At 38.2% G+C, this 576,716-nt stretch overlaps 2 pseudogenes; one reads left to right on the top strand and one right to left on the bottom strand.

The window, feature by feature from the left end:
- Positions 1 to 452,078: 452,078 nt before the first annotated feature.
- LOC116875107 lies at positions 452,079 to 453,440 on the bottom strand (annotated as a pseudogene).
- A 69,279-nt stretch (positions 453,441 to 522,719) lies between these two features.
- LOC116875096 lies at positions 522,720 to 529,568 on the top strand (annotated as a pseudogene).
- The last annotated feature ends 47,148 nt before the right edge of the window (positions 529,569 to 576,716 follow it).

Below are 576,716 nucleotides of genomic sequence, written 5' to 3'. Positions count from 1 at the left end.
CAGTGTCTATTCAGGTGCCCTGCTTGGGCTTGTGGGAAGCCTCACTTCTAGACAGAGCACAGATCTTAGCCCTGGAAGTCATGTGTCAGCCCCAGAATTTCTATGGCTTTCCCAACTCCTTGAGTTTCTTGCAAATAAGACCTGGCTGGTCTTCCCTTCCAGCCTCTGGGACAACCAAACCCCACTGGATTTTTACAGTAGTATATATTCAGTTGAAAACTTGGTTTTGGTAACCCTTTATAGGGCAAACAGTTCTTGCACATGATGCTAATGGGGGAAAAGATCTGAAGAAGAGGGTGTGTGTTCACGGCATTTCAAAAAAAATTGCCTCCGTTTATTTTCTCTGATGAATCATATCTTCATAATCCAGCATTACCATAAGAGCAGTCTTAAGGCTTTGCTTTCAGAAGCGCCAGTAGCTGCAGGTGATTGCTAACAACCATACCCGTTACGTTGCAATATAATGAATAGTTACAGAGTTTAATAAAAGGGAAAGGGCCAAGCAAATATTTGTGACAAGAACAGGGAAATGGAGCATTTAACAGGATTTGTTTTCAAGCTGTTATTTGGCAGATTTAAATAAATCCTCTTAAGTGCTTCAATTTTTGAGCCCTAAGTGTGCCTTAGTTGGTTTCAAGACTTTTTTTTTTTTTTTTTTTTTTAACTTGGTACATGGGACCATCCCAGTTGCTGGGTGTGAGGAAGTCTCTCAGGTTCATGGAATGTTATGCTTCCCCACTAATTATACTACTTAAAAAGCTGTCTCCAGTTCTTGGGGCTTTTAAAGACAATGACAGTATTTTCAGGATTCAACCATTCTGAGATCAAAGTCCACATCCTGGGTCAGGCTCATTTGGGCAGATATTTTAGTGCTTAACAATCAGAGATGCACTTCTCAACTACAAATTTCAGTTTCCTGTCATAGAAACCCCAAGAGTATATCTGTCAAAATGGAATATTTAGATTAATTGGGGCTTTGCAATGGCATCTGGCCCAGGAGGACCTCGTCACCCCGGGTGGGTTGTGGACTGTCCTTTGGAAGACCTCCAAGCACAAAGGTTCCAAAACCTTCTTCAGTTAGTCTCATCCTTTAAATGTCCTGTGCATTCGAGGGCTTCCTTTCCTAATTTAATTTTCCCCCTTCTAATGAAGATCAAGGACAGCTGGTCCATATCTGTATATAATTCCTTTATTCATGATAAAAAATGATTAAAAATGAAGTCCAGATTTCTTTATTTGAAATATTCCTTAATTAATGAAGACAAATGAAATCCCAGTTTCTTATAAGTTCAGTAAAAATTGCTACTTATTGAAACCATAGGGAACACATTGTTTTGAAAAATGTCATTTGCCACTAAATCAAATTTCAAGTCTCATTGTAATATTTATTGAGCAGAGCAGTTTTCTTACAGGAAGACTGTCTTTATGGAAATTTAGGTAATTGGATGTAAACCATGGGGTAGTTTTCAGAAGGATGGTTTCCCTTATTTTCCAATGAGTCCTCAGAGACCTTAGATGACACTGTTCCCTACAGTCATCTCTAGAATCCCAAATTTACCCAACAACATACATGGTATGGTCCTGGTCATTTTATTAATGCTTTTAACTGGTCAAGGCTGATCTGTGAGAATTAATTTAAATGACAGTAGAGTTTTGAAACACCAGTTAAGAGAACAACCAAATTATGTCTAACATTCCTAAACTATCACATATTTTAATGATTTTGTAGTTTTATACATGGATAAGGTATTTAAAAGTCAACTTTTGCTTTACAATAAGTAGATGTTCACAGCTGTGCCAACTGGCTTTCTTCATACTTCTCAATTTATGACCATTCAATGAGAATAATGTTATTTCATATCTAGAGAAACTTTAATAAAAGCTTTCAGTATTTATGTCCTTTCCTCAAATGTTTAACAGATGACAGTGTATCACTCTTGATTCTTAAAGAGACAACTTGCTTTAAGCAGTATGAAAAACACAAACTTAATGTTAAACACTAAAGTATATTTCTTGGCCAGAGGCTGAAGACAGAAAAAGACGGCAACCACGTAAATGGAGGATTCATGTCCTTTTACAGAAATTTCCTACATCTAACAATGCAAGCGAAAGCAGTGACATAAATAATTGAGTGGTTCTTACGTGTCGATTGTGGTGTTAAGCTCTTTACAATATTTCATGACCCTAAGAGATTAGTTATTACCTTCTCTACTTATGGCTCTACTAAATAACTGAACTTCCAGAGCATTAGTGATTTGTCCAAGGTCATTCATTTAAGAAGTGGCTGAGCTAAGATTTGAACCCAAGGTATCTGACTCCAAAGGCATACTTCTAAGCCATCTGATGGCACTTCATTTTCCACTAGAGAACTCTATCAGCTATTCACTCCTTCAGGTCTTTAAAGGTTTTCCATTTTAAAGCCACAAAGTCATATGCAAGCAGTTTAAAGGATGTTGAGCTCAGCCATCCTGAATGTCAAGACCTTGTCTTTCCTGGGAGATTTAGTCTGGTCACCAGTGTTTCAGAGACACGTAATTATATTTCTCCATTAGCAGAATTCAGGGAATAGTACCTTATGCTAAAGCTGTTTTTTCTTTTTTTAATTGCTTAGAAGGAGACTGACTTTTCCACTTATTAAAAAAAAAGCTAAGCCTTTCCCTAATTTATGTGGAATTGCCCACACCCAGTCTATCTCATACTGACCTTTGCTCATTAACGGCATTTCTTTTTATCCAAGAAGGACTGCTCCTTGTTTAAATAACTCGAATGGGGATGATGACCGAAGAGCATCTCACATAACACCAGTCTGCTAGGAAATGACTTGTAGATGGGGGTACTTAAATATATTGCCTATTTAAGGATTTTGGCCATTTCTCTTTCATTTTCTGTTCGATTTTTTTGTGACCAAAAAGCACTCAAGTCATAGGATTCGTATCAACTGTAACCTAGTTCTAGAACCATTTTCAGCTTATCCTATCTATAGTTTGCTAACCTGAAAGTTCTCTGGCTCTTTCTAAATAATGTAATCCAAACAAAAATAGATCAGTGAGAAGTTACTTTATAATATCCATTAATCCCATTACTAGAGATTCTCTATATTGAAAACCACCCTCATTATTTATAAAATTTGAGAATTTTAAAATCCAGTATATTATACAATCAGGCTTACCTCTAATTTCAATTAGTATTGAATTCTTTAAATTAAGACCCTGTAATCTTTCCTAAATTTTGAAGTTCAATTTACAAATATGGTTGTTGTTAAAAGTACAAACTTTTTAGTAACTAAGAACTATAACTTTAAGGAATTGATTATGTGTCTGATTGACTTAACAAACTATGATCTCTTTAAACAATCAGTCTCATTTACAAGCGTGGGCATTTTAAATTGCAGCTACAAATGTAACATATTCAGTTCTCTTTTTAAGCACTTTAGGTACTTGACCAGACAAGACAAGTTTATATCTCTAATGAGCAAAACTGTTTTCCGGTCTAATAAGTTCTTAAACATATAAATTTAGTAAATCTAGTTCTCTTTAGCATTCTTATTCTGTTTACAAACTTAGTCAAAAATCTTACACTTTCAACTTGAATCACAAGTCAATTACATATTCTAAACTGGAATCACAAGGCTAATCTGTCACAATCTCTATTACACCAATTCTAAATCATTACAAACACTTTAAATACTGAATATACACAGATTGTCCTGATGATTAAAAACCTATTCTTGAACTTGACACTAAAGTATTAATACTTCATCATCTGTATAATTAATACTCAACCATCCTGGATTTGCAAAGACACTCATGAAAGTTTTTTCATCTCAGATGTGGAATCTGAGGCTTTGTATATTCAGGGTTATTCTTTTTATCTCAAATATGGACACCTGGAGCCCTTTTTAGTAGTTGCTATGAGAACAAAGACTGTAAGTTATATCCTTTAGATAAGGTTTGTGTAGCAACTCCTATCTTCTGGGTTCAAGATAGGTTCTTACCTAATTGCTTCAGCTAATTTGGTTAGGTGCCAGTGTCTGCCCCCAACCAGGATATAATGAACTGCCAACAGTTTGTTTTTTATTTTCTAAATTTCCTGATTAAATTCTGGATCTTTTTCATATTCTCTTTGCCCCTCAGGGCCATAGCACTTACAGATGTTTTAGTGACATCTAATTGTATTCTGCATATTTCTCATACCTGTCTGATTCTCCATATAACTACAAAGACATACTAATGACAGATACATATTTTGGGGAAATATATTACAAATTGGAAACTAATTTTAGTAAATTCTTGATCAAAGATAAGTGGTGAAGATCACAGAAAACTACTTTACTCTTCCTGGGTCTTGATTAATAAATTAGTTTTTCTTTCCAATTAGTTTGTGAGTCAAACTTTAAAAACTAGATATCTTCTAAGAGGCTTTTTCAGATATACCAAAAGTACAAGCAACAAAAAAAGTAGATAAATTGGATTTCATCAAAATTAAAAACTTTTGTTCATCAAAGGATACTATCAGGAAAGTGAAAATACAACCTGCAGAGTGGAAGAAAATATTTATAAATCATGTGTAATAAAGGCTTAGTATCCAGAATACACAAAGACCTCTCTCAACCCCACAACAAAATGACAAAAACCCAATTAAAAATTAGCATAGGACTTGAATAGATATTTCTCCAATGATGATATACAAATGTCCAACAAGCACATGAAAGGACACTCAACATCATTAACATTAGAGAAATAAAAATCAAAACCACAATAAATTACCACTTCCTACCCACTAAGATGGCCACAGTTTTTTTTTTTTAATTATTAACATATAATGTATTATTTGTTCCAGGGGCATAGTCCTGTGATTCATCAGTCGTACACAATTCACAGTGCCCACCATAGCACATACCCTCCCTAATGTCCATCACCCATCCACCCTAACCCTCCCATCCTTCTCCATCCAGCAACCCTCAGTTTGTTTCCTGAGACTAGGAGTCTCTTATGGTTTGTCTCCTCTCTGGTTTCATCCAGTTTCATTTTCTCCTCTCTTACCCCATGAGCCTCTACTTTGTTTCTCAAATTCCACATACCAGCGAGATCATATGATAATTGTCTTTCTCTGATTGACTAATTTTGCTTAGCATAATAACCTCTTGTTCCATCCACGTTATTGTAAATGGCAAGATTTCATTTTTGATGGCTGCATAATATTCCATTGTAGATATACACTACCTCTTCTTTATCCGTTCATCTGTTGATTGACATCTAGGCTCTTTCCATAGTTTGGCTATTGTGGACATTGCTACTATAAACATTGGGGTGCATGTGAGGATGGCTACAATTTTTTTAGAAAATGTAGAAAATGATATGCTGATGAGGGTGTGGAGAAATTGAACAGTGGTATGTTGCTAGTGGGAATATAAAATGGTGCAGTCACCATGGGGAACAGTTTGGCAGTTCTCAAGAAGTTAAATATAGAATTGCCATATGACCTAGAAATTCCACTCCTAGATATATACCTAACATAACTGAAAACAGGTATTTTTAAAAACCCAATTTATACATGAATGTTCATGACTGCACTATTCACAATCTCCGAAAGATGGAAAGAACTCAAAAGTCCATTTACTAATGAATGGATAAACAAACCATGGTAAATTCATACAATAGAGTATTATTTACTCATTAAAAGGATCCATGCTATAACATGGACAAACTTTGAAAACATTATGCCAAGCAAAAGAAGCCAGGCACAGAGGTGACACATGGCATGATTCTGTTTATATGAAATATCCCAAATGGATAAATCCATCGAGACAGAAAACAGAGGGTTGGTTTTTAAGGGCTCAGAGGACATAGGGGATGGGAAATGACTACTATATAATAACTGTAAGATGTCCATTAGGGCTGTAAAAATGTTTTGGAAGTATGTTGCACAACATTTTGAATATATCAAATGCCATCGAATTGCACATATTAAAATAATTAATTCTATGTTATGTGCATTTTACCTCAATTTAAAAAGTTCAAAAATACAAAAAAGGCTTTTTCAACAAAGTCCCATCTTTTTTTTTTCTCTACTAAGGATGATATTAAGAACCAGATTATTACTTGTACTCTGTCTCCTAACTTTTCTAGTGAAATTTTGCCACAAATAAGGAGGTTCTCTCATCTATGTAAGGGGTGAGCAATGTTCTATAGAAATAATTGCTCCCAGTTTTATAGGAGCAACATGACCTAACCTACCCTTATAAGTGAAATGATTGACAGTGATGACATCAATTATGACTGTTCTTTCTCATTTGGGCTGCCAAACTTTACCGACACCAAGACACATACTTACTCAGGACTGAGATCAATAAAATTTCCTACGTGACCCTCTCCCACTTTTTTAAAATATGTAAATTATCTTCTGCAAATGAAATGGCTCAATTCTTGTGATATCATGCCCTAGAAATACTTACATTCAAAACTCATAACACATTGAATCCTCAGAACAAGCTTATTAGATAAGAAGTATTACTATCCTCCTTTTATAAGGAGAATGAGGGACAAAGAGATGAAGTGACTTGGCCAATATATGCAGCTACTACGTGGTGAGCTAACATTCAAATCCAGTCCTCCTTCAAACTCCAGGTTTTAAACTAATGCTTTTCTATTCTACCTCCTAGAATCACTTATCAAACCTATCATGTTCTAGGTGAAGGAAAATATAGCAAGGTTAGTTTGTGCTCACCAAACACCCATGTGGTTTTCTATATTTTCCAGCCTGTTTTGCAGTTGAGTTGAGATCACATGACTAATCCTGGTCTATTCACTTAGAGTAGAAATGGTATGTGTCACTTCTAATCTAAAGCAATTGAGAACAAGGGTGAGTTCTCCATGCTCTTTCTTACCCATCTGCAAGGCTGGAAAGGAAGAACTTTGAGCTGTTGGAGATGCAAGGTGAAAGCAGCCTGGAGGATCCGAGTCACTGTAAAAGGAAAGTGTCTCTCTTCCCTATCCTTGAAAAGGCTACCAGACCCCCATCAGACTTAGACATGAGTGAGAAATCAACCTTTAGTATGTTAAGCCATGAGTTATTTTTACCAAAACATATCCTAGTCTCTTCTGACTAGTACAGGATTATCATTGATAAATGACATAAAGTCTTGACTCATGGCGCTGGGTTTTTGCAAGGGCCTCCCAGCCTCTTCTTAGTAATTGTTATGATTTAAGTTGTGTCTCCATCCCCAAAATCGTGGTTGAAGTCCAAAGCCCAAATACCTCCAAATGTGGCTTTTTTTTTCTTTCTTCAAATAGAGTCACTACAGATTTAACTAGTTAAGATGAGGTCATTAGTATGGGCTTTAATCCAATATAACTGGTACCATTACAAAAGGGAGAAATTTGGACACAGAGGCACCCATACAGGAAGAACGCCAGGTGAGGATGAAGGCAGAGAGGAGCGGCCTGGAACCGAATCCACCCCGGCCCTTTCCATGGGCAGAAGGCACCCTGCTGATACATTTTTCTGTCTTCCAGCCTCCAGAACTGTGAGACAGCAAGTTCCCGTTGTTTTAACCCACTCAGGCTGTGGCTTTCTCCTGGGGCAGCTCTAGCAAAGGAAGCAAAGGAAGATGGATACGCCCTCTCCACGTGGGCGGGTGGGCACCCCACCCTCAGAGTTCTGCGGACTGACTAGTGCGTGTCACTGTGCATGTGCAGCTTTCTTTCCTGGCTAAGTCCATTAAGAACTATCATGAGCCTGTTAAGAATCTTTCGGGAGGGGCGAATGGGTGCCTCGGTGGTTAAAGCCTCTACCTTCGGCTCAGGTCATGATGTCAGGGTCCTGGAATCGAGTCCCGCATCGGGCTCTCTGCTCAGCAGGGAGCCTGCCTCCTCCTCCTGCCTCTCTGCCTACTTGTGATCTGTCAAATAAATTAAAAAAAAATCTCAAAAAAAAAAAAAAAAGAATCTTTCGGGAGACTGGATAAAATTGCTCAAATGAAGTAATAATTCCTCTGTTTTAAAACAAAATCCCTTTAAAAACAAACATGGAAGGGATTACAGGGTGAACAAAGATGTTCAAACAATGATAGGAAGTGTATTAAAAATACATGGTAGGGACAGAATTGGAGACCAAGCAAGGCAATTTGAAGGTCTGAAATTGAAATTTTTCACTAATAAATTCTTTACCCTGTGACAAAGGGGAGCCTCGAATAGGAGAGCTCACTAACCTCTGGGAGCTTGTTCCGACACGGATAGCAAATTCAATCTTCCTGGACCAGGCAGAGGTCGGGCCCAAAATGGAATCCTTTTTTTCTTTTTCCCTTTCTCCTGTGGATTCTAGCTACTCCCCTGACTGAGCTACTCTCTCTGCATCATAAGTGAGATACCTGGGGCTGGTAGGAAAGAAGGACGCCTTCCTCATCTTGGCAGCCTGAGCTTGCAAAAGGAACAGGCTTCAAATTCCAGCCTTACAAGGGAAATATTCTGGTGCAAACAGCCGCCTTGTAACAAGTCCATACAACACAGGAAAGACCCTGCCATGTAGATCTGGACCTAAACATTACACAAAGAACAATTTTTCTTTGAACAAAAACTAAGAAGATGGTTAAAAAATCACCCCCAGGTAACCCCAAGCGATATGCCTTGAATCTGAACTGAGCAATGCAGGCTCCTGTGCAATTTGCAATCTTCCATGTTTTCCTCTCACATACCCTGAGTAGAAGTGGATTAACCACTATGAAACATGATTGGTCTTGCTATTTATTTACGTAGATGGCTTTTACTGCCTCAACAGAGGGTTTGGAAAAGTGGTTTTCCTTTGTCCATCTACCCCTCAGGGTCCCTGGCTATGCCTTTCTTCAGATACCCTCCAGCGAGGCTTGTTTAGTGAAAGTTGTAAGGAGGTAAGATATTGATTGCCAGCGGATATCACAAACCAATAACCCTGGCTAGGCAGGGCCTCGCAGGAGCAAAGGAGTTATAACTGTGAGCTGGGACTGTGAGGGGGAGGGAAATTGTTTCAACAGCACTTCCGTTTCCACTCCGGATAGTACAAGACAGCTGTGCCCATTTTCCCACTGTGCACTTCCTTGTGCTGAAGGAGGAAAATCTGAAAAATGGAAAGAAGTCGTTGCCTTTATGTCAGCATACCAGGCCACTGAGCCCAGGATATAGATGCCAAAATAGAAATCCTGTAGTCAATCAGCAACTATTTAATGAGCACATCTGTTCAATTCAGTTCCGTTATTTGTTGAGCTCTCATTTTGTGCAAAGCCGCGACAGGGGCTATAGAGATGTAAACTTGAAGCAAATAGAGTCTCCACCTCCAGAAGTTCATAAAGATGAGAAAAATGGACATGCAGGTAACTAATGCAAGGCCTATTGCGATGAGTACCCTAACCTAATCCAATTTCATTAAGCAAATATTCATTCATTTTCTACAAGGAGCATGGAAAGACAGTAAAATTAAAATTCGGGATCACATCATGGAGAAGGTGGGGTTTTTGCGGGGCCTGGAGGATTGGTCATCGGCTGACCCTGCACTTGATCCCAGGTGGAAGGAATGTGCAAAGACTAAGCTGGAGAGAGCAGGACCTTGGAGGAGTGATGAAGTGGGGAGGATGGAAACCGGATGCATGTGGGCAGGAGGGTTGTGAGGAAGGGGGCTGGGACGGGATATATATCAGAGGGGATTTCAAAGACTGATAACACGTAAAGCTCTGCTTTGAAATAGTAGCCTGTCATTTATATGATTTGAGGGGCCCTCTTTAAGAAAAAGAATAGAAAATTGTGGATGTAAACTTACATATATAAATTAGAAATTATTTAGAATTTAAAAAAAAAACCCTCACCAAATTATTAGAATCTTGAAGATTCAGGTTTCTGTCTCCTGAGATTTTTTTTTTTTGGGGGCGAGTTACCAGCAATGCCTACATCAAAATGCACATGACTGAAAAGTTCCCTCCCTCCCCACTAGGACACTCCCAGCATGTCCAAGACTCCCAGGAGCCTTTCTAGCAACGGGTCCAAAGGAGTCAACCTCTTTAGCTTCACAGTAAATCCATCTGTGCAGAAGTCTCAAATTTTGCTGATTTCTTACCAGTAAAAATTTTGAGCATGTACCCCAACCAACTGCGGCAAAGGCAATGGAGAGGCATGATTAATCCTCTCCAGGTAAGGCTCTTATCTCAGAGGGGATACTTATGATTAGCAGCATCTTTCCCTCAGCCTGAAACACAGGGTTTAAGAGGGAAGTGGGTGGATGTTTGTGCTACCCAAATAGTATTTAAGGTCTAGACAACGGAGGTTAGGTTGGAACGAAGAGACTGGAAAAGGGAAAGTCTTCACGTAGGAGCCCCGTTAAGTAGGTCTGAAAGAATGTCTTGGATGAAGCTCTTGACCATGGGAAAAGCCACGAAGGAACAGAAGGGATTAAGAACACCTGGACATTGCTGTGTTCACCAGCATTTTTATATCTGTAACAGCTCAGCCAAGAGCTGAATGTCAGCCAGTCTTTAGCACACATTGGGCTGTTTGGAGTTTTATTTTGTATCTATTTAGTAACCTCAAAACGAGCCCCAGATGCTAGCTGTGACTTTTTTCCAACCCTGTAAGTGTATGCCCACTCACCAATTCTCAGGGTAGAGCTTCTTTCCTTTTTCTTTCTCTTTCAGTGGGGTCAACGCACCTATTGTCCCTGCACATCGAGGTGGCAGAAAACTAGTGCCCTGATTCCTCAAAATGATCTCCTAGGACAATCTTATTCTCTCTTTGAAATAGTCACATTATTATTTTTTTGAATACCAGTCTCTGGTCTCCCGGTAAGTAACAGTCAGGTCAGCTTCCATATGTAATCGTTCCCACTCAGGCCATAAAGCTTTGATATACTTAAACTAGTCTTTCACCAAAAGTTAGCAGTAAACAACTGGCCTATAAAGCTTTCTAAGAGGCAAGAGAACACCCGCTCTGTTGCTATAATTATGACTTCTCTCCTCGTGATGACCCTTGAGGAATATAGTTAAAAAGCAGATATCCCACCTTTCTATTTTTCTCCATCTGTTTATTTTGCACAGTAAATTGCCAGCCCTGTGTTTGACGTAGGGGTAAAACACTACTGGGCCTCTTCTCTGGAACTCCTGAGAATGCAGCAAAGCACATACCCTTTAATTCCAACATCATCAAGAATTTACTTCCCACAGACTACATTTCGTCTTTTTCCCCCTCTCACGTAGCTGTTGGTATTTGGAGTAGTTTCAAGTTGTTTGAGAATGTGCTTGCATCAACAGAACCAGCACTTTATTTCTGCACACAGGGCAGAGACGGAGAAATGGGAATTCCGGCGAAGTTAACCGGGAAGCCTACCTGTGGCAGAATTGTTCTTCTGGTCCGGGACGCGGTTACTTGAAGTGTACTTGATGAGGCATCATGTCCTAACAACGGAGGCCAAGAGATGAGGATCCTAGCATCATTTTGTGTGGGCCACAACCTTCCCAGCTGAGGGCATGGAGGTTTTCTCATTACTTGAGACCCAGTTTGGCAGTATCAGTTAAGCAGTTGTGTCTCTGAATGGCATTGAGTGGGGCAAGTTCCTTCCTCAGGGGAATTTAGAAAATGGAATAATTGATTGTGCTCAGGCACTCAGAGATTGTTGAGATGCTAATTAATTCACACATCTGCAACCATCAGTTCAGTTTTATTCCACAAATATTGAGTTGTTTTTTTTTATCCTCTGTACCAGAGACCAGCATTGTGGGCTGAATACCAGAAGCTGAAGGAAATACAGTCTTAGTCCTCTCTCAGTGCCGTCTATGGGAGGAGGAACTGCTCACAGATTATGTGAAGGCCACGTGGCAAACTCCCTGATAGCCCTGGGCATGAAAAAGGGTAACTCAGGATCAGGGGTGCCTGCCCCAGTCTACAGAGGGTCGGGAGAGGTCAGGGAGGCCTCAGGGCAGGAGTGGCTGCTGGAACTGGATCTTTGAAAGGAAGTGGGGTTTAGGGAATCAAGGAAGGCAAAGACTGGGAGGCATGAAACAGCATGGAGTCCCAAGCAGCCTGAATTGCTAGTAATTAGAGAGTGGGATAAAGAGTGAAGCAGGGGGGCGCCTGGGTTGCTCTGTGGGTTAAGCCTCTGCCTTTGGCTCGGGTCATGATCTCGGGGTCCTGGGATCAAGCCCCTCGTTGGGATCTCTGCTTGGCGGGGAGCCTGCTCCCAGCCCCCATCCCCCCCCCCAGCCTACCTGTGATCTCTGTCTGTCAAATAAATAAATAAACTCTTTCCAAAATAAATAAAAGAGTGAAGCAGGGACGCCTGCCTTCCGGCCAGGTCATGATCCCAGGGTCTTAGGACCCAGTCCTCCATCAAGCTCCTTGCTCAGCAGGGAACCTGCTTCTTCCTCTGCCCGCCCCTCCCCCTGCTGGTGCTCTGTCTCTCTGTCTCTCTGACAAATAGATAAAATTAAAAAAAAAAAAAAAAGAAGAACGGAACAGAGGAAGGTAGAAAAGGAAGCAGAGACACGTGGTTGCCACACAAGAAAGGTGAAGTGGTCTGCCATAGGCCGCGGTTGGGGTGGGGGATTCAACTTGAGGCGAGTGACTAGTACGGTTTAGTTTGCATTTAGCAGCTTGGTAGAATGGATTTGAGAAGAAAGACTGAGGGAGAGGATGAGTGACACTACAGTAGTCCAGAAGAGAGCTGATGAGGATGTGGGGAAGCAGCAGGAAAGGACAGAGGGAATATGTGGACACAGGAAGCTCTAGGCTAGAGATGGAAACATGGGGGGATGCAGTGTCTTTGCATAGACAGAGGAAGGGAATGCCAATGATGGAGACACTGGGTGAGAAGAAGAATGAGAATCAGCAAAGCATGGCATGACAGAAGTCAGGTGAGTGGAGCTGGCGATGTCACAGTGATGCTGGCATGGTCCTGTTAAAGCTGGGAGAAATGTAGTAATTCGACACGTATTCACCGAGTACCAGTTACGTGTCATGCACATGATCGTTTATAGTATTTTTAGCTTGTAACTTTCCTAAGATTGACTTGCCAATGACTAGGAAAATAAAAACTGCTAGTTTCCATTTGGTCAAGTATTTCTCTGCTCTTTTGTTTTGCCCCATTGTTGTTTTGCCTTTCCTTCCACTTCTGCCTTACAATTTTTTTATACAATGCAAAAGAGGGCAGAGACTTCCACCTGAGCATGGCATTCAGAAGGGCAAAGGCAGAGATGTTGACTGCTTGTAGAATAAATGCGATAGAATGAGAAAAGCTTTTGTTTTTTTCTGTTGCTCAAAGTGAGCGGGCTGGGAAGAGATGTGAGCATTCCTCACCATTGAACGCAACGATGGCTGTTCGTTAGCGAGCTCTTCTCTCTCTGTGTGTGCGTCTCGTTCCCATAACAGTCAGTGTAGACGTGTCCTATTCTTTCCATGTTGGCATGTGCACACCTATGCTTAATACCTGCTGACCTGACCTGAGGCACTGAGACCCAACATACTTAGCCCACCTGTCGCGTCAGATGAGTGAACTTTGTTTCTGGTAATCGTCTCCTAATATGGCAGGAAGAACTGAGCTATATATAGGCAGTTAGGGATGTTTGATGATTTCAGTAGTTGATTTTTATCCCTTGGCATGTCCAAGCTGCTCCTGACAGTCAAAAAGTCATCACTGGTGTGTTGATGATGAGACCAGTCATTCTTTTGTCAACAGACTTTTGCTGAGCAACTTGTTAGGCCCACACCCAGAGCTGGGGTAACAAAGACGGATTAGCTTTACCTACGGCCTTTGAATTATTCATTGTCCAGTAAGGTAATTCATACATGTCAGAGTTCTCTGTCAACTCTTAAGTTCCTTCCCTTTCCCACCTGGCTCTTTCCCTCTTGTATCTCCCGATGTGCTGATAAAAGCGAGAGGCAAGATGGCTCACGTGAAAAGCACAGCATCTGTTTAGGCGGTTGCTGGTCTCTGCCATGGTATCCTTGTTTTGGGGACTGATTTCAGCTCCCTTCAGACTTCTTTTTCTAGCACGGCTCCTGGCTCTGTTCTCTGAGTTGGCGGGCCCCGAACTGTCACGGATGAGATATTCTCGGCTTCTGTCGTGGCCTCGCAGGACCCTCCGCTGGGAGAAGTGAGTGGGAAGATTCATATTCCTGTATAAACATTAACATCAGTAATCGTACATCAAATGCCAATATCACCGCATTTGAGCACTTGTAATTTCATGATGACCAATATCTTATTAATTAGTAAAAGACTTGTTTAATGTAATATTCTCAGCAATATGCCCTGTTCTCCTTCTAGCTAAGTGTTTATGTATATGGATTTGTTTTTATGGTAAAAAATCTTATAATTACATTCTTTTCATACTCTCAAAATACCATTTGGCTTAAAGAACTGATGTTTTCTCTGGTAGCTTCCACATGGCATCTGCTCAAACTACCCTTCAAATTACTGCATTAATTTGCTAAATGTTTATCTCTTTGCACTTGCCTTGTGGAAACCGATCTTTTACTAGTTCCCTTTCCCCTAAATCAGCAAAACCTCAGCCTGTTCCATCTGGCGTTATCATTGTTTCCCACTTGGCAATATGGTGTAGTGGTTATGAGCATTGGCATTAGAGTCCATAAGGCCTGTAAGTCCTAGTTCTAGAACCTTCTAGACATGTGCTCATGAACAATTTACTTCAATTCTCTTTGCTAGGCTTCCCATATGTAAAACAGTAAACTAATGTTCATCCTCTTATATGGTTCTTGTAATGTGAGGAGCACAGTATCTGGCCCAGAATAAATGTTCAGTAAAATCTTTTTTTTCCCTGGTTATGTTAAAATTTTCTTGGCATAGTGATAAGCACACAGGCATTGAAGCTGGATGTACTTGTTTGAGCTCTGTCACAGAAAGGCAAACCAGTTGCCTTTTTTGAGCCTCAGTTTCCTCCTCCATTAGACAGAAATAGCTATACTTTACAGTGATGTCATGCTTTTACAAAAACTGAGATAAAATATATAGAAAATAAATCTGACATGCTAAAGTGATAAATATGGCATGTCGAATCTTGTCACAGTTTTCTGCCATGACTCAATCCCCACTCCTAAAACATTCCTCCTTGTCATCAATCACTACAATCTATGAGAATATTAGTACCAAAGAAGGTTTTAGTACATGTAAAAAATATGGTCTCCTTGACTGGTGTTATGTGCTGCTTACTGATCATGGATCCCTTTTCTAGTTATTTCTACCTAGTTAAATGTGTAAATGTTTTGATAGAAAGTATTTCATCTCTTAGTACCCTAGAGAGCTTCTGCTACCTCATCTGCTTACGTTAAAGCACTGCTGGACATGAGTCAATGCACACACGCATTCATTCATTCAGCAATATTTGTTGTGCATCTACTACGTCTTAGGCTCTGCTCTAAGTGTTTGCAATAATCAATAAACCAAACAAACTTTTTAAATAAAAATATTTTATTTATTCATTTGAGAGAAAGAGAGATAGAGGGAGAGCATGCCCAGGAACAGGGAGGGGCAAAGGGAGAGGGAAAGAGAATCTGAAGCTGACTCCACACTGAGCACAGAGATGGGCACAGGGCTGGATCTGACAAACTTGAGATCAGGACCTGAGCCAAAACCAAGATTTGGATGTTTGCAGCCACCTAGGCACTCTCAGACATGTCTCTCTCTATGAAACTTATATTCCAGTGAGGGAAGACGGACAAAAACACCAAAAAACAATAAACAATTACAAAAGTAAATTATATGGAACGTTAGCAGTTATATTGATAAGTTTCATGAAAGAAAAGAGTAAGGCAGATTGGGGATCAGGAGTCTGAGGTGAAGCTGCAGTTTTAACTAGGTGGTTAGCAGTGACCTCATTGAGAAGATGACATTTAGACAAACATTTAAGGTAAAAGAACTCAGAAGCAATTTGAAGAGCGTACTATACTTTTTCTGAGTAAAACCTCAACACTTTTTTTTTTTTAAAGATTTTATTTATTTATTTTTGAGAGAGATAGAGCCAACAAGGGAAGAGGGAGAGAAGCACACTCTGCACCGAGCGCAGAGCCCAACTTGAGGCTCCATGCTATGACTCTGAGATCATGACCTGAGCCAAAATCAAGAGTCAGATATTTAATGGGGATTGAGCCACCCAGGTGTCTAAAACCTCAGTACTTCGGACTTGTTTTATCCTTCCATGAAACCTTGGACATCATTGCAGCCTCCTTGCCTCCTTCTGATCTCCTTCCCCGCAGTGCTGGTTCTGATTGGCAGTCCTACACTGCCACGGTGATATTCCAAAGGATATTTGATATTTTCCACAAGTAATATTCCCAAACCATATATTGAACTGTGTAACCTTCCTCCTCAAAGGATCCAGTTGCTCTCTATCTCACTTTGGGGCCACACTTCATCTACTCTGGGCCTACAGCTCTTTATATTTCTTTGCCTTTGCCATTATTCCCATCAGAAATACTTTTTCCTACATCTCATGCTTATTAGAAATTGTACTCACCTTTCAAGTCCCAGCTCTAAATGCTGTCTTGTTTATGGAGCCTTCTTATGCCTTCCAAGTGAAGTCTGTTGTTTCACGCATTTCTCCATTTCCTATGCCCTGAATGCTATATGGTTAGTGGGTTAGATGGCTGCCTTCTCTTGAAATTGTCAATTCTACAGAAGATGGTTCTTAATTATTGTGGGATCTTCTCAGTGTAGTGCACTGCTTGGTCCACTGGAGATAACGCTGCTTTCTTGAATTAATCAAATTGGACAAACCACCTGCCAACTTTGATCCCCAATTTCCCCAACTTAAAGTAGGTTAATAACACCTTTACATGAGGAATAAATAAGGATTAAATAGGATGACATGAGATACTGTCTCATTATTTGAATGCTTCTTGTGATGGTTGGCATGTAACCTGCCTCCAATAAATAATCTATGATTCTGGTTTTGTTTTCTAGGTTGTCTTTTAGTAATAACAGGGTTCTACCACCTACCTTTATACTACTTTTCATTGCATAATGGTGTCATTATTGTCCCCATTCTTTCTTTCTTGATTTTTAGAGGAAATCACTCCTTTAGTTTTTTTGTTTCTAGATGACTTTCATATGTCCCCTCTTTTAAAAAATGAATAGCTTTTACTTTTTTAAAGCAGCATTGGGTTCATGGAAAAATTGTGTGGAAAGTATAGAGAGTTCCTATATACTCCTGATACGCACAACCTCTCCCACTCCCAATATCCTGCACCAGAGTAGTATAGTTGCCGAATCTACAATGACACACCAGGATCACCCAAAGTCCACAGTTGACATTAGGGTTCACTCTCGGAGTTGTACTTTCTGTGGCATTCAGACGAACGCATTATAACATCATACAAAAGAATTTCCTTGCCCTAAAACTCCTCTGCATTCTGCCTGATCATACCACCCTCCTCCTTAATCCCCGGCAATCACTGATTGATCTTTTCACTGTCTTCATTGTTTTACCTTTTCCACAGTGTTCTGTAATGGGAATGGTACAGTATATAGACTTTTTAGATTGGTTTCTTTCATTTAGCAGTGTGCATTTAAGATTCCTCCATATCTTATCATGGCTTGATAGCTCATTTCTTTTTAGCACAATAAGTTTTAATATAATACATTTCTAAAAAATACTGTCTTGACCCAGTTTTGAGGCCCTGGTTGGAGAGAACATTCTATTCCCATTATTGAATAGTTGATTAAATCCACATCCCCTGTCATCTCACTTATTAGGCTCTCACACTCTGGACCAGGTACCAGATAACCACAGACAGCCCCTATGTCCTAGAGCCAGCTGAAATTATTCAAAAATAGTAGTATGTTTGTAGGTTAAAGGGTATTGACTACTAAAATTACTATTATCACTTACCAGATGTTAATCAATGAACCAATCAATCAATCAAATATTTACTAGGCACTTAATATTTTTCTCATACTGCAGGAAATAAATAAGGAAGTGAAAAGATGCTCACTACTTCCAAGGTATTTATAGCCTATTTTGTGAGATAATTTGAATAAAAATGCAGTGCTGGCTTTGTGGTACTGACTATAAGTGCAATAGAGATTCAGGCAATAGGAGTTCATCTGGATTACAGACTTTGAGGAAAGATTCATGGTTGGATGACATAAGAGGTGATCTAGGCCTGGAAGGTCAAGTAACTTATGGACTGGTAGAAAAGAAGAAACATGAAGCATCAAGTAGAACACCTTTTTGTTAAGGGCCTCGAGCACTGTAAACAGTATTTATTACATTTATTATTACATGGCTAGCTCCTCAAGATGGCCAAGCAAGGAGCTCCTGCAGAATAGTTGATTTGAAAGATCCAAAATACCCTGTATAAAAGTATCATCCCCACTGCAATAGACTGAGTATCATTCATATATTGAAATCCCAATTCCCATTGTGATCATATTAGGAAGCTTGGCCTTTGTGAGGTGGTTATGTCATGAGGATAGAGACCTCCTGTGTCTATCTTATAGATAGACACTTATATAAAGAGACACTTATAGACACTTATAAAAGAGACTCCAGAGAGCAAGCTTTCCCCTTCTGCCATGTGAAGACACAGCAAGAAGACAGCCATCTATGAACCAGGAAGTGGCGTCTCAGCAGACACTGACTCTGCTCGCAACTTGGTCTTGAATTTTCAAGCCTCTAGAATTATGAGAAGTAAGTTTCTGTTTGTTTAAAAGCCACCCAGTGTATGGTATTTTGTTATGGCAGCCCAAATGGGCTCATGGACCAAGACACCTACTATCTATCTACTCCTACTAAACCAAACTATTTCATTCATTTGGCTCTAGAAAACATTTCGTTTTTAAGAGACATTAGTTAAAAGGAAAATGCTTCTAAGGAGTGAATAGATGGTTATAACTTTTATGTAGTATTTTATTTATTTATTTGACAGGTATATATTTTGTCACTACTTTGTGTCAAGTATTATGCTGGATTATGGGGATAAAAAATGAGTAGGCTATACCCCTTGCCTCAAGTAGGTCAGAGTCAGTGAGAAGGACAGACATGTGTACAAGTGATCATCATACAATGGGATTCATGCCAGTTTACACATAAGAAAGAAGTGATGGGGGTTCTGGAGACCATGAAATAGTGTTAGGCTGGACCTGAGTATGGGAGTTGGTCATGTGGGAAAAAAAGGGGAGGAGGGTTTCTTCTTCTTTTTCTTTATTTCCCCCCTTTGCTTCCCCTCCTGAACAATTCTCCACAAAGGCTTTAGGGAGGACTGAATCTACCAACCAGTTGTCTTTTTTTTTTTTTTTTTTTTTTTTTTTTTTTGAGAGAGAGAGATTGCAGAGGGGTGGCACAGAGAAAGAGAGAGAATCTTTTTTTATTCTTTATTTTGTAATTAATTTTTTTTAAGATTTTATTTATTTATTTGACAGACAGAGATCACAAGTAGGCAGAGAGGCAGCCAGAGAGAGAGGGGGAAGCAGGCTCTCCGCTGAGCAGAGAGCCCGATGCGGGGCTCGATCCCAGGACCCCAAGATCATGACCTGAGCAGAAGGCAGAGGCTTTAACCCACTGAGCCACCCAGGTGCCCTGAAAGACAGAGAATTTTAAGCAGGCTCCCAGCATGGAGCCACAGGAAGTCCGACACAGGGCTTAATCTCATGACCCTGAGATCATGACCTGAGCGGAAATCAAGAGTCAGATGCTTGACTGACTGAGCCTCCTAGGCACTGGCTACTAGTTGTCTCCAGGAGGTGAGAGGAAGCTTCTGTGGTCCTTCCAAAGAAGGGGAAAAAGTGTCCACACAGCTAGTCACAGCCTAGTTTGGGGTGTTGGAGTCAAAGTGGGGCAAACAGGGCTGCCCACAGAAGTGTCTCCATGTGATGTCAGAGTTCAAGCACAGGGGGAAGGTATCTGCAGGAGGAGACTGCAGCGGCCACAGTAGAGATTGATCAGTTAAGTAAATATATTCAGTATAATGTGAAGCAGATTTTCTACCACTGGAGAAGGGAATTCCACATATGGGATTGGGAAAATGAGATCGATCACTGTAGTGTTGTATTAGAATTAGGGGTTTTCAGTGTGAACTCATGATTTTCAATATGTGGAGAGAGAGTCAGGAACAAATATAAGAGTATGCATTGTTTTTATTTGTTTATTTGTTTGTTTTGTTTTTGTTTTTGGTGTGTGCATCTATACTTCCCAAGCCTGTAAGCCAAGGGTCACAGACCTATAGCAACAAGCACACCAAACATACAGGTCTTTCTCTGATTCAATTGCCAGGCAGGGGAAGAACAAGATAAGTCTGCAAAATCTTGTTGTTTTGGAAGCAATGAGTTCAAAGAATGATGAGAACATGCCAAAAGGACACAGGTTCCAGCCCGATGGGACTCTCACTGACCAATTGTGGGACAACGTGAGCATCAAAATGAATCACACTGGTAACAGATTATTTATAACCTTTTGAATAAACTAGTAATCTGTGTACTCATGCTGATATATGTAACTGAATGAATACATTGAAAATTTGATGAGGGATGGGACAACTATGTATGTTGACTCATTCCTCACAAGATACTTATTAATTACAAAAGGAAGAAAAAGCACTTTTCAGTGGAGAAGCCTGGCAGAAACCACTTTAGTTAAGTAATCAATGCTGACATCACGAGAAGGAAAAACTGAAATCATGTGCAGCCTGATTATATACAATGAGATTCGCAGCATCATTTCTCTGATATTCTGGCCCAAAGTGTAAAAACCTGACTCTTACCAGACAAAGATAAAGGAAGTCCATTCTACAAATCTGCCCTGGAATCTTTAAACGTGTCAAGGTCACAGAAGTCAAGAAAACACCCAGAAACCATTCCATGTTGAAAAAGGCAATAAAAACTACATGTATTTAATGATTCCAACTGGACTCCTCTGCTGTAAAGTATGTTTTTGGGAAACTGAGGAAACTTGGACGGGATCTGTGGATTAGATGGTAGTAATGTATCAGTGTTGATTTCCTAATTTTGATGATTGTTTTTGATGATATAAGAGAAATATATTGAGAGCTTTAAAAACAATATGAGAGACTTGTCTGTGTTTATAGGATGTATAAACTCAAGTACTTAGGGATTCAGGAGAATATGTTAGCCACTTATTCTCAAATGGTTTAGGGAAAACAGCTCTTTGTACTCTGTGTACAACTTTTCTCTAACTTTGAGATTATTTTAAAAAAGAGTTGGGGGAGACAAGTGCCTATGGAGAGGCCTGTACATGTTCTCAGCTACCATTTAATGGGGGTTACTTGGATAGCCCATTGCAAACACATCTCTGGAAAATACAGCACAAATTTGCTCACGGTGGCTCCACGTGCACAGCTGGGGTGGGCGTTCTGGCACTGTGGAGTCCAGGCCTGGCTTTGCCATTTAACATGGAATGTCTTTAGAGAAAGCACCTAATTTCTCTGGATGGCTCTTTCCTCATTTGTAAAATGAGAGGTTGATGTAGCTCTCTTTCAGCTCTCAACTTCAACACCCTGATTCCTGTTTTTCATGTACTATAGCTCACCACCAGCTCTGCGGTGGTCTTTGTTCCAAAGCTCTCTGTTCTCTGTATCTAGCTATCCCAGGGAGGTCTCTGACTAATGTGGGGCTGCCTGGTTTGGCAGTTTAGTCACCTTGGCCTGATTTAATTCTCCTCAGGCAGGAGAATTAGTGTCTCTGACATGCGGAACTCTAGGAAGGGAGCACACCCTGGTCTAATAGCACAGAGATGGCCTTCGAGATAAATCTATGCTCTCTTCTGGCGTGAATAATTCCAGCAGCGTGACTCGAGGCTCAATTGGGAACTGGCCACAGAGAACATTTCCTTGGAGGGCCTCCAAATATCAATTCTGGAGATGCTGGCGGAACCAGAAGGTCGCGAGCCAGAGGAGCAACACTGGTCCATCTCCCCACACTCAGGCCTGTCTGAGTTTCAGAACTCATGAGGAAAATTTAGCAAACTCTGTCCACGCACATGCCAACCACACATAAAAATCAGTCATTCCAGTTGACAGTTTGCCAAAGGAAATTAATATGCCGTAGTGTTCTGAGAATGCTCTCTACTTAATAATAACCAGACTTTAAGAGAATGAGAACAAGATGCAAGACTACTGAAAAATAAAGGGCAATAAATGGTACATCCTATTTTTTCTTATCGTGTAAATTTCCAAATTCCAAAGGCAGTAGATTTTATATACAATTTTACTGGGGGTCTTTCTGGTGGGTGTTTGTTATTAAGAATTAGTGTTATAGGGGCACCTGGGTGGCTCAGTGGGTTAAGCCTCTGCCTTTGGCTCAGGTCATGATCTCAGGGTCCTGGGATCGAGCCCTGCATCCAGTTCTCTGCTCGGCGGGGAGCCTGCTTCCCCGCCTCTCTCTGTCTGCCTCTCTGCCTACTTGTGATCTTTGTCTATCAAATAAATAAATAAAATCTAAAAAAAAAAAAGAAGAATTAGTATGTAGGTGCACCTGGGTGGCTCAGTGGGTTGGGCCTCTGCCTTCGACTTGGGTTGTAGTCTTGGGGTCCTGGGTTCGGGCCCCGCATCAGGCTCTCTGCTCAGTGGGGAGTCTGCTTCTTCCTCTCCCTCTGTCTGCCGCTCTGCCTGCTTGTGATCTCTCTCTCTGTCAAATGAATAAATAAAATCTTTAAAAAAAAAGAATTAGTGATGTGTCAGGGGGGACTTGGTTTCTTTAGCATTAATAACAGCAGAATTTAGAAATTTCTTGGCCAAATTACCTCAGTGCCTGGCACAAAATTGATGCTCAATAAACATTTGTTGAACGAAGGCATAAAAGAAAGCATTAACCAATGATGCTGATGTTCATGGAGGTGGACTCAGGCCGCTGACTATGTTTTAAAAACATTTTGTAATTTGCGTTCTCCATGGGAATTCCAAAGCAGATAGAGATTTAATAAGAATTGGTTAAAACTAACAATGAAATTATATATATATATATCAAAAAAACTAGCAATGAATGTTTCCTGCATGAAAGGGAGAGCTTGATGTGAGAGATCTTTTTCCATTAGCTGGAATTCTGTTTCCCTTTTTATTTACTGGGCTCCAGGTAAAAGAGTTTTGGGGTATTTCCTCCTCCAGACCCTGCCCCTCTCATCCAGCAAGTAAGGGCACTGTAAACTAAATGATGTTTCTTTATGTGTGCATTGAGATTTCTTGAGTTCAGCTCAGTCCTGCCACGAGGAAGATGGCTTTTTTATAAAGCTTGGGTGATGAATAGCCCAGGATTTATTTTTACATTTATTTAGGACAATCTTCTCACTGTCACTGTGCCAATGCCATCAGTATGACTAGATGTTGCATAAAACACACGCTCTGGGGAAAAAGAAAAAAGCCTGAGCTTAAATGTCTGCTCTGTCATTCACCAACTGCATGACCTTGGACTGGCTATTGAACATATCTGAGCCTCATTTTCTTCACAGGGGTGTAGTGCCAGTTAAACAAGATCATATTCGTACAGTGCCCAGCACCTCCTAGGCCTGCAGTGTTAATTTCCTCCTGGTTAATTTCCTGCAGGCCCACTTTGCTTCCCATCACCCTGACTTTCTTGTTTCATGCCTGTCCTTCCCTGTTCCCCTTCTCTCCTGGCTCTAACCTGAGGCCAATAAATAATCACCAGCTGACTCCACAGTTGGACCATTCCTGTGTTACTCGATCAGGATCTCATTCTCCATGTCACAGGGGAGGTTAAGAGTTTGGAATTCCCAGAGGTGCCCTAGGTCACCTTATGCCAGAACAGAGGTCTGGTCTGTTACTTTCTACTATAATGGCTTCAGGAGAAACATGTAAACTTCCTGGGGCGCCTGGGTGGCTCAGTTGGTTAAGCATCTGCTTTTGCCTCAGGTTATGATCTTGGGGTCCTGGGACAGAGCCCTGTGTTGGGCTCCCTGCTCAGCAGGGAGGCGGCTTCTTCTCCTTCTTTGGTCTCTCCCCCTGGCTTGTATGCATGCATGCTTTCTCTCAAATAAATAAATTTTAAAAATCTTAAAAAAAAGAAACATGTACATTTTTTAAGTTCATATTTATGACATAAGTTCACATTCCTGCTCAGTTCACACATGCCCACCTTAAGGTTTCCCCCAGGGGCAGGTTTGAATTGCCTTGGCTCAGTTTCTGTGCGTGCCGAGGGTGGAGACACCAGCAATCAGTGCGGCTGACATTTAGTACCACGGTCACCTCCAAACCACTAAGTGGCTGTCGCCTAGCATTAGTATCATTACATATTACAGTCTGTTTAGTTATTTATTATTATTATTTTTTGCTGAAGTATAGTTGGCACACAGTGTTGCATCAGTTTCAGGTGTACAACCCAGTGATTGGACACGTCTATACATTATGTTGTGCTCACTGCAAGTTATTATGGTCTATTTCTGAAATAGCAGCCAGAGTGCAGTGATTCTTTAAAATTTGTCAGATAATAAGTATTGTCCAGCTCGGTGTCATCCAGGGGCTTCCCATCTTCCCTAGAAGAGAAGTCAGAGCCTTACATGGCCTAGGTGCCCCTAAGGGACCTGGCTCTGCCCACTCTGTAATTCATCTCCTCGTTTTCTCCCTTAGTCACTGTGTTCCAACCCCATGGGCCTCTCTCTGGCTTTCCCACCACACAGAGCTCAGGTCCCAACTTAAGACTTTCCCTCTCCTTGCTTCCCATGCCTGGATGCCCATCTCCCCACATAGCCAGGACATTCCAGTCTCTAATTAAATATCACCTCTTCAGGGAGGACTTCCCTGACTACCCTGTTTATATTAAGGCCAGCTAATGAGCACTACCACTTTCTGTCCCTTAATCAGCTTACTTTTTCTATATATACAAACATGTATTTGTTATTTGTTCAAAGCTTGTCTTTTGCTCTGGAATGGAGGATCCCTGGAATGTAGGGATTTTATTTCCTTCCCTGCAGTAGCTCCAGAGCATAGAATAGTGCCAGGCCTAGAGAAGGCCCTCAGTAAATGTTTGGTGATTGAATGAAAAGATATATTCATTTAGGATTAGCCCTGATATGTTCTGTGGTTTGGTTAGAGATGCACTGCGGAAATGCATTTGCTCTAAAGACATCAAGATACTACGTCTTCTATAATAAGAACAAAAACAACAACAATGTAATAGTTTCAATTTATTGAGCATTGTGATGCCTTGCTTAGTAGGAATCTACAAGTTGTTTGTGATCATTCATGAGCTTATAATTTTATCACTTTGGTCTATGAAAAAATGTGCAATAGTTTATTATAAGGTTATTACAAAGAAAATGTGCATCTTTAAACTATTATACTAAGATAGTGCATCATGAAAATTATGCTCTCAGTTACTGATGTCCACAGAATGTTGTATCACAGCACGGCCTCCTACAATTTCGGTCTTTTCCCCTGGTACGTATCCCAGCAGTCTGCACTGATACCATCTCCTGCTGAACAAATTTAGACAAAGCATCTGGGAGCATAAGTTTGGGTTCCCAAACTTGAGTGGTAAATCAGGACAGGTCTGGCTCAAACGTATATGGCCTTGAATAGGTTACTTAGTCTCTATGCCTCAGCTTCTTTATCTCTTAAGAGGGGAGAAAAATAATACCAATATCAGGTATGTAGTATGTGATGAGTAAATGAAATAATAAATAATGTGATTAGCATAAAGTCATCCTTTAACAATTGTTAAATTTTTTTTTAAAAAGGGACCTAAGTATTTCAAATTAGGAAAGTCAGTTCTTGTCCCCCCCCACCCTGCTCAAAGTTCTTTTCTAACATGAGACAAAGAAATGCTTTTTCCTAGGATATATATTTGTTTTTTTAAATATTTTATTTATTTATTTGACGGAGAGAGAGCACAAGCAGGAGGAGCAGCAGTCAGAGGGAGAGGGAGAAGCAGACTCCCTGCCCAGCATGGAGCCAGACCTGGGGCTCGATCCCAGGACCTTGGGATCATGACCTCAGCTGAAGGCAGATGCTTAACCAACTGAGCCACCCAGGCACCCCTAGGATGTATGTTTAAAAATCATACGAATCTGTAGAAATTCATACAAATTTGCCAATATGCAAATGTAAGATGGTGGCAGATCTGTGTTCTATAAAATGCTTTTTAATTCTAATGTACACTTGTCCTCACAGCTTTGACTACAGCCAGCTGCATGACCCTAGCACCTCAGGTCTCAACCGTCGGGCAGAGTGAGTGACTTCAGAATTTGTTTTTGTAACCCATTTTTCCTGATTTTTCCCTCTTGTTTGTTTTATCTTTGCTTTTATTTTTATTTTTAGCACAGTTTGTACTAGTTACCCATAGGAAACCTGTTTCTCCCCTCTGGTGTGGTGGAAGCAGTTCCAGGAGCAGGCCTAAGGAATGGCTGCTTTGCCTAAGCATGGGGTCAGTGGGAGAGCTCACTGGGAATGGATTCAGCCCAGGACTTTTTGTGTCACTCAGAGGGAGATACTAACAATTCATGTCCTTTTCAACCACATGTGAAAACATGCATTACTGATCTCACCTAGGTACTAGGCCAATTACATTAGTGTTCTCTTTATTTCGGATTAACTTTTATTTGGAGGAAGAAATATATATTATTTCAAATTGTTACACACACATACACACACACACACATACGAATGCCCACTCACATTCACACACACACACACGAATGCCCACTCACATTCACACACACACACACACGCACACACATTTGAGGCTAAAGAAGATGCCGAGAGAATAAAAAAGCAAGATAATCCAAGGACATAGCCACAAAATGATCTTGAGTCAACTTTTTGAGGCAAAAATTGCTCCGTAACAAAACCTGGTCTCTCCAGGGGCTATTTTATAGTCCTAGAGGAGATGTTAGTGCAGAGGTCGGCAGAAGCCCAGGTGTATGTGTGTGTGGTTGCTGGGGCATTAGGATAAAGCGAGGACAAGGAGCAGATATCACTCCAACAGAAATATTTTCCTATTTCTTGCATATCCTCCCACTCACAATAAAATACACGTCTCCAAATTACACGTCAGCTGTTTTCAGTGTCTGAGACCGAATGCCTAGCTGTGATATTTTTTTTTCCCAGCAGGAAACTAGGAAATGAATCATAAAACATGAATACTGCCTTAAAATAACTTAGGATACGGTGATCCCAAGATGAACTGAAGTTGAGCACCAGAGGGAAGGAAGCTGCGGCTCCACAGGAGAAATTTCGCTAAAGAGGACTCGCCCTTTTCCACAGAGGGTTCGGGGTCTGGCTTCTTGATGCTGGGTGGGCTGTGTCATGCTGAGTAGGAATCCTGGCTGCTTCACACATCTGTGGAGTGTTCCTCTTCTCAGAAGCAGAAAGAACTGTAGAAGGGAGGCAACCTCTTTTTCTAAACCACAGGAGTCTCACACATCAGCAGGGCCTGTCATAAAGGGTTTTCAGGATTCCACCAAGCTTAAGCTTGACCAAATTTAGGACTTCACTAACTTGGACATGCAAGAATGTAGGTGCAGCCAGGCTGACGTACTGAGTGGTGGTTACATGCGTAGGTCTGGGAGCTGGAGAGATCGAGGCTGGAGTCCTGGCTTTGCCTTTGATTAGCTGTGTTCTCGGACAACTTATTTACTCCCAGGTTGTTTTCTCTTCGGTAAAACGGAGACAATGAAATTATAAAGTAGTTTTGAGGATTAAATGAGGTAATAAATGCACAATAGTCCATGGTTAAAATAAAGTCACATTCCCTTTCAGAAACTAACCCTTGGCCAGTATCTTAGAGATTGCAGGAAGGCCAGTTTTCCATTGGATCCTCTTTCCCCAAGTTATTTCTGGGAATACTGGAAAAAAATACAAATCCTGCAAATTAAGGTAATAGTTATTATTTCTCTGAGAGATGTCTGCTCCAGATACTCCCTAAAACCCCATGCCGTTGCATACCTCAATTTTCTGGACTTGAATCAGTTAGAAGGAAACCTCAGCTAGCCCATGTAGTATAAAAAGGTGTCCCCTCTGATAGGGTCATGGCCTCCAGGAGAAGATTAGTCCTTTGGATGCGTGAGAAAAGAGTTTCCTCTTTATCCAAATGCACTCAGCTCCATCTCAGGATTCATGGTTTGTATTTGAGGAGGTACAGGTTGGATTTTAGACCCCATCCCTCTTATTCTGCCAGATACTTTTGGACAATAAAAAAAACCAATACAACCATGATAAACAGGATAGTCCCTTGCTACATATAATGGAAAAATCCCGAAGTAATACTGGATTAAACAAAATGATAGTTTACTTCCTGTTCATGCAAACGAAGTAGGTCTTCTGGGACTGATTTGACCACGTGATAGTGTCAAGAGAGCACTAGGTTCCTGTTTTTCTGTTCCGCTGTCTTCAGCATATGGCTTCTATCATCAGGGCCATCTGATGGCTCATGATAGCCATGGAGCTCGCACTAGTTTATCCAAATTCTAAGAAGTAGGAAGGAGCAGGGATGAAGTGGGCATGACCCTGTGCTTATAAGGATCATTCTGCATAAATCAAATTGACCAAAAAATAATCATATGACACAAGTGCCTGAAAAGGAACAGAAATGTTATCTTATTAGCTGAGTACATGGTTATAGGGTGATTCTCTTATTAAGGAGGAGGGGAAAATGGATCTTGGAAGTTGGCAACTAGTAATTTCTCAGACTTTTTTTTTTGCTCCCAGTTCTACTTTGCTCCAAACATGGACCCAGTCACTCCCTTACCATTACCCCATCTCCCTGCTCAAAACCACTTGAGTCTTACTTGATGAAGTTTAATTGAGCACAGAGAAGAATAAGAAAATAATAATACAGAGAGCCTTCAGCTCTCTCTAGGTGACCCATTGAAGTGGTTCATTAAGTGGTGACCTATTAAGTGGTTCTAGAGTAGGATTTCATGTGTCTAAACACTGGCTTTATAATAATTCTTAGCTGGAAACATTCAGTAGCTTTGTCCAAAGTTTTCTGCGATTCTAGTTGCCCAATCTGCAAAAAAATAGGGTTGATATGAATTAACATTCTAAGGGGTACAAGAGCAGACAGGCCATGACATGCTTTGGGCTGTTAGTTTCTTGTAGATACCATTTATGAGAATGTTGGTATATCCTTCCATTCCACAGTGATTGTTACGAAGACTTTCTTAACGTCAAAAGACCATCCCTTCTGGGGCTCCTGGGTGGCTCAGATGGTTAAGCCTCTGCTTTGGGCTCAGGTCATGATCCCAGGGTCCTAGGATCAAGTCCTGTATGGGGCTCCCTATGCTTCTCCCTCTCCCTCTGCTGCACCTCCTGCTTGTGCGCTCTCTCTCTCTCTCTCTGTGCCAAATAAAAAAAAAAAAAGAAAAAAAAAAGACCATCCCTTCTGCCTGTTGATCTTTACCCTTGGTTTGATCCATTGTATCCTTGACCAGCCAGAAAACTTGCATTTGAACCACTGAGTATAATTCTCATTCTTTGTGGCAAATAGAACACTTCATTTGCTTACCTTTATCAGCTATTATGCATCAGAACTATTTGCCAAAAATGAATGGCAGGAAGAGGAATAATAGAGAAGTGAAGATTCCAGAATGTGTTCTACTCTATGAGAGTGTCTGTGGCATCCAGCCTCCTTGTTCCTTGGCACCCCCAGCTCTGATGTATTATCCACAGGCAGTAAGTGGACTCTAGTGGATGGCCAATTAAATGTTTATGTTCTAATTTTTTTTATTTTGAGGAAAATATTTTAGAGAAAAACAAATATGAGTCAGTATTGTGGCCAATAACATGAAGTGAGTTAGAAGTATATAGAAAAATCACACTATTTGATTAAGAGAAAATCTTCAATAAATGTTCAGTGAAGACATAAAAGTGATGATATACTCTACTGCCAATGGTAATTACTTTTGGGGCTTATAGGCTCTGACCCCCATTTGAAGGTCTTTGCTTTGATCCCCACTGGCTTCCATGCAGGAGAGGTCCCACTCATCATGAGATTGTCTAGAGATCACAGTGCTTTTCACATCAGACCCCCACCTGTCTCAGTCCTCAGCATAAGATCAGTGGGGGTCCAAGGCCATCATGTTGTTTCCCGTTTGACAGTGGAAACTTTTATTTTCTTCAGGGCATTTCCTAACCCCACCCAGAGGTATGGTCTAAACTCTATTGTCCTGACAAGACAATCAAAAAGCTAAGAGTATATTGTTGAAAAAGTAGGCTTTTTCCAACTTAAGCAATGTTTTGTGTGGTCTCTAAAATCCAGTCTAAATCTATATTTTGGAAACACACTTCTCAACAGCTGCCAAAATATAGCATAGTTAAAGCTCGATCTAGTTTATATTGTAGAAATAAACAAGACATTCACTATCTTAGTTTCACAATCATTAAAATTTATGGCGACATCCAGTTTTTTTCCTCCCAAAAAACTATGGATAGGAACTTGCTCTGCATTATTGATAGTACATTTTCCTGGTAATAATTTCAACCTTCTACTACCAAAAGGATGTTCCAAAGGTCTCTATCTAGAGAATGGAAAACTGTAAACCACTCCCAAATAGTACTTCTATTGCTTAAAAAGAAAATAAAAGTTCCTCCTTTACTGGAAACCTCACTACATATACACAGATCTAGCTTGTGGTTAACATGATAAGCACGAAAATAGTAGCTATGGTTCCTACATGCTTTTTTTTTCTAAAAAAAAAAAACAAAAACTTTTCATGGCTTTGAATAAAGGGCTGATGCAAAATAAGTTCACAGTATTGTAATATCAACATAGTGGAAAAGAAGAGACCTATGTTAATTGCAAAAGACAGTACATTACTATGAGTTTCCTTGTAGCCAGAACAAAGAAAGAAAATGTCAAGCTTTATAACTCAGAGATGTCTAAGCACACTTACTCTTCACAGGAGCAATTTTTTCCTGGCAGTGCCTTCTAGAAAATATTTCTCCAATGGAATCTTTTATAAATGACAGTGGGAGGCATAGTATTTAATGTCCTTGAAAACAGATTTACAAAATTTATACTAACAGGTTTCAGATGGCTATTTCTTGTAAGAACTGAGAAAATCTGAAGGCACAGGGCTTTCGTACAACTTAAGACAATTCTAAGGGCAGCTAGGCTGATGCACTGGCCTGGACTGATGGATAGACCCAAGAATGCCTCAGGAAGTAGACAGATGTGGGTTCTGTGCTTTAGGTTTGTTGCCCCAAATCTTCCCTCCTCTCCAAGTATGGTGGCCATTTGAGGATGAACTGTCTGTCATGTGTATTATTTTCAGAGGGTGTGATAAAGACCAAAGGAATAATTGACAGAGTTGAATTTGACCTTTGGAGTTGTCTTTATTAAAGTTTTCTGAGTGCATTGAAATACAGAGGTAATGTTTATAATGAAATACAAGTTTATCTTTTCAAGTTTTTTTATTGTAAAAATGCAATTAATACAATACAGAAAATTGGCTTAATCAAGAAAAACTTACTGACACTCTTATAACCCTAATATGATTACTGTGGTGATTTTAAAAATATATCCATAAATTCTTTGATAATCCTCCTTTCAAAAGATATAAGCTAATCCCTCCCCTTACGTGAAGGCTGGACCTCGTGACTTGATTCTAACAAACAGAATGTGGTGGTTGTGATAATGTGGGGCTTCCAGGCCTTCATCATAGGACACATGTGGCTTCCTCCTTGCTCTTGAATCATTTGCTCTGGGGAAAGACAGCTGCCATTTTGAAAGGTCATTCAGGGAGCCCTATGGAGAGGCCCACTTGGTGAGGAATTGACACTTCCTGTCAATAGACAACGAGGAACTGAGGCCGCCCACAAGCCATGTGATTGAATCCTCTTGGAAGCAAATCTTTGAATCTCAGTCGAGCTTTCAGATGGCTGCAGTACTAGCTGACAGCTTGACTGTGATCTCATGAACCACCGTGTCACTGTGTGATTTATATTTTTACTGTTTATTAGTGTCTTTTTGTACACAGAAGTTTTTAATTTTCATAAAGTCCAATTTGTTTATGTTTTCTTTTGTTATTTTCGTCTTTGGTTATATCCAAAAAAAATCATTGCCAGATCCAGTTTCATGAAGCTTTTAACTTTGTATTTTCTCCTAAGAATTTTATAAGTTTCAGGTCTTACATTTAAGTCATGGCCCATTTTGAGTTATTTTCTGTGTGTGGTACAATGTAAGGGTCTAACTTCATTCTTCTGTAGGTGGATAGCCAGTTTTTCCAGCACCGTTTGTTGAAAAAAGACTATCTTCTCACCATTGAATGGTTGTGGCACCCTTGTCGAACATCATTTTATTAAAGATTTTATTTTAGAGAGAGAGAGAGAGAGCATGTGTGAGTTGGGGGAGGGGAGGAGGGAAAGAATTTCAAGCAGACTCCCCGCTGGTCATGGGGCTCTATGTCATGACCCTGAGATCATGACCTGAGCCAAAATCAAGGGTTGGATGCTTAACCAGCTAAGCCACCCAGGTTCCCCTGAACATCATTTGACCATATATGTGAGGATGCATTTCTGGACTGTTCTATTCCTTTGGTCTGCATGTATGTCTTCATGCTAGTACCATCCTATTTTGATTACTGTAGCTTTATAGTAAGTTTTGAAATCAGGAAGTGTGAGTTCTGTAGCTTTTTCCCTTCTAGGATGATGAGATACCATATGAATTTTAGGATGAATTTTCTATTTCTAAAAAAATACATCATTGGGATTTTGATAAGGATTACATTATGTCTGGAGACTGCTTTAGGTAGCCTCAGCATCTTAACAATGTTAAGTCTTCCAATTCATAAACATGAGATAGCTTTCTGTTTAACTGTCTAAATTCTTTCAAAAATGTTTTATAGTTGTCATTGTACAAGTCTTTCACCTCCTTTGTTGATTCCTAAGTATTATTCTTTTTGATGCTACTGCAAATGAAATTGTTTTCTTGATTTCATTTTCTAGATTGTGCATTGTTAGTGTATAAAAATGCAATGTATCCTGCTTCTTTGCTGAATTTATATAATTAGTTCTAACAGGGTTTTTTTTTTTTGTGTGTGTGGAATCTTTAACTTTATATACATAAGATCAATCATCTGTGAAGAGAATCATTTTACTTCTTTTCCAATTTAGGTGCCTTTTACTTCTTTTTCTTGCCTAATTGCTCTGGCTAAGACTTCCAGTGCTATGTTGAATGGAAGCGATGAAAGCAGGCATCTTGCTTTGTTCCCAATCTAGTCTAGCTTCTAGTCTTACACCACTGGGTGTATTTGCCTTTTTTTTTTTTTTTTTTAATATATTGCTTTCATTATATCAAGGAAGTTTCTTTCTCTTACTGGTTTTCTGAATGCTTTTATTGTGAAAGGGTATTGAATTTTTGTATCAACTGAGATAATCATATTTTTTTCCTTCATTCTATTAATGTGGTGTTTTATATTGATCAGTGCTCCTATATTGAACAATCCTTGCAAGCGAGGAATAAATAAATTCCACTTGCTCTTGGTGTATAATCCTTTTAATATGCTGCTGAATTTCATTTACTGATATTTTGTTGAGCATTTTTGCACCAATGTTGACCTACAGTTTTCTTTTCTTGTACCTTTGTCTGCCTTTGGTATTAAGGTAATGCTGGTCTTACAAAATAAATTATGGAAGAGTGGCCCCTCCACTTTAATTAAAAAAAAAAATTTGAGAAGGCTGGTGTTAATTCTTTTTAAAATTATTGGTAGAATTCACCAGTGAAGTCACCAGCTCCAGGGCTTTTTGTTGTTATTGTTGAGAGATTTTTGACTCCTGATTAAATCTCTCTACTAGCTAGAAGTCTATTCAGATTTTCTATTTGTTTTGTGGTTGAGTCTTGGGAGATTTTGTGTTTCCAAGAACTTTACTATTTCATCTTGGTTATTCAATTTATTTGTATATAGTTGCTCAGTGCGCTCTCTTACCATCCTTCTTATTTCTGTAAAATCAGCAGAAATGTTCACATTTTCATTTTTGATTTTAATAATTTGAGTATTCTTTTTTTTGCTAGTTCACCTAGCTAAAGTTTTGTCAATTCTGTTGATCTTTTTGAAGAACCCACTTTTGGTGGTGTTAATTTTCTCTGTTGGTTTTCTATTTAATTTCTCTCTGTTGTAATCTTCATAATTTCCTTCCTTCCACTAGCTTTGGGTTTAGTTTGTTCTTCTTTTTCTAATTCCCTAAGTTGTAAAGTTAAGTTATTGATTTGAGATCTTTCATGTCTTTTTTGTGTCTCTTCTTACATCTTTGTAGTAGTGGTCTGGCATAGTGGTCTGGCACACATCTTTGAATGTGGACAGCTTCCAGTGGGAGATTGGAGATCTCTGATATTAAATTCAATTGAGTTTTATTCCACCAAAACTCACAAGTGTGCCAAGGTCTAGACAGCTGGGATGGTGGTCCCAGACACCTGGGAATCAAGACACCTGAGTTCAAGTTTTGGTGCCTCTGCTTCCTAACTATGTGACCTTGAGCAAGGTTAAGGCTCATTTTCCTCAATTATAAATTTATGGGATAAAGTCTTTACCTTATAAGGGGTATAATGAGGATACACTAAAATAGCTTTTGTCACAGTACAAAGTAAAGATATAAGGATAGTTATTATTTCTAGAACTATGAGCTTCCAAGAGGTGGGGACTATGCTTTTTTCATCCTTTAGTGAATGAGTTCCATAGCAGCTATGATTGTGCTTAAATTATGTATATGGACCATGTATCTCTACCATCGAGCACATAATGGGCACTCAGCAAATTTCCACTGAATGGATGAACTAATTTTTTTTACCTTGAATGGCAACCTGTGTGACCTTTGTCAAGTCATTCACCATCTGGATTTCTCAGCTCTGCCCCCAAGGAGTGCTCCATGGCCAGGATTCCCTTCAGGGGTCAGTTCTTTCCATTGCCAGAGCCAGTCACAGCACTGATGTTGGTCCTCATCAGGGAGAGGCCCCAGGATTTCCCTGGGTGCTATCCCACTGGGAGGACTGGGAACAAGTAGAAGAAAAACAAGCAAAAGGAGGCAGTGTTAGCTTGTCTCTAAATTTCTTCATCTGCTTCTTTTCATCTTTCTTGCTTCCCTAACACACACACACACACACACACACACACACACACCCGTCTGCTCTCCTCCATGCAGAAAGACACGCATGCACCTCCCAAGTATCACTTTAGGGCTGGAATCCAAAGTCTTCTCTTATCTGAAATTCACTGTGCACTTGCCCCTTGGCAGAGCCAGTGGACAGCTCAGTGGGCGTTTCTAGGGCCAGTGCACAAATGCACACAATTGCCACACCATTAATACAGTTTTCCTTATTGTTATAACTGTTGGCAAAGGCAAAAGTCTGAGGAGACTGACTGCCTGAAAAGCTTCATTATGCTGCAAGAATATATATATTTTTTCAAATGCAAGACTTTTTTTGATGGAATTTCAACAGGTCCTGTTGTCAACTTCACTGTGGTCAACTTCACTGCACAGTTTTTTTTTAAAGTCATCCCCACTCCCCTCCCTAATGGGCCCTCAAACTCACAAAAACATTCAGGTCCATTGTTGAGTATCTGAATCTTTCCAAGGAACTAGCAGGTAGAATTACCAGGTAGTGGGCATGTTTGTTTGCAATCTGCCGGTCAGGACTGCAGTGGAGGTAGTTTTCATGTTGAGTGGCCTCAAAACCACATTTAATTTAAAGTGTCAGCACAGAGTTTCTGTCTGTCTTTTGTTCTCACTCCCAGGTTGTGAGTTCTCCGTTTCAGATTCAGGTTCAAAGTAAGACAGATATTTGGAACATGTGAATTTCAAGGAAAAAAATTCCCCAGAAACCCCAAATATGTAAAAGTATTTAGGCGTCATCCCTCTATCTGCATGATTTGGCTAGGTTATATCAACTTCCATATTCAAGCCAGATACACAGTGTCTGATAAATGCAAGAGGTACATTCAGTTTTTTTACCAGGCAGAGAAGTTACACTTTGACAACTGGGTTGGGGACAGGGAGTTGTGCAGATGAGGGTCTTTTAATGCTTGCTAACACTTGCCTAGTAATCTCAGTGGCTGCTACCACTGCTAGGCTTCTTGTTTTTAACTCATATCCGTTCTTGCTTGATTCCTTACTAAACTGCTTTTCAGTTCAAGACAGATTTGCCAAAGCAACAGAGCCTATATTGTATTCAGAACGTGCCTAGATTTACAGAGCCCTATTTCAGGAACACATTTTTCCATTCGCAGAATCTGGTCTTGGCTTGCTTAAAAGTTTTGTGACTGCTCTTGGGACCAGTCTTGGGGCAAGCTGCTGTGAGGTCCAGCTGACTGCTGCATTGTCATAAATGCCTGCCCTCTTCGAAGTCCCCTTGATTGGAGAAAATTATTCCATGTTTCATATTTAAAGACAGGATCACATTTTCTTCTTTTCCTTCTTTCTTTTCTTCTTCTTCTTCTTTTTCTTCTGACTCACATACAGAACCAAGATGTTGGGTTCCAGAAGCCCATATGCTAATTCACAGATGGCTTTTAGGAATGATTTTTTTTTTTTTTTGTCATTTGAATCATTTAGGTAATGTGCCTTATTTTCCAATACAGGATTAAAAAAAAAATCTAAACAGACATCAGTGTCATATGGTTCTGAACGATTTCTTCAGGTACTGCAATCAATGTGGTGTAGTAATGTTAGTGAGTAAGACCTAAATTTTACTATGAGGTTTTTCTTGGACTTGCTTTCTTAAAGATTTCATCTAAAGTTGAATTTTAAAATGCTGCTGATACAACAGCTGGTATTCAGCATTCGATTTGAATTTGTAACTAGTCAAGATTTAATAGATTCTCTTCCTAGGAAAAAGAAAAACGAGTATGGGGGAGAAAAAAGAGTGATGTATTTGTAACCAGTACATTCCATTAACAATTTTAAACTTTAAGTAAGTATCATCACTTTTTTATTAGGGAGGAAATACAAGAGCGTGCAGAGAAAAGTGTTTTCACGTGGCTTGTCATAAGCATTCAATATCTATGTGGTTCTCATAGGTCAGCATAGAAAGGGCCAAACTTGAGGGGGTAGAAAAAAAACCCAACAATACTGGCAACTTACCTCTATAACATTCAGATGATTAAAAACCCTATCTCCCCATTCCACCCCTCTTATTAAGCAGCTGTCAGCAAATACAAGGAGATCACTATATTATTCGGTATCAAGAACAGAAAAAGTATTAGAAGCCTCACGGTGATATAAGTAAGCTTCATTGCCTAAGTCCCACTCTGATGGGGATTTCTGATAAATTCTGAGGCAGCCTGACAGATGTGTCATGATGTCTAATCCCTGTAAACACCAGAGCTCTTGGAAAGTGGTTGTTTTAAAAGAGCAAATTGGAAAACACGCTGTTTTTGTCCTGAGCTTTTTCCTTCAGTGTCCACGCTGCCCCCAGATCCCTCCTTCTGCAAAATGGTAGGAGATGGGCAAGATGTGAATCTAGACATTTAAACGGGAATAAGAGAACAGGCACTAGGTGGATTCTCTGACGCCGAAACAATAAAAATATAAAGAGGATAACCTACCCAAGCTTGCCTTTCCCCAGCTGAAACTCCGCAGCTCTAGCGTTTTCCTAAGAAGCCCTCCTTCCGCAGAACCGGACCACGGTCCCGTGCCTGTCTGCCCGAGTCAAGGAAATGCGCTCTGGATTGGAGTCCGGGAGGGCCAGAGAATAAAAGTGGGGATATTGTCCTAACAAAAGGAAAAAGAGCCGCCCCCTAAAGCGCCTCCCAAACCTGCTCAATGCTTCTGAGTTCTGGCCCCCATTTCTGGATTGCATAAATCTGTTCTCAGAGCGCGGCGCGGCGCCAGGCTCGGTGGAGGCCAGGAGGTGCTCTCACGGCGCCCCGCGACACCCTTGGAATTGCACGGAGTTGTGAGGTCTGTGTCTCAGACGTTTGGACAACTGCCATGGGGAAGGGAGGGAGGAAATTGGGCCAGTTTGCATTTTGTTACAGACCAGTCTTTTGGATGACAGAATTCTTTCCAATCAAAATGCCACGGATTACTCCCTGCTGTGAGCTAATAGGGTGCTAATTAGCATATTTCATTTATTTACTTAACCGGGATAGAAACCATTGGGCACCTGGCCCACTTAGAATGGTTTCCTGGGGAAGCCATGAACCGCCGTTAAGTGCTACCTCGGTGCATTAAGGAAACCAGTTCACAGAAGCACAATACCACCCTTCCTGCCCCCCTTGTCTTTCTGTCCCTGGGGCGCCCCTCCCTCCTAAGGCACACAGAGCACAGACTGGGGCTTGAGTCTAATCTGGTCTGACTTCACTAAGACTCTGGAACAAGAACTACAATCTCATGACCATTTCCAAAAGCTCATCTAGGTGGATGCTTTTTGGCAACTACACAGATCCCTCCGGACGCTCTCCTGCACCCATAATGACTCTTGAGCGTTCGCGGAATCTGAGGTCTCCCCTGATCTGTTTATCATTCCCACGGATGGAGAGCTAAACTCACAAGCCAGTGAAGATGGCTGCTGGAGTCCAGGGCCCTCTCTGGACTATTACTTGGAAAATCTTAAAACACCTGTTCGCCACGTTTCCTTCCTTACTTAGGAAGAACTCCCTTAATAGTTTTCCTGCTGCCTTAGCGTGCTTTTACATTCCATGTCTGCCAATCTCCCTAATGGTCTATTTTCAGTTTATTCAGGGTCAAGCCGTGAGCAATGTGCAACAAAAACAAAGCAGCCCAGACCCACGAAGCAAAGAGAGGTGGATTCCAATCTCAAACGACTCCAAAAAGCAATCTCACACAGTAGGAGCATCTCTCAGTAACTCGGTAGAAGTAAGTATGCATAAAAACATATATGGAAAGGTCTTGAGGTGTTTCTGCACAGACCTTTATTTACTAAGGACTCAGTTAATAGCCCTATGACCTGCCCTATTGTCCAGGCCTAAAAATCTTGGAGTTATAATGTTTCCTCTTTCCCTAATCAGTCTCTGAGTCTTGTCTTTTCTATTTCTGACTGCTTCTCAGCCACATCCCTTCTGCGTTTCCATTGTCACTGCCTCGTTCAGGTTTAGGTCACCTGTCACTTAGACACTTGCTACTCAAAACACGCTCCGTGGACTGAAGCATCAGCCTCAGTGACACCCTCAGGACCAGGAAAAATCCGAATATACGTTTCAACAAGCCCCCTAGGTGAGCTGTGCGCTCATCACCATTTAAGGATCACTGAGGTCCTGGGGACTGCTCTGTAGCGTGCTTCCGCCACCCACTTCCTTCTGTCAACATCCTCTTACTCCTTTCCGATGATGCCACTCGTCTGCTTGAAATTTTTCCATACCTCACTTCTATGTCAGGTTTTCTATACTCGCTCATGGTGGAAAATGTTTCCAGTTCATTCTAGATGACCCCAGTTACTTCATGTTTTTCTTAGTCATTTCACATTGAAACTCAGTTGGTTGTGATTTTGCCAGGCTTTACTTTTCACCTCACTTTTCCTGGCGGCAAGATTCCGAAGGAATGACACAGCTGATGGCATCACCTGGGAGTTAAGCGGCCATTCAGGGCTGTCTGTCCCTGCTGGAGCAGGTCTTTGGGCATGTTCATTGCTCCATGCTGGTGCTCACTGAGCAGCCACATCCCCGTGTTTCTATACTGTTCCTGATTTTATGGTCTTTATTGCTTTCTCTTGTGGTACTTCTCTGTGACAACCAAGGAGTCTCATTTGGGCCAGCTGGCTTTCTCTCTTTTTCAGTTAATTTATGAACCCATCTTGTGGGATTGAAAAGACTTCAGTGCTTTTTTTCATAGTTGAGAGAGATGCAGTGGGGCTGCCCAGATCCTCTGTAATCTAGATGCTTCCACAGCTGTCTCTATTATCCTCTAGCATTTGTGCCTGGGCACCTGAGGCTTTTTGTATCTATCTCTCAGCTCTTCTCACTTCTTCTGCCACACAAAGCTTAACACTATGCCTACTGGCAGGCTTACCAACTGGAATAGCAGATTTCTCCAAATGGTCAGTCTTTCGGGGACACTTTCTTCACCTTTCACCTACATCTTGGCTCACAATCAATCAATCAATCAATCAATATTGATATTTTACCAGATACTTACAAAATGCTTTGTGGATCACGAAGCTCTTTAAAATTCCCCACCCCCTCTCTCAGCTAATTCAATTCACACAGGACCCCTGTGAGGTAGATAAGGTAGATATCCCAGGATATCATTCCCAGAGGGAGAAACCTTATTTCAGAAATAACTTTCCTGGAATCACCTGATACCTCAAAAGAAGAGGGAAAAATAACCTTGAGGACTTTTGCCTCTGGACCTACCAATATTCCTGGCAATATACCATACAGAAAACTAATTTCTAGTTCTCCCACTCAGCTCGCAAGGCTTTTATACAGATCGCTTAGACTCTCTGTATCCCTGCCAATCATGTTGCAAAATGCTTATGAGAATGATACTTTCTGCCAGGTAATTATGATGTGCTGCGAGCCCCCTGGGAGAGAGAAAAACTGTAGGTAGCATTTGCATTTCTCAATTTCTCATATTTTGTCCAGAAATATCCTCCCACTTTATTTTTACACATCTTATTTCACCTCTTAGATATTAGGCAACCTGTCGGGAGAGGACTCTTTCCATGCTTTCTTTTACATCTTCCTAGTAATTAGGGCAATATGGGCTAGACAGTTGGTACCTAATGAATGCATATCAAATTAATAAATAAAGAGAATCATGCTCCTGTATTTGGTGAACCATATGAAAGGCTCTATAGCTCTGTGAAGTTTGTGATATGTCTTGTTGCTTTATTCAAAAGTGTCTTAATTTTATTATCACAAGCTGTTTCTTAATTTAAACCACTGGCACTCAACTTCACAGTTCCAGCTGTATCTTGCCAGAGGGTAACATCAAGTGTTCTTATTGAGGGCAATGTCCTTCCAGATGAAACGACTGAAAAGTTTCATGTATTTATTACTTGTGCATATACTATTTACTTATTTATTATATGCAACAATTTATTATGCTCTCATTCAGGAGCTTCTTAGTTCCGTCATTAACACATAACTTAACTAATCAATGAATTTACTTATTTCCTCACTGATTTACTTCAGTCTTTCCCAGAATGCTTCTTCTGGAAATCATACCTAATTTCTCCAGACCTGATTTGAAGTTTCCATCTCCATAAAGCTTAAAACCTTTTTTGTCGGTCTTAAAATATGTGGCTCTCTATTTTAAAGAAAAATGACTATATTCTAACATTTATAAACCTTTACTATTTTTCTAACCAGGTTTGAGTGCTTTTAAGATCAGAAATGGTATGTTGCTTCTTTTCGTGGCCTATAAAATACCATACATAATTGTCTACTAACTATTTGAATTTGGTTACCTGAAATGATAAGATATCCTAATTTTATTTTTGAATATGAGAAAGATTATTTCTTGCAGGAAATATGGTAACTAGCAATTAATATTTCAATCTTATAGCCTACTTCTCCTTCTAAGATTTCATCCGAGTAACTGAACTCTCCAAAAACATCAGTGAATATGCTATTTGCAAGAAAATTATAGGAAGAAGGAAGAGTCTCTGATTTTTTTTCCCTAGTGCCAGTGTGTTCTGGGCTTTAAGTGATAGAAAGAATTTATGCCTCACTCAAAGCTGTTGTTCACATATTAATACAATTATTTATATACCTTTCATTAATGTGTCAATGTCTGATATTCATTCTGCCCCTCTGAGAGTCTACCTACTTTCTAGTAAAAGAGTCATGGGGATCTTATGAAATGGTAAGAGATAGCCTGACTGAAGCCCCAAATCAAGAAAATGTTCCCTATAGATAGAAAGCTACCCTTTAAACTAGACACTATCAGTTATGAAATACATAACTCTAATGAGTATACTTAAAAATTAGACTGGAACTACATTTTCAGTGTTAGGGAACACATTGAAAACAGGTGAAACTATCTTCTATATATTATAGAAAGAAGATAAGACATGTTTAGGGCAAACAGGAGGCAAAATATTATAGCTATTGAGAGTGCTGGCCTAGCTCAAAGGTATAAATGAGCTGGTGTTTTCCTGATTTACTCAGAGTTAATATCTGATGAAAAAAGGTATGAAGTTAGAGTCATATTCCTACATCTAGCAATCTGGGCTCCACACTTTCCAAAGGATAGAGTATTTAAGCTGGCCAAGATGTCTCAGTGTATCTTGGTGTTATAGATTGAATGTTTGTGTCCCCCCAAATTTGTATGTTGAACCCCTTCCACCCATCCCCTGCACACACACAGTATATGATGGTATTTGGAGGTGGGACCTTTGAGAGGTAATTAGGATGAGGTAAAATCATGAGGGTGAAGCCCTCCAATTAGAATTAGTGCCCTTTTAACAATCACGAAAACTTGCATCCCTTTGCTCTCTGCTATGTGAGGATAGCATGAGAAGTCAGCGGTCTGTGACCCACAAGAGGGCTCTCACTAGAACTTGAACCATGCTGGCATCCTGATCTCAGACTTCCAGCCTCCAGAACCATGAGACATAAATTGCAACTGTCTAACAACCAGCCAGCCTACAGTGCTTTGTTATAGCGGCCTGACTGGACTAATATACTAGCACTTCCTTCCTGAGTACTCACACTGTAGAATATGGTAAGCAGAATATGAGGGGGATGCTCAGGGAAAAAAAGAAATTGTACTTGGAAGACCAAAAGCATTAGTGAAAACCCACATATATCCCTCCTCAGCTTCTTTCTGGGGCTTAGTGTTCCATATGGGTTTAGAGAAAAGCCAGACTATCTCCCATGAAACATCCTATCCAAGAATTTCTGTTAAATGATGATCTGAGTCCTTGGCTAACGCAAGGATTTCCTAAGGGTCTTTTGAAGGACATGTTATTTCCTACTGTATGTAATATGAGGAAAGGGAGGGGTCATACAATTGTAAGCTATAGTTACTGTTAAAGGGAGTGTTGTGGTTTGAGGAGTGTGGTGAGTTCTAGAAGCCAAGGATGTGGTGGGGTTTGCTATCTACAGGAACTGGGAAGTGGAGTTATTCTTCAAGGATCAAATTTATAATAATTGATTGTTAGTCTTAGGATGGGTAAATTAAAACTTGGGCAATTTTAAACAGTCCTCTTATGAGCTTCGAGACCTTCTAGGAACTGCAGTTGAATTTTCTGTAGCACGACAGACCACAGAAGCAGGTAGTCTCTCCATTAAGCAAAGGTGGAAGTAGCAGTTTGGTGGAGATGAAATTTCTCTTGTAATCTTGTTTCCAACATAGGGCTTTTCTCTAGTATTTTGAGGTACCTGATGCTTGTGAAAGTAAAAAGGAAAAGCGTTCAAAAAATGATAGCTACTCTCCCATCAGCTGCTCCATCTGGAGGCACCTGTTATCCTTAGGCTTTGATAGTTAAGGGTAAGACTGAATAGCAACGTTTTTTCTGTCTCTAGGTCATGATGGCTTGATCTACTAGCACCTAGAGTTTTAGCTTTTGGTAGCTGATGTACTAGCTCCTGAAGGCCTTCATAGCGAAGCTTGCATTTTCTGCATCTTTTATGTTCCTGGACCATTGGGCAAGTGAAGAAGAAGACTCCAGGAAAGTGGGCAGCATTCCCACCCACCTTGGGGTTTGCCAGTGTATCATTGGCTATCTCCCATGGGCAGGCCACAAGATATATTGCTTAATAATGCCACGTGTCACTTGTCTGTGTGGCCAGAGAAAGACCTCTTCCCTCTCTCTGTTTCCTCTGCTTCATGGAAGGGCCAGCGTCAACTGCCTGCTACATGCACACACACACGCACACGCGCGCGCACACACACACACACACACTGACACTGCATACACTGCATTTAAACAAGGAAGTTTAGAAGGACTAAAAAGTTAAGGGCATTTATTGGCTCGAGTCACTTAAAGTGAATAAATAAGGTATGTTTTAAACAAGGCTGTTACATTGTGTATCAACCATTTCACCAAACTCCTGGTTTTGTTGTTGCTGTTTTCCAAACTGCCAGTGTTGGCTTTCGCCCAAACCAAAACTGCTGACTCAAAGTGCTTTGATAAGCTCCTGAGGCACTGTGCCTTTTCTTCCACATCTAGCAGGAAGTGAAAACATCTCTCCTTTCCCAGAAGCCTTCGGAGCCATCTCCTATTGTCTCACTGGTCCAGACTGGGTTATGTGCCCATCATTGAACCAATCACAATAGCCTGAGAGATGCGGTTTACTGAGAGATGCAGTTCACTGATAAGATTAGGTTGATCAGGACCTTTTATAAGTATTTAAACCACCAATCATTTTTGTTATTTTAAAATAAAATACATATTGATACTCAAACATTCTCTTCAGTTTAGAATAGTTGAATTATTCTGAATTAGAATACAAAAGAAATTTTAGTTTTCTACGAGGAGTTCCATAAAATATTAAGTAAAGCATAAAAGACCAATTTGGTCAAATTATTTTGTAAAAAACATATTGTGAATGATGTTGGCTGAGACTACTTTCCCTGGGGATTTTGAAAAACACTTTATCAAATAGATGTCTGGTCCACCAGATATGACCTATGTGAAATCCTGCTTTGATGCTGGAGGATAAAACAGATCAAGTCTCAGAGATCCTTCCATCTCTACAATACGAGGAAAATACATAAGAAATATTCTGTATTCTTTCTACCACAAAACAAAAAGCCACACTCTTGAAACATCATGTCTTAATCTTACAGGCTGTTGTCACAAAATACTACAGACTGGGTAGCTTGTAAGCAATAGACATTTAGTTCTCACTGTTTTGGGAAGTCTTAGATGGAGGCACCAACATGATCACGTTCTACTGAAGGCCCTTCTCCTGGTTCATAGCCAGTGCCTCTCGCTGTGTCCTTACATGGTGGAGAAGCTCGGGTTCTCCCCTTAGCTTCTTTTATTGAGCACCAATCCCATTCCTGAAGTCTTCCCCTATATAGCCTGTGCGCCTCCCAAAGCTTCTACTTCCTAATACCATCATCTTTGGGAGTTAGGATTTTGACACATGAATTTTGAGGGTACACATTCAGACTATAATAACACACAGCTTTTCTTTTATTAGATGACTTGACGTTATAGTCTAAGACAGTAGATAAAAGCAGGAGACAGGAATCTAGGTGAACAAACTTCTGATCTCTGCTCTGCTAGTCACTTGCTGGGTTACTTCGGTTAAATCATGTCACCACTCTTAGCCTGTTTCTGTGGCTATGAAATGTAGATAATAATACTTCTATTTGTTTTTATACCTCAACAAGTTGCCATGAGGATAAAATATAATAGTGTAAACGTGCTCTCAGAACTGTAAAGGGGTTTCTGCTTAAGATACTTTTATTAACATTATTAATAATTGACTTCTAAATTTACCCCAAATAAACTTATAGTGTTGGTCAAGTTATTTAACATGTTTTACTATCATTTTCTCCTTACCCAGATTGATTGATCTCTAATAGCTCTTCCCACTCAGCTTTGGGATCTTTTAATTCTATTTTTTTTCTCTAGTAGCTATTGAATATTACTTGTCCACTGGACAGAATGAAGGGGGCATGGCTGGTTTATAATAGCCAGCTTTGGCCAGTACTGCTGAAGGACAACTACAGCCATATCCCTGATGGAGTTTCTTGGAATTTTAATGATGGTAATTACAACCAATATAGAGTATTTGTTTGGTGCCCTGAGTTGGTTTATTTTTCACATGCAGGCTTGGGTGTGCCTAAGTTTATAGGTTAGTTTGTGGACATACTTGGTTAGGAACAATGGATACAACTCAGAGAATTGATGAGTAAGCCAATGACATTTAATTTAGTGGCAAGTTCAGGCACAGAACTCACATGCCTTGGTCTTTATGGGACAGGATTTGTAGTTATATATTTTTTAGTTTAAAAGAAATAGCGACTTTTTGTGAAAATGGCCTACCAAATCTAATGTGGAAGGGTTGCCTTTGTTGGTGGGAAGTTTTGAACTATTTAGATGGACAAGAAAGTGTAAAAAACAGCTACGAGATTTAGGACCTTGAAACTGTGAACCATTAGGTTTGGGAATGAAAGAAATGCTACATGAGAATCTTGACTGTGTGTTCATTCGAGACAGAGCTCTTACCTGTTAATGCCTTCGACCATAGGTACGGATTCCTTTGGCAGAGATGATGGTGATGATGACAGCTACCAGCAAATAGCTGCAAACCCTTGTTACTTGCTTGTTTTCCTCGGGGCCTTAATCTCATTATGTGCATTCTCTCCATTGATCCTAACTCTAATTTCATGCGATGGGTACTGTGATTATTTTCTCTTTGAGCATGAGGAAGAGGAGGCACAGGGTGGTTAATTAACTGGCTCAAAAACACAGAGCAAAGAAATGGGCAGAGCTGGGATTCAAACCCAGATGACACTGAGAGCACACTTACCCAGGTGGACATATCACTTAATGCCACCAACAGGAACAACTTTTTACAGTTCTAGGCATGTCACTTGTTAACTTATTTGATCCTCCTTGCAGCCCTGTGCAGTAGGTACCATCACCATTACCAGTAATCATATAGATGTGAAAACTAACGGCCAGAGAGGGTGAGCTCCAGAGTTTGTGCTGTTGCTATCAGACATGACAAAATAATACAAAACAGTGATGGAAACAACTTAAAAATAATAGCAACAAGTACGTATTGAGAGATTTTTACAAGCCAGCTGCAAAATGCTTTGTAAGCATTAAATGATACTAGGTGTGTGAATAGTTCCTTTTTTTTTTTTTTTTTTTTTAATAGGCTCTACACCCATTGTGGGGCTCAAACTCATGACCATTGAGTCTTTGAGTTGAGACAGGAGATGGATGCTCAACCAACTAAGTCACTCAGGCATCCCAGGTATAAGTAGTTTTTAATCCCCATTTACACAGGAGAAATCAAGACTAAAAAAAAAAAAATTAAGAAATTGCCCATAATCTCATAATCTCATAATTTTGAAAACTGGGAATGAAGATTTTGCAGACTGACCCCAAAGCCCATAATTTGAACAGTATTTTGAACCATTTGGTTCTGGATTTGGAACAGGGCATTATGAAATGTTGGTTATAACCATGACATTTGTTCATTTATTCAGGCAACAAATATTTGTCAGAACTCATGTATTGTGTACCATGTGGTATGTCCATGGCTTCTAGGTGGCTTATAAAATAGCACACAATATTTCCTTAACCACGGAAGGATGAAGAAATGGTGGCAAAGATGTTTAATCAAAGACAGAGGTAGATTGTTCTAGGCTTGATCCCAGAAAATATTCAAATTAACTGATTTCATTTTAAAATGTTTAGCAGCAGCAAAAAACTCACAAAAACACAAATAAAAACTGATCAGGGTAACTTAAGTTCAAATCCTTCCATAAAGAGTCTCCCTTACCCCCTTATTGCCATAACTAAGTTGCTAAATCAAATGGAATTACCTAGTGCAGCATTTTGAAAGCATGTGGAATAGGTTCTCCCACTATCTTGCTTGCAAAGTGAGAGCTCATTGGATAAGGCCTTGGGCTTCGCTGTGAGAAATTCGGTGGGAGCCCTGAACGATAACAACAATAGAGCCAGTCACTTGGTGACTAGGAGAGGTCACAGGCATCCTAGCCAAAGGGCCTTTGCGTGATCAACCTTATCCTCCCTTCTCCTGTTGACCTTTTATTTACTTCTGGTGTTTTCTACCTGTTTGAATGCCCTGGACTTTTCATTTCAAGGAAACTGACTTCTTGGCAGCCATTTTTCCATTTAGTCTGGATGAATGAGTCTAACTGTCTTTTTCTTCTGAATTTTAAGAACAAAAATATTTCCTGATTGTATACTTGGTGTGAATATACAGGTTTGATTAAACTTTTGTTAACTAACTGGCTGGCAGAGAAAGGGCTCCCTGGCTAAGGGTGTGTATCTATCTACCTTCCTCTCAATTTCAAGAATGTGGCATTTTGGGGCACGTGGGTGGCTCAGAGGGTTAAGCCTCTGCCTTTGGCTCAGGTCATGATCTCAGGATCCTAGGATCGAGTCTCACGTCGGGCTCTCTGCTCCATGGGGAGCCTGCTTCGTCCTCTCTCTCTCTCTGCTTGCCTCTCTGCCCACTTGTGATCTCTCTCTGTCAAATAAATAAAATCTTAAAAAAAAAAAAAAGAATGTGGCATTTTCACAGTACAATAGTGTCTTCTAAATAGTAGGTTTTCAATATACACTTGCTGATTTGGAATTTAAAATTTTTAACTGGCATATAATTAACATACAATGAAATTCACACATCTCAGTTATGCATTTGATGAGGTCTGCCGATTCTTTCTAAACTATAAGTGCTGCTTCCCCCCAAAACAGGACATTTCATCATCATGAAAGTTTGAAAAAAAAAGTTTGAAAGTCTCTTCATCAAGTCCACTCCCATGTTTGAATTCAACCACTTCCTACTTCCATTGCCCGTTATTAGAATTCTAGGCCAATGAAAACATGCAGTATATTTCTGCATCGGGATTGTTTTCCATATCTTAATGTTTTTGAGTTTCCTTTGTGTTGTTGCTTGAATTTCTACTTCACTATTTTATTACTGAGTAGCATTCCATTCTAGGGATATAATACCATTTGTTTTACTGATGGATAGCAAACGGTTGTTTCCAGGTTTTGACCCATTGACAGTCTAGTACAATTGTTTGTGTGGATAATTTTTATTTCCTCTTGGCAAAAACCTAGGATGGAATTTCAGGTTTGCAAAGAATGTATATTTAACTTTACAGGAACTTGACACACGGTTCCTCAAAGCCGTTGCGCCATTTTACGTGTCCACCACTGTGAGAGTTCCAGTTGCTCCTCATCTTCACCCATATTTGGCATTTTCAATATTTTAAATTTTCTTCATTATGGTGGGTGTGAAGTGGCATCGTATTGTGGATTTAATTTGCATTTTCCCAATATTGAACACTGAATGGTGCTTTAGACCACTTGTTTATATTCTTTTGTAAAGTTTCCCAGGCTTTTGGTCTTTTAAAATTTAATTGTCCTTTTTTTTTTTTTTAAAGATTTTATTTATTTATTTGAGAGAGAGATAGAGATAGTAAGAGAGAGAGAGAGAGCATGAGCAGGGAGGAGAGGGAGAAGCAGGCTGCCAACTGAGCAGGGAGCCCGACGCAGGTTTATTCAAGGACCCTGGGATCATGACCTGAGCCAAAGGTAGACACTTAACTGACTGAGCCACACAGGTGCCCAAATTTAGTTGTCTTTTTATTCTTGAGTTGTAGGACTTGTTTATGTATTCTTAATATATGTGCATATTTACATGGCCTTTCAAATATACAGACAATATACATACATGTTTAAAGATATTTCTCCTAATTTGTGGTTTGCCCATTCATTTCCTTAACAGCATCTTTTGATAAGCAGAAAAGTGTCATTTTGATGAAGTCTAATTTATCAAATTTTTCTTTTATGGTTATTGCTTTTTGTGTCCTGTCCAAGATATCTTTGATTAGCTCAAGGTTGCAAAAACATGCTCTTGTGTCTATGTTTTCTTTTAGAAGTGTCATGGTTCTGGGTTTTTGTTGTTTAGGTCTATGATCCATTTAGATTAACTTTTGTGTGTGGAGTGAAATAGGGACTCAAGTTTGTTATTCATTTTTTTTTTAAGATTTTTTATTTATTTACTTGACAGACAGAGATTACAAGTAGGGAGAGAGGCAGGCAGAGAGAGAGGAGGAAGCAGGCTGCCCGCTGAGCAGAGAGCCCGACACGGGACTCGATCGCAGAACCCTGGAATCATGACCTGAGCCAAAGGCAGAGGTCTCAACCACTGAGCCACCCAGGCACCCCTGTTATTCATTTTTCACATAGCTATCTGGTTGTTTCAGCACCATTTGTTAGAAGGATTTCTTTTCCCCATTAATTTGGTACTGTGGTGCAAAATTGATTGACCTTCTATATGAGGGTATATTTCTTGACTGACTTTTCCATTGCTTTAATATCCTATGCTAAGTAGCACAGTGTCTTGATTATTGTGGTTCATAATAATTCTTGGAATTGGGTAATACAGGTCCTCCAGGTTATTCTTCTTTTCAAGATATATTTTGTTATTCTAGATCTATCATATCCTATCTAAGGTTTAGGATTAACTTGCCAATTGCTTCAAAAAAGCTTGCTGGAATTTTGATAGGTATTGCATTGTGTAGACAATATAGGTAAACATGGGAAAATGGAAAAACTAACACTATTGAGTCTTCCAATCCATGAATATGATATATCTCTCCATCTGTGTATATCTCTAATAACTTTTCTCAGCTGTGTTTCATAGTATCTGGTATAACATTTTTGCACATTTTCATTAAACTTTTTCCTAGATATTTTATATTTTTGGTAGTATTGTATATCGCATTTTCATGCTCTAATTGTTCATTGCTAGTATATAGAAATGAAATTGATTTTTAATATTGACCTTGTATTCTGTAACCATACCAAATTCACTTATCAGTTGTCATTTTTTTGTGGATTCATGGGGTTCTATAGGTACACAATCGTATTGTCTATAACTAATTCCAGTTTTACTATTTTTTTCAATAGTTATGTCTTTTATGTATTTGTCTTCCTTTATTGCATTAGTTAGAGCTTCTCGTGTAATGTTAAAAAGTAGTAGTGAGAACAGTCATATTTACCTTGTCTTTAGTCTTAACCTTTAACCATTAAATAATGACATTAGCTATGGATTTTTCTTACATACCTTTATCAGGGTGAGGAAATTCCCTATTACTCTTGGCTTGCTGAGAGTTTTTATCATAGATCAGCATTGCCAATTTTTTTTTTCTGCTTCTACTTAGATGATCTTTCCCCACCATTTCTTCTGCTGTGAATTACATTGATTGATTTTCAAATGTTGACCCAAACTTTCATTCCTGGAATAAACCCATTTGGTCACAGTGTGTTTTCTCTTTTATGTATTTCTGGATTTAATTTGCTTGTATTTTGTTAAAGATTTTTATATCCATCTTCAAGAAATGTATTTGTAATTTCCTTCTCTTATAAAAACTTTGTCAGATCTTGATTTCAAGGTTATGTTGCTTCATAAAATCCTCTTCTGTATGCTGAAATAAGTTTTTGTAGGATTAGTACTATTTCTTCCTTAGTTGTTTGGTAAGATGCACCACTGAAGTCTTCTGGGCTTGAAGTTTTGAAGTGAGAACATTATTGCACATTCAATAAAAAATGAATTGTATTTATTTATTGCTGGGATAGCTTTCTGAGAGATGGAACAGGACATCTTGGGCATGTCTCTCCTTCTCCTGCCCTGTGCTGCCTCCAAGGAGAATTTTAACACCTCCTATATCCCTGAAGTACCCTGACTCCAGCTAATCCCTTGTCCCCCTCATGAATTGTTTTCATCCTCCTCCATATTGGAGAAGTCACCCTGTGGCCTGAGTAAATGGATTGATCGGACTGAGAAAGGACAGTGTTTGCTGTTACAACAGAGACAGGTGAGGGGCGCCTGGGTGGCTCAGTCGGTTAAGCATCAGACTCTTGGTTTTGGTTCAGGTTATGATCTCAGGGCTGCAGGATCAAGCCCCCAGTCGGGCTCTGCCCTCAGTGTGGAGTCTGCTTGAGATTCTCTCTCCTCCTCCCACTGCCCCTCCTGCTCATTCTCTCTCTCTGAAATAAATAAACCTTTAAAAATAAATAAATAAATAAATAATTAAATAAAATGGGAATAGGTGGGAAAAGGTGGCCAGTGTGAGGAATTGCGGGGACAATGTACCTTATTCTCATCGAGGCCTTTCCTCCAGGTAACTAATTACCACAGACTTAGCAGCTTTACAACGGATATTTATTACCTCACACTTTCTGTGAGTCAGGAAGGCAGGCATGGCTTAGCCGAATTCTCTCCCTCAGAGTTTCTCAAAAGGGTGCAGTTGAGGTGTTGAACAGGACTGAGGTCTCATCTGTGGCTCAACCGGAGAAAGATCTACTTCCAAGCTTATCTGGGTATGGATGGGATTTAGTTCCTTTCAGGAAATATGGGCCTCAGTTCTTTGCTGACTGTTGGTTGGAGTCTCTTCTCAGTTTCTTGTCATGTGGGCCTCTCTACGTGGCAGTTTCACTAAGTCAGCAAAGGAGAATGTGTGTAGAGGGTCTGCTGGCACAACAGGGATCGCAATCTCATGTAACATAGTCGTGGAAGTGACATCCCCTCTATTTTGCCTTACATTATTATTAGAAGCAAGTCAGGTCCAACCCACTCTGAAAGGAAGGCAATTACACAAGGACATGAATACTAGGAGGTGGGGATAATTGTTAGGTAATTATTAGAATCTGTCCGCTACATATGGAGCCATTTCAGATTTTCCATTTATTCCTATATCAATTTTGTTAAGTTGTGTTTTTCAAGGAATTTTTCATTTCGTCTAAATTGTCAAATTTATTGGCATAGGGTTAGTCATAGTATCCTCTTATCTTTTTAAATACCTGTCAAGTGATATCCTTTTTTTATTCTTGATATTAACTATTTGCATTTTCTCTCATTTCTTTTCTTGATTGGTCTTCTGAAGGATTTATCAATTTTACAAATCCTTTCCAGGAACCAACTTTTGACTTTGTTGATTTTTTTTTTTTTATGTTTTATCCGATTTCCTAACTTACTGTATTGTTTTTTCTATTTACTTTCTCTATTCTCTATTTACTTTCTTCTTCTTCTTTTTATTTTTTTTGCTTTTTTTTTTTCTATTTACTTTTGGTTTAATATGATTTTGTTTTTCTAGCTTCTTTAAGTAGAAGCTCAGATCCCTGATTTTTAATTATTTTTTATTTTTTAATAGATAAACAAGATTTTCAAAACAATGTAATTGTGTCAATACATTCCTAGGGCTCCCAGCAGGGCTTTGGAAAGGGCCTATGATTGAGAAGCTGAAGCTTCCTCAGGCTTGCAATAATCCACTTCTTCTATTACTGCCTTTCATTTATTTTGAGATGCACATCCCACCCCACCCCCCAACGCCATTTTAACATCTCTGGAAAAGGAACATGTGCTATAAGCTGAGGCATCTTGTAATTGCTGTCAGCCAGGCAGAAGTCACGGCACAGTCATTGTTGCCTACGTGTGTGCATGACCTTGGGGAGGCTGGCTGTTCCCACTGGCATCATTTCCGCTGAGCTGTATGCAGTTTTGGTTGAGTTTCAGTGGTAAACACTGTAAAAATGATTACGTTATGATTCAGCGCTTAAACCAAAAGATAGCATGTGTTCAGAAAAGCAAGAAAAGCCAGTAAAGTGTAGTGTTAGTGAAGTAAATGTTGTAGGAGGACTGCTCATAATTTGGATGTTTTCCCGTAAAGCAACAACCAATTTATTTCATTGTGTTTTCCCCTTTATGTATGCATAATAGTAATATTGGAGAAAAGCTGTGTCTAACTCATAACTAAAACAAAAATTTTAAGTGATAAGAAGGCAATGAGACATTGTTTAATTGGTAGTGCTTTCTTTTGTCTGCTGTGTCTTACAGTTGATGGTGACTCCAACTGATGAAATATTAGGTCGTCATTTAATTCCCACATAAATGTCCATGAAGGGACCAACTATTATTATCCATTTTCAGAGGTGAGTAAATTCAAGCATGGGGTGTTAACTTGTTCAAGGTCACAACTAGTAAGTGGCAGATCTGGGATTAGAATTTTGGAGTGTGGGGCTTAGGTCTATGCTCTTTACTGTGCATTATATTGCCGTGGTACATGAGGGAAAAGGAGAAGCAGTTTCTCTTTTGCGTTTCTCATCAATTAAAAATATTAGATTTTCAGGACAACTGTGGCCTTGTCCTTCTCTTATGGAGCACTCTTCATTAGTTCACCACCCATGGATAAAACCTAAACTTCTGAAAATTCAAAGGCTTCCCTGATCTAGTCTCAGCCAACTCTTGCTTGACTCATGCCCTCTAGCCACACGGAACTATTGCTTCGTGTGTCCATTCCAAGGGCGTTTTTCATCCGGCCTAGCATTTAATTGATCTTCCTTTTACTCTTATAAGCCTTTAGCTAGTTTTTGCTTATCTGAAGTTATTCATGTTAACCCCTTGTGTAAAAAAAAGTTGATCCAGGAGGCCTAACAGCTCTAGTTTGAAAGGCCTGGTGGCAAATGGTCCCAGGTTTACATCTGGAAATGTGGATTTCAGGAGGGCTCCAACCATTCCTAGAGCTGATAACTATGCCAATAATATGGTTTATGCTGAGCACCTGCTCTCCTTCTGAGAGTCTGGAATGCTGGTATGTTCTAGGTAAAGGATGTCTCCGTGACTATCCCCCAGTAAAAATCCTGGGTTCTATGTCTCTAACAAGCTTCCCAGGTTGGCAACATTTCACACTTGTTGGTACTCCCACACTTCTGGGAGATTTAGGTCGATCCTGTGTGACCGGGTTGGGAGAAGACTCTTGGAATCTTATTTATGGTTTCCCCTAACCACCATGCACATTTCCCCCTTGTCAATTTCTCTTTGTATCCTTTCCCTGCAAGAGATCATAGCTGTGAGTATATGCTGAGTCCGTAGGTCTTCCTAGAGAACCATAAAGCCTGAGGGTAGCCTTGGGGACCCCAGTGCTACCCCTTTGCTCGAAATCCCTGCCCATGCCCTTCCCCTTCCCTCTTTACCTGGATAACTTTTTCCAGGGAGCTGCTTCTGAATCTCCCCCTCATCTCCCTGCTGTATTTTGTATTCTTCCTTGGAACTACTGTAGTACACTGTGGCTGTGTCTATTACTATGCTTATCATATCATTTTATAACTATAGGGACATTGCCTTGCAGTCCTTTGGGGTTCTTGAGAGCACAAACCGGGTTATATTCATTTTTGTATCTGCACATCTGTCACACCGTGTTGGTCGATTAATATTTATTGAATAAATGAATGCTGTGGCCAATCTGGGATGTTTTCTGATTGCAGGTGGTAACATCTGTAATAAAAATAATTGAGACAGAAGTTTGGAATGTGCTTCGAGAATATTTTTTTTCTTTTTGCACATCTTTACCTACAGAGTTAGTTATTAAATTGTTTCCTCATTCAATAGACACTTAGAAAACACGTGTTTTTTTAAAAAATTTTTTAATTTTTTTATAAACATATAATGTATTATAAGCCCCAGGGGTACAGGTCTGTGAATCGCCAGGTTTACACACTTCACAGCACTCACCATATCACACACCCTCCCCAGTGTCCATAACCCCACCACCCTCTCCCGACCCACCTCCCCACAGCAACCCTCAGTTTGTTTGAGTCTCTTATGGAAAACACGTGTCTTTTATGTTAGACTGGGTTCAAGGTATTTAAAAAGAAAGGAAAAAGACTAAAGTCTGAGTTGATGTTAAGAAAATTAGGAGAGGAGTGCCTGGGTGACTCCATTGGTTAAGTCACTGCCTTTGGCTCAGGTCATGATCCTGGAGTCCCGGGATCGAGTCCCACATCAGGCTCCCAGCTTCGTGGGGAGTCTGCTTCTCCCTCTGACCTTCTCCCCTCTCATGCTCTCTCTTTCACTCTCTCTCTTTCTCTCTCTCTCTCATTCTCTCTCAAATAAATACATAAATAAAATCATTAAAAAAAAAGAAAATTAGGAGAATTAAATGTAGGCCATAGCTGTGTCCTCTGCAAAATGGTGTTAAGGATACTCTTCTAAACCCATGGTCACGACAAGAAAGGAGCCTAGGGTGATGTTTTGAGAGAAGGTACAAGGCCATTCAATGTATTTATCAGTAACTGGTGCTTCATTAGTTCCAATGAAAATACATCTATCTTCTTGCATGGATTCCCCATTGGCTGGAAACTTACACTTTTGTTCTGGGACAATTCATTTCTTGATACCTTCATAAAGGTGGTATTTAGATTTATTTTTTCCCTTCATTCATTGTTTGCTAATGCCTTACTTTTCCCTCCCACAGTTATATAATCACCTTGCTATTTTTAATACTGCTTTTCTGACAAAGCCAAGTCTAAGCTTTAACAGATACATTTCATATCTTGGAAGTTGCCCCAATGATTCACTCTGCTATGAACTGAATATATTATACATTTTTTGATTGTTCTTACTCTTAAAAAAGATATTGGGTTTCCTGAGATGTGATTTTTCAAGTTAAAATTAGAACTAGGAAAAGACACCCTCCTTGGGGGGTTTGGGGGGGGCACGTGTGTAGTCAGGAGTGGAAGTGGTTGGTAACTCAGGACAGAAATAGTGTCAGCTAAGCTCAGCCAACGTTGTAATTACATCTTGTATTTTCCATTCACAATATGGATGGATATGTGGTAACGCTGGGTGTGGAATTCATCAGTTTCTGCATCGTTCAGTTTGTTAGGACTTAAACTGATGGCGGTCTGTCCAAAGCACCCCTTACGCGCACTCTTCCTGGATGTTAATGACCGTTATCCTGTCAAGGAGAAAATAGTGCTTGGAACCCTGCTTTTGGCCACATGAGGCTCATGGAATTAAATCCCTCTAGATAAGCCCTTCGTCCTTCTCTTCCTTTTGGCTTCTACACCAGAGTTGCCTAAATCATATACCATTTAAAAAATTATGACATGTGATGCATGAGGATATTATGGATTATTTGTTTCAGCATAAGGAAAAGCAGATTATTTCATAATAGTCCAAATCGCGGCCAAATAATTCAGATGTAAACTTGTAGAAACTCCCGAGAAAATCTTTTAAAAAACATTATTTGAATTTTGGTATTGCTCAAGCCTTCATTAATTTTTACTAAGATAAAGAGTTTATGTCTAAGTCAAGTCCATCATCCACAGGACACAGGAAAATCCACAGAGGCTAAGTAATAAAACTGCGGTTGGCAATGAATCAGCAGCCTCACTCCCAAACGTGCTTGCTCTGGCGCCCTGTCCTTCTCCCTCTCTCGCTGAAATAGACCATAGAACCTTGAAATGATCTGTTTTCTCATCAGAGGCTTTTCTCCCTCTTTAAAAATATCAAGTCAGCAGACTTTTGGTGACGCTTCGATTTTAAATTTTTAAATGTAAGGTTTTCTTTTTTTGCTGGATTCATGCACTGGCCCGCATTTTAGTTTTGTGATTCTATTTACCGCTATTGAAAGATCTCTAAGTGGTATATAGCTTAGTATAATCCTTCTCAGAGATATTTCTTCTGATAGAGTTTCCACTGCTTACCTTTGTACTCTTTCATAAATCCTGTCTTCAAGATGTTTCCTTTATAAAAGAAACAACTTCCTAAAATTCCGATATGGCCACATAAAATTACAGTTTCACATGGGAACGAGAGCTGAGCCAGACTTAGCAATTGAATGGTGACGCTAATACAGCATAATAGACGAGTGATGCCATCAGTCTGCTTCCTCACTTCTACTGTTTCTTTTCACTTGTTATTGCTCAACTCGGTCAAGAAGCAGGAACAAAGCCCTATTGTATTAGCATAGTTTCTCTCCTGCAGGAAAACGGCTAAGCGTTCAACATCTTAGTGCAAAAAATAACTATTGGAAGAACAAAAGAATCAAAATGAGAATCTCTAACTCATGCTCGAAGAAATATTTCAGCAATGAAGTTCAAGCTGCATTATTAGTAGGAAGCCGATTTCTTTCCGGCCCTAAACGCTGGTTTGTGAATTAGAAGAGGTAAAGACTATTCTAATTATTATTGCCCCCCTGCCCCAAGATTTCTCATCCCCGCCTTTACATTTCTGATTTCTTATGAGAATTCCAGCCCTCTGAGGTAGGCAGGCTGTGGGCACTGACAGCCCTGGGAAACTGAGCAGCGTCTGAACACACAATGATTGATCCTTGCTCTAATTGAGATGGCTTGGAATGAAAAGTTACCGAATGAGAAAGATGACTTATTTTCAAACAACAACCCGAACAGTCATATTTTCAAGAATACTCGGGCTTGGTAATCATCATTTTTCTATGATTGCAATATATTCGTAAGTGTTGGAAAAAAAAAAAGACAGCACTGGCAAAAGCCTAATTGAAATGTAAAGATATGTGTCTGTTATTAGGGTAGTCAAGTTATTATTTTTCACCGCTTGTTTTATTAACATACATCTTAGGTTACATGTTGCTTTAGTCTTCTTTATTAAGATGAGCTGAAAGGTCCTGTCGTTATTTGTTGTTTCAACGCCTCAGGTTCCATGTTTTGTTCTGAATTTTCTATGCCAACTTCTTTTGACGTGAAAGTGAAATATTGTTGTTTGGGTAGATGTGCGAATGGGTCTAGGGTGGGTGTTTTGTATAAAAACAATCACAGAAAATCAGTTGTGTGAGCAAATTCTGTCTTCAGGCAAAATAACACTTTTGCTGCAAATGCCATCCCATTGCAAATGTTCTCTGATCATCGCTTTCTCTGGGCTAATGTGATCCTTTCTCATTGCTTCCCCTCCCTGCCATGCCCCCCAACTCCAATAAAACTGGAAATACTATGGTGCAAATGGAGAAACGCACATACTTCTCCTTTCCAGAGGCGCTTTTATCGAAAAGGGAATACACCACAAACTGTTTTACCACTTTGACTCGGCTTCGGTAAAGAAGAAAGAGTAACTTCTCGGTTTGCAGCTGATCTGTGCTTTGGCGGTTCACTGGGGCATCATGGTTATAAATGTGTTAGAGGATCCCGGGAGCCTTGCATGATTTTATACTCTTTTTCATAAATAAGTAAAAACGCATCGGAAGGCATTCGTACTTCCCAAGGAAGGCACAATTAAAGAAAGAGGAGAAAAAAAAAACGAGACCTAGGATATGGACTCTGCTTTCTGCCCTGGGAAGGCAAACGCATTCACTTTTCCTTGTTGTTGTTTGCTTTTGCTTTTCTCAGTCCTCTGATTGAGTAATGACAATAGTTCAGTAGGAAAGTGCACAGAAAGGAAATAATGCCCCAGAGCACATCAGTAGTAAAAGTAATTAGTTCATTGTTAACATCAGGGTGCAGTTAACAAGCACACAGGCCCTGCTTTCTGGCTAAGCTGCCACATACTAGGGGAGTCAACTCCACAGTAAAAATGATTTTGTGCGGAAGGAAGGAAAATGGGGGATTATAAGCTTGGAAAAGACTGAATTTGGGGGTCGGGGGTGTTTTTCGAAAGCATAATCGGAATCTGCAAATGCAGCCTCGCCTCCCGGATCTGGTCATTATGCATCACATGTGTATTCAGAGCATGTCTGCTCAGGAGAAACACAGAGACACCAAGAGAAAGAGAGGCAGTGAGCGAGCGCAAGCCAGCGAGCGCGGGAGACGGAGCGAAAACCATTATTATACACAGCACCTAGGGAACGCAAGATCTAATTGGAGAATCAATAACTGAAACCCCATTTTAAATATTCTGCTCTATTAATTCTTTAGGTTAATAAAAACTGCCCGCATGATGATATTTTAGGATATAGATATTCAGAGTTGGATTACTTTTGACAAGAGCGTAAGGAATCTATTCAAAGCTGATTTTCCCCCCTTTTGTTCACTGAGGACCTGCAGAATCTAAGATAAAAATGGCAGTTGTCCTGAGGGCACCCTGAGGCATGTCATTAAAATCGGAATTTGATCCTCTTTTCATGGTTACTTGGGACAATCAAGCACAGGAAACCTGAAAACTCATCAGTTTTCCAAAATATGACATGTCCTTGACTTTGTCAGGATTGCTGCCATAGAGCAGCCCTGGCTATTTCAAAATCCCTTTAGATGTCACTCTGTCTTCAAGAATGCACGCGGCAGAGCTGGTGCGAGAGATGAGATGCGGTGCCTCCTCTTGGCGCCTTCGGCCCGTGGAAGCACTTGCTTCCCTGCTTCCCATCAAAGACAAATTCCATCTCAGTCTTCCAGCAAAAGGCCTGGGCTTTGAAAGAAACAGAGTAATTTACTAATCGCAGTTAAAGTCAATCCGAGAAGTGTTTTCAGTGTACCCACCCGTTCGGGCATTCCAGGTAATGGGTGACTTTGGTTTTTACAGTTGTGTAGTAGATCACAGGACCACAGAGAATCTCGGAGAGGACTCCTTGCCATGTAAGATTTACATGGCTTATTGTTGGCCATTTGGTTTTGTTTCTTTGCTCTGCTTTTTAATTTTAATTTGCACTGATTAGGCTTTTTTCATTTTTTGGTTTGAATTACGCCAAGCTGGAGATTCCACAAAACTAGAAATCTAGCCAAGTTGAGTTGCTAGAAAAACGAAATGTGTATTTCACGAGGCATTCTCCAGGCACTAAAGTTCTCCTTTAACTAAGAAAGTTTCTTTTCTTTTCCTTTTTTTTCCTTTTTTTAACTCACAAATTCTTAAGCAGGTCTGTGAACCAAGGCCTCTTCCCTCCTTCTACCCTAACACTTGTTTTTTCCAGGATGAATGGTGAAGAGAGACCCCATTTCTGAGCCAAATGTATTGCCTCAACCTGGGAGACATTTGAATATTCCCAGCCCTGAGGACAGCTTTTTCATGCAGAAAGGCCAAAAAGCTCTAACCCCAGGACAAACAGGAGGCTTTTCCAAGTGGGGAGCATATGGGTTAGCTATTTTGTCCCTTGCCTTAAAAATGACCTTTGCTTTCTATGAAGGTGAAAATAAAAAAAAAAAAAGAGATTTGGCTACGGAGGTTTGCCTGCCCACTAAAGCCAGCTGCATTTTGATAGCTGTGGTCTGTTGCAAGTATTGTCAGTTCAAGACCGTAAAGGGGACAGTACGTGACAAACTATACTATCCCTTACATGTACCATAGAATAAAGGTAGTTCAGCATCCCTGGCAAGTCCAGGAAATTCTTGTTGTGCTTAGGTCTTACACTTGGGATACCCTGTTGTTTTGGTAGATTTTACCTGATGGAATTTTGATGGGTCAAAGCTGGTGTAGCAACAGGAAGTTTTTCATGATTTTCACTTTTTTGTTGTCATTCATCTGCTACCCATCAGACTAAAACATTCATCTTTGGCAGATATGCTTAGGAAGAACGATTTCCACAAATCATCTCATTCCACATGGCCAGCTTTTTAGACCTTTTGTTAGACTATAGTTCCAGTTCTCAAGATAAATAAAGTGTGCAAAGAAGAGGGACTCTTAGGGAGCGAGGTCTTGTGCAAATCTTTGATATTGTGTCTTATTTACCAACCTTTTCATGTAAACGAACCTACTTCTCTTTTACTTGGCTTTGGTCTATGGCTTTGCATATGTTTTCCCTCACACCTGGAATGCCTTTACCTTTCTCTTCCTCTCTACATGCTCTGCCCCCCAAATCCAGCTCTGAAATCAGCTCCTGCTAAGACCTTTTTTCGATGTGTTCGACTTGACAAAGATCACTCAGATGTGTTTCTCATTTTGTCATTGGTGTGATATTATAGCTCATAGTTTATCATTGCAGAAACTTTAATATATTGTAGGTGAACGAATGTGCCCCGAACCTTAAAGGAACATCTTATTCTAACACCTTCTATTGTCTGTGTTAACATTATCAAGGAAGGGACTGGATGGACCAATTAGCCCTCCTGGGTGTGTTTCTTGATGAACTCTTTTCTCGGGTGTGCCATTGGACATAAGCAATCAAGGCTGCCATCTTCTTTTCTGTTATGTTCTGTAGGGTGCACAATATGGTGGCTAGCGCAACTCAAAAAGTTCTTTTAGCTCCTCAAAGTGTACTGAGCACTAACTCCCTACAGAGCACCTGTGATAACATTATAATGATAGACACAGTGCTCTCTGGTGGTCACTTAGATACTAGACCAGAGCTTGGCAAACCATACAGCCCAAACCTGGCCTGCTATCTATTTTTTAAAATAAATTTTTGTTGGCACCCAGCTCAGCCCATTCACTTGTCTAGATATTGTCGGGTTGATTTTGTGCTCTGATGGCTGAGTTGAGTAGTTTAAGAGAGACCATATGGCCCACGAGGCTAAAATATTTATTATCTGGCCATTTACAGAAAAGTTTGTTGACCCCTGACCTAAATCTTTGCATTGTGAGGTAAGAAGACAATTACTGGCTTAAAGCATAATAAAGACTAATATAAAAACCAGACCAAATGAACTATTAAAAGATAAATTACACAAATGTACCTTCTTGGACAACTTTAAAAGGCAGCTGCTTTCTATAAATAAATATTTAGGAACTTGTATTTTCAATAGGAAAAAAAAAGACAAAAAACCAAGGCCTAGAGACGTGGGGTTATCACTCCTCAACTCTACTGAGAACAAGCACTGTTCCTGTAACTGCTTGTGAGGCAATCATTTCATGTATTTATTCAATAAGTACTTGTTGAGGACTTGATTCATTCCAGGTACTGATGCCTGGAATGCACAGTAAGCCAAAATGGAAGGAAATACTTTACTCTCCTATTCTGTATGACAAAACTGATTATCTACAATAAATGGTAAGCCAGGTCCAGAACCAAGTCTCCTGACCTTGCACTGTGGTCAAGTATGCCCAGGTCAAGAATCATGCCTATGAGATACGCAGATTGGGAAAAACAAAAACAAAAACAAAAACAAAACCATTATACAGATTCATGATAAACATGACTTTTCTCTCTGGTGGTAAATTTATTGGTTGGTGGTACTATGTCTGATTTTCTTCATCAATATCCATATATGAGCTCACCAAAAGGGCAATCGCAGTGTGAGGCTATATTGACATTAACTAGCTGTATGACTATTCTCTGAACTTCAATTTCCTCAGCTGTACAATGGGGTAAATCATCTCTAACTTGTCGATGATGGAAAGTAATGGGGGAGGGAGCTGTGCATGGAAACTAAAGATTCAGCACAACCCTGAGCAGTAGAGGTATCTGGATATGGATTCATACACAGACTAACCAATATTAGTATGGAGTATCTCCCATATGCAGTCCCGCCTGATACTGTCCCTTTCCAGCCTGTGACCTGCTTGCTTTATTCCTAATTTGCTTAGTACTTTTCTTCATTGTGAAAAATTGGGAGCAGTAAGATTGGCCTAACTGAGCTGTTGTGAGAATTGTCATGAGATGCTCGAAGCCATCCAGCTGGGCGCCTACTCTGTGTAAGGGGTTCGAGAGATGTGAGTGTCCTTTCTTCTGTCTGTATCCTCTTGACCATTAAGGTGGTGTTACCACAGTATCAGAAGGCCCATCAAGTTGTAGAAACACGAGAGGGAAGAGAATGACTCCATATCTTATAGGTACCCAGTGGAAGTTGTCCTACTTTGCAAGGCGATGGCCTTGGTGAACAGGGCATGAAACTCCATCATGATGAAAATCCGTTGGCTTGTCCCTTCCAAAAATCTTGTTTCTTTGCCCTGGTTTGAAATTTGAAGGCAGAAGAAAATCCCTCTTATCACCTTAGTCGCCAGGAGTGATGGGACAAATTGGGCATACAAACACTATGTGAAGGTCGGGTAATTATTCTAGCAACGTGGGGGAAATATCTCAGTAGTGAAGGAAACACTCCCTTTACCTCTTCTTGATTCTGAAGCTGAAACTTCTGTGCCAGTCTGCTTTAAAATCCAATGACACTGCTGCTGGCTGTCGTCGCATGATGTCAGAGAAGGTGCTGAACACTTAACGAATTCAGGGGTGTGTTTCCAGTGATGAGAAGTGCTGTCTAGTGTTAACAGTGTCAGTCTGAGAGAGACTTGAAGGTACAAAAACCTATGTTTATGTAGGTTCTCATTCATGTCGGGTGTTACACGTATTGCTTTTGATGAAGATGTATGATTGAGTTACTGGATATGACATCTGTTGAGAGATGGAAGATTACCATGGGTGAAATGCGGCAGAGTAAAGGATGGAGTGTGAATGAAAGGTTACATGCCCTGATGTCTTGTTTATTTGATTTAGGAGTCTGAGTTAGAATTAATCTATTTCAGTTTTTAGCATGTTAGGAGAACTATCTTAAAGATATGCTTTCCTGTACATTACTGAAAGGTATCAAAAGAGGCTTCAGAAGGAAGATTTAATTCAGTTTTAGTGTGTGTGCTTGGGGGGTGGGGATGAGAGTCGGGGACTCTGTTCTCAGAAAAGCCTAAACTGCTTTCACGTGTTTTATTCTGTTTTTATTCACGATTCTGCAGTGCAACAGGGAAAGCCAGGTTTGTTTTTTTGTTGTTGTTGCTGTTGCTTTTTTTTTTTTTTTCATGAAGTTTAAATGTTTTCAGTGAAAACCCATTTTATCTGTTATTTTTCTGGAACAGTGTGAATGCAAACCAAAACTCATCATCTCTGAACACAGAAATTAAAGAATGAAATGGGCTATAAACTGAAGCTGAACAGTCTAATTTCACTGTTGCAGTTAATATGGTGAGAAAACCCTCAAAACCATGGACATTTAAAGGGCAGAAAATAAATGCAATGTTTGAGTTTGAATTCTCTGAATAGCACCTGGGTTTTGGCAGCTGAAAACGATGCTAGAATTCACAACAAAGAAGTGAAATTCTCTCAGAACAAATCATGCTCTGAACGTACGCACTTTCTTTCCCACACTAAATCTACTGTGCTAATTCTACTGTGCTAAAGGGTAAGCTGGGCACATTACTGCCTCCATTTTACAGATGGAGAAAGAGAGCGGAGTTCTAGACGGTCCCAATTTACAAAGTGGGTCAGGGGTAAGGTCACAAATAGAAACTTGGATCTCTTCACTCTCAGACTGCAGCTCTAGTCACTGAACCAAATCCCCTCTCTCTGGGCCATTCTAAATGCATTCGTTTATTCACATTGGCAAAATGGAACACAAGTGGCCCCAAATAAGTGCTCCTGCTTTGGCCTGGGTTGGCTTCCCACTCCTGACTGTTCTGGATGAGACCTTAACGCCTCTCTTCTGGTTTCTTCTAGCAGGACTGTCTGCTGCAAAGTGGTCTCCCTGACCCTGAAGCCTATATGCTCCCTTTTGTTTTGGACTGTATTATAAAATGACTAAATATTCCTTGCTAAATTAAAAAAAATTTTTTTAAAGTGGAAACAATTTTTTTTCAACTCTGAATGTCTTCACTGCAGAAAATTTTGAAAGTAGAAACAAAGTAGAAGCAAAATAAAATGTCATAGTTTACTAGGACATAACTCCTATTAAAAATAAAAACATCTTGATTTTCATTTTTAACTAATTCAGATGCTTTCCCTTTTTGATTTAAAATGGAAAGCTTTTACTGCATATACGCCTGTGTGGATATGCGTGCATCTGTCTTTATAGACACATACACATATACACATACACATACACAGAATCAAAGGAAATATTTATTCTTTCCTACTCTCCGTTACTATTACTTTTTCTCAATTTTTCTATCCATTGATAGGAAAGAGAGGATGGTATTGCTATAAATGCCAGCAGGACGGTAAGTCAGGCAATGAACTATCCTCTTGAATTCCAGGGCACATGAAACCAGCCCTAATAAAAACTCCATTTTTCTTTCTCCCCCACACAAAGTAATTTAAAATTGCATTCATTTTAGGATTTCTGTTGAAACACACAGAACCAAAGGCCTGAAACTGTCTATCGGAACAGCCTGGAATTTAGCGATGCCAGCCTTGCTCAGTTGAGTGCCTGACTCACTGGGACCACCCCCCCCAACACCCCCGCCCCTGCCATCAAGTGATATGCCAGAGGGCATAGACGGAATCTGATATTAAGGCAGACTATTGATTCTTTAGATTACCTCCTAGGGAAAATAATTATCATTTAATCTTTGTATGGGTGGATTTTTGTATTTTAAGGTCTACTTTTTTTGGGGGGGCAATAAGAGAAATATTAGTTTTGATCCTCAAAGTTCTTGTCTCTGATTTTAAAGGGATATTGCTTTAGTTCTCTATCCTTTATGGTATCAATACGCTAGTGGAAATGGTGACGAATAAATCCCACAGAAAGTAGTTAGAGAAGATCAAACATAACCTTCACTGCAGACAGAGAGGTCCCTATTCTTTTTTACTCAAAAAAAGATCCTGACTTGGAGATGCCCTCTTCTTTCAGAACAGAAAGCCAGCATCGTCTTCTCTTCTTTCGCTAATATTTATGTGAAAATAAACTGTCTTTTCTTGTCTTCTATAATGGAATGCAAAGTTTGATAAAGAGGGGGCAGATTTAAACCACAGGCCTAACTGCTTTATTAAGTATATTCTTAACCAAGTATCATGATAAAAGCATAAATAATACGTATGTTTGGTCACTGGAAAAAGAATATTAATAAATTATTAACTTCTAATAAATGAGACTGCTAAGAATTTTAACATAATTTAATCTCACTGCTGTGCATTCAGCTGTGCCGTGTGAATAGATTAGTCCTCAGCTTCAGTGTTGGGGAGGGGAGGTCAGTTCATTTCTCAATGCCACGAGCAGAGATTCAAAGATATTTAAGAAAGATTACTCTTTGAAGTGTATTTCATTTACCCTCCTTAAAACACATAGAACATGAATTTTTCACTTAACTTGTTGGTGCCTTTGAAACTTCTGAATGCTTACATTTTACCTGCAATATCCTATTATTATTATTCCAGCTCGAGTTTTCCTGACAGAAATAACTTAGTACCTTGGCTAGAAATATTATCAGGGAAAACTTGATGCTAACGTGGCAATTGAGTAATGAGGGGTTTGTAAACCGAGTCAGAGCATGTAATTCTCCTCATAGGTTGCTCTCTCTCTAGATTTTATGACTTTAAGTACTTCATGATCAGTAAATAATAAATTCAATTTACCGGATAGAAGTTTTGTCACTTAGAAATACTCACTTGGAATATATATTTCTTAATTGGCATCAATGGCACATTTCCCAGGAAGCATAACAAAATGGATCATTTAATAGATGCCCAATCTCTCCATCCATCTATCTATCAGTGCGGCACATGATGTTTTGACTTTAATATGGTAATTATCTCAGGCTGACTTCAGAGCAGGAAGCTGCCTCCCACACAGCAGTGCTTAATTACTTTAGACTTCAGCTTGCCAAGTGAAAAATTGACTGTTTTTTTGCACATTGCATGGAATTGAAATGATTTCATTGTCATTTCGGTTGAAATACAGCCTGACATCAGCATAGAATCATGGGAAAGATAATGCAAAATTTCTCTGAAATTCTAAAATGGTCTGAAAGCTGCCTTATTTTTTTATGAAGCGGCATTTCATTTCCAGAATGTTAATGAAGATCCACTTCATCTTGAGAGAAGCAAACTTTTAGGAATTCACTTCTGTGAATAATTCCAGCGGCAACTCCATAAAGGGCAAGGCTCCTAGGTAGCTACAATTGAATGTGCGCTTTGACAATTAGGGGGCAGAAGAGCAATTGGAATTGGTGTTGACATGATCAGTGGTAAATATTGTCAGTTTGGGCATGCAGCTAATAAAACTAAAGTAGTAATAACTGCCTTATCCAGAGAATTTAAGAAAGTGCACCTTTATGCAGATTCTGCATAATACTTTTAATGTGCTGTTGTACTAAACATTGGTACAATAGAACAGCAAAGTGAACGCAGGCTATGTTTAGGTTGAAATTTATTAGAATTTCTTTTTTTCTTCAGATTGCAGCTGCCAATCACATGCTGCTAATTGAATAATTTTCAGGATACCAAAGGCAGATTTCATGAATAAAATGTCCACAAAAATGCTGGATAGAGGGAGAAAGTAAAATTAGGAGGGGAGGCATTGGTATAATGGAGCAAATCATACCCAAGCTTTTACTTTGGCCAGAAGCGCTCGGCAAGTAGCACTGACACCTTTGCCATGTAAACCGCAGGGGAAAGTAATTAAATTTAACAGAAGCTGCCCTTGATTTAAAGCCACAGGGGAAGTAATTAAATTTAATAGAAGCCACTACTTCTAAACAAAGATATATGGTATTTCTCTCACCAAATGTTACCTTATTTTTTTCAAATGTGCCTATAGCTTCTGGTAGCCAGCTTGTAGAAACCAGTTCCAGAACACCTAATGGACAGACAATACATGATTGAATATTAGCGGCCATACTGGTCAATCATCTGATGTGAGCACATTGGCATTGCAGTTCCTGAAGTGACGGAATGCTGCCCTCTGTGCAACCTGCTCAAAACCAACCCCGGCCTTGCAATGGAGACAAGACATTTTGGGAAGAACGTCAGCTTGCAGCCTTGGGGGCAGCTTTGATCGTGCATCTGCTTCAACTCGCTCCCAACCTCTGCCCCTGGGGCTGCCGTTATCCTGTTGAGCTGATTCAGTGTGCTGGCTTTGGAAGAAATAAAGTTCCCCTTTCCTGAAATGCGTGCTTTGGTCATCAGGGTTTTCCGGGCCAGTCCCCAGGGGCTGGTACATTTTCTTCCACCTTAGACCAGCCCAGCTCTGTATAGGATGCTCCCCGAAAGTGGTGGGGCCTCTCACCAAGCCGCCTTCTCCCCAAGCCTTCCACCTGGGCTCTGACAGCCTCAAGGAAAAGGTAACTTGTAATATTTTGTGCAATGATCCCCTGCTTCTCAAGTCATGCATCTTTGGGCTTTATCCTGATCTCACAAGGCCCATAATGGCCAACATAGCTTGGGCTGCTCCTGTGTTCTTTCAGCTTTGTGTTAAAAAAAAAAAAGCAAAAAAAAAAAAAAAAAAAAAAAAAAAATATATATTTTTTTATATAATTATACAATTATGCTTTTTTTTTTTTTTTTCTTTTTTTTTTGTAAATGTTTTTTTTTTTTTTTTTCTTTTGTAACTGTTTTTACCTCATGGGATTGGAAGGAATAGTATTGATGGAGGTAAGAGGATTCGTTTCCCTTCCTAAACTTAAGATTAAGAAAACCGGAGATATCCTGCTTACTTAGAGCCTGTGGGTGACAAAGCTGTGGAACGGGTATGTTCCATAGGAGAGGCCTCAATGAAAACTAATTGTTGAGACAGTCTTGATCTGAAAGGCATGTAGTTTAGAGAGGCAGAGTGATGGACAGCTGGACCCTCTGCCTAGACTTTTTGAGTTTGAATCCTGCACTGTCCTTCTAACTGCATGACATTGGCATGTCATGACAAGTCGCCTTCTCACATCTTACTTTCATTATCTATCAGGTAGGGACGGTATCTGCCGTCCAGGAGCGTGGGAAGGATCAAATAGGCTCCATACACGTAAAGTGCCCAGAACAGTGCCTGACACACCATAAACACAGTCTAAATGTTGATGCTTATTACATACAATATATGTTGGATTTCATTGCCCATTGATAGTAACAGTTCTGCGTCATACCCAGCAGCATAAAAGAATATCCCCCACGGTTTTATTTGAATTCCATAATCCAAACTACATTGTAAACACGGATCCTTGTATATTATGTTTTAAGTGGTCTCTCTCTGTAGCCACAGTCCCTACTGCTTGGGTAGAAGAGTGATGGTGGTCTAGTTGGAAAGCTGGGGTGGGGAAGTGAGGGGTGGAGGTATTGAGGGGGTGGAAGAGAAGACAAGGTTATCTAGGAGGTATGGTGGTGTGAGATGCAGGCCAGTATATTTTGTTAAATCACGAACAAAAGCCCGAATAGTGCTTCTCTTTACTGTAGTGGATTATGTGAGTTCCCCTGGTTAGCCCAGAACCAGCACCACGTAAGTGAAATCCGTCACTCTTCCTTCCAGGACTGAATGCCATAGTCACAACCCATTTGTCAACCATATATTTTCCTGTCATGGAGTTGTTGGGTGGAAAACCACTGGAAAAGAATTTTTCTTTGTCAGATAAACTTTTCACAACAGAAGAATGTAGTGAAGGCTTCTGAAATAAATCTAGCGGCACTGGGGAGTTTACAAATACTAGCATATTAATATACAGCTAAAATAATAATAAAAAACACCATGCTGCTAAAGATGTTTAGTATTATCAGCTCACTGCAGGAGTTTATTAGAAACTCCTGCTTTCTTTTATTAAAATTTCAATTGGCTTGGTGAATGAGATCCTATGTTAGTGTCATAAAGTGAGAAGCCAGAAGGAGAGGATATTGGCATTTAAGTGCAGATTTCATTTTAAAAACACTTTACATTATAAAAGAAGATTGCATATTGTAAATATTACATATAATGGTAGTGGTGTTAAAAGAAGTGTTAGTAATTTTTTAAAATTCATCAAATTGTCTTTGTTTATGATGATATCTGGCAGATTTTACATTTCTGTAGTAAAGCAAAGTTTTAAATTTATCCCAAGATGTTTTTAGTTATGTGCACCAAACATGGTTTTTAAAAAAGTTTTCGTGAAATGATGCATAAGTGTAATTTAATGGCAATCGTCTTTGGCAGTAGCACATGACAATTGCTTGATTTTATAATTAGCTGATGATTTTCCCTCTGCATTTTGGAAGCTTTTGTTAAACTAACTCGGTTTATCTGGGCAGCCAGACAGATTGCAAACCCTCATTTATGGTGGGATGCTGGGCTGGCAATGTCATCGTAAATGATACGGAACACTTTCTGAAGGAAGCCCAGGAGTTGCTTTCCTGGCGAGAACTGGTCGCTGCTCCTTTACCTGGGGGAAAAACTGGTGGTGAGGACAGAGGCAGGCGAAGTCCGAGGTGCAACAGCTGGGAAGCCAAGATGAAAACTTCGCTTCCTCGTCTCAACATCTGGAGCCTTCATGGAAGTGGGAAGTTTGCAGGTTTGCAGCTGCAGCCCTTTCATGACAAGTTCGGTAAATTTTACACATGGTTGCTTGCCTCGCAAATATTTTCCAGATTTAACATGTTTACAGCATTGACATTTGAAGCTGAAGCCCCTTCCTTCTTGATTAGAGCGCGGAGTACTCACAGACTGCGTTCTAACTTTATGGGGTTGGAAATCTGGGAATGGGTCATTTACAATTTTCAAACAAATCAAAATGCACTTTGATCGCTGGTCCAAGTTTCTTTAAATGCAACGAGTAATAATAACAAATTAGCCCAACATAGCTATTTTCCCCCTAAAGACGATCATTTTTAATGTAATTATTTTATTGCACTCTAAAATCCAACCAACATATTTAATCCATCTTATTCAAAGTATATATTTTCTGAGAAGGAACATTAACTCAGCAAATTAGGTAGAGAAGAGGCTCTGTGCCGGTGTGTGTTTATGTATGTTTTTACATTCACCTACATGTTCTGGGAGACTATATTTTTATAATAAAGGCAACATTTATCTTTACCTGTATTTTCTAATTGGAATCGCTCACATTTTTTTAATAAATCTTTAGGTGCATTGTATGTTGTCAAAGCAATATATGGAACATTCAGCAATATAATACTTTCAAAACAAAGAGAATGTTCTCTTGAATTTTTCAGTATTTTAAGTTCCCTAGTTTCAATTTTTTTAGCAGATTAATTTTACATTAACAACATCAGTTGTGTTTAACATTGATTTTGATCTTGCATTTGAAATAAGATAAGAAGTAATTTTTATTGATACAGTTATTTTTTTTAAGAGCCATAAACATTCAGTTGACTGTCACGATGCTCCTAAGTTGCTAACAGGCATGAGAAAGGCATTCATTTAATATGATATATTTTATCATCTTCATCTCCACAAATATAAACTCTGTTGCTTTAAACTGGATTTACTGGTGTTCAGATATATAATTCTAAGAATTTTCTTTAACACTAGTTACATTGTTGAATACAATATTTCTCCTTCTCCACTGAAGATAAACCATGGTACATACCACATGAAAAACCCTGTCATAGAATAAACTTTAAGTTATGATATTTCCAATACAAAACAAAAGCCACCTCTATCCCTCCAACAAAACAAATAAAAACCGATCGCCTTGCCACTGTGGAAAAATGCATTAAGCATGTATCAGTATTGCTCCTATAATTTGGAAGGGATGAGGGTGATTTTTTTCTTTTTTGTGTGCTAAGTTTATATCGCCTCTCCCCACTCCCAAGAAATAGATATTTGCCTTGAGTAACGTTTAACACAGTCCCGGGATGACTTATATGAGCAGTCAGATGGTTTGTATTGATTTTGAAATTTGTATTTGTAGAAAGATATTTTAACAAGATTTTTGAGAGGAGACAGTACTTCAAAATCAAATGCATTTAGGATTAATTGCAGAGTCAAACATTTAATTTTAAAGAGGAGAAAGACAAGAACAAATAAAAAAAATGAAGATCTGTAATGAAAAGCAGTAAAATAATCTAAGTGAATCATTTTATTAAAACGGCTGTTTCCCTATAAATAAGGAACCATAAAAAATACAATTTGTATATTCTGTTACAAAAAGCCTCACTCTAGGCAGCCAACTACTAAAATTTTATATGGAGGAAAAAAAAAAAGCTCCCCTAAGGAAAATGTGCATATCTGCTGTTTCTTTTTAACAAAGATTGAGATGCTTATAAAGAACTTAGCAAAACCTTCTAAAAATAAAACCCATTTCACCGTCCCTCACCCGCTCCACTGTGCACACTGTGTATGTGAGGGTTTTCTTTTTTCCCCATTCATGCTGAATTGTCTGATTCCAATTTAAATTGCCAGTGTTTCACAGCTTTGCACAGCACTTTCTATTTTTTTCCTCTTGGGCGTCTCTATTTGAAATGAAGCTTTACTGTCTCACGTAGATCTGCAACAAACAAGTGTACCTACTTGATGGTTTAATCGTAACTGGCTAAGCTCAAAAAAAAAAAAAAAATGAGCAATAAGCTCAGGAAAAATGCACGGGACACCACCAGCCGACAAAATCAAAACCCTCAGCTGAGATGCAAATGATATTTTATTATTTGAAACAGCTGCCGTGTAGCGTCAGACAGTTATTCTTTTTTTACAGATTTTTCCTGAATACCTTCATGAAGGTGTGGTATATCCTTTCATGCTTTCCCTGGTGACCAAAGCTTTCCTGCCATTTACCTTGCTCCAGGTGATTTTGGGGAAATACCACAGCCAGGCAACATTACAGAGCCGGGATAGTTGTTTAGTTGCTAATTGATTCTCAGAGGAAGCAGAATGATGTTGTGGAATGGATTCCTTGTGTGAAATCCACAGACTTCTTTTTTTGCCCCCCTTTTTTTCCTACAGTGCGTCCTTAAAAATTCTTCAGTTTAAGCATGCCTGTATTTGTGAAATTAAAACTGCCACCTTTTCTGGACATTTGACTGTGAAAAACCTTTATGCAGGAGGTGATAATATATTCTGCCTTTCTTACCCCAAAAAAGGAAAGCTGTGTTAGTTCTCAGGACTAAGATGCTTTTCTACTTAAAAAAAAAAAAAAAAAAAAAAAAATTCTTTTTTTTACTCTGGTTTTAACGGTGGAAGAACTTGATGTATGTCATGATAAAAATTTAATCTGGGTGTTTTTGACCTGTGGTTCAAGAGGACTCACTCATGCCCTGCCACCAGAATCTCACAGGGCAGTGCAATAAATATTTGTTTTAAAATACGGTTTCCTCTGTCTTGAGTCTTTACTGGGTAATCCTGTTGTTAGCATCTGTGCTGTAATGAATGCTGTGATATAATGGAAACTTTCACAAATAAGGCGTCCTTGCTTTAAAAACCGCGCGTGGTGTCGATTTTTTTACAGGTACATTATTTCTGCGAATGGGTTTATCAGCAGTACAACAACATTACAAGACAAGCTAAGCCGTAAAAAGGATTAAGTGGCGCTGTATAATACTGATTAAGTAACGGAGCGATACAGGCGAGCTGTGAGTAACCCGCACTGCCAAGTCTTCAGAAACAACACAGTCATAAAAGTTCACTTTCCTTGCAGACCCAACTCTTTCCTCTGGGACCCTCTCTACCTGTTCAAACATAAGCTATTCTCCAGTCACTAAATTCTGCCTACGTTCGTTGGAAACAGTCATCAACAACAAACACCCTTTTTGGGGGCTTCCTGTTTTCATAATGCTTCTGTGATATGCAGTTTGGGTCAGCGACTGCCCCTTACCCCCAGGGCGTGATTCTTAACCTCTTCAGTTTCCTTACCTGTAAAAGGAGGCTAAGGAGACTAACTTAAAAAGTCATTGTGAGGATCAAAGAGATGATGTTGGTAAGTCCTAAGAACAGTACCCTGCACATTTTTACCACTAAAAATATTAACTGTTATTAAGGGAAATAATTGCGAGTTATTATTTTCCCCACTAATGAATACATTATGGGCAATTTTTTTGTTTTTGTTTTTTAAATCTACTGAGATGGGCTTCATGTTTTGTTATGATTACAACACAAAACAGTGGAAGGTACCCTGAGAATGTTTTCTAATGCTGCACCCTGAAATTAAAGATCAGCGCAAAAGCAGACTTCACACACACACACACAAACACACACACACACACACACGCACACATTCAAAATGCTATTTATAAATGACTTGGTGTATTTGCCCAAATAATATGTTTAATGTGAAGAATATTCCAAAACTGAGGTTGACTCACTGAAGATTCTTTACCTGTCAGCTGCTTACGAGAAAGGTTCAGCCAGTTCAATTTTCACGTGACAAATTAGTTTTAGGAGATAACTTCAGCCATATCACTTGAAATGCTTTTCATATGGGCTATAGAGGGTTATAAATTCTAATTTAATATAAGGCAAAGAAAAAAAAGGGGGGGCAAAAAAAGAAGTCTGTGGCTTTCACACAAGGAATCCATTCCACATTGTTTTCACTAGTTTTTTCCAAGACCCCTGGGGGAATCCAACAATAGGTTATATCAAGTGCAATTAGACTCCTAAATCAGAAGCAAGTAAATTAAGACAGATGTTGATATTTCAAAAATAGTAAGCTTTCCTCATATTCGGGCACAGCTCATCAGATGTGTTAGGGAGTAACAACGTCTCCCCTTCAGTGCATCACAGTTCTTTTCAGAAAACAGGGAAAAACACCTACCTGAGTGCAACTCCAAAACCTGAACCCAAATTGGGTTATTCCATAATGTGATGAATGTAGATTGTGTAATTGCACCCAAACTTGGAACTCTAGATTTTAAGTGTTTAAAACTTAATTTTGCAGGTTGCCTTTCTGGGCTGTGCTGCAAACAGGTATGAGCTGGAGTGGGGTGCCGCAGGGGGGGGAGCCCGGGACAGCAGGGCTAACAGGCTGAGGGGCACTGAGCAAGGCTTTGTTATTAGACATCAGCATGCTGTTAGCGGCGCGGAGCGAAGCTTCTTTTGCTTGGGGAGGGCTTCTCTGCTGGGGCTGGAGAGGACTAAAGAAGGAGGAACCACGGTGGGAGTGGACATGGGCTGGTGAGAGGGGCAGGGTGTCAGCAGTGGAACCGGTTTCTGCTGAGGAAGCAAGCGGGTGGCAGGCAGGCAGCCCGGGGAGGCAAAGCCGAGGGCGAGCAGAGGCACGCGTCCCTGAGCGTTTTCTGGAAAACTACTCTCCAGTTTCCTGTCAAAACAGAGAATAGCCGTGGAGGGACCAACCCCCGAGGACCTCTTCAGCCGAAGAGACTCTGACTTTGGAGGTATATTTTATTTTTATTTATTATCACAACACAGACTATAAATTTAAGAACCTATTGGAGTAATTTCCCCGAGGAAGAAAGCTGACCCCATTCCTACCGCTACCCTCCTCTCCAAGTGCTAAGTGTGCCGCGAAGCATTTGGAATGCTTTCTTAGAAGTTCCAGATCATTCGACCACTCCCACTGCAGCCGGTCCCTCAGTCTGCTAATCCTGGGGCTTATTTATGAGGACAGGCGAGCAGTGGGCACGCCTTGGCAGCAGCTGTGAGGCCTGCCCCCCACCCCAGGAGACTTGGGGTAGGTGGAGGTGGAGCGGGAGATAATGACTGTTTGGAGACAACCTATTGAAGCCACTGTTTGTTCTATAATAAAAATTACTTGGTGGCTCTGAGCATGAACTCTCAAAGGGAGGGTGCTGCGGGAGGCAGTCGGAGACTTTGTTTTAACTAAATGAACCAACAGAAGCTTGGGGCTTTGTTGTGAGGAGAGCCAGCTTTGTGGCGGGCCTTCCTCAGGCTTCATTTGCTCCTGAGGCACCAGCCCTGCCCCGCGGGACTCTGTGGGTGAGGCAGCTGCCACCCAGACTGGGAAGGGCTAAGCAGAGCTCAGAAACTTCTGGGAGGGGCGGACCAGAACACAGCTCCTGGAGCCACCGTCCAGAACACACAGGCCCACGGCACACTGTCTCTATACACGCTTTCACAAAAACAGGAGCAAAATAAGATTCACACCACACCCTAAAGGTCCAGAGTCTGAACTGTGGCAACTGTCAGAATCTGTGATTTCCTCCGAGAGACGAGTCTCATGGGGCTCTGGAGAGGAGAAGCAGAGCAGCCCCACTGAACTTGGCCCCCAGGGAGCCTCCTGGTTGCTGCACTGGAGATACCCACCTTCTCTGAGATTCCACATGCATCGGGATGCGTCTGGATGCTGCAGGGGAATGTCGGCATCACAAACCCCGATGCTCGCCCCACAAGCCCCCACCCCCCGACTCCCCAACCTGGAATGATTTTAGAATGTATGCTGTTTGCTTACTTCAGGGAAAAGGGTCAGTCTAGGAGCAAGAGGAGGGCAAGGATAGTCAGAAGATGAGAGCAATAAAAGTGAGGTCAGACAGAATGGTAGAGTCACAAAGCTTTCCTACAGGCAGGTTTCCGTGTGGGTTTTTAATACCAAACAAAAGACAAACGGCCAGTCACCCACTGGGTCACGGGGATCGCAGGCAGGGCGGCTCCTTCTCCATCAGGTCTGGGGCTGCGGCTGCCGTCCAGCCCCTCCATCTCTGTGCACAGAAGGCTTGTGAGTAGAGGACCCAGGCTCCCGTAGCCCATCTCCCTGAAGCGGATTCCTGGCTCAGAGAAGCTCCCTGCTGTAGAGACAGGGAGTCTTCTCCAGGTCTCCCCAGCAAGCTGCTTGGCTCGCTTTGTATTATCTCCTGGCATCTGTGCACGCCTTGCTTGCATCTAATGTATATTTATTCTCGAGGACTAGGAGCCTCGGCGGGCCCTGGAGTTTGAGTGAATGGCACAGCGGTACTGGGGAAGATTCATTAGCTGTACATTTCTAGGTTATTTGACGTGGGAGATTTTAAGCAGTTTACGTTGTGAGGAGAAGGCAAAGTGACAACATGCAAGCCTCTTTTGACATGCAAAAACATGCAGCCAACACAGAATTGCCGTTTATTAGATAATTAATGTGATGCCAGATTTTTCTAAAGAGCACTAGGGAAAATAAATACACAAGATACAGGCCAAAGTCCAAGGGCCAGCACTGAGTCTTGCCCATGGCTCTGTCCCCTCCTAGGGGCTCCACTCCTCTAGATGAGATGTAGCTCTCTTCACGGCGACATGATGAGGCAGGGACACTGATACGACTCCTCTGAATGTGAAAAATAGAAAGAAACCCCTTTTTAATCTTTGTTTTTATGGCTGCAGACATGATTACATAGAGGAAAATCAATCCCAATGGAGCACAATAGATAATACAAAGTAATTGATTGGCCTTTATCATTTTCCGTTACGATATTAAAATAACGCCATAATATCAAGCGGCAGCCACTGAGACATAAAGGAAAAAGAGGAGCTGATTATGTCTAAGGGTAATCAGGTCAGGGAAGTGTGAAGGTAAGATAAATAAGGTAAATACACAAATGGAAAAAGGCTTGAAAGAAGCAGAAGGGAGTTGGTGGCAAAGTGTCTACATAATAGAGGGGGATCTGATGTTGGGAATATCATCAAGCGGGAAGCCACGAGAGACTGCGGATTGCAGCTGTGTGATTGCGCTATGTCTCGGTTGGTGTCCCAAGCCATAGGGGCCAAAGCTGAGTGACTTAACTTCTCTGGAAGTGCAATAATCCTTTCAGAATACAATGCCTGCAGCCTGACTGCTATCAGGCTATGAAATTTAGAAAACGAAATACGGGAAGCATTTAGCTCTCGGTGTCTCCCAGGCTCTGAGGCTACCCGCACGCCATCGTAGGCAACCACTGAGAAAGCCTCCATTGGCTGCCAACGTTCCGAACTGCCGGAGACCAGTGTTGTTTTGTCAAAACCCCGAACGCCATGGTTTGTGTCCTAATGGAGAGCAGCTGAGCAGAGTTGTTGAGAAACATGGCATCGACAGGATGCCTAGGTACATTATTCTGTGTTCTTGCCTGTTTCATCTTTCCGTACATATTTATTCTTTCCACATATATTCATACTGATTAGCGCAGGCATAATTGGTATTAATTATACCATCTTACATAAAAATATGACTAAATTTTCCCAGCAACATTTTTCTTCCTTGAAAATACTTATATATAAAAATATATATACATATTTAAAATATATAAATACACATAATATATAAATATATATGAATATATTATACATAGTGTATGTATATATATATGCTTTCTGTCTGATCAATAGATAAATATATTTAAGAGCTAGTTCATTAAAAATGTACAAGATCTTTGTTTTGGTCCCAGGGTTCAGCATGTCATGTAACGAGACATGCTTCTAATTTAGATTTCTTAACACAGTGCCATACGTGTGTTAAGCCACCGTTGCAAATAACCCTGTGGTGACTAGAAGTCAGGTTTTCACATTCACACTTAGAACACGGTATAAAAATGTCATGCCCACCAGAGTGATCCAGACCTTTGGATAAGCAGTAATCAGGAATGTAGCTTACAGTGGTAGAATAAATCACTGTACAGCCTGTGAGTATTAGAGAACTGGTTAGCTGTGATACCCTCAAGAGATGTGGGAAGTAGTTGTTTACTCAGCAGAAGGACTCCAGTTATTATAGAATTTGTTCTTAACTCTCCTAAGTCCTGGGGAGTTGAACTCATTTGTTCATTCATTCACTTATTCATCCCCTAACTGAAAGCCTGTTATGGGTCCAGAACTGAACCTGGTGCTGAGGTGGCAGAGACAGTCTCAAGGGGACACAGGCAATTAGGGAGCATCGGTACATTTAAGCAAATATATGAAAAGGTCCCAGTAGATAAGACACAGGTGCTATGAAATACAGAGGAAATGGAAAATCAGGGAAAGGATTCACAGGTAGATATGAATGGGAAGGGCATTTCTAGACAGAAAAGATGAGGAAGGGCATTTCAGGCAGCATGACATTCATACAAATGGTCCCAAAGACACAGAGTGGTCTCTTTTTCTTGGGGAAAACAGGAATGGCCTGAATGGAATGCTGAGTGCGTGGGATGGAGTCGTGGGAGACTTGACGGTTTCCCCCTCTACAAAACAGAAAGGCAGTAGATGTGTTTAGGCAGAGATAGAGTCTGATTGGATTGTTTTAGGATGATGGCACTTTGAAAAAGTGTAAAGAATGGGCAGAAGTGGGGACAAGAGGAACCATCACACCGTGGAGTAAAACACTGTCTTGGGCGAAGCCTAATGAACTTGCTGTGCGAGGTGCAGGGTGATCCTATTGAAACAGTCATATCACGTACATCAAAGGTTTTCGGCAGCAAGTGGCAGAAAACAGGAACAGCATCTCTTCTCCAAGAGGTTCAGAAGGTCGGGATCCAGCTCCATTTCTCAGCCATTCTCTTAGGTGTGGCTCCTGTGTGTGTTGACTGTCCTTGGCTTGGTGGCAAGATGGCCACAGCCGTTCCAGAAGACTTATCTAAATGTACATCGACCAGAGGGAAGGCCAACCCCCCCCTCTCTTTTTTAATGTCTCTTTCTTCGGAATGAATAATACTTTCCAGAAATTTCCATCAGGCCTCCCTTCATTTTCATTAGTCCTATTAAGTCAAATGCCTATTCCTAATCCAATTACTGATAAAGTTTTATCAGTATGATAAAGTATTGACTTTGGAGAGTCAACTACTATTCATGCCATGCTTTCCTTTTACTACCTTTCCTTTTGATCTTCTTTCTCCCCTACTGAAATAACTTCTAGGTGGCTCTGTAATAAGCATGGGATGGTGCCATGCCATCCTGTGTACAAACATTTCCTCATTTCTTTGTGAAGAACAAACTAAATCTGGTCGATCACTATTCATGAGGACTGGTGAAATGTCACCTATCCATTATTGTTCATGGTTTCCTTTCCTTCCTTCATTCTGATGGATGGGAATCCTGCAATTCACACAGATCCAGAGGATGCAGGGAACTCCTGGTCCTGAGTCCACAGTGCTTCACTGTGACGTCTTCTCACATGTGGTTTAAGGTCCCCACATTCTCTCAAAACCTGCAAATCTCATTCTCAGGGCCTGTGGAACCAAGTCCTACCTGGTACCAGAAGTTAACTTCTTCAGACAAATTCAGCGTAATTGTCTTAGTGGGTATGCAGAGTCTGGTAGTGATTGTTGGCTGGGGTCCATCTCTACCTGAAAAATGCCCCCAAACCTTTAGGACCGAGATACCTGGTACCTTAGCTAGGGAGACAGGAGGTGTGCTAGGGCCAATGCATTTCATTTCTTCCTGATGAGCTTAGAGCCAGCCAAAAAAGACATCATTACTCAATTGTCCAACCTATAGCAGTTAAGAATTCCTAAAATGTTCTCATAGAATGCATCAGTGTATTGAAGGAGTAAACACAGCTATCTTGGGCCAGCTTGAGACTTAACTGGTCTCTCAGAGGAAGTCTGGTTATCGGGGTTCTCTAGTCCTGCATATCCAATATTTCCTTCTTTCATTATCTTTGCTCTTTAAGCACAAACCCTCCCATCCCAAACCCCAAAACCAACTTCCCGAATTTATTGATTTAAGGTACTTATTAGCAGGAGTGATCTGATTGATTAATTCACACAAAGCATGAACAACTGAAGATCCTGATTAAGTGATGTTCTTACCTAGGCTATTGAAAATTTAAAAGAGCTATCTTCTACCCCAGATGAATCGACTTCTGATGGTGGATTTCAGGCAACATGGAGGAACGTAATTATTGGAAGAGTTGCAGGTGTGATCTCTTAAATTCACACTACATGTTAGAATAGCACCTTTTACAAACTTCTATGTAGAATATTATATTTTAATAGTCTGCTGAAGGGGCTTTCTTTCCCACAAAACAATGACTCCCTTGAGGACAAGACAATGCCTCAGCCCCTAGCACAATTCGTATCACAGAGCAGCTTTGTGTTTTTGATGGCTGCTTAAAGCATCTTTTTACAATTAATCTATTACGTGGGCTCTGGGGAAATCAAAAAGAGAATGAAGGGATCACTTGTTTTTCATCTGTTAAGTAATCCATATTTTTCTAATCTTTGACAGTATTTATATTCTGTAAATCTCCATTGTCCAGTTTGGAACTGTCTTAACTTGCTCACAACTGCTTTAAAATGTAGACTTCCCATCAAGTCTTAGTATCTGGGTATTTAAGTGACCAGTTGAGAAATTCCCACAAATGCAGTATTCATGCATTGGGTTTTTGTGTCAGAGCACTTAACTTGGTTCTTAGCTCCATTCTATGCCCATGTGTGTTCATAGAGATGTTTTCCAAGTGAGATTTCTCTGAATTTTCTGTCATTTTTCTAGAGAGTTAAAGTTTTCTATTTCACCACAAGCTTGTGGTTTGGGTTTAACTTTTGAGGGGTTCATTCCCTTAGAGCTGAATAAAATTGTAAGTATAGGTAGCTTCTAGGGATAATTCTCACTCATTCTTTAGCAGAGGTGACACTCTTGCAAGGTGAACCAGCAATAGGGCCTCACCCACTCACTCTCCTGGCTTAGGTAAAAAACGCTGTGTGCTTGATTACTTCATGTTATTATAGATCACTATGTTGTCTGTTCACCATCTTTTTTTTTTTTTTTTTTTTTTTTCCACCAGTTGTCCCTTCCAACCTGGTGAAGATGTTGATCCCGCGCAGTTGCCTCCTCTGCCATGATGGTGGGCATGTGACTCAATCTGGGTTAATCAGGTTACTCCTCTCTGCTCTTATGATTGGTCCAGAAGTGGGCACATGACCCATACTTAGCCAACCACAGTCATCCTCACAAAGTGCTGAATTTGTTAAGGAAGAAGCCAGTCTCTGCAATAAGCTGTAAAGATGACAGAAGCTGTGATTTAATTTTCTGGGGACTATTTTTGCCACAGGGTACAAAAAAGTTGCCAAGTACAAAAAGAAATTAGAAGCAAGAGATGGGTGGATGAAAGGAGGAAGAGAAAGAGAAGGATCACTGATGACAATGTCTGGGGACCTGACTCTAGCAATCTTTGAAAATTTGAAAAATTCTCTTTTTTTCTGTTTAAGCTAATTTGAATTAGGTTTCTATAAATTCTATCAAAAAGACTCCAGATAAACAAACAAACATGTTTTCTTTTTGTCTGTATTAGTACAAATGATATAAGCTTTACAAGATAGAGGTGCACATATTTTTGAACAAATTAAAAATGGTGTGTGCTTGATGCCATAAAACGTACACGATGTTACATTACCATAATAGCAGCTTCTATAGCCTACACTCAGATGAATGTGAACTCAGGATCCAAGGACTCCTGAAGAATTCAACTAAATAACTAGTAGTTAATAACTAATTTCACATGCAACTGAGAAAAATTGGGAAAGTAAATAAACTGTGGTTCAGAACTAAAAATAAGATTATACACAGCATAAAATTATCTAAGGGAGAGAAAGAGGATATGACAGCAGCAGAAATCTTAAATCCAATTATACAGAAAACAAGGTAGGTGATTTCCTCATGTATGAACTGGCATTGGTGGCTTTAGGAATATCCCTCATCTGCAGGATGGGTACTGTTTCCTCTGAGAGACCTTCCTTCATGGCACCCAGTCCTTACCCTTTGACCAGCAGTTACTATGCCAAACTAGAATTGCAGGATTACTTCCTGATCCCCAACTTGAAGATAAGCAGTTTGAGTGCAAGGGCTGTCTTGTTCATCGCTATATCCATCTTATCTAGCTGAGTGCTCAACATTTGCTCTGTTTACAAGGCAAACTGAGCACAGGGACACGTCTGTTGATAATGTCACAGGGTTGACAGTGCAGAGCACCCATGTTCCAGTAGCTTTGTCCTTTGGGGTTGGATCTTGGTTTTTCATCATCTACCAATCTACCATCCTCTTTATGTTGACTCTTATGCTACGATACTTACAATGTTTATTATGTAAGTGACTCAGCCCAAGTCCAAGGAAGAAACACAATCATGCAGGAGAACCTGGATGAAAATTTCTTTATCTGACCATGGCTTCTCTCCTCCCTAGATACATGTTAAACTGCTGATGTTAGATCTGGTTTTCAAATAAAGAGAAAGAGTGTTCTAAACATGACAAGAATGGCCTGCTGGTTACTACAGCTTAATTTCACTTAGTCCTCCTAATCTTCTTGTGGGTAGTATTATTTCCATTATAGAGATGATCAAATAAGACTGAAAAGAACTTCTCCTAAAATAGAAATCTCACAGTGAGTCAGGGTTTGAAACTAGTTCTAACTTCCCAAATCATGGCTTTTTGTACAACACTACTTAGAAGAGTAACTTTAACTCCAGGATTTTTCAAGGAAAGTTTAGAATAAACTAATTTATTTAGAATTACGTATTCTTGACCAAAAAAAAAGAAATTAATGCCTGAATCAATAAAGTTTAATTCAATTACACATCATGTCTCAATTATCAGCAATAGAAAGGTTATGAGGAAAGCAGATTACCTGCAAATTTTATGTGGATAAAACTCATAAATAATATGTGAATAGCTAAAAGCTGCCAACACACTACACTCTTGGCTATAAAAACAGATTGGTTATAAGTGAGGTGTGATGATTACCATGTTAGGTCAACTTACTCCTCCAGAGTTTATGGCAAATAATTATTTACCAGATGGACTTTCCCCTAAGAAATTTCATTTACTTGACTTTCTCTTTACTTGCCTTCTTTCATCATAAGGTTGAGTCTATTTTAAAATAACTTCTGGGATAATATTTGGGAGAGAAACAGAGACTTACTTTATTCCAGAGGGAAAACAAAAGATTGTTCAAACATTGGCTTAATCCATAGAATGGAGCAGAAGCACTATGTCTATTCTCCATGAGGAAGTCTGAAAGAGCAGAATAAATATTGTGTGGAAAATCCAGAAGGGACCTCTGTCACAGAGTCTAAATTATGAGGTGTTTTCAGGAAACATGCATTTTATCCCAGGTCAGGGCCAGCTGGGGTTGGAAAGGCAGTCTCAAATGATTTGACATTTCCCTGATACCTCCTGGAGGAAATATTCAGGTTCCTAGAGGGGAGTGTGTTTTGGGCTGACAGCTCATGTCTATTTTCAAAGCACCATTACCTATGGCAGGTGATGAAATACTCTGTAAGTTCTGACATGGTGAAGGTTGGAATAATTCAAAAGGGTCTTGCCCTCATAGGCTGCGATTACTGCATTCCCTATGAGTCTTTACAGACCCATACCTCATGTTGTATATACTCACACATGGAAGAGCATTCACACCCACATGCATGCGCATATACACTCTTTCACACATACAGATACTGCTAATTTCTTAATTGCACCTTAAAAAAAAAGTCTTCCAATTTTGGTGCTTTGTAATAGGGTAATATTGCAAAAATATTAGACTACATGTTTTATTGCCTCTTAAATCTTGTTCCCTTGAAGTCTTCCACCGCCAAGGCTGAGCATGAATCAGATGATCCCTGGGAATGTGTGGGTTCGGATGTATGACCCAGAACAAAAAAATCAAAACTATGATTGCTAAGGATAGAATACATATGCTGCCCCACCCCCAACCCAGTTCCTATGTTGAAACCCTAATCCCTAATGTGGTGGTATTTGGAGAAGAGAAGAGGCCTTTGAGAGGCCTTGATGATGTAATCAGTGTCCTTATAAGAAGCCATGAGAGAGTTTGCTTCCTCTCTCTCTCTCTGCCATATATGAAGACACAGTGAGACAATGGCTGTCTGCAAACCAGGAAGAGGGCTCTCACCAAGAACCAGATCAGCCATCACCATGCTATGGGACTTCCTAGCCTTCAGAGCTGTGTGAAATAAATATTTGTTGTCTTAGCCACCAGTCAATGATTTGTTATAGCAGCCTGAGCTTACTAAATTAATGATGAGAGGGATGTCCTGGTTAAGGAGGAAGAGAAAATAGATTGTGCCTACTGCCCTATGGGGTGGCAGAAGGAGAAAAGGTGGGGGTAATGAAACAAATGGTAAAACCTATTCTGAGTGACTGGTCTGGATCCAGGAGATCACCAAATGTAGGTCACAGACCTCAGTATAGCTTCATGTTTGGCTAGTGAGACCGAATTTGGGAATCAGTCATCAAGGAAGATGTCCTAGGTCTCCAAGAATTTTGCTGCTCACAGCTGTTCATTTCAAAGGTGAACCCAATAGGATGTCCAACCGTGACACACTCAAAGGCTAGGTTAGTCAGCCTATCGTGGACATCTGCCATGAAATCCAGGGCTTCTCGATCCCCAAACCACGAGGGCTGTAACTTGTCCCCTATATGCAAACACCATTTGATGAAGGAGGAAAGGAAAGAGTGGACCAGTTTCATTAGGGAGTGAACTTGGAATCGACTGAAAAATTATCCCCCAAAAACTATGGAACTGAAGAAGCTGAAACATCTTTAATTGGCAAATTTAAAGTCAAAGCCTATTGCTTCCCACCCTTCACCCCCATCAGCTTCCCAGCAGGGCGAGAGGTTATGAAAAAGATTCTATCACTTGTAGAAAATAAAGAAGTTTCTTTTTCTTTGCTCATCTGGTATGTTAATTGTGACCTTCCCAACATAAGTAATAGCTGCAGGACAGGTTTTGAATCTCTGCCAGGACAAATGTCATTCTCTGGGTCTGTCATTCTCTGGGTCCAGGAAAAGCATCACCAAGTAAACCTTATCACTGTACCCTGTGTCTTTATCCTGTAGCTTCAACGGCCTTCAAAGTTTGGTTGGTCCTTGTTCAGAAAATGAAAAATGCCTTTTGGCCTACATTCCCCTGCACAGATAAAGATCCTAATTGTGCCATTACAAGCTGGTACATAAATCTGTGTCAAGTTTCTCATAATATTATATCTGCAAATGAGATCTTGAAGGTATTGTTCTCCCTTTCACCTAATGACAGAACAGAACGCTTCATTGAGAGATGGTAAAGAAGGATGATTGAGTTCAATTCAGCCCGAGCATCTGAGTTTGTACATTTTAGGGGAAATGGACTCAGTGAACAGCATTTTCAAACACACCAACAAGACTGGCTGAAACATCTGGAAAAATTCCTTTGAGATTGAAAACATGTGATACACAACAAAGGCAACAAGTCCATGTTTTTATAGTGTCTTCATTGCAGTGGAGAAACTGAGTTGCCAGCAATCCACAGTCCTTCTTAATACCTGGTATTATTTGCCAAGCTATGGGGTAGGGGGAAGCCTGAACAATGAGAAAATACGATGTTAAATACATAATATACACTCCTTACACATTTAAGGGAGTCAGAAAAAATAATGAAAACATCAGAAATAATTGGATTAGGAGTTAGTAGATTTCACCCAAATCTCACTTTTATTGTGGGCTTTTTTTTTTTTCCCTCCTAGAAGGATATTTACTAGAATTAATAATAAGCCCATATATCTACCAGGTAGCTCAGAGCCTCCACAGATATCAGCTCTTTATTCCAGGTAGCTCAGAGCCTCCACAGACATCCTTTTATTATTTCTCTCAACATCTTCTGTGAGATTTTCAGCAAGAGGATAGGTATTATCCTTGTTAAACCTGGTGCAGGAAAAGCAACTGTTTTCAAATGTAATTTACAAAAAGCACCTCTTAGGCTGAAATCTACATTGCTGTTAAGGAATTCTCTCTTGGGGATGTTTTTCTCCCTTTCCTCTTTAATTTAAAGTATGAGACCGTCATTTCTGTCATTAGTTATTGCAGTAACTTTTCTCTCTTCAGACCAAGGTCAAAAGTCCCCCGCTGTTAGTCTATCCATGAAAATGCTTGAACATACACAGCCGCATATCATGCATATTTATGCTGCAGAAGTAATAGAGTAAACATAAGAGGGATGAATTATTAAGGGCAAAGTAAGACTGATGAAATGCTGTTAGTTTAGATATTTGACTGATTTGTACATTTATGAGCTGACATGAAGCACTTGAAGGCAAAGGAAACAAACTTGGTCTTCCTGCTCAGCCAACTCCTTAAGAAAGATAACTCTCCAGGATTGAGAATGGAATAAAATATATCTTCTATCATCTATCTATTTATTATCTGTCTATCTGCACATATGTCCATTTCTATAGTTACACGTTAGTGAATTATTTCAAGAACTGCTCAAAAGCCTCTTCTCCATATTAATCAGGGTTCCTGAGGTCTTGTGGATTCTGGGGCTCCCATTGGCCCTTGGTTCTTCTGTAGATCTTTAGTTGCCTTGAACTTTTTTAAAATGAAGAGTTCGTATTTACTTCTAAGGCCATTCATACTTAATTATAAGAAACCCTGTCAGGAATGAAGGTCCATTTCCAGATCTTTGGTTCTGATGTGGATGGGAAACCATTAGGCAATTTCCACATGGCCTCGTGGAGACCGTTCTTTCATGATCATCAGCTCCGACTGTTCGGTGCTTAAGGGTTATCACGTGTTACAACAAAGCCTCAAATCAACTCTATTGGTGACTCAAAGTCTGGTCAACAAGACTCAGTAGGTCCCACGAGAAAATAGTCCAGTCCTTGGATCTGCTACACCGGTTCTGTCCGTTTTTGCTGGGACTCCTATCTGCTTCAGGTCGGCTGGACAGAGGTTGCTGATAGTTCCTGCCTGCTACAGCAGCTTCTTAGAACTGGTGCAAAGTTCTACGGGATGGGGGTGGTGGAGGGGGCAAAGCTGGAAAGACATATCAAGAGAAAGAGACGATTTTTTCTCATCCTCTTTGTAGGTGTTCTGTAGGTGCTGAAAGGAAATCGTGGGTGGGCGATGGGTAGATGAGAGGAGCCAGTTGAAGGGCAGGATTCTGAATTTTATGCTCAGGAAGAGAAGGCCAGGTTCTAATTTCCAAGGCTGCCAGAGTCCTATTTGTGATGCTATCTCTTGCTTCTTTCTCTTTCCATAATCGAAGAGGTTGTAAGTTATCAAAAAGAAAAAGAAAATCACAAACTAAAACACGCCACCGAAAATCATGAGGTGGAAAAGGCTTTCCTCTTTAGTTTTGCATAAAGGGAATAAGAATCATTTAAAAAAGATTGTTGATGTTATTGTCCTCCAAAGAGAGCCAAGTGGTCCTTCCATCACACTCTTTGGGAAAATGAGAGCAGCAACCAACAGCTTCTTGTTTGATATGTTTTGACTCTTAAAATTATTTTTCCCACTGGCAGACTCAAGGCATCCAGAGCAGAAGACCCATGTCCCCACCAAATAGCCACATTTCACAAGGTTGCATTTACATAGAAGATTGTCACATTGTCCAGGTAGCGCTTATCATTTCAGAAATAATTATTTCTTCCCTATTGCTTATAATAACTACTTTAAAGCTCAAAAGTGAAATCTATTTCCTCGCCTCAATTTTCTCTCCTCTGTCAGGTCTGCATACTCTGTGGGGCTTCTGGCCACTGCTGTGTTGCTGGCGCATATCTTTTCTTTCCCTGGGAGTGGAAAAAGGGGTCTTGAAACATTTCCTTGGAGTGGGCGTGGGGGAGTATCACACCTTTTGCCAGACAACCAGGTTTTCTCTTTTTTCTTCTGATTTAGGTTATTTTGTGTTATTAAACAGTCTTGTGCTGGCTTGGCAGTCATTTACATATTCATTCATATATTTATACACTTAAATATTGATCTGTGTGTTCCTGGTGGATTTTGATGGCTCTCCAGCACCAGGCCGTGTGCAAAGTGTCTGAGATGATGCCGTGACTGTAGCAGACGCCGCACTTACCTTCATGGAGCTTTAGGCCCATTAACTTCCATTAAATTGGGGAGAAAATTACACCCACAATTTATTTGTGTGGTTGGTTGTCCTCATTTCCATATAAAATGATAAGAATATTTTTTGCCAAAGAAGATAGCTGTGATAAGGAGCTTACCTTTGGATTCACTAATCTTGACAATAATCTACTAATTACTTTGTTCAGTTCTCCCACGGTGTAATGGGCTTTTAGAGATATTAGAGCAATTCTCAAAGGTGGGGGGGAGAAAAGAAGTCATGGTATATTTAGATTTTCAGAAGTTATGTGGAAGACTAGGAATTAATATACTATATTGATTTCTCAGTCAGCTCACCTGATTAAGGAAGAGAATTTCTGTTGCTTTGTTATGTATCTTAAAGCTGGAACAGGCCTGGGTGATTTTTAAGCATGGGGGGTAAAAAGTTAAGTTTTGTTAACAGCAATCTAAAATGCACCGTTACAGATCCCAGGGGCTGCTTGCCCTCCTCAAACACTTCCAATTGTGTGCGTCAAGTCAGGGTCACGCAGGATAGTGGCGGCCTCCGCTTCCCACGGGTGAGATTTGGTGAGCATGATTTGACTTTGGTCTGTGGTCTTCCTGAATGCAAATTTTCTCTTGGACTCTTAACTGTGGACCAACGAAAGGTTCCACTGCCAAGAGAGTGAAGGGCAAAAGGAGACAAGTGCTTTTTTGACCTCTCGCTTTAAAGCCGCTCACCCCTGTTTTATTGCACTTTCAACAGTGCATCAAAGCAGGAAACTTTAAAGTCTCAGTGAAGCAGGAGGACACAGCTTTTCCAGGGTCCAGGGTAGCTTTAATTAAAATTGGGTTGTATTGGGGAATGTTTTGCTTTGTGTTTGAACCAAAAAAGAGGTGAAGAAGACAGAGAGGAAAGTGGAGCAGATGATTATCTCCCTAATGACCAAAAAAAAAAAAAAAATAAAAATCAATTAATTTACAATGAGAGGGAAGAAAAAGAACTACACCTATAGATTTACAGAATGTTCATTATCTATGGACTTTGGATATGAACCACCATCGGCCTCAGATCCAAGGCAGAGATCTGACAGTTCCAACCCTGAATTCAGGGGCCAGTTGATAAATTAAAAATCATTTTAAAATTTAATATTAAAATTGATAATTGCTCTGTGGGAAATAGATTTTTCTGAACTTACACCCTTTTCCTGCAGTGCTGAGCAAATGCAAGGCGATAAACTGTCCATTTGTCACAATGATAGATAGACAAATCCTACTTTTACCCTTGTTCCACAGTACTCATACATTTCAATTAAGGAGAATAAGTGCTACCATTTGTAACATGTGCTCATATTGTCTTATATAGCTTTTTAGGCCTTAGAGAATTCTCTGTAGGAATAGGAAAAAGTCTCCCAACATATCCATACAGACATTGCAGTGTACTGCCCATCTCCTCAAGGGACATGGAGAGGGGGCTAGAGAAGAAGGTTGGTGATCAAACATCATGGGGGACAGAAGGGTTTGAGGAACCTGATAGACATTGAGGGTGATCAGTGGAGGATGGCGGACTCTGATTAAACTGACTTAGCAAGATTCTTGCAAAATGGGAGAAGGCAGAAATGAACACAGAAGCTCACAAGTTAGGGTCTAGTTGACGAGAGAGTTCAGAGGACCCTGGCGTACGTTTGCTCAAGGTGAGACTCTTTGTCAAGATCGCTAGAGTAAGGGAGGTGTTTTTCCCATTCCATCAATGTTAGGCTTGGTCGTATGACTTGCTTTATGCCATTGGACTATTAGAGGCTATGATCCTAGCAAAAGCCTTAAGTATGCTCGTGAGGTTGGGCTTGATCCCTTGGGCTCCTCTGCTCATCCCAAGGAGAGCAAGTTCTATGACGTTGTTGCTTCTTCACCATGGGCCCCAGAATGAGACACACGGAGCAGACAGGCATCTGACCGGAGGCTTGTAGCTGGCCCCAACTGATGGAGTCTGAAGCAGAACTGCCCCCGACAGCCTGCAGACCTGTGACTGAGAGGAGGGAGTGCTTGCTGTTGAAAGTCAGTAAGTTTGGAGGTTCGTTTATTATGCAGCATTAATTACAACCATAGTTGCCTAATATATCATTCCACAAGGAGAACCTCCTATGGCCTCAAGATGATGACGCATTGCAAACATTTATCACAATGGTAATGAATCTATATCTTGTTTACCACTCTGTCTTAGCACATGGCATACGTAAGTTCTTGACAAGTGTGTGTTGAAGAATAAAGGAAGGCTCATCCGGGTCAAGTTTCTCTCTATTTCATATCATCCCTGACTGCCTTGCCTCATAGATAACATTGTTAGTAAGCCATCTTGAAAGATGAGACTTTGTTTTCAGCTGTGTCTGTCCCCAAATATCTATGATCTTGAACAGGAGATGAGACGGATTAATAAGTACCGTGCGAAAGAAGTGTTTGGAGAGCACAAACACTCTCTCTTGGGAACTGGACTCAGATGGACAACAAGGTCATTAGGGGATGGGGAACGTAGAATGTCCCAGTAGATCCCAGGGAGGAAATGTTTGAATCACTTTAGAGATGTCGATGCCAAATTTTGAAGCTAATAGGAATACTTAGGCATTTGCATTAAACTCTTCACATTAAGTGTCTCATCTGAGACATGTTTTTTGATTACTTTTAGTTTATCAGTGCGGGAAGTAAGGTTCAGAGACATCAGGTAACTTGCCTGAGCCCACAGAGCTGCTGAGTGGTAGAGATGGGCTTATATAAAGGGCTGCTTAACCCCAACATCAACTTACAAATTCAACCAAAATACCATCAATATAGTTATTGATCCTGGACCACTGGCCCCAAGCTGCTGTTGTCCTTGATCCTTGATTTTATTTCTCTTATTTAGTTCATTATCTTCCTCCCTCTTTTCTTCAAATACATTCATTCATAACTGTAGTTGCGGTGGGAAGAGAAGCGCTCTTCCTCCGTGCCATAGAGAGAAGAGAATATGCAGGAAGGGGGCCACTAATTAGCTGGTCCCAGCCCTTCCCTAGGCTAGCATGGTTTCTTTATTTTTAAGGCTTCAAGGCAGGGACCAGATGGGGCAAAGAACAATGAGTAAGTCATGGAGATGATGCTTTTAATGATACATTCCCAAATGAAATGGCACTCCATGGGTTCACTTATAAGTAACTTAGCTCAAACAGCCATGTCCTACTGTCAGCTTGCCATTGACGACTCAGTGTGACCTCAGAATTGTCAACTCCACCTGAAAAAGAGCAAATGTTGCAGAAAATACAGGAACAGCAGCATAATTTCGAGTGGAAAGATTAACAACAACTGGGAAAGCTCTTGAATCTCTGTATTTCTAGGTTGCTGTGAAATTATGCCAGAAGTGTAGCTATTTGAAGAACAGGCTAACCTTGCAGTATTTGGGATTGCAGCCGATTTGTAAACAATAGGATGACTTGATTGAATGTTTTTAGAAGTTGGATGACAGTGTTGGCGCTGGAGGAGTGACCAGCACAACTCTACTGTCAACTAATTATATAGCATGGCTCTTCCTTACGCTTCCTAGGGCATTGGGATTTTTATCTTTATGTTCAGAAAATGATTTATGGGAAAAATACTTCTGTAGAGACCTTGCTTAATGATTGGGGGATTGTGAATGATACACGGATATGAAAGTTCGTGAGACGTCCCCTTCATATTACTTCATTGATTCAAGTAACTCAATGTCCCTCATGTCAATTATTGAATTAAACCACTTAATACTTATCTGCCAAATGGGAAATGTGTATTTATTTACTCTTTATTTTACAGTGAGGCGGACGGGGCCAAGATGATATGATGTGTGTTCCTTGGGGGATGAACCAGATCTCACCTTCATGCTTTGCATCCCTGGTCAAAGGCTGCTCCCTAAATGGGGCATTCATACATGAAATGTTCATATTTAAGGCTCTATACACCCTCATTAACAATTCATGATTCCTTTGTGTTTGGTGGTTTCTTTGGGCAAAGCTAAATGAGCATAGTTTCATTTTGTTTGTTTCTGAGCTCTGATGTAAAACTAGAGATGTTCCAAGGTGAAATGAATTCCTGGGAATATTACTGCATGAAATCTAATGGTTTTCGTTCTCACAGGTGATGCAGTCAGGTTCGTTAGTGAGGAAGTCACGGAAAGGACAGAGCATCGGTGGCTTCCTCAGCAAAGTGACTCAGAGCAGCTTCTATCCCGGTGTCACACGGACGGCGGACACCTGTTGTGGCCCGTCCCTTTTTCACTTGTCTTCTCAGAGTTCCTCTTCACAGCTCTGCAGGTCCTGCGCTCTCACATGTCATGCCGCCAGCTTCTCACTTTGTCTCCTGTGACTTCAGGGTAATCAGTCCCCTTTCTCTCAGACTCTAGAACAGCTCTGTTCACCACCAGTCCCTGCATCCTCCCTGCCTTCGGCTATCTAGTCACGAAGACCGGCAGTAATGAAAATGGGTTTCATTAAACAGGAATCCTACTTATTTTCTCAAACCACTATGCTAATAATCTCCCTTCTCAATATAAAGGCTTAAACACATACCAATATAACTAGTTTTTTTTTTTTTTTTCCCAGCTATTTTTTTTTCTGAAGAAGATTATTTCCTGGGGATAAAAATACCTCCATTCAAAATCCAGGACTTTGTTGTTAAAAATGAAGATCTAAAGTATATAGAACTCTTTTTTTTTTTTCTCCAGAAGCGAATGGAGCTTGAAACTCCTACCTTTTAGTCATTTGGTTTTGAAAATGACCACAAAATAGATATGAAGAGCTAAAACATTTCCTCACTAAAGCATGAATTTTGCAGGCCCTTATAAATAAATCAAGATGAATATTAGAATACAGATATAGTTTATAGGCATATGAATATGGATAATAGAAATATAATTTTCTTCCTGGAACAACTGAAATATGTGTCAGGACAGACATTAGATCATATTGAAAGAATGGCAAGTCCACGGATATTGTGATGGGCATTGTGTTTTTTTAAAGAAAGCCACCCACACAAGACAGTGTCATCCTTCTCTGTTGACAGGCAGCTGGCGCCGGTACCATCTTGATTGGGGTGGAAGTTCTTTGGCCTCTACACCCTCTATGTAATACCTGTGGTTTCTAGTCAAGTATATACCTTCCTATTTATCTGGAGGCTTGTTTTGAAATCGTCCTCCTTGTAGTTATCCTGACATTCTGTACTGTGGCCTCAATCTCCCCCCACCCCTTATCTTTTCCCTTTACCCTGTCATGAAGTTTGTGATCATCAGCAAGAAGTCAATTTTGACTCATTCACTCTCTGGAGCTTTTAGAGCTCTTTGCAAATACCAGGAGCATGACCCTGGAAATTTCTTTTCCCCCAGAAAAGGAAAAAGCTCCACTTGTCAATCAGTCATCCTGAGCATAAATTCTTACAAAGGAACTCGGAGCGGCCCCTGTCTAAATCCATCAGGATGGCGGGGAGCCGGGGGAGAGGGGGTCAAGTTACTAAATAAATGTGATCAGCTTTAAAGTCTAGCTTCAGGGTTACTGCTTACATGGCCATTTAAACATAGCATAGATGCACAAAAAATACGAAAGAACGCCAACTCCTTTGTTACTGGACAAGTTTGAGGAGTAAGGCATTCTGATTAATGGAAATTCTGGTTAATTGAATGTTAACCTACTTACGGACAGAGCTTACCTAGGGCAGGGGCTTGGCCAAGGATCACAGAAAGATGCATGTCTCTTTTTGGGTGTGCATAATTTAACAAGTCACCCCATACTGCTTTGTAACTTTCTCCGTACTTGTTTTTTTTTTTTTTTTAATAACGACTTGTCCATATATTTCTCTCACCCAGGAGGTTACAGGCAATTTTGGAGTGGAAGTGTTTTTTTTTTTTTTCCACCTTTGTAAAACCTGTAAAAATATTTCACATTGTAGACGTTCATTAAATATTTGCTGAGTTATATTGATTTTTCCTCTCTAATATGCGTTGAGATATATTGCTCTACCAATGATAAATGCCCACTATGTACATCAATGCCTTAAGTAGGAAAAAAGGCCCAGAAAACATGAAACTAGTATATACTTGGATGACTTCTATAAAACTTAAAAGCAAAACGTTTCCTTAAAACTTCACGTGTTCATAAAATCCTGATATATACACACACTCTCTCGCAGAAGCACACAACCTGTTTGAAATATATTCTACCAGAAATGTAAAAAGATACAAGTGGATCATAGAACAATGAAGAAAATACTAGACATAGGATTTAAAGAGACTAAACATGATTCAATGACAAGTACATATTGAACACCTCCTAGCTGTACCGTGATGTACTAGGTGCTCCGAGGAAGCCAAATATCGGGCCCTACTTTGTTTCACACACTGTTCTAGCTTCATAAATACATGGGGAATAACAAAAGATAATCCTGGCTCCTTGTCCTCTGAACTAGAGGGAAGAGCCCAACAGTTAGCAATTAACATAGTAAGTGACATATATAGTGGCTGGAAGGGGATATATGCAATAGACAAAGGAGAAACTGATCACAAGTGAGAGGGCTAGGCAGCCAAGTAAACTGGGAGATCAGAGTTGGTTTCTACAGGAAGTAACATTTGAGTGAGGACTTAGAAGTTACCCAAGGAGATATTTGGGGAAGAACATTCCAGGCAAAGGGAGTGGTCAGTGCCAAGGGTGAGAGCACACTTGGTAGGTTGAGGGACAAGAGGCAGGTCAGGGTGTCTGGAGAGCAGCAGGTGGTGAAAGATGGAGAGGTTCATAGGGTCGGGTGGCATAGGGTCTCTCAGGCCCTTGCACATGAAAACTGAGTCAAATGGAGATCCACAGCAGGGTGAGGAGCAGAGAAGCAATGTGATCGGATGTACATTTCAGAAGGCTCACGCTAACGGTCGTGCTGAGGACAGGCTGTGGAGGTGCTAGAAGCAGGGAGACATAGTCAGCAACTGCTGTATGCTCCAGGGGCAACAGGAATATGTCTGATTCATTGTCCACTTCCCCTGTTTGACTGCAAGCTTTCTTAGCAAAGGCACCTTGTCCAAGGTATCCTTTCCAACATAGGCTTTCCCACAAAGTAGGTGCTTAACACATTTATTTTGAATGAATGGATGTAAATTCAGTATATCACAGAAAGTTGCTGAAATACCTGCAAAAGTTTAGGATACAGTGCTCCAGGCATGCAGAGGAAAACAAAATCATCTGTAACTCAGAAGGTTCCTAGTGGAGGAAACATTTCAGTAAGACCGGTGGTGATGGTAATAGTAGTAGTAAGAATAGTAGCAGGTAGCATTTACTGAGAACACACTACATCCCAGGCTCTGTGCTAATGCTTTGCACACACCAGCAATTGCCAAGACCAGAGAAGGGGATCCCCTGCACAGGACATGCAAAGTTCAGGGTTTAAATAGGTGGCCGGCTAATCATTTTGCTTTGTCGAAAACCTTCTGCAGAATACATAATGGAAAATAAAGCTGGAAAGTGAGGTTGAGGCTAGATTGTGGAAGACCAAGAATTCACACATTACGCAGGTGTTTTGGATATTACTCTGGTTTTTGAGATTTATTTGTTTATTCAGCAGGGGAGTGATAGGTTTAAAGCTGAGCTTGGGAATGATTAATATAACTCCTAGATTACCTCTGGATCATTTAGCTAGAGAACAAAACTAGATGAGCAGTTGTTGCTAAGGTCAAAATTACAGCTTTATCATTTGGAAGCACTGATGTGGAAAACAGAAAAATGACACACCCTGATCTTTGTACGAGCCTGTGAGGTTTGCAGAGCCCTTGTTTGTGCATTGTCCCACTTGATCATTGCAGCAGCTCTGCTAGGTGGCATTGTTATCACATTTTACAAATTGAGATGATTTATGCAAAAGAAAGCGGTGCACAGACTGGCCTATAGTAGATACTCAAGAAATGTTAGCTGAAGTGGAAAAATAAGGAAGTACGGGCTTAGAAAGCCTAAGCATATTGCCCAAGGTCATAGAGTTGAAAATAAATGATGGAGCCAAAACTTCAAGCCAGTTTGTCTGAGTCTAATTCTCTTTGCTCACTCCCTAACTGCTTCTCTGCCATCCACCACAGAGCCTCAGGAGTTCTTGGAAAATGACAGGTAAAGAATCTAGCATAATATACCTAGTGAGCTCACCTAATGCAAATCCCAGTACAGAGAATGTTATTTAGTGTTTAATATAAAATTTTATTTTAAAGGTTTCAGACATATACATACGCATTTATATTATATGCATGCTTTTGTATGTTGTATTTTCATATGTTAGTATATTTACATATACCTATGAAAGTGTGTGCATATGTATAGGTATATACAACTCTCTTTATATATATGTAAAATATTAGTTTGCTAGGGTTTCCATAACAAAAAACTATAGACTGTGTAGCTTAAACAACAGACATTTATTTTCTCATAGTTCTGGAAGCCAGAGGTCCAAGACTAAGGCCTGGGCAGGTTTAATTTCTACTGAGGCCTCTCTCCTTAGCTTGCGGGCAACCGTCTTTTCTCTGGGTCCTCACATGGTCTTATCTCTGTATGTTTACATTTCTTGTGTCTCTCCACTGTTTCCCTCTTCTTCTTCTTTTTCTTCTTTTTTTTTTTTTAAAGATTTTATTTATTTATTTGACTGACAGAGCTCACAAGTAGGCAAAGAGGCAGGCAGAGAGAGAGGGGGAAGCAGGCTCCCTGCTGAGCAGAGAGCCTGATGCGGGGCTCGATCCCAGGACACCGGGATCGTGACCTGAGCCGAAGGCAGCGGCTCAACCGACTGAGCCACACAGGTGCCCCTGTTCCCCTCTTCTTGTAGGGAAACCAGCTATATTGGATTAGGACCAGTCCTAAAAATCTCATTTTGACTTAATTACCTTTTTAAAGGACCTATCTCCAAATACAGTCATATTCTGAGGTACTGGAGGCTCGAACTCCAACACATGAATTAGGAGGGACTATAACTCAGGCACAACATATTTATTACTATTAATTTATTTATTATTGATTTATTGTTTGCTCACAAGCCTTTTAGAATTAGTGATGTCTCTGATCTCCTCTTTCAAATTTCCAAAATGTGGCATTCGTTCATTAAGCATTTCCTGAGGAAAATTAAGGCCCTTGGCACAATGACATGGGCACAGTGTGGTTTATCAGTAGACAAGTCATGGTCTTTGGACCCCTGTAACCCTGCTTTTAATTCCAATTCCATTGCTTTTTTTTTTTTTTTTTTTTTTTTTTTTAACCTGTGTGGCTGTGGGCTAGTTACTTAACCTTAGTTTCTTCATCCATAAATTGTGGGTAAGAGGGCCTTCTTAGTAGGTTTGGATGAAGATTAAAAATAATTTATGTAAACATGTCTAGCACAGGGCCTGCCTAGAGCATAGGAGCTCAGTAAATGTTAACTCCCTTGTCCATCACCGCCCTGAGGGAGCTCACAGGGCCATGCTCCCTCAGACAAAGGGAGACAAGCACACAGATAATTCCACTGGAACTTGATACGTGCCACAAGGGCTATATATAACAAAAGACTGAGTGTGCTTGAATGTTTCTGGTATTAGCTTAACCAGGATATTTCTGTAATAAATGAAATAGGCACCTAGTTCACGATTCTGTTGAACTGTCATTAGCTAAGCTAAAAAAAAAAAAAAAAGAAAGAAAGAAAAGAAAAATTAAAATAAAAAAAGTTACATTATAACTAAACTATCAGGGTAAAGAAAAAATGAGCAATTGTAAGACTTGTTTATCCCACTGCACTAGGCAGCCTTGAAAACTTCCCTCAGTGGTCCCTACCTCTTGGTGCTCTCGGTCTTGGGTAATTCCTGCCTCCCTTGAACGTGGGCAGAATACAGTGATTCCCTCTTAATGAACATAACATGGCTGATGTGGTGGGATGGGACTTCTGGGGTGGAGGTACAAAAAGACTATGGCTTTTGTCTTGACTACTCCCGGGCATATCTCTCCTCCTCACTCTCATCTCCCTCTCTCTGTTCTGTCTCTTTCTGTCATCGCCACTTACCATGGTGGGAGGACACCCAGGCAAGTCTGTGGAGATGCCCATACCGGCGAGCTGATATGGAAGCTTCTCCATCCTGCCGGCAGCTACACGAGCAGGATCGGAAGGAACTTCTTCTCTGCCACTTGAATCTTGACATGACTGCAGCCCACTCAAAGGCTTGACTGCACCTTGAGCCAGAGGCCCTCAGTTATGCCACACCTAGATTCCCAGCCTCCAAGAACTCTGAGACAATAAATGGTGCCTGATTTAAGCTGCTATGTTTGGGGTTAATTTGCCACAAGCAATAGATAAGTACTAATCCCAACAATTGTGTGTTTCTGTAAGCAGAGAGATATTTGCATATTTGTGTGTGTGTGTATATATATATACATATATATATATCATCAGAAAAAGAAGAGGAAATCTAACCAAGGAAAGACTTTATACTAATTTTTTGTTTTACTTAATAGGTTCATTGGGTAGAATATTATTGGACTTAATAGAAGAAAAATAAGCAAATATATTTTATTTTTACTCACTAGTAAAAGTATCAGGCATGGGGGCACCTAGGTGGCACAGTGGGTTAAGTGTCTGACTCTGGGCTTCAGCTCAGGTGTGATCTCAGGGTTGTGAGACCTCAGGTTGCGCTCAGTGGGGAGTCTGCTTGAGATTCTCTCTCCCTCTCCCCCTACCCATCCCCACTCTCTCTCTCAAATGAATAAATAAATCTGAAAAAAAAAAGTTAGGTATGGCATGGCATTGCTAAAAAACACCTTGAGTACTACATAAATAAATCACAACACAATTTAGCATCAGGGCTCACAGATGGGATCTGTGCATGGAACTCTGCTTAGATTAGCAAGGTATTGGAAGCAAGCATAGCAGTGGGATCTCAAGAAAAGAAGGAACCATATAACTGAGAGCCAATGTGCTTAATATTTACTCTACTAGATAAAAATGCAAAGAGTTCATCTTCCACCTTTTAAAAGATAGGTATAAAATACATAATAGCATCAACAAGTTGTATTTATAGGGGATTTTCATGTCTGTTCTTCATATCTTTCCTATTTGTTCTATGCTCAGAGTTTAGTTATGAAATAAGTCAGGTTAAATGTTTTTTTTTTTTGCCCCATTTTACAGATGAAAAATAGAGATATGATACCATCATGTTGGGGATATAGTTTGATTGAACCATCTTCCATTTCAACAATTTGAAAATTTTAGTTCATATGTCGTAAGATAGGTGTCTATGTATCTCTCTCCAGTCATCTACTCCTCTATCCATCCATCCATCCATCCATCCATCCATCTATCCGTCTATCTATCCACCCACTCACCCATCTCTCCTCTGTACTTATCTAAAGGTCAGTTATCTGACAATTGTCACCTTCTGAAACATAGTCATAAGCCAGGAGACAGGCAAAATTTTCTTGGCATTGGCTAAAATATGTGCCAAAGACACATGCACTAAACCCTAGGCTCTGAAATGATAATATTTAATTTAAGAGTTTTTCAGACTTTCTATGAAGACCCCATGGGCACTTACTTTAAACACAGTGCTAACAAGTTTGGTTTTGCTCATTTGTTTCTAGAACCAGAGCAAATTGAGTGAGGAGACCAAGAAATGGGAGTGAGAAAGCCTGGCACTTGGACAGAATTATGTGACAGCAAGGAGGGATAAAGAAGAAATTAAAAAGCAACCATAAAATCTGAAAAAGCAGTTTGGGACACTTTTAAAGTTATGATAAAATTGTGACTTGTTTCAAAGTGCTCTGCACTAGTAAATGCTCATCATTATCAAACCCCAAATCATTAAAATGTCAAACGTTTAAGGAGACAAACTCATTGTAGCTGGCATATTCTGAGCATTTACTTTGTAGCGAAAACCATGCTAGGTGCTTTACATACATTATCTCTAATCCTCTCAACCCTCAAGGTTTTGGAGATAGAAAAATGAGACTTCCAGAGTTTAAACCATTTCCTTAAGGTCATTCAGACAAGTGCTAGTAAGTGAGCCAGGATTCAAACTTAGATTTCTCTGATTGAAAACCCTCCACGATTCGACACAACCTGAAAGATGCCAATCAAAACCAGCATAAGATAAAAAAAAAAAAAAAAAAAAGAAAAAAAAAAAAAGAAAAGTGCCTTAATGCCTATATACTTGGCTAATCTGGAAATTGAATCAATCCAGATCTATCCATAATTCCCCCAACCTATCACAAAAGTGAAATGTTAATCTTGGTGTACTTTTTGGTGGGGAGAGGAATAGAATTTCTGCTTGACATGAACAGAGTGGTTTTTTTTGTTTTTGTTTTTGTTTTTGTTTTAATTAGACTTGGGTAGCCGCAGAATAGGCTGCTTTGGGAGGTAGCTGGTTTCCCATTTCTGAGAATCTTGTAGCCATCACTAACATTTTCCAGGGATGCTGAAGCTGTTATTTCTATACAGAGAAGGGAATAGACCTGCTTCATTCCTAAGAATCCGTGTCTCAAAAATCCCATTTCATCCTAATATGCAGTATTTCTAACAACTCATAAATGGGGAAGAAAGATTTGCTGCTAGATGAATTATCATTCTTTAGAGCACAAAAATAGTGAGTTCAACCCTCTTGGCAGTTGCATTTAGCTCACCAATTTTTTGTGCCTTTAATTCTTTGGTGTCAAATGGATCACGGCATGTTCAATGCTTAATTACCGAATCTTCATCATCCCCAAATACTTCTGTGCTTAATATTTATTAAAACCCTTTTTTCAGCGAGACAAACCTCATCTACCATCGGAAATCTAATTTTCTTGACATTTTGTAGATAGTCGTTATGAACTAATAATATACAGTGCTGTTTGAAATCATCACTCCTTATGTTATACTATGAAATTAATTTTTCCCTTTTGATTTTTAATACATTTCTCTTGTTCTATTCAAAGACTGGTAGGGTGCCCTCTTAGTGATAATTTTGACCAGTCATTTTAAATTGCTATTCAAAACAGACTGAGTAGTGTTTCACATGAGCATTTTTATTAAATTTCCCATGATGTTACTTATGATTAAAAAATAACTACTGTGGCAAAAAAAAAAAGAAAAGAAAAGAAAAGAAAATAAAGCCAAAGGAATATATAATCAAACATTTTATATCTTACTCAGAACAGATGAAATAAATCTAAATCAGCTTATGTAAGTAAAGATAAATATTTATAAGATGAGTTTCATTGATTAATACATTTAGCCATTCATTTCGGGTTTGGCTTATCCATTATGCTCAGTAGGGGGAGCGTAGGGGAGCCACAGCTCTCTCAGGGGCACACAAAACTGTGTTCATTTAAAGTCAGAAGGAAAAAAATGAACTTTTAGGTAAAAGGAAATGTTTTAATAGATAATATTAATATATTCATCTTTATACCCTTGTGATTATAAAATAGAATTAAAAAAAAAAAAACTTTGTAAGTGGAAAAAGTGGCCCAAGAAGGCAAAAAATGCCCAGGGCCCATGCAAGATACGGGCATGATTCACTGGTCCAGATTCACTCATTCGAACAGGGTTTACTGAGCTCCATGCTACTTGTCAGGGACCACACTAGAACTGATATAGTGTGGGGTGGGGATGAAATGGTATATTAGATCAAATGAAGAGGACCCAGATTTTGTCTTCAAGGAACACTTGAATTCCCAATGAGTGACGAAAGTATATGAATTGCTCCCTTCTTCTCCCTCTGCACACCCCTCTCCCCTCAAGTAGGTGCTCTTGCTCTCAAAAAAAATGTGTGTGTGTGTGTGAATGGATCATCACAATACAATGTGGGAAGTGGTGTTATAGATACAGACAAAGTGCAAGGACAGCATTGAGAAGGCAGTAGCCAGCTCTGCCTTGTGGGCATGGTGGAGGGCAAGTTTCATATAACATGCGGTAGTTACACTGAGGCTTAAGAAGTGAGCTGGCTTAATAAGGGGGGAATGTGGAGGTGATGTTCCTGGCAAATGGATGGCATGTGCAAAGGCCCTGGAGTGTGATAGGCTCTGGTATTTTCCAGAAACTGCAGATAGTACATTATTCCTGCACAGAGTATATGCACGTAAACGGGGGGTGGGGGGGGGGTTGTAGGGAAGGTAGGTAGGGTGCCATCCTGGCCTTGCCAATGAGATTACATTGCATTTTATAGCACAGGGTCTATGTTTCTTTTCCTTGGCATTAAATACTTTTACCATTTGGCTCCCAGTGACAGTATAACCTCCTGAGACACTCTAAGAAAATGCTCTAATGCCAACCATCCAAGTAGACTTGCTTTCCTACTTCTACTCCTTGGCACCTGTTCTCACAATCTCTGCAAAGTACTCTGTCCATCTCTGACATCATGGACTTCTGTTCGGAAGCCTGCTCCGCCCCAGGCAGCACACTCACCAGGCCAACACTGAGAAAGATCTTTGGGATTATCTAGTCATTCACCTTCATTTGCTGATAAAACTGAGGCCCAGAGAAATCAAGCGACTTGTGCTCATTCCCGCAGGAAGCAAAATGAAATGAAATTCGTCTGACTTTCGGTGGTAACAATTTCTGGAGCAACTATCTTCACCATACATTTGATAATTAATCATGTGCCATCTTGACAGAGCTGGTGTCATCTTCAATGATTTAATTTTACCATTTGATTTGCTTATACTTTGTTATATATTCCCATCTAAATGCTATTCCCCTGTGGCCTGGAACTGCCTCTTCTCTCAGGACTTAAAGCAGTAAGCCCTTAAATAGTTAACAATCTGATTTAGGTTTCTCATCTTCATGATTTGCCTGTATTGTAGAGATTATTAAATCTATGCCAAGAAAGTAAGAAAGAAAAAAACCCAGCACCTGTCTTAATTTAGGTTTTCAAGGAGCAGAGCCTGTGACATAGTTCCTGTGCCCCTGATTTATCGAGTGTGCACTTCAGGGAAAAAAACAAAAAAAAAAAACAAAAAAAAAAAACCTGTGAGAGGGTGAGAATAGAGACAGGGTAAGAGCAAGGCCAGCCTTGGCCGCTTGATCTACTGGAAGGAGGGAGTTCTGAAGCATTAATCATTCCACAAGAGTTGTCCAGCAAGGGGCCGGACAAGCCTTTCCCACCTCTTTGCTCCAATTGTCATTGTGGGCTGCCCCTGGCCTGGGGCCAAGAGGCGTTATGTGAGTATGATTTCTTTAGAGAGGGGGCTCTTGTCTGCTAAGGATGATTCTCAAAGTTGGGAGGTGGGCCGTTGTGAATCACTGTACACAGTAATCACAGCAGTCTGGGACTGGTGGACCCACTCCATAAAGGGAATCTGGACAGAGCACGCATACCATCTAGCCCCACTCTCACCTGGGGGACAAAAATTCCCAACAAACAAAAACAACCCAAGAAAACAAAACAGAGAGTCCACATGATCGAGCCAAAGAACTGATCTTCTCCATCTGAAGGCTGGCCTCTTCTGATTAGATCATAAATTTTCTCAACTTAGTCCCATGCAGCTTTACCTGCCCTGATGTCCATGTTGACTCTTATTCTCATAAAAACAGATTTAATGTACAAACAAATTATTCAATTCTTCTAATGGGGGGGCTTGCTATCTCAGAGGAATACAATCACCTCTGGGAAAAAAAAATGCCACAGATCATCAGAAATGAGATCACTTCCAAGGTTTTGAAGAAGAGATACTGTAGCTTTTTTATTCTGTCTCCAAATAGCTACAGTGACTGAGGAAAGTGCCAAGCCTCCAAATTAATCCTCTCCATAACCCCCAGGAAAAAAAACAAAAAACAAAAAACAAAAAAAACACCAAATAATTTGCCTTATGGAGAATAAAAGCAACAAAAAACATAAAAAGAAACAAAAAAGCAAACAAAAACAAAACAGTAGGAAAAAAAACCAACTAAGGCCGTTATAAATGGAGATTTTTCTTTAAGATTTTTCTTTAAGACATAAAATGTCTGTTGGGTGCAGAGGCACAATTCTGAAATCAAAACACAATCTGCCCAGCAGTGTGGGGTCTGGCTGTGTGTGGCAATTCCTAAAGACATCCTCCCTTTGAACCCGGAAAGTAATTTTGCTAGTGCTAATCTTAGTTTGAGCCTGGGAATTCGGATTCCATCAGGTCTCCGCTCCTGCAAAGGAGCATTCAGTCCCATCGTTCTCAAAAATGGAAGCCCACATTTTACTCAAGCCCTGGGTACCTCCATTTACTCTGGTAAATCTGCATTGTCTCCAATGGAGTCCATGGCTCTGCATCTGACTTTGGGATTTTAGGAACCAAAGGGGGCTTTGTGCTTCCAAAAGCTGCGCCCAGTGACGTCAAGCAGCTAGAAAGCTGCCTAGACCCGTGATGTGGTTTCTTTCTCTATGGTCACCTGTACCTGTTGCTCCTGGGTTGATTCATGAGCTTTTGTTAGCTTGTATACCTTTCACACTGTGAGATTTCGAATAATTCAGCATTCTGTTGGAAAGACAGAGGGAGAGTTTCTCACAGATTTCCTTGTGCACCCTGAAGCTTAGCTGGGATCCCAGCCCGTCCGCTATTTCCTTTATCAGCCCCTAATCAGACCAGACGACAGCAATCCCTGTGGCTTTGCACACGAGGTTATGAAGATAAATTCAGAGCTAATAACTACTATTAATAGTTTCTAAGAAAACTAGGTTCAAAACTTCCATAATGTCTACTTTTCTCTGGCATTTATACCGGCTACATTTTATTTAAAATGCAACAAACTCTTAATGCATTTGGCATAGAAAGAAAAAATGATTCACAAAAGAACACCTGAAAATGTTTCTCTGAAAAACCATTTTGTCATGCAACCTCTGTAACTATAATTCTTTAACCCTCAGGTTATGTTAGAACACATGAGAAGTTAAATCAGCAGTCAAAATAAATACCAGCCCCTCAAAACATTCCTAGCTTTCACTTGGCTTTGCACAACTTTTAAATTAAAACAAAAACAAAAACAAAAACATACATTTAAAGTGGGTGAATTTTTCCATAACCGATTACCAATAATAAGTTATTCCCAATAACAAATTAATTTTTACCAATATCATACATATTACCAATCAAATTACCAAAACCAATGAGCTTTAAATAGAAGGTTGTGGAGGGCAGTTCTTGGCCGACCCCAGTCAAGGAGGGTGGAGGACAGGAATAATATAAACGGGAGTTTAGGGAAAGCAAACTATTTTGGTAGGAAGGTAATATTGATTTCGTATATGGTATATTTGAAATGATGTGGGACATCCAAGTGGAGACTCAGTTCGGAACTATGAGGAGCTGATGGGAAATCAGACGTGATGAAAAATCTGGGAGTCATTACCATCTTTTGAACCTGTGGATCTCTCATAAGTGTCATGGATTCACTTGTCCCTGTTCACCTGTGTTTAAGAGAAAGACTGCTGGGAATCTAGAGGTTGCACGGGAGGAGCCAAGTGAAGACAGGCCTGTCTGGATCACTGAATGACAGCCCCATCAGTACGTACTTGAGGGCCGGGGGACCGCAGCTGAGGACTCCTGCAAGCCCCACTCTATATGCTAATGCTGTTAATGGGTTTGTCCTGATGAGAATTCAGAAGTTAGAAATTGGCCAATTTTCATTCCCATTCAACTGATAAGGGTGGTCAGTGAGATACTTCAAGCCCCAGGAGATTATGGGTTTTGGCTTCGCTGCCCACATGTCTAAAGGAGACCATAATTTCTGATAATTTCTTCTCCTGGAGAAAGGGAATGGGGAAACTGTTAGTCTGGACCTAATTCTGAACCACAAGGGGGAATTGGTTGATGAAGTGGAAGTGATTGAAACTGAGGGGGAGAGTGTCCGTGGCATGTCATCCAAAAGTGACAACCACGAGGGAGGAGGGCGGGCCTCGGTAGATGTGTTTCCTGGCTCTCAGGAGACTGGCATCTTTAAAGGACAAGAGAATGTATAGGCCTCGTTCCACAGCAAAATTTTGAAAGGGAAGGAATGTTAGGGAGAACTGGAAGACATTCAAGAATAGGACTCTGACTACGCAGTTTCTGTTTCTTCCCTCAGCTTTGCTGAGGTGTAATTGACAAAGAAAACTGTAAGCTGTGTAAAGTGGACCGTGTGACGATCTGATACACGTGTACATTGTGAAAGGGTTTCCCCCATCAGGTTAATTAACGCATCCATCACCTCACATATTTACCTTCCCTCCCCCTCTTTTTTTGACCGAGAATATTTAAGTTCTATTCTCTTGCCAAATTTCACTTACGCAACATGATATTATCAACTGTACTCACCCTGTTAGACCCTCAGACCTTACTCATCTCTCTGAAAGTTATACCAGCCTCTTCCTGTTTCCCCCACCATCCGGACCTTGGCTACTGCTTTTCTACTCTGTTTCTATGAGCCCAACTTTTGTTCTTTTAGATTCTGTACATAAGGGATACCATGCGGGATGTGTCTTCCTCTGTCTGGCTTATTTCACTTAGCAAAATGCCCTTCAGATTCGTCCATGTTGTCATAAATGACAGGTAATAAAAAAAGAAATGACAGGTAATATTTCATTATGTATGTGTACACACACACGTGTAAATATATGTGTATATCTCACATTCTCTTTATTCGTTTATCTGTTGACTGCTTCTTGGGTTCTTTCCATCCTTTGGCCATTGTGGATAAAACTATGCAGTTTCAGATGATCTTAGGATATAAGAAAAGGGAAGACTTTATTAATCAGAGAACAGAAAATTTCTGAGAAGCCCAAATTTTCGTGTACCAGCTTTTAATAAAAGAGGCATAATTTATCCAAATAAACGAAACTTCAGTTCTCAGGATACTAAGATTTGTTTAGTTAGACTGAGGCTTCTGAATTATTTATTCTGCTCTTGTTATTTCACTTGAGGAACACAGCCCAGAGCTGCTCCAGGAGTAGTTCAGGTCAGTTTCTCAGTGACCCACCATGACTGCAACCTGCTTTTTGTAATTCTTAGTCCAGGCCTCTCTCTACCACATGTGCGTTTCTGAATGATGACCTGAGAATTCCAAGGGATCCAAAAGCTTCGCTGGAGTGAAAGGGCCCCTGGGTGAGCAATGTTCTTGTTCGTTCCCACTCCCCTCCTCCCCAATCCTGCTTTCAACAAAAGAGTTTACTCCCCTTTCTGTTTTATAAATATGTGACAAGGTATGATTTAATTTGTAAAGGCAGTTCTTCTAAAATCTTTGAAAACCTGTACCACCCTCCGGTCATTTCATTGGTTATGATTCCGCAAATGAAATGCTGAACCAGAATCTGTGTGTTCAAAAAATGATTAGGATGTAGGATGGAGGCTCAAATAAATGTACGTTTAAACTATTAAATACAAATATTTCTAAAAAAAAAAAAAAAAAAAAAAAAGCTAGGGCATATAAGCAAAGAGGAGAGAGGGAGCCGGATCTATAAGAAAGCTCCAGAAGCCTGGAGCTAGGAATTGATTGGAGTTTCTAAAAATGACAGGAAAAATGCGTTTCTTAAAATTATATTTGGAAGATGATGATCAAGGACCACAGCTTTGCTAAATTTTGTTTTGTTTTGTTTTGACTCGATTCTGATAATGGGAGTTAATATCCCTGGAAGTTCTACCGCATGTCTGGGCATCTAATTATAATCGCAAATTTAAAAATTTTAAAAATATTTAACCACGATTCACCCTAAATGTAATGGATTATAATCTGGTGGCCATTTAGCCAAACCCTTTTGAAAAAGTAAGATTCAGCTTTGATATGCGTGGTCAAGCATTTGGCTAGAAAATGCACGAAGCTTGGCACGTTTCCTCAGGTGCTCTATTTCTGTCCTTCCCCTTCCTCCACCTTCCCCGGTTTCTCTTGTGTGCGAGGCTGATGGAGTTCATGACGGCCTTCAGATTTGGGGCTGCTGCGCCCGGCTCATGGCAGCCTGTTTGAGGCTTCTTTCGTTCCTGCTGCATAGAATTCTTCCCGGGCACTTCGCAACCGGCCCCTTTCTTGTTTTCTGCTGAATCGGCTTTGTGCAGAGGTTGGATCGTGTCAAGCCCTTGTGTTACCCGGGTGCCTCCAAGCTTCTTGCTCAGCAGCTCCTGAATCTGCTCATGTTTATTTAGAAAATAATTTAGGTTCCGCCAAAGAGAAAAGATTGTCTTTGGCGACATTGGCCAGAGGAATCTTGCCAGAGAAGAGGGTTGGATTCCTCCAAAAGTAAAGGGGCGTGGGCCCTCCAGGCCATCTGCAGCTAGGCATCTGGGTCAGGGGGGTTCCATGTCATTTTTTCCAAGATTGTCCTTCTGCCCCTTGCTTGGAAGTGGTGCCTGATGGACTCGGAGGCTTGCCTTGTGTGAAATGAGGGCTGCGGCATCTGTGGATGCATGTGCGCTTTTCACGCTTTTGTGTATTTCGCTCCTCTGGCTCTGACTCTGCCCGTGACCTCATTCATTTGACTCCCAGTTTTCTCCTCTGAAATGTTTAATTCATGCAGCTCATGACCCTCACCTGATCTAATATCTGCAGCCTCATCACCCTATGCTCTGGCCACACTGAATTAACAACTGATCACTAAACCTGCTAGACCTTGGTGTAATTGGGCATCCTTGAGTGCTTTCTCCTTCCCTCAAATACCCTGCTCCCTGCCCTGCTGGGCTGGGGGCCTCTCAGATGGCTGCCAAGAGTTGTTCCAATGTTTCCTCCTTTGTGAGGCCTTTCTGAGTCCCTCAGGCGGCACCCTTTCCCATTTTGATCTGTCCCAACGTTGAACACATTTCTTCTGATCCAACAGGTTTTATTAATCACCTGCTGTGTGCCAGCCAGGCTAAGGCACCAGGAATAGAGTGGCAAATAAGGCAGATACGGTCTCCAAGAACAATGGTGATCACAGGCATGGATGGTTTTAAAAGTATCAACAGTTGAGTTAGTATGAAGGAGTGTATTGCATTTGGGAATCTCTCTCAGAGGGGCCATGTGATTTGGGGCTTTGAGAAGGTCTCCTTTGGGAACGAATGTTTAAGCTGAGAGTTGAACCCAGGGTATAGGCAGAACAGCGTATGCACCTGGGTACATCCATATGTAGCACCTGACGCTCACTCCGTTAAAGCTTGTGCAGCAGATGAAGGGCGGAATGTGCTATATGCCCGGAGTGGCAGTTTGGGGACTTCCTTCAGGTTTAATTTCTAGTGACTCATTTTTAACTGCTTAAGGGTTCTATGATAGTGACATCAGCTGAATGTGTGTTTATGTGTATATATGCCTATTCAGAAAGAATTTCATTAATATACAAACACAGATGCCACATGACCTTGAAAACTGCCACATGTTAGGTCAGTTGAAAGAACTCACAACCCACGGAAACTGGGTTTGTAACAGACCCTGCTAAATCCAGATCCTCTTTTCACACCGAAGGGCTGACTCTCCCCCAGCTTCTGGGAAATCTGCTCCTGGAAGGCCTCAGTGGTCAGCCCTTTCTGTGCAGTGTACTTGGCTGAAGAGAGCAGTCTCACTCAAGGTCTCTGTGCCTCATCCCCCCTTAGCATGCAACAATTGGTCTATGGTGGGAAGCAGGGGTATAAAGGCCCAGCCCCCTCATCCCAACTAAGTTTAACTCTGAAGGGACCATGAGAGAGCCAGAGCTCCCCATTTACTTGCTTGACTACTTCGTTTCCCCCTCTGACCGAAGTGACTTCCTTCTCTTCTGTCACAGATGATATTCCAACAGCATTCCCGAATAAACTTCTTGGACCCTAGTCTACCGCAAAGGCAGCTTCCCCGAGAAACTGGCAGCATGCTCAGGGGACCCAATAAATAGCATCTTTCTTGCCTGCATAGATTCGGAGCATAGCCAAAAATAAGACAAAAGAATAAAAGAGATTGGAAACCAAAATACCATTGTTATTAATGATAAAACTGATGTTGAAAATGGGGTGTATTACCATGGGCTGGACTGCCTCATCCTGAAAATAGATTTAGACCCATTTATTCCCCCAACTGCACAAGGCTGAGTGAGACAGAGCCCACAGAGACAGAACCCGCTCCTGTAAACGCGCGACAAGGAGGAGCATTGAGACGGAAGGAAGAGGCAGGACAATGCCTGCTCACATCCTGCCCCGTGCTTCCCCATGGAGAGGAGTGAGATGTGCAGAAAGAGGCCAGAATGGTTACCCAGGTGGCATTCCCTCCCTGCGAGAGGAACACTGGGAGGGCAGCGGTTCCCCAGCCCTTTCTTCCCATAACACAACCAGAGAATTAAGCTCCTGGTTTCAGGAGCAGGAGAGGTCAGAGTTCTCGAGTGCCTGGGAAACCCTCAGTACAGGGCAACAGATGTGCGTTTTGACATTTGCCTCTGTTGTTGTTCAAAAGAAATGGTGGAATTATCTATTGCATTCTTAAGAATGGAAAGCACAAAGTCAAAGAGAATTTTCAATGCCAAGTCAAGGCTCCAGGATGAATTCCTCTGCCACTTGTCCTGAGCTGGACTGCTCCTGTGTCCATTTTGATAGGAACTATTTTCAGTGGAGGAGAACTGACATACATGAACACATATTCACACAGGTAAAAAAAAAAAATAGTGCTTATTTTATGTAGGTATCAATACACAGTGGCAATATATATGGGAAAAGAGAAAGAAATAAGAAAGACTAGCTTCTATTTTTTTCTCCTAAATTTCAATTTATTATACAATAGTGAATTTATTTTATTATAAAAATAATAATATTAAAGGAAATTTTAGGAGAAAACAATTGTGCTTTACTATAATTTTATCACTGCAACATGTTTTGCATTTTCATCATGTTTTGTCCATAAATATTAGTATTTTTGCATACACACAATTTGGAACATTTTCTGTTTTGCTACTTGGTCTTTTTAATGATCACTTTTAATGCTACATTAGTATTCCATCTCGTTAATTTACTATAATTTATTTAACTATTCCCTTCCTACTGGATATTTAAAGTGTTTCTACATTTTGCAATGATAAATACCTCTGCTTTTAAAATTAGCTGACACAAATATAATGCAACAAGTAATTTTAAAAACTACTCACTTCCATAATTTTTACAAATGCACAAGCCATAAATACATCTGAAATCTCAGAATAATGAAGTTTTGAGCTCTGCTTTGAAAGAGGGGAGAGGCCTGTGGAACCTGCTTCTCCTCACACTTTGATCTCTCTACACCATGTTGAGAATGTGGACTCCTTCGTGGAAACTTTTTATCTGGAAGGCTTGGTAGAGTGTCACCTGCATAGTAGGCATTCAAGAAATGTTGCTGCATAACATAATTTAATAATAATAATAATAGAATATTGGGAGACAGGAACAATGACAGACAAATCTAGATGGTCCTGGAGGCAAATTTTCTTCCTGCTTAGGTAGCTTAGCATAGAGCTGTTTCGACTTAATCAGAGAAAAGACATTTGTTTGTTGGTGATCCTGCCAGCCAAAGCTGTTCCCAGGGACCTCAGAATAAAGACCTTGACCTCAGTCCATATACTTCTGAGCAATGTTTCTGAGCCTGAAGATCCTTCGCTATCCTTCTTAGAGATCTTATTTAGAGAAGCTAGAACACCTAGCTTCAGCTCTTCCTAGGCTAACCTATAAACATGTACCACAGTGTGGGGCAAAGCTTGTTTTGTCTTGCTATGCTGCTGGGAGCAAGCCCAGACTGTTGGCTGAGGCAGGCCCTGCTTCCCTGGAACCTAGTTGTTTTCATACAAACGTATTTATGGACTAGACATGGATTCAGGGGACAGTGTGCACTCTGCTGCTTATCTGCTTCTAAGTATTTTCCAGATAAACCCCATATTAGCTTATGGGGTGCCATTAGAGACCCCCTTGTATTACAGAGAGAGAGAAATAAAGTCATAGAAGAGAAATAGTTGCACTTGAGAGATAGGTTCAGACAAGAATCAGATCTAGAGACAAAAAAGAAAAACCAACAAAATCACGGAAAGGAGAAAGATAATCCTCTAAAGATATTAAAATTAGTGAGGGTTGAAGTTATACCAATAGATAGCAAGACTTGGGGTGTGGTATTTGTGCCAAGCTGGACAAATAGAGAAATAAAATGGAATAAAAAAATGCAAAAAACATACATGACACAATGTATGGCCACCTACTCTATGGGCCATTGCAGTTCGGTAGAGGAAAGATGGATCTATCAGTAAAGGCTGAAATGGGATATCAGTATGGAAAAATAATCTGTGTGAGATGGATAGACCTAAATGTGAAAGATAAAGCAATAAAGTTTCTAGAAGAAAACACAGAAGCATGTCATGACCTTGGAATAGGCTCTTGTTTCTTAAAGAGGACACAAAACTCACTAACCATAAAAATGACGGATACATCAAACTTCAATAAAATTTAAGACTCTTTTAGTCAAAAACACCATTAAGAAAGTGAAAATGCAGGCCACAGAGAGAAGAAATTGACAATACAGAGCTGAGTGTTCAATTAGAACTTGTATCCATGATGCATTATAAATTCCTTCTAATTCAATTTAAAAACAGGGACAGACAACTCAGTGAAGGGTTGGACAGAAAAATTAAACAGGCACTTCACAAATGAGAATACTGGAAAGGTCAAGAGGGCTACAAAACCTTGTGCAATATCATCTGGAAAATGCCAATCAAAACTACAGTGAGACGCCGCTACACGCCATGACCGGTACAGCTTAACAGGCTGAGGATGCCATGTGTTGACAAGGATGTGAGGTAATTGGGACACATTCATTTTTTAATGGGAATGTAACTTAGTACAACCACTTAGGAAAATTGCTTAGCAATATAGTTGGAGTCTAAAGCTGTGTCTATTTTGTGACTCAACAATTCCAGTCTTCATTAAATGCCCAGAGACTTTACTGAGTTAATGGGACATGTACTGTCATGAACTATGCTGTTCATAGCAGCTCTAGCATTCTCATATCATCTTCCTCCTCCTCAGCAAATAAAAAAAACAACCCCAAGTCCATCAACCACTGAACGGATAAACTGCAGTATATTCCTACAATATAATACTACATGGCAATCAAACTATATGCAATTGCTAACTGCAACACCATGAATAAGTAACACGGATACAATAATGAGCGGAAGAAGCCAGATACAAAAGAATATGTATCTTTGTATATCATTGTATATCATTGTGTATCATTGTATATCAACTGAGGTTCAAGAACAGCAAGACTAACTTACGGTGACAGAAATCAGAATGGTGACCATCTCTGGGGGTGGACTATTGACTGTGAAAGGGCATGAGGGAGACTTTGGTGATGAGGGAAATGTTCCATATGTTCATCTTGGTGGTGATTACGTAATGTATGAGTAAAAATTTATTGTCCTATTACTTAAGATTTTTGTGTTTACTGTATATATGTTAAACCTCAACAACAATAACAAAAGTTGTAGGTTTTTCTTAATCACATATTATAAATGTTCATTAATGAAGAACACCAAAGATGGAAATTGCCTGCCTTGTTCTGATCCCCATCTAAAGATACCACTGCAGAACATAGCAGCTACCTGGGTGTGCAGGTGAAGTACCAGGTGATTCAGGGAAGATAACTAGCAGCTTAGTCAAAAACTCGCCCGTAAAACAAAACAATACAAAACAACACAAAACAAAAAACCCAAAACAACACAACAACAACAACAGCAGCAGAACTACTGATCCAAACAAGGTCACTCTCATTGGCTAGAGTCCCAACAAATCCAGAGGGTGGGAAGTTACTGGGTACATAATTTTAGTTAATGTCTGACTCTGACCTCTTCTCCCTCTGTCATTAGGACTATGCTGTCTGCTGACCTTTGCCAGATTCCTGCTACCTCCAACTCCAGCCCCAAGTTCACGAATTCATCTGATAGCTCTACCGACAGATTCCTCAGTGAATTCCGCATACCGTCTTCCTCGCAGCCCCCATGTACAGTACGGGTGTTGTAGTCTCTTCTTTTAATATTGTTTAACCATCCGTTAACCCAGCCTTCTGCCCAAGGGGATTTGTGGGGCAGAATGATTTGAAGTTTCTGCCGAAGTGCTTTACAGTTGGGGATAGTCCATTAATTGTTGATTTTGTTTGTATTCAGCATTCTGCTTCTATCTGTGGTCTTAATTGATGTGAACGTGCCCAGGGGGTTGTGCTGGACCCAGCTGTATAAATCAAACAAATAAATAAAAAAATGAATGAGTGAATAAATAAATAAACAAATTAAAAAAAAATGAAGTAAATCTCCCCTGGAATAAATAGTTAACACAGCTTTCTCAGTCTTACCCCCACACCCAACAGTGCTTGTAAATGTGCCCTGGGGTTATTTGTGAGAAATGTATCCAAAGTTTAAAGACATAAATAATAAGCATCTACAGCTAAAGATGCAATCACGAAACCATCTACACCCATTCATTGTAGCATGGATGCTATGGGGTGATTTGGAACATTTCCTTTTACTTTGTTTCGCTTGTCCCTTTATTTCAGATTGTCCCGAGATTGCCGTTTCCTCTGATAGTTTCTTTCACAGGTAAAAAACAAAAGCAAAACAAAATGAACAGGAGAATAGTTAAAGGAAACAAAATCTCAGTGGAGCAGCTCCATCCATGGGGCAATGGAAAATTTCTAAGAAGTGATTTTTTTCTCTACCAGGGGAGTGGCTGAAATGTACCGCCGTTCAAGTGCAGGCTACTGAGTGGGCCCAGCATGCAGTGTAAGCAAATACAATGAAACAGAGCCTTTCCTCACGCTTTGGGGCTTCTGGCCCCACCCGAACAACATGCCCGGCCAGCGGCTGCTCCCTGAACTTGCACCCCAGAATGAGAAGCGAGGTGAGGCCGTCAGATCCTTCTGGTCTTCAGACCCCGGGGTGAGAAATAAAGGTTTGCTGTTGTGAACCACAGATGTGCAGGGGTGTGTTTGCAGCAAAAGCCACCTGATGTGGAGACCCTGGCTTCTGCAATTTTCCAGAGGTGGACTCATGAAGCCTCAGAATAAGTAGTTTTGCTTAGGGCATCTGATATCCACTGTCCCTCCCTGGGGTTCATCACGCTTTGTTTCTGGAGGAAAGTTCTGACTGTTAGAATCCTCTTTAAGTTGATGGCCGTATGTTGGGGAGGCAGTTTCATTGTAAAGAACCTGGGCTTTGAAATCGGACAGGACTTTGAAGAGTGGGCTATCACTAACTAGCTGTGAGACCTTGGGCACTGAACCCCAACTTCCTGATGTAGTAGAATAGAAACAATACTACACTTCAGCCGAGTCAGTGGGGTGGTATATAACGCCCGACACCCAGTAAGGACTCAAGGAATGGCTCTCACTCTTCTTCCCTTGGACTTCATAACCTAACCCATCTTCTATAGCGTGAACATCCAACTATCAGCACACCCTTTTTCAGCCACTGTTTTTGTACAATTGGTTCTTTGTGCCTTTGTTTAATTTTGTCCAGATTAAATCTGTTCTGGCTAGGTGTGGCTCACCAGGCCAGCCGGTGACTAGCTTTTCGGATCCTAATTCTACCACCTCTTGTATTCCCTGTAACTCTTGGCTTTACCTCCGCCACAAATTTGATCAGTATGTTGTCCATTTCCTCATCTTAATTGTTAATAAATATACTGCAGGTGTTTCATTAGACAGGCTCTCGGAGTCCTTTGGAGTTGTAAGCTCACATGCGTTCACGCAACACTCAGATGTTCAAAGAAAATGTGGTTTTTTTATTTCCAATAACTGATCTAATCTTCCTTACGAGCTTCTCATCCCAGTGTGTTACAGGTAAAAATAGCTTTATTTTAAACTTTCTCAGTTTTTGTGAGTGTAAGTGGTCTTGTTCTGAGCTCAGTCTGGAGGCTGTGAATGTTCAGACTTTCAGATGTGTGGCTCTTCATTCAGGTGGCACCTGGGTAGCTTATGTGACCTTGCAGAATTGGGTTAAAGGGCTTGGAGCCTCCAAACTTCATGCTGGTCCTTGGGCTGGTCTCTCTAGTGGTGGTAGTTGGGGGTGGCTGTGCTCTGAGGTGTGGGTTGGTGTCCACACTGAAGTTAATGGCTGATGGAATTCAGTGTCTCTTCTCCTGCATGGTTAAGATTCCCAGAGAGCTTGGTCACCTCCCGTGTCAACTTGGACCCATTTTACTTCACTCCAGTTCTGTGTACCCTCGAAGCTCTGGCTCTGACTCCCACTGGGTCTCAACTTTGGAGACCTGTACACTGTGGTCACAGTGTCCCTGTTGCTCAATCCCCAGCCAGATTTTCAGCTAAGGTCTAAATCCCTCACCAGAGAAATTAAAGAAATGTTCATTAACAGCCAACTAGAGTAGATTTGATGTCCAACTGTGCCATTTACCAGCTTAGTGACCTAAGAAAAGCTACATACACTATTTGTTCCTCTGTCAAATGGGGTTGTTAATAATACCTACCTTCTGGATAGGAGCCTCATGAGGGTTCCAGGAGTTCCTACATGGAAAGCGCTTAGAACTGTGCTTGGTAAGCTTGGTGAGTATTTGCTAGTAGAAAATGAGGAAATAGGATGTGGCAAGTTATTTAACCTCTCTATGCCTAAGTGTTCCCATATGTAAAACAAAGATCATAATAACTCCCTCATAGCTTTCTGTGAAAATTAAATGACTTAATATGTAAAGAAATTAGAACACAGTTTGGTACAACATAAGCCTTATCGTTGTTATTTTGCTGTCTTTCCCAGGCCACAGAAGAGCCCGTGGCAACTCACTTCACTCTCCAACTCAGCCTCACTGTCTGTGCACCCATGCTGCAGCTGGCGGGCTCTTGAGAACAGGACAAAAGCCCCTTCTCTGTGTGGATTCAGCTTTCCCCTCAATCTGCCAGACGTCACTCCCCTCCGAGACATCCTCCTCAGTCATGCGTCTCCCGGCCACTTCTACTCTCTGCCTCCTGTTTCCCTTTTCCACCGACCAGACGGCATAAGCTCTCCTCTTCATTCTCTTTCTGGAAGGCACCTACCTTACGTCACACTCTATTGTCAAGTTGCTCTTGTCTGTCTCGGTTTGTTGGTTAATTAAAACTTAATAAAATTAGGATTTCCCCTTTCTCCCTACACAAATTTGATTCTCAGGTCTGTTTCCAGCCTGCTGACTCAAAACGGAAACCAGCTTTGAAATGATGGCCCTCAGGTGGATAAATATCATTGATTCAATGAGGGGAATTCATGAGACAACAGGATAAATGGAAGATGAAAATATATGTGAAAGTATTTTTAAAATATCCCAGTATGACTGACCACGATGTCACTTAAGGAGCCTTCTGATATCTACTTTCTAGCTGCTGCTGATCACTGCTTGGGAAATGTGCCCTAGAATGGCTGACCAAGGAGAGGGGTGAGGTTTATAGTCACAGGGTATCTGGGGATCAGGATTTATTTCCTGTTCCTGCCATAAAGAAACTGAAACTAATATTGGGCACCTGATTGGTGTCAGGCACTATACTCGGGGTTTTACACATATTCAGTAATTCAGGATCATGCATCGAGTCCCCTGTACACCCTACATGAGTTATAAAGTAGAAGGGATGTAGTGATGAGAAAGATATGTTCCCATAGAACTAACAATAGCTCAAATGATTGTCTTTGTTTACAGAGTGAAGGGATGAATGAACATTAAGTGAAGTTCATTGACTTGGTTAATTTCACGGAGTCCATCTGACTGCCAGGTCCGTGCTCTTTCCACAAGGTGTAGCAGTAAGCTTGACTATTGCACCAGGTTGACACAGACTCCAGGGACTTCTGTTTTGGAATCTATGGAAGGGTTGACTAAGAAATGAAAACAAAAACAAAAACAAAAACAAAAAACCCTCCAAAATTGAATGCAAAATTATGCTTCTGCGTTGATATATATATATATTATACATATATATGTATATATATATAATATATATATATGTTTGTTTTTTTTCCTGAAGAGAGGGTCTCTAGCTTTCATCAGATTCTCAAGGAAGCTCTGTTAACACAAAGCTGCTTTTCCCTGGGCTGTTTGTGGATAACTTCCCCTTGGTCTTACCACTGTTCTAAATGGGTATTTTCCCAGGCTCAGCTCCAAGCACAGCTCCAAGCAAATGAGGTTGCTGGACAATAATGGAGAAGTGCAGAGGTGGGGAGAAAGTGGCTTCAGAAGTTGATGTTCAGATGAAGCCCTGAGTCTTTCATACAGTCCAATGCCCCCCAGCAAAAGGGCTGGGCGGCCCCTTGTCCTCCACACGCCACCTACATGAATGCTGCCCTTGATGCTCACTGGAGCCCTGTCCCCCTCTGTAGACAACTGCTGATGTGTGTGGTAATTCGCAGCGATGATGAAAAGAACAGTAGTCACACTCCCTTTATGTCCTCTTCAGGCTGGCTCTGACCTATATCCTAGCAACTTCACGACACGCGTGAATGAGACTCGTCGGAAAAAAGAAAGAGGGTATGTCTGGGGCAAATGAGCAGGGGCAGCTGGCTGCTGGTTCTGCTCATGTTGCCAACACCTGCCTACTCAGCATGTGAAAGAGATTACCCACGCTCTCTTCAGTACTATTCTTTCTGTGGACTGGCATCAGGGGCTACTCAGGGAGGTGAAGGGAGTAATCATTTCTGTTCTGAGGTGGGGCAGCCATGTCTGTAAGCTTCCAGGTGGAAAGAAAACAGCAGAGCCAATTATATATCCCTGGGTGCCCTGCCAGGAACCCTATAGTGACTCATTTATTATTATCATTAGACTTTACATCTTCCTATTTCTTCCTTCTCCAGGAGCCTAAATATTCGTGGGTCATCTTCATGCATTGCCAACTGACTTGTGACATTGTCTATAATATTTTTTAATCCATATATTGTATCCCTTGAGTGCTGAATATATTAGTTTGGTTGGAAACTTTTAAAAACAATATTTCTGTAGTCTTCTCCAAGCACCTCTAAATATAGAGGACAGCAACAACAAAACCTTCATCTCTTTTATTCTTGGAAATATGACTTAACCAAGCCAATGTTTATTGTAGCATAAGATCTAGAAACAATTAGAGATGTCACATATATTTGCATTTTTGATGACATTTGCAATGTAAATGATAGAATAATGGGAGACTTTGGGAGAGACATTTGTTCCCCTCTGTGCCCCGTGTACATCTTTCCCACAGAGGACACTGATTTAAGGAAAGCAGCTCCAAAAACAGAATAGATAATAGAGGTGAGAATGTTATTTTAATTTTAGATTTATGCATTTCTCTTTTATTGGATGAGGTAGAAAAGCATAGAATAAATGTCACCCAAATGACAGGTGTTAAATGCTCTTAACGTGTGTGTGTGTGTGTGTGTTTGCCTGAGCATGTGTCAGTGGTGGGGGGTGTTTTTAGGGGTATGTTCAGGTCTCCGGGTGTCTATGGCTGTTCTGTGTGTGTCTTTGGATGCATGTCTGTGGCTATGCAGGTGGTAAGGGGATGGCTCTTGGGGAGAATCTGGGGGAATTTTTTTCTGGGATATCTGTGTGCACTGATGGTGGTGGCATTTTATGTATATGTATTTTTTTTTCCTATGGGTGCATGAGTGGGTGCTTTTTTGGGAATGAGAATTTAAAATCAGAATCTCTTATAATTAGAGGGAGCTTTGCAGGTCATCGAATGCAACAACTGATATAGAAATCTCCTGTCTGTTGGGAAGATAAAAGATTAAGCTGGAATAAATGACCAAAAGGTCAGCAATACTCAGTAAATAGGTATTTGATAAACACCAACCGTATATCAGGCACAATTCTTGACAAGGCTGATGCAATGATGAATGGAGTAGTCCCGGGCGTCAGGAAAGTTTATAATCTAGGGAAGAAGACAGTTATTCAACAAAAAAGAATCAATTATTTAATTTTGTGTCTGAAGTGCCATGGAGGAAAAGTACGATATTCTAGGGATACATATAAGAGGAGACCCAACTAGCATGGGATTAGGAAATCTTAACGAAAGGACCTGACGTTTAAATCAAGAAATCTCCAGTCATGCCACATGGCATTGTTGTTCAATGCCCTCTCTCTCTTTCCCTCACACACACACACGCACACACACACACACACCCGTGGGAATGGTGACCAATGCCGCTCTAGCCCCTGCCCCGATAGTGGGCATCAATGCCCCCTGCCCTGCTTGCCCTCTGCATTATGGTCGCAGTGTTCCATGCCAAGTCCTCAGTTACCTTCTGTCCCCCACACCCGAGCATCCATCTTCTTTCATCATCTAAGTGAAGAGCTTAAGTGTCTTCAGGGTACGCTGAATGCCAAAGCAAATGACAAGCTAAAAATTCACAATGGAAGTTGATTTCTTGTTTATGCAACAATTCAAAATAAGCGTTCCTGCTTTGGAGCTCTCTTGAATGGCTTTCCTTTCACAGGAATGCAGGCTCGGGTTCCTTCCATACTAAGCTTCTGCCCCCCTCCACCCCCGAATTCTCCGCTTTACTTGTAGGCAGAAGACAAGGGCCAAGAATGGTGTATGCCTGCAGAGGTTTTTTTTTTTTTTTTTTTTTAATATTTTGTTTATTTATTTGACAGAGAGAGATCACAGGTAGGCAGAGAGGCAGGGAGAGAGACGAGGAAGCAGGCTTCCCGCTGAGCGGAGAGCCCGATGCGGGGCTCAATCCCAGGACCCTGAGATCATGACTGGAGCCGAAGGCAGAGGCTCAACCCACTGAGCCACCCAGGTGCCCCGCCTGCAGGAGGTTTTTTGAGCTGAGCCTTGGAGGGGAGCACATCCTGTTGACTCAGGACTCCTTGGCCAGAATTCAGCCACATGCCCTAGACAACTTCAGGGTATTGTGCCGATATAGCCGAGCTGCTTGCATAGTAGGAAGAGAGTTTAGGTGACTACTTGGCAGTCTTCACCACACTATGGCTGTTTCTGTGCAATGCCCCAGGGAGACTGTAGCAGCGCCATCAGTCTGGAATGGAGAGCTGGGTGTCCACTTTTTAACAGGGGGAAGTGGATGACACAGGAAATCACAGGCAGATAAAATGACTTTTGGTGCACTAAGACCTGAACTAATTGCTAGGACAGTACAAATATTATCTTATCTTTCAAGGACTTTTATTCTGTTCTGTACCTTGTAGACATTAAAATTTTTGGAGGGGAAAGCATAATCATTTGTGTTTCAAAATTGTGATACATCTGAGAATCTGCTGGGAAAAAAAACCCACTACAGATAAAGTTTCTTCTTCTCTTTTTTTTTTTTTAAAGATTTTATTTATTTATTAGAGAGAGAGAGTACAAGCGAGGGGAGTGGTAGGGAGAGGGAGAAGCAGGCTCCCACTGAGCAGAGAGGACGTGGGGCTGGATCTCAGGACCCTGGGGTCATGACCTGAGCCGAAGGCAGATGCTTAACCGACTGAGCCACCCACATGCCCCCAGATAAAGTTTCTATATTAATATTCCACAAGTTATGTTATAAATCCTATTATCAATTCACATTCTACCCATTTCTCATCTCTCCCTCTCTTTCTTTTTTCCCTGTTTATCAGGATTTTGGCATACACACAAACCATTCCTCCATATGTCTGGTTTAAAAATATTTCAAAGAAATATTGAAATGTTGATAAATAGCCATGACCCTCAGAAGGAAGATGCCTTATTTTGATAAGCAGCAGAATTTCCATGCACTCAACTATTAGGTGGCACAGTATTTAATAAACTATTTAATAAACTATAGTTAATAAACCATAGTTTATTGTTTAACATGATAATGTCACTGCTAAGAGAGAAAACAAGTTCCTCCCAGAGCACCTGGAAAACAACATTCATTCTGCAAGTATCAGTTCATTGTCTATTTGTCAAACCTCTTTTGATCCATTTGGGCCAAGTTGAGCATTCCCTCCTTTGCGCCTGCATTGTTTCTGGAACATGTGGGATTGTAATGATTTATATCTGTATTCACAATCAACACCGGAGCTCTCTGATAACAGAGAAAGTGTTCTTATTCCCCATTTAATATTTCAAATTCCTCCTTTGAGGAATGATTCCCCTTTCAGATGACTGCTGCAGCAGGGGCTCAGGAGATATTTAAGGAATAAAGAAGTGAGCTGGTGAATGCAATAGACCAGTTTACGTGTAGCTTTAATTAGAGGAAATAAGAGCACCTCAAATGTTCAGCCCTGCACCTGCCTTCTCCAGGCTCCCTCATTTGTTTCTTTGGGTGCCAGAGCTGAGACGGGAGCATCTGCAGGTTTCCCGAGCCAGCTGGTGAGACCTGCATCCCGGGCCTGCCTCACCTGTGCAAACAAACACACTTACAGCAGCTCTGCGGCCACTTACGTGGCCCCGCCTGGGAAACCACGTTCCAGGGGTTCGGCTTCACTGGGAGAACACCACGGCAAAGAAAAATGCAGGGAGTGTGTCCTCTTGTCTGAAGATTTTGCTTTCAAGACAGTCAGTGAGGTCTTGTCAGATTTGCATGGCTTCTACCATGAAAATAGTAACCCCCAGCATAGGGTATTGTGAGATTGAATCCATGTAAAAGTTTAGCATAAAACTTGGTGTAAAGTGCTCATTCTGTCAACGCTGGCCATTCTCCTCCTGACGCTGTCACCACTGCTTGCTTTATCTTTTTAACACAGGTGTCAGGTCAACATCTTTCCAATCCAGCACACTCTGATTCTGGAGAATGCGGAGAGGGCAGTCAGTTTCCTCCATCGCGGTCCATCAGGTTTTGTGAGCATTGGTTATTGACCACACTGGCATTCTTTATGTACTACAGAGAGGTCCTCTCGATAACAGGAGGAAGATCTCAGCTTCCTGATAGCCATCCATTGGACCTCCCATTTAACACGCTGAAACAAGAAGTTGGCCATTCAGAACCCCATAAAGTGGTTGTCCCTGGGTAGTCTGTGATTGTGTTGAAATATAGAAACTCTAGCAAGACCCAAAGTTAATAAAATTGTGGGACACATAAAGCTCTATGATGGATGGCAACCAGTAGTCCAATACTGTTTTATTCTCCCTAATATACTGTTTCTCTGCAAAGGCCAAGAAATTAAAGAACAGTTTTATTCTCCCCTTCCAGTCTGTGCAGGGTAATTATGTATTATTAATAATGCAGCAGCACAAATGATATTAAATGAACTACATTTGTTAATGCAGATCTTATCTAACTGCTTTTTCCATCAGTGGACTGTTTCTCATCAGGGGGCACTAATTAGCTGTAATATGTAGAAAGATGGGACAGAAATCCAATCAGATAAATGGGATCTATTTGGAGAGATCCAGGAAGGAGGAAGAAAGGCATATTCATGATTCTGCGAGAATTACTACAAGTGGAAAAGATGAAACTTTCTGCTGTTTCAACTTCATTTACATTTTGTGGCCACAGAAGTTAAAACGCGGGGCCGCTGGATTACCCACGCTGCAAAGGCCTACAAATAATTTCATTTATCATGACTGTAACGGTGTTGTCTTTTGCAGTCATAAAAGGGCATATGGCTCTATAAAAATCCAGCATGGTTTACATGGCCCTTGCAAACATTAAACCTAATGTATTAGGGTAAAAACTGATGTTCTCCAGCTTTCCTTAACTAATGTGAACTTACAGGAAACACTCAGGCTCTAAACTTTTTTTCTTAGAGAAGGATCACCTGAAGCCCTCAGATGATATATTCTTGGTAAGTCCCAGGCTACCTATAAACCTACCTGCCAGATTCTCACCCCCCATAAATCTCCCGGGAAAGTCCCCATGTTGAAGGGTTGAGAAGGTTAGATCCTTTTCAGATTTCCCATCAGCTCAGTTGTGGGGACAGGTGGCCCATCTCAGATATTAGTGTAGCACGGGTCATCCTGTCTGCTTACCTGAGCCGGGTCCGTACTCACCAGTGCCTGGGCCCCATCAGTGATCCATTTACAAATGATGTGCCTTACCAACCCGACAACATATTTATCACCGCTCTTGGGGGATTGTGGTCTCTTTAGGCCACCTTGAGTGAGTTGGTGGGGACTCAGGGAGGGACACTTATTCTCACTGTGAAAACAGATGTAAATATGAATTATTTCATGTTGGCTAGCTCAATTCCTCAAATGTAGAGTAAGTCTTGCCTGCTCAAAAGCTTGCTAAGAGGCAGAAAGGCTGATCATGGAAGGTAACTTTTATTTTATTTTATTTTATTTTATTTATTTTATTTTAGGTATTTTATTTTTTAAAAAGATTTTATTCGTTTACTTGATAGAACACAAGCAGGGGTAGTGGCAGGCAGAGGGAGAGAGAGAGAGAGAAGCAGGGAGCCTGATGCAGAACTCGATCCCAAGACCCTAGGATCATGACCTGAGCCAAAGGCAGCCGCCCAACTGACTGAGCCACCCAGGTGCCCTGGAAGGTAATTTTTAGATGAAGCCCCCACCCCCACCATTTTTTGTTTTGTTTTGTTTTGCCTGCCCCTTCAGAGACAATGAGAACTTTCTAAATCCTAACCCAGTAGGCACCCCAACATTTGACTCCCATGTATTAAAAAAATATATTTCTGGGAACTGCTGTCTCACTATAGGAGCCTCCTGATCCAAACCACAGTGAGCACAACGGATGCCTAACGCTCCCGGGACAATAGTAATACACCGAGACCTCTGAGTAGCCGAACTTGCCTTATGAATCCTTAACAATTATCAATTGAAAACATTGACTTTTTCAGTTCTCAGTGGCTCTGCAAAAATGGCATGGTAATGTTTTGAAAAAAATCAGGACTCATGCTTTAACCGCCTTTAAAATGTGACATCATCGTCATCAGTTGGAACAGAATCGGGATGGACATGGAAGATTTTACCAAGCAAGATCCCACTGATCATTGGAAACAAATGAAATGTGACCTGGTCAGACAGGATGAGACCTGATGTCTCAGCAATCTGCAAATATTCACCACCTTTTTAGCAAAGTAATCATGAAAATTCAGGAGGCATCATTATAATATAAAATCATCCCAGCATCAAGGGAAATATATTTGTATACCTCATGACAAAAGTTGAGTGGAAGCTCAGGAGGACTATTTACATTTATATATACTTATATCATGTAATTAAAGCCAACAGATAAACACATCAATATGTTAACACAGATGTAAAAATATATAGATAGACATATTGCACCGAAACCTTGATATTGCATCCAAATGAAATCCTGTATTCCAAATATGCCCCGTAGGAGTTTTGCTCAAGGCTATGCTTAGGTATACTCAAAAATTCCCGATAGCGAGTCACCAGGGAAAACATGTTCTTTTACAGATAATTGCTACTGGCAGCCAGAGACCTAGAGAATTTGATGTGCAGTAATGTGACCTGACTATGTATTAAACTTTTTTGAAGGACATGTGTAAAGTAATTTTTATGTCTCTCACACACCTTGGGTTTTTTTTTCCCCACTTGCTAGCACATTTTTAAACAACTTTCCTATTTTTAATATATCTGTTAGATTTTTGTCCTATTAGTTTTCAACCATAAAAGATGTGGGTATTGTTTTCTTCCTTAAAAAGAGAAAGCAATCTGGAGACAAGTTAAAAATCCCATCTGAGTTGTAAAGAATATGTAAACAAAGCGAGGTTCTTTTATTGGTAATGAACTTCAGGAAAAACGTGAGAAATAGTAGTTGCTTGTTCCCAGATAAGAGACATTAGAGATGAACTGATTTCTGTAAGGTTGGGAGGCATCTCTGCTGTTATTTAAGGCAATAATCACTAGCTTTTCATTAAATCTAGGGACATTTAGAAGATGGCTCTTGAGGTATTTTAAGAAGATACTGCTTAGAAGCTATAATTAATAACTCGAAAAAATTATAAATTGGCAAATACACATAAGTGCAATGATACAATTCAATGAACAAATATCACCACGGCTAATTACTTTGGTTCTAGTGTGTGTGTGTGTGTGTGTGTGTGTGTGTGTGTGTGTGTGTTATTATGCTGTCCTCATTTTGTCGTTCAGTATTAACATGTAAACCTTAATTAAGCATAGCGTCAGAAGGTTCCAGGAATATTGCTCAAGATTTCACAAGGTAGTTCAGAGGCTTGTTTGGAAGGAATCCTTGGATCAACCAGGGAGTGTTATCTGTAAATAATGTGCTTTTGTGTTGAGAGTTACATGAATCATTACGAGCTGACACTGGAAATTAGATTTTAAGAACAAAAATCCAGAGGGGAGAAAAATGAACTCAAACCAGCATGTAGTACAAGAATCAGGTATGGGGACAGGCTGCAGAGGCTGGGAATGTCACATCAGTTCCTTTATGACAGGCGACGGCTCATAGATTTACATGCTTGTATTATGGTGCCAGGAAGATGAATATCCAAAATGACAACTTATCAGGAAAATGATGTATTTCTAGTTTCCATTAAGATCATTAAAAGCCACATTCCTTCTTCAGATATGCAAATGGATTTTCTATAGAAATCCATGAACAAGAGTAAGATTTGGCCTATGCTCACTAAAGTGCTGTAAGGAAAAAAATATAGATAGAGAAAATTCTAGTTGATGGATTTTCTAGGCCACATCTTGATACCATTTTTTCTCTTGTGTTCTAGTTTTTTTAAGGTCAGTTCATATTAATGCAAAGGAAAACAGGACGAAACTAAGGTGAATAATTTCATCACATATTAGGTTGTCGTAAAGGATGTGGTGGGATAAAATCAAGGGGAAAGCAAAATTTAGTCCCTCAAACTTCAGGTGGTGCTCTAAGTGTAGCAGGGAAAACCAGGATGTAGTCGTCATCATGAATCATCTGCATCCCCTCAGTGAAACAGCGTGGTGTGAAAAGTCCACCTTTGCGGCCAGAATGCTCATGTCCATCACAACTCCCTACTCCCGCGCTCCTTAGCTGTGTGACCCAGGACAATTTGCTTCACCTCTCTATGCCTCAGGTTCCTGTAACATGAGCGTAAATACTGTGTCTGCCTCACGGAATTCTTGTGTTATACGAGAACTTAAATACAAAGTATTTACTGGTACCCAGTACATAGTAGGTGCTATAGAAATGCTTACTATTTCTTTTTTTTTAAAAATTTTTAAAAAGATTTTATTTATTTATTTGACAGACAGAGATCACAAGCAGGCAGAGAGGCAGGCAGAGAGAGAGGGGGAAGCAGGCTCCCCTCTGAGCAGAGAGCCCGATGCGGGGCTCAATCCCAGAACCTTGGGATTCATGACCTGAGCCAAAGGCAGAGGCTTTAACCCACTGAGCCACCCAGGTGCCCCTGCTTGCTATTTCTATCTTTCGAATCCTAAAAATCGTCCTTCAGGACCTCACAAATTGGTGATTTGTGCCCATAGGTTTCATCTTCAGCAATGAAGCCACAGTGTTCCTTTTGGTTAAACTTTGTCAGGAAAAAAATCTCTGTCAGAAAACATACAATACATGATGGAAATTTAATCTATGTCATACCCCTTTTTCCTTTTTAATACTTAAAACTTGGTCTATTAAAATTCTATAAACAGAGGAAGTTTGACTTTGCCAGGTTTTGTTCATTGAGTATATCCTCCTTGAGGTCAGGGACTATATAATTTTATAAGTTCTTGTACAAACTGGGAGTGCCTCATAAATGTAAAACTGATCCCAAAACAGATTGAGTTTGTTGGATGAAACAGTAGTATTTAAAGGAAAAACCAGTACATAAAAAGGGAAAGCAGCCTTTTTAAAAGAGGTTAACTGACTTCATTATAAATGTATCCAAATTTTATGAAAACTCCATTTCTAGTGACCCAACCATGTCAAATCTCTTGAATAAAAGACTGAAGAATAATGTATTCCTGAATTTGTGTTCTAAAATTGTTTTTTCAGAATGGTGGAAAAGCAAAAATCTCAAGTGTCATTTTTTTTTTAAGATTGTATTTATTTATTTGAGAGAGAGAGACAGGAGAGAAGCAGAGGAGGAGGGAGAGGAAGGAGAGAATTCCAAGCACACTCCTCGCTGAGCACAGAGCCTAAGGCATAGAATAGCAATGTCCAATAGAAATATCATACAAGCCAGGTCATTTTAAATCTTTACTAGTGTATTGAAAAAAAGTAAAAAGAAACTAGAAGCTAGCAAAATTCATTTTAAGTAACATATTTTATTTAACCCAATATGTCCCAAATGTTTCCATTTCACATGCAATCGAGGTAAGAAATCGTCCATGAGCTATGTATTCCATGTTCATCCTTCCCCATATTATGTCTTTGAGGTGTGGTGTGCATTTCCCAGTCACAGCGCCTCTCCACCTGCTCTGGCCACATTTCAAGTGCTCCTACTTTCCTGTGGTGAGTGGCTACCAGACTGCACATCCGCGTTCTAGAACAAAGGATGCGGGGACTGTGCTTTAGAAAGGCAGCAAGATGGCATCTGTTGGCCTTGGTAAGAGCTGTGTTTCGAGTCTCTACTTACAAAGAAACATTCGTAGGGCCTTTGGCTTTTGGTGTCATTGGTATTGGACACATCACCGCTTCTGTTTGTTAATTTTTCTTTCAAACATGTGCAGAGTACTCGTGTGCCTTTCTGATGTCTTGTGGTGAGGTCTGTTCTTATAGAACAAATGGAAATCGGCTTTGGAATTCATATGCCTGAAGAAAACTCATCCCAACAGCTGCTGGGGCAGAGTCAAGCACACACAAGGTGAAAGAAAGCCACCTGGGATTTTTTTTTTTTTTTTTTTTAAATATTGGAGGTGGAATAGGGAGATGAAGGGATGCCTCCTTGGAGTGCTAGATGAGACAAACAAGTGGCACAAGGAAGGAAAAAAGGATGCAGGGAGAGCAGCAGGTTGAGGCCTCAGGCAGAGCAAATACAAGATTCAGCTGCTGCAGGTTCAAGCTTGAAGCAGGATAATAGAGCTGACTGTGGCAGAAAGAAAATCAGACTGTCAACAGTGCAGTTCATCCAGGAATGTAGACGGGTAGAAGAGGGTAGAAGGAATGAGCACCCTCTTAGCATCAGTGTTCAGCTTCGCTGTCCATGAAAGCCACCCTCCCTCAGGAAAAAGCTCAAGACCCCTCCATTATGAATCAGGCCATACCTACCTCTGTCACTTCGTGATGGGGACCACGAAAGCTTCCTATTATTTACCTTTTTCTAACTTGGCACACCAAAGGGATATCATGCGGCCAACTCCCAAAGCAAGCAAACACACCGTAACTGAAAAAAATATGAAGAGAAATAAAAATGTTTCTAAAAATATTCCTCTGCGAGGGGCCCTACATATAAATGAGGAAAAACCAATAACGTCTCTCTTCCACAAAATAAATCGTCAGAGAGCCACCCCAATGCCTTCTGAAATGAAGCCCAACACTAAGAAAACTAAATCCTTAAAAAATAGAAAATATGTGGAAAACTGATCATAGATCAGGGAGAAAAGCACGTTTCTCTTTTCCTTCCAGTAGTTACTTCCTTCACATCCACACACACTCAAGGGATGCGGGAACATAAACTGCAGAGAACTGGTGGGAAAGCACTAGTGGGAACAGCCTTAGAGAGCTGCAAGGCCTTTCCTCCCCTCAGGAAATCCAACAACGTGGAGTCAACACTGACGTGCTTCTGAATTGCCCTCACCAAATTTCATGGCGAAACAGTTCTTCAAAAGGCCTCCAGATAAATTATGCTTGGCATAAAACTTAGAGAAATCACCTGATCTCGCAGTAAAGAAAGAGTAGTATTGAGCTTTGAAATCAGTCCAAATATCATGCATGGAATTAGTTATGTTCCCGTTGCTGTTTCTTTCTCTAAATCTCCCTGTCTCCCTACCCACTCCCCACCAAAAAGGAAAAAGAGAGAGAGAAAGGAAGGAAGAAAGAAAAAAAAAAAAGGTGGGGACGGGGGGCACAAAATCTGCCTGACAGTAACTAGTTGACTTCCCAATTCTACTGCACTTCTTTTCTCTGAGGCCTTCCCTTGTAAGAATGACCTCTGAGGAGTTTTCTCAGTTTAACTCATGAGCCCCAAGATGAGACTCTAAAGTCTTCACACAACCTTGTGAGAGAAGAGGCCCTTTTATCTGCAGGAATCGGGGGGAGGGGTGGTTCTACTCCCACTCAGAGGCCTATCAGAAGAGAATGGGGGAAAACTGAGCAAAAGGTTTGCCTGCATCTCAGATGAGAGGAGCCAATATGTCACTGATGCCTTGTTGCTCCACCTCAGGACTCAGTAATCAGCCAGCGTCTTTGCTTCCTACATATTCTTATGTAGAGCAATGAAGGTGCCTCACACCCTTTCCTTGTAATCCCAACATTTTACAGTCGGCTTCTATCTTTCGGATCAACCTTTCTTATAGGTAAGAAAATGGAAGTACAGTGACTGCTATAAAGCCACCGCATTTTTCATTTCCAGGATCTGGATCATAGGACGTCTGTGTCTCCCATTGCCCCTTCAAAGTACATAGTGTCTAAGCAAAGTGAGCAAAACACTTGGCAGTGGGTAGAAGTGGGGAATCATGTCAAGTAAAAAAGAAGGAAGATCAGATGAAAGCTAGAAAGACCCCATATAGATAGAATAATGAGCTGGGCATACCCTTAATCCTAGGAATTGTTCTCTTACTTTGCAAGAGGATTTGCAAATATGATTAAGGTTAAGGGCCTTGAGATGAGTTGATCCTGGATTATGTGGGTGGGCTGAATCTAAGCCACATAAATCCTCACAGAGAACCTTTTCAGGCTGCACAGAACCAGAGAAATGGCAGCATAAGAGAGAGTTTTGACTCTGCCGACTTTGAAGATGGAAGAAGGGAGCAGTCTCTAGAAGATGGAAAAGACCAGGAGATCCACCTCCCCTTGAGCTTCCAGAAGATAACACAACGTGCTCACACCTTACTTTTAGCCCAGAGGAAACCCAGGTCAAAATTTTCCATCTTACATAGCTAAAGAGAATTAATTTGTATTGTTCAAAGGACCAAATTAGTGATAAAGTGTTACAGCAGCAGTAGGAGACTCATACAGATGGATCTTCTCATAGCAAATATCTTCTCACTGAGCAATTCTAACTTTTAACAGTGCCGTCGGACCAGTGCTGGCAAAGGAGATCCTGGGTGAGGGGATGGAGAATGATAGGTGTGGCAAGGCCAGGATGGAGGGGCCTGGGAATTTGGGAGGGTAGTAAGAGGAAGCAAACATAGTAACTGCAGGTTAAATCTACTGCCCGCAGAGCTGGGAGAACAGAGTGTTGGGGTTACCAGCAACTAGAAGCTCAGCAGAGGGCCCATGGAGCTGGGACACACGCCCTGGAAGACGGGGCTGCTTCCTCATAGGAATGTGACGGTCTGGTCCTGGGTGTTTTGGTGAAAGAGCTGGAGCCTGGGAGGGTTGCTGTGGTTAGGGGGCTTTGGGTGGTAAGGGTTTTGCTAGGGTGGTCCTGAAGGAGCAGCAAGCACCCAGAGGAAGCAAGTCCCCCCTCATGGCCCTTATCTGCAGCTTCTCTAATGCTGTTCAGGCTGCCACAATAAAAACCACCACAGACTGGGTGGTTTACACCACAGACATTTATTTTCCCATGGGTCTGGAGGCCAGGAAGACAAGATCAAGTGTAAGCTGATCTGGCTTCTTCCTTGGTCTGTCTCCTTGGCTTGCAGACAGCTACCTGCTCACTGGTTCCTGAGAGGACCTTTCCTCTGTGTGCAACCCTGAGGTCTCTCTGTGTGTTCAAATTTCCTCCTTTTATTAGGGTAGCAGGAAGACTGGATTGGAGCCCATTCTAAAGGCCTCATTCTGACATAATTACCTTTTAAAGGCCCTACCTCCAAATATAGTCATATTCTGAGATATTGGGCATTAGGACTTCAATGCACACATTTGGAAGGGGGTGGGGGGGGACCAAATTCAGTCCAGAATAGTCTCCCTCTAGAAATTTCTGCTGGCGAAACTTAGCAGGGTGCCAGCTGACAAATGAGAAATGTAGTTTCCAGAGTCCCAGCATCACAAAGGCAGAGTTATAAACAGGTGGGATTTGGAGATTAGCAACTGGCCAAGGAAGGGGCTGACAATGGAAAGAACAGCCTTGGGAAAACTGGCCTTTGGATAGTGAGGTGGAAAAGCAACCATGCAGATCCAAGTGGGATCTATGCGTATCTGGTGAATCATGGGGCATGTGTTACTGTGGGGGACAGCTGGCTGTTTCTATCCTACCCTTTCCCCCGTTGGAGGCCAGGCTTTGAGAAGCAGGGGTAAGAATAGCAGTAATGGTCCCCTAACCATGGCTCTCTGTGGAGCCAGATGGTGATTGCTGAGGAAGAGTTCGAATGGTCATGGGCAGGAAAGTGGGCCATCAAAGCAAGGAGTCAGCATCTGAAGCTGGCCCAGCAGCCCAGCAGCATGTCAGCAGATGGGAGAAAGCAGTCTCCTTGAAGCCCTGGACAGATGTGGATGTCAGCAGTCACTGCTGAAGTTATTTCCATGGGCATCAGAAGAGGTCAGCCAGAGGAGGGCAGGCAGGCACTTTGAGGTTAAACACAGTGGACAGATAGAATAAGTGAGAGATATGCACCAAAATCCATGTTGGTCCACTTTGCTCACTGATTCTTAAAGGTGCCCCAAATGAGAGAGGAAGGTGATCCTCTTCCTTTTCCTTTCTTTTTCCTTCCTCGCTTTCCTCCCTCCCTTTCTCTCTTTCTTTCTTTCTCTCTTTCTTTCTTTCTTTCTCTCTTTCTTTCTTTCTTTCTTTCTTTCTTTCTTTCTTTCTTTCTTTCTTTCCCCTTCCTTCCTTCCTTCCTTCCTTCCTTCCTTCCTTCCTTCCTTCCTTCCTTCCTTCTTAGAAGAGGAATCTAGGAGAGTTAAAGAAAAATCTAAAATAAGTTGTAGCCCCTGAAAAATCTTTGAGGGACTCTAGGTTCTAGAATACCATGGAAAATACATGACAGATATCAGTCTTGGGCATGAGACCACTTTTCCCAAGGTCATCACTACTGCTTCTGTGTGCAGACCTCACAAATGACTAGATATTGTAGGGAATATCAGGTATAAAGTTTTAGACTAAGCTTATTTTTAAAAAGATCAAGAGGGAGGAGTACAAACTTTGGTTCAATACGACGAGCCTCTCATTCTACAAAATAAATGCCCTCTGGCAGGCAAAAAAATAAATGTTGAACTTTTTATTCATTTATTCAACCAACCTTTACTGACTACTGTGTGCCAGCTACAGTGCAGACAGCTTCTCTCTTCTCTACTGTGTACTTAAGGAACAGTTACTCTGATGACAGAAAGCTAAAAATAATAGCAGCTAACATTTTTGAGAATATGCTATGCACATACGTGCCATGTGGTTATCATGCTAAGGACTTTGCATACATTACCTCATTTCATCCTCAGAATAACCCAAGGAGATAGGTATATTTCCCACCCTTTTCCATTTGGCACTCAGAGAGTTTAATCTAACTGCTCAAAGTCACAGAGCAACTAAATATCAGCGTTAGAATCCAAAGTAGGTTTGTGTAATTCCAAAGTCCATGCTCTCAAGTCAGCCCTTTTTCTTCCTATATTATGGTTTCCTGGGCAGTGGGCCTCATGGTTTTTCACGGTAGTAAGTACTACATTTAAACACCATATTTACATGTGAACTAGGGATGGCCAAGAATGGTCCACATGAAAGTGGCTAGACGTAGGCTGGCAAATGCAAAATACATTCTAGAGAACACATTTTTCTGGGGATGGGGTAGAGACCAGGGATGGGAGAAGGGCGGGAGGGAGAAATTCCAGGTTAGGAAGAAATGTTTAACAGTAGTGGATATGTGCATGATCATGATTGTGGTAATGATCTCGTGGGTCTATTCACATGTCAAAACTTATTAATTGTATATTTAAAATATGTGAAGGCCATAGTACTGCAAAAAGACTGTAAAAAGGATAATAGCTATGTAACAGTTGGCTATCATCGCCTAACATGTCACCCCTAAACTCAGTGGCTTGAAAAATAATCATTATTTTTATAGCTTATGTGACTGGGAGCTGTGGCTGGAGCTTGACTGATTGGGGTTGGGCTCAGCTGGGGAAGCTCTGTGTCGGCATCTCATCCTACTCGCACCAACCACACTAGCTGGGTCTAGATTTCTCATGGTCATACAGAAGTACACAAGGTCAAGCAGAAACACAGGAGGTCTTTAAGGCCTTGGCTTGGATCTGGCTTAGTGTTACTTCCACCAACAAATTCTATGGCTGAGCTCAAAGTCAGAGGTAGGGGGAAACGTTCTTCCCATAGTGAGGCCAAGACAGGAATGTAGATGCAGAAAGCACTCAAGAATTGGGGCCAATCATTCAATCTATCATAAAACATCAGGTGGCTTGGAGATGGGAGTGTAGAGACAGTAATCTGCTTTTCTACCTGTCAGTGTTTGAGGATGTCTCTGGCCTGCAGGAAACAAGATTCAGAAATAACAACCGGTTAGGGGACTGTTCATATAGGGCATGGCTGTCTCCAAAAGAGTCACTGGTATCTCAGAAAAGTGACGGACTCCCCCGAGAGCCGAGCCATCGTACAGAACCAAGCACTGGGGAAAGAGCACTAAAGTGTTATTGGCTCAGAAATGTGATGAGTAAAATGCATTATCAAAGGTAATTAAAACAACATGAAGGAAGCAACTTCCCTTGGTTAATTTATTCCAAGCAAAGAGAAAATCTCAGAACTAAATTTAGTGTTGGAGCCTTTTAAGTCAGCTTGCCTTTCTTCAACGGAAGCTAATTTGGAGAGTTTGGATTGTCCTGAAAGTTCTCATTGTCATCAGTGACTTAAAAATACTGCTACTGGGCAAAAGAAATCAATGATCTCTACATTGCAGGCTGAGTAATTACATAATAATGATTTGCATTAATGAAAAGACAAGTTGGTCCAGATCCAGATGTGCCAGTGACCACAGTTCCCTGCAACGTCTAAGCAGAATGCTGAAGTCGGAGAAAATTCAGCGTCAGTCGGAGAAATTTCAACAAAATGACTGGTTAAAAAGTCTCTCCTCATCAACATCACTTAATAGCGCTTTAATGACTGACTCATCATTTTTCTCCAAGTAAAAGTAAATTTAAATTTCAAAATAAAGCAAATTTTCCTTATATCTTTGGCACAGGAGCAGATGTTTTCCTGACATGTGCACACAAGCTGTTGACTGTGACCTTGCAGGATAAAGCAGTTTTGAAAATTAGCTTTTGTCTCCCAATCTGGGGAAAACAATGCTGCAGCGAAGATTTAATAAAAAGTCATAGCTTCTCGCAGCAGCTTATTTCGGCAAAGTAAACTATTAATTAAAATAACAAATGTCAGCTGTTTGGAGGCTGACAGTTAACACAACGCAGCATTTGCTTACCTTGACATACAGGATGCATGGGACACCGGAAGAATCCATAATTCATCGTAGGTACGGCTCTCTCATGTCCTAATATAGTGATAACAGCGTGATAAATTAGCTCCCGTTCAGCAGTTTCGTTAGCAAAAGCACGCCGGGACTCGGGGAAAACCCACCTAGAGAGGGCCTTTTGGCAGGCTGAAGGAATGAGTGCCCGAACAGCTTGAGTGAAAGTTTCGAGGCATTCCCGGAAAACTCGGGTACCAAGAAAAACAGGTGGGGAAAATGTAAAACTAGGTGAGAGAAAGAGCAAAAGCGGTGCATGACAATCTGCTCTCGGCCACAGTGGGGTGGGTGGGGGGGGAATTGCTAAGAGGAGGAAGGACTCTATCACCCCCAGGAGACCAGGAAAAGAGAGGTTAGAGGGAAAAGAGAGGGTGGGATTTCAGACGGAGGAGAGATACGGGAGTGAAGGCAGGAAGGGAGATTGACAAACATCCTCCACCATCTCTAACGTCAACAACTTTAAGCTGTTTCCTAATATGATTACACAGGTGAGAATAATACATATAAAAAGCTATTCTGATTCTTATGAAGCACACTGGTGGGGAAGTCGGTTATAGGGCTTTTCTATTCCATCAGCTCAGCAATACATCTATTATAAAATTAGAGAGAAGAAAAGCCCTTTTGGTTAGGGCGCCCTGTAAAAATGTATATAGGGAAGCCTGAGGAGGTGCGACGTAGAAATGGTAAGGAAATGCCTGGGCAGAGCAGATTAATTGGGCGGTAGGGGTGGTGTGGGTGTGGAGGGTGGCGTTGAGGGAAAAGCAGTTGACAATTCAGGTAGCTGCACTTAGGCAAATGCAAATCGCTTCAAGTAAAAATAGTTCTGCTGCTTCTCTCTGTGTTGCAGAAAACAGAACAAAAGCAGGGATTCAGGGAGTCCATGCTTCTCTTTAAAAGAAAAGAAAAAAAAAACATGACTACACAGGAACCGATTAAATTAGGAGATGGCCACAAGAGGTACCTGCTATTTTCTCTTTTATAAAACCCATGATGGGCCAGTGATGGTTTCATTTTCTCTCCCATTTCTGGGATTGTTTTACTATGTTGTTACAGTGGAGACATCTACATTTTAAAACTCACTTATTATCGTTTCTGCTGGAGTCAAAACTTAATGCATCGTTAAGCATGATCCAATTCACTGGTCCAAAATGAACTAATAACAGTTAGAGTCCAGAACAACCCTTGTGCATCATTCCTGTTCCTCATTATTCTCTCTTTCCTCATTGGCTCGGGGACTTTAGCTAAGGTATGGGTTCTAGAGGAAAGGTATTTGGCATTCATAAAAATGAAGAACATCAGAGGCATATAAACAAGTCTTTTGGTCACGGACATGGGCTTCAGTCAAGCTAAAAGCCTGCCCCAAATTAATGACAGAAATCGACATGTAAGGCAGAAAGGAGGGTGAGCCAATTTGGATGAAATCCTATCTGACCCGTTGTGAAAAATACAAAGCAAGCAGAATCTTTTCGAATGATCCAAGACAGTCAGCAGCCTTCAACTCAGATGTTTCTTGTTGGCAGCCAGAATTCTTCGGTCCCGGGTCATGCCGTCTTGCTTAAGTGTGATAGAGCCGGCCCTGGGAGCTCTCTCCCAGGAGGCCTTCTCCAGTCACCGATCACGAGCAGGCTCTGCAGATCCACCTGCTAGCCTCGGGTCCCCCAGGCGGTGAGCTCAACTTTGCACCCACTGTGAATCTTACACGGGCTTCACGCCCACCTCCAAAAGGACCCCAAAAGAAACCCCTTCACTGCGAAGCTCTCGTTTCTCACTTTCCTATTGCTAACACACCATGGAAGTTTTAAGGAGTTGGGTCTGGATGGTGTTGTTACAAACTTTCCGAGCACCAGAGAACATCTGCGTTCCCGTACGAATCTCCTGAAAGCCACCTGAATCAAGGGTGGCCAGTATTGGATGATTTCTGCTTTCTCCCTTTCTTTTCCCCCTGCAAATGCTTCTACAACACTAAGTTATCCCATTTGATGGGCAACTTGCTTCCGTGCTGTGCTGCCATTAGCACTTGTCTCTGAAGCGCTGCTTCTCCCTCAAGGGGCTTTTCCACCGGAGTTCAAATCTGTGGCAAAGTGCTGGCTGCAATCTTAAGTTTAATGCTTGTGTAAGATATGCAAGAAGAAAAAAAAAAAAGGCTGGAATACCATCGAAAAACTAGGACATGAATCTTTATGGCGTTTATTTAGGGAGGAAAACTGAATTCTGTCCCTGCTGCAGTTTGCGGATGCTTTCCCTCTGCGTAATCGCCGAGGAATTAATGTGATTTAATAGCCACAACAATAAATGTAGCCTTGACAAGGTGATTATTCCGTGAGACTAAAATCATGATATAGCATAAATCAATACCAGCCCTAAGTATGTCCCCGAAAGGGGTATATATGTCTACATTCACTGCTAGATGTTGAACTAATTTTGGAATTAGAAGCTGTATGAAATGCAAAAGCTATTTTTCTAAGTGAAAAATTACAGAACATGTATGACGATCACTCAGAATATATATTGCTCATAAAATGGGTAGAAGGAAATGAGTAGGTGGGAGTAGTCAAACTTTTAAAGCTTGCTCAAGTTCAAATCTCTGCCCCTTAGGGCGTACTGTTCTCCATGCCAAACCCGCCCAGCTGGGCAGAGGTCCCGGACCGCCCCGTTTCTGCGCTGCTGGTGGACCCTCAGCCCGAGCCAGTGAAGCAAGTCAGTTGCATCCCTTGCTTGAGAGAGCTAGCTCTGCCTTGTGCAACGGCCTCTTGGAGTCTCTGTGGCTGGAAATGAGTCATATAGAAGGGGGTACTCATCAGGAGCAATGCGGCTTAGCTCTTCCGGGGACGTTTCCCCGGAAGGGATCCAGGCACTTCCCGCTTTTTGAAAGTCAGCATGAGTGACTCTGAACTGTCCTCTCCCTGAGATAATCCCAGTGGAGGGGGCCTTTCTGGAGGCCTGAGTCTGTGCATTTTAACCCCCGCCTCCCTCCGGGGAATTTGGGTGGAAGCTTACTTGGAGGCCAACAGCCTCTCAGCCCTGTCAGTCCTGTTCAGACACACGGAACCCTCCCACGCCTGGCTGCCGCCGCCAAGCGGCCTCTGCCCCGCTGGAGAACACTGGTGCGTGCCAGACCCCTCCCCGCCTTCGGAGCAGCTCTCGCATCGTGAAGAGGGCCCTAAAAAAACTATTTAAAGCCTTAATATATGAAGTGTCTTCTCTGAGAGCTGAGTTTCCCACTGCCAGCTAAGTACCGCCTTAACTACATTTTTGTGAAGTAGCTGCAGTGGCACTCCATGCTTGATTATGTTAATCCTTTAGGGGTATGCGAGAAAATATCTGCAGATACTTCCTATAGGAGAGTAATCAAGATTTGATTCAGGTATCAACCACCCGACAGGCTTTCTAACTGACATGTTCTCAGTGTGCCACATATTGTATTTTCACTTTTCAACGGTGTACATTTTTTTTCCTTTTTGTGCCCCCTCCCGCCGTGCACACAAAGATTTCCTTAGTCACAAAGGATTAAATAATTCACCTATGAAGAATCCTTTTAAAGCATCAGTGCCTGTCTCGAAAATTGCTTCCCCTCCCTGCCTTTTTTTTTTCTTGCAGAACAAAGAAAAGTGTTAATCTTTTGATAATTGACTCTATTTTTACTGGAATTTCTCTTGTGATTATTTAATACATCTCCAGTCAATTTCAAACAGTATCTGTTTTCAGCATACATCTCTAACCAGAGACAAGTTGTCCAAGCAGGGTGCTGGGGAGGGCTGGTTTGGCAGAACCAAAACCCTGACACAATAATGAACGCAGCCCGAGCATACTGTTTGAAAATGAAATTGGCATTACTTATTTAGACAAAGAGACAAATGCACTTGTAGCTTCATTTACCACACAGAGCTCTTACAGAGACTGTCTGCAAAGGGAGAGAACTTCCTACTCTGATAGGCATATCAGTAGGGATTTTATTTGTGTCTTCCTGTAAACGCAGGAGAGCTCAGCTATTGATGACTTTAATTCTACAGGCACCGGTGGTCTGTAGTTAGCCTGAGAAATAACATTAGGCGAGCTGATTGAATGGGCCCCGAAAGGTTTAGCAGTGCTTCGAACGGACTGGGGTACAATGTGACTACAGCCTCGCTCACTCATTCTGGAACCTCTTCCTTTTCGCACCACAACCCCGCCCCCCCACCAGGCCCTCGCCCCCTGCCATTCTTTACACAAATGCGGAAAATTCAACAGATGTACACGAGTTCCTTCATTATTTAGGCTAATGCTCTACTAGCAGTTCAGTCTGCGCTGTCGAGGCTGTGAAAATCTGTATTAGCACATGGGTTAAATGGAAAGATATTTATTTAATGTTTTTGTTTACTCTTCTTCCTGTTCCTGACCCAGGGAAACACACAGGGACAGGAGAGGCCCCAGCCGGGGCTCTGTCTGGCTTCTTCCTGGGTTAATCACATTTCACACATCCCCGTTTCTGGCAGATGCAGCACCTGACCTCCCCTTTGTCCCTCTCTGGATGAAAGTGTGAGGCTCCGTAATTTCCCTCAGGCACAAGAACAGTTTGCTTTCCTGCTGGAGGTGAAACTGACTCCCTGAGAAGGCACAGCTGGGGCTTTTATCTACCCTTCAGCCAGGACCCAGCGGCTGATCTCTTTCACTTTGCATGAAAATAAGGCTGAGGCTGGAGCTGCTTAATTTGGCTCTTCACAAAGTCGGGGGCAGGGGTGGGGGTGCCGTGAACCCTCGGGGCTTGGTTCACGGTGCAGGAATTAGTCTGGGAATGGAGCCCGCTCCTTGGGAAGGAGGTGGCAAGGCTCCCGATAGGGGCCGCGCTGTGCGGCTTAAGCCACAGCAGCAAATGAAACGTGCTTTGCAGGAGTGAAAGTGTTGGCACAGCTGTGAGAGCAGCAGGAACCGCCTTCAGGGTAGGAGGTGGGAGGGACAGGTCCCTGACAGGAACTTGCAGAGCACAAACGGTCAGGAACTGGCTTACAAGGGCACCCCTCACCCTGGACAGCTCGGTGACTTATCTGAGAGGCACTTCTCTCCCTTCCCCCTTCCCACTGTTTTAAATACTCGGTAGGCTGGCCGACCCCTGCTCTCCGTGGGTTGGCCTGCTGCGAAGTCAGTAGCAGTTCTCTGTGGGACTGAAGTCAGCAGATCCATTAGGTTGACTGATGGTGATGGAAGGATCTGTGGCCATTGGGTTAGGGTGACATTTATAACTGGACACCCTATTATTACTGGCAGGCCCCTGAGTTGCGTGCAAAATGTTCTGGGAGCTGGGGCTGTGGAACACCTCCCCGGGAGGGTGGCAGGGGTGAGAGGCGGACCATGACAGGGAATGAGCCCAAGTGGCAGCGTGGCACTGGAGATGGTGCCTAGTGGCAGCCGCTCGCAGGCGCCTGGCAGTGGAAGGCCATGTCCTAAGGTGTTCTGCCGACATCCACCAGAGCAGCTGGCGCCTGGTGGAAGGCAGATGGTGTTGGATCCCCCAAGTGTCGCTGTCTAGCAAGATGCCATGTCCACTGATTAAAAATAATTAAACATTCCTTCCTCCAGTGAAGGAGAATGGCACGCACGCCAGGCAGGGAGGTTGACAATGGTATTATGCAGAAAGACATGGCAGCAGCAGTGAGCGCCCAGGGTAGCAGGTGTGCCTGGCTTGGAGAAGGTGGAGTGGGGAGTGGGGCGCCCGATTTAGCAGTGACAGCAGGAAGAGTTTAGTGAGAATGCATATGCATGAGGGATGCATGAACGGGATCATATTGGATGACTTTCTCCTCCTCAGCTAGTTTATGGAGAACATTTGCTAATTTCTAAATGGACATAAATTTTCTGTTCATGACCTAATCAATAGGCCCTGATCACCTGGTACGTGTCTCTGGGCCAGGTGCCACGTACAGAATATACTAATAGATGACAGCGTCCCTATCCTGGTTATCCTTACTTCAATTGAATTTGCTCACTTGGTTTCTCCATGTATGTTTTTTCTTCTGCAGTAAGAGAGTCCTGGAAAGTTTGACAGAAGGGTCAATGATTCAGTTGTATTGTTGTGAATGAGACAGTTTCGAAAATCTACGCAGGCTTCTAAATATCCCTATTCTGCCACCTTCCCACACCACACCCCGTACGGGGCCCTTTCCCTGCTGCAGGTAAGTTCCGAAATGTTCTCAGGAATCTACTGAAAAGGCAGGTCAATTTATCATGCATTTTTCAATTATTTTGAATTTATAAATGGCTGACTCATTTTCCCAAGTTTCTAAGATATGGGAAAGATTTCAGTTTGAACTGAAGGAATTTGATTTCAGGCCAACAGACATGTTCTAAGTTTCTGTTAGCTCTGAAAGGAGGTTTCCTCTTCCTCTTACTTATTTGTATTTGAAGTGATCAGTATTGATTTAGTAAATATCAGTTGTAGGAGCATGACATGCCACTCCACGGTGATGGAGCGGGGGTGGGGGGGGGCTTGCAAGAACAATGCGACATGTATATGGACGCAAGAGTAAATTCTTGTCAAACCAACATCACTTAGCCAGTGGGGAAAGGAGTTTGGGATTGGCGTGATCACAATATGTGAGTGTTATTTAGGGAATAAGCTGGCTCTTGAAATCTGGGGTTGCACACATATTTGTGGTGAAGTATAGGAGAGTTTCCCAGGAAAGATTTCAGCAAAGGCAGAAAGAAAGGAATGAGTGAACTGTAAGTTCGACTTGGCTAATGGAGGGAGCACACATTTGCTAAAGGAGACCAGGGAGAGAGTAACTTCCCTGAATCTTAGCCAAATAAGGACAACTATCTACCCAATAAGGCATTCTTGCAGTGTTCTGTAAAGACTGAGGGAGAGACACTGGACCTTTGGAATCTCAGAATTCCCTCCCGGTGGACTCTTTGGCTCTTCAGCGCCCATGCTCTATAGTTTCCCAGCATGATTCCTACTTCACAGTCATTTGGAAAACTAAAACTTATCTTTCTCTAAGTCCTTTGCAGCTACATTTTACGCATGCTCTAACTAGTGCAGAATAGATGGCCTCTCGCGGGACTTAGAAGGGGGCGGATGAGCTCTATGAGGCAGGGGATGCTGGAGGCAAGAGCCAGTCTCCAGGGAAGCCCAATGACGGGAGTGTCTGGTCCTTTAGGGAAGGCAGGCTAGAAGTTCTAGAGTTGCTACCAAGTGGTTAAGCAGCGAGTGCCAAGCAGGCAGGTTGGGCAGCAGCGGTGTTTCTCTAGAACTCTCCTTAGTGAGTAGATGTTTTTCTAAGCTGCTCTGTTCCCAGTGGTAAATCTTCCAAGCCAGGGTTTCTGGTTTTACTTGAGATTTTATAAGCTATGATACCTTTTACTGAAACTTTCTCTTAAACCTTAAATTAGTCATTGTTGCCCACAAATAGGAAGACTGATTATTATAGTTTCCTTATGAGTGTCCCTTCTACATGGTTCTAGCTGAATGAAGAAATGTGAAGGTACATGTAAGTGACCCATGTGACACCCCACCCCACCTTGGACACAACTGATGAGATCAGAGGAGGACACCTGACCCAAAGGGCAAATTGATTGGTTGAGTAGTAGCTGAAGGGGTGGTCTTAAAAGAGATTTGCCCAGTGGGGCTAATCCTTACAAACTGGACCAACCAGATTCTCTCTATCAAGAGTTTGAACTGCAAATATGAAAAATGTCAGTTGACAGACAGGAAAGAAAATATAAAACGTACAGAAAGTACAGACGTACAGAAAAGAATGTAAGACGTAAAGAAAAGAATGTAGCTGTGTGTAACAAGAAACTAAAAGCACACACAGAACATAGTGCTCTTTGCTTAGCAGTAGCAAGATTAGTAAAATAATGTTAATGTTTTTAAGGGCATGTCAGACATGGAGCCTACTATACATACCTAACCTTCCCTTCTAGATGATTCTACCCCGTGCATACCCTCCTGCTTCAGGAAGCAGGGCTAGTCCATTCTTTGTTCAGAGACAGCCATGAAATTAGACTGGGGAGATGGGGGTGGGGGGGTTGGAAGAGGGTGGGGAGCATCTGTAGGCTAACAGGTAATTTATGGAATCACTGGTTTGAAGTTATAGTAACCAAACCAACCAGACCAGTTTATTTTGGGTTGGGTTGGCAAGATAGTACAGAGAGGAGAATAGAACAACACCAAGGAAAAGCAAAGATACACAAGGAGAGACAGAAAACGAGTGAAGCTGATTCCTAAGTAGCTTCTCTCAGGCACGGATGTTCCATTCCAGTCCGTGGATATCTCTGGGCTAGGCAGTCCCCTCCCTGGCCCTTTGCTGAACGGGGGCATGGGGTAAGGGAGGCAACTTTTCCAGGCTGACGGGATTTCTGATCCCATGACCCCAGCCACAATGGGGCCATTTTGCAGGAGGGCACTGGATCCCGACTAACTGCCCAACCTCCCAGCTTTCCTGGCTCAGCAAGACCAGCTCCATGACGCTTTCTGACAACCTGCTGGTTTAGCTTTCTATGTTTTTTTTTTGTTTCTCTTTTTTCTTCTTTTCTTTTCTTTCTTTTTCTTTTCTTTTCTTTCTTTCTCTCTCTCTCTCTCTCGCTCTTTTTTTTTTTTTTTTTTTTTGAGACCTGGCTCCCCATCTTTGATTCTTGCCCTGTTATCATGAAAATACCTGAGGTTCTGCTCCCACCCCACCCACAGCACTTAGGATACCTTGGTCTATTTCATGCATCCTAATGAGCCCAGATAACACAGTACGTTCAACATTAAAAAAAAAAAAAGACCATTGTTCTTCTGCCTTACTCTCTTAGAGATTTCTGAAGTGGGAAAAGAATAAAGGAGGACATCCTTGACTTGGATGTAAGAAAACCTGAAATGATTTGATTTTAATTCTTTTGCATTTAAATGCAGGTGAATAACCTCTGAAAACAGATCATTGCCCAACTGATACGTGGGCCACAGCCCGAGTCACACTTTAAATGTAGTGCTTGATTACCACGCCTCCTGAATAAGAGCTTACAACCAACATTATCATCAATAGAAGCCACACAAGCAGATCTCGACACAAGAGTAGTAATATACCCCCAAATTAAACTATTTTGGCCTCTTTGAAAGTCAAACCATTTTTAGAAAGTGCTTTCTGAAGCCTCATTATTATTATGACTGGTACTAATTTATATATATATAATGCACTCTCCCTTATTGTATTCTGAAAATTGCATTTCAGAATAATTTTACCCACCTGGAGAGAAGCACAACAGCTATTCCAGAACACTCGGCAATGTCTCAGGCCTGGCAATGAACAGAGGAAATGGCTGTAAATATGCCATTTACAACAGAGAGGTGGATCGTTCTTTCAAAAGGGAGTTTGGCTTTGATAGGTAGCTCCCCCTCTCTGGGAGGATTATATTTCTTACCCCCACCTGTCATTCATGCTGGCCTCGTTGTGTGCAGAAAGACACCCATCAGTGATTTTTAACTTTGACTGAACAGTCAAATCTCCTGGGAAATTTTATGAGATATCTATGCCTAGGTTTCTGTCTGCCCAACTGGAACTATCTCTGCATGTAACCAGGTTTTCTGTATTGGAAACATCACAGATGAGTCCAATGGACAACTAAATTGAAGAACCACGGATCTACAACATTGTTTTTCAAATTTTGGTTTCCGTCATAATCACTGGGGAGGATGCTACCCATACTTACAGAATCACATGATTCTGATGCACACTAAAGTAGGCAAACCATGGATTTACACAGAAAGAATATGGTTCTTTCTGACTCAACGCTGCTGCTCCCCTCTCTCCCCAATATCTCGCTCCAGTCCTGGCAATAGCAACATTATGTATCCTGGTTAAAATGCAATAATGTCGATTGAAGTGATAACATATCACACTAATCAATCATCATGAGAATGTTCTTGGCAGAGGGCAGAGCCCTCTGTAAATGTTGCAGATACTAAGAGAATTCTGATGCTCTGTGCTCTGGACTTGACTGGGTTCATAACACACCCAGCAATCACTGTTCTTCACAATCAAGCACTGAGTCATGGCTCTTGTTCTCCTTGCAAAAATAGAAAAAATACTTGTTATTTATTAAGGGTTTACTCCCATACTAGAATTATCTCATTCTCTTCTTACCCTAATCTCATGAGGCATGTCTAATTATTTTCAGGATCTAGATGAGAAATCTGAATTTCAGAGAAAGCCAACACTTGTCTGAGGGCCTCTAACTGGTGAGTGCCTTATTGAAGATCAGACTTTGGGCCCCTACACCAAGGCTGTTCTCTTGACTTTCGTAATATCTTCATCTGGCCAACATTATAAATAGAGAAGACATCTGGGTTCAAGTTTTTGAAGAGCTGCCCTGCAGAGGAAGCAGATCTAGGCTTTGTTGCTCCAGAGAATAGAATATGGCTTAGTAGGTAGAAGTCAAGAGGGACATATTTCACCTTAATCTATTATAATTAATATAAATTAAAGTGCTAACGATTGCTATTTCTTGAACACTTTGTGTTCAGCACTGAATTTTAAATTAGTGCATCTCATCTGAGAGTCACAACAACCCTGTGGTGACAGAGGAACTGTTATTAACCTGATTTTGTAGGTCAGGGAACGGAGTCTCAGAGAAATTAAAGAAATCATATAATCTACACTGGTGGCTATAATGATAGACTCAGATGCAGTGTGAGAGGGAAAAGGGGCTTGATCCAAGATCCTCGGGTCTTTCAGGACATGAAGTCAGAGTTACCATCGAAGCCATCATTCCTTGTTGCTAAGTTAGACATTTCTAACAAGAGGACTGTCAAACAATGGGTTGAACTACTTTGTGAAATCATGAGCTTCCTGTCAGTCCCTGGAAATGCTTGAGTGAAGATGAATGACCATTAGCCACTCTGGCTTCACTTCCTTGCTGATTTCCCGAATGCAGGCAGCTGGACCCAGAGTGGGGTGTCTTCCTCAAGAATTTGAACTTCATACTGAGAGTGAGTTAATCTCTCTAAAATGAGTAAGTTTGGTTGCTGTGGGTCCTTTCTTCCAGTTACCCTATTGGATGAGTATTCTTGTGGTAGATTTTTCCTTTTTAAATTCAGCTAGCTCAAAGGAATTTCTGTTTGAATCAGTCCGCAGGAGTATGGATCTCAGGAAAGACAGAACTTGAAACTAGATATAAATATGGTAGATCTTGCCAATGCCCAAATCAGAGTGCTTGCTGGTTCACAATAGTGTGAGTGCTATCTGCTATTCTAGTAACAATCTCTGCTATCCTTAACATTGGGCTCAATCCTTATAAAGCCCTCCCAGACCTTGGTGATCGGTCCAATACACAGGTGCAGGTTGAGTGGTCTTTTACCAAGAATTGTAAATGCACTCTTGGCTTCTGTTGAGAGATTATAATCCCAGGGTGGCTTCCAGTCATGTTCTCTGTCTTGTGGAGAAAGTCTGGCCACAGTGAACTGCAGTTCCAGAGGAGCAGTAGTGAAAGATGGTTGGAGCTGGATGGAGGGTGAGAGAGGAACAGACAGGGGAGGAGGAAGAAGCTGAGAACACCGACTCCATTGGAGGAGAAGGCTGTCTAGCCAGAGGGGAGAGGTCCCTGAAGAATCAGCCACTTTGTTCTGGGGGCTCCTGCTTCTCCTGGGTGCCCTCCCCACTTTCTGACTTGACACCAGCACTCCAGTGCCTTCCCCCTAGGCCATCGAGTCCTTTTCATGCCGCAATCGTGTCCCTTGATCATCATGTCTCTCACAAAGAACCATTTTCCTTATGATTCAGGTTCCTCAGCATATGCAGCAAAGGAAATTCCGTAACGTGGAGCTTTGTGACCTGGAGGAGTTCCCCCATTGATCAAGTGTCCAGTAGCATTCGGGAAGTTCAGCAAGCAGAGTGTTCTGGGGAGGGTTACCTCCATTCACATTCACCCTGGGACACACAGTACCATTCTGTGCACTGAGGAACAGGTAGAGCAGGAGACTTCATGGCGGGATCTAAGGGGCATAGAACCTACACCTGCCCTCCTCTCTCAACGTGTGTCTCTATCATCTTGCCACAGGTGATTCTAATCTGTTCACTCAGGGCTTTCCAAACTTTTCGGACAGTATACCTAAATGTATGGGGAATGAGTGACTCTCAGTGGCTGCCTGAAGTAAGATATTTTCCAAAAACTAGTGTTCAGTTTAAAACGTCCTTATGAATTTTCCTCCATGTAAAATGTCTACATGTGCTTTATTATGATAAGAATGTTCTTTTGTGGGGTGCCTGGGTGGTTCGGTCAGTTAGGCGTCTGTCTTCAGCTCAGGTCATGATCCCAGGGTCCTGGGATCAAGCCCCACATTGTGTTCCCAATCAGTGGAGAGCCTCCTCCCTCTCCCTCTGCCTGCTGCTCTACTTGTGCTCTCTCTGTCAAATAAGTAAATAAAATCTTAAAAAAAAATGAATGTTCTTTTTGGCTACTTTTGAATAAAAAATATCTGTCAACATCTATGTCTTTTTTTTTGGTCAGTGTACCCCTGATAGGTCAAAACTTAACTTGGAGTTAGCATGGCTACTGTTTAAGATACTGTATCTTGCTGAGTATTCTGTTAAAATGCTAAGTTTCTGGGGGAGATGCAGTAGTAAGTTAACACCTTGGCCTAAATCTACTTTTATTTTTCTAAGGTAATTTTTGTGTTTGCCAAAACATAACATATACATCACTAAAAATATTAAATACTAAGAAAATCCCGAACCCCTCTTCACCATGGGTTTTTCCTGGATAGTCCTGTTGATTCTACTAAATAATGACCTCTTGGAATTATTTCCCTTTAAATAGGGAAGCTACACATTCCGGACAGTTCTGAATTATGTTTTATCCCTGTGTAAATGATTATAGTTATTTCACTCCAAAGTATCCCGATTTGGACATAAAATGACATGGTCACTGTACCTCCCTAGGGGCTGCCACTCTCTGTCTTTATTTTCTCGCAGTCACCTCCTTGTGTTTAAATTTATGGTTATGCCATTGTTTCTTGATACTGCATCTAATTTAGGCATTTCCCACCGACTTCCTGCTCTCGTGATTAAGTATTTTGCTCACATATGCCATCATCTCTTCTCCTTACTTCCTCTGAATAAATACATTGCTCTTTAGTTCCTCTGTTCATTACCTTTGTAACTCTATTTCTTGTTTCATTAATTATAGATCATTTCTCTTGAGTTTCTAGTTTATAGGATAAAGGTACTAGCCCTTCCCCCCCTTTCTTTGCCTGTCTTCTTTCTCTCACCCAAGTCCTGTGCTTTGACCTTTACATCGTCAAAGTTGATAGCATTTATATTCTGTACAATAACCAAATATTAATCTTGTGTATAATCAATAGGATGCCTCTGAATGTTGAAGATCGGTTGGTAGCATTTATGCTATTAGGTTCATGTCTTTATTCACTACTAAATAATAAAACAATGTGCTATCATTTCAGGCTTTTTTTTTTTTTCATATAACTTTTTGTCCCTTTTAGAATTTCCTCTCTTGTATTCTCTGTCTTTATCTGAATTTACTTCTAAATTCTTTCTTTCTTTCATTCTTTTTTTTAAAGATCTATTTATTTGAGAGAGAGAGGGAGAGAGAGAGCAAGAGCACATGTGTGAGTGGAGTGAGGGGCAGAGGGAGAGACTCTCAAGCAGGCTCCCCACTGAGTGTGGAGCCTGATGTGGGGTTTGATCTCATGACTCTGAGATCATGACTTGAGCAGAAACCAAGAGTCAGCCACTTAACCGACCGAACCACCCAGGTGCCCCCTAAATTCTTTCAGTGTGTCCAGTGCACCATCCATTCTCTGAAATCATCCCATTCCTCCAAGTTCTCCCTTCAGGAATCACCCATGCCCCTGCTCCACTGAACTCCGTGCTTGCCAGATCTGCTATAAAGTCTTCATCCTGAGACTTGCCTTCGTAGCTCTTCTGGCTTCAACGCACCATTCCTTGGATTCCACATTTCCCTCCTTCTTGGTTTACACTCTTGTTGTGGTGGGCATTATGATGGCCATGCAAACATTTAGGTCATCCACCTCCATTCTGTAGCAGACAGTCTGAAAGGGATTTCCCTCAATCCCAGTTTCAGAGGTTGGCCTTAACTGGTTTAAACCAAACAGGGTGATCCCATCCTTCTTCCTCGCAGTGGTAGTTTCAAGAGGCACAAGCTGAATCTCCAGGCTCCTGGAATGTCCTGCCTGATAAGAGTGTCTTTGGCCACCAGACAATATAGTGATGTGATTTATGACATATGATGGGGTCTTTGGGTGACATGGTATCAATTCCCACCTCTGAAGGGAGTAGAAATCAGCCTGACCTCTGGAAAGCCTGGAGAATAAAGGTCCATGATGTAGGCAGTACGTGGTCGAGCCCCAGTAAAATCTCTGGACATCGAAGGCTTGGATAAGCTCTCTGATGGGCAATACTTGTGTATTGTCTCATAGTGTAGCCAGAAAGAATGAACACTCCCTGTAACTCCACAGGGAGAGGATGACTGGAAGCTCTATGTCTGATATTCCCCTGGACCCTGCCCTATTCATCTCTTCCCCTGGCTGGTATTAATTTGTATCTTTTTCTTGTTTTAAACATAGTAAGTGGTAACCATGAGCATCACAGCTTTCAGTGACTTCTGTGAGTCTTTCTAGCGAGATATGGAAATGGAGGGATTTTTGAGAATCCCCCAAATTTGCCCTTGGTATCAGAAGTGAGGGCAGTCTGGTGGACTAACTTCACAAGGGCTAAACTGTAGGTGGTTTTCGAGGCGAGGGCCATCCTGGAGACCATGCCTCCCAGTTCTCTCCGAGTTCTAACCTAATCAAACTATGTGTTCCACTGGACACCAAAGTGGCCTAATCAGTGGAAAGCTTATAATTTTATTTTAGTAGAATGTTTGAGGCAAGTCACATTTCCTCTTCCCCTGGATACTGCTGAAGGAGCATGGAGCCACCAATGCTTACTACAGGCAACTTAGAGCCTCGAGAGAAGTCAGCCTCAGGATAAAGCCAGGGAAGGCAGACTGAAAAGCTACAGGGAAGCACAGTCAGAACTCTGAATGAAAGCATGAACCTCAAGTTTCCTCTGCTTCCAATCTTTTCGGTTATATAAAGTAGTAAATCAGCTTTATTACTTTATATCAGTTTGTCTTGAGTTTTCAGATATCACTGAGAGCATCCTGACAAATCACTAATTCGACTCATCTATGTCCTGAAATAATTTCCTAAGAAAGTGTACAAATGGGGTGAACTTTTTTTCCTGTCTTGGAATGGTTTCTTTTCTTTCTTTTTTTTTTTTTTACTTATTCAACAAAGACAGATAGGAAGCTTACTTTGTGCCATTTTTTTAAGTGCTTTTATAAAAACTAATTTCATTTGAGCAACATTGAACTAGGGGGCTACTATGATCTCCTTTTGACAGTGAAGGAAACTGAGGCACAGAAAGGTTCAGTTATTTTTCCAAAAGCACACAGTTATTCATAGTAATAAAATTTGAGCACAGCAGCTGATTCCAGAGTCAGTGCTCATTTTGTCACCCTTCTGAGCTACTGCTCAATGGCTAACATGCCTTTACTCTTTGCTTTTGCCCTAAATGCAATGTTACTGATGAAAAGTCTGATGTCAGTCTGGTTGTTGTTCTTCTGGTTGTTGTTCATTTATCAATGTTACTTCTCTCCTCCAATCTCTATTCCTTTCCTATGAGTTGCTTTTAAGATATTCTCTTTATTGTTAGTATTCTGAAATTCTACAATAAATTGCTTAAGTATGGGTCTCTTTTTCCTACACTGATCATTATTACATAGTCCTTTGAATTGGAAGATTCATATCCCTCTTCAATTGTGGGAAATTATTTTGTTCTTTTCATTGAAAATGCTTTGTCCTCACTGTCTCTCACATCTCCTTCTAGAATTCTCATTAATCGCATATTGAATCTACCATGATTCTTATATCTCTTATCTTTTATCATGTCTCTTTGTTCTTTCATTTGTTTTATTTTACTTTATCTTATATTTTAATTTTTTTATTATGTTCACTTAGCCAGCATATAGTACATCATAAGATTTTTGTTGTAGTGTTCAGTGATTCATTAATTGCATATAACACCCAGTGCTCAACCCAACACATGCCTTTTTCATTTATTTTAATCCCAGAAATACTGTATGAGCACATTACATCTAAGCAAGGGACACAGAAATTAAAGAAGTAAGAAAATAAATAGTCTGATTTTAGAAAGAGGTAATTATATAAAGAAAACAAAGCACAATATTTGGGGTCACTTGTATTTTTGCTTTACCAACTGTGAGATTTCCTATACCTTATCCATTGCTGTATGGAATATTTTACTTTGACAATCATAGTTTAGTTTCCAAAAGTTCCCTTTTGTTCTTTTTCAAAGGTAACTATTTTTGTTTTATAAGTTTAATGATTTCTTGAATATGGTGATGTCAAATCTCTAAGGATAACAATAAAGATATTATGAAACCTCTTTTTTAATTCCTAAATCATCTCCACTTTATTTTTCTCCCTTCTTATTTTTCTTATCATGGTACTTCTCTTTCATATTTCTAGCTTTTCTTAAATGTCTTGACTTTCCATTTATTTTTTAAAAATGAGGTTGCAAAGAGGCTGCCTGGGATTGTCAACTGGCAGGTCACAGTATAAAGTAAGCATGAGTGCTAGGATGCCTGAGAATTTTTGTCTGGGACACTGGAACTTGTGCCATACACCTCGTCTTTTCAAATAATGTGTTCAATTTATTTCAAGAATATCCTTCCAGTTTAATGATGACTGAGATATAATCTTGTGACTTTGAATCATCCTGTGTACATAGGTGAGGAGGGGATGTCAGAGGTGGTTCTGTTCCAAATTAACTCCCATTCTCTACCTCTCTTTTCACTCCTGTGCTCAACTATAATAATTACCTTCGCACATGATGCTTCGTCAGAATTCTTCTCAGCAAGTGGGCTGCCTCTATGCTGTGCCTCTGACATCAAGGAACCACAGCTTCTTCCACTCTGTTTCCAAGTTTCCAGCTACTAGACCATTTGAAAAATCTCTCATTTTTTATGGCCACCCACTTTTTAATTTTTTCCTTGACCATACATATATTGGAATTTTAGAAGTGATAGGATAAAAATATATCTGTTCAGCTAATCGTCAAGTTCTCATAAGTATTTTTAGAAGGTGGTATTCCAAGGGAGGTTTTTATGAGCACAGGAATATGAGGGAATAGTTCTGGGTGAGGAGATTTTGGTGGAAAAAAAGCATAGGAAGTCAGATCTGAAGAAAGACTTCCGGGGAGGGAGAAGCTAATTTTAAGGGATTTTATGGTTCTCAAGGAGCCGATTGTTTTGCACTGAACTATGTCCCTCCAAGTTTGTATGTTGAAGTTCTAACTCCCAATGTGACTGTATTGGGAGAGAGGGGCTTTAGGAAGTAATTAAGGTTGAAGAGGCTATCAGGAAGGTTGTAATCTGAAAGGACCATAGCTAAAGAAGAAGAAGAAGGAGGAGGAGGAGGAGAAGGAGGAGGAGAAGAAGGAGAAGGAGAAGAAGAAGGAAGAGGAGGAGAAGAAGAAGGAGGGGGAGGAGGAGGAGTAGGAGGGGGAGGAGAAGGAGAAGGAGGAGGGGAAGGAGAAGAAGAAGGAGGAGGAGGAAGAGGAGGAGGGGAGGAAGAAAAGAAGGGGAGGGGGAAGAGAAGAAGGAGGAGGAAGAATTGGAAGCACTCTTTCTCCACAATGTACAGATGCAGTGAGAAGGTATATATACACAAGCCAAGAGGTAGCCCTCACCAGGGACCCAATCAGTAAGCACCTTGATCTTGGATGTTCCATTCTCCAGAACCCCAAGAAAATCAATTTCAGTTGTTTAAGCCACCAGACTTTGAAATTTTGTTATGGTAGCCTGAGCTGATGCATACACCAATGATTAGCACAAAGTTCTAAGGAGAAGGCACAAGAAAAGTTTTTGACATGTTTACTGAGGTTCAAGGTACTCTTAATGAAAACACTGAATTTGAGCCAAGGGACCTGATGAACAAAATTCTGGCTCTGCTATTAACTTGAGTAACTTGGGCAATCACCTAATCCACTCGGCCATAATTTTCTAATCTATAGAGTGAAGCTAATAATTCTTATCTCCTGAGCCCTGGCATGAGTATTAAATGTTATATTTTACCATAATCCTTTATTATACCTAATTATTTATTCACAGTTGGTTTCTTTTACTAATCCATAACAGTCTTGGCTGTGAGTCTGTGAGCTAGGAAGAACAAAGTATTAATGAGCATGGCCAGCATGGTGCCTAGCACTCAGTAGGTGCTCACTAAATTCAAACATAAACCTATGTATAACTGGGTGGTCATAAAAGTCTGTGGCTTTATGATGGTGATTTTCCCCTAGGAAAGCTCATGGAGATTATGGAAGCAGCCATTCTTTGGAAGGCTTGAAACTCCTGTCACTGTTTTGCCCTTGGCCAGTCCAAGACAGCGCCCTTGGCATCACCACTGCTAATTGTCCTAAGTCAGCCTTCTGCATTCCTGGGAACTCTGATCCCTGTCTAATATTTAGCATTTTTAATCAAAGTGATCTAGTTAACATTTATGTCCTCCTTTCTATGCTGAGATCTTCTCAAGGGTGTGGACTATATCTGAATTATTTTTATTCCCAACAGGTAGTCCCATTGCCCATCAAACAGTAGGCATTCAGCATGTCTTTGTTTCACTGGGAATTCTTATCTGGGAGATATCAGGACTTTGGCTTCCGGCTGCTTGCTCTTTAGAACTGTCTGAGGTCCCTCCATGCTCATCCATCTTCCTGCATATGTCTAGGACAATGGGTCTCATTTCTAGTCGCACTGACTTAAATGAGATCAGACTGCGTGACTCTAGGGCCGTGTTACTGCCATTTTCAACTTTATATTTGATGTGAATTATGGCACAGTGGGGGATTCTTTTGAGACTGTTGAAGAAGCTATATGTGTCATGTGTGGCAGCATCTGGTCCCATTGCCATAGACCACATTGAACACAACTGCTATGTGATTGACCTTTAATCTGAGTCTGGACATGAAAGCTATGTTGACACTATGCTTTGTCAGCTATTCTCCCGAAGAACATCCTGGCCTAGCGCTACTATTTCCTACTTTGAATATAACACATAATTTGTCATTGTTCTCTCAAGGAAGTGAGAGCAGAAACAAGATTCAAGTCTCTATTTCTAACAGCAATATTGGAACTTTTTAGTGTTAAGTGGTACATAATGTTAGTTTCTTAGATAATTAAAGCATGACACATTATGGTCTGCAAGCTGGTTCAGAATTGACTAGTTTGTCTCTGGTGTTTATTATTTCAGAACATTGCCGACAACTCTAATAAACAAACTCTTTCATTTGTAGTCTTTTATTCATCAAACATTAATAAAGACCCTTCTCTGTCAGGTAAAGTGTCAACTTCTGACCTTCTGAAACTTACCTTTCAGCTGAGTTAAGGTTAAAGCTCACCTTTTAGCTGATGATATTCTCAAGCCATTAAGTGGAAAAAACAAATAGTACAACACGTGGCTACTTTTAACATTAGCGCTCAGCTTGTTTCTGGGTAGTAATACTAATATACTGCATTGAAGAATATTTGCATAAATATATTCATGCACATATATGTGTATATATATATTGCTAATGTTAATATCTCAAAAAGCACATGATTTTTTTTGATTAATAAAGTAATTAAGCACATTTTTTTTAAACTAACCTGATCTTCAGTAACTCTGAGAGGTATTCAGGATACTTGGCATTTCCATATGACTAAAATAGGTAGCAGAGTAGATAATGAATTGCCCATGGGTGTTGCACCAGTAAGTGGCAGAGCTGGGCAAAGTCGATTATTAAGGTGGTCTTTGTTTTACTTGAATGATGGTTTAGATGTTATTTAAGACATGCATGCCCACACTAATCAGTTGAACACTGCTTGGCGATGTGTAATTACACTCCCATTATATGAAAAAAAATGCAACACGTTCAGAGACAAGGCAGAGCGGTGCTGGCTAGAATGATCTAAGTGCTTCATGGAGAGAGGGTAGATCTAGAAGAAAATACAGACTTGGGGTGAGGAAATAAAATGGGTTCACTTTTGAGAAGAGAAAGTCTTGAATATCACGCTGAGAAATAGGGAGCTTTATTCTGTGATTAGCAGTGATACAGTAAAGGTATGTGAATGGATAAGTAGCTTGGCACAATAAATAGCTTCTCTGTGACAATTTGTAGAAAGGATTAGAGTAAAAAGATGGTGGGGATTTTCGAGTTTTGTTGTATTGGAGAATAGTGACAATGTTGTGCTGTCGAGTTCTTAATCTTTTCTAACTTCCTTTGATCCACAACTGGGACCATATGGGGCCTGCTCTGTCTGCTGAGCCCTGCCTGGCTCTGGTGAAAGGCTGTGTTTGGGTCTCCGCCCTCTGAGTGTACTCATTCCTGGTCAGTGAACCAGAGTGAGCCTGTGTCTGCCTGAAATATGACGGTGCCATGGACTTTGTCTATAAATACTAAGACAGCTCAAGTCTCAGTGTCTTGATGAGCTGCTCTAAGCATCCAGGCTAATTTACTAGCTGATAGATTCTTAATCTATCACTACTGACAAATATGACAAGTACACAAGCTTGAACATATTTTTGGTAGGTCTTATTCAAATGAATCCTAGCAGTATCTTTTCAAAATTTAATATTGCAGGATTTCCTCAGTATTACTTCAGTCAGCTTAATTTTCTTTTTTCTTCTTAAAGATAACAATCCAATATTCTCAAACACTGGGGGCATCTGTGTTGCACTGATTTGCTAAAGAACACTGTGAGCATATATGTAAGTAATCCCTGTCAGTTCTTAGAAGTTTTTAGTCAGCAGAGCTCATTTGTTCCGTATGGAGATGTGGCAAGGAGAGGGGCCCTCAAGTAAACAATTCTGCTATCACAGTCTGGGGTGATGAGTGTTGAACTTGACCCATGTAGGTAGGGCCTGTTGGTTTACATGGGGAGGGACCGTGGTAATAGAGGACCACAGACGGGTGTGTCATGGGGTAATAGTACTATCGGATTGGATTTTAGAAATCACTCCAGGTTGTGTAGATGAGGAAATAGAGAGGGGTAACAGAGAAGGGGTCTGAAAGCAGGAGACCAGTTAGGGGCTGTATTTGTTATGGTTCTCCAGAGAGACAGAACCAATAGGATGTGTGTGTGTGTGTGTGTGTGTGTGCGCGCGCGCGCATGTGTGCAGGTGAGACTGGCAAACTAGAGACCCAGGGAAGAGTTGAGGTTTCTGATGAGTCCAAAGTCAGTCTGGAGACAGAATTCCTTCTTTGGGGATTTCAGTCTTTTTTCTCTTATGGCCTTCAACTGATTGATCTACCCAAACTAATGGAGGTTAATCTGCTTAACCAAAGCATACTGACATAAATGTTAACCTCGTCTTAAAAAAAAAAAAATAAATACCTTTGCAGCAACATCCAGACTGGTGTTCAACCAAACAACTGGGTACCATAGCCTAGCTACATTGACACAAAGAATTAAACACCAGAAGAACCAGTGAAACTTTATCCTCAAAGTGGGAGAAGAATCATACCAGCATTTAATTGGGTGGACTTGCTGAGCAATTGTATGAACGTTGGGAGAAAGCAATCTGAGCATCTGGGGAATGGATCCCTGAAACAGACAATTTCCTGCCAATTTATCCACAGAGACGATCCAGCATCCCTCCCCCCTTCCTCAGTTCTCTTATTCTGTTCATTTAATGAGCAACCATGTGCTGGGCAGTCTGCTGGGAGCTGGAGACCCAGGTTGATGGAACACCCTGCTTACCTTAAAGGGGGCTGAGGTCGACTCATAGTTCTTCATTGCAGCTTTGCAGACCAGACTAAGAGCCACTTCACACACTTAACCGTTCTTCACGCCACTCAGGCCTTTCCTGGAAATGACGGCAAGCGTGCATGGTGAAACAAGAGTGGTAACAACCAAACCACACAAGCAAACCAAAAGCAACTCAACTTCATTCTGCTGCTTCTAGTACCTTCTTGTATTTCCAGTGAGGGTGGAGCCTGCTTTGCTTGCTCTTAGCAAGATGGTCACAGACTCATTTGTCATGCAGAGAAGACCCACCGTGGGGTCTGACCCACTTGTGCCTCCTCACTCCTGACGAAAAACCAGGCTTACTCACTGAAACAGGGGTCATGAGGTAGGGTTCTATGTGTTTTCTATAAAAAATGGAACCTCCACAAACTCTTTCATCCTTGTCCCTAAAAGGCTTGCAGAAGTTGGAATCAGAATGACAAGAATAGGAGCTAAAAAAAAAAAAAAAAAAAAAAAAAGCTTCTTTGGGGAAAGATATACTTTAAAACGTTTAGTATAATGTTATATGGGATTCCACATCTGGTTTTTCCACATTTATCATACCAATAAAACATGCACCTGTTAGTTTTTCATCACAAGCCATATTTCTCATCTGTCTTGTTTGACCTTGTCACAAGGCATTTCCCTTTTAGCACTCACTTGGATTTTTGTACTGAGTAGAAGTTGGAAGTGATTGCAAAGGGAGGCAATTTCTTTTGACATCTAGTGTATGACCCATTTATCTCCTTATAGAATATAGGGAAAGTATTAGAGGGGAGCAGTAGAGAATAAGATATATTTGTACGAATATATAGGACTCCAGTCTCCTCTCAGGTCTGTCTTAGTGATCTTAGCCAAAAAATATGGTGTGGTTGTGTGGATGTTTGGATCTGGAGATTTGTCTTACGGACTATGCCTTATGTGGGGGACAGAGCAAGAGGCAACTTTTTCTGATTCCTAGGTATAGGCCTTTTTAAATTCTGTTTTTCATTTTTACTATAGAAAATTTCAAACATACAGGAAAGTAGAGAGAGAAGTCTAAAGTACCTCATGTCCCCATCATCTGGCTTCAAACAGTCATCAACAAAGGGATAAACTTATTTCATCTATACCTCTTTTCCTCCCCCAACCCCCTATGCAGAATTTTGAAGCAAATCCTAAATATGTAATTTCATCTGAAAAAAATGTGTGTGTATATAGGTAAACACACAGAGAGAGACATATACATACATACAAACACACACACATACCCTAAAAGATAAGTACCTTTAAAAAAAGTTTTTATTTAATTATTTGACAGAGAGAGAGAGATCACATGTAGGTGGCGGGAGGGAAGCTGGCTCCCTGCTGAGCAGAGGTCTTGAGATAGGTCTCGATATAGGTCTCGATCCCAGGACCCTGACATTATGACCTGAGCCGAAGGCAGAGGTTAACCCACTGAACCACCCAGGTGCCCCTGAGATAAGTACTTTTTTATAGCAGAACTAAAATACCATCATCACACCTAAAACACAATTCGTTAATATCATTAAATATCTAGTCAATACTCAAATTTCCTTGATTGCATGATTTGTTCAAATCAGAATCCAAACAAGGTCCAGATGCTGCATATAGTTCATATTTCTTAAGTATCTTTTAATCTAACCCTTAATTTTTTATCGCCTTTTAATTTACATGTTGAAGAAACTGGGTCATTTGCCACGTAGAGCAACTCATACTCTTGATGGGCTGATTGATCCTATGATGTCACAGAATGTATTTCTCTGTCTCCCTACCAACCCCCAAATTGTATTTCCTATAAAGTATAATCTGGAGGCTTGATCAGATTTGGGTTAGAGTTTATGACAGGAATACTTCATAGGTGGTATGAGGAATATCTACTGGCATCACATCAGAAGGATATACTGTCCCCCTGGCCCTCCTTGGGTGATGTTAAGATTGATTGATGGATTTAGGTATTGTTAGGATGGTCCATTATTATCAAATTCCTTACTTAGCCACTGCCTGGCTCTAGATATATTTTCATTAGATACCGCGACATCATCATATACGATATCTCATTCCTTCTTTGGTCAGTGGCAGACTCTTTGATTGATTCCAAAATCTTTTTTGATATGACAAAAAGTTTTTTTAACACAAAAATTAAAAGTTAAATGTTTGAAAAGGATGGGAATCTATTCAACACTATCCCACAGAAAGGGAAATTCAAAAGTACTGATAGTTTCTTAAAGCAGTGATTTGACTTGCCGGGACTTCAGGGAAAATTCTAATTGTTGAATGTGAAATCCACAAATCAAACAAAAGACAAAAAATGGGAAATAAGATGCCCACTGATAAGAGGAACACTTGAAAAATAGTTCTAAGGCAAAATGCTAAGAGACATAGCTACTGAATTAAAAAATCAGCGACTCAAAATGGCTCACTGGTAATTCAATTTCAAGGTGTTAAGCCAAATTAGAAAGATAAACATAAGACTATTTTTACCATATTCTTTTGATCCAACACAGTTTGTGTCTGGATAACTCTAAAACCAAGACACATTTTTATTTGGTTTAAAAAAATTAAAGGCTGAAATGTGTATATTTAGATAGTGATATCATATTTAGATATGATATAAAAGTAAGCATGATATACATGGCTTACTTTTACTTTTTGCCTTTCTAAGTGATTTCAATCATTGTGGCTCATAGACATGTAATACCTCGGAGTGATTCCCCAAGGTTTATTCTCCTGACTTCCTAAATTTTCCTTTCAGTGTGGCAGCTGTTTACAAGATCTATCTGTGTCCACTTTTGCTAAAATGGAACCAAACCTTATCTGAATGTTCTTCTTCTTACATGCCATTTATCAGTTGCGGGGACAGCCCTTTAGGTTGCTGTTTAACATGTTACACCTTGGTGGTCACATCTGCAGTGTTAAGAAATGACTTGTTCACTCTAACATTGTGGAAGTTGGGGAGAGAGGGGGAAAGACAGAAAAGCTGTTCAGTAACTTGGAAGCTCCATGCATATTACATATTCATTTAATCTCCTCATGTTTGGATGGTTAGGTGTACATATGGATAACTTTTTATAAATACCACTCGATTTCCACTCTTGTTGGATATTCAACACCAAGTGTTGAAGTCATTGTAGAACTGTATTCGGTAAATATTGTTATAGTCATTTTGGAGACAAGGAAATTGAGACGAGGAGTGTAATCTGTGCAAGTTCAAATAGCCAACAAGGGACAGACCAGAATTTGAACCCACACATCTGTCCACATAGGCCGCTTTTTTCCCCTATGTCATCTGCCTGCTAGCCATGTCCAAAACGGGAGTAATAAGAAATTAGATCAATTTTCAGAAAAATGTGCTCTATTCATCATTTAGCATAGCTTTTATACTTACTGGATGTCACCATAGGCTTTTTTTCTTTGTAAAGAATACACTGTTTAGGAGATAGGATCTGCCAAGAAGGTGCACACTGCCCGAATTGTCCCTCATTGGAAATATTATAGGATGTAGAATTATATAAAATAGGGGTAACTTGGTATGGTGTTAGGTGAAATGGAATTCTGTAAGCTCTGGCTCAAGCAAAAAGTCAATACATTAAGAGCCAGGAATCACCAAGGAGCCATGTGCTTGGAAACTCAATACGGTAATAAGTAACTCAGTATTGTGTCCGTGAAAGATCCCTTACTGTCCACCAAAAAATGTTAATGCACTGCTCCTTGGTGTCAGTCCTTTATCTTCAAATATCACATAAAGGTATCAGTGAGAGAATTTTTTCTTTCTTGAAATTTGCCACACAGCCTTGATCAAGGCAAAAACCCTATGGGATGATCTAACAATTCTGGATGCTTTTGTTGTAAAATTGAAATTACATTCAGTCCATTCAGGATATGCATTTTTGTGTGAGGCTTGTTGTCACACACCTATACTTAAAAATTAAAAGAATAAACAACAATGAAATCTTGCCATTTATGACTAACAGGAATGGATCTTGAGGGCATTTGCTAAGTGGAGTAAGTCAGATGAAGAAAGACAAATACTGTATCATCTTACTTACATGGGAAATCTAAAACAAACAAACAAACAAACAAACAAACAAACAAAAGAATGTTTAGATACAGAGAATAGATTGGTGGTTGCCAGAGGTGGGAGTTGGAGTGTGGATGAAATAAGTGAGGGAGAAAAAGGTACATACTTCTAGTTATAAACTAACTAGTCATAGAGATGTAATAATGTACAACATGGAGACTATAGTTAATATGACTGTCTTGCATATTTGGAAATTGGTAAGAGAATAAATCTCAACCCAAGTAAAAAAAAATTCTGTGACTATGAATGGCGATGAATGTGAACTAGATGTATTTTGGTGATCATTTCGCTACACATACAAATGTTGAGTCATTATGTTGTACCCTAAAACTGATATAATGTTATATGTCAATGATACCTCAATAAAAAAATAAACAAAATAGACTGGTTCTCCCTATACACAACACTTCATCTCTAGTATTAAGTCAGCATGTACATGGTGATCGTGAACATAGCTGATGGTAAGAGACCTTTCGCATTTCATAGTTTTGTACAGCCAGACAGCAGCCTACCTTAGTCAAAACTCTTGATTGGATTTTCTTGATGATACAACGTGTTTAAGGAGTGCCTACTATATGCTAGGTTCCTGCTGGGCTGTGGGCAAACAATGAGGGATTAAGACAAACTGCTTCCTTGCCTTGGATCACACATTATAGGTGAAGACAGCCATATGAACAATCTGTTACAGTATTATATAATAAATGTTTTGACACTTTCAGAAACATGTAACAGTCATCAAGTGTAGCCTGAGGCAGGAGCGAAGAGGGCTTTCGGAGAAGGCTTATAGGAGAGAATGACACAAGTTATGAGAGAAGGAAATCTGGAGTGGGTCGGATGAGAGTGTGAGGTTAGAAGGGATAGGTGGGGAAGGCATGCATGTACCAGACAAAGTGAGTAGCATCTGGGAAGGCCTAGAGGCTGGTGAGAGCATGGGGACAGTCAGGAAAGTGGGAAGAAGGCGAGAGGAAATACACAGGGCTGGCCTGGGAATGGTAAATGGAGAAATAATCAAGAAGAGCCTCGTAGACCTTGTTCAGATGACTGGACTGACTGTGAGGACACCTGAAGGGAAGTGAGGAAGAAGGCGAGGTGGCCCATTTGGTGTTTCAGAAGGGCCATCTGGCTGCTGGGGTGAGAATGGAGGGGGGCAGGTAGAACCACCTGGGAGGCTTTGCAGCAATCCAGGTGAAAGATGATGGTGGCCTCACAGGGAGGACAGACAATGGTGAAGATTATGGGCAGAAATGGGCAGATTTGGTAGTTGACAGTACATGGTGCTTGTTTGGATGAAGGTGGTGAGAGAGAAGACCGAGTCCATGGTGATGCCTGGTTCCTGACTTGGGCGACTAACTGAGGCAGTACAGCTAGAGAAAACAGGCTGAGCAACTGGAGGTGATGAGTTCACTTCTGGACATGTTAGGTTTGAAATACCAGCAAATCAATCCTCTTCGTTTTCTAGTCTTTTCTAAGGAACGAGCAGCAGTGTCCCTATGAGATAACTGGGATAGACAAATTCACCTGAGTGTCTCTGTAGGAGCAATGGCATTCAGAAGTCACAAAAAAGTTGACTTTCTGATGTTACTCTTTTACACTGACCACAGGTACAAATGTGGGCCCTCAGCGTTCATGAAGAATGGATTCGGATGGTCCTTTTGATAATTCTAGATGGCTAAGAATTATAAAAGTAGAAAAGCTGGGAGAGGCAGTAATTGCTCAGGAATCACTGCTCCAGCAACCCACACCCCCTCTGCCTTTCTCTTCTTTTCCAGGGAAGATCAAGGGTTTGATTAGGAAAGATCTGGAATTACACTCAGGTGATTGCGACTCACTCCCAAGAACAGGGGAGGCTGTGGGGGCTCTGTAAGACAGTGACTGTTGGGTTTATTTATTTATTTATTTATTTTAGATTTTATTTATTTACTTGACACAGAGAGACACAGTGAGAGAGGGAACACAAACAGGGGGAGTGGGAAAGGGAGAAGCAGGCTTCCTGACGAGCAGGGAGCCTGATATAGGGCTCAATCCCAGGACCCTGGGATCATGACCTGAGCCAAAGGCAGATGCTCAATGACTGAGCCAATCAAATGCCCCAGGTTTATTTATTTTTTTAAATAGTTTTATTAAGATTTCATTCACATGCCATATAGTTCACACATTTATTTATTTAATTTTAATTAATTAATTTATTTTTATTAAGCCTTTTGTTTTAATTACAGTAGTTAACATACATACAGTGTTATATTAGTTTCAGATGTACAATATAGTGATTCAGCAATTCCATACATTACTCACTACTCAAAATCACATTAAGAGTATTCTTGATGCCCCTCACCTCTATAACCCATCCCCCTACGACCTCTCCTCTGGTGACCTTTGTTCTCTATAAAGAAAAATCTGTTTCTTGGGTGCCTGGGTGGCTCAGTCTGTTAAGCATCTGCCTTTAGCTCAGGTCATGATCCCTGGGGATCCAGCCCCCCATCGGGCTCCCCGATCAGTGGGGAGTCTGCTTCCCCCCTCCCTCTCTCTCTCCCTCTGTGAGCTCTCTCTCTCTCTCAAATAAATAAATAAAGTCTTTAAAAAAAATCTGTTTCTTGGTTTGTCTCTCTCTCTCTTTCTCTCTTTCTCTTTCTTTCTCTCCTTCTTCTTTGTTTCTTAAATTCCCATATGAGTGAAATCATTGGGTATTTGTCTTTCTCTGACTGACTTAACTTAGCATTAAACTTTCTAGCTTCATTGATGTCATTGTGAATGGCAAGGTTTCATGCTTTTTTATGACTGAAGAATATATATATATATATATACATATATATATATATATATACACACACATATACATACATACACACCACATCTTCTTTATCCACTCACCAGTTGATGGACACTTGGGCTGTGTCCATAATTTGGTTATTGTGGATAATGTTGCTATAAACACTGGTATGCATGTATCCCTTTGAATTAGTATTTTTGTATTCTTTGAGTAAATATCTAGTTGTGCAATTGTTGGATTGTAGGGTAGTTCTATTTTTAACTTTTTGAGGAACCTCCATACCATTCTCCAGAGCTGCTGCACCAACAGAGTAAGAGGGTCCCCTTTTTCCACATCCTTGCCAACAATTGCTGTCAGTTCACACGTTTAAAGTGGACAATTTAACGGTTTTTATTATAGCCACAAGCACGTGCAACAATGACTGCTGTCGCTTTTAGAACATTTTCACTACTTCAGGAACAAACCCCATATTTTTTAACTATCACCTCTTTATTGCCACTCTCCTCTAACTTTAGTCAATCATTACTTTATTTTCCGTCTCTGTAGATTACCCTGTTTGGAACTTAAATGGATGGAATCTTACGTCATGAGGTCTTTTGTGACTGGCCTCTCACTGAGCATGATGTCTTCAAGTTCATCTATGCTTTGGCATGTATCAGTACTTTATTTCCTTTTTTAATGGCCAAATAATATTCCATTGTATAGGGGTGCCACATTTTGCATATCTCTTTGTTGACAGACGTTTGGGTTGTTTCCACTTTTGGCTATCATGACTAGTGCTACTATGAACATCTGTGTATTAGTTAGCTTTTCATTCATCTGTATACCTCTAGGTTTAGCGTAAGGAAGAATGGACTTTTCTGCCACTGATATCAACTCAGGGATCATCCTTAAAGTCAGCCATGGTCTGTGGCTCTAATGCAGCCTTCAGATCCTAGGCACAATTGTGAAGCAGGAACATTTACTCTTGTTTCTCGATTCCTTGAAGTATGTGTCCTTTTCTTGCCCCCCCCATTCGTGTTTCCTTCAGTAACCTGGAAGTCAGAGGGAGTCTTGATTGCTTATAAGAACTACTCTTTAGGCTGCCCAAATGTCTGCCAGCCCAGCCTGCTCTAGTTCACACTGCCAGTCTTTAACAGTGGCTGGTAAATCCACATGGAGGTGTGAATGAGGCCTCAGACACAAAAATTCTTTTACCTTTTCACAGAGGAGCATTGGCCTGAACAAATCTGTTATTGTAAGAGGAGAGGTTTCTTTAAAATTTGAGTTTGGGGAGCTTCTAAGTTCTCTAGACTGCATCCAGAAACTCCCTTACCCTGTATCACTCAACCCCCCTTCTTTCTGATCCTTGTTAAGTCTGAGACTTAAACCCTGAGGCATTACTTGGCATGAGTGCCTAAGTAAATTTTATTAAAAAAGTAAATACTCAAAAGTCATAGATCATGAATCTGGGAATGCAACCAAAGTCTTTTACCATTTCAAATAATTAATAAAATGAAAATTGGACAATAATGGACCGTGTGTTTGTATGCATGCCATTATGAAAGCCACGACATATGTCCTTTGGAGAATGTCCCATTTACAGAGGTGCCCATCAGCTTTGCCTGAATGTGAAGGAGGATTTAGCAGGATTCCTGAAAGTGTAATCTGTGGACCAACTGTATCCAGAATCACTTTGATTGTCCATTTCAGGGGCCTCATTCCAGCTACTAAAACAAAATCTCTCGGGGGTTGTCCTTTGAGCAAGCTCCTCAGATGATTCTTATACACATTCGTCTATCAGGGCCATTCAAAAATATCAGGGCTTCAGTTATACACCTGCTAGGTAAGTAGTGGTTACCATACTATTTTCCATTGAAATATTGGAGAATAAAAGGAGATGCTATTAATCATTATGCAGAGAATGTAAGCATAAACCAGGACTACCCTGGCAAACCAGAATGCAAAGTGACCTTGCAAATACAAAAATGGCACCCTGTCCAAGTGAGAACTTACTCTACCTCTCCAATTCATCAGAGCCACGTTCTTGAAGTTTATTTTGTGAGTCCACGCCTACAAGCTTCCTACTTTAGCTGATCGCATGTCCCCTACATGCAGTCAGCTTCACTGCAGTAGTCATCAGTGCTACTCCCTGGTCCCGGGGACTCCTCTCTTTTTGACATAGAGGAGGCTGAACTTTAGGTCTGTCTCATCATGTTTGGGTGCAGTCCTGGATTGGGAATGGAAGGAATGTTGAGTCACCATGGGAAATCCAGCAAAGTTCCCTATACTTGTAGTGCCGAAAAACTAGGGATATGAGGAGCATCTTTTCAATCCTGCCCAACCTGCTGTATTACTGAACCTTAGTGTTCAGTGTTCAGTGTACGGCCACTAAGGGTCTAGTAGGACTCAGATGTAATTCTGAATTTGTTATCATAGAGGCTAAATGTGCTATCCAGTATCACATACAGGGTCAGAATCATACCTATTTTCCCCCAAGTGACTCCCTTTTTTCCCGTCTGTGTATAATTTACAGAGAATTTTCAGATACTTTGTTATTTGGTATGTGTATTAGTTCCCATGGCTTTTGTGACAAATCCCCATAAACTTGGTGGCTTAACAATGACAGAAATAAGTACTGTCACTGTTCGGAGGCCAGAAGTCTGACATCAGTATCACTGGGTGGATGTCAAGGTGTCCGCAGGGCCACACTCCCTCTGAAGGTTGTAGGGAAGGATCTGTTTCTTGCCTCTTCCAGCTTCTGGTGGCTTCCAGCACTCTCATGGAGCATCACTCTAGTCTGAAGCAGGCATCTTCAAATCCCTCTGTCCTCATCTTCTATCCCACTCTTCTCTGTGTGTCTCATCTGTCTTTGCTTTACTCTTAGGAGGATATGTATGATTGCATTCAGGTTCCCCCATCCTTGCAGATAATCTGGGATAATCTCCCCATCTCAAGACCCTTCCTTTAATCACAACTTCATAGACACATCCTTTAAATAAGATAATATTTACAGGTTCCCAGGATCAGGACTTGATATCCTTGAGGCCATGACCAGCTCACCACCACAATCAGCAAATCTTTGTGGATGGTGAGAGCAGGGATGTATCATCATCTTCTTTCACAGTCAATGTTGGAGTGGAGGTTCGGAAAAATTTAAGTGACTTCCACGAGGTCATGAGCCTGTCTGATGGCAGACAAAAAAGCAGAAATAACTGTGCCATTCCCTTTAAGCTGTGCTGATTCCCCAAAGGGGTCCAGACGAGAGGGGGCATACAGCCCATCTCCTTGTCTCCCTATGCGTCATTGGACAATGTGCTTCAAAAGTCTAGCACAAAAAATGACTCTTGATGCTGACTTGATGATGGGAATCTTAGTCTGTGTAGGACTTTCCAGCCATCATTAGGAACCAGGAAAATGCCTGGTGTGGAAAGCTAGGTCTGGCTGTGCCATTAATGAGTTGTGTGAGCTTGGGAAAGTTTCTATGACTTTCTGCTTTTTAGATTCCTAATATTTAAGATAAAAGGAATGGGCTAGGAGATAATATGTTAAAATGCAGATACCACCAAATGCCCACAATGCACTTAGAATCTCTCTAAGAATTTGGCTTCAATCATTTCATATAGTCCTCACAAACAACCTGATGAGAGAGGCATAATTATTACACACGTTTTACTGACAAGGCTTAGAAAGATCGGACAATTTGACAAAAGCCACACTGTAATTCAGTGGTGGACCCAAATGTGATCTACCTGTCTGACTCCAAAGTCTTCTGACCATTGGCCCCCTCATTCTCGCCATACTCCCCATCCATAGGACTGTGATAACCTGATGTCAGCATGGCACATGGGTCTGGACCATATAATGGCCTCGTGCATAATATAATTCACTTGCCTCTGATATTTTCAGAGGAGCTATTTGATGGCTGGCAGCCAGATGCAAGATAGTCCTTTATTCAGGGTACTGTGTGAGAGAGATGCAGTTCTTTTTTTTTTTTTTTTTAAGATTTTATTTACTTATTTGACACAGAGAGAGATCACAAGTAGGCAAAGAGGCAGGCAGGCAGAGAGAGAGGGGGAAGCAGGCTCCCTGCTGAGCAGAGAGCCCAATCAGGGGCTCGATCCCAGGACCCTGAAATCATGACCTGAGGCGAAGGCAGAGGCTTAACCCCCTTAGCCACCCAGGTGCCCCAAGAGATGTGGTTCTGAGCAAAGCTAGGAATTTCCAGGGAAAAGTTCCTCGTGGGAACGTCACAGGAAGTAGTGTTCTGTGGAATAGAGGCAAATAATGGTCTACTTTTATAAGTTAAACAGCTCGTACTCAGTAAGAATTTGTGTTTGTTTTGGTCTATAAAACCTAGGTGATTTGTCTCTACGACTTCTGAGATGGCTTTGTAGAACCATTGCATATCAGGGCTGGGAGGGGGCAAGGTAGTCTCACCTTTATACTTTATATTTGAAGGAATGGAGGCATAATTAAAGGAAATTCATTTATCCAGCAAATATTTCATGAGAACCTGTGTTTCAGATATAGTGCTAAACACCAGGACCCAAACATGAAACAAAACGATCACTATTCTAAAATCTCTGTGCTTAGTGGGTGAGGCAAACTCATAAACATACGATTTCAATAAATCTGGTAAACACTGCAATTGTGCTGAGAATTCTAGGGGATCCTGAGGGAGTCAGCAGAGACTGATGTTTGAGCTAGAAGAGGAAAGTAGGAAAAGACACAACAGGCAAGGGAAACAGGATCCCAGAGGGGTCAAGTGTATTCAGAACAGTGAGAAGTTCGTGATGTTTAGAACCTGAGGTGATGTGAGAGGAGGTCACAGGGGCTGGCGTGAGATTTGCCCGAGGTCAAATAACTTCTGGTCTTTGAGTTCGAAGCATTTCAATCTATACTCTCAAGTAGGTTTTAATGACATTTTCCTTTCACTGGGTCTAATTTGTGCACCTTGGCTTTACAAGGCTAGACTTGGCACCCTTCACCAGGGACTCAGGATCACTTTCACGTGCCGCAGAACTTCTTAGAGCATCCCCCAGGTCTGCTGACCACATGGAATAGTTTTGTGATGTGTGGGAATCAACTCAGGCTCTCGTACCTTATTTTGTTTCTGTTTCTAGCCTGCAGCAGAGTCAGAGCCCCTGCCCAGCGTAGAGGCCTCAAGTTACACCATGATCTGAGAGTACCTGGTACATCTGTGTGTGCACATAGTTGAAAATGCCTTCTGAATGAAGTCATTGTTTTTTAATCACCGAAGAAGAATAACTGAGAATTCAGAATTGCGACTGTTTTGTCTCCCAGAGAAAAGAGAAGGAGGTCCTGCTCCTTCTGGGGATTTCAAGATTAATCCACTGCCCTTTTTATCCAGCTTCCAGGTTTTCCTTTAGGATTCACTGACCACAAGTTGGTTTCGCCATCCGCATGGTGCCCATGTATATTTGATGTACTTTTACTGGCTGATTGAACAGTATGATGGAAATGAAGGTGAAGATCCACTGCCACTAGTGGTCCCATGACATCCCCGTGTCCCTTAAAATTGGTGGATCCTGCCAAATTCCTTTCCATTAATTATAATAACAATAATAACAAAAGCTTCTTTGGGGGTCTCCTCTCTGCCTCCATAATGTAGTTCTTTCTCTCCTATCTTCCCCTCAGGATATTTTCTACTTAATGAGATGCAGCGATACATACTCTTCCTTGCTGTTTCTCTACTGGCTGAATGTGATTTTTTGTACCTACAAAGGCCCACAGTTTGACTCCTGAGTGCCAAAAAAAGATTCCTTAAAGAAGAAGGAAAGCAAATACTGAGGCTGAAACTGTGAACTCTGGAGAACTATTATTTTCTCCCTGTAGCAGGTATCGACGGCCAACGATATCCTATGCTAGATTTTGAGGGCAAAAAGATAAATCGGCCCATGTCCGCAAGGAAGTGAGTTGCCAGCGGAAGGCTAATGAGTAAAGGCCCAGATACACAGAAAGGGTGGGCATCCCCAGAGGGCTGTGGGAGCGTTGGGAAGGGCCACAGAGCCTGCGTGCATGGAGATCGGGAGAACAAAGGGAATCCATTTCCAGAGACACACTGAGTTGCTTCTTAAAGAATAGCATTGAATAGATACAGAGTGGAAATTAGGAAGAAGTTGGAGGACAGAAAACAGAGGAAACAGGAGAGGGGATACAAAGGATGGTGGAATAGAAGGGAACATCATTTACAAAGAATTGGAGGTCGGGGACTGGGTGGCATGCAAGAGCCTGTGTGAAATGTCGTGATAAGGAGAGGACAAAGATGTTGACTAGTATTCCTGAGAGCCTACTACGTAGCCCTTCATATACCATTGTCTCATAAATGGTTGGCTGGGTGGTTGTTGTCACTGTATCTAGAGCAGAGCACTCTAGGCCGAGGACACGAAGTCACTTTTGAAGTCCTACAGCCACCGAGTAAGGGAAGGAGCTGGGATATGATTTCACGCCTCTTGGTGTCTGGTCCACCCACCTCACAGCTGCCTCACGTGCATTTACAGAAGCCTTTGTCAGGCATCCTTTTCCGAAAAGAAGGCCCAGCCCTGTGATACGAATTAGCAACCACATTTGCTGGGACTTTCAGAAAACTTGGTAATGTGTGTGGTTATAGGTAAGACGTTGAGGAAGCCAAAAAGGTAGCTCTTTAAAGGAAGGGTGCTGGGTCAGTGAAAAAGAGAAACCAAGGATGAAGGAAGTTAAGGAAAGGAAGAAAGTAATTAGAGTTCAGTGAGCTAAAGATACAATTTAAAAACTACAGGAAGAAGCCAAGGTGGGAATGGAAGAGTTCAGATTGTAGGGTTTCTATGGGCTGGTGATAAAAGCTTTAGGGTAAATCAAAGGACTGTTACCCATTCAATAGAATTTTATATTATTTTAGGAAATCGCGTAACAGTCCATTAGCTGCAAAGCCCAGGATTAAGAAGAGAGCTAAAAGACAGGGAAAGTTCTGGAAGCCTCATATATCTAAGAGCTTTGGCCCAGAAATACATTGATGCTGAGTCACGGAGATCATCTCCCATGACTTCCTGACTTTGCAGTTGAAGAAACTGAGGCCAGAGAAATGGTACTAATTCTATATGTGATGGAGCCCACCTCTAAGCAGAGACTTGGTGACAAGCTGCAAACACTCAGTTCAGTGCTCTTTGCAAGAATATGGATTTCAGGCCAGGCCGTGGACTTCCAAAACTTGTTAGAGCACCCTCTCTACTTACAGACCAATCACAGAACATGGGGTGCAGAATCGGGGACCTGAAATGCAAAGACCATTGGGAAGAGATACAGCAGTTTGACTCAGAAAAGCAAGCACGAGGAGGAAATGACATCTCCACAGCAGATTGGGATGTGAAGAAAAGTCAAGTGGTGGTAAGGATGAGGATGGAGAAACACGGAGGCTGGACTATTGTTAGTATATGGACCAGAGAGACTTTTTAGCTTTATGGAGAGTAAGTCCTCGCTTATATTTTGTTAAAACATTTTAAAAACATATAAAATGTGGACCTCTTTACAGGATAAGACAGCATCGGCTGGCAGGGAGATGGCGGGCTTTGACGTGTGTCAATCCTGACTTGAACACTTGACTCTGACTGTGTCAGTGTTTAGTCAAGAAAACATGAACCACCGAGTTATCCTGACAGAGATAATTTACTTTAAGAAAGCTATTAAATAGTATTGAAAGATGGAAAAGCCTAAAAAGGAACACTGAGGAAACACCAAGCAACCGAAAGGAGCTATAGCTCCTTGGGTTGGGAGAACGAAGTGAAGGGGTGGGGAGGGGGAGGAAGTGGAGGAAGGAGACTTTAGAACTTAGGATCCTGAGGGAGGGCTCTCACAGAGACTTCTGAGAAGGGGTCTGCTCAGCTGGTTTTGGGGCTTGTGCCCTGCAAAGCTGGGACTCAGACCACAGAAGATGCTGTACCACTTTCGGGGTTTTGATGTTGGCAATGGGGTTGGGAAGATGCTGTCTTCAGGAGTGGAGGGGAGAAAACACAGAAATATCAGAACCAGTCACTGCTGCTCGGAGCAACTACTGAGAGGGTGAGGAAGTAATCCTGGAAGGTGTTGATGGGAGCAGTAATTGAGGAGAGGGAGTGTGGAGCTTGGTCCTTCTCCAGTCCTCCAGACTCATTCTTAAGTCTCCTCATGGCAGAACTTAACAAAGAGCAATCTGAAATGGAGAAATATGGTTTGCAGAGTTTCAGTCCCAAATTTGATAAAGCAGAGTATAAAAAGGTGGGTTTGGTACCAAAAGGCTGTAGCTTAATACTAACAAGCCCCTCGGTAGCCCTGTGACCCCCGCCTGCTTAGATCTCTGATCCTGGAAACTAACCAGTCTCCCTTGATACTATAATCCCTTCCGGTTCTGACCCCTCATCCCTCATTCCCTTTATGGAAAATTACCTCAAAATGGTTGTCTGGCTTCAGTATCTCGACATTTCTCTTGAGACTTTTCCAATCAGGCTCCCATCTGTAGCGCTCCCTGGGGACCAACCCGTTTTCCATTCCAGAAAGCTATTCTTCCTCTGGTGGCAATTCTCAGTTTTACCAATGGGATGGTTTTAGGGGGACATTGTTCTCAAAACTCATTGGTCTCTGAAGAAAACTATAGAGGTCAGAAGGTCAGAAAGAAGGGAAGACCTGACCAGAAAAGCTCATGGAGTAAAAAATACAAGACAAACCCATCCACTTTTTATTTCACACCATGTTTTTAGATTGGCAAAAGTAAGTACGTCATGCAGAAAGAAAATGTTCGGATTACTTAGGATATTATCTTGAGGAGAATGTTAACACTAGCCCTGGCTGTTCAAATGGCTCATTTTTGGAGGCTGATTAGGGGTTCAGGGAAGTGAAGAAAAATCTGACCTTCCTTTTAGGAGGAAAGTATTAATGATGAAACTTGTCCTTCATTCTGCTCCCTTTCTTTGACCACATCACCATCTCCTTGCTCTCCAATTTATCAATGCAATTTAGGCTGCAGAGAAATCAGAATAGTTATTCTGATTTCACAAATAACTGCTGTTAGGGGTAAATCCTACAGTTTCAATCTCTGGTCCAAAAGATCCCACCAGATCCAAGCAGCACTAAAGTTGCTTTTAATCAACAAATGACACTAATCTGAGTTCTGTATTCATGGGGGCAACACACAGGCATCCTGGAACCAGAAATACAGATATTTTCTTATAAGTAAATAGTTGAGTACAAAGTTTGAGAGGCTGGAGAAGATTTCTTTGGAAGAAAGCTTACAAACATCTTTTCTACAAGAACAATCTGCACCCCCTTAAATCCTTCTGGAAACCTTCTCTTTCAACTCTTGTGAATTGTTGATTTAACACTATAGCTCAGATATTTGTCCCAAATCTTGGAAAGCATATCTTGAGTTTCATCACCTGTAGGAAATTAAGCTTAATGTAATAATTAAGACAATATTGTGAACATGGAAGCAACATAAATGTCCATCTTTGGATGAATGGATAAAGAAACTGTAATTTTGTAATAGGGAATATTATTTGGCCATAAAAAAAGAGAAAATCTTGCTATTTGCAACCACATGGATGGACCTTGAGGACATCCTGCTAAGTGAAATAGAGAAAGACAAATACTGTATGGTCTCACTTATGTGTTGAATCTAAACAAGAACAAAATGAAAGGGAAAAAAACAAAAACAAAAACACACCCTTCACCAAAACAAAACAAAAAATCAAGTTCAGATACACTGAACAGATTGATGGTTGTGAGGGGCAGAGGTTGGAGGTGGGCAAAATGGGTGAAGGTGGTCAAAGGTACCAACTTCTGGTTACAAAATAAATCAATCCCAGGGGCCTGATGTTCCGCATGGCTACCATAGTTAATAATACTGTCCTGTATATTTGAAAGTTGCTAAGAGAGTAGATCTTAAATGTTCTCATCACAAGAAAAATATGTGTAACTATGTGTGGTGATGGATGTTAACTAGACTTGTGGTGATCATTTCACAATATATACAAATATTGAATCTTTATAGTATATACCTGAAACTAATATGATGTTAGATGCTAATTATGCCTCAATAAAGATAAGTAATGTTATGAAAGAGACTAAACAATTGGAAGCACTTGGTAGATGCTTGTTTATCCTAGCCGTAAAGCTGTACCCTGGTTTGCATATTGACATGAATTTTAGGAGTCTGTGTATTGTCTTTGCTCCCAAAAAATCTTTAGGGAGGCTATTGGGTTTGGCTTGAGAGCCTCAGCTGACCGTGTGAGGACAGCCTGGCCTGCTCTGCATTTCCAGGGAGCTGTAGCCTCTTCAGGGGGAGATGCTGTCCACATCAGGGCAGCACCCCACTCCTTCTATTTTTATTCAGGTACTGGGTAAGCTATCAAAGGCTCACCACACTGCAATAAGCAGACTCCTAAACTGGCCCAGATTGCTTCAGAAAATGAGAGCATTGACAGAGGTTCTGATGTCCTCATGGAGGTAAGTGACTCTGGTAAGATGTAAGGTTGAACATGAGACAGTGTAACAGAATAAGAAAATGCATTTATTTCTTCCTATGGCTATAGGCACATAGACTTTTAAAAATAGGACTAAATTCTAGCTTGTGAACCATGATCAGAGCAATGCCAACCAGTTACCATTAAGAAATACAGAGCAGGGGCGCCTGGGTGGCTCAGTGGGTTAAGCCTCTGCCTTTGGCTCAGGTCATGGTCCCAGGGTCCTGGGATCAAGCCCTGCATCGGGCTCTCTGCTCAGCGGGGAGCCTGCTTCCTCCTCTCTCTGCCTGCCTCTCTGCCTACTTATGATTTCTGTCTGTCAAATAAATAAATACATTCTTAAAAAAAAAAAAAAGGAAATACAGAACAACCAGCTTTAAGTACCCCAGATTAAAAAGCATCTTAAAATAATATGTAAGATTAATCTATTTCACTTTTTTAAAAATAATTGTGTCACAAACACTTCTATTGTACTCTGCAGGCCACCAGTGCTTCCAATCTTTCAACATCTACAGGATAAATTATTTAATCGGTGTGTTAATTACCACCACCCTCATTCAGGTCGATGGAAATGTGATGTTTATAAGTCTTCTTTTAAAAAAAATATATATATATGACTCTTGAAAAAACAGTATAGAATTGACTCTAGTTATTTTGAAAGCCCTCTCACTCAATATTCTTGGATTGCATTCCATAGATAATTTTACTCTAGTCATTTTTGTTCAAGGACCAGCAACAGCTCCCTATCGATCCTGATATTTGATACAAGTGTCTTCACCTACTGCCGATTGCTCAGCCCATCTTTCAAATTTAATTTTCATTATAACTCAACATTAACAGTCTGGTTTGTCAAGTTAATGTGCTCCTTACTTCCTTAAAAGCCAATTACAAAATTAAAGAGTTTCTTTAGAAAGAACATCTGATTCTCTCACTCCCCTACTTTCAGATAAAGACAGGCTAAGACTGGCTGACTCAGATGGCTAGTGACTAACAGAAAGGGACTTGGGCCCAGGTCACCTTACAGTACCCTTAGTTATCACTCTCCCTGACTGTGCTACTTCCTGACTCTTGTTTTCAACTTTGTATTCCTGATCATGAATGACACTGCCACAAAAGCCATCTGTTTTCCTCTGAAGATGTATGTCTTTCCATTGTTCAGAACACTGCCTCAAAACTCAGCTCTTCTAGAACCCTTGCATTTTATCCCCAGACAACTCTTCCACAGCTTTATCTCATGTCAGAATCTCCTCTCATATTCTCCCAGCCTCTCCTGAAAATGCTTCATTCATGTCAAACTAATACAACTTTGGGTTATTCCACTTCCTAATGTTATTATATGATTTTTGCTTCTGTAATCATGTACTCCTTGATAGACTCTTCTCCATCCATACCTCCTATCTTGGTGCCAAACACAGTGGTTCTTCACACAGACGGAGTTCGATATGTATTGACAGGAAAGCAGAAGGGCAGGGGCAATTCACCTCATCTTTTCTACATTCTATTGCTTTTAGAACATATAGAATTCTCTCTCTGTTGATGCAGCACCTGTTCAAAGCTGTCCATAGTAGGCCAAATATATTCTATGTCAATTCTTCTTGGCCTTGGAGTGGTGATGTGGTTGAAAGGTATATTGTAAGTTAACACTAATAATAGTGACAGCACTGACATTTGGAAATGATTTACATATATTTTTAGACACAGAAAATTCAAAGTCATCTCCGGAATATTACACTTACCACTTACGTTCTTTAAAAAAAAAAAAAAAAGATTTTAATTATTTACTTGAGAGAGAGAGAGAAAAAGAGGGAGAGATAGAGAGAGAATGTAAGTGGGGTTGGGGGAGGAGGTGGTGGTGCAGAGAGAGAGGGAGAAGCAGGCTCCCAACTGAGCAGGGAGCGCATCATGGGGCTTGATCCAGGCCATGACCTGAGCCGAAGGCAGATGCTTAACTGAGCCACCCTGTGCCCCATCTCTTACATTCTTGTAAGTTTAGAAAGGGTTAGAGTTATAGCTTGAGATTAACCACTCTTTTTAAAGGTAATCTGGTACAGTTCTCCTTTGATCTACCATACATTAATTCTTAGTCCAGTTTATTTACCATGTTTCTCCATTCATGGGATCATATAGTCGGTCAAAAATAGTGGAGGTGCTGAGATTCTGCCCTGTTTTCAAGCTCCCAAGTTAACCCACCACAGTTTCATGGATGCCAGCTGAAGACAGGTGTTATAGCCATGATAAGAAAAGCACTCTGGCTAAATCTTTGCAACTGAAGGGAAGGAGGCAAGTGATACCTTGCTTAAAGAGGCAAAAGAAAGTCACATATGAATAAGTTGCCATGATTCAAGGCTCATTTCACCATTCAAATGAACAGGACCATGGTCCATGGAGCATAAGTGTTAGTAATGAAGAAGAATGGTGAACTAACCCGCATGGAGAACAAAAAGAATTTTGAGGAGAAATGAGGATACACAGAAGGTGAAATAGGGCACAGGGGGAAGATATCTGGGCAGAAGTAAAATGTCAATGGTTTAAAAAGCAAATGAAAACTCATTAGCTCTAGTTTTGCTTCCATCTCTCTCAAAGAGAATGATGCCTACAGTAGAGTTGATTATATCATGGGTCAGCAAACTATGGCCTGTAGGCCACATCCTTCCTGCTGCCTATTTTTTGTAAATAAAGTTTTATTATAACACAGCCACACCCACACTTTTTGTTTTTTTTTTAATATAGTCTATGGCTGCTTTTGTATTACAACGACAGAACCGAGTGGTTGTTACAGAGATCAAATGACCTCGAAGCCTGAAATGTTTATTATCTGTCTTATTGTAGTAAAAGTTGGTAACCTTTGACTACCTGAAATTACTCAGATGGATTTGAATCTGGAATGGTTTGGACAGACTCTATGGCAAAAAACAATTACTGACCCCCAATATTTATTCTCTTCTCTTTTGGGCACACAGCCAGCCCATTTTCCCAGATTCCCTCCTTGGTAAGTGAGGCCATGCATTTGAGCTCTCTCCATTGAAATGTAAACAGACATGCTGTGCCACTGTTTAGACTGGTTCATAAAACCTCTACACATAACTGCTCCTTTATTCCCCCTCTTTTGGCTTCCTGGGACTTGAATAGCCCACATAACCTTATGAGCCACTTTGAAGACAGAACTTGGGTTCCTGAGCTTCACTTCCATCCCAAACACTGCCTTTGGACTATTAAATGAAAAAGAAATCATCTTCTTGTTGACTGTGCTGCTATTGACTATGTTGTTGCATGCTTCTGAAATGTCGATATATATTAGTTACAGACATAGATAATTTGATATATTACTGCAACCTCCTCTAACCCTAATTGAGAGAGAGCACATAGCCAAAATCCATTCTCAGTGTACCCATGGGAATGGCTTTTTTCCTAACATTTAATCTGAATATGGGGCATGGATATTTGTCTCTGTTGTTATTCTATAGCATCCAAACAACCTTCCTACTTTAAGGGGAAAATCCCTAAAGAGATGGAATGCAGAGCCCTGTCTCAGTCTATGGATGCCAAAGTGGGCAGACAGTTCCTTTTTCCCATCTCTGGCAGCCAGTACAGGTGTACGGCCATAGCTTGACTAATCATACTTCTCTACCACTTGGAATTTTGAGCAAAGATGCGAGGTGCAAGGCTCCTCAGAGGTTTTTTATGGCACTTATGGTGTCAAGAATCTTATTGTGTGGCAGTGAATGACAAATGGTGATGAGTAGTGTTGCACCAGCAGTGTCTTTCCTTCTTCTGGAATGTTCTTGATCATGTTTTGCCTCTGTTTTTCATTTCTTGATTGTAGTAGCTTAGTGTTTACTGTTCAACTAAACTATGTTTCATGGAATTCCTTTTCTGTATGTAGCGGGTTATAGTGGGCAAAAGAAGAATTTATATAAGACGTGGATATGGAAGGCAAAAGTGAAACAACAAACATTACTCTCTGAAAGTCTTCATGGCTAGATGCAGTCAGTAAAGGGACTGATAGGTTCCAGGCTGTACTTGCTCTCCTACCTCCCACCTCCAGCTCTTCTTCCCAACTCCTGACCCTTTGACTAACAGCAGCCTCAGGACCACCACCAATCATCTAGTGTGTGGCTCACTGAAGAGAGACCCAGCTTCTTTAGATAATCCCTTAAGCATTGCAATCCCATTTTGGTGGCTTAATGTCCTTGGTAGCTGACTCCTTTCTGATCCTACTTCCTCCTGGATGCTCACTTGCCCAGCAACTCCTATAATTGTGTTTAGTCTGATTTCCATAATAAATCCCTCATTATGAAACATACAATAGTTCTGCTTCTAACATCTCCCTGTTGATCTCTGAAAACATACTCTATTTACCACGGCCAACAAGGCCTTCTGTGACCAGTCCTCTGATTCTCCAGCATCATCTTGTGAAGCTCTGTGCTTCAAGCAAAATTTCACTCTGGAATAGTCTAGCTTCTGCTTATCTTATATAGTTTCACACCTCTGTGCTTTTTGCTCATTCTGTTTTCCTCTCAGAATGCACACCTCCGGCACTTTCATGTACTTAATTTCTGTTCATACCTCAAGCTTAGGCCCAGGTATTACCTCCTCTAAGAGTATCTGACTGTCACTATAAACCAGGTTAAGTGCCCCTCCTCTGTGTCTCCATTGCCCTCTCCCTGATGTTCCTAATACATAGTTTTGAACCCCCCTGTTTCCCCTCCTTGGACTATATGTTTCCTGGAGCCAGAAACTTTGTCACTTTTGTTTTTATATCCTTAGTGTCTGTACAGAGCCTAACACAAAATAGGCTTCAAAGATGTTTCTTAAAGTGAACAGAATTGGCTGTTCTAAATGAATTTGGCTTGATAAATTACATCTTGGCATCCTTAGAAAATCCACACAACACAAGACACCGTGTATAATAAAAACAAGCAAATGGAGGCGAATACAGTTGTAATTTTTGAAGGAGAAAAATGTAGATGTTCCCAAACCATTGATAACTGGGTGGTAAAGGAAGCTTTTAGAATGGGTTGGCATAGTGTTAGATTTTATTCTGTAGTAGATAAAGAAGCAGTAATCACTAGTAACTGATACAGGGTCCCCAAGGAAATATTTGTTGGTTCACAATCATTTATGGAACATATTCTTTGGGCCAGGCACTGTATTAGACACCAAGCATTCACAAGGTTGCTGATCCTAGCCCTGAAGAGATTTCAGGTTTCATGGGACAGCCATACCTGAACAACCTCTGATAGGTACAGTAAGAGTGAACCCTCTAGGCCACTTCAAGACTCATGGAAAACTCTACCCCAGACCTGGTGACTAATAGATCAGTGTTTACCTAAAGATACATTTAACGTGCCACACACTGATAGTTTTCCTTGTTTTAGTTTTATCTACCTTTTGTTAGTGATATGTATCATGATAACGGAGAGCTAGCGATACCAGTGACTGATCAAAGTTGGCAGAGATGGTAAATAGGGTCTGCAACTTTTTGCGGTCTTGCAATAGTAAAACTAAAATTCAATAAGGTGAATGTAAAGTTCTGTACATGAGCCTTCAGGCGCAACGTTACTAGATAGAGGAGACAGCAAGACCCATTCCAATAGGAAGGAACTTTTTAATAATAAGAGCCATTGTCCAGAAATGGAACAGACTCTCCTGGGAGACAATGCGCTGCCCTCCTTGGAGCTTTCAGGCAAGGTCTGGAAACCGCCATGGACGCAGTGAAATCTCACCGTCGTATTGTTTCACACATGAAGAAATCTTATTTGTCCATTGTCGGGTCAAATGATGTTCCCTACAATTGTTGAGAATCTTGCTGCCTGGGTACACTAATAGGGCCTCTTTTACAGGAGCTATTAATAGGGGCTCTAAGTGTGTCGTGAGGCACAAGGCCAACAGCTGGATGGGTACAGCAGGTTCTGGGCCAGCTGAAACTCCGCTTTCAAGTTTCGCATGTTGCACACACACACATAAACACACACACACACACGTGCGCACACTCACACACAACCAGCTTGGGAATGTTAAACAGCTCCAGATTTATTTTTTAATATGAACTAAAATGTGGAGTATGGCCTAGAGGTTTGGCAGAACCAGGCGAGCCTGTTCCTTCACGCTATGGGATGAGGGCATCTGGCCCAGGCTTACAAGCTGCTGGCGTTCTGTGGAGACGAAAGGCTTGGGAAGGCAGGCTCTGCTCCTCGGCCAGGTGACCCAGCAGAGAAACCACAAAGCAACTCAGGCCGTCCCAGTCCTTGGGGGCTCACCTAATCCAGTTGCCACCACAGAACCGTGAGATGTTTCTTCTTCAGAGAATTGATGTCCTTCAGTGAATTACTAGAAAAACAACAATTCTACCAGGAGTCTACATAAAATACAAACGTCTGTTTGTGCCATCCTTCAGCCATCATGTTCTTGTCTTGCGAAAGTCACAGATTTACTCAAACCATGACCCGAAGGAAAGGGCAGCAGAATGGTAACAGCCCGCTTTGCAGCTTCGGGGATATCGTCTCAGGGAAACAGGCAATGTTTTAGACAGGCCTGCTCTTCCTGAGCTTTCAGTTTAAAATGACGAATAAGAGGATGTGGGAGGCAGGAGAAAGAGGTGCCGTTTTTGTCTCCACTATTGTGCTGTGGTTGTCTCTGTGATGTTAGCAAAGACACTTAATCAGGGCCCCTGTTTATCAGCTAGGCCGAGACAGGTCATGGGATTTATTTTGTCAGTGAGCCTTGTTGTCTTTCAGCAGCCTCCATTTCAGAGAGGAGCAGTTACTATTTGGCTCTTTGAGTGTCTGAGAGCTAACTAATAGTTTACAGCTTTTTATCCATATCCACATTTTCTATCTCGCCCACGTTTTGGAAGATTGAGCTGAGTGGAGTGTTTGCACTTGCTGAAAGTTTGAACTCAAACAAGGCATCAAGATTTCCTTACTGGGACCAGAAACTGTCAAGGTGATTTGTTCGGGTGCTATTTCAAAAATCAAAATACATCTGAACAGGTATTTTTAAGTCTTCATTGAAGACTTTTCTCATCTTTCTTCGACGGTCTTGATTCACTTAAAAACGAAAACAAAAACAAAACGAAACTCTACCTGGCTCCTACTCTGTCAAAACCAGACTTATTTATTACTCTAAAATGGTATAGTACTCACCAGTTGTTCTTTGGTTTTCAAGCTGTTTAGCATCTGGGCACAAAAAATTATTGTTCTGCCCCAAATAACCTCTTTATGTCTTGAAGACTCAAAAGCAACATAATTAGCTTACACACTTTTACTCTGCACTTAATTGTGTATCAGTTTTTGTCATTTTCAAAATAATGTCACAGTAAATCTGAAATGATATTATCAGGAGTTTGTTATTTGGGATCCCATGCTATATTTCAGTAATTATGCAAATTAATGAAGTAAGACAATCTTATTTAGAAGCAATTCACATGATAAATGGAAAATAAAACAGAAGAACATAGTTAAACTCAATCTCATTTTTACAAGCTGTGTCTTATCATATTACTGGACTGAAACACAGGCTTTCATTGTGAAATGCTGTATCTGTAACAAGTAAGATCATTATTAAAATTAAGCATTAAAGAGTATAATCTTTGCTCGTTCTTTATGCAGCTTGAGAGTATAATGCGTTCTTCAAATTGCTACCATATTGTTTCAGAAATGCTTATCAATGTGAAGTGTCATTCAATTTCATGGGGTCCTCTGTTCCCATTCCCCCAATTGTAAACCAAACAAGAAAGCAGATGTGTGATTGCAGCTCTTTTGAGTATTAATGTTCAAAAAGATGTGCCTTTCTGCCAAATTCCAAATATTCTTGTTTTGTTTTGGACTCTCACTCCAGATTGCTGCTTTCTATGACTAGGAGAAGCAATAGTCAAAGTGGTGCCATGAGAACTCTGGAGCCGTTTTCAGACATCTCTTGCCTCTGGAGACATATGCCTCTCCTTTGTGCCTCCATCTTTGGGACCTCCGTGCTGTCTCCTAAGCTCTTCCACCTATTATAACTGGTGCCTAGCAAAGAAGCTAACATCAGGGGCTCCTGGGTGGCTCAGTGGGTTAAAGCCTCTGCCTTCAGCTCTGGTCATGATCTCAGGGTCCTGGGATTGAGCCCCGCATCGGGCTCTCTGCTCAGCAGGGAGCCTGCTTCCTCCTTTCTCTCTCTCTCTCTCTGCCTGCCTCTCTGCCTACTAGTGATCTGTCTGTCAAATAAATAAATAAATGAATGAATAAAAATTAAAAAAAAAAAAGAAGCTAACATCACTTATTTCCTAGTGTGGTTCCATATCCACGATTTCTGGGGGTACTTGCTTACCATGTAGTGAATTAGAACCCCTATGTTCGAAGGGATCCTAGCAGCCCCAAATGCCCTTTTCCTTTTGTCACTTCAGAGATTGAAAGTTTGCTCTTTCTCTGCCATTGTCGATGAGCCTTTTCTTTCTTCCTTTGTTTTGTTTTGTTTGTTTGAATGTTCTTGCTTTTGGTTAGACAAATCTGCTTCTCTGTACTTTTTAATCACTAACCTTAATTTGCCCTCTAGGGTAACACAGAACAAATCTAACTACCTCTTCCACTTGACAGCTTTTCAAATATCTGGGGAGAGGAACCACATCTTTCCTTTGCCTTCTTTTAGTCAAGTTAATCATTCCCGGTTCTTTCATTTGTTCCTCATTGGACATGGTTTCCAGATTCTGCCAAGCATTTCCCCTTCCCACCGCCCATCTTGATCGCCAACTGTGAATAAATTCTAGTTTCCCAATGATATAAAATATGGTATCCAAGACTGAGCACAACATTTGAAGGTTCTGGCATTGACACAGGGACAGCACAGGACCTTTAATTTGGTATCTATATTTCCCTTAATGAAACTGGCTACATACTACAGCTTCCTTTCTGTTAACATGTTTTAGATCTACTGTGCATCAGGCATGGCACTGGAGAGACAATGATGAACAAGAAAGACCCAGGTCTCACCCTTGTAGAACCGATAATAGAGATCCACTCATGTAAACAAACAATTATCATATGGCGTGAACATGCAGAGATAGTCCATGGATAAGGTACAGGAATGAGACTTTAACAGCCATTGACTCTGTGGGCTTTGCAGAGGAAGTAGTGCTAAGCAGAGATTTAATAGTGGCCAAGCCAGATAGCTCCTTCTGATAGTAGATTTTCAAATGTAAGAGTGCATTTTTTCTGGCAGCTGTCAAGTGACAAACTCCTTATTTTTCGAGGAATTTCAGAGCTTCCCCTTCAGTGACTCTGGAACTTCAACTTCACCTTCTCTGTGATGAGACCAGCACAGCCAATGCACCTGGAATTCTCAAGGCAAGACAGAGATCTGCTAGGAGGTATCATTTTGTTACTTAAAAGGTCTAGAACTTACACTTGAAATGGTAATTTTGGCTGGTACCAGCATTCTGTTAGTGACTTTATTCTTATTTTTCCAAAAGGCGAGAGCAAAGATTCTAATCCACAAATTCAACCATGTCATTAAGAGATACACACTTTCAGATGATGCTGCCTTGGAAAAAAGCTACACATGGATTTATAGCGAAGATTTGTCATCAAATTCTGGCCTGGTTTCTTACCCCAGGATTGGGTGGCTGACACTAATTCTCTGCTCTTTTACCTAAGGCTAAAAGCATAGATAAACAGTGTCAAAAACCAAACTTTGCATACTGAATAAAACAAAGCAGAAAGATGAGTTCAATGCAAGGCTTTTGATCTGCAAGCCAGGAAACTCAAATCTACAGAAGCAATGAGTGGGTTGTTTTCAGACTAGGGGATTTTTATGTGATAAAGGAAGAAGTTATTTCACTTTTTCAGTTAATTGGTTGCCTAGTGGTCTTCTTTCTTATTTGGATCAGGGTAGCTGAATAGGTGAGCAAGGTTGTCCAGAGATGGTGTGAATAGATTTGGCATTTAGGGACTGGCTGATGTCCTCTGCTGATTTCTGAGAAGAGTGATAAATTCCTATAAGGTTAGATTAAGTTTCCTTTAGGGTCCTGTGTTGACCACTTCTGTTTTACCCCTGATATAAGTGACTCCACTTTAGGTTAGTTCCACAACAGAAAATCCTAGCCTACTTCTATTGTAGGCCTTTCATGGAAAACAGGAATCCATTCCATACACATCTTATCATCTCACTCTTATTGATTTGCAGTTTCTTTGCTTTTCCCATTAAGTCTCCAGCCCCTGACAGTGCTTCATTTTGTTCTCAGCCTATTTCATTGCTACTTCCTGCTAATGGCTGAGGGTGGGTGCCAAGGGAGGGCTGATGAGTGATGCAGTGAAGGGGGAGTTGGGGCTAGAAAGGTAGGAAGTTGGACAGAGGACTTAAAATTTCCTTGAGGGTAAACGCTGTGTATAAAAACACTTCTGGGGATTGAAGCTCAATTTATTTGGAAGGAGGCAGAAAAAATTTGCTTATTCTGCTTGACAAGGTCTAGTCTATGTGAGACACCATGAGAAAAACCACTGGTTGGCCACCTTTCCCACCTACAGTTTCCTTACCTTTCTGTGTGTACTACTGCTGATAAAATGTAGATGACCATATGGCTCAAACACGGGGGGATAAACAAAAACGCTCAAGGAAATGTTTTATTTATGTTGCCATTTACCTCTGTAATCATGGGCATAGATCTTTCCTTACATAAGGTTGAAATACAATTTCATCTTCTGTTGTTAATCTCTGAGAGATTGGAGTTTTATGTCTCTGAGCTTCAATTCTTTAGCTTCAGAGGTGACCTTGACAGTGCCAAGTTCTTATTATGAAAATGGCTTAAATGTGTGCAACATTTTACAGTTTAATAAAAACATTGTACAAGATTATCTTTACACATTATCCTACTTTGACTTAAACAGAAACCTGTTATCTCTATTGTACAGGAGAGGAAACTGAGGCTCAGGGGGGATTAGAGTTGCTTCAAGGTCACTGGTGGTAAGTTATGGAGTTGCTGGTATATGTAAGTCTTTGCATTCTGCCTCCAGAACTTTCTCTACTGAATGACACTGCCTCTAGTTGTCGTCATCATTATAGTTTATAATGCCCCAAGGCAAGTATTACTGCAAGTGATCGTCACAAGGTCTCTCTAAGGGAGATGAGGCAGGCATTATAAGGCATATTGTTTCTTTTGCTCAACCAATTAATAGGCTAAAGTAGAAAGAACCATGCTTAAAATTAAAAGTCAAAAAAACCTTTAGATATCCATAGTATTTTCTTTGGCTTTCAAATCTCTAAGGCTCTTTCACACCAACGTTTTTATAGCATACCTACTCTTTAGAGAATTTCTTACTGTTGAATGTAGTTGAGCAACTGTGGCTATTATCAGTTTTGATTAAAAGAAAGAGATGTTATTGAATAAGAATTGACACTGTGGTCTCCAGTTATGATTCCCGGATGAATGTTGGCTGGCAAGGCATACAGTCACATTGTTAATCTCCTTTCTTTCTTTTCTTCATCTATCATGTCTACACTCTTCTATTTCTAATAACACTTAAACTCAGTCACCACCAGCAGCTGGTGACTTGTCTAGACTTTGAGACAGTAACTCATCATCAGACCTCTCTAGCCACCCCTGCATTTTTCCTGCTCTGACTGCCAGGTGCCCCTACCAGATAAAGCTCTTCATAGATCAGCTTCATGGACATGTCACCTATGTAGTTGTACAGGACATCAGCCTTAGAAGTATCCCATGTTTGCTTGAATGCTCCACTGTCACCAACTTGAAATTCTTTCTAATTTTGAACGAGGGGCCCTGTATTTTTCTTCTGTCCTGGGACCCACAAATTGTACACTTGCCCTGGCTCCCCAACTAAACTCATTACAACATATACAGAGGTTCACGTTCTTTTTACTTTCATTTGGTTCAGAGATGTAGACTTCTAGCTAAGAGACCAGGACTAGTCTTTGGCTAAATTTTATTGGAAGCTGAAAACATCTTCTAAGATTCAAGGACTTCTGGTCATGTTTTCTTTCTCATAAGAAAACAGAGTTACACAGCTATCTTTAAAAAAGTTCTTACAGTAAAACTCAAGTTCCTGTTTTATAAGAAAATGGTCCATTAAACAGAAGTCCTATTTAATGACCAAAGAGAAACAGAGACAAAGACAGAGAGAGAGAAAATAAAAAGAGAGAGAGAGAATGATAGGGAGAGAGGAATCACCTGTAGATAGTCAAAAGTGAGTGTCAGGCTCCCGTGCTTAGGGACTGAAAAGCTCAGAAAAGAGGAAACCAATATAACACAGTATGTTAACTGTATTGGAATTAAAATTTAAAAAAATAAAGAATAAGCAATTGAAATTTTTAATACATCCCCATTTTTTTAAAAGCACAAGCTGAGGAATAAGAAAAACTAAACTTGAACTACATTAGAGGGAAATACTTAAAAAGTAGACTAATCGAAGAGTCCATGATTTTCTTTGTTTCCTCTTTAGAGAATTACCAAAACTCTGAAATTATTAATAGTTTTGTATAAGACTTAATTTTTTTCTTGTCAGTTGCTCCTAGTTAGTCATCAAGTTCTCCAACCCAAATCTACTTAATGACTATATGGGCATATTTTACTACATTAGATTGTCTTGTCATTACAGGGATTTGATTATAGAATTTGTTTAAAAACCTTAAACATAGTGCATGGTTATCTAGGTTCTATGTCCATCTTTTGACTTGGAATTTACATCTTCCTTATCTTTGTAGGGCACAAAGAGAGGCATTAGAGTGGGGAAAAAAAAAAAAGAAAGAAAAGGCACAATCCCTCTCTCAAGAAATCTACAGAGTAGTTGGGGAGAAATGCACCAATGATTGCAGTGCAGTGTGGGAACAGGTAGATGGTAGACGGGAAGTGGAGCCAAAGTGCAGTAACAGGGCCTTCACAGGTGCAACCACCGCAAGTCTTGAGTGAGATCAGAGAAGGCTCTTAAGCAGTACAACAAGCAAACAAGGGAGGCATGACTTTCACCAGTTTTCAAAGTTATGAAAAATAAAAATATCACACACTTAAACTTCGATCGAAATGAACTTTTCCTTTTGCTAGAAGTTTAGGGAGGTTTGATAAGCACTGGTTTGTAAGATACTTTCAAGAGAGCAATGGAGGGTAGCATAGCTTATTAGCTCTCTCCTTGGATCTATGACAAATATTAGTATAAGTAATTATGACTTAGAGTAAGTTACCCAACCTCTTTATGCCATGATTTCTTTACATGTAGATGGGTTTAAGAAGAGTATTTATCTCATGTAGTGTTGCTGTGAGGATTAAGGGAATTCACATGCTTAGCAGAATAAAAGTGTAGTCAATATTAACATTATTATTATCTTGAGTTTCAAAGAAGTGTTCATACTTAGAGGGATTTTCTTCATAAGCAATCAAGCCAGATACAGATTTTTTCCTCCATTCATCTTTTAAAGCTGAGTGTCTGGAAGGCAAATTAGAGGACATTTTCTTAATCGGTGGCATTGATTTTCACTTCCTCAACATATCATTGCTCATTTGTATTGAAACATAATAGTAAATGCTAAAACATAACAAAATAAAACAAAACAAAAAACCCATTGGCTCAGTTACAGAAAGAGTCATGAGAAGAGAGCCAGTAATTAAGGAGGCACTGGGCTTTACCGGAGGTAGTGAATGGGCCATGAAAAGGGCATTTTCCATGGTTCACACATGAGTGAAAAGCATGGACCTCAGAGCCTAGGAGCTCTCCACACTTTCTAGCCCTGCGACCTTAGGCAAGTCATTAAACAGCTCTGAGCCTCAGTTACAGATCTTGAAATGAAAAATACAATTTATGGGAAAAATAGAGAGAGAGAATGAAAGAGGAAAAAAAAGAGAAAGCTTCCTCTGCTTTTTTTCCCACAGCATTTTACTGAGCTTTAAATGGAAAGATGAGTGTAAAAGTAGTGTATAATTTAGCATTCAAATTTTAATTTTTATTTCTTTCTTTGATCCAAAGGAAACCTGTACATGAATAGTAAAATTATGTTTACCTTTTTCTATGCTAAGTGTTTGATTCTTCTCCCTGCTTACTTCTTAGTCAGGGATCACCCAGGTCAGGCTTCACAAACTGACAACACCCTAGAATCACCTCAGGGGCTTTTAAGAAATGCAAATGTGTGGCCCAACCCCTAGGTATCCTGACTTCCATCTTCTAAGTCCAGCTCAGTCACTGGCAATTACAGGACGGAGAAGGGATAAAAGATGTATTTGTAGATCATTTATGAAAGAGTCAGACTTGGAAAATGGCTGAAACTTTTAATTAAAAAGGAATGAAAAACTCATTCTGCTTAATTTTCTAAAGCAACATTTCAGAATCACAGCCTGTGAATGAAAGCAGGTTAGCGGTGGCCTTTCCACCATTACAACGTCGCTTTGGCTTATCTTGTTTCACTTTTCATAGCTATACTGAGAAAAGTCCTCCTATTTTCTATATACTAAATTTCCATAGGTAAATGGAAGGAATGCTCTATTACCTAATTGTGGTGCATGAAGTCTTTTCAGTTTGCTATCACCTGCTCTTGGTTTTGACTTTGAATCTCTTGATCTTCCTCCCCACTGACAAGAACTTTCATCTTCTGAGATGTAGTATGAAACTTTATTAATCTCCCTTGGGCAAAATTCTTTAGCAGGCTCCACATTTTCCCTTCTGTGCACTCTGCCCTCTTCTCCCCATCTGCTCTTTAGAGAGTGGGGACCATGAAATTTCCTCTGGGCCTAGGGGTAGGCCAAGGGCAAATAGGGAGGTAATAAAGGAGAGTTTTGTAAGCCCCACTCCTGGCTCTGGTCATCATCTTCCTTTATGAGAAATCCAGAGGTCATTTCCCAGGGAGGGATGGGGCCTCCTCAGGGTATAGACCCTTGGAAAGTGAGTAGTCAGCAATTTATTTCTGGATTTGTATGCCCAGGAAACCTGAGCAGCCTGCTTTGACCAACATGATTTGTCATCTAGCATCAAGGGCATTTTTTATGGCCCTTGGTTCCCTGTTCTGAGAGAATGGTTATAACTTTAAGGAGTATCTAGTTTGTGGCCAAAAGCAGGTCATTTTTGACTAATTAGGAGAAAAAGGAACTTGGGGAAAAAATAAACTGCCTTTGGAAGGGAGAAGAGTTGCTTCTAGCCATAAAAGTAATCCATGCTTGTTGTAAAGGTTTCAGGAAATGAAAGAAGGTATATAGAAGTGAAATCAGCTGAATATTCCCTAGCAAGAGAGGTAAGAGTTGTTAGCACTTTGCTGCATTTTATAAACCATTTTCGCTATGCATGTAGAATAGTCCCCAAATTAGAAAGCATTAATATGAAGTTTGTATACTATTTTCTACTTAACATGATCTTAATAGCATTTTGCACATCAATAAGTATTGGCCATGCACTTTTTTTTTTCCTCCTTCAGTGTCTCTACACCCAACATAGAGCTGGAACTTACAACCCTGGATGAAGACAGCATGCTCTCCCAACTAAACCAGCCAGGTGCCCCTAAAACTTTCACTTTTGATGACTGCATAATATTCCACTGTGGGCATTTTCTTATTTTAACAATAAAATCCCTTATTTTTTGAATATTTTGTGGTGTTTTCATTTAATATAAGTGAAGTCTAAAATATATCTCTGTGCACAAACTTTTATGGGTTTCTTATTTTGAAAAAAAAAAAGTTCTATAAAAATGGGACTCTTGCAAAGAAGGATTATGGGATCTCGATGCATGTTTCCAAACTGCACTGGGGAAAGGCTGTTCTTGCTTACTCTTGACAAGTGGCATACAGAGCATGTGTTTCAACTTACCTTTGCTGAGCAAAGCACATCTTACTCCAAACCACATTTCTGGCTCATTTCCCTATAATGGATTATAGAAAACTGAGCATGAACTACTGTGTTTCACCCAATCTAAGACTTCAGCAGTTGTGAGATGCACCATTATAGAATATAGCACTGAGAAAGAAAAAATGTCAAGGGTTAAATTAGGATGCACCATCAATTGTAAGACATACCCCAATTGCAGAAATGTTCAAGTGTGAAAACTTGTACAACTCAGAATGAAAGAAATATGCATTTAATTTTATTTTCTTTGGACCTCTTGCAAGTGGGTCAAGATGGATGTGACATCAAATGCAGGGACAATGGCTGTCTTTGTCTGATGCACTGATATAGCCTCTGGGCCTTCTCTGCATCACTTCCTCACCTCCAACCCCTCTCCAAGATTGTCCGCACCATACTTATCATTACGGTTCCTCTAATGACCCACCTGAGTTTTTTCTTCTTTTCATTATGCTTCAGAATCATAGGGCTGATGTTAATGGAGTCATCTAGGGACAGTGTGGGGTGGGGGTAGGGGGTAGGAGTAGAGTTTACATACTGAGTTCTCTTGAAATTTTAACTGACCTGTCTCTTACAACACATTGGTATGACTCAGTTATTTTGTATGACCACCCATGCTAACCAGTTCTTTCTTTTTTAGGTCAATTCCTACCATTCTAAAAACTTACTCCCAAATTTTGAAACCATTTTTCCCTATTTCTGTAGGGAGAGAAACGCACACATACACACATGATTTACAATGCCTTCTCTCCTCTCTCTGGAGTATGTGTATGATATACATATTATATACATGTATATACCATATATACGTATGTGAACATCCATGTACATATGTGTATATATACTTCTAGAAAATATATATATTTTCAACTTATAAATACATATTTTATACTATACACCTTATACTTCTTGGAAGAAAGAGGGTATTCATGTATATGTCCATATTGAGAAACACATATCCATACTTTATTAATCTATATATTTCACAGAAAAATATAATGTATATATTTATAGTCAGTGCCATGGAAGAGACTTTAGCTGTATCCTTTTATTTTGTTTTATAAGCAGGTTAGTATGTAATACCCTTCTTTCCCCCACCAGAGTTCTGAACCGATTGAGATAAACAAAAGAATAGCTAAATGAAGATCAAAATATCATTCTATTTCTGATAGAGGGTGAGCTGGAGAATGCAATCTAGGCATGAGGTACAATAGATTTACTACGCAACATAGCCCAGAGCTCAGCCTTCAGGACAGGTAACACTGGACCACTGTAACCCTCCCTCTCCCCCAAGAGAAGCAGGTATTTAATTTCAAAGGTTACTGCATGGTAATGAGCAGATGAGAACATGTGCCTTTCCAGGGTCAGTCAATTCCTAAACATAGTAGGGGGAATGGGTAAGCTGGCCATGCCTGGCGTCTCTGCGTACCTCACCCATTATCCATGCCACTCTGCCACCAAGGGGGTGGTGCAGGGGACCAGGAGCATTAGAGAAAAAACAAATAAAAACCCCTCCTCTTGGAAATCTGATGAGTGGAAAAGACAGATTTCTCCCCCGTCATTGGCTTTTATTTTACAGAGGAGAAAACTGAGGCCAAGAAAATTTCATCCTCTTTGTCAGAAACATGTACCCAGTTAATAGCAGAATCAGTCTTATATTTTTCTTCTCCTGGCTCCTACTTTGGTGTTCTTCTCCAGAGGAAAGGGGGCTGATGGGCTAATTCATAATAAAAATAAAACCTACTGATTCATTCAACTAATATTTATCAAACATCCAGTGTGTGCCAGCCACTGCCTGGTCCCGGGAATTAGTGCTGAACAATACAGAAAAAGCATCTACCTTCTTGAAATTTACCTCTTAATTGGGGAGACAGATAATAAACTAGCAGCTGAAAGTAGGCTACATGCTACAAAGACAAACACAACAGACCAAGAGTGACAGAGGCGACTCTTAATAGAGAGCATTTTGGGAAGGCCTCCATGAGCAAGCGAGAGTTGAAGAGAGGAACCAGCTATAGGATTTCTGCAGGAAAAGGGTTCAGCCTGAGTGAATCTGACATCTTAAAGGCCCACTGAGTCCCAACATGCTTGGTTTTGAATGCATATTTTGCTAATTTAAGGAGAGGGAAAGGGACACAGAGGGTAACAATCAAATGAATAGATATTTTGGTCCCCACATAGAAGATGAGTACTTTCCCCTCTTCCTAAAGCTAATCTCTCTAGCAATTATCAGCAGATTAAACTCCTGGGTGGAATGTCCCTAGAAGACCTTGCAAACTCCCCTTTTAACTCTCAGCTGAGCAGTATTATTCTAGGTTATTCGTCTGGAAGAATGGCTTGGAATGATTTTATCATCCTTTGGTTCTCCCATGCTAATAATAACGCAGCACCCTCTGCAAGCAGGGACTGCCATACACATTAGGGATGAGAGTCTCTCAAAATCCTCGACTGTTGTATTGCTTGTTTGCTGTCATCCCTTATTAGTGAAGGTGTCACAGTCCCAACTCATATCCTGTTGGGCATTTGGTACATTTCTAGTGAATGCTTGTATTACATTGATTTTGAATCACCAATGGCATTAAGTGGGTAAACAACACAGCTTTAGAAGAAATCCTCTGAGCTTTTGGATATTAAGATATTCTTAACTTCTGCTCTATTTTTGTTACAGCCAAGTCTCTGGTAAGTTCCAAAGGATTGTATAGCCTGGCTCATCATTAGGCTCAGGATCCATAAAGCTTATGTTTCAAGCTAGCTACTACCGTCACTAGAGTGTGACATGATAGGGACCCACAGTGGTGTGAGATTTCAGGGAAACTGCACATTAAGAGCCAATCCATTCAGTTCACCTGGAAGAAAAGTCGTTGGGCAAGAAGTGGGAGGGTAGCAATGCCTGGGAACATTAACTCGCTCAGCATGGTGCTGAGCTAGTGTCTGTCAGGGGGGCTACATAATTAAGGTACATAGACTCTCCAAACAATGGGAAGGGAGGAGAGGTAATGGGGACTGGAACAGGTCCGGAAAAAGCTGAGCTGTGTGTGCGCGTTAGTGTCTTTAAAAAGCACAGGTGAGGGAAATGCCTCTCGGAAGTAAGGAAAGAGGGTTGGAGGTGGCTAATCACATTTCTCTCTACGTTAGGTCTCTCTGTGAAAAGCCAGGATGGAAGAGATGGGGAGATGAAAGTGTGCTGTGAATTAACAGCAGAGGAAAAGCCATGGGTGCAGGATGAGAATGCCCTGCCCACCACTGTATTTTCCCTTCCCCCAGCGTTCTCTAACGCAGTGCCCGGCAATAGGAGGGGCTTGATTCTTATTTGTTGAAACATTTAATAAATGACTGAACAAATGAATGAGTGTGGTACCTGGAGTCAAAGCCCAGTGTGCTTTTCAGGGCCTACCTGATCAATTGGTCTTCATGTAAAAATGAATTGTATAGAGAGAGGTTATTTAAGTGAATTCCAAAGTCACATTGTATCTGACAGGATGACTTTGAATGTACTCATCTCAGGTTTTTGGAAAATTGAATGAGGACTGTGACCATGAGGCAGAAGCATAAACAGGAACCTGTGCCTAGACTTCATATAACGGAAATATTTATATGAAGCCTTTCATTGTAGGGTTTGTCATAACACTCACTTCACTATGAGCAAAATTTTTACTATTTACACACGTAATTCACTTCTCCCAACTTTAGCAGGAACTTCAGAAGTGCCTCAAAGATCCACATAGGTTACACATGATCCTTGAGACAATGAAGTTCTTATCCTCAGTTTCTCTCTGCCCAGCATATTACTTAATTGTGTTCAATTATCTAAATATTTGTATATTTATTCACATCTGTCCACCCAGCCTTCATCTTCTTATCTATCCACATCCATCCATCTGTCCCTCCACCCATTTCTCAAATTCTCTATTCCCGCATCTAATCATGCATCTATCCACACTTTATCCGTCCCTCCATCAGTCCATATATTCATTCATCCATTCATCCATCCATCCATCCATCCATCCATCCAACCATTAGTCCATCTGTCCGTCTGTCTGTCTGTCCACCCATCCAATTCATACTTTATAAGCACATGTTATGTGCCAGGTTATGTGTATTGGGAATAGACCTAACAAAGACATGGTCCTCTGTCCTAGTAGCTCATTGTTATTTTTGTTATGAGTTACCTCTTGGGCTGATACAACATGTGATTTAAATTTCTATTGCATTTTAATGTTCATATGCTTGTCCATTTGCACAACTACAAAATTAGCTCGTTGAGACCATGATTTGCTCCAATTTCCTAATCATATTGATGAGAAATCTGTGGATCAGGGAAGGTATGCAATTTCCCTCAAGTTTTCTCAACTGCTGATGGCAGAAGAGAAACCAAGACTTAGGTGTTCTCGGTGATAACCCAGGAGAACTCTATCACCTCCTGTGCATTCCTCCTGCTTGTGCCGTCAGGTAGTGTACATCTGGGGCCAAAGCTGAAGTGGGTGCTCACTTTCTCAACAGGATGTAGATTCTATGGATAGTCCGAAGTCTGGGTCTTGTTATTACCCAGGAAGACCCTGCAAGCCATGGGAACAGGACCCTGAAGAGTCTTCAAGAAGCCAAAAAGGGATCAGGGCTACGGCATCTTTTAATTTCTCTAAGAATATTTATGATGTGTCATTAGAGGCCTTCAAGCCTGCACAAAACACTGCATTTACAGATGACACCCACTTCAGTAAGAGCCTAAGGGGGGACTCATTAGCAGACAATTAGTTATTCAACTTGTTAAACATTAATTCCTCTTATGCCTCTGGTCTGGCTAGCAAAAGGGAAGAGGGGGAAATAGAGCTCAACTCTAATAGAGCTCAACTCTAATAGAGCTCAACTCTAGTAACTCAAGTTACTAGTCCTTATCAGCAGGCCTCCTTTTTCTCTATAGGCCTAAAGATTGCTTTGGTATGTGCTTCATTACCCTGGGGGCTTCATGGAGGAAGAGGCCTTCTAAAGAGTAGAGTAAAGTTTCCTCTATTTTTTTTTAAAGTTATGAATGGATGGTCTTTTGCATACATGTAACACGGTAGTCTCAATCTCCCACCATAGAGGACGGGCACCAGATGTCTTGGATGCTGAAGTTTTTAAGGCAGTAGACAATTGGTACATGGGATGTGGGTGCCCACTGACATAATGACCATACCGTGGGAGAAAAGAAGACCCTGTTGTGAGGATTTGGCAAAGGAAGTATGGGGCAGAGGAAGGGAACAGGGAGCCTAGATTCTAGATTATCAGCAACTAGAAATTTTGCGGACAGAGAGGGATCATTCAGGAGAAAAAGAAGGGCACAAAGCCAGTAGACCAGGGATGTTGTGTTTTGCAGTGAAAAGCTGCAGAGCCACGTCTAAAGAGCCATGCCAGCTCTTCTGAATCACGGTGCAGGGTGGGGCTGATAGGAGGGAGCAAGGTGTTGGGGCTTGGCCTACATGCCACAAGTTTTGGGGCAAGGTTTTCAAATCAGCAGATCCCTGCTATCCACAATGGAGCTAAATAGTCAGGGAGGGTTGGGTGGAGCAAGACCACCAACCTGCAGGGCCAGGACGTTCCCAGAGCTGCTCCTGGGTCTCACGCAGCAAGGTGGTCTGAAGGTGAAGATGCACTGGTCAAAAATGGCCGAGGTACCAGGTAGTAAGGACAATGTAAGCCTGGGTTTCTTAGTCTTATGAAAGAAATCAACAGTTTAGGGACAGAAAGATGTTGGCACCTAACAAGAAAGAGAACAAAGAAATGAAAGAATGGGGACAGCCCTGGTGATATCAGTAGGAGCCTTTACTTAAAGTCAACTGTACCCCTAGATTCAGTAGTAAATGAGCCAATTCATGCTCTCCTTCTGCTTAAGTGACTTAAGTTGACCTTGTAGCATCTGCCACAGAAGGTGTCCCGAGCTAGCCAGTTCTGGTTCCAGGTAGGACTCACCTTCAGTTAAATTTTAAGAAATAACTGTCATTCTCCTAAATGCCTAACAGACACATGAAAAAGTGCTCAACATCACTCAGCATCAGAGAAATACAAATCAAAACCACAATGAGATACCACTTCACACCAGTCAGAACATTAAATTAATAAGTCAGGAAAAAACAGATGTTGGCGAAGATGCGGAGAAAGGGGAACCCTCCTACACTGTTGGTGGGAATGCAAGCTGGTGCAACCACTCTGGAAAACAGCATGGAGGTTCCTCAAAAAGTTGAAAATAGAGCTACCCTAAGACCCAGGAATTGCACTACTGGGCATTTATATCAGTAGATATAGATGTAATGTAAATATAAATGTAATGATCTGAAGGAGCACATGTACCCCAATGTTTATACCAGTGATGTCGACAATAGCCAAACAACAGAAAGAGCCTAGATGCCCATCAGCAGATAAATTAATAAAGAAGATGTGGTATACATGTGTGTGCGTGCGTGCGCGTGCGCACGTGCGCGCGCACACACACACACACACACAGGAACATTATGCAGCCATCAAAAATGAAATATTGCCATTTGCAATGACGTGGATGGAGCTAGAGGGTATTAATGCTAAACAAAATAAGTCAATCAAAGAAAGACAATTATCATATGATCTCACTGATATGTGGAATTTGAGAAACAAGTCAAAGGATCATGGGGGAAGAGAGGAAAAAAATGAAGCAGGACAAAACCAGAGACAGAGACAAACCATAAGAGACTTTTACTCTCAGGGAACAAACTGAGGGTTGCTGGAGGGTGGGGGGTGGGAGGGTGATGGACATTGGGGAGGGTATGTGCTATGGTGAGTGCTGTGAATTGTGTAACACTAATGAATCACAGATCTGTACCCCTGAAACAAATCATACATTATATGTTAATAATAATAAAAAGAAATGGAAAAAATTTTTTTAAAAATAACAGAAATAAAGATGTTGCTCCAATCATAAAAGAAAGGAAAAAAGAAAGAAAGAATTGTCATTCTCTGAGTAGTTTGCAGCAGGAGTCCAGGAAATATTCACAACTCCTCATGGTACAGACCCTCCCTATGTTATAAATAGGAACACCCAGTCTCAGAAAGGTGGGGTCTGTTACCCAAGGCTATGGAACCTGGTAAAGCTATAAAGCTGATCCCACAGACTCTGAAGTTCAGGTGTTTTCCTCTCTGCCATGGGCTTCACCCCACCCCTCTCAGTGAGGTGAATTCCCATTATCATCCTGATGACCCCTTAAGGCTTCCAATCCATTTTTCTGCCTGCAGCACTGTAAGTTTTCTTTCTCTATACCCATCAACAAATATAGGTCTCAGAATAGGACCCTTGCTCAAGGCTGGGGACAGCTAATTATCTGTGCATAGCAGGGCTAATGAGCAAGACACACATTATATATATAAAATAGAAGCTGAGTGTGTGTGTGTGTGTGTGTGTGTGTATGTATGGAGCCTCTGTCTTTCTATAGAAGATGCTGCTCAGTAAATATTCATGATATAACTCAGGAGGACTATATATTTTCTCTTGCAAGGCACTGCTAATGCAGCGAGGCCAATAGGGTTTGGAGAGGAGCCCCCTCTCTTCCCCTCTCTCCCACCTCCACACCCGGCCTCATCTCAGGTAGCAGTGCCTGTTCTGCATGCCTGTCTGCCAGCCTGCCAGGTGGGTCTTCCCTGTTAGTGCCAGCCTGCTGCTTTATGTGGCACTGTGTGACTGATTTGATGACCTGTGACCTGACTGTCCATCTGGCCACTCAAGAGTTCGCCCCGCTGTTTACCTTTTTCTGCTGTGACTGAATTTCCATCGCCTCTCCCAGCATCTGACTTGCAAACCACTCTGCTCTGTCTGATAAACGGATGAAAAGAGAGAGTGACCTCCTGCTGCCAGTTCCGCCCCCCGCCCTCCCCATCTTCGATCAGAAGGCACCTGTGCCTCGGAGGCTCCTGCTTTCCCCTGAACTTGCCGTTGCTGCCACAGCCACCACCCCAGCTTGCCGTGTGTGTGGGGCTCTGTGAAAGGAGAGACGTTTCATTTTGCACTTGGCAGGCGCTGAACTCAACTGGACAGCGAGACCCAGGAAATATGACACCATCTGCTTCCTGCCATGTTTTGGCTCCAGCGTTTGATGTTGGGGCATCAGCTGGTACCTGAGTGTCCCAGGTCCGGTGAAGTGAGCCATTCAGGAAAGGCCCTTGCTGACACTTTCATCAATAGAGCAGTTTACACTGGCCAGCCTGCACGGCTAAGCTTTTTTTCCTTCTTGACTCCCGTAGTAAAAATGGCTTCCTGCTTTCTAAGGTTTCCACACACACGTAAGTATATAGGCAGATAATAGAAACATTAGCTTATTTGGCCATCTTTGCGTAGACGTGGACTTTTTTCTGCTATAAAGCTAGCTTTCTTAGATCAGTCCCTGGCTGCCTTGAACTGTATCAAGTTGTGTGCTTTGGTTGCCTCCCCATTCCAGGTGGGAGTGAGGTCCTCAACTAGTGGTTAACTGAGGATTACGCACTCCAAAAGGAGGATTAAGCCAACAACTGTGTCACGGAAAATAGGAAAGACTGGTTGGGTTTCCTCCATGCTGGGAGTGCCCAAGCCAGCTGGCAGCGTTCAGGGCCATAGGAAGGTATAAGAACCGTTTCCCTCTTGCCGTGGCCCCTTGCAAATCTCAAATTTCCCTGAACCTCTGACCTGCTGCTCTCTGGTTCTGGAGGCTGCCAGGCAGGTGGCATGGGCGATGCATTCAAGGCTGAGTTCTTTTCTGACTCAGTGGTTGTAATCCCTTTGTGGACAGACAAATCAAGCCACCTGTGCGGGGTATTAAAAATGAAACAAAATGCAAAAAACAACACTGCTGATCTGTTAATGAATTTTCAGACTCAAAGTGTGCCATCTGGAATAGACACAAGGGCTTCTGGAATCTGTGTTGCTTCTCTCCTCTGTCTCATGATTTTGACATGGTTTTGGTTAGCCGTTTCTATTTTGATGCTTAAAGAGTGATATTCCACAAAATCTGAATCTTCATGGAAGATGTGTGCTTTTCTCATTTAAGTGGGTTGGCTGTTTGAAGAATTATGGCATTGCCAAGTTGTCCTGGTGGCGTTCCTGAGAAAATTCTTTTTGGTCACCAGATTGTTTCCTAAATTAGCTGAAGCCTTTAAGTCCTAGGTCATAAGGAAGATGAGAAAATTTGTCACAGTGTTGAGTATGATGTTAGAGCAAATGCTGTGTTTGAATTGTAAGAGAGGCATTGGTTTTAGCGAAAGATAGAGAATGGGTGGGCTGCTCACGCATGTATGCGCAGGCCATGACCCTTGGTAAGCAGACCCTTACCATGACTTTAATAAGAGCCATGGCTATACTCAGCTAGCCCTACAACAGACACAACCCACTGGACTTTCTTCTGGGATGACTGATGAAATGCACCTGTGCATACATACATGCCTGCACAGCATGCTGTGGTCCATGCCATTGTTGTTACACCTGCTAGAACCTATGGACAGAATTGCGGTCCTCCCTTTGACCAGATGAGGGTGAATCCAGAGCCCCTTCCCACCCACCCTCCTCTGCCAGGCTAAGTTCTCCCCTATGTGGAGTGGTGAAAACTATAACCTATCCTCTTGATCCTGGGTCTGGCATGAAAAATGTGCTCATATTTTCAACTCAGAGAGTTACATGATTATGTGGCTTGTATCATCACATAGACTCTAGTTTGTTTAATTACTAATACCTGCTGAGCCATGTCCTATTGTTTAAGATTCTATTGTTTAATACATCTGCCCCTTGGACATTTGTAGGGATATCTATGTGAACATCATGGTAGTTCTTCATTGTTCTCATTTTCCCTCCTTCTTGACTGATGTAGGATTATGGGGATGGCCGACTCAGTCCTTTAAGGGATCAAGAAGTCTGTGCACTCCAGTAAGTAAATCCTGGCTAGGACGTGGGTCTGGTCAGCAGTTGGCAAGCTGAAAAGAAGGCTCTACAGGTATGGCCCCGTGCAGCAGTGGTCACTTTGTTGGCACTGAATGATAAGAACCTTGGGCGTCTTAGAGGATGCCACGTCCTCAGCAAAGAGCCCACCACACACAGAGAGCAAAGGATTAGAAGTCCCACAATGGAGATCCATTAAATGCTGTAGTGTTAGTAATAATTAAGCGGCGTTTTATGATAGCACCAGCAGGCTAGTCAAGTGAATAATTCTTTTCGGGGTTTGCTCTTTCTCTCCGTAGGTAAAGGCTTTAGATGGATTTATGACATTGGCTGAAATGAATCAGTGGATGAATGATTACAGGATTTGGATGTGGTTAAGCCAAGATTAATGCCACTGATTCCTGAGAACGAAGGAGATGACTGTCACCCAAGTAAGTGAACTTGCAGTTCAAGATGTACAGGCTTCTAGCCAGCAGTTCAAATTCTCAGGGCACATACACACGCACACACTACCTCAACCCAAACCCAGCATTTCCGTGGCACACAATGAAGGATGGTAAGCAAACAACAATAATGATGGAGGGCTTGAGATATGGTGAATAAAATACTCAACGTGAGTAAACTGCTGCTTACTAGCATTCCCAGGTCACCAGGGTACCATTTAGGCCAGAGCCTTAACGAGGTCATTTACCTTTACCTACACCAGCACCATTACCTTAATTGCTACTCAGCCTTCATGGAAGTGTTTATGGGTAAACAGTTTTCACCAAGGGAGTTATTAACTACCCCCTGGATTACCATAGGATCAGGAATCATAAAAATAGTAGCAATTGTAGTCATAATAACCTATGTTGTGTAAATATCCGTTATAAATGTCTTAAATTTTCACCACCACCACCACCCAGAGCAGCTTTAGGGTGAAGCACAGCATAAGAAAGAGAGCACTGGTTATTAAAAAACATGGATGGATGAGAGGGTCTTCCTTATTCATCAAGTCTGGAAAGCATAAAAGAACAAAAGGGCTGCCATAACTTGACCTACCTATTATCTCTATTGTCTCATATTTGTGCTGAGGAACTAGTGGTAGACATGTGAATGTCCTCACAGTAACTGAGGGAGGAAGTGTGCTAAGTAAATATGTTTTACACACATGCCTAAGGTCAAGGTGGAGCCAGAGTTTTGTAAATAGCATCAGTTCCATCACCATTGGCTCATTCGATGGCTACAGGACACCCAAAGAAGTTGAAAACAGGTATTTCAATCCATGCCCAAGATATTTAACTAAATTGAATAGATTTGGGGGCCATGGAGACCTAGCTATCCCATTTTGGGGACTGCTTTTCCAATCCTTTGCCATGTGTCTATCTAATAGTAGATTCACTATAGACTGAGAAACACTGAGACTGAGTTCTTGGTTGAGACAACCTAGAAATGGCTCTCGCATCAGTCCCTGGGTGTCCTAAGTTCCATCCATATGGTCTCCCAAAGTCCTTCCTGCTTCAATGCTATTGTGATAAGCGTCCTCTCTCTCCTCAGTTGTCTGCGTTACCCACAAAATGAAATTCACACTGAAAGAATTTTATTTGATGCACTCTGTCTTCGGACCCTTTCTTTCTTCTCTCACTGTCTCTTATAACTTCTCTACTCAGGATCATTTATGGCCCACTCTTTATGCCCTCCCGGCCAGCAGAAAGCAAGATGATGTCGGTACGGTATTTCTCAAATTGATCAATCAAAAGACCACCTTTAAATGAAACAAATGATCATGGATTTCCATAATGATGTTACACACAAGTAAAAAAGTGTGTATGGGCATCTGCAAGGATCTGGTAGACTGAGTTTTGATTCTCTTTTTTGGTCAGTAGAGAACAAGGTGGTTCTTCTTCCAAAGGGGCGCCTTTGAAACATTTGAAGAAAACAATCCTAGATTCTTCAAGCGTTTTCCTCATCAGGGTAACATTTCATGTTTCTTCAGCTGTTCCTTACAGGAAATAGTTTCAAATTCCCTTCCATTCAGCTTTTTTCTCAGATGAAATCCAGTTGTTCAATGTCTTTCTTAAAGCATCAGCAGTACAACACCCAGACACCTCATTCCCTTGATCTGGATCCCGTACTTCTAGACTTGTCATCTCAAACTGTTAAAAGGCTTTTGCAGCCATATCCTATACTATTAACTCATGTTGATCTTGCTGTCAACTCAAAAGCCTATATCTTTTAAAACACATGCATGACTATTATGAAACCAACCCTCCTTCCTTCTGTATTTATGCAGCTGGTCTACTGAGCATAAATGAAGACCTTCACGTTCAGCCCTGTTAAAATCCACCTTTTTAGTAAGCCCAGCATTCTAGCTTCTCAAGTCTTTGATGATCCTGATTCAATATTTTGATCTCCTAACTAGTTCTCTCAGATGAAAATTGATCTACATACCATTTTCGTACTTGGTAAAATACTGCTGTCACAGTCCTACCCTCAAATCAAAAAGAGACCTGTATCAGGCTACGTGCTGAAAACTCAACACCCACAAGAATGAAGAGGTAGGTAATACAGAGTGGTCACGCAGAGTGTATTAAGGTGTTTCAGTTCTCATTGATGAAGAACATGAATGTCAGTAACAGTTTGCCGTCCAACAATACCGAGTGGACCTTGGCAAGTGATGGGTAGAAAGCGCCGTGTTACTGTGTGGCCACACTCCGGTGGTGTTTAAACTAAGGCTAAATAGCTCTTGCTGTTTTTGACAACTCAAGCTGCAATGATGTGCAGTATATGTTTCATCTTAAGATATGGCTTGTAATGCAAACTAATTAAAATAGGGCGCAACAAAACCATGGACCAGTTCTCCTTTCATGCAAGGACACATACCTCTCTCCTGCCCTCAGGAAAGTCTGCCTAGCAACAAGGAGATCACAAGCAAGACACTACCCCCTCCCAACCCCCACCACAGCCAATACTTCAGACACTGCTAGTGGTAAATGCAGCCCAGAGAAGGGGCAGAGCAATTTGCTTGTGTGCCACTGATTAGGTGAATGTCCAGACACATGAACAGAAGGGTGATTTCTCAGGAAAATCATAACTGACCCACTCTATTGTTGTTTTTAATTCTCTTAACACACACACACACACACACACACACACACACACTGAATGAAAGAATGAAGGAAGGAAGGAGGAAAGGGCCTTTCCAAAGTAATCTGGGATAAACTCACTGCTGTTTTCCCAGGTAATAAAGATGGCTATCTTTGTCCAGAACAGATGCTATGAGATCATGTCTCCAAGAGATGAACTGAGAATGAATTCACTTAAATTATGGTGCTCACAGAGAGGATTTTAGCTGAACATTTGTTCATATGATTTATGGCACCCTCCATCCGGTGGAGTCAATGCGAAAAAATGAAACTTAATTACAGCATACAGACAGCAGTTTGCTTAAAAGAGAGCTAAGAGTTTGTGGGAATTTTTTTAACTTTTTTTTTATTTTTATGAGACAGGAAACTTATCCTAAAAGAAAAAGGAAGAAAACTTTATAAAAAACATTTGCAACTCATCAGAAGTGTGGGTCTGGCCCTTAGTGTTGGGGGAGGGGAGGGTGCTGGCTGTGATTCCGCTTGGCCTCTAAGCAAATTACCCGCTACCTCCAGGTCCCTACCCAATTCCTCCTCTGATGCTAGCCTCTCCAGGATTCCCTTTTATTTTAGCCCAGGCTTTCCCTTTAGGGAAGAGAGTAGTATTATTGTCCTTTCTCCTTGGCAACTCAAGTCTGGCATTTTAGATTTATAGTCTAAGAACTGTTCCGGTGTTTATATGGCTCAGAGGGTGTTATTATCAAATCCAATTAAAAACATTCCTTCTGCTAATAAAAAAGTCAGCACCTTCCCATTAAACTAGGACCCACCCTTAAGTTAATTAATGGCTGTTAGCACCTTATTTGCGTTCAAGGGTCTCTCGGGACTGGGCTTCTGAGGCAAAGCAGAGTCTAGTGGGTAGGTCAGTGGATTAGTTTGAGGCATACGCCTGACCCCCAACTTATTTTACATCCGAAGCTGAGTCTCTTAAACTCTTTATATATTGAGATCTCCTGAGATCCCGTCCAGAGAGGCCATGTTAATGGTACTTATTTGGCGAAGTTTTTTAGGATCTACAGATGAACCTGTCTGGTGAATAATACTAATGCTTATGATACTCATTGAATGATAATTGGCCCTTTTTGGACCATTTAGGATTCAAATGCCTCCACCCAAATCATTTCCTGAACAGCAGCCGGCCTCTGCGGGTTAGATTTAGCTTTTTCACTTAAATTTGCAAATTGGCACTGGTTTCATCAGGAAAGAATATCTAGCAACGGAATGATCCTACCTAACATTTGGATAGCGTTTTGTATTTTCAGCATGCTTTCAGGTAATACATTATGTAACTCACAAGCAAACAGCATTTCATCTTGTTCAGGTATGCGAAGACAGCGGGATTCCTGAATTCTCAGAAACTCATCATGAGCACCTCGGAGACCAACTGTAGGGTCTATCTTCAATAGATTTTGCAGTTAAAAAAGTGATCGATGATTCCATTTCCCCTCCAAGAGTCAAGTGAATTTATCAGCTTCTGAGTCCTGCTTTCACCTAAAATAAGGTGCCGGTCTGGGCGCTCGAGCTCAGATTCAGGGGACGCCCACCCAATTCATCCTCTCCTTATTACTCACCTACCAGTTCTCTCTCACTGCCATTGCTGCTCCGGTAGCTTCAATGGAGGGCATCAGCCCCGAAGAGCAGCTCTACAAATGTGTGTGTCTTCCCCGTGCCCGGGAGAGAGGAACCTCTCTCACCGAAGCCTCACCTACAGACAATTTATCTAACAAATTCCATTTCCTGCATGCCATTTGCCAGTATTTATCTCGTGTGTGGGCTCCCATGGAGGATCGTCATAAAGGATGGTTCTGTTACAACCCAGAGTCCTATTTTTCCATCTAAATAATGAAGAGGCTTCGGCTCCCTTTCTCTTTGGATCCCTGCTGCTTAGATAAGATGTCCATAATCAGGATGCTTAATATGAAGGATGCCATCTGGGTTTTGGTTTGAGTTTTGTTTTGCCTAGAAAGGGGCCCTCTTTGTACTTTCTCTCCTTAAAAACAAAGTCTGTTGAATTTGACAAGCACCCTTCCTTCCCTCTCTCCTCCGGTCCTACCTCTCTTCCTCCCGTCTTTCCTTCCTCTTTCCCTCCATCCCTCCTTTCCTCTCTTCTTCCTTCTTTCGTACATATAAATAGCCAGCCTGTTCTATGTCAAGTTGTCTTTCTTCAGAGATTCAAATATATAATAATAAAATGCCATTTATATAATTCACTTGACAGGTAAACTGTGCTTTGTCTGACAGTGTTTTAAATTAACAGTAACCTAAAGAGCACACAGGACTCTCCATAGGGAAGTTGCTTTCTTCTCCTTCATTTTTTAATCCTCCAATTGCAAGCCATTCATTTTTACATTTCCATGTTAAAGATAGGACACTAAAAGTGCATTACCTTAATAATCAATAACTCAGTGGGAGGTCCTAATGGGGAGAATTCACTGGAAGTTACATTCCAGTTGAAGTAGCAAAGGACCACCACAGGCCTGCAGGCTATAATTAGACAACCATAAAACTAGGAGGTAAAGGGTGGCAGACTACATTAGCAGTAAAATGCTAACTTGCAAGTAATAAGTCTCGAATCTTTCATGTCTACTCGAGTGTCACTTATACTTGAACAAGGAAAATGTTGTGTTAAAAAAGAAATTTACATTTAGGATCCCTAAAGCTTAAGGACTGGTGAAGGTTATTGTGGCAATGAGAAAACAAATGAATACAAATCTGCACACTTCACAATTTTCACTCAGTGTCCCCTTCCCTCTCCCCTTCTCTTCCAGCCACCCGTTTACCATCCCCCTCCAGGGTCTGAGAAACATCACAGAATTTAAACACAGGAAACCAATATAAAAACCCTCTCATGCAAAGAAACAGTGTGGCTGACTTTACATTGTTTCTATTCATGGCTCGCTAGTTTTACATTTTCTGATCAGTGACTGCCACTGAGACCAGGAAACCAGTTTCTTCAAGAGCATCAGTGGACTGTCTGAAGGCCTTGCATTATTGATTTTCTGCTCGTAGATTCCAGTTGCTCTGTCAATCATGGGCCAGAAATACAAGATGGCAGTCAATAAGCAAAAGGACTGAGCTCCCACAAAGACAACAAAATAATTCAAAAAGATCTGATGGAAGCAGAAAATGCCAAAATCCTCAGGAGAAAAGAAATCAGACGAGCCTTTCTGGAAAGGAAAGTCCACAGGGCCCCCAAAGACACATTATCTTCGAAGGGGAATATGTTTTTGCCAATGAATCTGGAATTTGTTCACCCAATTAATTCATTAATGCAAACACTTACTAAATGTCGGTTGGGCAACATTATAGGCATGGATGTCACAATGAGGAATATTATTCTCCTGCTATTGGATAGAAATGTATAGGGTAAACAGGAAGTTGCAAGAACGTGTGCTGAGCACTGTAGGAAGGGTAAGTACAAATGGCTTTGTGACTACAGGGGAAGGAGATGCGTGTGGTAGTCTGGGCAAGTCAGGAAAGATCCCGGGAGTAACAGTTGAGCTGCATCTTGAAGAATGTTTAGGAGTTCCATGCACAAAGGGGGAGCAGAGCACTCCAGTTTGAGAACTTAGCATGTGACAATCACCTTACACTTGCTCACTTTTATTCATACAGATTAAACAGGCATATGAATTATTGAAAGAGGCATACTTTAGACTAGAGCCATGAACTGAACACTCTGTTACATTGGTTTTCAACTGTTTAATGATTTTTCCTCTCATCTTCTATGAGCTGTAATCCCACAGTGTCTAACTTACGCTGTGTGCAAAGAAGCTGCTCAATAAATATTTGTTAATGGATTGATCAGGGAGAGAAAGGCTCAGCGTGAACTGAAGGAGGGAAGCAAAATATCTTTAAGGAGTTATTAAGTGTCTTTAGGATCCTTTAATGTGACTAAAAATATTAAAATTATTAAATGATGAAAAGACAACTATGGAAACTCAAGAGGATAGTATCCACTACAATTCAATGTGTGGGTAATGGGATTTTCTGCTTGATGGGATTTTCTGGTTAAAGAATAGCTATCTTAAATCTTTTAAAGTTGTATTTGTTCAAGTTACTACCACACCTACTAGATAGGGTGCTAAGCATTCTTTCCATCGTTTCCTGAATCATCTGACTCCATGGCTCTGTTTCCTCTCCCAACTGGTCAACCTCACTCATTGGCTCCAGCCACAGTGGTTCTTCTGAAAGCTGCCAAGTGTCTTTCCACCTCAGGTCCTACTGATAAGTTCATTACTCTTTTTCCTGAAACACATTTCTTCCCCTATAAGGTATGAGGGGTTTACGGGTCCCCGGGGAAGGCTGGGGCTCAGTCTCACTGAGTTTGGCCTGTTTCCCTTTCCTCTAGGAAGTTGCCACTAATCCTTACAGCTGCCTATATAGCACTGAAGCAAATGATTTTCAGGAACTCACCCCCAAACCACTGCCAACCGCCTCTCTGCTGTGTGGCTAGGAATCTTTGCAACTGCCACTGGAGAATACCACCTTCTCTTCTTCTCTGCCTCCTGCTCATTGTCTAACTCTAAACTGGGACCACCAAAAGAGGAGGATTCTGGGAAATGTATTTCCCCATTCTTCTGCTATGCAGTGAGATTGCATCAGAAGAGTGGGTAGTTAGGTTGAGTTTACTACAGATACTCCAGCACCCTGGCCAACTTCTACACATCCTTCATTTTCCCAGACTCTCTCCTGACCCCTAGACAAGACAGTGCTCCTCGGTCATAGTATTTTTCTTAGTAACACTTAGTACAATTCTAATGTTATGGTTATACATGTGATTATGAAGTATTTTTCTCATCATCTAGAAGCACTAGTTCTTTGGGTTTACCTAAATACCCTCTCACCGTTTGCAACCTTTTAGGCTCTCAATAAACATTTACTGAAGGACCAAATGAAGTGCCTCAATTTTTTTTCAACGATTTATACTCTGAGAGTGCCTGAAAGTCATCCTTTCTGGATATTGTACAGGGGTGAGGTTTTGATATAGGTGAAACAAGTTGGAAGGGGTTGACTTAAATCAATGATTGAAGGATAAACTTGGAAACTGTTTTAAAGGTTAATAGCAGGGAGGACAATTGGGCATTCTCTATTAAAATTTTTTAGAATAGGTGTATCCTTTGACCTAGAAATACTAAGAATGTATTCTAATGACATTTTAAGCTGTGAAAGAGATTGATGTATAAAGATTATTCATTGCATTATTCATTGCAGCTTCTGGAAAGAGTTGTCCTTACTCTGTGTTTATACTTCCACATCTCCCACTCACTTCTTAACCACTATTGGTATATGGGCTTTAGTGCCCATAAACCCACTGAAAAAGTCTGCCTGATGCAGTGAGGACCCCTTTCTCATCAATAAACCCAATGGATATTTGTAGTTCGCATCTTCCTTGACTTCTCAGAGCAGTCCTGTGGATAGTTTTCTCCCTTTTAAACATCTTCTCCCTCTGGCTTCTAGCAACTTGACTATTCTTCTGCCTCTCTGGCCACCCTTTTCTCAATCTCTTTTGTGAGCCTTTCTTCATCTGCTTTGTGGTTTTGCTCTGGGTTCTCGTCCCTTTCTGCTCTCTATGGGCAAATTCATTCTTTCCTATTATTTCAATTACCTTTCATATGTGGAAAAATCTCAAGTCGATCTCTAGACTGAAAGGATTTCAATGCATGCAATTGGTTACTGGATATCTCAATTCAGCGTGTTAAGCTCAACTTATTTAAATATGTCATCATTTCCAGCAAATGTACTTTATTCAATTACTTATTCAGCTAAAAGTGTGAGTGTGTGTGTGTCTGTGCGTATGTTATAGAAATGGAGATGAAGAATCTTTTTACTTACTTCCAGGTAGGCAAGCGGACCAGCAGCAGGCCGTAAGTAGTCCATGATTATTCTTTCCAATTTAGTTATACTTACTGCCCAGTTAGGAAATTCATTCCAGATTTTGGCAATACAGCACTGTCAAGTCTTGATCGAAAGTGTTTTGGGTTTTAGACTCCCTCTTTTTCTGAATCTTTTAGGGTATTTTAGATAAGACTAAAAGAGCATGGTGCCATTTCAAACCAGAACCCAGAAGTATCACTTTTAATGGCTGCATAATTCCACGTATCAGAATTTATTTAGCCATTCTCCTATTGCAACATTCTAATAAACAATGAGTTCAGAAATATTTTAGTGGAAATTTAGAGGAATTCCTAGCAGGAGTATATTCATCAGTATTTCTGTGTTTCTTTAAAAGAGATCTTCTTCCATATTCTGAAATAATCTGTTAGAAATAAAACAGAAAACCATCTTTAAGAGATCGGAGGATAATTGTGTGCTCTATACAAGAATGGCCTCATACTTTACATAATTATGGGAGTGTTTGGCTCTGCCTTGGTTGAAGACTACAGAAGGATAGTTTTCAAGATATTTTTGCCTTATTGACCTTTCATAAATCAGTTCGAATACAAATAAAGCTCCGCAAGCTTGAAGAGAGAAGGAAGATGGCCGCTTGCTTTCCAGAGGAATATGATTTCCATTTGATTCATTTGAATAGTAAGTGAAGTTTTAGGGTGACTTTTAGTATGCTCAGATAGCTGTACATCTGTCCCATGGCTTGACTTTGTGTAGACTGAGGAAACACCAACATACATGCGTGAGATTTAAAGTGACACTAACCTCTTGATTGCCTCCGCTACCTCTCCTTAATGAGCATATCTGCTCTCAGCAAACCTTTTCTGGCTTGTTATAGTAGCTTAATCAAGTAGCATGTAAATCATAAAAGTTTATTCTGTTACCCAGGCTAGCCACTTGTTATGAAGTACACAGAAGTACAAAATATGGACCATTCTTCAAGAAGAACATAACATCATTGAGAAGAGGAACTATGTGTTTGAAATAAGTGGAATATAACTTAAGTACGTTGGCAGTCTTAAGTGTGAAGAAAGAAAGACTTAAGTGGAGTGGGTAGGAGGGCTTGGCGGCATCAATACAGCAGCAGTAGTTGTGTGAAATGAGTGATTCAGGATGTTCTGCTCAATACCAGAGGGTGGGACTGGAAAAGAAGTGGGAGTTGGGGGGCGTCTGGGTGGCTCAGTGGGTTAAGCTGCTGCCTTCGGCTCAGGTCATGACCTCAGGGTCCTGGGATCGAGTCCCACATAGGGCTCTCAGCTCAGCAGGAAGCCTGCTTCCCTCTCCCTCTCTCTGCCTGCCTCTCTGCCTACTTGTGATCTCTGTCAAATAAATAAATAAAACCTTAAAAAAAAAAAAGAAGTGGGAGTTGGAGCAAATTATCTTGGAAATTTAAGTCATAATTGACCTGAGAGCAGAATGGTCTGTGTTGAGAGAGAATGAACTTCCTATTACTGAAGTCATCAAGCAGATGCTGGAAAAGCACTGATTGATACTGTTATGGAAGGGGTCCAAGAGGGAGATAGGAAGCTGGACAGGGGATCCCCCCAGATCCATTGTGATTCTAAGAGTCAATGCACTGCTTACAAAGAAGAGATGATGGAACTTTCTAGCAATTAGATAGTATATTATACAGATAATGCAGAGCAAACATTGTTTTAGTAGACTTGAGTGAAGCATTTCTTCTCCAGAAGTAACAGGCTGTGAACTTGTCAGTGTATGCGTTCTTCTGGGATATCATCTCCTGGCTTCATCAGATTCTCAAAGTTTCTACCATCCCCCAAACACATCCTGACCACAGCAAGAGAACACCCTGGTTAAAAGCATTTTCGCCCATCTCTCACTATGTTTCAATGAGTGAGAATTCAGTGGTGAGGTAGCGGTTGTCTAACAGAAAACAAGATCCAAGAGACAAAGCCAGGAGAGTTAAACACTGATGGTAGGAAAGAAGAAGATAAGGGACCTAGGGAGAATAGGACTGCCAGGGGGTGGAGTAGAGGGGTGGAGGGGGTATGACTCTTTTTTGCATTGGCTCAAACTAACATCTTTTTCTTCCGCAGGGCAGCTCCCTTTCCATTTTCGCAAATTGTACCACTGTCATGTGAGGGTTCTCCAAAGAAACAGAATAAAAAAGATATGTATACTTATGTTTTTATATATATATATATGCATATATATGCATATATATATATATATATATATACACACACAAACACATATATAAGCATGTGTGTGTACTTAAATTAATAAATCTCTTAAAATATATGAGTATTATTTTAAGGAATTGGCGCATGTGATTTCAGGGACTGGCAAGTACAAAATATGTACATCAAGCTGGCATGCTGGAAAGCTGGAAGGAGTTGATATTACAAGCTTAAGGCAGAATTTCTTCTCCTCTGGGAAAACCTCAGTTTTTTTTCTGATCTTCAACTGACCGAATAAGGCCCACACATATTATTGAGGCTAATCTCCTTAAAGTCAACTGATTGTAGATGTTAAAGACATTTACAAAATACTGTCACAGCAACACTGAGATGAGTGTTTGATTAAATACATGGGTGCTGTGGCCAAGCTAAGTTGACACATGAAGTTAGCCATCACCACCGTTATGCTAATATCTTCCAGGCCAACAAACTGAAAGTGATCATTTTTTCTCATGAAATTTTATCGTGCTTTTATCTTAGAAAGGAACACAGGAAAATCATTTTTTAACGGAAGTAGAATGAGGTGAATGGAATACCAAGAACATACACAGAGCCTCCTGCGCAGCTGGGTCTAGGGCTGGCTAGCAGTCGCTGAGCCATTTGCTTTTCTTTGCAAGTGGTAGCAGTAGTTTTGCTCTTTCTTCATCTCATTTTGTCTTGGTGTGATGGATGGCTTAGATTATGCATAAAATTTCTGAGTGAATGATGTAATCCACTATAACTCACCAAGCTGGGGAAATAACAGATATTAGCAAAAACGCATTAATGGTGTGCCTTTAATATATCACATCAATATCACAATAATAGTTGCAGCTGTCACTTGTTGCAGCATATCCAACAATTGCAAAATCATTGATTTTTGCTGATGTGTGTCTGAACTTGCGTGAGTTTGGCTGTAGGACCTGGGTTCACTTCATGTCTGCTCTGTGGCTACCGGGCCATCTGAGACATCTCACGGTCTGACTGTCCATCTCACAGTCAGAGCAGAAGAGCAATGCAGGAAAGTAGAAACATGGGATGCCTACAGACTGTCACCTCTACTGACATTTTATTGAAAAAAAAAAGTCACATCAGTGGGGTGCAGAAGTAGATTCTGTCTCTAGAGGGAAAAGTTGCAAAGTTATGTGGTGGAGATCACGGATACAGGGAGAGGTGAAAAGTTGGGCCAATAATTCAATCAACTAAGTGTATGGTAGTCTATTAGTTTTCTATGGTCGCTTTGACAGATTACCACAACGTGGCTTAAAACAACAGAAATGTATTCTGTCATACTTCTTCAGGCCAGAAGTCTGAAATTAGTTCTGGGCTGAAATCAAGATGTCCCAGAATTGGGTCCCCCTGGGAGCCCGAGGGAAGAATCCATTCTCTGTCTTTTCCAGCTTTTGGTGGCTACTGGTATTCTTTGAGTTGTGGCTGCTTGGTCCCCATCTCTGCCTCCAGGGTCACATGGCCTCTTCCTTTTCTGTGTGTGTGAAGTCTCCCTCTGCCTCTCTCCTCTCTCCTCACAGACACATGTGGCTGCATTTAGGGCCTGTTTGGATAAGTTAGGAGACTTCTCGCTATCTCAAGATCCTTAACTTAATCCTATCATTTACATATTAAGTAATATTCATGTTTTTAGGAACTAAGTTCTGCTGTCTTTGGGTAATATTTTTCAGCCTATCAGGGAGAGCAACAGCAACCATAGCAAGCTCACCATATAGAAGATACTGATCTAAGTGTTTATATATGCTAACTCAGCTCATTCTCAAAACAACCTTTGATGTAGTTTCAGTTATTGTCCCCACTTTCTAGATGAGGAGAATAAAGGCAAAGAGAAGAAAACAACAACTTGCCCAAGTAGGAGAGCCAGGATTTGAGTCTTCTGGCTCCAGTTGCTTTTCAACTTTGCCTGTAAATCCACAGAAACATAGATGGGAACCATAGCCTCTAACGGGGAATTTTAGTGCTGGACTTTCAATATCATTAAGTGGATTGGCTTCTTATCCTGGGAAATATAGAATGAGCTTCTGAGAATTTCAGGGCCTGACAAAAAAAAATGCCTTGGACGCTGTCAGCAATTGTTCCAGAACTATTGGACTGGGAGCAATAACCATATTTATGGGTGATATTCCAGTGACCAAATTCTCAGCAGAGCTTCTCCATTCTGGAGAATATTTCTGCTTTGTAAATGCTTTGTTTCTTCTCTTCAAAATTACTAAGATTGTGATTAATGCTTCTTGCAGAAAGCTGAATCCGAGGAGTCTTAGAGATGCACAATTTCATAGGAAACAACATTGAGAGAGGATAATGGCTAGGTTATTTTGAACCAGTCAGAATGATGTGCTTCTTAAACACACAGGCATTTCTCAGGACTAAAATGCTGAGTTTTCTTAGCTTAGTGTCTGATATACTTTGCACAAGGGAGGCACTCGCTGCATATATCAGGATGTTTGTTATCTTGGTTTAAATACTCACAAAATCCAATTTATTATGTTATGAAGAACCCTCACATTGCATAAGGAAGGGCAGATTCAACTAGATGGGGGGTGAGCCAGATGTCTCCAGAGATCTTTCTACTGTTTGTGTTCTACCAGGACTTTCCTCCCTTTGCTCTTTATAGCCCAAATGTTTCTGAACGTCATTAACTGACACATAGTTTAATCATTTGTCCCAGATCAATCAAAACTATTTTATATATAGGTGGGATACTTATTTCTGAATGGTTTTGTTGGACTTTAGGTATGCTAAAGATTTTTCTGCTATACATTAACAGTCACTGTTGTTTTCTCCAGAGTAAATACATTTAGATCCGTGAGCTTTAAATAGATTCCAAGCTTATCAAAACTGTATCTTTAAGTCTGCCAAAATGCCTGAACAGTAAAAAACACATTCTCACTTAGGCTTCTTTAAGTCAAGACAAAAGTCAGTTGCCAAGCTATAAACAGTAAATTCAGAGCAAGACCTGATTCTTCAAATTTTCAGTTTCTATCACTTTGTAGAGAACTACCCTTTGGATGAGTCTTAAAGAGAAGAAGGAAGATGAAGGCTAATAATTAAGAATCTGCCATAAATGGAACTGCCAGAAATTAAACACGGTGCACAAATCAGGGAAGTACAAGTAGTTTTACAGCTACCTTTTCTCTGAATATTACTGCAGGCACAGAGGAAAAACACCTAAAATATTGGGAGGTTTAGGATGTTTGTGTGCAGTGGGAGGTCTGTTTGGGAGTTTCAAGAGAAACATGAACCCTCAAGATGATAGTAATACATCAACACGAAGCTTGTTCCCATGTCAGATGTTAGCACTCACTCTCCTCCTTGGCTGGGATGATCTCATGTCTGACAGCCACATGGCCCAGCCCCTGCTTCCGTCACACCTCCACCCAAACCCCTCTCTCCAAAGAATCCCCTGAGGAGTTGACAATCCTGGCAAAAATAGCAACTCCCGCCACTCCACCTTTGTCCCTGTTTATTTTTTCTTCTTGATTTTATTACTACTTCAGCTTATTATATGTTCATTTGTTGTCAGCTTATTTATTTTCTGTCTCTACCCCAACCTACACACCCACATAGAATAGTGCTAGGCTCAAAGTGGGTGCCCAGTACCTATCTGCTGCTCCTGGTTCTTGTTGAACCCCCATCCTACACTTCAGTTACACATTCTGTCCATTTGTTTGTTTGTTTTTAATCGAGTGCTTATGCACAGACACTTTGGAATTCAGAAAAATCCATTTGAAATGTTTTCATAAATTCATACACAAAGAACCAGGGAGCATAAGACATGAGAAGTCTTTTCACAGATAATGAAAATGAAGCTCCAGGAGAAAAAATGAATAGTTCAAGTTCACATAGCTGTCAAGAATTGGGAAGTCTGAGGTTTTATGCTACTGGCAAGCGAGCAAGTTAGCCTTCCATACTGTCATGGACGCTGGTAAAAACATGACACTTCTGGGTCAAAAACAAAGGACTTTATTCTCACGGCCTAGCAAACTTCATGGACATTATATTTGCACCATTTCTCCTTGTTCTCTCCGTCTATTCACCAGCCTCATGGGAGCAATGTGGGGGCTATGCAATGTATGTATATGAACACACAGTGGGTTTGTGTCATAGTTAAGGAGCCCTGAGCTTAAGGATTTGCATATTTCGAAATCAGCAGTAAGCAAAGCTGACCTTTGTTCCAGAAGAGTCACTATCTCTATCATTCAATGTTGTAAAACATACTTGAAAAGATAAAGAGAGGTCATACTACTGCTCATAAGATGTGAAGAAATGTTAGAGATCTCTGGGGAATTGTCTTCAAACATAGCTTGGTTAGTGAGAACAACTGGGAGCCATATTCTAACTCTTAACTTAATTATTGCTTTATTAAATTACACAAAACCTGTGTAGCCCTTAGTACAATGTCCGGCACATAGTAGATGCTCAATAAAAGTTAACTATTCTCATTTTTCATACTGTCTTTTTGTTTTGGGGTTACACTTTTCATACTGTCTTTTTGTTTTTGGGGGTAGAAAGTCTCTGCTTTATTTCTGATTACATGTACCGTTGACATTGGGATAGGCTTGACTTGGTGAAAGGATGCAGTAGAAAAAAAAAATCAGCCATAATCTTAACAACATTGAACACTATTCTGACCACACTGATACGGGAAGCCAACTACAAGAAATCATTAAATGAATATAGATACATTAGGAGTGTTTCACACCTTGTAAACATAATAAATACACAGAATCTTAGAGTGGGGACCTTAAAGATCACTCTCCCAACTTGCCCTCTTTCCCTAGATTTGCCCATTTACTAGTGAGGAAACAAGATGAAGGTCTGGATGACTTGTCCATAGTCATAGGGAGTTACTAGCAGAGTGGGGAATGCAGCAGTCTTGATATAATAGTAGACCTGTAACAATAACATAAGTCTTATCTTCTCATATTGCTTTTTAAAAGGGCATTCACAGTATGAATGGTCTGAGCTAATTTCCTCTTTAAGTACTTTTTCAAGAGAGTGAGGGGCTGCCCGCATTTGGAAGGTGATGAACTTGGGATAGATTGCAAGAGAAGCCAGGGGCTGCAGTGAAGTTAAGAATACAGATTAAATGCTGTGAAAAATATTAATGACATTAGTTAATAAATACTTATCTACTGAGTAGGAGATGTAAACTCCAGTCAGATGTGGGTTCCTACTTTATTTAGCCCGTTTAAAGTTATTTAACATTGTTTTGCCTCAGATCTTTCACCATATACAGTCTGAAGATAATAACCATATTTTTCTTATAGGATTAAATGATAAAGGCATGAATGGTATTTAGCATAGTACAAATTCAGCCAGCACTCAATAGTATTAGGATAACTTACATATTAGGTACCTTAGATTTTATTTTATTTTTATTTTTTTTTTTAAAGATTTTATTTATTTATTTGACAAAGACAAAGGGAGAGAGGGAACATAAGCAGGGGAAGTGGGGGAGGGAGAAGCAGGCTTCCCCTTGAGCAGAGAGCCCAAGGCAGGGCTAGATCCCTGGACCCTGGGATCACGACCTAAGCCGAGGGCAGATGCTTAATAAATGAACAACCTAGGGTCCCCATAGGTACCCTACATTTTATAAATCATTTGGACTATTATCTGTTGCACCTTCTAGCTCTTGCCCCAGCTTTCTCCAGCCTGCTTTGTGCACTTGGAGAAAGAGCCACATGTGCCACTTCAATAAACAACCTTGGGTCCAGGTGATGGGGAGCTGGGGAGGGGATTGGAGCAAGTGAGTTCCCACCGTGAGCTCACTGGAAGCCCACCAAGAGCCTTTTAACTTCTGTCAGACTTCCCTCTCCAGGTTGCCCTCAGTACTTTGGGGTTCTGGCAACTGCCCTCACTTCTTTGCCTGTCACCTACTAGCCACGGGTACCGCATTGTCTCTTGTGGTCTCCTAATTTTTTGCTCCCGCTTTTATAGAATCCCTTTGTTCAATGTTTCTCAAATTATCTTAATCTGAATGTGCCCTTTAATTCTTGCTGATTCATCATCTCCCCATTTGATCTTTACAATAACTCCAGGAGTTAAGTATTATTTCTATTTAACATATGAATATACTAGGCAAGTAAGCTGATTTCCCAAAGTCAATGTACCTTTAATTGACAATGTCAAGACCAGAATCTGGTTTTTCTGGCTCCAAATTCCACGGTCATTGATGTGCTTCTACATCATGCCCTAGATCATATTTCTCAAGGGCAGGCCCAGGTTTTATCAATCTTACTGTGTATTCTCGCTTCCTTCCAAGTACACAGCATATACTCAATTCGTATAAAATCTCAAACAAATATAATTTAAATTTAAAGGTTATTTTTGGGGAGGTGTCTACTACTTAATCTATATTACATTTCACGTAATTTGAACATATTGTTGTACTATATGATAATAATATTATAACTTATTGACTGCCAAAAAATAGCACACAACTGATGAAGGAATGTTGTTGGTGGGTGGTAGGGGAAGAGGAGGATGACTTCACGGGAAGCCTGGGGAGTTGTTCTGGTTGAATTCTTCAGGTGCTGTTTTTTTTTTTTTGTTTGTTTGTTTGTTTTTTTTGTTTTGTTTTGTTTTGTTTTGTTTTCTGGGTCTCTGAAAAGTAAAGAGCTCTGGGACTCTGGCCAAAGATGAAAGAGGTGGATTTTTGTTTTGAGAGAAGCTGACAGAGATGAGTGTGTTTTTCTGGGTTTGAATTTAGTTCTTTTCCTGCATTATAGAATCTAATTTCCTACAGAAAAGTTTAGCATCTGTTTTGTGATTTGATGAATGGCTGTGAGCTGTTAATTTAATTGCTTCCTAGTAAGACACTAATGACCTTTTTTGTTCCACTAAATACTAGTGTGTTTAGTTATAAATTAACCATAACTAAACACTTGGAGCTCCAATACTTATAATTCATATCACTCAGGTTTATGTTGTAGCAAGTAGAGTTAGAGATACATTTGGCCTTTGGTATTGCTTCCAAAATCTAGTAGATAAGAAGGCCACTGACTTTCTCGTGACAGCAAATTTAGGGAAACTCCCTGTAGTATCAGACAAAGGAGAAGATAAGAAAGAAATACCCAACACATTTCTAAGTCTAAGAAATCCCTTTGGATGTTTTCAGACTAGGAGTTGGAGCCTGGAATTTGGATCTTTCCAGTCCCAATGACCTCAGAATTCCTTGTTCTCTGGGTGGCCACAAGCAAAGGATAGGGGTAGGGAAGTTAAGCTAAAAGCTGACTCTCATATTTACTTATCGATCACCAGGTTTCAGATGTTCTTTTCAGAGTGAGGACATCTTTATATATTTCATGGGAATAAATATTAATTTGGCACTTCTCCAGGTCTTCTGTCATGGCCACTGAGTGTTGATTTGATTGGTAATTGAAATTAGGGCATTGCAGCTCCCTCTAGACTTTAATCAGCTTCCTCTTGGAACACTGCCAAGTAAGATCTTTTCCTGAAGGGCCCCAACTAAACAGGGAGGCCACAGAAGGTTCGAGTCTGCCTCTAGCAACTGGAGTAATGCAATTGCTCGGGAGGTCTGTATCATCAAGAGATTTATTTCCTGCTTTCTTTGAAATAGCACTTTCTCACCAACTAGGAATTCTCCCAAAGCTCCAAGATAAATATTTTTGGAAACCTAATGATATTTGATTTTCTCAAAACTGAGACGAAGATAAGGTGCATATTGAGGAAGGAAATAGGCAGGAATCTCAGTCCCCACTCCTACCTGAGACATATTTAGTTTCCAAAACTGAGCAGTTGAAAGAAATTCAGAATGAACTGCAGCTTGAGTAAAAGGGTTTCACTGGTCCTTCATTTCTAGGATTGAGGGAGGGCTGCTGTGTGGAATGTGGACCTCCCAGAAATGGAGTTGATTTTACGGCAAGGCTGGTATGAGGAACCAAGGGACACTTCCACCAGAATAAATAAGAATTATTTAAAAGTCAAGATTTGTATGGTGATGTTAAAAGAATGAAGGAATAAGTGAGTATTGCATAAACCACATCTTGATATCTTTTTTTTCTTAATCACCCCTACCTACCTCCAAACTAAAAACATTATATTCAGCATCTCAATTATATATTATGCTTTAGGTAAAATGATACCTTACTATTGAGATAAATTTGAAGCCTTTTAAAGGAAGCCTATAAGGACTAATATTATCAAAACTTAAGCTCCCTACCTCCTCACCTATTAGAAAAGAATATATGACCACATTTTGAAAGAGTGATTTGAATTTTTCATTTTTCTGGAAAGATGTGTTTCTAAGCTTAGAATTCACTGGTAGGGGGCACCTGGGTGGCTCAGTGGGTTAAAACCTCTGCTTTTGGCTCAGGTCATGGTCTCAGGGTCCTGGGATCGAGCCCCACATCAGGCTCTCTGCTCAGCAGGGAGCCTGCTTCCTCCTCTCTCTCTGCCTGTCTCTCTGACTACTTGTAATCTCTGTCTATCAAATAAATAAATAAATAAAATCTTAAAAAAAAAAGAATTCACTGGTAGTTCTTCATGTTAAGCACAGCCATGAGGTTCATATCAAGGATGGCTTTTAATGACTCTCAAGGTGAAACTCTACATTGAACATGTGAATCACTATCAAATCCATCAGCAAATATTGTTAGTTCAACCATTAGAATTGATCTAGAATTAAACTGCTTCTCACCAACCTGTTTCTACCATTCTGGTCTGAACCACCATAACCTCTCACAATCACTTCCTGGCTGGACTCCCCAATTCCAACTCTGATTTCCTTTAGTCTCTTCTCAACTCTCTCTGATCTGTTTTATCAAAATACAGAAGATTACCTTTTTGCTCAAAATCTTCCAAGAACTTCCTATACCACTCAGATTAAAAGCCACAGTCTTATGCTGGCTTTCAAGGTCCTACATGATCCTTCCTACTTATCTGTGCTCTCTTCCATCTCTTACCAGGTTCCATCCAGCTACTCTGGTCTCCTTGTTATTCGTCAACTGTGACAGGAAAGTCTTAGCCTTAACTATTTCCTCTCAGAAACACACTGCAAGGTACTCTTTCTCTCTAATTCCTTTCAACTTTACTCAAATGTCACTTTCTTTATGTGGCATTTTGTTACTATTTGATTTAAAATTGCAACCCTTCCTGTAACTGTTTGCATCTCCTCCTCAATTTTTCATAAGATTGCCATTTCTAGGGATTCCTGGGTGACTCAGTTGGATAAGTGGCTGCCTTAGGCTCAGGTCAAGATATCAGGACCCTGGGATGAAGTCCTACATCAGGCTCCTTGCTCGGCAGGGAGCCTGCTTCTCCCTCTGCCAGTTCTGTCTGCTTCCCCCTCTGCTTGTGCTCTCTCTCCCTCTCTCTCTCTGTCAAATAAATAAATAAAATCTTAAAAAAAAAAAAGATTACAAGGGGAAGAAGGGAGATCAATGACAAGACTACTGAAATAATCTGTGAAAGATCATGGTGGCTTGTCCGTGTCATGATTTGGTAGCCATAGAGATGGTGAATAATGGTTAGATTCTGAATATGTTTTAATGGTAAATCCAATAATAATCTCTGATGGATTGGTTGTGGAAGCAAAAGAAAAAAATATGCTAATATTCTGGCTTCTGAACTTCCATTTCTGAACAAGGTGGAATAAGAGACCAGGATTACATTCCTATGTAAAACAATCAAAGGGAAGACTATGAAATATATGAAACAGCAATTTTCAAGACACTGGATATATCAAGCAATAAAGGACAGTGATCTGTGAGAGAAGGAAGATGTGAGGTGATCCCAATTGTTGCTCAAGGTTATTGCCTTACTTTTTAGTCTGTGGGGCGTGGAGGGAGAACCCAGGATGATCCCAGAAAACTTATTTAGCTGAGAAGGACCTGGGAGTCTGGGGGGACCAAGATGGCTGGGGTTTGTGGGATAGAGTAATGCAGAAGAGAGAACAATAGAGAGATAAGGAAGAAGAGAGAGAGTTAGCTGGAGAACTGCAGAGGGTTCTGCATGCATGCATGTGAAGAAACTACCTGAGGCTGGGGAAAGAATGTTCCAAAGGGACCAGAGGCAGTAGTATCCAGTGTTTACAGAAGGCAAGGAGCAGCCAGCCTGAAAAATGTCATAATTCATGGGGTATTGGGTAGAGCCCAAAAGTCTTGCCTGAGTATTTGGGAATAATTAGCCCTCAATTAAATGCTACTCTGGTTTCACTTAACAAATCTTAAAAGCAAGACGTAAAGGTATTAAACTCTTTGAAGTAAATTAACTGTATTATAGAATAAGGCTTAAGAATATTTATAGAAACCAAAAACAAAGTAAAATTATATTTTGGACATTAATCAAAGATTACCAAACATGAAAGAAGTGGAGAAGTATGACCTTTTAATGAGGACAAAACTCAATCAATCAAAACTCACCCGAAACTGACACAGGGGTTAGAATTGCAGACAAGGACACTAGAGCACCTATTACACTTGCATCCCATTTGTTCAAAAAGTTAAATAGAAACATGGAAGATATGAAATTGACCTAAATCTAATGTCGAGAGAAAAAAAACCTACAATGTCTTATCTAGAGATGAAAAATACACTGTATGATATTAATAGCAGATTATACTAACTTTCTCAACCTTTCTTATTAATACTCTCCAGGAAACTTTTTTTGATTTTTTTTTTCCTAATAATCTCCATTTCTGATGAAATGTATAACCACACACATAGTGTAAAAGATGGTTTTGCTTCCCAAGAGCTAAATTTTTCCTTCTTGGGGAGACAGCCCCTCTATTGAAAATGCATGGATTCAATATTGCAAATAGAAAGATGAATGAAATTGAAGACATAGCAGCAGAAACTATCCAAAATGAAATACACAGAGAGAAAGAGTTTTTTTTTTTTAAATGCAAAGAACATCAGTGAGCTATGGGAAAACTTCAAGTGACATAGTGTATATGTAACTGAAGTCCTCAAAAGACATGAGGAAAAAGAGAGACAGAAAAAAATGTTTGAAGAAATCATGTTGAAATTTTCCACATTTAATGAAAATTGTAAACCCAAAGATCAAAGAAGCTTCTTAAACCCCAAGTAAAGGAAACATGAAGAAAACTACACAAAGAGACATCATGATCAAATTGCTCAAGACAAAAGATAAAACAGACCTTTCTAGCAGTTGTGGGGAGGAGGCATGTTAAAAACAGAGGGAAAAAGATAAAGATGACAGCTGATTTCTCATTGGAACAATGCAGCAAGAAGGCCAGTGGAGCAACATTTAAAGAACACTGAAAGAAAAAAAAAAGTCTATGAATTTAAGTTAATACATCCAGTGAAAATATCTTTTTAAAAAAGAAAGTAAAAAAAATTTTTTTTTCATATATATAACAATTGAAAAGTCTCTTCATCAAATGGTATTGGGAAAGCTAGGTATCCAGTACAAAAGAATGAAGTTCAACCCTATTGTATTAGTGCTATCATAATAAAATATCACAGACTGTGTGGCTCAAATGATAGAAATATTTTTCTCATAGTTCTGATGGCTAGAATTCCAAGATTAAGGTGTGGGCAGATTTGATTTATCCTGAGGGCTTTCTCATTCATTTGTGATGGTGGCCTTTTCACTGTGTTCTTCCACAGCTCTTTTTCTGTGCTTGTGCATCCTGATGTCTCTTCTTTTTTTTATATGGATGCCAGTCTTACTGGATTAGGGCCTCACCCTTATGACTTCATTTAACTTCAATTACTGCCCTAAAGGCCCTATCTTCATATATAGTCAAATTGTGGGTCCTGACTTCAATATACGAATTTTGGGGGAAGATGTCAGCATATAACCCTTACTTTTAGCCATATGTAAAGATTAACTCAAAATGTACTAACAACCAAAACAAAAGGCCTAAAACTACAAAACGCCTAAAAGAAAGCATAGAAGAAATACTTCATGATACTGGATTTGGCAATAATTTCCTGGATATGGTATCTAAACTATATATACCAAAGGCAAAAATAGACAAATGGAACACATCAAACTTAAAACTATTTGTGCAGCAAAGAAAATAATCAGTAGAGTAGAAAGGCAACCTATTGAATGGGAGAAAATATTTTCAAACCATATGTCTAATAAGGAGTTAATATCCAAAATTTATAAAGAACTCTTACAACTCAATGACAACAACAAAAGTCAAGTAACTTTATTTAAAAGTGGGCAAAGTACTTGACTAGGTATTTTTCCAAAAAAGTTGTACAAAGGATTAACAAGCAAGTGAAAAGACACTTACATCTCTTAATTGTTAGAGAAATGCAAATCAAAAACCACAATGAGATACAACATCACATCCATTAGGATGGTCATTATAAAAATGGAAAAATAACAAGTGTTGGGAGAATGTGGAGAAATTGTAACCCTTTCATTCCATTGGTGGAAAGCAGAATGGTGCAACCACTGTGGTAAACAATATGAAAGATTCTCAAAAAATTAAAAATAAAGCTACCAAAGGATCTAACAACCCCATTTCTGGGCATATATCTAAGGAACCGAAATCAGGAAATCTAAGAGATATTACACACCCATGGTCTTTGTAGTAGTATCTACAATAGCCAAGAGGGAGAAACAACTGAATGCTCATCAATGGATAAAATAATTTTTAAAATATGGCATATAAACACAATGGAATATTATTCGGCATTAAAAAAGTTAAAAAAATCTTGTCATATCTTACCACATGGACGAACCTTGGGGACATTATGTTAAGTAAAATAAGCCTGTCACAAAAAAGAAAATATTAGCATTTCACTAATATGGGGTACCTAAAGTAGTCAAACTCATAGATGCAGATAGAACAGTTGTTGCCAGAGGCTGAGGAAATGGGGAGATGTTATTCAACCAGTATAGAGTTTCAGGTTTGCAAGATGTAAAAGATGGAGATCTGTTGCACAACAATGGAAATACATTTATCAGTACTGAACTATAAACTTAAGATGGTAAAAAACAAAGAAACAAATAAAAACCTGAAGGAATTCTTTGTCAGCAGACTCACACTATAAGAAATGTTGAGGAACTCCTTCGAGCAGAAGGAAAATTGACAACAGGTGGAAATATGGATTGACACAAAGGAATAAAAACCACCAAAAATGGTAACTATATGAATAAATAAATGGAATCTGTTCATTATTTAAATATTTTAAAAGATCATTGACTTTTCCTAAAGAAAATCAGTATTTTAATGAAAAGCAGAGCTAAATTATAATTATCTTCAAATATAATATATGATATACTATATGATTTTCATTTTATAGTTTATAAATTTCAAAGAAAATTCAAAAAGAAAGAAAAACAAAAGGAATTAGGAATGTTATGACATTTTTACTTTCAGTTGTTTTTCTATGCATAATTTTGTTGTAATTTGTGTTGTGTTTAATGTTTATGTTTAATCTTATTGTTACTTTTTAGTTTTTAGATCTTATGAATATATTTCTTTTAAATTGATTAATTATATCATGCAAGAATGCTAACATGAAATCTACCCTCTTAACAAATTTTTAAGTACAGAATACAGTATTGTTAACTGTAGGCATAACCCTGTATAACAGATCTCTAGAACTTACTCATTTTGCATAACTGAAACTTTATACCAATTGAATAACAACTTTTCATGGTCAAAAAGAGAAGAAATCAAAACAGAAATTAGAAACTATTTAAACTAGGTGAAAATAAAAGCACAGCATGTCAGAATTTGTGGAATGCCACTAGAAGAGTATTTGGAGAGAGAAATTGATAACATGGAATACATTAGAAAATAAAAATGGTCTCAAACCCATTATTTCAATTCCCACCTTAAGAACTAGAAAAAGAAAATAAATAAATAAATAAATAAATAAATAAATACACTAAAAGCAAGCAGAAGAAAGAAAATAATTATCAGGGGCACCTGGGTGGCTCAGTCAGTTAAGTGATTGCCTTTGGCTCAGGTCATGATCCCAGCCTCCTGGGATTGAGCCCCGCAAGGAGGTCCTTGCTCAGCAGAGACCCTGCTTCTCCCTCTCCCTCTGACTGCTGCTCTGCTTACTTGTGCTATCTATCTGTCAAATAAGTAAATAAAATCTTTAAAAAAAAAGTAATTATCAGAGAAAAAAACAAACAAAAAATTTAAAAACAAAAACATTCACTGAAACCAAAAGTTACTCTTAGAGAAAAAAACAATAAAACTGATAAACCTTTTCCCAAACAAACAAAGAAAAAAAAAGTAGTCTTAAATTATAATATCACAAATGAGATAGGGGACATCATTAAAGGTTCTATAGATATTAAAATTATTATAAAGAAACATAATGACCAATTTTATGCCAGTAAATACCACAATTGAGAGGAAAGTGACAACATTCTTAAAAAACATAAACTATAAAAGCTAACTGAGGAAGAATGAAATGATCTAAATAGCTCTATATCAATTTAAAAATTGAATTTATAGCTAAAAACCTTTCCACAAGTAAAAGTCCAAAGAGATAAGCTTTAGTAGTGAATTCTACACATTATTTAAGAAATAATTTATACCAGTACTACCCAAAATTTTCAGAAAATTGGAGACATTACTTCTAAATTAATTCTGAGGCCAGCATTGTCTCAATACCAAACCAAATAAAGACATCATAAAAAAGAAAAATAAAAACCAGTATCTTTTATAAACATAGGTGCTAAAATTCTAAACAAGATTTAAGCAAACTGATTCCAATAATAAAGAATAATACATCATGACTAAGTAGATTTATCTGAAGCATGCAACATTGATTTAACAATAGAAAATCAATTAATGCAGCTCACCACATTAACAAACTGAGAAAGAGAAAAAGATACAATTTAAGTAGATACAGAAAAGCATTTGACAATCAATTCCTGATAAAAGTTCTCAGGAAACTAGGAACAAAAGGGAACTTCCCTAAACTGATTAAAAGACATTTATCAAAAACCTATGGGTTACATCATACTTAATGGTTGAAGACTGATGTTTTCCCTTAAGATCAGGAACAAGACAAGAATGGCTGCAATCACTATGCCCATTTAATATTGTGCCAGAATTGGGCAGTGATTTAAGGTGATTTAAGGTGAGAAAGAGAAATAGTCATATTGAAAGAGAACAAGCAAAACTGACTTACTTTGAAGACAACATAATCATTTGTATAGAAAATCAAATGAAATCTTCAAAAAACCTATTTGAATTGAAAATCAAGTTTAACAAGTTTACAAGATATAACATCAATATACAAAACTATTTTTGCTTCTATATCGTAGCAATAAGCAATCAGAAATTAAAATTTTAAAATGTATCATTCATAATAGCATCAAAAGTTGGCAACCCTTAGTGATAAATCTGACAAAAATATACAAAACCTATACTCTGAAAACTGCAAACCATTGCTGAGAGAAATTTTAAAAGACTTAAATGAGATAGAGATACATGCCTTGTTCACAAGCTTGAAGATTCACTGTTGTTAATGTTGGTTGTCCAAAATTTGATCTATAAATTCAATGTGATTTATTTATTTATTTACTTACTTACTTACTGATTTATTTTTAAATTCAAAGTGATTTAAATAAAAATCTCAGTAGTCTCTTTTGTAGAAATTGACATGCTTATTTTAAAATTCATAAGGAAATGCAAAAACATGAGCAACGTTGGAAACAAAAGCAAAGTTGGAAGACTAACACTACCTAATATCAAGATTTATAATAAAGCTATATCAATCAAAGTACTATGGTATCAGCATACATATAATGAAATGGATCATAATAGAGAATCCAAATATAGACTCACAAATACATAGATGACCAATTTTTGACAAAAGCACAAAAGCAATTCAATGGATAAAAAGTCTTTTCAACCAAAGCTGTGCAGACAATTGATTAGCCATATGCCATAGAAAAACGAAAGAGAGAAAGACAGACAGACAGAAAGAAAGAAAAACTTTCATCCATATCACGAATACCTTGTACTATACAGATATTAACTCAAAAAGGGTAAATGGGTCATGAACCTAAATGTGTATCCTAAAACTTAAGAGACTATTTCTGATCTTAGATTAGGAAAATATTCTTAGATATGGGATCAAAGGCATGATTCATAAAAGAACAAATTAGTAAACTGGACTTCGCCAATGTTAAAAACCTCTGCTCTTCAAAAGAAATTATTAAGAAAATGGAAAGGCAAGCCACACACTAGAGGGAAACGTTTGCAAGTACCTGATGAAAGACTTATATCCAGAATATATAAAGAAATCTCAAACCTCAGTAATAAAAAATAATCAAACAACTGCATTTTAAAAATGGGCGCCTGGGTGGCTCAGTGGGTTAAGCCACTGCCTTCAGCTCAGGTCATGATCTCAGGGTCCTGGGATCGAGTCCCACATCGGGCTCTCTGCTCAGCGGGGAGCCTGCTTCCCTCTCTCTCTGCCTGCCTCTCTGTCTACTTGTGATCTCTCTGTGTCAAATAAATAAATAAAATCTTTAAAAAAAATAAATAAAAAAAATAAAAATAGGCAAGATATTTGAATAGAGACTCCACCAAAAAAAAGTATGAGTGGCAGATTAGCATTTGAAAAGATATTCAATGTCATTATTCATCAAGGAACTGCAAATTAAATTCACAATGAGATACCAGTACACACTTACTAGAATGACCAAAATCAACAAGAATAATTATACCAATTATTGTTAAGAATGTAGAGTGACTAGAACCCTCATACATCCCTGGTGGGAGTGTAAAAAGGCACAATCACTTTGAAAAATTGTTTGGCAGTCCCTTAGAAATTTAAACATATAGCTACCTTGTGGCTTCTTTAAATTTATATCAGTTATATTTGTTGTAGTTCAAAATGAAGCTGGCATCCATCTTGTCAGTTCAGATGGAAGAATGAACACTAGAGGTCGTATCAATCCCAGGCACAGCCAAGGAATTGACTCAAGGGATAAGAACGCTAGCTTACCATTCAAAGGAAACTATAGGACAAGAAGTTAATAAGCACCACCCTAGCGATATAATCACCAGCTGTACCTAATGAATTCTCTAACATAAAGAACAAATATATTTTTTTCAGAATCCAAGTCTCCTGAGATGGGCAAAACCTCTAGCGGACCAGACGAAGTGGCACCAACATTTGCTAAGCATGACCTCAAGGGTTTCTGATCAATGGCGTTATTCTTTTCAGGAAGCCTTGCCCCAAATTTTGCCCTTAAAAACCCTCACTTGCAAGCCATCAAAGAGTTTTGAACTTTTGAGCATTAGCCTCCCTTTCTCCTGGGTGGCACACCAACAAATCACCTATCTTCACGGCAAAAGCTCAGTGTCAGTTTTTATTGGCTTTCTGGCATCATGTGGACAGGGTGTCCTTTGGTTCAGTTACAAAAACAAGAAACAACTCAAACGTCCATTAATAATGAAGGGACAGACAAATCCATATATATATATATATACATATGTGTATATATATATATATATATATATACACACACAAATACATACAATGGAATATATACACATATATACATACAATATATACATACATATACATACAATGGAATATTACTCAGCTAAAAAAATGAACTAGTGATAAATGCAAAGGCACAAATGAATCTCAAATTAATTGTATGGATTAAAAGCAAACAGAAGAATGAGTACATACCATATGTCTGAGATGGAGGAGCCTATGCAAAGAACAGCTTTAGAAAAAGATTAAGAGTTCTGTTTTGTGTAAGTTCTATTTGAGAATTTGTTAGACATCTAAGTGAGATCCAAATAGGCAGGGGAAAATGTAAGTTTGAAGTTAAAGGGTGAGGTGTGGTCTGAAGATAAAATGTGGGAGTTATTGACCAAACAAATAATATTTAAAGCCTTGGTAGGTACTCAAGAGGTGATTACCTTAGGAAGATCATTCCTGAATCATCTAACATTTACTGATCATCTACTATAATTTACCCAGGCATAATTGAGGAGTGATAGATAATGGCTGTAATATGTAACATATACTGTTATATAAGTGATTTGTGCATGATACTTTCTTTTTTTTCAGTAAGTGCAACTTTTTATCCTTTCTTCCTCCCTCTCTCCCTCTCTTTTTCCCTCCTTCCCTTCCTTCCTCCCACTCTTCCTTTTCTTAATATGGCTTTGTTTTGGTTGTCTACTAAAGCTCCCTAGGATTGTGCTTGCTAAGGGAGTTGAGGGTCTATCAAAGAGCTTTCTTTATAAGTGGAGTTTGAAAGCTAGTGCTTAAAAGTCCGTGCTAATGACCTAGTAATTGTTTTAATGGATTTTCAATGAAGTGTGAAGTTCTCTGCTGACTTCTCAACAAAGTGTAAAAAATGGTAAAGTATGTGAGAGAGTTATTCTCATTCCTGTGCATTTGTCTCTGTCTGTTTACAGAATCAAGAAACATAACCAAGTACAGCTTTGGTTACTTTATCAGTACAAATCTGTTTTGGGAGTGTGAGCATTCAAGCAGCCGTTTTCGGTTTGGTTTGGCCAGTGGAATGGGGTGAAGCTGTTGCCATCAGAAGCACTTTCATCCCTTTTGAGCAAAGAAAAGTCTTCAGCATCTGACAGATTTGAAAACAGGGGCTCTAAAGGGGCCAGCCAGGATTCCTGGCAGCTGTCATGCTTTTACCTTGCCTCTCACTTGGAAAGGAATAGATGCTTCTCTAGGCTTTCTCACTTCTCATTTTTAGTACATTTTGTCTAGAGGACCAAAAGTTCCAAATGTGGCATCCAATCCCTAAGAAAGAAATCCTCTGTGTAATTGACATTTGTGCTTTCATTTAGTTTTACTACTGTGTTAAGTTACTTTGGGGTAAGCATTTACACTAGCCCAGAAACGACTCTGGACAAGAAAAGTTTCCTCATGATGCTGAAGGTGTAGAGAATGCATACTTTAGTGTACTGTGACATCTGTTCTCTTCTGCCTTTGTCAGCATCTAATAGATTTGGAAGGCAGGGAATGGTCAAATGTTGTTTTCTTGTGTGAATCTCTAAGGCTTGGAGTCTATGCCCTCCATGTCAGCTCTTTAGTAGAAATACTACTGAGAGTACACAGAGGCCACTGACAATGCTTCTCGACAGTGGAATTCAGCCAAGGGCAAGGTAGTTGTGCCTTAGGCCCTCATCAATAAGTTTTAAGGAGTTTTTATGAATGAATCTGTCTCATAGAGCTGAACTACATTGAGTTTCTTAGCATTGCAGCGAATTAACAGAGTGTGACAGCCTTAGGTTGAGTTTCTTGGAAACAGACCCTCAGACAGAAATTTGTATACAGCAGGTTTACACTTAGGAACAGCATGAATCAGAAATTGAGGAGAGTAGGAATGGGTGGGTGGGAGGAGAAGTTGAACTGAGGTACAGTTGCAATAGCTTAGCCCAACCCATGGGGATCCCTGGATCTGGAATGGTCCTTCAAGAGTTTTTCCAAATTGAGGCAAGATGGCAGGATTTTGTACATTTCCATTAATCAATCATTGGATGCACTGGGGAGAGAACTTAACCTTGGACAGGGGGGCTCCCTTTGGCAGAGGGCAATTCTTGGATTTGGATGCAGGAATTAGCCATCAATAGACAATGCACCTAATAGCTGTGGGAATGAGTGCCTCAGTCCTAAAGGGGACTTCTGGGTTAGGCACCAGAACACTGGTTACACAATTAATAATGTAGGACAAGACTAGATCAGCTATATTTTTGGCAACACTACAGTTTCATTTTCCTTTGAAATCATGTCAGCTATTTGCACTAAATAACAAAAATAAATTATTGAGAGCATTCTGTACACTATTCACTTCCATATACTGTAGTTTTTTTCCCCCTTTTAATCCTTCTAGCAACCCTTGAAAGTAGATATCATATTACCATTTTTCTTAAAAAGTATTTTTTCAAGGAGATGAATTGCTCGATGTCATATAGGTAGTATCTGATTCATATCACATGTTCTTCCCTTCAAGTTATACTGTTTTCTCTGTATAGCCATATTGGACTTTTTTGTGTGTCCCAAATTGATCTTGCTTTTTCTTGCTTCTTTGGATTTCTACGGTGTTGATCAGTCTACCTACCTGGGATGCCTTGCTTTGCTTGTCTGCCCATCATTCATCCTTCAAGGCTCATTCTAAAGATCATTTCCCCTGTGAAGCCCTTCTAGACTTCCTCCTAAATAGTTGTGCTCTCTTCATCTGTGATCTCAGAACACTTGGCACATTGCACCCAATAGGAGATTGACACATGCACATGAAGTGAATCCGTAAGTTCATCTTTTTAGTCATGTTGCTTTACTTGGAAGGTTGCATGATACATTTCTTCCAAGCCTCATGGAACAACTTCTGACTTCCTATGACGGCTCTGTGCTGATAAGCTGGTCAGGACCTGGAATATTTCTCCATCAAACAAAGTACTGATTTGAAGTAAGGATATATACTGGAAAGGGCCTTTTTTGCTCCACCTGACTATCATTTCTGCCTGTCCTTCGCAGGGACTATCAGGAGTGGTGCAGTGTAGACACCAATACAGAGACTTCGAGGGCCATGTACTTGGCAGATCTTGTATTCAGTCCGTTCTAGGTGTTCCCGGCACTCTCTTATGTATGCCCTATCTTTCTAAACTGTAAATTATATATCTATTCATTGCCTTGCATTGCATTGCAATGTTATTCATTCTAGGAAAAGGGTGATTCTAAGTAAGTGGATCTATTAGAATAATTAAATGCAGATCTTGGAAGTGACAGTTTACTACTCAGGAGTGGCTTAAGTATGGGGAGGGAGAGGCTGGTCTCATATACCTTATTGCATTTCTTACCACTGACCTTACTAAACAAATGGAACTAAATCACTGTTAATGCTGAACCTTAAGTATTTCTTCTAGTCATTTCTCTCCCTTTTAGGTGCCCACCCTCATAAATACACTCTCCCTTAAATATTAATCGAGTTTTGTTATTTAATCAAAAAGCTTCTCTGTTCTGTTCTTACTTACATTAGCCTTTTGTGAGACATAATATCAAAAGCACCAAAAAATTACATAATTTATATCTACATCTTCTTTTTTCCCTTTCAAACCCCCATTTTTATAGGCAAGTGATACTTTTGTGACTCCTTGGAGACTCTCTATCATTAAATCATTCCCCCAGGTCAATCTTCCCTTTACCAGTCAATAATATAATAAATCAGTATTCTGAAGGTTCGTAGAAGATGTTGAAGTTATCTCTCAGAAATCCAAAGATGATATTATTTTTCCAAAAGTTTTAAATTACAGTTCTTTAGCCCTTTAAAGCATCAAATACTCACTTTCAAAGTATTGTCCCAATTTTTCTCCTGGTTAATTTTGTTTTAGCATCCAAGTTGTCTTTATTTTCTGTTTGTTTTGGTCATTAACCCTGCCTTCCTTGATCGCCAGTATTTGGTTATGCATGATGTCTTTTAATTCATTGCCTGCAAATGTTTGGTAATATTAGTCGCATTCATTTATTCAAGAAATGTTTATATGGGACCACTCTCATGCCTAATAGGTTAGAATGATAGGACTTCTAGAGGATCTTATCAGCCTGCCTGCACACAAGAGGCTCTGGTCTGCCTTAAGTGTTCTGCCATGAGTCAGGGACTGAAAGCAGAAAGTGACCAAGAAACTACCTGTGAACTGGCGAAAATAAGCATGGAAACAGGGGAGCATTCAGATAGTCAAGAGCACAGAGTGGTGGGGAGACACAGAGAGATGGGGTTTCCAACCATGCTTGCTGAGGTTCGGGGGGCTTTTCCTGGAGGATCTGCTATCCAAGCTAAATCTTGAAGGAAAAAAATGGGTTTCTCCAAGTGAAGAAGGAATGGAAAAATACAGCATGCAGGGAAAACAGCAGTAAGTACAAGTATGGTGACTTCAAATATTGTGTAGTCAGAATTACAAATAATTCAACATCACTGGAGTGAACAGAAGAAGGCAGGAGGAGGGGGTTGGGTTGGCGTGGGGAGACATGGCTCTGGAGGTGGGCAGAAGTCAACTCACAGAAAACTTTCGGACATGCTAAGTGGCTTGGTCTTTGTTCTCAGGCAATGGGGAGCTGTTGAAAGACTTTTAGCAGAGGAGGAAACAGATTTGAGTTTCCAGTCACTTTCTGGGATGTGAGGAGAACACATTTGAGGGAAGTGAGTTCCAGGGCAGGAAAACCAGTCTGGAAGTGCTGCAGCTACCCGATCAAGGCGTGAGAATGGCTGAGATTTGAGGGGAGGTAGTAGAGATGGAAAGAAAGAGACCAGTTTGAGAAATCTTTAGGAAATACGCTTGCTTGTGGAATGTGAGTGGATTGGGCGTCCTGTCATCTGTCCACTAGTGGGTGGAGGTAGAGCCTCTTGGGCAGTTCTGGGAGTGAGAAAGGCATCGTTCTTGATGCCCACCACCCCTGTGCACTGTCAATACATTACGTGTATGATCCCGCAGGGGTGATGCTCATGAGGCACCAAATTTCCTGCAGCGGGTCCAATGTGTTACTCAGAAGTTTCTTTTTTTCCTCTTGAATATCTGAAGCTTAATCCCAGTGAGGAGAACTGTCATTTTCTTCCCAGATAGGAAGCGTGAACTGTCTTTTCGAATACCCGGGGGCTTTCTGAACTCACAAACCTTTCATTATAAGTACTTGTCTAACTTACAGGGAAGTTACACAGAGTTCTCACCATGCACTATGCTTAAGATGCAGTTCACATGTCTATAGTCCTACCCTTGGTGCATGGGCCCCTCAAAGTAAGCTGCCTCTACAGAGGTCAAAGGAATTGTTCTTTGAATCTGGGAGGAGGGTCTCAGTAAGGGGGGGGGCGGTGTTGTCTATGCCCAAGACTGCTGGTAGCTATGCTATAGAAACTTGGAAATCTGTAGAAACTTCACATAGCTGCCAGAAGAAAAAAAACTGCCAGACATTTAAAATATTCATTTATTTATGAGTTAAAATATTTATTAAGGATCCACTCTAGGGCCTGGTGCTATATTAGGTATTGACCGATTTACTCTTTCTCTCAGAGTAGGTAGTGGGCAGGTCAGGGCTAGGAGGTGGGTCGTGTGAGACGGTACATAGGAGTGGATAACTACCCAGGATAGCCCTAAGCAGGAATGACAGGTCAGGGGACCTAAACCAGAGTCTTGGGGCAGAAGCCAAAGGTCAGGGACCAACAGGTCCACATGCAGTGTGAACCTCAAGGGGTAAGAAAAAAGATGGAGAGGTAAGACAGAGCTAAGAGGTGGGACCAGACAGGGATAGCTCCAACTGGCAGCAGGTTAAGAACGAGAATGGAGAGTCTGGGGACATTGCTGTGGCAGGGAGAGGCTCACTGTATGGATGATGAGGCGCTTCCTGCTGTCATAAAAGGAGTTTGTGGCAGCCATGGTTTAGAGGCGTAAAGGAAAGGCTCTCAAAAAAATTACTCCCTGCTTGTGGCAGATAAGGCTGAAACAAATGGAAGCATGCAGTGATAGAGAGCAAAGAGCATCCAATCATATGCGCTTTTGTGTGATGTAGGCGCCTTGAGGAAGAGTTTAACGTGGGCCAAACTGTATGAGTTTTGGTGAATGAAGTGCAAGTGGAGTTGGACAATTTCCCTGATCCAAAACTTTGTTGTTTGTTTTTAAAGATTTTATTTATTTATTTGACAGACAGAGACCACAAGTAGGCAGAGAGAGAGGGGGAAGCAGGCTCCCTGCTGAGCAAAGAGCCTGATGCGGGGCTTGATCCCAGGACCCTGGGATTATGACCTGAGCCAAGGGTAGAGGCTTTAACCCACTGAGACACCCAGGCACCCTGACCAAAACCTTATTGTTTTAAAACCAAACTCACCATATCTCCCCTGACTCCACATTATCCACACTTCTGGTATCAACCTCTACCTGGGACTAATGTGCTTCAATCTTCTGCTCAGGAGCAACCTTCTTCATGAAAGCCCTCTTGGATGTCCTTAAATCAGCATCAACTGCCCTCCTTAGAGCTTGCAGCCACCTCCTCCTGGCCAATAAGTAACTTGAATAATTGCCTCTGATCATGGGGTCCACAAAAGATTCATTTTTCTCTGTTCATCTCCCTAGACATCTAGTCCATTAGATGATGGACAACACTTCCCTTGGGCCCTATAGATCTCTATCAACTACCCCCCCCAATCATCATTGTTCCTATTCCCACAATTTAAAAAATTTCATCTTTCATTTCTCTTCAATCTGCCCATTTGCTCTGGGCATGCCTGTCCATCGCCCACCCCTGGCACACGTTTTATTACTTCCAAACCACCTTTGCTTGATTTTTCTACCAGTACTTCCCTTTCCTCCTTCCTTCTTCTTTATCCTGCCATCACCTTCTTCCTCTCCAGCTCTTGTTCACTTATATCTCTCATCAAATAGTTGTAAGTGCCTACTTTGTGCCAGAAACTGTGTTGCACGCTGGAGGTGTGACAGGGGCTGTGACGCACTTCCTATTCTGCAGATGGTCACAGTCTGGCTCATTTGTGTTTTATCTCTACTTGAATTTAGAAAATATTAAACATGGACATTCATATTTACTTCATGGTTTTGCAATACACTTTCAAATTTTGTTTCTTGTGTAATTTGATATTTTTATAAACTTTAATGAAATTGATGATTGTTTTTAAAGGTAATTGCTCTAGTGGAGTTCAACAATGGTGGAGATGAACATTGGAGTTCAATATGGACAAGACGTACAAGTTTATACTCAAACAAATTATATCATGACAGTACCATTACATGTAGAACTGCCTCTTGTTCCAACCTCTGTAATTCCATACAATTTAAGTCAGTCCCATTAAACTAACATTTACTCATAATTGGCAACACTGTACTCACTTGACTAGAATAATAATGCTAGAAGAATAATTTCCAAGAAGAATAATGCTCAGACCCTGACCTCTAGCAAACTCAAGTAGTCTTTTTTTCCCCCTCCTTCTATGACATTTCCTGTCCTATTTCTTTCTGGTCCCAAAGGGGTGTGAGGTAGACATCAATTATCTCGTCTTTTTAAAAGAGAAGTTGGTTGACATGTTTTTCTCTTTTGTCAACAGAATCCTTTCAGTCTTAAGCATGTCCTTTCTCTGGCATCCGGTACATTTGATCACCTTGTAGCTGTCCCAGCTCCCCACAGAGAACCAGGAGAGGGACCACAAAAGCCATTTTATTTGTTTCAACTCAGCTGTGTTCTTAGAGCTCACCTTCCAGTTGGACAAACATTATAACAAACTGAAAAGCAAAGAAAGTAAATGTCTGAACGGGTTTTCAGAAGAACACCACACTCTTGAAAGTTAGCTGATTTGCTCTACCTCTTGATTCTCTGCATGATGGAAACAAGTGCCTAATTGATGTAGCATTGACATTATTTCCTCTCAAAATGTACAGAATGACACCTTCATTCTTCTGAATCCTAGCTCCACCTCAGGGGGTACTTCACACTGAGATGTTTGCTTCACTACAAAACTTCGACTCTGAGATCGGAGAAGCAGCAGCAGGTGCAGGGGCGTGCCCAGGTTTATGGAAATGAGTCTGTGGATGCCACAGGAAGGGGAATACAGATCCACCGTTCTCTTAGCTTGTAATAGTAAGGAGAACTTCGTGTGCTCTGCTAGGAATGAGAGCAAGAGGGAAAAAGAGCTTAAGGAAGTAAAAAAAAATAAAGTGAGAAGAGCTGTTTTCATCTAAGTCTCAGAAAACTCACATATTTTGTATATATTCTGGCAACAATACAGACATGCAAAAGGGTTTTTTTTTTTTTTTTTTAACTCCCTAGATATTTTGACTATAATGATCTGTTTCAAGATCTTTCCCGGCCATGAAAGGATGAAATGGTGGAGTGAGGGGCCTGGAGCAAAGCATAGTACTACTGAGAGTCTAGCAAGTTTTTATTAAGTGACTCATAAATACTAGGGAGAAAATTATAATAGTTACTATAAGCTCATTTTAATTAAAGTGAAACTTGCATTTTTTCCTAATGTGGGACTGTGTTCTGAATCCATCATTACAGGGTCTGGATAAATTCCAACAACTTAAGCACCAAGCCATCACAGGAGCAAATGTGCATTGGTGATGTTACAAATGGGAGCACGGATGGGCTGGAGGAATTTTCCTTCTTAGCCATGGAAGTGCTGTGACCTCAGCTGAGCTTTTTAAGCTCTTTTATCATTTCTTTTTCCATGTGCAAAGTGGAAAGGGATGTTGCAGGTTGTCTTATGGGCAATGCCTAAGTAGCAAAAATCTTCCTGGAGAGGGATTTAGGAGTAATGATGTAAGTTTATGTCTTCTTCCATGCTTTCCTCCCTGGCCAGTCCTCCATCTTCACACACTCTCCTGAGCTGACTCTGGAATCCTTCTCCCCCTTGCATAAGCCTTAGCACCATGGGGCCTGGTAGGTGGAGTGGGTCCATGACAAATACTGACATTAGAAACATTTAAAAGAACACATTGAAAATACATTATCAACCATTTACATCCAATTGTAGGCTGACTAATATCCTCTCACTCCCCAAGACATTCACATCTAATTCCTGGAACCTGTGAATACTGTTATCTTACATCGTGAATGGGATGTGGTTAAGGATCTTGAGATAAGAGATTATCCTAGAATGTCTGGGAAGGCCCAATCTAACCATAAGGGTCCTTCTAAGTAGCAGAGGAGTAGGAAGGAGAGTAGGTATCAAGAGTCAGGGAGAGATTTTAAGATGCTGTGTTGCTGGCTTTGAATGTGGAGGAAGGAGCTACAAACCAAAGAATGCAGGTGGCCTATGGAAACTGGAAAAGGCAAGGAATGGCTTCTCTCCAAGAGTCTCCAGAGGGTACCAGTCCTACCAACACCTTGATTTTAGCCTAGTGAAACCCATTTGAGACTTCTGAGATCTCAAACTATAAGATTATAATGAATTTGTGTAGTTTTAGGCTACTAACTATGTGGCAATTGGTTACAGCACTGATAGGAAACCAATACACTTCCCGAGCTGATTATTTCATCATTTGATAATGGACTTCGGCATGAAAAAGTTCTCCACCAGCCTTCTCCTTTAGAGGTAGTCTACTACTAAATGGAGGAGGAAAAAGTTGGTGAGAATGGACTGAACTTTATAGCTTTACCCAAGGGCCTAGTGAATGGATGAAATTTGGTTTAATTTTATTCATTTACTGTGGCTACAGTGGAAATTAGAGATAAGGTTGACAGTTGTGAAATACAACGTAATAGACTCCTGTTTTTGTGCCCTAAGTTTTCTGATAAGGTTATGATGTCAGGGGTTTGGGGATGTGGAATGAAGCTCCTTCTGTAAATGTGCATAGATCCCCCCCTCCAAAGTTAAACTAGGCCCTTACTATTCTTGTTAACAAGTCACATAGATTATGTGGTTCTCATAAATACTCAATCTTAGAGCTGTTATATAAAAACGGTCACATTATATAACTTTTTTATGCTTAAAAAGTTATTTGTATTGTTATCATGATTTATATTATGATCCATTTTTCCATTCATTCAGTCAGATGTTCAACAATTATATGTTAATCACAATTCTTTGATGCACATTTTTTTTTAAAGATTTTATTTATTTATTTGACAGACAGAGATCACAAGTAGGCAGAGAGGCAGGCAGAGAGAGAGGAGGAAGCAGGCTCCCTGTTGAGCATAGAGCCCGATGTGGGGCTTGATCCCAGGACCCTGGGATCATGACCTGAGCCGAAGGCAGAGGCTTTAACCCACTGAGCCACCCAGGCGCCCCTGATGCACATTTTCTTGAGAAAAATAAATAACAAGCTCACAGCAAGGGCAAATCTACCTAGGTACTACTCAAGAGAAAGAATCCAATAAATCTGACATTGTTACCAAACACACTGGAAGTTTATTTAATGTCATCTGCAAAACCTATTTTTTCTTTTTTCTTTTTTTTTTTTTTAGAGAGAGAGAGAGAGAGGCAGAGGGAGAAGGAGAGTCCTAGGCAGGCTTCACACCCAGCACAGGGCTTGATCTCACAACCTGAGATCATGACCTGAGCCAAAATCAAGAGTCAGGTGCTTAACAAACTGTGCCACCCAGGTCCCCAAGACCTAATCTTATCAAAAGAACCCATTGAAGGAACAGATGGGACAGGGGGAGAGCAGAACTGAAATTTGGGATTTGGGCAATTTAATAGTCACATGGGTTTATCCTTCATTCACTCTCTGAGTATAGAAAGAGGTACATTCAGATCAGACAAAAGGAAATATCTTTTCATGATGTCTAACTGCTTGCAGAGTTAGAGTCAGAGATAGCAATTTTGAGAAGAATTCTCCCAAGCCTGTTAAATACCGTGACTATTGATGACAATTGCTGGGAACAGAGAAGATGCCATGGTGAGGGGGGCTCTGGAGATGAAGTGCTCACTTTGCTGCTGAGACTGACATTGCTGGCCGACCCAGTCCTGTGTCTGAGGCTGTGGTTATCAGGTATGTGTGGACAACAGGGCACTGATGTCCCCATAAAGGAAAATAAAATGAAGAATTACCCAGAGGTCTGACTCTACAGGAATTGTATGGTTTTCCAACGTCTCTAAAAAAAAAGATTATTTTCAGAGTCTATTTGTTTCACTGCTGGATATCACGGAGCAAGATGTAAGGGCTGTTTGTCAACTCTTAGGCAGAGAAATCACTAATTCATTTTTTTCTGGGGTCAGGGAACCTGGTCTCCTTTTATCAAAAGAAAATTACTTCACAGAGAAAGCACTGTCATTATAAGGAGGTAAGGAATTAAGCAGTATTGCATTTTCAAGCTGCTCATTTGCTTCTGTTCCTTAATTGATTTTTGAGCTGGAGTTCACTTACTTGCTCATTTTCTGGCTAGAAGTTTAGAACTAGCTTTCTATATGATCATAGAAAGTCATTAAGTAACTTTCATTTATGATGAAAACATACATACCAACATATATACATTCACACACACCTCTATTTTCAAAGGTCACCTTTGTCTTGAAGGTTGAACCTAAACTCAATTCATATATGCTGTGAGCCAGGGACCATGATGGATGCAAGGGGAAAAGAAAGTCATGGCTCATGTCTTCATGAGCCAACGATCTCTTGAGGAAGAAATGAACTTGGAATAAGAAATCATTCATTTGTTTAACCATTCACTCAACAAATATGTATTAGGGACCTGTTACAGACAGAACGGTGTCCTTCCCAAATTCATATGCTGAATCTCCAACTTCTAACATGATAGTATTTGGAGATAGAGACTCTGGGAAGGTAATTCAGGTTAAATGAGCTCCTAAGAGTGAGGCTCTTATTCAACAGAACGGGTGTCCTTGTAGGAAGAGGAAGAGACACCAGAGAACTCTCTCTCTCCATGCATACATAAAGAAAAGACTAAGAGGACACAGAGAGAAGCAAGGAAGAAAAGCCTCACCAGAAACCAACACTGACAGCAACTGAATCTTGGACTTCTAGCCTCTAGAACTATGAGAAAATACATTTCTATTGCTTAAGCCACCCACCCTATGATATTTTGCTGTGGAAACCTGAGTACACTGCTACAGGACCTATCATGTGCCAGGCAGTGAGTTAAATGCTAAGAGAACAGCACTGAACACAACATGCACAGTTCTTGTCCTCAAGGAATTTCTTTCTAGTGGAAGAAGGTTAAGTGTATTGAATGCTTATCAGAGCAGAAATAGAGTTACCTGGGGAGAATTAAAGGAAGGAATATGACTTACTTAGAAGTCAGGAAAATTCTGTAAGAAGTGATTTTCTTGATCTCAAGAATAAGTTCAAAGATGGCCAAGGATGGGTTTAAGGAAGTTCTGTCTAGGCAGTGGAGATAGTGTGTGTGAGAGCCTGGTGGCAGGAGATGCTGTGGGTAGCCTGAGATCCTGGAATGAGGTCAGCATGGCAGAGCTTAGCTGGCCATGGACAGAAATAGGCATAAGTCAGATCACACACTCCTGAGGCCACATTCTGGAATGTGTACTTGATTCTAACAGCTCAAGAAGGATTCTAAATGAGAGAAAGGAACTAAGCTGAAGTATTATAGGGGAACTCTAGGGGTGGGTAAGCAAGTCGAGAAAAATAAGGCCTTGAGATCCTAATGATTACAGTAGCCTGGAGCACTGTTTGTCAAGGCTGGATGGAGTATGTGGAAAATGTGATTCTATGGAGAAATAGTCATTTTTATATGCCTAGAAGGATCAATCCCTTAGGAATATTTTGTAATTGTTATTTCCATAGCCTGCCAGGAAAAGAGTGCCGAAATTATTTCAAAGAAGGGTACTTCAGATGTTTGTGGTTTTAAGGCCATCAAATGCCACAGGAACCCTACCAAAACAGACTTCTCAAAGTACAACGTGTCGAAAGACATGTATAACTGCATCCTTCACTTAGAAACGTCTTTCTTTACTTGTCGGCTGCAGGAATGGTTGGAACTGATAAATGGTCTGCTAGAGACTTTGGTTTGTTGGCGGTAGGTGCTAGCAATTACACTCCTCTGACAGGGTTCAGGCCCACACCTCAGAGAAAGCTTCACTGACAACTGAAAGTGTTGATGGGAAGATGATCAGTTATGGTGAAACCTGGATGTTACTGCCAATAATCCCACACTCAGCATGAACGTCATTTTCCACTCCAGAGAGGAGCTGAAAGGCTGGGGTTTCGAATTATAGCTATAGGAAAAGGTGAGCGAGGGAAGAACGAGGGGAAACACACATTAGGGTGCCAGACGCTTGGTTGAGTTTGTGCAATTACTTCCTCATTCCCCCTCCCCACATATAGCTAAGCCATCCCAAGCTAAGCACATGGAACACTCTTCTTCATGTCCTATGAGTTCCACAGAGTGACTTTCTGGAATCGAATCGGACGCTTCTATGATTTCCTTGACTTATTTTTCTTTTTCTTGTGGATTCTGTTCCCTTAGTTGCTACTTTGCCTAGCTTCTTCATCTATCACATAGCACGTCAGAGAGCATTTTACACAATTCCTGTAAGACTTGAAAACCCTGAATTTGCAGAGTCATAGCATTTCCCTCAATGGTTGATATTATGTTTGCTTATTTCTTTTTCTCTCTCTGGAATGCCCAGCTGGGCTTGGACTGAATTCTCTTCTCTGATCTGCAGCGTGGCGTTTTCTATACATGCATTCCACCAGCGGGCCATCCCTGGTTATCAGTGGGAACTCTGCCCAGAGAATAAGTGCAGAGCATGTTCTCAAGGGCTACCATAAAGGCAGGAGACAAGTTTGCCCTTTGACTGTAGAGAACAGTAAATTACCATGAATAATTTTAGCTCCATCTGTAATGTTTGGCACAGGAACATGGAGGGTGGCTAGAAAACGTAGTATCTTGGAAACTGCATATTCTTTAAATGCAAAACGGAGGACATTGCTAAATAAAGAGAGAGATGGCAAAAGAATTGTTTCAAGGTGAATTTGTCATTTGTCAGCATAATATTTAGACAACCTCTCTGTCTTTCATTCCTTTCTCTCCCTGACCTAGTTTTAATTATGCCGTGTGAAAAATGTACTTGGTCTTTACAGCCATAAATTAAGTTGCTTCTCGTAACTGCTTCTAAATTTCAGGGGTAAGAGAGTTGTGCTGGTCTTTGATCATGTACTGAAAAAAATGTCAAAAGACCACAAGAAAAATAAGCAAGGTGAAAACCTGTCAAACGAAGGTTCAGTTTTAGCAAGTTTTAGGGTTTTCTTTTGTTTGTTTTTTTGTTTGTTTGTTTTTTTCGTGTTTCGTGCTTCTGCAGTTACATATTGATCCGAAAGTTGAAATTAAATTAAGATTAACATAAAACTCTTCAACGTTTCCTTTTGGTTTTCTACACTTATGTGTGCAAAAAATTGTTGAGCTTATTCAAGTTGCTTTTTCTCAATTCCCAAGCTGACATTCTAGAACTATGGGTCATTGAAATTTTGATTCTGGAAGGAGCCTTGTTTTATTTGTACACTGTGAATGACAGCATTTTGCTCTTTCTTTAATGGTGGATTACATTTTCTTTGCTCCTTCCACTTTCAGGAGATCCCCGTCTCCCTGCCAACATTCCTTAACGCCTTTGTTTTGAGCATGCATAAAACATTTTCTTTGAAGCAAAGTTCTTACTTAGCCAAACCAAACTGGTTTGGTATTACAAAAGATGCTGGGCTTCAAAACCACCAAGAATGGGAATTATAATTGGCTTTCTTTCCCAAGCCAAGAAGCTAGTAGGCTAGCTAATCTTAAACATAAGTGTTTCATATTGACCTCCTAGTGTGTGCAAAGCTCTGAAACTCTAGCTTTATGTACCTTTTCTCCTTTATCCTCACAATAATTCTAGAAGGTGGGAGGTGTGCACCACTTACGTATATTTTACAGTTAAGGAAACTGAGCATCAGAGATGCTCATACGTAAATGGGACGTAGATGAGATGTGTACCAAGCTTGGCAACCTGTGCTCTTCTCGCCTTGCCTCCCCTGCCACCCGAGCAAGTGTAAGGGAATTCTCCTTGAGTCTGTGCTGACTGCCATGCAGGGAGAGGGAGAAGGGGATTCCTGTTTGGGGCTGTGGGAGGCAAACTTGTGCTCAGATTCCATGGTCAGGCTGATGTTGGAAGAGTTATTGAACGTCTGTACGTCAGGTTTTTAATCTGTAAAACGGGACTAATAATAGGATCCACTCATAGGGCTGTTGTTAGGACCGATTTATCCATGTACACTATTTAGCACCTTGTCTGGCCCAGAGACTATTGTAAGCAAATCTTATTTTCTTTCTCTGCCTCCCTTCCTTCCTTCTTTCTTTCCGACATCAAACATTCACTGAGCATTTGGTCCAAACTTATTCATTATTTTAGATGCGGACTTCGCAGATGTGAATATAAAGGAGTCCTTGAAACTCAATGCTTTTAAACCCTTAAGTTTGGTGGGGACAATAAATGATGAAACAATGGGACTCACACAATTTTAAAAACGCAAGTGATGAACAAATGGCAGAATAGATTTTCCCAGATGGAGAAACGGAAAAGGAGGTGATTCGGAGTGGAAAAAATAGCATGTGCAGAAATATGTGACAAGCAGCTTGATGTGGTGAAGATATGAAGAGTATGGTCAGAAGTGATGGAAGGTGAGGTGGAAAGGCCAAGTGTAGGCAGTGAAGGCCTCCATGCCTAATGTGGGGTAATTATTTTATGTCGATAGCAAAAGTGTGTAAGCCTTACTGTGCGTAAGTCATTGTTCTGTCATTTACTAGTGTTAACTCACTTTATTCTCATAATGAGATAGATCCTGTCATTACCCCATTTTACAGATGGAGAAACCAAGGTGCGGTTCAAATCACTATTTAGTCTCTCCACGGTTAGTCATTGGCGTAACTGGAATTTGAACCCAGTTTGGCTCTGGAGTCCTCTTTTTTTTTTAATTCTTAATATTTTATTTATTTGAGAGAGAGAGAGAGCATAAACACGAGGTGGAGGTAGGGGCAGAGGGAGAGGGGCAAGCAGACTCCCTGCTGAGCAGGGATTTCTACCTGTGGCTGGATCCCAAGACCCTGAGATGACTTGAGTCGAAGTCAGATGCATAGTAGACTGAGCCACCCAGCCACCCCTGGAGTCCTCATTTTCACCATCTTGCTCAGCTGCTTTGCAAGGATGCATCTAACCCTGAGAAAGTGGGAACCTATGCACTAATCTCAGGCAGAGCTGGTATGTGATTTTTTTTTTTTTAACTTTATAGGAAGATTGTTTTGGTGGCAAAGAAGAGTGAATTGGAGGGGACAGACTAAAAGCAGACAGACTGGTTGGGAGGGTATAATAACCCGGGAGGAAACGATAAGGGCTGGGCCTGTCACATTGGGTAATAAATTTGAGGGTCAGTGTGGAGGCATCATTGTGGGGAGGCGGGAAGGGGAAGGAGGAGAGAGAAGGTAAAGGTCACTTTGGTTTCCAAGTTGCATGTTTGAAAAAAATGGTAAAATCATTAATGCTCAAGAATCAGCCATGTGGAAAGGGGGGATTAAGTAAGAAAGAGCAAATTCTTCTAAATCCAGGAACTATAAAATGCATCATTAGATAAGAATAATTATATGGTTTCTCAGTATGCCAGTCTGAGGCACCCAAACACCCACAGAGTTGTTAGGGAAGAACGAACGAGAATGTATACTTAACACAAAATGGAAAACAAAGGTCAATAGAGACATAGGGAAACTTGTTTGGAAATATTTCTCTTTTAGCATGAAAATGAAACCATTTGTGGCATTTCAACGTAGCAAAGAGGGGAAGGCGGCCAACAGGTTGGCCATGGGGTGGGAGAGTTGGCCAGGTAGAGGCAGCGCTGAGAAGCTGAAACCTTTATTGGCCAGCAATGTCGTCTTAGCGATAGTTATTATTCTGTAGGACCAGTGAGGCGGAGAAGGAAAACACCCAATGAAACCACCACAAAAGCTGTTTTAGTTGGTCTTCTTAGTCCCTGTTCTTCCCTCCTTCCTGAATCCTTTTATCCTTCTCTCTCCAACTGTGCAAGAGTATTTTCTCCAATTAAAACTCATATTGGGGCTGATGCCTGAAATGTTACATTATGAGGTAGGAGAACTTTACAAAAGATGCCACTGAAACTTGGGGCAGAGAGGAATCAGGACTATCAGAGAATGGGACATACCAACCCAAGCAGAGCTCTTGGCATGGGAACAGCCCCCCAAAGTTCACTAGGCTTTTTGCTTTTCTACTTAGCATGTCCACAAAACTGTCTCAGACAGTCATATCAATAAAGCCTTGAAACTTTGCAGACCATTTGGACTACAGATTGGAATATAGCTGCAAAGAAGTAGATTTACTGTGTCTAATGCAAAACCAGTCGACTCAACGTGACAATTTCATATGGGTAAGCCCATTACAACTTTGTTTGACTTCTTTCATCTCTTCTGAGTATATAGGATGTCACTAATGTAACCAGCTGTATGGCTTTCTGTGAATACCAACATCAGAGGAAAAAACCCACCCTCAACAGCCACGGGTTCTCCTATTTTCCACTTAGATAGCTATTGTATTGCCAAGGCAAATGTGAAACAGGTTCCCACAATAACAGCAATTTCCCAAATGCCCTGTTAATTTTCAGTAAACCAAAATAAAATGTGTTATTATTTATTAAGAATATGCACTACATACGGTTTCCAGATGATAAGTATTTCAGTAAAGTACCACACTGAGAACAATTTGAGTTGGCTTGTGAGCTGTAACCTTAGAGTAATGGGTATAGCCCGGGGTCAGAATTGTCACTTTTATTGGGTTAATTCAATGTTCATGGTTTACAGACTATGATACAGGACCAGTGAAAAGTTTTTCCATTCCCAGTATCAGCTGCATTATACATATAATTTTACGTAAAAGAGTAATGTCCCATATATCATTATTTATTCGTAATGACATTCACTAAACAACTGCATGGCCCAGGATGATAGTGTAGTCTGGGGCAGAGGATATGGAGCACAGATTCCAAACACTGGGTCTGAGACAACTGCTTCACTTATGTTAACTTTAGAAACACAAAGTCGAAAAATACAATTTCCCAGTTGTGGAATAGCATGTCATTATGTCACAATCAGAATACAAAAATGTGAAGGATCCCAGGTTTGGGGAATGATAGGGGTTCCCTTAAGGGTAGTTTAATACATTTGAAACCTTTTCTATTACACCTGAGTCCACCTGGTTTATGGGGAGCCCTGATCCAACGTCTGGTTTCTAGAACCTTCCACACTCCGAGGAGAGGATGACTACATCCAGCCAGGACTCTGGTGGTCTGGCTGGTCGTCCTGGCCCATACCAGACTCCTGAGACAGTTGTGTGTCTGAGCTCCATTTCTTCTCTGTGTTTCCAGGATCACACAGCTGGGACTATGATTTCCTGACCAAAAGCTGCCTGGGCTGGGAAGGACTTGGACTTAGCCCTCAGTTCCTGTCTCCCTGCTGGCCTTGCTGCTAGATGTTTGCTCAGGCCAGACCTAGGTCTGGCGCCCTGTGAAGAAGTCTGGGTTGTGTCACTACCTCTTGTCCCAAGGTCAAACCCTCCTTGTTCTCATGGCTTCAGGACATTAATTAGAATTCCATTTTGGCTCTGGCTATTTGCCTTGAAGAAAAGGAACGTATACTGCTTTTTAAAAATTATACATGAAATGCATATTCATTTTGGAAAATCATAAAATCCTCTTCAAAATTATACCAACTCCCACTGCCTAGTGATAATCACCATTAACATTTTGAGACTTATTCTTCAAGACTTTTTTCTCTGCACATACATGCAAAAACTTACTTGTCTTACAGAAATGAGATTTTATATGTATATGTGCATTTTTTCTTTTCTTGCATTAACAGTTTAATATGAAAAATGTGCTCCACAGCATTCTTTTTAATAGCTTCTTAGTATTCCAATTTACTTTAAATAAATTTTGAAAATCCAAAAGACAAAAAGAATGTATCCTTACACATCCTTTGGTTTTACTACCACATCTGTTTTTGTCCATTTCCTTTGTCTGAATGAAGCCTTATGGTGGGTCTTTGTGACCCCCAAATGCGGACCACTGTCTTCACAATGTAATGAATAGAAGAATCACTACTGGTGTTGCTTGAAGTTGATTTTCTCATGTATTTTCAATCATGAAAATGATTTTGATTTTGTAGTGTGGATTTTGGACTGTGGTTCTGGAGTTTTAAGAGTGACTGAAATCATTTTGTTTCAGTGTTCACACCACACCATAAGCAGCACTGCCCATGAGGAACCACACTCTGCAGTACCTCTCTGTCACTGCACCCCATTGCCCTCTGCCCAGAGCCCCACTTCCCATGCAGTGCCTGGATAGCTCCTTCTCATCTGTATGGCTTAGTTCTCAACTCACCATCACTAGCAGGCTTTTCCTGGGCTGATCAGGCAGTTACAACCTCCCTCCTGTGTGTGTGCTTGATACCCATATACACCTTTGTTTTTCTACCTGTCTTCTCCCTCACTAGACTTTGAGTTTCCTGAGGGTCACAACCATGTCTCTCTTGGGTATGCGCCCAAGGTAGGCCTGCATTCCATATGGCATAGCTGCCCCAGGGATGGTTGTTGCATGAAAGGAGGAAAGGAAGGAAGAGGGAAAGGAAGGATTGATGGAGGAAGGGAGGAAGAAGGGAAGAAGAATGATTTTGTGGTGAGGAATCAGGAAAAGCTTCCTTTAGGGGATTCCATTTGAGCTGAGCCTTAAAAAGGGATGCTGTTTGATGAGCCATTGTTCCTTATGTTACAGTAGCTCCCTGAAACCTCCCAACAGCTCCTAATAAAAGCACATTTTACAATGTCCAGAGTTACTCTGAGTCCAGGGGGATCTAGTATCTTGTTCAAGGCCACAAGGAAATATGTAGAGTAAGGATGATTTGTGTCCTGGGGTAATGCTGTCACAGATCAACTTGGTGATATCAGTTATCACTGATAACTCAGTTTAACCTGAATGTTGGGTAGACAGATACATAGGTGTGGGATTTCAGTCTGGAAAGGTAGTTCAGGGCTAGAAGTATTGAGTTTATTTCACCAGACTTTGGGAAATCATTACATTTTTAAAAATTGTTTATTTCTTTGAGAGAGAAAGAGAGAGTAGGGGAGGGGAAGAGGGAAAGAATCTTCAAGCAGACTCCCTGCTGAGCGTGGAGCCTGATGCCAGGCTCAATCCTATGACCTATGAGATCACAACCTGAGTGGAAACCAAGAGTAGGAAGCTTAACCAACTGAGACACCCAGGTGCCCCATCATAATTTTGAATAAGAAAGTGTGTGCTCAAAGCTTGAAGCAATGTGCTTGTAAGACTGGAATGGAAATACATAGAGAGGGTATCTGAAGATCAGTTAGGAACTTACTGCAAAAGCCCAAGTGAGAAACATAAGGGCCTGATGTAGGGCAGGGGCAGTGAGAGGGACTGATATATTTCAGACCTGGAACACAGAGACTTTAGCTACCTACATACACAAACAAGGTTGGAAGAATCAGCCAAAGTTAATTCTAGGTTTCCAGTCTGTGAAATGTGCATGCCTTGTAAAGAAGTGGGGTGCAGAACTGCCATGGGATTCTGTGTGGAAGGGGGCAAGGTGAGAAACTACATTTGGACACAGAGAATTTGAGGTGTCACAGGGATTGCTACAGACAGATACGCAGCAGGTGGTAGGGGGAAGAGTACCTCAGGGGAACAAAAACAGACTGAACAAGTGCTATGAGACAAATGTAGAAAATGCAAGCTTCTCCTGACCTTGACTGTAGGAAGGTAGATTGGGAGGAGCAAAGGGGAATAAGTATCCTGGGGGAATGCAGAAGTCCTTTAAGACAAGCCATGGAAGCAGGGTGAAGAAAGAGGTAGAGGACATATAGAAGGGATTGAATGAAACCTTGCTGTTGGAAGGAATGAGAACAAATATCTCATAGATAATGAGACTCATATTTTTTTTGCATTATTAGAAATTTTTGCATTTTAATAAAGATAGACACCCTAAATTCTCTATTCAAGGAATAACTTTCCAAAGGTAGAATGTTAGGTATCTAAAAAGCTAGTGGGGAATGGTGTTTGGAGTCTGGGGATCTTATTAGCACACATAATCATAGTTAACATTTATTGAACTTGCGTTAAATGAGTTAATTCATTTAATTCTGAAAAAAGTATCCCTACAGGGTAAATATGATCATTCACTGCATTTTAGAGGGGAGGAAAGAGAGGCACAGAGAGATTAAATAATTTGCCTGAAGTCACACAGCTAGTAAATGCTACCTGGAATTTAATCTGAACAGTCCACCAGCTTCACTCCTACGCTGGTGTTCTTCTCATCTGAAAAGCAATCTTTCCTACTCATCTAGAGTGGGCACAAACCCAGAGCTTGTATCACTCATGAAAGATACTCTCTTATCTCCCACAGCTTTGTATTTTTCAGAGATGCAGATGCGGGGGCATTGGTGGGGAGAAGCCCAGGGTGTCTGCTCCCTGGCCTGGCATCTCTTCTTGTGTCACTGCTCTGCTGTTCCCTGGGAGCCATCTACAATCTCAGATGTACTGGATGGGATAGCTAGATTCTCATTTCTAGTGCAAAGGATGTGGGAGCTGAGCAGGCAAGTTCTCTGTGATCCTTCTTCTAGGATATCAATGGGAGTCACTGCCTCCCCATACCCATTACTTCCCTCCTTCTGTTTATCCACCAAGATAGTGAGAGGGAGTAGGACAGTGAGAATCCAACTGAAAAACCAAATGTGTAGATTCAATTCTAGCCTCAATTCTATATAAGTATCTTGTGTTTGTGTGTGTGCACGAGATGTGGTGGCTTTACCTCTGAGTGGTACGAAAATTCAGAGAGAATGGATAAGCGATTCATCTGAAATATTTTACACTTGAAGTGTAGCTCTCAGGAGTGATGCTTATCTTACATGAACATTGATAATCTCTTATCTGCATGTGGAATATATATCTTGAAAGAACCATTGTTCTCCCGAGCTGTGCCTCAGTGAAAGGAAAGACCCTGCTGCTTCAATGAATAATTGAAACTGACGTATCAATGTACAACTGGAAGCCAACTTACACTTTTCTGACATCCTCCACTTCAAGAAAACAGCCCTCTGACACAAGACTAAAACATTTCACAGTGGCGAAATCTACGGACACCCCCTACAGGTAACTGACAGGTCACATGATCACTAGATAAAAGGACCAGAAGATCTCCTGTAGCTGCTGGAGGAGGTGGTGGGGCCGCTTTCATCTTTCCCTTGTCACAAGCCTACTTTGTCGGCGCAGAACATGCTCTCACCTGCCTGCCCCCAGAACACAATCGCATTCCGGAGGCTCCACTTTAATGCTACCAGGTGGCTTCTCTCTTCTTCAGCATGTACTTGGTGCGCTTCTTGAAATTAAACGCTGACCTCTCACTTATCTTCAGGTCTGACTCTGGGCTGGCTGTGATCCTGCCCCAAAGCTTGTCTCCTGATTCATGTAACCAACAATCAGGGGCTCATCAATAGTGAGAAGGAGGCCTTTGCTCTTCTGTACTTGTCATCAAAGCCAAAGGAACTCACTTTCCTCGGGGCAACATCTGGCTAGAATTTATATGGCGGGCATGGATATATTATTTTCTAGATATTATGATTTCTTTGCTTTGGCATTGCTGAAAATGGCATGCCGCCACTATCAGAAACTAACCATGTCATTTTCCTCATGTCAACAAGCTTCTTGCCAGTAATGATTTCCTGTCATTCCTTCTCTTAATGAAGAGGCGGCTGCTCCCTTGGCAGAGGACTTCAGGAAAAAAAAAATCCAATCTAGCTGGGAGGCTCCTGGGGTAAGGAGCTCCTATGCAGGAGGAAATGACATCTTTAGGATTCAGTGTTACTCTGACAACTATGGTATGTCCTCATGCCTTCCGCTGACTTACCTATAGCTCCTTCCACAAGCACCCACAACCGTTTTGCTCCCCAACCATGACTGAAATGTAGTTTTGGCTCAGTTGCTATTCTCATTGTCCTTCCCCTCTTTTCCTTACTGTTATTGACTCTCTCCTTCCCAATGATCTCTCTGCCTTTGCTTTCTAGATTATTGGATTTCTTGAGCCTTTGACTTTTTTCTCTTTAGTTTGTTCTTGTTTCTTCTCTGCCTTTTCTTGTTCCGTTAGCCTCCTACATGGATTATGTAGACCTTTAAGCATTCTTCCTCGGAACCTCTCCTCTCTACTCACACTGAGAGGTGATCCACATTCATGATTTTATTTTTACTTACTTTTTTATTTTTAAGTAGGCTCTATGCATGTAACTCAACCTGGGGCTTGAACTTATGATGGTGAGATTGAAACCTGAGCTGAGATCAAGAGTCGGATGCTGAACCAAATGAGCCACCCAATCACCCCATACTCATAGCTTTAAATGTCAACTTAGTGATACTCAATCCTTAACAGTGGCAGTGAAAAATATTAGTTACCCAAGAACAGAGTTTAAGGAACAAAACTTTTCTACAAGTCTTGATAAAGTTAGTTCCCTGAAGGAAATCCTTCATATCCTGTCACTTTCTACATGTGGCAACCACATTCGGTTCTTTTAACTGATTTTTTGGGAGCACTTATCTCTAAATCTTTAAAAATGTTGCTTATATGGCTATTTCTTTCATTCTGCTTTTAAGATCTTAGCTATTGACTTCAACAAAGATTCAGAAAATTTAGATTCTTTTCATATGTACCACATCAAACCTATGCCTAGTCTTCTAAAGTTGTCATTTTGTAATCTGGGATAAATGAATAGTCAGAGTTTATATTTGCCCATGAAAATTCTACTTATAATGGAGATATATAACATCTTATGATTATTTTCAGAGGCAACATATTAGGAGATAGGAAAACAGCTTCCATAGTACAGTTGCCTGGAATCAAATTCCAGAAATGGCACTTACTGTCAGGGTGAGCTTGGGTATACTTCTTATTATCTCCATGTCTCAATTTCTTCAAATGTAGAATGAAGGAATCATTGTACCTATAAAATGGGATTTTTGTGATGATCAATAGTGCATTAGTTAATAAATAAAAACATAGAACAATTCATGTCATATAATAAGCACTGTAGTGTTAGAAATTTTCATTTTTATGATTGTTATCTTTCCCTGTGCAACTTTTCATTTTTCTTGCGACTAATAACAATGATAATAACAACTATAATAATTCCTACTCTTTATTTAAAAGGTTATTTATTTATTTGAGAAAGAGAGAGAGAGCAAGCACAAGCAGTGGCAGAAGAGAGGAGGAAGATGGAGAAGCAGACTCCTTGCTGAGCAGGAAGCCTGACAGGGAACTTGATTCTAGGACCCTGGAATCATGACCTGAGCTAAAGGCAGCCGCTTAACCGACTGAGCCACCCAGGTGCCCCAGTACTTTCTATTCTTATTTGCATAGTTTTCCACATACTTAGGGCTAATTTATCCCTAATCTTTCCTCAGTAAATATCTTTTCGATTATAGACATATGCTTTTGGTGATATATTAATTCCATTTTTGTGAAGTCTTTCCTGGAGTCTTGGTGTCTGCTCCAGACCATGCTGGACAATGTCTGGGCTGTTGCAGAGTTATTATCTCTGTCTCGCTCTTCACCATCACTCCAAGCAGTCCATTCATTTCTCTCGTTTTTGAGCACCTGCTTCCTAGGTCTTCATTTTTCCCCACTCTTACTTGATTTATCTGCTCCTTTTAGCAGGATTTATCTTCTTGAGAAAAGATGAAAGTAAAAAAAAATATTTTTAAGATTCTGCATATACAAAAATGTCTCTATTCTAACTTCACACTAGATACTAGCTATGGAGTTCTAGGCTGAAATTGTGTCCTCTCAGAATTTGGAAGGCATTATGTCGTTGTCTTTAGCTTCCATGTTGCTGTTGAAAAGTTCTATGCTGTTGTAATTTTGATCCTTTCTATATATACAGTTCTTTTTCTCTGGAAACTTTTAGAACCTTCTTATTTTCCAGTGTTCTGGAGTTTTATGTTGTACTTCCATGCAGATCTATATCCACCCATCTATTATGCGGAGCACTAGATGGACCTTCAGTTTGGGAAATTCTCTTGAATTATTTCTCTGATGATTTCTTCTCCATTTTCTCATTTTTACTTGTTGTTGTTTGTTTTCTTGTTTGTTTGTTTTTGTTTCAAATGTGATTCCTCTTGTTTAGATGTGTGTGGTCCTCTCAGTTTTACACCTTTCCTTTCTTACTATTCATCTTTTTGTCTTTTTGCTGAACACTCTGCAAGAATTAATTAAATTTGATTCCAATGCATCTACTTTTAAAATTTCTTCTATTTTAATTTACAAGATGTTTTGGTCTCTGAATATCTGTTTTTCCCCCACTAAAATGCCTGCTTTTACTTCATTGATGCAATGTCTCTTTTTAAAATATTTTTTTTGCGGATTTTAATTTTAAAACTTTTTCTATCACTATGTTGTCTCTTGTATTCAAGTCCTTTAAGTTTTCCCTTGGTTTCGCATCCATCTTTTCTTTTCAAGGCTTTCTTCAAAGGTCTGGTGAACCTTGGATGTTGGTTTTTATTTAGGAGGGAGACACTGAGGATCCCATTGGAAAGTCTATGTCTTAGATGGGGCTACTAGCCCAAAGAACTTCCATTATACCTAGTCAGAGAACATCCAGTCTTCTGTTGGGTAGGGTAGCAATAGCTACCTACTTAGTAGGGGAGGATTTCTGAAAAATTGTTTCTAAAAATGGCTTAATTTCACCTTCACCTTCTACATTTACAGGAATCTGGTACCAAGAATTCCTGAGACTTTTGAGACTTCTATGGTATGGAGTAGGCTGTTTCTCAGCCTTTCTTTGGCTTAGATTTTAGTTTTCTTGGACCTGTCAATAGCTAATTATCCAACTGCTTTGTGGCTTACATTGTTTTGTTGCTTTTTCTTCATTTTCTTCATTTTTCTTCATTACTATCATTTTAGTGGGACTTTAGGAAGGTACAGAGGATAATGTGTAAGGTCTAATTAATGAAGATGGATTTTCAACAAATGAACACATATAAGTATATCACTATAAATTATAAGAAGAACTGTAAAGAAATATAGTAAGATGATTTGAAAGAACAGTAAAGAGGCCCCTAATCTGGATTGGTACTTTATGGCAAGGCTCTCTGAGGTAATGTTTAAGCCAAGTCCTGAAGACTAGTGGGATTTAGTCAGACAAAGAGTATAGGGAAAAGCATTACATGCAAATGAGCAGACTTAAGGTGATAAAATATTCAGGACTCTAGGCTATATGTGACAGAAGCCTAAGCTTAAGTTAAAACATAAAAAATAATAATAAAATAAAATATAGGGAATTGATTAGTACATATAACTAGGAAGTCTAAGATGTGGAACTAGTGAGGCTTGGCTGGATCCAGGGATTTATATGAGGCTTCAGGTTCCTGTCTCTCTATCTCATTCTGCTTGTCTCTGTTTGGCCTCATCTCAGAGAGACTTTCTCCACTTGGCATCAGCTACATCAGCCTTATGACCAGAAGAAAAGAGAAAGGTTTTTCTCACTTTTTTTTTTTTTTTCTCTAACTAGCATCCATATATGATGTCTCACATTGCTTGGAATAATCCCAACAAAGGAGTTCTGTATTTGACCAGACATGGGCCAATTCTACAGGCAGAAAATAACTTAATTGATTCAAAATACTGATATATTAATTATCAAAAGGACTGTAAGAGATAAAATTATAGAGATTTAAAGCATGGTCTTATGAGTAATGTTAAGCCTTTGGTATTTATACGAAGATAAGTTAGAAGGGATTGATGGATTATAATCAAGGAGTAGCATAGGTGCTATTATTGTTAATTTGATCCATTTTTTAAACCATAGTCCCTTTCCTGTCCCCTTACCTGTCTCAGAAGCACTACCAGTTTCCTCCTGCCTTGGCTTTACATTTTACAGTCAGCTTTGAAATCTCTCAAGTTTATCACTCATATAAAATTAGTCACTAAGCCCAAGGGGTTTTCCACTTCTGAATTCTCTTGGATTTATCCTTGCTCCTGCTTCACGTACATTGTCATACTGTTTCAGGCTCTTATCAAATTGGACTTGGTTTTTGTGATAGTCTCCTAACTGGCTTCTCTTTATGTTGTCCCTGCTTCTAAGTCATCACACATGGCACTGTCAGATTGTTCTTTTGAAAAATACCACTATCTTCGTGTCAGTCCTCTACCCAGGGGCCTGTGATGCTTCCTTATCATTTACTGAATCAAGCCCAAATACCTTAGCCCAGCATCCACAACTTTCCATCATCTGGCCCTGCTGTGCCTACCTAGCCTTATCTTCCAGTTATCCCTCCACCACAGTAAGACTACTTAGCACCCTGACTCTCCAGCTCCTGACCTCCAGAGATGGGGGAAAGATAGACACTTATTAATCACTTTGCAGCCAGAAGAGGACAGAAGTGGGAGGAGGTGGAGGAGGAAGGAGAATGTAATAAGTCACAGCTACATTAGCTAAAGAAGTGCCGTGGATGTAAGTGTGACTACCCTGAACTTGATGGTGTCACCAAGCTAGCCTTGGAGTAGCACGGGTAGGTGGCAGTGCCAAGGAGAAATCTCAAAGTGTGTGTTCTCAAGGTGAAGCTTTGGCTGGATGGCAGATGATTGCTCAGGAAAGTCTTTCTAGATTATAATACCCGTTCTCTCTGACAAAATGTGTGGGTTTCTGGGAACTTGCCCAGACTTTTTAGGGTCAATTGGTGCTGCAGAGCAAGGATGGATTATCCAGAGAGGTGTGAATAGTGTCAGGAAACATGGCCAATCCTGGTGGGAACTCATTATTTATTTTTGCTCAAGGAGCTTTTTGCTGGGGGTTTGGCATAGTGTTTGGAATTTGCACAATAAAGTGCTATTACAATGGGAAGGGGATCTGGCAACTTAAAACAAAAAACAACTGAAGTTTTGGGGGAAATTGTGTAACAGTTTGTTTCTGAATCCTAAGAGATACAATCAACAAAAGAGTTTAGAAAGTCATCACAGAATCACTATTATTACGACCTGGGATTGATTTGGTTAACTGCTTACTACAATTATCAACTACTAGGTAACATGGGTAGACATGATCGGTACAAATTTTATAATTTCTATAAGACCTGAATTCAAGTATAAAAGAGTTTACCCTAGATTTTGAGGAGTGGAGGAATTTTATTCATCCAAGAGAACATTTAAAGGGAACATGATACAAGCCCACAGCAATTCTGTGGTAGGTAGAATAGTGGTTCCAAAGATGTTCACACCCTAATTGCTGTAACCTATGAATATAGTGGCTTACATGGCAAAAAAAAAAAAAAAAAAATGTGATTGGAACTACAGACCTTGAGATGGAGACATTAGTCTGTATTATCCAAGTGGGCTCAATCTAATCACATGAGTCTTTAAAATCAGAGAACCATTTCCAGTGAGGGTTGGTCAGCAGGCACTGTGACTAGAACAAGGGTTAGAGAAAGGCAACTTGCTGGCTGTGATGATAGGGAGGAGGGGCTCATGCACCAAGAAGTGTGGGAGGCCTCTACAAGCCGAAGAAAGGGAGCAGAATCTCCCCTAGGGATTCCAGAAAGAAACACAGTCCTGCCAACACCTTGGTTTTAGCCCAGTGAGATCTGTGTTGGACTTCTGACCTGTAAAACTGTAAGAGAATACATTTATGTTGTTTGAAACCACTAAGTTTGTTGTAATTTGTGATGGCAGCCATGGAAAACTTAGGCAAATTATTTAGTAAATGTGTTTTGAATGAATGAGATTAGTCTAAGGAATTTGTAAGAAGATCGCATAAACAGGCTTCTTTTGTCTGGGCTGGTACATATTATGCTTGTTATTAGTGATTCATTTTTCAGCTAACTCATTGAACACTTACTCTGTAGTACGCACTTTTCTTCTTGTACTAAATCCTCACAATCAATGATATCATTACCATTAGCTGATGACATAATCTTTCCGGAGTCATGCACTTAGTAAGTGGAGAAGTTGAGTTTTGAATTTGGGAAGCTGTAGAACTACAATGGTGGTTCCCACACTTAGCTGCATATTAAAATCACCTGGGGAATTTTTACAAATCCCAGTGTCCAGATCACATCAATTAAATCTGAATGTTCCAGTTTGGAGCCAGGCAGCAGTGTTTTTTAAAGATCTCTTGTGATTTCAATGTGCAGTGAAGTTTGGGAGTCCCTGCCTTTGGTGACTCCCTCTCAAACTACAATATAATTTGCTTCTTCCATCTCACAGAGAAAAAATTAAAATTCGGTTTGTTTAAAATTACAATCTTAATTACGTCTAACTCTAAACTGGTGGTTTTATCATTGTTAGTATGGCAACTGTCATTAGTCGGCTAAAAGGAGAGTTGTTAGTTAATCCAATGAGGACAGTGGAATTGATTTTGCATGTTGACACGATTTGGATTGTCAGCCAAAATAATGGAAGGCCCAAAATGGGGAAACCTTTCCCAAAATCAGACAAGGAGGAGAGAGAAACAAAGATCTTTATCTGATATCTACAGCCAGAGAGAACGAAGAATTGCCAGGTGAGATCGGCAATCAAACTGCCTGTCTGGACATTTGTCACCATTTTTGTTTTAGGTCTGTGGCTTTATGTGTCTTCTGCATCTGTCAGAAGCAGCTCTGCTCTCCCACTAAGATCGGCGCCATGACTGAGAGTGTCTATGTCCTCTACGTGGCCCCACTGGCTCCTGGTGCCACCCTGGATAGCTCCCCCAGGATCGCCAGAGTCCTCAACAGTGTAGCGTCCCCCTTCTGGTCAAGAAACAGACTAGAAGTCAGGGCACCAAGGAAAGTTTGCCTGCAATCCTCTGGCGGCAGATGACTGGTCTTTCCCGTAAATGGCATTTTCATAAGGTGCAGCACCCGACTTCCCCTTGGGGAAGTCAGGCCCACTCTGTTTCTTAATCTGCTGCAAAACTTCTTGACTTTCTCAATTAGTTTTGCAAACAGAAACTGGTTCAGCAGCTTTCGACTGGAAACAGGTGTTGACGGTGGTGTCCAAATCTTCGATTCAGGTTCCCTCTCCCTTTTGCTAGTCTTTCCATGGGAATAATGAACAGGCTTGTGTTGGATGGAGCAGGTGCATATCTCCACATGGGCCTGCGCTCTTGCTTCAAATCACACAGATGACAGTCATAAATTAAAATGCACTTCTGTCTCACTGGTAGTAATTGCAGACCTCAGTACATCATCTTTCTTTATATGCCAAGCCATGAACTTGCTTCAGCCAGGATTACTTCAGGATTCCTAATTGAACACAAGACAGTCTTTTTGGCCTAAGTTTTCCCAACTAGCTATATGCTTTTTATAATTTCACCAGAACGTTGCCAACACTCCACTCCAATGTGGGCTATGTAGATGTGGATGTAAAATAGAAAATCAAAAGAAGCAACTTCATAAATTTTGCCTGATGAGTGTTGCTGGTTTTCTCTTGGATTTACTTATCTTAGTAAATATTATAGGTTATAATTTGATTTTATCTTTATTGACCCTTATTTACTTTCTGGGATTTTAAAATTGTTCAAGAAATAAGTTTGGACTTAAGGGAAGTTGCTCCCAATGAGATTATAGCCTAGATAGAACAGAGACCTTATTGTTTATTTAGTGGATTTGTATAGTATAAATAAGCAGATGTACTAGTCAAAAAGTAATGTTGGGGCAATCACATAAAACTCTATTTTCTCATCACACAACATTGTCCTGGAACAAGGACTGTAGGCTTCTTTGAATTGTAAAGATGGCTGAAACCATCTTTAGAAATCACTGAGAATTGAGATCTTTCATAAGTCATAAATTCTTTAATACAAAATAAATACTTAAACTAGGGAAAAGCAGCACTGTTTTCTGAGAATTCCCCTCTATGTTTTCCTTGTGGTTAACTTCAAATTTCCATTTTCTCAAAACTGATTTATATTTTACACAGTTAAGTGCTATTGTATACTTTGCAATTTTCAAGGAGTTATGTGGTTCTTCTCTTCCTTGGAGATAATTTTGACACTGCTTATAGACAGCCACATACACACAAATACAAATTTATCAGCCAATATCAGTAAATGACTGAAGCCCTGAGGAAACTATTGAAAATTAAACTTGGTTATAGTACAATGGTATCTGCAATGTATTGGCTACTTATCCATGTTTATAAATAGGACACAAAGAGCTTAATTTTATCATAATTGAAGAGCAATTTTGAGAAAGTCATGTAATTTAATGGTTTAACTGTCTTTTATTGCTGTATGTAAATGGACTAAATAATAGCAGTAAATGTTGAACACAATCTAATGCACTACAATTTCTTTGGAACACAATTTAAATTTCAAATTATGTTTAATGTTTTTGTACATACCACAGGTCTCTTTTTTAAAGCTTATCACATGGAATTGATTTATTTGAGGAAACTGGCATTTGGGAAAAATAGAGAAGTAGAATGGGTCATTTGGAAATCTGACCAGATATGTTTTAAAAAGCATGTCGTTTATTTTTAAATAATCTTTTCCTTCCATTGTTTTGAACCTGACCGGTATCTTCCTGAGCTATATATTTAGATCTCTGAATAAGACAACTTTTTCCAATTGCATTGTGTTACTTGGCCTCAAGCATTTCCTTTTTCGTTTGTATAGCTGGGCCTAAAGGGAGATGTTGAGGCACAAGACACAACATAGTATAAGTTAGGCCACTTTTTCCTTTCAAAATGATTCACTAACTGGCATCCTTTCATTCTGCTCTTGGTGTTGTCTTCAGGACCAACATATCTTTTTGTATGAAATAATGTTCAGTGACGGGAGGGAGAAAATGATGTTCTCTTTGCGTCCCATCTGATTTCAGAATGCTCCAATTAAGGTACAGATATGAAGGTCAGATAAAGAGGTTAAAAAGTAAAAAGTTCTTTTGGGAGGCAGAGTTAGAAGGCTCTGATGAGATTTTAAGATAGGAGTGTTAGAAATAAGCCAAGCTGTCTAACCTGCATTTTCATGAGCTGCCATCAACCATGGAGAAACATTACTCTAAAGCAGACTTATTCATGAAATTTATAAATCTTAAAAGGAGAGTACTCAAAGTATACTGTGCTCACAACAATATACTTTGAACTTGTGAAATTTTATTTTTTAAGAAGTTCAGTTTTGTGCTCACTGGAGGACTGCAAACAAAATTGATAAAATATGGAACAAGCATGCTTTTAGGTTAAAAAAAAATCTATAAATCTACCATAATAAAATTATTAAAAATTTCCAGCACATAATTATTAATGCTCTAAGGAAAAGTCTTGTTTTTTCTCAAGCTTTTACTTTCTTGGAGTGAATTTTCTCTTACCCTCCAACAACCTCTCCATCCCCCAAGCTGGTTGGTTAAATGAATAGATCTCATCCATTTACTCATGAATTCATCCTAAGGGTGACTTGACGGATTTAATGGTGGACCAAACAGCAATAGAACTCAAAGGCTTATGAGAAGGACAAAGAGTAAACAAATACTTATATAATTATAATAAATTCCTAAATGGAGACTGGAAGGCTGGAGTAAAAAAGGGACTTTCTTCTTTCTTTTGTTTCCTCATTCCTGTCAAGGTGAATCCAGGGTTGGTGGCAGCAGTCAGTAACCAAATGGCTCCAATTTGCCATTTCTCTAACATTCACAGAACAAGCTTCATCCTACCAGTGGCTCTCCCCACAGAAGTCTGGGTCCCAGGTGTTTTGCCCTCTCTGCTAAACTTCTGAGTTTTAACAATTCTAATCTCTTCCCTTTGTTTCCCCGCCCTGTGTGTGCCAGTTGCTTCCTGTAATTCCTACTTCTCTGATGCCTTGGTGTTCCCATTTGCCTGATTTTCAGTTCTTGCATAGTCAATTAACAAACTTTATATTACATTCTCTCTGTTAAAATAATTTTTATGAAATTTGACTGAGATCTACCTCATACAGTTGTCAAAACTCTAACATTAATCACATGTACATCTTCCCCGCCCCCCCCCCAAGGACCTATGTTGGATATGTTGGTAACATATTTACATGTCCAGGATATCTGGAATGGTATTCACTTAAAAAAAAAAAAAAAGTCGAATGAATAAGCCAGATACTGTGGCAGCCTTTGGAAGATTAATACTGAATTTACAAGTCAATGAAACAGATGGTAATATAAACAACTGGCTATGAAACAACTCTAGAATTATAGGTATGAAAGGTGTTTTTAAGGCCATGCCAACCTGATGGTAAAGATAACTGAACAGATAATGGAAAACATTACTCTTAAGCTCGCTTTCCTTACAAATTGTATCTATTAACTTAGGTCTTCTTTCTGGCTTCAGGTGGGTGCAGTCTAAGAACATTTAAATATTAAATCCTAACCAAAAAAAAAAAAAAGTGGTATTATAAATAGGAAATGAAACAGATAAGTGAACCTGATACATTTAAAGCGCATTAGGACAGCCACCTAAATGAATGTTGGAGATTCATAGTGACTTCGTTACACCTTGGTGTTGGGGCATTTTGGAATAGTTGACAACCCCTTTGGCTATCCCAACACTGCTGGTGGGCATTGATGTCCCATTTTTGCTGCAGCATTGGACACTCCAGTATTAGCAAGTGGGCCTATACTCTGTAATTCCCCCTTCGAGCTTCAGAGTTCTGAGTTCAATGCCAGTTTCTGGCCCCTTACAGTCAGTCTTACGTGGTCAGAACTAATTGGATAAGCTCTCTGGTACCATCGTTATAGGAATAGTCCAGTATCACATTATGCTTAATTCATAGCAAAATATCCGTTTGTGGTAAGTGCTATTAAATAAAGCAGAACAAGAGTGCACTATTTTAAATAGAATGCCTGGTCAAGTTTTGATTGATGAGGGTCCAGGTGGGCAGAGACCTAAATTAGTTGCATAGTCAAGCCACAAAGATCAAGTGAAAGAATATTCCAGGCAGATGGAATAGCAAATGCAAAGGCCTAAAGTAGGCCTAGTTGTGGCCTGAGAAAGTACAAGTCAAGGTGGAGTTGAAGTAGAATGAGTGAGGGGTCAGTGATAGGAGATACTAAACAGGTAGGCACAGGTAGGTGACATAGGCCACTGCAAGTTGTCATAAGAACTTTGGATATTCTGGTCAGTGTAGTAAAAAGCCACTGGTGAGTTTTGAGCAGGGAAGTCATGTGATCTACATATTTATTCAGAGGACAACTCTGACTTCTGTGTGGAGAAAGAACTGTTGGTTCCTCAAGACCAGGTAGGATGTCATTTTGTGTCATTCCCAACGGGGATAATGATGGTTTGCAATAAGGTGGCTCATAAAGCTGTTGAGAAGCGGTTGGGCCTGAGATACATTTGATGTCTAGCTGGCTGAATTTGCCAAAGGCTTATATGTGAGGTCCAGGAACAACTTAACAATTGATTGAACAATGTGCTGATTACGAAGATGAGGAAAACTGCTGGGGGAGTAGAATATCCAGCTATGTTGTGTAAGAGGAACCATATGTTGTGTTTGAGATGCTTATCTGATATTCAAGTGAAAATGTCATGAGGCTGTTAGATATGGAGTTGACTATGCAATGGGGAGTTTGGGCTAGAGATATAAATGTAGATACTATTAGGTGATTCTGCAGGCCATATGATTAGATAGATTATCTAGGAGATCAATATATAGAGAGAGGAAAGAGGATAAAGACGGATTCCTGGGTCACTCTAACATTTAGAAATCAGGAGAAGGAGGGATCAGTGATGGAGACTAAAAGGAGGGTTAAGAGAGCAATTCTTTTTTTTTAATGGTACATAAACATATGTATAATTTTAGGATGATGAAAATGATTTGGAAAAGAGGGGAAATTGATGATGCAGGAGAAATAAGTAAAAATGTTAAGAACAAGGTCCCTGAGCAGGCAAGTGAGTGTAAAATGTAGTGTATATATGTAGGGGCTTGCCCTTGGTAGGTCTTGGAAACTAACCCGTTGTAATATGGTGGAGAGAAGGATGCACGAGTACAGATGTAAGGAGGTCAGTAGATTTAGTGATAAGAGGAGGACCTAGGACGAAGATGACAAAAACACCCAAAGCAGGCAGGTGTTTCTATTTTTTGTTACTTGGGGGTGGTGGTCAAGGGTATGTAGTTTCAAATGAGCACTGAGTGGAAATGCCACCTAGTGTCAGAAAAATTGATATTTCTCCCATGAAGCAAGATTTCCACACAGAGTTTCTCACTATTATTAGGAAGAGTTATGTATCCCCTGCCTTACAGGAGGTATCATCCCCTTGCAGATATGTTGGGTGAGCCAGTGTGAGACAGGTGCAGGAGCTGGTGGCACAGCGACAGCAGGGACAGTGACTGTCATCTGCCCTGGGTGCAGCAATGACAGAAAACTTAAAAACAATAATAAAACTCACTTGGTTTTCATTATAACCATGCATTGGCAATTCTAGATGTCAGTAACAAAATACTTCTCCCTCTTAAAAAAAAAATCCTTTTTGGTTAAGTTCTAAACAATTATAAGGGTGACTTTTAATACTATATCTGAAAGCTTCAAATTAGCACATTTTTATTGCTTGTCCTTTAATAAACGGTGTTTTTGATGTGGAAGTTCTTTTGGAAAGCTCCCAGTGATAGAATTTGTTCTCCTACATAGGGACTCAGTGCTGCTTGTTTGGAGAAGTTTGTTAAGGATTCAGAATGTTCAGGAACGATTTTTTGTCTTCAATTCCTAGGGCACTACACGTTCCTGGGTTTTAAAAAGTGGATTTAGAGTAACTGTTGATAAACAGGGGACATAACTTGAATGACTTCAATCCGGTCATCCTATGCAATCCTTTGGATTTTAAAATCCGTATTGAAAAGGTAAAATGTGAACTGCAAAGATTTTCCACTGGGAGGCAAATTTTATTTCATATATGAAATATTTTATTGTAATTGAATAATAGCTCTAAAATTCAATTTAATTTAGGAAACCTGGGTCGATCAATCGGTTAAGCACCTGCCTTCAGCTCAGGTCATGATCTCAGGATCCTGGGATTAAGCATCAGGCTCTCTGCCTCTCTGGTCAGTAGGGAGTCTGGTTCTCCCTCTCCTCTCCACTTGTGCTCTCTCTCACTATCTCTGTCTCTCTCTCAAATAAATAAATAAATCTAAAATTCAATTCAACTCTTGAAAATTGTTTTAAAACTGAAGAACAAATACAAAATACAATGTTACATCTGCAGTACAACTTAGTATTTTTGTACTTTTTAGAGGTGTTTCAGTTTTACTAAAATCTACTCCTTAGTTACTAGACAATTACTTACCTAACTTTTATGTATGATTTTTGATAGAACTTTCTGTTTGTAATTCTTTTCTGAGCATTATTATTAGTTTCATTTCTTTTTTTTTAAGATTTTATTTATTTACTTGACACAGAGAGATCACAAGTAGGCAGAGAGGCAGGCAGAGAGAGAGAGGGGGAAGCAGGCTCCCCACTGAGCAGAGAGCCTAATGCGGGGCTCGATCCCAGGATCCTGAGATCATGACCTGAGCCAAAGGCAGAGGCTTAACCCACTGAGCCACCCAGGCGCCCCTGGTTTCCTTTCTTGATTATTCCTGCAAATAATTTTGTCACAGAAAAGAGGGGGTGTTAAAAAAAGATCTACTCTGGGTGTTCTGTCTGCTAGATTTGCCACTAAGTGGAACGTTTCCTTTAATAGGATAGAGATGTATGTTTTTGTCATTATGGGGTGTGTTCCCATGGAAGACTGCAAATTAGGTTGCTCAAAGCACTTCAGATTTTTGGTGGAGAGAGCAGAATCCTTGTATTTGGAAAGCTAGGTGGTGGAGATTCACGGGCAGCGTAGCTGTTTCAGTTTGTTACGGGACATATTGTAATTAGTTTTATGGCCAGCACACTCTCAAACACCAAAGGCTACAACAGATGATCTTCAAAATCATACAGATCTTTGTTTGATTCTAAGCCCCATCTCTTCCAGGTTGTGTCATTGTGAGCAAATTAATTTCCATAAGCCTTAGTTTCCTCTCCTGTCAACCTGTAAATAAAATAGCTGTATCTCAGAGGACTGCAAAAATGGAATATTCTGTAAGTGGAAGCACTTAGCAGATGCTCAGTCCATAGGACAAGCCCAGTGAAATGTTTCCTTTTCCTTTACGTCTTTTAAATACTCCACTCAATTATGACCTCATTCTTTGCATAAATTTTCATTAGTTGAACACTTTCCTTGTATTCTGTGATGATTTTTAAGCCCTAAGGAGGTTTTAAGTACATTTGCTAATAAGTTGTGATATGTGACATCAGTTTCTTAATGTCTTTGTTCAAATTTCCACAAACTATTTATTGACCATCAAGGAGATGCAATAAACAGGAAGCATTGATTTTTACTGTATTCCACATGCATATAGCTGTCAGGTGTAAATGGGATCTTTCAGCCTCAAGATTGGAAGCCTGGGGAAGGCATGAGGAGTGCAGGGTGCAAGGGTGGGTGGTAAGTGGGGATTAAGCAAAAGTCGATCCACTGTAACAATTTTATATCACTCTCATCCTAGGGAAGATTTGTATTGGTGGCCCTGAAGCAGAGAGCTCTGTATCCCATTACCAGCCAATGAGTCATTCAGTCTCCCACAGATCCAAATAAAGTTTTATAGAATACCCTATGGCATGCCTTTCAAAATATATGAATGCCATAAAATATATCTTTTATTTTACCATATGAACTGACTCTGTCCCTTTTTCACCATTTGGGATAGCAATCTCACCATGTGTTTTTGGCTCTTAGGTTATCATCAGATATATTGGAGTTCTCTGAGCTTTTCCATTCTTAGTCCCCATGGTATTTTCAGGAGTTTTATAACTTGGTTGTAAAAATTCACTCTAAACTGAAACTTGGCAAACAATATATTAATCTGGGAAGTTAATTTCTTTTATAAAGTCCAGAATCTGTTTAGCTCCTCTTTTGAGTTTTCAGAGACCTTGGAAAAATAATGTGAGCAATTAAAGTTTTTTGTATCCTAAAAAAAAAAAAAAAAAAAAAAAGTAATTGCATTTTTTCCAAAATCCCCTCAACCCTATTTTTACAGGTGAACAGCTTATATTTTGGACTGAGTTCTGATATATTTTGAATCAGATTTTTTTTTTGGCACAGTGAAATAGAGTAATTAAAAAAGGAAATAGGCTAAGCCTACCCTTTACATCATTGGAATAATAAAATATATTTAAAGAGTGGCGCCTTTCTGAATTTACAAAAAGGAATAAGATGTTAGTATCATTGGATGTTCATGAACCTACAAATAAATCAGTAAGAAGTATCACTTAAATACATGATGTGCCCTCAGTCTTATAAGAATTACTAAACTGTGCTAAAATTTCTGTTTGAAGTCTTTGTTTTGGACTTTGGGAGTGACAGTGCCACCTGGCAGTGACAGCAAATGTAAATTAGACTTGTACATCCTCCAGGCAACAGTGATGCTGTCCCCATGTCCTCCCTTTCAGCAGGATAAAGCTCTGAGATGAGCTGTCCCAACAAGCTGATAGGCTAGATGGACCCTGCACTCACCACCTTCTCACCACAAAGACAAGTGCAGGGACAAAAGACACTTCAGAAAGACAAAGGATGAAACAAAAGAACCTTTAAAATGAGGACTTGCCAGCTTTAAAATACCTCCAAATATGTTTTACTGAAGGAGTGGAAGAGACTTCAACCATGGTCTCTAGAATTAGACAGACCTGATGGCTAATACTGGTCTTGGTCAAGGGGAAGCTCCTTTATCTTTGCAAGTTTCTTTTTGCTTATTCTTTAAAGTAGAAACAACAATAATGCATCCATTTTCGGGTTCTAGTAAGGCTTCAAATAGGAAGATATACATAATGCAATTTGCAGAATCATTAGCAAGCCGTAATTAATACTAGTTTTTTGTTACTCTTAATACTGTTCAATTTTTTGGTTGATTTTATGAAGTAGATTCCATTGTCATTACCATTTTACAAGATGAGAAATATTTAGTTTCAAAACTTCCAAGTACAAGCTCTCAGCTGGTAAATATGCTTTTCTTGGTCTCAAATCTAGGTTTCCTGACAATAAACCTAGTACATCTTTTCCTGGTAACCATACTGCATATTTGAGGAGGACGTTCTTACTCAAAAAGTTGGACAAGTAGTTGTTTTAGAGAACATAAACATTTTTTTATATTGATATTACTATACTGATGCACAGGTATCAATGTGTTTACTGGGTAGAGTTTCAGGGTCCCTAAATTTTTTTATTAAAGTATATTAAGCATGTACTAAAATTATTTTGTAATGGATTCAGATGTATCTGGTATAGTCTGTTATGTTAATAGCACCTGGAGTTCCCAGTGGATCAGATGGTTTAGAGTGAAATAGTCATAACAGTTTAATAGCTTATTGATTTCTACATCCATGGGATTCATTGGTAATGTAGGTCTTGTTTCACCTACAATAATCATGAATGCTGCAAATACAGCTGGTTACATGTACATAATGAAGTAGGGCAATACTTGAGGAGGAAGGAGAGTGGGGAAAAGTTTTTATTTTTAATATGAAGTTAATCTGGACTTATTTAAAACAGAAGAATGAAGTAGGGTGCCTGGGTGGCTCAGTGGGTTAAGCATCTGCTTTCGGCTCAGGTCATGATCTCAGGGTCCTGGATGGAGCCCCATGTCAGGCTCTGTGCTAAATGCAGAGTCTGCTTCTCCCTCTCACTACCCCCCTTAAATAAATAAGTAAAATCTTAAAAAAAAAAAAAAAAAGGAAGAACGAAGCTGGGTTCATTAGATGGGTAGAAGATGCAGCAGGATGTAGTAGTATGAGAAGATCCCCTTCAAGAATGATTACACATTTGGGGGCACCTGGATGGCTCAGTGGGTTAAGCCTCTGTCTTCAGTTCAGGTCATGATCTCAGGGTCCTGGGATCAAGCCCGGCATCAGGTTCTCTGCTTGCAGGGAGCCTGCTTCCCCCTCTCTCTCTGCCTGCCTCTCTGCCTACTTGTGATCTCTCTCTCTGTCTAATAAATAAATAATAATCTTAAAAAAAAAAAAGAATGATTACACATTCTGAAAAGGTCCAGTACCTCTCCTCTGGCTATGGAGGATTCTTCTCCCTGCAATGATTCTTAGATGAATGGAGCTGCTTTGTCCAACATTTTCCCCACATTCCTGGAAATTGCCTCTGTCCAATGACTAGTTAATGTTGGGTCTTAAAGACTTGGCCCTTGCCTCTAATTTTTGATAATGTTGATGTACCATCCAGCTTCAGGGCTTCTGTAGGATTGGCTGAGGTCCCTGGTGCAAAAGCAGTATAGTTCAATTTCTCCCCTGCCCAGTCCCTCCTACTTCCTTACAAGTGATGTTTCACTGAGTGCTCCCAATAAACCTCCTACATGCAGATCTCTATCTCAGGGTTTGTTTCCTGGGAATCCCAACCTAAGTTTGTAGGCATGCACAAAAGAGCTAAGAGGCTTAGCAGAAACCCTGAGGAGAATGAGCAGCTTTACAGAGACTGAGAAAGTGAGAGAGGAAGAGTCAGAGAAAAGGCAATGTGAATGGACGAATTTGAGTAGGGGCTATGAAGTGCCATATAGAGAGGCAGAAGGAAAAAACAGACCAGATAAGATGGGTTAGAGAGGCTGAGCCTGTATCACCCTAAGATTTCGTTAGGTGATGGTCAGCGTTCAGTAGGACACTGGCCTAAGTTTTTATAAAATAATTAATATATTCCTTGGGTGGCAACTTGGTGAACCCAGAATTGGATGTCAGGAAGCTACAGGCCTGGACTTTAAGGATGGCCACACAAGTGGCTTTTACTGTGATGCCCAGTTAGGCAGTGTGACCCATGTATGAGGTGCGGCAAATAGAGAACATCTACCCCGTAGCAGCAAGGGCCAAATGGCGCTCACACCACCATGATGGACTGATACACCAGACACAGGCATGGGGTCAATCTTTCTACCAAATAAGGCAGAGTCAAAGAGAAGTTAGAAAGGGGCCAGAAAGAAAGAACAAAGGAAGGGTCCCCGCCTCAGACTAAATGAGGTAAGAGACCAAAAGGGGAGCTGAGGCACAGGGCAGGGATCTAAGAACAGAAACTGGAGCATAATCAGGTCCAGTTTCTGGCAAAGACATTCAGCAAGAATGACTGGATTCTGAGTCTGGGAGAGCTAGGCTAGAGGGATTTTAATTCAGTCTATATGCTGATATCTCCCAAACCTCTATGTTTAGCTCCAATCACTTTCTTTTTAATCTCTAGACTCCTGTCTACACTGGACATTTTCGTGTGAATGCTTTGTCAGAAATTCATATTCAACATGTACAAAACACATTTTCTTGCCCACACTTTACCATCCACTTCCTACCCTTGGATAATTGCATTTCTAACTCCCAGTTACACTATTTGTTCCTGTCAACATTATGTAAATTGAACACAGTCAGCCTCCTGAAAAAGGTCTGGATGAGCAAATTTTGGATTCTAGTGTAGGACATAAGAGCAGAAGGAGATACGGGTGTTCCTATTTTGTTTTCAGTCCATCCCCATTTCCTGCTTTAGTTCCCAGTCCCACAACCATGACCCATTGTCATCGCAGTCTTCACATCAATGCAGAGTGTATGTCGATGCCTCTTAGCATCTGGACTTGACCCTCAAACCCTCAGGACTATAGTAGTTGAGATCTCTGTTCTTCAGCCCTCTGTTTTCATAAGTTCCATGAATTAGCTTTACTTTGACATATTTGATCACAAAAACTAAGGGGAAAGTGCTGGAGGAAAAATATGTTGTAGTTTATTGAACCTCAAACTACTTAAAAATCATTGGATGCTCTCTTTGAATAGCACAATGTTTAACTCAGTAGAGTTAAAGATAATGTAAGTAGTGGATCACTTGGCAGTTGTTTCCTTAGCTTTCATACTGGATGAGAGTCACCATTTATCCACGTTTCCCAATTGATTAAGTTGAAGGGCAGTGTTGATGGCAGAGAGACTCCTTAGCCTGTCACTCTGCCAGGAAGAACGTTGAGCACAACAAAAGCCAGAATTCCCAATCGGCTAAACTTGAGAAGTGGCTCAAGGTTATCTTTTATTTATTCATTTATTTGCTAAGTAATTATCAACTTCTCTTTGCCTTTGGTGACTCTAGTCTTCCAATTTTGCATCTTTTCTCCCACATCTTCTCAAGTACTCACTGATCCTGAGTTTCTTATTTCTCTACTGCCAACAAACCCTTCTCTCAGCTTTTTTTTCCCACCCATACTAACTTGATAAGCAACTAAGATCTTACCTTTCTGTGGCAATGTTACAATTAACTTTGCAATCTTGAGGTACAAAATTAATTATGTACCAATCATTGTGAACTCAGGACATCAGGGCCTTCCTAGTTTCCCTGAAATCATATTACCTAACTGATCTATACGGTAGGCTGGCCTTAGGCCTTCATGTCCAAGGAAACAGGCAAACCAGAAGTAGAATACTACAGAATGAAATGTGTTGGATGAGACCGGCAAAGAATTTCTCACTGAGCAGGTGGCTGCGTAGAGTGGGGCAGCATGATTTTTGGTTTGACAGAGCAGACGTTGGGGCTTTGGTGTGAAACTGGCTGTGGAGGTCATCTATGACCTTCAGCAAACTGTAAACCTTAATTTCTTATTTGTACAATGAGAATAATAACAGTACATGGTTTAGAGTTGTGAGGGCTCTATGATATACACTACTCACAGCACTTAAAGGACAGTGCTGGAACACCATTACTCAGACTTTTGTGATGATGACAGTGAGAGAGAAAAAGGGAAAAATGAAGAATAGAAGACGTAATAAGAAAAAGGGAAGGGGAAGAACTTACATGTGATTCGTCCTGGAGTTAGTTCTATTTATGTTTATAAAGCAAGATTGGTTGCCATGCGCATCTCCTTGTTTGGGCTCTTTAGGCACTCTTTAGCACTGCTCAATATTGCTACTTCTCTCCAGCCCACACTGACATTTCTGGAGTGGCAGCTATGACCATAAACTGCCTCCCAGGGCCCATTCTTATCCCTGACTTTGCCTTGAAGCTAGGAAGGAAACTTAGTAATTCCTTTTGTTGCCTGTCTTTTCCTTTTCTCCAAATTTTATGGAGGTTTGGTTAGCAAGACCAGAAATAAAGACTGGGTTCTGTAACTTCTTCTTGAATATAATGGTTCTCCCATTCTTTTATTTAAGAAGTATGTACTGAAAATCCGTATGTGCCAGGTACTAAGGGCTGAAGATTCAGTGGTTAACATTAACATGTAAGCCTGCTAGTAGAGCTTAAAATCCAATGGAAGTTCACATGAAAAGATATTTAATATTATTAGTCAACTCTATACCTACTAGAATGGTAAAAATAACTAATAAAATAATAAAATAAATATAAAAAATATAAATAAAATAAATATAAAAAATAAAAAAATAATGAATAACCATCATCATCACTGAAAACACAAAGTGCTAGTGCTAGCTAGTGCTAGAGCAAGGGAACACTTGTTGAGAATGCGGAATATTTGATGATGAGAATGCACAACAGTTTGACCACTTCGGAAGACAGCATAGCAATTTCTTTTAAAGTTAAATGTGTATTCACATATGACCCACCACGTCCAACCCTAGTTTAAAAGCCCCCAGTATTCCCTGCATCCTGGTACACATTCATTCAGCTATTTTCTTTCCACATTGTATCAGAGTTAGTTTGTGTGACCAATAGCTTATGGCAGAACTGATAGCGTGTGACTTCTAAGATTAGATAATAAAAGACTATGACTTCTGTCTTGGTCTTCGTCTCTTTGACCACTCTTTAGAGGACATTACCTGCCACAGAGATGTCCATAGGGACACTTAGCCTATGAAGAGGTCCACATGGTGAGGAACTAAGCATATGACTAATAACCAGCAAGGAACTGATACCTTCAACATTCACACATTGGCTTAGGAAGTGGGTCCTCCTCCAGTCTAGCTGTCAGATGACTACAGCCATACTGAGAGCTTGACTGCATTCTCAGAAAACAGCCTGAGCCAGAACCACCCAACTAAACTGTTTCTGGATTCCTTACCTAGAGACAATGTGAAGCACAACTTCATGAACTGTTGCCAAAATGTTACTCCAAAGGAACACTTTGAAAATCATTGCCTTGGAATGCCATGACAGTGTACACAGCTGCTTCAGAAGCCCTGCCAGTCCTTGTGCAGCATTTTACCTATATCAGAAAAAAACCAAATCGGACCACAGCTTACACTTTCTTGCCGAGATGATCGGGATATTGCTATCCATCCTTATTATCTTAGTCACTGCCATGTGACTTCTCTGGCCACCCATCATTAACAAAATCACACCCCTATCCTGCTCTGATCCAACCACCTCAGTCTCTCCTCCTTCCTAAACCCTACTACTCTGACCTGTGGGTCATCTGCTCTTTGTTCAACCCACCCTATCCTCAAACTTTTCATAGGATTAGCTTTATTACTTGGCTCTAACTGAAGCTTGGCTCTCTCTTAAGGCCACTACTTTCCTGTAGCCTTCTTGGGACAAGTCTGGTTTTATCTCTCATGCTCACATAACTCTGGGAGAGTGAGGCTGGTGTTTCTCTTACTCACTATTGCAGTTTTCAGACCATTATGACCTCTCTTTCTTCCTTCCTTCCCTCTCTCCCCTCTTTTTTTTCTCCCTCTCCCCCTGTCTGTCTGTCTCTCACTTGTGTGCATACACATGTTACTCCTCTTAGGTGCATGACACTTATACCCTCCTCCCCGGAGACTCACTGCTTTCATCTACTGACTCTTATTCACTTCACTTGTCAAAGGCCTTAGTTCCTGGCTCAGCATAATTTCCTTTTCTCCCAATTCTGTGATTACTTTTGGTGACTTGAGCATCCATTTAGATAAACAGCCCAATATCCTTTGTTCTTTAATCAGCTCACATGGGGCCTCACCTCATCGACCCAGAGCCACACTTGAAAGTATTCCACTTTTGAAATGTTGATTTCAAACACCCCACTCTCTGATGAAATTTTTATCTTTCCTATCATGTATTCAGCTTCTCTCGAGGTTGTGTTCTGTGGCAGCATTGAGACTTCCAATCCATTGTCATTTATCCTTTTCTTTCTGTCCATCAGCCTCTACCTTGCTCTACTTCCCTTGTGGTCTGCCCAGTTTCCAGAGGCCATCACTATGGTTGCTCATAGAAAATGCCCTCAGAACACTTGTATCTTGTTCCTCTGTCATTCTACTGATAAAACTCCAACACTGGATGACTCTTCTAAGAGTTGCCTCAATGCCAATGTGTGAGAAGGTTAACTTTGCTGGAAAAAATACTACAATGGAGTGGAATGCTTTTAGTTTAAATTGATCATTTACTTTACGGTCAACATTGAACAACTATTTATTCAGCACCTACTTTATCCATGCTACCTATTATTTTAGACATTGGGAAACCAAAAGAAGCACCGAAAGTAAAAATCCTGCCATCAGAGAGCTAGGACATTAGTCATTGTTCTCTTTCTTCACTTCCAATGTCCTCACTGATCACTGCAATTGGACTTTTTACTCCATAATTTGTCTGGTCAGCGAGTCTCATGTTGTTAAATCCAGAGGACATTTCTTCGGCCTCCATGTTGTTACCATGAGGACCGTGTTTTTCCAGCTCCTGTTTTCCTCCTCCTGCTGTTGCTGCTGTTGCTTCTGTTGTTCCCATTCTTCTGCCTCTCCTTCCACCCTACAACCCACTCCATCTCAGCCTTCTCTGTGATTTCTGCTTTATCTCATACCCTCCTCTCCATCTGCATTCTCTCAGTAGATGAACTACTTGATTTTCTGTATTTAGATGCCATCTCTATAGTGATGACTTCGAAATTTATATCTTTAGCCAGGACTGTTCTCCTGATATCCAGATTCTCATATGCTACTTAACATGTCTGGTTAGGTCGCTCATAGATATCTCACACTTGACATGTTAAAACAGAACATCTTCCATTAAAATCTATGCCTTCTCTCTTTGCCAGTAATTCCTGTCTTAGAAGATTGTACTATAGTTCACTTATGCAAGCCAGAAAACCACATCCATAATTCTGTAGATATGGCTCTGTCTGGTCCCCAGTCAATCCCTTTCCCCTTTCTCTTTAAAAATCCAACCATCCTATATTTTTTTTCCACTTCCTCAAACTCACAAATTATTTCTGACTTGGGGACCTTTGCATATGACATTTCCTCTATTTGGAGTATTCTTTGCTATTGGGATTCTTTCTCCTACTCAGAAATGCCCAGGGAGAAGATAGATTTCAGATTTAAAATGCTCTACAAGGCCTACATAATTCCTTTTTATCTCAAGTAGTGTGAGTGTATGCATTTGCATTTATTGATTCTTATGCCATATGTGAATGGTTTTAATGGTCACTGTTGTCTCCTTCTAACCTTTGGTTGTGGTTACACGTAGATTGAACATACCCATTTGGACCCATGTTGCACAAACAGCTAGTTAGATCTCCTCTAGTAAGTGGAGACAAGTCAGGGTTTTAGCAGTGTTTATAGCCTCCTCACTTAATACAGGCATAAGCTGGGGATCCCAAAATGACGGAGGTTAGTTTTTAATACAGTGGAATTAATATTAAACAAAGCTGATGAATAAAAAGGGTGACATCTCTAGAATGGTTAAAATCCTTAAAATGCTTTTCCCAAGGACTCTGTGTCCCATATTGTATTCTTTCTGCAGGGAACATCATTGCTTTTTGACAATGCTGCTCTGTAATAATATGCAGTGCAACAATAAATTTCTTTAAGTGTGTGACTAAAGGCTGCCTGAAAGGCTTTGTAGTCATTCAACCCATCATTCTTCGTAAACTTCCGCATTGCAATTCCATTTGCTTCTTGGTTATTTTGTACAGTTTCCCTTTAGTGAATGTCTGTAGACTTCTTCACATCTGGATCCAGTTAGGTCTTTATGTGAATCTAATTATCTGTCCCTACATGTGCTCAACAGAGACACACTTATTAATAAGAGTTTGAAGGTGGGTTTCCATGTTCAAATTACTTTGTCCTTTTATTAGACAATCCTCAATAACTTGAATTCCAGACCTAATCCCAACTTTGGCTTTTAGACATTGAGAAAACTTGGGCACCAGCAAGTATAGTAAATTTGTTCTTAGAAGTGGGCCAGATCAGGTACAAACAGGATTGATTTGATTCCTCTGTGATATAATTTCAGGGGTACAAGGGAGGATCTTTGTTCAAAAATGGTCTTTGCCTTGATGGTTTAATCAGTTTTTGCTGCTCTACCACTACCTCTCCCCCTAAATCATAAAGGGTGGTGGATTTAACCTTATATGTTGTTGTGGGTTTTTGCTAAGTTTTGACAGCCATGTTTCTATCTTCTCTCTCTTTGTTAACAAAACCCAAATTTCCTTTTGGAGAATCGCTCCCTTTACCGTCCTGTGCAAGGTAAGGGTAGAGGTCCATACTCACTTCCAGGGGTGGCACACGGGCCTTACGTCTGCCTATTTAACATTTCTTGTGTTTGTCTAGGAGTTGGTTTAGTAATGAGGGCATATTCTGAGCTGTTCTAGTGAGAAAAAGTAAAAAGTTTTGAGTCTTGGGGAACAGCTACCAGAAAACAACATTGAAGGTGAGAAGACATATGCTAAGATACTACAGCCACTCCCCCCACCCCAATCAGTGCTATCAGAGAATGCAGCCAATCCAAAGGAAGCAAAGCTTCAATAAGAAAGAGAGAAACCATGTTTTGGTGCTATTATTTGAACTCCTGGATTGATCTAGGAGTCCCACTATCATTTTAATTTTTAAAATATTAAATTTTAAAATATTTAAAATATTAAAATTTAAAATATTAAAATATTCCCCTTATGTTTAAGAAGGTTTAGTTTGGGTTACTGTTGATTGCAGCTGAAGGACTCTTAACTGACACGTTGATTATTCACATTCTAATTTTCATTGTTTTTTTTTATTTTTATTTTTTTTTTTTAAATTAAGATTTGACACTGGGGAATTGAAGGGAAAAGCAAGATAGTAATGGAAGTGTAAGCAAATGTGGAAATAAATCCAGTGACGAGATAAAGGGAGAGAATGGAAACCCCTGAGACTCAGATTTAAAACTTAAAGTCTAAGGCTTTTGATTTTGTGTTGAGATCCATTAGATTTAATCTCAACTCCTCTAACTTCTGAGGAGTGCAACTATTTGGAAATGCAGAAGACACAAGAGAATAGACAACTAAGAGTTTTGCATAGTATATATTATGGGTTGAACTGTGACCTCCCAAATTCATATATTGAAGCCCTAACCCTCAGTATCTCAGAATGTGACTGTATTTGAAGATAGGACATTTAAAGCGATAATTAATTTAAAATAAGTACGTTCGGGTTGACCCTAATCAAATCTGACTAGTGTTCTTATAAGAGAAGGAAATTTGGACATATAAGGAGATTCCAGGGGTATGCATGAACAAAGAAAAGACCATGTGAAGACAAAGCAAAGAGGTAGTCATCTATGAGCCAAGGGGAAAAATCTCAGAAGAAACTGAACCTATTGACGCCTTGATCTGGGACTTCCAGACTTTAAAATGTTGTTTAAGTACCCAGTCTCTGGTATTTTATTATGGCAGCCCTAGCAAACAAATATAGGATACATCTCATATTTATTGTTTGCTTCAGAAGTGGACTTTATATTCAAGAGCAAATGCAATTTTAGGTGTTGGGGGATGGCCAATTACTTAAAAAGGTGCATCTATTATGTGAAAGAATATGGAGTAATTGTGATAGATTGGGCATTCCCAAATATAAGAGAAAATTCTGGAATGCATCATATTTATAGTTATTTGGGACTTAAGCCATTTACACATGAAACAAAACAAAACAAAACAGACACAAATCAAGAAATGGTAAATGAATAAATAATACAAACATGGGTACTCTGCCAATGTTCAGGAAGTGGGGAGGATTACTTTAAACTAGAAAGGTTGCAAAATCTTTGTTAGAGAGGTGCTGTTTGGGTTGGGTCTCAATCAGAAGAGGTTTTAGTTAAAAGCTAAGAGAAGACATTCTGGGCAAGGAAAATTTTCACTAAAATAAGAAGGTACAAAAGACATTGGGGGTATAGGAATAAACCAGTGAGGCTAGAACAGAGGGTTTCTATAGAGAGTAGTAGAAAAATAAGCCTAGGAAAGGAGTGTAGAGGTAGAATATACAGAATTTGTCAGATAAATTAATTTGGATTTTTTTCTTGAAGGCAAAAAACGGGAAGCCATTGATGGTTCTTCAGCAAGGAAGTGCTGATAAGAGGTCTGTTTGTTGAAAACTCTCTTTTGGGATCCCAGAGGAGGGTGTTCAGAGGAGTTCAAGGTGAGAGACTGGAGGCAGGGGATAGGCAGTATTGGCTGTGGTCTACGTAGGAGATTGGGGTGGATGAAAGTTCTCCTTAACTCTCACCTAGACAAATGTGCCCAAGTGTAAGTTTTAGTTTGATTTGCCTCAGGCAATGTGAACAGCATATTAACCCTTTCTAAACATTTTCTAGATTCTCTTTTAAATGCTAAGTAAGTCCTTGTTCAGCTAACTTGTACATGAGTCTTGGCAAATCCTAATAATAATATACTTTCTTGAAATAAGATCTTTATATTCTTCAGTTACTAATTCCCCCTGGTGCCCTTGCATAAAATGCATGAAATCTCCTCATTATTGCTTAAATGCCCTTGCCAATATAAAACTATTTCATTGTGGGAATTTTCCTTCAAACACCTGTTCTTCTTCTTTTTTTTTAATCCTTTCTTTTTTTTTTCTTTTCTTTTCTTCTTCTTCTTCCTTTTTTTTTTTTTTTTTTTGGTAACAAGTATGCAACCCACTGAATCAGTTTTCTCAGAGTCCACTGAGGAATGTACTGATCTGCTTTCTCTTTCCAGATGTGGTTTAATTGTTTAACATAAAGACATATGCTGAGATTTAGGAAGAACTCCCTCTAGAACTCAGTATTATCATTATGTGCCAATTTAAAGTCATCAATGATCAACCAGAGATCTTTTCTGCCCTTCAATTAAAACATACTAGATGGGCAGGATATGGTAAACCAGATGCAATAATTAAGAGAATAGTTTCACTGTTCATGTTGCACATTGCTGTTTGCTACAGCATGACCATTAAACACAAAGTAAAGCCAAGAAGGGTTGTATGGCCTCATAAAAATTCCATTTGGCTTGGAAATACAGTACCATTTTACATTAATGTTAAACACTCCAAGAGATAATTACACAGTCATGAGTCAACTGTGTCAAATAATTAAATACAGGAAATGGATCAATGAAAAAAAGTCCCCCTCCTTGACTTTGACCCTTTCCAAACAAATTAAAGAAAAAAATATTCACAACCTGTATAAAAGAATTCTTTTTGGAAGCCTGATCCCTTGGGAACTGCAGGTGGCAACAAGGTGAAGATATCCATTAGCATTATATTCCATATACACGGGAAATCATTGCCTCTGCAGCTCCAACATTTTGCAACAAGATCAGTTATCTAGGAAGTGTAATTATTTGGCAAATCCATTAAGTGATATCAAAGGGTTGCAAACATTTATTAAGTTGTATGGTGAGATAAGTTATTACTTTCTACTCAGGTGATTATGGTAAGTTATTCCATGAAAATCTTATGGAAGTCTTTCTGATTATACAGTATATAACAGTATAAATCTCCAGCTAATTATTTCTGACGATAATCATATTGCCAAATATTCTAATTTTGAGTATTTATCATGAAAATATTTATTACTTTGAAAATTTCCTTCTTTTCCTCTTTCTGCACCTCCATTTCTTCCTTCCTGTGCAGAAAAAAGATGTCTTTATGTAATCTAGTTTGTTAATGATAAACTACTCTGTTTTGGAGTGGATGTGTGGAAGTTTAAACACATTTGTGATATTCCTCTTATGAGGGACAGAGGTATCTAACTTCTCTTTGATAGCAGGTAGTTAAGCCCATTAAAATCTCTTTTCTGTGGGGTTTTTAAAGGTCCCCGAAATGAGAGTAGCTCAGAATTCCCTTGTCTCCAATTAAGTTGTTGAGGAAAAAGGTAACCAGGGTTCTCCTAAGAGCCTGATGTTCAGGGCAAGAACTAGCTGTTAACTTAATGAACCAATCAAAGGAATTTATAAAAAGGTGGCAGGCATGGGGGAACCAGAAAAGCAACTGAAAAGGGAATTAATCAGTTACTTGAAAATCAAAAAAGTGAATTAAATCAAATCTACTGAACTTCTAAGATGTGATAATTTCATTTGAGTTGAATCTGACCTTAGTTTTTGAGGATTTTTTAATAAAGAATTATGTACTCAGCTCCTGTTGGCTTTCTACCAGGGAGTTAAATCCCAAACCTCAAGGGTTAGAAAAGTCCTTTTCACCTCAATTTTATGTGATTCATACATTAATATTTGTACTGTCTGTAGACTTCCATTGTTTTCTTTTATAGAAGGAACATTTTAATCTAGATCAGCAACTCAACCATGTTAATGAGCCACTTGGAGGAGAGCCCAGAATCCTGCAGGATGAAGAGACACTCCTATTAGGAAGTTTCCAAGTTAGGGTAATAGCTAATTTGAACCAGTGATGAGTTATACATAATGTACAGTCTCATTCTTTTAATACAATTCCATAGAAGCCAACTGGACTATATTCAGAGAGTGTGGATTTTCCTAATGCGTTGTGATAGCTTCTGGCAAAGATTATAAATTTATAGCATGACACCATAGCTGGGGTCAGTGGCTATTAAGTATTATCATGAAAAGGCCATCTTGTTGGAGGATAAAACAAGATTCCCTTCTATTCTTTAGTTCAGTTTATTGCCCTTCATAGTAGACATATGGTTACCCAGTCATCCTTCCATAATTATTCTGCTTGGCCTGATGGCCGGAATGAGAGTGACACCCTCAGCCCATTCTCCAGGGGTGGGCACATGATGCAAGTCAGGCCAATCAGAATCTTGCTAGGGCTTCTCTGAGCTCTTTGTAACACATGCTTACTATTTTTCAGTGAACTTGAGCTGTGAGAATGCTGTGCCCGTCTTGTTGCTACATAAAGAGAGCCGCTTGGGGAAAGGAGTCCAGCAGAATGATGCAAGCAAAAAGGAGAGGGACAGGAAACAAGAGCCTGATGACACTGAACTCTAGAATCGTGTTTGAATCCAGCTCATCATTTCAACTTCCTAGTTTTGCAGCTAATGATTTTCCTTCTTTGGTTAGGTTTTTGAAGTATGGATCCTAAAGAATTCTAAATCAATTTTCAAACAAGGAACATTAATAATAGTGTTTGAGACAGGGTTCTCTCTTTCTAGTGTTAAAAGAAATGACTTCAGACTATTTCCAAGGTTTCCAGTGAGGGCTAAATGCTAGTAGGATGACAGATTCAGATTGTAGATCATTCTAGAACGTGTATCTCTTATAGCTGCCTGAGAAACTCCCCAGAGATTCTGGTTAAGTATACCTGGAGTAGGGCCAGCTCAGCTCATTTCTAATGAGCTCCCCAGATCTAGACAATGCGAGTGATAATTGGTAGACTGAGAAAGAATAATTATATCATAGCACTATATTTACTATAAAGAAGGGACTGTGTGACCAGTACAAGGCCCTTTAAAACACAAGATGATGGTAATTAATGCCATGGTAGAGGGTTTTCCTGAATTATCTCCCCACTGTTTCATTAGGTTAATAGTGTATAGAGTTTGAAATGAGTTTAGAATCTTTTCATCTTAACTTCTATGTGGTGCATTAATTTACCCCATTATATCCCTATTAAGATATCATTTAGCTTTTGCTTGAACACCTCTATCAATATTTATTATCTCCAAAGATATCTCATTCCACTTGGGGAATATTTTATTAGAAGGTTTGCCCTCATGTTGAATAGATTTTTACTGCAGTTTAGCTTTAACCTATTATACTAACCTAAAGATTTACAGATTAAATCAACTCTCTCATATGATACATGCTTAAGTATTTGAGGACATCTAACAGGGCTTGACAGCTTTCTTTCTTTTTGGGTATTTTTTGGTTAGTTCTTTCAACCTTGACACTTATGCCGTAGCTTTCCCATATGTTTTTATCCTGGTGCCTGTTTTCTGAATGTGCTTCAATTTCTTAGTTCTTCTCAAGAAGTATGCTTAAAAACAAAGAGTACTCGTGAGATGCAATCTTAAGGCAGAGAAAGAAATTCCAGTATCTTCCCTGATTCTGGACATTAGACTTCAATTTATGCAATTTAAGATAACTTATTAACATGTTTTGGCAGCTTCATGACAGACTTAATTTGTTTTGAATTTGTACTTAACCAAGGCTAATTGCTGAAGCACTGTTGGATCCTTCACTCTGGTTGTCCCTTTAAGAAATTTTTGATACAATTAGGCTTACTAGGCTTGTCAGTGTCTCCTTAAATAGTGCACAGTATTACTAGACACCATTTGAAGTTTTAGAAGTCATTGGTCACGAAATGAGTGGACATACAATTTATCATCCAAATTGCAGTTCTTTTTTAGTGTGTAAGAGTAATTATTAATAATTACTCTGCTGAAAATAGGAACTGACCCAGCCAAACTTGGATTATGTTTCCCCTAACTGTAGGGGAATTAGAGCTAATATTTGCACATGCTTTAATCTAAAGGAGAATGATCAAATGTAGCTGTTTGAAACTTTTGTTAACTATTACTAAAAATCTCAATGGTATGACTTTATTTACTGTCAGTGATTTTAGCAGAACTGTATTAGAATGTTTTTTTCAGTTATGCTCCTTTACTGTGGGTGAGTTTAAAGGATGCTTTCTTTGACCCAGATTTCCATGTTGGCTCACCTTCTTTCCTTCAGAGCAATATATACTCTAAGCCAGAATCTCTAGTTTCCAGCAAGCTTTTCCAGACATCCCTTTTCCTCCCCTTGGTGGCCTGGCCTCCCACCCCCTCCCTCCCACCCCCATTATCTCATGGAGTGTTGTTTCCTCCCCTGTGAAATAGTCTGGCCAGTTGAGGTCACTGGGCAAACATTTAATTAGCAATCATTGGCTGAATGCTGTATGTCTGGCTCCACCCAGGGTCTCCAAGCTACAGATCTGAAGAATTCCAAATCCTCCTAAAATCCCCTTTGGGTGTAACAAGGAAGAGCCTGTAGACTGAAAGCCAACTTGTCCTCACCTCAACTCAAAGCTCATCATCCACTTGGGAAAAGGCAGTTTTAAAAACAAAACAAACAAAAAGCACAATCCAACTCTTTCTCCAAATAAACTTTGTAAAGTATCAAATTAAAAAAAAAAAAAAAACAACTCTTTTGTGCTTTTCTTTGCTTTTTACCCTTCCTCTCTGGATGCTGCCTATGGGCTGTTTTCTGCCTTGCAGTCAGAGCCAAACTTTAGGCTTGTATGAAACTTCAGAGATTGAAAAGAGCCATGCTTTTGGGTGGAGCTGAGAGTTAGGAAGGGAAGTGGAGAGTAGGGGTGCTTTGAAGTCAGATTCCTGTCTTCCCGATTCTGGTTGGTGTTTTGCAGCAGTGTCTTAGTAATTGTAAATATCTGAAAACTTGTTTATAGGAAGTAAGCTATATTTGTGGGTCACTTTCAAATTAAAATTCATAAAAATGTTACATAAAAATGTAATTTATTCCACACCATGGAAGGGAATATCCTGTTTCTGTTTCTCTTCTTTGGCGCTCCAAAGACATCCAGGAAAGCACATGATCTATACATAATCTTCTCAAATCCTATTTCTGAGACTATGGAGTTGCATACCACAAAACATTAAAGTTTTAACATTAATTCTTTCATTTTAAAAACCATAGGCTTCCTATTCTCCTATTGGAGAATCTGAGTAACAGGAAGATAAGCTCAAAATATTTACTTGTTGTATGATTTATTTTAAGTGCACCAAATACTTAAGAGCTCCTAAAGTCATGTATAAAGTACAAATGATGCAGTAAAACTCAAGCCAGAAGTCTGTCTACTCTGCATGAAGCCAACCCCAAGAGATTTAATCTTATCTACATTTCTCCTAAAGTGAACACACTGGAACTAAATCTGGGTTTTTGGGAAGTCATCAAAGGGAAAAAAAAAAAAAAAAGCAAAAATCAGAGCAATACAGTCAGCATGGTAACACTGCCTCTCTGGCTCCAATCATGCTTTCCTGAATGCCTTGTTGTCAGGAAGGCTCCTGCTGTAACTGTTGCATCATCCACAGATGCCTCCTTTGATACAAGCAAGGCTAGATGCCCTCCACCGCCAACATGGGTGATGCCATTATTCCATCACTGACAAAGCTATTCCTAAGACATGTATTTTACAGAAGAAACTAAATGGATTTTTTAGATTCTAAACATGGACTGTCTTTGATGGTTAGAAAATAGCCAAGAATGTCCCATATCTCACTTGAGAAAGCTACTGGCTTAGTAGGGCACACAGAGCCTCAAGTTCAAAACATTTACAGGATGGGGTAAACAGAGACTTAATACGCTAACTCCCCATATTCAACACCTCTCCATCCCTATATACAAGGGGAATATGCATAGATTTGAAAAATGTCTGGCTACTTTTGGACAGATTCTATGAAGCACTTCATGACTCAACTAGATTTTAAGGAGTCCACACCTCCTGGAAAAAATGTGTTTTCTCAATTAGACCACTTGAGCCCTCTGAGTGATGAATTTAAGCATAGCTGAGTATTAAAATACATTTTAGATTCTCAATTTTGGCAGTTTTCTCCATTTCTTTATTACTATTCAGTGATCGTGGGAGTATAGTTGGTATAGAAAAAAAATTAACCATTCTGGAATATAGAAGACTGAATAATAACAGAAAAATACAAAACACATTTTCAACTCTTTTGCTTCTATTTTTTTAACTTTGAGGAAGCTCATCTGCTCATTTACTACTTTTCTAAAGAAAAGGACATGGGATTTAGTGTATAGTGCAAGTATTTGCAAATAAAAAAGAACAATTTTATCTATTCAGAGTTGTTATTATTAGCTAAGATAGTAGATATGAGGGCATTTTGTAAACATTAAGAAATACGTTGTTAACATCTATTATTTCATTCACCAAACACTTATTTAATGCATATTATATTACAGGACTAATATTCAATGCTGCCTATAAAAATATGAGCAATGCACAGTTTTGCCATGAAGAAGCTTATATCCTATCAAGGGAGATGTGTTCCACTGCCCTCATTGTCATCAGTGTTATTGACTCTGTGCTCACTGGGAATCAGGTTCAGTGCCCAGTTCAAAGAAAAAGTGATAAGTAAACCAAAGTCCCTGCCCTGTTCAGATTTAGAAATACAGTAAATAAGGAAATAAATAAATATACATTATTAGCTAGTGATAAAAATTATGAAGAAAATAATGCAGGAAAAGGGTACAAGGTAATTCGTGAATATTTTTGAAGAGAAGGGCTCCTTGAAGAGATAATACATGAGTTGGGACAAGAATGATTTTGAAGACACCATGCAAAGATCTGGCATCATTACCTCTGAGGTAAGAGGGAAACCAAAGAATGTGCTGAATTGGAAACTAAGAGAAGAAAGAAGAGGTTGACTCTTAAATGGTACTGACAGGCTGATTAAAATTAGGAGTGAGAATTGAGCTCTACCTGGGTAAAATGGAGGTCATTGGTGGCCTTGTAAGCATGGCTTGGACAAATTTCTGGGGAAAACCTTGACTGTAGTAAGTTAAAGAAAGGTCAGATGTAAGGAGGTGGAGCCACCAAATACAGACACATTCCAGAAACTGTGCTTAAAATAAGGGAAGTAGAGAAATAGTACATTACCTACTGAGAGACATAGAATCAGTCTAAAGTTTTTGAAGATTCTAATCAGTGGTTCTTAAACATTTTGGTTTTAGAATGTCTTTAAGTATAATAATATGTATTATATAATTATTGATATGTGCTGTATTTGAATTTCAAATGTAGAAATATTTAACATATTTATTAATTCAAAAATAACAATAAGCTGGGGCACCTGGGTGGCTCAGTGGGTTGAAGCCTCTGCCTTCCGCTCAGGTCATGGTCTCAGGGTCTGGGATGGAGCCCTGCATCGGGCTCTCTCCTGGGCAGGGAGCCTGCTTCCCTTCCTCCCTCTCTGCCTGCCTCTCTGCCTACTTGTGATCTCTGTCTGTCAAATAAATAAATAAAATCTTTAAAAAAAATAATAAGCTAGCACATGTTAACATAACACATTTTTAATTAAAAATATATTTTCCAAGGTAAAAAAATTAGGCAAGTTTTTTCACAATTTTACAAATCCATTTAATGTTTGGCATAATAGAAAAAAGATGGGTTCTGCTACCTGCCTCTGCATTTGATTTATTGTAATATATTCTTTTGGTTAAGTATATGAAGAAAATCAGGACTCATGCAGATATGCATTTTAATAGGCTTTTCTAGGCATCCTTAGAGACTGAGAGTGAAAAATGCAAATAATGTCTTTGTATCTTTATGAAAATAATTTTGACCTCATGGACACCCAGGGTTGGGACTCTCAGGGGTAACAAGGTCACACTTAGAGAACCACTGAACACATTTTATATCCAGTAGCACCTGAGATTTGTTTTATATGAAATATTGTTAGTGTAACAAAAAGTAAAAACAACAACAGTGGCAGAGAGCTTGTGAAAAGTTGAAATTCCTTTCCCCAAAAGCAGACTAACTACGTTATTATATAGAGTCTCAGAGGGTATAGCAGCTATGAGATTTGCTGTCTGGCAATCTCCCCAGGTGCTAACTAAAAATGCTATAACTTAGGTGGTGACTGTTCTCCATCCCCTGCCCCTAGCTTTATTAGGATATAAATGACAAATATAGATTATATATATATAAGACATACAACTTGATGTTTTGATATACCTATACATTGTGAAATGATCACCACAATCAAACTAGTCAACAAATCCCTCACCTCACATAGTTACCTTTTTGTGTGTGTGGTAAAAATACTTAAGCTCATACTCTTAGCCAATTTCAAGTATACAATAGAATATTGTTCACTATAGTCACTATAGGTGATGGTTATTCTTAAAAGGGTATTTCTGATGACTAGTGCTTTCCTATGATTAGCAATAGATTTTAGAAATTGTTATTTGTCCTTTTCTTTCAACTATGAATTATTTTGGGGTGATAGATGGATATGTGCTAAAATGCATTAATTTTAATATGTTTCTTTATTTTTCATGTCATAAAATTAGAGATGGAAGAGACCTCATGAGTTGTGCAGTCCATCACCCTGGAATAATATCATGGTTCTTTCTAGAAAGGCTTTGACTGGCTCAGTTTTATTTATTTATTTATTTTTAAATTTAAATATTTAATTTATTTATTTGACAGAGAGATAGAGAGAGAGCACAAGTAAGCAGGGTGGCAGGCATAGGGAGAGAGAGAAGCAGGCTCTCTGCTGAGCAAGGAGCCCGATGAGGGGTTCAATCTCAGGACCCTGGAATCATGACCTGAGCAGAAGCCATGTCTGGCTCAGTTTTAAATGGAAAAGGCAATTACATTCCTCTTAGTTCCCTTGGGAGTCTATTCCATTTACTGAAAGATCTCCATTTCAAATGTTGCCCAACATCGAACCCATGTTGGCTGAATTCTATTAATCCAAGAGTGGATAAAACCCATGTGGTACTCCCTACTGGAGAACAAACCCCACATTACTCATGTGGTACATGTTCTTCTAGCATGCCAACAATCCATGGTCTATGAACCGTGCAACGCAGCTGGTTATTGAGTGTACACTGGCTCGTAAATTCTCTCCTGTTTAATCGTCTATTAGAGAATTTATTATATAATTGTAAGATTTCTGTAAGGACATTCATTAAAAGGTCATCAGAAATTATCACATGCAGAAAATGTGTGAAATGGTGATCTTATTTGGTAAGAAAACTTCTACACACCAAAAGGAATGAAGTGTTACTAGTGTTCAACACATCAATCAAACAATAGACACAGTGATTATTTTAGAGTCACCTTAGAAAAATGACTGTCATCTAAAATCTCAGGTATTTGTAGTAATGATGATCAAATAATTTCATAAACTTTTAAAAGGTGAAATACACATTTCTATTTCTATACCAGAAAGTCAAGATGTAAATCTCCAGGGACATGTTTTTAAAGAGGATAAGTTTTTTTTTTTTTTTTCTTTTTTTTCTTTTCCCTGCCTTGGGGATATTTGTATGGTTTATTTAAACATTTTTTTCTGAAAGCATAAAGTTTGAATTTCTGATTTTTTCATGCTTAGCTGATTGGGTGATGGTTTGGGAGACATTATGCTGTCTCCTTTCTCTTGCATTTAAGAATTTATTTCCATTTACTCTTATAAATCTAGATTATTTTGTCTTCACTTTGAAAGCAATTTCAACAAATCTCTTGATGTAGTCCAGTAAACATTCTCATGTAAAATGATCTTTAAGTTATTCTTTAAGAGGCAGAATCCCCCCTCCCTGTCCCCTTAATGACAAACTTTATGATTTGTTCAAGTTAAGAAGAGGAAAAAGCAACAAACCAGAAATGGATTTATGCTCATTTTATTATTCCAGTGCTTAGCACTTGGACAGATGTGTTTTTTCTTTTTTTTTTTTTTTTTTATTAATATAAAACTTTTCCTTCCCACTACCCACATGGCTTCAGTTGGATTTTGTTGCTGTTTTGTCTTTAAAATAGACTGTTTGGATGAGTCAGTGAAGCAATAATCAAAAATAAGAGGTTGGAAATTCCCTCTTGGCCCTCCCAGGCAACATGAAGCAAGGCAAGTGCTCCACATGATGTTTTAGAAAGAAATCCAGCTCTTAAGATCTCTGTTAAATGCAAAAGAATTTTATACACACACACACACACACACACACACACATACAAAGCTAAAGGCCTTTCAGTGGCTGCTAAAAGGATCTTTATTCAATCTGGAAAGGCAAATAACTTGGTATACTTTTAGAAATAGTGCTTTATCATCTTTTAGATTTGTTTCATAAAATATATGGCAAAGTCAATGCCAACACCCAGTGCCTCCATTTTATACATACTAACATTTATGTTCTTTAACAGGAAATGAATGAACAGAAATAGAAGGTGAGATTATTAAACTCTTAGAGGAATATCAAGATTCTCTTTGCAATTTCAAATAGTTTTCAACTCTTTGGCATACTCCTAACTTTACAAATTCAACTAGAAAAAAAAAATAAATAATTTCAACTATAATCTTTTTTTTTAATTTTTAATTTATTTTCAGTGTAACAGTATTCATTGTTTTTGCACCACACCATGCTCCATGCAATCCGTGCCCTCTCTCATACCCACCACCTCATTCCCCCAACCTCCCATCCCCTGCCCCTTCAAAACCCCCAGGTTGTTTTTCAGAGTCCATAGTCTCTCATGGTTCACCTCCCCTTCCAATTTCCCTCAACTCTCTTCTCCTCTCTATCGCCCCTTGTCCTCCATGCTATTTGTTATGCTCCACAAGTAAGTGAAACCATATGATAATTGACTCTCTCTGCTTGACTTACTTCACTCAGCATAATCTCTTCCAGTCCCGTCCATGTTGCTACAAAAGTTGGGTATTCATCCTTTCTGATGGAGGCATAATATTCCATAGTGTATATGGACCACATCTTCCTTATCCATTCGTCCGATGAAGGGCATCTTGGTTCTTTCCACAGTTTGGCGACAGTGGCCATTGCTGCTATAAACATTGGGGTACAGATGGCCCTTCTTTTCACTACATCTGTATCTTTGGGGTAAATACCCAGTAGTGCAATTGCAGGGTCATAGGGAAGCTCTATTTTTAATTTCTTGAGGAATCTCCACACTGTTCTCCAAAACGGCTGCACCAACTTGCATTCCCACCAACAGTGGAAGAGGGTTCCCCTTTCTCCACATCCCCTCCAACACACGTTGTTTCCTGTCTCGCTAATTTTGGCCATTCTAACTTGTGTAAGGTGGTATCTCAATGTGGTTTTAATTTGAATCTCCCTGATGGCTAGTGATGATGAACATTTTTTCATGTGTTTGATAGCCATTTGTATGTCTTCATTGGAGAAGTGTCTGTTCATATCGTCTGCCCATTTTTTTTTAATACGATTGTCTGTTTTGTGTGTGTTGAGTTTGAGGAGTTCTTTATAGACCCTGGATATCAACCTTTTGTCTGTACTGTCATTTGCAAATATCTTCTCCTATCCGTGGGTTGCCTCTTTGTTTTGTTGACTGTTTCCTTTGGTGTGCAGAAGCTTTTGATTTTGATGAAGTCCCAAAAGTTCATTTTCGCTTTTGTTTCCTTTGCCTTTGGAGACATATCTTGAAAGAAGTTGCTGTGGCTGATATCGAAGAGGTTACTGCATGAAAAGGGAGAGATCACAACTAACACCAAGGAAGTAGAAACAATCATCAGAAGTTATTATCAACAGTTATATGCCAATAAGCTAAGCAACCTAGATGAAATGGATGCATTCCTGGAAAACTATAAACTCCCAAAATTGAACTAGGAAGAAATTGACAACCTGAATGGACCGATATCTAGTAACAAGATTGAAGCAGTGATCAAAAACCTCCCAAAAAACAGGAGCCCAGGACCTGATTGATTCCCTGGGGAATTCTACCAAACTTTCAAAGAAGAAATAACACCTATTCTCCTGAAGCTGTTTCAAAAAATTGAAGCAGAAGGAAAATTTCCAGACTCTTCCTATGAAGCCAGCTTTACCCTGTTCTCCAAACCAGGCAAAAACCCTACCAAAAAGGAGAATTTCAGACCAATATCACTGATGAATATGGATGCTACGATTCTCAGCAAGATCCTAGCAAACAGGATCCAACAGCACATTAAAAAGATCATCCACCATGACCAGGTGGGATTCATTCCTGGGCTACAAGGATGGTTCAACATTTGCAAATCAATCAATGTGATAGAACAAATCAATAAGAGAAGAGAGAAGAACCACATGGTCCTCTCCATTGATGCAGAAAAAGCATTTGACAAAATCCAGCATCCGTTCCTGATTAAAACGCTTCAAAGTATAGGGATAGAGGGAACATTCGTGAACTTCATCAAATCTATCTATGAAAGACCCACAGCAAATATCATCCTCAATGGGAAAAAGCTTGCAGCCTTCCTGTTGAGATCAGGAACACGACAAGGATGCCCACTATCACCACTCTTGTTCAACATAGTATTAGAAGTCCTAGAAACAGCAATCAGACAACAAAGAGAAATAAAAGGTATCCAAATTGGCAATGAAGAAGTCAAACTCTCTTTCTTCGCAGATGACATGATTCTTTATATGGAAAACCCAAAAGACTCCACCCCCAAACTACTAGAACTCATACAGCAATTCAGCAACGTGGCAGGATACAAAGTCAATGTACAAAAATCAGTGGCTTTCTTATACACTAACATTGAAAATACAGAAAGGGAAATTAAAGAATCGATTCCATTTACTATAGCACCAAGAACCATAAGATACCTGGGAATAAACCTAGCCAAAGAGGTAAAGGATCTGTACTCGAGGAACTACAGAACACTAATGAAAGAAATTGAAGAAGACACAAAAAGATGGAAGACCATTCCATGCTCTTGGATCGGAAGAATAAACATTGTTAAAATGTCTATACTGCCTAGAGCAATCTATACTTTTAATGCCATTCCGATCAAAATTCCACCGGTATTTTTCAAAGAGCTGGAGCAAATAATCCTAAAATTTGTATGGAATCAGAAGAGACCCCGAATCGCTAAGGAAATACTGAAAAACAAAAATAAAACTGGCGGCATCACGTTACCTGATTTCAAGCTTTACTACAAAGCTGTGATCACCAAGACAGCATGGTACTGGCATAAAAACAGACACACAGGCCAGTGGAACAGAGTAGAGAGCCCAGATATGGACCCTCAACTCTATGGTCAAATAATCTTTGACAAAACAGGAAAAAATATACAGTGGAAAAAAGACAGTCTCTTCAATAAATGGTGCTGGGAAAACTGGACAGCTATATGTAGAAGAATGAAACTCGACCATTCTCTTACACGGTACACAAAGATAAACTCAAAATGGATAAAAGACCTCAATGTAAGACAGGAATCCATCAGAATCCTAGAGGAGAATAATTTCAACTATAATCTTAAATTGGTGTGTGTGTGTGTATGTGTGTGCAAGCACACGCATGTGTGCCTACACACTAACAGTTGTTAGTTTCCAAACATGAATCACAACATAATTTCTCTTTACAAATAAAAAATGGGTGGTCACCACTGATGGCACAGCATAGAAAAATTACTGATCATTTCAGACTAAAGGCTATGGGTGACATTAAGTGTTTTAGGTCTATGCTATAGAAATTCCACATTCTACTCATCTGAGATGTCTCACCTATTTACACAATATTATGAAAAGTCACTATGCCAAATGTGATACTTTAGAAAGCAGTCATTCTCTTATGGACTCTGGAAATACCAAGAGAAAACCAAAATCTTTTGAAGCCCCTGGTTGACTCAGTCATTAAGCATCTGCCTTCAGCTCAAGTCATGACCCCAGGGTCCTGGGATGAAGCCCTGCATCAGGCTCCCTCCTTGTTGGGAAGCCTGCTTCTCCCTTTGCCCCTCCCCCTGCTTATGTTCCCTATGTCCTTGTCTCTTTCTCTCTGTCAGTTAAATAAAAAATTAAAAAAAAAAAAGAAAAAAGAAAACCAAAAGTTCTTCAGTGGAGCTAAAATGGCCTGCATGCCACATACATAGCATTGCTCATCTGTTCATTCATTCATTCATCAAATACTCACTTTTTGTATACAAGGTGCTGTGTTTAGGTACTAGAGGAGGGAGGGTAAATATGAATTGGGATTTTTCTCTTTTTGCCCAAGTATACATATAGTATATGTATATATGTATATGTATATGTATATAGTTCCTACTTCCCATCTTCCTCGAATATGTCAAAAACTACAAAGAGATGAATAAGAATGAGAACCAGTTTACTGTGATGGTAATTCAAAGGCCAGTGGTCCATTTGAAAGTACATTTTTTAATACAGTGATGAGGCGACAGACTGAAGGAGGTTAAATTGAGAATGAGTTAAACTAAAGCTGAGGCTGAGGTATGGTAATAGAGCATAGAGACTTTTAAAAATAAAAGTAAGAAGAATATTTCAAAACAGAAACTATGACAAGGTTAAGGGAAATGCTTTTCCCTCCTACTAAATGAATGAGATTTGATATCTGTTCAGTTAAAGAGAGAAAAACAAAAATAATAGTGGTGAAAAATATCTGGAAGATACTATTCCTGGGGATGGTAGAAATAATGTACGTACTGTGAGATAATCTGAGTACACGTAATTCCTGGAACAAGTGAAATGGAATGGATGCCAGTGTTCCCCACTGGGGGAAGCTCCGCTATGAGCATAGCACCATCAATAGGTAGATACTCCATGGGGATAGGGGCCTGCAAAGACCTCACCACCATTAGAAGGCCAACTCTTATCTCTTGCTTTGTATGAATATCTCTGTGAATTTCAGAATAGGCTGCTTGTTATCCTGTAGCCAGACTATGGGGCTTGGTTTCCAGATACTACACCAACTAACAAATTACTTAAATTCTCTAAGCTTTGGGAACACTGCATATAAAATGGGGATACTAGTAACAATCTTCATAGGTTGCTGTGATGATGATTAGACCCATTAATATACGTAAATATATTAAAATACATTAATATACATAAAACACCTAGAAAAGCTGCTGGCTGTGTTTTATTATTACTATTGGAATTTATTAAACTATTGGAAGTTTATACTCTCTGGCTATGCCACTGGTATCCTTCCATCAACCATATCCCCAGAAGGTGCATTCAAATGATTTGCTAACACTCTGTGGCATTTATATTCCTGAGGATGTGGCTTTCAGGAAAATTCTGGTATAGTCCACTGTACCAGTCTAAAGTAATAGTTTGTTAAATGGGCCTCAATATATAGTTAAATAATTCATGCACTTCAACAGTTAGTACATGAATTCCTTTTTCACCATATGCTCTAGTTTCCCTAAGGTGGGGAATTCAAGTTTTATCATGGAATTTTTTTTATCACATGATTATGTAAAAATGCTTTAAAATCTCTTTAAAAGAACTCCTTTTGACACATTCCCCTCTAGCTACCATCCTATTTCTTTCTGTTCTTTACAGAAACTCCTTAAAAACTCATTGTCTTGGATTCCTCTCCTTTTGTTCTCTCATGAACTGGATCCAACAAGACTTGTGCCCCTACCGTCCACTGAAACTATTCTGAATTTTCAAGATTACCTAAGAGCTTCATGTGGTGTGACCCACTGGTGAATCTCACGTTCTCCTTATTTAACCTATTGGCAACATGAGCAGCAACGGCCTCCTTCTGAATCAGTCTTTTCCCCTTAGCTTCCATTACCTCAAGAGCTTCTGGTATTCCTCCTCTTTTTAAAATTTCTCAGTCTCCTTTGTTAATTCCTTCTCTTCATCCCAATATTCAAAAACCAACCTGCCCCAGGAGACAGTGCCCAAAACTCTTCTCTGGTTGCATCGTTTCACTGTAAACTCATCTGGCCTCATGTCTTTAAGTACCATTTATATCCTCATGATTCTGAAATATGCCTTCTAGATCCAGACATCTCCTTTAGATTTCAGACTTATCTCTCTGGCTGCCTCCCAATTTTTTTTAACTGATTGTCTAATAGCAATCTCAGCTGACCATGGCACAAACCAAAATCCTGATCTTCCTTGCAAGAGTGGTTCTCCCACTATGTTTTCTATTAAGTTCATTGCAACTCCCCATTTCTGTGTTCTCAGGCCCAAAACTTCACATTTTCTTTGAATCTCATTTATTCCTTCAATAAATTCTACTGTCTTCACCTTAAAAATATACCAGAATCATACCATTTCTAATCACTTCTACCACTACTGCTCTGGTCCATGCCATCATCCTTTCTCTGGATTATTGCATTGCTTCCTTTCTGCTCTCCTGGACAACACGCTTGTCTCCTATGCTATTCTCTACCAGAGGTATTGTTTCTCTTCCTCTTATTGGTATTTAATCCTCATTGAAGTACTTAATCAAAATCCTCAGTCAATACTTTGTCCAGTCTCAGAATATTGCGTGGTGTTTAACAAATGGCAAAACAGAAGACCTAAGGACATAACTCTTTCTCCTCTTCTGTTCTTATGCCATGTCACTTCACTTCACTTCACTTTATGTCAAGAGAGATACTTCATGGCTGTTACAAACTCTTCTGCTACATCTTAGCCTTTGGCACTGATGATGGGATGAGAGTGAAAGGGAAAGACTCATAGAGAGGTTGAGAGAAGTTTAGGCAATAGGATGATACAAGTAAGTATTAATGATAAAACACCCTGTGGTCATGTTCTTAAGACATAATCTAAAACAAGGTAATATCTGCCTAAAGACAATGTAGGCATGTTTCTTTCATGTTCTCCTACACAGTCTTAGTAGTTAACACACTAGCCCTTGAAAAGATCATCTGTTAAATGTAATCATTGTTTTTAGGGATAATCAAATAGTATTAAGTTTATACCAACGAGTTTGATTTATAAATATCTTTTCAAGTAAGAATTTTCAGGCCCTTCTCTGTAGTGATAGGAGAAAGGCAGGAGACAGATGGCTGAGAACACACAAACTGAAGTAGGGCTGTTGAGGGCACAAAGGCTCGAAGCAGAAACAGACGATTTGCTAACATCCTATTAAGAGTGCTGGGAAATGATTGTGATTGTTTTCTGTAAATATAGGAGACCTCTTCTCCCATTTATCTTCTTAAAATAATTTTGTACCAATCATTTTCTCCTTCAATCTGGCATACTGTAAGCTGATGGTAGGAGTAGTTTAACAGAGACTGTAAAAAATTGTTGCTGGGCTACTGTATCTGAAAATTTATATAATGCTCCTGATGGTAAAAAAAAAAAAAATTGTCCAAGGACTTCATTTTACCTTTTTAAATATTTGTTTATTTAGAAAGAGAGAGCGAGAGAGCTCTAGGGTGAGGGAGTGGGATGATGTAGGAAGGGGCCAGGGCAGAGAAAGCGGGACAGAGAGAATCTCAAGCAGACTTCCTGCTGAGTGCAGAGTCCAATGGGAGCTGGATCTCATGACCCTGAGATCTCGATCTGAGCTGAAACCAAGAGCTGGATGCTTAACTGACTGAGCTACCCAGGTGCTCCTTGTCCAAGGATTTTAAGTAACCAAAGGAGCATCTTCACTGTGCACACATTCTATGCCAAACACAAGACTAGAAGATTTGAGAACATTGTCTTATTCTGTCCCAGCTGAGAGCATGTTTGTACCTGCTAGGAGTCCTAAATTTCTTCTGGTCATCCCTCCTTCTAGCATTCTCACAGTGACTTAGTATCTTTCTGCTCAGCTCAGACTTCTGATCTTCACATCTTTCCTCACTCTTGGGAAACGACTTTGCCTTTTTTGGTCCACAGGAAAAAAAAAATCATAAAAGGGAAATGTCTCAAGTTTTTCCACCAAGCTAACTAATTTGAACACACTTAAATCTCCATTTCTCTGTTCCTTTCTAATGTGAACTCTCTCCAGTATCTACTATTTCCAAAACAACAATATTAAGACATGCTTAATGGTCTTCTACCTTAAAATAACAAATGGATACATAAATAATCCAAACTCAATCTCTCATTTTTATCTCTTTTTTTCCCCTTCAGAACCAAACTTTCTTACTCATAGTCTCCACTTTTTCACCTTTTTTTTGTGGCCACAACTCTGTTTTTCCAAAGGTCCCCCTTCTTTGACCTCCTAATTGTTAAGTCCGGTGGTTCTTCTCTATTCTTGTCTCCCTTGACTTCTCAGTGTCACTTTTCCCTTTATTCTTGAGGTGTTCTCTTGGTTGAATTCTACAACTATATGTTTTCCTGATTCTCCTAACATCCCATCTCATTCTCCTTTGAGTAACTTTTTTTCTCTGCCCAGTTTGATGCTACATTGATATTTCTTGGGGTTCTGGCCTAGAGCTTCTCCTTTCACCATATGTATTCCCTGGCACTCTCTTGGACAACTGAGTTTAGATTATCAATTCTTTTTTTTTTCTTTTTTCTTTTGTTACTATAAAAGTTGATGTTCAGGGAAACTGACTCTTCCATACATTTTGTGATTATTTCTGGATGCTTTCTTTGTAGTGGGCAGAGTTAATATTTCCTTCTCATTATAAGAACAAAAGTAGCATTTTCTTGGATGAGTTCCAATTTGGAGGACTCTCCGGATTTTTCAAGATCACTTTCTTTTAGCTCTTATTTTAGTTTCACAGTACACATCTCCTCCCATGGGCAGTTTAGTATCAATGATTTCACCGTCTACCTCTTTCTTGCACTCCATGTAGATTACCACAATGAGTATGTTTCCAGCCACATATTTGCCAAATAATGTGGTAGCAACTTGTCCTGATGGATTTGCAGAAGCGTGAACAGAGATTCTCTTTAGGGAGGATGTATTCAGATGTTTGACACAATTAAAATGAGGACCCCACGTAGTCAGAACTGATGGGATGTGGTATGCAAACAGTGGCTTTATAGTTTGAAATGAGTTGGAACTTAACCTACAGGCACAAGTACATAAAATTGACCTAAATCTTCAAAGATGAATGCATTTCTTGGTAAGATGTTACATACTGATAACAGCTTAGTAGTACTACATTAGCAAAGTTTATTAGTGAGCTTTAGTATATCCACCTAGTATGAAGAGCTTTAATAGGTCACTTGGTATAGAACTCACTCATCCCATTGAGTTCTCCTTTTGCAAAACTTTGTCACAAGGGACACCTCGATATGGATTAAAAAGCTATGAAATAGAAATAAATGATCTTGTGAGCACATCATAAACACATAGGTCATGTCTTCTGTATATAGGCTTACATTTTTCACACATTACCATATGTTCTTCACACATTGTAGACCTTTTATTCAGAATCTTGGCCACCACTCAATACAGTTCACACCTGCCTTAAACTACACAAATGTGTGTTTTTTATTTTTATGTACAGCATTTATTTAGGCAACCAATATCCCCTCTTTCAAAGAAATTTACTCACTTGGGGGAGGCCTACCTTCCATTCACTGTGCATGCATAACTCAAATGAAAGGTAAGGTGGGTTATGTTTTCATGTCTTGGGAAGAATAAACTTCTTAAATGCTTTACAAGGCTTTTATTTTGGCACTGGGACAGGACCACCTTGTGTTCTCCAACTCTAAAATATGAAATTGTCGACTCATTTCGGTTTCAGAAGGCAATTCTTTTTAACAGCCAAGAGAGGTAATCAGCATTGTGAGTTACTATAGTCACAGTAAACTCAAGGTAATGAGCATGTTTGAAATAGAGGCCACTAGTAACAAGAAGATCCTTAAATTAGGAGAAAAAAATGTCTAGCTCAGAGCCAAAAGCTGTTTTGCTGTTAGGAGCCAATAACATCCATTGTTTAAAAAAAAAAATTCAAAATGATAACGTGTGAGGGAAGGAGCTGAGTTCTGTGAAAGAGGGAGTTTGAAGTGCCTCCCTTGTACAGCAAGTGAACCTTAGATGAAAAGGCCCACTGGGGTGGAGAGAAAGGTAAGTTTTCCACATGGCTGTGCATTTTTTAATAAATAAACTAAGATCATTTATTGTTCCTGTGTCCCAATAGCCACCTCTCTGCCATCCTGCAGTTCAATTTACAGAGCCTCTGTGACTTGTTATTTTTATCTTCGTAGGCAAACATAGAGTAGCACAAGGCAGCAACAGAAATGCAAAATCACAGCTTTTCTAATTCAGATCCTTAGCATTAAAACGTGTCTGGGGCTTGCTTTTGTTAAAGTCACACTGTACTTTCTTGGCCAGCGGCATCATTGCATCGGAGCCAGAAGCAGCTACAGGTCTTCTGACTTCTCAGATGGCTCTTCCATTGGAGCCAAATAATTCCTCCCCTCTGAAGCCACCTTTTCCATTGCTGTCACATTTGTCTGGACCAAGGCAGTAGGGTGAGTCTCACATTAGGAGGTAAATTAACTTCCTCATATTTTACACCTGCAATGAGGCTAAACGGGTTCTAGCCCTTTGTTATTTTCAAACTGTTATAAGCTGAATTTATAAGTCATCAGCATAACCTATATGTTTGGTCAACTAGTTCAATAAGCAATGGGATAAAAAGCAAAAATAAAAAACAAATTATAATTCAATCCATTATTTTCAACAACCAGAAGAGTCAAATCTCAGCAACCAGTAATCCTGTGTAAACAGGCCTACCGAGTCTTCAACTTGAACCTGGAACCTGCCTCCCTAAAGAGAAAGGGCTCATGTAACATTCTTAACACCAGCCAAGTATAGCTCCATGTCACTCAGAGACAGCCCTGCGTGGACTGCATTTACATCTGTCTTGAACAGATATATCAATAGTTTTTCTCACTGCACAAATATCACCACAGCTCCAACCAAACTGATGTTGCAGATGACACTGTCTTTGGCTGGGAAGGCTAGATCTTACTGACTGCAGGAGGTACCCATGGAAAGTGAGGAGAAATTAGTTTATTTTACTTACTGCAAAGATTGAAACATACTTTTTTTTTTTTAATGACATAAGTGTGTGTGCTAGGATTTTTGGCTACATGAACATTAAATTCCTTTATAATTATGCTTTTTATGTAATCATGTTGGGGCATAGCTCAAAATATTTGGATTCATACATGATGTACAAAGGGAAGTTTCTACACAAACCAGTACTCTAATTATATGTGATGCCTGTCTCAGCTAGGTGGCATGAAAGGCAGTGGGAGGAAGCTATTGCTTGCTTTCTCAGGATTTATTGTACCCATTGGTCTATTTCATCATGAAACTTCTTTGTGCCCAAGCCATTAGGATAAAGAAAAAAAATACATATTTCAAAGTGTGTGCCAGCTGGTTGAAAGGGCATCCTCTACCAGGTAAATCTTAGATCAAAACCACCAGCAATCTCTTTTCAATGCTAGGCTCATAGAACTGTGCCTAGAAGATAGGCAGAAGGAGGTCTGTTCCTTCAAAATGACCTTTGGCCTAAGTGACCAGGCTTGTAAGGACAGATTCTGGCTGCCAAGTTCCCATCTAGCACTTGGCCTTGTCATTTCTTCCTCCTTCTGTTGACTTCTTCCTCTAGATTCAGCAAGGTACTTCAGAGTACAATTTGCCCCTGCAAGGATTTGGTGACAACTTTTTGCTACTGTTCTATCTTTCCTCAACCACACTCTAAAATACTCTTTTGATGTAAGAACTGAGTCCTTTCCCATTCCCATTTCTGTTTTTTATCTGGTACTTCAAACAGGTAACAAATATTTACTAAATACCTATTACACACCAGGTATCAACTACTAAGAGGACAATGATGATTTTTTATTTACAGTTCCTTGGTGATGAGTGATTTTGAGTAGCTTTCTCTCTCTCTCTCTCTCTCTCTCTCTCTCTTTTTTTAAAAGATTTTATTGTTTTGAGATAGTGAGCAAGAGTGAAAGAGAGAGAGCTCAGCTGCAGGGGTCCGGGAGGGAAGGGGAGAAGGAGAGGGATAAGCATACTCCTCCTCACTGAACAGAGAGCCTGACTTGGGAATTGATCCCAGGACCCTGAGATCACGACCTGAGCTGAAGGCAGGTGCTTAACCAACTGAGCCACACAGGCTCCCTAAGTGTCTCTTCATGTGTCTGTTGGCCATCTGTAGGTCTCCTTTGGAAAAATGCTTATTAAGGTCTTCTGCCTGTTCTTTAATTATTTGATTTTTTGGTGTTGAGTTGTATGAGTTCTTAATATATTTTGGATTTTAACCCCTTATTGGACATTAGAGTTCACACCTAATTCTTTGGGTTTTGTAAATTCTATGGGTTTCGACAAATGTTGTAATTTTGTATTGTAAATTCTATGGATTTAGACAAATGTATCATGACATGTATCAATCATTATAATATCACACAGAGTATTTTTGCTAACTTAAAAATACTCCATGTTTTGCCTATTTATCTCTCCCCACACTGATCCCTGATAATTATTGACCTTTTATTTTCTCCATAGTTTTGTCTTTTCAGGAATGTCATATTGTTGGAATCATATAGAATGTAGTTTTTTTTTTTCAGTTTAGTTTCTTCCACTTAGTAATGTACATTTACGTTTCCTCCATGTCTTTTCGTGGTTTGATAGCTCATTTCTTTTTAGCTTGAATAGTATTCCACTGTCTGGATGTACTACACTTTATTTACCCATTTACCTACTAAGAGACATCTTGGTTCCTTCTAAGTTTTGACAATTATGGATATAGCTGCTGTAAATATTCATGTCCAGGTTCTTATACTGACATAAGTTTTCAACTCCTTTGGTTAAGTTCCAAGGAGCATGATTTCTGGATTGAATGGTAAGAGTATGTTTAAGAATCCATTAATCACTCATGTGATTAGATTGAGCCCACCTGGAAAATCTGGAATAATCTCCCTATCTCAAAGTCTGTAAACTTGATCACATCTGTAGAATCCCTTTTAGCATTCACAGGTTTCTAGGCGTAGAGCCTGGAAGTAATGGGTACTATTATTCACCTACCACAATAATGTTCACTTCCCTGTCTCAGTTTCTTTATCTGTGCAGTGCAAATAATAGCTCTCATTTGTGTTGTTGGGAAGATCCACTCACTGGTTTGTAGTGAGTATTCACTGACAAAGTATATGTACTCTGTATCCTTGAAAGTAATACACAAATATGAGATATGAATAAAATGATTAATAAATAATACATTTGCTTGACCTTCTTATTTGACCTTGAGTCCTTCAGCAGAGGAGGACCCAACTCTCAAAAAATGTTTTTTGAGTCACTGCATGAATAATTATTACTGTTATTATCTTTTATCAGGGCAGACCCCATTTTTGTGAGACTTTAAGGTTATACAATTTGTAGCACCCTCTTTAAGAAATAATATAAAGTTATAAATGCACAGTTGGGTACAGGTCCTTCAAAGGGGCCTGTGCAAATGAAGAGTCCTGAGATCTGAAATTTAAACTTCATTATCTTTCCCCCCAATTCATCTCTGCCTCTTATCTTTTCTGTTTTGTTTTGTTTGTTTATTTTCCTTTTTACTTTCTTATTCCATGGTGCCTCCTTAACTTGCTCCTAGATTTCATTCCTGGGTTTTTCAGCTTCTTTGTTGGTTGATTAGTGTTTCCTATCCCAGCTTAAAACCCATTTCACTGATTTCCCACTGTTTCTGGCTCATTGTGACAATAACAATGTAAGAAACCAATGCACGATTAATGTATTTAACATATATATTATTGAATGCCCTCAACATGACGGGAATTAGACTCAGCGCTGTGGGCACTATGATGATACTATATGTGATATTTCACAGGTTGCTTGGTTCTAACTAAGCAAAAGGTAAAAGGGTCCCAGGCAGGGGATTTACCTAAAGTAACCTGACGAAAACTAGCTGGAACAGAATTAAGCACCACTATAAGAAGATATGTCTCAGAACCCAACTGGCAGAAGGATAAGCAAAAAGGGAAGGAGTTGTATATTTAAAAGCCTGGAGAATATATTTAAAGGAAAGAAAGGTCTTGTACATGTAAGGAGAGGGCACAGAAGCTCATGTCAGAACTCAAGTGCTGAGGCCCTTAGGACACAAGGTGAATCTAGGCCACGTGGCATGTGGGTGTGGTGCTTAAAAAGAACTTCATAGGGCAAGATGCCAATTCTGAAGTTGCTCTTTATCAATTCACCTTGAAATCTTAATTTGGCATCAAAATCTCTTTCCAGAGATTTTTTTTTCATCAATCTTTTTTTTTCTCATGTCAAGAAAAACTTAGGTTATTAATCTCTCATAGACATTGTGATGTTTGACATATATTGTATTACTGGAATAAATGGAATTATTAATAGAAATTCCAGGGAACATGAAGGCTCTTGGGAAACATTTAAAGTCAAGGAGAGAGGATTATTTTATTTTCTGGAAAGCCTTTTAATAAAGTCACAGGGAGCACACACCATATAACCTTGGCTGTCTCGAATACCACACATTTTGTGTTTAGTATATGTTGGCACACAATATATATTTATTTGCTTGTTAAATAATTGTGTGAGGTATTATATATTTGAGGCATTTTCACGTATTTTATATTGTTTTTTTCCTGTAAAAACTCTGAAAGTTAGGAAGGTGGTATTTCTTATTTTGCTTAGAGTTTATTCTTGCCATCATTGATTTATTCTCTAAACTCCTGATACTATCTGTTTTCTTCCAAAAGCTGTACTATGATCGGAGGATGCTAAGACAAATAGATCATAATCTCTGCCTTTTAGAACTTTCTAGCCTGGTTGGGGAAAAACCATCAAATAGAAGAATGTTATGTGTCTGGTGAAACAGACCATAGAGAAGGACAGGCTGCCTGCCTAAAGAGTCAGGGGAAAATTTCCCAAAGGCTGCCATTTTGGAGCTGTGCCTTAGAAGGTGAGTGGGAGTTTCCAGGCAGATAGAACTAGAGGATGGATATAATTATTTAATCAAGGTGAAAGAGAAATGGGATTGGGGCGCAACCATATGTAAGGGCATATAGATAGGGGTTTTTGAATAGTGGAGGCATCTGGAAGAAGAGGAGAGGGTGGCTCTTATTAGGTGATAAAGTCATAAAGCTTAAGACCTTGCAGTAATGACAGATCAAATCTTTTTTCCTCTGCCACTGGACTGCCTCCTACCTAGCTTGTTTGGCATCACGCCTCTAAGCCTCAGTGTCTGCCATATTGTGGGCATTCAAGTCCTACTGTGGAAGAATAAACAACTGAGGGGGATGAATACCATATTGCTTCTGAACTTATCTGAAGTGTCTTTTTTACTTTTGAGCAATGGGGACAGAAACATTCTATTTCTCTGTCTTATTCTTTCTTATTATGCCCACTTTCCCACTCTCTTTCAAGCTCTCTCTTATACACACAAACACAGTTACCCAACGGGGTCCATTCTCATTGATAAATTCTTTATACTTCTCAAGTATAAGTGTCTTCTGTAACTTGGAAGCTTGTTAGTCAACAGTCTTACAGTCAGCTCTGGATATGTGTGTGGAGGAACAAGTTGAAAAGAAAATCCTAAATTATAACTTTGAACAACTTCAAAATACCCATTAAAAATTTCAATAATGATCTCTTCTCTAATTCTTCTCAACTAAAGTAGAAGTGCTGAGGAAGAAACATAGTAGCTCCTCTTTGGTTTCCTCTCCTCGGAGCTATTTTTTTCACCAGCCAAAGAAAGAAAAGGAAGAAATTTCTATGGATAGAGGTCATAATAGCCCTGTTGACTACACTGACTTTGATAAATCTGGACATTTCCTACATGTTAAGGAAAATGTGAAATAACACTTCCTTTGAAATTTTTCTGGTTGTGACTCCTCTTATATGATACTTAATTGTTCAGGTGGTTTTCAGTAAGTTGTTTTAGTTACCATGAGAAACAACCAATGTTTACAATCTATATACACTTTGCATAGCTCCAAACAGCATTTGAGCACATATTTTTTGGAATGCATATTCAAACACATTTTATGCCTCTTTTTCTCCCTTTGCTCAACTTTATTTACTCTACTTTTTTATCTTACTTCTCCACATAGTGTCCCTTTCTTTAGATCTTGTTCAACCTTCCTGCAGTCATACTTTATTGTCTTATATTGCATTCCCTCATAGTTTTGCTCTCTGTGGAGTGATGGAATTCTATCTGTAAACCAAACCATGTTATAGAGTAATAGCTTATGAACGTGTTAGCTATCCATCTGAAAAGCCAGAGTCATGGCTATCATAGTGGGAATTTTATTTACTCCTTGGCCAGAGAAGGGTGTGTTTTCTACAGAGAAAGAATTCTTTCTCTCCAGCTAATGCCTACATGAAAAGAGGAGAAGTTGACTATGGCCTCAAGGTTTAGGGACAGACAGAGATGCACAGGCTGCTTTCAGATTGCAAAGCCTGGAATTAAATGTTCTCTTTCGCGTCCTGATGAGGGAAAATTTCTTTTCCTTACTCTGAAAGACACATTAGACCATAGAAAATACCTGTGACCCTGAGATATTGCCATATTTCTAATGACATTTTAGTTTATATAGACCATCTGAGGAGTTTCCTTTGCAGTGATCTTTCCAGCTGCTTTAGCTTCAGAAAAAAAAAAAAGATGAATCAGTTTACTAACAAGGGTATTTTCTTAACAGCTTGGATTGGGTGGAAGGGGTGGAGGGAGGTAGCAATGAAAAAAGAAACTTGATTGCTTCTGTTTGAAATAACTATTCTGATTAAAACAATAGCAACAATAACAACACCAACAAAGTGGAAAATATACTCTACTACCAAAAAAAAAAAAAAACCAAAAAACCCAAAACAATTTTCACTTTGGATGGACCATTTCCTTTGAAATGAAAAGTAAAAATGAAGCAGTTACACCATGGGTGTCCCATGCACAAGATGTACCCAACCTATAACTTCTGATTACTCAGAAATTCACAGAAAGTAAATCCAGATAGGATTAAGAAAGCCCCCAGGGACTAACAAGTGAGAGAATATTTATTTGTTTGTACCAAATAGTTGACTGAATAATGAATAACTATTAGCTTAAACTGCAATAAACACAGTTATTTAATGGAGATCTAACTGTTCACATTTTTCTTTTTTTCTCCCAAGCAGCCTCTGAACAGCATCTTCAGTGTTACTCACAAAGAGGATGACTATGATCCCCATGTCTGAAGAGCAGCACTGTTTTCAGTGATTTTCTGATCCTTCCTTTTGTTCTCTAAGATGATACCTGTTAGGATATGAGAACAGACCCTCACAGAAACATTTCCTTATTGGGACAAGAGTGAAGTTTGCTTCATCTTGACATATTCATCTTTTACAAAAAAATGAGATTTTTAGAAATAGACCAGGTTCTCACTCAGAATCAGGCTTTCCAATCACTGGTTATTTTCTCCCTCCCCTCCACTCATATCTTTCAGCAGTGAATGTATTAATACTAGTTTATCAAGTTATATCAATTGACACATTTAAATATTTACTTGTTTATGTAGGGTATCCCATTAGATCATAAATTTGTAGCCAGAAATGACCTTAAATTTTTAGGGAGTAATTGTCCTTTAAAAGGTGGTGGGGAATGGACAAGGTCTTCTGGAATCACTGAAATTTTTTATATATACAAAACAAGGAGCCAGGCAAGGATGACTTATTTTGCAGAGAATATGGAGTATAAAAGGGATATTTGGGGAGCTTGGGTGGCTCAGAGGTTGGGGCATCTGCCTTTGGCTCAGGTCATGGTCCCAGGGTTCTGGGATCACCTCCGTGGCTCTCTGCTCAGCGGGGGACCTGCTTCCTCCTTCTCTCTGCCTGCCTCTCTGCCTACTTGTGATCTTTGTCTGTTGGATGAATAAATAAAATCTTTAAAAAAAAAGGGATATTTACTCACAAGGATTTAGAATACTAGCTTTATGTAGAGTAAGGAAGCAGAGCTTGTAGCCCTATCGTGATATTTTTTTATATTTTTTATATTTTTGTGCTTCTAGGTATGTCGAGGATAATAGTTGACAATATTAATCTAGAATCTTTTTCTCTCTGAATCACTCCTTTTTCCTTCCATCCAATTTAGGTAAAGGGTGTGAAAAGACAGAAAGTAGAAATTGCTTGCTGATCTATTTTGTTGTTGTTGGTGGTGGTTTTTTTGGTTCATCTGTTTGTTTTTCAAAAGCCCCAGAGAGGAGAGCAAATTGGCAGATCGAACAAAATATCTTGGTCAGAAGCAGCAGCTAGAGCTGGACTTGGCCCCTTAAAACTGGGGAGATGTGTTTTAGCCTCAATAGAGAAAGAAGATAACATGTATAAGCCCTGTGTGTGAGGGACGAAGGCCTCGGCCATCAATAGTAAGGATTAGCAGTGGTAAAATCTGAGAGAGGAAATAAGTGTGTGTGGTATTTGAGGAGACAGGATCTAGGCATAAGCTTAGAGAAGCGTTCCATGTCCCAAATGTTCCTGCAAGCACAAATGAGCCAGCAGGCGAGAAGGTATTATGTAAATTGGAGCTGAGGGGATCTGAGTGGCTATGGGTATGGACAATCGCTTGAAGATCAGAGAGATCCCACTCCAGAATTCCAGGGCACTCTCACAACCCCTCAATAAGACAGAAATTTAATAGGACTGAGTTTAAGTTTCCTACTACCTCTATGAGAAATGTGGGTCTTAAGATAAAAACTGACTTTTATAAAGAATTGTGCATTTCTTGCTCAGTTGAATTTGTGGGATGAGCTACACACATGTTAATAGGGTTAAAAAGGATAAGCACTCTGGAATGATGATACAGGTGGTGGGCTTGAAAAGGGGAAAAAGGAAAAGGAAAATTATCGTTATCTCTCTTGGGTGGCAGGTAGGTACCTGAACCATCTTGCCTGGTGCCCTGGGGCTACTGCACACTGAATTGTGCAGGAGACAGAAAAGATTGAGTACTAATTGTTTCAGTCCATACAGGAAGCCCAGGTGTAGTCCTGAGGGCACAAGATCAGTGCACTTCCTTTAAAATCAGCTGGGTAACACTTAGACCAGTGAGACAACCACACTAGGAGACCAATATTGACTGGTGGACTTTGTGGGGCCATTGTCCATTGTCCAACCTGCTGCAGCAGGATGCAAAGGAAGTGGTTATTTGAGGGACTGTGGCTCTGTAGGCTTGGGTGTGTAAGTCTCTAATATCCTCTTTTTAGTGCATGTAAACCACCATGATCATCAACAGTCCAGGGGAGTGAGGACCAACATACAGAAACACCTTGCTTATAAGGCAAGTAATACTTGAGCTATAGATGGGAATATAGACATGTTTATCCTGCATTCAAATTTTGTGGAGCAATTCATATAGGAGTAATCCATACAAAGTGGTTGTCTTTAGATAAATCTGTTCCACATTGCAGTGTTAATTCTCTGAGTGTCAGAGGATTTTGGGGGGGTTAATTGGTATTTAATGATCTCATGTAGCAGATGCAAGTTTAGTTCATGTCAAGGTTGTTTGCTTCGTTGAGCCAAGTAGAAGACTGGCTTAAGAGTATGAGGTTGGAGTCTGGGCTCCAACTTTTAGAAATCAGGTAATGTTGGATATGATCTGTCTGATGGTAAAATAAGAAAAAGTCTAAGCAGAAGGAAAACTGGGAGTAAAGTGGAAACAGTATTTCACAGCCACTTTTTTAAAAGGCTTTATGTTTTTAGAGCAGTTTTAAATCACGACCAAATTGAGCGGAATGTACAGAGATTTCCCATATACCCTCCACCTTTAGACATGTGTAGCCTCCCCTGTTGTCAACATCACTCATCAAATGGTACGTTTATTACCAAGGATAAACCTATATTGACACGTCATAGTCACCCAGAGTCCATTGATTACATTAGAGTTCACTCTGGTGGTGTACATTCTATGCCTTTGGACAAATGTATGATGACATCCATAATTTATCCACCATTATAATATCATAAATTTTATAAATGCCATAATAAATAATATCATAATTTATAAATATAATAATAAATATAATAATTTTCCCTAAAATATTCTCTGTGCTCTGCCTATTCACCACCCCCCCTTTCCTACCCCCTTAACCTCTGGTCTTTTTTCACTGTGTCCATAGTTTTGCCTCTTCCAGAATGTCATATAGTTGAAATCATACAGCATTTAGATAGCCCAGACTGGCTTCTTTCACATAGAAAAATGTATTTAAGTTTCACATGTCTTTTCATGGCTTGATGACTCACTTCTTTTTTAGCACTCAGTAATACTCCATTGCCTCAATTCACCACAGTTTATCTATCCAATCACCTACTAAAGGACATCTTGGTTGCTTCCAAGTTTTGGCAATTATGAATAAAGTTACTATAAACATTTGTGTGTGAGTTTTCATGTGGATGTAAATTTTCACTCCTTTGGGCAAATAGAGTGTGATTCCTGTATCATATGTGAGTATGTTTTGTTTTGTACAAAAAAAAAAAAAAAGCCTAATTGTCTTCCAAAATGGCTGTACCATTTTTCATTCAGACCAGCAATATATGAGTTGCTGTTGTTCCACATTCTTGTTGCCATTTGGTGTTGCTAGTGGTCTAGATTTTGGCCATTCTAATGGATATGTGGTAGAATCTCAGTTGCTTTAATTTGCATTTCGCTGATGACCTATGAAGATCATCTTTCATTTGCTTATCTGACATTTCTGTATACTTTTTTGATGAGATCCCACTTGGTTGTAGTGGATAGTTCTTTTTATACTTTTTTGGATTAGGCTTGTTAATATTTTATTGAGCATTTTTACATCTATATTAATGAAAGATATTGGTCTACAGTTTTGTTTTCTTATAATGCCTTTGTCTTATTTTGGTATTAGGGTGCTACTGGCCTCACAGAATGAGTTAAGAAGGATTTCCTCTGCTTCAAACCTCTAAAAGAGATTCTAGAGAACTGAAATTGTTTCTTTCTTAAATGTTTGGTAGAATTCATCAGTGAACCTACCTGGGCCTGGTGCTTTCTGTTGTGGAAGGTTATTCATTTCCGATTCAAAAATAGGTTCATTCAAATCACCTATTTTTTCTAATCTAAATCTTGGTAAATTGTGTCTTTCAAGGAACTGGTCCATTTCATCTAAATTACCAAAGTTTGTTCATAGTATTCTTTTATTGTCCTTTCAATGTCTGTGGATCTTGTAGTGATGCCCATGCCTTCATTTTTGATACTAGTAATTTGTGTCCTCTATTTGTCTTAGTTAACTTGGCTAGACACTTACTCATGTTATTGATCTTTTCAAAGAACCAAGGTTTGGTTTTATTGATTTTCTCTATTTCTCATTTTTCAGTTTTATTGATTTCTGCTTTAATTATTATTTCTTTTTCTTCTGCTTACTTTGGGTTTAATTTTTCCTTTTTCTAGTGGTAACTTAGATTACAGATTTTAGGTCTTTATTCTTTTCTAATATATACATTCAATACTATAAATTTGTCTGTAAGTACCACTTTTACTGTATCCCACAAATTTTGATGTTACATTTTCATTTACTTCAAAATATTTTTAAATTTCTCCTGAGATTCTTTTTCTTTGACCCAGGTATTATATTTAGAAGTATGTGTTTTATTTCTACATATTTTAGGATTTTCCAGTTATCTTTCTGTTATTGATTTCTAGTTTAATTCCACTGTAGTTTGAGAGCAGACATTGTATAATTTCTCTTCTTTTAAATTTAAGATGTATTTATGGTGCCAAATGTGGTCTATTTTGGTGAATGTTTCATGTGAGCTTGAGAAAAATGTGTACTCTGTTGCTAGTTGTAGTAATTCATAGATGTCAATTATATTCAATTGATCAATGCTGTTGTTGAATTCAGCTATATTCTTACTGATTTTCTGCCTGCTGGATCTGTCCATTTCTGAAAGAGGGGTACTGAAGTCCCCAGCTATGATAATGGGTTCATCTATTCTTCTTTGCAGTTCTATAAGTTTTTGCCTCATGTAGTTTGATGCTGTGTTACTAAGGGCTCCTATGTTAATAATAGTTACATTTTCTTGGAAAATTGATCCCTTGTTATTATGTAATGCCCTTCATTATCCCTGATAATTTTCCTTACTTTGAAATCTGCTCTGTCTGCTTTCTTTTGATTAGCGTTAGCATGTTTTTAGCACATTTTTGTCCATCCATTTACTATTAATTGATATGTATTTGTGTATTTAAAATGGATTTCTTATAGATAGCATACAGTTGGGTCTTATTTTTTCATCTGTCCAGACAATCACTTTTAATCGGTATTAGATCATTGATGTCCAAAGTAATTATTGATATAGTTGGATTAATATCTACAATATTTGTCATATTTTCTATTTGTTGCACTTATTCTTTGTTCCTATTTTTGTCTTCCACTCTTTTTCTGCTGTTTGCGGTTTTAACTGTGAGCATTTTTTGATCCTCTTTTCTCTCCTTTCTTAGCATATTAGTTATACCTCATTTTAAAAAGCAAATATTGCCAAGTTTACAATGAAATGGACTAGAGAAGACATTACACTAAGGAGAAGAAATGAATTAAAAGTAATATTTTGGTAACACAAAACCTGAATTTGTGTACTAATAGGGAATTTCCAGGGACTGTAGGACCTGGTAATTAATTGGGTATGGATGTTCAGAGTGGGAGGGTACGCAGTCACTGAAGCCAACATTTTTGGTCTTGACAAAGAGATAAATGATGAAGCATTCAACAAAGATAGGTAACAGTGGTAGAACAAAGAGCTGACTTTATGGTGTGTGTTGAAGTTTCAGATGGCAACGTCTAATTTTGCAATTTGGCAAACACTTGTTGAACTTATTTTGAACCAGGCAATGGCTAGGTCTTAGATCTGAGAAGTCAAAGCCACTGCCCTTACACAGCTAAACTATGTAGTGAAAAGATTATAAATGTGATACAGATTTAGAAGACTCATTATACATGGGTACTAGAAAAAACTGTAGGAATTGATTTCTTTATCTAGTAGAAAGAATATTCTGCTGTATCTTTAAGATAATGTCTCTAACTTTGTGGGATTTCTTTTCATAGGCAAATAGTGCTTTGGATTCAGAAAGAATGGATTGCAATATTGTGACTCTGAAAGCTTTGTGCGGGTATATATTTTTTCACACTGGTATTTTTAAAAAAGGGGGAAAAGAAGAGGTGGATAGTCAAAAGAATGATAGTTTCCCTGTTTAGGATGATGTAGAATAGTAAAACCCACAGGGCACTGTGACTTGCTATGTATTAATGGATTCTTTCCTGCTAATGTTAGTAGAACTTCAATGGCAGAGAAAATAAAAAGAAATATATTTCTTCTCTTGATGTTATTTGCCTTAGATTGTAAATAGTAATATTTGTTTGGCTTCCTGGAGAAAAAAATAATGGGTGAATTGTGCTTTGAAACTCAAGGGAAAACATTAAAAATATGTTCCATGCATTGCCTAATTTGTGTGTGTGTGTGTGTGTGTGTGTAGGCAATATTTTAATGCAATTTAGAAATCGGTAATCTTTTTTCTTTAAAGGAAGGCAACATAGTGTTCTGCCATGATAACATGCCAAACTTTCCTCAGTTTTACATAATTCTTGTGAGCCTTTACTTGTGTAATAGAAATATAATACTGTTTTGGAATAACTTAATTACCTTTTTGAATGCCTGAGCTTTTTGTGTACTGGTTTATAATAATTCAAGAGATATGGGATGCTGCCAATGTGAATTCATAATCTCATAGTTCTTACTATCATGGTGATTTTTAAAAAATTATTGGTTTATAATTTATCTTAAATTATTCATTCCTAATATTACATATAAATTTCACTCAAAACCAAATGATCTCTTTCAGTATATTTACATAGCTGTGACAATTTAACATGTATTGCTTCTCCTTGATTTAAAATTTTTGTTATTTCTGCAATCAGTTAATCAATAAGTATTTATAGACCTTCTATTTAGTGTAACATATATTCAGGCTTAAAGTTCAGGCCTGGTGTGGGGTTATTCACATGGGAATGAAAACTCTGATTTACCCATACTTTCAATAAATCCTCCAGCAGGGAGCTGTTTTTTAGGCTTTGTTGAGCAAGGCACAGCTATACTGAAGTCCCCAAACAGTTTACAACAGCAAAGGAACTCTTTTCAAAGAACCCACTGTGGCCTTACACTTGGCAGCTGGGAATCTTGTAAGACTTGGCATCTTGGGAGCTTTATTCCTTCTCTGTGTTGTTCCTTCCTGTGTGAGGATAAAAATCTCAACCTCACCCACATTGAAGTGATCTGTATCTTTTACATATAGTGGTGCCTTTCTGAGAATCACTTCCTCATGTGGCAACAACACATGACACACTTGTTGCCAAAACTCTATGTAAAAGCACTGATATGTAATGCTATGGATGGAAGGCGCTGAACTATGGAATTCTCCAAAACCAGGAGCGTAACAGCATGGCAGGACTTCTCAAACTTTTGGTATCAAGACATCTTTGCAATTAAAAAAAAAAATCATTAAAGATCTCAGACTTTTTTTCTTTTTTTTTTTCTTGTATGTGGATCATAGCTATCTGTAGTTACTACATTGGAAAAAAAGCTGGGGACTTTTTGAAATTATATTCATTAATATATTTAAAATAACAATAATAAGGTCCTTACAAGTTAAGTGTAGTGTCCTAGAAGCCAAAAGAAGTGTATCAATAAGGAATGTGCATCATAAGATTTGGCAGCCTAGAGACTGGGAACTTAATAGTAACAGGTTAAATAATGGGACTTAAAAGCCTGTTTATAACAGGATTATAAGAGAAACTGGATAGATTGAGTAAAGGCCACCCTTTCCAGTGTTTCGTTTGCTTGTTGGTTTTGCAAAGACTCGAAGAAATAGAGTAATAGCTTGTAGGAAGAGTGAGTCCAGTAATAGGTATGATTTTGGTTTAGTTTTAGCTTTTTAAGATGGGAGAATTCATAGCATGCTTATGTGCTGATGCACGGAAAATATACGGGTTGATGCCTGTGAGTGGCAACAGGGCTTGGGATCTAGTATAAATGTGGAGAGATTGGCTCTAGAAAGACTAAAAAAATGCATCTTTCAAAACAGAAAGGTAGGGTAACTACATTTGCTAACAGGTGGAGGAGATTGGGATGTCCATCAAGGACCCAGTGGGGTCTCAACAAGTTCTCTTTGAATTGCTTCACCTCTCTCAGTGAAAGAGGAAGAAAGATGAGCTAAGAATGATGATGGACAGGGGTGCCTGGTTGGCTCAACCGGTTAAGCATCTGTCTTTGGCTCAGGTCATGATCCCAGGATCCTGGGATGGAACCCCACATTAGGCTGCCTGCTCTGCGGGAAGCCTGTTCTCCCTCTGCTTCTGCTTGCTGCTCCCCCTGCTTGTGCTCTTTCTCTCTCTCTCTTTCTGTCTAATAAATAAAATCTTAAAAAAAAAAGATGATGAACAAGCAGGTATTAGAGGTTAAAAAAAAAAAAAGTAAGTGCAGAAGAGTCATCTAAGAAAGTAGTAGACTGGGAATGAACTAGAACAGGTGTTCTAAGGGTAGTTCCCAGACCAGCAGCAGCAGCAGCAGCACCTAGGAACTTCTTAAAAATACAAATTCTTAGGGCTTACTTCAGGCCTATTGAATGAAGAAACTTGGGGGTGACCCAGCAAATCCTTCAGGGGTTCTGATGCACACTGAAGTTTGCAAGTTACTGGATGGATAGTTACCATATGCATTTTGGGTCACCCCAGCTTTGAATGTCTAACATATGCAAAGTGAGACCAGCCAGTTAGTATATTGTAGGTTTTTCTCCAACCGAAGTCATATATTTTTATGGGATAAGCAAAGAGTTGGTTTACAGGTTGTGATCATTGGTTTACAAAAGATTAAATGATGGATCTATAAAAAATTACAGTAATAAAGATTGTTATGGGCTCAGTTGTATTCTTCTCTGACATTTGTAAGTCAAAGGTCCTAACTCCCAGTACCTCAGAATGTGACTGTATTTGGACAAAGGGCCTTTAAAGAGGAAATTAAAGGTAAATGGGGTCACTAGAGTGGGCTCTAATTCAATATGACTAGTGTCTTTAGACGGAGAGGAGACTGGAACACAGAGTAACATGAAAGAAAGAGCATGTGAAAACAGAGATTTTATGGCCATTATAACCCAAGGAGAGAGGCCTCAGAAGAAACCAACCCTGCCAACACCTTGATCTTGGACTTCCAGCCTCCAGAACTTTGAGACAATACATTTTTGTTGTTTAAGCCACCTAGTGTGTGGTACTTTGTTACAACTGTCCTAATAAATGACTACAAAGATACCAGAAAATAATTTTGTTTTCTAAACACAAAGGACTGACTTCACTTAGTAGATCAGTACTTTGCCCAACTGACTTATGCTAAGTCTTTATTCCTTTCCATAAGGGAGCATTATAGTAGCATCCACCTCATAGGTCTAGTGTGGAGATTAAATGAGGTAATTCATGTAAAGCCTTAGCTCAGGCCCTAACCCACGAAGTCCTTGAAAATGTTAGCATGGACAAAATGGCATCACCTCAAAAGAGCATGTGTGCTTGGCCAGGGCAGATCACCCTTGTGAATCCACAGTTAGAACTCAAACTGTAGAGTCTCTGGGGGAATCAGGCTCTGTGGCTGTCGATCGGAGGTGTGTGTTTCCAAACCTCGAATCTCGTGGCACTGCCCTTTTAGTCTTCTCTGGGATTGATTTCTGAAGCAGCCCTAAAGGCCACAAGGCAGGGTTGGGACTCCTGGATTGATTTTCTATGTTGACACAGCAGGCCAGACCCTGTCTGGTTTATAAACTGATTCTATATTATTTCCAGGTCCCTTATGAAACTGAGCCAGGAAAATCATTCTTGCAAGACTGTTGGATTTTCTCTTGTGTAGCTTTGTTTTGGGGGGCTGTGAAGGCAGGGGAGGGGCACTGAGAGGTGACTGAGAGCAATTCCTTTTCTCTTCCCAATTTTGTATTTAGCCATCTCAAAATGTCATCACACTGAGAAAATACTGCTTAATTGGCACTATGACAGCTTTTTATATAAGACCCAGTCTAGGCTCAGGATGCTACTTACTGTGATTATCACTTCCAAGTGTGATGTTTTGTTGTATTTTTCCTCCATAAGCAGTTACTTGTTGGTAATGGATTTCTGTAAGCCAAATTATATCCCCCCTTTAAGGATGATCTCAACTGTGCATCTACAGCACCCTTTCCAGAAAGAGCTAATTATTATTGACAGGGATGATAGAAAGATTCTCTCTGTTCTGGGCAATTAAATAAGCTTTTTCCCCAGTTTACTTTGTAAAGATCTGTTGTTGAACCAGCATCCTGGATTTGTGCTTAAACTACAATAAAAATAAAAGTGGGAAGTCTCAGTTTGTGCAAAGACCAGTGCTCCTGTCATTCTAATGCCTTTTAAAATTTCTGCAAGTGGGTTGTTTGTGGATTTCACAGCCTGAACTTAGGGTCACTCAATATAAAGTGAGCATCCCAAGTGCCGTATCTGTCCATTAAGGCAGAGAAACAAACTGGTGGCTTATGGGTGGACCACTCTTACATATTTAGACCTTGGCTCACTTGCTAGAGTTTTAGTGTTTTTCTTCTAGTTGTGTAAGACTTTGATTTCATAGGAATCTCAATCCAATATGTTACATCTTATATTTGTTCAAAAATTTTCCCCATGGTAGTCCTCGACTTTTTATTTTATTTATGGTATTTTCTGTAGTGAGTAGTATAAATCTATTCATATCCACAAATCTATTCATATTTTCCTTTTTGAAGTAAGGTGAACACTTACATTGTTTAACCCTCCCCTCCCAATAGCTCAATAATTATTTCCATACCTTTCTGTTTCTCCCTGATTTGAAATATGTAGTACTTTCTTATTTATGCTAAGTAATCTATATCAGATATCTGCCTACTTCTGTGATTTGTGGGCTCATTCTTTTATCTTTACCATTCTGAGACTGGAACCTTAGAGTATATTTTCATATATGGTAAGGATAGTCCTTGACTATTACTCTTCTTTATCAAAACATTTTATTTATCCTCATCTGCTTATTATTTCCAACAAAATTTTAACATTGTAATTATATACGTAATACATACTTTTTTAAGTTAATTTTTTTCACTTTTTTATTTTATTTTATTATATTTTTTTAAATTTTATTTTTTATAAACATATAATATATTTTTATCCCCAGGGGTATAGGTCTGTGAATCGCCAGGTTTACACACTTCACAGAACTCATCATAGCACATACCCTCCCCAATGTCCATAACTCACAAACAGCTTGTTTTGTGAGATTAAGAGTCACTTATGGTTTGTCTCCCTCCCAATCCCATCTTGTTTCATTTACTCTTCTCCTACCCCCTTAACCCCCCATGTTGCATCTCCTCTCCCTCATATCAGGGAGATCATATGATAGTTGTCTTTCTCCGTTGACTTATTTTGCTAAGCATGATGCCCTCTAGTTCCATCCACGTCGTTGCAAATGGCAAGATTTCATTTCTTTTGATGGCTGCATAGTATTCCATTGTGTATATATACCACATCTTCTTTATCCATTCGTCTGTTGATGGACATCTAGGTTCTTTCCATAGTTTGGCTATTGTAGACATTGCTGCTATAAACATTTGGGTGCACGTGCACCTTCAGATCATTACGTTTTTATCTTTAGGGTAAATACCCAGTAGTGCAATTGCTGGGTCATAGGGTAGTTCTATTTTCAACATTTTGAGGAACCTCCATGCTGTTTTCCAGAGTGGTTGCACCAGCTTGCATTCCCACCAACAGTGTAGGAGGGTTCCCCTTTCTCCGCATCCTCGCCAGCATCTGTCATTTCCTGACTTGTTAATTTTAGCCATTCTGACTGGTGTGAGGTGATATCTCATTGGGGTTTTGATTTGTATTTCCCTGATGCCAAGTGATATGGAGCACTTTTTCATGTGTCTGTTGGCCATCTGGATGTCTTCTTTGCAGAAATGTCTGTTAATGTCTTCTGCCCATTTCTTGATTGGATTATTTATTCTTTGGGTGTTGAGTTTGCTAAGTTCTTTATAGATTTTGGACACCAGCCCTTTATCTGATATGTCATTTGCAAATATCTTCTCCCATTCTGTCAGTTGTCTTCTGGTTTTGTTAACTGTTTCCTTTGCTGTGCAAAAGCTTTTATTCTTGATGAAATCCCAATAGTTCATTTTTGCCCTTGCTTCCCTTGCCTTTGGCGATGTTCCTAGGAAGATGTTGCTGCGGCTGAGGTCGAAGAGGTTGCTGCCTGTGTTCTCCTCAAGGATTTTGATGGATTCCTTTCTCACATTAGGTCCTTCGTCTATTTTCATGTTTAGTGTAAGGAAATGATCCAATTTCATTTTTCTGCATGTGGCTGTCCAATTTTCCCAACACCATTTATTGAAGAGGCTGTCTTTTTTCCATTGGACATTCTTTCCTGCTTTGTCGAAGATTAGTTGACCATAGAGTTGAGGGTCTATTTCTGGGCTCCCTATTCTGTTCCATTGATCTATGTGTCTGCTTTTGTGCCAGTACCATGCTGTCTTGATGATGACAGCTTTGTAATAGAGCTTGAAGTCCGGATTTGTGATGCCACCAACTTTGGCTTTCTTTTTCAATATTCCTTTAGCTATTCGAGGTCTTTTCTCGTTCTGTATAAATTTTAGGATTATTTGTTCCATTTCTTTGAAAAAAATGGATGGTACTTTGATAGAAATTGCATGAAATGTGTAGATTGCTTTAGGTAGCATAGACATTTTCACAATATTTATTCTTCCAATCCAGGAGCATGGAACATTTTTCCATTTCTTTGTGTCTTCCTCAATTTCTTTCATGAGTACTTTATAGTTTTCTGTGTATAGATTCTTAGTCTCTTTGGTTAGGTTTATTCCTAGGTATCTTATAGTTTTGGGTGCAATTGTAAATGGGATTGACTCCTTAATTTCTCTTTCTTCTGTCTCGTTGTTGGTGTAGAGAAATGCAACTGATTTCTGTACATTGATTCTATATCCTGACACTTTACTGAATTCCAGTACAAGTTCTAGCAGTTTTGGAGTGGAGCCTTTTGGGTTTTCCACATATAGTATCATATCATCTGCGAAGAGTGATAGTTTGACTTCTTCTTTGCCGATTTGGATGCCTTATTTTCCTTTTGTTGTCTGATTGCTGAGGCTAGGACTTCTAGTACTATGTTGAATAGCAGTGGTGATAATGGACATCCCTGCCGTGTTCCTGACCTTAGTGGAAAAGCTTTCAGTTTTTCTCCATTGAGAATGATATTTGCGGTGGGTTTTTCATAGATGGCTTTGTTAATGCTGAGGTATGTGCCCTCTATCCGTACACTTTGAAGAGTTTTGATCAGGAAGGGATGCTGTACTTTGTCAAATGCTTTTTCAGTATCTATTGAGAGTATCATATGGTTCTAGTTCTTTCTTTTATTAATGTGTTGTATCACATCGATTGATTTGCAGATGTTGAACCAACCTTGCAGCCCTGGAATAAATCCCACTTGGTCGTGGTGAATAATCCTTTTAATGTACTGAAGAATTCTATTGGCTAGTATTTTGATGAGAATTTTTGCATCTGTGTTGATCAAGGATATTGGTCTGTAGTTCTCTTTTTTGATGGGATCCTTGTCTGATTTTGGGATCAAGGTGATGCTGGCCTCATAAAATGAGTTTGGAAGTTTTCCTTCCATTTCTATTTTTTGGAACAGTTTCAGGAGAATAGGAATTAGTTCTTCTTTAAATGTTTGGTAGAATTCCCCGGGGAAGCCATCTGGCCTTGGGCTTTTGTTTGTTTGGAGATTTTTGATGACTGATTTAATCTCCTTGCTGGTTATGGGTCTGTTCAGGCTTTCTATTTCTTCCTGGTTCAGTTGTGGTAGTTTATATGTCTCTAGGAATGCATCTGTTTCTTCCAGATTGTCAAATTTGTTGGCGTAGAGTTGCTCATAGTATGTTCTTATAACTGTCTGTATTTCTTTGGTGTTAGTTGTGATCTCTCCTCTTTCATTCATGATTTTATTTATTTGGGTCCTTTCTCTTTTCTTTTTGTTAAGTCTGGCCAGGGGGTTATCAATCTTATTAATTCTTTGAAAGAACCAGCTCCTAGTTTCGTTGATTTGTTCTATTGTTTTTTTGGTTTCTATTTCATTGATTTCTGCTCTGATCTTTATGATTTCTCTTCTCCTGCTGGGTTTAGGGTTTCTTTCGTGTTCTTTCTCCAGCTCCTTTAGGTGTAGGTTTAGGTTGTGTACCTGAGACCTTTCTTGTTTCTTGAGAAAGGCTTGTACCGCTATATATTTGCCTCTCAGGACTGCCTTTGTTGAGTCCCACAGATTTTGAACCGTTGTGTTTTCATCATCATTTGTTTCCATGAATTTTTTCAATTCTTCTTTAATTTCCTGGTTGACCCATTCATTCTTTAGAAGGATGCTGTTTAGTCTCCATGTATTTGGGTTCTTTCCAAATTTCCTCTTTTGATTGAGTTCTAGCTTCAGAGCATTGTGGTCTGAAAATATGCAGGGAATGAGCCCAATCTTTTGATACCGGTTGAGACCTGATTTAGGACCCAGGATGTGATCTATTCTGGAGAATGTTCCATGTGCACTAGAGAAGAATGTGTTTTCTGTTGCTTTTGGATGAAATGTTCTGAATATATCTGTGATGTCCATCTGGTCCAGTGTGTCATTTAAGACCTTTATTTCCTTGTTGATCTTTTGCTTGGATGATCTGTCCATTTCAGTGAGGGGAGTGTTAAAGTCCCCTACTATTATTGTATTATTGTCGATGTGTTTCTTTGATTTTGTTATTAATTGGTTTATATAGTTTGCTGCTCCCACGTTAGGGACATAGATATTTAAAATTCTTAGATCTTCTTGTTGGACAGATCCTTTGAGTATGACATAGTGTCCTTCCTCATCTCTTATTATAGTCTTTGGCTTAAAATCTAATTGATCTGATATAAGGATTGCCACTCCTGCTTTCTTCTGATGTCCATTAGCATGGTAAATTCTTTTCCACCCCCTCACTTTAAATCTGGAGGTGTCTTTGGGTTTAAAATGAGTATCTTGTAGGCAACATATAGATGGATTTTGTTTTTTTATCCATTCTGATACCCTGTGTCTTTTGATTGGGGCATTTAGCCCATTAACATTCAGGGTAACTATTGAGAGATATGAATTTAGTGCCATTGTATTGCCTGTAAGGTAACTGTTATTGTATATTGTCTCTGTTCCTTTCTGATCTATTACTTTTAGGGTCTTTCTTTGCTAGAGGACCGCTTTCAGTATTTCCTGTATAGCTGGTTTTGTGTTTGCAAATTCTTTCAGTTTTTGTTTGTCCTGGAAGCTTTTAATCTCTCCTTCTATTTCCAATGATAGCCTAGCTGGATATAGTATTCTTGGCTGCATGTTTTTCTCATTTAGTGTTCTAAATATATCATGCCAGCTCTTTCTGGCCTGCCAGGTCTCTGTGGATAAGTCTGCTGCCAATCTAATATTTTTACCATTGTATGTTACAGACTTCTTTTCCCGGGCTGCTTTCAGGATTTTCTCTTTGTCACTAAGACTTGTAAATTTTACTATTAGGTGACGGGGTGTGGACCTATTCTTATTGATATTGAGGGGGGGTTGTCTGAACCTCCTGGATTTTGATGCTTGTTCCCTTTGCCATATTGGGGAAATTCTCTCCAATAATTCTCTCCAATATACCTTCTGCTCCCCTCTGTCTTTCTTCTTCTTCTGAAATCCCAATTATTCTAATGTTGTTTTGTCTTATGGTGTCACTTATCTCTCGAATTTGCCCCTCGTGGTCCAGTAGCTGTTTGTCCCTCTTTTGCTCAGCTTCTTTATTCTCTTTCATTTGGTATTCTATATCACTAATTCTTTCTTCTGCCTCATTTATCCTAGCAGTGAGAGCCTCCATTTTTTATTGAACCTCATTAGTAGCTTTTTTGATTTCAACTTGGTTAGATTTTAGTTCTTTTATTTCTCCAGAAAGCGCTTTTATATCTCCCGAGAGGGTTTCTCTAATATCTTCCATGCCTTTTTCGAGCCCAGCTAGAACCTTGAGAATCTTCATTCTGAACTCTAGATCTGACATATTACCAATGTCTGTATTGATTAGGTCCCTAGCCTTTGGTACTGCCTCTTGTTCTTTTTTTTTGTGGTGAATTTTTCTGCCTTGTCATTTTGTCCAGATAAGAGTATACAAAGGAGCAAGTAAAATACTAAAAGCATGGCAAAGACCCCAGGAAAATACACTTTAACCAAATCAGAAGAGACTCCAAATTGTGGGGGGGAGAAAGGGGATAAAAAGAGGTTCAGAAAAAAAAAAAAGAAAGAAACAATTAAAAAAAGAAAACAAATAAAGAAAAAAAAAGAATACATATACATATATATATATATATATATATATATTAGATAAACTAGTTAAAAAACGTTAAAAAAGAAAAGGGTAAAAGTTAAAAAAAAATTTAGCAGAAGAAAAAAAATTGAAAAAAAATTAAATTAACTGCAAGACTAAAGAATCATGGGGAGAAAGACATGAGTTCCGTGCTTTGCTCTCTCCTCCTCTGGAATTCCGCTGCTCTTCTTGGTATTGAACCTGCAGTCCTTGGTAGGTGAACTTGGTCCTGGCTGGATTTCTTGTTGATCTTCTGGGGGAGGGGTCTGTTGTATTGAGTCTCAAGTGTCTTTGCCCCAGGCGGAATTGCACCACCCTTACCAGGGGCCTGGCTGTGTAATCCACTCGGGTTTGCTTTCGGGAGCTTTTGTTCCCTGAATGCTTTTCGTAGAGTTCCGGAGGACGGAAATGAAGATGGCGGCCTCCCAGTCTCCGGCCTGGAGGATTCGAGAGCCCAGGGCGCCACTCCTCAGTGCGCCCTCAGAGAATAGCGCCCAATCACTCCCGTCTCCCTGGCCTCCGGCCACACTTGGAGGTCACCCAGCCTGCGACCGGTTCAAGGTAACCCTGAGCTGAGAGCTCACTGCTCGGCTCTCTCTCTGTAGCCGGCTTCCCCGTTCTAATACCTGCAAGCTCTGCAACACTCAGACACCCCCGATCCTTCTGTGACCCTGCGGGACCTGAGGCCACGCTGACCCCGCGTGGGCTTCACCCTGGTTAAGCCTCTGGAGCGATGTCCCTCAGTGGAACAGACTTTTAAAAGTCCTGATTTTGTGCTCCGTTGCTCCGCCGCTTGCCGGGAACCGGCCCCTCCACCACGGTCTATCTTTCCGTCGCTTTGGATTCACTTCTCCGCCAGTCCAACCTTTCAGAAAGTGGTTGATTTTCTGTTTCTAGAATTGCTGTTCTTCTTCTCTTTGATCTCCCCTTGGATTTGTAGGTGTTTGCAATCTTTAGATAAGCAATCTAGCTGATCTCCTGCTACCTGAAGTAGTCTCAGCCTGCTACTTCTCCGCCATCTTGACTCCTCCCCTTCATTATTTTATAATTTTTATTTATTTTTTAAATTTCTTTTCAGTGTTCCAGAATTCATTGTTTATGCACCACACCCAGTGCTCCATGCAATATATGCCCTCCACAATACCCACCACCAGGGTCACCCAACCTCTTACCTCCCTCCCCTCCAAAACCATTATACTTTAAATTATAAAAACATGTTAAATGTGAATGATTTCAGGTAAAAAGTAAAAAAGCTCCCTTGATTTTTTAATTCCATGCTAGAATCAAACATTTAATTCTATGAGTGTACTTCTGGATCTTTTTCTAATCATTTGCTTGTATGTGTTTTCAAAATAGTTTCTTCTTACATGAAGTATAATAACATACATACATACTTTTTCAATGCATACCTGTGGAGAATTCCCATTGCAGTAAGTGCTGGGAAACATCAGTTACCAAGATGAGCAGATTCACTGGGCTTGCGAAACTTACATCCTAGTGGAGAAAAACACACAATTAACAATAACATATAATTAACATCATGTAACATCTTAGAATATGGTAAATGCTGTGGAACAGCAAAGCAGAGTAAAGGAGGTGAGAACTTCTTGTGTGTATAGTGAAGAGTGTTGCAGTTTTAAATAAGATGGTCAAGCAGCTCCACTGAGAGAGTAGTATTTGAGTAAGACTTGTAGGAAGCATTCCAAAACTTGGTTTTAACACTTAACATAACTTGAAGACTTTTCTTGTCAGCACACAAAGATCCTTTTGTTCTTTCAATTGCCCTTTAATATCCCATAGCACTTCACTGCTTCTTTTTTGGAAATTAACTAAGTATAGAAGATTTAAAAAAAACACAATTAACATTTACTAGACATAGAAGTATATAACCCATATTAAGAATATACCTTATGTTCTAACAGTATTGAAACATCTATGAATAATTTACCATGCATTAGGTATCAATCAATATCTCAATAAATTAAAAACAATAAACAAAAAATTAAAAATGGGTATCATTCAGGTTACACCTTTAAACCCAATGCAATAAATTAAAAAATGAACAATGAAATAATAGCCAACTAAATATACTCACATAGAAATTTTAAAAAATACATAACTTACAATTCTTTATTGATACATAACTGTTATAATTCCTTACTTGTTTCTAAGACCAATTTCTGATCCTCAAAACTGTTATTAGAAACTTTTTTAAGATTTTACTTATTTATTTGAGAGAGAGGGAGAGAGAGTGAGCTCATAAGTGGTAGGGGAGGAGAAGAGGGAGGGGGAGAAGCAGACTCTTTGCTGAGCAAAGAGCTTGATGCAGGCCTGGATCTCAGGACCCTGGGATCATGACCTGAGCCTAAGGCAGACTTAACCAATTGAAACATCCAGGTGCTCTGATATAGAAACTCTTTTAAACTCTTAGAAACTCTTTTAAAATCAGTGAGCTTACTGTTCATAAGTCCTATGAGATACAATATAGCAAAGTTTAGAGTTAATTTTGGAAATCCCAAACACTTATTTGAGAATGACATGGTGTAAAATAAGGTATTATATACAAAATTATAAACATAATAAACAAAATGTAAGTAAAGTAGAAGAATTTTTAAAGAAAAAATAATAACATTAAAAATCTGTATAGTAATTTGAAAAGACTTACTTTGAAAGTCATTTGAGGGAAAGAAGATGAAGGAGTATAATTACAAATTAGGAGAAATTTTTTTTCAATAAAAAAGAATGGCATATTTATATGTAAAGAAATATGTATATTTTAAAAATGTAGAATCCAGATAAGTGTGTAGTTTCTACAAAGATATGAATGACTGAAACTGAGTCAAGAACAGATAATCTTAATAGAGCAAATTCAATAAAATAAGCAAAATATAGTCAAAGGATTTTAAAAAGTTTCTATTTTTATTATAGCTAATTATAGTCACATTTCCACTTATTCTCTCAAATATGGAAAAGTAACCAGAAAAATAAGACATAAAAATGCAAATTCATTTTGTTGCTGCTGTTGTTGAAACAAGTAAACTACTAAATTCCTGAACAACAAAATAGGAGAATGGCTGCCCAAAGAGTAAACTTGAAACAGGAGTATAGAAAGAAGCAGGAAAAGAGCTCGACTTCAGAGCTCGGAAAATGTTGGTAAAACATACCCTTCTTTTTGGTGGGGTCTTTGTCTGGTTTGGGCATCAGGATATGCTGGCTTCATAAAAAGAGTCCAGAAGTTTTCCTTCTGTTTCTATCTATTGAAATAGCTTCAGGAGAATAGGTATTATTTATTCTTTAAATGTTTGGTGGATTTTCAGACCAATATCCTTGATGAATACAGATGCCAAGATTCTCAACAAGATCTTAGCTAATAGGATCCAACAGTACATTAAAAAGATTATCCACCATGACCAGGTGGTATTTATCCAGGGGATGCAAGGGTGGTTCAACATTCACAAGTCAATCAATGTGAAAGAACAAATCAATAAGAGAAGAGAGAAGAACCACATGGCCCTCTCAATTGATGCTGAAAAAGCATTTGACAAGATACAGCATCCGTTCCTGATTAAAATGATTCAAAGTATAGGGATAGAGGGAAAATTCCTCAACTTCATAAAATCTGTCTATGAAAAACTCACAGTGAATATCATCCTCAATGTGGAAAAGCTGACAGCCTTCCCTTTGAGATCAGGAACACGACAAGGAAGTCCACTCTCACCACTGTTGTTCAACATAGTACTAGAAGTCCTAGCAACAGCAATCAGACAACAAAAAGAAATAAAAGGAATTCAAATTGGCAAAGAAGTCAAACTCTTTCTCTTTACAGATGACATGATACTTTATAGGGAAAACCCAAAAGACTCCACCTCCAAACTACTAGAACTCATACAGCAATTCAGTAATGTGGCAGGATACAAGATCAATGTACAGAAATCAGTAGCTTTCTTATACATTAACAATTAAAAAATAGAAAGGGAAATTAGAGAATCAATTCAATTTATTATAGCACCAAAAATCATAAGATACCTGGGAATAAACCTAACCAAGTAAAGGATCTGTACTCTAAGAACTACAGAACACTTATGAAAGATATTGAAGAAGAAACAAAAAGATGGAAAAGCATTCCATGCTCATGGATTGGAAGAATAAACATTGTCAAAATGTCTATAGTGCCTAGAGCCATCTGTACTTTCAATGCCATCCCGATCAAAATTCCACCAGCATTTTTCAAAGAGCTGGAACAAACAATCCTAAAATTTGCATGGAACCAGAAGAGACCCTGAATTGCTAAGGAAATGTTGAAAAAGAAAAAACTGGGGACATCATGTTGTCTGATTCCAAGCTTTACTAGGAAGCTGTGATCACCAATACAGCATGGCGTTGGCACAAAAACAGACACATAGACTGGTGGAACAGAGTACAGAGCCCAGATATGGACCTTCAACTTTATGGTCAAATAATCTTCAACAAAGCAAGAAAAAATATACAGTAGAAAAAAAGACAGTCTCTTCAGTAAATGATGCTGGGAAAATTGGATAGCTATGTGTAGAAGAATGAAACTCAACCATTCTCTTACACCATGCACAAAGATAAACTCGAAATGGATAAAAGACCTCAATGTGAGGCAAGAATCTATCAAAATCCTAGAGGAGAACATAGGCAGTAATGTCTTCGACATCAGCCACTGCAACTTCTTTCAAGATACGTCTTCAAAGGTAAAGGAAACAAAAGCGAAAATGATCTTTTGGGACTTCATCAAGATCAAAAGCTTCTGCACAGCAAAGGAAACAGTCAACAAAACAAAGGGCAACCCATGGAATGGGAGAAGATATTCGCAAATGACACTACAGACAAAAGGCTGATATCCAAGATCTATAAAGAACTCCTCAAACTCAACACACACAAAACAAATAATCACATCAAAAAATGGGCAGAAGACATGAACAGACACTTCTCCAAAGAAGACATACAAATGGCTAACAGACACATGAAAAAATGTTCATCATCATTAGCCATTAGGGAGATTCAAATAAAAAACACATTGAGATTCCACCTTACACCAATTAGAATGGCTAAAATCAACAAGACAATAAACAAGTGTTGGAGAGGATGTGGAGAAAGAGGAACCCTCTTACACTGTTGGTGGGAATGCAAGTTGGTGCAGCCACTTTGAAAAACAGTGTGGATATTCCTTAAGAAATTAAAAATAGAGTTACCTTATGACCCTACAATTGCACTACTGGGTATTTATCTTAAAGATACAGATGTAGTGAAAAGAAGGGCCACCTGTACCCCAATGTTCATAGCAGCAATGGCCACAATTGCCAAACTGTGGAAAGAGCCAAGATGCCCTTCAACAGATGAATGGATAAAGATGTGGTCCATATATACAATGGAGTATTATGCCTCCATCAGAAAGGATGAATACCCAACTTTTGTATCAACATGGATGGGTCTGGAAGAGATTATGCTGAGTGAAATAAGTCAAGCAGAGAGAGTCAATTATCATATGGTTTCACTTACTTGTGGAGGATTAGGATTAACATGGAGGACACTGGGAGATGGAGAGGAGAAGTGAGTTGGGGGAAATTGGAGGGAGAGAAAAACCATGAGAGACTGTGGACTCTGAGAGGCAAACTGAGGGTTTGGGGGGGGGGTGTGGGGGATGGGGTGAGCCTACTGGTTGATATTACAGAGGGCACAGATTGCATGGAACACTGGGTGTGGTGCACAAACAATGAATTTTGGAACACTGAAAAAAATTAAATTTAATTTAAAAAAAGAAATAATGAAATAAACACATTTGTACTTAAAATCAGAAAACAAATAAACAAACATACCTTTCTATCCTAAGTGGTATACTCTATTGCAAAAGTGACAAATTTTTTTTTTTTTTTTTTTAAATAACAACAGGACCTGGGCCTATGGACTGCCAGTGGGAACTTCCATGGAACGGGTATGGGGGGAAGGAGAAGAGAAAAGCTGAAGTGAGAATTTTCACAGACAAGCTGCGTTTTCGGGTAGCAGAGTGTCAATGAAGTAGAGGATATAAGGAAATCGTACATTGTGAGTAGCTCTGCAAAACTGATTTTGGTGAACTGGGGAGACGTAATGCTGAAAGACATGTAATACTGGAAGATATTTAATTCTGTGTTTCTAGGCTAGAACATGGCTCTATCCTCTCTCTACATATTTTGAAAAGAGCTGGTCCTGGATTTTTAGTCAAAATGAAAAAGATGAGTTCTAAAAAAGAATAGTTAGTGTAGTATTTATACAAAGATACTATTTTAAAAAGAAAAGAAGAGAACATTAAAAACAAACAAACAAACACCCAAATGGGAGATTTGAGACAAGTAACACTCTTTGGAAAACAAAACTTTTTCATAAAGTGGCAAAAGTTGTCATTAAATGAGTCATATAAGATTGAAATATGACTTAAAGTAATTCTTTTCATAAAACAAAAGCACAAAGAAGATATACAAGAGTTTAGGAAAGACAGAAAAACTGCAGAAAGAAATATGAGCTGGCAGAGTTCAGAAAAGAAATAGAAGATGATAAATAACCACAATAAGAAAGGTGAAATGGAAATAGCCCAGCATGTACACAAAAAATAGGACACTACTGAAATCACAATAATACTAAAGGGCACAGATTATATGAGTGATACAAAGCAAGCAAGAAAAATGAAAGTGAGCAAGAATTTAAAAGTGTTGAGAGAAAATTATAAATAAACAATCCTAGTCCCACAAAACAAGTGAAAGCATGAAACTGAAAAGTGCATTTAAAAATACTTTTCAAGAAAATTTCCTGAAACAAAAGAAAACTTAGAGTTGCATTTTTAGAGGACATATTAGATCCCAGAAAAAGATCAACGCAGATTTGGCAACACTGCACATTTTATAATAGTTCCTAGACTTGAAAGATAATGATAGACTCCTTGACCAGAAAAAAAGTTTATGTCCTCTAGAAGAAAATATCAGGGCAGCCTCATTAGCTCCACAGTAACATAAAATGCTAGAGTCAGTTGCGAGGATGACCACAACCTCTAAAGAAAAGAGAATGTGGGCGCTTGGGTGGCTCAGTTGGTTAAGCATCTGACTTTGGCTCAGGTCCTGATCCCAGGGTCCTGAGATCCAGTCCCACATCTGGCTCCCTGATCGACAGGGAGCCTGATTCTCCCTCTGTTGCTCCCCCTGCTTGTGCACACACTTTCTCTCTCTGTCTTGTCAAATAAATAAAAAATAAAATCTTCAGGAAGAGAAAGAAAGAGAGAATGTGATCCCTAAAATTTCCACCCAGAAAGACTGTCACAAAAGTCAATTTAAAAAGTTTTGCCTATCACAATGGCAAAGATCAACAAGTTTGGTAACACAGCATATATTGGCAAGAGTGTAGGAACACAGAGATTCTTATACATAGCAGGTGGGATAATCCAGTGGTGTAATTTCTAAAGAGAGCAACGTGACAGAATCTGCTAAAATGATGCATAGTACTCTTTGAATCAGCAACTTCACTTGATTTTTTCCTTCAGAAGTAATTGCACAAAAGTACAAGGATGTAAGTACAAGAATTTTCATGTACTATTTTGTTTATAGAAAATGATTGGCAGTGAACTAAATAACCAACACTAGAAGAGTATTTACATGCATTGTTTCATACCAAAAAAATAATACTTTGGACAGGGTAAATACGTTTCCATTGTAAAAGTCCAGATAGCAACATTTCTGATCTAGAAATGGACCTAACTGTTTCCTGGTTGTACAGTCAGACTCCTTAAAGGTCCTGATAATTGGGAAGAAAGCTACTGTAAACATCACCGTCTACTTTATTTTAAATGTCTTCACTAAGCCATGCTGCCTTTCCCTAGGTGCCCCCATATTCTCTCTACCTTTTGACCCATCAAAGCTCTATCTTGAGAAAGACTATGATAAATTCCTTCTCTTTAAAGCATAAATGTCACATAAGGTTACTATGTGATTTTTCTTGGGATTATTTGCTGTTTGAGAGAAGACAACATTTAAGCCAACAGAAGAAAGAGGTAATTGCGATTTACATGTCAGCCTGCCTGTTGATGGGGTTTATAGGTGGTGGTAGGAAGATAACCCAGTCCATGGTTTTCCAAATAGTATACTCTGCCTGTAATCCTGGCTTTGCCCAGAAAATACACATTTGCATTCATTGGGAGAGAGTTTTTCTCTTTTTGAAGTTCTGTGAGGTTGTTCATCTTCTCCTTTGGGCATTTGTGTACAGAGTTTATTTGTTTGTTTTATGCCCCCTCTGCCACATTGGTGTGCCATACTGCATTCAACAAATGGCTAGGGAAATCAATATAAGATTTTTTTTTTTTTCAAATTCAGTATCTTATGTGCAAATCATGTATAAGCATTCTTCTGAGCATTATGAACAACACTGGAGATTTTGCCTGAGCTCTTTCCACAGCTTTTACTGGTACCCTTTCCACCACATTCTCTAAAATTCCCTTTTTTACTTTCTACATGCCTGTTTTTTCCTAAAAGACCGACTAATGTTGTGCCTTCTCCACAAAGCCTGTATTACCTCTCCAAAGAGGAATCTCTCTTCTCTGAACTCAGAACCCTTGCTGAATGGGTCTGTAGTGTGAAACTCTAGCAAAAACTAGCTTGCTTCTGTTTCATCGCTCTCTCATGTGGCTAGTAGATATTTCTGGGTTAATACTTTATGAAAATGTTTCTTTGATTACAATATGTTGTATTCTGAAATATTTTTCATTGAAATAAGTGATGTCTCTTCCACACACAAATGTTTCATAAGCACTATTGGCACAATATTGTATCAACAGTTTAATTCTTTGAAAAAATAGATAATTAACATCATTTAGTGCTTGCTAGTAGGAAGCGACATTGCTCCATCATTCTTACACTGGGAAATTACTAGCTTTGTGAGAGTTTCTCAAGTTTTTCAAAATGAAGTAAAATGGGGAAATCTCACTTATGTTTCCTTTCCAGGGAGGAAGGCATTCCGGATTCCCAGAATAGAGTCTGTTGCAATGCTGTCATGGGTTGGGTGGTCCCTCCCTTCCTCTCTGACTGTTGTCTTTAGCAGCAGATTGTCTTTATTCATGGACTTGAAAGCTGGAAAGCACGTTCAGAAACCTACTTTATAAGGGGTGGGTGGAATAGACCATATGTTTTGTTCTTAGTGTTAAATTTTCTCCTTTTTCTCTCTCATGTCAGATGTCTTCCTCCTGTGGTTTTGCTGGCAAGCACAGTGATTCTTCCATTTTTCCTGTTTTTGTTTTTGTTTTTGTTTTCTCACCAACACCCAGACTACATTTCCAGTGACACTTGCTAGAGTGCTATTCACTGGTTAAGCATTCGAAGTTTACCATTTTGTGTGGTAACTTGCCAGCTAGATTCTAAGCATTTCCATGAAGCTATCACATCTTTGTATTCCCCCTACAACCTTGCCCAAATTTACAGAACTTACACAGAACTGTTAGTTGACAACTAGTATCTACATTATCAAGAGATGACAAGTAGTGCATGCTTTCAGGGAAGGGTAGGAATAATGGCTCTAAGTGTTTTGGTAAAGGTAACATGTAAGTTCCTATTCCTTCCCACACTTAAGTTGTTAAAGTGATGTGGACAAATGTCATAACTGGTGGCTGGTGAACTTATGGTGAATAAACAAAGCATTCTGAGGAGAAAATATACCAGGAGGTGATCCAGATTCTTCTCCCCTTTGGTCTCAGATCCTTTACAGAATGGGGCAGAATTGTTATTTTATCAAAACTATGCTGGAAAAGTAGTTAACATTTTTAAGCTGTTTTTACAATGTCCCAAACACCCACTGATCTAGAACCCACATCCCTTTTACAAATCAAATCTGCTAGTAAATCATTATCTCTTGACATGTTAAATATGGTGATTTCCAAAGTTCATATTAGCCATAACTTATCAGAAAGGATCTATGCCTTGAAAGAGTTAAGTAGATCTATATTAAGTAAAAGCCAATATACAGAAACAACATTTTTTTGAAAATTTAGAAAAAAAATTGAAAACATGGTTTCTTTTTGTAGATCAACAGGTCATGCATAGCAAACCAATAATTACTTTTTTTTTTTTTCCTGGAAGATGATTTCATACAAAACTCAGTTCATTTCTCTAATTCCCAGGGAAAGTGGAAATCTCATTGGATTTGAAATTAATGGATTATTTTTTGTCAGTTCATGGAAACTTTGGTAAAATAAGATTAAAATAAGATACACAGGAGTGAATTCTGTGCACAGTCCTGAAGCTTGTTTAATACCACATATATACAGCTTTTATTCTCAGAGGATAGCTTAGAAATGTAAGAAAGTGAGACCTACAAACCTCTTTTTAAAAGAGTACTGTACCCGCCTTACAACTGTATCCTCCTGGAGGAAGATTATTTATTGAAATAATTGTAGAAGTTGACAATTTTTTCCCTGAGAAAGTTAGAAAAGTTTCCTTTGTGTTTTATTCATAGAAGAGGCAGTCTGAGAAAAAGGTCTCCATTGACCTAGATTCTCTGCTTTCCTGTATGCCAATAATTCAAAGAACCCAAATTTATGCATCTGACACCATCTCATCATAAATAACAATATTCCTGCCTATATAGTATAGTACTCTTCAAGATGTGCAAATCATTTCACACACATTTTCTCATTAATCCTCCCATATTATTATCCCCAAATACAAGGATGTGGAAATTTAGAAGGAGAGAAGTAGAGTTACTTACCCCAAAATATGTATTAAGCTAAATAAAGAGCTTGGGAATGAATTTCCAGAGTGCTCCTAGTACTAGATGGCAGTTCTGCCCTTCCCCATAGCATCATTGAAATGTCTTCCTGCATAAAGTACCACATGCTTTAAATAACTGAGGATATATTTTTAAGCCAATTAAACACCTATCTAATTTATTTATAGTAACTACAATGTCTCATTTTGGAGATCAATACCTCACCAATACTGAGCCATGAAACATAAATTATTTTGGTTAAAAGCAAGATGCTTCCCTTATCGATTTATGGATTCCGGCTGTCAGCATCATGGCCCTGCCATCCTTCCCATTGGAATGGGCTTTGATCATTTATTTTGCCAAGGGCAAGATTTGTATACATGAACCATTCTTATTCCAATAATGAATGTATTAGTTTCCCTCAAATGTACAGTGAAAAATTAGTATGAAGTCATTATTCAGGCTCAGCTGATGGGGTGGGGGATGAAGCAATAGTCCTTTTAAGGTTTTTTCTTTTTTTCTCTTTCCCCACCCCCACTCCCTCTTGAAACCCTCATTCTTCCAGAGGTGTGGGAGATATACCTGCAAGCCATTCTGAGGAGAAACCTCATTCCATCTTCTGAGGATACCTTAATCTTCATTTGACTTTCCCATTTGGAGTGATTGGAAGGGTAGAAAATACATTTCTGGAGTCCTTTGCAGCTAGGTTCTGTGACTTAGATGCACTTGAATGAGATTCAGAAGCCAGAGTGAGGCAGAGGCCATTTCTTAGAGATGTGGTAGTTGACAGGTAAATTCTCACAGTTGTAAGGGATCAACGTGGCATAGTCATCAGTGCTACTGATGTGAGGAGGCTATGGTGGTTACAGTGACAAGAATGGCAGTAGTTGCTGTGTGTCATTTGGGTTTTGTGTGCAGTAATATGACCTTAAAACTAGAAGTTCAAGGGTAGTCCATGGACATCCATTCCTTCAATTCTTCCAAAGATTTTGTAAGCACACACTTCCCTCCATGAAGTCACTTTCTGCTTGATATGCTTTTAGTGGTTTTGGAAACTGACTGAAGCTACAGTAGTTCTCCCATTTATTTGAAGTGCTGAGAAACAGATAACATTGTGTTAGGTCATTGTTAAGTGAAAGGTCAGACATATTTGGGGTTCAAATCCTGGTTTAGACAATTTGTAACTCTGAAATTTTGGTTCCATTTTTTCATCTTAATAGTGAATCTGTGGATATCCTCTTGGATAAAACTGTCATCAACAAGAATGTCTTCAGATACCTCGTTCTTAAATGCAAGGCGTGACGAGAGGCCAAGGTCAAGTTCGAAAAGAGGTAAAAGGCTAACAAGAACGAATGGTTCTCCCAGAAGCCGCAGTTTTAGATCTGTTTTGTTTCAGTCGTTAAAAATACCAAAAAAAAAAAAGTCTAAGAAATCCAACTTTATAAGAGTTTTGTGATTATTATAAATAATAGTACATAAAGTACTGAATAAATCAGGTTATTTGGGTTTAATAACAATTTAATATGTTATTAGTAATTTCATTAAATAATTTTTAAAAAGATCTTATTTATTTATTCATGAAAGACAGAGTGAGAGGGAGGCAAAGGCAGGGGGAGAAGCAGATTCCCTATGGAGAGCAGGGAGCCTGATGTGGGACTTGATCCCAGGACCTTGGCATCATAACCTGAGCTGAAGGCAGATACTTAACTGACTGAACTACCCAGGGCCCTAAGTAAAGTGTGTGTGTTTGGGTGTTGTTGTTGTTGTTTTTTAATAAAAGCTCTTTTACTAAAACTGGTTTAAATAGTAAGGACACTTATCATCACAAATGATTGAAAGTTAATATGCATGATGAGCCCTAGGAATTATGTGTTATGTGACTCAATATTATAAAAATGGTTCAATGATGTAAATAGGCCAAAGGTCATTTTTTTAAAATAAAATTTTATTGACTCACAGTCGTGCCGCTCTGGTGACTTCTACACTATATTGGCCAAGTTGAATAACTTCCATGGGAACCATGGGCCATTAGGTTAGGAAAACTAAAGTGTTTAGTATCTGGCCTTTTGCAGAAAGTTCTTGACCCTTAACATAAACAGTGACACAGTTTTCCTCAGCAGTAATTTCATCCCAAGGTTGGATCTCTTCTTGCCCACAAAATGGCTGTCAATAGTAGTGGAGAGAGAAAGAGGTAGGGAGAGGAGGAGGTGTTGGAGAGAGAGAGAGGGACTGAGACTGAGAGAGAAAACCATCTCCTTCAGGTATAACACATTCTCTCCCTTCAGTTTAATTGGGCTAAATTATATGACAGTAACTCCCGGACCAGTAACTATTGTTAGGATACATGGTGGGCATGGACTCATTACATTAAGCAGAATGTTACTTGGAGTTAGTGATGGTCTGCTTATCTGAAAGATTTGCAGCTTTATAAAGAAGAAGAAATGTTTATTCAGCAACACACATTATTTACCACAAGTACTTAACAAAATGCCTGAAAATATGATAGGTACTCATTATTTGTTTATCCCTTTGCCCAGCAATGCAGGTGCATGCTTGGGTAGAGTAAAAATACACACTGGGCTAGGAGTTGGGAGACATGGCATTTCATATTGACTCAAGATAAGACTAGCTTGTGGCTTTGGGGGAAAATCACTCAGCTTTAATTTCTTCACTGGTATATAAAAGGCTGAGGATGGGACAGTACCTAAGGAGCATTCTGGGTATTAAATCAAAGTATTCATTAAAGGATGTGTTTTTGTATAATGCATTAGAGTTTTCAAATTGATTTTCATATACATTAGTAGGAAGTTTGTTGCAGTAATAGAACAGAGAATATCTCTAAGTTCTTAGATTAGAGTGCATGTTTACTTCTTGATAGATGCACATCCTTGCTGGGGCTTACTGTCAAGAAGAGGTGGGAGATGAACACTCCTCCAGAGCATCTCATTCATTCATACAACACATATTATTCAATTTCTACTAGACCGAGCTAAATAGAGAGGAGGCCTGATCTCATAAAGTCTACATTCAAATGAGAGAAGGAGAATAGTCAGTAAGCACATTAATACACACACATACACATGCAATGCCAGATAGTGACAATGTGCTCGGAAATGAGAGTGTAGTGACTATGATAAGAAATGACTGTGGGTGTTACAACATGTTGGGGGGTCATGTCGGGTAGACTTCTGAGAGGATTTTTCCTCTGTTAAGATGTGACTATGTAAATTCAGAGGAAAAGCATCTCTTTCCTTTTTATTTATTTCACCTCATTTTTGGATTTTTTTAAATTTTTTGTTTTTTATAATCTTTTTATATGTCATGCTAGTCACCATACAGTACATCATTAGTTTTTGATGTAGCGTTCCATAGAATCTAATATTATGGATCTATAACTTTCAATATGTCCTCTAAATTTTTTCTCTGTTGAGAAGTTCTTATAAATCTTCCCTCAGGAAAACCTTCTGTGTTGGAAGAAGGAGATTTGGGGAAGGGACAATTTTTAAATAATTTTGACTTATTTTTGAATTATAGAGCTTAAATAGCTATGTCTTCTGAGGTTGAAAAATTCTTCTTCAGTCATTAGAAAAGTTAAGATCAGGTTTTCTAATTTTAGAAACATATTTTAGGCAATAGGAACTGAAGTACCCAGAGACCTATAGCAATATCTTAATATGCCAGTCAAATTGCATGAAGAGGCAGAGAGGTAACACCCCAGATTCACCCACTCCTAGGTAACATGATTTCTTTAGCTTCAGTGTAAAGGAACAAAGTCCTTCAGGAGGCAGCAGAAGTATCTTGCTTGGAGTCTAAACTGAAAATGGTTTCCTCATTTGGGCAGTCTTGCAACATTTCCTGTTATTTCCACCTCTCTTCCCAACAGGAATTGGTGATGTTACTGCGAAACTGATCCTTTTTAACTACAGCAAGTGTCTTATGTTAAATTTAGTGATTCCTAATTCATGCTTCCTACTCTCCTTCCCTAAAATCTTGTTTCTGCTTTTGAATGTGCTTTTCAAAGCAGCTTATAGCATTTAGACATCTGAATATATTGTTAATGTGACACTTGCCAAAAAAAAAAAAAATTGTGTTGATCTGGAAAATACAAAGCAGTGCTGGCAAGACTAATCCTACCTCCAGGCAAAACTGACCCAGTTAATGTTTGTAATGATTGGTTTGCATGGATTTTATAAAAGTCCGTTTTTCTTATATGTGGCTGAGTCTACATGGTGAAGAAACAAATGATTAATTCAATTAATTTGCTGACTCCTTCTCCTGCCCCAGAAAAAAAAGTCAACCTGTTTTGTATTACTGTTCCCATGACAAAATTTTGAAACTATCACTTAATTCCTATTGTGCAAATTATTAAGTTGTTTGACGTTATAAAAGCCAAAAAAATTAAAGATAAAAATACAAAAGATCAAATTGTTTGGGAAACCATATAGATATATATAGATATGTAGATATCTACATATCTACATATCTATATATCTATCTATATCTATATCTATATCTATATATATCTTATTGTTATATATATAACAACAATAAGATATCTTGCATGCTTGCGATACACCAGGTTCCACTACTATGCAAAGAATTGTTCATGTAGATAAACTCTTTAGAAAAGTCTCTAAATCCAGACCCTAAATAGTGCCCTCTTGCCTTGGTGACTCCAACAATTTCCATATTGGCCTGAGGAAAGGACAAAGAGATAGTAGATACAAAGAGCTAGACACACCATAAAGAATGATTAAAACCCCATCTTAGAGATCAGGAAACTGAGGTTTAAAGAGTTTCTAAGTAACTCTTCCAAAGTCACATAATTCATAAATGCAGTTTCAAGCTCAAATCTTCCTAATACCAAGCTTCCTCTATCACAGCAGGACACCGGCACTGATATGCTTTTGCAACTCCTGTTATGTCTAGGCCATATGAAACCTTTACAGTTATTTGTCAATTGAATGAAATACTTGCAATACATAAGAAAACTCAATGAAATCATTAAATTATCTTTCCAATTCTCAATCCTTAATTATTTTCACTCTCAGAGAATTACAATCTAGATTGGGTTTGACTAACTTTTTTTAAGGGCACAATAGTAAATATTTTAGGCTTTGCAGTCCATGCAGTTTCTGTCAGAACTCCCTGTCCTTGTAGTACAAAAACTACCATAGATGATAGCAAATGAATGGACAAGATTATGTTCCAATAAAGTTTTATTTGCAAAAACAGAGCTGGCCTGTGGATCTAGTTTACTGACCATTGAGCTACTGATCATTAAAACCATTCCACTTTCTTTTAATAATGAGTACTTTCTCTCAAGTACGATTCCCATGACTTGCAACACTCACTTCCTGTATCCAAGTAGGCAGGGCTTACTTGGGTTTGAACTGTCCTTGTATATACTCTCCTTGGTATTTGTGACTGTCCTTCTCTTGGTCTGCTAACTGAAATTATGGGCAGTGATTACAAATTACTAACTACAAAGGACTGAAGTTTGCTCTTAAGACCACTTACCTTGTGCTGTTCTTTTTAACGAAGTGTGGGATAGGAAAAGTCGTTCCCTTCATTTTAAAATAATGACCTTTTATTAAACTTTTAATTTTCCAAGCAGGTCTGACTTCACTCATTTCTTAACAATTCTTTCATCAGAATCCCCTCTGGTATATCCAGCTCCAAAATAGGGTGACTTTTATCACTGATCTTTTATATTTCTCCATATGTCTCCTAGAAAGCAATAACTAGCTAAGTATCACCCAGGCAACCAGTTCACTTAAGTCACCCTCTCTCTTGTCCTAAGCTTGTCCTCAGAAGAAAAGTTGTACACCCAAAAGCCTTATTTAAACTTTTAGATGGGAAGCCAAGCATTTGGGGAGTCACTTTGGACTCTTCCGACAGCTTGAAACACAATCAAGGATAAGAAAACACTAAGAATAGGAGTAAGAAAGGTCAGATAATGTTATTGGTTGGGATAACTGGTATCTGGTAGCATTTTTACAGCCACAAAGCGTCTTTAATATATTATTTGATTTGTCCCATTCAGCGTTCTGAAGTTTGAAACCCTGCAATATTATGAAAACATGTAGACTCAGAGAGAAAAAGTGAGATATCAGTGTGCTTGATAAATGGTGGAGTATAACTCCTTTGATATCAAAATCCATGTTACTTTCTACATTTTCTCATGGGAGAATTTTATCCATAATTTTCATATTAAATCAGAAACCATTGCAAAGCCTATTACTAAAATTGTATATATAATATATAATGTATATGTATTAGTCCTAACTATAGTGTATTTCTCAATATTTGTTGAACAAATGTACTTAATATGATGGTCATGCATAGTCTTCTATCTATGAAAAAATGATTTTCATTCCAACTCTAGGCACAAAAGTTCTCTGCTCAATCAGTGATGGTAACACTTTTCCTAGTAATACTGGAACAGACTCTCCACAGGGCAGTGAATAGAAGCAGTCCCATGATGTAAACATGGCATCACATAAGGAAAGAACCCCTGTACTTTTGAGACATAGAAAACACCTTTCAAATACCCTATGGGTCAATGATAGCAAATAAATGGTATTCACGCTACATTTTTTTCTTTCCCTGTTCATGGCCATTATTACACCTGACAGTTGCCATGGACAGAGAGAATGTTGCAATATAAGAGCAATTTATTTGCTATTATGGATATTAATACTAGAGGAGTCCTTGATCAGTCATTTACTAAGCGTGTTGACAGCACTGTCATTCATCATAGAAGTGACCTCAAAATCCTTAACACAGCACTCTGGGCCTCCAAAACCAATCAGTAGGGGTTTGCATCGCAGCTGAAACCCGCTTGCCAACCCTGTTGTAGATACCAAAGGTCAATTGTCTCATTATTGGGATGGGTTCTGGAAGTGATTCATTCTTGCAAATACATGATGAATGTGAGTTCAGGTCTATCACTATGGTGAAAAATTTTGTACACAGCGAGGGCATTCAATTTATATTAAGTATGAGTTATACCAGGAGCTATACTTAATTCATTTGGACTTCATTTGGTCATTTGCTTTTTACATTTCACTCAGTCTCTTTGACCAGACCGAAATAAACCCAACAACAATGAACTTCAGTCTAATTTATTAAGCTGGATATGGCATCTAGAGATAAAGAGGGAGTGAAATTTTTCCATTAATCTAATTAGAGGTTCTTTCAAATTATTCCCTTATTGTTTGCAACTGATTTAATTACATAAGCAGTATTTCTGTGAAAATGTATTTCCACATTTAGTTTAGAATTACAAGGCATTTCTCAGAGATATTTTCTGTTTGTTACTTGTTTTATGTTTGGAGTTCAATTTTTGTTTTTGTTTTCAGAGCTGTTCTATTTTGATATAGTCACTAGAGATAACTTGAACACAGAGGGTAGCCTAGCAAAAACATGAAGTATATTGATACTGAAGTCAAATAGTTTAAAAACTATATTTGAGATTTATGACTTCATACAGTTACATAATAAGCCCCCAACTTGGAAATTAGTTGTTTTCTGAAAGCATTCTCATGAGTTAGTTGACTATTGTAGTTAGATTTTTATATTAACTTCCAAAGTATAATTAATACATAATACAGCTTAAGGATTTATATGTAATGAAGAAAAAGACAATAGTATGGCAACTCCAACTGGATAAACTAGTGTTTTATTTATTTTGAATATGTATAGCTTAATAATAAGATTGTTTACTTAAAAGAGAAGGAAGTTTTAGTTGGGATATTTTATAGAAATTCTGAAATGGAATTCAGAATATTTTTAGGAATATTTGAACATGAGGACTTTTTTTGAAATTATATGTAATTACCTTCAAGAACATTTTTTTAAATTTATTTGCATTATTCTTGTATTTTCTGCTCAAATTGGGGCCATTTCTAGAATCTATAAAAGAAAGAAAAATGGAATAGAAATTTGGTCAGGTAAGTGGGGAAAGTTGAAAGGGATAAGGAAATAGGAAAGACAGTTAAATATAGATGTGGGTTGTCTCAGGTCAGATCAACAATGTTTTAAGTGATAAAAGAGAAGAAAGCAGAACATCTGTGCATAGCACCCTTAATTGGGAGGAAAGGGAATGCTGAGAGAAAGATAGGATTACTGTTCACAGTGTAGTTAGGTTCGATATCACTGGCACAGGGCGAGCTGCTACATATCCCCAGTGAGTGATGAAGATGGCATAGAGGATGCAGCCACTTGGGAAGACAATTTGGCAGTTTCTCATAAAACTAAACATTGTTTCCCCATATGACCAACAATCGCACTCCTCGGTATCTACCTGAAGGAGTTGAAACTTAAGTCCACACAAAAACATGCACATCAGGGCATCTGAATGGCTCAGTGGGTTAAGCCTCTGCCTTCAGCTTAGGTCATGATCTCAGGGTCCTGGGATAGAGCCCCACATCAGGCTCTCTGCTCAGCAGGGAGCCTGCTTCCCCCCGGCCCAACCCGCCTGCCTCTAAGCCTACTTGTGATCTCTCTGTCAAATAAATAAGTAAAATCTTTAAAAAAATAAAAACAAAAACATGCGCATCAATGTTTACAGCAGCCTTAATCATAACTGCCAAAACCTGGAAGCAACCAAGTCATTCTTCAGTAGGTGAGTGGCTAAATAAACTGTGGTAAATGCACACAAAGAAATATTATTGAGTGCGAAGAGGAAATGAACCATGAAGCTATGAAAAGAAGTGGATGTTACTAAGTGAAAGAAGCCAATCTGGAAAGGGTACATGATTCCTACTCTATGATTCCAACTATAGAACATTCTTTAAATGACAAAACTATGGAGATCTTATGGTTAAACAACTACAAAAAACCCCTATAGTGAAAAGACCAGTGGTTTTCAGGGCTTGCGGCCTGGTAGGGGAGAAAGGATCAATAGGCAGAGAAAGAAGATTTTTAGGACAGTGAAAATACTCTGAGTGATATAATGATGGATACATGTCATTGGACATTTGCCTAAACCCATGGAACATACAGCACCAAGAGTGAGGCCTAATAATAACTATGGGCTTTGGGTGATTATGATGTGTCAATGCAGTTTCATCAGTTATATAACCAGGGTACCACTCTCTTGCATTATGTTGACAATGAGAAAGGCTATCCACCTCTGGTGGCAGTGGTATATGTGGAAATCTCTGTACCTTCCTCCCAGTTTCACTATGAACATTAAATTGTTCTAAAAAAGTCTTCATAAAAATGTTTTAAAGATGATAGAGTAAGGGAAATGATCTATTATTAGTTGTTCATAGCTAAGGAATACTGAGCAGTTACATTTTCATAACTGATGAACTAAGCTTCTGTAGTTCAAAATCAACAACATAAATAGATCAGTATGCACTTTTATGCCTTTGTGAATGAGTTGGGAAGTGGATCACTTCACTCCTAGTAGGACCTTACAACAAGTAGTTTGCTGGCATAGAGAAAAATTAAAATAACACATTTCCAGATTAGACTGATGTACTGCAATGTCCTCTGTGTTGGTATCTTCTTAAAAAAATTGTTACTCAACCACAGTTTTCTTGTGATGACCATAATCATTTAAAAGCTTTCATCTTTTCCTTCAGGTTGAAAAATCTGTTTTTTGTTGATAAATTTGTTATCCTTGGTCTGTTGCAAACTTACTGAAGTGCCCCTGAGTTGTCCCCATGTTTTTTAGAAGAACTAACAATCGTACATCATAAGTGACTGCATCTTTCTTTCTTTTTTTTTTTTTTTTAAGATTTTATTTATTTATTTATTTATTTGAGAGTGAGAGAGTAAGCGAGAGTATGAGGTGCAGGTGAGGGTAGGGGCAGAGGGAGAGAGAAGCAGACTCTCCACTGAGCAGGGAACCAAATGTGGGGCTAGATCCCAGGACTCCAGGATCATGACCTGAGCCAAAAGCAGATGCTCAAATGACCGAGTCACCCAGGCACCCCATGACTGCATCTTTCATATGTGATTAATAGAAAAACCTTCCTTGAAATATTAGAGACCTACATATATCACTATATTAGAATCATTCTCCATAGACTTTTATTGCCACTAATTAACTATTTGTATATAATCTCACAAATTCAGGTGAATGTGTTATTAAACTGCTATTGATTATATTCATTTTCTTTCACACACTTGCAAAAACATGTAGAGAGAGAGATGACTTAGGTGCAAGACATTTTTTAAGAAGATATTGCCATATTTTAGTTATTTTCATAAAGAATCTATACCTGCAGTCTGGGCACTTATGGCCCTTCTTATAAATAATCACTTCCTTATTAGATGAAAGAAAAAGTGGTGAAAGTGTTTTGTTCATGTCTAATTATCTTAAGCCTATTTTCTGGCTCTGAAGGCCTCACAGTGAAACAGTCTTGACATGCAGAACATACCTTCCATATTATATTTTATTTAAAGAATTTCAGAATAGTCAAGAACACCAAGATCTTGAGGTAGATTATTTCTTCCACATTTTCTGGGCAGAGGCTTCCTTTTAAAAAAATGGCAGATACAGCTGTAGCAAAATAAAAGAGAAACTATACCTTTTTATCTCAATTCAAAACTGCTAAGAACATGATTGTATTTTCACTACATTGTAAAGAAATGTTCTAAAGTAGTGTGGTGAAGGGAAAATTTTCCTAGATATAGGTCAAAGACATAGGAATTATTTCTTATTTGTTAATTAAATAAATATTACTGGATACAAGGAGAACCTGTGTGTGCTAACTATAATATGGATTGAGTTAGTCGTCAAGTTCTGATGCAGTAGTGCTGAAGAGATACTGGTGTTTCCACAATTTCTGTGGAGAGGCAAAAGAATGTGTGTGCCCCTTGTGTGTGCCTGATGCTTCTATCAGGACAAGCGGTAGAATTCTCCTTGAATAACATTTGGAATGTTATAAAGGGGAGTTGATAAGATACTTGGGAGCAGAAGCCAGTCCCAGATGCTGAAGCTTGTACAGAAGTGTGATGAGGACTCCTGTGTTTTTTTCCAGCTTCCTTCTGCTGGACCCATTCTGTGAGCTACAGAGCACAGGCAGCACCCACAGGGTCTCAGTACTGGCTTGAAGACTTCTAAGATTCCCCTCCTTCTTATTTAGCAAATTAATGGAAAGAATTAACACATATTCCAAAAATACTTAGTAGAGTTTGTTTTAATAGCTCTTAAAAAATACTTATTTTTTCTTTAGTGAACAAGATAGTGTGCTCATTGTCCTTCTTATTCCATACTTTAATTAGTAACTCAAAGAGCCTGTCATCCTGGGAATAATAATTGTAAAGCTCCATGACCCAAATCTTATGTAGATAGAATATCCTAGATAGTGTAATGCCTTGAAGCCAGAAAATAAATCTCCTCTTTGGCAATATGAGTGCCACTGAGCAAGAAAAGTATGGAGACAACTACATTGGGTGATTTGAAAGATGCTAGAATGTTTCCCTTATTTCTCTTAAATCCTTTCCCCACTGGGTAATGGAGTTAAAAATTCTATTATTAAATATAAATACTTCTGGTTTAAAACTTTAAATTTAAATTCCCTTTTTATTTAAGGGAGAAATGATATTTTTATTAGTTATACAATTATTTTGGTAGAAATAAGGACAATTAATAAAAAAAACATTAGAATCACTTATTGGGAATTTTTATGTGTCAGTCACTGGGTCCAGATTTCCATACACTTAAGTCTTCTTAAAAGTAACTTTAAAGAATGCCCAGATGGGTGAAGTGTTCTTCTTACCCTTGTTGCATAATTGGCAATATTACAGAATAGAGTTAATCCCCTTAGTCCATGCCTTAGTCTAGTGATTGAAGGCAGAACATTTAGTCCCAGAGGACTTTCTCTTGATCACTGTAGAGCTTATTTATTGCCACGTGTAATCATTTTTACATTGCTAAAGATAACGTCTTCTGAGAGTATAAAAAGCTGAGAATATAAGTATGTTCTTGCATTGGCTCATGCAGTTTTCTCCACCTTTGCTTTCTCTGTCATTTGAAATCCCCTGTAGTCATCCTTCCAGATCACTTTAAATACTGCAGGCTCTAAGAAGTTTGCCTGAACATCTTCCATCTGTTCCCATCCCATTTGTTGGAATTATTCCTTACTCTTTGTCCTAAGAGCTTGTTACCTGTGCCTAAATTCAGTACATCACATTGCGCTTACTAGATCCTGTTTGTGCCATCCCTGGAATTGCATATTTGCTCAGGAGTATGAACTGTGTTTGTTAACTTTGAATCCCCAGACCTCAGCTCTCTTATCTGTTGTATGTAAACAAAGCTCTCTTATCCGTTGTATGCACACAATGAATAATTGTTGCAGATGTGAATTTATTCCACAAGACTGGGTGTAGGAAATACAATGTTTCTTCATTTCCTTTGAGTCCCACCCACCTGTAAGTGGAAAATTAGTTGGGAATGTGGGGGAGAAAGGAGCAGAGAAAAGGAAGCTGACAAGTGTATTGTATTCTGATTATATTATACACTTTTGTTAAGGGACAGCCAGAGGGGAAAAAATTCTGTTAGTCTTGTTCCAGGAGGCAAGTGACATACCAAAGAGATTAAATGACTAGATCTGGAGACATTTTAGGCAGGAGACAAGGGGTAATCCAAGGGTAATCATAGTGCTCCTACTTGTTCTAAGAGTCTGGATAGCATAATAAGAAATTTCAGATGTAATAGCCATTGATGTCTTCTCACTGCACAGATGACCATAGATAAAGTTCTTAGGTTTTTTGTTTGTTTGTTTTTTATTGTTGTTTTTGTTTTGTTTTGTTTTTTAGCCTATTTCCTTACATCTAATGTCCTCATGGAGATTTTAGTAATTAATTTTTTGGGAATGCTATGGGTAACTGACATACAATATTTACTTGGTAAGTAGTTCTTAATTCTTATTTCTCTTGTCCCAACTGAATGACTCTCAAGAATTATTCTAAATAGATATCAAACCAGTTATCTTAGCAAAATTTTGTACTTTTTTCATAAAAGCATTTTATACTGAACTAGATTTAGACAAAAGTTTGACTTTGTTGTTAGTGTTTGTTTGCTTTTCTTATCTGTGGTTGGTTGGTTTGTTGACTGGTTTTTAAATGACAGCTGAACTATTTTCTAGGGGGAGAAAAGTGTTTCTGTAGCACTGTTTCTATGGTCAAGAAATACAAATTCCAGTGTAACTTGACTATGTTACATTCTGAAATATGGACTCATCAGCCATAACATGCTTCTCTTAACATATTCAATGAAGTCACAATATCTAGCTTTCTTTCAGTAAAAAATTCAATTTCAGTTTTAACAACATTCTTCTAAGCACCAGCAATAAGGTTCACAGACAATCCATTAAGTGAGGACACAATCCAATATGATCATTTTTTTTTTTGAGTAATAATGGCAAAAGTAAACAGAGGAAATATGAAAGTTTATCAGGTTTAAGCAAGATTGTTTACAAATTGTTAAAGTGTTTGTAAACCTGTTTTTTGGTGGGCAGTTGTCAACCTTACATTTATGAAATTTAAGTAAAGATAAAATAACTGGTGTTTGGCACATCATAAATATTTGAACAGGGTAGACATGGATTTCCTCAGCAGATCTCATAATATTTGAAAAGTTATATAAGTTTATGGATTCCTACCATGTTCTTAATGGAGGGTTAATGAGGATTGAGGTACAACCTGACCTTTGAAGTTAATATGATTAACTCTACCCTCCCACAAAACTTTTCAGAATGTCTCTGTCAAAATTAAAAATGTATAGAGTAGGCTGAAAAAATCCTCCCAAAACAAAAAAGACAAATCTCTTCATTTTAATAGAGATGAAAATTAAAAACACAATGATTTTTTTTCCAAACTGATCTCTTAGATGTATAATTCATGATTTTAAGGTGGGAGGGGGGTTTCAGAATTTGAATCATAGCAGATGTTTAATGGAGGCTTGTTGAATAAATAAATTAGTGAATAAATGCAAAAACTAAAGGAACTTCAGAGCTAGGAAAACAAGGTAACCCTGTGGTACTAGGTAATATTCCTGTTGATGAATAACCGGTGACGACAGCACCAATTCAACCACTCACAGCCACCATTTTAGGGCAAACTAGTATAAAAGCGTGCAAATGAGATCATGTAAATTGGATGAAAAACTAATATTTTATGGCCATTTGCTTTCACTCTTTTCAATGATTTATTTTATAATTTTATCTACAATTATTTTTTTTTAATTTACTTTATTTACTATCATATTCCTTTATGTATTCTAGCTCTGCCTCCTGACTGTTTCTATTGATTTCAAGAGAAGCCCACTGTGGCGTAGACAATCCATTGGCTATTGCGGTTGGTCATGGTGCCGTCTCTAGGTTGCTATTTGCAGCTACCCCTGGAACAGCGTCATTGGGGCCAGAGTCCTCATCAACTAGGTGAGAGGCTATTTTTTATGCTTAAATGGACACTGCCTATATTTCATTGTCTTTTTCTCTAAATAAAATATTCAGTTGCCCTAAAACCTGAGACTTAAAAATGTTGGAAAGGCTATAGGATACACGACCTTAGATCTGGTGTTGCATATGGTATCTGAAAGGTCTGCTTAATTATGAAGTAATTCCAAAGTACCATTTGGACCATTTTCCCTGAATGGAAACTTGAAATAAATGTCAAAAAGTTATCACCTTCTGAATGCAAATTCCATGAGTTCATCTCTGTGTATGTTATTCTTCCTTAAGGAATAAAATTCAAAAGAGAAACTCATCTTAGATGCAAAGGGCTTTAAAGGTTTCCCTTTGCTTTCTTTTTAGTTTACTCAGGCCCCATATCTTTTGGGTTCATTCCCAAGTTTCCTGTGCTACGTTTTGCTTTGTGGTATTACCATCAATTCAATTCAGGCTGGGGCATGAGGTCTATGTTTACAAAGTACTAATGCCTTCATTTGTGCTCCCAGTCTTTCTTTCTGACCTTCATACCTGCTGTTACAGAAAGAGCTCTGCTCTTTGAACAATAGTGTCCTAGACAAACGTCCATCTCCCCTCGGAAGTGTTTCTTCACAGGCCAGACAGCAAAGAAGACATTATATCAAATATAAGGTTGCTTTTCCAAACAAAGTATAAAGCCAGAATCTCAAATCTATAGTCTGTTCTAATCTCAAAGAAACAGGGTTACATTTGGAGAGGCTAGTGATTCCAAAAAAAGTTGGTTAAGAAGCAATAGCATCGATGAATAAAAAACAGACTAATCAACAAGTAAATGTTGAATTTTTCATAGGCTCTAGGTGATCATAATTATAATGGACATTGAAAGACAAATACATCTATCAGCCCATTAAAATCAATGTTATTATCCAAATGGATTCACAAACATTAAATACATCTTCCCATGAAACATAAAGTACTCTGGTTCTGACCTTTTTGAAGGTCTGTGTGAAGCAGAAGAAATGTTCATTAATGTTACTGGCCCACATCCAGATCCGAGCTAAGAGAAGTTGGTTTATTTATAAACAAAAGTCCCAATAACTTGCTTTTGCAGGATCACAAATTCATACCATGAATCATTCTGTATTGTCTGATATTTTCTAAATTTAGGATGCAATTCATTATCTAACTCCTTGCATGTTTCAAGACTTTTGCCCTTTGTTCTTCAAAATGTAAAAATAAAATAAAAAGTCCCTAAATCTACAGCACAACCTAACACAATAAAAAGATCTTTGTTTTAGAAAATTACATGTCAGTACTGTGTAATCTATGGCACCAATTAACCAACAATGATAATTATAAGTTTTTAAAACCTAGCAAATTTGTTGCTATATCTTGGAGATGATGTTGTTTTTTATTTTCATGTTCTTTTGAGATTTTTCCCTTACTTCATTTCGTAAGGCCCCCTTTTTAAGAGTACAAAGCTATTTGTAACAATAGATGTTTTAGGAATTGGCGAACTGTGAATTCCTAGATGCAGTGGCATAATAGGCCCTCAAGGAGGGAACGGACTTTATTCTTGGTGAGTTCCAAATACACAAAAATAAAGGGCTTGCCAGTTACCAGTGGGAAGTGAGCATAATTATGACTTCACAGCTGCTTCTCCGAAAGAAAAAAGCGAGAGAGAGGAATAAAGGAAGAGTCATGCTTTTTTTTTTTTTTTTGGTACTGCTTCTAAAAAGAATATGCACAGAGAGAATATATTTATGCCAGATATAAGAAGCCATAATTAAAGTAATACTGTACAACCAAATTCATGCCAAGAAATTCAGAGATAAGAGATATGCATCTTCAGTACTCTAGCAATTAGAGCAAAGTATGGAAAATCAAGGTTCCCAAATATGTTCCCACTAGCTTGTTTTCCCTGAAAGAAGTGGAGTGGTCTTTCAGCAAAATTGTCATCATCTGCTTTCCTCATTTGACTTTTGCAAAGTGACCTGTTAAGAGAAGAGTTCAAAACTTCATGTGTGGTCTTAAGGAGGGACATTTGGAAAGTTTTATTTGGGACCTTGGAAATTAAATTTTATGAATGCTATGAGATAGTCAAGGTTAACTATTCATATCTGCCAGGACCGATCTATTGTTTAATCTAGAACAGTTTTTGGCAGCTTTTTCTGTAAATGGTTGGACTGTAACTATTTTAGACTTTGCAGGCCATATAGTCTCTGGTCGGGCTACTCAACCATGCTGTTGGAAGGATGTAAATAGCCACAAACAATATGCAAATGCGTAAGCGAGGAGGTTGTATTGCAGTAAAAGCCCATTTACAAAAACTGGGAGCAGTTAGATCTGGACACAGGGCCGTCGTTTGCAGAACCCTGAGCTAGACCCCCTTAACAGTGTTATTCATTTAATGCCATTAAGCCTTTTAAGAATCATTTTTGGGTGTGAGTAATTTCCTTGAAGTTTTTTGTCAGTGAGTCAGGGAGAGATGGGTCCCAGTGAAGAGCAGTTCTTAGCCAAAAATACTGCAAAGATACTTCGGGGACTTGCTTACAAAATCATTGCATCAAGCACCTGCATGCAGGAACTTGTACTGAAACCAAAACTCTAAATATATATATTTTTTAATGTTCATTGGTCTCTAGCAGATGTAACAAATAAAAAGAACAGATGAACAGTCAACCTGAGTTCAGTATAGATATTTTGGGGCAGGGAGAAAGGAGGTGCTGGCTGAACTAAAGTTAATTGGCAATCTGATTGAGAATGCCTAATGGAAAAATCATCTCTTTAATCTGCCTCCTACATTCATAGGCTATCTCAGTCTTCTGAAGAAATGTTGTTTTTTGAGTGATAACTGTAAGTGAATCCAGGGTGATGTCTTTCCCTGGTTCTTCAAGTAATCTTCTATTGACCTCCAAATGCCACTTAACTTGTATTTGATCTATTTCCCAATTTATAAAATAAAGGAGAATAAAGAGATGTCTGTAGAGTGGTTTGAAAGCCTGAGTGAAAGGCTCTCTAAAACAGAGAGCTAAGCTTTGAGCTGAGCTTCAAAGAGTCAGGAGGACACTTTGGTTATTGAGAATACATTCTAAATCATGTAAGTGGCCACAATGGTAATCTTGTGAATGTCATATTACTCAGCAGTATTCCAGAGGGTCAAATAGATAAGGATGACATAAAAGTTTAATATTCAAGTTAAAGCTTTTAATTAAAATAGGTATGAGAAAAATATGTAGCAGGAATGAATTTTGAACCAAAAGTTGTTATTTTGTGTTGTCAGCATAGACATAATTCACCTAGATATTTTCAAAAGTTCTTTCATAGATAATTGAGACTCCATCTTTTTTAAAAAATTGTGTTTCACTTATTTTTTTCTTACTTTATTTTCCTTCATATTGTCCTTTTTGGGGGGAGACCCTACCTTGAACATTTTTAGTAATCCTGATAATGCTATAAATTTAATGTCGCAGAAGTAACCAAAGGTAGTGGAATTGTGGTGAACTCAGTATCATAATATGGATCTGCATCATTTGCTTTCTTCAACCTTTAGTTTCTGCATAAGTAAGAGATAAGAAGAAGCTTATAAGGGTTCTTTTAGGTGACTAAACAAGGTATAGAATGAGAAAGTACTTAAGAGTTATAGAGGATTCAAAGACTTGAATCTGAGTTTGAGTTTGAGAGAAGGATGCTGATTAAGTGAGGTACACAGACTTAGTTAATTTCTCCTATAGGAAAAAGAGAAGGAACAAATCATTGCAGTTCTCCTAACAAATGAAGTGTTGGCGCTGGGGCACAACAATTTTCACTGCGTCTTAGTGTTCTCACTACAAGATATTTAACATCCCTCATCTTCATCCCAAACTGCCAAGAGGACTCTGTGGGTCAGGTCATGGTTGAAGACAAAGGAATGACCTTTTATGTTCTAAAGGGTGGAGACCAAACCTGGGTGATAATATAAAGCATCTGTGATTCCAAAGAACACTGGATTATTTTGGCATTAAAAAAAGTTACAGATACACTTGTGAATATACAAGCATACCTGGATCTGTCTCTTTAATGACCAAAAAGAAATCTGCTTAGAAATAGGGCAGAGATGAAAATGGAAAATTTTCATAAATTAAAATAAGTACTCAAAAATAACTATAATGATCAAAAGGATCCAAAACACCCACACATACCCAAGATAGTTCCTTAACATAGAGCCATGGCAAAATAGTCATAGGTATCACCCCAGTGACTCAAAGGTAGCATGGCTCAAGGCTGTTGGGCAGTCAGAGCTGGTGACAAACATCAGAGTTGTTGGTAAGACCCTCATATGTTAGTTGGCTTTAGATGACTTTCTATGCAAATGAGGATGCACAGGAAGTTATAAGGCAGCAACAAAAGGAAATTCCTTTGCTCTATGCTTAGAAAAGTACGTTGTTATGAAGGAAAAGAAAGGAGGAGGGAATCAGATTTTGAACATTATTTAATCATATGATACAACTGTCGGAGAAGTACTGAGTTTTTGTTCCCATTTAATCGATGGCAGAAACAAGGAAGCGAGGAAAGGTAGTTTTATAAGGGAAGCTTAGACTAAATAATTTATGACTAAATTTTTCTGTGCCCTGATTATTTTGATTCTACTATGAATAAGCTGAGAATTGCTTTGAGAGTAGATTCCAGCTGCCTTCAAGCAGAAATGCAGAGCTAATCAGTCTGGTGAAAAGTGTTCTAGCTAACAGCACCCATTTCTTGGGGTCTTCATATGTCCAATTATTGTCCAAAGAATTTTATATATTTCATTCTATTCTTCACAATATAGCCATGAGACTGGTATAATCATGATCTCCATTTCTGGCTAGAGCTACCAGACAAGGAACTCATACCCTTTCTGGTGAGATCACTGAGGCAGGGGTGAGGAATGGCAAGTCTAGAGAAAGCAGGGGACTGATTTCAAATGGATCTGTGTCAGTGCTACCCTTTGGAATCTGGGAGGGAGACCACTAGAGAAGCCCACAGTTCCTAGATTGTTTGGGTGCCCAGATCCACTGCTTATCTGTTTAGTTTGCTTTAAAACCCTGCATTGCAAAAACCCTAAAGGGAATTTGAATCTATACCACCCATAATGAGACAAAGTAAATCAGCAGAGAGGATTATCTGCATGGTCCTTTAAGAAAACTCCCCCACCCCTATGCTGTCTTACTTTCTCTGAAGGAGGAGACTTTCAAAGGAAGAACTCAAAGTGTACAGGGTGGTCATGAATTTCCCCCTGACTCACAGGTAGAAGAAATTTGACTCCTAGTCACCAGGAAACAGGAAGTCTCCCCCATGGTCTTTTGATCTTTTGTTGCTCTGAGGAGACCCACATATCATTGCTTTGCCACTTCAGGCCATTAAACCCATTTGCTCCTTTATATATCTGCTAAACATAGACACTGAAATGAAGAAATACAGCCTAAATAAGGACACCAATAACAGCTTGCAGGAAGTATTAAAAACAATTCTGCAGAAGGTGAGGAGCCATGCTCTTTCCACTCTGAGCTTTAAAGATTCTCTTTTGATCAGCCACAAGGTCACTTCACTACAGGTACAAAATTAGAAATGTTGAGATACTGACTTTTCATAGCGGATCAGTTCGAGGCTATTAAACACAGAATGCTCAAGTCATAATATACTGAGAAGGCAGTGTATAAATACTGAGAAGGCAGAATCTCCTGTGTATCTTCTCTGTCTTTTGGTTCTGTGGGCTGTGCCTGAGCTGCTAACAGGAAGGAACTACAGAAAAGCTGTGAGCTTGGAAGTCTGCCAAATAGCCAGGACTATAGACACACGAAGTTCCTCTCCAAAAGCAGGTGATGATGGGCCCTGACGCATTGTCAAACTACTCATCAGTCAAGGCTTTGGGGAGGCAGTAAGGCATAGCAGTTAAGCTCAAGGGTTTTGGAGACAAGCAGAGCTAGATTTGATTCCTGATACTGCATGTGACTCTTGGAGAACCACCTTATGTCTACAAGATACAGTCCTATTTTGGAATTCATATTAGTATTCCCTACATAGGATTGTAATGAGAATTAAATACTTAATGAAATGTCTGGCCCAGAGTGAGTGCTTCATACGTGGAGGTTATTATTATGGGGCAGCTTATTATGTACCCATTACTGTTTGGAGTGCTGGAACAAGCAAGAAAGGAAAAAAGCAGTGGTTTACCCTCAAAATGCATAGTCTGGATGGATTCACAAGAAAAGTACATTTGCAGAAAAATTAAATAATATTAAGTAGTATACATACAAAATGCTAATTGTGTAACATGAGTGATATTTTATCTATTTACTTATTCATAAAACACACAATGACTGCTTCCACTAAGAGATGGATAACGGAGCTGAGTCTTCATTGTTACCCCTATTTTTGCTATGGAATAATTGAGACTTAGAGACAAAAAGAGCAAGTCAATGTCTCACAAATTGTAAATTGCAAGGCTGATATTTGAACATTGGCTGGCGTGACTCCAAAGTTCATGATCTTGCAGAGCTATAGTTAGGAGCACACAGGCTAGAATTAGAGCAACTGGCTTCACATCTGGACTCTGCTCCTCATTAGTTCTGTGATGTTGGGCAAATTACTTAACTTCTCTGAACTAGAGTTTCCTCATCTGAAAAGTTTACTTAAGATGTTAGTCTTTACTTTTTTTTTTTAAAGATTTTATTTATTTATTTATTTGACAGAGAGAGAGATCACAAGTAGGCAGAGAGGCAGGCAGAGAGAGGGGGATGCAGGCTCACTGCTGAGCAGAGAGCCCGATGTGGGGCTTGATCCCAGGACCCTGAGATCATGACCTGAGCTGAAGGCAGAGGCCCAACCCACTGAGCCACCCAGGTGCCCCTAGTCTTTACTTCTTATGTTGTTTTTTGTTTGCTTTTGAGGATTAAATGAGTTAATACCTTTAAAAACTTATCTTAGTATCTGGAGCACTTTAAACACATAGAAGCTCTATTATTATTTAAATAGTGAGTATTATAATTATTTCTATCTTAACTGAGTTGTAATATGTATATATTGTATGTATATAGTATATATATGTATATAGATATTGTAATATGTATATAGAACATTATTTGGTATATTGTAAGCACTCTATGCTATTATTATTATTATTATTACCCAATAGTTTACAGTACACTTGAATAGTGTGGCTGCCTTCAATCAAAATTGTCATTTCCTACCCCTAAATCTCCATACTCCCTCACCCTGTTAAATGGTATCAAAGACCTATTATAAGGTATTATTTTTCACTATCTGAAAAAATTGATGTTTTTGTTGATTTTGATAGATAATCACAGAAATTCTAGGATTAGAACAAGCTTAGTTTTAATCTAAATCATGATTTTTTAAAATGAGAATTCATGTGTGATTGCACATAAATTATTCTATCATTAGTACATATAGTACATCCTCAATAAATGTTGGTTATTGTTAGCATGACAGGTTCATCTACTTTCTTTTAATACATCACAGTCAGTGAGTCCTCTCACTTTTCTTTTTAAACGTTTTTCATATCATTCCTTCTTACAAATCTCCTTACAAATCTTTGGGCTCTACATGTCCCTACAGGTACAGTCCATGTTGTATACCATTGCTGGTGCTTTCAACACTTTAGTTAGACTAACACCTAGATGGTTTCATATTTTCCACCATGACAGACCCTTTGCCTCATGGCCAAGGTCTTCCTTAATCTAGCTCTACTTTGTCTGACTCATTTTACTTCCCATAGAGACCCCATCCTAGTCAAAGTACTCTCCCCAGTATTGTCCTGTCTTATGCTGATTTTGCACTGCACTCATTATTTGTTGCTATCTCATTCCTACCTCAGAGCCCTCTGTTTCAGTCTCTGCTGACCAAATCTGCCTATCCTTCAAGGCCAAGGTCATGTACTTCCTCTCACTTGAAGCATGCCTTGACTGTATCTTCCCTTGCCAATCTTTCCCTTTTCTGAAACCCTATTGTCTGACTCTTTCCTAACACAGTCCATGATGTAGGGTAATATTATAAAGAAGTTAAACACACAGCCTCTTGCCTCCTATCATCTGGGTTCCAAACTTTTTCCACCTCATACTAGCTATAAGATCTTAGGCCTCAGTTTCCTTATCCATAAAGTGGACATAAAAAGGCCATCTGTCTCATAGAATTATTTGTGCTTAAATAACATAAGCCATGCAAAACACTTAGCATAGAAGTTGATGTGTGAAAATTATTCAATCATGCTATAATGTGGTTGTTTTATTAAGAACTCACTGCATGTTTTGTTGAATTAATTAAACTATTCTTTTTATTTCCATTCAGCTTTATAATGTTTAGATACAATATTCAGACAGGATGAGAAATTCAATAGTCTGAAGAGGATTTATATTTATTGTTAGAAGGTTGGTAGAGTCACAGAATGCACAGTCAGAAGGTCTAAATGCTCTCCTCACCTTATTCTGGGTTTATCATCCCTCTCCCACTGATCTTTATTGCTGCTCACCCCTTACTTAATCATTGGAGAAAGGAAGAGGGTGATGGAAGACTTCAGGTCACTTCAGATAAAAGGCACAAAGACAAACCCATTTTGAGTATAGAGAATGTTTTGGGGGAACTCTTTTAAGTTGAAGCCATTTTCCCTTTAGAAGTCATAGAAGGGGGGCGCCTGGGTGGCTCAGTTGGTTAAGCAACTGCCTTCGGCTCAGGTCATGATCCTGGAGTCCTGGGATGAGTCCCACATCGGACTCCCTGCTCGGCGGGGAGTCTGCTTCTCCTGCTGATCTCTCTCTTCTCATGCTCTCTCTCTCTCTCTCAAATAAATAAAATCATTAAAAAAATTTAAAAAAAAAGAAATCATAGAGAGGTCAGTGGTTTAGAATCCAGAAGAACAATAGATAGGAAAGGCACTCTCCTTGCCCATGGAAGCAAGGGCTGTCTTGCAAGGTCTTCTAATGTAGTCAGAGTTTCAAGGAGGTTATCAGCCCTTTCTCGCTAACTACCTGCTATGCTTTCTTTTAGAGGAACTTCTGCTCTTCTCTGATTTTTTTACTTTAAAAATTATTTTCCCCACCATTCTCTTTTCTCCCCTCTCTTCTTCTCTTTATTTCTTTTTCTCTTTAATCGTCTGGCTTTGTTATTGATCATAGTAATAACATAATAACCCTTCCAAGGATACTTAGCAGCAGGGTAGTCTCAGGCTTGGGTTTTCTCCCACCTTTGACCAGTAATAGAAGGAAGGACAAAAGCTCTCTCTCCAAGTAACAATATTTTTTTGCTAAAGTTCTGTCCTGCTGCCTTGGGCCTTTTCTCTCAGATTTACTGTCCTTGTACTTGGGCAAGTTTCCTATTTCTCTTCTGTTACTTCCCAATTTCCAGAATGAGTAAATTAGATATATTGTTTCTGGTTTCTCATTCTAATAAATCATTTAACACACTTCATCAAAATTTGGGGGATATATGGGAAAATGGAAAAATCAACCCAATGTCAACCTTCATATCTAGGTGTCCTGCTCTAGCTTGGCAGCCAGAACCCCAGTCCTGCACTTCTGAACCATCTCCAAGATTAGCCAAACCTCCAGAGCTACTGGAGGTGGACTAGCTGTGGAGGAACTGGTCCTACCTTCTTAACAGTCCCTTCCCTTTTGGGACCTGGAAGCAGTTTTGGAGGGCTGTAGAAAGGGGCCCATCAAAATTTAAGGGTATACTCACTCTATTACCATTTAAGAGACTCCTGTAATTCTACCATCCTCTGCCTAATTCTCGCTGCTTCCTTAGTCCTGCAGCAAGACTACCAACCCTGGCCCACCACACACTGTCTCCTTTCCACATTTACTGCCTCTACCTTAACTTAACCTCACTATTTCTTGACTGAAGTTTTCTAATACTTGTATTAGTTTTCTAGGGCTGCTGTAAAAAGAGTACCACAAGTTAGGTGGCTTAACACAACAGAAATTTATCTGCTCATAATTTTGGAGGCTAAAAGTGAGAAATCACAGTGGTAGCAGGGCCATGTTTCTCTAAAGGATGTAGGGAAGAATCCATTCCATGCCCTTTTCTTAGCTTCTGGTGTTGGTGACAATCCTTGGCTTTCCTTGGCTGGCAGCTATGTAACTTCAATCTCACCTCTGTAGTCATCTGGAGCCCTCGTGTCTCTTTCTTTTTGTCTTATAAGGACACTTTTCATATGGGATTCAGGCTCACTCTAATGACCCCATCTTAATTTAATCACGTCTGCAAAGGCCTATTTCCAAATAAGGTTATATCATAGGTACCGAGGTTAGGACTTTAACGTATCTCTTGGCGGGACATAATTCCACCCATAATAATCAATACCCTAATGGATCACCAGTGTTTCCTTCCTCTAATCCATCCTCCCTGTACCATCTAGTTAGCTTTCTAAAACACGTATCCGATCAGTCACACTTGAAATAAAAAAAAAAAAATCTGCCCACTCTCTTCTTCTTCCAGATAAAATCTTCAAAATGGCATTTCAGGCCATTCTTATTTTAGATTCCATGTCTCTTGCCAGCATATTCATTCATTCTCCCCATCATAGACCCCATGGGTCTACAACTGTGATTGTCAAAACATTTGAGCCCTTATATATTTTCTAGCTTTTGCTCACCTAGGCCCTATTCTCTCCTTAAAATGCATCAATCCATTCTAGGTTAGTTTATAACTCTTTGTTTATGTTGCTATTGTAGGATTTATCACATTGTTCCTTATCTTATTTACCCTGAAATTCCCACTTCCTGGCATCTATTATCTATAAATAAATGATGCTGAATAAATTATTTCAGAGAGGAATAAACTGTTTGGTAATTAATGTTGCAAATCTTTTTTAAAAATTCTTACACTCTTCTTGAGTTTCAGAAACTTGACATTTGTCAATATAAATATCTCTTTAGATATTTTTAGCATGTAGATAAGGCGGCAGATTTTGAAACCAACTTGCTTCAATTAGAAGTTATATGATTTTTAAAAAAAAAGAAAAAAAAAAGAAGTTATATGATTTTGAGTCCTTTACTTAGTCTCCCTGTCCCTCAATTTCTTCATCTGTTAAATGACAGTGAGTTCCTGATTTATAGAGTCATGAAGAGAAAATTTAAAAAATCCTTAGGGTAGTGACTGATACAAATTAAATGGCTAATTTCCATTGGCTATCGTCTTTTTAACCACTGTTACTGTTATTCTTATTAGCTGTCCCTTGTAGAATGAGAATTATATAATGTGTGGCTCGGAGGTTTAGTTAAATAACCTCTTTTCCCCACCAGAGATCAGAACTGAAGGTAGCTACAGTAATCAGATGGGCAAAAGTGAAACTCCAAGTTTTACTTTTACTTTAGAAGGCAAAAAGTAAACTTCCAGTATGGTTTTGGGTTTGGGGATGACAGCTGCAACTTGTTCCTTTAACAAAGCTATTGGGTAGTTTTTCTTACTAGCAAGAACTACCCATATTACATTGTCTCTGTCAGGCACTATACAAATACCGATAGAACAACAGTCTTGAGATGTGTTCTTATGTGACAATGACGACAAATTTTTATTCATGGCTCCATTCAAGTGCCTGGTATAGAGTGGATTCTCAACAAATGGTAAATCTACATAATAATAATAATTCTGAAAACAGTTTCATCACAATAATTATGTATGATGATGACCCTCCTCTTAAGTAGGCACACAGGCCTTCTGAGGCTCTGAATGCAACTTACAAATCATATGGATGGAATCTTTGGGAAATTTTTACATAATCATGTGTGTAGTACTAAAGGTTAGATTCTTAAGGGAAAAAAGCTTCATTCATATTGGGAATAAGATGCAGTCTAATTTCATCAGCATTTAACATGGGGCTCATTTTGGTTTCCCCAAAGAAAGAAGAGGAGTGACTGAAAATTTGGTCTTACGGTCTCTTTCTTTTTCTTTCTCCCTTGATGTACATTAGTTCCCATGGAAACTACATTGGGATGGCTTGAGAGTGACATCTACAAATGTAGTGTAAGGTCATTTTTATCTAATGCTTTGAAATTTAAACCATGATTTGTGATGTACAGTGAGCCCTCCTTAACATATTCTGAAGGACTAGGAAAAGACAATATTCTGAATGCAGAAACAAGACACGTGACTGCATTATGCCAGTTCTCAGAAAGTTCAACATTGTTCTCCGTAGAAAAACAGAGAGAGCCTCAATTCCCCAGCATGCCTCCAGGAGATCCTGGCAATGCAGCTGGCCTTCTTAACATGAAGGGGAGAAGAGCCCCTCTTTCTTCCTCCTTCCTTATTGCTAGTAGCCAGCGAGGCCACCAGGGAAGAGACAAATAAGTGCTCAAGGTTTTAAATGCTGCAATAAGTAACTGCTCGTGGACTATGATAAAGCAGCAGGGATTTTCTTTTTTCCAAGCAGTTTCTACCACGACCCCTGGCCTGCCCTTCCTAGAGCACGGATGTGATTTCCTTTATTAATTTGCTGGTGTTGCACGTGCAAATTCCAGGTGCATTTAGAGGGAGATATGTTTCTAAGGAGAGAAACTAGAGCCCTGGGGTAAAAATGACTGGTTTAGTGGAATATGGTCATCTCAAGCTTCTCAGACACTCTACAGAGAAGAAATGTCTAGATGCTTAGTCGGGAGGTCTGGATTCAAATCTTGATTCATTTTCCTTCTCACTATAAGCCTTAAGCAAGTCAAAACTATTCTGAGCCTTGGTACATTGATCTAAAGAACACAAAAGACATGAAATTTAAATGGGTGAATATGTGCAGAGAAGATAATGTAGAAGGAAGAGCTTAGTGTAAGTTACATGCAAGAACTGAATATATTTGCACTGCATAACTGATTTAGTTATCCCATGAAACGTTGATTATATCTGTCTTTATTCTCATTATAGTCCTTTATGCCATAAATTGTGAAAATGCCCATCTCTTGTCTTGTGTCATAGTTAAATGAGGGTCAACCGGCTATCTCCATTTTACAGTCACCATCTGGAATATGTAGCCTCCAAGGTCAACTTTTGTCAGTGAGAGAGGGGGCTCCTACTTGCTCAGCCCAGAAGTGCCATGTATCACCTCCCCTCAGGCTACAATGATCTAGCCTAATTGCAAAGTTAGGTTGGGAGGCATCTGCAAGCATATCAATAATTAGTGCACACTCACTCTCTCCTTCACATTAAAAAGAAAAGTTCAATAAATCTCACTGTTTACAACTGATGATTACAATTTAAAAAGAGAGTTGTAAAGAAAGCACAGTTCAAAAAGTTGGCAAATGTTGTGTTCTTGATGACATTTTTGTATGACCTGCTGTTCCAACACGGCTAATTTTATCTATAAGGAGCAAAAAAGAATGATACATTCTTCATTGATATAGTAAGTCACATTTCTTCATGTCTCCTGCCCACAGACTTAAACGTTAAGAGGCATATAAATAAGCAACTTAGCATATGTGACCTCTTGACCGTGAAGTGTTAAATTCCAGGAACTGTATTACTCCACCACTTTTATTCGTCTGTGGGAAATCACTTGATTTATGCCTGATCCCAGGATACAATAAAAATGTGCAGGCATGCCAAACTAGAATGACTGGAACCTGTCAAATAAAAATTTTAGTTGCCCTTAAAATCTACAAATAAAAGTAACCTTTGATTAAAGATTACATGGTTTATATCATACTTTTATCAGTATTCAGACACAAAACATATCCAAATAAATGAATTTCAATATAGTACAATGCACCACAGCTTTTGGAGAGAGAGATCCCTGTATGACAAAATGAAAATTTTCTTACTTGGGAAGAAGTTATAGCAGAAAGGCGATTCTAGCCAGAAGAAGCTAAACCAGTATAGACAAGGTAGATTAACGGAAATATTCAGCCAAGCAAAGTCTGATGTTTCTCAAGTTTGGCTTATTTACACTGACCATTCATTCTCATTTTATGGGCTTTAGAACTTCAGATGGGGTCCAGCTAGGATTATAAACCAAAGTGCCAAAAAAACCCACAAGACTTTTGAAAAGGAATTCCCAGCTAACTTTTCAGACTCAGGAGGTTGGCATCCTTCCAAAATGATTCTCAGCTCTTAGATATTTTAGGCAGGTCCACATTGATGCAGGGAGTCTCAAAAGCAACCTGGAGAATTTCCATCTCATTAGCACTTCATTTATAGTATACCTATGTCAAGCCTAAGCCTTGGGGTTCTGGTCTTAGCTTAAATAGGAGGAAAATAAAATCTACTCCAGTACAAAGCTGAGTACAGACTGTGTCAAGTACAGTCATCTTGAAGCATGCTCACATCACCTGTGAAAAACAACCACTTACTCTGAGTGTTCTTCAAAGGATGAAATATTTCTTCTAAAATTTTTATGCATTTATTGTTTCTTTGTCATTAAATGTCATATATTTTTATTCTGGTTCATTTTTCAAACTGGAATTTTTGAGATATAATTGACACACAATATTATATTAGTTTCAGCTGTATAACATAATGATTCAATATATTTGTATATATTGTGAAATGATCACCACAATAAGTCAAGTCAACATTGCACATAGTTAATTTCTTTTCCTTGGGATGAAAACTTTGAAGATCTACTACCTTAGTAACTTTCAAACATAAAATATGCTCTTATTTACTACACGTAGTACATTATATCCCCATGATTTATTTATTTTGGAACTGAAAGGTTATACCTTTTGACCCCCTCATCCATTTCAGCTACCCTAAATCCCCTGCCTCTAGCATCTACCTACCTCTTCTCTGTATCTATGAGTTCAGAGGTTTTCTTTTGGTGTGGGGCACAGGGTGGTTAGATTGCACATATAATGAGATCACACAGTATTTGTCTGTCTGACTTATTTCACTTACCATAATGCTCTCAAAATCTAGCCACGTTGCATTTCAAATAGCAACATTTCCTTCTTTTTATGGCTGAATAATATTGCATTACATAGACAGTTAATATAAATATGTGATATATGTGATACATTTATACCGCATTTTCTTTATCCATTCATCCATCAGTGGACATGTAGGTTGCTTCCATGTCTTGGCTATTGTAAATAATGCTGCTATGAGCATGGGGGTACAGATATCTTTTCAAGTCAATGATTTCATTTCCTTCAGATAAATACCCAGAAGTGAAATTGATGGATCATATGGTAGTTCCACTTTTAATTTTTTGAGAAACCTCCATACTGTTTTCTATAGTGGCTGCCCCAATTTACATTCCCACCAACAGTGCACAGGGGTTCTCTTTTCTCTACATTCTTGCCAAAACTTGTTATTCCTTGTTTTGTTTTGTTTTTGTTAAAAACCATTCTAACAGGTGTGAGATGGTATCTCATTGTGGGCTTAATTTGTATTTTCCTAATGATTAATGATGTTGCACATCTTTTCATGTGCCTGTTGGCCATCTGTACATTTTCTTTGGAAAAATGTCTATTCAGATCCTCTGCTCATTTTTCAGTTAGACTATTTGTTTTTGGCTATTGAGTTATATGAGTTATTTATATTTATTTATATTTATATACGTATATATTTTATATATTAGCTCATAGTCAGATGGTTTGCAAATATTTTTTCCTATTTCACAGGAAATACTTTTTTTCATTTTTTTTTCATTTTGTTGATGGTTTTCTTTGCTGCAGAGAGCTTTTCAATTTGATGTACAAACTGGATTTTTGATGGTCAAAGTTATTAAACAAAATCACTTGGGTTTTAGGTCATGGATTTTAGAACACGTTTGACGCTACTCTGAAAACACCCTATACAACTTGGGGCTCAAAATATGCCACCATGGAAACCTCAGCTGTAGTTAAACAGAGATTGTTCTTTATTCACCTTTGTACCTCTGTGCTTAATGCTGTAGCTTTCAAGTAATGCTACATGTTTCAATGCTCAATGTTTCAAAATGAGGAAATGAATGAATGAATGAATGGGAATGAAATATTCTTGAATGCACCCACAGTTTATTCCAGATAGACTTTGTTCAACCCTCCCCTATAAATCAGAATAAGACCTCAGCCAAGCTGCAGACCATATAAGATGGCACAGGTAAATTATCACCACGGTGGTGGCAGGCTGCAGGGAGACAGGGAGACTGGGACAGCTGCCAAGTGACTGTGCAGATTATATCAGAAAGCAAATTTAGCCAATTGTTGGGTTAGAGTTCCTGTAGTTTCATGAATACAAATTTTATAAGTTTCTGGTAACTTTTAGTTACCTGTGATTCCAGGTATGATCAGACCATGCAAAGCAGCCGGCATGTGCAAAGTCATTTGTATTAGGTTTGATATGCTATGCATCAGATTTGCATTTCTAGTTGTGACTTTCACAGGGTAAGTTTAACATCAGTTAATCCTAATGTTTTGTTTGTTTGCTTTTTGTTTTGTTGTTGTTATTATTCTGTTTTATAACTCAATTTGACTAAAGATTATTTGAGATTAAAAACATGAAAAATTCAAAGATCAAAATATCTGTACACACATATACATATAGATGCACACCTGCATAAAACATATTTATGTATAAAAAATACTTAAGAGCACATGTACATATACCCCATAAAGCCATGCTCATATAATTCCATATTATACATGATATATATATTTCATAGTATATATGGAAATGTATATGTGTGTACACATTTAAATATGGGATTCATATATACATATAATATGGAATTGTATGGATATTATTATGTAGGTATATGTGTGTATATATATACCTATGCATATACATATATACACTATACATATGTATATATTTTATACTGACACCATTGCCTTATTCACCAAATATTAATAAATATTTATTGCATCTAGGCACTCTACTAGGCACTTAGAATACAAAACGTGACTTTTTTTTCAGTCTTCAAAAAAATCACAACTTACAAAGAAAGAAAGACTCACAAACACATAAATGCAGTTTAATGGCAATACAGGCAAATTCTTCCTAGAAGACCTCAAGAAAAGAATGTTCCAAACATTTACTACTTATTACATGCAAGTCTTTCTTACTTTATCTAATCATCCATCTTCCAAGTAATGAGTTTGCAGATACTTTCTACCTTGATAAAAATCTCAAAATGGTTGCAAGTATTGGTGGCAAAGTTTTGATTTATGCCTCTAAGAGCTATAACACCTTTTGCTTTTCCTAGCATCACATGAAAATTTGTTGCTTGAACTTTGGAGAGGTTTCTTCCCTTTTGAATTCTTCCCTTTTATCATGTTGCAGTTTGTGAAAAGTAATAATTCATTATGGTTTTCTTGTAGTTTTTCTATATCATGACATTTATAAATATCTTAGCAACATTCAGAGTATATGAAATTATGTATGTACCTAGAAAGTAAAGATATACACAAACATATGCATGTTCGGATGACAAAAAGTATAGCACAGTTGTCTGAATCATGATCTATGAGTGCAGAGATGGTTGGAATATTTAATATATTTTGAACATTGTTTTAGGGTTCTCCATCTATAAAATGCAACTAGCATTCCCGTCCCTTCCTATTACATAGGAATGCTGTGAATTTCACATAAGATAATATGAGTAAGTGGTTTATGAGGTAAAATATACTATAAAAATACATGTCTGGCCAAGATGTGAAGGCCATCTAGCTGCATGTCAGATTTTCACAGGTTCCTAAACTATCAGAATGGCTTCTACAGGTGACGACAAGGAAGTTCAAGCATACATTTGATACTTACAGTTTTTTTCCAAATTATTTTTCCATCTTTTTTCAAAAGCCCAATTCTGTGCTCTTTCCTGACCTTCTTGTATGTGTTCTAGTTTCTATCTTTGCTTCTGTCTTTGAATTTGATACTTTCTCCAGTAACAATATTGGTTCCTCCTAAGTAACATTTGAACAAGCAACCCAATCTTGTCTCTTCACCACTTTTCCTAGGTTGATGCAGAATCCTTTCACCCAGAAGCTGCTCTCTCCTTTCAAGCCCAAGTTCCTGTGGTCACATGATATTTTCACTGGGTTTGCTCAGACTTTTCTAAAAAGGAGCCAATAGGTCTGGGGAAGATAGTGGAGTAGGAAGATCTTACGCTTACCTCATCCCATAGATATAACCAGGTAACATCCATGTTAGTATAAAAAAACGCAGGAAAATATCTCAAAGACTGGCAGAACAGACTCTCTATAGCTAAATGTAAAGGAGGCCACATCTAAGAGTGTACGAAGGGCAGAGACATGATCAGGAACCAAACAGACCCACAGGATTGTGGAGGAACCCTTCATGCCCAGAGAAGGGAGAGAAGCTGACTCCATATCAGGCACCCTAGGCACAGAGGACTTGCACTGGGAAGATGAATTCCCATAAAATTTGGCTTTGAAAACCAAAGGGGCTTAATTTCCAGAGTTCTTAAAAATTAGTGGGGCTTAACACATGGAACTTTAAATATCAGTGTGCTTAGCTCCAGGAGACTTAGAAAGTGATGGGAAACTTGAAGAGATAACCCAACAAACAGCCCCATTGAGATACAGCACAGAAGTAGCACTTTGGAAGATGCCCAGGGTATACTGGAGGGAAACTTAGATGCTAATCACAGGCCATGTCCTGGAGACAGGCAGGGATCTTTTAGAGAGTTCTGTAAGAACAAAGGAGGTGGTAGGTGTCATTTCCCACCCTGCCCCCACCAGCCTAGATGCATGGACACCTGTGGGAATCAGTGAGCATGAATACTCTCTACCTAGCTTGATAACAGCACACCTTACTCCTATGTACTTCTGTGATCCATTCCCTCCAACTTGTCTTTCTCCACAACAGACCTGTACAAATCCTGCTAACACTGTGAGTTCTGCCCCTAGGAACCCCTGTGGACTCTCTCCCTCCAGCATGCCCTCAGTAGAAATCTATTCAAAGCTGCCCATACAAGCACAGCAGTATGCAAGCGGCACTGACAGGGGTCAGAACCACCCCAAAGTGACTCCTGCGCTGGGGAGAGGGGATAATAACCACATACACACAATCTTACTGTTGACCCCAACAGTGGTTTGAAGGCAGACATGTGGTCTGACTGCAGGCGTTGCCCACCAATGAAAGCTTCTCAGGGGACAACACAGGGAAAGCACTCTGCAGTTCAGTGGAAGAGGTCTAGCAAACTCCTGATCTGACCCAACTCAAACTGAAAGCAGCCCTAGAGTGGTCCACTAGCAACACAGGGACCCAAACCCTGCCCACAACAGGCAAAAAGAGCCACTGCAGACAACTGGACTATAAGCAAACACAGCTCAGCCACAATAGCAGGGCATATGCAATATACATAAGAGACACCTCTGAAGCCCCAGGTTCTGTGAACAGGGGACACGGCACTGCAGGGCACTGCAGGGCATCTTCTTCATAAGTGCACTACTTTTAAGAGCAAGAAACAGCTAACTTTCTTAACATATAGAAACAGAGAGTTAGACAAAATGAGAAGGCAGAGGAATATGTTCTGAATGAAAGGACAAGACAAAATCACAGCAAAACAGTTCAACAAAATAGAGAGAAGTAGTATGCCTGATAGAGAATTTAATGTAATGTTCATAAATACTTAAAGGACTTGAGAAAAGAGCAGAGGATACATTTGACTCTCAAAAAAGAGATAGAAAACATAAAAAAGAAACAACCAGAGATGAAGAATTCATTAAGTAAAATTAAAAATACACTAGATGGAATAAATGGCAGACTAGAGAAAACAGAAGAACAGATCAGTGACCTGGAGTACAGAGTAATGGAAAGTAACTCAGCTGAATAAGAGAGAGAAAAAATAATAATAAAAACTAAAAATAGACTAAGGGAACTCAGTGACACCATCAAGCATGATAACATTTATATTATAGGCATCCCAGAAGGAGAAGAGAGAAAAGGGGGGCAACAAATTTATTTGAAGAAATAATATCTGAAAATTTCCTGAATCTGGGAAGCACAGAAATCCAGATCCAGGATGAACAGAAGGCCTCCAACAAAATCAACCCAAGGAGGTCCACACTAAGACACATAGTAATTAAAACAGCAAAAAAAGTAGTGATAAAGAGAATTGTAAAAGCAGCAAGAGAAAATAGATAGTAAGTTAACCCCATAAGACTATCAACTGGTTTTTCAGCAGAAACTTTGCAGCCAGAAGAAAGTGATTTGATATATTCAAAGTGTTGAAAGGAAGAAACTTGCAACTAGAATACTCTATCTCACAAAGTTATCATTCAGAATAGAAGGACAGATAAAGTGTTCCTGGGTGGCTCAGTGGGTTAAGCCTCTGCCTTTGGCTCAGGTCATGATCTCAGGGTTCTGGGATTGAGCTCCGCACCAGGATCTCTGCTCAGCGGGGAGCCTGCTTCCTTCTCTCTCTCTGCCTGCCCCTCTGCCTACTTGTGATCTCTCTCTCTGTGTGTCAAATAAATAAATAAAATCTTAAAAAAAAAAAGAAGCACAGATAAAGAGTTTCTCAGACAAACAAGCTAAAGGAATTCATCACCACTAAACCAGTCTTACAAGAAATTTTAAAAAAAGGAGTCAGTTTGAGTGGAAAGGAAAGAACATAAGTAGAAGTAAGAAAAATAGGAAGCACAAAAGAAGTGAAACTAAGTATATCTATAAAAATCAGTTAAGAGATATACAAAATAAAAGGATGTGATGTATGACACCATATACCCAAAATGTGGAGTGGAGGAGAGGAGTAAAAATATAGTGCTTTTATAATGAGTTCAAACTTACGCTACTATCAACTTAATATATATGCATAAGGTGTTATATATAAAACTAATGGTAATCACAAATAAAAAACTGATAATAGATATGCAAAAAAATTAAATAGAAAGGAGTCCAAGTATATCACTAAAGAAAGCCAGAAAACCATGAAAAAAGAGAGCAAGAGAAGAAAGGAACAGAGAAGGACTATAAAAGCAACCATAAAACAAGTAACAAAATGCCAGTAAGTACATACCTATCAATAATTACTTTGGGTGTAAATGGATTAAACACTCCAAACAAAAGACATAGGGTGATGGAAGTCATAGAAAAATAATAGTCAACAACAAATAGGCTCCCTACAAGATACTCATTTCAGACCTAAAGACACATGCAGATTGAAAGTGAAGGGATGGGAAAGCATTTATTATGCCAAAGGAAGTGAAAAGAAAATGAAAGTAGCAATGCTTATAATTTACAAAATAAAATTTAAAATAAAGATTGTAAAAAGAGATAAAAAAGGAGATTATATAATCATAAAGAGAACAATCCAACAAAAAGATAAAACAATTTTAAATATTTATGCATCCAACATGGGAACATCCAAATACATAAAGCAGCTAATAACAAACATAAGAGAAGTGATCAATAGTAATATAATAATAGTAGAGAACTTTTACACTCTGCTTACAGCAATAGGTAGGTCATCCAAACAGAAAATCAACAAGAGAACAGCGGCTTTAATTACACAGTGGACCAGACAGATCTAACAGATGTATTTAGAAAATTCCATCCTTAAACAGTGGAATGCACATTCTTTTCAAGCACACATGGAACATTCTCCAGGAAATATCACATATTAGACCACAAAACAAGTCTCAACAAATTCAAAAAGATTGAAGTCATACCATGCATCTTTTCTGATCATGTTATGAGACTAGAAATCAACCACAAGAAAAAAAATATCTGTAATGAACACAAATACATGGGAGATTAAGTAATATGCTACCAAACAATGAATGGACCAACTAAGAAATCAAAGAGAAAATAAAAAAACAAATACATGGAGGCAAATGAAAATGAAAACACAATTGTCCAAAATCTTTGGGATGCAGCAAAATCTGTTCTAAGAGAGAAGTTTATCAATATAGGTCTACCTCAAAAAGCAAGAAAAACCTCAAATGAACAACCTAACCTTACACCTAAAGGAGCTAGAAAAAGAAGAACAAAGAAAACCAAAACCAGTAGAAGGAAGAAAATAATAAAGATTGCAGCAGAAATAAACAAAATTGAAACCACAAAACAACAACAACAACAACAGTAGAACAGATCAATGAAACCAGGAGCTACTTCTTTGAAAAGATCAACAAAATTGGTAAACCTTTAACTAGACTAATTTTAAAAAAAGAGAAAATAGACTCAAACAAGATTAGAAATGAAGGAGGAGAAAAAACAACCAACACCACAGTAATACAAAGGATTAGAAGACAATACTATGAGAAATTACATTTCAACAAATTGGACAACCTAGAAGAAAAAGGTAAATTCTCAGAAATATATAACCTCCCAAAACTGAAGCAAAAGAAATGGAAAATTTGAATAGACTGGTTACCAGTAATGAAATTGAAGCAGTAATCAAAAAAAAAAAAAAAAAATCCCAACAAACAAAAGTTCAGGACCAGTTGGCTTCATTGGGAAATTCTACCAAACATTTAAAGAAGAGCTAATACCTATTCTTCTCAAACTATTCCAACAAATAGAAGAGGAATGAAAGCTTCCAAATTCATTCTATGAAGCCAGCATTAACCTGATACCAAAATTAGATAACAACACTACAGAATAAGAGAAGTATAGGCCAAAAACTGATGAACAAAATCCTCAACACAATATTAGAAAACCATATGCAACAGTCATTAAAAAAAGTCATTCATCATGATCATGTGGGGTTTATTCCTGGGATGCAAGTGTGGTTCAATATTCACCAATCAATCTCTGTGATACAACACCTCAACATGAGAAGGGATACAATCATATATGATCATTTCAATAGATGCAGAAAAAGCATTTGACAAAGTACAACATCCATTCATGATAAAAACCCTCAACAAAGTAGATTTAGAGGGAACAAACCTCAACATAATAGACGCCAGATATGAAAAATCCATAGCTAACATTATACTCAATAGTGAAAACCTGAGAGCTTTTCCCCTAAGGTTAGGAACAAGATCCAAGGATGTCCACTCTCACCACTTTTATTCAACATAAGAACTGTAAGTCCCAGCCACAGAAATTAAGAAATAAGGTGCATTAAAATTGGTAAGGAAGAAGTAAAACTCTGTTTCCAGATGATATGATACTATATACAGAAAACCCTAAAGACTCCACCAAAAAACTACTAGAACTGGTAAATGAATTCAGTAAAGTCACAGGATACAAATTCAATGCACACAAATCTGTTGCATTCCTATACACTAATAATATGGTGGCAGAAAGGGAAATTAAGAAAACACAGTTACAATTACACCTAAAATAATAAAATACCTAGGAATAAACTAATCAAGGAGGTGACAGACCCGGGCACTGATAACTATAAAACAGTAATGAAAGAAATTAAGATGAAACTAATGGAAAGTCATTCCATGCTCATGGGCTGGGAACACACGTATTGTTAAAATGTCTATACTACTCAAAGCAGTCTACAGATTTAATGCAATCCCTATCAAAATACAAACAGCGTTTTTCACAGAACTGGAACAAACAATTCTCAAATTTGTATGGAACCACAAAAGATTCCAGTAGCCAAAACTGTCTTGACAATGAAGAACAAAACTGCAGGTATCCAATCCCAGATTTCAAGATACCCTACAAAGTTGTGGTAATCAAAACAGGATGATACTGGCAGGAAAGTAGGTGCATAGATCAATAGAACACAATAGAAAGACCAGAAATAAACTCATGATTATATGGTCAATTAATCTTTGACAAAGGAAGCAAGACTATGCAATGGAAAAAGACATTCTTTTCAAAAAATGGTGCTGGGAAAAACCACATAGCTATATGGAAAAGAACGAAACTTGACCACTTTCTTACACCATACACAAAAATAAACTCAAAATGGATTAAAGACCTAAATGTGAGACCTGAAGCCATACAAATCCTCATAGAGCATGGGCAATAATTTCTCTGACATCAGCCGTAGCAACATTTTTCTAGAGATATCTCCTAAGGCAAGGGAAGCAAAAGCAAAAATGAACTATTGAGACTACATCAAAAAATAAAGGCTTCTGCACAGCAAAAGAAATAATCAATAAAATAAAAAGACAACCAACTGAATGGGAGAAGATATTTGCAAATGGGCATACCTGATAAGGAGTTAGTATCCAAAATAAATAAATAATTTATATAACGCAACACTACAAAAACAAATAATCCAGTTGAAAAACAAGCAGAAGACATGAACTTCTGTTCTCTAAAGAAGATATACAGATGGCCAAGAGGCACATGAAAAGATGTTCAATATCGCTAATCACAGAAATGTAAATCACAACCACAATGAGATATTACCTCACACTTATCAGAGAATGGTTAAAATAAAAAAACATAAGAAACAACAAATGTTGGAGACTATTTAGAGAAAAAGGAACCTTCCTGTACTCTTGAGGAATGGAGATTCCTCTTTTGAGGAATGGAGATTCCTCAAAAAATTAAAAATAGAATTATCATATGATCCAGTAATTCCACTACTGAGTATTTACCCAAGAAAAGAAAAACACTAATTCAAAAAGATATATGTACCCCTATGTTTACTGTAGTATTATTTGCAATAATCAAAGTATGGAAGCAACTCAAGTGTTCGCTGATAGATGAATGGATAAAGAAGAAGGGATACACACACACACACACACACACACACACACACACACACAGGAATATTACTCAGTCACAAAAAAGGAAGAAATCTTGCCATTTGCAACAGCATGGATGGATCTAGAGGGTATAATGCTAAATGAAACAAGTCAGTCAGAGAAAGACAAATACCATATGATTTCACTCATCTGGAACTTATGAAACAAAACAAATGAACAACAAAAAACCTGAATAAACTAAAAGCAGACACTTAAATATAGAGAACAAACTGGGGGTTACCAGAGGGGAGGTGGGTGGAGGGAGGTGGGGGGGTGAAACAGGTGATGGGGATTAAGAGTACATTTAATGTGATGAGCTCTGAGTAATGTACAGAATTGCTGAGACTATATTGTACAACTGATACTAATATAACACAGTGTATGATTATACTAGACATACAATAAATAAGTACATAAGTAAAAGGTAGCCAATAGTATATGCATTTTTAGAATTATCCAGTCCTATTTAATTACGGCAGAAGTGCTAAGCTTTTAGTTTTCAAAATGGTTTAGGCCTCTGGAGAGGGCAGAGATTTTTTAGGAATAGTCACTTAAAAAAAATAAAAACTTTGCACTCTAGACTCACTTAGGGGTAGGAGCCTCAATGACTCATCAGATAATTGTAGCATTGCTTCCAGTGCCCCATTGAAATAAAAAGGAAAATATCTGAGTCTGATTGGAATTATGTAGACAGGTAAAATATGGTCTTTTGATTAAAAGATCTTCCAGGATGCATTTTAGTGTTATGTTTAACACAATATACTATTATTTCAGAAAAACCTGATTCTGAGTTTTAGCCATGATATAGAAGAGATCTGTGATACAGAACAAGTTACTTGGCCTTCACAAGTCTCAGTTTTCTCATATAAAATGGTCCAGGTTGGCTACTTTTTTTCTTCAAATGTAAAAAGATATAGGATAATGCCACCTTACCATAATATCAAGAAAAAAAAAATCTATGCAGTCATTATCCTTCCTCAAACAATTAGAGAGATGAGATTTCTAATCACATCAGTGGTCTTCTAAAGGCTGAGAAACCCCCTCCAAAGAGAGATGGGGCAAAGAGTAACTGTTTCCCCATCATAAGAGCATGGAAGACAGAGGTGATTGCCAACTCCAGCAGGTAAGGAGAAAAGCTAAGTATGAGTTAGTATGACAGAGTAAGTTCCCCAAGAGTTGCAGATACGAGTGGAGTCTGTACATTCTCAAAAATGTTCTTCACAGGCTCCCACTGGTGCTTACAGGAAATACTCAGGGAAGAGGAGGAAAACAGAGTGAACTCCCCTCAATGGCGCATCTTTACATTTCTCTTAAATGAAGTGAAAGTCATAAGCTACCAATAAAAGAACAGGTGACCCCTTCACATCCCATCCTTCAAAAACATGACATACTTGACAATGTATCTAACAATATAGCTGCAAGATCTGAAAGCTAAAAATGATAATATGTTGCTAAGAGAAATTTAAAAAGACCCAAATACATGGAGATATATACAGTGTTCATGGTTCGGAAGACTCACTACTTTTAAATTATAGATTTCCCCCAAGTCACCTATCAGAGTCATTGTGATCTCAATCAAAATCTCAAGGCTTTTTAGTAGAACTTGCCAAGGTGACTTTAAATTTTATGTGGAAAAGTCAAGGGCCAAGAGTAGCCAAACAATTTTTAAGAAGTACAAAGTTAGTGGACTCATGCTACCTGATTTCAAGGCTTTATTTACTAAAAGGGTGAATAAATTACATTTTAATAAATATGACTTTTAAAAGTGTACATTATGAAGCACTTACTTCAAAGGATTGTTTCATGAATTAAATGAGGTGACAGGACCAATACAGGGGAAGTGCTCAATAAATGGTAATGTTGTCACTGGCATTTGTTATTTGTTAGAGAGTCATAAACTATAATTCCCTTCCCTTCTCTTCCCCCTCCCCTACCACAAAATGTTCTGGAATTGAAAGAGGTCTTTTATGTGTGACATTATAAGCTCTTTCTTTTCCTGGGTACGCTCTACAGATTTAAGTCATTACTGTGTCTTGGATACATGTTCCAATGTATCAGCCTCAGAAGTGGGCACCTTTCATTTTACCTCATGAATGCAACTGTGGAGGCTTGGCTGGAAGCATTGTTTTCATGGTAAATATGGCAGATAAATATGGCACGTCCCCATTTCCCTCTTGTTAACAGATAGGCACTTGAGGGTTGAAGCAGATTAACTATAAAGAAGCCTAAGCTTCAGATGCCCTCACTTGCACTGGTTTCCTTCAAGATCCCAGGAAGGAGCCCTAGCAAAAGGCTATGAGAACTATTTTATATTCCATAAGTCTTCAAATTCCTTGATAGCTTAACTTTGAAATATCTGAACTGAGTATTTTCCAGCCTTCATATGTCCTCTTACGTAAAAAATCGCAGCCTCATTAAAGCACACCAGTAATAAAAATGATGATGGAGACACTCAATTATCATTTATCTTTTTGTTTTGTGGCACTTTACATAATACAGTAATTCTGCATTTGGCTCTACCAGTCATGTATAAAACTTGGCAATGACTTAAACATATAGGAGGCCATTTTTCTCAGCAAGAAGTTCAGAGATAGTCCAGTTCATCATGGCTCCTATAAGCTTTCCATTCAACTCTCCTTATTTGTGGCTGTCTTACAGCTACCTTAAAATCAAAAGATAGCTGTTTCACTTCTAACATCATATTTCCTTTCTAGGCAAGAATAGAGGAAATAGTAAGGAGAAGTAGAATGTGCAGGTCAGAACTGCCCCTTTCTCAAAATATTTTAAATAGCTTGCTTTTTTTTTTTAAGATTTTATTTATTTATTTGACAGAGAGAGAGAGAGTGAGAGAGGTAACACAAGTAGGGAGAGTGAGAGAGGGAGAAGCAGGCTCCCCACTGAGCGGGGAGCCCTATGCAGGGCTTGATCCCAGGACCCCGGTATCATGGCCTGAGCCAAAGGTAGATGCTTAACGACTGAGCCATCCAGGTACCCCATAAATACCTTTCTTTGAAAGGTCTAATATTCTGCTTCTATCTCCCTGGCCAGCACTGTGCCAGATACGGCATACTTGTCAGTCCCCTAGCTGCAAAGGAGGTTGGAAGGTGGGGGTCTATGTATGTAGGTATGTATGTACACATGCATGCACACATTTTTAAGGAGAACACATTGCTGCAACAAGTGGATTCTGATAGGAAGAAGGGGAGACTGGTACTTGAGTAGGAGACGCATAGGGTCCACCATCCATTGTAACCTTTATAAAAGTTCTAGAGAATGGGTGTTATGGTTTCTGTCAAGAAAAATAGAAGTGAAAACAATCTTTCAAATAAGTTGCAAAAATTAAGTTTGCACCTGAGAAGTCATACTGGAAGGGAACTATTACAAAGAACTTATCCTTGATATGCTTCAGAGACGTAAGGAAGAATCATAAGAAACTTTCATGTGCTTAGAATTTTTTGTGCTTTGCAATTTTCTTCAGTTTATGAGAGCTTTTCTGCTTCCATCCTTCTAGGCTTCTCTTGGTTGCTCTAACACTCCCTGGGGCTTTGTCCTTTTCGCTTCCTCTGTTTTGAAACGTTTTATCTGGTGTTTAGGCTGTCCAAGTTCTTCCTTTCCTTCAGGTTTCAACTCAAATGCCATCTGCTCAGAAAAGCCTTCCATAAATTCCCCATCTGGGTGCTGACTATCCTTAAGTCACCATCGTATTATCACGGTGTTTCCTTCTTACAGATCTTAGTAGAGTAGTCCCTACCTTGTCTGTGGGGGCTATGTTCCGAAACCCTCAATGGACGTCTGAAAGCACAGATAGTACCGAGCCTTTACACACTGTTTTTTTCTACGCACACATACCTATGATGAAGTTTAACTTCTGAGTTAGGCACTGCAAGAGGTTACAACAATAACTAATAACAAAATAGGATAATTATAACACTATGGGAGTAATAAAAGTTTGTGAATGTGGTCTCTCTCAAAATATCTCTTACTGTACTCGCTTCTTATGCTCTGAAATGATAAAATGCTTTGTGATGAGATAAAGTGAGGTGAATGACATAGACTTGGTGACATAGTGTTAGGCTAATCTTGATCTTCTCACCATATGTCAAGAGGAGGATCGTCTACTTCCAGACCCCCGAGAGACTGTGGGTAACTGACACTGTGCAAAGTCAAATGCAATAAGAGAAGACGAGTGGACTATCCAGAATGATTTTGTTTATTTACTTACTTATTTATCTCTGTATTTGTCTCCACCAGAATGTAAGTTCCTGGGACACATAGATTTTTGTCTTTCTTTTTGTTCACGGACCTTTGCCTGGTATGGACTCCTGATAAATGGTAGAGTCTGAAGGCATGTTTGTTGAATTCGTGAACGAGTACACTCTGGAGGGGAGGGAGCTTATGGGAGTAGAGAGGGAGACACGAGGCTGACAGGCATGTTTTTTCTAAGCCCTGGGTCCGTATGTGTGCTCCTGTAGAAGCATGTGTGGTGGCGAGTGGCTGGATTTGGGCCCCAGGAAGACGGTTCTTCTGAGCGCAGTAAAGGCAGAGAGTGAGTGTGAACTATTAATAGACCGAAGTCAAGCCATCAGAGCCTTTTGGCATAAGAGCGGTCTGGTTATTAATGGTGTTTACGTGGATTGGTGGGAAGAGAAAGCACAGAATGTGCTGTGTCTCTTTGAACTTTCGAGTGCTTATTGCATAGACATCCGGCATGTCTGGAAAGAAATGCACAGCTGAGCAGAAGGCACCAGTTCTTAAGACATGTGGGTGACATGAAGTATGTTTCTGAGAAAAACCTAATTCAACCCAGAAAGCTCAGGAATGAACCCTTCAGAAATATTTAATTCGATGGTTATGAAGCATTTACTTGAGTTGAATAACAACTCAAGTGTTTTCCCCTTGCATAAGAAAGGGAACGACCTTTCTGTTCTTAAGCAACATTTTCTTGCCACACTAAGAATTGTGACCCAGCACATTGCATTTTGCCCACAGATGTTATAAGGAACAGCAGAAAGCAGTGCAGCTTCTGAAATAATTTAGAAGGTTAAAGTTTTGATTTAAGAACCCACTTGGTAAATTATGCTTTTGTCACTGATAAACATTTATTTTCCTCAGATTGGGGGCCCAAGTATTTGCTGAAAAACAAACTGTCTCTTTGTTCTTAAATTAGAAGAGATGATTTCAGTGATATCGTATGATATCGTTATAGTGTCTGGAGTGAGGTTTTTTAGAAGGCAAAACCACTTGCTGTATTCTGTGTGGAGACTTCCCTCTGGCTTGTGTTGACAGTAATCTCAAGGTAATCCTTTGAAATAAAAACCTATAAAAAGTGCTGTGACAGGACAAAGAGATAACATGTGTGGCAGAGGAAATGAAACTAAAGTGTTTATTTTTCTGATAAAATAGGAGTGTCTCCTCTCTCCCAGTTGCAGCATAGTGACTCAGTTCAGTGAACTATATAATCCTCTCTGGAGCTTCATTAGAAACCTTGTAAACTGAGTGCAAGAGGCCAGAATGTATGTTGGATAAACACAGCAAAGTCTTTTTATGAAAACTGGAACTTCCCCGAATCATCTTACAGTGGGATCTAATGACTTCGTAATTGAATTGCCCAATTTGGGTTCAGAAGAGGGAAACTTCTGTTTCTACAGAAAGATGATGAGAAATGTGGATTTCACATGTTTACAACAAAAGCATTCTTCTTTTGCTCCCTAAATTTCAGAGGCATAAAAAACATTGATCCAGAACCTCCTGGTAGCTGACTTGTGAGCTGGGAACTAAAGCTTTGCGTTGGTTTCCCCACTGGTGACCTAAGGAGCTGAAAGAGTTAATGCCCAGCGTCTCTCTGGTTAAGGAGAGACCCTGGCTCAATAAAAAGAAAGATAATAGGCTATCAGGAAGGAATCTGGCTATTTCCTTGAGTAATTGCCTGCAGTAGCCCCTCTTTTGGAGGGGGGAGGGCACTCTCTTCAAAGGGGTCAGTTGATTTCCTATCTCTTGAAAAGACAATACATTTTTCCGCACTCAGATGGATCCCTTCTAAATGTCTTTGTCCTTTAATTTTTCCATTATGTGTTCCTTTCCTTTCCATTTTCCTCCTCCCACCCACGCCTCCATTAGGTCCGTGCTTTAGCTTTTGACCTGTTTGCTCAGTCTTAAGGTGAATTTTTACTGTTTTAACTGTCAGTTTATAAGTTTCCATTGTGGAGGTTATTAAGGCTTAATGAAAGCTGGTCTCCACTTTGAATCCCAGCTTGATTTATTAAAAATCCTGTTTTCTGGGACTTTATTTTTATTGAGCAAAACAACCATATTCCTTGCCCTGGAGTTACCATCTCGTGTACCTAAATGTGTGAAAGGAATGGAATGATTGTCCTATGATTTTAGAGGTTCTAAGTATCAGTGGTAGGAAATTATTCTCTAAAATTCAAGTACATTTTACTATTCATATGACTCATAGTTTTATCAGTCACATCTGTTTATATACTAATGTATGTTCAACTTCTATGACATGAATAATAGTATATAAATGGATGCATATTTTTAAGAGGAAGCTTATGACCATAAAGATACACATAACGTTGACACCTAGTCAAATTCCTTCCATGAATTCATCTTTTCAACTCACCATGTCTCCCATTTTCTGAAATAGGTTGGAGGATGCTTACATTGCATCCAAATAAATCCAAATTTTCCCTAGAAAATACTTTTGTATTTTTTGAGCTTTTTATATCACCACATAACGGTGAGGGAAGTATTTCTATGTGTCCTCCAGTGCTGGTTTGATGTTCTTGATTTCTGTTTTCTTTTTCCTTCACGCAACCATATAACTATTAGCCCTGGGGAAGAGGAGAGAAAATTGGTGTTCTCTTCCAATTGCAACATGCCATGTGACATTATGTACTCCATTCCCTTTTGCTAAAACAAAACAAAACGACAACAAAAAAATACACTTAAGACCAATTATGACCTAAGATGGATTTAAAAAGTTTTTCTATCCCAATAACCCAAACAAGCTGTCATGGTTCTCCAAGTTGCTTCAGATGCCCCACAAATCCTTATTTTGGCTGATGTTTTTGCCTAGTATATTTAAAGATATTCAATTAGCAATTTCCCTAGTACATTTTACTCATAGGTATATTATGCTAGAGATTAAGACATAATTCCTGCCTTTCACAAACTGAGGCAAAATAAAACAAAGACAAAAATGACTATACCACAAAGTAGAATGTGACAAATGCCTTAAGAATAGTATTGGTGAAGGAACATGTTCAAAGTGCTATGCACAGAACTCCAAAGATTATATGCTCCATAGATGCTGGTTCCTCTCTCCTCCCCACCATGGTGGGAAAAGGCACATCTGGTTAGAAGAATAAGTAAAGTCCTATGGACAAGACGCCATTTTGCTGAGAACAATGTGGGGAAATGTCTGTGGAACAGAAAGCAATTTAACCAGACTTGAAAGCAATGTAAGTCTAGGAAGGAAGTGGAAATGACTTTTGGAAAGGTGGGCTGTGGCTTGATGCACAGGACCTAGTATGTCAGGGGAAGACATTTTAACTTAATTTGTTTGATGTGAGGAAGCCACAGAGGGTTTCAAAGTGAGAAAAATCATACTATGGCCTGTGTTTTAGAGAAATATTCTGAAAACTGTGTAAAGAACAAATTAGAGTAAAGGACTCAAAGATCATTTGGATTAGTTATATAACAATAATAGTAATTATAATCTTTACCATTTGATTTAATACCTTTTTGGAACCAGAATTTTTGTATATATAATTTTCCATACTCTCAGCCATTCAGAAGATAGATATCTCCATTTTTACTGGTTAAGTAAAAAAATATATATATATTTATAATAAACATATAAATATAGATTTTAAATATACAAATTATCATATATATAAATATTTTTATATTTTTATATATTTATAAATATATAGAGAGGAGTAGCTACTAAGTAGTGTTTAAAGCCACAATTATCTGACTCCATAGTCCATAATAGAAAGTAGGACCCAGGGGTGCCTGGGTGGCTCAGTGGGTTAAAGCCTCTGCCTTTGGCTCAGGTCATGATCCCAGGGTCCTGAGATCAAGCCCTGCATCAGGGTCTCTGCTTGGCAGGGAGCCTGCTTCCTCCCTCTCTCTCTGCCTACCTCTCTGCCTATTTGTAATCTCTGTCTGTCAAATAAATAAATAAAATCTTAAAAAGAAAAAAAAAAAAGAAAGTAGGATCCACACGTTCTTAATGAAATGTGACTTTGCCTAGGTCCCTCATCTTGCCTGGGACTCAGTTTCTCCACATGAGGAAGCAAATCAAACTTTAAAATTCTACAATCAAACTTTAAAGTTCTACAATCAATCTATACTCACATATCCAATTCCTGTTATGGCCAGTACTATGTGTTTGCATCCTAAATGACAAAGGAATGGGATAGAAACCAGCAAGAGATTTTATCAGAACTTATTTTCTAACTAACTGAGCAAACTCTTCAGGTTGAAGTATAATGAATTTTAACAAATTTTCAGAGTGCAATTTTTATAACTAAAATGACATAGTAAATTTACATTTATAAGTCATACAAATTCTTTAGGAATAAGATATATTTAATTATAATTTCATAAGAGGTACATTTAAAAAGATCCACTCCATGACATTTCACTCGCGGATATTCTAAAGTTAAAAAGGAAAAGTTTGAGGAAAAATATAAAGGCCCTAAACCCCTTATTACTTCAGTTCAACAAGGAATCAAGAGCAGAGTTCGTCAAAGAGATAATTGAAGACACCCTGGGAAGAGGGGACTGGGGTTTTCAAGTTTATCATAAATCATTCAATGCCTTTGGCAAAGCCTTGGTGGAAATTAAGAAACTGAATATTGTAATGTAATTTAAGTTTTCACCAAAGACTTCATTCTGATTCTGATGGGAATTTTTACCCGAGAAAGGACTGCACAACTAAATCCCAAGAGCCCGATTCTATTGATCATTATAATGTTTTGCCTTTTGCAAAAAGGTGAGCTGCTGTTTTGAACCCTAATGAGAAGCTTTTTCAGAAGCAACCCATCTATTCCTTTTATACTGAGCAGGAGTAAACCAAGAAGAGGATGTGAAATCTATTCCTCTTCTGGAAAAAGGATAAATCAGAGTACCTTTATTTGTATAGGACCGGACTTAGAAATCGCCTCTGAAATCTGTATCAAGTGTTTCTAAATAGTATAGGCGTGTGCATCAGTGATGGCTCAGTAGATCTAAACCTGTCTGAAAATCAGAGCAATTGGAAAATGTTTGTGCTCACTCACCTCCTGACAAAGGAAACAATAACTAACACAGTAGGAAGCTACAGCTATCTTCTGACACATTATGTTTCCAGCCCCAAAATGTCACCTGAAACCACTGAATGGAGATGAATGAAAACCAGCAGTGGTCGTGAAACATGCAAAAGGAGAAAAAGCCCCAGCTACAAAAAAGGCCGAGGTTCTTCAAAGCCCAACAAGCTGTTGACTCAGACCTCTGCAAAGTCGAAAGCATATGTCCTCTGGTTAAGGCCGAGGGTCTTGTAATTGACCAGGCAGGGAAACTTAAAATGTCTAATTTGAGGTTTAACTGCAACATGTGAATTCTTTGCAAGTAGCCCTCAGAGAGAAGAGCTACAGTAAACCTGAGAATGAATTTTCCATTTCTCTGTCATTTAAAAATGTAAAGAAAGACTCTGAAGCATGTAATGTTCAGGGAAAAAGGGACCCAGGAGCTTCCAGAATTCAAACTTATTCTGCCAGGGTTGATTCCATAAATTTTGCATCAAGTATCCTATGACACTGACGAAAGACTCCTTTGGAACTTTGTGAGAGCTGAAGACAGCTGATAAGTGAAGATTAGTTATTAACTTCCTAGCAGTTTCTTTCTCAGAGATTTCCCTGATCACTATTTTGGGAGTCAACATGAAATTTTTTAAAGCACAAACATTTCTTAATGAGTGAAGCTAGAAATGCATGCTCGTTTGAAACTGAAGGGGGATATGAGAAAATGGGAGTTATCTTTCATAACTTTTAAAAATTCTTTGGCTATTTGAGCCCATAGCATATTTGGGAGTCCTCTGAACAAAGTTACTGTGATCATACCAAAAAATATAATTGAGTTTTATATACATGCTGGACCTCAGAATATCTCCATTCTTTCTAGTTTCCTATTTTTACTGACTGTCATGAATTGGTCTAGATTAAAATCTTGGCTATCTTTTGAATAGGTGCACAAGATAACATTAGTGTCTTTTGAGATCCAAAAACAACTGATCTTGCCATGTTTATAGGTGATTAGTGTGGCCCTGGGTCAATAAAAAGCACCAAGTTTTGTAACTTTTCCTGTTTCAGAAAGGAAGTATTAGTGATTCAAATTAGTAATTTTTGTTTTTACTATTGTTTCAAGTTATTGTTGTCTTTTCAATACTATTAACAAACTCACAATCAGTCAGACCAATGTCACATTTTGAAAACTGTATAGATAACTTCATTAACTGGAAAGACTACGTTCAGTTAGATAACTGGTTTCAAAGGTGAGAAACTGCAAAAAGAGAAGGGGAGAGCTTCACATTAACTTTCCAGCTGGACCACCCATGCTGCTCAACTGAATAAACAAATTACATTTTGACAGTAAAGAAAACAGAAGAAAATAAAACAGCTTTTAGGAATTTCTTATATTTGTGACAGGTCTATTATAGGATAGGCTATCTTTATATTTATGCACTAGTCTTTAGATTTTCTTCTTATAACACTCTAAGTTTTCATAAGATATTTTTCAACCCCGTGGAATCTGGATGCTGGTGAAATATGTACGAAGACTAATATATGTGCACATTTTAGCTAAAATGAAGCATTAACATTAAGCTAGGTAAATATATTCCATAGGTCCTCATTACCAATTTATAGTTCAAAACTGAACCCAAAAAATGGATCTTCTCTGATTTTTTTCAACACTTGGAGGTGTCAGAGCTCAATAACTATTCCATGATTCATGATAAAGTGATTCTCTTCAAATAAGGAACTAAACTGACATTGTTTTCCTTGAAATCCTTTTGGCTGGAAATCCAATATGATATATCATATGGTAAACTGAAATTCGTACAAAACATCACACATTTACAGCCTTCCCTTTAATTCTGCAAAACTTCATTTCAGTCCTGTAGGTATTATTTTCAACTACTTTAGCAAGAGTAGGCAAAATATATTATTGGAGCAATATGCTGGAATAGTAAAGAGAACAAGGGTTGGGGCTATTAAGCTATATTAACAGCTTTCTCTAGCTTTATTTAAAAAAATTGATGCAATAAATGTCATTTTAAATATTTTATCATACATTTAATCTGGTACAGTAGGGCTTTGACAATTTATTCTTGAACATAATGTTTCTTAATGAGGTTTTCATACATGAAATTCATTAGTATTTAGGACAAAGAAAAATAAGTGAATTGATACTATATTGTCAAGTTTATGATTTGTTAGTACATTAAAGTAAATAAATATGGTATATACATGAATAGAATAATTCTACATACATTATAAAAGTGAACTCAGTTTTCCTAATTTTATTCTTTGACATATGTGCTAATTATATATATATGTCTAAAAAGTAATTGCTCACATTTTAATCATCTGAGGTACTAGTTTATAATGAATTTTAATCTCTTTGTCCTGTGATTTTGAATGTTCTTGGATATCCAAAGATCTAAAGATATTAATTGAATCATTCATTCATTCATTCATTCATTCATATGTGCTACTGGCCTAATATATGCCAGCTACTAATCTACTTTCTGGGAGTACAATGGTGAGAGGGCACAACTCCTGCCTTCAACAGTGTGGCTGCTTCAGAGAATCATTTAAAGCTTAGGTAATGTATGAACTCAGGGACTATATCTTGGAATGCTCGTCTCCTGGATGTATATGGTGTTGTGATGGCAAAAGCCAGAATACATGGGTCCTGCAACCAAGAAGTACAGGCCCCTTTGTTATCACTCAGAGTGGCTCATTTGTGGAGTTTGCATTTCCCATGCCCATAATTTAGACTCTTCTGGATTAGGAGTCTGGTTGACACAGGGCAGGAGAGTGCTTATAGGGGGCATAGTAAGTGCTTCACAACTTTGAAACTATGACTACTGCTTGGTCATTTTGAGTTTCTCATTTAAGTGGCCCCAAAAGAAGAGAAGAAAATAATCCTGTTGGTGTGGATAACTGAACCTGATTACCAAGAACAGCTATGATTGCTGCTAAATAATGGTGACCTGGAAGAGTATATTTAGAATCCAGGGACTTCTCTGGAGCTTTCCTTGTGATAACAGAAAGTGGACCACAGTAAAGACAACAGCTTAACCAGAGTACAGTAATCAATGATTCTGACCACTTGGGGATGAAGGTCTAGGTAATCCCTCCAGACAAGTGAGTCTAAACCAGCTGGGATGGCTAGCAAGAATAACTGGGGATGAGTGGAGTAAAAAGATGGTCAAGGGACAAGTTGCAACAGTAGGCACTCTAGCTTTTTCCAGTAACTTTTCTATATTGAGTTGATTATAGAAATTGCTGTTAGCCACTACCTTGAAGGTTCTCTGAAAGATGTTAGTGATGTAAGAAGTGGGCTTTATCAGAAACCTCTTATGTCCCACCCCATATCCTGTTATCTAACCTTTTTATTCCACCATTGATACAACAACTAACTGACTGCAGGTGTAAGCAGCCAACATCCACTCCCAACTTTTGCCAGAAGGCTATTTGGTGTGGAACACCAGTGGGACCAACTAACCGAACTCCATGGGATGACCCTTGAACAACGGAGGTAAGAGTGTATGAATCAGATAATTTTGAAGGGTATTACACAAGGGTCCCCAGAAAATTCCTAATGATTCTGAGCCCTAATTACCCACATTAATCACAACTTGATAATGCACTGCTACATCAGCTTTCCTTTCTTTCCCATTTCATACTTCTCATTTTCCTGCTTCTGTTTCTTGCTATTACTTCCAAAAATAAGTTACCTACATGCAAGGTCCTGTCTCAGGCTTTTGGGGAAGAGGTGATGATATAAGAAAGATGGTGAGAATTGTTTTAAAGAAAGATCAAGCAGGGAATGGGGTTTAGGAGTCAAGGTAGGCGTGGAATTGGTGACATTTAAGGAGAGACCTAAGCAAAAAAATAAGTATGTGGATATTCAGTGGAAGAACACTCAAGGAAGATGGAACTAGAAGCACAAAAATCCTGTGGAAGTTCATCTGACACATTTGAGGAGCAGCAGGTGCCCTGTGTGGCTGGAACAGAATGAATGTGGAAGAGAGTAATAAGAAATAAGTAATGGGAAGTGGGCCAATGGAATAGAGACTTTAGTGGCTCTGCCAGCATATTCAGTATCTCTGGATTCTCATTTCTAAATGGGGTAATAAGGCTGACTTCTCATGGTCTTGGGAAATATTCAAGAGAATGTAGTGGCTAGAAAGACTAAGCCTGTCATCCATCCATTCATCCATCCATCCATCCATCCATCTAATTTCTCTGCATTTTGCTTCTTCATTATTTCATTCTCTTCCATTTCCTCCTCTAGCATAGCACTCATTGATACATAGTCTACTGTGGACTTTGTCCATATGGGTAGTGATGGGAAGGCACTGGAGGCCTGAGAGCCTTTAAAGGATTGGATTCTCACACCTATGTACATGTCACATCACACAATTTTCATCCTTTTTTCATCCTTTGTCTCCCTTCATCTTCTGGAGCTCTGTCATCTGTTAGCCTAAACACACTATACTGCAAGGAAAACTTACATCCTGTTCACTTAGAAGGGCATACCCTTAATGATCTCCTTTCTTTAAAGGGGCCTGTTGAACTTGTGGGGACCTTGACCCTGTCATGTATTATTAGTAGCAGGAAGGCTTTTACTTGGTCCAGTCTTGTTTTATGTTCTCTTTTTCAAGTGGCAATGAAGAAAATGTGAGTCACCATTATTGGAAAAAACAAGATAAAGGTTAAAAAGTTGGGGCTCATCAGAATATGTGTAAATTACATGACACTTCCTATAGCAACTGACTTTATAATCTGTTATGAAGCTACTTCCTGTTCCAGGCTTTGGCTACTCACACATCTGTTCATTTTATATCTAGTGACTTCCTTCCTGCTCAGCACTGTGAATTTCACTGCTTATAAACTATATGAGATCCACTCAGTAATTTATTTTCCAGGTAATGTTTAATTTTATAGAGTTGTAAAAATTGTTATGATTGTGACTTGGAGAATATTCATACCTTGTCATCCTTCACACAATTTTTTCTGACATTTTTTACTGAGGCAGATTGGACCTCTCACTCTTTTCTCCAACAGTTATGCAAGTGTGGCAGATACACTGTCAGCTAGTGGGGCTATAACAACATCCAAGACTTGAGCTTCCCTAGGATTCAGAGTCTTGGAGCTGCAGTATTTGAAAAGTAGTTGTGACAAAGTGGGAATATAGGAGTCAGAGAAGCTAATAACAGAGGTACTGGATGGGCACAGGCAGATCTGGGAGCCTCTGTTGCACTGTATTCCTCATTTATCCACTTATCCTGCCACTTAAATTTTGCCACCAATAACTGGAATAAGTTAGAGACTCAAACTGGAACAAGAGACAGTCTGCCCAAAGGCAGCGTGCTCATGGAGAAACCTGGACAGAAAGTTCAGCAGGGGACTTCTGTAATGGAAGAGCCCAGGAACCCCTTAAGGACAGGCTGCTTAGTTACTTGACTTCGGTTCTGAGGCTGCTTAGAAATTTGACCTGGGTTCTGAATTATGCAGTTGGATTTAATCTAGAATTAAACTAATAGAATAGTTGCCAAATTCTTTCATTCTGTTTTCTCTTCCTACTTACTCCTATGTCCCCACTAAGACAAATCAGATAAAATACAAGCTTTTTCTTAGATAACATTGGCTTTCTACCTGGTGGTAGTTCAAGTTATAAGGGTACTGATACAACTCCAGAATTGATGAGTAAAATCATAGGCAATAAATAAAGCCCAAATCGCAAAATGTCTCTCGTGGACTAAATATTGCAGAGTGCAGACTCTTACAAACAATGTCAGGAGTAGGAACTCTGAAGATGAGACCTTCAACATGAAAGAATTTAAACCCAGGACAAACAGAAAGTAAAGGGTTAGGAGGAAATTTTGAAATTAGAGAATTTTTATAGTGTCAGATATTAAAAACTCTACCTGACTGCCTCAAAACAAGCATTCATATATGTGCTTATATTTGGTCGATGCTACATATACATAACATTATAAAAAGATTAAAGGAATTTCAGAATAGATTTTTGGAATCCCAACAGAATTAGGACACACTTTTGAATTCTCATGACACTATTCTAAATAAAGAGGAGATTTCACTATCAGTTCTGTGCATGTTTTAATCAATGACTGTACAACTCATATACTTTAGATTCCAAAGTAAAAATTTTTGTTTAAATACAATTAAATATATTCACTCTGTTAAAATGCCATGCTATTTGAGAATGAATAAATGATTCATTTTTTTAGGTATAAACCTATACCTTTTATCATTTCTTTGATGACTTTCTTCATTTGACTTCTAGGACACTGCATTCCCCCAAATTCTTTTTTTCCACTCCTTCTCAGTCCCATTTGCTTCATTCTTATTATCGCTTTGAACTCTAAATAATGAGTGTCCAAGAACTTCTTTTTATTCCCCCTCACTTTTATTTTTTAATTTTCTTTTTTTAATTAACATGTAATTAATTAATTTGCTTCAGAGGTACAGGTCTGTGATTCTTCAGTCTTAACACTATTCACAGCCCTCACCATAGCACACGCCCTCCCCAGTGTCCAAGAACTGCATCTTTGGACTGCTCTCCTCTGTCTGTACTCCTGACCTCATAGTCTCAAGGATTAAGAGGTATGTAGTGAGAATTTGCCTAATCTACAGACTCCTGCTGACAACTGCTTACTCAGTCTCTCCTCCCATTTAGCTAATGTCCAAACTTCTTACCTACTTGCCCCCACCAAATGTGCTTCACCCCAATTTTTCTCCATTCCGTAAATGGCAACTCTATCCTTCCATTTGCTCGGGTTAAAAATTTGGAAGCATCCTTGACTATTTTTTTTCTCACATTCTTTTTTTTTTTTTTTTTTAATAAAAAAAGGATTTCCAGTGCCACAATACCATTTATTTATTTAATATTTATTTATTTATTTGACAGAGAGAGATCACAAGTAGGCAGAAGCAGGCAGAGAGAGAGAGGAGGAAGCAGGCTCCCTGCTGAGCAGAATGCCAGATGTGGGGCTCGAGCAGAATGCCAGATGTGGGGCTCGATCCCAGGACCCTGGGATCATGACCTAAGCTGAAGGCAGAGGCTTTAACCCACTGAGCCACCCAGGCACCCCTTTTTCTCACATTCTTATCCAACTTGCCAACAAATCCTGTATACTCAAACTTCTAAATCTATCCAGAGTCCAGTTCCTTCATTCTACCTCTACTGATGACGTAAGTCTGTGTCATCTCTTCTCTGGATTATTTTAATAGCTTCTTAACTACCATCTTCACTTCCATTCTTATCCCCAGCAGTCTTTTCTCAAGGTGGCTTGCGTGCTCCTAAGTCATAAGGCAGATCATCTCACTCCTCCACGTACAATCTTTTGATGGTTTCCCAACTGAATCATGGTAAAATCCACTCAATGGACCCTTCAACCCCTTCACCTCCACACACACATTCCCCTACCAACACCATCTCTCTGACCTCATCAGCTGTGACTCTTCCTCCCTCCATCTTTCTGCCTTGGCCACACTGACCTCTCCACTATTCCTCAGACTCTCCAGGGAGGTTCCTGTCTGGGGGTTTTTGCATTTGCTTTTTCCTCTGTGTAGAACATTCTCTTCCAGGCACCAGCTGAGTGGCTTGCTTCCTTACTTTCTCAGTACCCTTTGCTCACATGTCACCATTTCAGAGAGGCTCCCTTCTCCCTGATCTCCTCTTTTCTGCTTTGTTTTTCTCCAAAACACTTATCATCAACCAGTGACAACATGCTATACTGCGTCTCTCCACTATAAGGTAAGCTTTATTGGGGCAGATATTTGGTTAGCTTTTGTCACTGCCATTTCTCCACACTGAACTATAATTTCAGAGAAAAGTTACTAACACACACACACCAAGAAGCATGCATATTACATGTAAGAACTGGATGAGGTATATGGTATAGTGAGGACTGCACCTGGACTTGGCTTTGAAGGAAATCATATGCAGTTAAGATTCATAAGGTGACTTAAAGATCAAGACTTCTGCTTTAAGTCTTTAAGGAGTTTAAAGGTATAATGGTCAAATGATCCTGAAAAATGTCACAAAAAAATTGCCTCTCTAAAAATATTTAAGTTTAAAGTGTTTGCTACTTATGTTAATGTGAGATTACCAGCAGAATTCAATGTGTTAACAAATCAACTAAAATACCCCAAAAAGTGAAACAAACTTCCAGAGCCAAATCTGTCTTAGAATAGATAGCTGACTATCACAGAAGACACTTCTATAATCCACGGTATGAGACAATTTCTCACGACCATTAAAAATCTCTATAGGTCCTGGGGGACTCTGAATTGAAGCAGGCCAGACATCATGGCATCCATGCAAAATCAGGTATGACAATTCATTAAAAGTATTATCTTTTGGGGAGAACTGATGGTTCTCCTAAATTCAGGACTGCAAAATAAAAGAAAGATGAAATCAGAATATCATGTTTAGCTGGCTGACATCCTTTCTGCTTTTTTTTTTTTTTAATAAAAAAAGGATTTCCAGTGCCACAATACCATATTCATTGTCAAACATAAGAACAGTGTGCATGCATAGGAAATAAGTGGAGATGAGCGGGGTATGCATCATTGTCCATGTGAAATTTGTGAAGTTGTGCCTATTTAGAAACTCTCATGGGCCTGCCCTTGGCTTTCCTGGAAATAATAATCCTTGGAATTTGGGACTGTTTCTTTACAATTTAGGAATATAGTGTTTCATTTTTCCTGATGGGCCTTATTAGCAATGGCATCATCTTATTGCAAACACAAACATTTCTCCATAAATTCACAGCTTGGTGCTTTGGCAAAGTGGAAATGCCATTTAAAGGACCAGGGCCTGCAAATTGAAATATGAGGCAGAAAAACAGTGGTGAGGAAATTATTGAAAATGAAACATCCCATGACGAGCTTAACAGCATTATTGAACCAATCAAGATTGCAGTTTGGGAGCTGATTTTACCTGCTAACGAGCAAGCCACTCACAGCTCCTAAGGTTTTGAGTTCAGATTTTGTATCTTTTATAAATTTAAACACAAAAGCAGCGGTCGGATTGCTTTTCCCTGCCCCTATCTGTGTCCTCAACTTAGGTGAAATCTTTGTCAGGCAGCCTGACTGTCCACACTCCTAGAGAAAGTCAAATTGCCGTGGAATGATAATTGCTCCACATTGAACTATAGGAGGTTCTGTCCATAGAGCGTATCATCAGACAAATATTTCAAAGAGAATATTGAAACTTAGAGAAGCACAAATGATCTTGGCTGTGGATGTCTTAAGATTTCAACTCCAATCAAAGGGAATGGGACCTGCCTAGAAATCGTCATCTCCACACACTGCAGCCTGAAGTTAGTCCTGCCTAATCACAGACCGCCCCTGTCAAGCCGGGGGAAGGCGCCCCTTGAAACAGGAATGTACATGCGGCTCACGAGAAAGCAAATTTGGATGATTTGTGGCACAGGATCAGAAATCGCTTCAACTTGTTTGAAAGGGAAGAGCAACATACTTTAGAAAAAGAACACAAAATCCCATGCGATCTTGATTCCTGGAAACACCCATTTTCTCAGTAAATGTAAAGCATGGCGGAGTGCGTGCTATTTACTCCTGGTCAGGTGTGGATGTCAGAGTAGAAGGGTTTTTTTTTTTTTGTTTTTTTTTTTTTTTGGTGCTGGCAACCAGGATCTGAATGAGACAAACATAACAACACAAATATTCTATTGTTTGCCTCGGTAGGGTGGAAGGGCTGCAGACAAAGGCGCTAGAATGCTGGAGAAGCACTTTTGTGGAAATGCCGGTGAGAAGCACCGAAGGCTCCCTTCCCCTTCTCCCTGGCCCGCTTTCATTTTTCTGGCGCTAAAACAAAAGATAACTTGAACCGTGCACACACACAAAATAGAAAGGTGACGTGCCAAGTCACAGCTATAAACAAGCAGAGCCTTCTTAGAACATTTACAAAAATGAGAACCTACTCGGAGCCCCCCTCATCACCATGCATACACCCTCAATTAAAACAATGCCCCTGATAGCAGGCAGTATAATCTGCATTTTATTTCACTCATGAGCAAAATAACAAGTTACTCAGGCCTGCGGCACTCATGAGTGATATGGGGCGTGTAATATCCTTTCCATTGAGTTTCCTATTATTAAGCTTGAAATAAGGAGTTCAGAATTAACTGTGACAATGATTTTATCTAGTGTTGGCATCACCATTAGCTTTTGCAGTTTACTGCTAATAAAACTTTAAATTTGCTATTACTTCTAATAACCTTCTTGCCACCTTAGCTGTAGAAATTAGACAAAGAACCCTGCTGACATGTGGCTAGTGACATTTTCTGAAAGTGTAGAAAACTACGATGACAACAGTGACTGTTATTTACCAAAGTATAATAAAGCCAGGCCCTGCTGGCCTGCAGCAGCCTAATTTAAAGCACCTGTTCCCGGGGCTTGAAGAGGCCTATAAAAGAACAAAGCATAAAATTTTGGTTTCTGTTATTGTTGTTCCAACCATCAGAGAGTTCTTTCATAGCAATCCAATAGATTCTAAAGTAAGAAAAAAAAAATAATAAACTTGTGATCAGGCCTACGTGAGTGACAGGGAATTTTTAAACAAGTCATTGTCTGGTTACCTTGGAAGCCCACACGTATTCATTCACCTGAAGCAGTGAAAAAATTAGCGGTGATAGACATATCTGTGGCTTGATCACTTTCCATCAAATCTCTAATCTTATTCAGCCCTTCCTCTGTGATATTGGGCATTACCCTTCCCCAAGAATTAGGGTCATGGATGCTCTTCTGTTTTAGACTGCCGGGAGAATTCATGCATATTTGGATGTTATGACTTTGGTCATAGGTCAGATCTTTCCGGCAATACCCTCCTAACCAAGTTCCCCTAAATAAACCAATAAGATATGACCGAGACAATGGACTTAAGCATCCAGGAAAAAAAAAATAGTAATAAGTTTTATAAAATATTTTTAAAGCATTTGCTTTTAATCGCAGAGAAAAGAATTAGTTGTTCACCAGACTTTTTATTTGGGAATCTATGTTAGCATTCCATCAGGTTATGCCTGGCATGGAAATTCCTTCCTTCACACATTTTCATTTCAGGACAAGCTCTGCCACTGGAGAGTTTGCTGTTTACTCTCACCGGGCAGTGCGGCTATTTGATGAGAAAGGCTGCATTCCTGAAAGTTGGGGAATCAAAGTGAAGCTTGTGGGTCAGTGAAAAATGTGCCTTTTGCAGAGATTCCTTTCCTTTCTGTCTTCTTGAGTCAATTCTCTTCTCATTTTAAATATAATTGAATATTTTTAAGAAACGTGAGGTCAAGAGGAAAAGCACCCCCCCTCCGCCCCCAACAAGACACTCCACGGGGAATATTTTTTTTGCCAACCTGAGGAGCAAGGCTCTGAGCAAGACAGGCTGTAGAGCAGAGAGCAAGCTCTTGAGATTTCCTGTAACTGTGAATGAGTTGTTTATAATGGGAGGAGCAAGCTCAGACCATTCCCAGCCCTTACAAAGTTGGTAATGGCTGCAGCATACGGGGGCAGTTTCTTCCTCAAGTAACTTCAGGGTTAATCTTCTCCCCCTTGAGTACTATAATCACGTCCTGAGTGAACGTTAGGCACGCACCCATCATGTCTTCCTCTTAATCCTTATTCTCTTTCAGTTCAAGGCTCAATGAAGATGGAGGTTCTGCTACTGGTTTTTATGAGCTGGCCTTTTAAAACTAGGTAAGAGGCGATGCCAACACTAGGTCTAAGTAAGAGTCTCAACTCAGGAGATACGAGCGGGGGTGGGGGCCAAGTTTCCGAGGAAGCGCTTCCAACTGGATAAGACATTAAATGATATGCTCTTGTTATGACTTTCCTGGTGACCCAGGAAGTTGTCCTTATGGCTTTCGTTAAAATTCCCAATCCCCTCTCAACTCCAGGAAATGCTATCTTGGTATTCAGAGCCAGGGAGGAATAGTATCTTTCCCTTAATGAGCCGGGACTTCATTCACTGTGAATGTGAACTATTCTTCTCACATCTGGGTTTCATCTGTTCAACCACAAAATGTCGGTTAAGAAAGAAGGAATTTCGTAGTGAAAGTGATATTGAGGGCCAGCCCATCTTAGCTGGCTGGAAATTCGGTTATAAGAGATAGAAAGTGACTGAGAACCAGGTGAAGAGCACTGGTGGGTCTACAGCGAGCTCCCGTCCTTCAGGGTTCCCCCCCACAATTCTACTCTGTTCCTCCTTATTTCAGAGCCCCGTCCTGAGTTTCTGCCTTCATTCCAAGCCTCTATTCCGGACAATTCTATTTTATTCCTCTCATTCCAGACATGAGACTAGGGGAAGGAGGAAGGAGGAGGAAGGATATCCTGCTTCAGCACCCAGAGAAATTTGCTTCTGACATGATCCCTTTTAGGAATGATTGCAAGTTTCCAAAGTATCCTTGTTGGAAAATTGTGTTTGTAAGGGCCTATTTAACCAGAGCGGCCCCACCTCCGTTGAACAGCCATTTTGTTGTTTTTGCAGTAAAACTTGAACTGACCCTGCCTCCCCACCCCGAACTTACTTAAAAGCAAGTCCAGGAAACCAGTCCCAGGTAACAAAGCCCAAATACAAGGGTGGGTCAGGTCAGGTGGAGATAACAGCCCGAATGCAGGATGAGTGGGTCAGGTGGAGACGTCCGATCAGTAACGCGCGCATACTGTCTTCTAGCTACCAAAGAGTATGGGCCCCACCCTTTGGGTGCCCTTTGGGTGCCAATTCTGACCAAGGTGATAGGCTAGTTCAAATATCTACTATAGGGTAAATTGTAATTCAGTTGGTCACTTATGTGTGACCTAGCAGGACTATACAGCTTTCTCTGTGTTACAGTCTCAGTCACCTGTGCATGGCCAGGCCCAACCACATGGCCTTTGCCCTTAAAAGCTAGTCTGTAAAGAAGAGAGAGGTTGCCTCTTTGCAAGAGATGGCCCTGGCCGGTCAGTTTGATTCTCGATGCTTGGTGCGAAATAAAGCTTTGCTTGACCTTCGCTTTGTATCATTCTCACTCCTTTGACCATGGACCCAACAGTGTTTAGACTCTAGTCAGAGTCATTAGAAATTAAATTGTCACTGGATGTGACATTAGGCCTATAAAATAACGCATCTTGGGTTTCCAAAATACTTCATTTCAATAGAAATTTGGAAAACACAGTTGATTCATAAATTGCTTTTGCAAAACTCCTGGTTGTGCTAATTTCTATAGATTGCCTTGGATTTTATGACCTTTTGATAGCTACAAATAATTCATGTTTGTTCAATTCTTCTTTCTTATTATTTAATCAGGGAGGGGGGAACTTTTCCAAACTAGTTGTTATCTGTCCGATAAACAGTGCTGAAATTGCATGTACTTGTTCCCAAATTGCTTTCTACTCTAGTAGCTACTATCCATTTGGACTATTCATTTTAGTTGCTGAACCACAAAAATAGGTGTCTTTTGTTATATACAAACAGCCTTCAATCTGCTAATTAGGACTAATTAGAGGGCAATTGAACTTTACTCTCCCTGTGTCTTTCTCTCTTTAAACTGTAGGCTGATGGCATTTTGCAGACTAATAGAATGAGCAGCCTTCCTGAGCCTCTTACTCTTTCCATTATGCAACTGCTACTATACATTTCCTTGTCAGTGTTGGTATAGAGAAAACCTAGAAGTGCCACTGTGCTTATTATACATGCTAAGGGACACCAATTTAAGATGACTGGATAGAGCTTGGCTGGTTCTAAAGAAAGCCTTCAGTGTGGGGCAGGAGAGGGTGGCATGGCTAGGTAAGCCCTTAGAGTTCACTTATTCTCTGTGTTATTTAAAGTTATTTTTCTCCCTAACAGTGAAGGCAATAGACTTTTCTGTTACTCTGTTCCACACTAACTGACATGATTTCCTTTGTTCCTTTTATCAACCCTACAGAGTGGACAGTTTCCTATGTCCATTTCTTTGAGAGACAGAGGCTTGAGGAGTTACCTGGAGAGGAAACTCGGCACCATAGAAAAAAACACGGTCTTTGGAGTCAGACAGCCAGGCATTCATTTTCTTTTGTATACTTTGGAATGTTGCTGAAATGCTTGGAGTTTTATTTTCCCTCATTTGTTTATAGAATGATAGTGTCCCAGAATTTAGTGAGACCCAGAGTTAAACTGAATTAAACTGAGTTGAGCTCAAGATTCATTCATTCACCAAACTCTCATTGGCATTCTATTATTATGTGCCCCCTATTTTATTTTATGTTAGAAATACAAAGACGAACAGGATGCTGCCCATATCCTCCAGGGAGTTTTGATCCTGTGATGATGGTCAAGGCAAGAGAAAAACGACAAGACAGTGGGATAAGCACTGTGATATGTATGGAGGCTAGAGGCGGGGGGGTCACCTGATTCAGGTTGTAGGAATTCAGGAAAGAATCCTAGAGAAAGTGAAGACTAAGCCGGGTGTTAAAAAGAGGGACAAGTTAACTAAATCAAATGAAAGGTGAGGTTAGGACAACAGTATTCAGGAAGCAAAGGAGTAATGGCAGATGGCCATAAAGAGAATTCGGGGAGTTATGTAAGTTGTGGATGAGAACACAGGATTTGGGGGACTGACTAGAGAAGTAGTTGGTGGAGTAGGGATAGGAGAGGTTTAGGATCATAATCAGGAAGGAGTCAGGATTTGGATGTAGATTTTCTGATTTCAAATTTATCCTTTCTCATCACAGTCCCCTCTCAGCCCAGCATGTGTGTGCACACGCACATGTGAAAGTGCATGAATGTGTGTGTATGTGTGTGTGTGCGCGCGCACATGTGTGTGTCCAGTCATAGGTTTGGAATGAGCACTTCACATATATTTTTACCACTCAAAGGACTGTACTTTTCTTTACAGCTAACATGTGGATCCATATTACAGTCCTGTTCTAATGGAACAGAAATGTCAACATACTTTGAAAGAAACCTTTAGCTATATTTTTACTTCCCGTTATCTGTACTTTAAAAAAATAAAAAAAGAACAATTCAAGCCATTAGAAGCTGTTTGTGAAATATTTAAGCTTTAAAAAGTTGTCTTTGATGAGAAAGACTACAAGAAAAGAAAGAAACCAAAGCAAACCTGGACAGCATACAGCTACCATTTTATCTGAGGTGAGAACCAACCATCTTAATGGACTTAAGAACTGCAAATATTTCTCCAGTGACTGGAATTTGTAGACAGAATTTTGCAAGTAGGTTACCCTTTGCACTTGAATGGTTACTAGTTTAGATTCATAGATAGGTGGATAATGGATAGGTTGGTAATTTATCTCTATAAGGGAAGGAGCTGTGTCCTTTGAAACACAACCAATATGTATAACAAAGAGCCTGGATTCTACATAAAATGCAAATTTTCTGGTCCAGAATATTACTTTCCTAATGAGAATAGATAAATTTGTGTATTTCAAGAGAGACATTGCATTATTCTAATCTTCCCACCTAGGCCATTTGATTGCAGAAGGCACAATGAAAACATCTGAGAATGAAAAAATAAATACATACACAAATAAAAATAATCTAGCCCATATCTAATACTTAACAGATTCAAGTATTTATAGTAAATGATCTCTTCCCAGGGGTGTGATTTAGAAAAAATCACCTAGATTTCATATGCACTTCGATCTTGCTTTAACAAACATATGACATTGATATGTCTCCCTTTATAGATACAATGCATTATTTAAAAATATAACTGATGATTGAATGTCTAAAGAGAATCCGTGTTTCCTATTGTTTTTCTTGTAAATTAGAAGAATATTTCCATAATCTGAATTAGAAAGTTTTTTTGTTTTTGTTTTTGTTTTTTTAAATGAGAGTGGTAAGGGGAGGTAAGGAAGAGGTTAGTCATTCCCATGACTCCTGGGAACATTATCACAGTATTTGTACTTGCTGTCATATTGTATCTGCTAAGGAGAAGGCAGAGGTTAACAGATTTCCATCTCTTTTGTACTTCTTTGTTTAATTTTGTCTAACTTCTATCCTTTAATTTCTTAACAGGGTCTTCCATGCTTATATTCTTGTTTTATACTCATAACTCCCAAAGCCAACTATCCTTCTAAACTTGGTCAGGATATGCTGTATGTACAGTAAAAAGTTGCATTTTCTAGTTCTATTGCAGCTGAAAAGCTACAATTATATTGACAACACTATAAGCACAGAGCATATGTCTAAAGTAACATACGAGTCTATGTCCCTGCAATAGGGTATTTTCCATCTGCCCCCCCAGATCATTCTCCAGGTTTCTTGCCTTATCCTATATTGCAGGAGACTACTATGAAGGCAATATGAAACAAAGTTTCTTTTTCCTCTGGCCATGGGACTCAGCCAATGGGAGGTCCTGGTCCCAAAGTGAACAAGAAGAAGGAAACACTGGAATGTGTGTTCCCCTGGCTCCCTCCTGCTGGTTCATGGGTTGGCATTTCCTGAGTGCCTCTTCCTTGAGCCACAGCTCCTGTTCTGAGACCCTCCCATCAGACACAGGCCCCACTCTACTTTAAACATACCTCTGTTTGTTACTTCAGCCCTGATGGTGGGTGGGAGGCTTAGGAAAGCCTGCTTTACCCTCCTCGTTTGGCTTCCCTTAATACTGCCCACCCTTTGCGTCTTCATTAAAACTCTCTTCAATCTCTTCTTATGAGTGCGCCATCTGTTTCTTGGCAGAACTCTGACTGATACAACTTCCCAAAACCAAACATGAAGAAAACAGTGAAAAAATATCAAATTTGGGCAGTGAGTAAGCTGAAGCTTGTTTTCCTGCCTCTCCATACCCTGAATACAGCAAATACACATGAAGAGAAAGTATTTGATCTCTGGAAAAAAAAAAAAAAAAGAGAGAGAGAGAGATTCTGAGTTGAGGAATTTTAAGTTATTCATATTACACCATGTTTAGCATTTGTTGCACATTAAAAACAGACAAATGGCATCAATTTGCACTGAAAAGTAAATTGTTTTTCTTCTGTGCTAGATGGCCTTTTTTTTTGTAATACCCATGTTTTTGTGCAAAGAGACATACAAAAGATGGAATAGCAGAAGTCAATCCCAGATGACTTCAGCGTCTCAGTATTGATCATTTTAGAGGCTCTTCAATCTCTTCTTCAGAATACTCTGATAATGGTAAAATCCTGCTCTCCATCAATGGGCTTGTGCTTGGAAGACAAGATGCCTCATGTAATGACTTGCCTCTATCTCCATTAATGCAATTTGGGGAGCTTGTTTTGTTTCATTTTGTGGCTCCTTTCTAACTCCATGCTGCCATGGTCTCCAGTGCTGCTTCCTATCATAAGTTAGAAATGAATTTTTTAAAATAAGCACTTGTACTTTGAACCATAAAACAAAATCTGAAGCTGAAATCAAAGGAAGAAGGTAAATTACTTTTAGTGCTCTGCAAAGAAACTTTCACTTGGCTATTTCCTGTTGTTTTGAAACTCTGAAAATCAATACAGAAACATATCATATTCCGAAGGCAGGTCAGCTGTGCACTAGGTGTTTTTAACAGTTGGCTTTGAAGGGGATACTTATGCCCCCTTGACATGAATCTACAGTTCTTTACACTAAGTGTCCCCATGAAACTACATTTTTGCTCGGGCTATCCATCTCAATGGTTATTACTTTTTACTGTTCCAGGCTCCCATCTTCTATTATAGATTCACTGATAGATCAATATGACAGAGGCAAGATAAAAGTCAGTTAGCTGCACATGTCTATTATGAGCCTGAAAATTCAGACAAACATTTCTCCCAACAAAAGCCAGACACGTAACTGAGTCGTTATGTGTCTGGGTGGTTTTCTAGTCCTTTCTGTACAAACTCACATTTCTTGACATCTTTCTTAATTTTGAGGTCCTCATGGCCTGTCAGGGAATTAGGAATGAGTGGTTCCCTAGGGGAAAGAGAGAATTTAAAATACAATCTTCACTTTTGAAAGGAGAGAACCAAAACACGTTTGCTGCTACACTGAGGCAGTAAAAAGTAGTGCTGACATGCTCAGTTTCTAAACCACAGGCAAGTGGACTGTAAAACCAAGCACTGGTTCAAAGTCAAGGAAAGAATCTTTGTTGTCCTCTAGTGGGTAATGGGAATGACAAAACTGGCGTTTGGGTTGGTTGGAAACCTCAGTTCCCTCTGGGTTTGATCACTTTGTCTATGAATCTGCAACCATTCTGAGAAAGAAGTAGAAATCTACTAAACATTTTAGCCCCTGTATACACAATGGTCTACAATAGCCACGAGAATTGTAGGGAGAGAGTGCCTAAGCAACACTTCAGAGATGGGAAGAATGGGTAGCAAAAGAGGCTAAGATTCAATGGTTTCATATTTGAAGATTTTAACTCTTATCCCAAGCCCTCATGGTTAGATTCCTGACAAGATACGACACTTGAAAAGTCCACGAAAGGTCCTTAGAAGTACAACTAAAGTTTAGACATTTTAATTTGACATTTTAATTGATGAATTATCTTTAAGTGGATATAGTAAACATCTACTGAGTTCTTACTGTGTATCACTTACTGTGTTTCCTTATGCAAGGTGTTCAGGTTAGAAAGACGATGGTTTCCTGCCCTCAAGTGGGTTATGAGTCAGATGCAGAGACAGGAAGGTATAATAGGCAATTAAGTGGAAAATACACACAGATAAGACAAGATGCTACTTTCATAAAGACTTAATTTAAAATTAAAAATCCATATGCATCCAAAGAACACATTGCATTCTATGGGGGAAGTAGCAGGAAGAAATGGGGAGAAGGGAATAAATGAATGAATAAATAAATGAATGACAGTGAACAAAGAAAGACATTGTACAGACTGTAAATAGTCTGCTACGGACTGAATTTGGAAAATAGCAACAACAGCAACAACAACAAAACAAAACTAGACATCGTAGCACACACTGCTTCTGACAACTGGATGAGGAGTGTTACTTAGCCCAGATGGGTTTAGGAGAGACCTCCTGGCAGAAGCAGCACTCAAGCAATCTCTGGAGAATGAGCAGGGGGTTATCAGGTGAAGAGGGGTCAGTGAAGATATATTGTGTCTATATACACATTGATATATTTATCTGCTTTTTATTATGGTAAAAAAAACATTTTATGAGATCTACACTTCTAGGAAATTTTTAAGTGTACAGTTTAGGATTGTTAACTCTAATCACAATGCTGAACAGTAGATCCCTAAGACTTTTGTATCTTGCATAACTGAAACTTCATAACATATAACAGCAACTCCCCATTTTGTCCTCCCCCCCAAAATATTTATCTATTTTCAATTTTAATTTCTTCCCCTTCCTCCACCACCCACAAAGATAAAGAAGCACTTATTTCAAGACATGCAAGGAGAACATGATGAGTAAGTAGTTTACCATGACAAAAGGGAAGGCTGGCAAGATTTCATGAGATTGTCAGATCATAAAAGAGTCCACAAATTACTCTAAGAAACTTTTATTTTATCTAGAATGAAAGAAAGGCAGTGAAATTCTTTGTTAAAGTGTTTGAAATGGTCAGGATACCCCTTTCACAGATATCACTCTGGGGACAATTGGGAGGGGGGTACCAGAAACATGTGAACAAGTCTGGAAGAAGTGCTAATTGGGACAAAAATAATGAGGGCCTGAAGAAAGGTGTGGCCATGGTGGGGCAGGGGAGAGGCAGTAGGACTTGCTCCTAGATGAGAAAAAATATGGAGGTGGGGGTAGGATGGGTGACAGTGTTGTGGACTGTCCATTTACTCAGTTTCACAAGACAAAGTAAGTTAAACCTCAAACCTGCTGCTCCAAGAGAAGCAATGAACACCAAATCAGGTATGAGCATGCCTAGTTTGCCTATAACTGAAGTTGTCCTCCATATGCAAACCCTAAAAACTTACAGTGGGTGTCCTTTCCTTACCACAGATCAGTTTTAAGAGCAAACAGAGCATGAGTGAGTATCACAGAAAAAAAGAAAAGGTCGAGCTGGAGCTCTGTGAAAATCAGTGTCAAGTACTGAATATCAAAAATTCTCAGGGCACCTGGGTGGCTCAGTCGTTAAGTGTCTGCCTTTGGCTCAGGTCATGATCCCAGGGTCCTGGGATTGAGCCCCACATCAGGCTCCCTGCTCAGCAAGAAGCTTGCTTCTCCCTCTCCCATTCCCTCTGCATTTGTTTCCTCTCTCACTGTGTCTTCCTTTGTCAAATAAATAAATAAAATGTTTTTTAAAAATTCTCCATTATTTCATTTTTAAAATATGTTAAGTGCAGTCAATAGTATAGTTCTAAAGAAACAATCCAAAGATTTTGGTTTTATTTTGGCTATATAGCTCTTTCAATCAATGAAAATAAATGAAGAATGACCAGGGTTCAGGAATTTGAGAGGGCTATAATAAAAGGGTAAGTAAGATAAAGACCAAGCTATGCTTTGGTCAGAGATGGGGTAATTGTTTATATATACACTTTTCAAAACAGCTTTATCGATATATAATGCACACAGACATAAAAATCATACATTTAAAGTTCATAATCAAATAGGTAAGTCTTAGTATATTCACAGACTTATACAAACATCACCATGATCTAATTTTACACTTTTATCATCCAAAAATAAATACTTGTACTCATTAGTAGTCACTCCCCATGACTCCCTGCTGCTACTCCAGTGTTGGGTAACCTCTAGATAATTATTTCATTCCCTTTTATTGCCGAATAATATTTCTTTGTATGGCTATGCCAAATTTTGTTTATCTGTTTATCAGTTGATGGGCATTCGAATGGTTTCCACTTTTTGGCCATTTGCATAATACGAATATGAGCATTTATGTACAAGTTTTTTCATGGACCTAGGTTTTCATTTTCTTGAATATATATCTAGGAGTGGAATTGCCGTGGAATTGCAATGAACTGCTAAACTGTTTTCCAAAGTGGCTGCACCATTTTATATCCCTACTAACAATGCATGAGGACTCCAGTTTCTCTACATGCCAGCTAATGTTTGTTATTGTCTGTCTGATTATAGTTATTCTAGTGTGTGTAAAGTGGTATCTCATTGTGGTATTGATTTGCATTTTCCTATGTTTGTATTTTTAAATCCGTTGACTCAATCTCGTTTTCATTATTTATAGAGTATATTTTTCTTGTGTTAAAAAAATATACTTATTTATTTTAGAGAGACGGAGAGGGGAGGGGATGAGGGAGCGAAAGAGAAATTCTTAAAGCAGACTCCACACTGAGCGCAGAGCCTGATACAGGGCTCAATCCCATGACCCTGAGATCATGACCTGAGCTGAAATCAAGAGCCGGACACTTAACCAACTGCAACATCCAGACACCCCTTCTCTTGTAGTTTTTTTTTTAACCTCATGAAACTTTGTGAAAAACTCGCCAATCACATATTAGTACAATAACTGCCTAATAAACAGTACCAAATTCATGGGCTTGAAATATTAAGCATCTGTTAGTTTGTGAATTCATGATTTAGGCTGGATTCAGCTAGGTAAGTCTGATCTTAGCTCATTCAGATGTTTGGGGGTTAGCTGATCACTGGCCGATATAGGCGGACCCTGACATGACAGCTCCACTGTCCTCCATGTATCTCCTGCCCTCCATCAAGTAGAACCAGCCACGTTCTTCCCAGACAGTGGCAAATACAAATGATTTTCTCTGCCTCCCTTGCTTCTGGTACAACTGCTTACATCTCATTGCCCAAGCAATTGCATGGCTAAACTCAGAACCAGGTGGCAAGGAAATATGTTCATTTCTTATTGGGAAGAACTGCAAAGTCTCATGGCAAAAAGCATGGATACCATATTGGTGAAGCATCTAGGACGTTCATGGTATTGGTCTACCCCATATATTATACTATCATTCAGAAGAGAGATGGATTAAATTGGAAGGTCAGCAGCTGTGGCTTTGCTGACCTATACCAGGACCACAGTTATTCTTGGGTTTGCCTGTGTGAAAAAGATTCATTAGCTACTCTATAGGGTTAACTCTTCTCCTGGTAACAACAATCCATTTTTAGAAAATAGGAAAGATATTTATGTGTCAAATGAATATTCTATTGTTTGAAAACATCTCCGGTGCCATAATGAGAACTCAGGACAAACTAGATCAAATAAATAACAGCAGGTACTTTGAAATACTCTGGGAAGTGTTCAAGCCTAGGATAGATGGCATTATTTAAATATTTATAAATGTCATATCCATTTTAGGAAAAGCTAATAGAATGTCTTGCAGACATTTAAGGGCCTCTCCAAAATGCTTCTGTAATCTATTTCTATAGGATCGGCAAATGAGGAAGCAGACATACTATGGGTCAATACCAGTGAAAGGACTCTCTGCATAGATAAGGATTCACAGTCCATTAAGCTTCAGGTCTGCCCTGATGTGGATTCCCCTGATATATTACTATTATATCCTATTTTTGTTGACTCAGTTACTATGTCAGCAAAACCAAACATTTTGGCTTGTGGCCCAGCCTCGAGCTGTCTATGGAGGGTACGTTTTTGCCTCTACTACCATGACAGTAATGAGCAACTGGCATTAGTTTGATTTGCATAATTGTGTGCTTCCAACGTAGACTCTGTCAGTAGGAAACAACTTATTGTGATGATACCCACAGCATATTATCTGTTTTGAGCTATCAGCATTTATTTATGTAAATTCCATCATTACAAGGGGTCATTTCCCAACCTTCTACGACAAAATCACATTCTCTGCCAATAAGCAGGAAGAAAATACTATAGCAGAAGAGCGGGCATACTCTGTCATTCACAGCTCTTGGTCAAGGAGTTGGAAAGGGTATTATTGGTGGTTGCTTGCTTGTTTATTTGTTTGTTTGAGGCTGTTTGTTTTAGGGACTGACAGATACAATGGCGATCTGAAAGCCTGTCTCTCACCATTTGGAACTAATGCCATCAAGCCAGATGCATTCTCTTTTGCTCTCACAGATACATAAACATACACCACAAAGAGTGTCCAACTCATTTAAGATTTTCTTTAAGAATAATTCATGGTTGAAAACATATTTTGTGTTCCTTAGATGATGAGTCGAATGTTTTCTTTGATAAGAAGCAGAACTCTGTAATTTATTCATGCAAGAGATAAAAAGATAGCATAACTAACTAGGGTATCCCACTTGTAGAAGTACCTGAAAGGATGGGAAGGAACCACGTGGAACCGAGATTTTGTAAATTAAACCTCCTAAGTCTGCTCACAAAAATAGCCAAGGTCAAGTGTGAGTTTTGTCATTAGAGGTAGGTGAGCACCCTAAGTGTCAGTATAATTGGAGCTGTAATTTATACATTTCTTTGATAGTTTCACTGGTTAAGCACAAAAAGATGTCAGCGTTTAACCCTACTTCAAGAAACGACAATGCAGAAAAAAAGGGGGGAAAGGGAAAGAAAGCCCAGCAGTCAAGCATTTTAAATCTAGTTGACATCCTGTCAAAAAAACCTCTTACTAAAAGGAGGATAATTAGAATATTGCTTTATTGTGAGCTCATAGTTTCCAGCCTAGTCTGTATCATGCTTCAGGCTGGTCAGAGATGAGAAAGAAGAGGGAAAACAATAAAAATGAAAAAAAAAAAAATCAACCAGAAATCGAATCTCATACTTCAGCAACCTTACATTTAACAGTTGTCTTTGCAGAGGCTCTTAATGGGAGCCCAGCTTATCATTCAGCTCAAAATGAACTAAAAAATGATCTTTTAAGGTATGCAACATGGAAACCACATTTGGTAAAGTCTGTAAAGGAGCATACACGGGATTTCCTAAGAAATATTTCCAAGACCCCCCCATTGTTAAATTGGGAAAAAAAGAAAAAAAAAAAAACAGAAAAAAATTCCACTAATCTCATCTTCTCAGTATGATAATCCTTTCAAAGAGTATCCTGTTAGGGTGTGTGTGTGTGTGTGTGTGTGTGTGTGTTTCACTTAATTTTTGACACTTTGGCAGGTAGGACGACACTTATTCTCCAGTGCACAATACCCAATCACATGGAATATTCTTTCCTCCTATTAAGCATTTAGAGCTTCAACTCATAACCAAGATATTTCTCATGATTTTCTCCCCATTCACTCCATTTCAATTTCTCCTCTCGGTAATATTTTCTTTATTTTCTATTGTATGGATGAGATGCCTCCAATAAAGTCTGCAGAATCTCCTGCCACTTTGACTTCTACTTTGACCACCTGTGTCAAGTGAAACTGAATGAGGAATCAGTGATCAAATGACAGCTGCTATGTCATTTGATGTGCTATGATGTACTGCACAAAAACATGTGATTAGGAGTGATTAGGCAGGATTTCATTTGCAGTCATATGCACTATTTATGTAACATGTGTCAGCCTTTTAACATGGTGGCTGCTCAGCTTCTTCATTTGTAAAATGCAGTGGAGAGCTCTAAAGGTTCTTTTAATGTGATCTTTGAAATGGTGCCAGGATTTACTTTACCATGTGCTCAATTGCTTGCACTGGAAATAGAACTAGGAATGGAAAAGTGAGGTCTCTTGATGTTATTTCTTGTGTGGACAAGTTCTCAAAGGGAGAGGAAAAGGTGCTCAAAGAAACATCAAGCTGAGCAAGCAGAACACACATTCTCATAGGAATACCTCCTCAAAAAGAGTTTAAATCAGTGACCGAGTAGAAAGGCAAAGCCGGTTGTGGAAGAAAAGCTGGGAGAAGCAAAGGTCTGGCCACTGCTTCATCTACAGTGGGGCAGTTACATCACACACATGTCAAAAGGCGAAAACAGCTTTTCTGAAGAGCCCACCACGTACCAGAGAAGTGTAAGAAAGGCAATGTGAAATGTTACCTAAAAGCCACAGGGGCAGAACAACAGCACTGGGAAAAGCAATACCAATCCCAAAATGGGGCCAAATCCCAAAAGGATGTCGTTTAAGGAAAACCAAACCTAAGGAGATCCATGTGAGGGCTGTTGAGCAAGAAGGACTGAAGTAAATGACAGTAGCAGTTAGAAAAAACGTTAATATATTTGACCACAGGGACTGACAGAGGCATCTGGAAACAATGAAAAACAGAATTTATTTTTCTCTAGAAATTTTCTTTGAAAATAACCCTCCAGTGGAACAAAAACCATAATAATATCCTTAACATTTCACTTTTTGTGTTTTAGAAATTGGTGTAAGAAACAAACACAAAATTCTGGCTTTGTTAATTAAGGGGAAGTGAGTTACAAATCAATCCCTGGTAGCCTTTCTGATTTTGTGAGGTCTTACTCCACTTGGAAGCAGCCCAGGGCATAAGAAGAGAGCTTAATAAATACTTTTTCTCTACATTCCCTATAGCCATGCTTTACTCTGCTCACCCTCTTTTGGACATATGGAAACATAATGGGGAATGAACAGTAGACTCAATGATGTCTTTTCTTGGGTAATGACAAAGGAAAAAACCTGTGCTGATCATTTATCATATGTAATGTACTCATATCAAAGATAACATAATCAGAGGAGAGTGGGTTACAAACTACCCAATTGACTCAGCAGGTATCACCAAAATATTTGCAGGTTGCTTGGTAACCCAATTAAAAGTCTCTATTTAAATCCCAGATCATTAGTGACTGAAAATCACTATCATTTGATGGCTCATCTCAGTCCAGTTCTTAGGGGAGATTTTCCTACATCAAAAAACCACCAACATATTTGGCACTAATTGGCTCCCTTGGTGGCAATCTCAGCCTATAGGCCAAGAATTGAGTGGACCTGGGAGGCTAAGCTATTTCCCCAGCCCAAGAGTTGGTACTTCTCAGCATGGGCTGAAGGACATTGGTGGGTTAATATGAAAATTTTACATAGATATTACCTGTCTTTGGATTAATTGAAATGTTCTATATTTAAGGATATCATATTGGTAGCAAGTTCTTTTTTAAAATTAACTTCCATTTAGGACTTTCTTATTAAAATATCTCCCCTCTCTTGCCTCCCCCCCCCACTTTTTTAGGTCCTCTCCCAAACTTGCAATAATTAACAGGAAGAATGTGAAACTTTATCATCTCAAAATTAGAAACCTGAATTACAGATATTGATGCTATCCAAAAGACAGACACAGATTAAAAGGGAAATTGTTTCTTCACTAAAATTAATGGGTTGATGTCTTGATTCTATGCTGGATATGATAGGAACTTCTGTAGTGATCATTTTCCACAGTATTCAAAAAAAATATATATGAGATTTTAGCATTATTTGAGTACTTTTCTTCAAAAAATTGACCTGAAATTGATTTTTTTCAGTTAATGAATTTCCATAGGTTATGGAATTGAAAGTTGTAGAAAAATTCAAAATCAGTAAAAAGACATAAATATGGGGAACATATAAATGCAGAATCCTAGGTTTTCTACCTAGGTTTGCTAAAATGTCAGTAATGACATTTTAACTAAATATGTCTATCTTGGACATTTGACTATAAAGAAAAAGATGATATAGAGTATTGCAAGATAAATTCATTACATTTATGGAAACAATATTTGGTGCAGACACAAAAGATAATAAGAACTGTAGAACATTATGAAAAAATAAAATCTACTAGGAAATAACCGGAGTAAGAGAAAAGCTGAGCTCCAGTCACATTATTGCTCTGTCTTTGGTCCTCATTTTTTTTTTTTTTTTTTTAATATCTGCAAAGCTGAAAATAAGGGCCTACAACACTTCTCTTTAGCTCAGGAATTGTGAAATTCCTTTAGAAAAGATTATTTTGCCATTTTCTTTCTACTGATGTCTACTTTTGGTGTCCTGGGATATGAAGAGTCAGTTATATTCTGTCCTCAAGAATTTTAACAAAAATTCTAAAGTGACAAATCCTGCTGAATTTATTGGGTTATAGCATTTTTTAGAATGAATCTCAGAGGATTCACCATGAGAAATATTTAACCAGATATATGGATAGTTTAAGTTTCATTTGGCCACACCACAATGCCACAATGAAGAAAAGTGGACTTGTAGAGTAGTATTGAAAGAAACAGTGGGGAAAACCTCTAACATTTTTATAACAATGAAACTTTCTCAACACAGCAGTCAAGACCACTAAGATGCAGTGTCTGAATTGATAAAGTACACTAGCTTCCAACCACTTACAAACCGGAAAGACTGAGTTTTCATCCTGAATTATTTACTGAGAGTAACAGATCACAATATTTTCTTATTTTCCACCTTCATTGTTAATAATTTTTGTTGAATTTGGGACTAGAATTTTGCAATTTATTTTTATGTAGGCAGTCTTTCATTCAATTACTTGCAGCGAAGGCTTTGAGGAGGCAAGGTTCCAAGCACTCTTCTCCAACTGATGTCTCTGAGAATATGTATAATCCATTTAAGTCCCGTAGGCATTCAAATAGACTTCTTTCTTTCTCTGTGGCTGCTATGTGTATGTTCAGCTTATAGGGTAAAGATGATCCAGTGCTAGGAAAGTACTTGAATTTGTCATGAAATCATGGAAGAGACTGCAGTGGTTGTGTCAAACCATCTTTGGTTCTTTGAATTCCCTATAAACACAGAGTTCACCAAGTAAAGTTTGTAAAATTCTAGTCCCAGGAGTGTCTCAATGAAAAAACAAAACACAACAAAAAAATTCTGGAGTTCTTTTAATCTAGGGAATGTTGTATGCTATACCCCTCCGATCAGAGACTCACAGACCGTAATAAAGTCTTTGAGAAATCCTAAATTGGGAGACGAACGTTGTTAACTTGCTTAATCTAGAGTAATCTAGATTATTTGCTTAATCTACACAAATCTGATCAAAAGTCTATTTTTCTTTATAATACCTATGCATTTGTATCCTAATGTCTCTAATAAAACAGGAACCCTCTGTGGTATGAACACTCAGAGATTTTCTTGAAAATTGTGCTTTTGGGGGGAGGGGGAGGGTTCTCCCTTAAGTTGAACTTCCTTGTTGCCTTTGCCTATCCATTGCTACCATGCATTCTAAAGATACATGTGAATATCAACCTTGTGGCAATATTGCGAGTATTTTAAATCAAGACAAGAATTAATTTTTTTCCTATGACATCTCTCCTACACACTAAAAGTCTTCAGTCCTTTAGACATTTCTTCACGCCATACTTTCGAGAAGAGTCCCCTTCTCTGAATAGGCTCCAATTTAGCACTACTCTTACAGGCAGCACTAATGAAGAACACAGTATCCCAAGGGGGTAGAATGGAGCAGAGTAGAGGGGAACTACCACCTCCCCTATGAAGTAGTCAGTAATTTATCATATGGTCAGGGATTACTTGCTCTGCTTTTGCTAAAGAAGACTTTAACAGATGTCCAGTGTGGTAGGCAGAATTCTAAAATGGCCCCAAGGTTTCCTGCCTGCTTCTTGTTCATTTCCTAAACAGTCCCTGGGACTATGATGAATTTTACCCCTTTAGTTAATTACTATATGGTACAGTTGACCTTAAATTAGGGTGGGCCCAATATAAGTGCATTAGCCTTTTAAAAGCAGAGAGTTTTTTCTGCTTGCTCCCAGACCAGTAAGTCAGAGATCCAAAGCAGGAAAAGGATTCAAAGAGCTGTTGCTGGCTTTCAGATGGAGGGGGCCACACAACATGACATGTAGGTGATTTTCAGGAGGAAGAGTAGCCACTGGATGATAGCAAGGAGATAAGATCCTTTGTTCTAAAACCACAGGAGCTGAGTTTGGCCACGAAGCCTGAATGATCTTGGTAGTAGACCATTTTTCAGTGTTTTGAGATGAAAACTGAGTCAGGCTAACACCTTGATTTTGGCATTTTAGGACACCGAGCAGAGAAGAGGGTAACACTGCACCAGATTACTAACCTATAGAACTCAAAGCAAAATGAGTATTTTTTAAGCCATTAAGTTTGTAGTAATTTGTTACAAAACAGTAAAATCCTAATAAATCGGATAACCAAAACTTACCATCTTTGCCATGTTCTGCTTTTGTAAGTGTTTTGTGATATATGTCAGTAATGCATTTTCGATTTTCTCTGACTGAACAGCTTTAAGTATCCTACATAAATATTATTTGCATGCCCCTTTTCTTTTTTTCCAGTAAGATGCTGCCAGCATGCAGACATTCTCTGATTCATGGATTTTCCCTACAAATTCTTATTTTATGGACATAAAGATCTATCTCACTTTTTTTTTAATTTTCTTTGGACTTTTTCATTAAGATATGCCATTGCAAACCTAAATTTCAAGCATGAAACATATAACGGATTACTTAAGGTAACTATTTACCTTTTTCTATTAACATTATAAGTTTACTCTGTTGATTACCCAAACCCTAGTATTGATATGCTGATTGAGCGCAAGTATTTATTATGACCTCTTTTCTCATTTGCTTTTTTCTTGAGAATTACCAGGCATCTCCCCTACCATTATCTTTCTGATTCATGTTCTTTGTCCTTAATAACTGGTAGTAAAGATCTTGTCTATTTCTTCTCCTACATTTTATTTTCAGCTTCTACAGCTCCATACCATTCATTCTTTGACTAGCTATCTTAGCCAATAATCACTGTCTTTAGTCAAGATCTAAGACACACTGATTATCTCTTCTATTGTACAAATCTGTATAGAAAGTTTCCTATTGCCCATGACTTCATTTCTCTTCCAAAATCCCATCCTTCAAATGAATGAAAACGTGGAGGTGTTACCTGGGGCCGCAAATCCTTCAGCATTATATCCCTGAAGGTCTTTGTTAACTCTTTTCTGTTGGTTTTCCTTACCCTGCACAAATAAGCAATTGTAGATAATAGTTATACGGCCTGAAATATCACGTTAACTTCTTTAAGAAGTAGCAACTTCTGAATGAACAAGTCACTGAAGATTGCTGCCACATTCTCCTACTTTCGCTTCTAAAAACACAAGCCATTCCTTCTCAGTCTCCTTTCCTAGCTCCTTCTCTAAATAAATCTCTCTACCTACATCTCACTCTGAGTTCTGTTTGGCACGTTCACATATATGCTTGGCTGGCCAATAGTAATCTTAGTAAACAATGAAATATCCCTCGTCTTTTGTACTTTTAATGGAAATTAAGGAGTTATACCCTCAAAATATGATTTCAACGATCTGATCTTAATATGGCTGGTGACCTGGGCTATAAATACCAAAGATTAATATCTTCATTGAACTGAAAATTTACACACCCCATTCATATGTTGAAACCTAATATCCAGTGTGAAGCTATTGGAGGTGGGAACTTTGGGAGGTGATTATGTGACAAGCGTGGAGGCCTCATGAATGGAATAGTACCTTACAAAAAGATCCAGAGAGCTCCCTTACCCCTTCCACCATGTGAGGACACAGCAAAAACAAAGCTGTCTATGAACAACAAGTCATCCCTACCTGACACTGAATCTGAGGACACCTTCATCTTCGACTTCCCAGCCTCCAGAACTGGGTAAGTAAATGTTTATTGTTTAAGCCACCAGTCTATGGAATTCTTGTTATAGCAGCTGGAATAAGCTAAAACTAATCTAATGACATCTGCCTTGAATTGCCACTGGCTTCTAGATGCCAGGAAGAGCAAGAGGTTTGTCTTATTCAAGGTTCAAGGAAAGTTCTATCTTTGGCCTTATCCCAAGGAGTAATTGAGTTCAAGAACCTCAATTAACCCTTGGTCTGCTCCAATAGTATCTATCTTTTGTTACTACTATTTAATTATCTAGTTGCTTTAGATCTGAAAACTTGAGTAATTGGTGGGGGGGGTTGGCATGTGCACATGCATATATGGGATTCTCTTTGCTTATTATCTTTTCCTAAGTACTTTTCTATGCTTTCCTTTTTGACTGCTCATTATGAAACTGATTACTACTATTTTGCTTTCTCATTACACTATAAATGTAGCAAATACACTTGATTTTTGCTTTAGAAATTTCCCAGTTAATCAACATCTCTCTAATTAGTTCAATTTTTTCATTGATACTTACTTTCGTTAATATCTATATTCTCTTTCAACTTCAGTTCCAAACCACAAGATCTGAAAATATTTCTTTAACTGCACAAATTTGGCAACTCATCAGTACAAATTCTCTTCTACCTTCTCTTTTCAGTGACAATAAATAAAAATGACCTGAATGTGTTTATACTGCTTATACAGCATTTTGTACTTTCCTATGTTCTCCTGAAGAATAACACAGTATTTTCTGTTTTGTATTTTAATCTTATAACAAAATGATAAATTAAATGTGAGCAGGCTCTAAAATCATTGAGAAGATAATATACATGCCCACTTATTTTATGTATATATATGTATATATATATAATTATTATATGCATATTTTGCATTATTTTATCTATCCATAAAAATCTCTTAGAGAAAGGTCACATTGAACACTGGCAAACCAATATTTTAATTCAGTATTGGAACGGATTATTATTTCCTTGGTTGAGTTTCAGATGAAATGGCTAGCATGAATTTAGGGGGCATGTTTTACTAAAAATAAGTGTCTTTAAATGATAAAATTGTGCTTCACTCAGTGATAAGCAATGATTGAATGGAAAGTCAGATCATGTCTCCATCTCTTGTTAGATGCTTCTTTAATTGGAATGGTGGCAAAAATCTTCTGCTGTTATGGAATTTTTTTTTTTCTTTTCTCTTTGACTTGCTTACTCTTTTATCAAAGATAGCTGAATTTACATAATTTAAATCTGTAGCTCAAGTGACTACATATGCACAAAATAATATATTGATATGATAATTATATTTTAGTTGACTTACCTTAAAATGATAAGACAAAATAAAATACATTTTATCTTATTTACTTTCATGGTACAGTTTAAACTTTTCATTTTATTTTATTCTGTTTTATGAAAAATGAGAACATGAAGAACAGGAAGATGAAAGAGAAATTTAAGATTTTTCGAGCATTTTTTCTATGCCAGTAATTCTCATGCTGTATGCCATCAAATCTTCAAAGTATTCTCAAATATGCATTATTTTGTCCTTCTTATGGATAAGAAAATAGACTTAGCAAAAGCATTTGTTGAAGGCCATATAACTATTAGGTGCAGATGTTTCTCTACTGTAGACAGGTTTCAAAGCCCAAGTTCACTCCAGAGAGCCACCCACCCTCCTGTACCCTAACCTTATTCTTATTTTAAGACAAATACTTTCAGGATGGTAGATTGAGGTTTCCAAGGCCTTATTAACTTTCCCCATAGTCCAAGTACAGCCATTTTTATGCTGTTTGTGAAAAACAGGAAATTTATTCCTCATGGTTCTAATTCATGTATACTTTACTCAGAAAGAGGTTTAATGTTTTATCAAGAGCTTTTTGAACTGCAAGCCAGATGAGTTTTTAATTTTTTTTTAAGTTGCTGGAAGTCAAGTGTTGATATAAATAAAATGGAAGCACCTCAGACTACTGGATTAAAAGCAAGGCTTAAATCCCTACGTTTATACTCATAATGATATGCTATAAATATAGCAAAGCACATTCTATTGTTTCTACTTTTGACTGTCGTAAGTTAACATTTTAAACACAAGTGTGTTTTTTCCCCTTAGCACTTATTAGGTGTATGTTTGTGAATGTGTGTGTGTGTGTGTTTGTGTAGATTCTATTTCTTCTTGACAATTTATTGGTAAAGGATCTACTTTTAGAAGTCCAAAAAAAAAATACCAATATTTCTAGGAACTTTTTCTTCTATACAAGTCAGCATTGTATGTAGGCCCAAGATTGAAGTCGTACTTGAATGCATGATGCTAATGATTTCATGCAAAGTTAAAGATGTTTGCTTTAAAGCTGTAAGAAGTCTGGTAGTTCAGAAACATTAAAAGTTAATTTCCCAATTCTCTTAAAAAATAGTTGAGGAAACAAAAATTGTCTGGACTTCGGTGAACTGGGGAAATAAATCCCACTCTGTATAGATTGGTTTCCTAATGTCACAAGTCAATTTAGAAATTATGCACAAGATAAATCTCTTTCCTCTCATTGCACCAATGTATTTAGCTTAATCATGAGCATCAGTGGAGACAGAGATTGAAAAATAAATTGTTCACTGTCTCCAAGACAAACCCCAAATAGGAAACTTGATATTCTGCATAAACTCTGCAATATGCTTTTGAAAAAGACATGGTATAATTATATGTAGCATTATAAGACTTTTGTGTTTATAAATATTTTCAAAAGACTTTGAAATTGTTTGTAAATCCAAAGTTTATAAATGACTTACGAAATCCACAAATTTGTTAAATATGTTTCTGTATTTTTGTATTATGCTCTGTGATTTTTCTTTCTATGTGGTGTAAGTCAAAGAAAATGATATACAATATGACTAGATGGGACTAAAACTTCCAAACAAAAGAAGCATCTGTTTTTCTAATTTAGTTTTTGAATTTACATTGGTTTCACAATTGGTTACACTGCAAACAATGTGGTTCAAATGACAATGACATTGATTACAATTCTACTTTGCACTAAGAGCACATTTTATCCACGATTGTCAACTCCTTTAACTAGCAATAACTAAGCCTTTCTGCACCTCTGTACCTTGGGTATTGTTTTATTCAATCTGAAGCACATTGAACTGTAACTTTGCAGGAGGCTGACACAGTTTTCATGAAGCCAGAGATGGTTAGAATTTTAAAGAATGTGTTGCCAATAGCTTATTTTTTGATGTGCATTTTAAAGGTTTTGTGCAAGCTACTTATGACTGTGGTTTCTCTGCTATGCTCATCTTTCTAGTACTTTGAAGTGATTCCTACCTAGTTCAGGGATCATTGGCCAGGTGAACTTTGTCTCATCATTACTTCCTATTTTCTTTGTTTCTATACAGTGTGTTCCTACTTCGTCTCTTAGCTAGTGGAAGAGGCTATGTCATAAATGGGCAACAGGCCTTCCAAGTATCATCCTACCATACAGATCCTTGATTCCTAGGATGGCTTCCATCAATGGCTTTAGTCCAAAATTTCACTTTACAGGTCATCTAAATATTCATGTCTATACCCCAATTCTTAAAATCTTTTTACATCCATGCTGTATCCAAATAGACTGTGAGTCCTTCAAACAGGGAGCAGTCTGCATTCCTTGTATCTCTCTTAGTCATTTGTTCATTCAGCAAATACTTCTTGAGTAACTATTATGTTTAAAATAGTATCCTCAGTGGTGGCTCATAAGAGCAACTGAACATGATTTCCTGTTTAAGATATTTATTGTTTCAATAAGGTAAGAACTCTAAGGAAAACTCATTGGCAACCGAGTTGACTAGTGTACTCTACTGAAATATTTTCACACTGTAATTTGTATCTATAATATTAGAACATTTACATTGTGTAATTTCTACAGTTACAAGATCTTTAGTACTGATGACTACCATTTTGTACTTTTTCTGTTGAGTGGGAATTGTATTACTCTATGAACTAGAAATGGAAAACTCTGAATCATCTCCCAAGGGTTTTGTTTTTACTGTGATGCCTTTAATGATTTCATTAGTTTTTAGTTGTATATTAAAATACCACTTTTGTCTTATAAGTAAGATAAGCTTAACGGGCATTTTTTTTAAATGACAAGAACAAGATGTTATAATAAGGTATTAAGTGGAGATCATTTCTCACCAGTGAAACCAGACCAGTTTATATGTATGCCTTATCAAATGGTATTCTATACTGTAGCAAGGAGAAATTACCAGCTAAACTTAATACCTCAGTGAGAGAGCCCAAAATGGCTTATTACCTGAATTTTTTTCATGCAATTTTTGACATTCCCAGGTGGGAAAATCTTACCTGAATAACCTTATAATAAAGTGAATAACCATCCCAACTTTGGAGTTAAAAATAGTTGGGCATAAAACCCACTTTTGCTTCTCATGAATTGCATAGTTGTGGGGGAAATAATTTTGTCCCCTGAAAACTCAGTTTTACTATTTGGGGAATGGAATGATAAAAAATATATATTCATGAGTTAATGATGGATACTTAGAAAAGAACTTGGCACAAAGCAACCACTCAACAAATGTTAGCTAATGCAATTACAGTAGGTGTCAAATAAATCAAATTTTTGCTAAATTTATTGGAACAGATAAAATCAAGTCACATAAGATCACAGATGAATTAGTAAATTATTAACTGATTAGGAAGAAACTAATCCTTTTGGTGATTCTCAATCTATCCTTATTATGCAAAGCCTCAGCACAGTTTTATTGAACTGACTATAGCATTGCTTAGTAACTACAAGAGACATTTAGTCATCGCTTCTTCACAACACCACTATCAGGTAGATAATATAGTACCCATTTTATAAGTGAGGAGACTGAAGATCAGCATTCAAAAGTGACTTTTTTGGGGTAAAACAACTGTGAAAGGGGCAGTCCTGGGATCTAAGTGCATTAACTTTATATATCCTACGATTTTCAATAGCCTATAGTTCTAATTAGCATTATTTAAATACAATTAGTGAGCCCCTGAGTGGCTCAGTCTGTTAAGCTTTTGCCTTTGGCTCAGGTCATGATCCCAGGATGCTGGGATGGAGTTCTGTATCAGGCTTCCTGCTCAGCAGGTAATCTGCTTCTCCCTCTGCCCCTCCCCTCAACATGTGCACTCTCTCCTTCCCCTCTCCCTCTCAAATAAACAAATAAAATCTAAACACACACACACACACACACACACACACAAACCCCCCACAATTAGCAATTAGTCAGATTTGTCAAAAGAGTCAAATCAACATTGCTGATTGAATAATTATTAGGTGTCTATTACTCGCTAAATACTATGAGACAGACCTTAATACATATTTTTGTAACATAATCTTTCAGTCATTAGCTATACTTACTGGACACCAATTCTGTTGCTATACTACCTAGCAAGAATATTCTAAAGATGATGCATTCCTCACTATAAAGAGCTTACAATGTTATAAGGGAAAGGCACAAAATAATCATACTGTAGTAGAATTTAATGTGTCATCACAATGGGTTTTCATCCCATTATCCCCATATTATAGATGAAGAAACAGAGCCTTAGAGAGAAACATAAGCAATGATAAGAGAATGATTAATATGAGGAGAAGTCTGGATTCAAATTTAAATTTTACTGCTTATCCTTTTAAAGTTTTCAATATGCCATGCCCATATTCATCACCAACAATGGATTTCTGATGCTTAGAGACACAGCCCTTTGAGTAGCTGCATCTTGACTGGTGTGGTTCTAGACCTGGAAACTAAGGGAAAGTTTTATAATACAGAATGAATATAAAATATGTCAGACACTGTTGCTTGCATACTAACCACCATTCTCCACCTTTTCCTTTATTAAAAAAAAATTGTTCAAGTATCTTATATTCATGTATTTCTGGATTCCCCTTAGCTCCATAATAAATCATGATTGGTCAAAGGACCAGGGCAAGCCCATCTCCCTTGATAATTTAGGCTCAAGTCCTATTATTCAGTTCTGGCAAATAGGCTGGGAAGAAATATCTGCTGGGAGCCATCTGGATGGAGTCCATTAAAGAGATACACAGAAGGGAAAGACTCCATTTTATACCCTTCTACATTTTGTAGTCATCTTGGGTTCATAAAGGAAAAATCTACTCACTGAAGATGACAGATCATAAAGAGAGAAAAAAGTTAGATCATTGATAATGTCAATATACCACTTAATTATTCAACTCTCAAACCACTTTACCTCCAGATTTCTAATTATGTGAAATAATGACTTTACTTATTGCTTAAGGAATTTTATATTCGATTTTCTGATTTTTGCAGAAAAGAATCGTAAAAAGGTATTTTTGTGGGACTCATCACATAGGATCTTAATAAAAAAAGTTTTTTTTTTCTCCCATGTTTGAATTTTTCTCATGTTCCTCTTCCCTCCTAATAAGATATTTTAATGACATGTACGTCTTACAGTCATATTGGGGTGTCTAAGATGAAGTTTAAATTATTTTAATAGACTCAAATTTGGCTATCAAACCATGATTTGTTATTAAGGCCACAGTTACTGGGCAAATATGAGATATTCAAAGACACTTATGAATTGTTTGGTTTTAAAGACATCTTAATCCAGAAATATGTCTGACTGTATATAAGTACAGAGCAGGAGCAGGGCAATAAACTTAATTGCCATATATAAATTTGGATGACAAATCAATCAAAAAATGATTCCCTTTTATTCAATTTTATTTCAGGAATAGGAGGCAAATGCAACTAGAAGGAAATAAAAACATTCAAGAGAAATATATTTTTTAATGTATATGTGGAAAGCTGTATTGTTCTGATACTCTGTCAAGGTGTATCAGTACTGTAGGAGAGGCTGTAGAAAATAAGTACCTATATGCTATCATTCTTTGTATGTGACTCTATGGTAGACACTTAATATACAAAACAGGGATGCAGTGTAGTCTTTGCCTACAGAGTAACCAACACATAGAAATGGCAATTAGTGAACAAGTAACTGAATAGCTACAATGTACAGTCATAAGTGCTAGAGATGTTGTAGGCAGTACTTCCAGAGAGGCCTAAAAACTGATAATCTGAAATCTGATGGTAGTGGATTACCAGTGGGTTAGAGAAAATTTCCACAGAGAAAGAAGCACTTGATCTGAATCTCAAAGAATGCACTCAAGGAACTTCAAATAGCTTGGGTAGCCAGATTGCACTTTACATGTGGCAGTACGGAAGAAAATGAAGGTGAAGAGATAGGTAAGAGCCAGATTGTGAACAGGGTGAAAATCATAAGAAACTACATTAAGATACTGAGGAATGGAATTAGCTAATCTGTAGGGTGTCCATATAACTCATTAACTCTATCATCCAAACTGGAATAATTTTTAGAGTGAAACAGCATGATTAATAATCATGATGGATAACAGATAAATGATGACTGGGGAGTAAACTAGGGTGCACACCATACCAGTCGAACTAGAATATATTCAAGAGCTTTTATTTGACAGAAATAACAGTACATAGTGGCTGATCAGTTCTGGGAGTGGTAACTGAGCATAAAGAGTGTAATATCCTCAGGCTTCTGATGTAGACAAGACTAATATTGATTACTTTCACTGATATAGGAAATATGGAGGAAGAAACAGGTTTTCTGGGAGGGGTAAGGAGTTGAATTTTAAACACAGTGAGTTTAAGGTGATTGTAGGAAATTTAAGTGGCCATGTCTATAGAAATCTGAAATGTGGATTAGGGGATCAACAATGAGGTGTTAAATACTAAGATAAAAAATGGTCAATCATTAAAGTAAGATAGGAGTTCAAACTATGGGGACGGTAGTTAGCTTTCTTTTCTCAGTGTATACAAAAAGAGATGATAACCAAAAAAAAAGGACTCTCATGAAAACAACAACAAAAACAACAACAAATGTGTCATATAGAAGAAGATACTCCAAAGAAAAAAAGGGAAAAAAAATAATCAAAGAGACAGGAAGAAACCAAATTTTGAATAGCTATCTTTAGTTTTGTCTATATACCTGTGAAAACATAAAGGAAAAACCCAATTCAAAATGAAGTTGGGAAGTCCTTTAGAGAAAACTCTCATAAACATACCACTCATCAAAGCTAACTACATTCACCAGCCAGCGGAAGGAAGATTTTCTCCTACCCCAGCAACAAACCAGCCAATGAGAACCAACGCAACTCAGCCAATCACAGGTCTCCACAACCCCAAACTCTCACTGTCCTTCAATGAACTTTCATTCCAAAGGGCTCCTTCCAGCTTTCTTCTTTCCTCTATAAAAGAACGTTCCTCTCTTTTATTCTCCAGAATTATTTATGGTTTGTCATAGTTTGTATGTCCCAAATTGCAATTCCTCTGCTATTCCAGAAGAAACTCATTTTGCTCATAATGGACATCTTATATTTAAGTTTGACAGTGCCTGTCCCCTTCATCTGGTAACAGAGTTACCTTAGCTATGAGACCACCCCCTGCACTTCCTGTCTCCTCTCTATCTCTGTCTCTCTCTCTCTCTCTCTCACACACACACACACACACACTTCAGCACCCCAATTGATCCTTTGATGCCAATTATAACCCATCTGTTCCAGGTAATGCTGATTAATTCAGCGGTAGTCTTTTTTTTTTTTTTAAGATTTTATTTGACAGAAACATGGTGAGAGAGGGAGCACAGGCAGTTGGAGTGGGAGAGGGAGAAGCAGGCTTCCTGTCGAGCAGGGAACCTGATGTGGGGCTTGATCCTAGGACCCTGAGATCATGACCTGAGCCAAAGGCAGACACTTAATGACTGAGCCACCCAGGTGCCCCAATTCAGGGGTAGTCTTGTAGCTTAAATCTATTTCTCCAAGGCATTTTGATCTTGACTTAATTGGGACAAGGAGGCATGGTAGTGAAAGGTGAATTAGTCCAATACCAGAGTTCAAAAGGGACTATCCATCATATCCTAAGGTCTGCCACCTTTTGACAGTGCACACGAGAAGAATGAGGCACAAACAAGTCAGCTGCAAGAGAATGGGAGCAGGGGGCAACAGTAGTAAAGACTGTTGCCCTGAACAACTCCTTAGTCTCATATTTATTAGAAAGTGAGTAACAAACAACAAAGAAGCCCGAGTAGATTACACATTGACCATAAGTCTTGTAGATACATAAGAAGAATGGCAAAATATGTCTGGTTACGAAGTACAGGACCTATAGTGAGCAAGCTCAAATGAAAGGATTGTCTGACTAACTGCTGATGCTCTCCAGGGAAGGGGAGATAACGGAAAACTGAAGCAGGCAGTGTTCTGTCCTGAGCAAGCCCAGCCATCCCAGCTGCTTGGCTTCAAGGACATAGATCGTCCTCTCCTCCAAAGGCCTCTTGCCAGTGCATGTTTTTCTTAAGGCTATATCGAAGTATGCTTGGTAACTAATATAATTTCTCATAGGTTACATTTTAAGCAGTACATTGTTGGGAGGACGGTTACAAAGGTCTGTGACTCAACCCTGATTCCTGTATTTCTTAAAGCCCTGGTTATTCTGTCTTTCCTTAGATTCTGTGAGTTAACTCTAACCTTACAGTACACTTGTTTTTGTTGTTGTTGTTTGTTTATTTGTTTTGGTTTAAGTTATCTATGACTGGTTTCTGTTGCTTACAATCAAAGAACTCTAAAAATACTAAAATAGGTACCTGGAAGTGGAGTGTTACATTTAACCATTTAACCAAATTGCTGGTTGAGTGGTACAGGACAGTTAATTTTTCTCTCCAGAGACATTGGCAAACTCCTAAAAATAGTAACAAAGTATCTACTTAACTTATTATCTGTTGCATTTTGTGATTAGACTATATGCTAATGAAGTTGAAGCTTTACAATATTCAATATCAAAAGTGTCAAGATGTTGGAATGTACAGGCTTCTCGGGGTAGTTTTTAACATGATTCTACAAGAAAAGGAAGTATTTTAGACTGAGCTGGGTCATGTGGGAGCAGAAAAGTATGACTATGTTAGTCTGTCTTACAAAGGTCATTTATGACTTTGGCTAGAAGTTTAAGGTGGTTGAAAGTTTCCTATGTTGAAGGGAAAGTTTGATACAGTGCTTGTTGGAAGAGCCAGATTCTCTTCCCTCACTAAAATAAATGTGAATGTAAGTAGGGACAAAGACAGTTGGTGGCAGATAAATTTGGGAACAAAGAGGAACTAAAGAAAATAACAAGAAGGAAGGAATTGACCACATAGTTTTCTACCACAGACATCCTATTGTATATCTTCTGCTCAATAAATAAAAATTATGACCACAAACATAAAAAGAAAGAAAGAAAGAAAGAAAAAAGAAAAAGAAAAGAAAATGAATTCACTGGTGTATGGCCTAGTGGCAAGTGAGGAAAAGCAAAAAAGCAAGACTGTTTTACAATTGTTGCCTATTACTTACTATTGGTATTTTTCTCGCCTGAGAAAGATTTAAAATAGCACTCAAATTCATAGGTCTTGAGTTATCAAACTTCTGAGTTTGTTACTAACCCAGGAGTAACAAAAATACAAATAACCCAGAAGTTGTCTAAAATCATAGGGAGGTTACACAGCCAAGAAATTCTCAAATCTGGCAAACTGAGGCTTATGTTTCTTCAATGCTTATACTATTTTCTGCTTCCAAATCCCAATCAGAAATTGATCTGCAGAAACAGAAGAGTCTCCAAAGGGAAAATACTCTCCATTTCCCCTTTTTATGTAGCAATAGAGAGGAATAGATAAGGAAAAGCCTCTCATGGAGAAGCCAGGTCAGTTGGTCAAGGGGCTTAATTATTCTGCCAAGGCAGAGAGGTTTTGCAATCCTTGCCCTTCAGGGTATACTATTACTCAAATTTACAGCCATTTACTCAAATACATCACAATCTCTTTTTCCATCTGTGTTGTTGCATACCACATTTCCTCTCTATATCTCTTTTCCATTTTATTTCTAGGGCAATCCAACACATACTTCAAATCCCAGCATAAGAAATATAATCCTAAAGCCCAACCCTTCTGATACCAACCCCCCACTGCAGCTAGTGCATTCCTGTCCTTCTGTAACTCTTTTTTCTATATGGTTCTTCTCTCCATTATAAAACTATGTATTACTTCAGGTCGGAGTAAGTTGCATTTCCCTTTATTTTTCCAGGGTTTAGTCCAATATCTGTCTTCAAAATCACAAATTACAAATATTATTAAATGCTCAACAAATGTTCTTTGAATGATAAAGAAATAGATCAGTATAGACTATTCACTCAAGAAGATTGGCTGTGAAAGAAACGAGGGCTCAATAATTAATTAGTCAAGCATTAATTGTGAGCATTAAGTAAGCCCTTACCACACCCAGGTAGTCTTTTATGGGCTTTATATTTTATCAACTCATTGAATTTTCAAAGTAATTCTTCTTCAAAGTATCTGCAGTTATTATCCCCAGTTCCTCATCAGTTTGCTGATGAGGAAACTGAAAAGTAGAGATTTTAAATAACTTGCCCTAAATTATACAATTCACAAGTATCAGAGCAGAATTCAGTCCCAGGTAGTCTGACTTCTTAACCTACTTCTATTAACCATTACTTTACACTACCTTTCTTGAATATGAAAAAACTTGGTGCAAAGTCCACTTATTTTTTAAAAATATCTTTAAATATTTATGTGCTTTACAGAAACAACTCAATCCAGCAGGTTATTTGAATTTTAGACACCTAGTCTTTTCATGCTTTCTAGACAGCTTATTTGTATTTCAGACAGCTTAAAACCTAACCTGTTGATGATATACTACAAAACTAAAAGTGTCATTTATACTTTATCTGATATATAAGAAAATGCCAAAATAAAACACATTATAAGTCTAGCGAATCCTACCATAAACACTGGTATGAAGTAAATGATTTTGAATATGTCATATGAATATTTTCAGCAGCAACTACATAGAATTTTTTGTGATTTTAACACTGGGAGTTCTTCAGAATTATGTAAACTTGGTTGTGTTAACCAAGTTAACCCTTGGTTGTGTTAATAGGCTATTGGTTCTTCTGACTAAACTTTTGATTAAATAACAATGATAATGAATTACTGAATTCTGCATATGAAACTAATGATATTCTGTATGTTGGGTAATTGAATTTAAATTTAAAAAATAATAAAATACCTAAATGTTCCTGTTTTTTAAGTAAACCAAACTAATTAGCATAAATTAATTTGAATGTATTGTTTTGGTTAAACTAAAAATTAATTACTGTCATTTACTTTCTGACTTTATAATCCTCCAAAATATCCCCTACTCTCAACATCATTTTGAACTCATCATATTTTGTGTGAAAAAATTCTTAAAAGATAAAAGAAACATAAATTTTCATTGTCAAAAACTATGATATAAACAAATCAAAACCACAATGAGACACAACTCACACTGATCAGAAGGGCTGAAATTGACAACTACAGGAAACATCAGATGTTGGCAAGGATGTGGAGAAAGGGAATACTTTTACACTGTTCATGGGAATGCAAACTGGTGCAGCCACTCTGGAAAACAGTATGAAGGTTCCTTAAAAAGTTAAAAATAGAACTACCCAGCAATTGCACTACTAGGTATTTAGCTAGGATATAAAAATAGTGATTCAAAGGACACATGTACCCCAATGTTTACAGCAGCAATGTCCACAATAGCCAAAATACAGAAAAAGCCCAGATGTCCATCAACTGATGGTAAATGGATAAAGAAGATGTAGTGTGTGAATATTAGCCATTAAAAAGAAAGCCTTTTGAAATGGCTTCAGTAGCTGGAACTAGAGTGCATTATGCTAAGTGGAATAAGTTAGTCAGAGAAAGACAAATATCATAGGATTTCACTCATATGTAGAATTTAAGAAACAAAACATATGAACATAGGGGAAGGGAAGGAAAAATAGAATAAAAACAGAGAGGAGGCAAACCATAAGAGATGCTTAACTATAGGGAACAAACTGAGGGTTGCTGAAGGTCAGGGGAGTGAGGGGATAGGGTAATTGGGTGATGGACATTAAGGAGGACACTTGGTGTAATGAGCACTGGGTGTTATACGTAACTGATGAGTCACTAAATTCTACCTCTGAAACTAATAATACACGAAAATAATTAACCTGAATTTGAATAAAAGTAAAAAACCCCAAAACTCTGATGTACGTAATAACTGATGTTTTGAGATATTTTCTTCCGATCTTTAATTTTGTAAATTTAGGGTTATAGATACCTTGATAGCTGAATGTATTTAGATAGCCACAGACAAAGATGCAGTAAAAGTATCTATTTTTAAACACCATCACTTTTCACTTGAATTTTTAAAAATTTCCATATTATTAACGACTTTTAAAAAAGCAATTGAACAGAACATTTTATGGGTACATGTTAATTAATTACACTATTCCTCTACTGCTGTACATGCAGGTCATATTCAGATTATGTTATTATAATCAGATAATAAAATCACTACACATAAATCTTTGTTCACATTTCTGATTGGAGATTATTTTTATATGTAGAATTACTGGGTCAAAGAATGAAAAGTTTTTAGCTTTATTCTTATGTATTTTAAAATTGTACCTCTGAAAAATTGTCCTAAATTGCTATCTCACCAGAAGGATATGAGAATGTTATTTCATACTCTTGTTCAATGGGAAAAATGATAAAAAAAAAAGTTTGCTAATTTGGAGAGCAACATTTTAACCATATTTAGACTTTAACTTGCATCTTTTTTGTGTGATGAACTTTTTCATATATTTATTGACTATTTGCATATTTTCTGTAACATATCTTTTGTTCATGTAATTTATGGTGTTCTTCATGTTGACTTTTGTGGGTTCTTTAGGTAGTATGGCTATTAACACCTTGTTCATTATTTTTGTGACCATTATTTTTATGACATTATTTTAATCTCATGTAGATATTTTGGGTTTCCTTTAATTTTCCCATGCTAAATGTTTGGATGACAGCAATTATTAATTAGATAAAATACCTGAGATAATGTCACTGAAGTTGTGCCAGTCATAAATAGGTTAGACATTGGCAAATTACTGGACAGCTGACTGAATTTTTCATTTTTCTTATTAGTAATACCAGTGTCTAGGTCTCCACTGTAATATTTATAATATAAGTGTTTAGAATGAGTAAACACTGTTTTAAAATGAAAGGAAATGAGCAAGTGTGCTCTTTACTGATTTTGTATTGCAAACATTCTGCTTAGGAGAGACGAAAATATGGTTTGACCTTCAGTTTTCTGCTCTAATCATTGGCTTTATTCAAAGAAAATTTTAAGCAATTAAAATGCTATCAGTTGCAAGGTTCAATATAAGCAAATCCTGTGGCTCTGATCTATTTGCTATTCATTTAACAGTGTGATTCTGCTCTCAGAGAGGTTCATACATTGTAAAAGTCTCAGCTTCAATCTACAAAATGCTTTTCAGATATGCGCCATATAGGTGTTTTTGACTTTTGGAGAGAATTAAGTTCTGTTGAATAAACTATTAAAATCATATTCTAAGCTGGGCAGTAATTTAATTAGCCTAATAAAGAATTTAATGAAATAAATGATAAAGCCAAATATAATCCAACTAAATATTACTTAACCTTTCCCAAGATACATATTTATTGTTCTTAGATGTTCTTATTTACATGCTGTGTATATCATGTGATTGTGTAATTATTAAGTTAAGAGTTTAATCTGGTGGTCTCATTGTAGTGACAGATATTTTTGACTAACTGCTTGTTTTCAGTGTATACAAAAGATATTTGAACCCAAACATCATAGGGTTCTTATCATCTCATCTTTCGCTTAAACTCATATTACAGTAATCCCGTGTGGTTGCTTGGAGGTAAACACTGGGAAAGACAGTGGTAAGCTTATGAATACTACCAAACATTTTTTCACTGGGATATTAATTTGCTGTATCCTAACTAGTGTAATATACTGCAATATATGTGATGTGGGCCACACAAAATAATATTTCATGTGCTAACAATACAAATAATGAAAATTTTAACATGTAGAATTTATAAATACATTGTAATTATGCACTTACCATAACACAATAAATTTCCTGCAGTTATTTTTAGAACCAAATGAACATAATCTCTAAAGCAGAAGTGCTCCAACATGTACAATGCTATGCTCAGTGTACAGCTGGTAAACCAATAAAAGATGACACTGTGATGGTATAGATGTTGTTGGAAAGTTTAGGGGTCTATTTTTTAATACTGGATGTTTCAGATGTGAAGACAATAAGCTTACGACCTAAAGTCAGCTTTCCTTAGCTCCTCTGGCTAGCTGAACAGATGCCCCCTCTGTCCTCACACCTTCATGAGTCATATTCCCCAAGCTGCACACCTGAAGGAATCAAATGACCCTTTCTTATTCAGTAGTGTTGTTCTTCCTCTATTACACGTCTTCTCCATTCTAGTCACCACCACTAGTCTAGTTCAAGGTCTTTGTGGCTCTCTCCCAGATTATTGCAGCAGCTTCTTAAATGGTGAGTTTCTTTCTAGTCTCATTTCTAATAGCTACCAGATTCATTTATTTAAAGCATAAATCCAGCCATAGCATACCTCTAATTTAAACTTACATGGAAAAAACTGGAGCTCTCATATATTGCTGGTAGGAATGTAAAATAGTGTAGCTATTTTGGAAAAAGAAAAGGGTTGGCAGTTTCTTAAAAAGTTAAATATACATTTACTATATGACCCAAGAATTCTACCCCCAAGTATCTACCCAAGAGAAATGAAAGCATATGTCTGTGCAAAGACTTGGATGTAAATATTTATAGCAGTATTATTTATAATAACCAAGTAAACTCTTATAGTATTGCTGGAGGTCCCTTAGACATTCTAGACTATTTCTTGAGTCTATGACTTTGCTCATTCTCCTATACATGAAACACCATTCCCTACTATGCCCTCCCCCTCAACTCCTTTACCAAACATGCTTCTTACTCATCCTTTAAGCTTTAGCTCATGTCACATTTCCAAAGAAACTTATCTCGGTCTCCATGTTTATCCCTCCAAACCCCTAATCACAGAATGAAGTGCTGTCCCAAATGCTCCCAAGATATCTCCAGATACCAAACAATATACATCTGTACAGTTGTTTATTTATGAGTCTATCTCCCTCTTTAGATTCTGACTTTATCATTATTATTACTTTTGGTACCGTTAGAAACTATTACAGAGCTTGGCAACAAATAAATGCTCAAAATGTTTGTGAAATAGTGTATTAACATATGTACAGCTGCTAGAGATACAGAATCCATGTTTATGGGGCATTCTCATCCAATTTGACATGATCTACTTCTTCAACTTTATTTCTGGCAGCTGAATTCCAGGAGAGATGACATAATGACATCTACATGAGATCCCAGGTTAAAATATTTCATTTATGGACTCACATCAGTTCATGTTTTCCAAAATGTAATATGGCAATCTTCTGACCAAATCCATCCCTTGCACAGAGGATGGATCAAGTGTATGCGTGTTGTGACTGGTGACTCGTAGTAATGATAGATCACACTGCCTAACAGGCTGTCATTTCCTGACATGATTTACAGTTCACAGTAGAGACCACAAGAGAAGATGAACGGCCACTTGGGGACCACCTGCAATAGGTGAGGAATGCAATATCATTTTCAGCTGTTATGAAATCACCTCATCAGGAGGATTTGGAAGCTAGTCGATAGGCAGTGGGTAAACAAATATGCCAGGCAAACTAAACACCACCAAATGACAGATTTCAGACATGGGAGCTCAGATAAAGCTAGAAGTTTCACACTGATTCATTTAGTATTACTGGAACTATGTAGGGGATTGTGGCATTACTAAATTCTGCTGTACATCAAAATGAAGCCACAAAAATGAACACTATTTCCTAGGGCAGTAATACCAAGACAATATCATTCTATACAGTATAAGTGATTTGTTTGTTTCAAGGCTCTAAGGATTATGATTGAAAACAAAATGCATAGCAAATGTTCTAATACAAACTGTGAGCAGGAACATGTTATTTATTCACAAGCCTGCAAGAAAATATAATAAAATCTTTTAGAAAAGATTAGAAAGAACAATGTGTAACCTTATGAATTTTTGGCGTGGACACCCAGATTTTTGAGTAAAATTCCATGCACCCATGTAGGACTATCTATTTCAGATTTATGGAGAGGGCAGTGATGTCTTCCTAAAAGTGCACAGAATTTCCTAAAGATGCAAAGGGAGTCTGGCCACACAAGGAACTTAGGCTTCTATTGGTTGCAACATGGAAGTTTAATTGTTCTTCCTCTGGTTTTAATTTTAAAATTTATAAAGAATAGAGGAAGTAATTAAAGATGACAGAGAAAAGACATTTCTGCTCTGCTCTTTGAAACCAACTTTAAACCAAAACGCAGAACAAAGAAGCAGAAATGAAAACTTGGAGGGCTGCCAAGGTGTTGTGAAATTTATATCCAGGTGAAACAAGGAAAGCAGTAGGAGGTGTGTGTCTCCATGTTGCAGGAAGCAAGCAGAATTATCCAAAGGTAAGTTGCACTTTCTGAAAGGTCAAGTCAGTGACCTCCTCTTTAGACAGCAAGGGCTCAGTGGCTTTGTATGATGTTGAGCCATCACTAATTCTGTTGGGCAGAACAGAATGACAGAAAAGGTGAAACTAAGTACAGTGCATGCATATCATCTTTTCAGGAGAAAAAAAAAAAAAAAGGCAACCAGCCTGGGTGGATGGAAGGGGAAACATGGGTGGAACATGGGTGGCAGGCAATCTTCTGGTTGATTATTTGGTACACAAAAGTAACATAAACTCCAAATCACTACTCAAAAGCTGGTCGTGTACCTTTTGATGAGATAGGGAAAGCATATGCCTACCGAAAAATAATCAAAACTAGGATGGCCTTTTGTTGGGACACATTTCAAGACAAGGGATCTGAATTTGAGCTATCTGAATATCTAATATCTAAGTCCACTGTTGCCCTTTCTAACATCATCCTCTAATGCATAGTTGGCTGGGGAAAATAGCAACACAGACAAACAGAAAGAAAGCACATGAGAGATGCATAAAATATTATGGAAGAGAAAAAGAGAGAAAAAAAAGCAAAAACACATTAAAATATTGTGTCATAAAAGACATACAGATTATGAATTCAAAGACAGAATTCAAAGATAATTCTAAAAATATAGTCTTCCAAAATATGTATAGCCAAGCTAACTGCCAGAAAATCTACAAGCAGAGAAGATGCTTTCCAAATTCAGGACTAAAAAACTAAAAAGACTAAAATGCACACACACACAAGAAACATAGATATATAGCAAAAATAAATAAAAAAAACAAATAACATTAAACCATCAAAAGTGTAACATGGAATAAAACATCAGAACTACTTGTTGTACCAGTAAATATAAGTAAAATAACATCACCCATTAAAAGTAAAAGACCTTGGGGGGAGGAGTCAAGATGGTGGAGAAGTAGCAGGCTGAGACTACATCAGGTAGCAGGAGATCAGCTAGATAGCTTATCTAAACATTGCAAACACCTACAAATCCAATAGTAGATTGAAGACAAGAAGAACAGCAATTCTAGAAACAGAAAATCAACCACTTTCTGAAAGGTAGGACTGGCAAAGAAGTGAATCCAAAGCGACAGGAAGATAGACCGTGTGGGGAGGGGCTGGCTCCCCGCAAGTGGCGGAGGAACGGAGCACTAAATAAGGACTTTTAAAAGTCTGTCCCACTGAGGGACATCGCTCCAGAGGCTAAAACAGTGTGAAGCGCAAGCGGGGTCAGCATGGCCCCAGGTCCCGCAGGGTCACAGAAGGATCGGGGGTGTCTGAGTGTTGCAGAGCTTGCAGGTATTAGAACGGGGAAGCCGGCTACAGAGAGAGAGCCGAGCAGTGAGCTCTCAGCTCAGGGTTACCTTGAACCGGTCGCAGGCTGGGTGACCTCCAAGTGTGGCCGGAGGCCAGGGACACGGGAGTGATTGGGCGCTATTCTCTGAGGGCGCACTGAGGAGTGGGGCCCCGGGCTCTTGGCTCCTCCAGGCCGGAGACTGGGAGGCCGCCATCTTCATTTCCGTCCTCCGGAACTCTACGAAAAGCATTCAGGGAACAAAAGCTCCCGAAAGCAAACCCGAGTGGATTACACAGCCAGGCCCCTGGTAAGGGCGGTGCAATTCCGCCTGGGGCAAAGACACTTGAGACTCAATACAACAGACCCCTCCCCCAGAAGATCAACAAGAAATCCAGCCAGGACCAAGTTCACCTACCAAGGACAGCAGGTTCAATACCAAGGAGAGCAGCGGAATTCCAGAGGAAGAGAAAGCAAAGCACGGAACTCATGTCTTTCTCCCCATGATTCTTTAGCCTTGCAGTTAATTTAATTTTTTTTCAATTTTTTTTCTTCTGCTAATTTTTTTTTAACTTTTACCCTTTTCTTTTTTAACGTTTTTTAACTAGTTTATCTAATATATATATATATATATATATATATATATTCTTTTATTTCTTTATTTTCTTTTTTTAATTGTTTCTTTCTTTCTTTTTTTTTCTGAACCTCTTTTTATCCCCTTTCTCCCCACCACAATTTGGAGTCTCTTCTGATTTGGTTAAAGTGTATTTTCCTGGGGTCTTTGCCACCCTTTTAGTATTTTACTTGCTCCTTCATATACTCTTATCTGGACAAAATGACAAGGCAGAAAAATTCACCACAAAAAAAAAGAACAAGAGGCAGTACCAAAGGCTAGGGACCTAATCAATACAGACATTGGTAATATGTCAGATCTAGAGTTCAGAATGATGATTCTCAAGGTTCTAGCCGGGCTCGAAAAAGGCATGGAAGATATTAGAGAAACCCTCTCGGGAGATATAAAAGCGCTTTCTGGAGAAATAAAAGAACTAAAATTTAACCAAGTTGAAATCAAAAAAGCTACTAATGAGGTTCAATAAAAAATGGAGGCTCTCACTGCTAGGATAAATGAGGCAGAAGAAAGAATTAGCGATATAGAAGACCAAATGACAGAGAATAAAGAAGCTGAGCAAAAGAGGGACAAACAGCTACTGGACCACGTGGGGCGAATTCGAGAGATAAGTGACAACATAAGATGAAACAACATTAGAATAATTGGGATTTCAGAAGAAGAAGAAAGAGGGGAGCAGAAGGTATATTGGAGAGAATTATTGGAGAGAATTTCCCCAATATGGCAAAGGGAACAAGCATCAAAATCCAGGAGGTTCAGAGAACCCCCCTCAAAATCAATAAGAATAGGTCCACACCCCGTCACCTAATAGTAAAATTTACAAGTCTTAGTGACAAAGAGAAAATCCTGAAAGCAGCCCGGGAAAAGAAGTCTGTAACATACAATGGTAAAATATTAGAATGGCAGCAGACTTATCCACAGAGACCTGGCAGGCCAGAAAGAGCTGGCATGATATATTCAGAGCACTAAACGAGAAAAACATGCAGCCAGAATACTATACCCAGCTAGGCTATCACTGAAAATAGAAGGAGAGATAAAAAGCTTCCAGGACAAACAAAAGCTGAAAGAATTTGCAAACACCAAACCGGCTCTACAGGAAATACTGAAAGCGGTCCTCTAAGCAAAGAGAGACCCTAAAAGTAGTAGATCAGAAAGGAACAGAGACAATATACAGGAACAGTCACCTTACAGGTAATACAATGGCACTAAATTCATATCTCTCAATAGTTATCCTGAATGTTAATGGGCTAAATGCCCCAATCAAAAGACACAGGGTATCAGAATGGATAAAAAAACAAAACCCATATATATAGTGGTACAAGCCTTTCTCAAGAAACAAGAAAGGTCTCTAGTACACAACCTAACCCTACACCTAAAGGAGCTGGAGAAAGAACAAGAAAGAAACCCTAAACCCAGCAGGAGAAGAGAAATCATAAAGATCAGAGAAGGAATCAATGAAATAGAAAGAACAACAACAACAACAACAACAACAAAGAATAGAACAAATCAACGAAACTAGGAGCTGGTTCTTTCAAAGAATTAATAAGATTGATAACCCCCTGGCCAGACTTCTCCAAAAGAAAAGAGAAAGGACCCAAATAAATAAAATCATGAATAAAGAGGAGAGATCACAACTAACACCAACAAAATACAGACAATTATAAGAACATACTATGAGCAACTCTATGCCAAAAATTTGACAATCTAGAAGAAATGGATGCATTCCTAGAGGCATATAAACTACCACAACTGAACCAGGAAGAAATAGAAAACCTGAACAGACCCATAACCAGTAAGGAGATTGAAACAATCATCAAAAATCTCCAAATAAACAAAAGCGCAGGACCAGACGGCTTCCCAGGGGAATTCTACAAAACATTTAAAGAAGAACTAATTCCTATTCTCCTGAAACTGTTCCAAAAAATAGAAATGGAAGGAAAACTTCCAAACTCATTTTATGAGGCCAGCATCACCTTGATCCCAAAACCAGACAAGGATCCCATCAAAATGGAGAACTACAGACCAATATCCTTGATGAACACAGATGCGAAAATTCTCACCAAAATACTAGCCAATAGGATTCAACAGTACATTAAAAGGATTATTCACCACGACCAAGTGGGATTTATTTCAGGGCTGCAAGGTTGGTTCAGCATCTGCAAATCAATCGATGTGATACAACACATTAATAAAAGAAAGAACTAGAACATATGATACTCTCAATAGATGCTGAAAAAGCATTTGACAAGTACTGCATCTCTTCCTGATCAAAACTCTTCAAAGTGTAGGGATAGAGGGCACATACCTCAATATTATCAAAGCCATCTATGAAAAAACCACCACAAATATCATTCTCAATGGAGAAAAACTGAAAGCTTTTCCGCTAAGGTCAGGAACAAGGCAGGGATGTCTATTATCACCACTGCTATTCAACATAGTACTAGAAGTCCTAGCCTCAGCAATCAGACAACAAAAGGAAAATAAGGCATCCAAATCGGCAAAGAAGAAGTCAAACTCTCACTCTTCGAAGATGATATGATACTATATATGGAAAACCCAAAAGACTCCACTCCAAAACTGCTAGAACTTGTACAGGAATTCAGTAAAGTGTCAGGATATAGAATCAATGCACAGAAATCAGTTGCATTTCTCTACACCAACAACAAGACAGAAGAAAGAGAAATTAAGGATTCAATCCCATTTACAATTGCACCCAAAACTATAAGATACCTAGGAATAAACCTAACCAAAGAGGCTAAGAATCTATACTCAGAAAACTATAAAGTACTCATGAAAGAAATTGAGGAAGACACAAAGAAATGGAAAAATGTTCCATGCTCCGGGATTGGAAGAACAAATATTGTGAAAATTTCTATGCTACCTAAAGCAATCTACACATTTAATGCAATTCCTATCAAAATACCATCCATTTTTTTCAATGAAATGGAACAAATAATCCTAAAATTTATATGGAACCAGAAAAGACCTCGAATAGCCAAAGGAATATTGAAAAAGAAAGCCGAAGTTGGTGGCATCACAATTCCGGACTTCAAGCTCTATTACAAAGCTGTCATCATCAAGACAGCATGGTACTGGCGCAAAAACAGACACATAGATCAATGGAACAGAATAGAAAGCCCAGAAAGAGACCCTCAACTCTATGGTCAACTCATCTTCGACAAAGCAGGAAAGAATGTCCAATGGAAAAAAAAACAGCCTCTTCAATAAATGGTATTGCGAAAATTGGACAGCCACATGCAGAAAAATGAATTGGATCCTTTCCTTACACCACACATGGAAATAGACTCAAAATGGATGAAGGACCTCAATGTGAGAAAGGAATCCATCAACATCCTTGAGGAGAACACAGGCAGCAACCTCTTTGACCTCAGCCGCAGCAACATCTTCCTAGGAACATCGCCAAAGGCAAGGGAAGCAAGGGCAAAAATGAACTATTGGGATTTCATCAATATAAGCTTTTGCACAGCAAAGGAAACAGTTAACAAAACCAGAAGACAACTGACAGAATGGGAGAAGATATTTGCAAACGACATATCAGATAAAGGGCTAGTGTCCAAAATCTATAAAGAACTTAGCAAACTCAACACCCAAAGAATAAATAATCCAATCAAGAAATGGGCAGAAGACATGAACAGACATTTCTGCAAAGAAGACATCCAGATGGCCAACAGACACATGAAAAAGTGCTCCATATCACTCGGCATCAGGGAAATACAAATCAAAACCACAATGAGATATCACCTCACACCAGTCAGAATGGCTAAAATTAACAAGTCAGGAAATGACAGATGCTGGCGAGGATGCGGAGAAAGGGGAACCCTCCTACACTGTTGGTGGGAATGCAAGCTGGTGCAACCACTCTGGAAAACAGCATGGAGGTTCCTCAAAATGTTGAAAATAGAACTACCCTATGACCCAGCAATTGCACTGCTGGGTATTTACCGTAAAGATATAAATGTAGTGATCTGAAGGGGCACGTGCACCCGAATGTTTATAGCAGCAATGTCCATAATAGCCAAACTATGGAAAGAACCTAGATGTCCATCAACAGATGAATGGATACAGAAGATGTGGTATGTATACACAATGGAATACTATGCAGCCATCAAAAGAAATGAAATCTTGCCATTTGCCACAACGTGATGGAACTAGAGGGTATCATGCTTAGTGAAATAAGTCAATCAGAGAAAGACAACTATCATATGATCTCCCTGATATGAGGGAGAGGAGATGCAACATGGGGAGTTAAGGGGGTAGGAGAAGAGTAAATGAAACAAGATGGGATTGGGAGGGAGACAAACCATAAGTGACTCTTAATCTCACAAAACAAACTGAGGGTTGCTGGGGGGAGGGGGGTTGGGAGAGGTGGTTGGGGTTATTATGGACATTGGGGAGGGTATGTGCTATGGTGAGTGCTGTGAAGTGTGTAAACCTGGCGATTCACAGACCTGTACCCCTGGGGATAAAAATACATTATATGTTTATTTAAAATAAATAAATAAATAAATAAATAAATAAAAATGTATTCTCTTTACAAAAAAAAAAAAGTAAAATAACTTTAGTTAGAATCAAAAAGCAACATAGGTGATATATATGATATACATCTAAAATTAAAATAAGGACTGGATGTAAAATACAGGTTAAAAAATGCAAACTGAAAGCAAGTCAGGGCATTTAATTAAAATTATAAAAGGTCTATTTTTAAGAAAAGCACATTAAACTACCAAATGAATGACATTTAATAATGAAAAGCTTGGAGTCCACAATCATCTGTTGTGAATCTTCATAAACTAAGTAGCACAGCATCAAAATTCAAAATGCTAAAATTTCAGTAAATATAATCAGAAGACAGAAACTCAATAATAGAAGAACACTTCAATTAACCTCTCTCAGATCTTGGCAGATACATTAAATAAATATTAAGTAATGTTTAGGGGAAATCAATAATATAGTCAAAATAATTATTCTTGATAAACAACAAAATTTATACCTACAATTAGACTTTAGCCTTTTTAAAATTGCATTGAAAATTTATGTATTGATCATGTTTCAAGCCACAAAGAAAACCTCAATAAATTCTACCGGGTAGATATTATACACACCACATTCTTAAAATAATATCAGAAACCAATAACAAACACAGAAAGCAAACCCTAAACCAGAAATAGAAATTAAAATATATATTAAAACAACATTTAGGTAGAGAAATAAAAAATTATAGTGTAGTACAAGTAGGAATATTAATTATAAAACTTTACCAAATATTTTAAGATGGATATATTTCAAGTGTTCAAAGTAAACTTAATCACACTAAATATTTATGTTACTAAAGTAGTAAATAAATGAATTAAAGTTTAATATGAGTGAGATAAAGTCCAATAAAAGCATTAAATAAGCAGAAAGAATAAGTAAATGAAGGCATATAAGACAGTAAGCTGGTACTACAATAAACTGGTATTTATTATGGAAATATAATAAAATAACAAGAACTAAGAACTAAATAGAACTAAAATAAAAGAACTAAGAACTCAGAAAATGAAAATATTAGTAACAAAAATAGACACATCTGTTAGATAAGTTAATTTTGGAAGAAAAGGAAGAAAGCCAGATACTCAAAATACAAACTGAAAATGGGTATATAATCACAGATACAGAATTATAAAATAACAAGTTTCTATACTCTCTATAGATACTTTAAAAACCTGAATAAAATAAATGATATTCTGGGAAAACATAAATTATCAAATCTGATGCCAGAGGATTTAGAAATTCTAAAAGGCTGATTATTCCCTGAATGAGCACCAAACCAGACAGCCTCACAGGCAAATTCTATAAAAGCATTAAAGTGAAGGAAGAGGGGACAGAGAGGGAAGGGAGGGGAAAAAAGAGAGAGAGCAAGAGCAACAAGGAGAGGGAGAGAAAGGAAGACAAGTTTCTAAATTCTTTTTGTGAAACCACCACAATCTAGATTCCAGGACCTGACAAACAGAGCACAAATAAAGACTAACAAATAGCATATATGAATAATGGCTCAAAATTCCTAAAAACTACACTGTCAAATAGAATCCAAAAGTACTTTAGAAGCATCATATATCATGTCCAAGAAATGGCTTTCCCTAGGAATACAAGAAAGTTCCATAATGGAAAATGTTTACATCGAATTTAAAGTAAAAAAGAAAAAAAACAAAAAACCTACTTACTTCTATAGATTCTGAAAACATATATTATAAAATTAGTTTTCTATTAAAATTTTTTAAAAGAATCTATTATAAAATATTAGTTGATACATGTTAATTTCCTTAACATACACACAGACACAGATAGACACAAGCCAACATCATCATCCTTACTGGTGAAACACTAGAATTTTTTTTTAAGAGGGAAGAGGGAGGGGCAAAGGAAGAGGGAGAGAGAGAATTTTAAGCAGTCTCCACACCTAGGATTGAACCCTATGTGGGGCTTGATCTCAAAACCCTGAGATCATGATGTAAGCCAAAATCAAGAATCAGATACTTAATCAACTGAGCCACCCAGGAGCCCCCAAAATTTCTCATTAAATTCAGGACAAACACAAGACACACATAATACAAAATCTTAAAAAAAAGTTAATAAAAATAAGTATTCAAATATTATTTGGTCATATCATCTTATGCAGCAAAAGTATTTGAAAAAATTCAACATCCATTTATGATCAAAACTCTCAGCAAGTTAAGAATAGAAGTGAACTACCTCAACTTAAAGAACATCTACAAAAACTTTACAACTAACATATTTAATAGTGAAAGACTGAGTGATTTCTCTCTAAGATTAGAGGAATAAGGTAGGGCTATCCAATCTTACCACTTATTTAACATAGTGCTAGATATTCTAGCTACTCCACTAAGGCAAGATAAATAAATAAAAGGGATATAGATGGGAAGGAAAAGAATAAAACTGTTCTTATTTGCATGAATGTCTGTGGAAAATCATGAAGAATCTAAAAAAAATGAAATACTTCCAGAACTAATGTGAGTTCAGCAAGGTCTCAAGATACAAGAGAAACATAAAGCAATCTATTACATGTTTATATATTAACAATGGATATGTGAAAAGAAAAAATTAAAAAGACTACTATCACTCCAAAAAAATGAAATACTTTTATATAAACTTAAAAATGCATGTACAAGATCTATGCTGAAAAAAATGCTGATGAAAGAAATTAGATAAGACCAAGAGAGATATACTGTGTCCAAGGAAGGTAGGTTCATCATATTCAAATGAATACACAGTTTCAACATTATTCTTACAAAAATTCTAGCAAAGTTTTTATAAATGTAGACAAAATCATCCCAAAATTTCTATGAAAATGCAAAAGAACTAAGATAGCTAAAATCATTTTCAAAAAGAAGATCATTGAAGAAATTAGTTTTATTAAATAGCTATAGTAGTGGTGTGATATTGGCAAAGGAATAGATAAAAAGATTAGTAGAACAATTTAGATAGCCGAGAATAAGTACACACAAATATGTCCAACTGATTTTTGGCAAAAGTGCAAAAGCAATTCAAGGGAGGAAGGATAAGTTTTCAATGCAGCAATTGGACCTCTATAGGCAAAAATTGAACCTCAACCTAAATATCACAAAATTTAACTTTAAATGGATCAGCCTTAAACGTAGAACATAAAACTAATAAAACTTGTTGAAAAAAAATCATAGGGGAAAAGTCTTCAACATCCATGGCTTGGCAAAGTCTTCTTAGACTGGACACCAAAAACATGATTAATAAATGAAAAAAAATAGATAAACTGGATTATCAAAGTTAAAAGTGATCTGTGAAAGACCCTGTAAAGGGTATGAAAAGCTATATATTAGAAGAAAATATTTGACAATCACATATTCAACAAAGGATTCAAGCTGGAACATAAAATTACTATTAAAATACAGTAGTAAGTACAAGATTAGAAACAATTAGAAAATGGTCTAAAGATATAAAGAGGGTTTCACTGAAGAGGATGTAAAGATGACAAAAGGCACATGAAAGATATTCGAGATCATTAGTCATTAGGGAGATAAAAACTAAAACCACAATGAGATGTCACTACATAGTTATTAGAACGTTGAAATAAAAATGGAACACCGAATCCTGGCAGTTGTGCCGAAGAGCCGGATCACTCATACATTGCTGATAGAGGCGTAAAATGGTGCACTCACTCCAGAAAAGTGAATGGCAGTTCCTACAAAATTAAATGTGTGCTCACCATATCATACGACTCAGCAATTGGCTGAGCATTTATGTCCGAGAAAGGAAGACTTCTGCTCATGCGAAAACCTGGACACTATTGCTCATACAAGCTTTATTGGTCATAGTCCTAAACTGGAAACGATCTAAACATCCTTCAATGGGTGAATGACTAAGTAAACTCAGACATCCATGCCATGGAATATTACTCAGCGATAGAAAGGAATGGACCATTGACACATACTTGGTAGCATCTCCAGGAAATTACACTAAGTGAAAGAAGCTGGTCTCGAAAGATTTCATACTGTGCTTCCATTTGTAAAACATTTTTTTAATGGCAAAATTACAGAAATGGAGAACAGATTTATGGTTATTAGGAGGGAGGGAGGGGCAGAGGGAAGAGGCGTCTGTGAATATAAAAGGGCAAAAGGAGGAGCCTCGTGACGGAATTGTTCTGTATCTTGGCTGTAGTCGTGTTCACACAAATCTACACACGTGATAAAATGCTTAAATTAAACACACACACGCTGGTGAAATCTGAATAAGGTTGATGTATTATACCTATGTCAGTTTCCTACCTGTAATATGATTATACTATAGCTATGTGAAATGTCATTAGTAAGTGAAACTCAATGATGAATGTATGGGATGTCTGTAATTATTTCATATAACTGCATATGTACCTACAGTAACCTCAAAATAAAACATCTAAAAAATAAAACCATGATTAAAAATTCAATTTGACAGGGGCAGCTGGGTGGCTCAGTGGGTTAAAGCCTCGGTCTTCAGCTCAGGTCATGATCCCAGGGTCCTGGGATGGAGCCCCATTTCGGGCTCTCTGCTCAGCAAGGACCCTGCTTCCCTTCTCTCTCTCTCTCTCTGCCTGCTTCTCTGCCTACTTATGATCTCTGTCTGTCAAATAAATAATAAAGTCTTTAAAAAAATTCAATTTGACAGAAAAATAACAAACTAAAAAAACTGACAAGATGTATGACAACAGGCTCATGGCTTCTAACGTGCTAATTTTGAGGAGTAGAAAGCCCAAGATTATGAACAGAAAATTCAGATAAAGAGGGAAACACAAAAAACTTTTAAATATGTGAAAATATACTCATATTTTTTCATAATAAGACCAACACAATTTAAGCTGTAATAAAATATCTTTTTGGAAAGGTCAAAAGGTTTGATAATAAATGTCATTGGCAAGTGGTCCCAGGACATTTTAGGGTGAGGTAGGTCACAATACAAAGGGATGTAATCACTTTGAAGGATATTTGACAATATCAAAATTAAAAATTTACTTGCTATTTAATGGAAATTTCATTTCCATAAATTTGTATAGCAAGTATACTAATCTATGTATAAAGTGCATTATATATAAGCACTGTATGTAATAAGGAAGAACTGGAAACTGCATAAATGTACATTAAAGGCTATTGATTCATTACATTATGACACAATCACACAATATGTTAAGAAAAATTAGGTAGCTCTGTATATTCTGACATAGAATCATATTCAAATTACTGTGTTTAGAGAAAATCACAAGGTCATGAATAGTATATATAACTTATCCTCAATTGTATAAATTTAAAAGATACATATACATGAATATGTCTATAAATAATCATATATATGTGTATATATGCAGTTGCATATACATGTGTTTCTGGAGAGTTCACAAGATAAATAGTGGCTGGCTCTAGGAAGGCAGCAAAAGTCTTCATTTAGAGTGAATGAGCCTGTTGTCTGGCTTGGAATAGTTACTATGTCTTTCTTCATTATTGATGTGTCCCCCAGAGTCTAACATTTGCTTAGTACATTGTAGTGGCTAAATAAACACTTGTTGAACTGAACAATATTTCTATGTTATTTACCCTTGAGGAGTAACTCTTAACATTGCAACCATTAATTACTTTTACGTGTAGAAAGCTCTATACTTTCCACAAATCTTTCCTAACACATGATTTTACTTGATCCCCAATGTTTTTTCAGTTTATACAAAGTATTTATAAGTTTTACCTATGTGTATACTCCAATTATTTCCTGCAATGCAGTCATAGATGCTTATACCATTGCACACCTTATAAAAACTCTGTTTCACATTTTTTTGCCTTTTCTGTTTGCTTTGCCGTGTTTCACCCTCTAGCCAGTTCTTCTCTTTACTCTTTTTTGAAGGATTTTTTAAAAAATTTCTTTATTTGAGAGAGAGGCAGGGGGAGTGCACAAGGAGGGGGAGGGGCAAAGGGAAAGGGAGAAACAGACTCCCTGCCGAGCAGGGAACCTGACACAGGGCTCAATCCCAGGACCCTAGGATCATGACCTGAGCCAAAGGCAGATGCTTAAGGGACTGAGACACCCAGGCACCTCTCTTCTCTTTACTCTTATGCACAAATGGCCTACCATCTTCTGTATTATCACATTTAAAATACATTACTCTTTTTCTTTCTGCTTTCTTTTTGTTTATAAAACAGTTGTTTTTCTTTTTCTTTTTCTTTTTTTTTTTTTAAAGATATAGTAGCTAGTTCTCTCTGTGTCCTTCAGGGATTCCTTTGAAATCTATCTAAAAACTATGTTGCAGTTTCTCTTCTGTACCCCACATCCACCAGCTTCCTATAGAGCGACAATTCCTTCTCCAGCCCAAGAATTATTGGCTCAGGCCAGCAGTTTGTCATAAAATATTCTACATGACATCCATGCTTTGTCCTAGCTCTTCTATTTCCTGCAGCCCCTTAAAGATCCTTTTTAATATCCTTACTCTCAAATCCATCAATTTCCGTGTTATAAGGAGAAAAGGCCTTTGCAATTATTCTATGTAATACTTTCCTGACTTCTTTTTTAAGGACCTCATCCTGTATTCCTCTTTCTGTTTCATTTAAACTATTCTGTTGGAAAGTTAGCCTTTTCTGTTTAGCCCCGTTTAATAGTTCTATTTACACTATTGTTTGCATATTCTGGGCCTTTCACTTTTCTCCTAAAATATTTAAAAACCAGGTACTACAATCCTCAAAAACATAAGCATATTGTGTCCATTTCCAGATTTTTTTTCCCCTGATTTTGATCAGTTGTTTATGGTGCATTAACAACTTTGTACATTTAGTTGTTTAATTTTTAACTTTGAAATAGTTCCATTAAACACACACACACACACACACACACAGCAAAACCCAAAAACTCTTTGATCACATGCTCTTTCTTTTTACACATAATCTTGATCTGATTGTCCATTTTTATCTTTTAGGATCAGTGTTAATCCAGTCTTCCTGACCACTTTAGGAAGTTTCTAGAAAGTTTTCAATCTTTCTTCTCTTATTTGTGCTTGGGGTGTTCAAGGGTTTGTTTGAGTTTAGAGTTTGTTTGTTTAGAATTTTAGAGTTTGTTTCGAGTTTTCTCAGTTTGATTTCTATTTCTTTATTTAGAGTTTTCTCAGTTTGGTTTCTATTTCTTTAGCAATCATGTCTGTTGATGGGATCTCCAAAAGTTCTATTTTTAGCTATAGCTGTTAAGATAGATCTGGTTGCTTTATTGGCCATGATGCTGCATAACAAAACACCTTGAAATGCAATAGTTTCTTAAAACAAGCATTTATTTTTCTCAGCCATGTGCTTATAGGTCAGTGGGGACATTTCTGCTTACACTGAGTGTTGGCTGACCTTGGGCCCAGCCTTTGGAATTGGCTCTGCGTCTGCTCCACATCTTCTCATTGTTCTTGAACCAACAGTTCCTGGTCATGTTCTTCTCATGGTGAGGCACCAAAGGCCCATGCAGGTCTTTAAAATCTCGGCTCATGTCCCCTCCCTCCCACTTCGCATTAGCCAAAGCAAACAGGGGTAGACTCTGTTTCCTCTGCTACACTGTACAGGAGGGAGTGAGGAACTGAGAACAAGCCTGCAGTCTAGCACAGCTGTATATAGTCTGTTCCTTTGGATACCCTTTGGCTATGTACCCCCTTCTTCCTCTTGAAGCAGAAAACCCTGATGTCTCCCCTGCAGTCCCTGCATCCCATTCAAGAGTTCAATCTCTCGGGATGGTGTAGAGGCTCTTCTATTAGATTTTGATTTGGTGCCTCATGGTTCCACCAACTAGATATTTTTGTTAATGTAAAGACAGGAAAAGCCTCTCCGGGGCATAATAATCATCAAAAATTTTGCTGAACAAAAATGTCGTAGGCTCCCTGCTCTGGCTGTGGAGTGATCTCTTCAGTTTGTCCATCTGGTAGCCCCAGGTTTGCTCTTCAGTAAGAATCCTTTGCCCATTTTCCTTAGTGGTCTCTGGCTTTGCCTTCTGAAAGAGTTTTCCTTCTCCTTTATCCTGCGGCCACATCTGAGATGGACATTCAAGAGCACATCTTTCCTAAGGATCACACTTACAGAGCAAACCAGTTCCTGTTAGTATGGTTTCAGAATCCAGTGGATTCTTTTTGGACAATAAGTTACCCTAAAAAATGTGGTGGTCTTGCAGAGCAACTGGCTTTTTGGTGATTTCCAAGTGTTAGTGAACACAAAGTTCTTGGATAAATGGAATTTTTAAGCTCAAGGACACAAGTCTTTTTATTTATAGACCTTTGTGCTCTGCCCATCCAAATAATTCTCAGCTTGTTGTCTGCTGCAATGACGACCTCTGAAATAATGTACTATCTTTGCCAGCAGCCTAACCACTTTTGAATGGTGGGACACTAGTCATATTTATTGCTAAGATTAGAATTCTTTTAACTGCTTCAATTTAGAATATAAACAGTTGGCCTTTCCTACCCTGAAAGTTTTCAAATTATCAGTCTCTCAGTCGGCTGAGGATGCAGGTTATAGGCAAAGAGTTCCTTTAATCTTAGAGAAGAGGCAAATATTTTCTCTTACAACTCTCAGACTGACCAGCTGGTTTCACCTTATATTCATCATTCTTTTAGGATTTTGCTGACAACCCATGCCAACATTTTACACATATTTTGCCATTTCCCCTAATACCATATTAGAGCCTTTATAGCATATGGTTGGCTTTCCAGTATGTGGCAGGTGATGATTTAACTAAATACTTTACTAGTATATAATAATAATCTTGAGATTTTCAGTTTTCATTATCTGTGTAACTAATTTGCACCTACCTAGTTCTGCCTTCATCTAGTACCACATCTTAGCTTCTATTATTATCTCGCTTTTGTGTACTATATCGATCAGTTGGACTAAGTGTTAAATCCACATAACCAAGAAAAGAAATACTGTTGGAAATGATAGTGGTTTAATTGAAATAGAAATTTATTTCTCTCTCATGTAAAAGAGAATTTTGAAGATAAATCATCCACAGCCACCTTACTGGCATCAAGATATTATCAGAAACCAGTCTATCAACAAAGAGAAATAAAAGGTATCCAAATTGGCAATGAAGAAGTCAAACTCTCTCTCTTCGCAGATGACATGATACTTTATACAGAAAACCCAAAAGACTCCACCCCCAAACTACTAGAACTCATACAGCAATTCAGTAATGTGGCAGGATACAAATTCAATGTACAGAAATCAGTTGTTTTCTTATACACTAACAAGGAAAATACAGAAAGGGAAATTAGAGAATTGATTCCATTTACTATAGCACCCAAAATCACAAGATATCTGGGAATAAACCTAACCAAAGAGGTAAAGGATCTGTACTCGAGGAACTACAGAACAGTCATGAAAGAAATTGAAGAAGACATAAAAAGATGGAAGACTATTCCATGCTCTTGGTTTGGAAGAATAAACATTGTTAAAATGTTTATACTGCCTAGAGCAATCTATACTTTTAATGCCATTCCAATCAAAATTCCACCAATATTTTTCAAAGAGCTGGAGCAAATAATCCTAAAATTTGTATGGAATCAGAAGAGACCCCAAATTGCTAAGGAAATGTTGAAAAAGAAAGACAAAACTGGGGGCATCACATTACCTTGATTTCAAGCTTTACTACAAAGCTGTGATCATCAAGACACCATGGTACTGGCATAAAAACAGACACATAGACCAGTGGAACAGAGTAGAAAGCCCAGATATGGACCCTCAACTCTATGGTCAAATAATCTTTGACAAAGCAGGAAAAAATATACAGTGGAAAAAAGACAGTCTCTTCAACAAATGGTGCTGGGAAAATTGGAAAACTATGTGTAGAAGAATGAAACTCGACCATTCTCTTACACCATACACAAAGATAAACTCAAAATAGATAAAAGACCTCAACGTGAGACAGGAATCCATCAGAATCCTAGAGGAGAACATAGGTAGTAACCTCTTCGATATCAACCACAGCAACTTCTTTCAAGATATGTCTCCAAAGGCAAAGGAAACAAAAGTGAAAATGAACTTTTGGGACTTCACAAGATCAAAAGCTTCTGCACAGCAAAGGAATCAGTCAACAAAACAAAGAGGCGACCCACAGAATGGGAGAAGATATTCACAAATGACAGTACAGACAAAAGGTTGATATCCAGGATCTATAAAGAACTTCTCAAACTCAACACACACAAAACAGATAATCATGTCAAAAAATGGGCAGAAGACATGAACAGACACTTCTCCAATGAAGACATACAAATAGCTATCAGACACATGAAAAAATGTTCATCATCACTAGCCATCAGGGAGATTCAAATCAAAACCACATTGAGATACCACCTTACACCAGTTAGAATGGCCAAAATTAGCAAGACAGGAAACAATGTGTGTTGGAGAGGATGTGGAGAAAGGGGAACCCTCTTACTCTGTTGGTGGGAATGCAAGTTGGTGCAGCCACTTCGGAAAACAGTGTGGAGATTCCTCAAGAAATTAAAAATAGAGCTACCCTATGACCCTGAAATTGCACTACTGGGTATTTACCCCAAAGATACAGATGTAGTGAAAAGAAGGGCCATCTGTTCCCCAATGTTTACAGCAGCAATGGCCACGGTTGTCAAACTGTGGAAAGAACCAAGATGCCCTTCAGTGGACGAATGGATAAGGAAGATGTGGTCCATATACACTATGGAATATTATGCCTCCATCAGAAAGGATGAATACCCAACTTTTGTATCAACATGGGTGGGACTGAAAGAGATTATGCTGAGTGAAGTAAGTCAAGCAGAGAGAGTCAATTATCATATGGTTTCACTTATTTGTGGAGCATAACAAATAACATGGAGGACATGGGGAGATGGAGAGGAGAAGGGAGCTGAGGGAAATTGGAAGGGGAGATGAACCATGAGAGACTATGGACTCTGAAAAACAACCTGAGGGTTTTGAAGGGGCGGGGGGTGGGAGGATGGGGGAGCCAGGTGGTGTGTATTAAGGAGGGCACGTATTGCATGGAGCACTGGGTGTGATGCATAAACAATGAATTCTATTACACTGAAAAGAAATAATTAAAATAATAATAATAATTTTTTAAAAAAGAAAGAAAAGAAACCAGTTTATCTTCTTTCTACTTCTCCACTTTGAACATAAGACTTCCTTCTCTGAGGTCACCTCATAGTATAAAATGGCTGCTCTACGTCCATTCATCACTTCTGTGACAGCAGAAGAGGTGGGAAGGATAAAAGAGTATCTCTCGCTCTTGAATCAGGGGGCTCTCTTTCTTTACACAGTGTTCCCAGAAGGCTGCTGCAAAATCATAAGCTTACATCTCATTGTCTACGACTTAGACATATAATTTCATCTTGCTACAAGGGATGATGGGAAATGTAGTAATTTATTTGTTAACTGAATACAAATGAGATTTGGTTATTAAGGAAGAAGAGCATTGTAAGTATCAGGATTCTGCAATTAATAGTCTCTACCAGAGACTCTGCTTTGAGACTTTTAATTTGTTAAACACATGTTCAGTTAAGCTTTGACATCTTGAAAGGACAGAAAATATTTTCTCTTCTTTATCATCCTCATATCATAATTTAAATCATCCCTATTATAATGGCAATTTACTCGTCCTTCACATACACATGCCACATTTCCAACCTTTATAGAAATTAATTTCTGTCATTACTCTAGCCTTATTTAAAAAGACAGAGTATGTTACTTTATATGGTACAACAGTAATTCTTTTACATAGATCTTTTCAACCTGACTGGTCCATTTCTTTTCTTTTAAGTACATTTTAGACTGCTACTCTGTTTACCTAAATAAATGTTTTTTTAATTGAAAATGATCTTAGTGATTATCTACTTAGTTTGCTCATTTTGTAGATGAGGATTCTAAGACCTAGAAAAAGTATCTTAGGCCACTCACGTTACACAGGCAGGAATTAATAGACAATCTTTATGCCTATAACCTTGGATTTGTTTGCAATTAAATATGTCCATATAGTACTTTTTCTTTTCCCCAATCAAATTCCCTTCTACCTTTTTTAGGTTATTGAGTTTAAGTCTACTTCCAACCATTCCTACCATACGCAGGAGATAAGTCATAACCCAGAATAATATTTCCTTTTCAAATTTCTCTTATGGATGAGGATGGAACATAGTATATTCATAAATCTGATATTTCCTCTCACTGAGGAAATCACACATATGATCATATATCTTCTACTTCAAATCTCATATATCTTTGAACATTTACATTTGTGGGATTGGCAAACTTTCTCCTTTTATGAATTATTTTTCCCCTTTTGGCCAGTGTAAAGAGCCCTGAACCAAGTTCTTATCTATGTGAAAGTAAGTTCTCCTTTAGGTCCTTGTTTTAAAATGATTCCATTACCCACCCTCCCATTCATTCTATTTGTAGATTAAGTTAACAATATTTATAGAGTACCTTTACATGCAAAGTTCCAAGAAATCTATGACTTAAGCTAGAAGCATGCAACACAAGTAACATGAAAACATCTATTTTGCTTGATCCCAGGAAATTTCCTTTCAACTCCCAGATCTCTTTCCCTACTGTGATGTTCTTCCTACTGCTTCTCTTTATCGCCAGAACACAGCATGTAGTAAGCAGCCACACATGTTTTTTGCATTATGCTGAACCTCAGATTCTGGTTAAAAAATCCCTTTCTGCTTTCTTCTTTTTCCTCCAACATCTCATTTGCAGCAGATAAACAACTTGTAGTGGTTGCTTGGGAGACTGGAAGTTTGGGTGTGGTACTCCACCGGGCAAATTCAGGATTTAGCAAGTATGTGCACACTTCCGGGTTATGGTTTTCATACTGCTGCTATTGTAGTGTTTTGGGTTTTTTTTTTTCATATTAAATTTCACTTGGTCTTGCTCACAACATACTGTCATCTTTTTATCCATATTTTGGAAGGCAGGCTTGACCTTAAGCCACCCCTTTCATTTTCACTTTCCTAATTCTTTCCCCTTTCCAAACTGCACCCATTTCCCTTTTTCCCCAGGTAGCTTCACTGAATTCCTTTCAACCTATCCTATTGCTTTTTGCAATATTGATAATCATGAATATTGAGCCTAATATAATGGCTGTCACTCAACAAATGAAAATCATTTTTCTTATCTTTATTAAATGATCTTCACTGTAATTCCATATGGTGGCTTTGACTGGCCTAGGATGAACTAACCACAGCATAAGATACTGACATGGTAGTGAAATACTATCCTGCAAATTATTACTACATTCGCAATAAGACACACCTGAGTTTAAGGCTAGGCTTTATCTGTCACCATCGTGTGAAACCGGCAAGTTATGTGAACACCTTGGAGCTCAGTTTCTTCTGGATGCAAATACCTACTTCATTGGGATGGTGTAACATTAAATTGGAATAATCATATCCCACTTGCCTGGTGCATGGCAGAAGTGCCAGAAAAGTCTGTCCTCTTTTATACGGAGCTTACTGGAACCTAAACCAGTGGCATTTATTGGATACTCCTCTTAGAGTTTTTATATGTATCTTCTATTTTCTTTTCCATATCCATTTATAAAAGTCTTACTAATTATCTTTTATTGACATTCTTAAGAATTTATAAATGTAAGAATGTTCAGTCTCATTTATTAAAAAAAAAAAAGACATCACAGAAGGATAAAATTAACAGTTGGAATGTGAAAACAACTTTTAGCCTGCATTCAACCTATTGCTGAGTATACTTGTTTCCCTGAAAGTTGAGGTAAATTATGCTGCTTCCTGGTGGTAAGGAATTGATTTGATTTTGTTTTGAATAAACTTTGAGAGGGAAAAGTCACATTTCTTCAGCATTTTCTCATCTTATCTATATAAAATGGCAACTGATTTAAGTTAAAGCTCTTCTGGAACTGGTCTTGTAAACTTAGCTCTAATAAACTAAATGTCAATGTGATAAAAAAAAATCCTTACTAAAGAAAAAAATATCTACTTCATTCCAATTCTGAAAAAAATGTGCTGTGCTGCAGCTCTGAGAGGTTCTTTTTGGTATCCTACTGGGGTCCATTCATTTACTTTTTGTTCAGCATAAGCTTCCAGGTAGAGTTTGGGCAAAGTAGCCACCCAAGTTCTTTTAGTAGACAGTAGCAATGAAGTGCAAGAAATATCTGTGTTCATGTCATTTCTTGATGAGCCCTTTTCCTCCAGTGATCTCCAGTGTACCATGGCATTTAACTGGATAAATGGTCAATCAAGTTAGACTGTGGCCTCTTTTATTCCAGAAACTGAGTTTCCAGTTTTAGATATCAACTTTTTTGATGCTGCTTAACATTGTTAAATGCAATTAATATTCAGTTTACTAGTTTAACATGCAATGGGCAAAGTGTTTTTATATCTCAAGCTTGCACAACTGTGAGGAAGAAGAGCTCCTGCTCATCACACTCACAGGGGATGAAAAACTAGGATTTAAGTTTGGCAAAGGGAAAATGATGTGCTAATTCCAACAAAAGGACATTTTACAGAGAATACTGGAACATCATTTAATTAAAGGTCAAAAATGGACTCTACTGGAACAGGGTAGTAAAGATGTGTCTTAGTAGTAGCAACCTCTGGGAAAAAAACAAACCAAACCAAAACAAAACACTTTTTATTTTGCACTACTTCAGCTCCCTCTCAAGCCTTTCCATTGATTAGCAGAGTTGTTGACCCCCTCCCTGACTGTGACTGGCCTTTCTGTCCCCCAATTTGCACTCACGGTCCCCTTCCATCCTAGTCAACTTCTCTTGGTTCTTGGAGTATGTCTACTCTCTGATGTGACTTGGGCCCTCACATGTTATTTCCTCCCCCTGAAGCCTCCATTCCCTTGTTTTGCATGGGTAACTGTTATTTATCATCAAAGTCTCAAATTAAATGACTGAGATAACTACTAGGTTTCCACACCCACCCTGGGTTGGGGCTTAGGGAGTATCCCCAACTTCAGCTACTTTATAACCAGGACCTGCTACATCATTGTCAGGTCCCATGGCAAAATGAAAATGGAGGATCCTACTGGCAGCAGGGGAACTCAATCTCCCCTTCTCATGGGCTGTCGTCTCTCTCAACACATGTTGGACAAGTACCCCCCAGACAATGCAGTCTCCACCCTGGGATATGCTTGATGGAGGATGGATGTGAAGAATTAAACAAATCACCAACTAAACTCGCCATGGCTCTGCCAACCAGAGCAGGGAGGAATGCTGGTTACCCTTACATATACTCCTTCCCCTCCCAAAAGGTGCCTTGAAGGTGTGCCTCTCTCTGACTTTCTTTGTGCTCACACATGGGTATACCCTGGCTATAATGGCAGAACACATGCTTTCATTGGCCACTGAGACCTGTTACCCCAGTGGTGATCAGCAGTGGTTGGAGTGCCAAAGGGAAGAAAGCTGGGAGCCAAAAACCCTCCTGATGAAGGGGGTGATCAGCGAGAGGCCAGGCTTCATGAGCTGACACAAGCTCCACTGTTGCACTGATTTTTATTTATAAAACACAAATTCAAAAAAAAAAAGTATTAAACATTTCAAGACAGCCACTTCAGAGTTTAAACTTCAAGAGGGCAGCCCTTCTGAGCATATGGCCCAGGGTGACTATTCCAGCTGTGAGCCTATGAAGCTGGCTCTGTTTATAAGCGGTCACACTTTATTTTTATTGCCATTAAATTGTATCCCCTCCATAAGACATTTATAATATGGTCCCAATGTATTTCATATAATTAATTTCTTTCTACTTCTGCTTTATATGGAAGCATACTTGCCCTTCCAATTCCAGGTTAAATAACCAATGACCTGTCCCTTCTCTGGTAAAATCTCTTTGGGCTCTACCCTCAGTTTTGGAGGGCAATGTCTCTGTGTACTCTGCATAGCAAGAGTCCTTTGTTGTACTATGGCATTTAGCTGAATAAATGGTCAATCAAGTTGAACTGTAGCCTCTTTTATTCCAGAAACTGAGTTTCCAGTATTAGATATCAACATTTTTGATGCTGCTTAACATTGTTAAATTCAATTAATATTCAGTTTACTAATTTAACATGCCATAGATTAAGGGTTTTTATGTATCAAGATCTGTGTATGTTTCCTCAGGGAAACAAACAAAAATGATTGATTATAAATATTCTTCTCTTCCTCCCTATACCCATAGAGAAGTGCATAACCTATTAGGAGAGATAGAAAAGTAAATATAAGGTCAAATTCAATACTTTAGGTACTGTACTAGACACAAGAAAAAAGGTGTTTTTGATAGCATATTTATACAGTTAGGAAAATTATAATGATGAGGAGACTAGAAACTGAAAATTCTTGAGTTATTTGGAAAAAATTAGTTTCTAGACAAGAGAAAAGTCTATAGAGCAACTTGAAAGTCATTCAAAATGAAGAAGAACTTTTTTTTCCTCATTAAACATTTGTTTTAATGGGCCTCAAAATTCTGTCACATATTTTTGGTCAAGTAGTTTCCATTAAAAAGTACTGATCTTAAAAACTAATAACCTAAAATTGCCACACACACACACAGAAAAACAAATGGTCCACAGAACATTCTCCTTTCCTTCTGAAAGTTTTACAATGCTTTGTAATCATTAACCAATCTTGTCCAATTGACACAAACAGTTCTGAGAGCGTTTTTCCACCACCGAGTAAGACTGAGGTGGCAAGTATTGGAGATAATACTCATTTAGCCTTCTGAGCTTTCTGGGCAGACTTGGTGACCTTGCAAGCTCCAGCTGCTTTTTTGTCCACTGCTTTGATGACACTCACAGCAGCTATCAGTCTCATGTCACAAACAGCAGAACAGCCCAGAGGAGGACAGTCAGAGAGCTCTCAACACACACAGGCTTGCCAGGAACCATAGCAAAGATGGCAGCATCACCAGATTTCAAGAACTTGGGGCTGTCTTCCAGCTTCTTTCCAGAACACAATCTACTCCTTCAGCTCAGCAAACTTGGAAGCAATGTGAGGTGTGTGACCATCCACCACAGGTGCATATCCAGCACTGATGTGGCTTGGATGTTTCAGGATAATCACCTGAGTCACGAAGCCAGCTGCTTCCATGGGTGGGTCATTTTTACCATCATCAGTCACACTGCCACAATGAACATCTTTGACGGATACATTCTTGACCTTGAAGCCCACATTGTCCCCAGGAAAAGCCTCACTCAAAACATGATGATGCATTTCAACAGAGTTTATTTCCACTATAACACTGACTAGAGCAAAGGTGACCACTATGCCAGGTTTAAAAACACTAGTCTCCACTCGGCCCACAGGGACAGTACCAATAGCACAAATTTTGCTGATATCCTGGAGAGGGAGATGCAAGTATTTGCCAGTTGGACAAGTTGGTGGCAGAATGAAATCCAGAGCTTCGAGCAATGTCCCATCTTTATGGGTGACTTTCCATCCCTTGAACCGCAGCATGTTAGCACTTGGCTCCAGCATATTGTCACCATTCCAACCAGAAATTGGCACAAATGCTACTGTGTTGGTGTTGTAGCCAATTTTCTTAATGTAGGTGCTGACTTCCTTAATGATTTAATTGTACCTCTTCTGGCTATAGGATGGCTCAGTAGAATCCATTTTGTTAACACCAACAATGAGTTGTTTTACACCTACTGTGTAAGCCAGAAGGGCTTGCTCAAGGGTCCGCCCATTCTTGGAGATATCTGCTTCAAATTCACCAATACCAGCAACAAAATCAGGACAGCACAGTCAGACTGAGATGTGTGTGTGTTCATGTTTTTGAAAGTCTCTGTGTCCCGGAGCTTCAATGATGGTCTCATAATACTTGCTGATTTTAAATTCCCACAGGAAGATATCAATGGTGATACCATGTTCATGTTCAGCTTTCAGGTTTATGTGAGACCCAGCCTGAAGGAGCCCTTTCCCATCTCAGCAGCATCCTTCTCAAATTTTTCAGTAGTTCTTTTGTGGATCCCACACATTTGTAGATCAGTTGACCAGTAGTGGTAGACTTGTCCAAATATGGGAGTCCAATGATGACAATGCTGATATGAGTCTTTTCCTTTCCCATTTTGTTTTAGGTTTAGCCGTGGTTTTCATGACACTTGTGTTCTGGCAACAAACCCATTGTGGGGAGGTGGGGGAAGCCAGCTGAAGAAGAATTTAACTTATTTTGCACATTTTTAGAGGGTAGAAATAAAGAAATAATAAGTGGAAGTTATGAAGAGGTGGGTTTTGATCAAGGCAAAGACCTTTCTAAAAGTGAGAGTATTGAACAATGGAATGGATTTCCTCAGAAGGTGAGGATTTCCTCATTGCTAGAGTTACACAAATACATGTGGAATGGCCAACATCACTTGTTGACTCTGTAAAGTAGAACGAAATGGGAAGATTTACGATGAAATGATTTAGTGTAGCAGATAATGGTGCAAAATATCAGGAAATTAGAACTTTAATCCTGGCACTTCATTTTCCTAATCCCATGACATATATGCTGACCTCTTCAACTTCATTTCCTCAACAGAAAAACGGAGACAAGAGAATCTGCTTCAGATGATTGCTGTAAGCACTGAATGGGATCAAGTATTTGAAGGTGCTTTTCAAGTGCTATAAAATAGGAGTTATTATTATTTATGTTGTTAGTAAGAAAAATAAAAATAGTCATAGGCATTATTTCAGTCTCTGTGGTCCTAGAAGATAGAATAATTATCTTCTTACACCCAAGAAAAGTTTCAGATTACAAATGACCTTACCATAGAGACATAGCTGGTCAATGAGTGGCAGAACTGGGAGTCAAGACTTCTCCTGTAGAGCTAGGAATTACTTCCCCTGCAGCACACTGCCTTTATGATGAAGGAATGTGTGACATTTTATAGTTCCCAAAGTACTTCGGACTGAAGTCACTCAAGTAATAATAGACTCTATTTAGACATCATTCTTGAAGTGATACGCTTATGTGATTTTTCACACAAGGTTCCAGGATAAAAATACACATGTTGGCTAGATCTACCCTTTCTTTAGTAAACAGCACCTTTTCTTTAATAAACTTTGGTAGAACTTTCGTCAAATAGGAGCTTTTAAAAGACACGCCAAGGGATTATTCAAGGTGAGCTGAATGTCCACTACAGAATACCACACATATATATGAAATTATAAATAATATGTCCAACAACTACTATTACTTTTAATGTTGATTTTAATGTTGATTTAATGTTGATTACCATCCTTCATTATTCTGGTGACTGACTGGATCTTATTTCTCTTCTTGTCTTTTTCATCCACTATCTTTCTCTGTATGTTCTCTTATTTAAATGTTCTAGTTCTTGATCCCATGGTGGGACATGATGGACCAATCATTTCTTTGTGACAAGGGAGATATAATATCTACAGAATGTTCTTAACAATGGTTCGCTGTTCAGTCACATAAATGCAGATAGGTTCTGCCTAAACTATTCACAACTTAGAAACTATTTTGATGTCTATTCCTAATTGCTGCTAAATAAACATTTCACAGAGGGAAATTTAGGAGATGTGACTATCTTTGTTCTCTGTAAAAACCCAATATTCTTTGTGAAAATTTTCTGGGCTTCAAAGGCAAAAACCTTTATGGTTTTCCTTGCATTTAAGGGTAGAAAATGAATATCTTCTAGTCTGAGTGCTACTTTGTACCCCCTCTGCTATTACTTAAATTTCTTTCTTCTGTCTTTTCTCATTTTTTGCCATCAAAGCTCACCTCCCACATGCACACATCCCCACCCATTTATAAAGTTTAGGATTAAAAGCTATTTTGCTTACAACAAAGTGTTTTCTCAACAGGAGCATGCTGTTTAACTGTTTGAAGACCACCACACCTCACTGCTCTTCAATACATTTAATCTCATAAATATACACCAGAAAAATTGAAAGAAAGTGGTTAGATACAACCAATCCTTTGAAAAGATGCCGTCTTTGATTTTCTTTTCCTGTTAAAAGCTCACAATTCACTAGCTAACTAGTTTGTGAATATTTCTATATTCTTTTTATCTGTCAATATGTATAATTTTAAAGGACTTATGAATTTTTTAATCACATGGAGTTTTAATGCCAACTCTCTGCACTGGTAATAGCATAAGAAGAGGGTCAGTCATGAAGCTTTAGCCCCACCGATAATTCAAAGTCTCAATAAACTGGAAAAATGCCCCTCCCTAGGAAGTCCCAGCAGGATACTTCATCCCTTCTAAATCTGTTATATATTTTTGATATTAACATAATGGAATTTATAAATCCATTGAAAAGGAAACATACACAGATTTCCTAGCAGTAGATCTAGTCATTGCCTTTGACTTTAGAATGGAGAAGAGGAAAATCCAAAATTTTTCTATTTTAAATAACTTAGAAGGAGAGGAATAACAATGGCACCAACCCCAGGCTGGTTCTCTTTTCTCTGAAAGCATCTGGACTGGCAGAAAAGGGCCCACTTTCCTCTAGGTGGCAGTGCTGTGCACCTGCCATGGTTTTCACTTTCATGCTCAGGGACCATTACAAGTACTATCCACTTATATTCCATTACAATCGATTGAATATTATACATCAAAAAGTAGAGAGAAAATGTTTAAGATTTTATGAATGCAAGCGAAATGATTAGAGCTCACAAAAGCTTTGAATTTTGAAGCTTGGCTTCTATCTTGTCCTTACATAAGCATCTTTGATCTTCTCTTCACCCAGCTTTTTAGATGACTTTTATGTGGTCTTATAATTGTTTTATTATTTTAGGAGAATTAGTCATGTAGACTTCTTTTTAAAATTTTTTTATAGAGGTTATTTTTAAAAGGAAGTTTCCATTCTATTACAAGTTAAGGGGATTTCTTAAACCAGAAGGAATTCGTGTTTACTCTTCTGTGTGTTGTAAGGAATAAAAGATGGAAAAGTTAGGTTCTAATCTTAGATCTTCCATAAAATAATGTTGTGACCTTGGGAAAATCATTCATCTTATCCACTTTAATTTCTCTCTTCCTACGATGGGCTGTCACTTTTTTTTTTTTCAGGATTAAAAGAGTCAATTTTGAAGAGACTTGTAAACTATTTTACAAATGTGAGGTGTTGTTTATGAAAAAAAAAAATCCAAGTTTTAAGGTTAAGTTTATAATGAACATTAGAAACTGCACAAAGGACAGTCAGCCTCCCTTCAAATTGTATTGTTTTCCTATTAATAGCCACCCTTGATTGTGCCTTCATGTGCTGTGGCAAGCTGCCAAGGTTTTGCAAACTTTTCCTGTGGGGAACCCCTTAAGCGTAATCTCTCAGAATAGAGACAGGATTAGGAAACACCTGGAACTCTTGGTTTCTGCATGTGGGTCAACCATTGGAAAGTTCCCATATAATGGAATTTTCACTATTCTTATGGTTCTACCGTTATTAATTTACTATTTGCTCTATTCAATAAATGATTTTTGAGCACTTTTTCTGTGATAGACACTGTTCTACACGTTAGAGATACAGTGGCCAACAAGACACCATGTCCTTCTACTTTGAAAAGGAAGCAGACTCCAAGGGAAATTTTGGTGAAGCAAGTAGCAAATGTCCAGTAAGTCAGAGGTAGGCCCTATTTGTGATGCAGAAAAATTTACCTTCTCCTCCCTTTTTCTTTCTTTCCAGGTGTATACCTGAGCAAGGGTTTTCATTCTGTTCCTGCTTTTCATTTTTCCTGACTTGAGTAATGAAGTCAGTCCCTAACCATGGCACTCCTTGTCACAACCATGTTGATCTCTGCTATGTTCTGTCATTTGTCTCTTTTGGTCTTTTGATCAGTGTGTGTAAAGTGATTTTTTCCTAAAGTATTTGCCATGAAAACAAACCCTGTTTGAAGGCTCTGAGAAGTCCTGCAGTAAAGAACTCGCTTTAACATAATTTAACAAAGAGTTTTCCAAACTTCTGTTGACCACAAATTGTGTTTCACCCCAACTCTCCCCTGATACTATCCTTTGGTGCTTATTATCTGAGTATCACATTCTAGGAACTGCTGCATTAAGTAATCTTCAAAACCCCTACTATCCTCTTTCCCATAACTCTCTCTCAAAGGCAACATCTTGATAAAAAAGTTGAAACAAGAACATTTTTTCCCTTAGCAATACATTTCCAAATTAAACATATGTATATGTGTGTGTGTATATATATATATACATACATATATATATACATATTATACACATATATACACATATGGCTATTAGATGATTTGTTTTAATTACTGAAAGATAAGAAATACAGTGCATCTTTTTAAAAGATTAACATATTTATTCCAAATAGATTGAGAATAGTTATTAAACAGATCAGCAATCATTATGGTATTAGAAAATGTTGATGGTTTGAAAGAAAAAAAAAGGTTAATTGTATGAGAAAGGTGCTAAAATGATAACACCTATTGAATTATATAGCTAGATGAATCTAGTAATATTTATAAAACTTTTGAAGATATTACCTTGACCTAAAACACCACTATTTAACATATAAACTAAGGTTCTTGTGGAACATTAATACATGCATTGGGGTCTGGAGTTCATGGGTTTATTCCATTATTTCCTTTTTTTTTTTAACTTTGTTGAGAAATAATTGACAAATACAGCTGTATACATTTTATGTGTACAATGTGATGATTTGATATACATATGCATGTGGAATGATTACCAAAATCAAGCTAATCAGTATATCCACCTCCTCACATAGTTCTCTCTCTCTCTCTCTCTTTTTGGTGTGGCAACAGTGCTTTCTCAGCCACTTTTCAAGTCTACAATATCATGCTACTCATCATGCTGGACATTAGGTCTTCAGAATTTATTCTTATAACCGAAAATCTGTACGCTTTGACTTACAGCTCCTCATTTGTCCCTCCCCCTAGCCTGTGGCAACCACCATGGTATTCTCTGTTTCTATGAATTTAGCATTTTGCTTGTTTGTTTTAAAGATTTATTTATTTATTTATTTATTTATTTATTTATTTATTTAGCAGAGAGCTACACAGCCAGAGAGGGAACACAAGCAGTGGGGGTGGGAGAGGGAGAAGCAGACTTCTCGCTGAGCAGGGAGCCCAAGGCAGGGTTTGATCCCAGGACCCTGAGATCATGACCTGAGCTGAAGGCAGACACTCAACGACTGAGCCCCCAGGCCCCCCTGTTTGTTTGTTTCTTATATGTTTTGGGTTTTGTTTAGATTCCACCATCATAGAAGTGAAAGTATACAGTATTTGTCTTTCTCTGCCTTATTTCACTTCATATAATGCCCTCCAGCTTTACCAATGTCACAAATTGCTGGATTTCTTCTTTCACAGGGCTGAGTAATACTCCTGTGTATATACACCACATTCTCTTTATTCATCTCTCAAGGGACATTTCTTTCTCACTCATCTGTTTTTTTATTCTTAATTTATTCTTGCTCTAATTAAAAATCTTATAAAAATATCCTGATTAGGATGTGAATTCAGTAAGTTTTCTTGACAGTATTGTGAACATATTTTATTCAAGTCTTTTCTGGCATGTAGTTATGTTGTATTGCTGCTTGCAAGGATCTCAGGAATGATGGTCTTATCTCCCAATTATAAGTGAGGATGTCTTTTGCAAGGACTGGCATCTATGTCCTTGTTTACCCCTTCTTGTTCCTTAATTCTGCTGATCCTCCAAGTTCTGCCATATTTTAGATCTTCTCTCCTTTCATTCTAAGCATTCTCTCTGGGGTCATCCAGCTTTCATGGCTTCATGTGATATTTGTATGTATTTGACTCTGAAGAGATCTATCTTTAAGCAAAATGTTTCCCCTAAGCTCAAGGTCTAAATACATCCTTCTGTGGATGGCCCTTCCTTGTGCCACAACCCACTCATTTACAACATACTGAAACTGAACTCTTCAACTTTCATTTTAACTCACCCTGACACCAAGCACACAATGTAGACCATGCTTTATTTGCATTTCACTGCTGTCTTTTGCAGACCTCTATCCTAGAATCTACAGTATTTTACTCTTTCTGTTCAATGGCGGTCTTTCCTTACTATAGTCTAACCTTCTCAAAAGCAGCAATTAAAAATATATTTTTATTTATCCTTATGAAAATATTTTATCCTCAGCATATAGCATAAGGTCTGGCACATAGAAAGTTCTCAAGGTCTATTTACATTGAGTGGATTAGTCCAAGGAAAGAGGCAAAACCATGTGATGGGCTCTAGTGAAAGTGTGGCACTGTGTTTTGGGGACATATATTATCCTGAGAAGATAAATCTCTCACTGTGGGGTGAGTTCCAGGGGGGAAAAAACATAGATCCCAGTTATACTATAAAAGTGGGTGAGAGTGAGGTTAACTTCCCATTACTGAAACTAAGAGTCAGGACGCTATAGTCAAAGAACCAGAAGGCTTTGCCTCCACTGCCTTGGCAACGAGTAGAGTGTGTTAATGTTGTGTGTTGCCTTTTGTCTTTCTCTCTTCCAAACTGGAATTTCATGGAGGGCAGAACCCTATACAATCATTTTTGCATCTGGAGTTCTTAGCTTAATGCCTAGAACACAGTAAACACTCCGCAAAGACTGTTAGATAAATAAATGGCCTAGTTAGTAAAACTGTTGGAGTCTTACTCTTATGATATATAACTTAGAAAAAGTAATAACTACTTTAGTGGTTATTTTAATAATTAAATGGGAAACTGTAAGTAAAGCAACACTCAGAATGATTGGACAGAGAGTACTATAAAAATCTGTCAGTCTTCTTAATGTTTACTACTCTAAGACCAGAATTGTTTCCAAGGTTTGGAAGCAAAAAAGGAAGAAAGAAATGGTAACATGTTTTGCGGGCCTACCAAATGTCTGTGCTTTCACATATTTCAGAGTCTCTTCTGCGAAGGAAGTAGGCCATTTTCCAAGTAAGGAAACGGATGCTTCATGAAATTAAGTGCTCAGCTCAGATCAAACAGTTAAAAGGAGCAGCAATGGTATTGAAAACTACAGCTTCTGAGTCTGACTCATGAGCTCTCTTCACTGTAAGGGATAGGATTTAAATTTCCGCAGTAGCGGTTGGTAGATGGGGTCAGATATGGAGAATCATATAGGAGGTTATTATTTTATTAATAAAATAAACTGATCATGTTAATTGTGCAGGAAGACTGGTACAGCCGCAACCAAGACTTTTCAAATAAACTAATATTAATTAATCCTTAATGTCCTCTTCACCAATCACAACTTATCTTTAAATGTCTCTGTATTCCCAAGAACCTCTCTGAGCTTAAAAATACATTTTCTAATATTAATCACTGGAAGAAAGGGGTGGTATTGTGAAGCAGTGTCAATATGTAAAATCTCTTCTCTTGGGATCTATGCATAATGAGTAGCATATTTTTCCCAATTTAAGGAACATTTCCATTCTATTTCCTTGTATGGGAAGACTCCAGTTTTGTGGATGATGATAAATGGATCTTTAATCACTCTCATTCTTACTCCTGTCTTTTCTCCTCCATCTCAGACTTGCTCTCAGGTCTTTTAAGTTTTTCTTCTTGACTTCATTTTTCTACATTAACAGATTTGACAGAGCAGCTTGGAAAACCTCTGGGAGCAGAAAACCAACATATTTAAATGTTTACTGCAGCTGGGGAATTATAGTTACATCCACTCTAACAGATGACAGGGATGCCATATTTAAATGTCTGAAGGGTAGCTTGTAGAGGTTTTAACGCATTGTCTTTCTTTACTTAGGTCTAAAAGAGTTAAACCTATCTAATGTCCTCAGTTAAATTGCAGAATGGACTAGTCCTGTTAGCCTGTGAAATAGAGTCATATTTGTTATTTTACAGTCTACATGCTCATACTGTCACACATAAGGTTTTCCTGAATGACTTTATGAATAATAATTTAGCCATGCATTATGTAGAACCAGGAAACAATCTCTTCCTTACTGATTCTTAGAGGAGACTTGGGTTCTCATGTGGTAAAAACTGCTTCATAGGTCTTTGGAATAATGAAATACAAGAATTTTTTCTCCTGATAATTAAAACCTTAAATGAAACATATATCATCCTCTTATAGGATTAAATTAAGGATGAAAGTATTAAATTCTCTAGAAATGCTTATTGTGGTATATGTTCTTCATTATTTTAATGTAGTTTGAAAATAAGATGTAGTCTTGGTATCATAAATGTAAAATTATATTAACTATGTAATCAATAAGAAATTACCAACAGCCATAAAAATAGTATTGAATGTGTGACATAATATAGACATAGTCTCCACTGTATTTAAAAATGGAAGCAAATATTCTTGTTGCTGGGCTTAAAGAGAACACAACAAACTATAAGCTCCATGAAAGCAAAATCAATTTTTCATTATAGTTTATAGTCCTGCGATAACTTGTAGTTTGGGGTAGTACTTAAAAGCCCCAGCTTCTAGAGCCCAAGTGTCAGATTAAAAACAGGCTCTTCCACTTCAGGGCATGATGGTCTTCAACAAGTCACTTAAAGCTTCACGTGCCTTGGTTTCCTAGTCAGCAGTAGGAGACTAATACCTACTTCATATGCACATTGAAGGAGATAATATGCTAAGAGAGCTTACAGTATCACTCAACTCAAATAAAACCTATATAAATGTTTGCTATTGTTATTGGTGTTTCTATTGTTATTAAAATGATCACTAGTATTATTGATGGAATGTCTTACAGTTAACTGATGATGAGGAATAAGTTAATGAATGTACCCTAAACTACATGTTTTTCCTTTTTTGTCACCAAACAAACAAAACTTCCATTGCAAGGTTGAGTGAGTGCATTTTAGCTGTAAGTACAGCCTTAAACAAGAGAGCACACAAACACACACGCATGTTGTGATGAGTTCTATGAAGGAAAAGAATAGGATAAAATGATAGAGACTAGAAGAGGATGGGTGAGAATCTAATGCAGATGTGATTGTCAAGAACAGCCCCTCTGGGGAACTGGCATTGCAGATGGCATGTAGAGGATGAGAAGAAGCTGAAAGTGAAGAGTTGAGGGGAGAAGCTTCCAGCTGGAGGAAACAGCCCATATGAAGAATGGCAAGTGAGTCTGCTGGGCTGGCCACAAGGTAAGAATGAGGTCAGGGGGGCTGGATCCCTCAGGAACTTGGAGGTGAGTTAAGAACAGTGGATTTTATTACAAGTGCAGTAGGAGACTTTTGAAGGATTATGAACCAGATAGTGACATCCTCAGGGCTTAAAATGTAAAAGCTCATTATAGCTTTTATAATATAAATATAAATATAAATGTTTATATATAAATATAAATATAGTAAATATAAATATATATTATGTATAATATAGAAATATATATAAATATGATAAATATAAATATAGCTTTTATAAATATAAATATATAAATGTTATATAAATAACAAAATGGCAAGGGTAAGAATGGCAAAGACAACTTAGGAAACTGTTGCCATCTTCTAATCCAGAGAAAATAGTGTATATACTAGAGTGGTAACAGCAAACAATGGGGAGAAAAAGTGATATGTGATGTACCTAGGAGGCAATAGTGACTTACTACTGAAGATTTCACTTAGGGATTGAAGGAAAATGAATCAAGAAGGACTTTGATGTTTTTGATATTTCCCCCAAAATAAGAAAACTGAGCAAAGAAAGGATGTTGGGGTTGTTTGAGTTTGGTTTTATTCACATTAAAACCACATGGAGCTGTCAAGAAAGCAGTCTGATAGAAAAGACTGCTGCTCAAAAACAGGAATCTTAGCTAGACATGGAATTTGGGGAATTGTAAGCCAATAGATGGTATTTAAAGATGTGGTGCTGGATGAGCTCAGTTAGAGACAGGTGTAACTAGAGAAGACTTCAGTGAGGGAGATGCTCTGGGAAATGAACTTGGAGGCAATGACGCTGCTGTGGAAAGAGATGAGAAGGGCGGGCCACAGAGTGGGCTGTGGTGGGGGGCAGTGGAATGCAGGAGCGTGAAGTCATGGGAGCCATGGGATATTTCATGAAAGACTGAATGATCCTGAATAACTTGAATGCTACTGAGGAATCAAGTAAGATGAGAATTGAAAAATACTCTTTAGAGTTGTGATGTGGAGGTCATTTGTGGGATTTAGGCAAGAAGAGTTTTATTAGGGTAGTGGGGGAAGATGCCTGAATTGCTTCACGTTGACAGGTAAGAAAGAATTTAGAGACATTGGTCGTAGACAACATTTGTATTTATGGAAATCAGTCTTCCTTGTTTTGGAAGAAAATGTTTAACCATAATGTGATTAAAATCATGCTGAAGAAAGCAGTACTTATTAAACTATACGCTCCTCTGATAAGTGTTCTAAATCTTTTTTCCCCCCTTTTTTTTCCATTAGGGACCTCTTTTCTCCTGTTGTCTCACATTCCTCCTCCAACAAGAAAGATATATATCAGAATTGCCATATGGTGAGAAGGAGCAGGCAGATAGAAAGATGTTTATAAAAACAAAATAAAACCCTGGAGAGACAATGTAAGCCAAAAGAAAAGGGGCAGATGGATAAGCTTACCCAGAAGAATTAGCCCTTAGCCTCTGCACAATCAATAAATGTTGACTGGCTATTGACAAGAAAGGGGACAGGAGAGCAAGAGAAGCACATTGGGGGGAAAGGCATTTCTTCGTAACAGCTGCCATTGCCACCACCAAGCAGCTGTTCAGGTCCACAGCTCACAACTTTTTGCTCTCCTTACAATTCTCCTCTGAGGCCCAAACTCACACCCTGATACTGCAATCTTAGAAGAGATGTCATGTGTGATTTATAATGTATTGAGCTAGAAATTGTTAAATCACCGAGTGGGCCAGGAGAAAACTGTGTCTTTGCAATGAGTGGATGGAGTTTACACTCCGCTTTCTCTACACCCTGAGCTTTGGTGCTCCTCAAAGCCGAGTGGTAACATGCAGTCAAAGGGAGGTACAGCCTTCCCAGTCACAAGGAGGGAGCCATATTTTAGAGATTTAGAAAGGGAAAATTCTCTTTTTTTCTCAGTAGGATTGGGTTTAGAATGGTTAAGATGAGGTTAGTATTAGATGCTCATACCCTAAATTCGCCCATCCCTGTCTATGAGGAATACTGTTAGAATATGCAGAGTCTGAGAGGGTCATACTAGAGCATTTCAATGTACCAGATGAAAAACTTCTCTATTGTCTGTTACGTAGTTCATGTGATAAGTTTTCTCCTCACCCACCAGAGCTGAACTATCAAACAAATTCCCTTTATTTTAAAAATGAAAATGATAATTTGTTTATTACTTAGGGAAGTCCTAAACAGGGCAAGATATTTCCATCACTATAAAACATATATCTCAATATTGAAAATCCAATCTACTGCAATAGTAACCAGGTATCTGTTTGGTAAGTGGGATATTCATTTCTGGCTGTAGGAAAGAATGAGAGGCTACTCAGTCCCACTACAGAATACAACTCTGTAGCCATAACAACACCTGTCCCTTGGATAAGGCTGTTGATTTTAATACCAAAGAAAAAATGACACTAAATATTTCCCTATTTTTTTCATGCAGTACTAAAATATCACCAGCAATACTGGTATTTTCGTAACAAACAGATTCAAGATTGATACATTTAAAAATACGTGAAAGTAACGATGTATTACATTTCCGCACAAACATTTCACCACATCAATCTCCTTTTATTCAGTGTAGGAGGGACAAAGGGGGATAGCAGGAGGTGCCTGGCTTGTAGAAGGTGACTGGGAAAGAGAGACTACGAGAGGGTGACTGAGGATATCAGAGTGGGGAACAGGTCATTAGAAAGCAGAGAAGGACAAGGATGAGAACGTACAAGAGGGAGTCAACAAAAGAGAACAAAACCGCTGATGAATATCTGAGACAGTATTATTACACATACAAAAATACTACCGGTTCGATTTTTAAAAGCAGCACAGAATATCAGAAGGTCACTATTACATTTAATAAAGAAGTCAGGAGAAATACTAGTGAACATTTGACTTTTGCTTTCCTTTCTTCAAGATTTATACAAGACCACCCAGAAAACTCCTTTTATTCACAGTCTATAATTACTAGGTTTCATCTTTACTTATTGCTTCTGACAAATAAAAACATATGTTAACGTGCTCTAGTCTAAATACTAGTGTTCAGCACTAATGATTTAATTACCACGGCATGCAATCTATGTACACATTTATTCTATTCATTTCCTGCATTAAGTAAATCTTCCATGACCCAGACTTATTTGGAAAGTGACAGTAAAATGCAAGAAACTAATCCAAGACATCGACTGTTTCATCTGGGAGAATCGGACCATGCAAAGAACAAAAGCTGAGAAGAGATGGGATTAATTTGCTCCTTGTATATTTACTGAGCACTACACTAAACACGAGGAAAACGCACGTAAATTTTGCCATCAAGGAACTTACCGAGTACTAGGAGGTGGGGAGGAGTGACTATAATATACAACTACATCAGGTGTGACTGGTACTAGGAAAAGGGTAAGATAAGGTGCTAGGGAAGGGATTTTATTCCAGAATAGAGGGTGAGAGGGGAGAAGTGACAGAAATGGCAAAAGGAATGAGCCCTAAGTTGAAGTTTGGACAAGGTGGAGGTATATTAATCTTCTAGGCAGAGATCCATGAACAGTGGAAATTGAAGAGAGCAAGACAGGTTCAGGGAGATGAGATTAGTTGTTCATGTGGGAAGGTCAGACACGGAATCTGTGTGAGGGAAACAGTGAGGGATGCATGGGTAGGAAAGCCGGAGAGAGACCATTAAAGACCTGCTTTTGCTATTTGGACTTGAACTAAAAACCCATGCAGAATACTGGGAAAAAAATCAAGACAGGAGGGCCATGTACATATTTGCACTCTAGAAAGAAGCCTCTGGACGTTATTAAGGAGAACAGCTCAGAGAAAGTGATGTGCTAAAAGATGGTGTGTTCCAGGGTAGTTTACTAAAAAAATTAGAGGATGCGTGTGTATTGATTAGATAGATACCTGTGTATTGAGCAGGGTAATGGGCCATGGGAGTTAAGCTAAAAGGGCAAAGAAGAGAATAGAGTGACTGAATGATGAGAAGAGAATCAGGGATCCAATCCTGTATCCAGGAGCTCAAAGAACAAATGTAGAATAAGGGAGGAGATGGGTGCATGTGTCATGGGGAAAGATGGCCTATTTATGGGAAGAGTGAAATAGGATCAAGGTAAAAAGGTGAAGGGGAAAACCTGTGAAAACTGAGAATATGAGAGAATTTATCTGCTTTAGAATAAGGATCTCAATAGAACAACATACTGAGAGATGAGAGAGCTGAGATGGGAGGTTTGAAGAGAGGAAGCTCAGAGCAGTATGGGTGTTTGGGTGTTACGCTCAAGGATGAGGACCAAGGGTCAGAAGAGTTTGATTCTTGCTATGACAAGAGATGACAGGGATGGGAAGCATCTTGGGTTCTCTAATAACTCTTGTGTGGTCATGCAGATGGTGAACAAGAGAGCTGGTTGTAAATCTTTGCTTTCTTTATTGCCAATGCTGGTCTATTTACAGTTTTGTCCTTATAAGGTGTGTGTGTGTGTGTGTGTATGTGTGTGTGTGTGTGTGTGTGTGTGTATATATATGATATATCCTGAAACTAAATTTATATATATAATATATATAAATATAAATATATAAAAATATATATATAAATAAATATAAAATATATATATGTGTATTTATATATATAAATAAATATATATATAAATATATAAATATATATAAATATATATATAAATATATATATATAAATTTAGTTTCAGGATTTATCATAATAAGGCAAACATGTATCCTTTGGAAAAGATAAATGTGAAACTAGTGAAAAAATTTTACTCTGGTTTTCTAAGTAGACATTTTTTTACAAATGTAGCTTCCTTTCCCCCAAATCTGAACACTTCTAAGAGAACTAATTATACATTAAAGAAACTAAAAAGGAAAGAATTTCCTTCAAATATATATATAAAAATAGCTGACAAGCTTCTAAAGGCTTTTATTTTAAAAAAGTACAATTGGTTTTATTAATTGAGTTGTTTTATAAAAGTGTATGGGAAAATGTTTTGTAGGCTTCCAGGTAAGGGTGGGAGTATGGGCTGAAATTCAATTTATAATGACAAATAGTACTGAAGGAGAGAAAAGCTGGCATCTATACTGGAAACTAGAGAAGGTTGCCTTCCTCATAGCGGACCCTTCAGGGAACATCTAAGTGTATGCAGGTGGGGACAACTGAATGCTGGAGCATCCCACTGCAAAACAACTCCTTCACCACTAGTTGATCCTGTCTGTATTCCTTGCATATTCATCTTTTGTATTTACTTCAGCAGAGGTAATTCCCCATGCTTTTACTTTTTTAAGATTTTATTTATTTATTTGTAAGAAAGAGGGAACACAAGCAGGGGGAACAACAGGCAAAGGGAGAAGGAGAAGCAGTCTCCCTGCTGAGCAAGGAGCCTGATGTGGGACTTGATCCGAGGACCCTGAGACCATGACCTGAGCTGAAGGCAGATGCTTAACTGACTGAGCCACCCAAGTATCCCAGTTTCCTATACTTTTAGAATGAATTTAGCAGTTCTAGTTTTGGTTTTGTTGTTGTTGTTGTTGTTTTCCCAGTGAACCGCTTATATTCTTTGTTAGTTCACATGGTTAGAACGGTGCTGACGTATCTGTATTAAAAAGGATTGGATTTAGCTGCAAATGATGAAAACCAAAGATAACAATTAAAATAAGGTTGAAATTTATTTTTTCATGCCAAGTAAGACCAACAAAAATAATCAGGACGGGCAATGTATCCTTTAACATTATAGCTCTAAGCTCCAACATTTCTCTTGATCTACCATCCTGTCCCATTAAGTTTACTTTTCTGAAGGGGCGTGTACCACTGCTTACCTGCTGTTGATCAGAACACAGCCACAAGCATACATCTAGCTGTAACAGAGGCTGGAAAATTAAGCCATGATGGTAACTAAAATCCAAGGGTTTCTTTATAATGTAAGAAGTGGAAAATGGATTTTCAGTGAAACTAGCAATCTGCCACACCACTGTTGGTTCTAGAGTGGGCAATCAGAGTACTGTATCCCCTTGGCTGCTCTGACTGGTTCAGAGATAGGTTCATGTCCAAAACCTATACAAATTGTGCCAGCGATTTTAAGAGAAATGGTAGATAAACCAAGACAAACAGATATGACTAAATTCTGGGAAAGTCTCTTCTAAACTTAATGGTGGGTCAACATAAGCCTGGAGCTGCTGGACGCCACCATAAGAGGAAAAGCCAAAAAAGAAAACTGATCCAACAGATGGAGAAATGAGGACTGACATCTAAGCCTGGAATAGAGCCATGCCTACATTTTGACTAACTGAGATATTTCAATTAAGCGAGTCAACCTTTTGTTGGGTTTTTAATACACAGAATGAAAAGTTTATTGATGAAAAGAGAAGGCTGGAGATAAGGGAAATACAAAGGGAACATACAACTTGTATTCTATTTTACCACCATGAATCATCTCCATGTAAAAACTGAATCTGAAAAAACAAACAAACAGAAAATTGCATCTGGTTCAGGATGGTGCACTTCTATCCACAAAAATAAAGAAATGAAAGATCAAACAAGCTCACATCCAGACACATTCTTGTAAAGTCTTAGAATATGAAGAAAAACTAAAGCATTCTAAAATTTTTCAGAAAGAAAAAAGAGATGCCTACAATGCCCACAGATTTAAAGAAATATGTTTTATCCTTGAACTCTAGAGTCACAAAAATCACAATCAGGTATGATGAAGCTAAGATATGTATAGATATTTAAGAGCCTAGAAATCTTACCATGATTTTCAATACATGTTGTATTCAGTAATTAGCAACTGAGATCAGAAAAAACAGTTGCTCAAATGGAATATGTTTTTCTGTCCGTCAAATGTATTTGTAGCCAGTATCCATATTTGTAAGTATAATATATTATAACATGCCTAGTATAGCAGTTCTATGATGTCAATGAGGACATAGATTCCCTGCTTTTTGTTGTGTTATTCTTGGTGCATGGCTTCAATTCCCAGGATTGCCTCATGTTTCAGATGACTGCTGGAGCTCCTCCCATCACTTCTGCATTCCAGTTAGAAGTAGGTGCATGTGTGTCTGTGGAGTGCTTACTAGCAATTTCATCCATCTAAGAGGTGTTCCCTGAAGTTGCACTTAAGGCCCCTCAAATTATTAGAATTACCTAGCTGCAAGGTAGAATCTTTCATTTGTGCACTCTGCAGCCTACAAAATAAATTGGGACTCGGCTCTTAAGTAAGAAAAGGAGGATGGACGTTGAGATTCACTAGGTCCCACACAATCTAATGAGCAGCCACACCTCCCAAATCTCATTCTGGAAAGTTAGCTGAGTTTGTATTCTCGATAAATGAGCAAATAAATTAAGAAAGAAAAAAGACCAAAGAACAAGGAAACAGCAATAAAGAAAAAAGCCTCAGGATGACAGTGGTTTATCCGGTCTAACAGTGGCTGTTTTGGAATTCAGAAGGATGATGGGCTCTGTGAGAGTGGTCTCTAAAGATAAAAACCTTAAAAGGAATTCTGTGATTAAGGGGATGGAACAAACTTGAGAACAAGATAAAGCATGTTATTCAAGACAAAAGGAAAAACAATGCAAAATTCTGGGAAAAAATTAAATTGTATATAAACAATTGATTCCAAGCAATTATTGGAATGTAAGAGATTCATCTTTGTCTTGGTGTTCCTAATATCCTCTTCTAAGTGGCTCAGGAGTTATGGTATTGTTTACATAGGAAAAGGACTGTAATCTTAGTGCTTATTCATAATAATATGATAATGTCTGAATATTTCTCAGTTTTAGTCAGCCCATGGATAAATTGTGTAAGACTTAGTTGTAAATGCAGAACTTAGAATGTAAATACTAACAAAATTCCAGTATAAATGTAAAATAATAGCACACAGACAATGAGAAATGGAAGGGCAGAGGAATTATGAAAGGGAATAGAGGAGCACTAGTACTTAAAATACTAAATAAGGGGTGCCTGAGTGGCTCAGTTGTTAAGCATCTGCCTTCAGCTCCGGTCATGATCTCAGGGTCCTGGGATCAAGCCCTGCCTTGGGCTCCCTGCTCAGCGGGAAGTCTGCTTCTCCTTCTCCCACTCCCCCTGCTTGTGTTCCCTCTCTCACTGTATTCTTTCTGTCAAATAAATAAACAAAATCTTTTAAAAAATAAATAAAATACTAAATAAAATCTAATAGCCAAAAGAAGAATCTCTCTCTCTCTCACACACACACACACACACACACACACACACGCACACACAAATGCTACTGGTAGTTTTGAGAAGGTAAGGAGGGGAGGTTAAATATTTAACTAAGGAAAACTATTTTTACTTTTAGGAAATCAATATTTGTTTGGAATATTTAAATTGAAACAGAGATAGAAGTATATTATTTAGTGTCTTGAAGGTAACAGTAAAACAGCTTGCTCCTGGGGAGCGGGACTAAGAGTTTGAACAGGTATGGGATGAGGAGGTATAGAAATTATGATAGGCTAACCTTATTATTTGATTTTTTCATAGATATCTGTATAAATATGACAAAAATAAAAGCAGCAATACCCAGAGGTTTCAATTTTGCCTGGGAGTCTTACAAAGCAGAAATCTCAGCAGAGAAGTAAGGGCTTATCACTGAGGTAACATGGGCTTCTTTCTTCTGTGGTGGGTGACAGGTAAGAACTGGGTACAGGGACAGTGTGAACCTACTCCAGCCAAAGAGAAACTGGATACCAAAAATTGACCATTGGTGAAGCAGATTTACTAAACACAGGAAACGGGCAGAGAAAATGTTCCTCCACTGGAACTGTATTCAACTTGGACTCTCTCCTCTCAGGTTGTTACATAATTATAAATTGAATTTAGATCTACCAAGTTTGTTAGCATATTTGAAAATTCTAAGCATAGCCAGGGATATGGTGAAGGGGGACAAGGATAGTCTCTATTTAGAAATGTCTACCTTTTAGGTAGACATCATGCAGAACCAATGAAGAGATTCACAATATAAGAAAATAGATAATTGCAGTTACTATGAAGAAACATTGACAATTTTAGAATGATTATGACAATAGAATTCAACTATACAAATTACTTGCTGAAATGTTAGGAAAAAGGATGTTTATATAGTATGTTAGTCAGGATAGGCAGGGTTTTGCTGTGGTAACAAACAACCCAAAATCTCAGTGACTTAAAGCAGGATGATTTTACTTTTTTGTTTATTCCACAGATTTAACATGGGTTGATAATGTGCTCTGTTCCAAGTTGTCATGAACAGCTCAATGAATTACCCTATGAGAACATAATTGTGTTCCCACTCAGGCTAAGAAATGGAATATTCCCTGTACCCTTAAAGGTATCCCCATGCACTTTCCTCCCCAAAGGTAACCATCATCCTAACTTCTGAACTTATATCAGTTTTGCCTATTTTCAAACTTGATATAAATGGAACCACATAATGGAGGTTTTCTTAGATGACTTTTTTTCTTATCATTTTGTTGAAGTTCCAACATGTTGTTTTATTATAATTGCAATAGATTCAGATTCACTGTTGTATATAATTCTACCACATGAATATACTAAAAATTTTCTTTATTCTAGTGTTGATATACTCGATAAAGTTGTTTCAAATTGTTTGCTATTACAAATAATGACTCTATAAACATTCTCATACATATTTTTTGCTGCACGCACATATTTCTGTTAGATATGAAATTGTGAAATTTAGTACTACATTGTTATATTTATTGGAAGCCATCTCCAATCCTCATCAAATAAACTATGTTCTAATCATTTATTTTTCTACTCATTTTTATTGTCTATAGTTTGCTTATTGAAATATAAGCTCCATTAGGGCTGAGATTTAAGTTTATTTTGTTAATGGATGTTTCCTGAAAACATAGAAGAGGTGCTCCATAACTTTTGTTGAATGAATTAATCATTTTGTATTATTATGAGTGAGGCTTAATATTGCATCACATATTTATTGCACATTTGTAATTGTTTTCCCGTACACTGCCTGTTTGTAGCTCTTGATTCTTCTTTAAGATTTTATACATACATTTTGAGAATTTGGAAAATTTACTTTGTGTCTGTTATACATGTTGAAAAACTGTTTACCAGTCTGCTGTTGGTCTTTCGACTTCATATAGGGTCATTTTTTAAATATATGTTTTATTTTTATGTAGTTGATGTTATCTTTTCTTCTTTAAATCTTCTAGATTGTATGTCCAATTTAAAAAGGCAAAAGTTATTTCAATAATCTGAATAAATTCACAATGCTTTCTTTCTAGGTCTTTCATGCTTAGTTTAAATCTCCACTCCATCAAAATTTAGTTTGTTTTAAGGAATGAGGTGAGGATCCATCTTTTCTTTTATCTCACATGATTTATAGAATTATCCCCGCTTTCCCCACTAATTTGAAATAACAATCATTACCCTAAAGTTAAGCCAATCATGTTTGAATCTATTTATTTTCCTTTTACTCTGTGTCATTGTTTGGCCTAACTTATCTCTAGTGCCATTATGAACACTCATTCATCTCTAGTGAGCAAGTTCCAAAAATTATTTTATAATTTTAATATATTTTAAAATTGTATATCTATCTCTATTATTTAAAGTTTCTAATCTCCTTCATTGTTAAAAGATGTCCTAGCTATTTTCACATCTTTATTTTACAAGATGAACTTAATATATTTTGTTTAGTTTCATGTGGCATGCAAAATCAAATCCCAAACTAAAAACTACAAAGAAAGAAGCAAACAACAACAAAATCCTCCTATTTGTTAATTAGGTTTGTGTTGAACATATAGATTAGTTTAGTAAGAGGTGACATAACCAGGGTATTATATCTTCCTATCTAAAATCTTATGTCTTTTCAGTTATTTAAATCCTCTTATTTTTAAAATATTTTTTTAAAGATTTTATTTATTTATTTGACAGACAGAGATCACCAGTAGGCAGAGAAGCAGGCAGAGAGAGAGGAGGAAGCAGGCTCCCTGCTGAGCAGAGAGCCTGATGTGGCTTGATCCCAGGATCTTGGGATCATGACCTGAGCCAAAGACAGGCTTTAACCCACCAAGCCACCCAGGTGTCCCTAAAATATTTTAAAATTTGGTTTAGTGCAGTAGTTATAAAATATATATCTAAGTATCTTACCATGTTTCTTTATTTTTTGAAACTACGCTTTTTCTAATATTCTGTTTTCTGACTGGTTATTATGGAAATATAGACAATCTAAGGATTTTTATATATTAACTTTCCATTTACCTTTTTAAATTCTAATATTTCTCTAACAGATTTATATCCAATTCTCAAAACATACAGTCATTGTTTTCTAGAACTATGATAATGAACTGATAAAAGCAGAATTTTATTAATACAAAAGAGCAAATATGTGTATAGAATTGATTTATAAATCTGAGATTTAATAATATTGAAAGATCCAATGAACTTAAAGATATTGATCAAGCAGGTACATAGTAGCAAAGCTTTCAAAAGAAAAATATAGAGAGACAGGAAATAAGCACATATACTAAGAGATTAAAAAAAATCACTAAATTGTTACATATAATCCTTTAATTGATTTTTTGCTTTAATTTTTAAGTCATCCATTCTGAGTTAATTTTTGTGTATGGTCTGAGATAAGAGTCAAGGCATATTTTTTTTCTATTGGGATATTCATTCATTCCAACACTATTCACTAAAAATACTATTTGTCCTCAGACCTCCTGAGTGGCTTGGTTGGTTAAGCTCCTGACTTGGGCTCAGACCCTGATCTCATGGTACTGGGATGAGCCCTGAGTTGGGCTCTGCACTCAACAGGGAGTCTGCTTCTTCTTCTCCTTCTGCCCCTCCCCTGACTTGTGCTTGGGCCTGTAGGCATGTTCACTCGCTCTCTCAGATAAATAAAATCTTTAAAAAATTACTATTTGTTTCCATGTTAATATAATGCACACTGGAAGTTAGGACTTCATCATATAAATGGGGGGGGGCATAATTGATTCCAGAACAGTGTCCAATCCAAAGGACTTTTGCTTTCTCTGTCCTTCAACAGTTCTTTTCTTCTTTTCATCTCTTAAATATAGGACTAATTTAGAGCCAAGTATCAAATCCTCTTTGTTTCTCATTCTGACCTAGCTCTTCTCTCACACTCTATTTCACACTCCATCTGCAAACCATTTCCAAATACCTAACTCTAGTCTACTGTACTTCCTTAACCATGGGAGACATAATAATTTCTCTACGTGGCAAAATCACATCAGACTGGAGGGTCACATCACACTGAGACAGGGGCAGATGTGGTACTATCTCCAAGGTGACCTTTGCGTTCAGCCTTCAACAACCAAAAATGCTCATCTGGCCTTGTGTTAGTAAGTGCTTCATTTTATATCCCATTATACAACAAGGACAACCGACATTTATTGAGTATTTACTATCTACCAGGCACTCTTCTATGAGCTTTACACACATTAATTCATTTTTGTAATCCTCAAGACAATTTTATCCTAACACTATTCCAATTTTACAGATTAGGAAACTTAGTCATTGGGAGATTAAATAAATTACTTAAGGTCATAGCTTGTAAGTGACTGCAATTACCTTGTAGTCTGACTTCTGGGCCCATACTACCAACTCCTGTGCAAGAACTATGATTATATACAACGCATTTTATCATAAAGGTGGTATTTTAAAATGGGATAAGGAAGTTTTAGTAAAAAAAAAAAGAGAATATTATTTGAAGAAAGTTAAAGTATTTTTTTATTCATGGTATATGTCAAATGAACTAAAGACTTTGATATAAAATGCAAATTTTTAAAAAGAAAACATACAGGTGTCCTTTAAAATACTTGCAGAGGGAGAGAGACATTCCTACACATGGATTTGTAAGCTGAAAACAAAGATGATTCTACCAGATTTGACTATGACCACTTATTTAAGAAAGTCTTATGATATCAAATGTCACAAATGAAAAGGCACGAAACAGGGAGAAAGTAATTATGGATTAACAAGAAAATTAAATGCTATTAAAGAAAATAGTATATAACATGACAAATATATCACAGGAGGTTATATGAACATATCTCATGCATATATGAAATCACCATATAAATAAAAATTAAAACAATATGTTTTTTCCTTCCAAATGGTAAACCTATTTTTTAATGAAAATTCCCTATGGGTGTGGATGTCAGAAATTTTATAAATCCTACATTGCTAAACTGGTGGGTGTATAACTGGTAAAGCCTTAGTAGAGAACAATTTTGTAATAGGTATTTTGCCTTAAAAATTGTTCATTTGTCTTGAAAACATTGCTACTTTTATCCTAGCATTTCTACACCATAAAAGTTACTCTAATGGATATTTAAAGTTCTACATGTTTATTTTGTAAGGCTATTGATGCAAGTTAATTATAGCAGTGAAATATCGGTAACAATTTAAATATCCTATATGAGACAATTACCACAGTAGGTTGGAAAATTAATTTTGTTATTTTATCCTCAAATATATAACATTTCATTGCAGGGTTCAAGGTTATTTTCAGAAGCAGAATCTCCACATTGCCAAGTCAAGACTTGAACTGAGAACACAGATGGTGGAACATTCCAGACTATGTCTGGAAATCCTATGTCTTTGACATAATGTGATTTATTATATCACTGAACATGAACTCTGTCACACTCTAATTTAGTTTACCATATGCTGAGTAAAGTAAAGCTTCTTTATGTCTTCCTGAACTGCTACAAAGGAGTAGCTTCCCTTGAGAAAATACCCGTATCATCCTCATCATCATCATCATCATCAACATCATCATCATCATGGTGGTGGTTTTCAATTTTGTCAGTTTGGTTAAGCCAGGATGTACAGCTTTTCAAACTCCCTTCTCTTATGGTTCTGGGTTACAGTAGGCCAATAAGAGATATTTGCCTGAGATGTGGAAAGTGGATATGAATTATCCTTTAAAGGTTGCTTTAGTTGGATGTCATGATGAACAAATGCAGAAATGGGCTCCTGTTTTTTCTTACTCTTCTCTATTCCATATCCAGCTCCCTTTCCTGATTGATGACCATGTTGATCAAGAGCAGCTCCAGGCCTACCACTAAATTCTAGTCTATAGTGGTAAGACCTAGACAGAGAAGATAACTTCTCATAGACTTCACAAAGAGCTTGCCCTTCATAGTCGAGGGTTGCCATGTAAAATACAGTTCAGATAAACAACAAATACTTTTTTTGTCTAAATATGTCCCCATACATTAACAGTTGATTATAGCAGTGAAATATTGGTAATAATCTAATATCCCATAATAGATATTTTTTCTATAACTCCAAGAAGATACTTAAAGTAATCTCTTGGAATTTATTGCTTTATCAGAAGTTATTTCTTTGAGAGAGATTTTGGTGAGAAAAGTTTAGGACACAAAGATAAAAGAAAAATGGCAAATATTCAAAGAAGTGAAATGAACTCAATTGATATAAAGAAAATGAAAGAGTATTATTATCCTTTTTTTTAAAGATTTTATTTATTTATTTGACAGACAGAGATCACAAGTAGGCAGAGAGGCAGGGAGAGAGGAGGAAGCAGGCTCCCTGCTGAGCAGAGAGCCCTATGCAGGGCTTGATTCCAGAACCCTGGGATAATGACCTGAGCCTAAGGCAGAGTCTTTAATCCTCTGAGCCACCCAGACACCCCGAGTATTATTATCCTTAACAAGTCAAACCTCAAACACTCTCATGGAGAAAATGTGATTTCAATATAATTCCAAGGATTGCTATAAAATCTTTAAGCATGATAAAGGTATTTTTCATTTGTTTTATAATTGACCAAATATGGGATTTCCAAGCACAGGTGTTCACTTTTCCTTTTTTCTGATTTGGGGGATATTTGTCATATGCAAGTTTTTTTCTCCTAGAGGTCAATTTCCCACACAACTCTCCATATGGTTCGTGTATATTAGAGTATTTGTTTTGTAGAATACTTACCTAGTAATACCCTACCTAATGTCCAGAATGGAAGACATAGGAAGAAAGAGCATAACCTTGCCTGGACTATGAGGACTGATATCAAGGAGTTTGCTTTAGCTTCATGAATTATTGTTTATTTTCATAGTATTCATAAGCACATTTTGTAGTTTAAATTAGGTAGAGTAATTTATAAAATCTTAACTTCTGATTTCCATAGCTATCTTACATATTGTCCACAATATTCCAATGAAATAATCAATTACAACTGTATTATGTAGTGACTTAGAACAGTGTTTCTTGAGCTATGTGTAATGAAAGACTAGCTGTTATTTCTGATCCACTACAAACCAAAATTTCTAAAATACAAAAAACACAAATTTCTATGAAAATAATCATGTACTTGGATGTTGAGACAATATCAAATACTTAAAATGAAAGTTTTCAAATACTTATGCTCAGTTTCTGTACTTATTTTGTTATGGAAATGCCCCAGAGGATGGGCCATTCTTTGAGTAACATGACTTTAAAATATAACATAGTCTTTGGTACTCAGTTGCTTGGATTCAAATTTCATCTCTGCTATATTCCACTCACCTGGTAACTTTGGTCAAGTTACTTAAATGAAAAATGAAAATAACACTGATACCTTCTTCAAGGTTGCCATGAAGATTTAATGAGACACTATATATGAAACATGGGGAAGAATTTCTAGCACACACTGCTGAGTCAATAAAGGTAAGTCATTATAACTACTGCATGCAGTTTCACAATACACAAAGTGTTTTCCCATACATTCATTTATTCTTAAAACCTTCAGGGGGGTAGGCTAAAGAAGTTATGATTATTCTCTACTGTACATTCGAGAAAACCAAGGTTTCTCTAAAAATCTAGTGTTTTAGATGGTTCAAGTGTTCAAGTGGTTGTACAGCTGATAAATGATAAAGTCAGGAGATATATTTGATGCTAACTCTTATTCTATCCTCTCCACTTCCCCCCTTCTTCAAGGCATGTCAAAAGTTACACAAAAGAGCTTTCTTCATATAGAACAGTCTTTCCACTGGATTCCCAAACCTCTTGGGTTTATGACATACCTTGACAAAACAATAGGACCATCTTAGCATTATCCTTGATTGGTCTCATTGAATAGCCTCTCTCCTCCACAAGAGAGGTTCTTGTTGACCGTGCACTTATGTTTCCTTTTCAGAGCTACTAAAAACTGTATACAGTTTATGCTTTTAGCATAGAGTGCTGTATATCTAGTGTTAATATAATGGGAGCCATATTTTAGATGTTGGAAACATTGCTTGGAACACAATTTCCAACCCAAAGGTGAAAGATATGACCATTGCATCAGTGGGTGGTTTGGCTTACCTTTTCTACTTGAACATGTTCAGATGATATGAAGGTTTCTTTATTCAAGGTTTGGATGTTTTACTTCTTATAGGTCCAAGGCAATGTTTACTTCTTCCTGTGGTTAAATCATCCATATGAATTCTCAGAGAGTAAGGCATGTAAGAAATTTATATGGGACATTAAACATTCTAGTAATTATGGGGATGTCTGGGTGGTTCAGTCAGTTAAGTGTCTGCCTTTGGATCAGGTCATCATCCCAGAGTCCTTGGATAGAGTCCTGCATTGAGTTCCTTGCTCAGTGGGGAGCCTGCTTCTCCCTCTGCCTCTGCCTATTGCTCCCTTTGCTTGTTCTCACTCATTCTCTCTCTGACAAAATAAATAAGATCTTTTAAAAAATTCTAGTAATTATGGTATCTATTTGAATCAGAGACAAAGGAAGGAGACAAACTCAAGATGTGTTAAGAGAATAAAATTTCCCCGTGTTAGTAAATTAAAAAGGGAGTTACAAAAAGCAAATACTGCAGATGCATTTTCTCCAATAATGCCTTCAGGGAAACTTACTTTCAGAAAAGAAAACTCCCCAATTATATAGCAGCACAAAATGAGCTTAGTGTAAACAAACCATTGTCCACTATTCTAAATTAAGGTAATGAACATCCCATTGGCTAATTTAAAAACCAAATGAAAAAATGACTTTTAAAATTGTGTAGAATAAAGAAGCATGGGTGAAGTTAAACCCAAAGCATTCAGAATTGTGCCCAAGTGCTACATTTGTGTATATCAAACCTCTATAGAAATTAGTCCTGAAGAATGCAACATTCTCTCTCTTCTGTCAAAAGTGTCAAGTAAATGAAATAACTCAACCACACTTGTTTGGGGGCAGCCCTATACTCTCAAAATTCTGGGTTGAGGTCAGGAGTGCTATAGCAACCATGATAAAATATGAGTTTCCATTGTGCCCTACATTCTTGTTTACTGCACATAAAGGACTACACTAGATAAATATAGAGAGTTCCAGGAATTTCACTGTTAGTGGCCAAAAAGCAAATATCCTTTATTTGGAAAATAAAGCTGCCCCAGACCTAATAGATTGAGAACTGACTGTAGTGAGCATAGTAGAAACTTTATTTTATTATAAAGGTGAAGAAAATTTACCATGGTGGATACAACATCGCCTGCAATCTGCTTAAATATTCTCTTTTTTGTACATTCTCAATAGGTGATCCAAAATTTCGAAGCCAGAATAAAAGTGTGGACATATATGAGAAATAAGAATCCTACTTAGAAATAAAAAATCCATGATTAATTTGAGTTCCCTCAGAAGTAGACCCTGAGGCTAGAGTTTGAGAAGTAGGCTATTTGGCAAGCGATCTCAGAAAATATTGTTAAGAGAGTGGAGAAAAGAGGCAGGAAAGGGAAAGTGCAAAGCAAAGGGTAAATTTTCAAACAAGTACCACTGGGGCAAACCAGAACTCTGGAGTCTCTATAGGACAGATTTTCCCACAGTTACCTCATTCCAGGAGCTATGCTATTTGTATACTGAGTCTATCATCGGTTGGGGAGGGTAAGAGACTACAGTTTAACACTACTGATTTGTTGTGTTGGTACGTTCAGGCAATTGGGTGTCCAATAGAGTCTTTAAATTGTGGGGCCTCAGGGGTTATAGATGGGGCATTGGCTACAATTTGTGAAGCCAGATTTCTTTTGGATTTTATAACAACTGGTGCTATATCCTTAGGAATTTAAACACATATATACACACAAATTTGACTTAGGAATTATCTTCATTTGCATTTAAATGTAGATGTGTGACCGGCATAAAGGCAGAGAACTGAGACAAGATGATGCAAAAGATGGATAAAGTGGAAAGGATAAATGCTGTGGAGTTTGATGGACCAAGATTCAGATCCTAGCCTTACTAGCCAAATGAATCTGGGCAAGTAATTTATTGTTCTTATCTTCTAAAGCAATTCCATTTTCTTTATTGGCAAAATGAGTAAATAATATGCATTTTGCAGAGTTGTGACAACATAGTTCAAGCTCCTATCCTAATGCTTGTGCTACAGTAGTATGTAAGTGAAGGCTAGTTATGATTACTAACATCTGCATGAGGAATACCGCCACCACCATAATTGGTAACAGTATCACCATCATCATCACTATCATCATCATCATCACCATCATCACCATCATCATCACCATCATCACCATCATCATCATCACCATCATCACCATCATCATCATCACCATCATCACCATCATCATCATCATCATCACCATCATCATCATCATCATCATCACCACCACCATATCATTTTTTTTCTTGCTCAAATGCTTGATGGTTTTCCTGCAAAAAAGCAATACACGTCTTTTGAAGTAATGGGAAAAAATCAGAACAATCTTCAGTCTTTAAAAATATGTGAGAAGAACTCAAGACTTCTCTGAAATGAAATGTGTCATATTTTTTATTGCACTTAGCAATGGGTGTACAGCTGCTTACACAGGAATACTTAGACAGGTACTAATTAACAGGCACTAACAGCTTCAAGGGAAAAGAGTCATGTAAATACTTATTTAGACAATATTTAAAGTAGTCATTACAAAGATTCTTCAAATTGCCACATATTTTATGGTAATCTATTTTCTAAAATGAATCAACAGGACTAAACCATTTTGTTAAAACACCATTTAGTAACACCTCCATACAACTGGCTGCACCATCGTATGGATCCATATAAGGATTTAACACAGTAATTCCTTTTCCTCTCCTTTGAAAATTATAGCATTAAAGAGAAACACTAGTCACTTGCATAAAGTAACTATATTAACTGTGTTATCACTGAGTCTACATACCTGAAGAATATGGATAGCTTAGGTTCCCAAAGGCACCATGACCTAAGCATATCATTAGCTGACTGAAGAAGTCACTCTTTGATCTCTCAGTGATTCAGATGTGGAAAACCTAGGAATTGTTCTATCTTAACTGAAAAACCCAGTGATCCTGATGATGATAACTAAGGATCTTCCCCTTATTGACCATATCTAGCTCCATAATTTTAAACACCATCTTTGTGCTGATAACTCCATATTTTTATCATTAGTTCAAATTTGTTCATCTAAAGGTCTCTCTTCAACCTGCCTCCATCTCAATATCTTTATCATAATGACTAACAGGTATCTCAATATTACATAAATTAAAATAGTGAAATTTATTTCACCTCATCCTCTATTACCTGTGGTGCTCCTCCTCAAAGCAAATTTTTGGGATTTATCTTTGATTTTTCTCTTTCCCTTTTCTCCTCCTCATTTCTAATACATCAGCAAGTTCTTTTTTTTTTTTTTTTAAGACTTTATTTATTTGACAGAGAGAGAGAGAGATCACAAGTAGGCAGAAAGGCAGGCACAGGGAGAGGGGGATGCAGGCTTCCTGCTGAGCAGAGAGCCTGATGTGGGGCTCGATCCCAGAACCCTGAGACCATGACCTGAGCTGAAGGCAGAGGCTTAACCCACCAAGCCACCCAGGTGCCCCTACATCAGCAAGTTCTAAAGATTTGTCTCCAAACTATTTCCGACCATGTCTACATATTGTCACTCCACTGCCTCCATCCATTCCAAACCACCGTCTTCTATTGTTCGAACTTCTTCAATGATCTACTCTTTGGACTTCCTGCTCCAAACTATATAATACTTTATCAGCCAGTGTAGAAAGGTATCTCTTCAAAAACTTGAATCAGATCCTATCACTTTTTAGCTTAAACCCTTCTAGTGGTTTCAGCTCATACTCTAAATAAACTTTAAAATGCTTACCAAAACATACACAGACCTACATGGCCGTTTGCCTCTTGGAATTCTTCCCCCCGCCTAGTACTCTCCTGCTTACTTCTCAGGCACAGTAGCTTCCTTTACTGGGGACATACTAAGTTTATTCCTTACTGTAATCTTGCCTTTCAGGCCATCCAAAATATTCTACTCCCAAATCTATCTATCTTTCTTTCTTTCTTTCCTTCTTTTTTTTTTTTTTTTTTTTAAGATTTTATATATTTGAGAGAGGGAGAGAGACAGAGAGCATGAGCAGCAGGGAGGGATAGAGGGAGAATCAGACTCCCAAACTGAGCAGGGAGCCCGATGCTGGCCTAGATCCCAGGACCCTGTGACATGACCTGAGCCAAAGGCAGATGCTTAACTGACTGAGCCACCCAGGTGTCCCCCAAATCTTTCTATGATTAGATCTTTATAATTCAGTCCTGAGCACAAGTGTTATCTTTTAGGGGAGCTTATTTCAGCAACCCTATTTAATATCTCCCCCATATCCTTTTTAGTCACTCTATATACAATTCATTTTTTTCTTCATACTGTTCACAATTCCTTGAAATTGTCCTGTTTATATATTAACTCCCTATTGTCTATGTTACCTACTAGAATATAAGATCCATAGGAGCTGGCAGTGACTTGAACGTCATGACTATAAATGGAGTTCTGTGGGTGGGATAATGTGCTTCTATGTAGCTGGATGTTTTTACCCCATCTGCTTAAAGAGACTCTGACATGATGCCCAGAACAGATTATCCAGCCACTCTGAGTTTTCCATGAATTGTTTTCTGGTATCAAATAAGCTATCTTCCTGAAGAGGAGTGGTGATAATTGAAGTTATACTTCAACAATATACAACAATACTTCACAACCTCAGAATTGTTTTTATTCCCATGTAGGGATGATTGATCTGACTACAACTGGAATGTATCTGTCATGCCGATCAAATGCCCAGCTGGGTGAGGCCTGACACTTGGAGACACTGTTGACAGGCTTAGACTCTGGCCACGGTTGTTTTATACAATAGAATAAGTTTGAGTGTTGGCTACCCAAGAGGATACTACATTTTGACCAGCATCATATTTGTTATAGATTATTACCAAGTAGAAAAGTATAATGAGAAGGATGATTATTTAAGATACCCTAATAAGAATTCTGAGACCTCTTTTCTTGGTCAGGTCAGCATTGCTACAGTTTTATATAGAGGAAGGCTTGCAGGTGTCATTGTTTGAATTTTTTTCTCTGCTGTATCCATCCTCCAGAGTCTACTATAGCCATATCTGTGATTAGCACCAAAACGATTTGGGGTTGAAATTGTGCAAGTTGCTGATATATTAGTATATGATCTATAATGTCCTACTTTTGTGATCAGAGAGAATATACAAGGTGAGAATCAAAAGTTAGTTTGTCCAAAAATTCTTTGCAAGTTGACCTCCTAAAAAATTCTAAACCTGGCCACAACTGAATGCTTAAGGCAATCATTTTTGGTAGAGAACTGAGAGGGTAAATCAGATCATTCATTTTCCATGCTATAGAAGCTACAGCTACAAGGTTTATCTCAGCTCTCCAGTCACATTAGGTATATTAGCTATTTATTGTTGCATAACAGATTACTTCAGAACTTAGCAATTTAAAAGAACAAATATTTATTATCTCACAGTTACTGTAAGTCAGAAATCCAGGAGTGATTAAGCTGGGTGGTTACATTTCAGTGTCTTATGAGGAGGTAATCAAGGAGAGGTACCAGGCTGATAATTTCAAGACTGACTAAAGGAGGATTTACTTCTAAATTTCACTTATGTGGCCTTTGTCAAGATTCAGAAGTTCTGTTTCCAAGGTCACCTGGGCTTCTCCACAGGGCTGTCCCATGACATGGCAGCTGGCTTCCTCTATAGTGAACAATCCAACAGAGAGAGAGAACCAAAGATTGAGGACGCGGTGTTCTTACAGTCTAACCTAGGAGGTGACATGCTATTGCATTCTGTTCTTTACAAATGAATCAATATGTCCAGCCTACACTCAAAGGGAAAAAAATTAAACAAAGCTTTGAACACCAGGAAGTATGAATCATTAAAGGCCATCTCAGAAGCTGACCACAACACTTTAGAGGGGTAGGTCATCCCTATCCATAAACAGTATGCATATAGATAGTGTTGGTTTCCTTACCATCTTACTGCTGGATCCTTGCCACTGATAATGCTAGTAAGTGTTGGTGTTTCCTTAATCATGCGACTTAGAAGTCTCTCTCCTAGTTTGATTACTGACTGCATTAGATGCCTGTGTGCCATCCAAGAATGCAGTGAGGAATCTGAGCTTCTACTATGGCTTCCATCTCTATGATTTTCTCCTTTACCTACTAGCAGCCCTGTCAAAACTGGCTTGTTGCTATTTAAGCAGATATAGCATGGATTCTTTTCCCATCATTTGCTTCTATTGTGGCTTCACTTAGTTTTGCTGTTGTTGCCTTAGTATAATATATACTGTCAGGATTTCAAACCCAAATTTTCCCTAAATTGTGCACATTTCCTTTCACTAGATTAAATCCTATTATGTTTTAATAGAATTTTTAATAGAATTTAGGAGAATTTTAATAGGATTTATTGGACATTTTCTTTCTAAAAAAAAAAAAAAATCTCTCCTGGAGATTTCTGACGTTTTACACAGCAGTTGAATTAGATTTTCCATTACCATCACACTGGGGATTACTTTAACTTTCATCCTGCGATGGATTCTCTTTCTTGGATTATTTTTTCCCTTTTTCTTGTATTTTGATGTTGTTGCTTAAATTATTAGGTTCTGTTCTTTATTAGCTTCTTGAAAAATAGTATACAAAAGCAAAATTGTAAGACATTGGTATGCAATTCTAGGTTAGAAATTGTTTTTTTCTCGGAATTGCACAGTCTTACTTCACTCTAAGTGAAAATATTACCCTTAAAAAGTCCATATTTTTGTATAAGTCATGTTTTATTTTTGGTTTACCTCTCTCTGAAAGCTATTTGTCTTCAGTGCTTTGAAATTTCATCATGATGTAGGTTAATTAATCCATGTCTTTTGGTTGTTTGGTAGGCTTTTTAAATCTGGAGGGTCTTATCTTTAACTTCTGTGACATTTTCTTGACTTATTTTATTGATGATTTCCTCCCCTCTATTTTCTCTTTTCCCACTTTATGGAATATACATTTTATTTATTTATTTTTTTAAAAAAGATTTTATTTATTTATTTGTCAGAGACAGAGAGAGAGCACAAGCAGGCAGAGGCAGAGAGAGAAGCAGTCTCCCTGCTGAGCAAGGAGCCTGATGTGGGACTCCATCCCAGGAGCCTGGGATCATGACCGGAGCCAAAGGCAGAGGCTTGACTGACGGAGCCACCCAGGCATCCCTGGAATATACATTTCAATGCTGTTGTCACCCCTCATATTCTCTTTGATTGGACGATTAACACTTGAAACACCATTTTGAACAAAAAGGAAAAAGAAAATTTACTCCTGCTTTAGTGTGTTTATATATTGTAAGTGTTGAGCAGAAATTAAATGTCTGTATTTAATCCATCATCTTTATCTGGGCATACTGAATTGTTTTTTTACATTGATATATTGGCATCTCTATATAAATTTGAATTATATTTTACTAAAAACATTTAATGAAATTATTGTGTTTATATCCCTTATCTTGCTGTACTTTTTTTTCTATGCCTTTTGATTTTTTTGTCCCCGCTTTTCTGGCTTCTATTGAGTGAGTTGGGCATTTTGTTTTTAGTATTCTTTTTATTGTCCTACTTGATTTTTGGCTTCTTTTCTTTGTACCACTTCGTTACTGGATTACTCTAAATGTTACAATGAACAGACTTAACATTCTATTACGAATTAACATTCTACTTCTTATAAAAGTAAGAACTGTGGAACATTACAGTTATATTAATATGTCCTCTGGTCTATTATGTTACTGTTATAGTAAATTTTACTTTAGATCTAGAATAAGCCCTATAAAAAGTGTCACTATTTTTTGTTTAAACTATGAATTAACTTCCAAAGAATTTAATAAAAGAAAAAATGTCTTTTAAGAATCTTTTATTTTTACCCACATACTTACCATTAAATTACTTCTTAGAGACTTTTATTTCTATCTGGTATTATTATTGAGGGAGCTCTAGTATTTTTTGTAGTGTAAATCCATAGACAACACATTCTCTAGATTTTTATTTTCTGCAAGTGAATTTATTTGACTTTCATCTTTTAAGGGTGATTTTGCTTTTCTGTTATCTTAGGTTAACATATTTTTTTCTTACAGCACTTAAATGCGATGCTTCCTCATCTCTGGCCTTTACTGTTTATGATGCGAAGTCATTCTTAATGTTGTTTTCTTGTAAGTAATCAGTACTTGTAAGTATGGACTTAAGTAAATCTTAAAACTTAAGTTAAAGTTTAAACTTTAAACTTAAAGTTAAACTTAAAGTTAAAACTTAAATTTAAAACTTAAAACTTAAGTAAAATGTAAGGAAGTATGACTGCAAGTAAATCAGACCTTATAAGTAATGGGTCTCCACCGCCCCCTCAACAAATTATTATTTTTTCTTTTTTTTGGCATATGTAAGCTTGACTCTATTGTGTCTAGTTTTATTTGTTTGTTTTGTTTTGTTTTGATATTTGTCCTGCCTGGGGTTCTCTGAACTTCCTGAATCTGTGGATAAAAAAATTGTCTTTTCTGCCCTCTTTCCTCTATCCCCTTTCTAAAATTCCAATTACATCTATATTAGATGGCTCAATTTTGTCCCATAAGTTTTTAAGATTTTACTCATTTGTTTTAATCTTTTTCTTCCCTTGAGTATTCAACTTCACCCATTCTTTCTTCTGTTATGCAGTATGCTGTTAATCTTATCTAAGAAATTTCTGATTTCACATATTGTTTCTTTTTTTTCCCCTTCAAGTTTAGAGTTTCCATTTGGTTCTTTTGTTGAATTTCCATGTCTTTCTAACTATCCCGTATCTTTGCCCATTATCATTATCTTTTCAATTTTCTAAGTTTTTATAAAGGGTTATAACTTCTGTTCTAACATGCAGATTAACAACTGGAGGCTTAGTTTGAAGCTTTGTTAGAAGGAGTCTCCTTTGGTTTTCATTTTATCCTTCAGTATAGACTTTTGGTGTAAACTGAAAGCACAAGGTGTTTACTAAGTCCCTCTAAGTTGGCAGGACGTGAACTCTGAACCCCATCTTTTCGGTAACGGGCCACTACCAAAATCTCTCTTCAGTTCTTAAGTCTTCCGGGTGTTGCTTTCTCCTAGTGTATTTGAAGTCTTGAGTTACGCATGTTTAGGGTCATCCCAAAATCTGAGGGGAATTTGCATACTTGTGACTGCTCTTTTTGAAGTTTCATCTTTCTTTGGTCACCCCTCTCCATTTCCTACTATTGTGGGAGCTGTGAATTCAAACATATGATTTCCCAGCCAAATAAAATTGCTGCTTTCTGCTTGAGTTCTGTCTCTGCATGAGCCACAAAACTCATAGTGCCCTGAGAGAAAATGTCAATATTGAATGTGGATCTCACTCAGTGTGCTTCCTTTCTTTTCAAAGTATTTTTCAAAATACTTTCTCCAGGTTCTCTTACTTACATATCAGGAGATTTATCATAAGAAATTGGCTAAATGATTATGGAGGCTAAGAAGTCCCAAGATGTGTAGTTGACAAACTGGAGACCCAGGACTGCTGATGATCTAGTTCTAGACTGAACCCTAAGCCTCGAGAACCAGGAAAAACGGTAATGTAAGTGCCAGTCTGAAGGCCACTAAGCTCGGGGCCCAAGAAGAGCAGATGTCTGAGTTTAAGTCTAAAAGCAGGAAAAGACTGATGTCCCAGTTCAATGCAGTCAGGAAGGAGGAATTCCTTTTAATTCAGCTTTTTGTTCTATTTAGGTCCTCAATTAATTGGACGAGCTATAACTCACATTGGGCAGGGCAATCTACCTTAATCTATAGCTTCAAATGTCAACCTTGATATAGAAACACCTTCAGAGATACACCCAAAAGAATGTTTGATCAAATGTCTGGGCACTCTGTAACTGAGTCAAGTTAACACAGAAAATTAACCCTAAATAGGTTTGAGTTCAGTGAAAGAAGAAAATTCTCCAAGCACTTCTTTCTTACTTAGGTTGCTTTCTCTCAGTTATAACTTGTGCCACTCTTTGAAGGGTTCAATAAATTGTTATGTAGAAAATTATGGGTGGATTTTGGCATGGTAGGTATACACACCTGATAGATGGCATTCCTTAAAATAGGATCAAATTTAAGCTAAGGCTTAAAGAGAGTGGGCAAGCATTATGTTATTTATTTATATTTTATAGTTAGATATCATGAAAATGCAAATAATACTGACTTAAAAAATAGAAATAAAAGGATATATTGGACTTCATTTATACCTTAGTCAAGACTGTGGTATTACATCTCTGTGACTCCCTTGGTTCTACCCTGCTTAGTGTGTCACCTTTGTTCTCAGGATAGCTTATTTTATAGGACGGCTCTATTTTATAGGATGGCTAAAGAAATTCCCGTCTCCATACGCACTATCAAAAAAAGTATAGCAGGGGCACATGGGTGGCTCAGTGGGTTAGGGCCTCTGCCTTCGGCTCAGGTCATGATCCCAGGGTTCTGGGATCGGGCCCTGCATCTGGCTCTCTGCTCAGCAGGGAGCCTGCTTCCCCTCCTCTCTCTGCCTGCCTCTCTGCCTACTTGTGATCTCTGTCTGTCAAATAAATAAATAAAAATCTTAAAAAAAAAGTATAATATTAGTGTCTCAGAATTATCTCATAAATCCTTTACAAATGTTCTAATTTAGTCATCCCTTACCTAATTTTTTAAATAAGATAATAAATGTAATGAGTTTATTTTAGTGCCTGGTACATTATCAACAAATATTATCAGTTGGCAAAATTATTTCTGTTCCTTCTGAGTGAAAAGGCATTTAGTGTGACTTCAGGTCACACTTCTTACCCTGTTCCCAAAGCAGGGGGAAAGGGGGTGATCTTGATCTCTCCTATTCTGTACTGACATTTTAGCGTGAATAAAATTTGCCTATTTTCTCTGCCAGGAGTAATTTGTTGGGAATGGGACCAAATTATGATAATGATTGTGGCGATGATGATGACAGTGTCAGGTGGTGAGTGAATGATTCCTTACCAAGTGCTTTCTTAGATGTGATCTTATGTAACCCCTATAACAATTATAATAAAATGATCTCTCTGGGACCTGCCTATTTATGGAAATGCAAGGATTGCTATAGTACCTCTCAAATCAGAAGTAGACAATTGCTTATTCTGCATGTCCATAATAGAATTGTCCTACTTGGGACTCCAGCGAACATTAGAATCTCAAAAGCTACTGCAACTGTCTGTGATCGTCTCAAAATCAGCTCACCCTCTGTTTGGGTGCTCAGGATTCAATTTTGTCCAACAATATGTGGATTTTCCTGCTCTCTATTTGACAATTCATTCCTGAGTTGTCTTCCAAATTTAAGATGAATTGCAATAATTTAGTCTGAAGTAGAAGCTAATATGAGCTCATATTTTTGGACACAAAAATAAGAAAAAATAGTGATATCTGTCTTAGTTAAGTAAAGCACATTTATAGATACTGTCTCACTTAATTACCACAATTCTGTCAGATAGGAAGGGTGAGTGGAATAAATATTTGTTAACTGTACAGTATGTGCTAGGCTTAGACATTAATAAAAATATGCACAAATATAAACAACTCTAGCTCTTGGATATTCTTAATGCCAAATGCATGACTTATTAATTATTGATCTCAACTTTAGAAATTAGGAATTTAAGGTTCAGAGCAGTTAAGTGACTTGTCCAATAGCATGCAGCTAAGAACAAGTGAAGCTAGAACTCAATCTGGGTCTTCTGATTCAAATCCTTATTGCCTTATCACAATTACTGCCTCTGACACTAATGATGCACATTAGAGATATATTTCCTCAGCTTTTTCTATTGGCTGGCCTTTTAAAATAGGCTCAGAGAATAATTTACTGTCTCCTTGTGTGTGTGTGTGTGTGTGTGTGTGTGTGTGTGTGTAAAGCCTCTCTCCATTTACATATGCTTCTATTTGCAGATTCATAGTCTAGACGGCCATGGCTGCAAGTATTCACTGGTGGGCCATTATGATGATGTTTGCTCTTTCTCACTAATATCATAAATGGGTGTAAGGTTTGATAGCTCTAAGTGACAGAAAAATATTTTTATAGGTATAGCAGGCACCCATGTCTTTGTAATTAAGCTTGCCTGAAATAAGACCAAATGCATCAACATATTTATGCTTTGGATTGTGCAGTTTCTTTTTGTGTTATTTTATTAACATAAAGGGTGCCTTTAATTATGCAGAGCTACAAACTGCATTATTGATATTCTATAAACAGTAACTATACATGACTCTAATGAAGCAAAAACAATATGCAGTCTCATTTTTTAAGATTCTTAAAAGTCTATATTATGAAATAAAAGTAGTTGGAGGCAGTAGCCTCCTTGAGTTGTTACCATGTATGGATATGGATGTAGTCATTTTCATTATTGGGATTTCCCAACTCCATACCTTTTGTTCAAATTTGCCTGAATTACAGTAACATTTAAAAAATGATATTGGAGTTTTGTCATCTGACTCTACTTGACACGCGTTTATTTTTTAACTTATATTATTCCACGTAGTCTACAGAGACGTTTATGAGACTATCTTAAAGGGGTTGACTTCTACTTGGCATTTTATTTGGGACTATCAGTCAAGCTAAATTCTTAATGGATTTAAAGGAAATAGCTATTTTCCAGGATCAAGTACACTAAATGCCTTTCTACTCAGATTTGTGATGCTTTACCAGTTGATTTGGGTTTTGAGAGATAGAGTGAGAAATATGGATGGTTGGAGGGAAGGAACAGAAGAAGGAGGGAAGGAGGGAGGGAGGGAGGCAAAGAAAGAGAATAACTGCTCACTTGCAGTTGAATGATCTTAAACTTAATGGTCTATTTGTATGTAAGTCATACGAGATTTATTGCCATTAGAAAATATTATGGAAGATTGTGAAAAAGGGAATCATAAAAATAATGACTATTGTCTTCCAAGCTTAAGGAAATTATAAGAATTGATAAATCAGGAGGTTCTGTGTTGATTCATTCGATCACATCTATGATACTTCCAGCCAAAAACCCTTTTTATACCAGGATAAACTGAAAAATTAAAAAGTTTGAATAAAATGACTCCCAGTATTTTCGTTCTGGAGGTGAAATATATATATGCCATTGGAACCATCTTTATATTTTGTTCTTGGTTCAAAATTTCGCTACAAGTATATTTATGAGCTTTTTAAAATGGCATTGCTCTCGCAAAACTGTGCTACTAGGTGGTCTGATCTTTTATTCATTCCCTCTCTCAACAAATACATAATAGGTATTTTCTCTCTGGATAAAGAAGAGAATCAACCAGCCATGATCCCTGCATTTCTAAAGTTTATGGTCTTCTTGGGTAGAAAGACATTATGGAAAAAGTCACAAAAACAATTGCAGATTTTGTGATTAGCAGACAAGGACATTAAAATAACTATTAAAGGGACACCTGGGTGGTTCATTCAGTTACGTATCTGCCTCTGTCTCAGATCATGATTCTGTGGTCCTGGGATCGAGTCCCACATCAGGCTCCTTGATCGGCAAGGAGCCTGCTTTTCCCTCTGCCTGTTGCTCCAACTGCTTGTGCTCTCTCTCTCAAATAAATAAATCTTTAAAAAATAAAATAAAATAACTACTAAAAATATTATAAATTATAGGTAAAGATATATATGATGGTTGGATATGGGGAATTCTAGAATGATATGAAAAATAAAAGGAAGGAAAGAAAGAAGGAAGGAAGGAGGGAAGGAGGGAGGAAGGGAAGAAGGAAGGAAGGAAGGATGGAAGGAAACCAAATGGAAATTCTAGAAATGAAAAATACAGTGTCTAAAATGAAGATAATCCATTCAAAAATATTAAAAACATATTGGGATTCTGCAGAAAAGAGGATCAATGGACTTAAAGATTCATCAATAGATATTAATAAACTGGTGCCAGAGAGCATGATAAAAAAGAAATAATGAATCAATCCTCAATTACCTGATGAGGTCATTTCAAGCCATTTAAAATATATGCAATTGGAGTCCCAGAAAGAGAAGGGAGGTGTAACGGGGCAGAAAATACTAAATACAGAAAAATAATGCCTGGGAAGGTGGTTCAAGATGGTAGCATAACAAAATCCTGAACTCACCTCCTTCCACGGACACAAAAAATATATAGCTACAAATAAAACAATCCCCTGTGAGAAAATCTTGAGAACTAACTGAACACCTGCTCCACAGCAAAGGGTAAAAGGACCACACCAAGAAGAGTAAGAGAGGAAGAGACATGCTCTTGCCAAAAAACCTACCCCCAGTGCAGCAACCCACAATCAGGAGAAATTTAAACAAAACAAAACAAACTATCAATGGAGCTTCTCCCTAAGGAGCAAGAGGTTTGTACCCCATACTAGACACCCCAGCCCTTAGGTCCTGCACAAACAAGCAGACAAGCCCCCAAAATATCTGGTTTTGAAAACCAACAGTAATTATGTTCAGGAGAACAGTGGACTATAGAGAAAAGATTTTGCTCTTAAAGTTCTCCCACATAGATCCACTTGCAGCAGGACCCAATACAAAAAGCAGCTATTTGAGAAAAGCCTAGATCATAGGTTAAGTCCATTGGTCCCACCCCCACCCCACCATGCTGCAGTCCTGCTTGCACAACAGGACAGGTGAGCCATTCCAATTCCCAGCCCTATAGGCATGGAACTGCCAGGCACAGCAGTCAAGCTGTTCCATCCCCCCAGCACTCATAACCCCAATACACATAGTGGGTGAGCAGCCCTGCACCCCCTTATATACTATGCATGATCTTATCAATACCAATGAGCATGTACAACTCACACAGTTTGCCCCTGAGGGCCAGGCTCAAGTCACTTGGGGGAATTGTCTTTCTGGACCCCATTGGTCAGAAACAATCAGAGAGACATCTCAATTAAGAGAAAGGGCAAGATTAAATGATAAGGCTCATTTCCTATACAGATCAACTCCTTCAAGACAGGGAGAGATAGCTGTGTTGCATCATAAACAGAAACAAACACAGGGAGTCAGTAAAATGAGGAAACAGAGGAAAATGTTCTGAATGAAGAAGCAAAATAAAACCGCAGCAAAACTACCTTCATGAAACAGAGATGAGTGAGTTACCTGGTAAAGAGTTCAAAGAAATGGTCCTAAGATGCTCGCTGAACTCAGGGAAGAAATGGACAAACCACCAAGAACTTCAACAAGGATAGAAAGTATAAAAAAAGTACCAAACAGAACTCACAGAGTGGAAGAATACAATAACAGATCTGAACAATGCACTAAGGAGAACCAACAGCAGACTAGACGATACAGAAGAATGGATCGGTGACCCGGAAGACAGGGTTGTGGAAGCCACCCAAAGAGAACAGCAAAACGAAAAGAACAATTTTAAATGACAATAGCCTAAGGGTTCTGTGGGATGAGTACCCTAACACTCACAATATATTCACAATATGGATATCCCAGAAGGAGAAGAGAGAGCAAAAGGGCTGAAAACATATTTGAAAAAATTAATGGCTGAAAATTTCTCTAACGTGGAGAAAGAAACAAACATCTATGTCCAAGAGGCATGGAGATTTCCAAACAAGATGAACCCAAAGAGATCTAAATGAAGACATATTATAATTAAAAGGTTAATAAAGAAAGAATCTTGAAAGCAGCAAGAGAAAAACAACTAGTTACATACAAAGGGAGCTCCTATAAGACTATGAGCTGACTTTCAGTGCAAACTTTTCAAACTGGAAAGGAGTGGCATAATATAGCCAAAGTGTTAAAAGGACAGAAAGTTTGAACTAAAGATACTCTACCCAGCAAGGCTGTCATTCAGATGGAAAGATAAAGACTTCCAGAGAATCAAAAAGTGAAAGTATTCATTACCACTGAATCAGCTTACAAGAATTATTAAAAGGATTTCTTTAAGTTAAAAGGAAAAGGTCATAACTAGAAATTTAAATATATATAATATATAATTATAAATATCTGATATATATAATTATATATTATATACAAACATAAATGTAAATGAAAGCTATAAATCTCACTGGTAAATGCAGATAAATAGTAAAAATAGGCATCAACCACTTAAGCTAGTAGGACGATTAAAAGGCAAAAGTAGTAAGACCAACTACAACTATAATAATTAGCTAAAGAATACACACAAAAAATGGAAAATAAGATGTCAAAACATAAAACACTGAGAGAGGAGTAAAAATGTAGTGCTTTTAGAATACAGTTGAACTTAAGTGACCATCAACCTAAAAAGGATACCTATACATATAGAAGTTATTACATACAAACCTCATGGTAACCAGAAACCAGAAGTATATAATAGAATACAAAAATAATGAAGAAGGATTCCAAACATAACACTAAAGAAAGTCATTAACCATAGGGACGAGGAAGAGAAAAAAAAAAAAGGAACAGAGAAGAATACCAAGATGACCAGAAAACAATCAACAAAGTGTCAATAAGTACATGCCTATTAATAACTACTCTAAATGTAAATTGGACTAAATGCTCCAATCAAAAGACACAGGGTGGCTGAATTGATTAAACAACAACAACAACAATAAGACCCATCCTTAAGCTGCTTAAAGGAGACTCACTTCAGCACTAGAGACACACATAGACCAAAAGTAAAGAGATGGGAAAGGACACTCCATGTAATAAACAAGTAAATACATGGGGAAAAAGTTGGGGTGGTAATATAAAACACAAAATAGACTTTAAAACAAAGACTGTAACAAAAGATGAAGACAGACATTACATAATGAAAAAGAGGTCAGTATAACAAGAGGATATAATAATTGTAAATATTTATTCACCCAGTACAGGAGCATCTAAATATATAAAACAAATACAAAGAGTACAGAGGGAGAAACAGGCATCAACACAGTAATAGTAGGGGACTTTAATACTCCACTTACATCAATAGATAGATCATCAAGACGAAAAGATCAATAAGGAGACATCTTCATTTTTAAGATTTATTTATTTATTTGAGAGAGGGAGAGGGAGAGGGAGAAAGAGCACAGGCACACAAGGGAGAGGGAGAGGGAGAAGCAGACTCCCTGCTGAGCAGGGAGCCAATGTAAGGCTCCATCCCAGGATGCCAGGATCATAACCTGAGCTGAACGGAGATACTTAAACAACTGAGCCACCCAGGTGCCCCAGGAGACATTAGTCTTAGACAACATATTAGAATACATGGACTTAAAAGATATATAAAGAATATTCCATTTCAAAATAACATAACACACATTTTCTCAGGTGGATACAGAACATTCTCCAGGATAGATCGCAGGTTAGGCCACACACAAAACAAACAAAAAAAAAACCACCTCTTTAAGACTGAAATTATCAAGCATCATTTCTGACCACAGTGGTATGAAAATAGGAATCAATTACAAAAAGAAAATTGGGGGAAAAAACCCACAAATATGTGAAGATTAAACAATATGCTACTAAACAACTAATGGGTCAACAAAGAAATTAAAAAGGAAATAAAAAATACCTTGAGACAAATGAAAGTGGAAACACAATATTTTAAAACCTATGTCATGTAGCAACAGCAGTTCTAAGAAGGAGGTTCCTAGTGACACAGGCTTACCTCAAGAACCAAGAAAAATCCCAAATAAACAATCTAACTTTACACCTAAAAGAACTAGAAATAAAGAAAAGAAAGAAAAAAAAAAGACTAAAGTTAGTAGAAGGAAGGGGATAATAAAGATCAGAACAGAAATAGATGAAATAGAGACTAAAAAACATTAGAAAAAATCAATGAAACTAAAAGCAAATTCTTTGAAAAGAGAAACAAAACTGGCCAGACACATCAAAAGAAAAAGAGTCCAAATAAATCAGATCAGAAATGAAAGAGAAGTTACAGTTGATACTACAGAAATACAAAGAATTACAAGACTAAATTGTATAATAATATACCAACAAATGGGACAACCTGGAAGAAACAGATAATTCCTATAAACACACAATCTTCTAAGACTGAATCATGAAGAAATAGAAAATCTGAGTAGACCTTTAATCAGTAATGAGATTGAATCAGTAAAAGGAAAAACAAAAACAGGAAAAAAAAAAAAAAAACCCACAACTTTCAACAAACAGAAGTCCAAGACCAGATAGCCTCACTGGTGAATTCAGCATTCAGCATTACCTATTCTCAAATTATTCCCCAAAAATTGATGAGTAGGGACTACTTCCAAACTCATTTTACAAGGCCATCATTACCCTGATACCAAAATCAAAGACACCACAAAAAAAGCAAATTACAGGCCGTTATCCCTGATGAACACAGGTACAAAATTCAACAATATATTAGCAAACCAAATTAAAAAAAAAATTTAAAAGGTTCATACACCATGATGAAGTGAAATTTATTCCAGAGACATAAGGATAGTTCAACATTTGCAAGTCAATTGTGATTCATTATATTAACAGAATGAAATATAAAAATCACATGGTCATTTCAACAGATGTAAAAAAAAAGCATCTGGAAAAATTTAACACCTATTTATGACTAAAACTGTCAACAAAGTTGGTACAGATACAGAGGAAATGTACCTCAACATAATAAAGGTGATATACAATGAACTCACAGTTAACATTATACTCAGCAATGAAAAGCTGAAAGCTTTTCCTCTAAGATCAGGAACAAGACAAGGATGCTCACTCTCACAACTTATATTCAACATTAACATTGGAAGTCCTAGCCACAGCAGTCAGGAAAGAAAAAGAAATAAAAGGCATCCAAATTAAAAAGGAAAAAGTAAAACTATTACTATTTGCAGATGACATAATACAATAAATAAAAAAAAAACAAACAAACTAAAAACTCTACACAAAAACCCTGTTAGAACTAATAAAGGAATTCAGTAAAGTTGCAATATGCAAAATTAATAAGCAGAAATCTGTTGCATTGGTTTTTAGTAATAATGAACCATCAGAAAGAGACAGTAAGAAAACTCCTATTCAGAATTGCATCAAAAAGAACAAAATACTGCATTGGCCCCCGAGATAACTTCTATTCCTGTCTCTATTTTATGCTCATCACTAACAAACTACCTTCTATGTGGGTTGTTTAGTTTTGCTTTGTTTTTTTTTACTGGGGTTTGGGCTTGTTATGATTGCCCCCCCCCCCCCAGAAATCAGGTCGCATATCTTGGTTTTATCTGCCAGCTTCCTACAGGTTGGGACGCCTGTGAGCCATGGGGCAGTAAATAGATTGATGCAGCCTGATGTGCTTGGTTCCATCTGACTTGTAACAGGAGTTTCTCAGCTGTGGAGTTGGAATAAAGGCTTCTTGAAAAAGACTGACCCTATGCTTTTCTGAGAAAGAGTAACGTACAGTTCTGGTTGAATCATTCTCACAAGACTTTTGTGTAACTTGAGGACTGTCTGGAGGCCTGTTCTCATTTTGAAGAATCAAGGATTATTGTTAAATTTTGGAAAATGTCTAATATGTATCCTTGCTATCAGGAGAAAGAAAATAAAAATCTTAAAAAATAATAAAAAATAAAAAATAAATAAATATATATATAAATATAAAAATAAATAAATAAATAAATTTAAAAAGCTAGAAATAAATTTGGCAAGGAAGTGAAAGACCTGTACTCTGAGAACTATAAAGTACTGATAAAAGAAATTGAAGAAAACACAAATAAATATAAAGATATAGCATGCTCATGGACAGAAAGAATTAATATTGTTAAGAAATCCATACTACCCAAGGCAATTTACAGATTGAATGAAATTCTTATCAATATAATAATGGTATTTTTCAAAGAACTAGAACAAAAAAATCCTGAAATGTGTAGGGATCCATAAAAGACCCTGAATAGCCAAAGCAGTCTTGAGAAGGAGAACAAAAATGGAGGTCTGATTTTAAACTATACTACAAAGCTGTAAGAACCAAAACAGTATGGTACTGGCACAAAAACAGATATGTGACTCAATGGAAAAGAATAGAGAGCCCAGAGATAACCTGTGCATATATGGTCATTAAATCTATGAGGAAGTAGGCAAGAATGTGCATTGGGAAAAAGAAACCTCTTCGATAAACAGTGTAGGGAAAACTGGACAGCTATATACAAAAGAATGAAACTGGACCACTATCTTATACCATATATAAAAATTAACTCCAAATGAATTAAAGACTTAAATGTAAGACCTAAAGCCATAAAACTCCTAGCAGAAAGCATAGGTGTAAGCTCCTTGACATCAGTTTTAGCAATATGTTTTTGAACTTGATCCCACATGCAAGGGCAAGAACTTTAACAATGTAGTACAAGGAGCAGGAGCTATGGTTTAAATATATCTCCACTTTAATCTCAGTTACATGATTTGTAAGCACGGTAATCTTGGACACGTTTTATAACCCAAGCCTCATTCCCTCAACTGCAAATGGGAAAAATAGTGTCAATCACAAAGCTTGACATGAAAAGTAAGCTAGCTTCTTTATTAAAAAATAATGGATGTGGGCATTCAAGAACTCTTAGACTCTTCCCTTGCCCCAACACCCCCCTACACACAAAATTACAAATGGTCCTGACTTACAAAGTTTCAATTTATAATTTTTCAACTACACAATGGTGCAAAGGTGATTATGCGTTCAGTAGAAACTGCACTTCAGATTTTGAATTTTGATCTTTTCCCAGGCTAGTGATATGAGGTATGATACCCTCATGCCCATGTGATGATAGGCAGCAGCAGGGAGCCCCAGCTCCTGGCCAACCATGTGATCAAAAGGGTAAAACATAAACACTTAACAACCATTCTCTACCTATACAATCATTCTGTTTTTCACTTTCAGTAGAGTATTCAATAAATTACATGAGAGATTCTACACTTTATTTTAAAATAGGCTTTGTATTAGATGATGTTGCCCAACTATAGGCTATGAAAGTATTCTTTTTTTTTTTTTTAAGGTTGTATTTATTTATTTGAAAAAGAGTGACAGAAAGCACAGCAGAAGAGAGAGAGGGAGAAGGAGGTTTCCACCAAGCCGAGAGCCCAATGCAGGGCTCAATCCCAGGACCCTGAGATCATGACCGGATCTGAAGGCAGATGCTTGATGACGGAGCCACCCAGGTGCCCCCAGTGAAAATATTCTATACTTTTAAGGTAGGGTAGTCTAAAGCTATGGTATTCAGTAAGTTAGGGTATTAAATCCATTTTCCACTTACAGTATTTTCAACTTAGGATTTATCAGGTTTACCACAATTTATCAGAACATAATCTGTAAACCAAGGAAGATGTATATATAATTTAGCCTACTCATCTATTCATGCTGGCCTTTGAGACCACATAATCTAGTTCTATGTAAACTCATGCAACTCATGTTATAGCATTCCTATAAATGCATCTTAATATCATTCCGCTTACTCCTTTCTATTAAGCCAATGTTCTACCCTCATTCAGTTTCAGATACCTCATCAAATTTTGATGATTCTTTGCATCTGCTTTTGGTTCTACTAGGAATATTCTTCCTTATCCTTAATTACAAAATAAGCCCTTTAAATCCTTTAAAATCTGACTCAGTCTTAAGGATGTTTTTCTTGTCTCAGATAAACAAGTTTCATCCTTCCTCTATTCTTTCATATCTGGGACACTTCTAGAACACACATTGTGTTGTAATCTATTTTGATCTAAACACATAAATCATGAGCTACATTCTAAGTTAGAATAGTGACTGAATTTTCATGTCTCTGAATCTCAATTTTTCCTTATGTCTTGACATATAACATGTGCTCAGTAAATATTCTCTGAACACATCAATACATGGATAAATAGTGTTAGTGAGACAAAGCACAAATGAAGGGACCAGCTGGGATTTCAGTCTGAAAGACCTAATTTCCAGGCTGAGACTTGCAAACTCCTAGCTGCAGGAGGCCTTTGCCAAGTCACCTCATTTCTCTGTTTTAGTTTCCTCAACTGAAGGAAATAATATCTTCCTGCCTGAATTGTTAGAATTAAATGACACTAAATACATGGAAGTAGTTTGTTAACTTTAAAATAGTCTGTACATTTACATTACTTCTTTTGTTAAGGATTAGTAAAAGAAATTTTTATTTGAATAATTTGTTAAAATGATTTCCCAAAGCAAGCAGTGTCCATTTTACAATACACCTTGAATGTACAAGAAGTTTTACCCGTGGACTCTGATCATGGGAGAGTGGGTAAGTGGGTTAGGAACAGTCTTGAAGGGAGGATAATTTTTGACTTTTCTGTAAAACACCTTTAATAAAGTGAATCAAGATTTGGGACCAGAAAAGGCAAAACAGAAGAAGGGATATTCAAAGATGAGGAAAAGTGTTTTGTTTTGTCTTCCTGGCGAAGACTTCAAGTGAACGCTTGTTTACAAATATATTTTGTTTTTAATTATGTGACACACACACACTCAATTTTATAGATATTATTTTATTGTATTCATAGGTAGAAAAACTTTTAGTTATACATTCTTTTTTCCATTTCCCTAAGTCTCCAGGCCTCAATTCTCTCACCTCTAAAATGAAAAAAAAAAAAATCATTCTCATATCACTTTGAGATTAAATGAAATAACACATGAATGTGCCTAGCATACGATAAAGACTACAGCAAACATTTTGTTTTGTTATTTCCGGAAAAAATATTTTTCGATACTCAATCTACTCATTAAGTGGGGGTATTTCTCTGTATCAGAACTAAATGCAATCTCTCATTCTTAGTCATCTTTGTTTTTCTCACTGGGAGCAAAAAATAAAACTTAAGAGAAAACAATTCCAAAGTCTCTCAAACGCAAGAAAGCAAGTCTTTGAAGTTACCTCACGGGACTCCAGAGATCTGAAATGAAAGTGGAGATAAACAAAGGAGGCTCAAAAAGAATGAGAGACAGAAAGCTATGGACAATACTGACAGACCATGGAAATTGGGGGAAAAAAGAGACAGAATTTATGCTTGAAACACACTGAATAATTCTGGTCCGAGGCTATAGATAGTTTGTCCTAAAGGAATAATGCATGATTTTCATTGTTCAAATGGTTAAGAATGTTTGGGTGACAGAGGAATGGGTTATTAGTTGAAGTAGAGACTTCATACCGTCCCAAGTGGGTGTTAGGTGTGAAATGGTTTAATTAGAAGTAATCTGGTTACAGAAATAATTCAGTTTGACTTTTTTGCAATAAAATAGCCCATTGGGGGAGGAAAAAGTCACTTTTTAAAATTGTTTTATTTTTTAAGGCAGAAGCAATTACAAATGACAAAAAACATACAATAAAAGACTTCACCTTACTAGCTATCAAAAAATACTAATTAAGATGGTGTTTAACTGTTTTTCACGTGTCAGGGTGACAAAAATTACAATAAATGACTATACCTAATATTAGTAAAGAACTAATGAATACTTTTATGATGAAGATGGGAAGATGAATACTTTTAAACACAGCTGTTAAGAGTATACATGGAGATCAAGGAAAGAAGCATCAAAATCTGGACGGAATGAGGCAGAATTCGGCAGTTGCTTTTTAGGTATATTCTATTCTTTTTTAAGGAATTTATCTTAAGAAAATAAATTACGTCATAATCACTCAATAGCATAAAAACAATATTGCATAAGAATATCTGATGAATGGAGAAATGTTTATAATTCTATGTTTTAAAAATAGTTTTTCACTGTATGTAAAGCATTTATGTACATGCACTCCTGTCAACATTGTTCTGGTTATGGATAGAAATGAACCAGTTGATAAGAACCTATTTTTGAGTGATGGGAATACCCATGATTTTTCTCCACTTTGCTTTCTCCCTTTCTCTGCCAACACTTCCTACTATGAAAATGAGTAACTTTTGTAATCATGAAAACACTCTGTTTTTCATAATGAAAGTATGTTTTCTTTTTCAACTTAGTCTTTACATCCTACTTCCAAATCAGCTTTTATTATTTTTACTTTAACATGATCATGTAGCTTATTTCTGTAGATTTCAGATCCTTATTCTAGATCCGAAAACAGGGCTGGGTTGAGAGCATCCCAAGTAAATTTTTTTCATAAACTAAGAACCAAAGCCCATTTTTAGTCATTCAAATAAGGAACGGATTGTTCAGTGGTAGGGGAGGGTAGAAAGCTATCAATTTTTGCAGAAGTTGTTGGGTCTTGGAGACTTTAATGGGGACCGTAGAAAGAAGCACCAAAAAAATAATAGAACAAGAGTCTGCAGTGTGTCAATGAAATGACAAGGGATGCAAAGCGACAACATAATGAAATGTGACGTGTCTCTGCAATGACATGTCAAGCTTGTACAATTCAAAGGCCGGGGTTTGTCTAAACCCTTGGCAAAAGCATGGTTTCAGTTAGTTGCTTGTAAGGGACCTACAACATTAAAAATAATGTTTATTAACAAAATGGTTTCACTATGGGAAAATCTTCCTGTGACATATATTACCAATGGAAAAGAATGGTTCGAATTGCAATTCTATAAATGAAGTAGATCCCCCTAAGGACTGCATTCCAATAAGGAAGCTTCAAAGTAAAAGAAGACACCATCATTTCTGTCTTTTCAGCGCCTATATTCAAATGTTCTTTCAGTCTGATAACTACATCTGTTTACTGTCCTATCTGTTTTACTTGGAGGGCAAGAAATCCTGGAAGCTTTGCTTCTCTGATTATTTGCCTTACACTGCGTTACTCTAAAATCAAACACTATTATGCCCATTTTAGTATTAGTTCTTCAGGTTTTTGTTTGTTTGTTTTTGCTTTAACATTTAAAAAAACTACATGAGAGATGAAGCGATGCTTTCCTTTTTCACTTGTACATTAATGTTACAGCTTTTTTTTATAGTTGCTTTATAAGAAAATGCCAGAACTCCATCAAATGATAAATAGATACACATTTTTCCCATTCTCCTTACCATCGATATTCACGGAAGTTTCATTGTTTCCCAAAATATAACACTTTCTTGAAACCACCAAAGTTAGTGACTTTTTCATTCACTTTTGGTTTTCTACAGATATCTTGTAATACGGGCTCTGGATATTAAGGCAAATACTGTACATTTTCAAGAATCCATATGAGAATTGTCTGTGTTTAAGTTCTTGGAAACATCCTTCCCACTTTTGATTCGTTTAATGTGGTCTTAAAAGTATATGTAACAGACCACAAGGAACATGTTTCTTAAGAGTACCTACATTAAATACTCAGAAGTGAGTGGGTAATGCTATGCAGATGTTGTCATGGTAAATACTCATGATAACATACTTGAAAATGGCCAGAACTCAAGTTTCGATCTAGGCCAGTCAGACTTAAATTACGGGCTGTTATTTTTCAAAACGTTTTCCTTTATTTTAGTCTTAATGAATAAATGTTTTCAGATCTGATACAATAATGTTTGAATTCTGTTGAAACCACAATTTTCTTCAACTCCACACCCACCACAAATGGTATGAAGGCAGAATGAGGCTGTTGTGCTTCTCTACTGATCTCCCTTCAGTACATTGACGTGGTTTAGGTTATTTTTCTCACAGTTTCAAGTTGGTCTGCTAGAGAAATCTCATAAAAGTAGTCTGGAACTGTTTCCTAAAAGAGAAGGTCTTTTCTCTTTAAATGGTTTTGGAACCAGTTATTTATTGGGAAAACAGAATGGAATACTAACTAAATGCAGAGTTGCATTTAATTCATGACAGATTTCCTCTTACACAGAAAAAAAAAACATATTTTTTTAAAAATCACTGGACAATAAAGCCACCAACATTCTACCTTCCTGAATCTTTTACAGCTGAAATGGAATTACTAGACTCACGTTTGTGCTTCATTAATACTGTCAAGCAAAAGGAGATGAAAAAATCTCAAGACGTCTGTTGCTTAAAAACTGACATTCTATTATAGCTTGAAACTCATATTTGCAATTATCAGCTAAAGGGTTCCTTGGGGATCTTAAATGCAGCTAATACTCATCCCTGAAGGATAAAACTAGAAGTTCTATGGTCAGGCTCTAAGGTATCTGCTGGACAGAATATCTCAAAGCTCCTGGATTATTCTCCTAGCCTTTGCTCACTCTCAAGATAGAGTAAATAGCCTTGCTTAAACTTACTACAGACTTTGTATCCTCGATTAAGCCTCGTAATGGGCAAGGACCTCAGCTGTTTTGACTCTTCATGGGATTCATGTGTCTTTATACATTTCAAGGCATATAGATTATTGATCTACTGCTTTGAATTGCTTGCTGTTTTACATTGCTTATGAAATATAATATGGCATGACAGATATTTCTTCTTCTCACCTGATACAGTGCTCAGCACACAGCAAGTACTCAGCAAATGTTTGCTATTGTTGATGGTGTTCTGTACCTTACTCTTACCTTCATTTCAGGGAGCAGTGTTAGAGTTGACACACATTAACCTGCCTTATCTAAAATAAATGCTTTTCTCTTGCCTTTAGTGATAGCGTGCTGTTAACAGCATGCTCTGTTACCCAATATAATATGTGAAGTTTAATCACCAAAACTAGCTACTTCAGAATATACCTAGAAGAATGACCTGATTAATGGGGCTTATTCCCAAAGCAGAAGCTATACCATCAACAAATTCTAAAATGCAGAATATGAGTTCCTGTGAGCAACAAGCTTCAGAATACAAGTCCTCATTCTGTTATTCATTTTGTTCAATCACCTGTGAAAAGAGCCTTAATCTGTGATTGTTTATGACAAAACATATTATAGTATGTTTAGGTCCTTCAACTTCAGCACGTGTAGCAGTCAGTCACTTTGTCCTGGGCAATCAGTGCTTGCGAAAAGCAACTGAAATATTTCCTTTCACATGAATGCAAAAGTCCTTCCAAAGAATCCCCTCTGGGAATGTGCACAATAATATCAGAACACGGGCTAGCTTGAAGTCACAAATGCTGACAGTTCCTGCCTTTGTGGACAAAGAGACAGTGGAGACTTCCTGACAAATGCTGTACTTGACTTACTTCCCCCTTATCTGTTCACAGAACAAGTGTCACACAAGGGATTATGAAGTCAATGTCGATTTCCCTATTTAAATACTCTAGGTATTAGGCTGAGTTCCAAGACGGAAAGAACCAATCACCTACTAATGCTTCATGGTCTGTCAGGCCCAGAGCAGCTCAATCCTATAGTTAAAAGTGGTATATAACATCAAGGCATTGGTTTCAAGCACAAAATAAAACTGATGTATTCAGAAAACAACCAGTAGGCAAGATTGCTGAATCGACGCAGGAAGACGAAATTTCTACAGATATAAGTTACTTAGTGATCATTTTAGAATGCATCGTAGAAAGTTGCTTTGCGTCGTTTGGTTTCCTATAGAAAAACTAAAACAGACATAATAAAGTAGAATGTATGACTCCACAGACTGACTCCTCTAAGCAGCCTAGTAGCCCAGACATCCAAGGTAGTCAATTCCATTCTCCTGGTCCATTGCTACTAAAAATGTGCACCAGAAACTGCAGAAACCTACATCAGGATGGAATTGTTGTTGTTGACGGAATGCCAGCAAATAACGCCATGGTTTCTTTCTGATGGCCTGCAATTTCACAGGTTTTTAAGTATTGCAGGGATAAAGACTTTTCTTTTTAATGAAACTCATCCATTCTGTAAGACTTACGTTGTACAAATTTCCCTGAGAAAAATTAGATGGAAGTATGGTAACTTACACTTCTTTCCCAAGTGTATTTGGAAATGCAACAGATTTAGAAACCAAGGAAATACTTACCATATGTTGGGCAGGAGGGGGAGGGATGAAATGAAATTGGATGTTTTTCATATGTGAATCTAGTTTTGCTTGAGTTAGTGTAAAAAACATGGAAAAGCCAGTACATTTGTCTATTTCATTTAAAATATCTTTTTATTTTACATAAACCTGCTCTTAAACTTGTACTGAGCAGTCCTATAAATTTTCACATTTTATTATATCAAACCAACACATATAAAAATTCCTCTGTGGGAATGAGCATCTGAAAAACAGTGTATCTGGGCCTGGCCTTCCAATATGTGTTACTAATTAGAACCAAACAAGTAATGGCTTCAGAATTTTTTTAAACACAGGTGTAATGCAAAATCAAAAGCACTCCAGGCAGAAGATTACTCTAATCACAAGATTACTACATTTCTTTGATTTCTGCCCATGTGAGACCTCCTACAGTGGTGAAGGTCTTGATAATATGAATGCCCACATAGCTAATTCACAGAACCTTGGTATGGAACTCCCTAATTCAAGAACCCCAAGGAAATACTGGCTTCCCTGGTGAAAAAGCCATAAAATGACTGTTTATTTAAATGAGTTAATCTCCAGCTCTTTAAAAGTATCTATGGGATTCTCATTGTGAAGCCTGTGCTTTCTTCAAGGTATTGGCTCTTTCACAAAACAAAAATCCACTCGTTTTGAGTAGGTGCCTAATAGTTCCAGAGCATTACACTTTTAATTACCTTTATTTAAATAACAAGCAATTTTATTAAATAGTTAAAGGCACAGCTTCTCAAATGCTTTCCCATTACTAAACCTTTTCTTATTCCAATGAATTGGCCTGAGACATGTAACTTGGATGAAAATATTTCAGTCTGTAAACTCCTTACTAATGGTTAACACACTGCCCATTTGATGCCTAGCCTGACACTCAGATAAGACATTATCTGACTTCATTACCACTACACTCACCTATTTTATCAGATAAGTTGAGCTTCAGTAATTCAGACAATGATTAGATGAAGAGCAAAACAGCCCCCAGCAATTAAGAAGCATATTTAAAAGCACTTTAGACCAAATGTACCTCTTGCAGGACTTTTTTTTTTTTTCTTCATTCTCTTCAGAGCATTTTCAAGATTCGGTCTATAATTGAAAGAAAATTTAATCCTGCATTAACCATATAATCATTTTGCAAACTAGGTTCTGGAACTCCTCTTTATTAAAGTGGGTTAGTCCAGAATTTGTGGATTAATGATTTCAAACCCTATTTAAAAATCTTGTAGATTTAGCATACTGCACAAAGTCTCTATTTTCCTCATGGTTAAATCACCGGAATGCTAATTCTCGGCATTTAGCAGCTTCCTTTTAAAAGCACAAAGTGTTATAAGAACTCTAGCAAAAGAGAGTGAATACTGTATTGCAAAGCGAAGGAAATATATTCCTGTTTCCTGGTCAGTCATCAGATAATATAGAAACAAACCCATAGCTATTAGGTAGGCTTCTTGACCATGAGGTAAATCAAGCAAGCTCTCCTAAAGCTGCAAGGATAAGGGTGCAAGGAATTAGGTGCTGTATTTAAGATAGTGTTTATTTGAGTAATAATGACAACTAGTATTTTATTCTTAATTAAAAGAATTGTTCTATATTTTGTTGTATAAAAATGAGTAAAAAATAATAGTAGCGGTAACACATTTGCATAGTTTTTTGCATTTTTAAAAAGCTCCTTTACATGCTTTCTCTCATTAAAAATTTCTAATAAGTTTCCAAAGTGTTATGTCAGTAGATGTTTTGCGTATATACAGTGATAAATATCCAAAGAAAATTACCGTCTTAAAGAAAAAAAAATATATATATTGGCTCACGAAACATACTAAAAAAAGAAATTGGCTTCAAACATTTGAATTCAGGGATTGGAGATGAAGTGCCACCAATGCCCCTTCCTGCCAACTCTCTTCCTCTCAAGGATCTCTTCCTTCTCAAAAAGGAACTCTCCAAACAGGCGCAAGATGGCCACTGGCAACTGAAATCAAATTTTCCCCTTGCTCAGAGTCTCAGAAAAAGGGAGTTTTCTTGCTGGTTAGAGTCAGCAAAAGTCCTAGGATGGCATTAATTGGTTTAGTCTGCTACAAATGTCTGTTCTTGTACCAGTTGCTGGTGCTATCCCTGATTGCTCAACCCATGTGTCTACTTTGACAGAATCCCATCAACTTCTCTCAAACCATCTGAACTAAAACAAATAAACAAAGCAAGCAAACAAACAAGCAAGCACCTGAACTGATGAATTTACTGTGGGACAGCTGATGACAGGCGTGGGGCAGAAGTTGAAAGGAAGCAGGTGAGGTTCTCCAAAAAAGGGGGTCTGGGGCAGACAGACTTATATCCACTGCTGGTATTCTATGCTTCTCTTTTACAGATGAGAGAGCTGAGAGCAAAAGAGATTAGGTACTTTCATTGTGTTTTCAAACTCCTTAAAATAATTTAAAACTGTGAGTTAACCTTACTGAAAGAATACCCAGTTGCTTCATTTTATCGGTGAGAAAAGTAAGGCCTCCACGGAGAGGTAGTTTGAAAGTTATAGAACCAAAACACAAGCTCAGGTTTCTTGATGTCTACTTGTGTGCTCTTCCCATCATTCCAGACTGTTACTTATATTTCTCTTTTTTAGAATTAATAATCCACAATTGTATAGGTACTGAGCCCATATTTGCCAAAATGTTATTAGCAATACTCTCTACTTTCACTGTGCTATAGTTCTGGGCTTTATAAGAGATTATAGAACTTTCCCAAAAGTGTGAGACTGTTTGTCCTTGAGCTGATATTTTGAGTGTGAATATATTTTTTCTCATGATCAGTAATTGAAGGATAAGATCTTTATGTGCTGAATAATATATGATAGCTTTAACTTGTGAGATTTTTTATATCTGGAACAGAAGTGAATTATATCAGAAGAGAAACTGAAGATTTTTTTTGCAGCCAAAATCATCTAATAGCAAGTATCTATTAACACTGTGAGATTTTTCAGGTCTTTCTCCTCTGGGCAGAGCACCAACTCTGCTATCCTGCCATCTACCAGCAATCTGTATCAAGAGGGTGCTTAACATCAAGACTATATCCTCTTGTGGGATTTAGAGCATAGTTCTTGTATAGACCTCTTCCTATTCAGATCTGAAGATGCTTCTGATCCTAAAACCATTCATTTCTACCTCTCTTCAATCATGGATCATGGCCTTACTCACGTGAAAACATCCCTCTGCCTCAGGAACACTTCTTGCTTGCAGAGGGGCTGGGCTGAACCTAATCTGCATTCTCAATTGACAGCTCTACTGATTCAGAAGGAAACTCCTGGTCATATGTGGGGATATTATTTTGTTGAAGCACTACCCTAAGAATACATCCTTGATAACTAAGCCAAGTTCATGACACCCTGGAAAAGAAAAGAACAACTTTTAACTTTTAACTTTCTTGTAGCTAAGAGTCCTTGTAGGAAAGGATCTGACTTTGTTGGGAAAATTCTTTGGTGTGTCTTTGGGAGCAGATGGGTAAAAGGAGGTAAGAGAAGAGATGGAGTGGCATGTGTAGCGATTCATGAAGGGGAAAATTCATTCCTTTTTTGAGATTCCCCAAATCATCTAGGAAATCAGCATTACGGAATGCTCTGTGATGTTATGTGTGTATATTTATGTGCGTGTGTGTATGCATGTATGCACAGTGAGGTGGATGGGCTGTGATGGAAAATAGCATACACAAAATCAAGAGGAAGAATGTAAAGAAAAAAATGTTGAGGAAGTAAACTCTTTGAAAACCACAGAAATTCTGAGAAGGGCAGAGGCCCCTCACAGGTGGGAGAGCTGGGATTCTTACCAGGTATAGCCAGAGAGGATCCTAGCCTTCCTACCTCATAATTAATTCTCTGATTGTCTAAAGGGACTATGTCTTTGGCCCACACATCTACAATCTGAACATCTGCAACCCCCTATCCTATAAGGTCCACACTCTGTTAGAAAGAAACTTTTGTAAAGCTCTTGAAACTGTTGGGCTATCTCTCATGGTAAGTAACAAAACCTGAAACAATGATGTTTAAAGAACAGATCACTTTCATGTAAGAGGAAGTCAGATTCATGGGGTTAGTGTTGACTGATTCAGCAGCATAGCAATCTTCCCACTGGCTGCATTCTGACTCTCATTTTTTCAAAGATTTATAATAGACGCCAAAAGTAATAGAGGCTACATGTTTCCTCATTCACAACCAGGGGGAGAGAAAAACCTTTCAAAATCATTCTGAAAAGAAAGAAAGAAAGAACTTTCCCAGGGGCCTTTCATAAACCGTACTACATGGCTTATTGGCCAAAAATGGTCATGTACCCAATTTTCTAGACCTACTCACTTCTGGATTGGGGGTCAATTCCCCCAACTACAGTCAAGCTACTTAATGGGAATATTAAAACAACCACACCATCTCCAATACTGAGTATTATACTAGATAACAGAGAAAACAGTCATACCCATAGCTTTCTGCCCAAGAAATTTCCAAATAACTACGGGACAGGATTTCAACTGCTAAGACAAATAAGGAAACCTAACCACAAAACTGATTCTTTTTTCAGTTTCAAATATACTAAAGAATCCTACTCATAGTGAATAGGACTGAGAAAGTGATTCTGAAATATTCCTTTAAAAATAAAAAGATTTCATTTATTTATTTGAGAGGAGAAAGAGAGAGAGAGAGCATGAGATGGGGTAGGGCCAAGGGAGAAGCAGATTCCCTGCTGAGCAGGGAGACTGATGTGGGACTTGATCCTGGGACTCTGGGATCATGACCTGAGTCAAAGGCAGATGCTTAGCTGACTGAGCCACCCAGGTGCCCCTGAAATATTATTAAAAATATTCTATGAATTAGCAATTTTTTGAGTTTTATAAGTATATCTTTTAGGTATGTCAAGCTGTTTAATTTCTTTGCACCTTGATAAAACAAAGGGCTTCTCTGAATTGTTCACCTATAAAAATGACAGAGCTTAAACTTGAAACCTTGATATAAACAAGGAAATCAGGAATGTTCTTGTATATACCATCTTTCCTGCAGAAAAATGGTCCACATGTAAAGGGAAGTCAAGATGAGCATTTTCCCTCTCACACATTTAGACTGCAATGCTTTTGCAAGAGACCTCATCAGGAAGGATTATATAAATTTCTCTGAATATTTTCACAGACCAAAGAGGGAGTCTACTCAATGAAAGTGCTGGGTAATGGTTTGATCTCCAACAGAGAACACCTTCTCTGATGACCGTTGGCTGTACCCATGTGTTATGAGTTTGTTTATTTTTTAATTGCTCCACAGTTGTTCCAGAGTGTGAGAAGACGAGTTCCATTGAGCTGGCACTTCTAGTTTTAATTTATGCATGAGTATGTACATTGTTTTTCTCCTGCAGTTCTCAAAGAATTTTATGGGCTATTACTGAGTGACTAAAATGGGTGCAGATTTTGCAAGCCTCTGCCAGAAGATGTTTATTACTGTCATCATTCTTAGGAAAATCATGTTCCAGCAGGTTCAGGCAGTGTGCAAATCGTGGCACATGTGTGAATTGGCCATTTCACACCGCTCTTACAATATTGTCAGTAATAATAAAACCAAGGGAAAGACCTTGGGGAGGGGGATAAGCTACACATTAATTTGGTCATGAAGCTTTGATATGTGATCTTTGTTAGACCCAGAGATGCAAAGTACAGCTTGTACTTCTCACCAAGGGCTAAGGCAGTCACTTTCTTTTAAAGGTTCCCACTTCTGAGGTTCCTAGCTCATGAAGCCTACATCTAGAGTGTGATATCCTTGGAAGCTTCTGGATAATTCTCTCTCTCCATTTGTTTTGTTAATTTTGAAACACAACTTTCATGTGGCATCTGACACACTAGTGATAAGAAAAGCAAAATTCATTGAAGGTATTTCAAGTTATAGCATATCACTAGCTGCTAAAGCTTGCACAAATTCTTTCACATTCACCTGCTCACCTGGAATCCCTACCTTTTGAGAGACATGTTTTACCTTCTCTTGGGATGACTGTTTTGGGGGGTTGTAGACAGAGCTCATTTGGGAATTTGGGAAAAAATTCAGCTGAATATCTTCAGAAACAATATTTTTGGGATATTATACTATATTGCTCCTATTTCTTCTCATGTTTAATCTTTCAGTGTCATTTCCTTTTTGATTTCTCAGAATGGTTCACATGATAAAGCCATTTTTATATATCTTTAGACACACTTTCCATTTTTATATTCAATTATTTTATATAATGTATTTATTGTAATAATTAAGAATGGGGGATATATGTTTAATATTATCCCACAAAGTTTGAGTCTTATTTCAAAAGGTCTAAATTTAAAACTCTCCTTGAAGTTCATGCCATTCATATAAGCATGAAGCATATCTGTTAACCTCAGTACCAATACATATGAATTAATAACCATGATTTGGGTTGAGGTTCCTAAGGAGGCCATATAAACAGTACTTCTCCCCTCTCAGTTCTACAAATCAAGGTGGGGTGGGGGAAGAGTGGTAGATGGGGCTTAAATATAACCTTTATTATTAGTAAAAGCTAAGTAAAAGAGAAATCCTTAAAATGGAAGTCAAATGGACTTGCTAAGTTTAAAGCTGAGTTAGAGACTTTATCCATGCAGTCAGCTTGGACCAAGAGACCCTCTGCTTGTCCTTGGAGGTGCAAGAGGCAGCTTCTTCCAAAAAAAAAAAAACAAAAAAAAAAAAACAAAAACAAAACAATAACAACAACAACAAACCCATCCCCACAAACACACCAAAAAACCCCACAATGGTACAGAATTGATTAAACTCTTTCCAAATTCAGTAAGAAAATCAGTAAAGAGGCAGAAAGAGACCTGCAAGACTTCAGGATATGTCTTCCTCTTTAAAACCAGGAGTGTTAAACTGATTTTCCTCCCTAGTACTTTCACATAATCTTGGAGGCATGCATCTGAAAACTACAGCCAGTCTTCATCTTATCTGTATTTATTTGTTTCCCATAGAAGCTATTGTCTTCATTTTCTGTGTGTGTTCATTTTTAAAAAATCAGTCAGGTATTGAAGTTAACACAGGATTTCAAGTACTGTGTTTTAGAGAACATATTATACTGAAAACGACTCGTTATTTATCTGAAATTCAAATTTAACTGGGTGTCACGTATTTTTACTTGGTAAAATTGGCAATTCTAATTTCAAGGGATTTTATTTTAGTTGAAAAATATTAGAATTCATCATTTTTTGCTATCCTCATAAATTTCAACGTGTTTTATCCTCAAGATTAATTGTTTTCCCCAGCTGCTTAAAAGCCATGAATGTGGGACCTAAAACCATAAACCTCCTAGAAAAAAACATAGGCAGTAAGCTCTTTGACATAGGTCTTAAAAATTTTTTTTGGACCAGTTTCCTCAGCCAAAGGCAACAAAAGCTAAAATAAACAAATGTAATTACCTCAAAACCAAAAAGCTTTTGCACAGCAAAGGAAAATATCAACAAAACAGAAAGACAGCCTACTGAGTGGGAAAAGATATTTGCAAATCATATATCTAAAAAGAGGTTAAATACAAAATATATAAAGAACTCACACTTCTTAATATCAAAAAAATCTGACTGAAATTGGGCAAAGAATCTGAATGGACATTTTTCCAAAGAAGACCTCCAGATGGCCAACAGGCACATAACAATATGCTCAGCATCACTAATCATCAGAGAAATGCAAATCAAAACCATAATGAGATGTCACCTCACACCTGTCACACTGGTTATTATCAAAAAGTCAAAGAATAAGAAATGTTGGTGAGGATGTGCAGAAAAGGGAATCCTCAAGCACTGTTAGTGAGAATATAAATTGGTGCAGCCACTAAGGAAAACAGTGTGGAGTTTGCTTAAAAATTTAAAAATAGAACTATCATACAATCTACCAATTCCACTTCTCACCATTTAGCCAAAGAAAACAAAAACACCAGCTCAAAGAGATACATGCACCCCAATGTTCACTGCAGCATTATTTAATATAGCCAAGATATGGAAGCAACCTAAGTACTTATCAATAGATCAATAGATAAGGATGTGGTATACATATACAATGGAATATTACTTAGCCATAAGAAAGAGTGGAATCTTGCCAGTTTTGATGAAGTAGATGTACCTTGAAATTATAATGCTAAGTGAAAAAAGTCACACAGAGAAAGACAAATACCACATGACTTTACTTATATGTGAACTCTAAAACACAAAACGAACGAAGAAAAAAATTCATAGGTACAGAAAATAAACCATTTGTTACCAGAGCAGGGGAGGTGGGGAGATAGGCAAAATAGGTGAAGGGAATCAACGGGTACAAAATTCCAGTTATAAAACAAATAAGTCATGAAGATGTAATGTACAGCATATGGAATACAGTCATTAATATTGTAATAACTTTGTATGGTGGCATAACTAGACTTATGGGTATCATTTCATAAGTTATAAAATATCAAATCACAATGAAGTACACTTGAAACTAATAGGATATTGCATATCAATTATAGTTCAATTCTAAAAGGGCCACAGATTTGGAAGTTAGAGGTCATTACTATATCCTAAGCTCCAGGGGTGATTCCTGACAAGTCTAATTCTGTTGAGGTAACCCCATGTCACTTAAGATAGTGCTTGATTCCCATACCTAAAGTTTGCTCCAATCAGCATCTAGCATTTCTTGGTTCACCAGGAATTTTCCTGGAGGGACATATGATCAATTTCAGGGGTCAGATTGATTCAAGATTCAAGAATTATGACATAAACACCTAGGAAAGAAGATTTTTAAATTTTTCAGAGAATTACTTATAGCCAGCTTTTGTGTCTTTTTTTAAAAAAGATTTTATTATTATTTTTGAGAGAGAGAGAGCAAACACAAGCACAAGCAGGGGGAGGGGCAGGGAAGAAACAGACTTCTTGTTGAGCAGGGAGCCTGATATGAGACTTGGTCCCAGGACCTCAGGATCATGACCTGAGCTGAAGGCAGACACCTAACTGACTGAGCCACCCAAGTGTCCCACTTTCTAAAAGATGTAATATAAAAGTGTGAAGCCTAGAATTTTCAGTAATTTTGACACCATGGATATATACATCCCCAGGTTTACTGCAGCATTATCACAAGAACCAAGACTTGGAAGCAAGCTAAGTCCATTGATATATATAAAATGTTATTTAGCCATGAAAAGAAGAAAATCTTGCCATTTGTAGCAACATAGATGGATCTTGATGGCATTAGCTAAGAGAAATCAGATAAAGAAAGATAAATACTGTATGTTTTCATTTATATGTGGAATCAAAAAACAAAAACAACCCCCAAAAGCTGAACTTACAGATACAGAGTAGAGATAGTTGGTTGCCAGAGGCACGGAATGGAGGTTGGGTGAAAATGGGAAAGGAGGTCAAAAGGTATAAACTTTCACTTGTAAGATAAATAAATCATGGGGATATAGTGCACAGCATAGTGACTATAGTTCATTATTATTATATATTTGAAAATTGCTAAAAGACTTGATCTTAAAATTTATCATCCAAGAAAAAAATTTTCTAACTCTGTATGATTATGGGACAGATTTATTGTGGTAATCATTTCATAACACATAAAAATATGAAATTACTATGTTGTACACCTGAAACTAACATAGTGTTAATTTCAATTATATCTCAGTAAAAATTTTTAAAAATACAAGGCCTGATCAAGTTCAGGAAACAGCAAAATTACTAATATCAGGGATGAAAGAGTGAACCTCACTAGAGATCCTATAGACATTGGAAAGATAACAAGGGATTATAATAATAAATATTCCATAAAATTGCTAACTTTGATGAAACACACAAAGTCATTAACAGATACAAATTTTTAAAAATTTGAGACAAAAGGAAATAAAGCCCTGAATCTAATATGAACAAATGCATAGTTAAAGTCTTTCCCATAAGCAATAGTTTAAGACTCAATGGCTTAAGGACTGATTTCAACCAATGATAATTGTATGCAATCTCTTCCTGAAAATAGAATGGACAATTCCAATTTATTTTATGGAGTAAGTACATGCTGACACTAAAACCAGACAAAGATATTATAAGAAAACTACAGATGAGCATTCCCCATGAACACAGACACAAAAATCGTTAATAAAATATTAGCATATTGAATTTGGAAATACATAAGATGATAATTACATTGATGTATGTATGTATGTATGAATGATGTATATATCAGGAATTAAACAGCTGATTTAATATTTTAAAAATAACCAATGCTGGGACACATGGGTGGCTATTTGTTGAGCATCAGACTCTTGATGTCAGCCCAGGTCATGATCTCATGGGTCATGAAACCCAGCCCTACACTGGGCTCTGGACTCAGTGGGGCATCTACTTGAAATTCTCGCCTTCTGCCCCTCCCCCAACTTGTGCACTTATACTCTTTCACTCATATGAATAAATAAATCTTTAAAAATATATAAATAAATAATCAACGTATTTGACCATACTAATAGAATGAAGACAAAATTCAACATTCATTTAAGTTAAAATTTATCAGCACATGAGGCTTAGAAAAGACTTTATCCAATCTGGTAAAAGACATGTGTGAAAAACCTGCAGTAAGCATCCCATATAACAGTGAAAATCTGAATGCTTTCCTGAAAGACTGAAAACAAGGCAAGATAACTGTTTTCTTTACTTGTACTCAACATTGTACTGGAGGTTCTACACAGTGTAAGAAGTGAAGAAAAAAATAATATAAAGACTTGAAAAAAATTAATAAAATTGTCCTCAGATGACATGATTATGTATGTAAGATATTCTAAGGAATCAAGAACAACAAACCTGCTACAAAAAATAGTGAGTTTAACAAAGTCATAGGATATAAAATCAATATTAAAAAATCAAGTGTATTTATATCCTACAAAAGAACAGTTAGAAAATAAAATTTCAAATAAAACATACTATTTGTAATGGCATATAAAAACACGAAATGTTTAGGGATAAATTTAATAAAATATGTTCAAAATATATAGTGAATAATTTAAACATTACTAGGACAAGTAAAAGGAACCTAGTTATGGAAGACTCATCATGGTTAAAATGTAAATTCTCCTCAAATTAGTCTACAGATTTCAATACACACCCAATAAAATCCATCATTCTTCTTCTTTTCTTAACATTGACAAACTAATTCTAAAATTTGTATGAAAATGCAAAGAACTAATAACAAAACAATTTTCCAAAAGTGGATTACATTCCCGATTTTAATACTTACTTAAAAGCTGCAGTAATCAAGATGTTACAGTATTAATGGTGTAAAGAGAAATGTATATATCAGTGGAACAGAATGGAGGGTGTAGAAATACACAAACATGCTCATAGTCAGTAGATTTTTAAAAACTGTTTGAAAAACTGAAATCGTGAGAAGATAACATTTTCAACAAATAGATATCTCTATGGGAAAAAAAAATGAACTATAAACCTTACCTCATAACATATATGCAAATTAACTCAAAACTTAAAATACTAAACTTTAAAATTTCCAGAATATAGGAGAAAAATCATTATAATTTTATTTAGGCAAATGTTTCCAGGTGGAATGCAAAAAAAAAAATTAGAGAGATGATAGATAGACAGGCTATCATTAAAAAAATGAAAAGATGATTCACAAACTAGGTGAACATATTCACATTGCATATCTAACAATGGACTTTTATCCAAAATATAAAAATCATTCTTCCAAATCAAGAAGAGAATTAGAATCCCAAGTTTTTTTTTTTTTTTTTTTAAATGGGCAAAAGATTCGGATAGATATTTCGCCAAAGAAGATACATGAATGACTAACAAACACAAGAAAAGATGCTCAATGCTTCTAAGCCTCGGGGAAATGAAAAGTAAAACCATGAGATACTGCTAGAGCAACTAGAATGGCTAAAATTTAAAATGTTGAAACTATAGGTGTTGACTAGGATGCAGAGCAACTAGAAGTTCCATATACTACTAATTAGGAGTATAAAATTGAATAACCATTTTGGCAATTTGACAGTTTCTTACCAAAAAAACTAAGCAATTCTACTTCTAAATATTTACCTAAGAGGTATGAAATGCCTTGCACAGGAATGCTCATAGTTTTTATTCTCAATAGGCAAAAACCTGTAAACAACCCAACTGATTGGATAAGCACAGTATACTCGTATCATGGAATATTTTTCTGCAATTAAAAACAGATAATATGATGATACCACAGCTACATGAATGAAAGAACTAAAGAAATTGTGTGCTGTATTATTTCATATACACAACATTCTAGATCAGGCAAAATTAGTCTATAGTGACATAAAGCATACCAGTGATGTGTGGAGTAAGCAGTAGGAAAACTAACTGTAAAGGAGCACAAAGAAAAGTTTGAGTGATAAAAATGTTCTATATCTTGATTGTGATGATGCAGTTAAATCTTTATTTAACTGTTAGTCTAAGTAAATTATACAAAAATTATAACAACAACAAAAAAAGAAAAGTAAAGAAGAAACGTGATTAAAGAGGCCTGTATCATTCGAAACCATACAAAAAGAAAAAAAGCAGTATGATTTGGGATTAGTCCCTTTTTCTCTATAGGTCTTCATTTTTTCTGTGTTAATGAAGAAGAGTTAAACTAGAAACGCTTTAAGTACCGCATTACACATTTCTAAGGAAAAATCTTAGTTTCCTTTATTTCTTTTTTCCTTCAGAGGAGAAACCTTAATACAGAAGACAGAGATTTGTCTTGGATCCTGGGAAACCAGGATAAATATTGGAATCCTCATACGTATTAGTTGTCTGAGCAGGAATCAACATCTCACGGTTATAATTTCTTCATCTCCAAAGTTAGGATAAAAATCTATACTAGATACACCGGTTGTGAAAAAAACAATGATTGAAAAATGTATGAATGTCTTTGACTCTTACTAGCTGCCTTTCACCAGAGAAAATTTCAAGATTCAAAACTAAGAACAAAGTTAAATAGAATTCCTCCAGAAATCAAATATGTAGCCTTATCAACTGAATCCTCCAAGGAGGACATTTGAGTTTCTATAAGAGATCCTGTCTTCTACTAACTGCCTTTGCAGATGCTCTGAGCACACCACCTGTCATGCTGTTCAGGGTGAGAAGACAAGCATTAAGGAATGGCACAATAGTGGGAATAAGATAGGCCATCCTAGGGGAGCCTTCACTCTGCACTGGTTTCTCACGCTGAGTACCCTTAGACAGCTGAGCCACATGAATCTTTTCTTACTCTCTGACTCAACTGGTAGACTCCCAAGTGAGCTATAAAAGTTATTTAGTGCACTTTCTTGGGTATCTCAAAGGTATAGTTAAATTCAAGAAATTCACATTAAAAAAAAATCCCACTTTGATTTTGCTTTGGTTCATTTTTTTTTTTTTTAATTAAAAACAACAAACAAAAATTCCCAGTTAATAGCCCTGAAATCACAGGTAGAATACTTTGGTATATTGAGAGCCTACATTACTCAGCCTTATGGGAAGGAAAATATGACATTTTCTTAAAAATACAATATTTTCTTTATGGACAAAGACAAAGTTTTACCAGATCACAATGGGACAAAGAGTTTAAATGAAACGTCAATGACATACCAAACCAGATGAGAAAAATGTAGATACCTCTAAACTCAACCACCACCTACGGGTATAGAACATTTCACAACCTATGTATCAACCAGCCACTGCCAATGGGGTAGTTTAATCAACTCCTCTAGGGCCGATTTAAAAGGGGTAAACATGAGCAAAGCTTTTATTAATGCTTCCCTTCATCACAAAAGCAATTTCCCACTGTCATTTGAGCTTTTTACGATGGCCCACTACCAGCAGAAGCCATTTCAGTTTACCTCTGACTGTGCACCAAGCAGAAAAGAAAACAAATCAAATAATTAAAATGGTCAAAATATACCATTTGAAAATGGCTCAATCCTTTAAAACATTTATAAAAGTACCCCCCTCGTTTTTTTCTGAACAGAGCAAATTGTGAAGGAGGAACAGAGCAATGGCTTTCTTCTCTTCTCCAAATGTGTCAGGGAATTCTAAATATTTTCTTTTTTAAGAATGTTAAACGATCTTCTAGCATGGTTACTGAACCAGCTGTTGCCTATCTTCATCGTCCTATTTCTAGGCAATATCTCTAGTTATAATCTTGTGTGCCAAAGCTTTTGGGAATAGAATGTTTTCTGTCTGATTAAAAAATTCATACTGGTCTCTCATGCTGAGAAATGAAGATTATTCCTATTCAGGCATAAAAGGGCTCTGGCAGCAATAGGGTTAATTTTCCTTCCCCTGAGCCAGTAGCTCCCACACCTGTCAACCATCAAGGTCAGGCTTGCCAGGAACCTGGGAGTGAATGGGCATGGGCGCAGCTGTAGCAAATTAGTGTATCCTGAGGAGGTCCAGCATAAAAGATGTGAACTCTTGCATATGTCTCTATGGGGTTTTGACTGATCCAAAAACTATGTTGCTATGGGGAATCAAGAGTAGTAGGAGCCTCAGAGACTTTACCACAGCCTTCCCCTAATAATACATGATATGTAAAACAGTATGTGTGCCTTTGTTGGTGTGGTGTGTGTGTGTGTGTATGTGTGTGTGTGTCTATGTATTTTTATAAGGTTGTGATTATAGCAAGTAGCAACACTTATTTATAATTTTTTAAACCATAAGAAATTATTTAGAAAAAGATATAATAATGATTAAAATGGTCTTTTTGCTATCTCCATCACTAGGTACGGAAACCACATAATTATTGATGAAACAATATTTAATGATTTTCATCAATGCTCTTTCTCAAAAGTACATAGGTATCACAATACAGCAATCATATGTGCAGATGTTTTAAAGAATGTGACTAAAAAGGAATAATTTGGGAAAAGAAAGGCACTTGGCCCAACTGTAACAATATCTTAGTATCTGTAGATGCCAATTTCCTTGTTATCTGGAAGTCTAAATTCTGACTTGGTTTGTTGTCTTATTTTTCAATGTGAAAATATCCAAAGAGTTATGTCATAATTGAGTCTCTTGTATTCTTCCATGGTTATAAGATGTTCTAGGACTTTGAGCCCTGCCCATTTTCAGGTTTGTGTATAACATAAAAAGAGTAGAATTGTAGGAAGGATAGAAAGGTTATATGGTGAGAAAAATATAAAAGGTGAAGGGAACATAGAGAGATGCTTAAATAGTACTTTACATTCCTGCACTCATTCAATTTCTCTAGTGGTATGTGAAGTCAATATTTCAAGCAATAATAGAATGAAAACATTACAGAATGCTGTGTGTTCTCTTTGCACTTAGCAGGAACTAAAAGAAAAGTGAGGGCAGAAGGATACATCTTAGTGATTCCACAAAGCTGGTGCATATTCTCAGAGAGGAACAAAAAAAGCAAATACATCTAATTGCTTGTAAAAGTTAGGCCCATTGACTACAGTTTAATTATAGTCTACTGCCAAATCCTACATTAGCATAAAAAGTACAACCCTAAAGAATAAAATAAAATGACATTTTGGCTGAGCAAAAGTTCGAGAGTCCTACAGGGTCATGGTTTAAGGCTTCACACCCTATAAGGATCATTAATAGCAAAGACATAATGAAATAGATTTTGAAAAAAGATTGTCTTCCAGGGCTCTCTATTTAGATGTGAAGTTTTTGAGGAGGAAGAGGGCAATTGATGCAATAAGCATCAGGTTTAGCCCAGTGCAGCCACTCAAACAGAGTAAACAAAAACAATAACAAAAACCAAAACCAAAAACTATCTAAATTGTTTTTCAACAATTTAGGAAATTTGCAGAGATAACTGATTTAGAGACTTCTCAATTTATCAAAATACGCCAAGCATCTTTAAGAAAAGGAGTTGCTTTAATCACAGTGGCTAATTTTTTTAAAAGATTCTATTTATTTATTTGTCAGAGAGTGAAAGAGAGAGAGAGCACGGACAAGCAGGCATAGAGGCAAGCAGAGTGGCAGAGAGAGAAGCAGGCTCCCTGTCGAGCAAGGAGCTGGATGCGGGACTTGATCCCAGGATACTGGGATCATGACCCGAGCCGAAGGCAGCGGCTTAACGGACCCAGGAATTCCCACAGTGGCTATTATTGGACATTGCACAACCAACCTATTTGGTAAGGACCTGCAGAGTCTGCAAAGTCCTGATGAGCAAATCTCACTCTCCAGTGGAAAAGAGAGGCAGGGTCCTAACTGACTCTGCAACACCAACATGACAAGCAGAATACAAATTTCATGCCCTTACTTTCTTCCCTTTCCATAGATACTGACCCATGATTATCACCGCCCAACTCTACCTTTGATTTTTCTTGAAGGATGGAGGAAGTACTTAAGAAGGATGAGATAACTTGTTTCTTCCCCAAGACTGCCAACACATGCACACTGCAGCATTTTGTGGTATGTGTGTCTTCAGTCACCTCAGGATTTTCACCTGAGGAGCAACTTATTTCATATGTGCTTGTGGAAAGGCCCTGAAGATTTTTATTATTATTATTATTATTATTATTATTACCAGTTGAGTTCCATATAAACTATTGACATAAGTATGCTCCATTTACACTATTTCTTTCCCTTTATGGAATACCCCAATTTAGTAGTATAAAACCATAACTGAATAAAGGAAATGAAGGAAAGGAAAGGAATCTCCAATATGGAGATATTGGAATTTTGATCTCAAAAAGCATTTAATTCAATAAATTGTTCAAAGGTAAGAATTGATTTGATTGATTAATAATGGTCTTTAGCCAGTGGTAACCAAAGGATATCTGTGATAATCTCCTACAGAACAAAACAAATGTTGACAATATCAACAATTTAATTATCTAATGATGACCAGTGCTGCCACATAAGGTAAGTGTAGGTGTGGTCACTCTTTCTAGTAGTTATCACAGTTGTGATATTATTCCTTCTGGCGTAGGGATAGAGTCAGCAGTCATGAATGAGGCCCTCATTTATCTGCTCAGTGCTGATATTAGTTTTAGGTAAGAGAAACTAGGAATTACTAGTGTACACCGGGTGATTAAAATCATTCAGGCTAACTTATATATGCAAAAAAAGTACCATTGTTTTTTTACCTACAACTATTTGTATGTTTTTCTCAAGCTTAGATTCTTTTTAATGGTGGCAGGAGGAGCTAAGATGGATGGGATGTGATTTGATATTTTATTCTATTTTTTTAAAGATTTTATTTGTCTCTTTTAGAGAGAGAAAGAGAGAGCAAATGGGCAGGGAGCAAATGGTCAGGAGCAAATCCCAGGGTCCTGGGATCAAGCCCCAAGTTGGGCTCCATGCTCTGCAGGAAGTCTGCTTGAGAGAAAGAGGGAGAGAGAATCTCAAGCAGACTTCCTGCTGAGCATGGAGCCCAACTTGGGGCTTGATCCCAGGACCCTGAGATCATGACCTGAGCTAGAAATCAAGAGTCAGATGTTCAGTTGACTGAGTCACCCAACTGCTCCTGGATGGGCTTTAAATATGTCATTTAATGATTACTTATCTTTTCTATTTTAAAATTGTCTTTCTGGTGTTATCTCTACCAAGATGGTATCTGGACAGATCATGGGGCATCAAAAAAAAAAAAAAAAAAAAAGAAAAGAAAAAGAAAAAACCCCCAAATTGGGGAGCAACCTTCTCTAGGATGTCTCTTGTCCCACTTGGCTGCTGTTCATCTTGCTGTTATCCATTCTTGAAATGGATAATGTGGTGATGAAAGTCATGCTTACATCTCATTTTTTTCCTCTGCACAGTCAGTGCCTAGAGGTCCCTTTGCTTCTACAAACAGGTTCCACTACTCTGATGTGGCCATACCCCAGACTTTTCTACCACTGCTGCTCTGCTGAATCTTGGCTATATGTTCCTTTGAGCCCTTCCTTAAGAAATACTCTCCCTAATTAATCAGTGATTTCCTGTTCTCAAGTAAGGACACAGTGGCTCTGATACATTTCACTCTTTATGCCCAAAATGCATACAGGTAAGGGTGAGAATATGGTAGGGTGTAGTCTGTGGCCATTTGGCCATCACCACTCAGCTCTGTGTGTACCTCTTGGTATGAGATATTCAGCAAAATGGCCTCCTCCTTAGCTCCAAAAAATTGTGGGGCTCCTTTATTTTCAGCATTGTGTATATATATATATATATATATATATATATATCCATCCTCTGGAGTTCTTCTATCACTACCCAATCTTCATCTTGAGGTTTATCTTCAGGTGAACTAGATTGGGGGTGGAACTGAAAACTAGAGACACAGCATCTGATCTTTTGCTCTTTTCTCCTTCTTTCTCATCCTATCCACTCTAGAGACTCAGATGTGTTCTCTCTATAATATCCCAAGATTCTTTCTATATAGTAAAATAAAAATCCAGGTCTCTAATTTTTTTTAATGTAAGAAATATTGGAATTTATAAATTCTTTTGTCTTTCTTCTAAGCCTAGATTGCAAAACTACTGTTTTATTGGGACACCAAATCTCCCATTCACCATACACTTGACATCTTTGTTCCAGGTTTCATGACTCTCCCCTGGATCATGGAAATGCTTTAATGCCTGGGTAGTTAAGTAAGCTATAATTTAAAAGAAATACAAAATACATAATCTTATCTTTTAAAAATATTACACTCATTTTCTAGCTCAAAAATAATGTAAAATGAAATATAAAGATTCTGGCATATTTCACAAACCAAAGGAGAACCTTCATCTTAGCCTAGAATTGCATGGTGCTGGGGTCCAAAAAACCGTGAGAAACCTCATCTATATTTTCTACCTTACCCTCCATGTCTTTTTATGGCTTTAATATTTTCATCTGTTTTACCTGTTTTTTAATTTTCTGGACCAGCTTTCTCTATATCCTTGTCTAAAAAATGGAAAACACTATCAAGCTTTCCAGTTTTTATATTTCTTTTTCAAGAATCCAGTTTTAACGGGTTTTGGAACACCATTGCCTATTTCTCTTTCCAATTCACTAACCAGAAAACTTTAATTTCTCTAATTTGGATCATCACCCTATCTTTCACTTATCTTTTGGTCAAGGGAACAAAATGGTATAGAATAGAATCATTCTTCATATGCATCATGGGAGTGAGATTTCTTTTCTATGCCTATATATAGATAGATCGATAGATAGAGATAGAGATATTCTTCCTAGTATTCCTATTGATTTATTATTTATATTTACTTATGAAATAAGCATGACACTTTCTTGTTCAACTCTAAAGTATACATGGTGAATTATTATCTGAGTAAAACTTTTTTTTTGTTTTGTTTTTAATTTGAGGGCTTAAGCCCTTTTATACTCACCCTCCTTCTGAGCTTTCCCAGGTAATGTCTCAAGACATTTTAACAAATTATCTGTAATTAAAAAAAAAATATCTTGGGATTATTAATCTGTTCCAGGGTAAAGGTCATAGTTTTTAGGATTTACTTTTTATTCCTGTTTCCCAGGACTTTGAAATTTTTCAAAATCAGTGACCTATCTAGGATATTTTTCCCAGTACATGCTGTTTTAACTAATAAATCTACCTTGCATCAGTCTGGTGTCATTTTGAGATCTTATAGATTAAGCTATATCTTGACTAATAATATTTATTATGAAAATGAAATTCTGCTTTAACTTGCTGACATGATGAATGATATTGGGCTCCTAATATCAAGCCATCTTTGCATTCCAGTTATAAGCCTTGTATGGGCTATGCTTATTTTTAAAATACTGGTAGATTCTAATTTGTAATTAGAATCTAATTTCATTTTGGATTATTCACTAATATTCAAAAAATGACCTTGAGGGCTTTTGGTATTGCTTTTATAAATATTATCTAACTTTGACAGATGTTGATAGCAATATTCTGCTGATTTCAAAAAGATATTGCAAGCATTATAGTCTAGTTTCTTTGCAATAACTTAAATAGAGTTTAGATTAAAAAAAAACTTAAATAGGATTAGCAATACTGGTTGGTTTAAGTGTTAAAATAATTTGGACTTAATTCCTAGTGAAGGCTGTTCACGGCAGTTCTGGGGTCTCAGCATTTTTCTCAGTTGTGGTCCCAAATCCATCTGAAGTGGAGGCAGCAAATCTCAAAGTTCTTGCTGGTGTGAATAGAAACTGGTGGTGGTTGGAGCAGATGATGTTGGAGAAGCTGCACTGACAATCCAGCTCATCCCGAACCACTTTGCAGATGAATATGATCCCATCAGGGAGGATTTTTAGAGAACATAGGTGGTTATAGATGGTGAAACCTGTCTGTTGGATATACTATATACAACTGGTCAAGAAGAGTACAGTGCCATGAGAGACAAATACAAGAGGACAGGTAAAGACTTCCTCTGTGTATTTGCCATCAATAATAACAAATCATTTGCAGTAATTAATCTCTACAGGGAACAGATTAAGCAAGTAAAAGACTCAGAGGATGTACCTATGGTGCTAGGAGGAAACAAGTGTTTGTGTTTGTGTCAACAAGGATAGTTGACACAAAACAAGCTCATGAACTGGCCAAGAGTTGTGGGATTCCACTCACTGAAAACTCAGCCAAGACCAGAAGGTTGTGGAAGATGCCTTTTATACACTGGTGAGAGAAATATATAAGTATCAAATGAAGAAACTCAATAGAAATAATGATGGGACTCAAGGTTGTAAGGGGTTACCATACATGGTGATACAACAAATGCTTTTAAAGTTATGGCTGCAAAAAAGAGCCACTGTCTAGCGGCACCAAGACCCTGGTCTTGAATTCCCTGGAGGAGAAGCATTCCTGTTGAAATCTTCAGTCTCACAAAGAAGCTCCTGCTACTTCTCCAACTTTTGGTATATCAGTACAATATTCTCTATTTGAGAAGTTCCCTGAATAACTACCTCCTCACTTGGGAGGAATGAACACTATTTTCCACCCTGGGTTCTCCCTCAATACACACAAATAAACTTCTGCCATCCCAAGTTTTTCATCTGAAAAGTAATTCATGCTCTGAAATAGAGAACATAACATGAAATTCTGTAGGAAAAAAATGTCTTGAGCTCTAAAGTAGCAACTGCTGTTGCCTTTTTTTTCTTGTTTAATGTTGAACATGGAACGATGTTGGGTTTTGAAGAAATTTCACAAATTACTGTTTTGTAAGAATATAGTTAAGTTGCCATTTGGTTTATTTATAGTGTTATTGGTTATGTTCTATAAATTGGCATCTGCTTTGCATTCATAAATAGAAATAATAATAATAATAATAATTTGGACTTAAATCTTTACCTTCTTTACCTTCACTTTGGGGACATTTCCTTTGTCCACTTTTCCAATTTATTCTACAGTGATATTTGTTTCTTTAGGTTTTGATAGTTTCTTACTTTTTGACAATCAATTTTTTGCTAGAAAATTACATATTTCATTTAGGTTGTCATGTTCACTTCTATAGAATTGAATAAATATTCTCATTTAAAAATATCTTCTATGTTTTTCATTTTTGAATTTGGTAAAAATCACAATAAAGAAAGCTTGAATAATATTACTTATTCATTTAAGGGAAGAGATATTAAGGACATTATAAGCAAGTGCATTTCAAGAGTTGATGAAAGCATAATCTGTCATAGGAAAAACAATTTAGTCCAATGAAGTAACATGGATTTATTGTCAAAGTTCAGTTTTTTTCACTTACTTGTTGCTGAGTCTTATGTAATTTAACTTCTCTAAGTCCCACATTTTAAAAATCCTTAGGAAAGAATGCCTGCCTTAAAATATCTTGTCAGGATCATTGAAATAATCAATATAATTAGAGCAATAATAGTAGAGTTATACTCTCACAGAGTTAAGGCTCAGTAAGTTTTATTTTCATTTAAGATAGAGTTTGGCACTAGATAGAGTTTATTTTAGAAATCTAAGGATGATTCAATGTTTTGCGTGTAAATAAAATTAAATAACAAAAGTTAAGTGATCACCAAATGGATAACGTCAATACCAATACCTCATCTTAACAACAACAAAAAATTGTATAAATGATACAGAGAACAATACTGAATTTATTTTCCACAATATGTCTCTAAAAGACTAGTGATATAAAAATAAGTCACATATTTTAAATCATTAAATTCTAATTAGATAAGATATTAATTGGGTTAAATATTAATTATATCAACTAAGTGAAATTAGTTAGATTAAATTAATTAATTAAAACAAAACTTTAATTGATTAAATACATTTTTTTTTCTTTCACAATAATCTGTGTAAAGTGCAACATCCTCTTCTCTGAAGCTGGATCCTGAGTTAAATCAGAACCTCAGATTCCTAGCTCCATGTAAGGAGAATTTTCCTAACTGCTATTTCCAATGGAAGGAAAAACTAAAAGTTCTACTGATCTACGTATCTATTTTTGTGTCAGTCTCATACTGTTTTCATTACTGTAGCTTTGTGTTGTATTTTGATATCTGGGATTGTGATACCTTCAACTTTGTTCTTTTTTTTCTTAAGATTGGTATAGTAATCAAAAACAGTATGATACTGGAAGAAAAATAAACATATAGGAAGGATAAACAGCCTAGAAATAAATGCACACCTATATGGTCAATTAACTTACAACAAAGTAGGCAAAAATATAATGGGGGAAAAGACAATCTTTTCAGTAAATGATGTTGGAAAAACTGGACAGCTATATACAAAAGAATGAAAGCTGGAACACTTTCTTACACCATACACAAAAAAAGTTCAAAATGGATGAAAGACTTAAATGTGAGATGCGAAATCATAAAATTCCTAAAAGAAAATTTAGGTAGTAATCTCTTGTACATAGACCTCAGCAAGATATTTATGGAAGTGTCTTCATAATGGAAAGAAAATGGACGCCAAAATAAACTACTGGGAGGCTCAGATCATGACCCCAGGGTCCTGGGATCAAACCTGCATGATGCTCCCTGCTTAGTGGGGAGTCTGCTTCTCCCTCTCCCTCTGCCGCTCCCTCTGTTCATACTCTCTCTCCCCAACTCTCTCCATCTGTCAACTATGTAAACAAGGAAAAATAAATAAATAAATAATTTTTCAAAGAAATGAAACCATCAACAAAACAAAAAGGCAAACTAGTGAATGAGAGAAGTTATTCGCAAAAGATATATCCAATAAAGGGTTAAATCCAAAATATTTAAAGAACTAATACAACTCAACACCAAAAGAAGAAGATGAAGAAGAAGAAGAAGAAGAAGAAGAAGAAGAAGAAGAAGAACAACAACAACAACAACAACAACAACAACAACAACAACAACCTGATTAAATATTGGACAGAAGACAGGAATAGATATTTTTCCAAAGAAGACATATAGATCGCCAACAGACACACTAGGTATCAGGGAAATGCAAAGCAAAACCACAATGAGATACCACTTACACCAGTCAGAATGGCTATTACCAAAAAGATAAGAAATAACAAGTCTTAATGAGGATGCAGAGAAAAAGGAATCTTCATGCACTGTTGATAGGAATTTAAATTGGTTCAATCATTGTGGAAACAGTACAGAGGTCCTCAAAAATTTAAAAATAGAAATACCATATGCTCTAGCAATTCTACTGCTGGATATTTACCAAAAGAAAACAAAAACACTAATTTGAAATCATACGCCTCTATGTTTATTGTAACATTATTTACAATAGTCAAATTATGGAAGCAACCCATGTCCATTGATAGATGAATGAATAAAGAAGAGGTGAGCTATACATATAATATATACATATTTATATATATTTATATTTATATATATATTACTGAACCATATAAAAAGAATGAAATCTTGCCATTTGCAACAACATGGATAGACCTAGAAGGTATTATGTTAGTTAAAATAAGTCAGACTGAGATAGACTAAGGCCATATGATTTCATTAACATGTAGACTCTAAAAAACAAAACAAATGAACCAAAAAAAAAAAGACTCTTAAATATGAAGAACAAACTGGTAGTTACCAGAGGGGAGGTGAGTGGGGAGGTGGGCAAAAAGATGAAGGGGATTAAGAGGTACAAACTTCCAGATATAAAAGAAACAAGGCATGGGACAAAAAGTATAGCACAGGGAATCCAGTCAGTAATATTTGGAATAACCTTGAATGGTGACACATGGTGACCACACTATAGTAAGTACTGAATAATGTATAGAATTTTCAAATGAATATATTATACACCTGAAACTAATATAATATCATGTCAATTATACTTCAATAAAAATGTTTGTTCAGAATTGAGAGAGTCCTGTTATTCGTTCTCTTGATTCTCTCTAGCTGCATGTTATGCCTGCTAAAAAAAAATAGGATATCTGGATTTGCAATGCAACCTCCAGTTTTTAAAAATGCCCCAAGTTAGCCAATGTATGACAAAAAATCACCCAGCTCAAGCAGTACAATTGTGTAATGCAAGATACAGACTGTAGTAGGACATGTGGTAGAAACCAAGGACCTACAGCATTGCTTGTGAAACAACAGTTTATCATGTTTCACGTATGGGAGTTTTGTATTATACTTAACTAAAAAGCTAATATCAATAAAATCTGTACTGTGTATCTTTTAATTTTGCCATGACATATTTCTCACAAATTTCACATATATGCATGTACATGTACACACATTCATATGTATTTTACCAAGTGCACACCCATGTTGCTATAGTAGCTGGGTCAGGTTACTTGCCAACTTCATACGGCCACTTGGACCCTAGTATTGATGCCTGATCCTTTGCCAATGTTTTCCTCTCCTCCATGGTAAATTTCCCTAGGTAGGGAGTGGGTGGATAATGTTAACCTTGCCTACCAGCTGGCCTCAATTTTATCAGACAAGTTTCAATGTTTATCTCTTGGATTTCAGAAGCTTTGGTTCCAAAAGAACCTGGATTCATTAAATAATTTTACTCACTTTCCCAGAGAATGTTTTGTGCTATGTATCATACATACCAACATATTTATGTGAGAGTAATGGGAGAAGGGGAATCACCAGACATACATAGAAATGCTATTAATGCCTGAGTCAAAATGACTTGTTTGTCATGAATTTCCATTGTGATGACCTAGATAAAACAAGTAAAATATATGTTCCAATGTGACCAGATGCCCCTAATGGCTAACATTTAAATAAAATTTCCCATCACTAAGGCATATATACATTCACTTACACACACACACACACACACACACACTGATGTGTTGTAAATTACACCTTCTTATTGTACTGTAAGCTCCATGAGTACAATGATTTGCACATTGCTATATTCCAATATCTAATACAGTTTCTAGTGCATTTTATATATTCAGTAAATGTTTGTTAAATCAATAAATTAAATATGTATAAGATAATACAAAAAATTATTCATAGACATATTTTAAAGCAACACTGACATAAAATTTTGTTGGAACAGACTTGGCCATTCATTGATACATTATCTTTGGTTGCTTTCTCATCAAAACAGCAGATTTGAGCAGTGGCAGCAAAGACAGTATGGCCCACAAAACCTAATAAATGTACTGTTGGGTTCTTTACAGACAATGTTTGCTAACCCTTTTCCCAGAAGCATAATCTTTAAATGTATATGAATACACATAAATTAAATGAATATTGTTATTGAATACTATTTTGTAATATCTGGCAAGTACAATAATACTAGAAACAAATAAAAATAAAAATGGAAAGATGCAGAGTAAGATCAAATTATGAGAAGATATTACATTTATTTGAAAAACAAAAATTAATTATAAAATTATTACAATTAGAAAATGGTTTCTTGATAGTGACCTAATCAATTAATTAATTTGAAATATATTTTTGAGTGCATATGGCTCACCAGACTTTGCATTTGATAGGACATATTTTTAAAAGATGCCTATAAAATTTCTTTCTTGTTTTTTTTATAAAATGCCAAAATTTGTCTTTTTATCTTCTTTCCACTGTCTTCTTTGGCCTAGACTACTAACAACCGCTCTTCGAGGACCTCTGATGGTATTCTTTTCTGAGCATACACTTCTCAACTAATCAGGTCATTTCCCTGATTTTTGGTGGTTACCCATTTCTCACTTGCATAAATCCCACCAAACTTACTGTGCTTTACAAAGTCCTACACAATGTTGTCTCAGTCCAAGACCCCTTCATGGTATATAGTCCAATGGTAGGGACCATGGGCTTTAAAGTTCAGATTCAAGTCTTGATTCCATCTCTAACTAACTGTATGGATTTGAACAAGTTACTTAATTCCTTCTCTGCCTTCATTTCTTTATCTATAAAATGGGAATAGTAATTATATCTATGTGATCAATTGCTAAAAATTAAATAATTTACATAAAATATAGAGAAAAAGTCCTTGAAAGCTAGTTAGTACTCAGTAACTTAGGCTGTGATTACCTGTGCAATTTCAAGTCTTCCAAATTCATATGCCACACCCCAGGATTACTTTTACAATACTGAACAAACTAAGCCCATAAACGTGATAGCTCTTTCCTTACAATGCTCCCTTTGATATCCCCACACCTGTCCTGCTGTGGTTTGGCTATGACCTAGTCTGACTTCAGGACTTTGTCCAGAATTATGAAGATCTGAGATTTAACTTACAGTCAGCTGGTTAGCCTGCCCCAGTTCCATGGATGCTGGCAGAAGACATGAGATTCCTAGGTCAGGGACAAAGGTATTTATTACTCACGGTAATAGTACAAACAGTTCCAGTATTTTCTCTGGTTCTCTAAGCCCAATTCTCACAGGATGATGCAAAAAAGGTCTAGCGGCACATGCGGTAGATCATCTTACTGGATAGCAACCTCGAGCTTAGATAAACTGACTTTTATAATGGCCAGAAAGCACGTCTGTCTTTGCTGCCAAGAGAGACGCTATATATTCCAAGACAAAAACAAACCCACCCTTTGCTCTGGAGTCAATCACCGTTATCTCTATCTTCCAAGGCTATTTTCTGTACGTTAGTTAGTTGGGAACAAAGGCACTCAATGTCTCTGCTAGCAAGAGGTTTAGAAACACAAGAGTGTCATGGGACAATGATATCTTAATAGTCTCCATAGACTTCTTCTGTTTTTCCTCAAGATAGGGTTGTTGACCTATGTAAGCTCCTGGAAGTCAGATTCCCAATATTTTTTCACCACTTATCCCAATTCCTAGTATAGCTCCTTGCACATAGTAGGCATTCAAAAATGTTTTTGAGCAAAATCGAGAGTCTAGTGTAAGTGACATTATTTTTATTCCTACTGTTACTACCATAACCAGTTGGAGAATAAAATTTAAAAATATATCTCATTCATATGAGCAACAACTTATAAATACTTCAGCATTGTGCATACTTCATGAAAAATGTGCATTAAGTATATATAGAAATCTACAAAATGACTTCAGTGAAATAAAGAAAGATTCTGGTATATAAAGCTACATGCATAAAGATGGAGCAGCACAGGCTTTGAATTGCAATGAGAAAACATGGATTTTATTTGCATCTTTGCAACTTAAAAAGCTACATGCTCTCAGAGAAAAAGGGGAAGTCTTCATAACTTTTTATGCATTTATTCAACAACAACTTACTGATGCCTTAAGTAGGTGCCAGGTCCTTTTTCAATACTGATTGTCCCTATTAACCAACCCCCATTATTAAGAGTGTCTCCTTAGAGCAAACCCGTAATTGATACAACAAAAGCATTTTTTAAAAAATTTCTAAGCTTAGTGACCATATAGGAAAAATGTTTTGTCTTTGTAATAATATACACATTATTATGTATATATTATGTATAATATAAGCAAATATATATTTAGTTATATATATATATATATATTATGTGGATAGTATCTTATATAATTATCATTCTACTCTTATAAAGAAGGGGCTATTCAGAATATAAAATTTGATATCTGTTTTCAAAGCTAACCAAAGCAGATAGTTAGAAAACTCAAAAATGGTATAAATTTGAATTATCTCAGCAAAGGCCAGAACTATACACACCATTTTTCCTTCACTATGGATAGAGCCTCCTGAAAAAAAAAAAAAGAAAAAAGTGACTAATTAATTATTTTACACCACACAACTAAATGATAATGTTCAGTATTGGTGTAATAACCAGACCCCTGGACAAGACAGTCTCATTATCACTCCCAATAAAACAGCACTTCAGTATTCTGCAAGACTGCCATTACTGTCAAGGATCGTTGGGTGGTGTTTACAAATAGTTAACCAGCCTTCCTCACAGCTGTTCAAAATTGAGGGCTCATGAACACTTATGCAAGCAGAGTAAAATCTTATAAGCACAGATGAGCAGGAAGAGCGGTAGTACACCAAATGCATAACAAATAAGAATTTTAATTCATCTCATCATGAAAACAATAAGAGATGAAGAAAGAGAGGACAGAGGCCCTGGATGTCCAGAATTAGAGACTTAACTCAGATCAACAGTGCCTGTCAGACTTAATGAAGATTGTTTATAAACACAAATTTGGCATATTTTAGAGCTGAATGTAAGAAATAACTGCTGAAGTGCTATTCTAGTTGTGTGGCTGATGTTTGGGGATATTTTTAATTTAATCATTGCTTTGACAATGGGGAATCTAGGCCACAAGGCATTCAGATACTTGTATAATTAAAGTTTCTCTGGGATACTTCACATGCCATGTTTTAGAAGATGTTTAATACTCTCCTAAGATTTGGTTACTCAATTTATATTTGCTTCTGAAATATGCAGATCAAAAGCCTTAGGTGGTAGTATTTTCCTATTTAACCCATTGTAAAAAGAACCAAGTAGCAATATCTCAGTAAGCCCAACCTCCTCGCTTTAGAGGAAACTGAGACAGGGATCCATTAAACTCTTTCCCAAAGACCCAAACATGGTAAAGTAGCAGCTCAGGTTTCCTGCTCCTTAGTCTTGAGTTATTTCTACCATTCATTCTTCCAAAGTGAAGTCATTCTGTAAGTGAGAATCTGGGGTGTGACATTCTAGGAATCAAATTTATCAATAGATATAACAAACAGACTCAATATGCATATGCTGCTTCTGAAAAACAATGGATTTTGATATTTCATAAGTCCCAGTTTCTCTTCCTACTGTCATTTAATGGCAGTGGCACACACATTTTGAAAATTTAGCTAGATGAGATAGGACACTAAAATTTCATCTACGTCTTTGTTTTCAGACATGTGATTTAAAATTTAGTTTACTCCCTTTGTAATAAGGAAACTTAGGTTTTTTTCAAAATACACAATTGCATTTTTATATCCTTTCAGTTAAGTGTACATTAATTAATGACTTCTAATTTGGTAACATAAAATAGTAATTTGGGGAGTTTCAAGCAAATATATATTCATTCAAGTATTAGCTTTATTTTACAGATTCTTTTCAGTCACTGAGCTTATTTTCTCTTATTCCACTGATGGTAAAATGCTAAGAATTAATAAGATATTTTATAATTAATTTTTTAAATTTTCATTAGCCAGAAAAACAATTCAATGAACCTCTCTCTGATCCTCAAGCAAGCCTTAAGGTACATGTAAACTACATAATCATTTTCTAGTTTGCATTCTTCTTTATAGTACATGCTGATACAAAATTAACTCTCACCCCTTTAATACACTGACTGCTGTAGTACCATCTTTAATACCCTACAATACCCTACCTACGGTCACTGTTTTAATATCTTAAGAGTCTGAGTTCATGAAAATATTATTTGCCTTCACAATGCCTATAGAACATAGTCTAAATTTATAAGAAATATTTTAAAAACCTTCATGGTATTGCCTCACATATTGTAGTTCTTGCTGTTCTCCAGCAAAAAAAATTCCATTCCAAAATTCCAAAAAACATTCCAAGGTAAGTTGCTTTATTAACTCATAAAGTTTAGATCATGCATTTCTTCAACAGACACTTATTGAAATGACATAACAAGTGCAGTAACAACTAAGTTATGTAAAATAACTTTGTAATCAATTAAACAACTATAAAAATATTAGTTATTAATACAGTATGTTAAGTATAGTATATGCAAATTATTTAATGGACACTGTGGGAAATGCATGAATATGATGTAATTGCTGCCTGAAATCATTTCAATGCCCAGTGAAAACATTAACATTCTAAAGTGGAACCATAAATAAATAAATATTTTAAAATATAGTTAAATTAATAAATTAATTTTTATTATTTATTTTTCTAGTGGTACGGCCTTTCTATGTCCTATTCCCATTCTTTATTGCAGAGTTCCCAATCTATAAAATGCTAACCCTAATCAAAAGAAAACTGAAGTATCTGTATTTTTCCAGACAATGCAGACTTAGAACAAGGATTACTATAGCACTGCATAATGAAAAGGAATCAATTCTCCAGAATGCATTGTCCATAACAATGCTAAATGTATATGCACCTAACAACAGAGCATCAAAATATATGAGATAAAAATAGAACTGCAAGAAGAAATTGTAAAAATCCACTAGGATAGCAGGAGATTTCAATGCCTCTCAGTAACTGACAGACAAACCCAAAATTAGTCAACAAAGTAGACAGAAAATCAGAGAGGCACTATTAATCAACTGGATCTAATTGATATTTATAGAATAGTTGATCTAACAACAGCAAAATACATACTCTTCTGAAACTCACATGAAACATTCACCAACATAGAGTACATTCTGGGCCATAGAATAGATCTTAGCAAATTAAAAGGAATAGAAATCACATAAAATTTGTTTTCACACAAAAGAATCAAATTAGAATCAATAACAAAAAGATGGTTGGAAAATCCCCAAATATTAACCCAGTTTTCAATAATACATAAGAAACTCAAGAGAAGAAAAACTCAAAAGAAATTTTATTTTTTAAAGATTTTTTTAAATTTTTTTGACAGAGGGAGAAAGAACACAAGCTGGGGGCGGGGGGGAGCTGCAGGCAGAGGGTGAGAGAGAAGCAGACTCCCTGCTGAGAGGGAGCCCAATGTAGGATTTGATCTCAAGACCCTGGGACCATGACCTGAACTGAAGGCAGATGCTTACCCAACTGAGCCACCCCGGTGCCCTTCAACAGAAATTTTATAAAAATATTTTGAACTAAGTAAAAATGAAAGTATATAAATTTATATATATAATGTATAACATAATATATATAATATATAATATAATATATAATAATAAAATAAATATAATATATAGTATATATAATATATATCAGTTTATATATATATAAAGTATATAAATTAAAAAAATTTGTGTGACACAATAAAAACAGTGTTGAGAGGGAAATTTATACATTAGATGCATACATTAGAAAAACTGAGGATCTAAAATCAGTAACTGAAGCTTTCATTTTAGTAAAAAAAGAGTAATAAGTACAATGTGTGTCTAAATCAAATAGAAGAGAAAATAATAAAAATCAGAACAGAAATATTTGAAATTGAAAGGAGGAAAACAATAGGGAAAATGAAGCCAAAAGCTGAATATTTGAAAATATCAATAAAATTGATGAACTCCTTCATCAAGTCCTTCCAAACCCGTCCTTGACTAACCCTTGACTAACCAACAAAAAGAATGAGAAATAAAAATTACGTACATACCAAACAAAAGAAAGCCATCATTACTGATCCTGTGGACATTAAAAGTATAATGAGGGAATACTATAAACAACTCTATGTTCACAAATTTGGTTAAATAGATGAAATAGACAAATTCCTTGAAAGACACAGAACATAAAATTCACACAAGGAAATTAACCCTATGTCTATTAAAGAAATTTTATCAATAATTAATAACCTTCCAAAAAAGAAAGCAGCAGGGCCAGAAGTTTTCACAGGTGAATTCTACCACAAATTTAAGGAATAAATAATATCTTTTTTTTCACAATTTCTTCCAGAAAATAAAAGCTATAGAAAATCTTTCTACACTTATTCTTATGAGTTCAGTGTTACTCTAAGACCTAAACCAGATACAAACATTGTAAGACAATAAGACTACACAATAATATCTCATGAACACAGACATAACAATTTTCAACAAAATATAGGTAAATAGAAGCCATAAAGAACTACACACCACAAGAAAAAGGGATCCATTCCAGGTATACAATTCTGGTCCAGCATTCAGAAATAAAACCAATTGACAGGAAAAAAGAAGAAAAATCCTATGTTCTATCAATTATCACAGAAAAAGTTATGAAAATCCAGTACCCGTTCATAATAAAAACTCTCAATAAACTAGGAAGATAGAGGATTTCTTCAGTTTGATAAAAAACATCTACAAAAAACTTAGGGCCAATATAATAGTTAATAGTGAAAACTAGACTTCTTTTGGCCGAAGATTGGAAACATAGCAAGGATATTTTCTCTCACTTCTCAAATTCAACATGGTACTAGAAGTCCTAGCTTGTGCAATAAAACAAAAATAGAAAGTTACAGGCAAATAGATTCAATAAGGAAAAAATACATAAATATTGGTAAGATGTTAATTACTTTCATCCTGAGCTACAGATTCAACGCAATGCCAACCAAAACCCTCACATGGTATTTTGTAGATATTGACAAACTGACACTAAATTTTTTAAAACTTTTTAAAAAGATTTTATTTATTTATTTCGACAGAGAGAGAAAGACCGCACACAAATAGGCAGAGCACCAGGCAGAGGGAGAAGCAGGCTCTTGCTGAGCAGAGAGCCCAACATGGAGTTCAATCCCAGGTCCCTGGATCATGACATGAGCCAAAGGCGGCTGCTTAACCAACTGAGCCATCCGGGTGCTCCGATACTAAAAATTTACGTGGAAATCAGAAGACACAGAAGAGCCAATAAAACACTGAACAAGAATAAAGTTGGGGAATTATCACTACCTAATTTCAAGATTTGCTATTAACCTACAGTGACCAAGACTATGTGGTATTGGTGGAAGAAAAGCCACACAGATTAATGAAATAGAATGCAGGACTCAGATATGGTCCATACAAAGATAACCAACTGAATTTTAACAAAGGTGCAAAGGTAATTCAATGGAGGGAGAATAATCTTTTTAATAAATAGTTCTGGAATAATTAGTCATACAAATACACAACAAACAAAGAAACACTAGACCCAGATCTTAACACATTAAAGACAAAATGAATCACAGTCCTAAATGTAAATTGCAAATTAAAAAAACCTTATGGAAGAAGCCATAGGAGAAAATCAATGTTTCCTAGTTTGGGTAATGAGTTTTTAGATAGTCATTATCAAAGTATGAGCCATGAAAGAAAAAGTTACAAGTTTGACTTTATTATAATTAAAAGCTTCTGCTCTGAAAAAGGCACTATTGAGAAAATGCAGAGATAAGCCACAGAGTGGGAGAAAATATTTGAAAGACATATATTTAATAAAGGACTTGTATCTAAAACTATACAAAGAGCTTTTAAAAATCAGCAAAAGGAAAACAAACCATCCAGTTCAGAAATGAACAGAAGATACGAACATATCCCTCACCAAAGAAGATATCTGGATGAAAACAAACATATAATAGGAGTCTCAACTTATTCCACAGGGTGAAATATGTGAAGCCTAGAAGATTCTTATGGTGGTCAAACTGTTCCATATGATACCATATAATGGTGAATACAGAACATTAGGTATTTGTCAAAACTCACACAACTTTATAGCGTAAAATCTACAACTGAATGCCTGCAGATTTAAATAAGAAAACTATTTACAAGGTTGAAGAATTCCAAGATGGAATACATACTGTGATGACCAAAAAAAAAAATCTCTAAATGCATTACAAATGTGTGAGATAACCTCAGTGAATGGGGTAGGGGAATAAATTGTTGACTTAAACCATTTTAGAAATGAGTTCAGTCTGTAAGACTAAAGTCAAAAGAAAATATAACCTAGTTAATAAAGTTGTTTCATGCAGAGGTTTGAGTTAACAATTCTGAAGCCACTATACACGTACGCTAGAATCTGACAAGCAAATAACTAAATGAAGGATTGGTGGGAGTTAGTTTTCTCAGTATTGGAATGAGAGGTTTCAAATAAGCAAAGGGAGAAGGCTAGAGCAATCCTTATGGTGATGGATTAGTTGGAGACATCAGTGTAAACTCATGTTTAGCTTGCTATAAATACAAATGATTACATATGAAAATATTTATAGGTTTGTGTATATACATGAGATAGTATGCACACATACCTCCAGCTCTGCCAGCTGAGTCTGGAAGCAACACCATCACACTAGTGTACAAATGTACACCTAGCACTCAGCTCTTGGCTTCTTTTTTTTTTTTTTTTAATTTAATTTTTTTTTCAGTGCTCCAAAATTCATTGTTTATGCACCACACCCAGTGCTCCATGCAATACGTGCCCTCCTTAATACCTACCACCAGACTCACCCAAACCCCCAACCCCTCCCCTCCCAAAACTCAGGTTGTTTCTGAGTCCACAGTCTCTCATGGTTCGTCTCCCCTTCCAATTCCCCCCAACTCTCTTCTCCTCTCCAGCTCCCCATGTCCTCTGTGTTATTCCTTATGCTCCACAAGTAAGTGAAACTGTGTGATACTTGACTCTCTTTGTTTGACTTAGCTCTTGGTTTCTAATACTGTTCTCAATGAAAGGGATCAGGGCTTCTTGGAGAACAGGCTTATTCTAAGGACTGGGACAGAAAATTTATAAGATGAGTCTGCAGCATTTTATAGTGCTGGAAAACAAGCAAGTGCTAACACACACACACACATTGATAGAGTTACACTAAAGGGATATAAGAGCTAACAAAAAGAGCTCCTAATGATCAAAACTGGAAGATTATAACCATCAAAATATTGTTAGATTATAAGGCAAAGCATAAAATAAATACCCATGGGTACTTTTCCCAAAATTCATATGTTGAAGCCCTGCCCCTCAATGTTATGATGTTTGGAAATGGGGACGTTAGGAGATACTGGATTAGAAGAAGTCATAAAGGTGGGGCCCTAGTAAGATGGGATTCGTGTTTTTATAAGAACAAATACTGGAGAGCTCCATCCTTGCATCCACACAAAGAAGAGACCAGGTGGTTACCTAAAGCCAAGAGAAGAGTTCTTAGAATGATACCCACATTGCCAGCATCTTGATTAGGTACAAATAGATTCAAATAAATGGCCAAAAATAATAATAATAATAATAAATGGAAAAAATAAATTTCCCACACATAAGAATTATAAATAATGTATGTAAATACGCCCCTTTGAAGAAGTAAAGCATAATTCCCTACTCTTTAAATGTATATTCTATAAAGTGACTTCCTTATAAAGTATAGGATGGGGGAAAACTGTTCCTTTGTAAGAGAAATCTGACAAACATGGCCCCAGCCAGGTGATCAAGATTAACTTCAGGAGTGATAAGTCATATTGATAGTGTCTACACTTGACATGAAGTGATGTGAATGACACTTCACTTCCATGGTCTTCCTCCCCAAAACCCATAACTTCAGTATAATCATGAGAAAAACATCAGAGACATGCTAAGTGAAGAACATTCTACAAAATACCTGACTAGTACTTCTCAAAACTGTCAAAGTCCTCAAAAATAAGAAAAACATGAGAAACTATCACAGTAAAGTAGTCTAAGGAGACATGACAACTAAATGTAGTATGATACCCTAGGTGGGATCCTAGAACAGTAAAAGGACATCAGGTAAAAACTATGAAAATCTGAATAAAATAGGGACTTTTGTTAATAATAATAATATATTAATATTGATTAATATTGATTCACTAGTTGTGAGAATAAACTATAGTAATGTAAGATATTAATAATGTAAACCTAAAACTATTGTAAGGTTAAAAAATTACTTAAAAAATAGTTTGGGAACATCGTTAATACTATTGGAATTCCCGTTTATCTGTGCATTCTTTCTGTAATAAGATTATAGTTCTTGAACCACTGATGTTATAACTTGCTTTGGCTGATCAAATGTGAGTGGAAGTATTTAGGAGCCCTACAGCAAAACACCTATAGGAAGCATCATCTATCGTTAAGTATTTCTCTTGCATGAAAATAGCAATGTCCCAAATAGCAGCTCTTCTTTCAGCCTGGATCCCAGAATGAATATATCTCATGGAACTGAGCTACAACTGACTCAATCTATATTCATCATTCGATGAGAATGAGGGATACACTTTAGTTGTAGTAAGCTACTAAGATTTTGTCATATTACAGTATAACCCAGCAAAGATGACCAATTAATAAATTTGAACATAGAAGGGGTGTTCTACTAAAACAAGAAACACCAATATATGTGCAGTTGGGTTTGGACTGCATAGTTGATGGAGTGGGTATTTACTGATGATTAGACAGATGGCAACCCATTGTGCACATACACAGGTGAACATGTTATGTAACCATTGCCTCTGATAACTTAGTAATGTTCTGTATGAGCTTTGTGGGTGAATAAGTTGGAAAACAGAAAGCTACTCATGTGCTACAAATGTGAATTTGATAAGGTACTTTAAGAAAGAGGCTAACTGAACATAATAAAAAAGATAAAGAGATGAATTCAAAAAAGAATTGGTCAGTTTGCTAGCAGGGATGAACAATGTAATTTTTTTTTTAAATTTCCCTAAATAAAATACAACGTTAGGAAATTTTAATGACAGAGGCCAATTAAAACTCAGCCTGATGGCAAAGACTAATTTGGAAGGAGCTAAAACCTGTTGGTAAAATTCAGAAGTCATTGATGTGGCACCCAGTAAATCCCTCCAATTGGATAAAATGTTTCCAAGAAGAAGAAATTCAGAGTGAGACTCTCCCACGGAATCCTGGCAAATTTAAAATATTGGCAGTTAAATCTAGAAAGAAGGGCAATTTACGAGGGAGGGAAAAAAACAGCAGCTAATCCATAGACACTGGAAACTGACTGTAATCAAACAGTTAAAAATATCACTGTGTTTTTGAAAGAGTTGTGCCAGCACCCTAAATTAAATACTTTCTTTGGGACTTAAAATTCCCTTTGTGTATTTGGGTTGCCAGAGTTAGTAAATAAAAGCACAAGATGCCTAGTTAAATTTGAATTTAGAAAAACAACATTTTTTTTTTTTTAGTACAACTATGTCCCCTACGATTCCATAACATACTTTTACTAAAATACTTGTGGTTTATCAAAATTCAAATTTAACCAAGAGTCCATATTTTGTCTGTTAACCCCATGTGGGGATCAAAATTTTAAAGGCATAAAATAGACTGAAAACCCTTCTGAGCTCTCAGGGAGGGCATATTCTTTAATATCTTCTTCAGATGTAGCCAAGGAATAAGATGAAAAACTAATGTCCTTGCAGAGATCATATCCAAGAACCATCACAAACAAAAGACTGAGGAGCTATTCCCAGGAAATAACACTCCATCAAGAAATGTCCTATTTCCCTCCAGTGCTATGTGATCTGCACTAGCAATGAGGGGATTACACCTTCACCCCACTGAGGCAAGTCTGTCCTTGTGACTGACTCTGGCCAATAGCATGTGATTGCAAGTAACTTGTGCATTGGTAAGCAGCGACTTAAAGCATCATCATCTGAAATAGAATTGTTCTTTTTCCCTCTGCCATCCCAGCAAGGAACTTCTTCACTCTGCATTCCATAATGAAGGAAACAATTGGAACGGCCCAAGACTTACCTGCAGCTAACATGTAAATAAACAAGAAATCAATATTTTGGCAGGTGTGGAAGTCAAAATCAATATTTTGACGGGTGTGGAAGTCATTAGAGGAGGAGGGAGAAAGTTACTAGATTTCAGTCTTTGGGTTGTTTGTTAATCTGACCAATACAGGTATTAACGGGTTCTGGAAAAGCATTCATTCATCTTTCTTTCTCCCTCCTTCCCACCTTCCACCCTCCCTCTCTCCCTCCCTCCCTTCCTTCCTTCCTTTTTTCCTTCCTTCCTTCTCCCTCCCTTCTTTCCTCCCTTCCTTCCTCCCACCCTCCCTCCCTCCCTCTCCCTCTCCTTCTTTCCAGTCACAAAGGAGCAGTAGTTTATTATAGCTATAATAGACCTTTACAGTTAAATGGCTTATTAAATTCAGATTAAATGGTTTGCCCAAGGTCATAGAGTAAGACAAAATTTGGATTCAGTTGTTTATTTGGCTATTAACACGAGCTTGTTGCTGGTCAAGAGTCGAAGGAAATAAAACAGTCCCTGGCTTCAAAAAACTAAGCACTTCACTAGGATGATAAGGTGTTTGTTTGCTTATTTGTTTTTTTGTTTTAAAGATTTTATTTATTTGACAGAGAGAGATCACAAGTAGGCAGAGAGAGGGAGAGAGAGAGAGAGAGAGAGAGGGAGGAGGAAGCAGGCTCCCTGCCCAGCAGAGAGCCCAATGCAGGACTCAATCCCAGGACCCTGAGATCATGACCTGAGCTGAAGGCAGAGGCTTAACCCACTGAGCCACCCAGGCAGCCCTAGGACGATAAGTTTTACACATATGTGTGCATGTGCACACAAACACACAGAAACACACAGACACACTTCATGTTGCCTGAGTAACAGCAACACAGTACTTCCCATTGTTCATTACCGTATCCTGCTCCCTCATGAGGCTGTGTCTGCCGTCGCCCATGCAGGCATGCCTTGGATGCCTCTCCTTTCACACTTAAACACCATCAGTATATTTTCTTTCTTTTCCAAAAGAAGCTCTGCCACCTGTTTTATGGTAACATATTTGTCATTTCTAATACAAAATAATGTGTTGGGTTATAGTTTTATAAATGTAACTTGGACCTGATACTAGTAAGATTTTTGCCAAGATGCGTAAATTAATCTAATAAAAGTAAAACAAAAAAATAAAGTTTTGTTCTAATCAAATCATTTTAGTTGTAAAAAAATAAACATCCTTTACAGCATATTCCAACAAGAAGGGGAAGTGTTTTTTAATGGATTTGGAAGAAGTGGAATGTGGACTCATGGGAATTAACACATCTTAAAACAGCTACATTAGCCTCATGTCTTTCTGATCCAGAAGGTCTCTTGTTTCTGAGCAACTGCTCTTTTTTTTTTTTTTTTTTTTTTTTTGCCTGCAGTTAAGGTTTTTCCTTCCCACCCATTCCGTTTATTCATAATTTTGGAGGTGGCTTTAATTCGCTATGATGCTGCTTCTGGCTGAAAATTTGCATAACTTGTTCAATCCAGAGCCCTTTGGCTTTCTGACAAGTTTCCGTGACCGAGGGAGACTGATTGACTACTGACTGGACTCCCTTAAATCGGATGCCCATTCCAATCTAATTATAACCATGGAGGTGGGGTCATCTGGTATGTTGGATATCTCTTCTAGGAGTTTGAAGAAGACAAAATATATTAGTAGGATATAGGTATGGCAGTCAAATTAAACTGACATGTCCAACACAGAGACATGGTTACTAAAAGCAACACATATCACACACACACACACACACACACACACACCCCTGCACCCCACACACATCAGGGTATTAACAATTAATAAATATATACAAATATATATATATACATATATATATATATATTTATCAGGACTTCATAAAATTTTAAAAATTTTCCCAAGAAGACAAATTGACAAATACACTTTGGCTTTGTTTTGTTTCATATACATTCTAATGATTTTTTTATTAATTTAAATTTCATATGAGACTCAGTTGCTGAAATTGAGGAGGTAGTTGATGCAATTAGAGACATTTTACTTATTATTTTTGTTTTGATCTGTTGGTGATTTGAAAAATCTTTATTTGAGTGAATTATGAGATAATTTTATTGCTTGAGTTTATCTATTTCTGTATAATTAGGATATAGTAATTTAGTTTATATCTTTTCTGTTTAATTGAGTTAAGAGTGTCTGCTGAAAATACAATCCTATTAGCTGATTTGAAGGAATGTCTATAATTAACTTTCTTAATAGGACTGATTGGATAAGAGTGACTTTTATCATAGGACTCTCATCTTCTGAATTTCAGTTTGAAATATTACCAATGAATGAAAAAATGCATTGAAGAGAGTTTGCATTCATTGACAAAAACCCAAGGGTTTAGTGAATACGTTTAAATTAATGCTGAGCTTAAAAAGATAAAATTTATGTGTATAACATTTTAAGAAATATTTTGTGTGTGAATAATGTATATTTAAGAATAAGAATTTTTAACTATTTTAACCTTTGTGACTATTTTAAAAAGTAAAAAAAAAAAGTAGGAGATAGATGTTTTTACATTTTCCTTATCTATTAAAGTCAGTTGAACATATAACTTACACAAAATGAGTAAATGTAGGTCATGTGTTAAACATAGTGCCTGAAAAATAATAAGAACTAAATAAATATTATCTTTTATTACCATCATTATAGGTATCTTCATTTTCATCATTAGTCGGCTCTCTGGATATGTAATAGCATAAAAAGGTAATTCAAGGTAACATGTTTTTCATTGTTTCGATGATGATCATCAAGATTTTAATTTAAAAAAATCTTAATTTTTAAAATGTCTCATGAATGATCTCACAGATAAATGCAATTTTTAGCCTATGTTTATATTGCACATAATATCCACCCAATGCTAAAGTTTTTCCTTAGGTATGACTTAATGGAAATTCTCCTGTGATTTTTTATTTCCCTTTCTTCATAAGTACAAACATTTTGGAAACCCTTAGGTTGGAGAAGTTTAGTAGCAGATAAAAAGATTAAAAATGACAATCTCTTGTTAACTAAAAATATATCAGTACAGAATCATGTATTTTGATCATTTTCTGGTCTTGCTTGATTAAAAAAGATTTTCTACTATTTGTGACTGAATTTTATATAAACAAATATGCAACTTTCTGTGGATAAGTGTAATGGCATCCAAATTATCTTGATTTTCCTCAGTAAGCTAGCACTGTCCATAACACACCCATGCACATGCACACGTACACAATTCCAATTTACCAAGTACCGTCCAAAACGTGGAAGAAGAACCATTTTAGGAACAGATCTAATTGAAATGCAAAGACATACAAAAAAAAAAAATTTCTACATCTCTCACAGAAGAAAAAAGTTAGAAAATCTTCACTTTTCAGAGACATGAAATACTCAGAATTTTTATTACCACAACCAAAATGACTACCCCAAGTTTCTTTGCAAAAACAGTCACAGATCTAATCCCTATGGTACAAACTGGAGAAGAATATGCCTTCTGTAACCTACCTGAATTTAACAATAACAAGCTTAGAATGGCAAATTTCAGGCAGAGGATATCACAGGATATCCACAATGAAATTTCAGTCAAAGAAATGGACGTAAAGAAAAGTGAAATACCAGAAGATGATACTCAAAGTAAATGTAATGAATGTTATCTGAGAGAAAGTAGTCAGATTGCTTGTTGGTCACCAACATTAAATATGTAAATGTGCATATGATAAGAAAAGGTGCAAATTCACATGTATATTAAAATTTTTAAATTGAAATTAATGTCAAGAATTTAGAAATACTATATTTAATTTTAATTTCCAAGGAAATGGCTTTAAAGCTATTCAAACAGAATGGCTTTCATAGAAAAGGGAGGTATTAGCTGCACAAAAGATTAAATTGCAGTCAAGCAAATCCATTCATGAAGCTAATATTCAAAACCACTGTAAATTTTGTAGCTTCTATCTTTGTTTCAGTCCTCAGCTCTTTCATTATTTTAACACCTATGCTAGAAAAAATTCTCAATTATTATAAAATTATGAGCAAATCAAAATGCTGGAGACAAGACAGACAACTTTGTGAGAAACTTGAAAATAATGATGTTCTCCTAAAGAAAAACTGTTTTTGTGGACTTTGTTTTTCATTTTCTTTCTTATAAATCTCTAAGGTTTCCATTGAAATTTATATCATGTCAGAAGTGAAAAACAAAATGGAATAGCTATTTTTTCCACTTCATAACCTTCATGAGTAAAACATTCATCTTTCTTGCTAAAGAAAGGGAAGAAAAAAAGACACTACCTTCATAATTTTTAACTCTTTCTTCCTGATACTTTGCATCAGAGAAGACAATAGATGGACTGTAACAGGAAAGGTTAAGGGCTTCAGATATTTTTATATGTAATGAAAATAATCATTTATTCAAGTTTTGTCACCCAACTTTTGGTAAACACAAAGTGTTTTAAGGCAGAGCACTAATAAATCATAGTTGAAAAGAGTCTGCTTTGGTTTGCTAAGTTTTCAATCTTGTTCCAAATGAATGAAAATCATACAAAACATTTACAATATTTTTTCTTAGTCACAGATCTGGAGTTAAAGTATACCAGAAAATATTTGTAGTTGGATGTTGATATGTAATACTAGACTACTGTAAATAAATAAGCATATAAATAACACAATTTAAATGGCAAAGATATTCCATTAGCCAATTGGTTTGAGTCATTTAAATACCTTACACTGTGCTTGCCTCTTAGTAATTATACCAATTAGATTGGAGAATCATTTATCAGGGTGCCAATTAAGTGAATTCTACACTTCCTGGGTCTTTTAAAAAAAATCTAAATTAGACATATTAACAACTGCGATGTTTATGGGTACTTCAGTTGACTCCCGATCATGTAACACGGAAGTAAATTAACCAGTGCTTGTTACTCCATGTCCTAAGGATATAGTTAGCTGGGGACATACTTTATTCATACAGTTCACTCTGCTCTTTGAATTTCAACGTAAAAAACTTTAACCCAAAAATATTAGTGTGGAATCGTACTTTTAATTTTGTTTAAAAACTGATTTCAATGAACATTTTCCTTTTAGCTGATACTTGAATTTAAAGGTTAATTACTTTAATGATTCCTGGGTTGGTAGACATGTAATTATGGTTGGTTGCAAATGTGTGATTTTTTTAGTGACACATTTTTCAGAAGATGCAGAAGATTGAGTTAAGAATTAACTGACATTTGGTAACAATGGAACAGAACTTTTTAAATGCTTATGATAAAAGTATTGCTAAAATCCTTTTAGCTATTAAAGTCTTTATAACTATTTTTTTTAATTATGAAAGTGAAAGAACATTTCTAAAGTCTTTTCTACCATTTAATAAAGAAGGGAGATGTTATTAACTGTTTAATCATTCTATGAAGAGAAGGACAAAAATTCTACCTAGTTATTCTCTGAGTAGTTCTACCTGGTCAACCATTCAATATCAGGCAGGTACAGCAAAAAATGTGCATGGTCTTTAACAACTCATCTCTCCATTTATGTTTGTAGAACTAACATTTACAATGTTTTAATTATATAATAATAAAAACATGAGAGATGAACAGTTCTGAGACAGAACAGTTTTGCTAAAAAAAAAAAAAAAATCTCCAACCCATTTTTCTGTGGCTAGTATCCATGTACAAAAATGTTTTCATTAAGTCATATGAAATGTTGAGGTTGGGCAAAGAAATCCTCAAAACTGTTTTAAGTGAAAAATTTGCTTTGATGTTAAGTCAGCAGTTAAGTGATTATCTCACACATCAACTAGCTCTTTTTATGATTTATAGATCAACACTAGGGGGACCAATGCCATGCAGTTTTTGAGAGTATTATATTTCCAATATGTATTCTGATAGTGTAAAGGAGTTCTTATACATTTATACAATAAATAAGATAGTATTCACAGGGTGGGGAGAAGTGAGAAGAAGAATTAAGATCTTGATTGAATTTGCAGAGACCTATATGATGAGCAGATAGGAGAGATGCCCTTCGAGTAGGTAAGTGTCACACTAATTGAGAACACATGTTTTAAAAATCAAGCTGGAAGATCATGTATCATAACTGGAATAACTGTAATGCACGAGCAAAAATAATCAAATAAATAATTTTATGTCTTGAAGTTAAAGTGTCAGTGAATCAATTCTGAATTACATGCAGGCAAATTAGTTTACTTGCAAAAAAAAGCCAGAGAGAACTCTGCTTAATTACAGTCCTTGTAAACATTTGTTTTTACACCTCTTTACTCATATGAGTTGTACCACCAAGAAAACACTTTGAAATTAATATACTTAATATCCATAAAGAAAGAAGAGTTACACTAGTTTTTGATGAATTTCAGTGAATGACTGATGATTTAAAGACTGCATCATGTTGTCCATATGGACATGATGCAGTCTTTAAATCATCAGTCATTCACTGAAGATCAATCACTTGTTAGTACTATTATAATTCTGAAATTTGTGTCCTCCATGGCAGCTACATAAATGAAAAGTAAGGTCCTGGCCCTCAAGTAGTGCAAAAATGAGTGATTAAGACAAACAAGTGAGAAGACTGTTAAAGTGTCGTATAAAGAGTGGTAGGATATGACCAGGAAATACAATGGTGTTTTGGTTATTTATTGCTGCATAAGAAACCAGCAAACAGTGAGGTTGTGAGAAAAATTATTACCCCATCCAAATTCAAGTGTTGAATTACTAACTTCCAGAACTTCAGAATGTGACTATGTCTGAAGACAGAGCCTCAAATGAGGCAATTCAGTTAAATTAAGTAATTCAACTTAAGGCAGTTAAGTCATATGGGTGGGCTCTAATGCAGCAAAACAAGAGTCCTTATGAAAAGGACACAGATCAAAAGACTATGTAAGATACTGAAACAAAGACAGAGGCCTTGGAAGAAACCAACCCTGCCAACAACTTGATCACGGATCTCTAGTCTCCAAAACTGGGAGAAAATAAATTCCTGTCATTTAAGCTACTTTGTCTGTGGTACTTACTTACGGCAGCCACAGGAAAGTAGCAAAAGTGGCCCAAGGCAGTAATTCATTTAATTTTCTCTTGAATCTAGGGCTTGATTAGATCAACTAGCAAGTTCTACCTTGTGACTTCTCAGGTGGTTTAGTGATATGACCCCCGCGTTCTTCCCCATCTTCTCCCCTTCTCTTTTTCTTTCTCCCATCTTTTCCTCTCCCTGTGGTCTTTCTATATGGTACTCTTAACAGTAGCCAGATTTCTTACATGGCAACTAAAGATTCCCATAGCATGCGTCCTAAGAGAAACTACAGTCACATGGTCTTTACTAACCTTGCCTCAGAAGTCACACAGTTTCACTTCACTAAGATGTATTTGTATAGGCAGCATGTGCAGATGTATTTTAAAATTACTGCTATCTGGGGGCGCCTGGGGGTTCAGCTGGTTGAGCACCCGGCAATTGATTTCAGCTCAGGTCATCATCCCAGGGTTTGGGGTTGGAGCCCTCCGTTGGTTCTGCACTCAGCATGGAGTCTGAGGATTTCTCTCCTTTTCCCTCTGCTCCTCCCCCTGTTCATACTCTCTTCTCTCTGCTCCTCCCCCTGTTCATACTCTCTTACTCTCTAAAATAAATAAATAAATCTTAAGAACAAACAACTACTGCTGTCCACCCTCTGGCTAAAAAACTGCTCACATTCTTCCCACATGCAAAATACGCTCACGCCTTCCCCAAACCCCACAAAGGTCTCATCCGTTATAGCATCAGGTTTGGACTTGAGGCCCAGGATTTCATCATTCACATCTACTCTGGTGTGGATGAGGTCTGTGATATAGTTCCTCGGCTACACAGTTCCTTGAAAACTGTTCTACTCAATCTGAAGGCATATGAAGTAAAGAAAAGAGTTTACCTGCACCTTCCACTCTACATCTAACATATGACAGTGGGGAGACAAGGATAGAATAATTGCAACGAATCAGAAAGGGGAAAAGCAAGGAACACGTATCAGTTACAGGTCCTCGGGCAATTCTGTAACCCAGCTTGGCAGATGTTGCCACTTTCTTGATAAGTTCTCTGTCCGATGTGGGGCTAACTCTCCACAGCTCTTAGGTCTGCCATCTGAGCTCTTAGTTCCACTTTCTGAATTCTCTTTACTCTTCCATAATATGTAGCCTTGTTTGCAGCCCAGGTGTCTTCTCAGCCTGCTTCTTGATTAAGTTTGGGGATCCTGATGTGTCTTCTCCAATTTTTTTTTTTTTTTTTTTTTTTTTTTAATGTTTAGGCACTTACAGTTTAAACTGACAGTGTTGGGGCACCTGGGTGGCTCGGTGGGTTGGGCCTCTGGCTGCGGCTTGGGTCGTGATCTCAGGGTCCTGGGATCGAGCCCTACATGGGGCTCTCTGCTCAGTGGGGAGATGGCTTCTTCTTCTCTCTGCCTGCCTCTCTGCCTACTTGTGATCACCCTCTCTATTAAATAAATAAATAAATAAAATCTTTAAAAAACAAAAAACTGACAGTGTTACTTCAAGTATAAATCTCTTTAAATTATTGTGTTTTCATCATTACACAAAACCCACATTCAAAGTATTAAATGGGGATGCCTGGGTGGCTCAGTCAGTTAAGCATCTGCCTTTGGCTGAGGTCATGATGCCAGGGTCCTGGGATAGAGTCCCTCCCACACAAGGTTCCTTTCTCAGCCAGGGAGTCTGCTTCTCTGCCTACTGTTCCTCCTGCTTGTGCTCTCTCTTTCTCTCTCTTACAAATAAATAAAATCTTTATATATATATATATAAAATGGCTTGGCTCATCTGAAAGTTGGAATATCTGCTTCTAAGATGGGCCATTTACATAGCTGTGAAGATGGTGCTCTCTCAGCTAGAAATCTCAGCCATGACTTGAGGGTTGGGAATCTTGGTTTCTCTCAACATGGACCAGTCCATGTGGCCTGGGTTTCCTTGGCTCATTTTCAAGTGTGATCATTTTAAAAGGGAGAAAGAAAGCCAAATGGATGCTCTATCAATCTTTATCACCTAGTCTTGGAAGTTTCATAGGTTTGCTTCTGCCATACCATATTAGTTGAGACAGTCAGAGAGGCCCACCCAGGTTTCACAGGGGAAAAAAAAAACAACATAGATTTGACTTCTTTCTTTCTTTCTTTCTTTTTTTTTTTAAGATGTATTTATTTATTTGAGAGAAAGAGAGCAGGAGGGAAGGACAGAGGGAGAGAGAGAGAGAGTGAAATTCTTAAGCAGATTCTGCAGTGAGTGTGGAGCCTGACTTGGGGCTCTATCTCACTACCCCAAGATCATGACCTGAGCTAAAACCGAGTCAGATGCTTAACCAACTGCACCACCTTGATGCCCCTAGATTCAACTTCTTGATGAAGGATTGGCAAGGTTCTAGAAGAGCATCTAGGTCTAGAAATATTGTTGTGACCACTTTTGGAAAATACATTTTTGTCACAGCAAGATTTAAGGAGTCTATCTCCCAAAATGAATGCATGAGTTCATAAATTCTTGAGAGGAAGAGATATTTTAGGGTATTTTTTTTTAAATTTTTTTAGCTATACAGTAGATTATAAATAAATTATTAATCAATGTCAAACATTTTAAGGAGATTTTTTTGGCTTCATTTCATTTATGTTAACAACAATGCAGAGTGGTAGGCATTATCATTCTTTCTGATTGATGAAGTAACTAAGCCTTAGAAATACTATTTGATTTACTTTTAATTACAGAAGTTCACACTACTACAGTAGTTTCTAGAGTATCAAATACTAGTAGTACGAATCCTATACAGATAGGGTTATAAATGTGTTCTGGCAAAGATAAATAACTCCAGGAATTAAGTGCTTGAGGTGGTAAAAGGAATATGATCCAGTGTACTATTGGAGAGTTTGACCATATTAACAGAAAAAGTTTATCAGTTTTAACAGGATGAAAGAAAAAATTTATGGACACAGATAAAAATAATTGGGTAGATTTGGTTGTGATGAGAGGAAGTATTTCATTTTATGATTGCTTTTATTTTCTCAGTGAAATAAAAAGCAACACCATCAGTCTGAGGCATGGTGTTTGAAGTTTGACTATTGGGCCATTGTGAAACAATCAAGTTTGAGAAGAGAGTATGAGACAGGAGGAGCACAGTTATGTAGTCACTGCTTAGGATCCACTTGGGATTTATGGTCATGAATTATTCTGAGACTACTCAGCAGAGTTGGGTGTTTCTCTCCAACCACAGTCCACTATTGGTTTTAGAAACAAGTAGAAGGAGAATTTAGATTTAACCAGGGTTTAAATTTTCCAGATAAGCATAAAGAAAGGAAAGAAGGAAAAAGACATTGGGGATATGTGTAAATAAATAATTTTAATTACTGGTCTCACAATCTAACTGAAATTAAGTGGGTAGTGAAACATGAGACATGATGGATAGGGAAAAGAAGTGGAGGTCCCTGTGTAGTAGAATAATGTGTGAAACAACATAAAATAAATCTCCATGGTCATATTGCTTACCAAAGAGATCAATGGGTATTTGTAATGTCGGTGATAGAAACTTGTTGCTTCCTTTACCATCCCTTTGCCTCTATTTCCAAATGAAAGAATACATATATACATCTATATTTGGTCTGAGGGCTTTCTCTTTCCCTGCGGGCTAGAAGTATGAGGAATTATTCCTATGAGCAGACCTCAACCAAAGACTGATGGTAGATGATATATAAATATTCCAAATTCCTCTCCCCTTGGGAGAGATAAATCTGAGGCATGTGTTCTGCACCATTTCCCAGATTCCCCCGGTTGGATTAAGCTTCAGTTACCCAGGTGGGAATTACTTAATAATATACATTTAATTGGCTCTACTCCTTCCATGTCTTACCTCCTCACTGTCCTGGTGTTTCCTGGAATCATCTCTCAAATAAACTAATTATACTCAAACCCTTGTCTCAAGATCTCCTTCTGGGGTACCTCACTAAGAAAACCACTGATATACAGGAAATCTTTTTCAAACACCTCCTCTGAGCCTCTAGAGCTCCTATCATAATACTTATCAAAATATATTTTGTCTTCTTACTTGTCTTTCCCCTCATTAGACTGTTTCCCCCAAAACAGAAAAGTCTCTATCTCTGTACAGCCTTCTCCTCATACAGTTCCTGTTGCCTAATAAGATAAAGCTACATATTTAGTAAATATAATTGAATGCTCAATAAAAGCTGATGGTTTTGCTAACCAATGATTTGAAATATCTTTTTAATCCATAAAGACAAAATTATATTGGTTCAGGTGTCATGAATGTTAATTCTACCATGTTTTTGCCATTATAGTTGATAATCCACGATAGAGTGTCAAATATGAAATTTTGGCTAACCAAAAATATATCACTATTTTTAGATTGTTACATTTGAGAGCATTGAAAAATATATCATCTCTTCAGATATAATTTAACAAAATTACAGTGCTGTGAGATTGAGCATTTATCATTTCTCTCCTAAGCTTTTTATTCCATGAATTACTTTAGTTTCAGCAACAAAGAAATAACCATAGGAAAATTTTTATTTTTTTTACCTCATAAATACTTAATATATAGGGGCTGAATAAATATATATAGGTATATAATATATATATTCTATATAAAAATACATAGAATATTTTTGTGAGAAAAAGTATCATTTTAAAATAAATTACTGTTGAGACTAAAGTGATTTTTCTTTATAAAAAATTTTATTTATTTATTTGACAGACAGATCTCAAGTAGGTGGAGAGGCAGGCAGAGAGACAGAGAGGAGGAAGCAGGCTCCCTGCTGAGCAGAGAACCCAATGATGTGATGCAGGGCTTGATCCCAGGACCCTGGGACCACGACCCGGAGCCAAAAGCAAAGGCCTTAACCCACTGAGCCACCCAGGCACCCCAAGACTAAAGTGATTTTTATTTGGGAAATAAAAGCATAGTAATTAAATCTCCTTACTTTTTTTTTTTTTTTTTTTGGCTTGTGATTTGACTATCCCTTAAGTAACTGGTATTTATATACCTGTTTGCTACTACTAATTACTTTATAAAAGTTCAATTACTATAATGGCTAAATATCACAATCATTGTGTAACTCTACTAACAGCCACAGTAGCTGTTATAGAACTACATTTGTGAGGAAGCTTATTTGCATTTGCAAAACTCAACAACTGCTCAAGTATCTGCTTTCTAGCAATTAGGCAGCTGCTACTTAAAATCAATAGTGGCAAACTCTGGTTGTGTTTGGTGTGGAAACTAAGTGTGTTGTGTGGCATTCTAGTACTTCACAGTGTATTAATGAAGCCACTTTGTTTCAGGCTGTCCTATCACCACAGCTTGGCATCCTTTCCGCCTCAGCTGGCTATGATATTACTTCATCTGTTTTCTTTTCATCCTTTGTCTAATTCACAGTCTTTTGGTGTTGAATAGTTTTGAATTCCCCCTGTCAAGAGTTCATTCACTGTCTTTATAACATATAGCTATGCCATCTGACCTAGATGAAATATATTAAATAATTTCTTGCCAAAAGCTATGTGTGAGATATTTAGGAGTTCAATTCAAATTTTCTAAATAGTTGGGGCATTAATTTCATGGAGGGCACAAGGTGTATATGGTGAAAACTGGCAGGCAAGCAGATGTTAACAGACCGGAAAGATAACTTCAATTATACTGGCTTTTATACAAGTAAAACAATCTGTTTTGAGTGGTGAGTGATATCTTACTATGTGCTAATAAATGAAATATGTAAAAAACACTCAGATCAAATCTCCTATATATATTACCTTTGAGATTTTATGGTTCATACTTAATGCCAATTTTTGCCTTGTTATGGTGTTTATGTAAGATTTCTAATTTAGAAATGTGCTTTAGAAGTATACTAGGAAAAACTGGCTGAAAAACATAAATTCTGAAGTTCAACTAAATGCTAATGGAACACTACTCTGAGGTTTTCAAAGGCACCTGCTGCTTCATGCCAGTGTACCTCCCCTCCCCTCCATCCACTGCCTCTCACCCACCTCAGGAAATTCCTCATTTTTTTTTTCTAGTCCTTGCACAAACCTTGCTTCTGTCTCTCAGGCAAAGTGAGATAGTCCATCCATCCTCTTTGATCCCACTGTATTTTGCCCAAGGAAGGCAGGATTATACTGCAGTAGAATTGCTTCTGTTCTAAGGGCTTAATAGAACAGTAAATGTTCAGTCTCACACTTTGCTACATTTGATAAGTATATTGGAAGAGCTGATTTTGTCCTTCCTCACCAATCTATTTTCCATAGTTACATTGAGTAAACAAGTATCTCTAAGTACAATCCTTTGCAGATATATTTCATAAATTCTCCTATTTCGTTTCACTTTAATTCAGGATGCAATACTACTATGTTGTTCTATAGCCTTTGGGCTGTGTTCTGTGTTTCTCTATAACCTAAAGTTCCATCGCTTTTCTCTGGATCTTCATCCCTTTCCCTAAGAAGCTACCTTAAAAAGAGTAAGAGCTGTGATGGGAGGAGAACAGCATTTTTTCTGCTCTAAACCCTGGAAGTAGTTGCTATTGAAGTAATGTGGACTGACCCTATTTCAAATCCACAGTCTTACTGCCCAGTACAGCCTAATGAGATGTTATCTGCTGATAGAAAAACCTTTAAAAATATCCAAAACGTACAGACCCATCCTAGGTATTTGATTACTTCAATGCTTATAGTTTCCCTCTCTAATTCAAATCAACAGAACATCAATAACTTTCAAAAAGATATTTGTTTGCTTCTCATTGTGCAAGAAATTACATTATAGTGGCAATAGTAAAAATAAATATTTACTGAGTCTTGTAGTTGCCTTGGCATTGGAGAGTTTAATGCTATACAGACATCATTCACTCAAAATATGCTAATTCTTCACATCATTTTTTTTAAGGGTGGAGACGTATGCTTATCTTGGAACAATGACTATAGCCACTGAAAAAATTATTTATTCTTTATTGCTCAAACTCCATAGATCTGTGAAATACATAGATTTGAGCAACTAAAATGTATTGTTTATTGTCCTTTAGAGATCAATAGGCTTGAGTTAAGTTGGACTAAGAAGGTTTCTGAGTTCAAAGACTAAAACCCTTCCACTAACAATGTCATAATAATTAAACCAAAACACTTAAATTTGTGTCATATGTAAAAATAACTCAGACAATCATAGATATGAGATATAACTTTTAAGCATTTGTTAACCAAATTGTCTCCATTCCCTACATTTATCAATAGTTATAATTTGGAAAATCTCTAATTTAGATATGTGTCCCTATTTGTAATCAGCTCTTCCATGATGAAGAAAGAAAGGGCACAGACTGGTTTGCTAAGGTCCTTGAGTGCTGAACGCTGTCCCTCAAAAATGTAAATCTGACCTTACCTCAAGGTGTGAGAAGCCCCAGACATAAAACAATGACTCCCACTAGAAGGTAATTTGAAGCCTTCAGGTACTGGGGACTTGGTTTTGAATGGTTAGAATAACAAAGAAGGAAGGCAGAATTATCACTCTAGCTGGAGTTGTGTTTATACAGCTTATCTGAAGTCGTAGCCAGTCTCCTCACAGACTTTAAAGAAAATTAATCTCCTCAAAAGTTTAAAATATTCCTATACCATAAAGCAATTACCTTTACTGGTGTGCGTGTGTATGTGTGTGTGTGTGTGTAAATCTGATCTTATTGGAATGTAGGTATGTGTTTAGCTCCACTTACCAGACTCTGGCACCTGCCACTTTACTCAACTTTTCCTTTATCTCCATCCTTAGCAGGATCAGGTTTCTTTCAAACCTATGAGCCTGGCTTGCAAGATAATGCTAGTTTGGGGGAGCGTCACATAATTGAGACACCAAGTTGGAGATAAAAGTTAAACATTTAGTTAGAGATAGGTTGAAAAATAGGAAACTGAAGAGTTGTAGTGATTATTTCAGGCCCAATTTAAATTATCTGAATTTAAACCTTGAACTGACTGTTAAGGATTGCGAGAATAGATCGATCGATCGATTGATTGATTCATTCATTCATTCATTCAACATTTGCTGAATGTTAGGCACAGTGCTTGTTGTTGACAATAGAAAGATGAGTAAGCTAGAATTCTATTCTCTGGAGGTTGAGAGTCAAGAATTAGTGGAGGTCGGTTGGATGGGGATGGAGAGGAGAAAATACCCAAACACTTCATTGTACTTTTGTAGTTACATGTGTATGATAGTTTTAACACTTTTAAAAAAATTAAACACTTTTAAAAGATGTGGTCTTGCTAGATTAACATACACTGTGAAAATATGTAGGTTAGAGATGGGAATTTCTTGATGCAGGGAAAAGGATTAAAGGGATGAAGTCATGGAGGTTTTACCTAATCTTCTGTATCTAAGAGTAACTGCAGAAAATTACTATGGCTGAAGCATGGGAGGTTATAATACTACATAACATTAGATAACCAAGTATATTCACACTCATCACAGAAGAGGTTTAACCACAGCACTACACCTCCAAGTATGAGTGTTTGGGCTTTTCCTGATAAAGGAGGATCTTTGTAGAATTTAAGATGCCTCCCTGTTTCTTCATCTTCTAAATGTTTTGGACCATTGAAAGGGACTGGAGAATAAATGCCAAATAGTAAGAAAGATAAAGTCTTGGGGCATGAGTACCATCTTTGTAAATGTGACAGCTGTTAATGGGAGGGCACATAGGGCAAAAAGGAGAAGCCAATATGGAGGTATGCACAAAAATAAGATATTGGTTTGGATTCCACCATTGTTAGGGCTCCTGTCCAATGACTTCTTGTCATCCCTGGACTGGCACCCAAAATGACACCTGAGTTCTCTCGACGCTAACCTCCCACTACTCTCAACCACTATTCATGCCACTTCTCCAGGGTACCAATACTCTAGAAGATCACTTCTCCTCATTCTTCAACACTGCCCTTGGCGTTGGTGATATTCTTCCCCTTATCTCTCCTGGAGTGGGGGCTGGATTTTACTATAAACTCTGATTCCTTCAGATTTTCGTAATTTGATTTTTAATCTCTAATTACTGACTATATTCTTTCATTTTATTTCAGTCTTACCATCCCAGGAATGTGAATGCTGGGTAAATTACTTGGGCAAATTACCCTTAGGTAAAACTAAGGGTAAATTACTTGGCGGGGTGCCTGGGTGGTTTAGTGGGTTAAAGCCTCTGCCTTCGGCTCAGGTCATGATCTCAGGGTCCTGAGATGGAGCCCCACATTGGGCTCTCTGCTTGGCGGGAAGCCTGCTTCCTCCTCTCTCCCTGCCTGCTTCTCTGTCTACTTGTGATCTCTGTCTGTCAAATAAATAAATAAATAAATCTTTGAAAAAAAATTACTTGGCAAGGTGAAGTAAAGCATAATGATTAATATGTAAGATATTATATAGCTCTTCTAGTAATGGAATACATTTATCCTGAGGATAATGATGAACCACTAAAAATTTAAAGGAAGAGGAGAAAACCAAAAAGCAATGATTCACTTCTTAGAAAGTTCCCTTTGCCTAAAGTGTAAAGGGTGGATGGTGATAAACACAAATTAGAGACTAGGAAATGTGGGGAAAGCATTGACAAGGTCCAAAATGAGGGCAATAGCTGAAAAGATGAAGAGGAGGCTTACACTAAAGAGATGTTAACAGGACTTGGAGACTATATTTTTTTGAGAAATAGAAGGAAACAACAATAACACACAGACAAGAATTAAGTTGGTTGCCCTCAGGTATAAGCAACTGGGTGATAGTGTCATTGTCAGACAAGGAATATAGGGGAAAAATAGCTTATTTGAGCAAAAATTATTATTATGAATTCAGTTTTGGACAAATTAAGCTTGTTCAGGGGAAGATATAAATATACATATACATGTATATTTATATCTATAGCTCAGTAGAGGAAATTCATATTTGGACATCATCTACATTCATATGATATCGGTGCTCTGGGTGAGAATGAGAGGAAGAAGGGAAAGCTTCTAGATTAAACAGAAAGCCAGCAACAGAACTTTTCCTCTTCTTTTACCTCCTCTACAGAATTATGAGTGTCATTATTTAAATCAACTTTTCCTATATTCTTTAGTTTATTCCACTGGAATTTAGGAAGAAGATATTTTCTTGATCCAGTGCTATCTATGATGTGATTCTTCCCAATAACTGAACACTAGCCAGATAGCTCAAAAAGAGAAATGTGATCAAATGAAATGTGGGGTTTTACCTGAATTCAAACTTTCATAGATCTATTCAGGTGGTCAAATATAAATTCCCAATATTATCAGCAGAGCTTCATCAAAATAGAATATCTCTGCCTGCTTGCTTTGCCTATAATTTTATTCCCACTTGCAGTAACAAATTCCCAGGAATAATGTCAATGAAACATGCATAGTGTATATTTGAAGAAAGCTATCAAATAGAGAATTAAAGCAGAATTAAGAAATTAAATAAAAATCCCAAGGTTTAGATAAAAATGATACATATTTAAAGATACTTCTCATTCATAATTACTTTGTTTACTGTAATTTCATTAAAAGTAAAAAAGAAGTAATCTTAGGAAAGTTGACATTATAATTTTAAATTTTGTATGTTAAAATCATGTACAATTAAAGGAATGGGCAAGACCTGTCAGATATTATATATTTACAAAATCACAATATTTAAATGATCATAACACAATTAGATAGACATAGATAAGTAACACAGAACTTACACATGAGTATTAGAGTTTATCTTCTATGAAGAACGTTACACGTCATAGAAACATCATAAACCAGTGAGCAAAGGAAGGATGATTTAATAAAACTGTTTGATAACAAGTTTGCTACTTATGAGTTCACATACTCATTTCATACACTAACCAAAAAAATCAAGATCACCTTGGGGAGAAATAAATATAGTGATTCACTAAACCTATTAAGCTAGTAAGATTTTTATAAATGTAAATATGACATCATAATAAAACTAGATTTGAGGCACCTGTAACTAGAACCTTATTTTTAAAAGAATACAGAGTGAAATAATAGAATTTAAAAAGCCATAATAAGAGAGTATTAATGTTATTAATACATGGGGATTTCACAAATTAGTTTAAGGTGTACTTTAATCTCACTAGATAAGCAGCCAATTGATATGACCTGATGTTTAACCGAAGAGGTCATACATATGGGAAATGTTCTACCATATCAGTGTTCAAAAGGCAAATAAAATCAAATACAAATTTTAATTCTATGGAAATTAAACACATATGTAAAACAACAGTATAGAACGATAAATTTGTGGCCAAATATGGTATAATAAAAAATTATCTCAGAAATAGGTCAGGACAGTGGTGAAAATTTTAAATACTTATGCAATTTGATCTGATAATTTCACACCTGGGAATCTATTTTAAGAAATTATTCATAAATTCTCAAAACAAAATTAAAAAATTGACATAAACACTGATGACAGAATTATTCTTAATAATAAGAAGTATAGCTTCTTGTGGTAGTTAACTTTATGTCAACTTGACTGAGCCATGGGTTGACCAGATATTTGGTTAAACATTATTTGTGGGTGCATCTGTGAAAATGTTTCAAGATGAGATTAGCATTTGAATCAGTAAACTGAGTAAAACAGATTGTCCTTCCCAGTTTGAATAAACATCATCCAATCTGTTGAAGGCCTGACTAGAACTAAACTAGAGAAAAAGGAAAAATTATTTTCTCTTCCCCTGACTTATCTGGGACATCAGTCTTCTCCTGCACTTGGATTGAGATATACACCATCACTGCTCTTGGTTCTTAGATTATAACTTACACCATCAGTTCTCCTGGTTCTGAGGCCTTGGTCTTGAACTTGAACTATTCCATCAGCTCTCTTGGGTCTCCAGCTTGCCAACTACAGGTTGTGGGACTTCTCAGCTTCCATAATCATTTGAGCCATTTCCTTATATTAATTATCTACCTATCTATTATCTATCTATCTATAACTATTATCTATCATATTGGTTCTGTTTCTCTGGGATAACCTGATTAATACACAACCTAAATGTTTATTATAGGATTATGATTAAGTAATGCATAGTATATATATATATATATATATATATATATATATATATACTCAATGAGCTCTTATGAAATCCTTAAATATTATTTAAGAGGTATTAGCTCCTGGAAAAAGTCTATTTCATTTTCATAAGTGAAAAGGAAAGATTTAAGGTTGCATATTCACTATAAACAGAATATATATAAATACAAAAAAGCAAATAGAAGTGACTATAAAAAACACTTGGGTTATTATTAGGTAGTGAAAATATAGGTAGTTTCTTTCAAAGTTAAAAAAAAAATGTTTCCAGATTTCCCAGTATAAGTGTATATTAATTTTAAAATGGAAAAATTAACTTTACTTTAACAGGGGATTTTTAACCAGCTAAAAATGCCAAGTAAACTTAATAAAGACATTATGCATTTTTATGCCCTGAAGAGAACACTGGAATACACAGTGCGACTCACACATTCCCTCTACTATCCAGATACACTCATTGAAAAATAGAAAGTATTGGGGTGCCTGGGTGGCTCAGTCAGTGAAAAGGTTGACTCTTGATTTGGGCTCAGGTCATGATCTCAAGATTCTGGGATCTGAGTCCCATTGGTAACCGCTACGCTCAGCAGGGAGCCTGCTTGAGGATTTCTCTCCCTCTCCCTCCATCCCTCCCCTGCATGTGCTCTTTCTTTCTCTAAAATAAAAAAATCTTAGAAAGAGAGAGAGAGATAAAGAAAAATAGAAAATACTAGCCTATTTGCCTGCTAATGCTTCCACAAGTTCTGGTGTACTTTAGCTTCATTTAAATGCAGCCACTTAAGCAGGATGGGGGAACATTTAAAGCTCACATGACAAGAAATCACTTCTCTTGGCATAAAGTGGCTCCCAGGCAAAAAACACCCCCAAAAGGGATTTCTATGGCTCATTATACACATTTCTTACTAGAATGTGCCCCAATTTGCTCCTTTAGTGAGAAATGGTGACATCCCTCCAAACAAACACTCACATTCACATTCACATTCACACATAATTTTTCTCTCAAGCAAATAGAGGTATTAAACATCACTAAGAAAAAATTTAGAGAGTAAAGATGTTAGGATAAAAATAAAGTTGAAAAAGCTATAGATATTTTTTGAGCACCACTCTGATCAGAAAAAGAAAAATCAACATATAATATTCACTTATAAAATTTATATTATAAAGTTAATGCTTATCTTTCCAGGAAATGCCAATAATTTTTTATTGCATATTTATTGTAAGCAACCTCTAATTACTAAACTTTCTAACAAACATAGAACATAAAAATGTGATTTTAAGATATGAATATGTAATTAAATTTTGTGAATGTAGGTCTATATCAAATTTTTCATAAAAATTATAGTTATATAATACAAAATACAAACCAGTTTGCTCTTCCAGCTATGTTACATTTGGAAAACTACATATGCTTTTCCTCTAATGTTTAATGCTGGCACCAGGCCTCTGTTGTGCCAGAATCCTATCATTCCCATCCCACTCCCCTCCTTCAACCCTGTCTTAGGAAGGACATTACATTGGTGCCATCCTCACTAGCTCATCTCCCATTGATTTACTAAATGGAGAGTCCTCTGGACTTTCTTTGGGAAAATAGGTTAGACAATGAATAAATTCATTCCAGCATGCCTAAATATTTGGACCTCTTCCACACTATTTTAACAAGGCAGTTACAGTAATTTACTGAACTTTAAACTAGCTATTAGTCTAGAAGCAATGAGGAGAGGTAGAGGGAAATCTTAAAGAAGGCCCTTATCATTTTGGGAGGCATCCATCTCAATAAGGGCCTCTGCAAGGTCTCCAGGCAAGGGTAGGCTACTATTATCTAGGAAGGGACACAGGCCACTTCTGCAGTCTTGGAGGGTTCAAGAATAGTGCAGATCCAAGATTCCCAAGCATATCCACATGCCGGTATTTCCATCCCAGTTGGCTGGGGCCCATTCCTTTTGTACCTTTGTACCCATACCTCTGGCTCTTTTTAAAGAGGAGACATGTCAGTACCGGGAATCATGCCTTCCCTGTAATTCAGCTACTTTCACAATTAGATCCTGGGTCTGGTTTGCCGGATGTGCCCTCCAGTTGAAGGAAATGAGGATCAGTTCTAATACCATCGAAGATATGCTTTGGACTTTCCTCTGTGCAGAAGCTGTCATTTTTATTTAGCACATCAATGGAGTTTTTAAATAACTGAATTATCTCCCAGCCTTTATAATTGCCATTGCTGTGGTGTATCTCAAATGTCAGAGATATCGCATTTATCAGTGCATTCTTCGCCTATCTCAATTCACCACTGGTGAGAGACTTATCAATGGCTATGCTACAGAATGCCAAGGATTATCACCATCTCACCTATCACCATAATGCAGTATTTTTTTGTTATCTGGCCAGCCAATGAGCCAACCATATACTTCCATCTGGGGATGTGTTTCATAGAACCATTTCTAACTCCCCTAGTGGGTTCCCCTTAGAATCAGACCTTGAGAAGAAGGACTGTGCACTTTTAATTTGAGAGGTACAAGTAAAACAAAAAGAGTATAAAGATAATGTAGAAAAGGAAAAGCAACTTGTCAGGCTGTTGTTAAGCATTATCTCCAGGGAATCTCTGGGGAAAAGGTACAGAACACATACTTCAAAATTATTCTGACCACAGGTGAAGGAGCTAGAATATTCATATTCTTGAACCCATTGGTAAAGGGCTGCTTTCAGGGAAATGTTAGGTTCCAGACATTTTTTGGTCATCTGTGCATTGGCAGAGAGGGCTCTGGCAAAAGAGGGCAGCCTTCCAACAATGATGGAGAGGTTAATGATGAAAAGTCAGACTGGGACTTGAAGAAATAAGATATTCAAAAGGATACAGGCAGAGGATTGGCAATAATAAAAAATAAGTTTGATGTATTATATAAAAATAGTAAGTTAAACATAGTATAAATTTCTGGATAAAAGATGTATTTTTTTGGTAAATAAAGAAATCAGACAATTCTGCTACATTACTTCAAATATCACTAACAGACCACGATGTATAAAATGGAAATACAGTAATGTAACAAAACACTGATGCCAGTGGTGGCAAGAATTTATTTATTTAAAATTATTTATTAAATACTCTTCTAAGAGCTACATATATACAGATGCACAACACAATCTCTACTATCAGATATAAAATAGGTGATCAGTTAGTGTAAACTCGTTATTATTGATATAAATTATTATAATTTTGATATTATTTTGATATTATTGATAGAAATACTTAATGTGAAGCTATTGTAAAGAAATCCTTTCAGATTAATGCCTTTTCTCTCCCTCATGGGTTAATACTTAACCAGTAATGATTAAACCAGTTGTTATGATACTTAAATGCAGCAACTAGGAAAACTTCAATGTGGAAATTCACCAAAAGCTAATTCACAATTCACAAAACAATCACTGCAATGTTACTAGTGGTATTTAAATCAATACAAAACACCTGTATTCAATCTTTTAATAATTTAATAACGTATTTATCAGGCACATACTATGTGTTAGGCATCAATCCAGCCACTGAGGATATAACAGTGAATAAAATAGATAAAAATCCTTGCCTTTCTAAACTTTATACAACCTGCATTTGTAGCTACAGTTTTTACCTGAGTGTTCAAGCATCTGATTATTTCAGTTTCTCTTTTAGGGTTGTTCTGAGGGAACATTTATATAATGATTTTATTATATTTTGCCTTTATTCCTTTGTCCTAAATTTAAGGCATGCCTTTTTTTTTAGAAAAAAAATATGTGTGTAGGTATTATCTTTGAATTAAATTCAGGACAGTAGAGGGAACATTTCATGATGTTACAAAAGGAGGCATTAAGTCTGATTGAGTTGATAACAACTTCATTAAAGTACATACATTCTTATAGTCAGGAAAATGATAAGATCTTTGGGATCCATTATATGGATGGCAGCCTAAGAGTTTCTGAAGATTCTAGTGAGTATCTTTGTAACTTCAAAAAGATATAATGTCCACTAAAAATAAATAAGCTTTACTTTTAAAGTCACTTTATCACCAGAGAGAAAAATACAGTATAAACATCTATGAAGTTTTTCAACTAGAAAATATCTATTCTCTCAGTTATACTTCTGAAATATCAATTCTCCATAGCTATATAGCAGGGAAAGTATCCAACACCGCATTTCCAATTCTCTCACTCTCCTTCCTCAGTTACAAAGACAGTCTGGCACTTCCAATTCTCTCTCTATGGCCCAGTTTCCTTACATACATCAAGATCTGCACATCCATTTCTCAACGGAAGATATCCATCTGTGTATCCTGCAGTCATTCCAAATCCCAAAATGAACTCATTTCCAATTGCCATTCCCAAATTGACTCTATCTTTTCTCTCTCTGTGAATGGCATGAGGACATCCACCAGGTGAACAGTGAGAAACTGAATAATCATTCAAGCTATCTTCCTCTCACTCATGCTCAATACAGCTATGTCCCAATCCCCTCTGAAACTCTCAGTATATTCCTACTGACACTAACCTATTTCAGAGAGACATCATTTCTAGCCTAGATGATTAGAAAATCCTCATAAGCTGTCTACCTGCCTTAGTATCATCTGGTTTTATACCATTTTTTCTATCCATTGTCCTCTCTATTAACCGGATAATCATTCTAGAGAGAAAACCTGATTATGTCCACTTTAAGATCTTGTCATTATCATCACATCACTCTCTGGATAAAGTTCAAAATGTAAAATAGTATCAGATTTAATTATCCAGCCTCTATTTTCTCTAACTCTAATTCTCTACTTATAAACTCCTACTCATCATTCAGTTTTCTTTTAAGGTGTCACTTCTATCATGTAATCCTCCCTGATCAGTTCTAGGATAGATGCCTTTTCTATGTGCTCCCAAAGAATGCTGCCCTAGTGTCTTCATAGTGCTCATATAATACACAGCAATTAATAGTCTGTGTCTAGTTTTCTGTCTTACCTTCCTCTGTCTCCTAATCATAAATACAGTCCTGGTTATGTAAGATGCCCAAATATGTTAATCTAATTAATAAATAAAAATTATTGGGGAACCTAGGTGGTTCAGTTGGTTAAGCATCTGACTCTTGGTTTTGCCTCAGGTCATGATCTCAGGGTTGTGAGACTGAACCCCGCATTGGGCTCTGCACTCAGTGTGAAGTCTGCTTGAGGTTCTGTATCTTCTTGTGCCCTTCCCCCTGCTTGCACAGGCTCTCTTTCTCAAATAAATCAAATCTTTTAATAAATAAATAAATAAATAAAAATTATTAAGTATTCATATATATTCAATTGAAATATTTCATATTATAGAAAAAGTAAAATTTTTATAAAAAATTTATTTATTGATAAATTTTAGGTTTTCAGAAAAAATTCAACAAGGAGCATAAAGAGTTCCTATCTAACCCCTCATGCCCATCCCATTTTCTCTAACTATTAACATCTTACATTTGTGTGGTGTATTTGTTATAACTGATTAACTAATATTGATATATTATTATCAATTAAAGTACATAGTTCACATTATGATTTAGCTTTATATTTTTCTTTGTTTCTGGTGCTTCAGAATAAATCAGAAAATGGCATTATGTATTTTATAAATGTAAAATAAAATTTCTAAGGATTTGAGTCAAAACATGGGCAAATACTAAAGTGAATCTAATATACTTAATTCATTAAACAAATATTTATGAAGTGCAACATATATGTAAACTACTGTGCTATTCAGAGAACACAAAGCTGAATAAGATGTGGTCCACTTGTTTACTGAGCCCCCAGTTATAAAAGAGAAGATGAATGAGGAACCTAGTGATCAGGTTGCAGGACAGTAGGTGCAATGATGAGGTACCTAGAGTGCCACTTCAGTAAAGGAGAAGAATTTTAAAAACTAGGATTTGAGTGGAGAAGTTGGTTAGGAAAGTTTATCAGAGGATATGGCAGTTTGACCTTAATGCTGAAATTTGATAAGATTTAGGGCGCCTGGGTGGCTCAGTTGGTTAAGCATCTTCCTTCAGCTCAGGTCATGATCTCAGAGTCCTGAGATCCAGTTTTATGTCAGGCTCCCTGCTCAGCAGGGAGTCTGCTTGTACCTCTCCCTCTTCTTCTGCCCCTCTTCACTACTTGTGCTCACTCTGTCACTCTCTCTCCTCTCTCTCAAATAAATTAAAAATCTTTAAAAAGAAGAAATTTGATAGGATTTATCAGAAAAAAATAAAAGAAGAAAAAGCATCCCAATTTGAAAAAGAGCATATGGGGATTCATGAAGCCTCAAACCATAGAACATGTTTTGGTGGCTAAAGAAAAGGCGAACAGATGTTACAAAAAAAGAAAGAGAAGAATACACCAGTTAATGAAGGGCCTTTGTTTCTAAGCTAAGGTGTTCAATTTTTATCTTCAAAAATAGGAAGCCAGAATATTAAATGGGGAAATGAGATTACCAGTTTTGTTTTATTAAAAAGATCATTCTGTATTGCTGGAGTAAAATATGTTTAAAATATGAATCCATATAAATGTATGTATATGACCAAAATGTTAAAGTGGTAGAATAAATATAAGATGTATAATCCTCAAATCACTAGAGAACAAAAGACTAAAGAAACTTTGACTAATTTAGCAAAAGCAGAGAACTGGGGGGTGGAAAAATACTGTGAAAGCTTAAGAGTATAAAATACACAGTAGAACAGAAGTAAGCCCAACTAAAGATAAATGTGTTAAACCTCACTACTTGAAATCTTTTAGACTGCAAAACAATAGGCAAATAAAATATATGAAGACCTAAAACTAAAAAATACAAACAAAATAAAAATAGTATGGGAAAAATTAAAAATAAAATCAGTATTGGCAATGTCAATGTTATGCAAATGATCATCATTCCCATTATTATAATCATCATATAAGTCCTTTATTTATTATATTGTCAGATTATTTAAGGATCAAAAGTATAATATAATATGGGTATTTAATCATCAAAAACATTTATGAGTCAAATATATATCACTGTTTTGTAGTCAATCATATAATCTATTCAAGATCATGTTCTATGTGCACTTGAGAAGCTGCTGTTGAATGGAATATTTTATAATTGTCTGTTATGTTCATCTGATCTAATATGTAATTAAGGTTAAATGTAATTTCCTTATCTATGTTCTGTGTGGCTGATGTATCCATTGGTGAAAGTAGAGTATTTTAGGGCCCTATTATTATTGTATCCCTATCAAATTCTCCCTTTATGTCTGTTAATATTTGCTTCATATATTTAGATGCTCCTACATTGGGCACATAAATATTTACAAATGTTATAACCTCTTGTTGGATTAACCCCTTTATCATTATATAACACTGCTCTTTGTCTCTTACCATAGTCTTTGCTTCAAAGTCTATTTTGTTGGATGTAAGAACCGCTACCCCAGCTTTCTTTTGGTTTACATTTGCATGGAATATCTTTTTTCATCTCCTCACCTTCAGTCTACATGTACCCTAAAATCTGAAGTGAGTCCCTTGTATATTTTAATATTGGGTATTGATTTTTATCCATTCATCTACTTTTATGTCATTTGATTAGAGAATTTAGTCCACTTACATTTAAGGTATTTATTGATGGGTATGAACTTACTATTGTATTTTGTTATTTTTTTTTTCTGGCTATTTAGCAATTTCTTTGTTTTTTTTTTTCCTCTCATTATCTCTTCCTTTGTGTTTGATCATTTCTATAGTAGTATCCTTAGATTCCTTTGTCTTTATCTTCTGTGTATCTAATATAGGTTTTTGCTTCATACATATCATTAAGGCACACATAAAATATATTTATTAAAATCTATTTTGAGCTGAAAAAACTTGCTTAAACACATACTAAAGATCTACATTTTTAGTCTCTCCCATAATATTTTGTTTTATTGTCACCATTTACAACTTTTTATTGTGTGTACCATTAGCAAATCATTGCATAATTGTTTTTATGACTTTTGCCTTTTAATCTTCCTCCTTTGTAAGTGATTTATCCACTACTATTGCAACATTAGATTATTCAGAATTTAACTATATGTTTACACTTGTCAGTGAGATAAATAGTTTCACATGTTTTCCCATTACTAATTAGCATCCTTTCATTTCTGCTTGAAAAAAAAAATCCCTTTAATATTTCTTGTAAAGCTGATTTAGTGGTGACAAACTTCTTCAGCTTCTGATTGTCTGGAAAACTCTTTAACTCACCTTCAATTATGAAGGACACTTTGCCAGATAGAATTTTCTTGATTGGCAAGTTTTTGTTTTGTTTTTTTCTTTCAGCACTTTGAATATATCATGCCAATCCTCTCTGGCCTACAAAGTTTCTGCTGAAAAACGTGCTAATATTCTTTTGGGGGTTCCCTTGTATGTAACAAGTTGTTTTTCTCATGTTGCTTTTAAGATTATTTCTTTGTCTTTAACTATTGACAATGTATGTTAATATAATGTGTCTCAGTATCAGTCTCTTTGGAGTCCTTTCATTTCTAACTCTCCGGGCTTCCTGGATATGGAAGTCTGTTTTTGTGTTGATTTTCTTTTTTCCTCCAGGTGAGTGAAGTTTGCAGCCATTATTAATCATTATCATTATTATTATTAACCTTCCTGCCTTTTTTGTTCTCTTTTCTCTTCTTGGGAGCCCTCTAATATAATACTGGTCTATTTGATAGTGTCCCATAAGTCCCTTAAGCTATCTTCATACTTTTTTTTTCCTCCCCGCCTCCCAGGATTAGATGAATTCTACTGCTCTGTCTTCGAGTTTGCTGACCCTCATGCTTGTTTTAGTCTGCTGTTGAACCTCTCAAAATAATTTTTAGTTCAATTCAACTAAAGAAATTTAGTTCAATTACATTCCTCAGGCATGTGATTTCTATTTGATACTTTCTATTTCCCATCTCTTTGTTGAAATTCTCATTTTGTCCTAGCCTTGGTGAATACCATTATAACCATTACTTTCAACTCTAACAAATAAATCACTTATCATTTTATTAAGATCTGTTTCTGGAGTTTTATCTTGTTCTTTTGTTTGAAACATATTCCCCTGTTTCTATATATCCTGTGATTTTTTGTTTTGGTTTCTGTGCATTATATAAAATAGTCCTTCTTCCAGCCTTTAAGGAGTAGTCTTGTGCATGAGATGAAACTTTATAGTACAGGATGGTCCTAGCTCTTGGTTGTCTCTCAAATCTGTGTGACTGTCTCAGCAGACTTCTTGTCTCTTAATGGCTCTTGGTAGCTGAGGGTGTGCCAAGACCTGTCAGTGTCACAAAGGGGAAGATTTCAATCAACTCTTAGAAGCACTTGATAGAAAACTCCATGCTCAAGCAGAAGATTTTAAAGTGTGCAAGTAGATCTCTTTTAGAAAAAGACTGGAGCTGGGTGTTTGTCTGCTCCCTCTGCACTGAGACCTAAGGGGATATCCAGTTAAGAGCTGATTCTTCATTTGCTATAGTCCTGCAGGACCTGCAATAGCAAGATCCTCTGGCCAAAAAAGCCAGGTGATGAAGGGGTGTGTCCCTTGGGCATTAGTTGCAAAAGCCTGTATGTAAGCATATATATAAACTTGTTTCAGACTGGAAGATGGCTGTTTCTGTCTACTGCCTCTGCACTGAGCCCTGAAGAGACAACACCCCAGAGAGTCCTTACAAGCCCACTAAAACTGATTCTTTGTTTACTCTAGTCTTGTGGGTCTTGTGGACACAAGCCCCATTAGCTTTCAGAGCTATGTGTTTTCAGATTGTATTCCTTAGGTAAAGATCTTAAAGATTTGGACACTAGATGTTGAGTATAGACCCTTCACTTCTTAGGGAGAATCTGGGAGTTGTGATTTTTTTCCCCCTGATTATATGTCATTATTCCAGGAATGAGGTTTATGGCAACAGTTTGTCTCAGCCTCTTCCACCAGTTTCAATGTGGATTATTTTTCTTATTATTTTCAAACTACATCTTAGTACATTTAAGAAGACTGAAATCATATCAAGTATCTTTTGACTAAAATCATACTGAGCATCTTTTCTGACCACAGAAGTATGAAACTAAAAATCAATAATAGGAATAAGATGGAAAATTCACAAATATGTGGAGATTAAACAATGTGCTACTAAACAGCTAGTAGGTCAAATAAGAGATCAAAAGAGAAAAACAAAACTGAGACAAATCAAAACAAAAACACAACATATCAAAACTTATGAGATGTAACGAAAGTAGTTTTAAGAGGAATGATCCTAGCAATAAATGACTACATTAGAAAAAAAGGAAGAATTTGAATAAACAGCCTACTTAACTCTTCACCTCAAGAAACTAGAAAAAGAAGGACCAAAAGAAAGCCCAAAAATAGTAGAAGGAAAGAAAACAGAACAGAAATAAGTAAAATAGAGACTAAAAATATAAAATAACAATTTTCTATCAAAAATGATGAGATTTTTTAAAAAATTATATATAAATAGACAAACTTTTAGCTAGACTCATCAAAAAAATAGAGGACTCAAATAATTAAAAATTGTTAGTGAATAAGGTGGCATTATAACTGATACCAGAGAAATACAAAGGATCATAAGAGAATGCTGTCAACAATTATATGCCAATATTTGAAAACCTAGAAGAAATAGATAAATTCCTAGAAATATACACTTACCCAGAAAAATCAGGAAGAAATAGAAAACTTGAATAGACCAATTAATAGTAAGATTGACTCAGTAATCAAAAATCTCCCCAAACACAAAAGTATAGGACCAGACGGTTTCACTGGTGAATTCTACCAAAGAAAATTTAATACCTAACCTTCTTAAACTCTTCCAAAAAACTGAAGAGCAAATATTTCCAAATTCATTTTTTAAAACCAGACATTACCCTGATGCTAAAACCAGACAAGGACACTACAAAAAAATAAAACAATGAACCAATATCCCTGGTGAGCACATATGCAAAAATCTGCAAAAAAATATTACCAAATCAAATTCAAGAACACACTAAAAGGTCACACACCATGATCAAATGGCATTTATTCCAGGGATATGTGTATGGTTCAACATCTGCAAATCAAACAATATGATATACAACACTAACAAAATGAACAATAAAATCATATAGTCATCTCAATAAATGTAGAAAAACCATTTGACAAAATTTACCATCCTTTCATGATATAAACTTGATGAAGTGGATATTGAAGAGACATAACATAATAAAGGCCATATATGACAAGACTACAGCTATCATCATACTCAATGGTGAAAAACTGAAACTTTTTTCCTTTAAAATCAGGAACAAGACTAAGATGCCCACTTTTTAAAATTAACATATATTATTTGTTTCAGGGGTACAGGTCTGTGATTCATCAGTCTTACACAATTCACAGCACTCACCATAGCACATACCCTCCCCAATGCCCATCACCCAGCCACCCCATACCTCTGATCCCCCTCCCCTCCAGCAATCCTCAGTTTGTTTCCTGAGATTAAGATTCTCTTATGGTTTATCTCTCTCTCTGGTTTCATCTTGTTTCATTTTTCCCTCCCTTCCCTTATGAACCTGTCTTGTTTCTCAAATTCCTCCTATCAGTGATATCATATGACAACTGTCTTTCTCTGATTGACTTATTTTGCTTAGCATAATACCCTCTAGTTCCATCCACATCATTGCAAATGGGAAGATTTTGTTTTTTTGATGGCTGGATAATATTCCATTGTGAATATATACCACATCCTCTTTATCCATTCATCTGTTGATAGACATCTAGGCTCTATCCATAATTTGGCTATGGTGGACATTGCTGCTATAAACATTTGGGAGCAGGGGCTCCTTCAGAACACTACATTTACATCTTTAGGGTAAATACCCACTAGTGCAATTGTTGGGTCATAGGGTAGCTCTATTTTCCACTTTTTGAGGAACCTCTATACTGTTTCCCAGAGTGGCTCATTCCCAGCTTGCATTCCCACTAACAGTTTAGGAGGGTTTCCCTTTCTCCACATCCTCACCAACACCTGTCATTTTCTGATTTGTTAATTTTAGCCATTCTGACTGGTGTGAAGTGGTATCTCACTGTGGTTTTGATTTGTATTTCCCTGATGCCCAGTGATGTTGAGCACTTTGTCTTGTGTCTGTTGGCCATTTGGATGTCTGCTTTGTAGAAATGTCTGTTCATGTCTTCTGCCCATTTCTTGATTGGATTATTTGGTCTTTGGGTGTTGAATTTCATAAATTCTTAATAGATTTTGGATACTAGCCCTTTATCTGATATGTCATTTGCAAATATCTTTTCCCATTCTGTCAGCTGTCTTTTGGTTTTGTTGACTGTTTCCTTCACTGTGCAAAAGCTTTTTGTCTTGATGAAGTCACAATAGTTCATTTTTGCCCTTGTTTCCTTGGCCTTTGGCGATGTTTCTAGGAAGAAGTTGCTGAGGCTGAGGTCAAAGAGGTTGCTGGCCTGTGTTCTCCTAAAGGATTTTGACGGATACCTGTCTCACATTGAGGTCTTTCATCCATTTTGAGTCTGTTTTTTTTTTGCGTTGTGTCAGGAAAAGGTCCAGTTTCCATCTTCTGCATGTGGCTGTCCAATTTTCCCAACACCATTGTTGAAGAAATTGTCTTTTTTCCACTGGACATTCTTTCCTGCTTTGTTGAAGATTAGTTGACCATAGAATTGAGGGTCCATTTCCGGGCTTTCTATTCTGTTTCATTGATCTATGTGTCTGTTTTTGTGCCAGTCCCACACTGTCTTGACGATGACAGCTTTGTAATAGAGCTTAAAGTCTGGAATTGTGATGCTGCCAACTTTGGTTTTCTTTTCCAACATTCCTCTGGCTATTCGGGGTATTTTCTGGTTCTACATAAATTTTAGAATTATTTGTTCCATTTCTTTGAAAAAAGTTGATGGTATTTTGATAGGGATTGCATTAAATGTGTAGATAGATTTTCACAATATTTGTTCTTCCAATCCATGAGCCTGGAATGTTTTTTCCATTTCTTTGTGTCTTCCTCATTTTCTTTCATAAGTACTTTATAGTTTTCTGAGTACAGATTCTTTGCCTCTTTGATTAGGTTTATTCCTAGGTATCTTATGGTTTTGGGTGCAATTGCGAATGGGATCGACTCCTTAATTTCTCTTTCTTCTGTCTTGCTATTGGTGTATAGAAATGCAACTGATTTCTGTGCATTGATTTTATACCCTGATCCTTAACTGAATTCCTGAATGAGTTCTAGCAGTTTTGGAGTAGAGTCTTTTGAGCTTTCCACATAAAGTATCATATCATCTGAATGAGAGATTGACTTCTTTTTTGCTGATTCGGATGCCTTTTATTTCTTTTTGTTGTCTGATTGCTGAGGCTAGGACTTCTCGTACTATGTTGAATAACTGTAGTGATAGTGGACATCCCTGCCATGTTTCTGACCTTAGGGGAAAAGCTCTTAGTTTTCCCCATTGAGAATTATATTCTCTGTGGGCTTTTCATAGATGATTTTTATAATATTGAGGTATATGCCCTCTATCCCTACACTGTGATTAATTTGTGGATGTTGAACCAAACTTGCAGCCCAGGAATAAATCCCACTTGGTCATGGTAAATAATCCTTTTAATGTACTGTTGGATCCTACTGCCTAGTATTCTGGTGAGAATTTTTGCATCCATGTTCATCAGGGATATTTGTCTTAATTCTCCTTTTTGATGGGATCTTTGTCTGGTTTTGAGATCAAGGTAATGCTGGC

The sequence above is a fragment of the Lontra canadensis genome, unplaced genomic scaffold (assembly GCF_010015895.1).
Source record: "Lontra canadensis isolate GAN:19392208 unplaced genomic scaffold, GSC_riverotter_1.0 scaffold40, whole genome shotgun sequence".
Lineage (NCBI taxonomy): Eukaryota > Metazoa > Chordata > Mammalia > Carnivora > Mustelidae > Lontra > Lontra canadensis.
The sequence above is the reverse complement of the archived record's forward strand: the minus strand, read 5'-3'. Positions and strand labels throughout refer to the sequence as shown.